The sequence below is a fragment of the Heptranchias perlo genome, chromosome 5 (genome assembly GCF_035084215.1).
Source record: "Heptranchias perlo isolate sHepPer1 chromosome 5, sHepPer1.hap1, whole genome shotgun sequence".
NCBI lineage: Eukaryota > Metazoa > Chordata > Chondrichthyes > Hexanchiformes > Hexanchidae > Heptranchias > Heptranchias perlo.
Window position 1 is genome coordinate 119064766 of NC_090329.1, and position 576716 is coordinate 119641481.

The 576716-nt window shown below is 44.3% G+C and overlaps 3 protein-coding genes and 1 long non-coding RNA gene across 6 annotated transcripts; 3 read left to right on the plus strand and 1 right to left on the minus strand.

The window, feature by feature from the left end:
• Positions 1-124436: 124436 nt before the first annotated feature.
• cyp1b1 (cytochrome P450, family 1, subfamily B, polypeptide 1) lies at positions 124437-136060 on the plus strand. 2 transcript variants are annotated; one of them, XM_067985124.1, is made up of 2 exons: positions 124437-128715; positions 135573-136060. In XM_067985124.1, exon 1 carries the CDS (start codon positions 124851-124853, stop codon positions 126498-126500), a length of 1650 nt encoding a protein of 549 aa, XP_067841225.1. In that variant the 5' UTR covers positions 124437-124850; the 3' UTR covers positions 126501-128715; positions 135573-136060. The 2 variants fall into 2 exon arrangements, with proteins under 2 accessions (XP_067841225.1, XP_067841226.1); XM_067985125.1 differs by having other exon boundaries at positions 135579-136060.
• A 32427-nt stretch (positions 136061-168487) lies between these two features.
• LOC137322065 (regulator of microtubule dynamics protein 2) lies at positions 168488-368338 on the minus strand. The gene is made up of 10 exons (XM_067985127.1): positions 367501-368338; positions 268815-269034; positions 263452-263559; positions 250153-250208; positions 205761-205836; positions 203720-203797; positions 186365-186463; positions 183183-183236; positions 182971-183048; positions 168488-169149 (listed from the first exon to the last, which is right to left on the minus strand). The coding sequence occupies exons 1-10, from the start codon at positions 367977-367979 to the stop codon at positions 169096-169098; spliced, it is 1302 nt and encodes a 433-aa protein (XP_067841228.1). The 5' UTR covers positions 367980-368338; the 3' UTR covers positions 168488-169095.
• On the plus strand, positions 367451-434500 carry LOC137322066 (uncharacterized). 2 transcript variants are annotated; one of them, XR_010962951.1, is made up of 2 exons: positions 367451-368409; positions 433818-434500. It is a non-coding gene; the product is annotated as an uncharacterized lncRNA (long non-coding RNA). The 2 variants fall into 2 exon arrangements; XR_010962952.1 differs by lacking the exon at positions 367451-368409 and adding an exon at positions 414098-414271.
• A 99143-nt stretch (positions 434501-533643) lies between these two features.
• Positions 533644-544270, plus strand: cdc42ep3 (CDC42 effector protein (Rho GTPase binding) 3). The gene is made up of 2 exons (XM_067985128.1): positions 533644-534233; positions 542193-544270. Exon 2 carries the CDS (start codon positions 542534-542536, stop codon positions 543299-543301), a length of 768 nt encoding a protein of 255 aa, XP_067841229.1. The 5' UTR covers positions 533644-534233; positions 542193-542533; the 3' UTR covers positions 543302-544270.
• The last annotated feature ends 32446 nt before the right edge of the window (positions 544271-576716 follow it).

The window sequence follows — 576716 nt, forward strand, 5'->3', positions numbered from 1 at the left end:
GAAAATCGGGGAATCCCGGAGCGGATCGGGAGCCCAGCTCCAACCCGCCCACTTCCGGGTTCCCCACAGACGTGCTGGCGTGCGCGCGTAGCCCCCGCATGTGGGACTCCAGCAGGCAATTAAAGCCGGCGGGGTGCCACTTAACAGTATTTATTGTGGTATTTCAGGTTGTTAACAGACCTGATTAAGGGAATATTTCAGGAGGGGTGGGATTTTACAAGCAACTAGGACTGTTTCCCGTACTGGGGGAAACACTCCCAGTTGAAATGGACGTGTTGCAGCCATCAGCCTGAGGCAGCTGCAAAGGTCCATTTGACAGGTGGAGGGGGGGGAGACCCTCACTCATTGCAGGAGGCCACTCTGTCACTTTGGACAAAGTTTGGCCGCCACCACCCTCCTCCTAACAATAAAACTCACCAACTTGCACACTTACCCCGGGGTCCAGAGACATGTACCGACCTTGCGGACCCCCTCAGATGGACATCTTCCGGATGGGGGCCGCCGTAGCTGCAGTCATGACTTCCTCGGAGGGCGAACAGCATCACCAGCCTCGCCATCCACGCCGTCCACCTCTGACACGTGGAGCTCCACAACACAGTGCTGTGACACATCCACCTGCACAGCAGGAGGGAGGGCAAAGGCAGAGAGAGATGCGTTGCAGAGGGCACTACCCTCGCCACAGGGTCCACAGACCGAGGCTCAGCTTCCTGGACCTCTCTGAGCAGCAGTGCACACGGAGGCTCAGAGTCACTCGACATGTAGTCGTGGACATCTGCAGCCTCCTTCATACCGAGCTGCCCCCGGCTGGCCCGGGCACCATCTTCTTACCTGTCGCTGTCAAAGTCACCACTGCCCTCAACAACATCTCCGCATCCTTCCAGGGTGCCACCGGGAACATCGCCGACGTCTCTCAGTCGTCTGCACAAAACAGCCCTGCAAATACACCTACACCACTCTGCAGTGACACAATGGGTGGCATCAGGTGTGGGTCTTCATTGTGATCCTCAGGAAAGGGCATTATTGCACAAACCCGACAAGATTTGCAAAGACGTGGCAGTAGTGGTGCCAATATAATATGTGATGTGAGTTGATCAGAAATTAAATATAAGTAAAAACCATGACAAACCCTCAAACACCCTTGTGCATCCCCTTCATGCTCACGACACGTTTGCCTTACGCTTCCTACTGCACATATGTGATGCATGCCCTGTGGCTGCAACACAGGTAGTGGCAGGTTGAGTGAGGCTGACTGTGAAAGAGATACATGAGAGGGTGAGTAACTTTTTCCTATTTCTTGCACCATCTGTCAGTGGAGGACTGCCCCTTTAAATAGAGCTCCTCCAGCTGACAGACCTTACTGCACATGCGCAGTCCGCCCGACGCGCAGCTCAGCAGCAAGAGAACCCGGAAGACCAGGTAAGTGGCTCCAATTAGGCTGCGATCGCGCGCGGGGCAGACTGATTTCACTGGGCGCGTTACCCACGCGCCCAATCGCCCCCCCCCCCCCCCCCCCGCCATGAACCCGCAGCCCTGGTAATATCGAGCCCAATACTCCAGTTGTGGCCAAACCAGTGTTTTATAACGGTTCATCATAACCTCCTTGCTTTTGTACTCTATGCCTCGATTAATAAAACCCAGGATCCCATATGGTTTTTTAACCCCTTTCTCAACCTGCCCTGCCACCTTAAACGACCTGTGAACATATAGCCCCAGGTCTCTCTGTTCCTGCACCCCCTTTAGAATTGTACTCTACAGTTTATGTGGCTTCTCCTTGTTCTTCCTACCGAAATGTATCACTTCGCACTTCTCTGCATTGAATTTCATCTGCCATGTGTCTGCTCATTCCACCAGCCTATCTATGTCCTCTTGAAGTCTATCACTATCCTCCTCACTGTTCACTACGTTTCCAAGTTTTGTGTCATCTGCAAATTTTGAAATTGTGCCCTGTACACCCAAGTCCAAGTCATTAATATATATCAAGAAAAGCTGTGGTCCTAGTACCAACCCCTGGGGAACACCACTCTATACCTTCCTCCAGTCCGATAAACACCCGTTCACCACTACTCTCTGATTCCTATCCCTTAGCCAATTTCATATCCATGCTGCCACTGCCTCTTTTATTCCATAGGCTCCAAATTTGCTGACAAGCCTATTATGTGGCACTTTATCAAATGCCTTTTGGAAGTCCACATACACCACATCAACTACATTGCCCTCATCAACCCTCTATGTTACCTCATCAATCAAGTTAGTTGAACACGATTTGCCTTTAGCAAATCCATGCTGGCTTTCCTTAATTAATCCACACTTGTCAAAGGGATATTGTAGTCGTATTACAGATCCATCATATTTGTCCCTTTTAATGTAGTGCAGAATTTAGTTAGACGAGCCTTTTGCCGTTCCAATGTTCCGTGGAGATCTCTGCTTGAATGGTAATTTCAACTGCCATTCGCACTTGGGCCTCCTCCGAGAGACCGATGAGAGGGGAGATACGTCTTCCTGTACCATTAAAACGCACCTCTTACAATGGCTGACTACGGAGCCACATTAATGGTGTTCATGGAGATATTGATTGGTTGAAGTATCCTGCAGTTCCGACCAATGAGAAGGAAAGCAGAAAGCTAGTTCAAGTTGCTTGAGACATTAAAGCAAGATTATTTAATTTATTTTTCAGTTACTAAGCTGTGAAAGAAGAAGGACCTGAGATAAGATGTTACAGCAGATAAAGCATTGGTCTTCATCATGTAACCCAGAGGCCAGCTTTGGCCTACCTTTCCCCTTGCTTGCTTCCTATCTTCCTGCTTATATGTAGCCTATCTTCCTGCATGTTTGAGGCCTACCATCTCCTTCGCCTGAAGCCTACCTCCATTCTTATTTGTAGTCTATCTTTCACCTTGCTTGAGGCCAACCTTCCTGCTTAGTTTTAGTCTACCTTCCTCTTTTGCCTGTGTTGTAGCAGCCCCCTCAATTGTGGCACTCCTGCCTCTCATTCCCAGCAAACCTGCTATTCCATTTGTCTCTGGGCCTCCATCCACATCCGCCAGCTCTGGACTGTTGCTGGAGCCGGGAATATATCAGACTAAGTTACTGAGTGACCCTGAGCTGAAACACTTTGTGCACAGACTGGTTGATGGCACCTATCCGATGCAGGCTGATCCTGACAATCCCTCTCATTCAAAAACTGCTGGCAACAATTGCATAATCCCTTAAAACAGGCTTCACTCAGCTATAAAGAAAGAAAGACTTGCATTTATATAGCATCTTTCACGACCTCAGGACATCCCAAAGTGCTTTACAGTCAATTAAGTACTTTTGAAGTGTAGTCACTGTTGTAATGTAGGAAACACGGCAGCCAATTTGCGCACAGCAAGATCCCACAAACAGCAATATGATAATGACCAGATAATCTGTTTTTTTAGTGATGTTGGTTGAGGTGTAAATATTGGCCAAAACACTGTGGAGAACTCCCCTGGTCTTCTTTGAAATAGTGCCATGAGATCTTTTACATCCACCTGAGAGGCCAGGCAGGGCCTCAGTTTAATGTTTCATCCAAAAGACAGAAACCTCCGACAGCGCAGCACTGGAGCATCAGCCTAGATTGTGTGGTCAAGTCTCTAGAGTGGGACTTAGAACCCGTGTTCTTCTGACTCAGAGGCAAGAGAGCTACCAGCTGAGCCACAACTAACACTAAACAGGATGGTTGGTAGAGACCTGAGGAAGAAATGATTTGGTGCTTTTGGAATTCCCTGTTTTACCGTGCAGACAGTTCCTGACTGAGACTTCCCACAAAGCTCCCTGAGAAGACCACAACAGCCCTTTAATGTCTTAAATTACAATAATGACTGCTGTCTAATTTCTCTGGATGACAAAAAAAAGGGTTGGTAAAATGTGAATGTTTTGATTGTAAGACAGACTTATGCTTTCTTTAAATCACGCAATCTGACGGCATTGTTAAACAAAGAGAGAACAAAATCTCCCTAAAGGCACATAGCATTCATGTTTGCATGCACAGGTTACCAAACTGTGGTGCTGTGCACCGGGTAAATGGAATGGTAATCTTTTAAATTATCGTGACTTAGTGAACCTATGACCCTTATGAGAAAAATCGCTTATGTGCACAGACTGAACTGGGAAGAGTTGGATAAAAATGAAAGAACTTGCATTTATACATTGCCTTTCACGACCTCGGGACGCCCCAAAGTGCTTTACAGCCCATGAAGTACTTTTCAAGTCTGTTGTAACGTAGGAAACGTGGCAGCCAATTTGCAATCAGCAAGGTCCCACAAATAGCAATAAGATAATGAGCATATAATCTGTTTTACTGATGTCGGTTGAGGGATAAATATTGGCCAGGACAACTCGCGATGTATTTTAACTAAGTGGCTCGAGAATGCTGGATAGGCTCCCGCATGGCTCGCAGAGCCTATCCAGTGAGCAACTGAGCCTTGCAGGTAGATCAGGTAGATCCCAGGTTGAATGTCGTCAGATGATAACAGGTATGGCAGTAGGGGTGTGGCGATCAGGTTTGGCACCCCTGGTTCGATAGGGGAAAAGTCAGCCAGGATTCCTGTCCTGATCACAATCCAGTGATCACCCCCCAACCACCCCCTCCACCCCCCCCCCACCGCCCCTCGCCCCCACCCTGCAAGTGCCTGCATGTGGACATCAGGTGATGTCAGGGATGGACTTGGCTGTGATACCCCTGGGATGGAACAGCATGTCAGCACCGAGGCCCTGATTTCTTTTCTTGGCGTGAAGATGACCAAGATCTGGGTGGATAAGAGCTGAATTAGGGGTGGAGCCGGGTCGCCACTCACTAAAGTTTTCTCTAGATTTTGGGGATGTCAATCATCAGCAAAGTGATGGAAGGTGTTGTTGACAGTGCTATCAAGCGGCACTTACTCACCAATAACCTGCTCACCGATGCTCAGTTTGGGTTTGGCCAGGACCACTCGGCTCCAGACCTCATTACAGCCTTGGTCCAATCATGGACAAAAGAGCTGAATTCCAGAGGTGAGGTGAGAGTGACTGCCCTTGACATCAAGGCAGCATTTGACCGAGTGTGGCACCAAGGAGCCCTAGTAAAATTGAAGTCAATGGGAATCAGGGGGAAAACTCTCCAGTGGCTGGAGTCATACCTAGCACAAAGGAAGATGGTAGTTGTTGTTGGAGGTCAATCATCTCAGCCCCAGGGCATTGCTGCAGGAGTTCCTCAGGGCAGTGTCCTAGGCCCAACCATCTTCAGCTGCTTCATCAATGACCTTCCCTCCATCATAAGGTCAGAAATGGGGATGTTTGCTAATGATTGCACAGTGTTCAGTTTCATTTGCAACCCCTCAGATAATGAAGCAGTCCGAGCCCGCATGCAGCAAGACCTGGACAACATCCAGGCTTGGGCTGATAAGTGGCAAGTAACATTCGTGTCAGACAAGTGCCAGGCAATGACCATCTCCAACAAGAGAGAGTCTAACCACCTCCCCTTGACATTCAACGGCATTACCATCGCCGAATCCCCCACCATCAACATCCTGGTGGTCACCATTGACCAGAAACTTAACTGGACCAGCCATATAAATACTGTGGCTACAAGAGAAAGTCAGAGGCTGGGTATTCTGCGGCTAGTGACTCACCTCCTGATTCCCCAAAGCCTTTCTACCATCTACAAAGGGCACAAGTCAGGAGTGTGATGGAATACTCTCCACTTGCCTGGATGAGTGCAGCTCCAACAACACTCAAGAAGCTCGACACCATCCATGACAAAGCAGCCTGCTTGTCACACACCATCCCGACATGGAAATATATCGCCGTTCCTTGTCTACTCTTTCTGTTACTTCTTCAAAGAATTCAGTAAGGTTGGTCAAGCATGACCTTCCCTGTTTAAATCCATGCCGATTATTCTTTATTATATTTTTGGTTCCTAGATGTTTTTCTATTACAGCTTTGAGTAAAGATTCCATTATCTTTCCTACCATTCGTGCGAGATAAGTGCCAGGCAATGACCATCTCCAACAAGAGAGAGTCTAACCACCTCCCCTTGACATTCAACGGCATTACCATTGCCGAACACCCCACCATCAACATCCTAGGGATCACCATTGACCAGAAACTTAACTGGACCAGCCACATAAATACTGTGGCTACAAGAGCAGGTCAGAGGCTGGGTATTCTGTGGCGAGTGACTCACCTCCTGACTCCCCAAAACCTTTCTACCATCTACAAGGCACAAGTCAGGAGTGTAATGGAATACTCTCCACTTGCTTGGATGAGTGCAGCTCCAACAACACTCAAGAAGCTCGACCCCATCCAGGACAAAGCAGCCCGTTTGATTGGCACCCCATTCACCACCCTAAACATTCACTCCCTTCACCACCGGCGCACAGTGGCTACAGTGTGTACCATCCACAGGATGCACTGCAGCAACTCACCAAGGCTTCTTCGACAGCACCTCCCAAACCCACGACCTCGATCACCTAGAAGGACAAGGGCAGCAGGCACATGGGAACAACACCACCTGCACGTTCCCCTTCAAGTCACACACCATCCCGACTTGGAAATATATCGCCGTTCTTTCAACGTCGCTGGGTCAAAATCCTGGAACTCCCTTCCTAACAGCACTGTTGGACAGTCTTCACCAGACGGACTGCAGCAGTTCAAGAAGGCGGCTCACCACCACCTTCTCAAGGCGAATTAGGGATGGGCAATAAATGCTGGCCTCGCCAGCGACGCCCACATCCCATGAACGAATAAAAAAAAGTAAATTTTTCCAGTTAATTTTTCCCTAGTTCCATTCTCATCCCCTGAAAATCAACTTTTTTACAATTTATTACTTAGTCTTACTTATGTCCTTCTCAATCTTTATCTTAAACCTTATTATGTTATGTTCACTATTCTCCTATGTTTACTTCTCTTATCTGTTCTGGTTCATTTCCCATTACTAGAACCAGCAGTGCTTCCTCTCTTGTTGGGGTTTTTACATACTGGGTGAGAAAGGAATCCTGCACACATTGTAAAAACTTTATTCCCTGTACCCGTTTACCTACCTCTTCTTGCCAGTTTATTTGGGGATATTTAAAACCTCCCATGATTATTATTCATTTCACATATTTGCTAACATGTTTCTTCCTTCACCTCCTTTCCACTATTTGATGGTCTACAGTATACCCCTAATAGCGTGATCGATCCCTTATCTTTTATTTCAATCCATATGGATTCTGTTTCTATCTTACTGTTAGTTATGTCCCTTTTTTATACTGTCATTATGTTATCTCTAATTAGTACAGCTACTCCACCCCCCTTCTTTTTTCCCTATTCTTTCTGATTATGATATAACCTACAATATTTAGTTGGCAGTCCTGTTCTTTATGTAGCCATGTTTCAATTATTCCTACTACATCTGGTTCCTCGCTACGGATTATTGCCTCCAGTTCCCCCATTTTATTTTGGGCACTGTTTACATTGCTGTACAGGCAGTTCAATTCATCCTCTTAGTTGTTCCTTTTACTTTATTTTTAACAGTCCTTTTGTACTTCTGTTTTATAACTGTATTTGTTCCTTGACCATTTATGTTATCTTTATTCCTTACCCTGGTCTGACCTTTACACTCATCTCCTGTTTCTTTTATCTTTAAGCTTTTATTATTGCTACCTGATTCCTCCCCCCATTCCACTGGGACTCTGGTCCTATTCTGGTTCAGGTGGAGCCCATCCCAGCGGTACACTGTTAAAGGTTCACTTTCTGTCTTTACCACCTTTTGTGCTCTGTGATGAATCTTAAATCAGCATAAAAGATCGCAGAAACACAAACGTATGTGGTTTTGAGCATAACTCACTTACGTTTAAAATTCCCCGTTCCTTTGCACTGGTTTGGCCAATTTTGCCCAGATTATGCTGATATTACTGGTGTAAACGAACGGAAACTCTACCCCCATATATAGAACACTAGCCTAGTTAACAGTAGTTAGCATGGATTTAGAAGGGGAGGATTCTACCTGACCAAAGTCCTCAACTTCTTTAAGGGAGTGACAACCCAAGTATGCACCTTGACTTCCAAAAGGCTTTTGCCAAAGTTCCACATGAAAGCCTATTAATGAAACTGAAAGCTGTGAAGATTCAGGGTAAACACCAGAAAGGGATAAGAAACTAATTGAAGGGTAGGAAACAAATACTCATTAGAGGAATTATGTCAAAATGGAGGGACGTACTGAATGGGGATGCCTTGGAGCTTAGTGCTGGGAACACTATTGTTTCTAACTTATATAAGTGACCTGGATTCAGAAACTCCATAGAAAGTGGTCAATTTGGAGACGATACCAACCATGAGAGGTGGAGGAATCAGGAGAGGCAGCTGAGAAATTACCGAATGAGTTGGACAAGGTATGTACGTGGGAAGAACAACGGCAAATGGAATTTAATGTGATGTAAAGTGCTAAACATAGGAAGGAAAAATAGATGACAAAATTCAGCATTAATGGTGCTGAAATGCAGAGGTATGAACATACAAAAACATCGGTCAGAAAAAGACCAACTGGCCCATCTAGCTTTTCACATACAGATTTGATGGCTTATGTAACTTTTCAAGAGACACCTTACCACCTAGGTTCCATGTAATCTTGTCAGAGAGGCAAAAAACAGATCAAAAACTCAAGGCCAATTAGGGAAAAAAATCTGGAAAATTCCTCTTTAAGCCCTCTAGGCAATCGGAACTTTTCCAAGAGACCACATTGTCCATGACTTACCTAGGTTAAGGGTATAGTAAAAATTAACTCAGACTATTATTTTAAATTAAACTGTGGGAGTAGAACTAGAGGACAGAAGTTCAAATTAGTAAAAGTTAAATTTAGGAATGATATCAGGAATGTCTCCTTCACACAAAGTGTGATCAACATGGGGAGTAAACTTCCACAAATTAGTGGAGGCAAAAGGCATGGAATCATTAAAGAAACAATTGGATGCTCCAGTAGGGGGACATAAAGATCTCGCTGGATGGATGAATTAAGATGGATCAAATGGTGTTGCTCATCTGTAAATATCTTGCAATCTTGTGCCTTGTTGGCAGTGGCATGGAGAAAGCAGTAGCAGGGCAGGGCAGCACACTGCCCTACCCTGTTCATGTGTGGCATTGAGGAGGGTCACCACCTTCAGGTCACCACTTGAATCAGATAGAAGTGAACCTACAGCTCCCTGTGGGACATACTATAGAGCTGGTGAGGGTGGTCACCTGGGAAATACACTGTGAAGCAAATAATGTCCTGCTTATGGATGCACAGGCTTAATTCGGCGTTGGATTCCAGTGCTTGAAAAGATTTTTTTAGAATCTCAAATGTGTAATTCCATATTTTTGGGCGAGGGGTGGAAGTGGATAGGAATGATTTATAGAACTGTTAGAATGGTACACAGGAGTATTTACCTCTATCAAGAGCTTCTTCTCTTGACTCTCTTTGTGTTATAGTTGCTTGACTATTGCCTTGTAGCGCTAGACTGTGATAAACACACAGGGTAGCTCCTTCCACCCTAACTAATATGTTGCAGTGCTAGACTGTGATGAACATATTGCGTACCTCTATACACACTAACTAATGCATTACAGTGCTAGACTGAGATGAACACATTGGGTACCTCCATATACACTAACTAATGCATTGCAGAGCTAGACTGTGATGAACACACTGGGTTCCTCTATACACTCTAACTAATGCATTGCAGAGCTAGACTGTGATGAACACATTGGGTACTTCCATATACACTAACTAATGCATTGCAGAGCTAGACTGTGATGAACACACTGGGTTCCTCTATACACTCTAACTAATGCATTGCAGAGCTAGACTGTGATGAACACACTGGGTTCCTCTATACACTCTAACTAATGCATTACAGTGCTAGACTGTGATGAACACACTGGGTTCCTCTATACACACTAACTAATGCATTGCAGAGCTCGACTGTGATGAACACATTGGGTACTTCCATATACACTAACTAATGCATTGCAGAGCTAGACTGTGATGAACACACTGGGTTCCTCTATACACTCTAACTAATGCATTGCAGAGCTAGACTGTGATGAACACACTGGGTTCCTCTATACACTCTAACTAATGCATTACAGTGCTAGACTGTGATGAACACACTGGGTTCCTCTATACACACTAACTAATGCATTGCAGAGCTAGACTGTGATGAACACATTGGGTTCCTCTATACACTCTAACTAATGCATTGCAGTGCTAGACTGTGATGAACACATTGGGTTCCTCCATACACTCCAACTAATGCGTTGCAGTGCTAGACTATGATGAACACATTGGGTTCCTCCATACACTCTAACTAATGCCTTGCAGAGCTAGATTGTGATAAACACATTGGGTTCCTCTATACACTCTAACTAATGCCTTGCAGAGCTAGACTGTGATGAACACACTGTGTTCCTCTATACACTCTAACTAATGCGTTACAGTGCTAGACTGTGATAAACACACAGGGTACTTCCATAGATCCTCACACACAGTATAATAAATAGTTGGCAATGAGATACAAATTCAATTAGAGGGCTTAGATGTCAGAAACTTCAAGAATGGGACAAATTTATTATCACAAGCAATTCTTGTTGATAATAAATCTGTTACGTAATCTTAAATTGGCATGTAATTTGGAAATTTCCACAACAGCAGGTGTGCGAGTGAATCATGGAGACATTACTGTCTAATTTCATTGGAAACAGCGTGAAATTAATTATGGTTCCCATAAACCCAGTAATATGAAAACTGAAACAAAAAGTGGACTGATTGTGTTACTTATAGTACTTTTATTATATACCAGTGCATGATCATTAATGTTGTGTAAGGTTATAATTTCATTAACTGCTTATTAAAAAAAATTGCTTATGTTATTGCAGAGCTAGGTTTGGTCATTTAGATCCAGAGAATATTAGACATTTTAAAAAAAATTTCACGATAAAGATGAAACAAACCGTAATATTACACTAATAACATGTTAACTGCTGTATAGTATTATTATATTAACTCTGGACTGCTAATGAAAACATTTCAAACACTTATACAGTTTCAAATAAAACACTTTTAAAAGGTTATGACTGTTCATTTGTCTTGGACATCATTCCGTCCTGACTTTTGCCGTTTAGTTCACAGATGTTTGGTGATAATTACTGAAGTCAGCCGAGAGTCCTGGAACAAGCAACCTGCGCGTGACACTGTTCAAACTTTCAAGTAGACCAATTAAAAATGAATAACACAAACAGCACACAAACTTTCCCTTTGTCAGAAAGCTAGACATTTTGTTTGCACATTCCCTTCTTTCCGATTATAATTCCCAGTGGCAGCGACACGGTAAGATATCTGCAGTCAATAGCAAAATACTGCGGATGCTGGATATCTGAAATAAAAACAGAAAATGCTGGAAATACTCAGCAGGTCAGACAACATCTGTGGAGAGAGAAACAGAGTTAACGTTTCGGGTCAATGACCTGTTCTGACGAAGGGTCATCGACCTGAAATGTTAACTCTGTTTCTTTCTCCACAGATGCTGAGCATTTCCAAGATATCTGCAGTCATAGTTGTTGAATTAATTCTGTACTTTCCTTAATGTGATAGAAGCAGAAGCAGTCAGTCCTAGTGGGCTATGCATTGCACAATATTGAACCATTGTTGCACAGATGCTCTCCACTCAGCCCAACTTTTGTTGCCTCGTCGAGTCAATGCTTGGTGAATGCTATTACTTACCTACTGCATCAGTGTGACATTGGCCCAGAATTTGCTGTGACTGGTCATCGAACGGCACCCGCCATTAGTTAGACTTGGCCTTGCCTGTTTAATCTCCATGATATTTTGCGCTGTAAGTGGGAGATGGAAACAGTGCAGGGCCCTCTACAGGACATCTGGGATCTGAGTGAACAGGGCAAGCAACTGTGTATCTCCTTAACCAATCAGATTGAAGGATTGTGAAATGAACAGCACAGTGACTGAACAAGGAAGTCTTAGAATGGTGAATTCAATGTCACATCAGGTACTGAAAGAGAAATAAAGAGAGGGAAAGAAAGATTGGATTAAAGGAGCAAAAGAAAGATTGGATTAAAGGAGCGAGAAAAAGAGAGAAAAAAAAGTTTTAAAAAATTTTACTTTAAAATTTTTAAAAACAAATCTCCAACAACAGTGAAAACCTGAAGGAATGAGTCTCCACATTTGTATAAGTTAATTTTCAGTGCCATAGGGGCTGTAATTAACACTTATCACACCATTAAAAGGATACTTAGACTGAAATGGCCAAACCCTAACATTCTCTGGTGAGTTTAGTTTGTATTTACCATGCAAGTACAGGAACTTCATGCCATTCAATGCGTTTGAATGGTGAGTCAGACAGCGAGATGCCTTTTTTGCGAAGCTAATGGCGGAGCGGTGCATCTCGGTCAGTAGCTTTCGGATTTTTGCATTTAACTGCACATCTGCCCTCGCCTGAAGTTGCTGTGAGATTTGTGCATAAATTACGGTGAGCGCCGTTAGTCTCACTCTTATTTTAACAGCAAATTCTGGGCCAATGTTTTCATTTCCCACACCAGTCATCCTATAGCCCCTCTGAATGAGATCAGTGACAGTAACGTGCTAGAGATCTATGCTTAGGAACATAAGAAGATAGGAATATAGGAACAGGAGTAGGCCATTCTGCCCCTCGTGCCTGCTCCGCCATTTGATAAGATCGTGGCTGATCTGTGATCTAACTCCATATACCTGCCTTTGGCCCATATCCCTTAATACCTTTGGTTGCCAAAAAGCTATCTATCTCAGATTTAAATTTAGCAATTGAGCTAGCATCAATTGCCGTTTGCGCTTACTAAGAGCTGGGCTGAGACTGCCCAGACTCATTTCACATAGGATTCTTTCAGCTAGCAGACAGACAAGACTTTCATCCCATTGGTCAGGGCTAGATTTAAACCAAGGTCCCAGAGGTGAAAGCATGTGCCTAATTTAATGTGCCTTATGTGTCCATTCTCATTATAAGCCATATAAGCCATCACTACTTATTGTGCATAGCTTAGTGCATGTATATATATATCACCGTTCCTTGATTGTCGCTGGGTCGAAATCCTGGAACTCCTTACCTAACAGCACTGTGGGAGAACCTTCGTCACACGGACTGCAGTGTTTCAAGAAGGTGGCTCACCACCACCTTCTCAAGGGCAACTAGGGACGGACAGTAAATGCTGGCCTTACTAGTGGCGCCCACATCCCAAGAGTTAATTTCTAAAAACTTGCAGTTAATTATCATAGCTCCGCCCCCCAATAAAATCAATGGCGATTGTGAAATTGCTGCATTTATGCTACTGTCAGTTAGACTGGAAGATAATGGTGCTGGAGACCCGACAACAGTGTGATTTATGTACTTTTTCAAGACAGTTGCTTCTGATGCCTCAGTTTCCACAATCGTAAACAATTTTACAACACCAAGTTATAGTCCAGCAATTTTATTTGAAATTCACAAGCTTTCGGAGGCTTCCTCCTTCCTCAGGTGAATGAATTGCTGGACTATAACTTGGTGTTGTAAAATTGTTTACGATTGTCAACCCCAGGCCATCACCGGCATCTCCACATCAGTTTCCACACTTAGCGCAAACAGGATCAATCCGAAGAGAATCCACTGACCGATTCTCATAAATCAACTTCAAAGCACTATGAGGTGTTTCTGAGAGATTCCATGAGGTGTTAAATAAATAAGTCTTTATCTGTACTTATAAATGTTATAATTGACAACCTCACGTAATTAAAATCAATAAGTAATAACGTAGACAAGAGTCAAATTTTACAAGCAGAGAACATGAAGAGAACACACCCTCGGTAAAATAACATATCAGAAGCAATTAGAAACTGTTCACTTTTTGGGTTCGTCCAGTTTGTAATGTTTTTGGCGCTTTGAGAATTGTGATTAAATGTCGGCAGGAAATGGAGAATTGGAAATGAGCTTTTATCACTAGTAGAAATGTCAACAACCACAAGCAACTGGCCACGTTTCACAGAGACTGCTCTCACGTCCATCAGTTGAGCATTTTCTAGTTAAAATTTAAACCTTGTTTAGCATGAGGAGTTTATGGCATCAAACAAAAAGGTACCCATTGGCTATTATCTCAACAATTAAGATAATTTATAACGGGAAAGTACGGTATAGTATAAGGGTACGGTAGCATAGTGGTTATGTTACTGGACTAGTAATCCAGAAGCCTGGACGAATAATCCGGAGTCATGAGTTCAAATCCAGCCACGGCAGCTGGGGAATTAAAATTCAATTAATTAAATAAAATCTAGAATTAAAATACTAGTATCAGTAATGGTGGCCATGAAACTACCAGATTGTTGTAAAAACCCATCTGGTTCACTAATGTCCTTACCTGGTCTAGCCTATACGTGACTCCAGACCCACAGCAATGTGGTTGATTCTTAATTGCCCTCTGAAATGGCCGAGCAAGCCACTCAGTTGTAAAATCTTACTAAAAAATGTCATAATAAGAATAAAACCGGACGGACACTAGGCACCGGATACGACAAATGCAAACCAAGCCCAGTCGACCCTGTAAAGTCCTCCTCAATAACATCTGGGGACTTGTGCCAAAATTGGGAGAGCTGTCCTACAGACTAGTCAAGCAACAGCCTGACATAGCAATACTCACAGAATCATACCTTTCAGCCAATGTCCCAGACTCTTCCATCACCATCCCTGGGTATGTCCTGTCCCACTGGCAGGACAGATCGACCAGAGGTGGCAGTACGGTGATATACAGTCAGGAGGGAGTGGCCCTGGGAGTCCTCAACATTGACTCCAGACCCCATGAAATCTCATGGCATCAGGTCAAACATGGGCAAGGAAACCTCCTGCTGATTACCACCTACCGTCCTCCCTCAGCTGATGAATCAGTCCTCCTCGATGTTGAACACCACTTGGAGGAAGCACTGAGGGTAGCAAGGGCACAGAATGTACTCTGGGTGGGGGACTTCAATGTCCATCACCAAGAGTGGCTCAGTAGCACCACTACTGACCGAGCAGGCCGAGTCCTGAAGGACATAGCTGCCAGACTGGGCCTGCGGCAGGTGGTGAGCGAACCAACACGAGGGAAAAACTTACTTGACCTCATCCTCACCAATCTATCTGTCGCAAATGCATCTGTCCATGACAGTATTGGTAGGAGTGACCACCGCACAGTCCTTGTGGAGACCAAGTCCCATCTTCGCACTGAGGACATCATCCAATGTGTTGTGTGGCACAACCCTGGTTCAATGAGGAGTGTAGAAGAGCGTGCCAGGAGCAGCACCAGGTGTGCTGAAAAATGAGGTGCCAACCTAGTGAAGCTACAACACAGGACTACATGCATGCTGAACAGCAGAAGCAACATGCTATAGACAGAGCTAAGCGATTCCACAACCAACGGATCAGATCAAAGCATTGCAGGCCTGCCACATCCAGTCGTGAATGGTGGTGGACAATTAAACAACTAACGGGAGGAGGAGGCTCTGCAAATATCCCCATCCTCAATGATGGCGGAGTCCAGCACGTGAGTGCAAAAGACAAGGATGAAGCATTTTCAACCATCTTCAGCCAGAAGTGCTATCCCCACCATCACAGAAGCCAGTCTTCAGCCAATTCGATTCACTCCACGTGATATCAAGAAACGGCTGAGTGCACTGGATACAACAAAGGCTATGGGCCCCGACAACATCCCGGCTGTAGTGCTGAAGACTTGTGCTCCAGAACTAGCCATGCCTCTAGCCAAGCTGTTCCAGTACAGCTACAACACTGGCATCTACCCGACAATGTGGAAAATTGCCCAGGTATGTCCTGTCCACAAAAAGCAGGACAAATCCAATCCGGCCAATTACCGCCCCATCAGACTACTGTCAATCATCAGCAAAGTGATGGAAGGTGTCGTCGACAGTGCTTTCAAGCGGCACTTACTCACCAATAACCTGCTCACCGATGCTCAGTTTAGGTTCAGCCAGGACCACTCGGCTCCAGACCTCTTAACAGCCTTGGTCCAAACATGGACAAAAGAGCTGAATTCCAGAGGTGAGGTGAGAGTGACTGCCCTTGACATCAAGGCAGCATTTGACCGAGCGTGGCACCAAGGAGCCCTAGTAAAATTGAAGTCAATGGGAATCAGGGAGAAAACTCTCCAGTGGCTGGAGTCATACCTAGCACAAAGGAAGATGGTAGTGGTTGTTGGAGGCCAATCATCTCAGCCCCAGGGCATTGCTGCAGGAGTTCCTCAGGGCAGTGTCCTAGGCCCAACCAACTTCAGCTGCTTCATCAACGACCTTCCCTCCATCATAAGGTCAGAAATGGGGATGTTCGCTGATGATTGCACAGTGTTCAGTTCCATTCGCAACCCCTCAAATAATGAAGTAGTCCGAGCCCGCATGCAGCAAGACCTGGACAACATCCAGGCTTGGGCTGATAAGTGGCAAGTAACATTCACGCCAGACAAGTGCCAGGCAATGACCATCTCCAACAAGAGAGAGTGTAACCACCTCCCCTTGACATTCAACGGCATTACCATCGCCGAATCCCCCACCATCAACATCCTGGGGGTCACCATTGACCAGAAACTTAACTGGACCAGCCATATAAATACTGTGGCTACAAGAGCAGTTCAGAGGCTGGGTATTCTGCGGCGAATGACTCACCTCCTGACTCCCCAAAGCCTTTCCACCATCTACAAGGCACAAGTCAGGAGTGTGATGGAATACTCTCCACTTGCCTGGATGAGTGCAGCTCCAACAACACTCAAGAAGCTCGACACCATCCAGGACAAAGCAGCCTGCTTGATTGGCACCTCATCCACCATCCTAAACATTTACTCCCTTCACCACCGGCACACTGTGGCTGCAGTGTGTACCATCCACAGGATGCACTGCAGCAACTCGCCAAGGCTTCTTCGACAGCACCTCCCAAACCCGCGACCTCTACCACCTAGAAGGACAAGGGCAGCAGGTACATGGGAACAACACCACCGTATATCGCTGTTGCTTTCTTGTCGCTGGGTCAAAATCCTGGAACTCCCTTCCTAACAGCACTGTGGGAGAACCTTCACCACACGGACTGCAGCGGTTCAAGAAGGCGGCTCACCACCACCTTCTCAAGCGCAATTAGGGATGGGCAATAAATGCCGGCCTCGCCAGCGACGCCCACATCTCATGAACGAATTTTTAAAAAAAGTCCTCTTGGTGCAAGGTTAAACATTTTAGGTGAGAATGAAAGCAATTCCTGCAAATACAACTGTTTCCCTTTAAAAGTAGATAGATTTATTATGCGTGTAGCTGGGGCAAAAGCTTCTGAGATATTCCTGAATGCCAGTTTCCCAGCACAGTCCCCTGCACCTTGGACTTGTATCGGGCATTGGCTGCGCTGCTTCTGACGCGTTGCAATACGAAGTATTCTAATCAGTTCACCAGCAAATTGTAGCATAAATTTGCCACTGGAGGCTGGAGAAGCACAACAACAACAACAACAACTTGCATTTATAGAGCGCCTTTAACCTAGTAAAACGTCCCAAGGTACTTAACGTATGGCATCCATCACCAATATCGACATTACAGCAAATTCTGGGCAATGAATCACAATATTGAGGTTTGACTAAATTCATGCCATCAGATGTCTACTATCCTGCTGCCTCTCTCCTTTATGTTTTAAACTGCGTAGTATTTCAGTATAGATGTCTGCCCTTTTGTGTGATTTCATGTGAGATGATTCTAGTATGTGCAGTTTTTGAATTGCATCCCTAAATATATATTCACAGACAGCAAAGTATCTCACTGGGGCAACTTTACGCATCTCAGTCCGTTCTTTAGTTTTAATTATAACCTATCATTTTACTCCCTTTGGGCCTGCTTCCCTCGTGTAGTCCACTGGTCAACTTGCTTGTACAACATTCCTTTGTACACTATTGTAACATTCACTAATCTGTTTGTTTTAAACAGGTTAATGAGCACATTATCTAGGCTGACATTCCAGTGCAGTACTGAGGGAGTGCTGCACTGTCAGAGGTGCCGTCTTTCGGATGAGACGTTAAACCGAGGCCTCGTCTGCCCTCTTGGGTTGATGTAAAAGTTCCCACTGCACTATTCAAAGAAGAGTAGGGGAGTTCTCCTGGTATCGTGGCCCATATTTATCACTCAACCAACATCACCCAAAACAGATTGGCCCAGAATTTGCTGTAGCCGGTCAATGAGCAGCACCCGTCATTAGTTAGTCTTGCCCTTGCCCATTTAATTTCCATGAGACCATGCACTGGAAGTTGCTGGATCTGCGAGATGGAAATGATGCGACGCCCTCTGCAGGGCATCTGGGATCTGAACGAACAGGACAAGCAACTGTGTATCTCCTTAACCAATCAGATTGAAGGATTGTGAAATGAACAGTGCAGCGTCTGAACCAGGAAGTGTAAGTTAGAATAGTGAATTTAATGTCAAATCAGGTACAGAAAGAGAAATAAAGAGAAGGCAAGAAAGATTGGATTAAGAGAGAGAGAAAAAAAGAGAAAGAAAAAGTTTTTTAAAAATTAAACTTAAATTTAAAACAAATTCCTCCAACAATTAAAACCTGAAGAAATGGGATTCCACACTTGTAATAGTTAATTTTTAGTGCCAGAGAGTTTGTTTGGCAGTAAGTAACACTTATCACGCCATTAAAAAGGGGACTTAGACTGAAATGGACAAGCCCTAACTTTCTGTGGCGAGTTTAGTTCGTATCTACCATCCAAGTTCAGGAACTTCACGCCATCCAATGCATCTGAATGGTGAGTCAGACAGCGAGATGCTGCTTTCGCGAAGCTAATGGCAGAACAGCGCAGTCAGAAAGCAACTTCCAGGTTTTTGCATTTAACTGTGCATCTGCCCTTGCCTGAAGTTGCCGTGCGATTTGTGCATAAATAACGGTGAGTGCTGTTAGCCTCATTTTGATAGCAAATGCTGGGCATTATCTGGTAATTATCTCTTTTCTGGTTGTGGGACCTTGCTGTGCGCAAATTGGCTACCGCGTTTACTACATTACAACCTTGACTACACTTCAAAGGTTGTTCATTGGCTGTGTAGCGCTTTGGGATGTCTTGAGGTTGTGAAAGGCGCTATGTAAATGCAAGTTCTTAATTTATTCTAAACAGGTTAACGACTGCATTAAAATAACATATAAAGGAATTTTACAAAAATGTGTTAACACAATGCACTATCAGTGGAAACAAAATATCCATGTTTGTCATGTAAAATATACTATGTTGGGTTTTATGTGATGCCTATTTAAAGAGACAGCCGGATAGTTCTTTGTCCTGCAACAGTTATTTAATCTAAGATCACATAAAATGCAGGGTGTTTGATGTTCTAAACATTTTATAAATTAGTATTCACTTTAACAATATAAAATAATAGCTGGCCTTCCAACATAATGGTCAGATTCCTGTGCACATGGAATGGTTCAATGAACCTTCAGATGTTGGGGTCATTGTGCCCTCCATGCATTCTGTTTGTTATCCCATTGCTCATTTATAATTGCCTTTTGGGAACAGGCTACTGACACATTTTGATATCTTTGGATCTGACTTTGGGTCACTAATGGGTGATTGATGCTGCAGGAAGAAAGGATGAAAAGCTACAAGGCCTTAGATCACTGGGGCCCATTGCAGCTGAAATAAAGCTGCTTATGGCACTATTCAATGATCAAAAACAGATTATGTGGCCGTTCTTTAAAAATGTTCTTGGGATGTGGGCATTTATTGCCCATCCTTAGTTTCCCTGAGCACCTTAAGAGTCAACCACAAGTCAACTGTAGGCCATTTGCCATTACCACTGAAGTCAATTACAAAGGCGCTGCTTGTAACACATTAAGCCCATCGGCTATTTCGGGCTTCAAGCACCACACTAATATACCCATTTACTGGTGATTGGATTTTGCTGTGCGTAGATTGACCACTGTGTTTGCCTACATAACAGTGACTGCATTTCACAAAAAGTAATTCATTGGTTGTGAAGTGCTTTGGGACATCCAGAAAACATGAAACAGTGCTTTATAAACACAAATTATTTATTTTCTTTTATATGCAAAATAGCTGGCACAAAACATAAATATGATCCTGAGGGATATATGCAGAGATTAAACCTATTCTTATGTGGAACTTGGTTTCTCAGCAACATCCAAAGTACATTGTGTTGTTATGAGGTATGTCGGTGCTTGAGAATGTCAATTTTTCCAACTGCTGCAAGGATTGAAATTTCTGTGTGCTTTACTTTAACCAAGTTGTTAACCTATCTATTTTAAAGCAGTTGACGACTTTGATACAATGATCCACATAGAAATTCACTGCACACACATTTACGCTAAAATTAGAGTGCGCATCAAGCACTCTCAGGTCAGGAATAGCAAGGGTTAGCTGCAGAGTAAAGCTAGAAAGCTAGAAAGAAAGAAACAACATAAAATCATAGAATGATACAGCACAGAAGGAGGCCATTCGGCCCATCGTGCCTGTGCCGGCTCTTTGAAAGAGCTATTCCATTAGACTCACTCCCCTTTCCCCATAGCCCTGCAAATTTTTCCAATTCAGGCATTTATCCAATTCTTTTTTGAAAGTCACAATTGAATCTGCTTCCACCACCCTTTCAGGACTGCATTCCAGATTTTTTTTAATTCATTCTTGGGATGTGGGCATCGCTGGCGAGGCCAGCATTTATTGCCCATCCCTAATTGCCCTTGAGAAGGTGGTGGTGAGCCGCCTTCTTGAACCGCTGCAGTCCATGTGGTGACGGTTCTCCCACAGTGCTGTTAGGAAGGGAGTTCCAGGATTTTGACCCAGCAATGATGAAGGAACGGCGATATACTTCCAAATCGGGATGGTGTGTGACTTGGAGGGGAACGTGCAGGTGGTGTTGTTCCCATGTGCCTCCTGTCCTTGTCCTTCTAGGTGGTAGAGGTTGTGGGTTTGGGAGGTGCTGTCGAAGAAGCCTTGGCAAGTTGCTGCAGTGCATCCTGTGGATGGTACACACTGCAGCCACAGTGAGCCGGTGGTGAACGGAGTGAATGTTTAGGGTGGTGGATGGGGTGCCAATCAAGCGGGCTGCTTTGTCCTGGATGGTGTCGAGCTTCTTGAGTGTTGTTGGAGCTGCACTCATCCAGGCAAGTGGAGAGTATTCCATCACACTCCTGACTTGTGCCTTGTAGATGGTAGAAAGGCTTTGGGGAGTCAGGTGGTGAGTCACTCGCCGCAGAATACCCAGCCTCTGACCTGCTCTTGTAGCCACAATATTTATATGGCTGGTCCAGTTAAGTTTCTGGTCAATGGTGACCCCCCAGGATGTTGATGGTGGGGGATTCTGCAATGGTAATACAGTTGAATGTCAAGGGGAGGTGGTTAGACTCTCTCTTGTTGGAGATGATCATTGCCTGGCACTTGTGTGGCGCGAATGTTACTTGCCACTTATCAGCCCAAGCCTGGATGTTGTCCAGGTCTTGCTGCATGCGGGCACGGACTGCTTCATTATCTGAGGGGTTGCGAATGGAACTGAACACTGTGCAATCTTCAGCGAACATCCCCATTTCTGACCTTATGATGGAGGGAAGGTCATTGATGAAGCAGCTGAAGATGGTTGGGCCTCGGACACTGCCCTGAGGAACTCCTGCAGCAATATTCTGGGGCTGAGATGATTGGCCTCCAACAACCACTACCATCTTCCTTTGTGCTAGGTATGACTCCAGCCACTGGAGAGTTTTCCCCCCAATTCCCATCCACTTCAATTTTAGTAGGGTTCCTTGGTGGCACACTCGGCCAAATGCTGCCTTGATGTCAAGGGCAGTCACTCTCACCTCGCCTCTGGAATTCAGCTCTTTTGTCCATGTTTGGACCAAGGCTGTAATGAGGTCTGGAGCTGAGTGGTCCTGGCAGAATAATAGCAACTCGCTGCGTAAATTTTTTTTTTCCTCATGTCACCTCTGGTTCTTTTGCCAATTACCTTAAATCTGTGTCCTCTGGTTACTGACCCTTCTGCCACCGGAAAGAGTTGCTCCTTATTTACTCTATCAAAACCCTTCATGATTTTGAACACCTCTATCAAATCTCCCCTTAACCTTCTCTGCTCTAAGGACAACAATCCCAACTTCTCTAGTCGCTCCACATAAATGAAGTCCCTCATCTCTGGTACCATTCTAGTAAATCTCCTCTGTACCCACTCTAAGGCCTTGATATCCTTCCTAAAGTGTGGTGTCCAGAATTGGCCACAATACTCCAGCTGGGGCCTAACCAGTGCTTTATAAAGGTTGAGCATAACTTCCTTGCATTTGTACTCTATGTCTCTATTTATAAAGCCGTATGCCTTTTAACAGCCTTCTCAACTTGTCTTGCCACCTTCAAAGACTTGTGCACATATATCCCCAGGTCTTTCCTGCACCCCCTTTAAAATTGTACCATATAGTTTATTCTTCCTACCAAAATCAATCACTTCACATTTCTCTGCATTAAATTTCATCTGCCATGTGTCTGCTCACTTCACCAGTCTGTCTATGTCCTGCTGAAGTCTGTTACTTTCCTCCTCACTGTTTACTACTTTCCGAGTTTCGTGTAATGTATGTAGCATCTTTCACAACCTCAGGATGTCCCAAAGTGCTTAACAGTTGAAGTATTTTGAAGTCATAGAGTCATAGAAGTTTACAACATGGAAACAGGCCCTTCGGCCCAACATGTCCATGTCGCCCAGTTTATACCACTAAGCTAGTCCCAATTGCCTGCACTTGGCCCATATCCCTCTATACCCATCTTACCCATGTATCTGTCCAAATGCTTTTTAAAAGACAAAATTATACCCACCTCTACTACTGCCTCTGGCAGCTCGTTCCAGACACTCACCACCCTTTGAGTGAAAAAATTGCCCCTCTGGACCCTTTTTTCTCTCTCCCCTCTCACCTTAAATCTATGTCCCCTCGTTATAGACTCCCCTACCTTTGGGAAAAGATTTTGACTATCTACCTTTTCTATGCCCCTCATTATTTTATAGGCTTCTATAAGATCACCCCTTAACCTCCTACTCTCCAGGGAAGAAAGTCCCAGTCTATCTAACCTCTCCCTATAAGTCAAACCATCAAGTCCCGGTAGCATCCTAGTAAATCTTTTCTGCACTCTTTCTAGTTTAATAATATCCTTTCTATAATAGGGTGACCAGAACTGTACACAGTACTCCAAGTGTGGCCTCACCAATGCCCTGTACAACTTCAACAAGACACCCCAACTCCTGTATTCAATATTCTGACCAATGAAACTAAGCACGCCGAATGCCTTCTTCACCACCCTATCCACCTGTGACTCCACTTTCAAGGAGCTATGAACCTGTACTCCTAGATCTCTTTGTTCTATAACTCTCCCCAACGCCCTACCATTAACGGAGTAGGTCCTGGTCCGATTCGATCTACCAAAATGCATCACCTCACATTTATCTAAATTAAACTCCATCTGCCATTCATCGGCCCACTGGCCCAATTTATCAAGATCCCGTTGCAATCCTAGATAACCTTCTTCACTGTCCACAATGCCACCAATCTTGGTGTCATCTGCAAACTTACTAACCATGCCTCCAAAATTCTCATCCAAATCATTAATATAAATAACAAATAACAGCGGACCCAGCACCGATCCCTGAGGCACACCGCTGGTCACAGGCCTCCAGTCTGAAAAACAACCCTCTACAAACACCCTCTGTCTTCTGTCGTCAAGCCAATTTTGTATCCAATTGGCTACCTCACCTTGGATCCCATGAGATTTAACCTTATGTAACAACCTACCATGCGGTACCTTGTCAAAGGCTTTGCTGAAGTCCATGTAGACCACGTCTACTGCACAGCCCTCATCTATCTTCTTGGTTACCCCTTCAAAAAACTCAATCAAATTTGTGAGACATGATTTTCCTCTCACAAAACCATGCTGACTGTTCCTAATCAGTCCCTGCCTCTCCAAATGCCTGTAGATCCTGTCTCTCAGAATACCCTCTAACAACTTACCCACTACAGATGTCAGGCTCACCGGTCTGTAGTTCCCAGGCTTTTCCCTGCCGCCCTTCTTAAACAAAGGCACAACATTTGCTACCCTCCAATCTTCAGGCACCTCACCTGTAGCTGTTGATGATTCAAATATCTCTGCTGGGGGACCCGCAATTTCCTCCCTAACCTCCCATAACGTCCTGGGATATATTTCATCAGGTCCTGGAGATTTATCTACCTTGATGCGCGTTAAGACTTCCAGCACCTCCCTCTCTGTAATATGTACACTCCTCAAGACATCACTATTTATTTCCCCAAGTTCCCTAACATCCATGCCTTTCTCAACCGTAAATACCGATATGAAATATTCATTCAGGATCTCACCCATCTCTTGTGGTTCCGCACATAGATGACCTTGTTGATCCTTAAGAGGCCCTACTCTCTTCCCTAGTTACTCTTTTGCCCTTTATGTACTTGTAGAAGCTCTTTGGATTCTCCTTTGCCTTATCGGCCAAAGCAATCTCATGTCCCCTTTTTGCCCTCCTGATTTCTCTCTTAACTCTACTCCGGCAATCTCTATACTCTTCAAGGGATCCACTTGATCCCAGCTGTCTATGCATGTCATATGCCTCCTTCTTCTTTCTGACTAGGGCCTCAATCTCCCGAGTCATCCAAGGTTCCCTACTTCTACCAGCCTTGCCCTTCACTTTATAAGGAATGTGCTTACCCTGAACCCTGGTTGACACACTTTTGAAAGCCTCCCACTTACCAGACGTCCCTTTGCCTGCCAACAGACTCTCCCAATCAACTTCTGAAAGTTCCTGTCTAATACCATCAAAATTGGCCTTGCCCCAATTTAGAATTTTAACTTTTGGGCCAGACCTATCGTTCTCCATAGCTATCTATGAAGTGTTGTCATTGTTGTAATGTAGGAAACATACCTAGAGCAAACTTATTCTTATTTGGAACCTGTTCTCTTCAGTCTTGTTCTTAAACGTAGAAAGGAAGAACTTGCAGTTATATGGAACTTAATCACATCTCTTAGGAACATCCCAAAGTGCCCAACGGTGCAACTATAAACTCTGTGGAGCATCACTATTTCTGTACCACTGTGGCATTTCCATTTCCCACTTTAGGCAACTTCCTAAGTGTGACAGCTGATTTGGTGCCTGTTGACGTAAATTCTATTCAATTTGTACTTACACTCACTTGGAACGGGGTTGCAAATGCCCAGACTTATTTCATTGAGCAGAAAGGAGAGACTTTCTCCCCAACACTCTAAACTGGGTACAGATTAAGGTCCCAAAGATGAAAGGATGGTGTGCTGACCTGTAGAGCTCTGCAAACTGCTTCATGGTTTATTTTAATTAGCTCAAAAGAATATTTTATTGGCAAAATTTGACGCTTACAAGTGAATCATGCACAAAAAAAAATCAAGAGGGTTCAAGAGGGTGAGGGTAACCCTCTTGTGCTCCAGTTTTAGCTCACAGGATTCTAATGTTTCCTTTGTATTCATTTCCCTCATACCCCAATGCTGTAGCGAGTTGAGAATTGTCCTCTTCTCTGTTACTGCTAACACCAGCCATCGTAGCCTGGTTCAGCTTAGCTTGGAGAAAGAGCCAAAGTCTACAAATTGTCAGTAGGTTACTGGGAACTGCAGGAAATCAAGTACAATTCACTTTACAAATTCTTAATGGAAAGGGCATCCATTAGATATGGTTTTAATGAACAATCCATGCCCTTTAAAAATACCAATGGGTTTGGTTTTTTAATCCAGATCTGTGACCTATCAAGTACTACTTTGTCAACAAACCCTTTTGGTTCAGAAAGCTCTTCATTTTTAATCATCTGTTGCAGCCATATTGTAATTGGGAACCAAGCCTTTAAAGAAATCGGAAAACATCTGATTCCATATTTTTGGACAAGTCTGTACCATAAAGGTATCATTGAAGAGCATTTGGAATGCATCACTTTTCAGGCTTTGGTTATTATGTAGTTTGGCACCATCGTGGGGGTACTATCAGCACAAGGACTGCAACGGTTAAAGGCAAAGGCCTATCGCCACTTTCTCATCACAAGTCGATGATAAAATTAGAAGCAATTTTCAGATATTCTTTCACACAATTTGGTGGTTGATAATAAAGTCCCAACATGGTAACAGATCCCAGACAGACCCCATCAGAGCAACAATCACACTTTCCTTTCTATGGCTGTTATTAATGTCAGTAATGGTGGCCTACTGAAGATTGGGATACTGTTGGGGCAAAAGGAAACGGAACGTCTAACTGGTACTCCATCCCTTAGTGCTAGCAGGCCTTACTTTGGTGAGCTGAAATAAAATTAATTCAAACTAAAAAGGAAAAGTGGTCAAAATTTTTCATTGCATGACTGAGGAGAAAACCACAGCCACATAGTGTTCTTGTATTCCAGTAATTATTTTCAACATTCTAAAATTAGATCCTGTCATTCTCTATATGAAGTTATCAACTCAATGGATTGTAGGTTGGTAAAGATGCCAGTGTATAGACATAAAGGTAACATTCATTGTCCACCTTTATCTGCACTGATGAAGTTTTGCAAGGAAATTTGACAGCTGTTAGAATAGTCTTTGAAGGGACATTGTCACTGTTGGAAAGTAATTGGCGTAGCTTTTCAACAGTGTTTATTAACAGATTGACAGACTAATTTGTGTTCAGACAGGTGCAATTTACATCACAACAAAGTAAATCACATCAGAAAATGTCAGTCCAGCATGGAAACATTATTACATTGTTTGCTGGTGACATTAAGTGACAGCTGGCTCTTCTGATCTCTACCCCCTCCTCGAAAGGATGAGGACCCCTCCTTTAAAGAAAACCTTCTTAATCAGAAAAGAAAAAAAAACTGCAAATGTTGGAAATCTGATGTAAAAACCAGAAAACGCTGGAAATACACAGCCAGCACTTGTAAAGGGAATGTTTTGGGTGTGTACCCATTATCAGGACTGAAGACAAGTAATCATCGATGCTAAATCAATTGCAGCATTCAGAAATGTAGTGGATAATTAGTTAAAGAAGAATATGAAAGGGTATGGGGAGAAGCCAAGAAAAAGGGGGCTAAGTTCAGTGCAGGCAGAAAGAGGCCTCCTTGTGAGCTAAAATTCCTAACATGTTCTGTGTAACATAATGGACATTAAAACCTTGGGGCCATTTAAGAGACAGTTTAATAGTATGAACAGGTGACTGAAGGATTTGAGCTAAGACGGGCTGAATGGCTTGTCTCATCCTTATTCACCTCATGACTTTGTGATGCACACACACTAATGATTTTAACATTAACAGAGATTTTAACATATTTATTGTGCTGGCTGGGTCCAATCAATTGGATTTCTATGGAAGAAGCTAGTCACTATCAGGGATGGTCGTTAAATTGAATTTGAAACTTGATTTGGGGTGAAAAACTCAATGTGACCTAATTCAGGCTGCTTCAGATTATTTTCCTGCCTGACTCATAAAAGTATGACACGTCTTTCTGCATGCACAATATCATGTACAGTGTTTTGTCATCATACTAGGATGAGACTGCTGGATCAGATGCACACGCACCATAACACCACTGGAATGCACATTGACCCAGCGTGAGATCAGCAGGAATGACAAATGTATAGTCCCACCTCACCGCAACAAAAGCAAACAAGACCGAGGAAAATCACAAGCACTGTTGATTTGACTTTTACCACAGATATCAGGTAGCAGCCAACACGACGTTGTGCAAGTAGAAAGACCTGTCTATGAGTCGGGCAGGAAAATAATCTGAAACAACCCGAATTAGATCACATTGAGTTTTTCGCCCCGAATCAAGCAGATCCAAAATAGATCACTTTGAGTTTCAAATTCAATTTAATGACCATCCCTAGCTTTTTGATTGGACCCAGCCACATGGTAAAAGTAAAATTAATATATAAGTTAAAATCTCTGTCACTTTATAACAGCTACTGACAACAGAAAGCCACGGAGAGATACAAGGTTGCATAAACCTTTCTTGGCACTTTACTGCACTATTGTACTTTGTAAGTGCAGTGTCATACTTTCTTAAAGGGCCAGGCCTTCCAAAGTGGGCCAATAGGCAGTTTTCCTGAGTTAGATCAAACCAATTTAGAATTCAGCATATTACTTTCAGTATGATTGGTGGGTGGGAACTGGTGTGCAGGAAAAAAGCTTCATGGAAGAACCAGGTGGGCAAAGTGATGTCAACAAATATAGGAAAGGAAAAGACTTGCATTTATGAAGAGCTTTTCATGACCTCAGAATGTCCCAAACCACTTAACAGCCAATGAAATAATTCTTGAAGTGTAGTCACTGTTGTAAATGTAGGAAACAAAATAGTCAATTTGCGCACAGCAAGGACCCACAAACACCAATGTGATAATGACCAGATAATCTGCTGTACCGATGTTGGTTGAGGGATAAATACTGGCCGTGACACCGGAGAGAACTGCCCTGCTCTCTTTCGAATAGTACCATGGGTTCTTTTATATGCACCTGCGAGGACAGACGGGGCCTCGGTTTAATGTCTCATCTGAAAGATGACACCTCTGACAGTGCAGCATTCCCTCAGTACTGCACTGGAGTGTCAGCCTAGATTATGTGCTCATGTCTCTGGAGTGAGAATTCAATCCAAAACCTTCTGACTCAGAGGCGAGAGGACCACCAACTGAGCCACGGCTGACACTTACCCCGCTTATCCTCGGATTCCCAATTGGGGTAAGCAGCCATGGCTGCAGTGGATAGACATGCATCCAGTCTTCCTTGCCCTTCATATAATGGTGGAGCTCTGGATTACCACAAATTAAAGGGACCATGGCAACTGCCAGGGTTAGCAGCATTAATATGAATGACTTAGTTCCTGTGGTCACATGGATGAAGTGGAACCCTTTGCTGTTCATGGAAGAGGTGGCATTGCGGATAGGGCCACATATGGCCACACATGTGCTATTAACAATGTGTTGCTTTCGGGGATTCCAGCCAGATGGGCTCCATCGTATTGCTACATGTTTCTATGGGCAAACTGATGGATTGATAGCCCTGGGAAAATAAGGCGTCTGAGATGAGCATGAAGCAAGTACGCCCCTGTAGGTTGGATGATATCTCCTGCTGTTGCTTGCAATGGCCCCGTTGCATAAAAGTTTAGGGCTGTGGTCAACTTGGCTGTGAGTGACAGAGTTGCCCCTGTTGTTGAAGTGGTCTGCAGGTCAGACCACAGGAGTGTGCAAAGTTCAGTGGTGGCTTCTTTGGAGAAGCGTACACCATCGGGGGGCAATTTTAACCTAACCCGTCTGTGGAGAGACAGATTGGATTGGGTGCAATGGCGGTTTTACACTCCGACTGATTTTACTCTCCATTGAAGTCATAATATTGGGCGGGGTGTAAAACCAGCGTTTCACCTGATCCAGTGCGTTTCCCATGTGGCGTGTTGGGTTAAAATTACCTGTGTCCGCATATAGATTTCATTTGACTTGTCCAGGTACGACTGTCTGGGCCCTTATACACAGCTGGTGATATAGGGACAGTTCTCATCGATCTCCTGAGGTGAAAACACGCCTGTCTGTCATATGTCCAGCAATCTTCTCCTCCAGAACCTATAAATAGAGAGGGATGCCCAAAGAGCTAGCCATAGCTCCTCTCCAAGCAACAGGTGAAGCGAGGAGTGTGATGGGAATACTCGCCACTTGCCTGGATGGGTGCTGCCACTATAAGACTCAAGTAGCTCGACACCATCCAGGATGAAGTAGTTGCCTTCATCGGTGCCTTTGCCACTGGACCCAGTCTCCACCCAGCGCACTGTGGCTAGAGTATGTACAGGATACACCGCAGCAAATCACCAGGCTACTTCGACAGCACCTCCTTCCCCTGTAACTTTTACTGCTGAGAGGGACAAGAGCAGCAATGATGTGGGAACATTATCACCTCCTAGTCACACACCATCTGACTTAGACATATATCGCGATTCCTTTGTTGTTGCTAGGTCAATATTCTGGAATTCCCTACCTAATACCATTGTGGGACCATCATCACCACAAGGACTGCGGCTGTCAATGCAAATAGGGATGGGCAATAAATGCAGCCTTGCCAGGATTGCCTACATCCTAAGAACAAAGTAAAAAAAAACACATACACGATGACTGTTCTCTGGGAAAACAGGCACAGGTAACAGAGACAGTACAGCTTTAAGAAGTCGGCAGTAAGGCTGCAATAAGTTTCACTAACTTCCTTTCTCCCACAACAGCAATGTTGACACAGAAACAATCAATGACGAAGAGCTACGCAGAAACGTGAAAACCAGCAATACTCCTTTAACAGCGAGAAGCCAACTGACGGGCAGTGGTGTTGCATGCGGTGCTCATTTTATATTGGCATTGAATATTTGTTCATTAACATAAAAATCAGGGTCTTAGTAAACATCGCACTGGGTTAGGGAGGGAAAAATTGCCCAGAGCTCCAGCGATTATTTGCTATCCAGTGACCCCTGTTAGAAGTGCATGCATGTGGGCTCTGATCAGGGATCGGCCGCAATGTCTTCTGAGGTCAAACATCTTGCTGACACTCACTGTCAAGATCCATGTATAATAGAGGGCAATGGAGTGCCCACGGAACCAAGCCCTGGTATGGTGTCAGTGTGTTAAGGAGTGATCAGGGAGGAGGCGGGAGGTGGGGGTGGGGGGATGGGAGGGAGATAACTGGTAAAAAGAAAATGATGAGTTAAGCAGCAATAAGGTATATCCAGATATGTGCCAAAATGCACAGAAAATGCTATGGCAATGACTCTACTTACTTGAGTGAGATTGTAGACAAATTCACGCTTGTCTGGGTTTGGGATGCTACAGATGAAAAACATGAGTTTATCGGCCTAATGAACGTTGCAGCATAAAATGTATTCTTTCTGGGCTTTTTTACCTATAAGACAAAAAGTGCACTATTTTTTGGCAATGACTCTAGGCCGGTTTCTTCTTGATGGCAACTCTACTTTTGTTTAAACGTGGATTGAAGCCAAAAGTCTTTAGCTGCTAGCTTAGCATGGCACTTCCCTGGTAACCGTCACAAATGATATCATGGCAAACATTACCTGGATGCATTCCAGCCTTCGCAAACAATGAAATTGCATGGTTGCTGTACCAGGAAACTAAAATGGACATTCTTTCCATAGCGAGAACGTTCTGCTGATGGAATTGACAATGCACCTGACAGTTGCAGTTACAGCCGGTCAAATATGAAATGCAAGGCCGTTGATGTGACATCAAACATGTTTACATAGAATTATATAGTGTAGAGCACAGAAACAGGCCATTCGGCCCAACTGGTCCATGCCAGTCTTTATGCTCCAGATGAGCTTCCTTCCACCCTACTTCACCTAATCCTATCAGCATATCCTTCTATTCCTTGCCCTCTCCTGTGCTTATCTAGCTTCCCCTTAAATGCATCTATGCTATTTGTCTCAACTACTCCTTGTGGTAGTGAGTTCCACATTCTAACCACTCTCTGGGTAAAGAAATTTCTCCTGAATTCCCTATTGGATTTATTAGTGACTATCTTATATTTATGACCCCTAGTTTTGGTCTCCACCACAAGTGGAAACATTTTCTCTACATCTACCCTATCAAACCCTTTCATAATTTTAAAGGCCTTTATCAGGTCACCTCTCAACCCTCTCTTTTCTAGAGAAAAGAGCCCCAGCTTATTCAATCTTTCCTGATAGGTATAACCTCTCCGTTCTGGTATCATGTTCTGTATCAGATCAAAACCGATTGATATTTGAGTGCAGTGAGTTGCCCAGGAGTAAGGCAAACTTCAACAAAGCACGCTGGGGCAAGCCAGTTGGTGGGAAAATGCCTCTCTGCAATTTTACAAAGGTGTCATTCTGTTTAAAAGCAAAAGGGCAGACAAAGTGATTTCTACTAGTTTGCTGCCAAATATCACACAGCATGATTTCAACCCATTCCCCTCAATCAAAGTTGGTCCTGTCAGGAGCTTGCTTTCTCATTGACATGAATACACTGATGAAAAAGGCAATTTGTAATGAGTGCCTTATCTGGGGTCTATGGATTAAACTAATATTTATTGTGATTATGAATTATTAGAAGTCATTTATTTTAATTTATATTTTAAAAGTTAACATTTTCTTTTTAAAAAGGTGAAGAACTAGATGCTGCTAACTGACAATATCGCAGGCATCTTTACTTTGTTGTACCAAGTTCCAAGTTCCAGTATCAATGACGCACCATTATTTTCAGCTCTCTTACAGCAGAATATCCAATCTTTTTATCTTCATGGATCATTCTGTTGATTACCAGGGGCCAATATAACACACCAAGTTCAAAGAACGCACAAAAAAGTACTGAGGGAGTACTGCATTGTCGGAGATGCCGTCCTTTGGATGAGACATTAAACCGAGGCCCCGTCTGCCCGCTCAGGTAGACGTAAAAGATCCCATGGCACTATTTCGAATAAGAGCAGGTGAGTTCTCCCCGGTGTCCTGGCCAATATTTATCCCTCAACCAACATCACTAAAAAAACAGACTAGCTGCTCATTATCACCTTGCTGTTTGTGGGGCCTTGCTGTGTGTCGTGTTTCCTACATTACAGCAGCAGTTGACTGCAGGAGTGTGAGTCATCAGGGCTTCCCAGCCCACTTATCCAGGGTTCTCGGGCACATATTAGAAACATAGAAACATAGAAAATAGGAGCAAGAGTAGGCCATTTGGCCCTTCGGGCCTGCTCCGCCATTCAAAAAGATCATGGCTGATCGTCTAACTCAGTACCCTGTTCCTGCTTTTCCCCATATCCCCATATCCCGTTAGCATTAAGAAATATATCTATCTCCTTCTTGAATACATCTAATGACTTGGCCTCCACTGCCTTCTGTGGTAGAGAATTCCACAGGTTCACCACCCTCTGAGTGAAGAAATTTCTCCTCATCTTGGTTCTAAATGGCATACCCCGTATCCTGAGACTGTGACCCCTGGTTCTGGACTCCCCAGCCATCGGGAACATCCTCCCCGCATCTAGTCTGTCTAGTCCTGTTAGAATTTTATATGTTTTGATGAGATCACCTCTCATTCTTCTAAACTCTAGTGAATATAGGCCTAGTCGAACCAATCCCTCCTCATACATCAGTCCTGCCATCCCAGGAATCAGTCTGGTAAACCTTTGTGCAAGGACATCCTTCCTCAGATAAGGAGACCAAAACTGCACACAATATTCCAGATGTGGTCTCACCAAGGCCCTCTATAACTGCAGTAAGACATCCCTGCTCCTGTACTCAAATCCTCTTGCAATGAAGGCCAACATACCATTTGCCTTCCTAACTGCTTGCTGTACCTGAATGCTCGCTTTCAGCGACTGGTGTACATGGACACCCAGGTCTCGTTGCACCTCCCCTTTTCCCAATCTATCACCATTCAGATAATAATCTGGCTTTCTGTTTTTACAACCAAAATGGATAACCTCACATTTATCCACATTATACTGCATCTGCCATGTTCTTGCCCATTAGGTTGGATTTTGTTGTGAGCAGTGAACGAACAGCGCCAGCCATTCGTTAGACTGGCACTTGCCTGTAGATTTTCCATGGGGTTTTGCGTAGCAAGTTCCTGTAAATTCGAGATCCTTTCAGAGCGGTGCCCTCTACAGGGCATCTGGGACCTGTGTGAACAGGGAAAGCAACTCTGTATCTCCTTAACCAATGAGACTGAAGAATCATTAATGAGCAGAGCAGAATCTGAACCAGGAAGTGTAAGTTAGAATAGTGAATTCAATGTCAAATCAGGTACAGTAAGTGAAATAAAGAGAGGGTAGGAAGGATTGGATTACAAGACAGAGATAAAAGAGACAGAAAGAAAAAGTAAAAAAAAATATTTTTTAATTTAAATTTAAATTTATTTAATTTTTTTAAAATATCCAACAATAAATAAACCTGAAGGAATGAGACTCCACACTTGTAAAAGTTAATTTTCAGTGCCAGAGAGATTGTTTGGCAGTAATTAAGACTTACCACGCCGTAATAGGGTATTTACACTGGGATGGACAAGTCCTAACTTTTTTTGGCGAGTTTAGTCCGTATCTGTGAGGCAAGTACAGGAAGTTCACACTGTTCAATAGATTTGAACGGTGTGTCAGACGGCGAGATGCTGTTCTCATGCAGCTTTTGGAGGAGCATCACATCTCGGACAGCAACTTCCCGATTTCAGCGTTTAACTGCACATGTGCGGTCGCAGGAAGTTGCTGTCCGATTTGTACAGAAATAACGGTGAGCACTGTTAGCCTCACCATTATTTTTACAGCAAAATCCGACCCATTATCTCCGAGCTGCAGTTTGGACACCAAACTTAATGGCCCAAAATTTGCAGTCAAAATAACAGTGAGGCTAATAGCGCCCTCCATTATTTATGTGCAAATGCCACAGCAACTTCAGGTGAGGGCAGATGCACGATTAAACGCGGAAATTGAAAAGTTGCTGTCTGAGATATGCCGCTCCGCCGTTAGCTTCGCGAAAACGGCATCTTGCTGTCTGGCTCCCCATTGAAATGTATTGAACAGTGTGAAGTTCCTGTGCTTGCGAACTAGATATTTGCGAACTAAACTCACCACAGAAAGCTAAGTCAAATCATTTCAAGTTTAAGTATCATTTTAATGATGTAATCCGTGTTAATTACTGCTAATCAACCTCTCTGGCACTGAAAATTAACGATCACAAGTGTGGAGTCTCATTCCTTCAGGTTTTAATTGTTGTTGGAGATCGTTTAAAAAATGTAAATTAAATTATTTTTTTCAACATTTTCTTTCTGTCTCTTTTCTCTCTCTCTCTTAATCTCTCTTAATCCAATCTTTCTTTTCCTCTCTTTATTTCTCTTTTTGTACCTGATTTGACATTGAATTCACACTTCCTTCTTAGTCCTTGTGCTGTTCATTTCACAACCCTTCAATCTAGTTGAATAAGGGGACATACACAGTTCCTTGCTCTGTTCACTCAGATCCCAGATGCCCTGTAGAGGGCGCCGCACCATTTCCCTCTCCCACTTACAGCAACTTGCAGCGCAAAATATCATGGCGATTAAACAGGCAAGGGTAAGTCTAACTAATGGTGGCGTTCGTTGACTGGTTACAGTAAATATTTAAACTATTTCCATAATTTAGTGCAATAATTGGTGGCCACAAACTTGTTCCATATACTTCTAAGCAGAATGAACTGTAAATATACTAGTCTTTATTTCAAGTTGAAGCAAGCTTTCTGAAGCATCTAACACTTAAACCGGCCATTATAAAAATCACATAGCCGAAACAATATGTGTTGTTGGAATATGCTGACGCATCAGATTATTCTCACTTTTAATAAATAGGCTATTAAGGTGTTCTGAGACATTTGCTATGTGAATGTTGGGAACTGTTGAGGGCTGAAATGTGGAGCTGATTACATAGGATCAGCAGTAAGCCATTCAGCCATCTCGGCCTCCTCCCGATATCCCCACCATCACAGAAGCCAGTCTTCAGCCAATTCGATTCACTCCACGTGACATCAAGAAACGGCTGAGTGCACTGGATACAGCAAAGGCTATGGGCCCCGACAACATCCCGGCTGTAGTGCTGAAGACTTGTGCTCCAGAACTAGCTGCGCCTCTAGCCAAGCTGTTCCAGTACAGCTACAACACTGGCATCTATCCGATAATGTGGAAAATTGCCCAGGTATGTCCTGTCCACAAAAAGCAGGACAAATCCAATCCGGCCAATTACCGCCCCATCAGTCTACTCTCAATCATCAGCAAAGTGATGGAAGGTGTCGTCGACAGTGCTATCAAGCGGCACTTACTCACCAATAACCTGTCACCGATGCTCAGTTTGGGTTCCGCCAGGACCACTCAGCTCCAGACCTCATTACAGGCTTGATCCAAACATGGACAAAAGAGCTGAATTCCAGAGGTGAGGTGAGAGTGACTGCCCTTGACATCAAGGTAGCATTTGACCGAGTGTGGCACCAAGGAGCCTGAGTAAAATTGAAGTGAATGGGAATCAGGGAGAAAACTCTCCAGTGGCTGGAGTCATACCTAGCACAAAGGAAGATGGTAGTGGTTGTTGGAGGCCAATCATCTCAGCCCCAGGGCATTGCTGCAGGAGTTCCTCAGGGCAATGTCCAAGGCCCAACCATCTTCAGCTGCTTCATCAATGACCTTCCCTCCATCATAAGGTCAGAAATGGGGATGTTTGCTGATGATTGCCGAGTGTCCAGTTCCATTCGCAACCCCTCAAATAATGAAGTAGTCCGAGCCTGCATGCAGCAAGACCTGGACAACATCCAGGCTTGGGCTGATAAGTGGCAAGTAACATTCACGCCAGACAAGTGCCAGGCAATGACCATCTCCAACAAGAGAGAGTCTAACCACCTCCCCTTGACATTTAACAGCATTACCATTGCCGAATCCCCCACCATCAACATCCTGGGGGTCACCATTGACCAGAAACCTAACTGGACCAGCCATATAAATACTGTGGCTACAAGAGCAGGTCAGAGGCTGTGTATTCTGCGGTGAGTGACTCACCTCCTGACTCCCCAAAGCCTTTCCACCATCTACAAGGCACAAGTCAGGAGTGTGATGGAATACTCTCCACTTGCCTGGATGAGTGCAGCTCCAACAACACTCAAGAAGCTCGACACCATCCAGGACAAAGCAGCCCGCTTGATTGGCACCCCATCCACCACCCTAAACATCCACTCCCTTCACCACCGGCGCACAGTGACTACAGTGTGCACCATCCACAGGATGCACTGCAGAACACGCCAAGGCTTCTTTGACAGCACCTCCCAAACCCGCGACCTCTACCACCTAGAAGGACAAGGGCAGCAGGTAAATGAGAGCAACACCACCTGCACGTTCCCCTCCAAGTCACACACCATCCCGACTTGGAAATATATCGCCGTTCCTTCATCGTCACTGGGTCAAAATCCTGGAACTCCCTTCCTAACAGCACTGTGGGAGAACCTTCACCACAGGGACTGCAGCGGTTCAAGAAGGCGGCTCACCACCACCTTCTCAAGGGCAATTAGGGATGGGCAATAAATGCCGGCCTCGCCAGCGATGCCCACGTCCCATGAACGAATAAAAAATAAGCCCTCTGGCCTATTCCGCCATTCCATTTACCTGACTTTGCTCCATATCTCTTGATACTCTTACCTAATAAAAATGTATCTAACTCATTCTTGAAAGCTTCAATGGACTCAGTATCCACAGCCTTTTGAGAGAGAGAGTTGAGGATTTTCACTATCTTTTGTGTGAAAAAAGTGTTTCCTGATTTCATTCCTGAATGTCCTAGCTCTAATTATCAGATTGTGCCCCCTCATTCTGGGTTCCCCCACCAGAGGAAATAGTTTCTCTGTATCTACCCTATTGAATCCCTTTTATCATTTTAAACACCTCAATTAGATCACACCTGAACCTTCTAAACTCAAAGGAATACAAGCCAAGTGTATGCAATCTGTTCTTATATTTTAACCCTTTAAACCCCAGTATCATTTTGGTGATACTGAGATGTCTTCCCTCCAAGACCAATACAGTCTTCCTGAGGTGCAGCACCCAAAACTGAACATAGTTCTCCAGAAGGGCGAATTAAGGACTATCAGTACAGATTTATAAAAGGCAACTAATGAAATAAGAGTGTATTGTTTGTTGATAAAATTAATACACGTGGTTTTAAAGGGAATGTGGCAACATGGATAGGAGGTTACTTAAAGGAAACAAAACAGAGAGCAGTGGTTAATGGATTTTTTTCAGATTGGAGGGATGGAAACAGTGATGTCCCCTAGGGGTCAGTGTTGGAACCATTGTTCTTCCCAATATATGTTGGTAATCTGGACTTGGGTAAAGGGGGCACAATCCAGAGATTTATTGACTGTGAAAAGCACTGTATTAATATTTCAATGGCATGTTTCAGAAGCCATGGGAGTCAGGTTCAGGAGTAGCTAAAACGGTTTCTGTTGCAGAATCCACAAAAAAGTAAAGTACCTAAAGTGTTTCAACTACCTGAATTGGCCCTTTAAATATAGTCTCACCGGCTTTAAGTGGGGATGGGATTTGCAGGTTTCTGTTGTGTGCATGCATCCAAATGCGCCAGGGTTAAACCCGGAAGTGGCGCTTTGGAGCCGGGATGCAGTAACACTCCAAAAAGCTGGTACTTTAACCTCTCACTCGCTCCCAACCCACCTGTTCTAGGGGGTTAAAATTCCCCCCATTACATCTGGTGTACAGTTATTGACATTTTTTTTTATTCATTCATGGTATGTGGGCATCGCTGGCAAGGCCAGCATTTATTGCCCATCCCTAATTGCCCTTGAGAAGGTGGCGGTGAGCTGCCTTCTTGAACTGCTGCAGTCCGTGTGGTGAAGGTTCTCCCACAGTGCTGTTAGGTAGGGAGTTCAAGGATTTTGACCCAGTGACGACGAAGGAACGGCGATATATTTCCAAGTCGGGATGGTGAGTGACTTGGAGGGGAACGTGCAGGTGGTGTTGTTCCCATGTGCCTGCTACTCTTGTCCTTCTGGTGGTAAAGATCATGGGTTTGGGAGGTGCTGTCGAAGAAGCCTTGGTGAGTTGCTGCAGTGCATCCTGTGGATGGTACACACTGCAGCCACAGTGCGCCGGTGGTGGAGAGAGTGGATGTTTAAGGTGGTGGATGGGGTGCTAATCAAGTGGGCTGTTTTGTCCTGGATGGTGTCGAGCTTTCTCAGTGTTGTTGGAGCTGCACTCATCCAGGCAAGTGGAGAGTATTCCATCACATTCCTGACTTGTGCCTTGTAGATGGTGGAAAGGCTTTGGGGAGTCAGGAGGTGAGTCACTTGCCGCAGAATACCTAGCCTCTGACCTGCTCTTGCAGCCACAGTATTTATGTGGCTGGTCCAGTTAAGTTTCTGGTCAATGGTGACCCCCCCCAGGATGTTGATGGTGGGGGATTTTTGCTGCTTTGCGTTCTGAAATCCTGCCAAAGATTTGACTCATGAAGCAAGATCTTAAGTCTAATCTCCGAGTGAAGTTTTTCATTCAGAAGCATATTACTCAGTGAGGGTATAATAATATTGGTCCTCTGAATGAAAGTCTCCATCACTTCCTATGAGCCACATCCTACAGTGAACAAAAGCGACAAAGGGAGTGTCCATCGAACACCACAGAAACTTATCAGAAATATGAGATTCTTGCTGGACAGGTTATATTTAACAATAGATTTCTGAAATAATTTTTACGTCATGTTCATTCCATTTTTGTTCTACTTCAATAAGAGTCAGCCCATTCCTCCCATACGATGAGTTCTGAAAGGAGAGAGTTGGGAGCTTGCATTGAACATTATTACACTCTCTGTACCTTTCTACTCTCTGTATCTTTCTATCATTTCTATCTTTCTACTCACTGTATCTTTCTACTCACTGTATTTTTCTATCCTCTGTATTTTTCTACTCTCTGTACCTTTCAACCCTCTGTATCTTTCTACTCTCTGTATCTTTCTACTCTCTGTACCTTTCTACCCTCTGTATCTTTCTACCCTCTGTATCTTTCTACCCTCTGTATCTTTCTACCCTCTGTATCTTTCTATCCTCTGTACCTTTTGACCTTCTGTACCTTTCAACCCTCTGTATCTTTCTACTCTCTGTACCTTTTTACACTCTGTACCTTTTTACACTCTGTACCTTTCGACCCTCTGTACCTTTCGACCCTCTGTACCTTTCGACCCTCTGTACCTTTCGACCCTCTGTACCTTTCGACCCTCTGTACCTTTCTATCCTCTGTATCTTTCCACACTCTGTATCTTTCTACCCTCTGCATCTTTCTACCTTCTGTATCTGTCTACAAGCGGGATGGGTCACACCCAAGCAGGACCGGGACCAATGTCCTCACGGGGGTGTTTGCTAGTGCTGTTGTGGAAGGTTTAAACTAGAGTGGCAGGGGGATGGGAACATGAGAGGGGAGTCAGAAGGGAGTAAAGTTGAGAGCAGCAAGAGAGGGGAAGACCCAGGGGAAATTTACAATACAAATAGTACAAACAGTTGTTCAAGGACAAGTGAAAGGGAAAAGCATAGAGCAGCAGAAAGAAAGTGTACTTTAGACACTACAGATGAAGTGAAAACTAGAAGGTGTAAGGCGATTAACCCAGCAACAAAGCTGAAGGTCAGGCTATGGTGTGCGGTCCAACTAAGAGTTCTATATACAAATGCACGGAGTATAAGGAATACATTAAATGAACTACAGGTTCAAATTCAAATTAGAGGGTATGACACGATAGCTATCACTGAGACATGGCTGCAGGATGGTCAGGATTGGGAACTAAATATACCGGGTTATAAGATCGACAGGAGAGACAGGGAAAATGGAAGAGGGGGAGGAGTAGCCTTAACGATTAGAGATGAAATCACTTCAATGATAAAGGAGGATATAAAGAGAGGTAAGCAGCCAACAGAGACCTTATGGGTTGAATTGAGAAATAGGAAAGGATCTAAGACTATAGTGGGAATTGTGTATAGGACCCCTGGCAGCAGCTCTGAAGTGCTAGATTGTATAAATGCAGAGATTAGACAAGTGTGTAAGAAAGACATAGTGGTCTTAATGGGGGACTTTAACCTTCACATAGATTGGGAAAAGCAGACTAGCAACTGTCAGAAAGGTAGTGAATTTCTTGAGTGTGTTCGGGATAGTTTTCTACAGCAGTATGTCCTGGAGGCAACAAGGGGGCAAGCCATACTAGATTTAGTAATGAGTAATGAACCAGATTTAGTTAACGGCTTAACTGTACACGAACATCTATCCAATAGCGATCATAACATGATCGAGTTCAATGTAGTGTTTGAAAGGGAAAAAAGTGAGTCAGCTGCTAAGATTCTAGACTTGGGCAAGGCCGACTTCAATGGGAAGAGACAAAGACTGTCCACAGTAAACTGGACAAATCTGTTAATGGGTAAAACGACTGATGATCAGTGGGAAATGTTTAAAGAAACATTTAACGTGATACAGAATCGGTTTATACCCCTGAGGGGCAAGAACTCTACTTGCCAAAAAAAACAGCCATGGACAACTAAAGAGGTAAGGGACAGTATAAGACATAAGGAAAGGGCATACTAAAAGACAAAAAATGGCACAGATCCTGGCGAATGGGAAAGATACAAAGATCAACAAAGGGTCACAAAACAGATAGTAAGAGCTACAAAAAGAGAGTATGAAAAGAAACTTGCAAGGGATATCAAAACCAATACGAAGAACTTTTATAGTTACATTAGGAAAAAGAGGGTGGTCAGGAGCAGTGTTGGCCCCTTAAAAACTGAAAGTGGGGATATTGTGATTGACAATGGGGAAATGGCGGACATGTTGAACAATTACTTTGCGTCAGTATTTACAGTAGAAAAAGAGGGCAGCATGCCGGAAATCCCAAGAAAACTAATATTGAATCGGGGACAGGGACTCGATAAAATTAATATAAGTAAAGCAACAGTAATGAAGAAAATAATAGCACTAAAGAGTGACAAATCCCCAGGACCAGATGGTTTCCATCCCAGAGTTTTAAAGGAAGTAGGTGAGCACATTGCACATGCCCTAACTATAATCTTTCAAAGTTCTCTAGATTCAGGAACTGTCCCTCTGGATTGGAAAATTGCACATGTCACTCCGCTTTTTAAGAAAGGAGAGAGAGGGAAACCAGGGAATTATAGACCAGTTAGCCTAACATCTGTTGTGGGGAAAATGCTGGAGTCTATAATTAAGGATAGGGTGACTGAACACCTCGAGAATTTTCAGTTAATCAGAGAGAGCCAGCATGGATTTGTGAAAGGTAGGTCGTGCCTGACAAACCTGATTGAATTTTTTGAAGAGATGACTTAAGTAGTGGACAGGGGAATGTCAATGGATGTTATTTATATGGACTTCCAGAAGGCATTTGATAAGGTCCCAAATAAGAGACTGTTGGCTAAGATAGAAGCCCATGGAATCAAGGGAAAACTATGGTCTTGGTTAGGAAGTTGGCTGAGCGAAAGGCAACAGAGAGTAGGGATAATGGGTAGGTACTCACATTGGCAGGATGTGACTAGTGGAGTCCCGCAGGGATCTGTCTTGGGGCCTCAATTATTCACAATATTTATTAACGACTTAGATGAAGGCATAGAAGTTTGCCGATGACACAAAGATTGGTGGCATTGCAAGCAGTGTAGATGAAAACATAAAATTACAAAGCGATATTGATAGATTAGGTGAATGGGCAAAACTGTGGCAAATGGAATTCAATGCAGACAAATGTGAGGTCATCCGCTTTGGATCAAAAAAGGATAGAACAGGGTACTTTCTAAATGGTAAAAAGTTAAAAACAGTGGATGTCCAAAGGGACTTAGGGGTTCAGGTACATAGATCATTGAAGTGTCATGAACAGGTGCAGAAAATAATCAATAAGACTAATGGAATGCTGGCCTTTATATCTAGAGGACGAGAGTACAAGGGGGCAGAAGTTATGCTGCAGCTATACAAAACCCTGGTTAGACCGTACCTGGAGTACTGTGAGCAGTTCTGGGCACCGCACCTTCGGAAGGACATATTGGCCTTAGAGGGAGTGCAGCGTAGGTTTACTAGAATGATACCCGGACTTCAAGGGTTAAGTTACGAGGAGAGATTACACAAATTGGGGTTGTATTCTCTGGAGTTTCGAAGGTTAAGGGGTGATCTGATCGAAGTTTATAAGATATTAAGGGGAACAGATAGGGTGGATAGAGAGAAACTATTTCCGCTGGTTGGGGATTCTAGGAGTGGGGGCACAGTCTAAAAATTAGAGCCAGACCTTTCAGGAGCGAGATTAGAAAACATTTCTACACACAAAGGGTGGTAGAAGTTTGAAACTCTCTTCTGCAAATGGCAATTGATACTAGCTGAATTGCTAAATTTAAATCTGAGATAGATAGCTTTTGGGCAATCAAAGGTATTAAGGGATATGGGCCAAAGGCGGGCATATGGAGTTAGATCACAGATCAGCCATGATCTTATCAAATGGTGGAGCAGGCACGAGGGGCTGAATGGCCTACTCCTGTTCCTATGTTCCTATGTTCCTACCCTCTGTATCTTTCCAACCTCCGTATCTTTCTACCCTCTGTACCTTCCTACTCTCTGTACCTTTCTACTCTCTGTATCTTTCTACTCTCTGTATCTTTCTACTCTCTGTATCTTTCTACTCTCTGTATCTTTCTACCCTCTGTACCTTTCTACTCTCTGTACCTTTCTACTCTCTGTACCTTTCTACTCTCTGTACCTTTGAAATTTTTGATGCAGAAGCATATTACTTAGTGAGGGTGTAATAATAATTGTCCTATGAATGAAAGTCTCCATCACTTCCTATGAGCCACATCCTGCAGTGAACAAAAGCTACAAAGGGAGTGTCCATCGAGCACTACAGAAACTTATCAGACATATGAGATTCTTGCTGGACAGGTTATATATAGCAATAGATTTCTAAAATAATTTTTACGTCATGTTCATTCCATTTTTGTTCTACTTCAATAAGAGTCAGCCCATTCCTCCCACATGGTGAGTTCTGAAAGGAGAGAGTTGGGAGCTTGCATTATTACGCTCTCTGTACCTTTCTACTCTCTGTACCTTTCTACTCTCTGTACCCTCTGAACGTTTCTACCCTCTGAACCTTTCTACTCTCTGACCTTTCTTCTCTCTGACCTTTCTTCTCTCTGACCTTTCTTCTCTCTGAACCTTTCTACTCTCTGACCTTTCTTCTCTCTGACCTTTCTTCTCTCTGTACCTTTCTACTCTCTGTACCTTTCTACTCTCTGTACCTTTCTACTCCCTGTACCTTTCTACCCTCTTTATCTTTCTACTCTCTGTACCTTTCTACTCCCTGTACCTTTCTACTCTCTGTACCTTTCCACTCTCTGTACCTTTCTACTCCCTGTACCTTTCTACCCTCTTTATCTTTCTACTCTCTGTACCTTTCTACTCTCTGTACCTTTCTACTCTCTGTACCTTTCTACTCTCTGATCTTTCTACTCTCTGATCTTTCTACTCTCTGTACCTTTCAACCCTCCAAACTTTCCTACCCTCTGAACCTTTCTACTCTCTGAAACTTCCTACCCTCTGAACCTTTCTACTCTCTGAAACTTCCTACCCTCTGAACGTTTCTACTGTCTGACCTTTCTACCCTGTGACCTTTCTACTCTCTGAACCTTTCTACACTCAGAACCTTTCTACCCTTTGACCTTTCTAGCCTCTGAACCTTTCTACTCTCTGAACCTTTCTACTCTCTCTACCTTTCGAATCTCTTCACCTTTTCACCCTCTGAACCTTTCTTCTCTCTGTAACTTTCTACCCTCTGTAACTTTCTACCCTCTGTAACTTTCTACCCTCTGTAACTTTCTACCCTCTGACCTTTCTACCCTCTGACCTTTCTACCCTCTGAACCTTTCTACTCTCTCTACCTTTCTACTCTCTCTACCTTTCTACTCTCTCTACCTTTCTACTCTCTCTACCTTTCTACTCTCTGAACATTCCTACCCTCTGCACCTTTCTGTTCTCTGAACTTTTCTACCCCCTGAACCTTTCGACCCTCTGAAACTTTCTACCCTCTGAACCTTTCTACCCTCTGAACCTTTCTACCCTCTGCATCCTTCTATCCTCTGTATCTTTCCACCTTCTGTATCATTCTATCCTCTGTATCTTTCTACACTCTGTAACTTTCTTCTCTCTGTACCTTTCTATCCTCTGTATCTTTCTACCTTCTGCATCATTTTATCCTCTGTATCTTTCTACTCTCTGTACCTTTCTACTCTCTGTATCTTTCAACCCTCTGTACCTTTCTACTCTCTGTATCTTTCAACCCTCTGTAACTTTCTACCCTCTGTACCTTTCTACTCTCTGTAACTTTCTACCCTCTGTACCTTTCTACTCTCTGTAACTTTCTACCCTCTGTATCTTTCTACCCTCCGTACCGTTCTACTCTCTGCCTCTTTCTACTCTCTGTACCTTTCTACTCTCTGTAACTTTCTACCCTCTGTATCTTTCTATCCTCTGTATCTTTCTACTCTCTGTACCTTTCTACCCTCTGTAACTTTCTACTCTCTGTATCTTTCTACTCTCTGTACCTTTGAAGTTTTTGATGCAGAAGCATATTACTCAGTGAGGGTATAATAATATTTGTCCTCTGATTGAAAGTCTCCATCACTTCCAATGAGCCACATCCTGTAGTGAACAAAAGCCACAAAGGGAGTGTCCATCGAGCACGACAGAAACCTATCAGAAATGAGATCTTGCTGGACAGGTTATATAGAACAATAGATTTCCAAAATAATTTTTACATCATGTTCATTCCATTTTTGTTCTACTTCAATAAGAGTCAGCCCATTCCTTCCACATGGTGAGTTCTGAAAGGAGAGAGTTGGGAGCTTGCATTGAACATTATTACGCTCACTGTACCTTTCTACTCTCTGCATCTTTCTACTCTCTGCATCTTTCTACTCTCTGCATCTTTCTATCCTCTGTACCTTTCTACTCTCTGTACCTTTCTACGCTCTGTACCTTTCTGCTCTCTGAACTTTTCTACCCTCTGTTCCTTTCTACTGTCTGTACCTCTCTACCCTCTGAACCTTTCTACCCTCTGAACCTTTCTACTCTCTGACCTTTCTTCTCTCTGACCTTTCTTCTCTCTGACCTTTCTTCTCTCTGAACCTTTCTACTCTCTGACTTTTCTTCTCTCTGACCTTTCTTCTCTCTGAACCTTTCTTCTCTCTGACCTTTCTTCTCTCTGACCTTTCTTCTCTCTGAACCTTTCTACTCTCTGACTTTTCTTCTCTCTGACCTTTCTTCTCTCTGACCTTTCTACTCTCTGTACCTTTCAACCCTCCAAACTTTCCTATCCTCTGAACCTTTCTACTTTCTGTAACTTTCAACCCTCTGAAAATTCCTACCCTCTGAACATTTCTACTCTCTGACCTTTCTACCCTGTGACCTTTTCACCCTCTGAACCTTTCTTCTCTCTGTAACTTTCTACCCTCTGACCTTTCTACTCTCTGACCTTTCTAATCTCTGAAACTTTCCACTCTGCGACCTTTATACCCTCTGAACCTTTCTAATCTCTCTACCTTTCGAATCTCTTCACCTTTTCACCCTCTGAAACTTTCTTCTCTCTGTAACTTTCTACCCTCTGTAACTTTCTACCCACTTACCTTTCTACCCTCTGACCTTTCTACCCTCTGAACCTTGCTACTGTCTCTACCTTTCTACTCTCTCTACCTTTCTACTCTCTGAACCTTTCTTCTCTCTGTAACTTTCTACCCTCTGAACCTTTCTATTCTCCATACCTTTCTACTCTCTGTATCTTTGTACTCTCTGTATCCTTCTATCCTCTGTATCTTTCTACCCTCTGTATCTTTCTATCTTCTGTATCTTTCTATTCTCTGTATCTTCCTACCCTCTGTACCTTTCTGCTCTCTGCCTCTTTCTACTCTGTACCTTTCAACCCTCTGTATTTTTCTATTCTCTGTACCTTTCAACCCTCTGTACCTTTCAACCCTCTGTAACTTTCTACCCTCTGTAACTTTCTACCCTCTGTATCTTTCTACTCTCTGTAACTTTCTACTCAATGTACCTTTCTACCCTGTGACCTTTCTACCTTCTGAACCTTTTTACCCTCTGAACCTTTCTACTCTCTGTACCTTTCTACCCCCTGAAACTTCCTACCCTCTGAATGTTTCTACTCTCTGAACATTCCTACCCTCTGAACCTTTCTGTTCTCTGAACTTTTCTACCCCCTGAAACTTTCTACCCTCTGAACCTTTCTACCCTCTGTACCTTTCTACCCTCTGCATCCTTCTATCCTCTGTACCTTTCCACCTTCTGTATCATTCTATCCTCTCTATCTTTCGACTCTCTGTACCGTTCTACTCTCTGCCTCTTTCTACTCTCTGTGCCTTTCTACCCTCTGTACCTTTCTACTCTCTGTACCTTTCTACTCTCTGTACCTTTCTACTCTCTGTACCTTTCTACTCTCTGTATCTTTCTATCCTCTGTATCTTTCTACTCTCTGTACCTTTGAAGTTTTTGATGCAGAAGCATATTACTCAGTGAGGGTATAATAATAATTGTCCTCTGAATGAAAGTCTCCATCACTTCCAATGAGCCACATCCTACAGTGAACAAAAGCCACAAAGGGAGTGTCCATCGAGCACTACAGAAACTTATCAGAAATGAGATTCTTGCTGGACAGGTTATATAGAACAATAGATTTCCAAAATAATTTTTACATCATGTTCATTCCATTTTTGTTCTACTTCAACACGAGTCAGCCCATTCCTCCCACATGGTGAGTTCTGAAAGGAGAGAGTTGGGAGCTTGCATTGAACATTATTACGCTCACTGTACCTTTCTACACTCTGTACCTTTCTACTTTCTGAACTTTTCTACCCTCTGTTCCTTTCTACTGTCTGTACCTCTCTACCCTCTGAACGTTTCTACCCTCTGAACCTTTCTACTCTCTGACCTTTCTACTCTCTGACCTTTCTACTCTCTGACCTTTCTACTCTCTGACCTTTCTTCTCTCTGATCTTTCTACTCTCTGTATCTTTCAACCCTCTGAACGTTTCTACTCTCTGACCTTTCTACCCTCTGTACCTTTCTAGCCTCTGAACCTTTCTACCCTCTGAACTTTATACCCTCTGACCTTTATACCCTCTGACCTTTATACCCTCTGACCTTTCTGCCCTCTGAACCTTGCTACTCTCTCTACCTTTCTACCCTCTGAACCTTTCTATTCTCCGTACCTTTCTACTCTCTGTATCTTTGTACTCTCTGTATCCTTCTATCCTCTGTATCTTTCTATCCTCTGTATCTTTCTATTCTCTGTATCTTTCTACTCTCTGTACCTTTCCTCTCTCTGTACCTTTCTGCTCTCTGCCTCTTTCTACACACTGTATCTTTCTACACACTGTATCTTTCTACACTCTGTATCTTTCTACCTTCTGTACCTTTCCACTCTCTGAAACTTTCTACCCCCTGACCTTTCTACCTTCTGTATCATTCTATCCTCTGTATCTTCTACACTCTGTAACTTTCTTCTCTCTGTACCTTTCTACTCTCTGTACCTTTCTACTCTCTGTATCTTTCAACCCTCTGTAACTTTCTACTCTCTGTACCTTTCTACTCTCTGTATCTTTCAACCCTCTGTAACTTTCTTCTCTCTGTACCTTTCTACTCTCTGTACCTTTCTACTCTCTGTACCTTTCTACTCTCTGTACCTTTCTACTCTCTGTATCTTTCAACCCTCTGTAACTTTCTACACTCTGTATCTTTCTACACTCTGTATCTTTCTACACTCTGTATCTTTCTATCCTTGGTATCTTTATACTCTCTGCCTCTTTCTACTCTCTGTATCTTTCTACTCTTTGTACCTTTCGACGCTCTGCCTCTTTCTACTCTCTGTACCTTTCTACTCTCTGCATCTTTCTATCCTCGGTACCTTTCTACTCTCTGCCTCTTTCTACTCTCTGCCTCTTTCGACTCTCTGCCTCTTTCTACTCTTTGTACCTTTCTACTCTCTGCCTCTTTCTACTCTCTGTACCTTTCTTCTCTCTTAACCTTTCTACTCTCCGAACCTTTCTACTCTCCGAACCTTTCTACTCTCTGTATCTTTCTACTCTCTTTTAGCTTCTACTCTATGTACCTTTCTATCCTCTGTATCTTTCTACTCTCTGTACCTTTCTACCCTCTGTAACTTTTTAGAATCATAGAATCATGGAAGTTTACAACATGGAAACAGGCCCTTCGGCCCAACATGTCCATGTCGCCCAGTTTATACCACTAAGCAAGTCCCAATTGCCTGCACTTGGCCCATATCCCTCTATACCCATCTTACCCATGTAACTGTCCAAATGCTTTTTAAAAGACAAAATTGTACCCGCCTCTACTACTGCCTCTGGCAGCTCGTTCCAGACACTCACCACCCTTTGTGTGAAAAAATTGCCCCTCTGGACCCTTTTGTATCTCTCCCCTCTCACCTTAAATCTGTGCCCCCTCGTTATAGACTCCCCTACCTTTGGGAAAAGATTTTGACGATCGACCTTATCTATGCCCCTCATTATTTTATAGACTTCTATAAGATCACCCCGAAACCTCCTACTCTCCAGGGAAAAAAGTCCCAGTCTATCTAACCTCTCCCTATAAGTCAAACCATCAATTCCCGGTAGCATCTTAGTAAATCTTTTCTGCACTCTTTCTAGTTTAATAATATCCTTTCTATAATAGGGTGACCAGAACTGTACACAGTATTCCAAGTGTGGCCGAACTAATGTCTTGTACAACTTCAACAAGACATCCCAACTCCTGTATTCAATGTTCTGACCAGTGAAACCAAGCATGCTGAATGCCTTCTTCACCACCCTATCCACCTGTGACTCCACTTTCAAGGAGCTATGAACCTGTACTCCTAGATCTCTTTGTTCTATAACTCTCCCCAACGCCCTACCATTAACGGAGTAGGTCCTGGCCCGATTTGATCTACCAAAATGCATCACCTCACATTTATCTAAATTAAACTCCATCTGCCATTCATCGGCCCACTGGCCCAATTTATCAAGATCCCGTTGCAATCCTAGATAACCTTCTTCACTGTCCACAATGCCACCAATCTTGGTGTCATCTGCAAACTTACTAACCATGCCTCCTAAATTCTCATCCAAATCATTAATATAAATAACAAATAACAGCGGACCCAGCACCGATCCCTGAGGCACACCGCTGGTCACAGGCCTCCAGTTTGAAAAACAACCCTCTACAACCACCCTCTGTCTTCTGCCGTCAATCCAATTTTGTATCCAATTGGCTACCTCACCTTGGATCCCGTGAGATCTAACCTTATGTAACAACCTACCATGCGGTACCTTGTCAAAGGCTTTGCTAAAGTCCATGTAGACCACGTCTACTGCACAGCCCTCATCTATCTTCTTGGTTACCCCTTCAAAAAACTCAATCAAATTTGTGAGACATGATTTTCCTCTCACAAAACCATGCTGACTGTTCCTAATCAGTCCCTGCCTCTCCAAATGCCCGTAGATCCTGTCTCTCGGAATACCCTCCAACAACTTACCCACTACAGATGTCAGGCTCACCGGTTTGTAGTTCCCAGACTTTTCCCTGCCGCCCTTCTTAAACAAAGGCACAACATTTGCTACCCTCCAATCTTCAGGCACCTCACCTGTAGCTGTTGATGATTCAAATATCTCTGCTGGGGGACCCGCAATTTCCTCCCTAACCTCCCATAACGTCCTGGGATATATTTCATCAGGTCCCGGAGATTTATCTACCTTGATGCACGTTAAGACTTCCAGCACCTCCCGCTCTGTAATATGTACACTCCTCAAGACATCACTATTTATTTCCCCAAGTTCCCTAACATCCATGCCTTTCTCAACCGTAAATACCGATGCGAAATATTCATTTAGGATCTCACCCATCTCCTGTGGTTCTGCACATAGATGACCTTGTTGATCCTTAAGAGGCCCTACTCTCTCCCTCGTTACTCTTTCGCCCTTTATGTATTTGTAGAAGCTCTTTGGATTCTCCTTTGCCTTATCTGCCAAAGCAATCTCATGTCCCCTTTTTGCCCTCCTGATTTCTCTCTTAACTCTACTCCGGCAATCTCTATACTCTTCAAGGGATCCACTTGATCCCAGCTGCCTATGCATGTCCTATGCCTCCTTCTTCTTTCTGACTAGGGCCTCAATCTCCCGAGTCATCCAAGGTTCCCTACTTCTACCAGCCTTGCCCTTCACTTTATAAGGGATGTGCTTACCCTGAACCCTGGTTAACACACCTTTGAAAGCCTCCCACTTACCAGACGTCCCTTTGCCTGCCAACAGACTCTCCCAATCAACTTCTGAAAGTTCCTGTCTAATACCATCAAAATTGGCCTTTCCCCAATTTAGAATTTTAACTTCTGGCCCAGACCTATCATTCTCCATAGCTATCCTAAAACTAATGGAATTATGATCACTGGTCCCAAAGTGATCCCTCACTAACACTTCTGTCACCTGCCCTTCCTTATTTCCCAAGAGGAGGTCAAGTTTTGCCACCTCTCTAGTCGGGCGATCCACATACTGAATGAGAAATTCCTCCTGAATACACTCAACAAATATCTCTCCATTCAAGCCCCTAATGCTATGGCTGTCCCAGTCAATGTTGGGAAAGTTAAAGTCCCCTACTATTACCACCCTATTTTTCTTGCAGCTGTCTGTAATCTCCTTACATATTTGCTCCTCAATTTCCCGTTGACTATTTGGGGGTCTGTAGTACAATCCTATCAACGTGATCTCTCCCTTCTTATTTTTCAGTTCTACCCATACAGACTCCGTGGGCGAACCCTCGGATATATCCTCTCTCACTACTGCCGTGATGTTCTCCCTAATCAAGAACGCAACTCCCCCTCTTCTCTTACCTCCTGCTCTATCGTTCCTATAGCATCTGTACCCTGGAACATTGAGCTGCCAGTCCTGCCCCTCCCTTAGCCATGCTTCAGTAATAGCTATAACATCCCAGTCCCATGTGCCCATCCATGCCCTGAGTTCATCTGCCTTGCCCATCAGACTTCTTGCATTGAAATAAATGCAGTTTAATCTAGACTTCCCTTGGTCTTTGCCCTGCTTTCTCAGACTATCTGTCCGGTCATGTTTTGTACACTCTCCCTTACTGCCTTTTGTTTCTGTCACCACTTTACTTCCCACTGACTTCCTGCATCGGTTCCCATCCCCCTGCCACATTAGTTTAAACCCTCCCCAACAGCACTAGCAAACACTCCCCCTAGGACATTGGTTCCAGTCCTGCCCAGATGCAGACTGTCCAATTTTTACTGGTCCCACCTCCCCCAGAACTGGTTCCAATGTCCCAGGAATTTGAATCCCTCCCTCTTGCACCATCTCTCAAGCCACGTATTCATCCTAGCTATCCTGTCATTCCTACTCTGACTAGCCCGTGGCACTGGTAGCAATCCTGAGATTACTACCTTTGAGGTCCTACTTTTTAGTTTAACTCCTAACTCCCTAAATTCAGCTTGTAGGACCTCATCCCGTTTTTTACCTATATCGTTGGTACCTATATGCACCACGACAACTGGCTGTTCACCCTCCCCCTCCAGAATATTCTGCAGCCGCTCCGAGACATCCCTGACCCTTGCACCAGGGAGGCAACATACCATCCTGGAGTCTCGGTTGCGTCCGCAGAAACGCCTGTCTATTCCCCTTACAATCGAGTCCCTTATCACTATAGCTCTGCCACTCTTTTTCCTGCCCTCCTGTGCAGCAGAGCCAGCCACGGTGCCATGAACCTGGCCGCTGCCACCTTCTCCTGGTGAGCCATCACCCCCAACAGTATCCAAAACGGTATACCTGTTTGAGAGGGGGATGGCCACAGGGGACCCCTGCACTACCTGCCTGCACCTCTTACTCTGCCTGGTGGTTACCCATTCACTTCCTGCCTGTACTCCCTTTACTTGCGGTGTGACCAACTCACTAAACGTGCTATCCACGAGTTTCTCTGCATCGCGGATGCTCCACAGTGAGTCCACCTGCAGCTCCAGCTCCGAGATACGATCGGTCAGTAGCTGCAGGTGGACACACTTCCTGCACACATGGTCGGCAGGGACACTGGTAGTGTCCATGACTTCCCACATCTTGCAGGAGGGGCATATCACGGGTGCGAGGTCTGCTGCCATGACTTGCCTTAGCTTAGTTACCCCTTTTAAATTACGTTGAAATTAGAAAATGTTAACTATACTAGGGACCTAGGTTCACTAAAAAAAAACACTACCTGCTGTAAAACCTGCAGACCTTCCCTTTCTTATTACTTCACTTACAGTAAAATGGTAGAAATACTCACCTGAACCTACTCACCAATCAGCTGCCTCCCCTGTGCCGCGTCACTTTCTGACTGGTGACGTCACCCCGAACTCTGCCGCTGGTCTCAGAGCAAGCCTCGTGTCGCTGCTCTTTATATTCCCGCTCTCCGGTCTCTCGCCTCTGGTTCCGCCCAGTTCCGCCGCCGCTCAGGTCTCGGGTCGCTGCTCTTTATATCCCCGCTCTCTGCTCTCTCGCCTCTGGTTCCGCCGCCGCTCAGGTCTCGGGCCTCGGATCGCTGCTCCTTATATCCTCGCTCTCCGGTCTCTCGCCTCTGGTTCCGCCCAGGTCCGCCGCCGCTCAGGTCTCGGGCCTCGGGTCGCTGCTCCTTATATCCTCGCTCTCCGTTACTTTCTGTAACTTTCTACTCTCTATATCTTTCTACCCTCTGTACCTTTCTACTCTCTGTACCTTTCTACTCTCTGTACCTTTCTACTCTCTGTATCTTTCTACTCTCTGTATCTTTCTACTCTCTTTTAGTTTCTACTCTCTGTATCTTTCTACTCTCTGTACCTTTCTACTGTCTGTACCTTTGATGTTTTTGATGCAGAAGCATATTACTTAGTGAGGGTGTAATAATATTTGTCCTCTGAATGAAAGTCTCCATCACTTCCTATGAGCCACATCCTACAGTGAACAAAAGCCACAAAGGGAGTGTCCATCGAACACCACAGACACTTGCTTGACAGGTTATACCCTCTGTACCTTTCTACCCTCTGTATCATTCTACTCTCTTTTAGTTTCTACCCTCTGTATCATTCTACTCTCTTTTAGTTTCTACCCTCTGTATCTTTCTACTCTCTGTAACTTTCTACCTTCAGTACCTTTCTGCTCTCTGAATCTTTCTACTCTCTGTACCTTTGAAGTTTTTCATTCAGAAGCATATTACTCAGTGAGGGTATAATAATATTGGTCCTCTGAATGAAAGTCTCCATCACTTCCTATGAGCCACATCCTGCAGTGAACAAAAGCTACAAAGGGAGTGTCCATCGAGCACTACAGAAACTTATCAGACGTATGAGATTCTTGCTGGACAGGTTATATATAGCAATAGATTTCTGAAATAATTTTTACGTCATGTTCATTCCATTTGTGTTCTACTTCAATAAGAGTCAGCCCATTCCTCCCACATGGTGAGTTCTGAAAGGAGAGAGTTGGGAGCTTGCATTATTATGCTCTCTGTACCTTTCTACTCTCTGTATCTTTCTATCATCTCTATCTTTCTACCCTGTTTATCTTTCTATTCTCTGTATTTTTCTACTCTCTGTATCTTTCTACCCTCTGTATCCTTCTATCCTCTGTATCTTTCTACCCTCTGTATCTTTCTATCCCCTGTATCTTGCTACCCTCCATACCTTTCTACCCTCTATATCCTTCTACCTCTGTATCTTTCTACTCTCGGTGTCTTTCTCTTCAATTCTGTTCTTTCTACATCATGAATAGCCAGTCCAAGACTTATAGGATCCTGGTCAAACATTTTGTCTCAAACTTCCAGTGGGGGAACCCTGTGGTGGGGGAAACCTGTGGTGGGTGAACGTTTGGTGAAGGACCAGATTCCTCGAGCTGTGAGAGGCTGGTAGAGTGCAAAAGGCCACGAGAATGTGGAGTTTCCCCTGAGCAGCAGTAATTCAGACATTTATGCTGAGTAGCAAGAGATTAATCTTAAGCTGTGAGAGGCCAATGGAGTGCTGTTTGGTCTGAGCACGAGTTCTGCCTCAGAGGAAGTTCAGTCTTGAGGTGCAGTTGGACAGAAGTTTTTTCTATAATTAGTACGTGCGTGAAATGGGTAAGTGGAGTTTGATTCTTGCGAGAGTTTGGTGCCAGTAGGAACTCAGGATAACACTACTCTTTAAGTTAGACCCTTGGACACCAAGAAAGGCAGAACAGGGAACCCTGGTAATGTATATGGATTGTGATATGTGCACCACAGTGGAACCTCTCCCCATCAAAAGGCTGTGGAAGTTGGGACAATTGGAGCTTTCAAGACTGAGATCCCTAGATTTTTGTGAGGTAAGGGTATTAAGCAAAGGCAAGAAAATGGAGTCGAGGTGCAGTTTAGCCATGATCTAATTGAATGACATAGCAGGCTCGAGGGGCTGAATGGCTTACCCCTGTTCCTAGCACATTTGCACTAAGTGTCACAAAATTTAATCTCTGGAGCACAGGATCTCTGTGTTCAAGGAGCAATTGGCTGCACTTTGCAGCATTAGAGATTTTGAAGGTTTTCTGGATCATTTCTCCAGAAGGTGATCATCCAAGTGACAGTTCAGGACACAGGGATGATGCAGAAAGAGAGAAGCTTCAGCCCTCCAGTTGACTCTCCAGATAGCAAGTAAAACACCTGCAACTCCATCTACACCTTAGGTTGCAGTGCTGCAATATGTGTCAGGGCGTGCATGAACGAGTGAGGAACGAGTCACAGAATGAAAAGCAAAGGATACCGGCCATGAACTGGGAAGAGCCCCTGACCTCATTGCCCCCACTTTTGCTACTGCCTGCACGCCTATACTCTCCATGGCCCCCTCCTCATAAAGAGCCATGGGCACGTCTTTGGTGATCCCTGTCTCATCTGCCCGTGTGACAAAGGAAACTTTGTCTTTGAAAACATGCACTGGTTATCTTGTAATTTGTTCTGAATGGTTGGGATGGTTGAATCTCTTTCATTCACATATAGTAGTGTGTAACTGAGAGAAAATGTGAAGACAAGAACAGCAGAGAAAGGGTTAAGTTAAAGGTGGGAAATCTTGGAAGGACTGTACCATTAGTTAAGTAAGGAGAGCAGCTCTGAATTAAAAAGTCCTGCATTAGACATTGTACATTAGACATTGTACATTAGACATTGTACATTAGCAGGAGCCCTTCAGCCAATAAGTCCTGTTGCAGAAATATTGATGAAGAAGTAAAGGTGCAAGTTAGTTTAATATTTTCTGCAGTTATTGATGTTCAGTATCGAAACTCAGGGGTAGATCTTGACCTTGTGCGATAGCGTTAAACATGCGCTAGCGAATCGGCAGCCCATTTTATATCTCTCCCGAATTTTATTTCCATTGACTTCAACGGATGAATCTGCTTGTTTGATTTTGCAGGTAACACTGAGGTTCCATGGGCAGAGAGAGACCCCGAAAGGCAGAGAGAAATACAACTGGTCATTCTCTCTCTCTGCCTTTCGGGTCTCTCTCTCTCTGTCTTTGTGATCTGACCCCTTGTGTATTCAGTATTCTGGGATGTAATGTTTCCCTGGCTAACCTGTTTGAACACCATCCACTCCTTTGATTGCTGTGATTGTCTCTCTGCCGAGGGGTGATAACGGGCAGTTAGAAAGATTATCTGTAATCACCAGGCGTTGTTCTCTGACTATATATGCGGTGCCTTTATGGAACCCTTCACTCACCTGACGAAGTAGCAAAGCTCCGAAAGTTTGTGATTTCAAATAAAGCTGTTGGACTATAACCTGGTGTTGTGCAACTGAGAAGACATGTCTAAGCTAATACAATTTGAATCAATTCAGGTTATATATTCAGATCTGAGATCCTCACAATCACTATGGTGATCATGAGGTGGAAACCCATCATCATGGTCACTGTAGGATTTCCAAATTATGATGTAAGAGGACACAGGGTGAAACCTTTCTAATGATACAGTGTGGTTATTGCATCATTTTGCTCTAGATTTCTCAGAGTTCATTCCTTCTATTACCACAGCTAATCCTTGACATTATGGGGGTGAAACTGTAGTGTAAATTGGGTGAGAGCAAATTGGCTGCTCGTTTTACACCACGTTTGAAAGCATTGGAAAAGAAAATTGGATGGTGTGTGAAATGGGCTGCCGATCATTATCGCTCATTTTGCACTACAGCCGAACACCAATTTTACCCGCTATGAGTGAACTTTTCTATGTGGCTGCACAGGAAGAGGTGGGATTTTACAATCTGGCAATACTAGACAAAGAGTGTAATGGCAAGTTCCTCTAATGGCTCAGTGTGCTTATCCAGCACTTCACTCAAATGGCCACTGTGTGAGTCCAGAAATATGAACATATGAATTAAGAGCAGGAATAGGCCATTCGGCCCCTCGAGCCTTCTCTGCCATTTGATAAGATCATGGCTGATCTGATTGTGACCTCAACCCTACTTTCCCTGTCTACCTACTATAACCTTTGACTCCCTTGTTAATCAGGAATCTATCTATCATGACCCTGCCTCCACCACTCTTTGGGGAAAGGAGTTCCACAGACTTACGACCCTGTGAGAGAAAAAAATTCTCCTCATCTCCATCTTAAATGGGAGACCCCTTATTTTTAAACTGGGCCCCCAGTTCTAGTCTCTCCCAAAGGGGAAACATCCTCTCAGCATCTACCCCTTCTAGTCCCCTCAGGATCTTATATGTTTTAATAAGATCACCTCTCATTCTTCTAAACTCCAGTGTACACAGGCCTAACTTGTCCAACCTTTCCTCAGAAGATAACCTCCTCATCCCAGGAATCAGTCGAGTGAACCTTCTCTGAACTGCCTCAAAGCAATTATGTCCTTTCTTCAATAAGGAGACCAAAACTGCACACAGTATTCTAAATGTGATCTCACCAATGCCCTGTACAACTGGAGGAAAACATCTCTACTTTTATATTCCATTCCCCTTGCAATAAATGACAACATTCCATTTGCCTTCCTAATCACTTGCTGTACCTGCATACTAACTTTTTGTGATTCATGTACTAGGACACCCAGATCCCTCTGTACCTCAGAGTTTTGCAATCTCTCTCCATTTAAATAATATACTGCTTTTCTATTCCTCCTGCCAAAGTGGACAAGTTCACATTTTCCCACATTATACTCCATCTGCCAAATCTTAGCCCACTCACTTAACCTATCTATATCCCTTTGCAGGCTCCTTATGTCCTCTTCACAACTTACTTTCCTACCTACCTTTGTGTCATCAGCAAATTTAGCAACCATACATTCAGTCCCTTCATCCAAGTTGAGGCCCAAGCACTGATCCCTGTGGCACTCCACTCATTACATCTTGCCAGCCTGAAAGTGACCCATTTATGCCTACTCTCTGTTTCCTGTTAGCTAACCAATCCTTTATCCATGCTAATATGTTACCCCCTGCACCATGAGCTCTTATTTTGTGTAGTAGCCTTTGATGTGGCATCTTGTTAAAAGCTTTCTGGAAATCCAAGTACACCACATCCACAGGATCCCCTTTATCCACATTGCTTGTTATTTCCTCAAAGAACTCTAATAAATTAGTCAAACACGATTTCCCTTTCACAAAGCCGTGTTGACTCTGCCTGATTGCATTGAGATTTTCTAAGTGCCCTGCTATAACCTCCTTAATAATAGATTCTAGCATTTTCCCTAGGGCAGGTGTTAAGCTAACTGGTCTGTAGTTTCCTGCTTGACAGTGAGTGTTAACGGGATACCTGGCCCATGGAGGGGGCACCACAGTCGAAACCAAGCCTGTTCCACATTCAACATCCACTCATATGAACCTGCCAAGTAGGGGTCCCTGGATAGTGATTGGGAGTGGCAACCCTGAACGACAAGTTTCTTTCCTCAATCAGCTTGGGAAGGCAGTGGTTGCAAGGATGGACCTGTCGGTAGACCAATGGTGGGGGCGGGGCAGTGGGACATGGCAGGTCATGTGATGAAACCTCCAGGAATACATCCTGCCAGAGTTGGCAACCCTATTCCTAGGGGCCTAGAACAGATTGCCAACCCATCCTCAGTTCCAGAACGTAGAGTTGTATGGAAGGAAAGAGAGGTATGAAATAGTCTCATTTTAAGGTCAAATGACTCTTTGCTTGTAGATGGTGTTTCCAAGCCAGCTCTTTCCGTTGGTAAGAATTGAAGTAGCGGCTTCAATGTGTGAGTGGGGTACAAGTCATACTCAAAACGACAACACTTGCATTTGTGTAACACCTTTCACATCCCAAAGCACTTGACAGCCAATTAATTACTGTTGAGGTACTGCTGTTTGATAGGCGAATGCAGCAGCCAATTTGCATTCACAGCAAAGTGTCACAACTTAAATTACGTGCTCAAATCTCTGAAGTGGGGGCGTAACAACCATCTAATACAGAGGCAAGAATGCTACTTCCGAGCCAAGGTGGCAATGGAAGGGTTTGATATTAAAATTGCACCAATATATAAAAAAGTATGACAGCAACAGATAAATAGCACGTTAAAAAAATAAAGCACGCTATTACTTAATTGAGATGTGCATTGTTAGTTTGACAGCTCTCATTGAAACACAATTATAATTGCTTTTCTTGGCTGCTCTGGAAATGTGGCCTTTTGTGAATAAAAAGGATTGTAGTCCCTTTACTGATTTATAATATTAACTGTCACAAATTATATTAAATTCTTTCTGTAGGTGGTATTAGTTTAAAGAATAAATGAGGCAACAAATAGCTCCCTTGTGTGCAATAAACAGTGAGGTCACAGTGCTGAGTCACTCATTTAACACGCAAGAGGCTTTCTTTCTGAATACACTGGGTGTCGGGGGAGGGAACTGAAAGTGCATTGATTCTGCTAAATTATCACTGTTTTAAGGATAAAGCCCATGGGATTAAAGGGACAGTGGGAGTGTGGATATTAAATTGGCTAAGGGACAGAAAGCAGAGAGTAATGGTGAATGGTGTTTTTCAGACTGGAGGTAAGTATACAGTGGCGTTCCCCAGGGGTCAGTATTAGGACCACTGCTCTTTTTGATATATATTAATGACCTGGACACGGGTATAGAGGGTATAATTTCAAAGTCTGCAAATGACATGAGACTCAGAAATGTAGCAAACAATGTGGAGGATAGTATCAGACTTCAGGAGGCCATTGACAGACTGGTGAAGTGAGCAGACATTTGGCAGATAAAATTTAACACAGAGAAGAGTGAAGTGATGCATTTTGGCAGGAAGTATGAGGAGAGGATATATAAACTAAATGGTACAATTTTAAAGGGGGTGCAGGAACAGAGAGACCTGGGGGTGCACATACACAAATCTTTGAAGCTGGCAGGGCAAGTTGAGAAGGCTGTTAAAAAAGCATATGAGATCCTGGGCTTTATTAATAGAGGCATAGAGTACAAAAGCAGGGAAGTTATACTAAACCTTTCTAAAACATTGGTTAGGCCTCAGCTGGAGTATTGTGTTCAATTCTGGGCACCACACTTTAGGAAGAATGTCAAGGCCTTAGAGAGGGTGCAGAAGAGATTTACTAGAATGTACCAGGGATGGGGGACTTCAGTTATATGGAGAGACTGGAGAAGCTGGGATTGTTCTTCTTAGAACAGAGAAGATTAAGGGGAGATTTGATCGAGGTGCTCAAAATCATGAACACTTGTGACAGAGTAAATAAGGAGAAACTGTTTCCAGTGGCAATAGGGTCGGTAACCACGGCACACAGATTTAAGGTGATCGGCAAAAGAGCTAGAGGCGACATGAGGAAACATTTTTTTTCACAGCAAGTTGTAATGATCTGGAATGTACTGCCTGAAAGGGTGGTGGAAGCAGATTCAATAGTAACTTTCAAAAGGGAATTGGATAAATGCTTGAAAGGAAAAAAATTACAGGACTATGGGGAATGGGACTAATTAGATAGCTCTTTCAAAGAGCCAGCACAGGCAGGGTGGGCCAAATGGCCTCCTCCTGTGCTGTACCTGCTATGATACTATGATACTATGAATGAGTATTCAAAGCAATTTTTAAGAGAAATAAATACAAAGCTATAATGTTTTATAAGAGGTGTTGCGATTACACTGTTGCTAGATTCTGGAGCACTTGGCAGTTTCCTTTCAACTCCTGAGGGAATCATTGGGATGAAACGACCACTTAGAGACCCAGAGGGCAAAAGAGAGGACAAAATAAATGGGGGTCCAGGTCACCAGGTTACCAGTAAACTAAGAGCAGAACTCTCTTTGTGTTCCTACATATGGAAGTGTATTATTATGTATCTTATGTATCGGCTGTTGTTATTCTATCCATCTGTCATGGAACAGATCTACAGGAAGCAACTAATGCTAATTATCTGCCTTATAATCATGTATAGCATCCTGGCTAATAACACTCGGGATTCATAAACTGATAGGCCTCAAAGAACTTTCCTGGCCATTGTATTCCTATGCTGTTACCTCCCAAACCACCCACTACACTAATAACAGCTAGTCAGATCAACTCACTAATAGGTATCAATTTTGGTTCCAATTATGAACTTTAAAAAATATACTTTTAAAGACTAAAAGCAAAATGTATATAATTAGGATTCATGAAAGGGACAGAACGGCAGAGAAAGCATCAAACACAACATGCTTGACAATTTGAAAGAAATACAAGTGGTTTTATTTTTTAAGAATAACCCAATTACACTGCAGGTTTTATTTTGACGCAACATGGTTTTCACATTGCATCTACGCACAAAGCCTGGAATAACTGTGGTTTAAAGTCTGAGGGAGATTTTAATTTTTTGAGGAAGTAGTCTTCATGCACAGGACATGGGTTTTAGAAGATTCTGCCTGACCAACTTTCCAAGTTTCAAAGATGCTATACATATGTAAATTGTTGCTGTTTGATGTCTGAAATGCAAAACTGTTTCCTTCCTTGACACTAAACTTATCTTGTCCTCATGAGGGCACAATTCACAGAGAGATGCAAACATTATAGGGCTGAACCTTTCACGTTGCTCCAGTATCAGTAGAGATGGTACTCTCATCTCCTGATAGCTGCAGTGCTAGTGAGCCTGCTCTAGACTATGTGAATGGGACACTCTGGTCAGAAGACAGGTTGGTCGGCAATCAGCACAGGGATCCCTGATATTCCTCCTCAAAACTTAGGGGCAATGAGATTGCAACAAATATCAAAACAAAGCTTGAAATTAGTAATTTTCAAAATATCAAAATAATAAATTGTGGATCCTTGTCTCAGAAGTGGAGGGAGTTAGTTGGATAGTATATTTTGTATATTGAGAAACCAAGGCAAAGGGTCAAAGCTCACAGTTCAGGATGCCATCACGGTTGAAAAGAAAGAGGAATGAAAGACTTGCATTTATATAGCGCCTTTCATGATCTCAGGATGTCCCAAAAATGCTTTGCAGCCAGTGAAGTACTTTTGAAGTGTAGCCACCGTTGTAATGTAGGAAAAGTGGCAGCCAATTTGCGCATAGCAAGGTCCCACAAACAGCAATGAGATAATGACCAGATAATCTGTTTTAGTGATGTTGGTTGAGGGTTCAATATTGGCCAGGACACCAGGGGGAATTCTCCTGCTCTTTTTCAAAATAGTGCCATGGGATCTTTATGACCACCTGCGGGGATAGACGGGGGGCCTTGGTTTAACATCTCGCCCGAAAGAACAGAAAGAGCAGAAGATGAAGTGAATAACAAAGTAGTGATTAACTTGTGATTTAAATTTATAAATTGTAGTAGGAGAGAAAGATTGAGCTGGCATCCCTTGTAGTTTTGTATCACAAATTACCAGTGTTGCAAACATTAGGCTACTTACCTGCTCTGTGTTCTGTAGTGAACAGGCAAATTTTCCATTGGCACAGATTCAAAGCTGGCCGAAGGAGTAGAACAAAAACTCTGCTTCTGTATAGTCATGTTATTTGAATACATTAAAATGCAAATAGTTTTTGCTTTGTTGCCCAAATATAGACAGTTTTATGGAGAAGTGGGAGGAGGAGAAATTCGATTCAATCCATTGTCTTTCAACTAGATGTCTGTAGAATTCACGTAAACAATCTTGTGCAAGAGCTGCGTCACGCAAAGCTCCTTGGAAACTGCCTGGTGGTGTTTGGCACGGAGCAGATTTAACTGCTACATTTAGCAAATTGGAAATCCTCGTGATTTTCTCATCAGGAAAAGGAAGGTAGACAAGGAGTGGAGGGAGAAGGGGAAGGTGGAGGGATGGGGGAGGAAAGTACCTGAAGAAGCATGACTGACAGCTGCCCTGGAGCAATTTATAATTAATCTAGAGCAGCCCTGCTGTTGCCATCCAGCAATACAGAAAGCAAAACTGGGCCAGTTCCAAACAGTTGACTGCCAATGAACCTTTAATAAACTTGCTCACTCCTTTACATATTTGGATTTAAAGTAAATCAGCAAAGCTTTCCGAGAACTGGTCTTCATCTGTGAATACAACAGGGAGAGATCCTGCTTCAAATTTGTGAAATTGCTCACGCTGCTCTGTTCTATATCCTAAGAAATATTTATCTGCTCTGAATTCCATTTGTTGATGTTTAACTATTCACCGATGGAATTACTCACGGTAAGTTCAGGGATATGCTAATATGTAGCACCGACAAATTATAAAACAGAGGTACATTCTTTTTTCACTTACTTGCCCATATAACAGTCAATGCATTTCACTGTGTATGAAGTGCTTTTGAGAGGTTTCTAAAGGATGTGATAAACTGCTATATAAATCTTTCTATCCATCTGAACTCAAGCTATGATTCCACTCCCTGCCCCCTATGCTGGTTTTGGTCTTGGTAAAAGACAGCAACTGTAATTCTCATAAATTCTTCCAAGTGGACTGTTTCTTGTCTACTTAGGTGTCAGCCTTGGCTGAGTGGGTAGCACTCTCAGCTCTGAGTCAGAAGGTTGAGGGTTCAAGCCCCACTCCAGGACTGGAGCACAAAATCTAGGCTGACACTCCAGTGCAGTATCGAGGGAATGCTGCACTGTTGGAAGTGCCACCTTTCGGATGAGACGTTAAACAGAGGCCCCGTTTGCGCTTTCAGGTGGATGTAAAAGATTCTGTGGCACTATTTGAAGAAAAGCATGTGAGTTCTCAGCCGGTGTTCTGACCAATATCTATCCCTCAACCAACATCACTCAAACAGGTTATCTGGTCATTATCTCATTGCTGTTTGTGGGACCTTGCTGTGTGCAAATTGGCTGCTGTGTTTCCTACAGTACAATGGTGACTGTACTTCATTGGTTGTAAAGTGCTTTAGGGTGTCCTGAGATAGTGAAAGGTGCTATATAAATGCAAGTCTTTCTTTCTTTCTACTTTCACTTAGCAACTAAGTGATTGCACGGCTCAGGAAGTGCGCTGACTTGTACCAAGCCAGGTTCACCAGATCAAAATCTTCTAAGCCCAACTAGGCCTACTGTGGCTTTCATGTGGGAGGAAGTTCTTTACTGGAATATACGTTGCTGATTTATGTTTGAAATTTTGTGGAAAGCAAAGTGGAATTTCCCTCTCCCAGTATTAAAACTTTAGTGCCCACTGCCCACCATTTGATAGTTATTATTATTATTGATTTTTAAACTTACAACTTTCTTCTTATCGCTAGGCAGATAGCGTGACTCTACATTGCATGTGAAGCATGTTGGAATTTCCCAGCGCTGATATTCCAGTTTTGCTGTTCCTCATGCATTCGTCGGCTGCAATAGTAAGACACGATATCAGTGGCCTCTGTCTTTCATTCTGTGTGGTCTGACACCATGCCAGTAAGATCAGTGATTTATGGATGATAATCAAATGCTTTTGGCAAAAAGAACCCCCTTCCCCTCCCCTCCAGGAACACAGCCTCTCACGTAACCAGAATGAGCCTTTATCAATACGCTCATTCTTAATGCTGTGCTCAGCAGAGACAATGTCGTGGGGAACTTTCGGTCAATGGTATCAGGTCTGCACTGAAGGTAAATTTACATCTTCACCGACTGGGCAGTAAACTGGTGGAGTAGATCGCCCCGCCTTTGTAGAACCCGCCCGATTTCCATTCTATTAAAATCAAAGGAATGAAAGTCGGGCAGGTTCCACCATGGGCGGGCGACGCTCTTCACCAGATTACTGACTGGGCAGTGAAGACGAAAATTTACCCCATGGTCTCCTGCTTTCATTTAGAACCACTAAGCAAAGTATCTAACCCTATACAGGCTGACATATCGAATTCATATATAATTCCGTATTTCCTTGGTCACTCCCTGGTGCTTTTAGGGCAGACATTGCATCATATAGAAGGTAAGTGGATTAACAGTTAACGTACACATGGCCCATGTGATCGCCTCGACTGGTTTTGATCGCCTGAAGGGATCAGAGAGGAATTTTCCAGGGTTTGTTTTATCTTATTGGCCCTGAATTTTTTCTGGTTCATTGCCTCTCCCAGGAGATTACTCTCCCAGAGGATTATACGATTGCAGGGGGATCTAGGAAGTGACTAGTCATAATACTCCAGGCACAATGAGTGTGGGCCAGCCTCGATGGACCAGCTGGTCTTTTCCTGGCCATCGTTCTCGTATGTTCGTAAGGTATCTTATGTACTCCAGCACTAATCCAGAGACACCCACTTGGGAGGGAGTAGTTAGTGAGTCAGAAAGGTTTTCACTGTGCACTAGTGAGCATGAAGACCTGGGGATGAAAGCAAGGAAGACCGTCATTCCTCTTGGGAGGAGGAGAAAATGATCACCCTCAGCTAAGGAGCATAGGGACCCGGGTCTCATGTCCGGTCTTCAAAAAAATAATGATTCTGAAGCATCGATCTTCTGTCCAGGCATTGGAGACCATCTCATCTCACGTGTTGCAGACAGTGGATGAGTTGGAAGAGTCCATGACCTGTGTCCGCAATGCATTGTGATGCAGACAGTGACAGTCCAGTAGGTTTTTATGGCAACAATGTGCTCGGAACAGCTTTTAAGGACTTTCAGAGTGGCAGGTAACACTACTCCAATAGATGCTTTGAGGGTTAACCTAAACACAACACTTACACAGAGCTCCCAAGACCTTACTTGTACTATTAAGTCTGTAATGACACTGACCGGTATCACCTCTGAGCCCATGCTCTGCACTAGTGAGCTGCAAGGAGTGGTAACAGATGCCACTATCTCTCTGGAGAGTGGCAATGAGCTTGCTTCCTTAAGGGCCCCTTCGACGCCTACACAAGGGAGATTGGGACTTGGGCCTGGCTCCTCTTGACAGCGCAAGAGAAAGTCTACCAAAAGCTGGTCCCTCTTGGCCAATTGCTTCACTGAGGATAGAGTTACCTCAGGCCTCTAAGCCTACGGCGTAACCAACCCACATGTGTGCTTGCAATATTTTGGATGGCAGGAGAAATGTAGGGGTAGATTTTGACTATCACCACCGGGCGGAAATGGATTGGCCGCTGTTATATACCCTGCCTCATTTTTCTTTGCATTGAAGTCAATGTTTTTATTTTTTGGCAATGCCATAAGAGGTCAACCTGCAGTAATAATTAATAATCATACTTCCATTTATGTAGGTAACCAGGGTAGTCATCTTGCGCCAGCAATATCTCAAACCTGCCGTGAGACTGGTCAACCTGTTCCGGGGTATGGGATTAAACCAATATATGTGATTTGGTGACTTTAGTGTGCTGCTGAGTTATTTTTTTCATTCGATCATGGGATGTGGGTATCCCTGGCAAGGCCAGCATTTATTGCCCATCCCCAATTGCCTTTGAGAAGGTGGTGGTGAGCCACCCTCTTGAACTGCTGCAGTCCGTGTGGTGAAGGTTCTCCCACAGTGCTGTTAGGAAGGGAGTTCCAGAATTTTAACCCAGCGACGATGAAGGAACGGCGATATATTTCCAAGTCGGGATGGTGTGTGACTTGGAGGGGAACGTGCGGATGGTGTTGTTCCCATGTGCCTGCTGCCCTTGTCCTTCTAGATGGTAGAGGTCGCAGGTTTGGGAGGTGCCATCGAAGAAGCCTTGGCGAGTTGCTGTATTGCATCCTGTAGATGATACACACTGCAGCCATGCTGCGCCAATGGTGAAGGGAGTGAATGTTTATGGTGGTGGATGGGGTACCAATCAAGCAGGCTGATTTGTCCTGGATGGTGTTGAGTTTCTTGAGTGTTGTTGGAGCTGCACTCATCCAGGCAAGTGGAGAGTATTCCATCACACTCCTGACTTGTGCCTTGTAAATGGTGGAAAGGCTTTGGGGAGTCAGGAGGTGAGTCACTCGCCGCAGAATACCCAGCCTCTGACCTGCTCTTGTAGCCACAGTATTTATGTGGCTGGTCCAGTTAAGTTTCTGGTCAATGGTGACCCCCAGGATGTTGATGGTGGGGGATTCGGTGATGGTAATGCCATTGAATATCAAGGGGAGGTGGCTAGACTTTCTCTTGTTGGAGATGGTCATTGCCTGGTACTTGTCTGGCGTGAATGTTACTTGCCACTTGTCAGCCCAAGCCTGGATGTTGTCCAGGTCTTGCTGCATGTGGGCACGGACTGCTTCAGGGTTGTAAATGGAATTGAACACTGTGCAATCATCAGCGAACGTCCCCATTTCTGACCTTATGATGGAGGGAAGGCCATTGATGAAGCAGCTGAAGATGGTTGGGCCTAGGACACTGCCCTGAGGAACTCCTGCAACAATGTCTTGGGGCTGAGATGATTGGACTCCAACAACCACTACCATCTTCCTTTGTGCTAGGTATGACTCCAGCCACTGGAGAGTTTTCCCCCCCGATTCCCATTGACTTCAATTTTGCTAGGGGTCCTTGGTGCCACACTCGGTCAAATGATGCCTTGATGTCAAGGGCAGTCAGTCTCACCTCACCTCTGGAATTCAGCTCTTTTGTCCATGTTTGGACCAAGGCTGTAATGAGGTCTGGAGCTGAGTGGTCCTGGCCAAACCCAAACTGAACATCAGTGGGCAGGTTATTGGTGAGTAAGTGCCGCGTGATAGCGCTGTCGATGACACCTTCCATCACTTTGCTGATGATGGAGTAGGCTTGTTGAAACTTAATATTACTTATTCTATACAATGCATTATTCGTGAGTTAGGTGAATTAGAGAGAGTTAATATGGTCAAGTGTCCCTTTATGCATTTCCACAGACTGACGGGGTACTAATTAGTCGGATTGGATTTGTCCTACCTTTTGTGGACAGGACATACCTGGGCAATTTTCCACATTGTCAGGTAGGTGCCAGTGTTGTAGCTGTACTGGAACAGTTTGGCTAGAGGTGCAGCTAGTTCTGGAGCTTAAATCTTCAGCACTACAGCCGGGATGTTGTCGGGGCCCATAGCCTTTGTTGTATCCAGTGCACTCAGCCGTTTCTTGATATCACATGAAGTGAATCAAATTGGCTGAAGACTGGCTTCTATGATGGTGGGGATATTGGGAGGAAGCCGAGATGGATCATCCACTCGGCCCTTCTGGCTGAAGATGGTTGCAAACGCTTCAGCCTTGTCTTTTGCACTCGTGCTGGACTCTGCCAGCATTGAGGATGGGGATGTTCACAGAGTCTCCTCCTCCCGTTAGTTGTTTAATTGTCCACCACCATTCACGACTGGATGTGGCAGGACTGCAGAGCTTTGATCTGATCCGTTGGTTGTGGAATCACTTAGCTATGTCTATAGCATGTTGTTTCCGCTGTTCAGCATGCATGCAGTCCTGAGTTGTAGCTTCACCAGGTTGGCACCTCATTTTTAAGTACCTCTGGTGCTGCTCCTGGCATGCTCTTCTACATTCCTCATTGAACCAGGGTTGATCCCCTGGCTTGTTGGTAATGGTAGAGTGAGGAATATGCCGGGCCATGAGGTTACAGATTGTGCTGGAATACAATTCTGCTGCTGCTGATGGCCCACAGCACCTCATGGATGCCCAGTTTTGAGCTGCTAGATCTGTTCTGAATCTATCCCATTTAGCACGGTGGTAGTGCCACACAACACGTTGGATGGTGTCCTTACTGTGAAGACAGGACTTCGTCTCCACAAGAACTGTGCGGTTGTCACTCCTACCAATACTGTCATGGACAGATGCATCTGTGACAGGTAGATTGGTGAGGATGAGGTCAAGTAGGTTTCTCCCTCGTGTTGGTTCGCTCACCACCTGCTGCAGGCCCAGTCTGGCAGCTATGTCCTTCAGGAATCAGCCAGCTCGATCAGTGGTGGTGCTACCGAGCCACTCTTGGTGATGGACATTGAAGTCCCCCAACCAGAGTACGTTTTGCGCCCTTGCTACCCTCAGTTCTTCCTCCAAGTGGTGTTCAACATGGTGGAGGACTGATTCATCAGCTGAGGGAGGGCAGTCGGTGGTAATCAGTAGAAGGTTTACTTGCCCATGTTTGACCTGATGCAATGAGATTTCATGGGGTCCAGAGTCAATGTTGAGGACTCCCAGGGCCACTCCCTCCTGACTGTATATCACTGTACCGCCACCTCTGGTGCGTCTGTCCTGCCGGTGGGACAGGACATACCCAGGGATGGTGATGGAAGAGTCTGGGACGTTGGCTGAAAGGGTATGATTCTGTGAGTATGGCTATGTCAGGCTGTTGCTTGACTAGTCTGTGGGACAGCTCTCCCAATTTTGGCACAAGTCCCCAGATGTTAGTGAGGAAGACTTTGCAGGGTCGACTGGGCTTGGTTTGCCTTTGTCGTGTCCGGTGCCTAGTGGTCCAATACCGGATGGTCCTTCTGGTTTTATTCTTATGACTTTCTGTAGCGAGATTGTACAACTGAGTGGCTTGCTCGGCCATTTCAGAGGGCGATTAAGAATCAACCACATTGCTGTGGGTCTGGAGTCATACATAGGCCAGACCGTGTAAGGACGGCAGGTTTCCTTCCCTAAAGGACATTAGTGAACCAGATGGGTTTTTACCAGACGGTTGTTTCATGGCCACCATTGCTGATACTAGTTTTATTTTATTCCAGATTTTATTTAATTGAATTTAAAACTCCGGATTATTAATCCAGGCCTCTGGATAACTAGACCAGTAACATAACCACTATGCTACCGTATCCAGTAAGTGGAGGTGAATGGTTTCCCTTCAGGAAGGTTTAACCAGAGGGTGTGTCAATCTGCACTGCTTTTTTACGCATATTTAAAACTGGTCTATCAATCAGATTGGCAGATGTCTAGATTGGAGATTGATGTTGGGGAAATCTATGGTAGAGAGAAAAATAACTTGTAAAATAAAACCATTTTGGGACCTGATGCCCCATAAAAAATCCTATACCATCTTCCACCGTCTAACCTCCAATGATGTGAACCAATTTGGCAAAAATGGTTGTTGGGATTTTAAGTGAAATGAGTTTGGGCAGACGAGATCAAAACTGCCAATGATTCAGCACTGAACTCTCATAAGAAATAATGGGTGTTCTGAAAGAAAAGATGTTAAATGTACTCTGGTGCAGTATGGGGTGCTCCTCTGTGGTTGAAGTTGAAACATGTTATTGAGGTAGGGTGAAGGGAGCTTGACTCTGCATCTAATGTTTTGCTGCACTAGAACTGGGAGTATATGATGCTGACATAAATGTAGAAAGTTCCATTCCTCAGCACTGTCAACCCTTCACCATCAATTTGCACTAAAATGTCCCCCCCTCCATAACAAAATATGTAAATGTGCATTGTACAAGTGCAAGCTGTACTGACAATTACTAAATGACACTCACTGGTTAAAATTCCCAAAGTTGGAGTACCCTGTAATTCAATGCATTTATTTGCATATCTACACTTGCATTTATTTCTGTTCCTTTGTCAGTCACGCAGAGCATTGCAACATTGCATCCCCTATAGATACCGCTCCCTCTCCTCCCCCCCACCACACCGCTCCCACTGCCCCTACTAAAAGCGAGTTAGACAACAGCGGGGCAGAAGAGGGCTTCAGGTTCCATTTTAAGAGAAATTGTGCATTTTTCACATTAACGCTCTGAGCCAAACATCCAACTTGTTTGATACCCACTGATTAACCCTTCCTCCAGGTAAAAGCCCTCACAGTATACTGTAAATTAATAGTAGTGATCAAGTCAGGCAGGTGCTGATAATGTAAACTGTGGCACAAACCTTTGGGGGAGTTTCAAGCAAAAAACAAATCAACCACAAAATCTACTGATGAGAACAGCATCTGCTCATCCAAAAATAAAAGGCCCACTCCACGGGCCTTCCATCAATAAAGTTATACAAGACCCTTTATGGTCACATAAATGCAATTGTGCTTAGAACTCTGCCCTAGCTTTGTTTGACTTGCTTCTATCAGTCAGCATAGAGTGGTAGCCATAAAGAAAGAGCTTGAATTTATATAGCCTCAGGATGTCCTGAGGATATCCTCAGGACATCCCAAAGTCCTTCACAGCTGGTGAGTTACTTCTGCAGCGTAGTCACTGTCGTTAGGCAACATTGTGCACAACAAAGTGGTATTTTCTATTTTTTTTTTTTTGCAGCAAGGTCTGCCAGAGCCTTTAGCCACATAGACATAATCTCAGGATAAGGAGTCGGCTATTTAGGACTGAGATGAGGAAAAAATTTTTCACTCAGGGAGTTGTGAATCTTTGGAATTCTCTACCCAAGAGCACTGTGGATGCTCAGTCGTTGAGTATGTTCAAGACTGAGATCGATAGATTTTTGGACACTAAGGGAATCAAGGGATATGGGAATCGGGCGGGAAAGTGGAGTTGAGGTCGAAGAACAGCCAGGATCTTATTGAATGGCGGAGCAGGCTCTAGGGGCCATATAAGAACATAAGAACATAAGAAATTGGAGCAGGAGTAGGCCAATCGGCCCCTCGAGCCTGCTCCGCCATTCAATAAGATCATGGCTGATCTGATCCCAACCACAAATCTAAAGAACACAAGAAGTCGGAGCAGGACCCGGCCACACAGCCCCTGGGCCCTCTCCGCCACCCACAGGGCATTGACCGATCCGAACTCAGCTTCATGTCCAATTTCCTGCCCGCTCCCCATAACCCCTAATTCCCTTTACTTCTAGGAAACTGTCTATTTCTGTTTTAAATTTATCTAATGATGTAGCTTCCACAGCTTCCTGGGGCAGCAAATTCCACAGACCTACCACCCTCTGAGTGAAGAAGTTTCTCCTCATCTCAGTTTTGAAAGAGCAGCCCCTTATTCTAAGATTATGCCCCCTAGTTCTAGTTTCACCCATCTTTGGGAACATCCTTACTGCATCCACCCGATCAAGACCCTTCACAATCTTATATGTTTCAATAAGATCGCCTCTCATTCTTCTGAACTCCAATGAGTAGAGTCCCAATCTACTCAACCTCTCCTCATATGTCCGCCCCCTCATCCCCGGGATTAACCGAGTGAACCTTCTTTGTACTGCCTCGAGAGCAAGTATGTCTTTTCTTAAGTATGGAGACCAAAACTGTATGCAGTATTCCAGGTGCGGTCTCACCAATACCTTATATAACTGCAGCAATACCTCCTTGTTTTTATATTCTATCCCCCTAGCAATAAAAGCCAACATTCCGTTGGCTTTCTTGATCACCTGCTGCACCTGCATACCAACTTTTTGATTTTCTTGCACTAGGACCCCCAGATCCCTTTGTACTGCAGTACTTTCCAGTCTCTCGCCATTAAGAAAATAACTTGCTCTCTGATTTTTCCTGCCAAAGTGCATAACCTCACATTTTCCAATATTATATTGCATCTGCCAAATCTCCGCCCACTCACCCAGCCTGTCTATATCCCCTTGCAGGTTTTTTATGTCCTCCTCACTCTCTACTTTCCCTCCCATCTTTGTATCATCTGCAAATTTTGATATGTTGCACTCGGTCCCCTCCTCCAAATCGTTAATATAGATTGTAAAGAGTTGGGGACCCAGCACCGACCCCTGTGGAACACCACTGGTTACTGGTTGCCAGTCCGAAAATGAACCATTTATCCCAACTCTCTGCTTCCTGTTCGATAACCAATCCTCCACCCATGCCAGAATATTACCCCCAATCCCGTGATTTTTTATCTTAAGTAATAATCTTTTATGTGGCACCTTGTCGAATGCCTTCTGGAAGTCTAAATACACTATGTCCACTGGTTCCCCTTTATCCACCCTATACGTTATATCCTCGAAGAACTCAAGCAAATTTGTCAGACATGACTTCCCCTTCATAAAGCCATGCTGACTTTGTCCTATTAAATTATGCTTATCTAAATGTTCCGTTACTGTCTCCTTAATAATAGACTCCAAAATTTTACCCACCACAGATGTTAAGCTAACTGGCCTATAATTTCCAGCCTTCTGCCTACTACCCTTTTTAAATAATGGTGTTACATTAGCAGTTTTCCAATCTGCCGGGACCTCTCCTGAGTCCAGGGAATTTTGGAAAACTATCACCAAAGCATCCACAATCCCTACTGCCACTTCCCTCAAGACCCTAGGATGGAAGCCATCAGGTCCAGGGGATTTATCCGCCTTGAGTCCCATTATTTTACTGAGTACCATCTCCTGAGTGATTTTAATCGTATTTAGCTCCTCCCCCCCGAGAGTCCCCTGTTTGTCCAGTGTTGGGATATTCTTAGTGTCCTCTACTGTAAAGACTGAAACAAAATATTTGTTCAGCATTTTTGCCATCTCCATGTTTCCCACCATTAATTTCCCGGTCTCATCCTCTAAGGGACCTATGTTTGCCTTAGCCACCCTTTTTCTTTTTATATAACTATAGAAACTCTTGCTATCTGTTTTTATATTTTTTGCTAATTTCTTTTCATAATCTAACTTCCCTTTCTTAATCAATCCTTTAGTTACTTTTTGCTGTCTTTTGAAGAATTCCCAATCTTCTATCCTCCCACTAAGTTTGGCTACCTTATATGTCCTTGTTTTTAGTCGGATACTATCCTTGATTTCTTTACTTAGCCACGGATGGCTGTCATTTCTTTTACACCCTTTTTTCCTCAGTGGAATATATTTATTTTGAAAGTTGTAAAATAACTCCCTAAATGAACACCACTGCTCATGTACCGTCTTACCCTTTAATCTATTTTCCCAGTCCACTTTAATCAATTCCGCTCTCATACCATCATAGTCTCCTTTATTCAAGCTCAGTACGCTTGTTTGAGAATCAACCTTCTCACCCTCTAATTGGATATGGAATTCAACCATGTTGTGGTCGCTCGTTCCAAGGGGATCCTTAACTAGGACATTATTAATTAATCCTGACTCATTACACAGGACCAGGTCCAAGGTTGCCTGCCCCCTTGTAGGATCAGTTACATACTGCTCAAGAAATCCATCCCTGATGCACTCAATGAACTCGTCCTCAAGGCTGCTCTGCCCAATTTGATTTGTCCAGTTAATATGATAATTAAAATCCCCCATAATTATGGCTGTTCCCTTATTACATGCCCCGACTATCTCCTGATTAATACTTCTTCCAGCAGAGTTGCAACTATTAGGAGGCCTATATACTACGCCCACTAATGTTTTTTTTCCCTTATTATTCCTTATCTCCACCCAAACTGTTTCATTATCTTGATGCTTTGTCCCAATATCATTTCTCTGTATTACAGTGATTCCTTCCTTTATTAACATAGCCACCCCACCTCCCCTTCCTTCCTGCCTGTCCTTCCTGATTGTTAAATACCCTGGCATATTTAATTCCCAGTCGTTGTCACCCTGCAGCCATGTTTCTGTAATGGCCACAAGATCATACCCATACGTAGTTATTTGTGCCGTTAACTCGTCCATTTTATTACGAATGCTACGTGCATTCAGATAAAGAACTTTCAAATCTGTTTTGTGACGCTTAGTTCCTGCTTTTTCCTTTTTTAACACTTTACCTATTACTCCATACCTTCTGTCCCTTCCTGTTACGCTTTCCTCTCTCTCCCTGCTCAGGTTCCCAACCCCCTGCCACTTTAGTTTAAACCCTCCCCAACAGCACTAGCAAACACTCCTCCTACTCCTGCTCCTATTTCTTATGTTCTTACGTTCTTATATCTTGGGTCAGGAATGAGGCTAAATATACCTAGTGATATAAACAAAAAGTGCTGTGAGTACACCGCAGCATCTGAAGAAAGAAAAGACAGGTTAACTTCTATTAGCAATTCTTAGTACAATTTATACTGGTTTTCATGAAGACCTAGCTCTGGAGTACATTTACACACTGAATGTGTCTTATTCCTTATAACCCACTGAATTGTGCTAATGATGTCTTATTCCAGGAAGGTTACAGTGGTAAGGGCGCGGTACAAGTGTACAGCATTATTAATTGTGCATCATTGCTTTTTTCTGCATCATAGCAAACCAGGTGTGCAGCCTCTCTGACTTTGGTTGTTGCATGTCTGAGAAATTCTTTTATATGTATTGTTAATTTTACAGTTTGGATTCTTCATGTAGATTTAAACACAGATTATGACATTATTTTTATTAAACATCTTTTTTTAGAATTTCAACCCATTCACAGTCAACAAGCAGAAAATCTAGGTGGCAGTTCCATAACATATCAATTCATTTGGCAATTTTACAAAAAAGTGCTATTTCTATGAACTATGAAATGCTCAGCCTATAAATAGCAAAAAAAAGTCTTGGTTGATTATTTCAATTGTTTGAATGTGGTTTACTGTGCCTATTTCCATCAAAAATACAGTATCCCATTAAGTCCAAGAGTGAATTTCAGGGATTGCTTGTGTTGAGGTGATGTACAAGTGAGGCAAGGTACTAGATTCCTTCAAAAATATCCAATACCTTGCAGGCAAAGGAAGGAGAGGAGAGGGAGCAAGACAGACCCTTTCACGACCTCAGGACGTCCCAAATGCTTTACAGCCAATGGAGTACTTTTTGAAGTATAGTCACTGTTGTAATGTAGGGAAACATGGCAGCATTTTGCGCACAACAAGCTCTCTCATACAGCAATGAGATAATGACCAGATAATCTGCTTTTTAGTGATGTTGGTTGAGTGATAAATATTGGCCAGGACAACTCACCTGCTGTTCTTCAAAATAGTGGCATGGGAGCTTTTACGTCCACCTGAGAGGGCAGATGGGGCCTCAGTTTAATGTCTCATCTGAAAGATGGCATCTCCGACAGTGCAGCACTCACTCAATACTGCACTGGAGGGCCAACCCAGATTATGTGCTCAAGTCCCTGGAGTGAGACTTGAACCCACAACCTTCCAACTCAGAGCCAGAGCAAACTTAATAGGCAAACTGAATTAAGTAATTCTTTCGGGTACAGGAAAGGTAGACTTGAAAGTTCAAGAGTATATTATGCTTGTTGCTATAACACAGCCAAGAACATTTTCCTAGTTTGTGCACCAATGATATTAAACTACCTAATAACAGCACAATCTCCTCACGCGGGCTGCACTTACGTTATAGTTTCTGTGTTGTTGCTACTGGTGGGCAAGGCTCCCTACCCTGGTAATGCACATTTAGAAAATTGGCCCTGTGTTATTGAAGAATCAACAACAGCAACAACTTGCATTTATATAGCACCTTTAATGTAGTAAAACGTCCCAAGGCGCTTCACAGGAGCGTTATCAAATAAAATTTGACACCGAGTCACGGAAGGAGATATTAAGACAGGTGACCAAAAGCTTGGTCAAAGAGGTAGGTTTTAAGGAGCGTTTTAAAGGAGGAGAGAGAGGTAGAGAGGCGGAGAGGTTTAGGGAGGGAATTCCAGAGCTTAGGGCCTAGGCAGCTGAAGGCACGGCAGCCAGTGGTGCAGCGATTAAAATCGGGGATGTGCAAGAGGCAATAATTGGAGGAGCGCAGAGATCTCAGAGGATTGTAGGGCTGGAGGAGGTTACAGAGATAGGGAGGTGCGAGGCCATGGAGGGATTTGAAAACAAGGATAAGAGGCGTTCCCGGACCAGGAGCCAATATACGTCAGCGAGCACAGGGGTGATGGGTGAATGGGACTTGGTGCGAGTTAGGATACGGGCAGCAGAGTTTTGGATGAGCTGAAGTTTTTGGGGGGGGTGGGGGGAGGTGGGAGGCCGCCCAGGAGAGCCAACAAAGGCATGGATGAGGGTTTCAGCAGCAGGTGATCTGAGGCAGGGCCGGAGACGCACAATATTAGAGGTGGAAGTAGGCGGTCTTGGTGATGGAGACGATATGTGGTCGGAAGCTCATCTCAGGGTCAAATAGGAAGCCAAGGTTGTGAATGGTCTGATTCAGCCTCAGACAGTGGCCAGGGAGAGGGATGGAGTCGGTGGCTAGGGAACGGAGTTTGCGGCGGAGACCAAAGATGATGTCTTCAGTCTTCCCAATATTTAGTTGGAGGAAATTTTTGCTTATCCAGTACTGGATGTCGGACAAGCAGTGTGATAAGTGGAGGGGTCGAGGGAGGTGGTGGTGAGGTAGAGCTGGGTGTGGTCAGCGTACATGTAGAATCTGACGTCGTGTTTTCGGATGATGTCACCGAGGTGCAGCAGGTAGATGAGAAATAGGAGGGGGCCAAGGATAGATCCTTGGAGGACTCCAGAGGTAACAGTGCGGGAGCGGGAAGAGAAGCCACTGCAGGTGATCAGGGCTTAACAAGTCTCCAGAATGAAATGGAGAGAGAGACTCCTTCCTTGGGAAACTGCTTTGTACAGACCCTGTAGTTGTCGTGTAAAAAGCAGCCGCAATGACTTTCTCTTCTAGCTTTCCCTCAAATTACTCTATTTTATACCTTCAAACTATTTTAAGCTCAGCCATAGGAAATTATTATATATCATCTTGTATATCAAACACCAGGCAGAAGCAGAAAATATTCTCAATAGGATTAGGCAAAGGAAAGTACAAGATAATATCTAGAACACAATGTACAGATCAAACACTAATCTTAAGCTTCATCTTCTACTTCCAACAAATGTAATGTGATTAATTGGTTACATTGGTGAGTAAGTAAATGATTTGAAGGAGGTTTATAACAACAAGTCTGCAATTCTGAACTGAACTGGAGAGGCTATTCCATGATATCATCCTCTACATTTTCATCAAAATCAATTTATAATAGTTTGCAGACCTCCCTTTCTTTCTTCATTGTTATGACAGAGTCTGAATTGCTGGTCTCCTTAATGGTGTCAGTCATTTAAATAGCAGTAGGTGGCCTCATTGATTTAATTAGCAAGACATAAAGAACCAGTTTGCTCAATGGTGAGAGAATAAATATTTGAAGCAGAGGAAGATACAGGACTATGTGGTGAGAGCAGGGAGGTTAGATTAGTTTTGGATTGCTCTAGCAAAGAGCATCTGGTACAAACACGATGGGCTGGATAGCTTCCTCCTGTGCTGCAAACTTCTCTGGTTAAATGGCAGTGATATTGAACTAATTATCTGACAAACCTGTTCAACTTGTGCAGGTAAAGTCTTTCACTAGCCCCATTATAAGTGAACAGAACTGTCTACTGTGTAGATGAGACTTTCCATATCTGTACACTGTCTTCAATTTCACTTCTATATGAAGTTGAATTGGTTTAATTTGTTTGGAGAACAGTCTAAACCAACCTCATAGATTAACAACAACAACTTGCATTTATATAGTGCCTTTAACATAGTAAAACATCCAAAGGCACTTCACAGGAGCGTCATCAAACAAAATTTAACTCGGAGCCACATAAGGAGATATTAGGACAGATGTCCAAAAGTTTGGTCAAAGAGGTAGGTTTTAAGGAGTGTCTTAAAGGAGGAGAGAGAAATCAGTGAGATGGAGAGGTTTAGGGAGGCAGCTGAAGGCACGGCCGCCAAGTAGAGTGATGAAAATCGGGGACGCGCAAGAGGCCACAATTGGAGGAGCGCAGAGATCTCGGAGGGTTGTAGGGCTGGAGGAGGTTACAGAGATAGGGCAGGGTGAGGCCATGAGGGATTTGAAAACAAGGATGAGAATTTTAAATTTGAGGAGTGGCTACACTGGGAGCCAATGTAGGTCAGCGAGCATAGGGTGATGGGTGAACGGGACTTGGTGTGAATTAGGGGTTAACTGGAAAGTTACTAGTGATTGAATCCACAATTCCTGGTAGACCCATTCCGCTGCTGGAAGTGCAGTGGAATGGGACCTCCAGCCTGGCCCGGTATTGATCCCATCCCAAATCACCAGGATGGGTTTATTTACCTAAAGGAGGCAGGCTCACTCGCCACTTATGGCACTCTGCATGTATCGGATCCGGCAGGTTGGGGGGGGGGGTTGGGGTGGGGGGGCGACACCTTGCTGCTTGCTGATCATCCAATTCAAAGCTCATTTTTCCTTTTTTGTCGAGGGGAGAAAAATAATAATATTTAAAAATATTAATAATTGTAGTATATAATGCAACTCATTGCTATTAGAGAGCCAGCATTAGGCCCCCAACTTCCGCATTCATTTATCAAATGTACCTGCAACATTCAGCGTTACTTTCCATTGGCTTTAATACAGGTGGAGCTGGGGGTTTGCTGGGTGATATCATCCTGCCAGTCCTGCCTTCTTCAATGGAAGGATTAGATCCCTCTTAGGATATTGGACTGTGAGTAGAAAGGGTCAGAGACCCAGTAGAACCGGGTCCCCATCCTGCCCCGGTAAATGCACCACTAGCGCCCTCCTAGACCCATGAATTTTGGGGCCAATACTTGCTTTGATGTGGGAAAGGAATTTCCCAGAACTGTTTGATTTGAAATCTAAGCGGTTAAAAGTGGGCCTTGTGTTTTCAATGGTGAGAGTCTGGACAAAGTGTGAATTTCTCTGGAAGTTGAAAAAAGGCTGAATTTGCAGTGCACTAACAAGAACTATGTTCATCAGTTTAAAGGAGAAGCCATTCTTACCAAGGGTAATTAACCCATTACGGACATTCTCTCTATGTTTATATCATTATACTCTTCTTTTAATACATGCCATTTGCTATGCTTCATATGGTTATTTGTTTGTAAATAAAGCTATGATGCACTTTAGTCTGTCAACTTCTGACCTGTAGCAGTATCCACGTCTTGATAGTGTAGTGCAAAGTTACATTAAAAACAGTGAATAGATTACTGCAAGCGGGTTCATTGTTAACTCTCAGAATGCATCTATGCAAGGGGAAAATCTAGAAAAGGATACATCTTCGGGATCATAGGGGACCAAGGTTTGCTAACAGAAATAAATGTTAGAACATGAGTGAAGATATTAGGACCAATTCCCCAACCCGGGGGGAGAAAAACTATTTTTTTCTATACATTCTCAAGAAGTGTGTGTCACGGGCAGGGCTGGCCCATCCCTAGAATTGAGTGGCTTGCTAAGCCATTTCAGAAGGCAGTTGAGTTAACCATGTTGTTGTGGGACTAGATTCACATATAGCTAAAGACGGCAGGTTTCCTTCCCTAAAGGACATTAAGGAACCAGATGGGTTTTCACAATAATTTGACAGCTTCATGGTCACTTGAACTGATTTTTTTTAAGCCAAATTCAAATTCTCAAACTACCCTGGTGGGATTTGAAGTCACATTCTCTGGATTACTAGTTCAGGTCTCTAGATTACTAGTCTAATGACATTTTTTTTATTATTTGTTCATGAGATATGGGCATCGCTAGCAAGACCAGCATTTATTGCCCCTCCCTAATTGCCCTTGAGAAGGTGGTGGTGAGCCGCCTTCTTGAAACGCTGCAGTCCGTGTGGTGAAGGTTCTCCCACAGTGCCTTTAGGAAGGGAGTTCCAGAACATAACCACTGCACTACCCTACCCTGACCCATTGATATTGGCTCAAATTCCAGAACACCTCAGTTGCTTATAATCCTGATCTATTATTCCGTGACGTAATTGTTTATGATATACAGAGGCTCTTAAGTAATTCCTGTGGACATAATAATTCATGAAATATAGGTGATATTGTGCAGTTGCAATTGTGCCTCAGTAACTAGCATATTCAACCCAGGAGGCTCAGTTTAGTAGAGGAAGACAGAGAGTAACTGGAGGTCTTGCCCTATAATTACTGTGGTATAAAACTGGTATTTCCGCATTGACGTGTCTTTGTTTTTAGAGCCCTTCAGTATTGATGACCTGCTGAATTAAATCTGCAATATTCTGATATTTATTAAAATGAACTAACAGTGACAAGGAATAGGTACTACACCAGCATTTTCCTTCTTTTCAATGCTGCTGACATAAACCTAATCAGGTCCCAATTAAGATGAAATTCTTCAACTTTTGGTCTAAAGAACATGAAATGAGCATAAGGGGGCTCCACTGACTGATGTTTTGCTGCCCTCTCATGGTCCTAATATATTCAATGGAACAGTGCTTCTGGATGTGCTATGTTTTATAATATATCAATCTGCATCCATTTTGCTTGACTTTCCTACCACGTAGATTGTTCATGTTAAAAACTTACACATTAAAAGGATTTGATAGGGTAAATGCAGAAGAACTATTTCCTCTGATGGGGGAATCAAGAACAAGGGGACATAATTTTATAATAAGAGCTAGAAATCTGGAACTCTCTCCCCCAAAAGGCTGTGGATGCTGGGACAATTGAAACTTTCAAAACTGAGATTGATTGATTTTTGCTAATGTAACACCGTTATTTAAAAAGGGTAGTCGGCAGAAGGCTGGAAATTATAGACCAGTTAGTCTAACATCTGTGGTGGGTAAAATTTTGGAGTCTATTATTAAGGAGACAGTAGCGGAACATTTGGATAAACATAATTTAATAGGACAAAGTCAGCATGGCTTTACGAAGGGGAAGTCATGTCTGACAAATTTGCTTGAGTTCTTTGAGGATATAACGTACAGGGTGGATAAAGGGGAACCAGTGGACGTAGTGTATTTAGACTTCCAGAAGGCATTCGACAAGGTGCCACATAAAAGATTATTGCTCAAGATAAAGAATCACTGGATTGGGGGTAATATTCTGGCATGGGTGGAGGATTGGTTATCTAACAGGAAGCAGAGAGTTGGGATAAATGGTACATTCTCGGACTGGCAACCAGTAGCCAGTGGTGTTCCGCAGGGGTCGGTGCTGGGTCCCCAACTCTTTACAATCTATATTAACGATTTGGAGGAGGGGACCGATTATAACATATCAAAGTTTGCAGATGATACAAAGATGGGAGGAAAAGTAGAGAGTGAGGAGGACATAAAAAACCTACAAGGGGATATAGACAGGCTGGGTGAGTGGGCGGAGATTTGGCAGATGCAATACAATGTTGGAAAATGTGAGGTTATGCACTTTGGCAGGAAAAATCGGAGAGCAAGTTATTATCTCAATGGCGAGAAACTGGAAAGTACTGCAGTACAAAGGGATCTGGGGGTCCTAGTGCAGCAGGTGATCAAGAAGGCCAACGGAATGTTGGCTTTTATTGCTCGGGGGATAGAATATAAAAACAGGGAGGTATTGCTGCAGTTATATAAGGTATTAGTGAGACCGCACCTGGAATACTGCATACAGTTTTGGTGTTCATACTTAAGAAAAGACATACTTGCTCTCGAGGCATTACAAAGAAGGTTCACTCGGTTAATCCCGGGGATGAGGGGGCGGACATATGAGGAGTGGTTGAGTAGATTGGGACTCTACTCATTGGAGTTCAGAAGAATGAGAGGCGATCTTATTGAAACATATAAGATTGTGAAGGGGCTTGATCGGGTGGATGCGGTAAGGATGTTCCCAAGGATGGGTGAAACTAGAACGAGGGGGCATAATCTTAGAATAAGGGGCTGCTCTTTCAAAACTGAGATGAGGAGAAACTTCTTCACTCAGAGGGTGGTAGGTCTGTGGAATTTGCTGCCCCAGGAAGCTGTGGAAGCTACATCATTAAATAAATTTAAAACAGAAATAGACAGTTTCCTAGAAGTAAAGGGAATTAGGGGTTACGGGGAGCGGGCAGGAAATTGGACATGATTTTAGATTTGAGGTTAGGACCAGATCAGCCATGATCTTATTGAATGGCGGAGCAGGCTCGAGGGGCCGATTGGCCTACTCCTGCTCCTATTTCTTATGTTCTTATGTTCTTATGTAAGGGTATCAAGGGCAGTGAAGTTAAGATGGGTAAATGGGATTGAGGTGCAGATCCACCATGATCTTATTGAATGGCAGAGCAGACCCGGGGGTGCTGAATGACCTTCTCCCATTCCTAACATTCCTCGATGTAGTATTGAATTGTATCCCTCTTACTCTGATTACTCTTACCCTTACTGGATCCCTCTTACACTGTTTCCTGATCCAGTTTGGGCATTGAAGTTAGGGCAAGATTTTCTCCATTTCGTATTTAATGGCAGCACTAAGCTGAAATGGGTCAGGCCAGTATACCTTAAATTTGTAAGAAATTATAATAGAAATTATTAGTGGGAAATCTAATCTATTTTCCCATTGCTCTTACTAAAAAAGGAGATCATGACTTAAATATGAAACATCTATTCCAAATTGGTGCAAGTGTGTCCTTAGATATACACACTTGGCAGGCTGCCCCACGGACTAGAAAATATTTCTTTAATAAAAGAAACCTAATGGATAGAGTCATCTACTGCCAGGCAAGGAATACACTGTGTGATGTGCCCCTTGCCCAGCATTAATCAGAGATGCTATGCTTTTTTTTTTTGAGCGGGGGAAATATTGTTGGAGCTTCTGAACTGTACCAATGATTATTCACTTGGGTTTAAAGGAGAAATTGAATTGGCTGAACCGCCATGTGCTTTGGAACTTCCTGACAGCAAACTGTATGGGAAAGCAAAAACATTCTGAGAAAAGTAATAGGATTTGACATCAACAGTGACTTAACAACTGGGCAGATGGGTTAAAATATTGAGAAATATAAGGTATTAAATAATGTTACTAAAATAACAAAAATGATTAGCAAATAAAGGGTATATATTTAAATAAAGCAAGCTAGGAGAGGTTAAGTCTTAGTATAATAGTCGATAGAAAACAAGGCTACATTTTGTGTGGATTTGCTCCCAGCATGGTGATTGAAATAATCACCAGAAAATTGGGAGCGCCACAAATTCCACAAGAAGGAGGGTAGGGCAGAGATGAAGGTAGAGATTGGAAGAGAAATATCATGATGGATCAAAGCAGAAAGGCAGATTGGTGGGGGAGAGATCATGGCCTGAGCTTGGAGGGAGGTAAGAGAGTGAAAGTGTGATAGGTAAGGGAAAAGGAGAGGGCAAGAATGAGAGTGAGACCAGTAAAGTGAGACTATTATTTCAATAATATATTACACTGCACACAGATGGCAAGTCAGCCATGTCTGGTAGCTTTCGGATGGGGGTGAGGGATGTCATTGTGCATTTAACTGTGGAATTTAACTGAACTGCGCATTTTTTTGGCATGAATAATTTATGCTCCCCAGCAAAAGTAATACCTGTTCAAAAATGAGACACAGCAATAGCCAATCATGCAAAAAAAAACTCCACTTGTTAAATAGCTGGGATCAATTTAAAATTCTGACAGGGTGAGGAGAGGGGTTGGGAGAAATTCCTTTTGGCAGAATTTTGGTAGAGCATGGAATTCTTTGCCACAGAGAGTAGTTGATGCAGACAGCAACGCATTATTTTAAGGAAGATCGGATACATATTTGAAGCAGAGGAAGATACAGGGTTTTGGGGAGAGCGAGGGGCAGTGGGATTAGTTTCGGATTGCTCTAGCCAAGACATGATGGGTGATATAGCCTTTTACTATGTTTCAAACTTCAGTGTCTCTGATCATAATCAGTAGATGAATTATACAGATCAATGAAGAGACAAATAACTATCCAATTCAGTAATGTCATTGTTCCAGACCTAAAACCTTTGCAGTTCCTGACTAGACTGGACTTATTCCTCAAACCACTCAGTAATTGCTTTGCAAACCTAAATATTTCTCCTACCTGTCATTTGCCAATTCTTGCCCCAAGAATAGGAAAATCCTTCAACAAACCATTGCACACCTTGGCAAGAGTTATTTCAGCATCTGTGAGAAAGGTGATATCATTACATCCTGATAATTGTACTTCTCTTTCATCTGGAAATATTTACCACTAAGAAGGAACATGAGCAATCATGAATTATTCACACCTGAATATTGCGCGGTCCAGTTGTGTATACCATAGAGGAATGTAATCCCATGAAGTATTTGTACATTTTACATTTCCCTCCAAAGACACAAGTTAGCTTGTTAATATTTTCTGAAGATGGTATCGCTTGGATAGATAGAATCATAGAACACAGAAGGAGGCCAATCAGCCCATCATGCCTGTGCCGGCTCTTTGAAAGAGCTATCCAATTAGTCCCAATCCCCTGCTCTTTCCCCATAGCCCTGCAATTTTTTCCCCTTCAAGTATTTATCTAATTCCCTTTTGAAAGTTACTATTGAATCTGAGTCCGCCCTCTTTCAGGCATTGCATTCCAGGTCATAACTCGCTGAGTAAAAACATTTCTCCTCATCTCCCCTCTGGATCTTTTGCTAATTACCTTATATCTGTGTCCTCTGGTTACTGATCCTTCTGCCACTGGAAACAGTTTCTCCTTATTTACTGTATCAAAACCCTTCAATATTTTGAACACCTCTATTAACTCTCCCCTTATCCTCCTCTGCTCCAAGGAGAACAACCCCAGGTTCTTCAGTCTCTCCACATAACTGAAGTCTTTTACTTCCACCTGAGAAGGCAGACGGGCCTTCAGTGTAACTTCTTACCCAAAAGACGGTACTTCCGGCAGTGCAGCACTTCCTCAGTACTGCATTGAGGTGTCAGCCTAGATTATGTGCTCAAGTCTCTGGAGTGGGGCTTGAACACATGACCTTCTGACTCAAAGGTGAGAGTGCTACCACTGAGCCACAGCTGACATCCTTTGGAGGTTGATAAGAGACGAGATTAAGAAGCAACATAGATGCGTGTCTTCTTTCTTCTCCCTTTCTTATTGTTGCCATAACAATTTTTTTGTTACCAAACTCATTTTCATGAGGACCATGCCCTTTAAATCCATTCCTTGCACAAGCCACATTCACCCAGCACTGTCACAGACACTCCCCGATTTAGTTAATCCCTTGAAGGACCTGAATAAACACAAGGAAAACTTCCAAGAAGATAAAGTTCTGAAATGTTTCACTGACTCCCAAAGATAATCAAATTAAATTCCAAGATGTCAATCATTACAATCTACATTTTCCAACCTGACCAGTCACATTACGCTGATGACATTTCCATGTCCCCGGCAGCAGAGGAACCAGACTGTATCATAGAGTATTTGATCATCTCTGACTGTGTTTATTTTTATAACCTTCAATCATATTCTTCTCACGCAGTTTTGTTTAAAAAGTATCTTTTTTTTGGTCAACCTGGTGCTTGGCACACACAATACTCATCTTGATTCTTCACAGACTCCAAAGCAAACTACTGAGAAATCGACTCAAGTAGAAAAGGGTTAGAGAGCATATTGGTTAAGGTACTGGACGGGTAACCCAAAGGTCACGAGTTCAAATTCCACTGAGTGGCAAGTTATGAAACCAAATTCAATAAATCTGATCATTTGTGGGCTGGCATCAGAAACAAATGACCACAAAAGCATTAAAAACCAAACTGGTTCACTCATTGCATTCAGGGGAGAGAGCCCACAACCAATACCCTGTCTGGCCAACTTGGTTGACTCTCAATGCCCTAGTTGTAAAATAATTGCTCCAAATTTGGAGGTCAAGTAAAGGTTATTGGACTATTCTTGTTGAAAATGGTCTTTGCCTGGCCCTTATGTGGCACAAATATTACCTGCCACTCACCAGCCCAAGCCTGGATATTATCTAGAGTCCTGCGTAGTCTGATATGGGCTTCTCCATTATCAGAGGAGTTGTGAATGGAGCTCTAGATGCTGTTCTCCAAATGCACAAATTGGAATTGTGTGTGTGTGTGTGAAGAGATTTCAGTTATGTGGAGAGACTGGAGAAGTTGGGTTTGTTCTCCTTAGAGCAGAGAAGGTTAAGAGGAGGTTTGATAGAGGTGTTCAAAATCATGAACGGTTTTGATAGAGTAAATAAGGAGAAATTGTTTCCAGTGGCAGAAGGGTCGGTAACCAGAGGACACAGATTTAAAGTGTTTGTCAAAAGAACCAGAGGCAACATGAAGAAACATTTTTTTACGCAGCGAGTTGTTATGATCTGGAATGCACTGCCTGAAAGGGTGGTGGAAGCAGATTCAATAATAACTTTCAAAAGGGAATTGGATAAACATTTGAAGGGAACAAATTTGCCAGGCTATGGGGAAACAGCAGGGGAATGGGACTAATTGAATAGCTCTACCAAAGAGCCGGCACAGGCATGATGGGCCGAATGTCCTCCTTCTGTGCTGTATCTATGGTACTATGATACACAACTCCACAAGTGTGGGGCTGTACAAAGCATGGGATCAAAATGATTCCATCCTTTCTCATTTGCACAAAATATTCTGGTTGAAAGCTGGCTCTACTTCCTGGTAATGTCTGCGCTCACATCTCCAATAATATTACTACATTGTAGTAATGTTACAGGGCTAGTTGTCACTTTTAGCTCTGTAGCTCATTCAGTACTGCAAGTATTATACAGATATATTTGGCCTTACCAACAAGAGGTATTTCCAGCTTCAGTTCCATACATTAGTAGGCATGCTGTGACATTACTATTTATTTCTTTTCCAAGTTTCAGCTTGGCTCAGTTGGTAGCACTTTCATCTTGGAGTCAGATGGCTATGGGTTGAAGCCCCATTATGGACTTGAGTATAAAGTCAGAGGTGCCATCTTTCAGATAAGACATTAACTGAGATCTTGATTGCCTGCTCGGGTGGTTGACACCACTTGAACAGCAGGAAGTTCTTCCAGTGTCCTGGCCAGCATTCCTCCCTCAACCAATACCAAATACAGATTATCTAGTCATTCCTTTGCTGTTTGTAAATTATGCGTGTAAATTGGCTGTCGTGTTTGTCTACGTAACAATAGCACTTAAACCTGAAAAAAAATAACCACAAGAGCATAAAAACTCAACCGGTTCACTCATTCCTTCAGAGAAGAGAGCCCACAACCAATACCCAATCTGGCCTATTTGGTTGACTCTCAATGCCCCAGTTGTAAAATAATCACTATAAAATTGAAGATCAAGTAGAGGTTATTGGACTATTCTTGTTGACAACGGTCTTTGCAGGGCACTTATGTAGCACGAATATTACCTGCTACTCATCAGCCCAAGCCTGGATGTTTTCAGAGTCCTGCGTAGCCTGGTATGGGCTTCTCCATTATCAGAGGAGTTGTGAATGGAGCTCTTGACTTGGGCTGATGAGTGCCAGGCAAAGACCATTTCACCCAGAATTTCTTGAACAGTAATTAATTGGATTTAACGTTTTGCAGTGACATTGAGGACGTGAAAGCATTGCATAAATGCAAATTCTGTTCTCTCTTCCAGTGAAGTTTTCCTCAGCTGAATGAAAATCCATTGAAATTTTTTTTTTGGTGATTGCACCTGCCCTAATTTTTAAATAAGTCCCAAATCATCGCATCCGAAGATGATGTCCAGGCCCATCAGAGGTGAGTGCTACCTGATATACAGAGTATCCTTGTGTTGTTACAGTGCGGTTCTGAAGCTGGTATCTGCTTTGAGCTGGCCAGTTATAGTGCTAACTTTATAATGCCGTGTGAACTGCACTCTTATTGGATACCAACTTAATGATTGACAGCTGCAGTGTGGCCCACATTCCATATGTAACTGGATATGCTAATTAATTAAAAAGAGAAATTTAAAATAATAACTGAATTTCTCCTGTTGCTTGACATGTCCTCATAGCAGGATTTATGACAAGGCTAAACATTCTCCATTAAATGTAAGCAAGAACTGGACTTTTAATTGGGTTTAAACATTAATCGTGTTGTCTATAAAATCTCATTCAGATGTTTTCAATTGCCATGGAAGTGGACTGCAATCTTTATCATTCTTCACCTGTCCCTGCACCTATTCAGAACAACTGCTGCATCAGTTAAACACAGTTAACAGATATTTCTTTCAGCTAATTTGTGGTTTCTGACTCATTTCAACTATTGTGTAAGATAATGAAAGGGTTTGTTAGGGTAGACGTAGAGAAAATGTTTCCACTTGTGAGGGAGTCCAAAACTAGAGGTCATAAATATAAGGTAGTCACTAATAAATCCAATAGGTAATTCGGGAGAAACTTCTTTGTCCAAAAAGTGGTAAGAATATGGAATGCGCTACCACACGGAGTAGTTGAGGCAAATAGCATAGATGCATTTAAGGGGAAGCTAGATAAACACAACAGAGAAAGGAATAGAAGGATATGCTGATAGGGTTAGATGAAATAGGAAGGGAGGAGGCTCGTGTGGAGTATAAACACCAAAGTAGATCTGTCGGGCCGAACAGCCTGATTCCGTGCTGTAGACTCAATATAACAACTCCAGAAATAAGAAAGAAAATCTGCAGGAACATTGGATTGTTTTTGTTTCTAAATTTCTCCCCTCCCCTGCCCAGCTGACAGTGCTGACTCATGCTGGAGCGTGGCTCTATCGATAAGCGTGAAGAAGGGTTGGGGGTGGGGTGGGGGGCATCAAAGTCAAGCCCCAATCCCGTCCTCACTCACCAGATAGGCTCTTTCCAGCATGGGTAGCAACCAGAAGCATGAGCCTCGACTGCTTTCTACCCCTGTTTTCTTGAGAGCAGTGTGGCCAATCATAGCACCCTCTGTGGTCACATTGGCTGAGATCAACTAATTCAGCACAGATCAAACAGAGGACCTTCCTGATCTGTACGGTTCAAAACCACACTGGGCATTGTATTTACCCAGCGGTCTACTGAGGGCTTTCAAAATGTCGGGGTTGATGTTGATCACGGGGTGGGTGACCCAAAACAGGTGGAGTCGTTCTTGCAGCCCCTTGTAGGACATGCCTGATATTCAGCTCGAATGAAGTCAACAGGACTGAATATTATGCGGGGCGTATACCGCGCGGCCGAGGCCATTCCGTCTGTTTTGCGTCTCTGCCCCATGTCCAATCTCACCCCCGTTATAGAACTGTAGAATCATACAGCACAGAAGGAGGTCATTCAGCCCATCATGCCTGTGCCGGCTCTTTGAAAGAGCTATCCAGTTAGTCCCATTCCCCTGCTCTTTCCACTTAGCTCTTCAAATTTTCCCCCTTCCAGTATTTATCCAATTCCCTTTTGAAAGTTACTATTGAATCTGCTTCCACCACCCTTTCAGGCAGTGCATTCCAGATCATAACAACTCGCTGCGTAAAAAAAATTCTCCTCATCTCCCCTCTGGTTCTTTTGCCAATTGCCTTAAATCTGTGTCCTTTTGATTACTGACCCTCCTGCCAGTGGAAACAGTTTCTCCTTATTTACTCTATCAAAGTCCTTCATAATTTTGAACATCTCTATTAAGTCTCCCCATAACCTTCTCTGCTCTAAGGACAACAACTCCATTGACTTCTGTTTTTTGTGTCCACACTTTTAATTTTGCCCATCTTTTCCCAGAAAGAATATCCAGGCAATTTGCAGATCAGAGTGCACAGGAAAGTACAACACAGCTCAACATTCATATAGACCGTTGTTAAAATTGTTTTGAATGTGTAAGTAGATATTTAGATTCTTCTGAGCCGAGTGTTATGTAATAACCTCTGACAATTAAACAGCTAATAGCAGCAGAGCCGGTGAGATACTGCACAGTGACACCGAGTAACAAGATTAACTTGTCAAAACATGACTTGATCCAGGTCTCCAAGGTAAACGGAGTCTAGTTGGACCTTGGGTTATTTATGTATGACATGATACTTGAGAACACAGATATTTTATCCTCAGGTACTTAACTAAGATTTATATTTTAATCTTGATTTGATTAAATCCATGTTTATCCAGTTGATTCTTTCGTCTCAAGTTCCAAATTTTACACAAATACCGAACCTTAAAAACACACGTCTTGTTATTAAATTCCTGCTCAGCTTTCCACTAAATCAGAATAATGACATTGAGCAATGTCAGTACTGGGGAGTAGAACACTTTGCCATTTTTGTTTCACCCAAGTGTAGCTCTGGGCACTCGCAGCTCAGGTGTAGCTGGGGTTGCAATCGTTCCAGCAGTGAGCCTTAAGCCCAGCACCAGCAATAACTTTCCACATTACCTTTTCTTATGGCCTCTTTGTACGAGATTGCCAATTTGTGCTGACTTATGAACAGCGTCATGCTTTGAACTTGTGCCCACCTGCAGTTGTGTTGAATGTTTCCAAACTCACTTCGCATAGGGTTCTTAGAATCATACCGCACAGAAAGAGGTCATTCAGCCCATCGTGCGTGTGCCAGCTCTTTTGAAAGAGCTATCCAGTTAGTCCCACTCCCCTGATCTTTCCCCGTAACCCTCCAAATGTTTTCTCCTTCAAGTATTTATCCAATTCAATCCTTGAAGTCAACAGAGAAAGATTTGCATCCCATCGATTCTGATTTGAGCCCAGGTCTGAAAGCTGGAAGGGTAATGTTCTAAAAGAAATATAGAGCCTCGTCACTTCAAAATGTGTCAAAGTGTTTCACAACATGTTTTAAAATGCAGTCACCGTTGTTATGTCGGCAAACATGTCAACCATTCTGCATCGGCAACATCCCACAAACAGTAAAGAGATAAGTGACTAGTTAATCTGTTTCTGGTGGTGTTAGGCGAGGAAGGGCTGTTAATCAGGGCATTAAGAGAAGTCCCTTTAAGCATTGCTGTGAGCTCTTTAACGATCACCTAAACAGCATCAGTACTAAACGGTGTCTCAGTACTGCACTGCAGTGTCAGCCTAGGTTACCTCCTGAAACTCACCTATAGTGCTGAACAAGGTTTGCCAACCCTCCTCCAGGAACTGAAGATTACTCTCCAGGACTCTGCTCCGAGCAACTCAGGAGAAAATTCATAGGGACATTAAAAAAATTGTGTGATTTTTTTCATTTTCTTTGAACATTTATTAGTTATAAAGATATTAGAAACTGGATAAAAAGGCTGTTTGACTGACAGTTAAGGATTATTCAGTCAGGTAACTACGCGCCTGTTTGCTTTCCAGTTGGCGCAGGAAGGCGGTGCACTGCGAGGATGGACGTGTCGGACGACCAATGGCGGGAGCGTGGGGGCAGGAGGTTGTGTGATGAAACCTCCAAGGGTACGGCCAATCAGAGATGTCATCCCTAGGCTCAACTCCACAACTTTCTGTCCCAGAGGTACGAGTGCTACCGACTGAGCCAAACTGATACAGATAGTGCTTCAATTGTAGAAGTATTCAGAAAATACTTTTCAGAGGAACAATGCGTTTATTTTTACAGTATTCCGGGTCCCTCAGGTGTACAAAGTAAGCCATGGTTATAGAAACATAGAAAATAGGAGCAGGAGTAGGCCATTCGGCCCTTCGAGCCTGCTCCGCCATTCAATATGATCATGGCTGATCCTCTATCTCAATACCATATTCCCGCTCTCTCCCCATACCCCTTGATGTCTTTTGTGTCTAAAAATTTATCTAGCTCCTTCTTAAATATATTCAGTGACTTGGCCTCCACAGCCTTCTGTGGTAGAGAATTCCAGAGGTTCACCACCCTCTGAGTGAAGAAATTTCTCATCTCAGTCCAAAATGTCCTACTCCGTATCCTGAGACTGTGACCCCTCGTTCTGGACGCCCCAGCCAGGGGTAACATCCTCCCTGCATCCAGTCTGTCTAGCCCTGTCAGAATTTTATATGTTTCAATGAGATCCCCTCTCATTCTTCTAAAGCCGAGTGAATACAGTACGAGTCAACCCAATCTCTCCTCATATGACAGTCCTGCCATCCCATGGATCAGTCTGGTGAACCTTCGCTGCACTCCCTCTATGGCAAGTATATCCTTTCTTAGGTAAGGAGACCAAAACTGCACACAATACTCCAGGGTGTGGTCTCACCAAGGCCCTGTATAACTGCAGTAAGACATCCTTGCTCCTATACTCAAATCCTCTTGCAATGAAGGCCAACATACCATTTGCCTTCCTAACTCCTTGCTGCACCTGCATGTTTGCTTTCAGTGACTGGTGTACAAGGACACCCAGGTCCCTTTGTACATACATTTCCCAATCTATCACCATTTAAGTAATACTTTGCCTTTCTGTTTTTCTTTCCGAAGTGGATAACTTCATATTTATCCACATTATACCGCATCTGCCATGTATTTGCCCACTCACTCAACTTGTCTAAATTGCCTTGAAGCCTCTTTGCATCCTCCTCACAACTCACGATCCCACCTAGTTTTGTGTCATCAGCAAACTTGGAAATATTACTTTTGGTTCCCTCATCCAAATCATTGATATATATTGTGAATAGCTGGGACCCAAGCACTGAGCCCTGCGGTACCCCACTAGTCACTGCCTGCCACCCCGAAAAAGAAACATTTATTCCTACTCTCTGTTTCCTGTCTGTTAACCAATTTTCAATCCATGCCAGTATATTACTACCAATCCCATGTGCTTTAATTTTGCACACTAACCTCTTATGTGGGACTTTATCAAAGGCCTTCTGAAAATCCAAATAAACGACTTCCTCTGGTTCTCCCTTATCTATTCTACCAGATACATCCTCAAAAGACTCCAGTAGGTTTGTAAAACATGATTTCCCTTTCATAAATCCATGTTGACTTTGTCTAATCCCGTTGATATTTTCTAAGTGTCCTGTTATCACATCCTTTATAATAGACTCTAGCATTTTCCCTACTGCTGATGTTAGGCTAACAGGTCTGTAGTTCCCCGATTTCTCTCTCCCTCCTTTTTTAAATAGTGGGGTTACATTTGCCACCCTCCAATCTGCAGGAACTGTTCCATGATCTATAGAATTTTGGAAGATGACAACGATTATATTATATATCCACTATTTCCATGGCTACCTCAGTACTCTGGGATGCAGATTATCAGGTCCTGGGGATTTATCGGCTTTCAGTCCCATTAATTTCTCCAGCACTATTTCTTTACTAATACTAATTTCCTTTAATTCCTCCTTCTCACTGGTCCCTTGGTTCCATAGCATTTCTGGGAAGTTATTTGTGTCCTCTTCCGTGAAGACAGAACCAAAGTATTTGTTTAATTGCTCTGTCATTTCCTTGTTCCCCATTATAAATTCTCCCCTTTCTGACTGTAAGGGACCTACATTTGTCTTCACTAATCTTTTTCTTTTTACATGCTTGTAGAAGCTTTTACAGTCCACTTTTATGTTCCTTGCAAGTTTACTCTCATACTCTATTTTTCCCCTCTTAATCAATCTCTTGGTCCTTTTTTGCTGAATTCTAAACTGCTCCCAATCCTCAGGCTTTTTACTTTTTCTGGCAACTTTATACGACTCCTCTTTGGATCTAATACTATCCTTAATTTCTTTTGTTAGCCATGGTTGGGCCGCATTTCCTTTTGTGTTTTTGCGCCAAAAAGGAAAACCTTCTACAAGATTAACAACCAGAACAAAGCCTACTGAACAGCAAAGAGCGATTGTGTACCCTGTGACTTTTCTCTCTTGAGAAAAGACTAATGGGAGACTTGATACAATTTTTTAAGCTAATGAAGGGATTTTCTACTGTATACACAATTTCAGACCAGCGAAAATAGGTCTAAGATAAGGAACTCTATAGGAAACATCCAATTCACAAAAAAAATCTTTACCAAAAGTGTTTTGGAGCATTAACACTTCGCACATCCCATTGATTTTTTGGCTCGTCCCATTGATTTCTACCAGATCTCAATGATTTTTCTTTTGGGTGAGTCTTATTAATTTGCTGTGGATCACATTACTTTACAGCCGTCCTTAATGAAAATATCTAAAATCTTGGATTTTTGTTATTACTGATTTTTGGAGCATTAACTCATCAGGTCCCACTGGCGTTTCATGGATGCCACAGACTTTTGACAGATCTTGCTGATATGGATGGGTCTCATTTTTCTTTTGCAGTAGCACTCCCATTCTCACAGAAAATGTCCCAAATCTTACTCTAACACTCAGTGTCCCAGAATGAGAGGACGCAGGCTTGGTTCCCCCAAGTCAACTCATTTTCTGATCTGAATTGGGCCTGCATGGGATGGGGATGGATGCTGTAGTATCTCCCGACAAAAGGGGGAGGGACATTAGATGAGGACATCCCTCTTGAAAGGAATTCCATGCCTCCTGGTGACTAGCCAAAGAATGGAGGCCTCCTCACCAGCCCATCCCCCAACAGCAGAGGCAGGAGTCCAGGAAGATTTTAGATTAAAGACGTAGGGATAAACAACATTTAACAAAAAATAAAAGCAGCATGAAACAGAGCAAAGCAAGAAGAAAAGGCTTTGCATTTATATGGCGTCTTTCACCACCTTAGGATGCTTTGCAGCCAATGATTTACTTTTAAGGTGTAGTCACTGTTGTAATGTAGGAAACACAGCAGCCAATTTGCACACACAATCCCAGAAAAACAACATGATCGTGAGCAGATAATTTTGGTGATGTTGGTTGAGGGATAAATATTGGCCAGGACACCGTGCACTTCTTCGAAATAGTGCCATGGGACCTTTTACATCCATCTGAGAGGGCAGACGGTGCCTTGGTTAAACGTCTTATCTGAAAGACGGCACCTCCGACAGCGTAGCACTCCCTCAGTACTGCATTGGAGTGTCAGCCTAGATTATGTGTTTAAGTGTCTGGAGTGGAGACTGAACCCACAACCTTCTGACTCAGAGACAAGAATGCTACCAACTGAGCCAAGGCTTGCACCAGTAAGATATTGAGAAAAAATGGCCAAACGTATGAGTGGGGGTGATGGGGGAAGGAATGAAAAAGACAAGCTAAAACAAAACTCATTGACTTCAACCACCTTCATTGCTTTGTGTGAGGTGTTCGAGGGCATGCTGAACATTTTGGCACAGACATCGTCCCTTCCAATGCAGCAACGAATACGTGGGGGGCCCACATAACTTCAAACGTCCCTATCTGAAGAAGCCATCTCTCAAATTCAAATCACTTGTTGCAACACCCTTTACTGATGAGACACAAAAAAGAAACCCTGCAGACATTATTTTTTTAAAAAGTCTCCACCTGTTAATTTAATTAAAATATCCCATTTTTTTTTGAAGAACGAACCTTTAAAACTGGATCAATTACAGTTGTTGAAGAACGTAAAAAAAAAGATAGCCTCCGGAAATAACTTTTGTCAAATGTATCGCAGCCTGGGCCCCTTTGAAAATGGGAGTGGGGAAAACAAATCTAAACATCTGATCACAACGCACTGAGCTTGAGAAGTGCAGTCGTTGAGGTAGAAACAAAGTGTGTCATGGTGCCGCCAACTGCAAACTGGTGATTGTGCATTTTGCCATGAATTACTTTGAATTCAATAAATCTGGTCATTTGTGGGCGAGCACCAAAAAATAGAAAATGACAACCAAATAGTCACAAAAATTTTAATTTTTTAAAAAATTCATTCATGAAATGTGGGCGTCACTGGTGAGGCCGGCATTTATTGCCCATCCCTAATTGCCCTTGAGAAGGTGGTGGTGAACCGCCTACTTGAATCGCTGCAGTCCGTGTGGTGACAGTTCTCCCACAGTGCTGTTAGGAAGGGAGTTCCAGGATTTTGACCCAGTGATGATGAAGGAACGGCGATATATTTCCAAGTTGGGATGGTGTGTGACTTGGAGGGGAACGTGCAGGTGGTGTTGTTCCCATGTGCCTGCTGCCCTTGTCCTTCTAGGTGGTAGAGGTCACGGGTTTGGGAGGTGCTGTCGAAGAAGCCTTGGCGAGTTGCTGCAGTGCATCTTGTAGATGGTACACACTGCAGCCACGTTACGCCGGTGGTGAAGGGAGTGAATGTTTAGGGTGGTGGATGGGGTGCCAAGCAAGCGGGCTGCTTTGTCCTGGACGGTGTCGAGCTTCTTGAGTGTTGTTGGAGCTGCACTCATCCAGGCAAGTGGAGAGTATTCCATCACACTCCTGACTTGTGCCTTGTAGATGGTAGAAAGGCTTTGGGGAGTCAGGAGGTGAGTCACTCGCCGCAGAATACCCAGCCTCTGACCTGCTCTTGCAGCCACAGTATTTATGTCGCTGGTCCAGTTAAGTTTCTGGTCAATGGTGACCCCCAGGATGTTGATGGCGGGGGATTCTGCGATGGTAATGCCGTTGAATGTCAAGGGGAGGTGGTTAGACTCTCTCTTGTTGGAGATGGTCATTGCCTGGCAATACCAATTGGTTCACTGAGGACCTTCAGGGAAGTCTGGCCTTCAAGTGACTCTAGTGCACTGTAATGCGATTGACTCATAATGCTCCCTGAAGTGGCCTGGCAAGCCTTTTAATTATACAATCAGTTATTGCTCAGAAAGAAGGCCCAACATCCCCTTCTCAAAACAAAAAGGAATGGGCAATAAATCATACAATCAGAGAAAGTTACAGCACAGAAGGAGGCTATTCGGCTCATCGTGCCCATGCCGGCTGAAAAAGAACTATCCAGCTTAATCCCACTTTCCAGCACTTGGTCCGTAGCCCTGTAGGTTACAACACTTCAAGTGCTCATCCAAGTATTTTTTAAATGAGTTGAGGGTTTCTGCCTCTACCACACTTTCAGGCAGTGAGTTCCAGACCCCCATCACCCTCTGGGTGAAAAGAATTCTCCTCTGCTCCCCTCTAATCCTTCTACCAATTACTTTAAATCTATGCCCCCTGGTTACTGACCCCTCTGCTAAGGGAAATAGAATGGATAGGGAGGACCTATCCAGACCCGTCATAATTTTATATACCTCGATTAAATCTCCCCACAGCCTCCATTGTTCCATATGGGATAAATGGGATTGATTCAGAACAGATCTGGCAGCTCAAAACTGGGCATCCATGAGGCGCTGTGGGCCATCAGCAGCAGCAGAATTGTATTCCAGCACAATCTGTAACCTCATGGCCCGGCATATTCCTCACTCTACCATTACCAACAAGACAGGGGATCAACCCTGGTTCAATGAGGAGTGTAGAAGAGCATGCCAGGAGCAGCACCAAGCGTACCTAAAAATGAGGTGCCAGCCTGGTGAAGCTACAACTCAGGACTACATGCATACTAAACAGCAAAAACAACATGCTATAGACAGAGCTAAGCGATCCCACAACCAACGGATCAAATCAAAGCTCTGCAGTCCTGCCACATCCAGTCGTGAATGGTGGTGGACAATTAAACAACTAATGGGAGGAGGAGGCTCTGTGAACATCTCCATCCTCAATGATGGCAGAGTCCAGCACGTGAGTGCAAAAGACAAGGCTGAAGCATTTGCAACCATCTTCAGCCAGAAGTGCCGAGTGGATGATCCATCTCGGCCTCCTCCCAATATCCCCACCGTCACAGAGGCCAGTCTTCAACTGCTTCGATTCTCTCCACGTGATATCAAGAAACGGCTGAGTGCACTGGATACAGGAAAGGCCATGGGCCCCCCAACCTCCCAGCTGTAGTGCTGAAGACTTGTGCTCCAGAACTAGCTATGCCTCTCGCCAAGCTGTTCCAGTACAGCTGCAGCACTGGCTTCCACCCGACAATGTGGAAAATTGCCCAGGTATGTCCTGTCCATAAAAAGCAAGACAAATCCAATCCGGCCAATTACCGCCCCATCAGTCTACTCTCAACCATCAGCAAAGTGATGGAAGGTGTCGTCGACAGTGCTATCAAGCAGCACTTACTCACTGACAACCTGCTCACCGATGCTCAGTTTGGGTTCCGCCAGGACCAGTCGGCTCCAGACCTCATTACAGCCTTGGTCCAAGTATGGACAAAAGAGCTGAATTCCAGAGCTGAGGTGCGAGTGACTGCCCTTGACATCATAGAGTCATAGAGTCATAGAGTTATACAGCACGGATAGAGGCCCTTCGGCCCATCGTGTCCGCGCCGGCCATCAGCCCTGTCTACTCTAATCCCATATTCCAGCATTTGGTCCGTAGCCTTGTATGCTATGGCATTTCAAGTGCTCACCCAAATGCTTCTTGAATGTTGTGAGGGTTCCTGCCTCCACAACCCTTTCAGACAGTGAGTTCCAGACTCCAACCACCCTCTGGGTGAAAAAGTTCTCTCTCAAATCCCCTCTAAACCTCCCGCCTTTTACCTTGAATCTATGTCCCCTTGTTATAGAACCCTCAACGAAGGGAAAAAGCTCCTTAGTATCCATCCTATCTGTGCCGCTCATAATTTTGTACACCTCAATCATGTCCCCCCTCAGCCTCCTCTGCTCCAAGGAAAACAAACCCAATCTTCCCAGTCTCTCTTCATAGCTGAAGCGCTCCAGCCCTGGTAACATCCTGGTGAATCTCCTCTGCACCCTCTCCAAAGCGATCACATCCTTCCTGTAGTGTGGCGACCAGAACTGCACACAGTACTCCAGCTGTGGCCTAACCAGTGTTTTATACAGCTCCATCATAACCTCCTTGCTCTTATATTCTAGGCAGCATTTGACCGAGTGTGGCACCAAGGAGCCCTAGTAAAATTGAAGTCAATGGGAAACAGGGGGAAAACTCTCCAGTGGCTGGAGTCATACCTAGCACAAAGGAAGATGGTAGTGATTGTTGGAGGCCAATCATCTCAGCCCCAGGGCATTGCTGCAGGAGTTCCTCAAGGCAGTGTCCAAGGCCCAACCATCTTCAGCTGCTTCATCAATGACCTTCCCTCCGTCATAAGGTCAGAAATGGGGATGTTTGCTGATGATTGCACAGTGTTCGGTTCCATTTGCAACCCCTCAGATAATGAAGCAGTCTGTGCCCGCATGCAGCAAGACCTGGACAACATCCAGACTTGGGCTGATAAGTGGCAAGTAACATTCGTGCCAGACAAGTGCCAGGCAATGACCACCTCCAACAAGAGAGAGTCTAACCACCTCCCCTTGACATTCAACGGCATTACCATCGCCAAATCCCCCACCAACAACATCCTGGGGGTCACCATTGACCAGAAACTTAACTGGACTAGCCATATAAATACTGTGGCTACAAGATCAGGTCAGAGGCTAGGTATTCTGCGGTGAGTGACTCACCTCCTGACTCCCCAAAGCCTTTCCACCATCTACAAGGCACAAGTCAGGAGTGTGATGGGTTACTCTCCACTTGCCTGGATGAGTACAGCTCCAACAACACTCAAGAAGCTTGACACCATCCAGGACAAAGTAGCCCGCTTGATTGGCACCCCATCCACCACCCTAAACATTCACTCCCTTCACCACCGGCGCACCGTGGCTGCAGTGTGTACCATCCACAGGATGCACTGCAGCAACTCGCCAAGGCTTCTTCGACAGCTCCTCCCAAACCCACGACCTCTACCACCTAGAAGGACAATAGCAGCAGGTACATGGGAACAACACCACCTGCACGTTCCCCTCCAAGTCACACACTATTCCGACTTGGAAATATATCGCCGTTCCTTCATTGTCGCTGGGTCAAAATCCTGGAACTCCCTTCCTAACAGCACTGTGGGAGAACCTTCACCATACGGACTGCAGCGGTTCAAGAAGGCGGCTCACCACCACCTTCTCCAGGGCAATTAAGGATGGGCAATAAATGCTGGCCACGCCTGCGATGCCCACATCCCATGAACGAATAATAAAAAAAGTAAGCAACCCCACCCTATCCAATCTTTTCTCAGCCAAAATTATCCAGCCCTGGCAACATCCTCCTAATTCTCCTCTGTACCCTCTCTAGTGCAATCACATCTTTCCTGTAATGTGGTGACCAGAACTGTATGCCGTACTCAAGCTGTGGCCTAACTAGTGTTTTATACTGTTCGAGCATAACCTCCCTGCTCTTATAGCCTCGCCTATGAAGCGAAAGTATCCCGTATGCCTTTTTAGCCACCTTTTCTACCTGTCCTGCTCCCTTCAGGGATCTGTGGACAAGCACTCCAAGGTCCCTTTATTCCTCTACGCCTCTCAGTATCCTTCCATTTATCGTATACTCCCTTGCCTTGTTTGCCCTCCCCAAATGCATTACCTCACACTTCTCTCGATCATCTGCAAACTTCTTGATCTAGCCCCCCACGTTCAAGTCAAAATCATTAATATATACCACAAAAAGCAAGGGACGTCGTACTGAGCCTTGCAGAACCCCACTGGAAACAGCCTTCCAGTCACAAAAATACCCATCAACCATTACCCTTTGCCTCCTGTCACTGAGCCAATTTTGGATCCAACTAGCCACTCTGCCTTGGATCCCATAGGCTTTTACTTTTTTGACCAGTCTGCCATGTGGGACCTTGTCAAAAGCCTTGCTAAAACTCTTGTACACTACATCAAATGTGTTACCCTCATCGATCATCCTTGCTACCTTCCCAAAAAATTCAATCAAATTAGTCAGACATGACCTTCCCTTAACAAATCCATGCTGATGGTCCTTGATTACTCCATGCCTTTCTAAATGACGATTTATGCTGTCCCTCAGAATCGATTCCAATAATTTGCTCACCACCGAGGTTAGACTGACTGGCCTGTAATTACTCAGTCTATCTCTTTCTCCCTTTTTAAACAATGGAAATCTAGTTTTGCCAGCATCACTCACATAGGAATTGCTAGATGACAAAAGACCAAGGTCCATCTAATTCACCTTCTACTATCCTGGTAGATGCATGATACAACGATAATGGAGTTATTGACAAATCATAGCAATCAATCTCTATCAATTAGTCTCAGGTGGATGTAAGAGATCCCGTGAAACTATTTGAAGAAGAGCAGAGGAGTTCTCACCGGTGTCTTGGCCAATATTTATCCCTCAGCCAACATCACAAACAGATTATCTGGTCATTATCTCATTACTATTTGTGGGACCTGGCTGTGTGCAAAATGACTGTCGTCTTTCCTACATTACAGCAGTGACTACACTTCAAAAAAGTACTTCATTGGCTGAAAGGTGCTTTGGGGCGTCCTGAGGTTGTGAAAGACGCGATATAAATGCAAGTCTTTCTTACGATGTACATAGAACGCCGATGCAATTACGAGGGACGATTGGGCGGAACATGCACCATGCATGCTTCACCCAGTCGTACCAGGTGGTGAAGCAGAAAAGATAAGTACCAAATTATTCTTGTGGGGCCAGAAGGAGCGTGAGTACTTCTCCGGGCTCCGCAAGAAGATTGGGTGCCAGTGCCGCTCGAGGCTCCCCCCACCCTCTCTGCGATTAGATCCCCCCCCCCCCCCCCCAACCGACTTACCTGCTCGGCATCCAGGCCGCCAAATGTTGCACAGACCCGGAAACAGCAGGACAACCAATCAGGGCATGCAGCTCACCGGTAGCATGGCGACGAGGCTCGGCCCATCGAAATGGCACAGGAACAAGCGAACATTCCACCCGCTGCCTACCAGTTCTGTGCCGGGAGTTAAAATCTCTCATATGGAGGCTGCTTCTGCCCATCACACCACACCCCATCATGTGTGGGGACCTTCAGGAATACAGGGCAAAAATATTAGGAAAAGAATTTTTAAAATTCTAATTTACTATAAGTAATATGTTTCATTGAAGAGTATGAATTGCCATTGATTTTGAAGTAGTTCTCCAGAATATAATGTTCATACTGTAGCTCATTATTCACATGGAATCATTGAATTTTACAGCATAGAAGGAGGCCCTTCAGCCCATCGTGTCTGTGACAACTCTATCCACTTAGTCCCATTCCCCTACCTTTTCTCCATGCCCTTTATTTTTTTTTTCAAATATTTATTCACTTCCCTTTTAAAAGCTATTATGGATTCTGCTTCCACCACTGTTTCTGATGGGGCATTCAAGGTCCTAACAACCCTCTCTGTAAAACATTTCTCCTGACCTCTCCCTTTGTTGCTGATCTTAAATTTACACCCCCTAGTTACTGACTCATATATGTAAATGTGGGAGCAGTTTATGCATTGTACGATCACTGACAGTATAAATGATGAACATGTTGAAAGGCTGACTGTCTTTTTGTGTTGTAATATTTTCCACACTAAGCATAGGAAAATGACCATGCAATGCCTGACATCTGCACTAATTCCAACACTTTCTAAGATGCATTTGTGAAGAAACATAAAATACATTAGGATTTGTGGGCTTTGGAGAGAGTAAATGGGTATCTTAATAATCTTAAATTAAAATGGACAGAACTGGTATGGCTGTGAAAAGGGAGGGGTAGGTAGCTGGCATATGTTGCTTTTTTAATACAATGTAAAATAACTTTCAAAAGGATATTGGATAAATGCTTGAAGGGGAAAAATTTACAGGGCGATGGGGAAAGAGCAGGGGAGTGGGCCTAATTGGATAGTTCTTTCAAAAATCCAGCACAGGCACAATGGGCCGAATGGCCAAATTATTCTATGATTCCATGTTAAACATTGAACGAAGGGGTTGACTGACTGGATCTAATAATTAGCATTTGGAGGGGCACGGGAGAACACGAGGGTGAGAGTGATCACAGCACACATACATTTAGTACTCTAGTAATGCTGAGAAATATTTTAAATTACAAAAAGGTAAATTTTATCATGCTACAGGAACAAAGGACGATTCATTGTGAAAACATACTAAATTGGAGAGAATTCCGCAGGAAAAAGTTTTCAAGGGCAAGCTGGAAGCAAAACAAATGAAGTATTGAAGCAGGTGATGGAGTGACAGGTGGTTGCTATTGATTTAGGCCCAAGTGTTGAACAGAGAATTACAGTTAAAGTATAGCCCAGTGACTCTGAGCTAGGTAGATGAAATATCAGCTAGGGTTCCTGCTCCTGAATGTTAGCCTGGGTTTCTTGCTCAAAAGGTATGTGTGTCAGGTAAACATAGGCTTGATTCTGCTGTGATGCCCTCTGTGGTCACATAGCACGCCACAGTCTTTGGCTACATAATGGAAGATTGCCAGACCTGCGTTTTTGGTAATCCTTGTGGGAAATACAAAATGATTAAGGGCATGACTATATATTTTTAAAATTTGTTCTTGGGATGTGGGCGACGCTGGCAAGGCTGCATTTATTGCCTATCCCTAGTTGCCATGAAAAGGTGGTGATGGAGCGTCTCCTTGAACTGCTGCAGTCCTTGTGCTGATAGTGATCCCACCATCATACTCATCCCACTGTTATGTAGGGAATCCCAGGATATTGACCCAGTAATGACGAAGGTAAGGTGATAACTGTGCAAGTCAGGATGGTGTGTGGCTTGGAGGGGAACTTGGAGGTGATGGTGTTCCCACAATACTGCTGTTCTTGTCCTTTTTGGTGTTGGAGATTGTGAGACTTGGAGATGCTGTCAAAGTAAACTTGGTGCATTGCTAGTGAATCCTGTCGATAATACATACTGCAGCTGGTAGTGCACCAATGGTGGAAGAGGTGGATATTGAGCTCACTGTCAGGGCACCAATCAAGCAAACTGCTATGTCCTGAATGGTGTTGAGTTTCTTGAATGTTGTTGGCGCACTTATTCCAGCAAGTGGTGAGCATTCCAAAACACTCCTAACTTGAGCTTTGTCGGTGGTAGAGAGGCTTTGAAGGGTCAAGAGGGGAGCCACCTTGAATTAAAGGGAATTAAGACAAAATGTCTTTCCTGCTTAGAGTTGTAACCTTGATGCCAATAGCTTTGAGCACATAATATGTTGAATAATTCAATAGGGAGTTGGAGTAAAAAGACTTGCATTTATATAGCACCTTTCATGACCGCAGGACGTCCCAAAACGCTTTACAGCCAATGAAGTACTTTTGAAGTGTAATCACTATTGTAATGTAGAAAATGCAGCAGCCAATTTGCACACAGCAAGATCCCACAAACAGCAATGTGATAATGACCAGATGATCTGTTATTGTGATGTTGGTTGAAGGATAAATATTGGCCATTACAGTGGGGAAAACGCCCCAGCTCTTCTTTGAATAGCGCTATGGTATCTTCTACATCCACCTGAGAGAGCAGACAGGGCCTCGGTTTAAAGTCTCATCCAAGGCAGAGTGCAAAGGTTCAAACTTGGATTGGTGATAGAAACTTAGAATCATAGAATGGTTACAGCACAGAAGGAGGCCATTTGGCCCATCGAGCCTGTGCCGGCTCTTTGTAAGAGCAATCCAGTTAGTCCCATTCCCCCGCTTTCTCCCCGTAGCCCTGTTTAAAACAGAAAGTAGGAATACAGATGCATAGTCACAACCAGCAGTAGAGTTCCAGACAGGGTCTTGTGTTGCTTTACTGGCAAAAGAGTTATTATGTCTACTTTACCACGTTACAATCCAAGGTCCAAAGGCGTGGGCGTTAGCTGTTCAAAGTTAGCAGTAGAACTACACCATTAAGATGGGCATGTTTTTCATCCAATAATAAGTACAAATGAGGTGCGTCTTAACTATGCACACCGTTTATGGATGGTTATCTTAACAAATCCCATGAAGTTACTGCACAGTATATAATTTCAGTCACCAGAAGAAATGTGCTAGTGAATAAAACAGATTTGGGTTGAAGGAAGAGAGGGGCAAGAAAATAATACACAAATAAAGGTTACACATATAAGACGAGAAATAAAAACAAAGATAATTTTAACTAGAATCAGTTCAGTTTTGCTAGTCATGCATCAAGCTTTTAGCAAGTCACTCGGTGAAAGGTGGGACTGTGGTGTGAAATAGGCCTTGCATTAGCTCCATGGGAAGCAGCTGACTGATGTTATTTCACCATGTACATTTTTCATGAATCAAATGAAATTGTAGTTAAAAAGCAAACACTTGAAAACCTTGCACTAAAGCAGCCGAGCTTCCTTTCCTCGAGGTAATCCAATGGCCAACACAAGAACTTAGGGTGAATCGTAGGGACCTGAGGTTTCGATATCTGCAGCCTCCGTGTTTGCATTCAGAAACATGGTAAATAGGAGCAGGAGTAGGCCATTCGGCCCTTCAAGCCTGCTCCGCCATTCAATACGATCATGGCTGATCCTCTACCACAATACTATATTCCCGCTATCTCCCCATACCCCTTGATGCCTTTTGTGTCTAGAAATCTATCTAGCTCCTTCTTAAGTATATTCAGTGACTTGGCCTCCACAGCCTTCTGTGGTAGAGATTTCCACAGGTTCACCACCCCCTGAGTGAAGAAATTTTTCCTCATCTCAGTCCTAAATGCATTACCCCTTACGCTGAGACTATGACCCCTCATTCTGGACCCCCCCCCCCCAGCCAGGGGAAACATGCTCCCTGCATCCAGTCTGTCTAGCCCTGTCAGAATTTTGTATGTTTCAATGAGATCCCCTCTCGTTCTTCGAAACTCGAGTGAATACAGGCCGAGTCAATCCAATCTCTCCTCATACGACAGTCCTGCTGTCCCAGGAATCAGTCCGGTGAACCTTCGCTGCACTCCCTCTATGGCAAGTATATCCTTTCTTAGGTAAGGAGACCAGAACTGCACACAATACTCCAGGTGTGGTCTCACCAAGGCCCTGTATAACTGCAGTAAGACATCCTTGAATTCCAGCACAATCTGTAACCTCATGGCCCAGCATATTCCTCACTCTACCACCACCAACAAGCCAGGGGATCAACCCTGGTTCAATGAGGAGTGTAGAAGAGCATTTAAAAAAAATTTTTTTTTATTCGTTCACGGGATGTGGGCGTCGCTGGCAAGGCCGGCATTTATTGCCCATCCCTAATTGCCCTCGAGAAGGTGGTGGTGAGCCGCCTTCTTGAACCGCTGCAGTCTGTGTGGTGACGGTTCTCCCACAGTGCTGTTAGGAAGGGAGTTCCAGGATTTTGACCCAGCAACAATGAAGGAACGGCGATATATTTCCAAGTCGGGATGGTGTGTGACTTGGAGGGGAACGTGCAGGTGGTGTTGTTCCCATGCGCCTGCTGCCCTTGTCCTTCTAGGTGGTAGAGGTCGCGGGTTTGGGAGGTGCTGTCGAAGAAGCCTTGGCGAGTTGCTGCAGTGCATCCTGTGGATGGTGCACACTGCAGCCACAGTGCGCCGGTGGTGAAGGGAGTGAATGTTTAGGGTGGTGGATGGGGTGCCAATCAAGCGGGCTGCTTTATCTTGGATGGTGTCGAGCTTCTTGAGTGTTGTTGGAGCTGTAGTTCCCAGATTTCTCTCTCCCTCCTTTTTAAAAAAAAATAGTGGGATTACATTTGCCACCCTCCAATCTGCAGGAACTGTTCCATAATCTGTAGAAATGTGGAAGATGACAACCAATGCATCCACTATTTCCATGGCTACCTCTTCTAGTACTCTGGGATGCAGATTATCAGTCCCTGGGGATTTATTGGCTTTCAATCCCATTAATTTCTCCAGCACTATTTTTTTTACTAATACTAATTTCCTTTAATTCCTCCTTCTCACTAGTCCCTTGGTTCCCTAGCATTTCTGGGAAGTTATTTGTCTCCTCTTCCATGAAGACAGAACCAAATATTTGTTTAAGTGCTCTGCCATTTCCTTGTTCCCCATTATAAATTCTCCCCTTTCTGACTGTAAGGGACCTACATTTGTCTTCACTAATCTTTTCCTTTTTACATACTTGTAGAAGCTTTTACAGTCCACTTTTATGTTCCTTGCAAGTTTACTCTCATACTCTATATTTCCCCTCTTAATCAATCTCTTGGTCCTTTTTTGGCAATTCTAAACTGCTCCCAATCCTCAGGCTTGCTACTTATTTTTACGTTTTATTTTTATTTGTACATTTGTTTATTCTCTTCAAATCCGAATAAGACTTTTAGGGTGAGTTACGCGGCGAGCTTGGTTTGCACTCCAGCCGTGTGTCACATCTCTGGTTGCAGACGATGTTCACAGTCCCCCGGCATGATGTCATGGGCACTGCCTGGGAACCATGGCACACTCCTCTGGTACAATCCCATGGAAACTGAGCCATGTCTGAGGGAAACTCACATTTATAGAATGCTTTTAATGTAGAAAAAGGTCCCAAGGTGCTTAAACTCATATAACAAGAAAGAGTCTAACCATCTCCCCTTGACATTCAACAGCATTACCATCGCTGAATCCCCCACCATCAACATCCTGGGGTCACCATTGACCAGAAACTTAACTGGACCAGCCACATAAATACTGTGGGTACAAGAGCAGGTCAGAGGCTGGGTATTCTGCCGTGAGTGACTCACCTCCTGACTCCCCAAAGCTTTCCCACCATCTACAAGGCACAAGTCAGGAGTGTGATGGAATACTCTCCACTTGCCTGGATGAGTGCAGCTCCAACAACACTCAAGAAGCTCGACACCATCCAAGACAAAGTAGCCCGCTTGATTGGCACCCCATCCACCACCCTAAACATTCACTCCCTTCACCACCGGCGCACTGTGGCTGCAGTGTGTACCATCCACAGGATGCACTGCAGCAACTGGCCAAGGCTTCTTCGACAGCACCTCCCAAACCCACGACCTCTACCACCTAGATGGTCAAGGGCAGCAGGCACATGGGAACAACACCGCCTGCATGTTCCCCTCCAAGTCACACACCATCCCAACTTAGAAATATATCGCCATTCCTTCATTGTCGCTGAGTCAAAATCCTGGAACTCCTTCCTAACAGCACTGTGGTAGAACCTTCACCACATGGACTGCAGCGGTTCAAGAAGGCGGCTCACCACCACCTTCTCAAGGGCAATTAGGGATGGGTAATAAATGCTGGCCTCGCCAGCGACGCCCACGTCCCATGAATGAACAAAAAAACCTCATTGACTTGATCTGTTCCCCTCGTGCAAATATGTAACTGGTATCTACAAGTAATTTACTTCTGATCAACAGTGCAAAAGTATTGTGTGTATACTTTCCAGTGTAAAATCGAGGATTATGGTGACCTGGCTCTTTTATTTTATCACTCAGATTAATTCTATAATATTGTGTTTTCGCTGCAGGAGGTTTGCTAAGCATTTTATGTTTTGTTCTGCATGTGGATGCGTGTGTGTGTGTGAGTGTGAGAGACACAGTGGTGAGTACGAATGACAGTGTATCACAGTGTGAGAGAGAGTGCGTGTAAGTGACTGTGTGTGTGTGTGTTAATGTTTTACAGCGACTGAGACTGACTGGGCGAAGTGTGCGTTTCACTCAGACCTGCAGCCACCTTGTATTAAATGGGATTTATCTAAAATCACATCGCCCGTGATTTTTTTTTTGGTTATGTTTTGCAAAAGGAACGATACAGAAAATCTCATATCTACTTCCTTGAAGTCTTCCGCTGGGTTTGCTCCGAAGCCAAAATGCAGAGTAATCGCGTGCGAGTGTTGCCCGTGAATCTCAAGCTTTGCATAAACTAAATGTTCAGGTTGGTGAGAAATAACAGGTATATCCGGGTTTCTTCTGCTGTACGAGTTCAAATCCAAGGCGTGCAATTAACAGCTCGCCTGAGAAAACCAGAATTTCTTTCTCTGAATAAAATGCCGACACATCCATGAATTGCAACGTTCCCATGACGCAAGGCTTGGCATTTACACCTTAAGCTCAAAATAAAGTTTATTTTAGGAAAACCCCTTTGGCCAATTGAAATGTCACTCTTCGTGCGAATACTGGGTAACATGACTGGAGATAAGATCGCCAGTGTTTCCGTTGCAATGTGTAGTATTTTCATGACTTCAGTTTATTTTAAAGGTTTTTCTACCACGTCCATACAAGAGGACTCGGTATCTAAAAATCTAACGATTCCCCTCTCCCCAACCAAGCAAACTCGAATAGCTGACGTGCAATAAGTCCCCTGTGAACAGCAACTGGAGTCAAGTTCCAGATCGAAGTAATGACAAATGGTTAAAAGAACTCCATCCAAAATTAGCAGTCATAGTGCTAGAGCAAATAGCCAGGAGATACCGGGAATAAAAACAGGAAATGCTGGAAACTCTCAGGTGGTCAGGCAGCATCCGTGGTAAGAAAAACAGAGTTAACATTTCTAATTTCACCTCTAATTTCCCTGCAAATTTGCTCCTCTATATCCTTCCCACTAGTTGGTGGCCTATAGAATACCCCCAGTAGTGTAATGGCACCTCTATTGTTCCTCAACTCTAACCAAATAGATTCTGTCCTTGACCCCTCCAGAACATTCGCTCTCTTGCACTGTAATATTCTCCTTAATTAATACTGCCCCCTCCCTATCTTTCCTGAACACCTTGTATCTGGGAATATTGGGGACCCAATCCTGCCCTTTCTTGAGCCAGGTCTCGTACAACACCCGTATTCCCACGTGGCTATTTGTGCCTGCAGCTCACCAACTTTATTTACCACACTTCGTGCGTTTACACACATGCACTCTCAACCTATCTTAGACCTTCTTGTATTCTCTCAATCTGATCCCACCTAATATTGTACTATTTCTTACTTTAGAGCTATCTGTCTCTCCCAATCCTTTGTGCACCTTGTTTCTCCTTTCTAATGGCCCATCCTAATGCCCATCCCCCTGCCACATTAGTTTAAACCCTCCCCCACAGCACTAGTGAACCTCCCCGTGAGGACATTGGTCCCAGCTCTGTTGAGGTGCAACCTGTCCGTCTTGAACAGATCCCTCCTGCCCCAGAACTGGTCCCAATGCCCCCAAAAAAACTGAAACCCTCCCTGTCTCTAGTCACACATTAACCTGCCTTATCTTCCTATCTCTGTACTCACTAGCTCATGGCACTGGGAGTAATCCAGAGATTACTACTTTTTTAGATCCTGCTTTTTAACTTCCTCCCCAGCTCCTGAAACTCTGACCGCAGGACCTCATCCCTTTTCTTTCCTATGTCATTGGTACCCACGAGGACCATGACTTCTGGCTGTTTCCCTTCCCCCCGCAGAATGTTCTGCGCCCTTTCTGTGATGTCCTTTACCCTGGCACCAGGGAGGAAACACACCATGCGAGACTCACTTCGGCAGTCACAGAAACGCCTGTCTGTCTCCCTGACTATCAAATCCTCTATGACTACTGCATTTCTACACTTCACTGTGCCCACTTGTGCAGTCCTTTGCCCCATGGTGCCATGCTCAGGACTGCACTCCTTCAAGGTGTCGATACCCTCACTGGTATTCAATACTGAGTACTGGATTGAGAGTGCCACACACCCAGAAGATTCCTGCACTGCCTACCTCTTCCTATTCTTTCAGATGGCCACCCACTTGCTATCCTGAACTCTCTGTGGCTGCAGGGTGACCACCTCCTGGAACATACGATTCCAGCCCATCAAGCTCAAAAACCCTCAGCTTGAATTCGAGCAACTGGAGGCATTTCCTGCACATGTGGCCCTCCAGGACACATGAAGTGTCCTGAAGTTCCCACATAGCACAGGAATTGCAGGCAATGGGTCTCAGCAGCCTGTCCATTATATTTAGAAACTTTTTTTTCTAAACTCCTTTTAGATACTCTATTATTATTATTAATTTACTTACTGTTTACCTACCCTTTTCTTCCAGGTCTCTCAGAGCTCCTTCTCCCTGTAACATCACTGTTGTATTATTGTATTACTCTCTGTTAGTGAATGGAGCTCCTCCCTGGTGCTTAGCACTGCTTCTCTCAACTAAATAATCTATTTATTTATTTATAAATAATTACTTTTTAGTCTGTTTTGGTGTTTTTTTTTTAACCTCCACCTCACTTAATTCCCATTCACAATCCACACTATGCTTTAGCAGATAACCTTCTATTTATACACCGTTTGAGAACACCAGTTACAACTGCTCAATCAGCTTCCTGCTCACAGTAATTGTCCTCTATTCAGGCAATCACTTACAGCTGATATACTGTTGACTGTTAACGGCCACTGACATGCAGGTTCTGTTAACCGTTAACTAACTTGCTGTTTCTTTTAAAGTTCTACTTTTCAATTTCAATTCACCCACTACTTTAACAGAGTCCCACTCTCACCAAATTCTCACGTTCCTACTCAGTTCACAATCCACTCTCTTTGCGATCCGCTCTGTGCTTCAACGCTCAACAGAACTGAAGGAGGATAGCTGGAAATCTTTATGAGGGCCACTTTAGATATCGCCATAGATCGAGACAGTGAGATTACAGTACTTTATTCGCCACCTGAAACCAGAGATTAAACTACGGCAGTGATTTCACAATGGTCAATGTTTTTATGAGGACATCATAAAACATCAAGAACACCCAGCGCACGGACAATCACCACATATTTAACTGACTAAAAACGGCCACACAAAAATCCAACAGTGAACAGATTTTGGATAGAATTCTATCTTAGGTTAACATTAAAAACGTGCAACTCCAACAATGCAACCTCTGAAGTACCAGCCTAGATAATGTGCTGAAGTCCTACAGTGGGACTTGAATCCACAATATTTCACTCAGAGGTAACAAATGAAGCACTAGGAAATGGAGTCAAGACTGGCATCTAATTTCCAACTTTGAATAGACTGCTCAAACATGGGGACTGAGTGATGCAGTGGATTAGCACTCTGCCCTTTCACCCTGTGATCTGGCTGTGTATCCGGTCCAGACTGATGTAATGGAAAGGTTTCTGCTGTAGGCTGAATGAGTCCTACTGTAAATGAACTGGGGAGTGTGTGTGTGTGTGTGAGTGAGAGAGAGTGAGTGAGTGAGATTCTAATTCCTGGACCTACAACACAAAACTGCCCATAAGAATATGCAAATTAGGAACACTGGGTGCTCTTCTGAGGCTGGAAAGGGAACAAAAGATAATTTGCCCCTCAACAACCATCATAGTACATGCAATGAAAATTATCGAGCTTCTGTCTTGCGTTTGTCCCACTATCCTGTGCCCACCAATACAAATCTGAAGTTGTAAAAATAAAAATGCAATACTTGTTTAATTGTTGTCATACATTACAATAGAACGATTTAAAACTTATTAATAGTACGTCCCACAGATTTTTGCAGACTTAAACTACTCCATGTCCAGGCTGTCCTCAGACTGCCTTCTTCCATCAGCTCCTTCACCCCTTCCATTGACCCATCACTGCTGAAACCCACATCCATGCCTTTCATCACCTTGGGTTTGGTTTTCTCAAATGCTCTCCTCAACGGCCCCTTTCCTCCATCCCTCACAAACTTCAACTACTCCAGATCTCTCCTGCGCAAGTTTACTTACATGCCTCACCTCTGACCTTGCCCAGCTCCATTGGGTCCCTGTGACCCAGCAAATCAACTTCAAGATCCAGGTTCTAGTTTTCAATCTCTGCATGGTCTTGCCTCAGTCAGTATGGGAAATCTTCAGCCACACCTCCCAGCCCACATCCTCTGTTTTCTTCAATCTGAATTAGTGATTTTTTCCTAGGCCTCTGCTCCACTACCAGAGGATATTTTAGCCATTACCCAGCTGTTCTCTGGACCTCTGTTCCAAAACCATTTTGCTTTGCTATCTCTCTTTGTTGCCTTTTAACCTTCCAAAAGGGATTAAGGGATTATCTTTGATCTTCCCCCCCTCCAAAATTCTTCCTGCTTGTTTTCACCTCGCACCCTTGTAAATCAGACTTTTTTTTACACCCAGAGTACTCTATGTGTGCATGTTGTTGTTGTGTTGTTGTTGTGTTGCTGCTGTTTATTATTGTAACTAGTTTAGGAGAAGCAGCTAATAACATCAGAAAAACTTAATGTCATAAAGAGCAGATGTTCAGTTCAAGTGAGATAACATGTCTTACAATCTGTGGCACTGAATAATAAAGATGTTTAAATGGCCTCTAAAGTACTGTTGTAGAGACATGTATTCATGTATTTGTCTGCCTGATGTCATCACGCTAGTGATTTTTGACAGTGGAAACTGCGATGCAGCAGACAAGTTACTATGTTGATATGCCATGAATGCATTCATTTTCCTCCAGTTCTCCTCACTGGGTTTCAAAAGGTGTCAGGTTTGAGGTGAGCAACAACTTGTAGTTATTAGTGCCATTAACATAGAAAGCATCCCAAGGTGCTATATGGGGTGGGGGCGTGGGGAGGAGGAATGAACAATTAATAAGACTGGATAAGGGAACAGATGCTGAGCAGTGTGTGGGAAGATTAGAAATGGTGACTGGAAGCTTGGTTGAAAAGTTGGGGTTTGAGGATGTTTTCAAAGGAGAGAAAGGAGAAGAGATGGAGGGGTTTAGAGTGGGAGTTCCAGAGTGTACGGTTGAGTTGCCTGAAGGTTCAGTCACCGAAGGGAGATGGGTATGCACAAAAGGACAGAGTTAGATAAAAGGATGCAGGAGGGGACATAAGTCTGGCGGAGGTTGCAGAGGGAGGGTGTGGCACGGCCATGGAGGAGTTTGAAGACAAACATGAGAATTTTAAATGTGTTGGGGGACCGGAAGCCACTATAGGTCAGCAAGGAGAAGGGTGTTGGGTGATCAGGATTTAGTGTGGGACAGAATACAGGTGGCTGAGTTGGAGTTCACAAAGGGTAGAGGATGGGACATCGGCAAGGAGGACATTGGGCAAATTGAGTCTAGAAATGGCAAAAGCATGGTTAAGGGTTTCAGTGGTGGAGAAACTGAGATAGGAGTGGGGGAGAAACAATGTTGCAGAGATGGAGGTAAGATGGATAGGATGTGGGGTTAGAAGCTCAGCTCAAGGACGAACAAAAGGCCAAGATTTCACACAATCTGGTTCAACCTGAGCGAGTGGCTAGGGTGGGAGATGGAGTGCATGACAAGGGAGCAGACTTTATAGTGGAGACCAAAAACAACAGCTTTAATCTTCTCCATATTCAGTTAGAAGAAACGTTGACTCATCCATGAGTTAATGTCAGATGGCCTGAGGGTAGAGGTGGTCAAGGGGTGGAAGAAAGTGATGAAGAGGTAGAGCTGGATGTTATCTGCATTCTTTTCAGAGTTGATCCCGTGCCTACAGATGAAGTCATTGTGGGTGCAACTTTTATGTACCGCTATAGACATTGGGGTGATATTGGTATTGGGTGGCAGTGCAAAATGGATGATAGCAAATCAGTAGCCTGCTTTATATCCTATTCTATTTTCTTTTGTGTCCATTTCACCCCCATTATCTCTACCCTCCCCCCCCCCAATCCCGAAGCTATGACAGGAGTAAACTATGTGTACCGTATGTGCTTAGTAGGCAACGGTCAGGATTCTACGCTTTGGTGCAGAGTTCCGGCAGGGCAGGACATCTGCCACCCCTCTGAATCTGCCCAACCCCTACCCAGTTTCCTCAGTCAGGGATCATCAGAGATGCATGACAGGCTCCCGACCAGATTCCTGCTGCCAAGAGGAAGCTCACCAGTGCAAGGGTGTATAATCCTGGCAGTGCTGCGTTGGGGGTGCCGCCGCATCACTGGAAGAAGCGGCAGGGGGCCTTAAAGGGGCAGAAGTACCCCAAAGACAGCACCAAGACTCCCGCCGAATGACTCAGCCAAGATTGAGGCCTTCCGCAGGTAAATGCTGGTCCTGAATTAAAAGGAAAGGAGGCTGCTGCAAGGTCCTCTTCTTCCACTGGGGGAATTCGGGGGCCTTTACTGCAGGAAGCAGCAATAACTGGGACAGACAGGAGGGAAATCCTTTGGGGTACCGGGCCCCTTCCCCCCACCATCATAATTTTCATGCAGCATGCCAAGTAGCAACAGCCAGCTAGGTTAGTCCTGCTCGTGGTGGTAAAGTGATGGTAGACCTCACTGGCCACATTTTCCCCACATTCTCCACTATGATCCCACCCAATGTCTGTAGCACACAAGTTATAGAGGTTTATACAGTATTGGTTAAGTGGCTTGTTAACTTCTTGAGAGAACTTCTTTGAAGAAATATAGCAGATGTGTTATGCTTAGTTGATTTTTTTTGATCTTGCTAATGAAATTTCTTTTCGTTCATTCCCATTAATTTTGGTCATATATTGTCAATTTACCCATGTTCAGGGAAAATAGGAATTCTTGGCACTTACTGTAAGAATTCTTTTACACAACTTGTAACTGCATGTAGGTAAGTTACCTATTTCTATACTTGTTACAATGGATATCTTAAATGATTCTGATTGCTATTTAATTCAATCATTTCTGCTCTATTAAAAAGCTTTCATTTCAGTTCAGCTCCAGGAAACAGTCAAGTCTTTAGAATTGAAGTTCTTGTTAAAATTTATGCAGTCAGCCTCAGGTGATACTTAAACTTTTACATATGGGTAGTTCTAGTATTACCAAAGTTTTTCAGTGCAGAAACCTGGGAGTCTAAATCCCAGTATGGTTTAATATTAAGAATGCTGGGGAGGGCAAACAAGACAAGGGAGTACACAATAAATGGGAGGATACTAAGATGTGTAGAGGAACAAAGGGATCTTGGAGTGCATGTCCAGAGATTCCTGAAGGTAGCAGGGCAGGTAGATAAGGTGGTTAATAAAGGCATACGGGATACTTTCCTTTATTAGCTGAGGCATAGAATATAAGAGCAGGGAGATTATGCTAGAACTGTATAAAACATTGGTTAGGCCACAGTTCTGATCACCACATTACAGGAAGGATATGATTGCACTATAGAGGGTACAGAGGAGATTTATGGAGGATGTTGCCAGGACTGGAGAATTTTAGCTACAAGAAAAGATTGGATAGGCTGGGGCTATTTTCTTTGGAACAAAGGAGGCTGCGGGGAGATTTAATTGAGGTATATAAAATTATGATGGGACTAGATAGGTCCTCCCTATCCACTGTATTTCCCTTAGCAGAGGGGTCAGTGACCCGGGGGCATAGATTTGAAGTAATTGGTAGAAGGATTAGAGGGGAGCTGAGGAGAATTTTTTTTCACCCAGAGGGTGGTGGGGGTCTGGAACTCACTGATTGAAAGGGTGGTAGAAGCAGAAACCCTCAACTTATTTAAAAAGTACTTGGATGTGCACTTGAAGTGCCGTAACTTACAGGGCTACGGACCAAGTGCTGGAGAGTGGGATTAAGCTGGATAGCTCTTTTTTGGCTGGCACTGACACGATGGGCCAAATGGCCTCTTTCTGTGCCATAACCTTCTATGATTCTATGCTGCAATTTTAAAATGGGAAATGGCACTATATCATCCTGTTTGCTGAAACTGAGAAAGCTGTGCTTGTTTAGCCACAATAACTAGTCATACTGGAGAGATGCAAGCTTTGAATAACAAATGGAGCCTGTATATGTTATCAGTAGGTTGTATTCTGGAGAACGATTGTTTTTTGCAACTGAACTTGAACTTGTTGTTTCACAGTACATCAATCTTAGTCTGAAACATTGGGTACCAGCAACCCCATGCTATGAACCATGGGAATTAAAACAAAGAGGAATAAATAGCTGGAACGTTAAGAATTGTAACATTTAAAAGGAGAAAGTAACCACTTGCAGTGCAAGTTTTTATGCCCATATGTGTTCCACACTATTAACTTTTTAATAGTCTCTTCTCTTCGTAGAGTAATCCCCAGTTGAATGTGTTCTGCATACAGCCCAGTAGACAGGTTTCATTCAAGCAGAAGTAGAAATATGTTGGTCTCAGGTAGTGTGATCTTCACAGAGTGGTTCTGCAAACCACCATTGATCACCATGCAGCTGATCTACTTACAGTCTAATTGGGCACTGACCAATTCTTTGTGATGCACTCCCTGCATGTTTTTTTGATGGATATGGTAAAAAGATTGCTAACGTATAGCCAGCCGACAGTCCAAAACCATCCTCCTGTTTAATGTCATTAGAATACATTGGTTTCCTTCTGGTCAATTAAAGTACCTGCCTTCAGAACTCCATATCAGACTCCTCCCTGCAAGGGTTACTGTTATAAGGAAAGAGGCCGTGCGAAGCTTTCAGTGCAGAACATGTAAGGAGTGGCCACTTTCCACCAAAAGTACCCACCAAGTTCCCTCAATGCATAAGTGAGTAGCTGAACCATACAAAAGAGGAAGGTCCCACTTCAAATCTCTGGTCTTTGCTGAATTAGCTGATCTCAGCTAAAATAATGGTAGGAATGCTGCAATTGGCCTCAGCACCCATGAGTTAAGGAGGAGAAAAGCAGATGGGGTTTCTGATCACTCTCTGTTGATTCTTAATGTGTGTAGGTAATAGCTGAGGACAAAATCAGGTGTATCTATCAACCCGCCCGCCCAGGTAGATTAACAAACTGTCACTCACTGTTAAGGCTCACATATTAGTAATACTCACCTGGGTGAGATATAAAAGTTTTAACTCCCTCATACTTCAAAAGATCAAAAGGTATTAAAAAAAAGAGAGAAAGGAAGGCAGTCACTTCACTGGTTTCTTCTGACAGGGAGTCGGGAATTTATAAGCACCTTCCAATCTGCAAATTTCACTCAACAACAATTGATTTCTAATTGACTTCAGGATGTCCCTACTTACAACAATGAAACTTTGTGGCCTTAAAAAGGACAGAAACACAAGTGCACCAAGGCAGCGGAATATAGTATTGGTCATAAAGTATGATGCTCCTGTGCTTATAAAGCAGTGCCTCATCCAATTTACCAGGAGCAATAGCAGAGGAGATTCCACTGGCGAGCCATTCTTTAGCTGGAGGGGAATAGACTCTGCCAACTTCATTGTAATTTCACTTGAGGATTAAACCTAGTTAGAAGACACTGGGGCAGAAATTGGTTGCAAAATAACGGTGAGCTCAATAGCACTCACCGTTGTTAGTGGCGAAATGGAGGAGCAAGTTCTGGTGTTCGCACATGTGCAATGAAACACGGAAATCTGGAACCGGCCGGCGACATGACAGCTTCGAATTAAAATATATCACACGCTGCAATCAGGAAAATCATTGAAAAAATACCAACTTGCTTATCTGCCCAGGTGGAAAGTTACTAATTATGCCACAAAACAGGTACACTTAAAAATAACAGGTCTAAACTAAATTTTAACAGCACGGTAAGTCTTAATGACTGCCAAACAACTAAAAATTACCTTTTAAAAATCTGGAGTCTCATTATTCCTTATTTTAATAGCTTTGGTCATTAAAAAAAAATTAAATAATTTGTTTTTTAATGACCAAAACTATTAAAATAAGGACTAATGAGACTCCACATTTCTGTCTCTTAATTCTTACCCTCTCTTTGCCTATAACTGTTTTGACAAAGATTTTAATGTTGTACCTTTCATATCCTGGTTTTAACATTGGAAGGCTGCAGAGTTACGCAGCTTGTCAAAAATGCTGCAATCTGATTTGTCAAGAGGAGAGATCACCCCTCTCGCTTCTCCCATGGGTCCTGGCTTTACCTGAAATGAGGCCGGGGTCTTCTCCGCTTCTTATTCGAGGAAGTGCCCGAAGACGGCGGTAAGTTAGTGGGTTAGTATAAATCTATGGAGCGGTGAGCACTGTTGGTTCACCGCTCCGAGCAATTCCTGCCCTATTCTTTTATATGACTCGCAGCATCCGTCTCAAAGCCATCCTTAAAACAGCTATTGAATTAGTCCCACTACCTCGCTCTTTCCCCATAGCTCTGCAATTTTTTCACTTTTCAAGTATATATCCAACGCCCTTTTGAAAGTTACTATTGAACCGGCTTCTACTACCCTTTTGGGCAGTGAATTTCGGATCATAATATCTGTGTTTAAAAAAAACTCATCCGCCACCCCGCCCGTTCTTGTACCAATTATCTTACATTTGTATCCTCTGGTTATGGCCAGCGAAAGGAGTTTCTCATTATCTACTCTATCAAAACCCTTCATAATTAATCAAGACCCTATTTTGTACAAAAATGTGATTTTTTTTTGTAGCCTTGACCGGGTAAAGGTTGCTTTGGGCGACTACAGAGATGAATGCAAAACGTGCTGGAAACATTCAGCAGGTCAGGCAGCATCTGTGGAGAGAGAGAGAGAGAAACAGAGTTAACGTTTCAGGTCAATTACCGTTCCTCCGATTCTGACTAAGAGCAATGGACCTGAAAAGTTAATGCTGCCTGGCCTGCTGAGCGTTCCCAGCATTTTTCTGTTTTTATTTTAGATTTTCAGCATCCGTAGTATTTTACTGGTGTTTGCAGAATGAATGTGTTGCACGTCATACCCTGGACCCGTAGAATACTCCATCCATCCGCCCCTTTACCTTTTGAAAGCATATTTAACTCGGGAATCCCTCAGTGCATTAAAGGTTAATTTAACACTTGACACAAGGCTTGAACATGGCGGGGGATGTTCTTTAAAACAATATTTCCCGCCTGGTGCAGTGTTTTAAAAAAAAAATATGCTCATTTGTCATCCGACTGTGCAGGTATTTTGAAAATTTGTCCTCAGGGAACACAAACACGAGCACTAATTCTGAACATTATACATCAGCCTTTTAACACACGGATATCCTAAAGCGAGCTTCAGACCAGACTGGACCTGCAGCGCTTACTCACCCTGACTTCCCCAGCACATTCTGCTCCATTCAACAGCTCATCTCGGGGCCGTGCCAAGATAGTTATTACTGCTGAAAAACAAACCTCGCAAGTGCACCTTTCCATTAGTTTTGAGCTAGTAAAATACCTAATCAATACTGGAGAATTTAGATAACCTATAAACCGAATGCTTATTGGTGAACCAGTTAGTTCTTGTTTTCTTATCATTAAGCTGAACACTAGATAAAAGTGGCCTGTAGCATTTATAAAAACGAGTTGCATTTACTTGGCGCCTTTTCGCGTCTCTCAGAAATGTCTCTTGAGGACTTCACAAACTATCAATTACCTCGAAGCGCGGGGAGTATTTTCTAGGCACATTATACCCACTAAAGCGACACATACAATCAGGCGGAATTCTGGACTGATTGAACTGCGCGGAGATTACTGATTATCGATTATTAGTATTACATGTCAAGGTGTCACGGGATGATTGAAAGGCATGAGGAATCCGCAGCCTTGTGCCTTTTCCATCATTGTCCCCTTAGACCTATCGCTATGTGGCGACGGCGATCACCGATCACTGACAAATACATCTGGGTTTATGAAAAACAAAGCACAGCCCAATGAGATAAAATCATACCCCCCACCCCTTCCTATCGTGGTCTGTTTGGCTTCCTCATCATAACTCCAGGATTAGACCAATTAATTGTCTGAAATAATACATCTACAATAAAAGCTTAAAATGTTGAAAATACACAGCAGGTCCACCAGCATCGAGAAGTACTGGCCGAGGGGAATGTTAACTCTTCTCTTCCAATTTCCAGCATTGTCTGATTTTATCTCCGATTTTCTGGGTATTTTTGGACAGACTTTAGAAGTTTCCCAGCCCGGGATAAATCTAAATCCTGGATATATTTGCTGAGATTTTCCCACTGGACGGCCAGTGTTATGACAGCTTTCGCTGTATTATGGCGGTGAGCGGAGGACCAAAATACAGCTCATGCATAAATATTGCGAGAGTAACAGACAAAGCAAAGCCCTAGCGTACTCTTTGCGGAATCTGTTGTTAAAACGGTCCGCGGGGTTTGTAGGTTGTGTGAAGTTTTGCCACAATGCCATTAGAAACATTTTTTTAAAAATCATTTTTAAAGTTATTTTTTAAAACGTGAACTAGATACATTTGAACAGTCGCTGGTTTCACCTGTGCGTCTGTTATTAAAAGCATTCATCAATGTAAACTTCACTCACTGTTATTTTAAAAAATAATCTCTGACACGTTTTCCAAACAACATTACCGGTGATGTCAGTAGCCAACTGTATAAACAGCGGCGCTAATGTCACAACTAACCTTTAGGTGATTAAGCTGTTTTACAACGGATCATCCCTTACTAAGGTTTAAAAAAAACACGAAAAGGAATGCAAATCAATCGTGAGCTCAGTGTTTATTGCACGATGTTATTGCATCAGTTCCACGTTATTTTCTTTTAGATTTTAGATGTGGCACTTCCAGATAGCCTCTATGATGTCTATTAAACGTGTACATGTAATTTGCATATCTTTATATAATATATCTTTATATATACCGATATTATTTATACTATCTATTAAATGTGTATTGTAATTTACCTAGCTATATAGATATACTTATATATCCGTCAATCCATGGTGTTTGTGCTATCAAATGCGTTTATGTAATTTCCTACATATATAACATTTTTGTATTTATATATATGTCCATCTATTTATGATATGCAATAAATGTACATATGATCTTTAATTACTTACATTCAATATATAAAATGCGTATATTTCTATACCCATTAATCACGTATTTATGCTATTAAACATATATATGTACTTTACCTGTCTATATGTATTATATAAAATATTTCTATATCTGCCAACCTATAAATCTGTATATAGATCTCTATCGAAATATTTATCTGCTATTTATCTTTCGTGCATCGTTTTATTATCTGGTCATCTATGAACCTAACACAGCTGTCTATGTATCTATCGATCTATCTATCTATAGATCTATATAATATCTAATTAACTCTTCCTCGATAGTATTTACTTTAACAATTCGATATTATATATCTATTTTCTAACATTCATATCTCTATCTATCGATGGGTCTATCTAAATCCATTAGTGTTTAGCACAAATCCCCATCTTCTAGACTGGATCCTATACAACAATTCCCCTTGAAAATTAGTTGTGGATAATTGAATTACTTTAGGTTTGAATTAACAGTAAATAGTCGAAGTTCTCGCCAATCTAGCAAGACCGCGAAATAGCGGAATTCCATGGATAATAAAATCAGTGGACAAAAATACTGCAACACTCCCGGGAACCGCCGACGCTTAGGAAGATTTCCTTTCATGTTTATGTTTGTTTGGCGTTTTCCTCAATCACTTTTACATTGATTTATGAATATGTTTATTCGGAAGGAATTGGTAACAAGTCTAGGGATTTCTCACTCCGGCCCGGGTTTATTTCCCCTATGAATCTGAGAGTGGTAGTTTCTGCAGCTACCGACTGTAAATGAAAAGCTCCCTTGCTGGGTACCTCACGAGGGATTGTAATGCTTGTAGGGTGAGAAGTGGTGTGTGCGAAATCATGGTTTAAAACCGCGCTTCAAATTTTAATTTAATGGTTTAAAGCAAAGGTGTTGGATTTACATTTGAAAGTGTTTGAGCGGTGGCTAAATTATACAACGGCACTCGAAGGAATCAAGGATTATATTGTAAAGAAAGAACTTGATTTGTATAAGTTATTAAATGAAGTGTTGGAAAGCAAATGAAATAGACTCGATTCTATTAAACGGGAGTTGGCGTATAAAATACTTGCAGGTGCAACATTGTACCGATACATGCCTGATACAGACACTGAGCTTCCCGAGCGCGTTCATTGCAGCATCAGAAAGCGCGGCAGCTTGAAACACTTCTCTCTGGGCTCTGTTCCATCCGCACACACCCCCTGAAGGTGCGATCCCTCTTTAACTGAGGCCGCAGTTTGCGCGAAGGGGAGAAAGAAATGAAATTGGCCTCGCTTAAAATGTCACGTTTGAACAAAATTGTCCTGGTTCTTGCGTACTCGTACAGAATGTATCATGTACATTCACACATGTACATATGCACACACACGTACATGCATACCTACACATACATATACATACAGACACAAACGCACCTATATATACACACGCATACACACATACACAAACACACACATTTTCCATTCAAAAGCATAAACATTATTATTTGACGATTAGTGATATGTTTTAAAATATGTTTTCCTTTAACTAAAACCCAGGCATTTACCTGCGCAAGGTTGCTTCCTACTGTACATCTAGATCCTTTACCGGTTTTAAGAAGCTGTATGTCTACTGCAAACATTTCCCTTAGCCCGCTGCGCCTTGTGTTTGGTGGTGTGGGACGGAGCTGCGAGTGAATTGAACGATATTTACCCCCTGGGGGAGAAGTTGGGAGAGAGGGGGTGGTGGTGGGGGGGGTCGATGGGATGCAGTAGATTCGCACACTCTGGTCGCAGTTCAGATCACAGACCTTCAGCCCACCGATGTGACGACTGAGTAACAAATAGACGAAATGAGCATAGTATTATAGAAAGACACAGCACAGAAGGAAGTTATTTGGCACACCGTGCCTGTAGCGGCATTGAGGGAGGAATAAACTAAAGCTCTTTTTTTTGCAACTGTTAAACATGGAAGATAAGGAAAGAAAGATGGAAGGTAACTATAAATTCACCGCCTTGTGATAACTGAGAGTTACAAAGTGATTAATCGAATGATTGGTATCGTTTGGAGATAATCGGTCACAAATCCACATCATAAACTGACCTCGAGGTGAAAGGAGATGTTCAATTCTCAGTGATTTAAATAAGAGAAAACGGATCACTCGTACGAACAGAGCTGACCGAACTGGATTTAATTCTCTCGAGAGAGTAATAGTGCGAGAATGACTCCAGGCATCGGTAATTTGAGTGGGGAGAAGGCGGGATAGGAACATCAGTTCTCCGTCAGTAACAATCCTTACAGTTTCCACAGATCAACTCTATTCACCGGCATCTCAAAATATTTTATTCCAAAAAAAAAATCAGAAATACGAAAGACAAATACTGAATATATAAAATAACGCAGAAGCTGGAAATGTGAAATAAGAACAGAAAATGCTGTTGTTCTGGCGGTAGGTCGTCGACCTGAAACGTTTCTTTCTCTCCACAGACACTCCCTGACCTGCTGAGTGTTTCCAGCATTTTCTGTTTTTTTTAATTACTGAATCAGAACATTAGCGAAGGGAGAAATAAAACTGCGAAGGTTTAAGACACTGCAATAAAAACATTAAATCCACTTCCTTTTAACCCGCTGATAAACATTGCGGTCAGATCTTTCAGGTACAATAATAATATAAAGACGAAGCCACTGCGATAAGCAAACAGGCGGGGGCAAAGGGAGGGCAGGGAGATTACGGTCGGAAACGGTCTCAGATCTCCCCTCTAGTGTTTGCCTATTAGAAATCCACTGTTGGTGTCAGGTTATTACATTGTTGTAACTGAGATTACATTTAAATAGCCCCCAATCGGCTCACGCATTGCTTTGCTCAGCACGCAACTGGGAGGTGACACCGGGCCAAACTTGGCAACGGGAATTGGTGGAAGTGCTCTGTCTGCACGGACTGATCCTGCAACTTTCCCGGAGAGAAGGATCTTGCCAGCCCCCTTGCGTGTCTCTCACCCTTCTCTCTTATCAGATCACACCCAGCAACGAGATAAGGAGAGTTTTATAAGCGTTAGTTTTGGCGAGCTAAAGGGATAGGGTTGTTTTAAAAAGAAAACGAGGACCAGGTCCTTTTGCCCACCAAGGCGAAATGTGGAGTTGGTCTCACTCGTCGATGACTTAATAAACCCTTAGAAGAGCTTGCCTGCTGACATGTGACGACGGTAGGACAGTCTCTCTCTATATATACGCGTTAAATCTGACAGCAACACGGGAGAACCTCTTGAGAATGCACACTTGGTGAATTGACGCTGATTTTAATGCCGGGATCTACATTATGCTCTCCTCAGTATCAACCAGCTGCACAGATTGGCTTCGTTTAAATATTGCGGTTGTCCCTGTCCTAACTGAACCTTTTCAGGAATATAATGTTAGATATTAAAAAGGCTGCATCATTTGGGGGAAACATTTTTCAACGTGGGAACATCAATATAGAGGACATTCTTGCCGCTACTTCACCAACAAGGACTCTAAAAGAATGATTTCCAATAAAACTTGCACTTTTGGAGGAGTCATTGAGAAGGAGAAGATGATTGAGGGAGAAGTGGCCAAGCCGTCCATGCAGGTAGTGCTGGCGGTCGCTTTCTCTGTCCTGGTCGGGCTGCAAGTCTGGAAGTGGGTGCAGCAGCTGCAACGGGAGCGGGACCGGAGGAGCCCGCCCGGCCCTTTCCCTTGGCCCCTGATCGGCAACGCGGCTCAGATCGGCAGCGTGCCCCACCTCTCCTTCACCAGGATGGCGGAGAAGTACGGCAGCATCTTCCGCATCAAGCTGGGAAGCCGCACCGTGGTGGTGCTGAACGGGGAAGAGACCATCCGCCAGGCGCTGGTCAGGAAAGGGGGTGACTTCTCCGGCAGACCCGACTTCACCTCCTTCGGCGTGGTGTCCGGGGGCCGGAGCTTGGCTTTCAAGAGCCACGGAGACGTGTGGAAGTTCCACCGCAAGATCGCCCACTCCACCGTGCGGGCTTTCTCCACTGGCAACCCGGACACCAAGAGGGTCTTCGAGCAGCATGTGGTGTGCGAGATGCACCAGCTGATCCGCCTCTTCCTGCACAAGAGCCGGGCGGGAGGCTACTTCGACCCGTGGGGCAAGGTGGTGGTGGCCGTGGCCAATGTCATGAGCGCCGTCTGCTTCGGCAAGAGGTACAGCCACGATGACCTGGAGTTCCAGTCCCTGCTCTCCAAGAACGACCGCTTCGGCCAGACGGTGGGAGCCGGCAGCCTGGTGGATGTCATGCCCTGGCTCCAGTACTTCCCCAACCCCATCCGCACCGGCTTCGAGGACTTCAAGCAGCTCAACCGGGACTTCTACAACTTCGTCCAGGACAAGGCGCACCAGCACCGGGAGACCTTCCGGCTGGACCGGGTCAGGGACGTGATGGACGCTTTCATCCGCACCATTGACTACGAGAAGGCGGCCAGCGAGAAGGGGGTGAGCCTCAGCTCCGAGTACGTGGACTCCACGGTCACCGACATCTTCGGGGCCAGCCAGGACACCTTGTCCACCGCCCTGCTCTGGATGACCCTGCACCTGATCTGGAACCCCGAGGTCCAGAGGACGGTCCAGGAGGAGGTGGACAGGGTGGTGGGCCGGGACCGCATCCCCACCATCGAGGACCAGCCCCACATGCCCTACCTCATGGCTTTCATCTACGAGTCCCTGCGCTTCAGCAGCTTCGTGGCGCTCACTATCCCGCACGCCACCACCAGGGACACGCTTCTCAACGGCTACCACATCGACAGGGGCACGGTGGTCTTCGTCAACCAGTGGTCGGTCAACCACGACCCCCAGAAGTGGCTCAAGCCCGAGGTCTTTGACCCTTCCAGGTTTCTCAACGAGGACGGGACCATCAACAAGGACAAGGCCACCAGAGTGATGATCTTCTCGGTGGGGAGGAGAAGGTGCATCGGAGATGAGCTGTCCAAGATGCAGCTCTTCCTCTGCACTTCCCTCCTGATGCACCAGTGCACTTTCACCGCCAACCCCAGAGAGAAGCTCTCCCTGGACTTCACCTATGGTTTAACCTTAAAACCCAAAACTTTCACCATCAACGTGACTCTACGAGATACAATGGAGCATCTCCAGGCGGCTGTCCAAAGAATCCAGCAAGCGGAGGACAAGCAGTAAACGTTGGGACATTTTTTTAAAATGAGACATTTAAGGGTTAACATTTTTTGCTGTTCCAACCGACTGTGGCGCCCTGGTCCTAGCGCCAGTTGTGGCTCCTTGTTGTTGATTTTAACCAACTCGTGTAGTAACGTCTAATGGGTAATGTGCTGTGCAGCCACTGAGGTGCTTATAACAACTGGAGCAAAGGTAACCGGGAGGGTAGAGGTTTGTGTGAATGTTGCAGCCTAGGTGAATGATGAAACGAGTGCTCTTGCACTGGCACAAGTACTTTTTGGGAAGCGTAGTTTCCAGTTGTTTCGTAGACTTGTCCAACCGTTGGCGGAATCGAGGGACGTTCTATCGATCAAGCTGATATAGTCAACACATTCCGGAAATAACCAAGATTTTTAAGGGGGATGTTTTGCACATTACATCACGTGATCCAGAGGTTTTATTTTCGGCAGTCAGGACTTAATGGCATTAAATAGTCCCCTAAAGTTGTATTAGATACGTGGAGGGAGAGGGAAGCATCTGGGGTTTGCCTAGATAAAAATAATTCAACGTGTGAAACGCGTTGAGGTATTTCCAGGCGCTAGATGCACGTATATTTCAAGTTCCACTCCTTTTCTATATAAATATATATCTCCTGATTCTAGGATATTGGCATTTTTAGTTAAATGTCGTTGAAATCAGAACTTCGGAGTAAACAGAAAATCTGATTGTGCTCAGGGTTCGGGTTGTAGAGAAGTGGCGGTGGGCTGGTCCTCGGGTCGGTTAATGTATATATAATAGTCACCATTGCCGTTTGCCGATTTTGATTATTGTGATCATTTGAATCGTGACTCCAAACCGATAATCCTCAACCTTCATTTCTGGTAAGTAATCGACACCGTCCTGTATTGCAACTTTTTCTCCTCAAATCTGACCCCAATACATTACTCCTTGGTGAGGTGCTTTGCTGTGACCTGTAAAGTGGGAAAACAGCCACTGGACCAATCATCGAGACTACATCCAATGGCTGTTTTCTGTTAGAATTGAGTTCGTTCGTGTTCCAGACACGGCCAGGATTTGTTTTTAACAAAGCGATTTCCAGGTTTGGAGATACATTAACCGACCCGAGGACTATCCCGCCGACAATATAATCTACACGCAATGAAATGTTTGCGTTTGGTCATTAATCTGGCTACAAAAAAAATTATGTATTTAACGGGTTGGCTAACTAGGTTCAAATCTGCCTATCATACTTTCTGTAAATGGGCATTTGCTGTGACTTTATAATACAAGTTAAACAATGCCACGCTGTCATTGTTACGAAGCGTTTCTAATAGATAATATTATCCCGATGTTCCTCTACGTAGAACCCATGACTATTGGCGGAGACAGTTTTTAAAACAATTAATCTATAACTTAACATTGCAAACCAAGGCAAGGCATCATATAACAGTCATATAACAGTGATGAAGCCTGAAGATCTGAGTAAAATGATGATCGTGGATCAGATGGCGGCATCAGACACACAGCAATTGGCCATTTAATAGACTGTAAAATTAAGCTGATAATGAAAGTAACATTTCAAGATAAAATAACTTCAGTGAAAACCAATAATAATTGTGCTTTTATGTCTTTAGAAAAAAAGCTACATAAAACTGGTTAAGAGCCTGTCAGAAATCAACGCAACCTTAGGCAGGATTAAGCTCGTAATAGCTACCATAACTGCCACTTGTTACAGTAAGAACAGAAAATGTAGTCGCATTAAAAAGTAATACATTGCTGCTAGCTCAGTTGATTAAGGCACTGCCTGGTATGAAACTGAGCTATTCAGAAGAACGAAGGGCCCAGGTTTGATATCTGGTCTGGTCTCAGCCGGATAATAGAGGCGCTGCCATCGGCCGCCACATGCTTGGGCTAGGGAGAGGGGTGAAAAACCCAGTGAGAGATGACCCACTGCTGATCATTAACTACTGACTCTTGCTGGAAAGTGCATGCGTGTGGATGTTGGCTGATGACAGAATGAGGTTTGTCTATATTCCCCACTATGGTTGAAAAGCCTCAATTGGTTAGGCTCCCACACACAAGAACAGCCACTTGGGTGAAGTACTGTAGGGCAGTTATTTCCTTGTGAACTCATACCCTAGCAATAGTCAACACCTTCAGGGGAGAAAAAAGGAATTGGATCGGTTACTGATGGAGCATGATCCAGAAGTAGGGACGCCCCGCTGGAGAAGGACACTGAGTAAGTGGATTTGAATTTGTCTTAATATGGAAGCACTGGAAGGTCTATGTTCTGCAGAAGGATCGGATAAAAACATACGTAATGCAGATATTACGTAACCTTTTCTCATTCAGTATTTTCATATCTATATTAGGTATAATCCATTCAGTTAAAAAAAAATCCTCGTTTGGGAAACAACAGAGTATTTCCCAGGTGCAGTATTATCTACTGTGTAAATACATTAAATTGACTACTTCCACGCATCTTCTGTGAAAATACAGTATCTTGTTAAATTAATGGGCCATTAATGCACATTGATTTTGCTCTGAGGAAACTGGACCTGGCTACAGAAAATTGGACCTAAATATTAGCTTCAGATGAATCTTTAGATTGTTTATGGTTTTCATCACAGCAGTTTTAATGTGCTTCCCAACCTGTTAATGTTCTAATCCTTCATGTCTAATTGTCTGAGGTAGGACCAATCATCTCTCAAACTGATAAAGTTGCTGAAAAATCAAAGAAATAACTTTTCACAGAAACTCCCTTATTATGAAAGCAAATCTCATCAACGTTTATTTTTTAAGACTTGTGCGCCCTTACCTCTGTCCTGAACAGGGCTGCAGTTCACCACCTTAGTCAGACATAACAAGGTTTACTTGAATAGGAATACTTAAATAAAAAATAAATTCTATCATCAGGCTGGAATAAATCTAAATAAAGGCTTCAAACATAATTGTTGACATCTAAAACAGTGCAACATCTTTGTTGCGGTAGACCAAACAAGCAAAGGTCAACACAAAGGTCAACTGATTATGTTGAGGTAATTTTGCAAAATTATATAAGTTGAAAAAATGTGAAATCTCTGCATTGCTTTAGAAGATTTGAGTTCTTCCAGCAGAAATCACACTGTCATTCACTGAATTTTGAGATCAAATCACTGATATTGGCAAGATCAGTGATTACAAATGTTAATAGTTTGATGCAACCTTTAATGAAAATGTTTTCAGCTGTTATATTCAATAATTTGGGTAACAATGCTGGTGTCTATGAGAATAAACAATCAAAATGATATTGGGACTGAATTAGTAAATACACTTTTAAATTTGATGCATTGCTTTTGAAGTGCTAACAATCAAACAGATTGTCAGGTTGAGAGCCTCAGAACATCCTAAAGTGACAGTCTGCCTTTTCCAATAAATTATCTTGACAAGTTCAGGCTAATTGGGAGTCAAATGGTGATCTCTGCATGTTAAGGCTGTCCTAGAACTGACAGCAGCATTGTCACTTCAGAAGATGTAATCATAACATCTCCAATAAAAATGCTTTCTCCGTGATATTGTGTTTTTATGTCATGTATATTCAATTGTGTCTCCTTGGTTGAAATAATAATGTATCTTTGGCAAACTGGAGGTGACTTTATTGGGTATTTCGTGAAAGTAGAATAGAGGAGGTGCATGTGTTTTTAAAAGCTTTATGCAAGGCATGTGCAAATCTCAGGAACAGGGATACTTTAATTTTTTTTTAAAAATCCTTGCCAAATGACATTTTAAATCCCTTCATCCCACTACTGTACATAGCCATTCCATTCTCCAGTTGCTGACTAATGTGCCCTGAAATTAAATATCGTTCTTCCCCTGAACCTATACAAAAATCTCAGGTGATTGTCATCTTTGTGGAATTCCCAGACTTAGCCTATATCTGTGAACTGCTGTTAGATATTGAAATGTTATTTTTTATATGTATGTTAGATCAAACCAATGTATTATACTTCATTTTTTTCCTTATTCTTTTAAATGTGATTTATCTGTCCTACAAAATAGGAAATGTAGTTTATATTTATACATTTGTATGGTTGCAATAACATGAGGATCATTTGATAAATCTTATTTAAGATTTGTATTGTACTTTTATATTGTCTCATAAGCTTTAACACATTTAGATGGCTGCTATAATTTCTTTTATCTCCTTCAAGTTCATTATTCCAAAATTTAACTTGCACATCTGCATTTTTATGCTTTGATTATTTTATATATATATCAATGAAATGTATAATATATTCATTGTAATCAAAATTAATGGCGGTCAAGAAAGCTATTAAAGATATAGAATTTTATAAAGTGAAACTATTTCCTAACATTTTAACGTTTAACCATTCCATTTCTAACACACACAATAACCCCATAAATTACAATTTTGTATCACTGTTGTGAGTTGTAAATTGAAAAGCAGGAATATAGCACTTTGAACATGTTGTGTATTAACATGGTCAGTGACCCAGTACTTAAATCTATTCTGTGGTTTGTGTTTCCTCACAAAATAATTTTAAAAAAGTGTTCTAATCAAACCGTGGTTTACTGTTCTATGATTAAATAAAATGGATTCATGTTAACTCACTGCTTTCTCATTGGTAAATTACAGTAACATATTCAATCTATCAAACACACTCTAGTATTCATGCCATCAAAATTATTCTCTAAAGAGGACTTGCTGAGTTGCAAAAGTATCTTGTAAGACTGTAACTCTGACAGGCAAATAGGGGATATCGTACATTCTGACAGTCTGCTGAATGGTTTAAAAGATGCAAAGTCGTACCTGCGAATAGATTTTAAAAAGATTACTTTTATGAAAATGATGATGGACTCCATGACAACGGGGGTAAAAAAGAAAACCACAAATACAATGTCAGGGGTAGAGGCAACAGGGCTGGGATGTGCTACTGAAGTAAGCTTGGTGAGTTGCTGCAGTGCATCCTGTAGATAGTATATACTATAGTCTCAGTGTATCAGTGATGGAGGGGATGGATATTGACTCCAGTGACAGGGGTAATACATGTAACCAGAGTTACTGCCTTCTAAGGTATATTTACAAGTCACTAAGTCATATTCATGCTCAGAAGACAGTGGGGTTAGAAAGACAGGATCAACTTCAAATTATTGAAACCAGATCTTACTGATTGAGGAAGAGCTGCTAACTCACGAGTGATGGAGTAATTGTAATAATCCTTTCCAGTCACAGCACATTCAGTAAATATTAGCCTAGAAATTTCTGTTGATGATATTAATGGATGAATAATGATTGATATTGTATGATATTCCTTCATCTGCTGCTTCACAGTAGATGATAACCCATTCATTTTAAATAGGCTAATACCTCTGCTAAAATAGAGGTCAAAGGAATGTTGTACAAACATGTTAAGTATTCATCTGATAATATCACTAAAAGTTCTATTATATAAAGTGTACCAAAAACATCACTTTTGGAACATAAAAATATGGCATGGGAAAAGTTTATTCAACACATCAATCCTCTCCTTCCAAAGGACCACGCACCAGGAGGTGAATTACTAGCCGATAATAAGGCTCTTCTGAAATTTCTCCTTGAATCTTAAATATAAATGCATCAGGGCACCTAACATTGCAATCTACAATACCGAACCATGACCAATTACTGCATTCCACAAATGATACAAAAGTAGGTGGTTGGGAAAACAGCAAAGAGAACTGCAAAAGACTTAATGAGAGATGGACAGGTTAGCAAAAAGGTGGACAGGTGGCAGATGCACTTTAATGTAGAGCATTGTGAGGTAATGTGTTTTTAGAGGAAAAATACAAAATGCAACTCAATGGAAAGACGGTGAAGAGTGTGGATGAATCAAGACCTAGGAGTTCAAAGGCATAATTTCCTAAAAATGCGAGTGCAGGTGTATAAAGCCATAAAAACGACCAATGGCATTTGGGTTTTATGATGTGTATAGAATACAAGAGTAAAGAATGATAAAGTTGTATAAGGCCATTAAGCTAATATCAGGGTATTGTGTGTAGATTTGGGCTCTCCATTACAGAACAGACAGTAAAGCCATAGAGGACATACAGTGTAGATTCACCTTGAAGACACGGACAGGAATTATAGTTATGAGGAGAGACTTAAGACATTGTGACTGTTTCCACTGGAATCGAAAAGGCTAACAAGAGATTTAATAGAGGTTAGGAGGAATTTCTTCACATATTTGATTGTTGAAGCATGGAATGCTTTGCCACAGTGATTGAGATAGCATTGCACCTTTCAAGGGAAAAGTGGATAAAACATCGAGGCAGAGGAAGATATAGAACTATGGGGAGACAGCAGGGCCGTAGGATTAGATTTGGATTGCTCGAGCAAAGAGCCAGCACAGACATGATGGACCAAATAGTCTCCTTCTGCACTGTTCTGCAACTTCTATCGTTCTATGCTCCAACAGCATAGGAACCATAGTATTCCAGAGAGTATTTGATTATTTCTGTCTATATTTTTACATTCTTCAATCCCTTTCTTTGAGATATTGATGTAGCTCATTTTTAAAAGAGTTATGAAGTAGCATTAACCACTTTTGATGGGAATCTGTTTCATGTAGATACTGCTTTGAGGGTAGGTAAAATTTTTTTGGGGTTATATTTGATTAGACCAGAAACTGGACGCGGGTATCGCGATTTGCGACTAACCTGCGTCCGGTGCTTCCGGTGCAGGCAGGACGAGACATTCGTCCGGCCTGAACACTTACCTGACAGTGGCGTTAAAAACCAGGCCTGAAACTAGGATTCAAGGACATGTGCACTTTCCACCAGCAGGGGGAGCCTGAATCTCTTAATGGTAGGATGTCTCTTAAAATCTCTTAAAGGTAGCTGGTACCTGTTATTTGCTAGAATAACAGTCTGCTGTCTGCATGGAGTCTGAATAGAGATCAGACATCGCACATGTACAGCACAGATGCAGGTTTTGTCCCTATGTTTACAAACTGTTGAGTTATGTTAAAATATTGAATAAAGGTTGTGCACTACTAAATCTCACATCCTCCAATCTGCACGCCAGACCTCACCAATCTGTCGATCTGAGTTGGTACCAGGCCTGCGAGGTTGTGTACACCAAGGTTCTCTGCTGATGCACTAGAGGCCTTGGTGCAGGAGGTGGACAGAAGGAGGGACATTCTATATCCACGGGAGAGGGGGGGTGGGGCTAGAGGCAGCGGGGAATGAAGTCAATACCAGGCACATAGCACCATGAACAGGGATGCAGTGCAGGAAGAAGTTCAATGCTTTGATATGAGTGCTCAAGATGAGTGAGGTTAATTGTCAAGCAGCATCTCCTACCAACTACACCACTAGTCGCATCCACTGCTCCACACACTACACCCCCCATCACCCACATACCAACAAACTCTTTCCATCAGTACTCAACTCTGCCAATCAGATGCTTCCTCTCACCTTTACACATTACCACTGTTGCAAGTCGCCCATCCACAACTCACAGGCCACATACATGGCAGCTATTCAACCATGACAGGCACATCACCCAGACACATGTCCCGCTTTCTTGCAGGAGAAGGTGGCGTAAAACACGAGGTTGCAAGTGGTAGTGGCAATTAGCTCCTCGAGCCTGTTTCACCATTCAATGAGATCATGGTTGACCTATGACCTAAGTCCATAGACCGGCCTTAGCCCCACATCCCTTGATACCCTTGTTTCACAGAAATCTATCAATTTCAGATTTAGAATTCACAATTGAGCGAGCATCAACTGCCGTTTGCAGAAGAGCATTCCAAACTTCTCCCACCCTTTGTGTGTAGAAGTGTTTCCTAACTTCACTCCTGCACGTCCTGGCTCTAAATGTTAGGTTATGTCCCCTCGTCCTAGTATTCAAGTATAGGAGACCTCCAAAAACAGTTACAAATGCATCAGCAGCCAGAAGCAATAATCCAGCAACTAACATGTAAATCCTGCATGGTCCCTTTAAATAGCGCTGGTGGGGGGGGGGGGGCGTCCTCCAGGCACTCTAAGACACATTCAGATGGTTGTGGTTAAGACTGTGCGTTGAGTGGAGTATTAAGTCCCAAAATGGTGTCAAACCCTTATATCAGCGTTGCACACTGATTGTATGCATTTTCTCCTTACTTTACATGCTGCCAGCATTTGTTATTTGCGCATGTGCTACTACCTTTACCAAGATGGCATCTGGTGCACGTCATGCTAGAAAAGTGCGTGTGCAGCCAAGACACCATCTTGGCACTAGACAGCCCAATTTCTGGCCCTTTGTGTGATGTGGTGCGTTTTGGAAGGAAAAATGAGGAGGCAGTATAAACTAATTGGTAAAATGTTAAATGGGGTGCAGGAAAAGAGAGACTTGAGAGTTCACATACACAAATCTTTGACGGTAGCAGGACAAGTTGATAAGATTGTTAAAAAGCCTACAGGATCCTTGGCTTTGTAAATAGAGGTATAGAGTATAAAAGCAAGGAAGTTGTGCTAAACCTTTATAATCACTGGTTAGACCTCAGCTAGGGTATTGCGTCCAATTCTGGGCACCACACTTTAGAAAGGATGTCAAGGTCTTTGAGAGGGTGCAGAGCAGATTTACCAGAATGGTACCAGAGTTGAGAGAATTCAGTTATGTGGAGAGACTGGAGAAGCTGGTATCATTCTCCTTCAACCAAAGAAGATTAATGGGAGATTTGAAAGAGGTGTTCAAAATTCTGAGGGGTTTTGATAGAGTGGATAGGGATAAATTGTTTCCACTGGAAACCGCAGGAGGGTCGGTAACCAGAAGAAACAGGTTTAAGATAATTGGCAAAAAAGCCAGGGGGGGAGATGAGGAGAAATTTTTTACTCAGCGAGTTGTTATGATCTAGAATGCACTGCCTGAAAGGGTGGTGGAAGCAGATTCAATAGTAACTTTTAAAAGGGTGTAAGAATATTGAAAATGGGAAAAAATTGATATCTTTTTCTTAAAGGTACTACATCATGCTCTGCAGGCTGTGCTGTGTATTTTGTTGCGTGTGTGGCTATTTTGCTGAATTGTAATCTGTTAACCTTTGACTAGTAATTGACCTTTCTCACCCTCCTTGCTAGACACAGCAGCTATGTGATAAAGAGGAATGATGACCCAAAAAGCGGAACAACAATCCAAAGATCGCAACAAGACAAGGCTACCTCGAAAAGAGTCTTGTGGTTAAATGAGTAATGTTAAAACAAACGGACCATCTTGAATTCTGAAAAACAACTTTGTTAATCTATAAGGGTCTTATAAGGGTTCCATATATGGTGTGAGTTTCCTGCCATAAAAACCCAATGTCTTTTGAGCTCAGGGCAGAGGAAACAGCGAAGACCACCAGCTGTCGAAAGAACACTTAGCTGTCTGAAGACGACACCGCAGTCAGAAGAACACCCGACTATCAGAGGGCTACCTCACTGAGGGAAAACTTGAAACGACTATGTTGCTAACTTAATTACGACCTCTGCCCAGAGATCAAACGGGGTAATATTGTTTTGATCGTTGTTGTCTAAATATTTGATACCTCTACATGTTTGATTTGACTATTAATAAATGAGACATTGATTACCAATTGGTGTCACCTCCGAATCTATTACAAGGGAATTAGATTTCTACTTAAAAAGGAAAAATTTGCAGGGCTATGGGGAAAGAGCAGGAGAATAGGACTAATTGATAGCTTTTTCAGAGTGCTGGCACAGGCATGATGGGCCGAATGGCCTTCTTCTGTGCTGTATGATTCTATGATTGCTTTGAATTTCTATCTTGGTTGAAGTTTGCTAATTATGAATCTACGTTTTCCAGTTCTATAAACACAGTGTAAGTTAAATAATCTACCTACATCTATATGAGGCATGTATTTCATCAATGTAAAAACCTGTAGAATACACAATCCCACATAGAATCATAGAATGGTTACAGCACAGAAGGAGGCCATTTGGCCCATCGAGCCTGCAAGAGCAATCCAGCTAGTCCCACTCCCTTGCTCTTTCCCCGGATCCCTGCAAATTTTTCTCCTTCAGGTACCTATCTAATTCCATTTTGAAAGCCACAATTGACCACCCTTTCAGGCAGTGCACTCCAGATTCTAACCACTCGCTGCGTAAAAAAGTTTTTCCACATCTTCTGTCCTCTGATGAAATCAAGTTCAGTTCTCTGAGTTTCCCATTGTAACCTAGTTTTAGATTTGCTCTTTTTACTCTGGATACCCTCTCAATGCATCACAATGCCTTTACAAAATAAGCTGACCCTCTGAATGCATCAATGCCCTTGTAAAATAAGTTGTCCAAAATTGGAAATAATATTTTAAATGTCAGCTCACTAACGCGTTGTATAGAGTTATAATCAAATGGTTTTGAGATACATCCCAGAACTCGATAGCATTCTTCACAACAAACTCACAATGAGTAGATGTTTTCAGTGTACAATTATAATGAGAGTTTGTGATCCTATGCCAGAATTTCTGCTTAGTGGTGGGGAGGAGAAGGCTTGTTGTCCTATCCTGGAATTTCTGCTATGTTTTTATGGTCCTATGCTGTGGGGATGCATTTGGGCTTATGCTCATTTTTTGGGGGTTGTTCTCGGATTTATACTCATTGGCTTGGTTCCTAATTTTTCCTCGGTGGGTGGGGTTTGATGTTATTTTTTGCTCAGTTGAGTGGGGTACACGTTTATTATTCTACTGGGGGATGTAGAAACTGATGCAATGGTGGTGCTGCAGGGGAGAGATTTCTTTTCATTGGTTGCAGTTTTTGCTAGTTGATCGCTCAAGGCATTGCACGTGGGGAGTCAAAACCAATGAAACCTTTCACGTCAAACAAGGGAGATAATCGAACCAAGACAGGGAGAGGAGGGGTGAGAGAAAGGGATAGGGTCAGAACTGTGAGGCCAGACTGAGTAAGGAGGAGAGGAAAGGTAGGGAGGAAAGAGGCAGGGAGGGCGGATAAAGGGTGAGGACAGGGGAGGAAGAGATGAGGGGAGAGGAGCATAGTGAGGGGTTGAGAGAGAGAAAATGAAAGCCGAGGGGAGGAGTCGAGAGGGAGCAGCAGGAGAGGAAAGAGAGAGAAGAGGGTGAGGTGGAGGAGGAGAGAAGCAGGTGAGGGGGGGAGAGGGATGAGTGGGGGAAGGGCAATGAGGCAGGAGCTTGAGATTTCTGGATGGAGTGTCTTGGTGCTTCTGAAGAACTCAGCAACAAGTCCGATTAATAGCTTCCCCGGCAAGTTGAAAGTTTGCCGAGCTATTTGCAGGACACATAAACCCACCACCAGCTGCAAGCGTAATTCAAGTAGATTTGTTAACAAACTTTTTCAATCATTTTTGGTTGGCTTTCCATGGACGTTTACTCTTTGCAGGTTACACACCTTGCTGTATTTTTAAGGTACTCGACACTTCCTTATGTTTACAAACAACTTTAGGTTTTTTATTACTGACCGTATATTGGTGGGGAGAAGCCAGCAGACAACATACCCCAATATTAAACAAGGAAAGAGCTGCAGCCAATCTACTGAAGTTGAGCAGGGAGTCAATGGGAGCCACCAGCATCTCGCACCCACTACAGTACGTGCCGGTCTGCATTGAGGCTAAGGGGAGGAGGGCATGAAGAGCTTGCTCCAGATTCAGGCCAGGAATAAGGAACAGATGCCAGGATGAGCAGGGGAGAAGCAATTTGATGATCAGTACAATATAAGAAACATTCATATTTTGAACTTCCTAACAGTACTAGCACTAGCATAAGCATTAAAAGATGAAAAGCACAACGGATGTCCCTGGCAGTTATTTTCTGCTATATATGGGAAATGTGGTGGATTCAATCAAAGGGCTGAGGGAAGACTCAGCTGAGGAAAAAGAACTCTGGTATGGAAAGTAGATTTATTAGGGCAGATATGACAGAAGGAGAAAATTAGATAAAGGGATGAAGTATTCACTGGAATTGGGTGGGAATAAACACAATCCAAATAGTTGTGGGAGTCCACGCTTGTAATAAACATCTATGGAAAGCCTATTGCCAAAGATGGAGAGAGAGAGAGAAAGCCAGAAAAAGGGAAGAGATGCACGACACAAAGGTAAAGAATGGACAAGAATTGGAAACATATTTGGAGTGCTATAATTTATATTAGCAAAAGAGCCAAGTTCTTATAAAATTTTATGATTCTTGCAAGTAGCTTGACTGCAGAATATTCCAATATTTCAGATTTTGTCATCATTCTTAAAAATATAAGCCTGTGTACAGACTCAAGATTGATTCAAGATGTTAACAATTGATTATTTTTTGAATATTTAATTTACCTGACTGATGGCTGGAAGAGTGAAAAGAGACCCAACTCAATGAACTCTCAGCCAAACGTTTGCCTGGGAGAACTGAGAGACCAGCTGCAATCCCTTTGCTTTTATTGAGATGTGTCAATCACAGGTTTAAAGGGCCAAATCGACTCCGTTTCAATGGCAAGATTCAGAAGCCACGGGAAACCCATGCAGGTGAATTAAAATTCGTTTCTTCTTCAGAATCAACAAAAAATTATCTACCTCAAGTAGAACCATAGAAACATACAAAAGATACAGCACAGAAGGGGGCCATTCGGCCCATCATGTCCGCGCCGGCTCGAAGAACAACCAGGTGCCCATTCTAATCCCACCTTCTCACACCCGGTCCGTAGCCCTGCAGCTTACAGCACTTTAGGTGCAGGACCAGGTATTTTTTAAAAGAGTTGAAGGTCCCTGCCTCTACCACCAATTCGGGAGCGAATTCCATACACCCACCACCCTCTGGGTAAAAAAGATTTTCCTCATGTCCCCTCTAATCCTTCCACCAATCAGCTTAAATCTATGTCCTCTAATTCTTGAACTCTCCGCTAGGGGAAACAGGTACTTCCTGTCTACTCTATCTAGGCACCTCATAATTTTGTACACCTCAATCAAGTCTCCCCTCAGCCTCCTCTGCTCCAAGGAAAACAACCCCAGCCTATCCAATCTCTCCTCGTAGCTGCAATTTTCAAGCCCTGGCAACATTCTTGTAAATCTTTACTGCACTCTCTCCAGAGCAATTGCGTCCTTCCTGTATTGTGGTGACCAGAACTGCACACAATACTCCAGCTGTGGCCTTACCAGCGTTTTATACAGTTCCATCATTACATCCCTGCTTTTATTTTCTGTACCTCAACTAATAACGGAGAGCATTCCTTCATCACAATCTTATCTACCTGTACTGCCACCTTCAGGGACCTGTGCACATGCACTCCAAGGTCTCTCACTTCCTCTACCCCTCTCAATATATTCCCGTTTACTGCGTATTCCCTTTTACTGTTTGCCCTCCCTAAGTGTATTACCTCATACTTCTCCGGGCTGAACTCCATTTGCCACTTTTCTGCCCACTCCACCACCCCATTGATATCTTCTTGGAGTCTACAGCTATCCTCTTCACTATCAACTACACGGCCAATTTTAGTGTCATCTGCAAATTTGCCAATCATGCCCCCTACATTCAAGTCCAAATCATTAATATACACCACAAACAGTAAGGGACCCAACACTGAGCCCTGTGGCACACCACTGGAAACGGATTTCCATTCACAAAGACATCCATTGACTTTCACCCTTTGTTTCCTGATGCTGAGCTAAGTTTGGATCCAATTCGCCACATTTCCCTGTATCCCATGGGCTTTTACCTTTCTGACCATTCTGCCATGTGGGACCTTGTCAAATGCCTTACTAAAATCCATGTAGACAACATCCATTGCACTACCCTCATCAATCCTTCTTGTCACTTCCTCAAAGAATTTAATCAGATTTGTAAGGCATGACCTTCCCTGAACAAATCCATGCTGACTATCCCTGATTAAATCATGCCTTTCCAAGTGACAGTTTATCCTATCTCTCAGTATTGATTCTAATAGTTTGCTCACCACCGAGGTAAGACTGACTGGCCTATAATTGTTCGGCCTTTCCCTCGTACCCTTTTTAAACAATGGTACTACGTTTGCAGTCTTCCAGTCCTCCGGTATCTCCCCTGTATCTAGTGAGGATTGGAAAATGATCCTCAGAGCATCCGCTATTTCCTCCCTGGCTTCCTTCAATAGCCTAGGAAACAATCCATCCGGCCCTGGTGACTTATCAACTTTCAAGGATTCCAGTCCCTCTAGTACTTCCTCTCTCGTTATGTTTACCTTATCCAATATTTCACACCTCTCCTCTTTAACTACTACGTCCGGATCATCTCTTTCCTTTGTGAATACGGAGACAAAATATTCATTTAAAACCCTACCCACATCCTCTGCTTCTACACACAAGTTACCCTTATCATCCGTGATAGGTCCCACCTTTTCCTGAGCTATCCTCTTGTTCTTAATGTACTGATAAAACATCTTTGGGTTTTCTTTAATTTTACTAGCTAATATTTTTTCATGCCCTCTCTTTGCTTTCCTTATTTCCTTTTTTTCATCATACCTGTACTTTCTATACTCCTCTAGGCTCTCTGCAGTATTTAGTTTTCTGTGACAGTCATAAGCTTTCTTTTTCTGCTTTATCTTGCCCCATATACTTCGAGACAACCAGGGGGCTTTAGATTTGGCAGTGCCACCCTTTTTCTCTGAGGGGACGTGTCTGCATTGTACCCGTAGAATTTCACTTTTTAGTGCCTCCCACTGGCTTGCCACTGATTTCTCCTCAAGTTGTTGTGTCCAGTCCACTTCTGCCAAATCACCTCTTAGTTCTATAAAATTTGCCTTTCCCCAACTTAAAAGGTTTACTGCTGATTTAACTCTGTCCTTTTCCATAATATTGCTAAAACATAGAAACATAGAAAATAGGAGCAAGAGTAGGCCATTCAGCCCGTCGGGCCTGCTCCACCATTCAAAATGATCATGGCTGAGTGTCTAACTCAGTACCCTGTTCCCGCTTTTTCCCCATATCCCTTTAGCATTAAGAAATATATCTATCTCCTTCTTGAATACATCTAATGACTTGGCCTCCACTGCCTTCTGTGGTAGAGAATTCCGCAGGTTCACCACCCTCTGAGTGAATAAATTTCTCCTCATCTTGGTTCTAAATGGCATACCCTGTATCCTGAGACTGTGACCCCTGGTTCTGGTCTCCCCAGCCATTGGGAACATTCTCTCTGCATCTAGTCTGTCTAGTCCTGTTAGAATTTTATATGTTTCGATGAGATCACCTCCCATTCTTCTAAACTCTAGTGAATATAGGCCTAGTCGACCCAATCTCTCCTCAGTCTTGCCATCCCAGGAATCAGTCTGGTAAACCTTTGTTGCACTCCCTCCATGGCAAGGACATCCTTCCTCAGATAAGGAGACCAAAACTGCACACAATGCTCCAGATCTGGTCTCACCAAGGCCCTGTACAACTGCAGTAAGACATCCCTGTTCCTGTAGTCAAATCCTCTTGCAATGAACGCCAACATACCATTCGCCTTCCTAACTGCTTGCTGCACCTGAATGCTCGCTTTCAGTGACTGGTGTACAAGGACACCCAGGTCTCGTTGCACCTCCCCTTTTCCCAATCTATCACCATTCAGATAATAATCTGTCTTTCTGTTTTTACAACCAAAGTGGATAACCTCACATTTATCCACGTTATACTGCATCTGCCATGTTCTTGCCCACTCACCCAACTTGTCTAAACTAACTGAATTGTGGTCACTATCCCCAGTATGGTCACCCACTGTCACTTCACTCACTTGCCCATCTTTATTTCCCAGGACTAAATCTAGAATTGCATCCCCTCTTGTTGGGCTTGTCACGTATTGGCTAAAAATTTCTCCTGGACACCGATCAAGAATTTTGCGCCCTCTGTGCCCCTCACACTGTTTGAATCCCAGTTGATGTTAGGGTAGTTGAAGTCCCCTACTATTATTGCCCTCTTATTTTTGCACTCAGAAGTTTGCCTACATATTTGTTCTTCTATCTCCCTTTCACTATTCAAGGGTCTATAGTACACTCCTAGTAGTGTGACTGCCCCTTTTTTATTTCTTAGCTCAACCCATATGGCCTCGATTGATGATCCATTTTGCATATCATCCCTTCTCACAACTGTAATTGATTATTTACCAATAATGCTACACCTCCTCCTTTTTTAGCACCCACTCTATCCTGCCTAAAAACTCTATATCCAGGGATATTGAGCTGCCAATTATCCCCCTCTTTAAGCCAGGTTTCGGTTATAGCAATGATATCATGCTGCCATATGTCTGTCTGTGCCCTTAGCTCATTTGCTTTGTTTGTAATACTCCTTGCATTGAAGTATATACCCTTTAACCCCGTCATATTCCTGTGCTGAACACTATTTAACCTTTGCTTCTTTTGCCTTTCTGAGTTGCTAACTACGTAACTATTCTATTTTTCTATTTCCCGTTTCCTGGTCTGAATTTGTCCTATCTGTACCTACCCTTTGGTTCCCATCCCCCTGCTATAGTAGTTTAAACCCTCCCCAACAGAACTAGCAAATGCCCCCGTGAGGATATTGGTCCCGGTTCTGCTTGGGTGCAACCCGTCCAGCTTGTACAGGTCCCGCCTCTCCCAGTATTCCAAGTAGGCAAGTTGCCCCGTTAATGATCCGCCCACCGGCATTAATTGGGAATGTGATATTCGGGTTTCGGCTGCGTGTGTGCATCCAAATGCGCCCATATTAAACCTGGAAGCCGGGTTGTGGTCACGCTTGAAAAACGCTGTTATATTAACCTCCCACCCACCCCCATCCATCTGTTCTTTGGGGTAAAAATTACCCCTCATCAATCTCTTCTACAGTAATCACATGGCTACTTAGCTTGGCGTCATCAGCAAATCTTATAATACTATATACTAGCAATACTTTCCTCCTTGCCATTTATAAACAAAATTAACACTAGGGTTGCAGAAAAGATCCCTATAGGACTCCATTGTTTGCTCTCTCCCTTCAGACAGAGCAATTTCCATTTATCAAAATCTTACGCTTTCAATGAATCGTTAATCCAGCTAACCAACTTGGCAGTAGTTCCATACAACTTTAATCTCCTTGATTCCTTCTGGTGTGGAAGTTTATCAAATTCCTGCTGAAAATCCAATTAGAGCCCTTGTCCATCAGTTTATTTATCTCCCAAGGAATTCGGTACATTCATGAGAGATGACATATTTTTCTACAACCATAGTGACCATCTCATATATTCTTTCATAATCATTGATAGCATTGTAGAATATATCTCCACAATCACTTAAACAAACTGGTCTATAATTCTTTGCTTCATATCTCACTCATTTTCTCAATATCAGCATTATATTAGATGTCATTCACGCCTCAGGTGTAACCCCACAATTCATGGAGTTGTAAAAATATACAAACCATAGGCTCATTTATTACCTCACTCCTTTTGCTGAGGAGACTAAAGTTTCTGCTTACATCAAAAAACCAAGATGAAAGGCCAAAGCCTATGGTTCAGGACACCACAAACACTGTGTAAGAGTAAAAAGATGAGGTAAATCTGAGATCCTGCGATTCCAAATAGTTTTGTGGAAATCCACAGTTTTGAGGTGCCAAGAAAAGATGAGTAGGAGACTGTGCGATAGGTTTTGATTTTGATCATATTGCTGATATAGAAAGGAGGAAGAGCAGCTTATTTGAAGCCGAGAAGAAAAAGAGAGCAGCACCGGCTATAATAGTATTGATAAAATGGTGGGAAATAAGGAAGATTGCTAAAAAGAGACAGAGAGGTTGAGGGCTGGAGTTGAGAGCATTGCTCATGAAACAGTAATGTTAAAGAGCCCCGCCTACCCTTTATGATTGGGGAGGGGTGGCAGCACCCACAGCCATTAGATGCAGGTAAAGTATTCTACAGACACATAAATAACAAAAGAAAAATCAGAATAGAGATAGGGTCACTAAGGGATACACAAGATAAACTCACAGGTAATGACAGTGAAATGGCAGAAATATTGAATAGTTACTTTGCTTCCGTATTTACCAGGGAGACTAACAAGGTGGGCAGGACATTAGAAGAAGAGATCGAAAAAGATATTAAAACATTTAAGATAGAAAGGGAGGGGGGGATAATTGATAAATTAAGCAAGCTTAGGGGGGGCCAAGACCCCTGGTCTGGATGGATTGCATCTGTGAATATTAAAAGAAGTTAGGGAGGAGATAGCAGAGGCACTATTACATGCATATAAAAATTCTTAGAAAAGGGAATTGTGCCAGAGGACTGGCAGACAACTAATATACTTATATTTAAAAAGGGAGATAGAACAAGTCCAGGGGACTATAGACCAGTTAGCTTAATGTTGATGGTAGGAAAGATAATGGAATCTTTACTCAAAGGTGTGATAGAAAGACATCCAGAGAATGAAAATATAATAAAGTATAGTCAGCACAGATTTCAGGAGGGAAAGTCATGATTGACCAACCTTATTGAATTCTTTGAAGAAGTAATGGAAAGAGTAGGCAAGGGTAATGTAGTAGATGTAACATATTTGGATTTTCAAAAGGCCTTCGATAAGAAAGCGCATTGTAGACTCATGACTAAGATCTGAGCATGTGGAGTCAGGGAACAGTTAGCAGAATGGGTAGTAAGTTGGCTGCAAAACAGAAAACAGAGAGTTAAGGGTAGCTACACAGACAGGCAAAAAGTATTGTTGTTAATCTGTTTGATCAAATGATGATTTGGCATGGGAATAAAGTCAAGGATTCCAGAGTTGGTAATTCACTTAACCCAGGGCTAATCAGCCAATCAGATACACTTATTGATGTCAGGTGTCCTATTGTTGTAATGACATGCATTGAACCCAGTGATGCAACAATGGGAATGTATAATAGAATGTTACTGGAGCGCAGATAGTTCCAAACTCACCTCTGTTCAACAGCGCTGAAAATTAAAAGCCTATTACTTTACCAAAGGAGCTCACTGACAGCTTGCGTGAACACCTTCAAGCTGGGAGGACCATAAAACTCTCTAATAAGGTGTTATTGTTGTATCTGATATCTTTAAACCTCAGACTGAAAGCTGGGAGATTTAGTGTGGTGGTGGGAAGAACAATAATTGAACCTGCACAGTTTTAAAAATATATATTTCTGCATTTACAGGTCATTTTTGAAAACCCCAGTACGGAGCTATTTAATGAATTGGTCCTTGTGGTACTTGGTAACTAAAATAATGTGTACATAGAATGAAATAGATATGTGGCATGTGACTAAAGTGAGTTAATATCTTGAATTCTACACCACTGTGTAGGGCAGCTGTCAGTTTATCGCAGTTACGATATTCTATGTCACCCTGCTCTCAATATAGATATGGATTTGGAAGTTTCAATTTAGCATTCTTTGTAATGCACAAAATGTGTAATTAGTTTTAAAATAGCTAATTTGTTTCATTAATTAAAAAAGAACCATACACCTTTGTCGTAAACCCAAAAGGCAGTGGGAGGTAGCGGGGGACGAAGTCAATGCCAGGTGTACAGCACCACGAACATGGATGCAGTGCAGGAAGAAGTTCAATGCTTTGACATGAGTGGTCAAGGTGAGTGAGGTCAACTGTCAAGTGGCGTCTCCTACCAACTGCACCACTAGCCGCATCCACTGCTCCCCACACTACACCCCCCATCACCCACATACCAACAAACTCTTTCCATCAGTACTCAACTCTTCCAATCAGATGCTTCCTCTCACCCTTACACATTACCACTGTTGCAAGCCGCCCACCCACAACTCACAAGTCACACACACTGGCAGCTATTCAACCACGACAGGCACATCACCCAGACACACGTCCCGCTTTCTCGCAGGAGAAGGTGGCGCATATCAGGAGGCAGCAAGTGGCAGTGGCATTTAGCCGCTCGAGCCTGTTCCTCTAGTCAACGAGATCATGGTGGACCTGTGACCTAATTCCATATGCCCGCCTTAGCCCCATAACCCTTAATACCCTGGTTCACAGAAATTTATCAATCTCAGATTTAGAATTCACAATTGAGCTAGCATCAACTGCCATTTGCAGAAGAGCGTTCCAAACTTCTCCCACCCTTTGCGTGTAGAAGCATTTCCTTACTTCACTTCTGCACATCCTGGCTCTAAATGTTAGGCTATGTCCCCTAGTCCTGGTATTCAACTTTAGGACACCTCCAAAAACAGCTACAAATGTCTCGGCAGCCAGAAGCAATAATCCAGCCACTAACCTGTAAATCCTGCATGATCCCTTTAAATAGCGCTGGTGGGGTGTCCTCCAGGCCCTCTAAGACACGTTCAGATGGTTAGGGTTTAGACTGTGCGTTGAGTTGAGCGTTAAGTCCCAAAATGGTATCTATCACTTTAAATCAGCATTGCACACTTATTGTATGCATTTTCTCCTTGCTTTATATGAGTCCAACGTTCGTTATCTGCGCCTGGGCTAACTCCTATACCAAGATGGCGTCTGGCGCACATCACGCTCGAAACAACGGGCGCTACATGGCTCAATTTAGCACCTGTAGTCTCTGCCCTGCTCTTGTAGCCGCTGTGCTGATATGGCTGTCCGATTCAACTTCTGATTGCCAAGATGGTGATAGTGGGGAAGATAGTGGTGCCTTGAAGGAAGTGAGAGAGCTGATTGGACTTTTTTGTTTTGGAGATGGTCAAAGCCTAGCAATTATGTGTTGCAAATGTCACCTGCCACTTGTCAGACCAAGCCTGGATTTTATCCAGATCATGCTGTAGGCTGGTACAGGCTGCTTCATTATTGGAGGAGTTGTGAATGGAGCTGAACCCTGTGAAATTATTAGCGAATAGCTCCACTCCTGGCTTTTAAACACATATCGGCAGAACAATATTTGGATTAATCTCAGTCCACACACACACACACACACACACACACACAGAACTTCTGGTAAAACTGGACAAGCCTGGACCTGATGGCCTACATCCTAGGGTTCTAAAAGAGGCTGCAGAGATAGTAGATGCATTGGTTATGATCTTCCAAAATTCCCTAGATTCTAGAACAGTCCCAGCGGATTGGAAGGTAGCAAATGTAACCCCGCTATTCAAGAAAGAAGATAGAGAGAAAACAGAGAACTACAGGCCAGTTAGCCTGACATCAGTCGTCAGGAAAATGCTTGAATCCATTATTAAGGAATTGGTAACAGGGCACTTAGAAAATCATAATATGATTAGGCAGAGTCAACATGATTTTATGGAAGGGAAACTGCGTTTGACAAATTTATTAGAGGTTTTTGAGGATGTAACTAGCAGGGTAGATCAAGGGGATGTCGTATATTTGGATTTTCAAAAGGCATTCGATAAGCTGCCACCTAAAAGGTTGTGACACAAAATAAGGGCTCATGGGGTTGGAGGTAATCTATTAGCATGGATAGAAAACAAAGAGTAGGGATAAACAGGTCATTTTCAGCTGGCAGGCTGTAACTAGTGGGGTGCTGCAAGGATCAGTGCTTGGGCCTCAGCTATTATCAATCTATATTAATGAATTAGATGAAGGGACTGAGTGTAATGTATCCAAATTTGCTGACGATACAAAGCTAGGTGGGAAAGTAAGCTGTGAGGAGGACACAAAGAATCTGCAAAGGGATATGGACAAGTTAAGTGATTGGGCAACATTGTGGCAGATGGAGTATAATGTGGGGAAATGTGAGGTTTTTCACTTTGGTAGGAAGAATAGAAAAACAGAATATTTTTTAAATGGTGAGAAACTGTTAAATGTTGGCGTACAGAGAGATTTGGGTGTCCTCGTACAAGAAACACAACAAATTAGCATGCAGGTACAGCAAGCAATTAGGAAGGCAAATGGTATGTTGGCCTTTATTGCAAGGGGGTTGGAGTACAAAAGTAAGGAAGTCTTGATGCAATTGTACAGGGCTTTGGTGAAACCTCACCTGGAGTACTGCAAACAGTTTTGGTTTCCTTATCTAAGGAAGGACATACTTGCCTTAGAAGTGGTGCAACAAAGGTTCACTAGATTGATTTCTGGGATGAGAGGGTTGTCCTATGAGGAGAGATTGAGTAGAGTGGGCCTATACTGTTTGGAGTTTAGAAGAATGAGAGGTGATTTCATTGAAACATACAAAATTCTGAGGGGGCTTGACAGGGTAGATGCTGAGAGGTTGTTTCCTCTGGCTGGAGAGTCTAGAACTAGGGGGCATAGTCTCAGGATAATGAGGTGGCCATTTAAGACTGAGGTGAGGAGGAATTTCTTCACTCAGAGGGTTGTGAATCTTTGGAATTCTCTAAACCAGAGGGCTGTGGATGCTCAGTCGTTGAGTATATTCAAGGCTTAGATAGATCGATTTTTAGACTCTAGGGGAATCAAGGAATATGGGGATCAGGTGGGAAAGTGGAGCTGAGGTCGAAGATCATCCATGATCTGATTGAATGGTGCAGCAGGCTCGAGGGTCTGGATGGCCCACTCCTACTCCTATTTCTTATGTTCTTACATGAGCAGTTTCCATTTTAAATGTGGAACATGGGAATTTATAATGAGAAAAATTGACAGGGCATGCAAGTGGTTGTAAGATTTTTAAAATATATTATAGCAAATAGACAGATTGTTGATAAAGGGAATGTCTTGTTGATTGCTTCATCTTCTGTGCATTGCTTCATTTATTGCAAATACAATTTGGTTGGAAAAGGAAAGACAAACATTAGCAACTGTACATTTACTATCACCGAACATTTGACCGTGTACCAGATTCAGTGTTACAAGGTCTGTGACCTTGGATCAGTGTTCATTGTGAACGGTGCCAGGGAAATAATTGAGATCACAGCACCCTGAAGTACAGATTCTGTAAGGTTGGAACACAAATGCCCAATGGTGTATTCTACTGAAGTAGCTGTGGTCCATAGCTTTTCATTTTTGTGACCGAACCTTTGCTGTTCTTTAACCCGTCCCTTTTGAACTGAGAGACGGATTTTCATGGGAGCTAGCTCCAGTGCTGCAATGAATGTGTAATGTAGACAAAGTCAGCTTATTGAACTGACAAGGTTCCAGGGCACCACCTGGGTGCTGGCACTTGCACGTCCTGTCCTTCATGTTACATGTAATCACTCCTTATCGATTATTATATAAATAATAACCCCTTTAGGTTTGCAGTGAACAGCAAATATCTTGCAGATTTTTGGGGGGCATAGTAAGGCACCACCTGATGTATCCAAACTCCTCCAGCTATGTTTCAACATTTGAAATATGCCCTCTGCAACTGATGGGGGGCATGTGGTTTTACAGGTTGATTATAATGCTGCTCAGCCTGTGTACAGGCTTTGAGTTGGTGTCGTTAGCTGTAGTTTTAGTAAATGTATTTAATCCACAGGAGCCATCCAGTCAAATAGTTGTCCTCCTTGAACATAGCTAGCACTCAAAGATTTTGCAGGATGAATTAATTGTGCAAAGTAGCAGTAACATTATAATGTTCTGTATGTACATAAGAACATAAGAAATAGGCGTAGGAGTAGGCCACATGCCCCCTCGAGCCTGGTCCGCCATTCAATCAGATCATGGCTGATCTTCAACCTCAACTCCACGATTTGTGTGTTCATGAAGTGGAGTAGAGTGGTGCCCATAAAAAAAAACTTGCATTTATATAACATCTTTCACGAGCTCAGGACGCCCCAAAGTGCTTTACAGCTAATTAAGTACTTTTTAAGTCACTGTTGTAATGTAGGAAACACGGCAGCCAATTTTCACACAGCAAGGTCCCACAAACAGCAATGAGATAATGTTTCAGTGATGTTGGTTGAGGGATAAATATTGGCCAGGACATCAGGGATAACTCCCCTGCTCTTCTTTGAAATAGTACCAAACTGAGGGCAGATGTGGCCTCAGTTTAACATCTCATCCGAAAGACAGCACCTCCAACAGTGCAGCATTCCCTCAATACTACACTGAAGTATCAGCTTGGGTTTTGTATTCTGAAGTGGGGCTTGAACCCACAACCTTCTGATTTAGAGGCGAAAGTGCTACCCACTGAGCCACGGCTGATACATAATAGCTGAATATATGTGCTGTCATGGATTCCCTGCACTCGAAGGAATCCTGCAAGTGCATACAAGTTTTGCTGCGTTACTACCTGTCAATCATCATTCTTTGAGAAGTGAACAAAGCCTGAAGAATGCACCATTAGAGCTTCAATCACCTCCTGCATAAACCACAACATCGAGCTTTTTGTAACTCCAGTATGATCTTCTCTAGTAACTTGGTTGGACCTGTGATAAAGAAACTGAGTGACAGCTGCAACCTTAACTGGCACAAGTAGACCTGTGAGGTGGACAGAAATAATGATAAGATCTGTAGAGCTCTGTGATGGCCACCCCCTCCTCCTTGAGTATAGCAACCTACTCTTTGGAGAGACCAAAATGGTTCATTGCTAGCCTATATATCCTTTCACCTGAAATGTTTCTTCTTGCTACCTATATGCACCAATGGATTGCAAGGCTCCTCCTCAGCAAGAACAATCCCAGCAGCAATCCCAGGTTGATAGCATCTTCCTAATGGCAAGAATGAGGGCGGAGATTTGACTGTGTGGTTTTTTTTTAATGTGGGAACGATCAAGTCAGTCTGGATCATCAGCTTGGATCCACCCCTTAATAATTGGCTTAATTGGCAGATTTTATAACTATATTAACATATTTCTGCCTGGTTTAACATAGGGTGGACAATATGGACTGGAAATGTAACCAAAATCTAAATTTCTTCACAAAACTTGCTTTGCCCCATGTTAGGTGCGTGTGTCACTGACAGATGGCTGATTCCCCCATATGTGCCTTAGGTCGGTGAGGATCTGAAATGGGTTAAAATATTGGTGTCACAGGGAGGGCACCAATTATAAGACTTGGTCTGTGCAGCAAGTTCAACAGCTGTTGACACGAGGCCTTTGTGTAAGTACTTTTACTGTCTATTCCATTGCAGGCTTTTTAAATAGTTTTATGGCCAAACAAATATATATTGTGCATGTTTAGCATTTAAGAAAAGCGCGCAGGTGGGTGTTGCAATGGTAGGCTCATGTTGGTACCTGTTTTCCATATAACCATGCTTGTAACACATGCGTTGCTTTATTTACCCTACAGCAAGTGTGCCCAGCAGGGGCATAATTTAGATAGGGTTTCCAAATGGCACAGGAACAAAAAGGAAATGTTTGAGATAACCTCCCTTGTATAATATATTATCTTTTCTGTTCAGTACATCCTGTACATTATCAACACGGAGCTCTAAGCCAACCATCAGACTCCAATTGCGTGACAGAATGCAATAAAAGCAAATGCTGATAAGCTTTAAAAAAAACTTTCCCAACTGTTGGTTTGGAATAGCCATTGTGAACAGTATTGAGGGCAATATAAGTTTTCACAGACTTGAAGGCCTGCAAATACAAACATTATAGAAAAGGGTGTTTGCAACGCAGTCAATAAGTCGCTAAACATTTATTAAAGATCTAGACCTTTTAGTAATATGACTGCTTGAGGTACCCGTAGAACATGTCAACTCTCGAGGCATTAGAAAATATTTAGCATATCGTATAGTTGCAGTAGGAGCAAAGTAATGTGAACTTTGTACTAATAGTGAGCTGGCTTGCTTTCAAGATTAAAGGAACAGAATTTTGCAAGCTTGCAATACAACAAAATATGTGACTATACTCTACAAATTGTTCCGGAAATATCTTTGTAGCTTTTAACTTTTCATAAAGGATTGTAGAATACTAGATTTAATTGCATTTTAAAAGCATGCCTTGTAAAATTTAAGGGTGGAGGAGAAATCAATGTACAAATTTGCAGAGACAGGGTGCTTAAGGATAAGAAGCTTTGGTGATTACTCAAAACCGTGTTCGAGATTAGATAAGGAGAGAGAGAGAGACATAAATAGACTGGCAGACAATATTTCCCCCATTAATTCTGAAAATATTGACTCTTCCTTGAGGTATACTTCCATAGGCCATCCTCATCCAAGTGGTTATTACTCAGAGTTTTGACTGGTTATTTGACTACATGAAGCATCACAACAAAGTCCAAACATGTCTTCATCTGACCTCCAGCAGGCGAGTTGTGGTTAATGATTGGCAGTGAGAACCCTGACTGATTTTTCCCACGCTAACTCAGAGATACTGAGGCCAACTATAGTTCCAACTACTGCTACCTGAACTAAGATCAACTAACAGACTGGAAATTGTACCAGTCGTCAAAATATTGCTCCCTTGCACGGAGAAGGCGGTTTTAGCAGAGAGGGATGCTATTTGGCATCGCCACAGCTGAAAGAGTACTTGCAATGTAACTAAGTCCTATAGTTATCTAATTTGTCCATTCATTCTGACAATGTTAGTGGCAGATTGCCTTGAGGCTATTTCAGTTTTACATCAAAACTTTATTGTCACCTAACAGTTCTATGCGTTGAGTTAAGTGTGTGTAGTTAACATTGCCTCCCCAATGGTCTACTCTTGGGGAGGAGGTTGCACCATCTAAACGGATGGGGTGAGCATTGATGGTCTTTTCTGGCCGTTCTTTTCACAGGTTCATATGTACAGAGCTCCTTCAGTACCTCCTTCACTCAAGTAAACATCAGAAAATACAGAAATAGAAAAGGCTCTGCAGTCCATCTGGCTGGTCCCAGAAACTGGTAACAATCTCTGGGAATAGTCTTTCTTCACTAATCAGAGTATTTCATCAGTTAGCACCCCTAATCCTCTTGAATCTTGACTTAACATCAAGGTTATAGGTATGTCTTTTACCACTCCTACTTTCAGGCCTTTCATCAGCTTTTGTGATGGCTTCTCTATTTAGGGACAATATTGAATATTGCATTCTTTCATGGTTATTCAGCTGGCTTTATCCAAGTTTCACAATTGTGCGGCTGAAATAGCCACCCTGATAACTGCTGGCTATCCTGCTTTGGTTTCAACTATTGCTTCTCCTTTCCTGCCCAACAGATCTGATATAAATAGTAGTTAGTTAACTCACTTTATCTTAGTCAAAAGTTTCAAAGGAGGATATTGTCCTTATCAGCCCATTAGGAAAGACTCTACAAAAAGATCCTTCAACAGCATATTGAAGGACTTCTCAAGTGGGATAGTTAATCTACGCAGATCTTGGCTTGGATATTACTTATTCAGCAATGAATTTCCAGACTAGTGGGTCCTCTAATCTCCAGACATCCAACATTAATTCTTAATGCTACAAACCAACATTATTCTTCATTGTGGTGAAAAGGCATTTTGAATTTTCAAATGATATTATACCTGCATCTTAATTCATAGAGTCATAGAGTTATACAGCACGGATAGAGGCCCTTCGGCCCATCGTGTCCGCGCCGGCCATCAGCCCTGTCTACTCTAATCCCATATTCCAGCATTTGGTCCGTAGCCTTGTATGCTATGGCATTTCAAGTGCTCATCCAAATGCTTCTTGAATGTTGTGAGGGTTCCTGCCTCCACAACCCTTTCAGACAGTGAGTTCCAGACTCCAACCACCCTCTGGGTGAAAAAGTTCTTTCTCAAATCCCCTCTAAACCTCCTGCCTTTTACCTTGAATCTATGTCCCCTTGTTATAGAACCCTCAACGAAGGGAAAAAGCTCCTTAGTATCCATCCTATCTGTGCCGCTCATAATTTTGTACACCTCAATCATGTCCCCCCTCAGCCTCCTCTGCTCCAAGGAAAACAAACCCAATCTTCCCAGTCTCTCTTCATAGCTGAAGCGCTCCAGTCCTGGTAACATCCTGGTGAATCTCCTCTGCACCCTCTCCAAAGCGATCACATCCTTCCTGTAGTGTGGCGACCAGAACTGCACACAGTACTCCAGCTGTGGCCTAACCAGTGTTTTATACAGCTCCATCATAACCTCCTTGCTCTTATATTCTATGCCTCGGCTAATAAAGGCAAGTATCCCATATGCCTTCTTTATCTGAAAGGAAGGGGTTGGCTAAGTTAGTGGAGTGCTGGACAAACCATAAATCGAAAAAAAGTGAAGCAAATTGGCTTCTGGACAGACAGAATTTTACAAGGAATCAAAAATAAGGCATATTGCACCTTTGTGAGACTATGAATACAGAATTAGCAATAAACTCAATAATTTTAAAATAATTAAGAATTTTACACTGGATTATATATTGGTGCAGTTATCATGTGTTTAACTTGTGTGACATTTGTAAGAGCATGAATTAACATAGTCAGCATAGTTGGTTAAATATACCAGTATTATACAAGAGTTACATGCACATTAGAGTGTTTTGTTGTCGTTGAGAGATAATGAGACTTGGCTCAAGTAAGTATGTCACTGAAAATTTGTTTGGCTTAGGATTTGGTTAATGTGACCCTACTATGCAAAACTCAGATCATTACCTGTTTATGATTTATGACAGCAATTTACAAAAAAAACTTGTTGGACCTGCTGCTAATGTGACTGGCTCATTATACTAAGATCTCACTTCCCGCCACTGCATTGGATCCTTCATTTACTGCAATAAGGTTAGCTTTGCACTCTTAATTCAAGATGTTTGTAGGAGTCATATATTACAGAAAGAGTGGGTATGGTAGTGATTATGGTACTGAACCAGTGACTGAGAGTTCGTGAGTGAAAATCCCACCATGGCAAGCTGTGAAACTGAATGACATGAACATTGCCAAACTGTCTGGATCACTAATGTTCTTTAGGGAAGGGAACCTGTCACTCCCATCCAGTTTGGCCTACACTTGATTCCAGTCCCACACAGTTGATTCCTAAAGCCCTCTGAAGTGGCCTATCAACCCACTCAGTTGTAAAAGAAATCCCATAAAAATTCCATCTATCAGACCTTTATCAGTCTGAAGTATTCTAAGCCAATGTTATGTCTGCTTGTAATTTCTGTAGATCCACTATGAATCACTAAACACAGCTTTATTGAGAAGAAGTAGCAAATGTTATCATCCTAACCTTAAAGTGCAATGGAGATGGAATACTGCTGCCATGTGCAATACTTGGGGCAAGTTTTCTCCACACTGACACAAAACTTGTAAATCTGGAGTCAAGGCTCAACCTGACTTCAGAGTTAAGCGGACTTAAGGCTACCTCCTCAGATCAGATCCGGTCTCTGGACTTACACTATGGGGTAAATTTGGACGGTCCCGTGTTGCTGATGAGACCTTGCAGTATTTACCGTAATAAATGTAGCATTGGTACAAAGTGAAATCCTAGTTTATAATTTTGGAAAATGTTCAGAATTTATTTCAAAAAGACATTAACAGTATGCAACAGTGAACACTATTATATGAGTTAATTTATATACAAATATCACCCACTCAGTAACCAGGTAAATTAAAAGAATGTTAAGGAGAGCAGACATTATTTTCTCGTAACTTATTTTCTTTTCTTTTGAGGCCTGGCCCGCTCAATGCAATTCCTTTTATCCCCTTTCTTTCCTTTCGCTCTCCACTTCTTCTGAAAGTGCTAACTCAGGTAGAGGTATGATTCCACAGAGGTCAGGGGTCCTCCAATACCTTGCCCAAGTGGCTATTCTTCATGTGTGAGAGTAGACAGTAAATGCTGGCAGTCTTTTTAACTGGAAGGGAAGTATTACAGCTCAAGTGAGCCACACACCTGCACTTTCCAGCAGGTGTCACTGAACAGTGATCGGGGCGGGAACCCTGTCTGAATTCTCCCCTCCTTAACCCACAGGCACAACAGCAGACAATAGGCCAGGAATTAATCTAGGTCATTGATAGCTTGTCTGTCTCACTACCACAACATGAAGCATGTTTACATTCTGAGCAATCGCAGGAGCTTTATGATTGTATCGCTGCTTTATACAATACACGGACCATAAGGCCATAATACACCACGATAGCTGGTTTGAGGGACAACATTTTATGTAAATATCTCAACTTACATTACTTCCAGCAATAGCATAAAGTCAATATAACACATTAAGACTGAACAGTACCGTTCAATTCACAATGAAAAAGAACACTTTTGCTTGAAGACATAAACATTTTGAAGATATGCATTACTTGAAGGGGAAAAATTTGCAGGCTATGGGGAAAGGGCAAAGGAATGGGACTAATTGGTTAGCTCTTTCAAAGAGCCGCACGGGCACGATGGGCCTTCTGTGCTGTATCATTCTGTGATTCTATGATAACAGACCAGCCCAACATACCTGAGTATCGTCTCTCTATTTCACAACCACATTTGTCCAGCAATTCCAGCACCTGGGAACAACACTCCAGTTATTCCTGCTGCTTCTGAATTATTTTCCCAGATGCAAACAGCGTTCCTGTAGCCAATTACTGGCTTCCAAATTTAGAAACATCAGGCCCTAAGGTAACATTTCTGACAGAAACTTTAGGTGCAAAGGTCGTATCAATTTGAAATTTATTTTCATCCCTATCTGTTGCTTTTCCCTCCTCTTTTGATTCTATCTCAGTTGAGCCCTCCTTCTTGCCCATAAATGTACACCCATTTAATGAACAGCACTTGAAATCTGCCTTTCTAGTTCACTCTTATTTATTTCTTCCATTCCACAACACAAAGATGATGGTCACTGACTATCAATGCTTCTAATAAAAGAGCAGATAACATGGTATGGAAGGTAGAGGAAATGATTAACATAATAAAAAAAATAGTACATAGGAAACCCACAGAAGCGTAGAAATTGGAGCACAGAAGAAGGCTGTTTGTCCAATTGTGCCTGTGCTAGCTCTTCAACTGCAGCTGTGTATTCTAATCCCATTTCCTTACTCATTTCCCATACCCTTTCATTTCATCCTTTTCAGATACTTCAAAATTTGTAGATGACACAAAACTTGGAAGTGTAGTAAACAGTGAGGAGGATAGTGATAGGCTTCAAGAGGACATAAACAGGCTGGTGGAATGGGCGGACACATAGCAGATGAAATTTAATGCAGAGAAGTGCAAAGTGATACATTTTAGCAGGGAGAATGAGGTGAGGCAATATAAACTAAATGGTACAATTCTAAAGGGCGTGCAGGAACAGAGAGACCTGGGGGTATATGTGCACAAATCTTTGAAGGTGACAGGACAGGTTGAGAAAGCGGTTAAAAAAGCATTTGGGTTCCTGGGCTTTATAAATAGAGGCATAGAGTACAAAAGCAAAGCAGTTATGTTGAACCTTTATAAAACACTGGTTTGGCCACAACTGGAGTATTGTGTCCAATTCTGGGCACCGCACTTTAGGAAGGATATGAAGGCTTTAGAGAGGGTGCAGAAGAGATTTACTAGAATGGTTCCAGGGATGAGAGACTTCAATTACATGGATAGACTGGAGAAGCTGGGGTTGTTCTCCTTAGACCAGAGAAGGTTGAGAGAAGATTTGATAGAAGTGTTCAAAATCATGAAGGGTTTAGATAAAGTAAATAAAGAGAAACTGTTCCCATTGGTGGAAGGGTCGAGAACCAGAGGACACAAATTTAAGGTGATTGGCAAAAGAACCAAAGGCGACATGAGGAAAAACTTTTTTACGCAGCGAGTAATTATGATCTGGAATGCACTGCCAGAAAGGGCGGTGAAAGCAAATTCAACTGTGGCTTTCAAAAAAGAATTGGATAAATACTTGAAGGGAAAAAATTTGCAGGGCTACGGGGAAAGAGCGGAAGAATGGGACTAACTGGATAGTTCGTACAAAGAGCTGGCACAGGCACGATGGGCCGAATGGCCTCCTCCTGTGCTGTACCTACTATGATACTTATTCAATTCCTTTTAAATTATGTTATAGTTTATGCCTTAATAGCCACTCGTGGGAAAACACTGCGTGTCCTAATAATGTTCTGAATACATAAATGGGAATACCATTTGAAATCTGCATCTAATGTCACCAGAACCATTCTGGTATAAAAAGAGAGATAAATTCAAACTGTAATGACACTGCACTATGTGATTCATCCTATGGTTCTATTGTTTTATTTTACTATACAGGATAATAATACACCTTGTATATATTATGACAGTAACTCCACTGAAGCTTGGCAGGAGTAGCAGATGACCAGCAAATACCAAAGATAAAAATGGTCTATGATAAAAAGATGGTTGGATTAGCTGTCCCTGAACTGCTTGGTTGGGTTATTGTTGTGTAATTTACTTAGATGTACACCATAACGAGGTGCTAACTACTTACTGAACATCTGTTTCTGCTCAAAATAGCCGGCGCGGTTAATGCTGTAAGCAGTGACTTAATTGACAATAATGGTAATGGAAATTGGTTAGCGCTATTTGCCAAATTTAAATGATTGCCCGATTTAAACGTAAGCGGTTTAAATGATGGGGATTGTACTAAGATACTCAAGTGACATAGTTCAAGGTATATAACAGAAACCACCAAATTGTCTTGGGAGCAAAATATGACACAATCATAATTTAATACTTCAAAACAACTAAAGTTGTCAGTTTTTATTCTTTAGGAAATTTGCAATACTAGACAATAATGCTTGCTCCAGGTTATTAGCAATATTTTATTCCCACTATTGTTTACACTGTTAGAAAGGGAACATGAGATAATACACTTTCATTAGTTTACTTTTTTAAGATTCTAAAACAATGGCAGGAGAATATGATCCAGGGCTCTCTTGTTACCAAGATCAAACCATGTTTGAGCACAATGCGCTTTAGCAATGACAATTAATGTAATCGTTTGACACACGTACAGGTCCGAAAAACAAAGCAATGCTTTAGCAAAGGTTTCTCAGTTATTACCTTGCAAATTGTTTGACATTTTTGTATCTAAACATTAAAAATTCTATTTTTTAAAAATAATTTTTATTTTACTATACAGTTTATTTTTACTTTCCAATTTTTTTTCTTCTGAATATGCACCTATTGAAAAGATGTAAAGTAATACTACCAGGAGACATATGGAGAATTTCACTTGTGATCACAAATTTAGGATTAGTAGTAGAAGTAAGTCACTCAGTTGTACAATCTCGCTATAAAAAGTCATAATAAGAATAAAATCGGACGGACCAGCAGGCATCGGACTGCTAGGCAACGGACACGACAAAGGCAAACCAAGCCCAGTCGACCCTGCAAAGTCCTCCTCACCAACATCTGGGGACTTGTGCCAAAATTGGGAGAGCTGTCCCACAGACTAGTCAAGCAACAGACTGACATAGCCATACTCTCAGAATCATACCTTTCAGCCAACATCCCAGACTCTTTCATCACCATCCCTGGGTATGTGCTATCCCACCGGCAGGACAGACCCACCAGAGGTGGCGGTACAGTGATATACAGTGAGGAGGGAGTGGCCCTGGGAGTCCTCAACATTGATTCTGGACCCCATGAAATCTCATGGCATCAGGTCAAACATGGGCAAGGAAACCTCCTGCTGATTACCACCTACCGTCCTCCCTCAGCTGATGAATCAGTCCTCCTCCATGTTGAGCACCACTTGGAGGAAGCACTGAGGGTATCAAGGGCACAGAATGTACTCTGGGTGGTGGACTTCAATGTCCATCACCAAGAGTGGCTCGGTAGCATTACTACTGACCGAGCTGATTGAGTCCTGATGGACATAGCTGCCAAACTGGGCCTGCGGCAGGTGGTGAGCGAAACAACACGAAGGAAAAACTTACTTGACCTCGTCCTCACCAATCTACCTATCGCAGATGCATCTGACCATGACAGTATTGGTAGGAGTGACCACCACACAGTCCTTGTGGAGATGAAATCTGGTCTTCACACTGAAGACACCATCCAACGTGTTATGTGGCACAACCACCGTGCTAAATGGGATAGATTCAGAACAGATCTAGCAGCTCAAAACTGGGTATCCATGAGGCGCTGTGGGCCATCAGCAGCAGCAGAATTGTATTCCAGCACAATCTGTAACCTCATGGCCTGGCATATTCCTCACTCTACCATTACCAACAAGCCAGGGGATCAACCCTGGTTCAATGAGGAGTGCAGAAGAGCATGCCAAGAGCAGCACCAGACATACCTAAAAATGAGGCGCCAACCTGGTGAAGCTACAACTCAGGACTACATGCATGCTAAACAGCGGAAGCAACATGCTATAGACAGAGTTAAGCTATTCCACAACCAATGGATCAGATCAAAGCTCTGCAGTCCTGCCACATCCAGTCGTGAATGGTGGTGGACAATTAAACAACTAACGGGAGGAGGAGGCTCTGTAAACATCCCCAACCTCAATGATGGCAGAGTCCAGCACGTGAGTGCAAAAGACAAGGCTGAAGCTTTTGCAACCATCTTCAGCCAGAAGTGCAGAGTGGATGATCCATCACGGCCTACTCCCAATATCCCCACCGTCACAGAAGCCAGTCTTCAGCCAATTTGATTCACTCCACATGATGTCAAGAAACGGCTGAGTGCACTGGATACAACAAAGGCTATGGGCCACGACAACATCCCGGCTGTAGTGCTGAAGACTTGTGCTCTAGAACTAGCTGTGCCACTAGTCAGAAAAAGCAGGACAAATCCAATCCGGCCAATTACCGCCCCATCAGTCTACTCTCCATCATCAGCAAAGTGATGGAAGGTGTCGCCGACAGTGCTATCAAGCAGCAGTTAGTCACCAATAACCTGCTGACCGATTCTCAGTTTGGGTTCCGTCAGGACCACTCGGCTCCAGACCTCCAAACATGGACAAAAGAGCTGAATTCCAGAGGTGAGGTGAGAGTGACTGCCCTTGACATCGAGGCAGCATTTGACCGAGTGTGGTACCAAGGAGCCCTAGTAAAATTGAAGGCAATGGGAATCAGGGGGAAAACTCTCCAGTGGCTGGAGTCATACCTAGCACAAAGGAAGATGGTAGTGGTTGTTGGCGACTAATCATCTCAGCCCCAGGACATTGCTGCAGGAGTTCCTCAGGGCAGTGTCCCAACCATCTTCAGCTGCTTCATCAATGACCTTCCTTCCATCATAAGGTCAGAAATGGGGATGTTCGCTGATGATTGCAGTGTTCAGTTCCATTCGCAACCCCTCAGATAATGAAGCAGTCCGTGCCCGCATGCAGCAAGACCTGGACAACATCCAGGCTTGGGTTGATAGGTGGCAAGTAACATTCACGCCAGACAAGTGCCAGGCAATGTCCACCTCCAACAAGAGAGCGTCTAACCACCTCCCCTTGACATTCAACGGCATTACCATTGCCGAATCCCCCATCATCAACATCCTGGGGGTCACCATTGACCAGAAACTTAACTGGACCAGGCACATAAATACTGCGACTACAAGAGCAGGTCAGAGGCTGGGTATTCTGCGGCGAGTAACTCACCTCCTGACTCCCCAAAGCCTTTCCACCATCTACAAGGCACAAGTCAGGAGTGTGATGGAATACTCTCCACTTGCCTGGATGAGTGCAGCTCCAACAACACTCAAGAAGCTCGACACCATCTAGGACAAAGCAGCCCGCTTGATTGGCACCCCATCCACCACCCTAAGCATTCACTCCCTTCACCACTGGTGCACCGTGGCTCTGATGCACTGCAGCAACTCACCAAGGCTTCTTAGACAGCACCTCCCAAACTCGCAACCTCTACCACCTAGAAGGACAAGGGCAGCAGGCACATGGGAACAACACCACCTGCATATTCCCCTCCAAGTGAAACACCATTCCGACTTGGAAATATATCGTCGTTCCTTCATCGTCACTGGTTCAAAATCCTGGAACTCCCTACCTAATGGCACTGTGTGAGAACCTTCACCACACGGACTGCAGCGGTTCAAGAAGGCGGCTCACCACCACCTCAAGGGCAATTAGGGATGGGCAATAAATGCTGGCCTTGCCAGCGATGCCCACATCCCACGAATGAATAAAAAAAAATTGGGGGATAAAATTTTTTTTTCATGCAAATGGTTATTAGAATATGGAATGCATTACTAAACGTGATTATCAAAGCCAAGTCGATCACAACATTTAAGAGGATATTGACTCCAAAAATTGCTCGGATCACTCCATAGATTTAACCCACTAACTTTACTGGATGCACTTCCACTAATAGGAAGTGGGGAAGAGCCCATCGTTAGCTCCAGTGAAGCTGGGACCCATGGGAGAAGCGAGAGGATAACTCTCTCCCCTTGACCAATCAGATTGCAGCATTTTTGACACTCTGCGAAGAATTTGTGCAAGTATGGAACGCAAAATCCAGGAAGTGATTTGTAAAAACAGTTATAGACACGAAAAGAAACAGGGTAAGAAATAATCAAATTAAATAAATGAGACAGAAGGGAAAAGTAAAGATGTTTTTTTAATTTTAAAATAAAAAAAATTTTTTTTTAATGACCAGAAACTATTAAAATAAGGCCAAATGAGACTCCACGTTTTTAAAAGTTAATTTTTAGTTGTTTGGCAGTAATTGACTTACCATGTTATTAAAACTTAGTTTCGACCTGTTTTTTTTAAGTGTACCTGTTTTGTTGTGATATTAGTTATTTTCCATTTGGGCAGATGAGTAATTTGGCGCTGGTCCCTTGGTTCCACTAATTCCAGCCGGCAATATCCCTTTAATTCGAAGCTGTCATATCGCCGGTGAACCAGAAGGAGTTACTTCTGGATTGCTGCGCTTGTGTGAATGCTGGAACTTGCACCACGATTTTGCCGCTAGTAACAGTGAGCTTTGTTGAGCTCACCATTCTTTTCTAAGCAATTTCTGGGCCAATTTATATTCTTCAAACACTCAAAGAAAATTATTGCAGCATACTTAATTTTAATAATAGCAGAATGCAACTGGGATACTCAGAGTGTAAAAGGCTTAGAGGGTACAAAATTCTTAACGTGCATCCAGGAGAGCTTTTTGAGCCAGCATGTAGAAAGTCCTACAAGAGAGGGGGCGGTACTGGACCTAATTCTAGGGAATGTGGCCGGCCAAGTGGAAGAAGTGCTAGTAGGTGAGCACTTTGGTGAGAGTGACCATAATTCGGTGAGATTTAAGGTGGTCATGGAAAAGGACAGGGAGGGGCCGGAAATAAAGGTTCTAAATTGGGGGAAGGCCGATTTTAATAGGATAAGGCAGGATCTGGCCAAAATGGACTGGGATCAGCTGCTTGTAGGAAAATCCGCATCGGAGCAATGGGAGTCTTTCAGAAGGGAGATTGAGACCATACAATGGCAACATGTTCCCGTAAAGGTCAAGGGTGGTTCCAAGAACTCCAGGGAACCTTGGATGTCAGGGGATATACGAGAATGGATTAGGAAAAAAAGGAGGGCTTTTGGCAGATACAAAAGGCTAAAGACGGAGGAAGCCCTAGAGGAGTACAAAAAGTGCAGGGGGATACTTAAAAAAGAAATTAGGAGATCAAGGAGGGGCCATGAAATAACACTGGCGAGCAAAATAAAGGAAAATCCTAAGATGTTTTATAAGTATATTAAGGGTAAGAGGATGACTAGGGAAAAAATAGGGCCCATTAGGGACAAAAATGGCAATCTGTGTGTGGAGCCGGCAGATGTAGGAGGGGTTCTAAATGAATTTTTTGCATCTGTTTTCACTATGGAGAAGGACGATGTAGACATAGAAATACGGCAGGGGGACTGTGATATACTCGAACATATTAACATCGAGCGGGAGGAGGTATTGGCGGTTTTAGCAGGCCTAAAAATGGATAAATCCCCAGGCCCGGACGAAATGTATCCCAGGCTACTGTGTGAGGCAAAGGAGGAGATTGCGGGGGCTCTGACACATATATTCAGAACCTCTCTGGCCACAGAGGATGTGCCAGAGGACTGGAGAACCGCTAATGTAATACCATTATTCAAGAAGGGGAGTAGGGAAAAACCGGGGAACTACAGGCCAGTGAGCCTAACATCAGTGGCAGGAAAATTATTGGAAAAAATTCTGAAGGACAAAATTAGTCTCCACTTGGAGAAGCAAGGATTAATCAGGGATAGTCAACATGGCTTTGTCAAGGGAAGATCATGTCTGACTAATTTGATTGAATTTTTTGAGGGGGTGACTAGGCGTGTGGATGAGGGTAACGCAGTGGATGTGGTATACATGGATTTCAGTAAGGCCTTCGATAAAGTCCCGCACAGGAGACTGGTCAAGAAGGTACGAGCCCATGGAATCCAGGGTGCCTTGGCACTTTGGATACAAAACTGGCTTAGTGGCAGAAGGTAGAGGGTGATGGTCGAAGGTTGTTTTTGTGACTGGAAGCCTGTGGCCAGTGGGGTACCACAGGGATCGGTGCTGGGTCCCTTGCTGTTTGTGGTCTACATTAATGACTTGGATATGAATGTAAAAGGTATGATCAGTAAGTTCGCTGATGATACAAAAATTGGTAGGGTGGTAAATAGCGAGGAGGATAGCCTCAGTCTGCAGGACGATATAGATGGGTTGGTCAGATGGGCGGAACAGTGGCAAATGGAATTTAACCCGGAAAAGTGCGAGGTGATGCACTTTGGAGGGACTAACAAGGCAAGGGAATACACAATGAATGGGAGGACCCTAGGCAGACAGAGGGTCAGAGGGATCTTGGTGTGCAAGTTCACAGATCCCTGAAGGCGGCGGAACAGGTAGATAAGGTGGTAAAGAAGGCATATGGGATACTTGCCTTTATTAGCCGAGGCATAGAATATAAGAGCAAGGAGGTTATGATGGAGCTGTATAAAACACTGGTTAGGCCACAGCTGGAGTACTGTGTGCAGTTCTGGTCGCCACACTACAGGAAGGATGTGATCGCTTTGGAGAGGGTGCAGAGGAGATTCACCAGGATGTTACCAGGGCTGGAGCGCTTCAGCTATGAAGAGAGACTGGGAAGATTGGGTTTGTTTTCCTTGGAGCAGAGGAGGCTGAGGGGGGACATGATTGAGGTGTACAAAATTATGAGGGGCACAGATAGGATGGATACTAAGGAGCTTTTTCCCTTCGTTGAGGGTTCTATAACAAGGGGACATAGATTCAAGGTAAAAGGCGGGAGGTTTAGAGGGGATTTGAGAAAGAACTTTTTCACCCAGAGGGTGGTTGGAGTCTGGAACTCACTGCCTGAAAGGGTTGTGGAGGCAGGAACCCTCACAACATTCAAGAAGCATTTGGATGAGCACTTGAAATGCCATAGCATACAAGGCTACGGACCAAATGCTGGAATATGGGATTAGAGTAGACAGGGCTGATGGCCGGCGTGGACACGATGGGCCGAAGGGCCTCTATCCGTGCTGTATAACTCTATGACTCTATGACTCTTTGCTAGTAATACCGTATAACTGGAGTTTAGAAAGGCAGTAAACGTGTACTATTTTTCGGTGATTTTCCTCCTCGTTATGTGCTGTGTTGGGATCTGCAGGTGCACAGAGGTACGCAACAAGGACCTGGAGAACAGCAGAGAGGGGATCAACAGAGGGGCTGACGTCGCAGGAGGCACTACCCACGTGAGAGGGTATACAGGCAGAGGCTGAGCTTCTTGGGCCACTTTGAGGAGCAGTGCCTATGCAGGCTTAGGTGAGTCAGCTGGTAGTCACAGACATCTGCAGCATCTTTCAGGAACAGCTGCTCTCTGCTGGACCCGGTGGCCACGCATTGCCCGTCGCAGTCAAAGTAACCACTGCCCTCAATTTCTTCGCCTCTGGGACCTTCCAGGGTGCCCCTGGTGACATCTGCAGTGTGTCTTAATCATCTGCACATAAGTGTATAAGGCAGGTGGCAGATTGGTTGTAGGCTAGGGCGTCCAATTAAGTTAACTTCCCCCACGACGACATCAGCCAGAATGAGCGGGCAGTGGGTTTCGCCTCTCTGGCTGGCATCCCATGGCTGCAGGGCCCCATTGATTGCACATAGGTGGCAATCCGAGGACCACCACATAGAATGATACAGCAAAGAAGGAAACCATTTGGCCCATCATGTCTTTGCCGGCACTTTGAAATAGCTATCCAATTCGGTATAAGAAGAACGGACACCGAGCTGGAAGGGAGAGATTCAGAGGGATGACTAAAACTCAGTTAAAGAGAAAGGTTTTATACAGGTTTTTTAAAAGTGGAGAGAGAATTGGAGAAATTGGGAAGGGAATTCCAAACAATAGGAACAAACAGCTGAACGCTCTGCCAATGGTGAGATGAAGAGGGGGGGGGGGAGGGAGAACAAAAGACTGGAGTTAAATGAACAGAGTGTTTAGGAGGGGTTATAGGTTGGAGGAGATTGCAGAGATAGGATAGGGAAACGCCATGGGACGATTAATATATGTGAAAAAGGATTTTAAATGTGATGCGTTTGGGGTCCGGAAGCTTCGATAGGTCAGTGAGACAAGGGTGATGGGTGAAGTGGACTTACTGAAGGAAAGCATATATGCAGCAGTTTTAGACAAATTCGAATTTAGAGAGCGGATGGGGGGGCAAGCCAGGAGTATTCATTAACTGAAACGACTACCACTCCATCAATATGCAACTGGTGTGCGACCACAGCAAGAGATTTCTGCAGGTGTGCGCCAGATTCCCTGGCAGCTGTGATGATGCCTTTATTTTGTGCCAGTCATTCTAGACCTCTTCCAGACATGAGACAGACTTAAGGGCTGGCTCCTTGGATACAAGGGATACACTCTGCAAATGTGGCTCATGGCAGCTGTGAGGAACCCCACCAATGAGGTACAAGAACGATACAACCAGAGCCACATGACCACCAGGTGTGTCATTCAAAATATCTAATGAAATGCCTGATGAATGCTGAGAAAAGTTCTATTTTTTTTAGTTGTATCCATTGGTACCATAATTAACTTTTTTGTTTAAATTCCAATTTACTGATTATAAATAAAAGGTAAATTCAATGATAAAGTTAATGAGATTTGCAAGGAAGCAATTGTTCAACCACGACTGGAAAATACTAAGGGACATTCCGTGGCGGGGTGGCTGGGGACAGACCCCATTCCACTGCTCGGGAGCAGGTATGGTCACTTGGGCATGCCTCCAATGTAGCCCAGTGTCAAACCACTGTAGCTGTGTGTGGTGGATAAGATATGGAGAAAAACTAGTGAATCTGCTTGTGCTGATGTTGAGAACAAGGCATTGCCTTAGCAACCAGTACAAATCTTGATATGTGCCCAGAGACTTCACAGCTAAGGATATGGATTCAAAGTCATCCTTTAAGTAGGTTCAGAAGAGAAAAGTTTTGTTTAACGAATTCGCACTGCGTTTCCAATCATGTGTTGACAGTATAATTTACTAAGGTACTGCTGATCCTTATCTTGGGAGTCCTGTACGAAGGTTATTTCAGGAGCACGGCCAATTAGAATTGCAATCTTGATCTGCTGCTGACTGCATTGGAGCAGCTCAATGGTTGCGTGCAAGTGACTATTTTCATCGGGTAAAGACTTTGGTGCTTTGGCCACTTTCTACAATAAAGGTCTATTGGAGCCACGAGGCTGAACAGATGTGCGGTTGCAGCTGTACGAGGTCATCGGAAGTCAGGGAAATTCTGACTTCTCTCCAAAAGGTTGGAGACAATGTGGGCACTATGGATGCTACCTTTTTGAAAAAGTCCTCACCTGCACTGGGCTTGACAGGGTAAATGGTAAATGCTGAGAGGATGTTTTCCCTCACAGGGGAATCTAGAACTAGGGGGCATAGTCTCAGAATAAGGGGTCGCCCATTTAAGATGGAGATGAGGAGAAATTTCTTCTCTCAGAGGGTTGTGAACCTTTGGAATTCTTTGCTGAGTGGAGGCTGAGTCATTGAATATATTCAAGGCTGAGTTAGACAAATTTTTGATCAGCAAGGGAGTCAAGGGATATGGGGAACAGGCGGGAAAGTGGAGTTCAGGCCAGAATCAGAATAGCCATGATCTCATTGAATGCGGAGCAGGTTCGAAGGGCCAAATGGCCTAATCCTGCTCCCGTCTCTTATGTTCTGATTCAATTTTTGACCTCCACATCGTGGAGCTATAAACGAAAACTCAAAAATTTTTTTCCATATTGTTAGATTCCATCTCATAGATTGCCTTCCCACATACGATATAAATTTCCTCATTTTCTCATCCCACATCATCATTTTTTTTGAGTAGCAGAGGGAAAAATGAAACATGATTACTAATATGTACAATAAAGAACTCTTCTAATTTATGACAAATTTGTAATTTATCTTCTCTGGTACAGAAATGGCCATATTTAATTTTTTTGTAACCCAGAAAACAGAAACTCCTCACTCGGTATACTTTCTAATTATTTTTTTATTAATCTTTGGAAAAACTGATCAAACATTTATATTTTTAATACAGCATGCTTGTAACTAAATATAATTTTTTTGATAATCCATGATACATGTTGATATTTATGCCTTTGTTTCCATCAAACATAAAAAAACAAAAGAATGTCAGCTGTTTCGAGTCACTTTACTGCCTTTGGAGCTTTCATAATATTTTTGGTAAAAGACTTAAGTAGTGGTTTCCGTAGATTACTAAGAATAGCCATTTCTTGGATATAGATATTACAGAGATCATAAATCTACTTAAAAAACTATATTTGCAGACATAGCCCATCATCATTTTTTAAATGATACATTTTGGTATCATGGATATTTTGAGTGTTAAGAATCTTAACCAGATTAACTTCAGAATCTGTGAGCTCAACATGATTCAATAAATAAATCTACTGAAGCAAAATTTCAGCTAATACCAGAGGAAATGGTCTTTAGTGCTTGTTCTCAATGCAATCCATTTGTCGTGTTCCTTTTCTCAAGGAAATATTACAGTGCAGTTATGTCATTTGTTACATTCAAATGTTTAAATCATTTTCATAATTAGAAGTAAATAAATTACATTTATTGCTTGAGGAGAGAGCGCAGGTTTTCTAATTCTTCCTGAGTTTCTTGTTCCTGTAGAGGGAAGGAAAATCATAGAATCATCGAAAGTTATGGCACAGAAGGAGGCCGTTCGGCCCGTCATGTCCATGCCGACTGAAAAAGAGCAATCCAGCTTAATCCTACTTTCCAGCACTTGATCTGTAGCCCTGTAGGTTATGGCACTTCAAGTGCATATCCAAGTACTTTTTAAATGAGTTGAGGGTTTCTGCCTCTACCACTCTTTCAGGCAGTGAGTCCAGACCCCCACCACCCTTTGGGTGAAAAAGTTTCTCCACAGCTCCCCTCTAATCCTTTTACCAAATATTTTAAATCTGTGCCCCCTGGTCATTGACCCCTCTGCTAAGGGAAATAGATCCTCCCTATCCACTCTATCTAGGCCTCTCATAATTTTATACACCTCAATTAAATCTCCCCTTAGCCTCCATTGTTCCAAAGAAAACAACTCCAGCCTATCCAATGTTTTGTTTATAATATTTTAAAAATACTCCTCTTTAAACTGGCACCTTCTATATACCAATAATTATTTTTGTCATGCTTCTCATGTACAGAAGGATGTCTCAAAGTGCTTAATATTGATAAAAACAGTGGACATTTGCAGGTTGGAATAAAGGAAAATAGAGTATAGGTTATGGGTGGGCAATGGAACAACCAAAGTTATTATGCAGTGTCTTTGAAAGCAGCGAGAGAGGAAGCATGCAAAGGGATCTAGTGAAAGAGTATCAGAGAATAGGAACATTGTGGCTGAAATAGCTATTAATGGTGGAGCAGAGGGAGTAACCCAGAGTCAGAGGAGCTGAGGGTGTGCATGGGCAAGCAAGCCTGGAGGACATTACTGAGGCAGGATAGGACAAGACCAAGATAATGGGGTCAATTTTAGGATGGCCAAGTGGGTGCGTTCATGGCGGGGGGGGTTCTAAAATTGGGGAATCCCGGAGCGGATCCAAAGCCTGGCTCCAAGCCGCCCACTTCCGGGTTCCCCAATGATGCGAATCGGTGCGCGCGCAGCCCCCGAATGTGGGACTCCCACCGGCAATTAAAGCCGGCGGGATGACAGTTTAGATAGTTAGGGAGGTACTTGATGTTGTTGACAGACCTCATTGGGAAGAGATTTTAGCAGGGATGTGATTTTGGACTCTCCTCAGCGTGTTCCCCATGCTGTGGGAAAGACTCCCTGTTGTTGCAGACATGTTACAGTCAGCAGCCATGAGAGATGCAGAGGATTCCTTGACAGTTGGGAGGGACTACCTCATTCATTGCGGCAGGGCACTCTGTCACCTCAGACAAAGTTTTATCTGCCACACCGTTGTCTCCACACTCAAAATTATTACATCATACCTAAACTCTGCTGTCCAAACACATTTACCTACTTTGCGGACCCCCTCACACTCACACCATCAGGATGGGGAGGGGGTTCCATAGCTGCATTCATCACTCCATTGGAGGACGAGCAACATCACCAGCCTCGCCAGGCACGCCGTCCACCTCCGCCACGTGGAGCTACACAACACAGTGCTGCGCAACAGGCACCTGCACAAAGTAGTGCAACTACACATACACCCACTGTAGGGTGACCCAATGGGTGGCATCAAGGGTGTTCATGGAGAACCTCATGAAAGGGCCTTATTGCACAAGCCAGTCAAGAATGGCCAAGACGTGGCAGTAGGGGTGACAATATAATATGTAATGTGAGTTGATCAGAAATCAAATATAAGTAAGAACCATGACAAACCCTCAAACACCCTTGTGCATCTCCTTCATGCTCAAGACATGTTTGCCTTACGCTTCCTTCTATACATACGTGATGCATGTCCTGTGGCTGCAGCACAGGTAGTGGCAGGTGGGGTGAGGCTGACCGTGAAAGAGATGCATGAGAGGGTGAGTATGAGACAGAGCCATGAGAATGTATGAGGATTGGGTTGAGTGGTAGTGGCGGGATGAGTACTGGGCAGGTAAGATGAGGATGAGGGTTCAGTGGGTGTGAGGAGTGATGTGATAGAGTAGCATTGGCAGTGCAGAAGGAGATGTGGGGTGGGGGCGGTGATGTGGCAGACGGAGTGTAGGGGAATGAGTGAGAGTACTCACTTCGGCTGACCTGGTTAGGTCATTGAAGCGCCTCCTGCACTGTATGCAGGTGCGTGATATGTTGGTGGTGCTGGTGACCTCCTCTACCACCTCGAGCCAGGCCTTCGTGGTGGCAGAGGCAGGCCACTTCCTCCTGTCCGCCGGGTGGAAGATTTCCCTCCTCCTCCTCACCCCATCCAGTCATACCTGGAGTGAGGCATCATTAAACCTGGGAGCAGCCTTCCCCCTGGGCTGCTCCATGCTGTAATTTTGCCTATTTTCTGCAGCATCAGTCAATGGAGGACTGCCCCTTTAAATAGGGCTCCTCCAGCTGACAGCCTATGATGCGGGTGCGCAGTCCGCCCGCTGCACAGCTTCCCAGCGCGCAACCCAGAAGCCAAGGTAAGTGGCTTCAATTTACTTACGATCGCCTGCCAAACCCACCGATTTCACTGGGCGCGTTACCCACGTGCCCAGTCGATCCCCTGCTGCCAACCCGCCTCCCTGATAATATCGGCCCAATAAGTCAATTTTCTTGAACTATTCACATGAAAAATTCAAAAGTCTCAAATTTATGCAACACTGAATGATACACTGGAAGGAAAAGTGAAAAGGGATCTGGCAGATAGATTCAGCACCACATGAAATCTGTGGAGCAAAAATAAACAACATGAACAGAATGGTTAATTATATTTCTAGGTTGGTTGAGAATCAATCAGAAGATGTCAAGTTAAAACTGTACGCTGCTTAGGTGAGACTGCATCTTGAGTGCTGTGTTCAGTTTTGGTCACCAAGACAGGGAAATATTAAAGCAATGAACTCAATACAGAAATTAGCCATGAGGTAGATCCCTAGTATCAATGATTGAGTTACGAGGAAATACTGAAAAAATTGAGGTTCTTTAGCCTTGAAAGGAGGCAACTGAGAGGGCACCTTACAGAAGTATACAAGATATTAAATAGCATAGATATGGTTAATCATGAGTACTACTTCCAGGTGTGCCAAGATACAAGAATAAAGGGAACATCAATTAAAACTAGTGAAAGGGAAATTTAGGAAATATGTCAGGAAGAACTTCATGCAAAGACTAATTAACACTTGACCTTTTGGAAGTGAAAACCACAGACCCATTCCATGTGAAGGGAGCAAAGGAAGTTCCTTTTTTTGTTCTGGATGGATGAGTTAAGATTGACCGAATAGCCTCCCTCATGAATATTGTGTAAAAAATCTACACTATAAATTGTGCTAATACCCATTTTACAAATGCTGTTCCCCATTGTGGACACAATACCAAATCTATTCCCATCAGTGGATTTTTATATATACACAGAGATAAATGTACTTCAATCATTCATCCTTCATTTTATACGCAGCGTTTTAGATTTGTAGCAAATTACAGTATTTGTATTTGTATTTTCAATGTCATTAAAAAATGGGTGAGTCAGCTCTTTCAATGTATTTTTAAAAAGGTCAATTATTCACTTAAGAGCAAAAGAATCCCCATTCAACAAATCAATGTCACCTCTATGTAACATGGGTTAATCCCTAAAATCAATACTCCAAATTGAAGAAATTATACACAGACTTCTTCAAATTTTGTACCAAAATATCCCTAGGCTATTGCAATATTTCACGTAATTTCCTCATGCACTTCAAAATCACCTTTCTCACTGCCACACCCACACAGAGTCCTATTTCAGTCAGATGTGAACATTTGATATCACTGGTGCTGGTGATGAACCTCCACCACCAACAGCCACTTGGTGAAAACACGTGATGCTGAGAACAAGCCAAATGTAAGCACACTGTGCACTGGTCCTTGTTCTCAGTCACAGAGAAATAGATACAAATAGTGGATTAAAAGGTGCTCATTTCCATATTACAGATAATAAGCACTTTTTAAGTCAACTGCTCACAGCCACTCCCCTGATGACAGGGATATAAATCATTGTGAAAGTTTCCTTCAGTATAGTGCACAGGCACAACATATTGCTACTGTTCAGCACTTTCTAAGAGCTGACAAAATAGTAAAGCCTAACATGGTTACGGTACACTATATGGCACGTTAATCTGAATGCTTTCATGTTAGAAATTAGTTGTATGAATCCCATTTCTCTCTGTTGTGGTCATCAGCATATTCCTGGAAAATGCATAATCCTACTTATTCAGGCATGCCTATTTTCCCCTCTGATTTTCTTCCTCCTTCTCTCCTGAAGTTGTTGACTCGCTACGTTATGCTTTCTGCATTTCAGTCCAAAGTGGCCATTTTGCACAGTGAACCAAATGTTGGTCGGGTATTCAACTGTGGGAAGCATCATAGGCAAGTCCAATTATGTCCTTAAAGTGCACATTTTCCAGCAAAAGTCACTGGCCAGCGATTAGAAGCGGGTAACCTGACTTATTTTCCCCTTCCTAACCCAGAGGCAATGAGATTTTTTGTGGTGTCCCACTGCCAACTGGCTGAGGTTAGCTAACTCAATACAGAGCAGAAATCAAGCTGGGACATTCTAGTCTATATAAGGTCTTTCTCTCCTCTGCCAAGACTGCTCACTACTCCAGGATCATCCTGGAATGCAATGATAACCGCTAGTCTCTTTTCTACAGTAAGAACCGTCTCCTTAAACTCCTCTGACCTGCCCACTCCACCCTCTCCTGCAACAACGTGCGAGGAGCTCATGGACTTCTTTTTCACCAAGATTGAGACCATCTGCTCAGCTGCCTCTGCCACATCCCTCCCTTCCCCTAGCCCACCAAGACAAATTTCCCACAAGGTTCCCTCTTGCCCTAGCCCTGAACTCGCTTCTTTTTCTAGTTTTTCTCCTATTTCTCTACACGCCCTCTCCGAGCTCACCTTGTCTGAAACCCACCTCCTGTTCTCTCGACCCTATTCCCATTAAGCTGCTGACCACCCAACTTCCCTTCCTGGCTCCTATGTTAGCTGATATTGTAAACGGCTCCCTCTCCTCTGGTACTGTCCTGCTCCCTTTCAAATGCACCACCATCATCCCTTTACTCAAAAAAAAATGAACCCTTGAATCCTCTATCCTTGAAAACTACCAATCCATCTTCAACCTCCCCTTCCTCTACAAAGTCCTTGAACGTGTTGTCGCCTCCCAATTCCATGCACGTCTTGGCTAGGGGCGCAGCTAGTTTTTTTTTATTCGTTCATGGGATGTGGGCATCGCTGGCAAGGCCAGCATTTATTGCCCAACCCTAATTGCCCTTGAGAAGGTGGTGGTGAGCCGTCTTCTCGAACTGCTGCAGTCCGTGTGGTGAAGGTTCTCCCACAGTGCTGTGAGGGAGGGAGTTCCAGGATTTTGACCCAGTGACGATGAAGGAACGGCGATATATTTCCAAGTCAGGATGGTGTGACTTGGAGAGGAACATGCAGGTGGTGTTGTTACCATGTGCCTGCTGCCCTTGTCCTTCTAGCTGGTAGAGGTCGTGGGTTTGGGAGGTGCTGTCGAAGAAGCCTTGGCGAGTTGCTGCAGTGCATCCTGTGGATGGTACACACTGCAGCCACGGTGCGCCGGTGGTGGAGGGAGTGAATGTTTAGGGTGGTGGATGGGGTGCCAATCAAGTGGGCTGCTTTGTCCTGGATGGTGTCGAGCTTCTTGAGTGTTGTTGGAGCGGCACTCATCCAGGCAAGTGGAGAGTATTCCATCACACTCCTGACTTGTGCCTTGTAGATGGTGGAAAGGCTTTGGGGAGTCAGGAGGTGAGTCACTCGCCGCAGAATACCCAGCCTCTGACTGCTTTTGTAGCCACAGTATTTATGTGGCTGGTCCAGTTAAGTTTCTGGTCAATGGTGACCCCCAGCATTTGATGGTGGGGGATTCGGCAATGGAAATGCCGTTGAATGTCAAGGGGAGGTGGTTACACTCTCTCTTGTTGGAGATGGTCATTGCCTGGCACTTGTCTGGCGCAAATGTGACTTGCCACTTATCAGCCCAAGCCTGGATGTTGTCCAGGTCTTGCTGCATGAGGGCATGGACTGCTTCATTATCTGAGGGGTTGCGAATGGAACTGAACACTGTGCAATCATCAGCGAACATCCCCATTTCTGACTTTATGATGGAGGGAAGGTCATTGATGAAGCAGCTGAAGATGGTTGGTCCTAGGACACTGCCCTGAGGAACTCCTGCAGCAATGTCCTGGGCTGAGATGATTGGCCTCCAACACCACTACCATCTTCCTTTGTGCTAGGTATGACTCCAGCCACTGGAGAGTTTTCCTCCTGATTCCCATTGACTTCAATTTTACAAGGGCTCCTTGGTGCCACACTCGGTCAAATGCTGCCTTGATGTCAAGGGAAGTTACTCTCACCTCACCTCTGGAATTCAGCTCTTTTGTCCATGTTTGGACCAAGGCTGTAATGAGGTCTGGAGCCGAGTGGTCCTGGCGGAACCCAAACTGAGCATCGGTCAGCAGGTTATTGGTGACTAAGTGCTGCTTGATAGCACTGTCGACGACACCTTCCATCACTTTGCTAATGATTGAGAGTAGACTGATGGGGCGGTAATTGGCTGGATTGGATTTGTCCTGCTTTTTGTGGACAGGACATCCCTGGGCAATTTTCCACATTGTCGGGTAGATGCCAGTGTTGTAGATGTACTGGAATAGTTTGGCTAGAGGCGCGGCCTCTTCTGGAGCACAAGTCTTCAGCATTACAGCTGGGATGTTGTTGGGGCCCAAAGCCTTTGTTGTATCCAGTGCACTCAGCTGTTTCTTGATATCATGTGGAGTGAATCGAATTGGCTGAAGACTGGCTTCTGTGATGGTGGGGATATCGGGAGGTGGCCGAGATGGACCATCTACTCTGCACTTCTGGCTGAAGATGGTTGCAAACACTTCAGCCTTGTCTTTTGCACTCACGTGTTGGACTCTGCCATCATTGAGGATGGGGATGTTTACAGAGCCTCCTCCCGTTAAACAACTAACGGTCCACGAACATTCACGACTGGATGTGGCAGGACTGCAGAGCTTTGATCTGATCCATTGGTTGTGGAATTGCTTAGCTCTGTCTATAGCATGTTGCTTCTGCTGTTTAGCCTGCATGTAGTCCTGTGTTGTAGCTTCACCAGGTTGGCACCCCATTTTTAGATACGCCTGGTGCTGCTCCTGGCATGCTCGTCTACACTCCTCATTAAACCAGGGTTGATCCCCTGGTTTGTTGGTAATGGTAGAGTGAGGAATATGCCAGGCTATGAGGTTACAGATTGTGCTCGAATACAACTCTGCTGATGCTGATGGCCCACAGGATGCCCAGTTTTGAGCTGCTAGATCTGTTCTGAATCTATCCCATTTAGCATGGTGGTAAGTGCCACATAACATGTTGGTTGGTGTCCTCAGTGCGAAGATGGGACTTCGTCTCCATGAGGACTGTGCGGTGGTCACTCCTACCAATACTGTCATGGACAGATGCATCTGCGACAGGTAGATTGGTGAGGACGAGGTCAAGTAGGTTTTTCCCTCGTGTTGGTTCGCTTACCACCTCGCGCAGGCCCAGTCTGGCAGCTATGTCCTTCAGGACTCGGCTAGCTCAGTCACTAGTGGTGCTACCGAGCCACTCTTGGTGATGGACATTGAAGTCCCCCACCCAGTGTACATTCTGTGCCCTTGCTACCCTCAGTTCTTCCTCCAAGTGGTGCTCAACATGGAGGAGGACTGATTCATCAGCTGAGGGAGGGCAGTAGGTGGTAATCAGCAGGAGGTTTTCTTGCCCATGTTTGACCTGATGCCATGAGATTTCATGGGGTCCGGAGTCAATGTTGAGGACTCCCAGGGCCACTCCCTCCTGACTGTACGGGCTCGATTTTCGGACCTCCGAGCCGGCGGGTTCGTGGCGGGGGGGCTCCGAAAATCGGGGATTCCTGGGGCGGGTCCGGAGCCCGTCTCCAACCCGCCCACTTCCGGGTTCCCCAGTGACGCGCTTAGATGCGCGCGCAGCCCCTGCATGCGGGACTCCGATGCCACTTAAACTAATTAAGTAGATACTTCCAGTCGTTAGCAGACCTGATTGACATGATATTTTAGGAGGGGTGGGATTTTCAACTCAACTGAGACTGTTTCCCATACTGGGGGAAACACTCCCAGTTGAAATGGACGTGTTGCAGCCATCAGCCTGTGGCAGCTGCAAAAGTCCAATTGACAGATGGGGTGGGGGGGGGGGGGGGGGGAGACTCTCACTCATTGCAGGAGGCCACTCTGTCACTTTGGACAAAATTTGGCCTCCACCACCCCCCTCCTAACAATAAAATTCACAACCTTGCAACCTCAACCCCGGTGTGCAGACACATGTACCTACCTTGTGGGCCCCCTCAAATGTACATCTTGCGGATGGGGGCCGCCATAGCTGCAGTCATGACCTCCTCGGAGGACGAACAGCATCACCAGCCTCGCCGGCCATGCCGTCCACCTCTGACACGTGGAGCTCCACAACAGTGCTGTGACACATACACCTGCACAGCAGGAGGGAGGGCAACCGCAGAGAGAGATGCGCCGCAGAATGCACTACCCTCGCCACAGGGTCTACAGACCGAGGCTCAGCTTCCTGGACCACTCTGAGCAGCAGTGCACACGGAGGCTCAGAGTCACTCGACATGTAGTCGTAGACATCTGCAGCCTCCTTGATGCCGAGCTGCTCCCGGCTGGCCCGAGCACCATCATCTTACCTGTCGTGTCAAAGTCACCACTGCCCTCAACAACTTCTCCTCCACATCCTTTCAGTGTGCCACTGGGGACATGGCCGGCGTCTCTCAGTCGTCTGCACAAAAGAGCCCTGCAAATACACCTACACCCACTCTGCGGTGACACAATGGGTGGCATCAGGTGTGGGTCTTCATGGTGATCCTCAGGAAAGGGCATTATTGCGCAAACCAGACAAGATTTTCAAAGACGTGGCAGTCGTGGTAATAACAATTTTTATGAATTTTTGCAAAACAAATGAAAATAAATGAAAAACATAACATTTTGATTTTCAACCCTGTGCATCCTTTGCCTTTCATTTACGGGAACCCCTACGTGGTGCTACCCCTGTGGCTTCAGCAGAGGTAGTGGCAGGTTGCTCTTATCCATGCGCTGACCGATGAGATGCTTTGCACAGACACCCTCTGGGTTTTAGTGCCCGTAAGGGCCCCTCCAAAGACTGCTCCACCTGCACCTGTGCAGGTGGAGCAGTCTTTGGAGCACTTTGAGTGGCGTCCCCACTTCCATGTCCCCTTTCACCATCATCCCTCTCCTGGCCCAGGCACACAAGACTCCTTCCACCTTGCTGGATGACAGTTTGGAGGACTTGTGTGAAGCCTTGGCAGGCCAGTTGGAAGGTATCTGTCAGCCTGTTTAAGGTGGCAGAATGTTGCTCACCCTGAATTCGAACGGCCATTGTCAGGGCCTGAATGGACTCATTGTTGAGCCGTGCTTGATGCTCGATGGAGGCTAGTTTTTCCTCCCACAACACTATCTCAGAGATGCCTTCACGTCCCTGTGACAGTATTCCACGCGTGCAGGAGTTGGACTCCTCCATCCTCTGCGCGATTGTGGAGAGTGCGTGTGGTGAGTGCATGTGGCAACTGTTCCAGTACCTCGGCAATGTGCTGCTGCCCCTCGATGACTCTCCTTTTCATGGCTGGCCCCCAGGGTTCAGCATCTGGGTCCAGCTGAGCAGAGCCTGGAGAAGAGTGCTCCCACCGACGCGGACTCTCCACGGCTGCCCCTGCCACCTGGGTCTGCTCATGCTCACATGTGTGTGGTGACTCACCATGTGCAAGCCCAACTAAGTGAGGACGGGGACCGACCGAGGTGTGTGTATCTGTGCTGGTGGATGGATGGCTCAGATGTGACGATGGACCCTCAGAGGACCTCTGCGGAATCGCCCTCCACAGTCACAGCGGTCGCAGATGGGCCAGAAAGAGAACAGAAAGCAATATTAAGAATATGGACAGATGTTGAGCTGCTGCAGATGCCAGGTGATGCTAAGATCATTCACTATCATGAATGCTGAGTGCTAGCTTTCTGTCACCAGCCACTTGTGCAATCCCAGTCTCGGCATCCACCACGGACAGGCACTCCAGCGTGCAGCTTATCTTGAGTGCCTGTTGCTCCGCATCTGTTAATGCCACCTGGTGTGGCGGGCCCCCTCTGGTCCTTGCCCTCTCCTGGGCATTCTGGCATCTCTTCTCCTATCAAGGCAAAACACAGAGGCGTGATTGAGTGATGGTTGCATGGTGACCCGCTGCATGCATTGGTGTGGGTGGGGTTGAGCGTGAGGGAGATGCATGGGAGGGTGCGTGTGAGACACAGCCATGAGACTGTATGAGGATTGGGTTGCGAGGTAGTGTTCGAATGGGAACTGGGGCGGTGAGTACGTGCAGGCAAGTTGAGGATGATAGTTGAGTGGATGTGAGGAGTGATGCGAGAGCGTTATGGTGGCAGTGCAGAAGGGGTTGTGTGGTGGTGGAGGTGATGTGGAAGACGGAGTGTGAGAGAATGCGTAAGTATACTCACTTTGGCTGACCTGGTTAGGTAATTAAATCTCTTCCTGCACTGCACCCAGGTTCTGGACACATTGCCAATGCTGGTGACCTCCTCGGCCACCTTCAGCCAGGCCTTCTTGGTGGTGGAGGGAGGGCACTTCCTCCCATCCGATGGGAAAAACATTTCCCTCCTGCTCCTCACCCCATCGAGCAGCACCTGGAGAGAGGAGTCTGAAAACCTTGCAGCAGCCTTGCCTCTGACCTGCTCCATGCTCCTAAATTAGTTGTTTGCTGCAGGAGGAGCATTGGAGGACTGCCCCTTTAAATAGGGCTCCTCCTGCTGACTGCCTGTGATGCGGGTGCGCAGTGCACCCGCTGCGCAGGTTACCCACGCGCCCAGTCGACCCCCCGCTGCCAACCCGCCTCCCTCCTAATATCGGTCCCTACATCACTGTACCGCCACCTCTGATAGGTCTATCCTGCCGGTGGGACGGGACATACCCAGGGATGGTAATGAAAGAGTCTCGGACGTTGGCTGAAAGGTATGATTCTGTGAGTATGGCTATGTCAGGCTGTTGCTTGACTAGTCTGTGGGGCAGCTCTCCCAATTTTGGCACAAGTCCCCAGATGTTAGTGAGGAGGACTTTGCGGGGTGGACTGGGCTTGGTTTGCCTTTGTTGTGTCCTGTCACTAGTGGTCCGATGCCGGGTGGTCCATCCGGTTTTATTCTTATTATGATTATTCTTATTATTCTGGAGCACAGGTTTTCAACACTACTCCAGGGATGTTGTCGGGGGTCCGTAGACTTTGGTGGGTCCAGTGCACTCAGCTATTTCTTGATATCACGTGGGATGTATCGAATTGGCTGAAGACTGGCATATGTGATGGTGAGGGCCTCAGGATGAGGCCGAGGAGGATCATGCAGTCAGCGCTTCTGGCTGAAGGTGGTTGGAAACGCTTCAGTCTTGTCTTTTGTTGAGCTCCACCATCGTTTAGGATGGGGATGTTCAATGGAGCCTCCTTCTCCCAATAGTTACTTAATTGTCCACCACCATTCACGACTAGATGTGACAGAGCTGCAGAACATTGACTTCATCTGTTGGTTGTATGATCGCTTAGCTGTCTGTAGCATGCTACTTTCCCTGTTTAGTATGCATGTAGCACCACTTTGGTGTTCATTCTCAGCTGTGCCTGATATTGCTCCCAGCACGCTCTTCTACACCCCCTCATCATCTGGCTTGATGGTGATGGAGCGGTGAGGGATATGTCGGGCCATGAGGTTACACATTGTAGTGATATATCTGTTGGCCTAACATCTGTTGTGGGGAAAATGCTGGAGTCTATAATTAAGGATCGGGTGACTGAACACCTCGAGAATTTTCAGTTAATCAGAGAGAGCCAGCATGGGTTTGTGAAAGGTAGGTCGTGCCTGACAAACCTGATTGAATTTTCTGAAAAGGTGACTAAAGTAGTGGACAGGGGAATGTCAATGGATGTTATTTATATGGACTTCCAGAAGGCATTTGATAAAGTCCCACATAAGAGACTGTTAGCTAAGATAGAAGCCCATGGAATCGAGGGAAAAGTACAGACTTGGTTAGGACGTTGGCTGAGCGAAAGGCGACAGAGAGTAGGGATAATGGGAAGGTACTCACATTGGCAGGATGGGACTAGTGGAGTCCCGCAGGGATCTGTCTTGGGGCCTCAATTATTCACAATATTTATTAACGACTTAGATGAAGGCATAGAAAGTCTCATATCTAAGTTTGCCGATGACACAAAGATTGGTGGCATTGTAAGCAGTGTAGATGAAAACATAAAATTACAAAGCGATATTGATAGATTAGGTGAAAGGGGAAAACTGTGGCAAATGGAATTCAATGTAGACAAATGTGAGGTCATCCACTTTGGATCAAAAAAGGATAGAACAGGGTACTTTCTAAATGGTAAAAAGTTAAAAACAGTGGATGTCCAAAGGGACTTAGGGGTTCAGGTACATAGATCATTGAAGTGTCATGAACAGGTGCAGAAAATAATCAAGAAGGCAAATGGAATGCTGGCCTTTATATCTAGAGGACTAGAGTACAAGGGGGCAGAAGTTATACTGCAGCTATACAAAACCCTGGTTAGACTGCACCTGGAGTACTGTGAGCAGTTCTGGGCACCGCACCTTCGGAGGGCATATTGGCCTTGGAGGGAGTGCAGCGTAGGTTTACTAGAATGATACCCGGACTTCAAGGGTTAAGTTACGAGGTGAGATTACACAAATTAGGGTTGTATTCTCTAGAGTTTTGAAGGTTAAGGGGTGATCTGATCGAAGTTTATACGATATTAAGGGGAACAGATAGGGTGGATAGAAAGAAACTATTTCCGCTGGTTGGGGATTTTAGGAGTAGGGGGCACAGTCTAAAAATTAGAGCCAGACCTTTCAGGAGCGAGATTATAAAACATTTCTACACACAAAGGGTTGTAGAAGTTTGGAACTCTCTTTCGCAAACGGCAATTGATACCAGCTCAATTGCTAAATTTAAATCTGAGATAGATAGCTTTTTGGCAACCAAAGGTATTAAGGGATATGGGCCAAAGGCAGGTATATGGAGCTAGATCACAGATCAGCCATGATCTTATCAAATGGCGGAGCAGGCACGAGGGGCTGAATGGCCTACTCCTGTTCCTATATAATTCTGCTGCTGCTGATGGCCCACAGTGCCTCATGGATGCCCAGTTTTGAGCTGCTAGCTATGTTCTTCATCCATCCCACTTAGCACAGTGGTACTGCCACATGACACAATGGAAAGTATCTTCAGTGTGAAGATGGGACTTGGTCTCCACAAGGACTGTGCGGTGGTCACTCCAACCAATGATGTCGTGGACAGACACATCTGTGACCGGTAGACTGATTAGGACAAAGTCAAGTAGGTTATTCCCTCGTGTTGGTTCTCTCACAACCTGCCGCATGCCCAGTCTGGCAGCTATGTCCTTCAGGACTCGGGCAGCTCGGTCAGTGGCGGTAACGCAAGGGTACTGAAGCCAATTTTAATACCCCAAATGCCACCTCGTCTCAGCCCAGATTGGGGTCAGACTCAGGTATTCACAGGAGAAAATCACTGAATCACTGACGAAGGGCTTCATAACCAATGTTAACCACAGATTAAATTCTACCTGCAAAATAGTCATGTGAACAGATGGGCAGTTCACGTGTTCTCCATAATGTTTCATATATATAAAAACACAAATTGGTGGTCTGATAATACTTTAATTCTGATCTGCATGAATTCCAAAGGTGTCAGTTAAGTACCTCTACAGTGTCAGGAAAGGACGCCGCCATGTCACACCACATTTGTGCATTGGTCATCTGTCCAAGTTCTCTGTAACACTAAAGGTAAAACAAAGGAATTTACAGAAATGGAGCTTAAACAGCTTTGAACATATAACCCAGAAATTGTGTTGAGCTTTAAAAACAGAGCTGTTTATGATATTTCTAAGGGACAATGAAAACATGGTACCTACCTTTGTTAGATATACACTATTGGCTTTGGAATACCTTGGGTGTATTTCCTCCACCTGAAAAACAGGAGACAAATGCAAATTTACATGCCAGTTAGACTCAAGAATTACAGTGACTGCATTCAGAATTCAAACCCAGAATGCCGCAGCTAATTTACAAGCTAGACCTCTGCTAGATAGGTAGATAAATAGACTGATTAGCAAATCACCCATGGTGCCACTCATGGTGAGTCAGAGGATGTTTTGTTTTATAACGATAGTGTTGGTCAGTCATGTAATATGCAATGTTTTATCAGGGCTGCTGATTTCCAGTGATAGTAATACAAACAGAATTTGACCTAGTGTTATTGGATTGCGACCAGCTTTTGAGCATTGAATTCCATGATAATGTTCATTTTCCATGAAAACTGTTATTGAATGGCCTTGAATATGCTTCTTTATCCATGTACCTTGATTATTATTGTTCCTTTGCTTATTTATCTCCCCTTCCTACGCTTCAAACTCATCCCTTCCAGAAGACTCACTTACATACTCCCTGATCTCTTCCCCATTCAACTAATCCACCTGACCCCCATTGCTTGGCAATATTATAAATGCCTCCCATTGTTTAGGCACGGTACCTCTTCCTCTTTAATATGATGGTATTCACTCAATCCATCTATACTCCCCAGTTACTGCCCCATCACTAATCTCTAACATCTTTCCTTTCCAAGATCCTTAAATGTGTCATTACTTCCCAACTCCAGCCCAGCTCTCTCAATAATCCCTGTTCAAACCTCTAGTACAGCTGCCACCCTGCTCACAGCACTGAGACTGTCCTGTCCAAAGTTACAAATGATGAACACAGTGACTGTGGCCACTGTACGTTATCTCTTGTTGTCCTACTTGATCTCTCTGCGATGTTTGATATGGCCAGCCGTATTATCTCCTTTATAGCCTTTTCCTGTTGTCCAACTTAGTGGGATTTTCCTTGCATGATTCCACTCCTAACTGTCCCAACACATTGTCAGCAATGGCTTCTCTTTCTGTGTCATCTTCACAGTCCCACCCTAAGGATCTATCCTTAGCCCTCTCCATTTCATCATCTAGATATTGCCTCTCGATGACATCATCCAGAGGCACAAAACAACAATAACACACTTCAAAAGTAGTTAATTGGCTGTGAAGCGCTTTAGAATGTTCTGAGGTGCGAAAGTAGTTACATAAATACAAGTTCTTTCTTTCTCAATCTGCTGTTTAATTTTTGCTCTGCTTCTCAAGTTACTTCAGAATAAACCTGATCCGTAGCTTATAGTGTGATATATGACCTATCAGAGTGCTGGTTGTCTGTCAGTCAGTGGGATCAGGAGTGTATAGTGGTAACTCATATCATTTCCAGCATGTTGCTCATGGTAAAAAGGTTCACTGTTCACCCTGGGCCTGCAATCCCAGGGTAGTTTGTGAATAAGGTCATGGTTTGATTCATGGAGAGCATGTGCTTGCTTGTGGAAGGGAACCTTTGCACTCGGCACAAGGAAAAGGATCTGAAGTGCGGCTGCGTCGCAATATAGAATATTAAATTGTTTGGGGTAAACCCAAAATATTGTTTCAAAGTGAGGGAAGCTAGTTAAGACCAGAAAACACAAGTTTAAAGTAAATTTAACGGTTAATATTGTAAGACTACAAATATGCAAAATACTGTAAAAACACTGTAAAACTGCAATACATGAAACAGACTGCGAGATATGAAACAGTTAACCCCAGGTGCCAGTCAAAGAGACTTCAGCCCACGATCAGTTTCGGAGACTCATTTACATCAAACAACGATCCCCTGGCGAAGACAATGTATAATCAAATTGAGCCTGTCTCGGACAAGAACGGAAGGCCTTTCACACCTAAACAATGCTGTGAGCCAAGGGCCCATCACAGTGAGGAATACCGCATTGTCCTGGTGCTGTGCAGGTAGCGGGGAGGAGATAAGGAGTTGTTTCTCGACCTAACAGCTCTGCACAACTAAGGAGTTTTGAATCACCGAGATGCCCAGATGAAGAGGTGTGAATGTCAAGCAATCCAACAGATTGATAGCTGAAACCATTGATGAGGCCCAGGTGAGGGTTGCATGACTGGAACACTTTAAGAAGGTACAACAGCAGCACGTGGAGGCTGCAGTCAGGTGAAGATGGACGGAGACCAGTCACCTCCAGATCCAGGCCTACAATCAACATCGGTAACGACCAGCCACGTGAGTGATTGTAAGTTCCAGGCAAACCACTGAGGGGTTTGCACTGCGGAGGCTGCAGTCAAGGAAAGAAGGACGGAAACCAGTCATTTCCAGGTCCAGGCCTACCATCAGCATCGATAACGACTAGCTGCATGGGTGATTATAAGTTTCAGTCAAATCATAGAAGGGTTTGTACTGGGGTTTTGTTAGTCTAATAAACGAACAAGTTTGGGTTGAGCCAAAGCCTGTTTGTCGCGTGGAATTTAGTTCTTGTAATTCCGAGGTCCAAGAACTGGCGGAAGGTGGAAGGAAATGGAACACCTTACAATATGAAGAATTTCTTTTCATTAATGCCTGGAATAATCAGCCAGGCAGAATGATAGAGATGAAACATTATGGGTTGGTCAAAATGCAGTTGAATGCTAAGCTAGGTGAGTTAGTCGACTAGAGGAACAAGCTTAGATGGCCTTTTCTTGTCCTAGGATTTTTTATGTTCTTACAAATAAAAAATTAAGACAGCCAAGGTTTCTGTTTTTGATTGTTATTCAGTAGCCCTTGCCAGAACCTGCATTTTGGGACTTTGGGTAAGGACATCTGAGATGCCTCATAGCTGAAAATGCCGACACTTACAGTTTAAGTTGACACTCTAACTTGGAAGGCTGACAACACCCATTGAACTGTATTCCAGAATATATCACCGCCTCCAGCAAAGGAAAATTGAGAACCATGGAAAAGGTTAAATATTAAAAGCTGCATCAAAGAACAGTACAAGCATTTCATCCTAACCTTGCTGACTTTATCAATCGATCCCTATCTCTATACCTGCATAATACAAGTGATACATGACAATGAGGGATAAAAATAGTATTCAAATGGCTTAGGTTCTCTGACTTACTCCCAAATTTTTTAAAATCAAAACCTTCATTTGATTCAGCAACTAGACAGCTAGCAGGATGCTTATAACAAAATAATTGGCAAATATTACCTTGAGGAAACATTGCAAAGCATCCTGTATGGTTGAATTTGGTGGCTCTTCAAACAATGTTGCAGCGACCTTTCTTTCAATCCATGACAACTGAGAACTCTGCAAACCAAGCAATTCAAACCTTATTAGCAAGTACGATGCTGAGACCAAATATAGATTCACACTTCACAATGAATTTTAAACTTTTACAATGCACAGAATCTTCATCCTAAATTTTGTTTGCTGATGACACAAAACTAGGTGGGATCGTGAGTTTTGAGGAGGATGCAAAGAGGCTTCAAGGCGATTTAGACAAGTTGAATGAGTGGGCAAATACATGGCAGATGCAGTATAATGTGGATAAATGTGAAGTTATCCACTTCGGAAGGAAAAACAGAAAGGCAGAGTGTTATTTAAATGGTGATAGATTGGGGAATGTTGATGTACAAGTAGACCTGGGTGTCCTTGTACACCAGTCACTGAAAGCAAACATGCAAGAGGATTTGAGCATAGGAGCAAGGATGTCTTACTGCAGTTGTACAAGGCCTTGGTGAGACCACATCTGGAGTATTGTGTGCAGTTTTGGTCTCCTTACCTAAGAAAGGATATACTTGCCATAGAGGGAGTGCAGCGAAGGTTCACCAGACTGATCCCTAGGATGGCAGGACTGTTGTATGAGGAGAGATTGGGTCGACTCGGCCTGTATTCACTCGAGTTTAGAAGAATGAGAGGGGATCTCATTGAAACATATAAAATTCTGACAGGGCTAGACAGACTGGATGCAGGGAGGATGTTTCCCCTGGCTGGGGGGTCCAGAACGAGAGGTCACAGCCTCAGGATACAGGGTAGGACATTTAGGACTGAGATGAAGAGAAATTTCTTCACTCAGTGGGTGGTGAACCTGTGAAATTCTCTACCACAGAAGGCTGTGGAGGCTAAGTCACTGAATATATTTAAGAAGGAGCTAGCTAGATTTCTAGAGACAAAAGGCATCAAGGGGTATGGGGAGAGCGCGGGAATATGGCATTGAGATAAAGGATCAGCCATGAATATATTGAATGGCGGAGCAGGCTCAAAGGGCGGAATGGCCTACTCCTGCTCCTATTTTCTATGTTTCTATGTTTAAATATGGGGGTAATTTTAATTTTAAAATAATTAACTAAGAGCCAATCTCAAATATGCTGCTACTTGTGTGAACTTCATTCTGGTTTAAATATATTTTAAAGGATTTGAAAATATCTTGACTTACATTTGTTTATGTGAAATCATTGCTTATTTTATATAATTTAAAGGAACACAGCAATTAACATGGAAACAAAACACTTGCATACATTAACCAGCTGCTAATACTTTAAAACATTATTGAAGGGTTTCAGTGAAGGGAGGGGCAAGGTGTACAAAAAGTGGTAGCTATCTTATGCACATATCTAACTTCAGTGCTGTTGTTCAACTCATTTTGAAATCAGTAATATTGTGGTAGAGGGCTTGTAGCAAAGCAATGAAATGTTTATTTCCCCAAGACGGTCAGTCATGTGTTTGTTTCTGGGTGAGTTATTAGTTCTTGGCTGGGCTACTAGGTGGAGTGTTGCGTAGAAGTGAGGCATTCCTTTTTTGGGGGAAGGTGGGGCAGATAACAAAGGGAGTGAGGAGAGGCAGTCTAGTTACTTTAATTGCATGTTTTTCTGCTTGGCTAGCCAAACAGCAACACTGATGGTAGCTGTCAGAAATAGGAAATTACACCACCAAATGAAGGATGCACAGTGAGCAAGAATTCTGCAAACATTAATAGAGAAAAAAAACCTCAAAGCCAAAACAGTTCTATCATTAAGGCTCATCATGACACATTCTTAAAACATGAATTGTTGTTGCTTTAGTTTTTGTAACTTATTATCTTATTGTGTGGTAAGAACAAAGAGAAGGCAGAATACCATACGTGTGTATCAGGTTATTGCATCTAAGTACTTTGATGAAGTCACATTTCTGGTACATAAGAGTTGAAAAATGTTCTCCTCTAATATAAATTAATATTCCTTGTACTGACTCAGAATTAGGCATCTCTAGTACTGAAACTTCTCTCTCTCATGCCTATAGTGAGATTACAATAAATACTTCATGGGTGTTTAATAGCATGAATAATTCACAAGTGGGTTGCTCTGATAACTCATTGGTGCAGGAGTTAACTTGGCAGAGGTATCTGGAATTCATAAAGAATGTGAAGAGGGAGGAAAAACTTTGGCACTATACCATAATATGTATCTTTTAAAAAAATTCCAAAGCAAAAGATAAAGAACTGAAAATGTTAGAATCATAGAATCTTACAGCATAGAAGGAAGCCATTCAGCCAATCATACCTGTGCCGACTCTTTGAAAGAACTATCCAATATGTGCCACTCCCCTGCTCTTTCCCCAAAGCCCTGCAATTTTTTGCAGCCAGGAAAGTTCCAAAAGTTCTGAACAGTGATTGTTCCAGTATTCTTATATGAAGAAACCCATTCCTTAGCACATGTGGTGGAGCCCTAGTTGCGCAATAGCTTCTGGCAATCGTAGTCTTTTTGGGAGATGCATATCACAGCACATAGGGGGTTGGATCTGGGAGTTGGGAGACAGGAGGGTTCCAGGTGTGAGAAGTCAGTTGCATGGGTAGGAATCACAAAATTATTGAGCAGAGGGAAAAGAGGACGACACAATGCACTTTGATTATCAGAGGTCCAGTGGTATGCAGTATGCTGTTTGTGGAATGGGAGTATTTAATGGAGGTGGGTGAGGAACTGTGATGGCAGTTGTAAGATTTTTTTGTGATTGTGTGTTTTGTGATTGGAAAGAAAATTAAATTTGGTGCGAAAGTTTCTGCTTCCTTTGTGATTATTGAAAACAAAAGAAGAAATAACCAATTAGAAAAGGGAAAAACAGATTTAAACACAATGAAGAAAAAGAAAACAAATCTATAGCTTAATAGTTAGAACATAGATGACAGACAAGAAATTGTATTATAAAGGCTGGGTAGCTTTGTAGATATTTTGTAGAAATTAATGTAGAAATACAAAAGGAACGCTCGCACAGTTTACACATCACGCCAATGTGATTGTAACAATTCGTGAGACTTCTGTATTTTGTTATATGACTATATATAATGGATAATTTTTTAGAAATAACTAGAGTTAAGACTGTGCTCTTTTCTTAGTAAAATTTGAAATGTAGACTGAAGTCCAGCTATTCACAAGACATAGGCAGGTTCCTTGATCTGTAGATTAGACAGTATACAGAAGCTTGGTTCTAGGCACTAATCAAATTATTGGTCCTCTGAATGGCTTAAATTGGACTCTACAAATAACATGTCCACTGACCTTCAGATAAGTGTTAAAGTATGTAAGCTTACAAACAAATGCATTATAACCTAAATGGCCACCAAGGCAGCTTTGTTCTAAGAGAAGTTCAAAATGTACATTATTTAAAACATTAACAGCCCTAGGTAATTAGCTGGTGTGTGAACACTAGTTCTGTTTGCATCGACTGCAAACATATCCTATCACTGTGTCTTTGAAATTGATTGACAGCTTTTTTATTTGGAGATAAATAAATCTTTTGGTCTAGAACATATATATTATAGACATTGCTTAATATCTTTACTTCAGTTCAGTTTCTAGTCCAGTTTGACAATGTGGACTCTGTAAGGCCAACACAGGAAGTGCATCACTCATGTATTGTACTGCACTAAGGTTTGTGAAAGACTTTTAGACAAAAGTTTTATCATTTAACCGACTGTATAAGAAATACATTCTAGAAAAGGATACTGTAGCCCTTCTTCTCTAAGTATTTATATGATCATTATTTGGTTGTGGTTCACTGCTTTTGTGTAATTAACTTATCTGTAAATAATTTTGATTTAGCCTTATGCATTGGCCTGATGTTGCATTTACCACCTTTGGGGTAGACAGGAGAATGTGGTACCATGCCATGTGGTTTCTGGTGTAACATACCATAGATAAGGGGTAATTGTTAGTTTTGTGGCATGCCATCCTATTCCTAATGCTCTTACAGTCACAGATTTTGGTTCATAGGAGTTTGAAATTGTAGGAGAAATGCCCTAAGTATTGCCTTAAATGTGTCTTCAAAATGGAGTCAGTTGTCAGACTGTATGCTGGGAAAGGAGAGGGCTAATGCTAATTAAAGCAATGAGGCTTATACAAACAAACATTCCATACCAATAATAGAATACAAGCCATCAAGACTACAGGCCAGGAGACAGCTCATTAAGGGGGTCATAAAGATGTCCTGACTAATCTGGATTTGAGTGTGACCCTTTTGTTAGCAAAGTCTTGAGAACATAGGCAGTAAACAAGCAACCTGACATGTCTAAGTGCTGGTGCTTCATTGATTTGGAAGTCATCAAGGTTACCAACAGGGTTGTGTGTGATGGTTGACACCAAAAGGGCTGAACTCTTCTAACATATGTGTCACTCAGATTGGTCAATAGAATTGTGGGAATTTCTTTGGAAATTAAGGATATATAAGATAGTGTTTTTCTCACTAAAGTTCAATCTTCGGGCTTTTGTTTTTAGTTTAGATCTAGTTCTTTTAGTAGTTCCTGTAATAGTCTTTGTATTAGAAGGTGTAGGGGTTTTAATCTATTTTATATAGAAGGATGTTTCTGTCAAATCGGAAAGTGTATCTCCGACAATGTAAGAGAAAGGTTACAGAAGTTAAGATTTTATGTCTATACCAGCCAGATACAGGCAGATGTAAGTGTGTCACACAGAAGTACAAGTTTCCCTGAGATCAAGAGGTAAGATTTAAGCCAGCTAGTCCAGAAACAGCTACCAGTGCAAAAGGTTAATAAACTATGATTCAAAGGTTAATAAACAATTGTTAGTTCATGACTTTGTTGTCTGACTTCTTCAATGATAATTAGCAAGGATGGTTAATTAATTCACTCAGTAGCTTGTGCGGCTCCTGATAAGAGGTTGGTAGCGTAAATGCTAATATAATTCAAACTGGTTGATGTAAAACAGTTCAGCAAGCCAAATTTAGGCATTATTAATTCTTAGGCATAAACTGAGTGGTAAACCCCAGACAGTTGTTTGACAAGGAGTTAAGATAAAGGGGTTAAGGATTCGTCCAGTGCCCGTAATGAATATTCATGTCAATATTCTTGCAGGCTGCTTATGGAACCTAGCTTTCCACTAAAAGTGTTGGGAGACAGCATCATTGTAACAGCAATGTGAAGAGGAACTACAGTAGTTGGTATTGCTAATCCACTCAAAATTTCAGGTCAACTATCTCCTGGTGCCTCATTAAAGAACGATTAAACTCAATCAGTTCTGTAACTACAGCATACATGGATCCTGCCCACATACTCCAAATTGAACTACAAAAGCAAAGAATAAGTGGGATAACTGCGATACATATTATTTTTCTTAAACATTTCACTGAAATGCAATAATTCTGACAGATTTTTTAAAAAAAGACTCTACACAGATATCTTTACTTACATCTTATACAGGGAATATGATGTTGTGGCGATAACGGAGACTTGGCTCAAAAAAGGGCAGGATTGGATACTAAATATTCCTGGATACAAGGGGCACTATTTTAAAAGGGCGGTGGGATGACAGCGGGGGGTTGAATGGACGCGGGGGTAACCCGGATACTAAGACGTTACCGTTCCCCACGAGATCGCGACTTCATAGAATCATAGAAAGATTACATCACGGAAGGAGGCCATTCGGCCCATCGAGTCCGTGCCGGCTCTATGCAAGAGCAATCCAGCTAGTCTCACTCCCCTGCTCTATCCCCGTAACCCTGCAAATTGTTTCCTTTCAAGTACTTATCCAGTTCCCTTTTGAAGGCCATGATTGAATCTGCCTCCATCACCCCCTCGGGCAGTGCATTCCAGAACCTAACCACTCGATGTGTAAAAAATGTTTTTCCTCATGACTTAATTGGTGGCCATTAACCTTGTTTTCAGGTTTGCTGTCCGAAAGCTGCGCAGCGGGCGGACTGCGCACCTGCATGACCTGCTGTCAGCTGGAGCATCTGGATTTAAAAGGCCATTGCTCCAAAGGCTTTTGCTGAAGCAAGGAGCAAGGGGGTGGGGGGGGAAAGAGATGGTACTGGCATTGCTCTTTCCAGGTGGTGTGAGGAATGGACTTTTCTCACTTTGTGATCTCCCTATGAGAAGCGTTCAAATATTAGTGACTCCCTCGCCTCATGAGCAGCCACCTGAGCCGCTGCTCTGCCAATGGGTTCCTCCTCCTCCTCAATGTTCATGGCAAATGTGGATACTGGATGAGGGCATGGGGCCTCACGGGCTCCTCTTCAGCAGTCCTATCGCATGTTCAATTACAGACCTGGTGGCAATATGGCTGTCGTTGTGTCACCGCTGTTCCTCACTGATGGGGTTCCACATGAGCCAAGTGTGCAGGGGGTATCCCTTGTCCCCAAGCAGTCACCCCTTAAGGCTGTTTGATGCGTGGAAGAGAGCTGGGATGTTGGATTCCCTCAGAATGAATCATGGCAGCTGCCAGGGAATCTCGCAAACACGTGAAGAAATCTTTTGCGGTGGTCACAAATGAGCTGCACGTTGATGGTGTGATATCCCTTTCTGTTGATGAACAGTCCTGGCTCATGTGGACGTGCTCTGATTGCTATATGCGTGCAATCGATTGCACCCTGTGCCGTGGGAAACCAGCCACAGAGTGGAAACCCACTGCCCTCTCCGTCTGGCTGAGGTCATCCATGGGGAAGTTGACGCATTGCGACGCCCTGCGCCCTGTGGTGACCTGTCTTATGAACTTGTGGGCAGATGACTGAGACCCCGGTGGTGTCACTGGTGGCATCCTGGAATGATCCAGAGGCAAAGAAATTGAGGGCAGTGGTCACTTTAACTGCGGCGAGCAATGAGATGCTGCCAGGCCCAGCCGGGAGCAGATCGGCATGAAGGAGGATGCAGATGTCTGCGACCACCTGGCGACTCGCTCTCAGCCTCCGTAGGCACTGCTCCTCAGAGAGGTCCAGGAAGCTCAGCCTTGGTCTGTAGACCCTCTCATAAGGGTAGTGCCTCCAGCGACATTGGTCCCTCTGTTGCTCCCCTCTCTGCTCTTGTGCAGGTGCCTGTGGTGCACCACTATGTTGTGGAGCTGCATGTGGCAGAAGTGCACGCCATGCCTGGTGAGGGTGGTGATGTTCCACCTCCTCGGATGTACTCGTGAATGCAGCCACTGCGCCCCCATCCTGATGGTGTCAGTTTGAGGGGTAAACAGAACAATTCTGAGTGTGAACCAAGAATTTTCAGTCGAAACACAAAGATCTCCCAGCCAAAAGTTTGTCTGTGAGAACTGAATGCCCTGCTGCAATGATTCACCTTTTAAATGTCCAGATGGCTGCTGGCTGAAACCTGACTCCTTTCCCATGGCGTGCTTCACATAGCTCGGGAAACACGCTGAGGCAGAGTTGAAATCGCTTGCCATCATTCTTAATTGCATTTATGCACATTTCAAGTACTTCAAGTACTTGAATTGCTGCCTTAAATATCGTCCCGCTGTCTTTAATTGCCAGCGGGAATTCTGAGTTCGGGAACGGCGTGTATACCCAGATGACTCTCAGTCGTGTGCACTTTCGGTGGGTTGGAGCCGGGATTCCTTCCCGCTCCAGAAAATCCCACTCTCAACGCACTTTCACTTTAAAATCATGCCCAAGGTGTTCAGGAAAGATAGGAAAGGAAAGAAGGGAGCGGGGTTGGCAGTATTGATTAAGGAGAATAGTGCAGTGCTGGAGAGAGAGAGGAGGTCCTGGACGGGTCAAGGACAGAATTTATTTGGTTAGAGTTAAGAAACAATAGAGGCGCCATTACACTACTGTGGGTATTCTATGGACCACCAACTAGTGGGAAGGATGATGGCGGAGTCCAGCACGTGAGTGCAAAAGACAAGGCTGAAGCGTTTGCAACCATCTTCAGCCAGAAGTGCCGAGTAGATGATCCATCTCGGCCTCCTCCCGATATCCCCACCATCACAGAAGCCAGTCTTCGGCCAATTCGATTCACTCCACGTGATATCAAGAAACGGCTGAGTGCACTGGATACAGCAAAGGCTATGGGGCCCGACAACATCCCAGCTGTAGTGCTGAAGACTTGTGCTCCAGAACTAGCTGCGCCTCTAGCCAAGCTGTTCCAGTACAGCTACAACACTGGCATCTACCCGACAACGTGGAAAATTGCCCAGGTATGCCCTGTCCACAAAAAGCAGGACAAATCCAATCCGGCCAATTACCGCCCCATCAGTCTACTCTCAATCATCAGCAAAGTGATGGAAGGTGTCGTCGACAGTGCTATCAAGCGGCACTTACTCACCAATAACCTGCTCACCGATGCTCAGTTTGGGTTCCACCAGGACCACTCGGCTCCAGACCTCATTACAGCGTTGGTCCAAACATGGACAAAAGAGCTGAATTCCAGAGGTGAGGTGAGAGTGACTGCCCTTGACATCAAGGCAGCATTTGACCGAGTGTGGCACCAAGGAGCCCTAGTAAAATTGAAGTCAATGGGAATCAGGGGGAAAACTCTCCAGTGGCTGGAGTCATACCTAGCACAAAGGAAGATGGTAGTGGTTGTTGGAGGCCAATCGTCTCAGCCCCAGGGCATTGCTGCAGGAGTTCCTCAGGGTAGTGTCCTAGGCCCAACCATCTTCAGCTGCTTCATCAATGACCTTCCCTCCATCATAAGGTCAGAAATGGGGATGTTCGCTGATGACTGCACAGTGTTCAGTTCCATTCGCAACCCCTCAAATAATGAAGCAGTCCGAGCCCGCATGCAGCAAGACCTGGACAACATCCAGGCTTGGGCTCATAAGTGGCAAGTAACATTCGCGCCAGACAAGTGCCAGGCAATGACCATCTCCAACAAGAGACAGTCTAACCACCTCCCCCTGACATTCAACGGCATTACCATCACTGAATCCCCCACCATCAACATCCTGGGGGTCACCATTGACCAGAAACTTAACTGGACCAGCCATATAAATACTGTGGCTACGAGAGCAGGTCAGAGGCTGGGTATTCTGCGGCGAGTGACTCACCTCCTGACTCCCCAAAGCCTTTCCACCATCTACAAGGCACAAGTCAGGAGTGTGATGGAATACTCTCCACTTGCTTGGATGAGTGTAGCTCCAACAACACTCAAGAAGCTCGACACCATCCAAGATAAAGCAGCCCGCTTGATTGGCACCCCATCCACCACACTAAACATTTACTCCCTTCACCACCGGCGCACTGTGGCTGCAGTGTGTACCATCCACAGGATGCACTGCAGCAACTCGCCAAGGCTTCTTCGACAGCACCTCCCAAACCCGCGACCTCTACCACCTAGAAGGACAAGAGCAGCAGGCACATGGGAACAACACCACCTGCACGTTCCCCTCCAAGTCACACACCATCCCGACTTGGAAATATATTGCCGTTCCTTCATTGTCGCTGGGTCAAAATCCTGGAACTCCCTTCCTAACAGCACTGTGGGAGAACCGTCACCACACGGACTGCAGCGGTTCAAGAAGGCGGCTCACCACCACCTTCTCGAGGGCAATTAGGGATGGGCAATAAATGCTGGCCTCGCCAGCGACGCCCACATCCCGTGAACGAATTAAAAAAAAATATAGAGGAGCAAATTTGAAGGGAAATTACAAAGATGTGCAAAAGCCATAGAGTAGTGAGAATGGGGGACTTCAACTATCCTAATATAGACTGGGATAGTAATAGTGTAAAGGGCAAAGAGGGGAGGAATTTTTGAAGTGCGTTCAGGAGAACTTCCTTGACCAGTACGTTTCTGGCCCAATGAGGAAGGAGGCATTGCTGGATCTAGTTCTGGGGAAGGTGGTGGGCCAAGTGGACCAAATGTCAGTGGGGGAACATTTAGGGAACAGTGATCATAGTATCATAAGGTTTAGATTAGCTATGGAAAAGGACAAGGACTACTTTAAAGTAAAAATACTCAATTGGAGGACGGCCAATTTCATTGGGATGAGAACGGATCTGGCTCGGATAAATTGGAATCAAAGATTGGCAGGCAAAACTGTAATTGAGGAGATGGTTTGGGTACAGTCTAGGTACGTTCCCACGAGGGAGAAAGATAGGGCAACTAAAGCCAGAGCTCCCTGGATGACGAAAGAGATAGAGAGTAAGATGAAGCAGAAAAAAGGGGCGTATGACAGATGTGAGGATGATAAATACAAGTGAGAATCAGGTTGAATATAGAAAGTTCAGAGGAGAATAAAAAAGGAAATAAGAGGGACAAAGACAGGGTATGAGAATAGACTGGTGGCTAACATAAAAGGGAATCCAAAAGTCTTCTATAGGCATGTAAACAGTAAACGGATAGTAAGAGGAGGGGTGTGACCAATTAGGGACCAAAAGATCTACACTTGGAGGCTGAGGTACTAAATGAGTACTTTGCATCTGTCTTTACCAATGAAGAAGATGCTGCCAAAGTCACAGTAGAAGAGGAGATAGTTGAGATACTGGATGGGCTAAAAATTGATAAAGAGGAGGTACTAGAAAGGCTAGCTATATTAAAGTAGACAAGCCACCCGGTCCAGATGGGATGCATCCCTAGGTTGCTGAGGGAAGTAAGGGTACTGGCCATAATCTTCCAATCATCCTTACATATGGGAGTGGTGCCAGAGGACTGGAGAATTACAAATGTTATACCCTGGTTCAAAAAAGGGTGTAAGGATGAACCCAGTAACTTCATGCCAGTCAATTTAACATCGGTAGTGGGGAAACTTTTAGAAAGGATAATCCGGGACAAAATTAACAGTCACTTGAACAAGTGTGGATTAATTAAGGAAAGCCAGCACGGATTTGTTAAAGGCAAATCGTGTTTAACTAACTTGATTGAGTTTTTTGATGTGATAACAGGTTGTGTCGATTAGGGCAATGCGGTTGATGTGGTTTATATGGACATCTAAAAGGCATATGATAAAGTGCCGCATAATAGGCTTGTCATCAAAGTTGAAGCCCATGGAATAAAAGGGGCAGTGGAGGCATAGATACGAAATTAGCTAAATGACAGGAAAGATTGTTTTTTCGGACTGGAAGGAGGTATATAGTGGTGTTCCCCAGGGGTCGGTACTCGGACCACTGCTTTTCTTGATATATATTAATGACTTGGACTTGGGTGTACACGGCACAATTTCAAAATGTGCAGATGACACGAAACTTGGAAGGGTAGTGAATAGTGAGGAGGATAGTGATAGACTCCAAGAGGACATAGGCAGGCTGGTGGAATGGGTGGACACATGGCAGATGAAATTTAACACAGAGAAATGCGAAGTGGTACATTTTGGTAGGAAGGACGAAGAGAGGCAATATAAACTAAAGGGTACAATTCTAAAAGGGGTGCAGGAACAGAGAGATCTGAGGGTATATGTGCACAAATCATTGAACACAGCAGGGCAGGTTGAGAAAGCGGTTAAGAAAGCATGCGGGATCCTGGGCTTTACAAATAGAGGCATAGAGTATAAAAGCAAGGAGGTTATGACGAACCTTTATAAAACACTGGTTCGGCCACCATTGGAGTATTGTGTCCAGTTCTGGGCACCACACTTGAGGAAGGATGTGAAGGCTTTAGAGAGAGTGCAGAAGAGATTTACTAGAATGATTCCAGGGATGAGGGAGTTCAGTTACATGGATAGACTGGAGAAGCTGGGGTTGTTCTCCTTAGAGCAGAGACGGTTGAGAGGAGATTTGATAAAGGCATTCAAAATCATTAAGGGTCTAGACAGAGTAGATAGAGAGAAACAGTTCCCATTGGCAGAAGGGTCAAGAACCAGAGGACATAGATTTAAGGTAATTGGCAAAAGAACCAAAGGCAACATGAGGAAAAACTTTTTTACACAGCAAGTGGTTATGATCTGGAATGCACTGCCTGAGGGAGTGGTGGAGGCAGATTTAATCGTAGCTTTCAAAAGGGAATTGGATAAATACTTGTAGGAGAAGAATTTGCAGTGCTATGGGGATAGGGCGGGGGAGTGGGACTAGCTGAATTGCTCTTGCAGAGAGCCGGCATGGACTCGATGGGCCAAATTGCCTCCTTCCGTGCTGTTATGATTCTATGAAAGAAGTCAAGAAAACAATTAAAAAGCCAAAGGGAAAGTACAAAATTAAATTATCATGGAATATAAAAAGGAATAATAAATATTCTACAGACACAAAAATTACAAAAGAAAAATCAGGATAGGGTAGGGCCACTAAGGGATACACACGTTACACTCACAGGTAATGATAGCGAAATGGCAGAAATATTGAATAATTACTTTGCCTCAGTATTTACCAGGGAGACTAACATGGTGGGCAGGACATTAGAAGAAGAAATCAATAAAGATATAAAGGCATTTAAGATCGAAAGGTGGGGGGAGATAATTGATAAACTAATCAAATTTAGAGAGGATAAAACCCCTGGTCCAGATGGATTGCATCTGCGAATATTAAAAGAAAGTAGGGAAGAGATAGCAGAGGCACTACTACACATATATAAAAATTCATTAGAAAAAGGAATAGTGCCAGAGGACTGGCAGACAGCTAATGTGATTCCTATATTTAAAAAGGGAGATAGAACAAGTCCAGGGAACTATAGACCAATTAGCTTAACATCAGTGCTAGGAAAGATAATGGAATCTTTACTCAAAACTGTAACAGAAAAATATCTAGAAATCAAAAATATAATAATGAATAATCAGCATGCATTTCAAAAGGGAAGGTCATGGTTGACCAACCTTATTGAATTCTTTGAAGAAGTAATGGAAAGGGTAGACAAGGGTAATGCAGTAGATGTAATATATCTGGATTTTCAAAAGGCCTTCGATAATGTGCCGCATTGTAGACTCATGACTGAAGTCAGAGCATGTGGAGTCAGGGGATAAGTAACAGAATGGACAGCAAGCTGACCACAAAACAGAAAACAGAGAGTAGGGGTTAAAGGTAGTTACTCAGACTAGCAATAGGTGGGAAGTGGCGTTCCACAAGCGGTGCTGGGACCACTGCTGTTCACCATTTACATAAACGATTTGGACTTGGGAATCGAAAATACAATTTCAAAATTTGCAGATGACACCAAATTTGGGGTACAGTTAATACTGAGGAGGACTGCGACAAAATATAGGAAGACATTAATAAACTTCCAGAATGGGCATGTAATTGGCAAATTATTTTCAATATAGAGAAGTGTATATTTTGGTAGGAAGAATGAGGAGGCCACATACTCCTTGGAAAATAAGAGTCCAAATGGGATAGAGGAGCAGAGGGTTCTGGGGGTGCAGATACATAAATCACGAAAAGTAGCAACGCAGATTAATAAGGCCAAAAAAAAAGCATACCAAGCACTAGGGTTAATTTCCAGAGGGATAGAATTGAAAAGCAGAGAAGTTATGTTAAACTTGCATAGAACCTTGCTTAGACCACACTTGGGAGTACCGTGAACAGTTCTGGTCTCCATATTTATAAAAACAGTATAGAGGCACTGGAGAAGGTGGAAAAAAGATTTACTAGGATGATACCAGAACTGAGAGGTCATACCTATCAGGAAAGATTAAACAGACTGGGGCTCTTTTCTCTAGAAAAGAAAAGACTGAGAGTAACCTGATAGAGGTCTTTAAGATTATGAAAGGATTTGATAGGGTAGTCGTAGAGAACATGTTTCCACTTTCGGGAGAGACCAGAATCAGGGGCCATAAATATAAGATAGTCACTAATAAATCCAATAGGGAATTCAGGAGACATTTCTTTACCCAGAGAGTGGTTAGAATGCGGAACTTGCAACTACAAGGAGTAGTTGTGGCGACTATCATAGATACATTTAAGGGGAAGCTAGATAACCACATGAGGAAGAAAGGAATTGAAGGATGTGCTGATAGGGTTAGATGAAGTAGGGAGGGAGGAGCCTCGTGTGGAACATAAACACCAGCATGGACCTATTGGGCTGAATGGCCTGTTTCTGTGTTGTACATTCCATGTAATTCTATGTTACAGACAGCGCAAGTAGAAATGGTCAAGTTGCTTGATGTGACGGCAGTAGCAGATCCGTGACTCTAATCAATATAGCAGGGTGGTGAGAAGAACAGCTTGGTAAAGAGCAACTACTGTTGGCAGACTAACCCCTCGTTTTTGCCAGAGTCTTTGCTTGAGTTTGGCAAAGGCGGTGCTAGCGCTGCCAATCTGATGAGTAACATCATCGTCAATTGTGGAGTTCTGCAAGAGAACGCTACCGAGGTAGCAGAATTTGCCCATCATCTTAAGTGGTACTTTACTTATCATAACAACAGGGAGTGTGACTGGGTGTCTAGGTACGGGCAGTACAGGGTGGGAATGGCCAGTTCCAGCAGTATTTAAAGGGGCACTCACCTGCTATAATTTAAATTGCTGTAAACGCTTGGCAGACATCTTGTTTGTATTTCTCAGTCATTTTTATAGAATCATAGAATCATAGAAGTTACAACATGGAAACAGGCCCTTCGGCCCAACATGTCCATGTCGCCCAGTTTATACCACTAAGCTAGTCCCAATTGCCTGCACTTGGCCCATATCCCTCCATACCCATCTTACCCATGTAACTGTCCAAATGCTTTTTAAAAGACAAAATTGTACCCGCCTCTACTACTGCGTCTGGCAGCTCGTTCCAGACACTCACCACCCTTTGAGTGAAAAAATTGCCCCTCTGGATCCTTTTGTATCTCTCCCCTCTCACCTTAAATCTATGCCCCCTCGTTATAGACTCCCCTACCTTTGGGAAAAGATTTTGACTATCGACCTTATCTATGCCCCTCATTATTTTATAGACTTCAATAAGATCACCCCTTAACCTCCTGCTCTCCAGGGAAAAAAGTGCCAGTCTGTCTAACCTCTCCCTGTAAGTCAAACCATCAAGTCCCGGTAGCATCCTAGTAAATCTTTTCTGCACTCTTTCTAGTTTAATAATATCCTTTCTATAATAGGGTGACCAGAACTGTACACAGTACTCCAAGTGTGGCCTCACCAATGCCCTGTACAACTTCAACAAGACATCCCAACTCCTGCATTCATTGTTTTTACGTTCATGGTGGCTGGACAACCTTCAGGGCAATTAAGGGGGTACTGGACACTCTGAAAATGTGAATCTTTTTGGCCATTCAATTCTTGCTAGAGGAAGAGGAGCAGGAGCAATAGGTGGAAGGACCATATGCTGCTGCAGCTGCAGGGAGACCATTGAGGATGAGGACAGCTCGCAGATATCTTTACCCTCCCAACAGCGTGTATAGGCCCAGGGTTACATACTTGCATTTCTCAAAGGAACAATGCATAGGAGGCTGCCCTTCTCTAAGACAACATGTGTTGCATCCTGACGTTGCTGTTATCCTCTGATGCAGCCTGGATGGAGCCAGAGGCAAAAAAGTTGAGGGTGTAGCAACCTTGCCTGTTGCAGTCAAAGATTTTACGTCCTCAACCTCTTTGCCTCTGGCTCCTCTAGGCTGCAACAGAGGATAACAGCAACATCAGTCAGTCTGCAGTTTATGTTTGAATGAAGTAGGTGACTGAATGCTATGTTTGCTACAGCAAATGATTTAATCACTTACCGATGGATTAGTGGAAAGAGCAGGATAGGGCTCTGGGGTCCGTGCCGATTTAAAACTTCCACCAAGTCCAGAGTTTCATTGACTGGATACAGATGAGCTCTCCTGCAAATGAGCCCACTGCCTTCATGAATCGCAAGGGCTTCCATTCCATTAATATATAACTGGTGTATGAGCAGTGCAACATTCAGCTCTGTGCCTGTTTTCCTAGCAGCTGCCCAGACACTTTTATCTTGTGCCAATTCTCCATACCCCCCCAACCCCCCACTCTTTGTCCCTGGACTGTAAGTGAGAGGATGGCAGCTTAGGGACAAAGGGTATCCCTTGCACACTTGATTCATGACTCCTGTCAGAAACTCATGCTTGCCGGCCGAACTGCACTACAACCTAGAGCCTCAATAAGCAGATCATTGGAGTGTTAAAGCGACGCTTCCGCTGTCTGGACAGATTAGTGGCTTTCTCCAATAGAGCTCAGAGAGTGTGTCTATTCATAATATTTGCTGCACACTGCTGTGCAATGCAGAACAACATATGGAGTCACCATTGGATGAGAATCTTCAACCAGATAACGAAGATGACAACGAGGATGGCGACGAAGAGGACGGCATCAATACCAGCCTGCAACCAGAATTCTTCGGCAGCAGCCCACTGAACACAGCTTCAGTTGAACAATCCTTTTCCTGCCCACTCCCTAACAATTATGTCCAATATCTGCCCTAGTCCATCCACCCTCCAATAACCTATTTCTGCCCAAAGACCACTATTAATGTATCCATCACCTGATATTGCAAGGTCACCGGTTACTACATGAACACTCTGCACACAAAAGATTTCAAAACAGTTTATAATTTTACTGGCTTACACAAATGCTATGAAACAAATTATCACCCAGGTGTGAACCCATAGTGCCTTTCTTAAGTGATCACTTACCTACTCTTCTTTAGCATGGGAGGTGGAAGGCTGCTGTCGCTTAGATAAGGGTTTGAGATACTCATGGTTGATGACCTCTATCTTGAGTATCAGATTGCCTGGCTGCAATCTGCAGCATCGGTGGCTACCACGGCAGTTTGGCCCAGCTGACTTTCTGGCATCAAGTAGGGTATTGGTTGAAGGGGTGGAAAGGATGCGGACGTGCTGTCATCCTGAGAGAGGGCAACATGTTACAGAAGGCATTGCACGTCTGCCACTGATATGGGGTTACAGCTCAGCATTCCCACTGATCAACAGGAGAGCAGACTGCGGGATATGTGTGATGCGACTGAAGCCCCTATTCATTCCTTCTCCCAGCCTGTCCATGGCTGAGGAGATGGTGTCGTCCGAAGTTTAAATCCATGTTTCTATTAACTTGCATATATCTCAGATTGTTGCTATTAATAGATCTCGGTGTTCTGATTTAGGATTTATCCACCAATGGTGCAACAGGATTAAAAACAATCCTTTCCAATTCTCCAGGCCCACAAAATTTAAACAGAACAAACCAGCAAATAAGAAACTTAAGCGGAAGTATTATTCATATTCATGATGGAGAGGAAACGGGATCAGAAACTCAGCTCAGGGTCAAATAGGATGCTGAGGTTGTGAACAGTCACTGTTCTCACTCTGAAATTTCTTGTGTATGTTCCTGGAAGACACAATCTGTCCCATAATTGAGAAGCCATGGTTAGGGAGATGCAGTAATCTTGAAAAGTATCAAGATAGGTTGGAGGGAAAGCATCATTTCACCCCCTTCCCAAGCCCAGCTAAATAGTGTCCGCCCAAAGATATTTTACAAAATTTACCAACTTACTGCATAGCACCACCTTCCTAGTAGATAGTACAATTTGGGATCTTGTGGCTTCAGCTCAATTGCTTTGTCTATATGGTCCTATATAAAAAAAAATGAAAGGGTAATTGCAGCAACTAGTTAGTACACAATATCATCATGTGCAAATATTGCCTTAAATCTAAAAAAAAATTGCACCATTTCAGAAATTGTGCACAATTATTCTTTTCAAAATCCTTCGTTTAAAAATTCTTCCATGTCCTTGCCCCACACTCTCGGCTCTTCTGTGTCTCCCCTCCCCTTCTCCACCATCGGTGGCATAGTCTTCAGTCATCACACGCAGCACTCTGGAATTTCCTTCCTAAATCCCCTATTTAAAAACATTTCTTCAAAATATACTTCTTAAAATGTGCCTTCAATCACCTCGTTCTTCAGAGGAACAGGAGTAGGCCACTCAGCCCCTTGAACCTGTTCTGCCATTCATTTACATCACGGCTGATCTGTATCTTAACTCCATTTGCCCGCCTTGGTTCCATATTCCTCAATACCCTTACCTAACAAGAATCTCTCATACTCACAAACCAATTAAACATACCTTTGGAAAAACTCACTCATAACTAGGGAGTGACTTTGAAAATGTGCCTGTTTTATACAGGCTATCAGCGATGACATATTTTTGTGCCAAACCACCCAAAATGATGGGTGAAGTCGTCCTACCCTTATCAACATAATTTTTGAATTCATGAGCAAATACTAGAAATTGTCTTTTTTAACAAACTTTTTCAACCTTTCACCCTGGCAACATCCAGTAATTACATAGAATTACACAGAATGTACAGCACAGAAACAGGCCACTCAGCCCAACAGGTCCATGCCGGTGTTTATGTTCCACACGAGCCTCCTCCCTCCCTACTTCATCTAACCCTATCTGCATGTCCTTCTATTCCTTTCTCCTTCATGTGGTTATCTAGCTTCCCCTTAAATGCATCTATGCTAGTTGCCTCAACTATTCCTTGGAGTAGCAAGTTCTACATCTAACCACTCTCTGGGTAAAGAAGTTTCTCCTGAATTCCCTATTGGATTTATTAGTGACTATCTCATATTTATGGCCCCTAGTTCTGGTTTCCCCTGCAAGTGGAATAATCTTCTCTACGTCTGCCCTATCAAACCCTTTCATAAACTTAAAGATCTCTATTAGGTCACCCCTCAGTCTTCTCTTTTCGAGAAAGAATATTAAGAAGCAAAATGAACAGAAACAAGATGAAGGAAAATAGCAGATTTGGTCAACAAAGCTCTGGCATGTAGTAATAGCACTTTCAGTTTGGACCAGAGAACTGGTGAACTGGCAAAACCATATCATGATTACATCCAATTTCAAGCAGCTTCTGGCTACAGAACTGTCAATCAATAAACTCCAAAAGCCACCAAGGTTGCCCTTGGAAATTGGACTCAAGCCATTCACCAACCTTCAGGACAAAGCAGAGCTACAAGGCTGCTAAACAGGACCTACCGTGAAGTCGGCATCACAGTTAGTGGTCCTTCAAAGGCCTGGTATAATAGCAAATGAAACACATTAATTAAAGGAAGTTACAGCCCGATGACGAATATTAAGTATTTCTACCACTTGGGTAAGCTGTGTGTTTTTTCTCACTATTTAAATAATGTGAGAACTTCCATTCCACATTGTTGATCCCAGTCTTAAATATTTCCTCAAAGGTAATAAAAGCATCCCAAAGTCACAGTATTTAAATGGCTATGAACCAATGACACCTGGGGGATAATTTTTACATAGTGTAAAACGGATTGTCGATTCGCTATCACCTGTTTTACACTATTGCACAAAGACAAAATGATCCCCCTGGAGTCTTGTTCCAGATTACACGTGTATTCCATCTAGATAGGCTGCTGCCCGCCATACAATACTCAGTTTTAACCACAATACAGGCAGCGCGATAAGCTACACCTCCCCGCAAAGTTTTTTTGTGCTACTAAATGGGATAGCTCTCTGATCTCTGACACAAGAATATTGTAAAATATAGCCAATTAACACTACTGCATAACTTACCTTGAACAGACAGCCATTCTTGATTTTGGTCTGTACACTTCCATACTCCGAAAGATAGCCACAAATAATAGAAAGCCTGCAAATAATAGAAAACAAAATAATTCTATTGAAAAGCACATCCATATAAATATATCGGTAGTCTGATAGAGATAACAATGAACTGGAAAGAGGAAACTGTAACCATAAGCACACAAATTAATGCAAACACCTGACTACATTTTTTCCATGGATTGCCTGGAGGCATTACATTAATAAAACTTGGAATTCACAAATAAATTAAAATTGCCTTTTTTGAACAAACAATATCTCACTATTTTCTTTAAATATCCAAATTATATCAGCTTCCAAGAATGCAATGCTAGTTAAATATTACCAGAGGTGCTGACTTAGGGGTAGCTGTTCTCTGATGACAACCTTGAGGGTACAATTCCCCAATTTACTACTTATGCAGTCCCGAACAATGCAAAATAACGAGTGCCTATCTGGCAGACTCTTCCTGCCCGATCAACCACCTGCTACCAGGAACCAACTACAAGTGCCTCATCCAATCAAGTAAGTCATCACGCAGGAAACTCCACTGACAAACGAAAGCCAGCTAGTGGCCACCTCCCACATAATCTCACTCCCACCTTTCCTGGCACAAACCCAAATCCAGTCCACCAAGGAAAGAGAAAGCCACCTGCAACACTCCTTTGTTCAATGCAGAAGTGCCAGAATTCTGCTCCCCCAATGTTGCATGCAAGTCAACATCTATGAGTACTAAGGGTCAATATGCTGTATTAAAGGGAAATTGTATTTGCTTGAATGACTAAATAATCCTAAATTTCATAACAGGAGATAGCTGTGCATTTTCTGGAGGCCCGCAAGTCTCACTAGTTCCTCTGCCTCATTCTTAAACTACTAATTGAATGCAGTTGCCACCAACATATGTTTGTACAGCACACCTCCTGAAATCGGGATGTTCGCTGATGATTGCACAGTGTTCAGTTCCATTCGCAACCCCTTAGATAATGAAGCAGTCCGTGCCCGCATGCAGCAAGATCTGGACAACATCCAGGCTTGGGCTCATAAGTGGCAAGTAACATTCATGCCAGAAAAGTGCCAGGCAATGACCATCTCCAACAAGGGAGAGTCTAACCACTCCCCTTGACATTCAACGGCTGAATCCCCCACCATCAACATCCTGGGGGTCACCAATGACCAGAAACTTAACTGGACCAGCCACATAAATACTGTGGCTACAAGAGCAGGTCAGAGGCTGGGTATTCTATGGCGAGTAACTAACCTCCTGACTACCCAAAGCCTTTCCAACATCTACGAGGCACAGGTCAGGAGTGTGATGGAATACTCTCCACTTGCCTGGATGAGTGCAGCTCCAACAACACTCAAGAAGTTCGACACCATCCAGGACAAAGCAGCCTGCTTGATTGGCACCCCATCCACCACCCTAAACATTCACTCCCTCCACCACCGGCACACCGTGGCTGCAGTATGTACCATCCACAGGATGCACTGCAGCAACTTGCCAAGGCTTCTTCGACACCATCTCCCAAACCCATGACCTCTACCACCTGGAAGGACAAGGGCATCAGGCACATGGGAACAGCACCACTTGCATGTTTCCCTCCTAGTCACACACCATCCCGACTTAGAAATATATCACCGTTCCTTCGTCGCTGGGTCAAAATCCTGGAACTCCCTACCTAACAGCACTGTGGGAGAACCTTCACCACACGGACTGCAGCGGTTCAAGAAGGCGGCTCACTACCAAGTTCTCAAGGGCAATTAGGGATGGGCAATAAATGCTGGCCTTGCCAGTGACACCCACATCCCATGAACAAATTTTTTAAAAAGCACCTTATAATTGGATGCAAGGCAGGACGCACAGGAATTTGGGGAGGGGGTAGAGGGAGAAAATCCTAAGGTTCAGTCAAAGAGAGAGATTTTTCATGGGGTTTTTGAAGATAGGGATGACAAAATGGTTTTGAATGAGTGTTCCGGGGCGGGGATGAAACGGCATCCAGCGCTGCCTCGCAAGGGCTTCGGCGACAAGTCCTGTGAGGAGTCAGAGAATTTGGGCTGGGGGATTAGCCAAACAGGGTGTGTACAAGACAGTGAAAGGATTTGTTAAAAAGGACAGGGATCTTGAGGTAGAACCTTAAAGCCAGGTGAGGACAGGACTGATGGATGTACAGGAGAGAATTTGGGTCAGAGTTCTGGATTTCTTACGTTTGTGGAGATGGAGGTGGGAAGGCTGGGGGAGGAGAGCATTAAAGAAATTGATCCTCGAGGTGAATATGACATAAATGAGCGTTTTGGCTAAACAGAGGGCACGAGACAATCAAAGCAATTTTGGTAACAGATCAGATGTGGGGTAGAAAGCTCCGTTCAGAGCTCAACAGAACTCAGCGGCTATACTTTTGTTGATTTTTCTTTGAAGCTTTGTCCCTAGAACCCAGTTTAGAGTGAGCATTTTGTTCTATACTTTACCTAGGTGACATTTTTTATTGCCTTATTAGTCTTGGGCAAGCTAAAAGTTTGATTTATTTCAAATTAATTGCCAATGGTAGAACCCCAAATAAATATATCATTAATTTATTTACTTAAAATGCCTGCATTTGTGGCATATTGGGAAACAAGAATAAAAAATAGAAGGAAACCATAGGTATTCACAGAACAGCTGACTTCACAAGACGAGAACCTTGAAGTAGAAACTAATTTCCAATAGCAGGGCTATCAGTGAAGAACATTTGCATTAGTATAAAGCAATAGAAGTAATGTGCTGGTACACTGAAAAATACAGAAACCTGAAGAACCTCAGGACCCGCTTGTAGATCCCCTATGGTCCTAGGGCTCAGTTTGATCACCTATAAAAAAATATAAGGGGTAATTTTGAGAATTTGCGCTCCCAGTGCAAAGCTTCGTTCACGAGGAATACTAATTTATAAAATCACCCATAAAGCCCTGGAATATGAACTCTCAACAGCACAATTAATACTTGTGAATCTTTTGCATTTCCCATTCATACTCAAGATTTTAGATTCAAAGGTTTCATATACATATCCTTTCAATGTGAAAGTGGAATAAAGCTTATTCAGTAAAGACAAGAAAATAATGAACTTTCAAGCTTTAACAAACTACAATTTATTCCAGCAGCTTCCATTACCTTACCTGATTTTGACAAAATGGAACTATGCAGCTATCCAGTGGTGCGGTCTGTTGGCAGTGTAAGGAGCATAGATCTTCTGACTGGGTGTGTCAGTATCACAGGATCTGTGATTGGGCAAGTGGGATTACACAGAATCAGGTGAGTAGGCCTGATTTGTACTGCGTGCAATTTCCTAACGGATTAAGGGTGCTCTTTCACAAATCACGCAAGAGCCAGATTAAAGCCCTGAAATCCATGTAAATTGTTGACAGCTGCAATTTCCTGTACCTTTCGTCAGGAATGCACTGACAGCTTGGCTCACCCATATAAAATGGATGCTGAAGCAAAGTCACGCTCTGGCCCTTAAGAGTTGGATTCTTAAATGTGTGTTGCTGCGCTTCCTGTTGGGATTGCAGTTTATAGTGTGTTTTGGATGCTTTTTTAAGCTGTATTTTCATTGTTACATCACTTGCAATCTTTCTTTATAGACTTTTTTTTAAATAAAACTTTTTCTGAAACCACAGAACAGCTGCCACCTGCAAATTCAGTTGCAGCAACCGAATATCGGAGGATGGGCTTTCCCTTTATACTCGGAGATTTGGAGAGCAAAGAGGAGTTTCTATTTAACATAGGAACTGGAGTAGGCCATTCAACCCCTCGGGCCTGCTTTGCCATTCAGTTAGATCATGGCAGATCTGTGCCTCAACTACATTTTCCCGCCTTTGCTCCATAGCCCTTGAAACCCTTACATAACTAAAATCTGTCACTTTCAGTCTTGAAAGCTCCAATTGACCCAGAAATCATAGCCTTTGATGGAGAAAGTTCCAAATTTCTACTACCTTTTGTGTGAAAAAGTGCTTCCTGATTTTGCTCTTGAATGGCCTAACTCTATTTTAAAATTATGTCTCCTTGTTCTTGATTCGCCCACCAGAGGAAATAGTTTTCCGTATCTACCCCATCAAATTCTTTTAACATTTTAATCACCTCGATCAAATCACCACTCAACCTCTTAGAGTCAAGGGAATACAAGCCAAGTTTATGCAACCTGTCCTCATAATTTAACCCTCTAAACCCCGGTATCATTCTGGTGAATCTGTGCTGCACCCCTCCAAGGCCACTATATTTTCAGGAAAACCTCTGAGCTCTCCATTCCCCATTTCATCAATGGTCTCCAGCCCCATGATTTAGAGGCCAAGCTCTTTGAACAAAGTCAAAGGAGGCCCTCTATGATAGGCTTTTGCTGCTTGTTGAGCAACTTTTAAGGGTAAGCAGATACATAATTTAAAGATGCTGAAATTTGTAAAAGTAGAGACAATGGCTCAGAAATTCAATTGTGCGTGAAAATGCGCGCAAGGGGGTGGGGCAGTGAGCGGACTACCCGAGCCAGTTGGGACTCAAAATGGCAGCACTTACTACTATCTGTGCTGCCTGCTTATTGTAATTACTTGTGCGTGCAGCCAGCACTATCCACATTATTAATTGGCAGCATGCTTCTCAGAGGGGCCTGATATCAGGAGGATATTAGAGACAGCCAGCACCCCTTAAAGGGGAGGCGTATTATAGCAGCAGACATGTTCTGCAAGTACTTGTTAAGGAAATGGCTGAAGGAGGGAGAGAGTTGCATCAAGATTTTCTGATGCTGCACTGGACGCCTTATTGCAGGCAGTGGACAGGGGGCAGGAAGCCTTCCAGGCATCTGATGAGGAAGCAGTGGGAAGAGATTGCTCACAACGTCAATGCCAGGAGCATTGTTCCAAGAACATGGATGCAATGCAGGAAAAAGCACAATGATTTGACTAGAGTTATCAAGAACACTGTTGAAATATTTTCTCATCACAGCTGTGAGAATCCCTACGTGGTCAGTTTTCAGTAAAATATTAAAATGTCTACGTGGCAAAGAAGCAGAATGCAAAATGGTTAGAAAGGGTTAATTAGTTAGTAACTGAGATTGGTACAGGTGGCCTGGCCTCCTGCTGGGCCATATGTTTGCGTAGTCAGCAGGTTTGCATGGTCTTAGCAATGTAGAGTCTTTGATGTGATTCAAGGACTGGTCTGAATGTCTCCATGTTTATGGCAGATCAATATAGGTAACGAACTTAGCCAAAGTTGAAAGACATTCCAGGTTGGGAGATAAGGAACAGGGAAGAACATTCCAGGTTGGAAGGTGAGGAAGTATCCCCTTTGATGTCTAACAGCAACATGGTCAGCACATGATTATCTATGATTGGCCGGCAATAATGTAACCTCGCATGGCAACCTGTGCCCGGCTTATGATTGGTGTTGACCCTCGTTAAGTATGTTCCAACCCTATTGATTTGTATAAAAATGTGTGGATTACTGTATGTTTTTGTTCTTGCTCTGCCAGCATAGAGGGACTCTATCAGGAGTCCAAATCAATGCTGCAGACTAAGAACCCTGCTATTAAAGTTGTGTTGAACTTTAAAATGTATTCGACTTCAGTTTTTACTGAACCAGACTGAGGGGAAAGAATCCGGATCGTCAGCTGCACCACTCACAGACTCATTAATTCCAACACTCACTGCAACCCTCCTGCACCACCTTGCACTGTGCTGCAATCAGTGTACCACAATTCACTAAACATTCTTCTCATCCTCATACTCAGTACTATTACAAACTTCACTTATCCACAACTCACACACACACTCTCAGCTATTCCACCATGACAGCCACATTCCCCCAACATCACTCACAAGACTCTCAATAACACACTTCCCTCTTTCTTGCAGGAGCAGGTGGCACACAACATCAAGCAACAGGCTGCCGCCAAAGAGCGTCCTAGCAATAATGGGAAGGGGCATAGCAGAGGCTGAGGCCACTGGCGACGCTGGAGCAGATGCCAAGCAGGGTTTCTTTGTACCTAATGCTCATTATCTTTTCTGACTTCTTCCTTACCCACATACTCTGCATGACAGAGAAAGAAGTGGGTGTTGAAAGCATCTGCAGCTGGTCATGCAGAGAATATAAGACCTTAAGAAATAGGAGCAGGAGTAGGCCATATGGCCCCTTGAACCTGCTCCGCCATTCAATAAGATCATGGCAGATCTTTGACCTCAATTCCACTTTTCCGTCCGATCCCCATAATCCCTTGATTCCCTTTGAGTTCAAGGGCCCGATTTTACCAGGGGTGCGGGTTCCCGGCGGATGGGCAAGCGCGCCCTGTGAAATTAGTGGGTTTCCCGCGCGATCGTAGCAGGCAACCCACTAATTGGATTCACTTACCTGCTCCTCCGGGTTCCCCGCTGCTGATCTGCGCGTCGGGCGGGCTGCGCATGCGCAGTAAGATCTGTCAGCTGGAGGCGCTCTATTTAAAGGGGCAGTCCTCCACTGACAGATGCTGCAACCAATAGCAAAGATGACTGCATGGAGCAGCCCAGGGGGAAGGCTGCTCCCAGTTTAATGATGCCTCACCCCAGGTATCAATACATGGGGTGAGGAGGAGGGGGAGGACAGAGATCTTCCACCCGGCGGGCGGGAGGAAGCGGCCCGCCTCCGCCACCAGGAAGGCCTGGCTCGAGGTGGCAGAGGGGGTCACCTGCGCCACCAACATATCGCCCACCTGCACACAGTGCAGGAGGCGGCCCAATGTCCTCAGTAGGTCAGCCACAGTGAGTACACGTAGTCTTTCCCCTACACTCCGTCTGCCACATCACTGCCCCCACCCCACATCTCCTTCGGCACTGCCAACACTACTCTGTCACATCACCCCTCATACCCACTCAAACCCCATCCTCATCTTACCTGCACCCACTCACCTCGCCAGTACTCACCCCGCCACTACCACGCAACCCAATCCTCATACAATCTCATGGCTCTATCCCATACTCACCCTCTCGTGCATCTCTCTCACGGCCAGCCTCACTCAACCTGCCACCACCTGTGCTGCAGCCACAGGGCATGCATCACATATGTGCAGTAGGCAGCGTAAGGCAAACGTGTCGTGAGCATGAAGGGGATGCACAAGGGTGTTTGAGGGTTTGTCATGGTTGTTACTTATATTGAATTTCAGAACAACTCACATCACACATTATATTGGCACCACTACTGCCATGTCTTCGCCAATCCTGTCCGGTTTGTGCAATAATGCCCGCTCCTGGGTATCACTATGAGGACCCACCACTGATGCCACCCATTGTGTCACTGCAGAGTGGGTGTAGGTGTATTTGCAGGGCTCTTCTGCGTAGACGACTGAGAGACATCGGCGATGTCCCAGGTTGCACCCTGGAAGGCTGTGGAGGAGAAGTTCGGGAGGGCAGTGGTGACTTTGACAGCGACAGGTAGGAAGATGGTGCACGGGCCAGCCAGGAGCAGTTCGGCATGAAAGAGGCTGCAGATGTCCACGGCTACATGTCGAGTGACTCTGACCCTACGTGTGCACTGCTGTTCAGAGAGGTCCAGGAGGCTGAGCCTCAGTCTGTGGACCCTGTGGCGAGGGTAGTGCCCTCTGCGACGCACCTCTCTCTGCGGTAGCCCTCCCTCCTGCTGTACAGGTGGATGTGTCACAGCACTGTGTTGTGGAGCTCCACGTGTCAGAGGTGGACGGCGTGGATGGCGAGGCTGGTGATGCTGTTCGCCCTCCGAGGAGGTCATGACTGCAGCTATGGCGGCCCCCATCCGCAAGATGTACATCTGAGGGGGTCCGCAAGGTAGGTACATGTCTCCGGACCCCGGGGTAAGTGTGCAGGTTGGTGACTTTGACTGTCAGGAGGAGGGTGGTGGAGGCCAAACTTTGTCCCAAGTGACAGAGTGGCCTCCTGCAATGGGTGAGGGTCTCCCCCCCCCCCCACCTGTCAAATGGACCTCTGCAGCTGCCACAGGCTGACAGCTGCAACACGTCCATTCGATCTGGGAGTGTTTCCCCCAGTGTGGGAAACAGTCCCATGTTGATCCAAAATCACACACACAGTCCCTTAATCAGGTCAGTCAATGACCTGAAATAGCTAAATAAATACTCTCAACTGGCATCCCGCTGGCTTTAATTACCTGCGGGATTCCCATCAGCGGGGGCTGCGCGCATACGCCGGCGCGTCAGCGGGGAACCCGGAAGTGGGCGGGATCGAGGCGGGATCCGTTCGGGATCCTGGATTTTCCGATTTTCGAGGCCCCCCCGCCGAGAATGCACCCAATAGCGGGTGCTAAAATCGGGCCCCAAAAATCTATTGAATATACTCAGCGACTGAGCATCCACAGCCCTCTGGGGTAGAGAATTCCAAAGATTCACAACCCGCTGAATGAAGAAATTTCTCCTCATCTCAGTTCTATATGGTCCACCCCTTATCCTGAGACTATGCCCCCTACTTCAAGACTCCCCAGCCAGGGGAAACAGTCTCTTAGCATCTACCCTGTCAAGTCTTCTCAGAATCTTACATGTTTCAATGAGATCACCTCTCATTCTTCTAAACTCCAGACAGAATAGGCCCATTCTACTCAACTTCTCCTCATAGGACGACCCTCTCGTCCCAGGAATCAATCCATCGACCCTTCGTTGCACTGCCTCTAAGGCAAGTATATCCTTCCTTAGGTAAGGAGACCAAAGCTGTACACAGTACTCCAGGTAAGGTCTCATAAAAGCTGTGTACAATTGCAGTAAGATTTCCTTACTCTTGTACTCCAACCCCCTTGCAATAAAGGCCAACATTCCATTTGCCTTCCTAATTGCCTGCTGTACCTGCATGTTAACTTTCTGGGTTTTGTGTGGAGGACACCCAAATCCCTCTGAACACCAACATTTAATAGTTTCTCACCATTTAAAAAATAATCTGTTTTTCTATTCTTCCTATCAAAGTGAATAACCTCACATTTCCCCACATTATACTCCATCTGCCACCTTCTTGCCCACTCACTGTACCTGTCTATATTCCTTTGCAGACTCTGTGCTCTTCTCACAGCTTACTTTCCCACCTAGCTTTGTATCATCAGCAAACTTGGATACATTTTACTTGGTCCCTTCATCTAAAGCATTAATGTAGATTGTAAATAGCTGAGGTCCAAGCGCCGATCCTTGTGGCACCTCACTAGTTAGAGCCTGCAACCTGAAAATGATCTGTTTATTCGAGGCAAGTCAGCAGCAAAAGGCTCGAGAGAGCGGGAGGATAAAAGGTGCGGTCACGCAGCCCGAGAGAGTGGGAGGATGAAAGGCGTGGTTGGAGGCGAGTCAGCAGCACACAGCCCGAGAGAGCGGGAGGATAAAAGGCACGGTCATGCGGCCCAAGAGAGCGGGAGGATAAAAAGCGCGGTGGGAGGCGAGTCAGCAGCACACGGCGAGTCAATTCATCACAGGCAGAAATTGAAAAAGTGATGCCACACGTCAGCTGGTTAGTGAGTATCACTTATTTTTCTCTCCAGCTTAGGGCAGGGGTTTAACTAAGAGCTTAAAACAATAATTAAGTAAGAGCTTAAAACAATAATTTAAACTAGATAAATTAATTAGTCAATAAAACTAAGAATAGTGACTGATTTAAAAACTCAAATAAAGTAAATACATAAATTCTTGATAGAGAAGCAATGGCAGGGCAGGTGGTGTGTCCTAACTGCAGCATGTGGGAGTTAGTGGAGACCAGCACGATCCCCGGCAACCACATCTGCAGTAAGTGTCTGCAGTTCGAGGAACTTCAGCTCAGAGTTGTTGAGCTGGAGTCCGAGCTGCAGACATTGCGATGTATTCAGGAGGAGGACAGTTGCCTGGACACTTTGATCCAGGAGGCAGTCACACCCCTTACATTAGGTAGTAGTTTAGATTCGTTCAGTAGTCAGGGACAGGCGGGTTTTGAGTGCAAGTCAGGCAGGTATGGGGACCCAGGATGTAGTGATGGAGGAGCCTTGGCCCTTGACCTAGTCCAACAGGTACGAGGTACCTGCTACCTGCATAATGAGAGCAAGGACTGCAGGGAGGATGGGCAAACTGACCATGGTACTATGGTACAGGAGGCCATTCAACTGGGGGGAGTGAAAAGGAATGTGGTAGTGTAGGAGACAGTATAGTCAGGGGGATAGATACTGCTCACTGCTGCTGTGACCGAGAGTCCCAAAGGCTGTGTTGCCTGTCCGGTACCAGGGTTAAGGACATCTCCTCGCAGCTAGAAAAGAACTTGGAGCATGAGGGGGAGGATCCAGTTGTTGTGGTCCACATAGGTACCAACGACATAGGTAGAACTAGGAATGAGGTTCTGCTAAGACAGTTTGAGGAGCTAGGGTCTAAATTAATAAGCAAAACCTCAAAGGTAATAATCTCTGGTTTACTACGGAGAGTAGGGATAAACGGGTCACTCTCAGGTTGGCAGGCTGTAACTAGTGGGGTGCCGCAAGGATCGGTGCTTGGGCCTCAGCTATTTACAATATATATTAATGACTTAGATGAAGGGACCAAGTGTAATGTATCCAAGTTTGCTGACGACACAAAGCTAGGTGGGAAAGTAAACTGTGGGGAAAACACGAAGAGTCTGCAAAGGGATGTAGACAGATTAAGTGATTGGGCAATAAGGTGGCAGATGGAGTATAATGTGGGGAAATGTGAGGTTATTCACTTTGGTAGGAAGAATAGAAAAAACAAAATATTTTTTAAATGGTGAGAAACTAGTAAATGTTGGTGTTCAGAGAGACTTGGGTGTCCTTGTACAAGAAACACAAAAAGTTAGTATGCAGATACAGCAGGCAATTAGGAAAGCAAATGGCATGTTGGCCTTTATTGCAAGGGGGTTGGAGTACAAGAGTAAGGAAGTCTTACTACAGTTGTACAGGGCTTTAGTGGGACCTCACCTGGAGTACTGCGTACAGTTTTGGACTCCTTGTCTAGGGAAGGATATATTTGCCTTGGAGGCGGTACAACGAAGGTTCACTAGATTAATTCCTGGGATAAGAATTCCTATGAGGAGAGGTTGAGTAGAATGAGCCTTGGAGTTTAAAAGAATGAGAGGTGATCTCATTGAAACATATAAGATTATTAGGGGGCTTGACAGGGTAGATGCTGAGAAATTATTTCCCCTGGCTAGAGAGTCTAGAACTAGGGGGCATAGTCGCAGGATAAGGGGTCAGCCATTTCAAAGCTGAGATGAGGAGGAATTTCTTCACGCATAGGGTTGTGAATCTTTGGAATTCTCCACCCTAGAGGGCTGTGGATGCTGAGTCATTGAATATATTCAAGGCTGAGATGGTTAGATTTTTGGACTCTAGGGGAATCAAGGGATATTGAGATCGGGCGGGAAAGTGGAGTTGAGGTCAAAGATCAGCCATGATCTGATTGAATGGCGGAGCAGACTGGAGGGGCCGTATGGCCTACTCGTGCTCCTATTTCTTTTCTTATGCTCTTACTCTGTTTTCTGTCCGTTAACCAATCCTCTATCCATGCTAATGTATTACCCCCAACCCCATGAGCCCTTATCTTGAGTAACAACCTTTTGTGTGGCATCTTATCGAACACCTTTTAAAAATTCAAATATACTACATCCCACTGGTCCCCCTTCATCTACCCTGCTAGTTACATCCTCAAAAAACTCTAGTTTGTCATTCACGATTTCCCTTTCATAAAACCATGTTGACTCTGCCTAATCATAGTATGATTTTCTAAGTGCCCTGTTACCACGTCTTTAATAATGGATTCCAGCATTTTCCCGACAACTGATGTCAGGCGAACTGGCCTGTTGTTCCCTGTTTTCTCTCTCCCTCCTTTCCTGAATAGAGGGGTTACATTTGCTACCATCCAATCCACTGGGACCGTTCTAGAATCTAGGGAATTTTGGAAGATCACAACCAGTGCACCCACTGCAGCCACCTCTTTTAGAAGCCTAGGATTTAGGCCATCGGGTCCAGGAGATTTGTCGGTTTTTCGTCCAATTAATCTCTCCAGTTCTTTTTCTTTACTAATATTAATTACTTTTAAGTTCCTCACTCTCATTAGGCCCTTGGTTCCCCCCTATTTCTGGTGTGTTTTTTGTGCCTTCTACTGTGAAGACAGATGCAAAATATCTGTTCAACGTCTCAGCCATTTCCTTATTCCCCATTATAATTTCTCCTGTCTCAGCCTCTAAGGAACACACGTTTACTTTCGCTACTCTCTTCCTTTTTACATACTTGTAGAAGCTCTTACAAACTGTTTTTATATTTCTTGCTAGTTTACTCTCATATTCTATTTTCTCCCTCTATATTAATTTTTGGCCATCCTTTGCTGGTTTCTAAAACTCTCCCAATCCTCAGGCTTACTACTCTTCTTGGCAACATTATAAGCCTTTTTTTAAAAACCTAATACTATCCTTAACTTCTTTAGTTAGTCACAGATGGATCACTTTTCCCGTGGAGATTTTATTTCTGAATGGAATGTATATTCATTGAGAATATTGAAATATTTCTTTAAATGTTTGCTATTGCTTATCTACAATCATATCGTTTAATCTAATTTCCCAATCAACCTGAGCCAACTTGACTCTCATACCTATGTAATTGGCTTTGTTTAAGTTTAAGACTCTAATTTTGGGCTTAAGTACATCACTCTCAAACTCAACGTGAAATTCTATCACATTATGATCACTCTTCCCCAGAGGATCCCTCACAGTGATTACCCTGTTGCATTACAGAAGATAAGATCTAAAATAGCCTGTTCCCTGGTTGATTCCATACGAACACACGAATTAAGAGTAGGAGTAGGCCATTCGGCCCCTCGAGCCTGCTCTGCCATTTGATAAGATCATGGCTGATCTGATTGTGACCTCAACCCTTCTTTCCCATCTATCCACTATAACCTTTGACTCCCTTGTTAATCAGGAAACTATCTAACGCAGCCTTAAAAATATTTAATGACCCTGCCTCCACCGCTCTCTGGGAGAGTTCCACAGACTCACGACCCACTGAGAATTTTTTTTTCGTCATCTCCATCTTAAATGGGAGACCCCTTATTTTTAAACTGTGGCCCCTAGTTCTATCTCCCCTACAAGGGGAAACATCCCCTCAGCATCTACCGCTTCTAGTCCCCTCAGGATCTTATATGTTTCGATAAGATCACCTCTCATTCTTCTAAACTTCAGTGCATACAGGCCCAACTTGTCCAACCTTTCCTCATAAGATAACCCCCTCATCCCAGGAATCAGTCCAGTGAACCTTCTCTGAACTGCCTCCAAAGCAATTATGCCCTTTCTTAAATAAGGAGACCAAAGCTGTACACAGTATTCCAGATGTGGTCTCACCAATGCCCTGTACAACTATAGCAAAACATCTCTACTTTTATATTCCATTCCCCTTGCGAAAAATGACAACATTCCATTTGCCTTCCTAATCACTTGCTGTACCTGCATACTAACTTTTTGTGATCCTTCTGTACCTCAGAGTTCTGCAATCTCTCTCCATTTATACTGCTTTTCTATTCCTCCTGCCAAAGTGGACAAGTTCACATTTTCCCACATTATACTCCATCTGCCAAATTTTTGCCCACTCACTTAACCTATATATATCCCTTTGCAGACTCCTTATATCCTCTTCACAACTTACTTTCCTACCTACCTTTGTGTCATCAGCAAATTTAGCAACCATACATTTGGTCCCTTCATCCAAGTCATTGGTATAGATTGTAAATTGTTGAGGCCCAAGCACTCATCCCTGTGGCACTCCATTGGTTACACCTTGCCAACCTGAAAATGACCCATTTATGCCTACTCTCTGTTTCCTGTTAGCTAACCAATCCTTTATCCATGCTAATATGTTACCCCCTACACCATGAGCTCTTATTCTGTGTAGTAGCCTTTGATGTGGCACCTTGTCAAAAGCCTTCTTGAAATCCAAGTATACCACATCCACAGGATCCCCTTTATCCACGTTGCTTGTTACTTCCTCAAAGAACTCTATTAAATTAGTCAAACACGATTTCCCTTTCACAAAGCCGTGTTGACTCTGCCTGATTGCACCGAGATTTTCTAAGTGCCCTGCTATAACCTCCTTAATAATAGATTCTAGCATTTTCCCTATGACCGATGTTAAACTAAGTGGCCTATAGTTTCCTGCTTTCTGTCTCCCTCCTTTCTTGAATAGAGGAGTTACATTCCATAACGTATTGTTCGAGGAAACTGTCTTGAATGCATTCCATGAACTCGTACTCCAAAACTATTTTTGCTACTTTGATTTGCCCAGTCTACATAAAAGATTAAAGTCCCCCACGATTACTGCATTACTTTTGTTACAAGCAACTTATATTTCTAGATTAATACTCTGTCCACCAGTATAGCTACGGTTAGGGGGCCTTTAAACTATTCCCACAGTGTTTTCTGCCTCTTGTTATTTCTTAACTCCACCCAGAACAGTCCAGGCAGTGGAAGCGTAGCTTGAATACACTGATTGTACGCTTGATAATGTTCCTTGTGGCAGCATAGTTCTCATTGTAGGCGTGCTCTGCAGCTGTAACTGGAATTGTGAACCACACATGGATAACCCTTGTTGTCCAATAGCCAGCCTGGTTGAAATAAAGGCAGGACAGAGGACTGGTGCAGAATGCAAGAGTCGTGACTGCTGCCGGGATAGCAGGCAGACCTGCATGATGCACTGCCTGTGGTCACAAACCAATTGTACACTGAGGGAGTGGAATCCCCTTGGATTGATAAATATTACAGGCTGGTAATAATAACATTTTGCGTGCAGTCAGTGGCAACTTGCATCATGGGAAAGCCCGCTATACGGATAAAGCCACATGCTCTCTCGTCCTGCTCCGCTGTGTCAATAGAGAAGGAGATGTAAGTTTTTCTCCTGGTGTAGAGAGTCTTGATGGCCTCCCTGATATACCGGTGCACTGCAAACTGTGCAACATTGCTGATGTCACCTGTTGCAACCTGAAAGCAGCCCATGGCATAAAAGTTGAGGACAATGGTAACCTTGACGGCCACAGGCAGTGCTGTCCATAACCAGATTTGAGTCTAGAGCAGGGGACATAGTTCTGTAACAGCACCCTTGGTAAAGCAAAGGTGTCTCATACATTGCTCCTCAGTCAAGTTGAGGTAGGATAAGTGTTCCCTGAAGACCCTCTGTGGATATGGCCTCCTCGTCCTCCCTCTTCTGGCAGCTTCTCCTTCTCTGCAGTACCTTCCTTGCTGCTCCCAATCGTCGTCTAATCACAAAGACAGCCCTACTGACCACCCATGTTTGGAGACAGACAATTTGTGAGGCGAAGAGCAACAAAAGTACAAAAGCAATAAAACCTCTCTCTGTGCAGACAAAATGAACTTTCAAGAATGCTAGAACTCATCAAAAAAACCTCCTATAAGTCAAATAGTAGCCAGAAATAGTAAACCGACATCTAACGTTTAAGTATGCATGATACCTTAAAGTAGCGCTGCTGAGGGGGCCTTCATGCCGGTTAGCATCACGTTGTGCTGAGCGAGATCAGTACGTGGCGGGTGAAGCGCTAGGGTAGTCCAAAATGGAAAATGGGTCCTGCACGAAGCAGTAACAGTTTTTCCACATCCACCCTATTGAAGCTCTTCAAAATTTTTAAGATTTCTATCAGGTCTCCTCTTACTCTTTTCTTTTCCAGAGAAAAGAGCCCAAGCCTTCTCAATCTTTCCTGATAGTTACATACCTGAATATCTACATTGCGGATCCATGTTCACAATTCCGCATGTATGGATGTTTCTTACCTAAGCTGGGGTCCTTGGAGAGGAGTCATGCATGGAAAGTGCTCCTTCACAAGGAAATGAAGTACAAAAGGGCAAGTTAGCCCAGAACTTTCTTGCATATCTAGTAATGGGTCACAGTGACTTTGGTAGGGTACACCTATCTACCTCCTTTGACTGGGCAGCAATCTAAACAGAGCCTTTTATTAGTTAAGTGGCATAACATTAAGTTGCACATACAACATAATTAAATATTAAATAGATATATTGAAGACAGGAGAAAATAGTTCCATTATAGCATTTATTCCCTTCTCTAAAAATGCTGGTCAATTTGGCTTCCTGCCTCTTACATTTACTTTTGTTAATTCTGACAGGATAGTTTGTCTTTTCCTGGTTCCAACATGGCAACAAACCATTATATGTAAAATTAAACAATGTAATCTGCCAGCTCAATGTTAGTACACATTAAAACTAATCAACATTAATTCTGTTGTTTTTACAAGCTTTGATCTGCAGTTGAAAATGGCAAACTCAATACCTTTTTCAAAATATATTTTGGCACTCAGGAAATGCATCGCTATGTAAAATATATAAAGTAAACACAGTAGTTTGGTTTGCGTGAGCCTGAGATAGTTTGTTAAACAATGTCAAGCAAGATGCATGATCTGATCAAAGTAGTGAAAAGAATCTAGCTAATCCTGCTGGTACTCTTGTCAACTGCAGCAGCAGGGCACAAGTACCGCTTATGTAAGGGTTTGAGTTCAGAAGGTCATTTGGATGGGGTGGGGGGGGGGGGGGTGAGGGGGGAAGGGGAGAAGGTAAATCCAATTTGGCAGACATAGTCCAGAGTAGCAAAATCTATTATATTTTAAATTTACTCAGTAATTTACTTTTTGCTTCTACCAGATTTCAAGCAATTTGAAAACAAAAAAAATATATACACGCAAAAACTTTGAAAGCTACACAGGCCAAAAATGTACATTGTGCAATGTCTGCCACAGCACAGATAAGTGCTCTGGATATAGTAGGAACAACAGCTATTTCTTAACTCTAAAGAATAGAGTGCTACGATGAAAGCCAGCTCCATTTACATTAGAGTCACAGCAGGGCAGGTCTCCTCAACGATAACTATGCATGAGCACAGAAGCAATCATAATTAAAACGCAGCATAGTAATCATGAAGAATACTAGTGCTGGTTAGATGGCATCATGCAATGCCCTACTGGTTTAGTTAGCACATCAGATTCTTTACTTCCACAGCTGGGTATGGGATAACGATATTAGTTTCACATCATTTGTCTGCTTATATTTCCGTATTTGTAATACAATTTCTGTGACACATTTACACATGTATTAGCATACCTGCAGTGCTAAAATTATAGTACATAGCTGTTGAATCCTAAATTACTATACTTGCATTTCTTCCACAAAGACTTGAACCAAAGAGATGGCATGACACTGGAGAAATGTGTTGGTTCTAGTGTAGTTGGTGAAGCCAATACAAAATTCTAGAATCGAAGGGATTATGACCAGCAGCATTGGAGACAGCTACATGAGACCCAGGGCCCAGAAGGAGAGTATTGTCCTGGCTTCAGATGATTGGGAGATTTTACACCAGAGTGCATTTCATTGTGCTTTCATATCAGTATAAAACTGTTAGTGCAGTATAAACTGTGCTGGTGGGTAATCACACAAATTTTACATGCTGTGGCTAAGGGGACTCCTGCCTGGAAACCTAACAATGAAAAATAAACTAGTTCCCCTAGTCTCTGATAATACATGCATGAAAAAATTCTGAGTTGAACTGTCAATTGTAAAGCTAGACTGCTTCTCTGCTATGTACAGTATGTGCAAAATTCACATCATGCATTCACCGATAAATCTTACACGTGCATAATTTCAACTTTTTAGAACTACTGCTACATGCCTGATTTTAAACATTGCCAGGGATAAATCTGTACAAAACATTGGTTAGGCCACAATTAGAGTTCCATGTGCAATTTTAAGAGCCCCATTTCAGAAAGGGCATTAAAGATATGGAGAGTGCAGTAGATTCATCAGGATGATGCCAGAGATGGAAAACTAGTTATAAGTAGTCTTGAGAAACTGGGACTATTTTCACTGGAGCAGAGAAGGCAATGAGGGGATTTAATAGAGGATTTTAAAATTAAAAATGGTTTTGATAGTTGGAGAGTCGGTGATGAAACTGTTACTAAGAGAGTGAAAAGAGGGGTTAGGTGAAATTTCTTTATGCAGAGGGTTGTTGGAACATGGAATGCTTTGCCACAGGGAATGATTGAGGCAGAGAAAATTGCACTTGTTAAGAAAAAGATGATAAATATTTGAAGCAGAGTATGATAACAGGGCTATGGGGAAAACGCAGGGCAGTGGGATTAGTTTTGGATTGTTTTAGCAAAGAGCTGGCACAAGATGGGCTGAATGGTCTCCGACTGTGCTGTCAACTTCTATGGTTCTGGGGATGGGCAATAAACGCCAGCCTTACTAGCGACACCCATATCCCGAGAATTAATTTTAAAAAGGGATCAGAGTGAGCACAGTTGCACTTCTGTCCCTTTATGTTTATATGTTTCTCTATTAAATTTTTATTACTTTTAAATTAATATTGGAAATTAATTTCTGCCCACATGCCAGGTATTTGCCAGATCTATCTCCTGTTCACTTTTCTTTGCTGGAATTTCAAGTTATTTTTGCTTGTTTCCACGTTGTTTCATGATCAATTTTGCTGCTCTTGAATATTTTTTCTGTTGGTCTTAGTGAATCTTTTTACTAACCCCTTGGGCTCAATTTTGAAACGGAGGCGGGATGGCAGTGGGGGGATGAAGGTGCGTGTGGCAAACCCGAATAAAAAGAAGCACACCTTTTCTGACGCGATGGCGATGTCATTGATGGTGATTAAAGTTGTTTCCAGGTTTTGTGCCCGACAGCCAGCCTGATTGACAGGCTGGCTGCCGACAGGAGCTGCAATGCCGGGCGGGGGGGGGGGGGGGAAGAGAAAGAGAGAGAGACGTTATCCGGCGTTGGAACAGAGAGTGGAGGGCTCTGAAGATCGGGGGGGGGGGGGAAGGGTGAGATCGGGGGGGGGGGAGGGAAGAGGGGGAGATCGGGGGGGGGGGGGGAAGGGAATAGGGGGAGATCGGGGGGGAAGAGAGGGGAGGATCAGGGGGAAAGGAGGAAATCGGGGGGGAGCGAGGGGGAAATCGAGTTGGAGGGGGAAATTGGAGAGGAAGAATCAAGGGCTGAGAGGGACATCGGAGAGGGAGATATTGGGGGCTGAGAGGGCTATCAGAGAGGGAGACATCGGGGGGAGAGGGGGACATCAGAGAGGAGGACATCGGAGCAACGGGGTGCAGGTGACATCAATGGAAAGGTAGGTTTATTTTGTTTTTTAAACTTTGTCCAATGGTTTTTTTAATTTCATTTATTTACTTAATTTTTGCCTGATCCGGCCCTTCACGCTTGGTTTCACCAGGTGTGAATCAGAAGCCGTGGGAAAGCCGCCCAGGTAAGTTTAAAATCAGATTAACTATCTACTATGTCAGTAATAAAGTACCTTAAGTACCTCAATGAAGTACATTTGATTCTTTAACTATCATTCGGGAAGCACGCGCGCACACAGACGCGTCTGGGAAACCCAGAAGTCGGTGGGTTGGGACCAGCTTCCTCACCCCTCAGGATTTTCCCGGTTTTCGCAGCCCCCCCACCCCAATGCACCAGCAATTTCATTTGAAAATCGGGGCCCTTGTGTTTGTACAGCAAGTCCTCTGAGCTACTGAACCAGGCTTCTTTGTACCCTATACAGTTCTGCTGTACATGGATGCTTCTAACACCCAGGAACCTCCATTTTTATAGGCATAGATGTCTTAGTATTTTTATATTTTCAAAGTTGGCATCTCTGCATTTAACTAATGAAGTACAATATGTGCTTGAGTTCCACTATTTTCAGGTTCTGAAACTCATGTTACTGTGGCACACATCTGTAGCAAATTGAACACTAACAGGACCAACCAGGTAAAATTAATGTGCAAGCTGCAAATTCCACAACTTAAGCTGGGGTTGGGGGGGGGGGTGGCGCGGAGGGGGAGTTCAACATTATTTTTTTCTCCTTTGTGGGCTGGGTAGAATTTTGGCTCTCCTCCACTCACTATGGAGGAGAGAAAATGTATTCTAGTTCTCTACCTGGCAACCAGAACTGGTGAGTCCTATATAAAATGTTCAACCTTAAACTTAATAGGTAATGTTAATATTCCTGGCAGCTCCCACACATTTTATGTCCACTTTGTTGCAACAAAAAATGGTCACTCACACACAGATCTGGTCCTCTATAAATGCTATCAAATCTGCCCCTCCAGAATGATGAATGAAGTACCAACACATTGCATTTACTGTTCACATCTTTGATTGCAGGGAAATTATTGAAAGGTACAGCCATTCTTCTGCAATTTTGATTGGGAAATGTGTATACGACGCAGGATGAAAGAAAAAATAATTAAACTTGTATTTGTACAGCATTTTCACATCTTTAGGACGTCCCAAACCATTTTACAAGAAATGGATTACCTTTTTGAAGTTATGTAGGCAAATACTGCAGCCAAAATTTGCACACAGCAAAATTTGCACACTGCTTCATCAATGACCTTCCCTCCATCATAAGGTCAGAAATGGGGATGTTCGCTGATGACTGCACAGTGTTCAGTTCCATTCGCAACCCCTCAGATAATGAAGCAGTCCGAGCCTGCATGCAGCAAGACCTGGACAACATCCAGGCTTGGGCTCATAAGTGGCAAGTAACATTCGCGCCAGATAAGTGCCAGGCAATGACCATCTCCAACAAGAGAGAGTCTAACCACCTCCCCTTGACATTCAACGGCATTACTATCGCCGAATCCCCCACCATCAACATCCTGGGGGTCACCATTGACCAGAAACTTAACTGGACCAGCCATATAAATACTGTGGCTACGAGAGCAGGTCAGAGGCTGGGTATTCTGCGGCGAGTGACTCACCTCCTGACTCCCCAAAGCCTTTCCACCATCTACAAGGCACAAGTCAGGAGTGTGATGGAATACTCTCCACTTGCCTGGATGAGTGCAGCTCCAACAACACTCAAGAAGCTCGACACCATCCAAGATAAAGCAGCCCGCTTGATTGGCACCCCATCCACTACTCTAAACATTCACTCCCTTCACCACCGGCGCACTGTGGCTGCAGTGTGCACCATCCACAGGATGCACTGCAGCAACTCGCCAAGGCTTCTTCGACAGCACCTCCCAAACCCGCGACCTCTACCACCTCGAAGGACAAGGGCAGCAGGCGCATGGGAACAACACCACCTGCACGTTCCCCTCCAAGTCACACACCATCCCGACTTGGAAATATATCGCCGTTCCTTCATTGTCGCTGGGTCAAAATCCTGGAACTTCCTTCCTAACAGCACTGTGGGAGAACCGTCACCACACGGACTGCAGCGGTTCAAGAAGGCGGCTCACCACCACCTTCTCGAGGGCAATTAGGGATGGGCAATAAATGCCGGCCTTGCCAGCGACGCCCACATCCCGTGAACGAATAAAAAAAAAAAAAAATGAATGACCAGCTATTCTATTTTTTGTAGTGTAGGTTGAAGGATAAATGTTGGCCAGGAACACATGGGAGATTCCCTGCTCTTCTTCAGTTTCAGTTTCATATCTCATCTGGAGGGCAGCACTCGCAACAATGCAGCCTCCCTCAGTACTGCACTGAAGCGTCAGTCTAGATTATGTGCTCAAATCTCTAGTGGGGCTTGAACTCTCAATCTTCTGACAAAAAAATACTGCAATGTGAACCAAGCTATTACTAATATTGTAAAATACCATTTTTTTTAAAGTGGGAAAGAGGAAGCTTTTCCCAATCCATTAATTTGTTTTAAGAAGGCCATCATTGACAGATTTGTGTTATGCCATCACTCTATTTTGAGTAGAGAGAATTACTTGATTACACGATATCCATTTCAAATTTATTTGCTCCTGTATTACTTTTTCAGTGATGTATATTATTTGTTTTACAGTGCAAAGATATAGTTTTAGGAGAAATTGCCTGTTACGATATGGATAACTTCAGGCAGTACTTTTCCATTCCTCAGTTACTCTTGCAGTAGCATTCTGGCTTAAATGTCTCATCTATACCAGTAGAGGGCGAGTTTTACCAATCTCACTTGAATTATTAGGGCAGAACTTATTCAGCTCGCGCGCCGTTCCTCAATGGCGTCCTGTCCGACCGCCGTCAAATCCATTGGAGCAAGTTCACGAATCCGCACATGTGCATTAAAACCCCAAAAGCGCGAACTTGCTCCAATTGGTTCACCGGCGTTTTGACAGTTACGTATTAAAGGGCCACCTACGCTACAATCAATGCTATCAGCAAACATCCGTAAACTTCCCTATCTGCCCAGCTGGAATGAAGATACTTACACCACGAGAAGGTACGCTTGAAAATACCAGCTCTATGCTACTTTTTAAAAGCGCGGTGACTTATAATGACAGCAAATCAACAAAAAATTAAATTTTAAAAATATGGAATGTCAAATTACTGTTATTTTAATATTTTTTGATCATTAAAAAAATGTAAAAATAAAAATGTTATTTTTTTTCAACTTTTAATTTCTGAATGTTTCAATACATTACCTTGCCCTTTTATAATAAGATATGTTATTACGTTAAATTTTTATTTGGACTAACATAGGGAATATCACTTTAAATGAATTAGTATTACTTGCTTGTTTGTGGGCAGGGCTTCATTCCCACAGTCTTTGCATGCGCACATGGCCTGCGCTGATCTTGGAGTGCACCACTGGAGAAGATTTCAAAATTCAGCAAATGGACATCGTGGCCTATGCAGTGAGTACATTCGTACTTTTTATCCGCAAGATGTGTGGAGAGCCTTGCCACACCGATCGGAGCAAGTTCCGGCCCATTAGAAGATGGAGACAGACTAACTTGTGTATTTGGTTTTTTTGGGGAAGGGGAGATATGGATTCAAACCACCAAAATAGTATCCACAAAAGTATCAGGCATGCTTTGGTCAGCATGTGAGGCTATCGCACCACCAGACGAGGGATTCAGATCCTGACTTTATTTTTACTTCCATTTACACGTTTGGTGCCCAGTGCTGAGCTCACAAGAAACCAAGAAGCAGCGGGTCCGGAAGAGGGTCGGCAAGGTACAACTTTACAATTTTTTTTAAAGGTTTCCTTGTGGGCCAGGAGGAGCAGGAATAGGCCATTTAGCCCCTCAAGTTTATTCCGCCATTTAATGCGATCATGGCTGATCTGTGACCTAACTCCATGGGCTCGATTTTAGGAGGGAGGTGTGTTGGCAGCAGGGGGTCGACTGGGCGCTTGGGTAACGCGCCCAGTGAATTCGGGGTGCTCCGCACGCGATCACAGCCTAATTGAAGGCACTTATCTTGGCTTCCGGGTTTCATGCTGGAAAGCTGCGCAGCGGGCGGACTGCGCAGCCGCATCATAGGCTGTCAGCTGGAGGAGCCCTATTTAAAGGGGTAGTCCTCCATTGACTGATGCTGCAGAAAGGAGCCAAAATTACAGCATGGAGCAGCCAAGGGGGAAGGCTGCTCCCAAGTTTAATGATGCCTCACTCCAGGTCCTACTGGATGGGGTGAGGAGGAGGACAGAGATCTTCTCCCTGGCGGACAGGAGGAAGCAGCCTGCCTCTGCCACCACGAAGGTCTGGCTCGAGGTGGTAGAGGAGGTCACCAGCACTACCAACATATCACGCACCTGCATACAATGCAGGAGGCGTTTCCATGACCTAAGTAGGTCAGCCGAGGTGAGTACACTTACTCATTCCCCTACAATTCGTCTGCCACATCACTGCCCCCACCCCACATCTCCTTCTGCAGTGCCAACACTACTCTATCACATCACTCCTCACACCCACTCAAATCTCATCCTCTTCCAACTGCACTTACTCACCTTGCCAGTACTCATCCCACCACTACCACTCAAACCAATCCTCATACAATCTCATGGCTCTGTCTCATACTCACCCTCTCATGCATCTCTTTCACGGTCAGCCTCACCCAACCTGCCACTACCTGTGCTGCAGCCACAGGGCATGCATCACATATGTGTAGTAGGAAGCGTAAGGCAAATGTGTCGTGAGCATGAAGAGGATGCACAAGGGTGTTTGAGGGTTTGTCATGGTTTTTACTTATATTTGATTTCTGACCAACTCACATAACAAATTATATTGTCACCACTACTGCCACGTCTTTGCAAATCTTGTCTGGTTTGTGCAATAATGCCCTTTCCTGAGGATCACCATGAAGACCCACACCTGATGCCGCTCATTGTGTCACTGCAGTGGGTGTAGGTGTATTTGCAGGGCTCTTTTGTGCAGACGACTGAGAGATGTCGGCGATGTCCCCGGTGGCACCCTGAAAGGATGCTGAGAAGTTGTTGAGGGCAGTGGTGACTTTGACAGCGACAGGTAAGAAGATGGTGCTCGGGCCAGCCGGGAGCAGCTCGGCATGAAAGAGGCTTTAGATGTCCATGACTACATGTCAAGTGACTCTGAGCCTCCGTGTGCACTGCTGCTCAGAGAGGTCCAGGAAGCTGAGCCTCGGTCTGTGGACCCTGTGGCGAGGGTAGTGCCCTCTGCGGCGCATCTCTCTCTGCGGTTGCCCTCCCTCCTGCTGTGCAGTTGGATGTGTCACAGCACTGTGTTGTGGAGCTCCACGTGTCAGAGGTGGACGTCGTGGCCGGCGAGGCTGGTGATGTTGTTCGTCCTCTGAGGAGGTCATGACTGCAGCTACGGCGGCCCCCATCCGGAAGATGTAAGTTTGAGGGGTTCCGCAAGGTAGGTAAATGTGTCTACACACTGGGGTTGAGGTTGCAAGTTTGTGAATTTTATTGTTAGGAGGAGGGTGGTGGAGGCCAAACTTTGTCCAAAGTGACAGAGTGGCCTCCTGCAATGAGTGAGGGTCTCCCCCCACCCCACCTGTCAAATGGACCTTTGCAGCTGCCATAGGCTGGTGACTGCAACACGTCCATTTCAACTGGGAGTGTTTCCCCCAGTACGGGAAACACACTCAGTTGAGTTGAAAATCCCACCCCTCCTAAAATATCCTACAAATCAGGTCTGCAAATGACCTGAACTATCTAATTAATTGGTTTAAGTGGGATCCCGCCGGCTTTAATTGCTGGCGGAGTCCCGCATGCGGGGGTTGCGTGCGCATCTAAGTGCGTCACTGTGGAACCCGGAAGTGGGCAGACTGGAGCTGCATCGGGAATCCCCGATTTTCGGAGCCCCCCGCCACGAACCCGCCGTCTCGGACGTCCAAAAATCGAGCCCCATATACTCGTCTTAGCTCCATATCCCTTAATGCCTTTGGTTAACAAAAATCTATCAATCTCAGATTTAAAATTAACAATTGAGCTAGCATCAACTGCTGTTTGCGGAAGAGAGTTCCAAACTTCTACCATCCTTTGCATGTAGAAGTGTTTCTTAACTTCACTCCTGAAAGCCCTGGCTCTAATTTTTAGACTATATCCCCTAGTCCTAGACTCCCCAACCAGCGGAAATATTTTCTCTCTATCTACCCTGTCAGTTCCCCTTAATATCTTGAAAACTTCAATCAAATCACCCCTTGATCTTCTAAATTCCAGGGAATACAACCCTAGTTTGTGTAATCTCTCCTCGTAATTGAACCCTTGGGAGTCCAGGTATCATTCTAGTAAATCTACACTGCACTCCCTCTAATATATCCTTCCTAAGGTACAGTGTCCAGATCTGAACACAGTACCTCCAGATGTGGTCTAACCAGGGTTTTGTATAGCTGTGGCATAACTTCTACCCCACAAGGATACCTTGGGCTTCCCCTGCCCCGACACACCCAGGAAGGAAACAGGGTCCTTCTTTAAATATGCACATATGTCATTGAGACCAAATCTGCAGTTTTAATTGGAGGCCTCAGCAATCGAAAAATTACATTTTAGGTTTCCTTGCGGGCCAGGAGGAGCAAGATTGCTCCTCCGGGCCTCACAAGGAAGCGTTGGGCCTCCATTGCCCCGCCTGCCCCGCTCCCCCCGCCCCCCAATCATGGCTAGAAAACTTCCTGATCACAGCTTGAACCCACCACCCCCCACCTCCTGCCCCTAGAGCCTCCCCCCTCTAGATCGCTTCCAGAGCTTCTCCCCTCCAGATCGTCTCTATAGCCCACCCCCCCATCCTCCCAAATGATTGCTGGGGATTGTACCCACTGGTCCCCGGGTTTGGCTTCCTGCCGCCAAACTACCACTTCCGCCCACTAGCCAGGTAGTGGATCTGGCCAGATTCAGACAGGATGCCGGGAAAATTTATCCAAATGAGCCCCTGATTCCCTGGGTTTGCCGTCCGCTTCAGTGATCCCATGCTCCATTCCCGACCCCGCTTTCAAATTGGGGCCTGTATGTCTGGTCAACAGTGATAAACTAGTAAGTTAAAGTAATTGGTTAAATTCACAATTATTCTACATCATTTAGTGGACCACTTTGAAGAGATCAGAATGACTAAAATTTACTTTCCTTCCCCTTCTTGCGATCGCCTCATCCCCCCCTTCCTTTAGCCTGCCAGGGACCGTTTCCTTGGGTCTCTGATGGCGGTCTCCTGATGTGTTCACCAGACTCCTGCCTGCTAGCCTCACGTCATTCCCGCTGGGTTTGGGCGGGAGTCGGGCCTGGTTTATGATAATGAGGCCTGGGAGTTAAAATGGCCCAGGACTCCCGCAGGCGAGTCGAAAGCCTGCCGCTTGGCCCGCCGGCCCCATGCTGGCCTCTCACTCCAGGTTAAAATCGGGGCTTGTATAGTTTCTGCTAGGACCACAGAAAAGTGTTGTAACAAGAATTTTCTAATGAAGTTTAATTACAATTTTGAAACATTGAAAGTCAATCAATATTACTGGCTCCTTATGAAATTACAGAACCTTTTACAATATAAAACATGAAATTAAATTTGCTATTGGTGTTACATGTTGCTTAGTAATTACTTAAGGATTACAAAATAATTCTTCATGGTCTGCATTATAAAAGTGTGTTTCTACAGAAATAACGCTCTGAAGACCAAATAACTGCTGTAAAACAAACTTCCTACGTTCTTGTTCTACAAAGAGTTGTGTTATGGCATGAGTTTTGGCTGAAAAAATTGACAAATTGCAAACGTTAGACGGATGTTAAACATCTATGAATGATTATGCTGACATCATCTTGTTTGAGTGATAAATGTTTCTCTCTTATAAGACTGAAAAAAATTGCACCAGTACAAACAAGTATTAGGGTTTCACAATCTTATTAAACATAGTAACAAAAAAAAGCGCAGTATACTAAATTTTTAGCAGAAAACCAGAAAACAATTGTACATTGTTAAAATATTATACTAGTCAGTTAAGAATGGCTGCTAATTGCACAAACGAAAGTTTCACTATCTTCTTTTTGCAGGTGCTGATGAACCTGCGGCAATTTTTATTTTTAGTTAAAAGTTTCAACAGTCTTTTTCAAACACTTCAACAATGCCATTATCTGACATCCAACCTAGTCAGAGGTTTTCTACACAGGTTACCGCAGAATACATTTTTCCAACACAGTAAAAGAGAAGCCAAAAAACCTCAGTGTAAAAATACTGCATTTTAGCAAGATAAGCCTGAGAAATAAATGTGTAATTATGCAACAAAAATCCCGCTCACAAGCAAGTTCCCAAATAAATAAATTTGTAACAAATGTAATTTTATAGCACTGAATGTTATTAATCATGTTTCATCTTTTCTGGAAGTTACTTGTCACAGCAGCAGACTTCTAACATATTGATACGTGTATGAACAAGACAAGGCCAGATAGGCACAAACTTCTAGCCAACAAGAAAAAGCTGACAGAACAGCTTAGCAGAATTGACGTTATGTTGTACACTATTTGTTATTCATGGTCAATCAGGATTTGTGTGCAAATTAAAATGTTTGGATTAAGGAAATCTGCAGTGTACCAATGTATAGTAAAACAAAAATATTAATGCTTATTCCAATTCAAAACTGATCAGTTCAGGAAACATTCCTTGGGGTAATTTTAACTTTCGGCGATAGTGTCAAACGGGCAATATCAGATTGGCCGCCGATTATACACCCCACTTGATTTTCCTTTTTATTGAAGTTAGTGGAAAGTAAAATCGGGCGAGTTGTATAACAGCTGGCCGGTTCGATATTGCCTATTTAACACTATTGTCAAAAGTTAAAATGACCGCCTTTGATTTTTCTGCATTGTCTACAGACACTAAAATTGCTGTCCATTATAAACCAATTTAAATTTTCAATTAAACACATTATATGTAATAAAGACATAATACTGAGCAAGATAAAATTCAAAACTCAATTGGAAAAGTGCTATATGCTAATCAAGCATCCCAAATGCATAGAAGAAATTAGATATTAACAGATTAGTAAAGTTAGAATTCACATGCAGCAAAATTCATATATTTTGGCATTTCTAGCTGCTAAGTCAGTGTTCATTTGTAAGGTTAAGTTTTATTGAATATTCATCTTGCACTCAACACTGTAGGTTTCAAAACTTGCAGTCTGCATGGGTACATAATTGCATAATATTGGGAGGTGTGTACAGATTCTAATTAAAATGAACTTATTCCCATAACCTGTAAGTACGGGAACGTGGAACGTTGATTTCCTACCTTTGCTGGTCATCTGTGAATGAAGTTCAACCTCTACAAATGAGTAGGCCATCATCTAAAACAGGCAAAACCACTGGGATGCTATCTCTTTAAAATTCTGATACCACATAGCAGCCATGCAAGTACAACTTATTCCCCAAAACCTCATTCTGATATTTCACCTCTTCTGAAGGGAGGAAGCTGTGCAAGTCCATGCAACAAGGGAAGAATCGCACACAAGAAAAAAAGTCGCAAATAGTCCAGATCAGAGGAAGAATCAACGGTTGTCATGAAAGGAGCTTTCTACGTGAAGCCTTAATTACATTCAAGAACAAGCAAGACTATGCATAGCTTAAATAAAATTAATATTCTTCTTCACTCATTCTATTTCCACATACAAATGAATAATGCCAAAGTAGGCAGATAGAGTTGAAAAGCTATTACTGATTCCGTGCTCCAGGCTAACTACAGAATTAAGACAATTAAGCTTCATGAAAGCCTACAAATTGTCTGTAAAACAGATGCATATATTAAGAGTGAAGAAAAACCTTTTACATGTTGCCACAACACGAGAAGGAGGATTCTTAACTTTTCCTGGTGGATTGCAACCAACTGAAGAATAGCAATGCATGATACATTCCGCTACTTGGTGTTGCTTACTGATAGGAACAAAACAATGGACAAAATCAAATGAAGCAAACGTTTAGATTGGCAGATGTCTTTAGTTCTCCATGTACAGGACCACAAGGACTTAAAAAACACCATGAACCCGCAGATGAGTGATTATCTCAGTGTTTGGGATCTTGCCCTGCCATTTTAGGTTCATGAATGTACAATAGGCGCTGTAGATAGAAATTATTCCATTGGATACTCCTTACTAGATTGGGCATTGCTTATTTCTCCAGACTTAATAGGAGCGATTTTCAACTGCCTTTCTCACTTGAAGAATGGTGGTCAGCAATTGAAAATCGGGAGGGTGAGTGGGCATCGTGGCTGCCCCATTGAAGCCCAAGGCCTGCCTGATGCAATTTTCATATGGGCCTGTAAATGGGCGAGCAGGTGGTAGGCTGCTTAAATATAAAAATCGGTTGTAGGACTCCAAATGCAATTTTCAGTTACAAATGGGTGGAGTGTGTTCTGCCTATTTGTACCAGGCATTAAGCAGCCTAACCAGCAGTCCTTAAAGGGAACGCTGGAGGTCGCTCATAAAACGACCCAGGAAACTTTTAATTTTTTTTTGGTGGATCCTGGAGGAGGCCCCCACTTCCAGACTTGACCTGCCAGCTGGCTCAGCGCGGGAGCCAGCCGAATTCCCGCTGTAACTCAATCGGTGAGCCCCCGATAAGTATGGACAGTAATCAGGTTTATTCAACCTATATTTCTGACCTCTGGTTCAGAGTTTTGTTCTATTGCTTCACTTGAATTACCCGCAAATTATTTTAGTTTGGCATACTATTCAAATTGTTCTAACTTATTTTTTGAAACTTACAAATCAAAGGATAAAAAGGTAGAATGAATAAACTGTTTCCATGAACCACAATTGCCAATAATTCACTTACCATGTTCCGAAAGGATGAGTGCACAAGACAAAATACATGAGTTGCATCAATCAAATGAATAATAGAAAGTGCTGACTTACAAACACCAAATGTGATATTGGCAATGCAACTCACTTGCAACTGTGGAACTTGTTAAATATGTGGCATAACAACTCAGCGGCACACATAGGAGCACCTATCAATATCATGTATGCTCCATCCAATGAGTGAGATAATAGTTTAAAACATACATGAATTAAAATAAACAGAAACACACAAACTCCATTCATGGTGCTGAATTAGCGGAGGATGAAGCTGAAAGAAAGCTAGGAGTGTTTGTAGACTTAACATACCCAATGCAGCAATCAACAAAGCCAACAGAATGCTGAAATACAGAGCAAAACAATCAGATAGATAAGTCAGCAGTAGTGCCCAAACGTACAGTGCAGTAGTCGGACCACATTTCGAGTACTGCATCTAATTCTGGTCATTGAGACGGATGGGATGCACTGGACGCAGAGAAGAGCCACAAGGCTGATCCCTAGCATTAAAGGGCTGAGTTATTAGGAAAGACTGGAGAAACTTGGTTTGTTCAGCTTGGAAAGGAGGCGTCAGAGAAGCCTTAAAAAGATATACAAGATAATTTAAAGGAATGGAAAAAGGTGAATCAAGAATATTACTTTAGAATAAATCGTGAGAGTAGGAAAAGGTTCAAATTAGTAAAGAGCGAATTTAGGATTGATAACAAGGAATTCTTCTTCACACAGTGATTAATGTATGGAATAGACTTCCGGATAGGGTTGCGGAGGCAAAAACCCTGGAATCAATTAAGGAGCAAATGGATGTTGACATAGAATCATTGAAAGGTTACAGCGCGGAAGGAGGCCATTCGGCCCATCGAGTCCGCGCTGGCTCTATGCAAGAGCAATCCAGTTAGTCCCGCTCCCACCGCCCTATCCCCGTAGTCCTGCAATTTTTTTCTTTCAAGTACTTATCCAGTTCCCTTTTGATAGGACCTGGTGGGACTTTAGGATCTTTCCGGATAGATGAGTTATGATGGATTGAATCCAGAATTGTTTCATGATCTTGTGATACGCCAATACTTTCATGCACAAGTTCGAGCAGGACTTCTTCACTGCACAGGACCTCCAACCAACACTATACACCAGATACATCGACGACATTTTCTTTCTATGGACCCACGGTGAGGAATCACTAAAGAGACTACACGATAACATCAACAAGTTCCATCCCACCATCAAGCTCACCATGGACTACTCCTCAGAATCAGTTTCTTTCTTGGACACACGAATCTCCATCAAAGACGGGCACCTCAGCACCTCACTCAACCGCAAGCCCACGGACAACCTCACGATGCTCCACTTTTCCAGCTTCCACCCTAACCACGTCAAAGAGGCCATCCCCTATGGACAGGCCCTGCGAATACACAGGGTCTGCTCAGACGAGGAGGAACGCGATGGACATCTACAGGCGATGAAAGACGCCCTAGTAAGAACGGGATTTGATGCTCGACTCATCGATCGACAGTTCCGACGGGCCACAGCGAAAAATCGCGTAGACCTCCTCAGAAGACTAACACGGGACGCAACCAACAGAGTACCCTTCGTCGTCCAGTACTTCCCCGGAGCGGAGAAACTACGCCATGTTCTCCGCAGCCTTCAACATGTCATCAATGATGACGAACACCTCGCTATGGCCATCCCCACACCTCCACTACTCGCCTTTAAACAGCCACCCAACCTCAAACAAACCATCGTTCGCAGCAAATTACCCAGCTTTCAGGAGAACAGCGTCCACGACACCACACAACCCTGCCACGGTAACCTCTGCAAGACATGCCAGATCATCGACACAGATACCACCATCACATGAGAGGACACCACCCACCAGGTGCACGGTTCATACTCCTGTGTCTCGGCCAACTTTGTCTACCTCATACGTTGCAGGAAAGGATGCCCCAGAGCATGGTACATTGGCGAGACCATGCAGACGCTGCGACAACGGATGAACGGACACCGTGCAACAATCGCCAAACAGGAGGGTTCTCTCCCTGTCGGGGAACACTTCAGCAGTCATGGACATTCAGCCACCGACGTTCGGGTAAGCATACTCCAAGGCGGCCTTCGAGACACACGCCAACGCAAAATCGTCGAGCAGAAATTGATAGCCAAGTTCCGCGCCCATGAGGACGGCCTCAACCGGGATCTTGGGTTCATGTCACACTACACGTAACCCCGCCAGCGAACAAATGTTATCTGTTTTTAATATAACGGGTCATTGACTATCTTCCTTCTCTCTTTTTTTGGGGGGGTTTGTATATTCGGTGGCCTTTTAGGTGACACCTTTCTGTCTGCTCACTGTGATTGCCTTGGCAACGGGCAGTAATCACCAGGCATTGTTCTGTGATTTTCAAATGCGAAGGATTCAAAAATTTCATTTCCACACCGTTCACCTGAGGAAGGAGGAAGCCTCCGAAAGCTTGTGGAATTTAAAATAAATTTGTTGGACTATAACTTGGTGTTGTAAAATTGTTTAGAATTATAAAAGCATATGGAAGACAGTATAACTTTTAACACATAATATTTCCATTTAAATTTAATTTTGTAACTTAAACTCAATTCTCATTTACAATTTTGCAGGATACATCAACCAGGACCTGCACTGATCATGAAGCTTATATAGAGTTACTTAAATATTCTGAATTGAACAAGTGTTATGAATTATTTGGCTGAGCAACTGGACAAAATCATGTTTGATCTAGTCACAGATAATTGATGTTCCCTTCTTACTGCCAGCCAATGTCAGTTAATAAATGTTACATTTTTGGCTTAGTACTCTCGATGTTTTTCTCAGGTTTAACAACTTCTGTAGGCGAGCTAAAGTATACCTTTACCTGTCCAACATCTAGGTAATTTCTAGTGAGGATTAAATAGAAAATGTTTGTAGCCTTATTTTGGCTAGATTATCAAGTGACCCTATGTGATCTCCCTCAACTTCGAAAGGCAGCTGAAATCATCCAGCTGTGTGGTGCAGAAGTTCTGAGGAGAACCATAGAAAAGATACAGCACAGAAGGGGGCCATTCGGCCCATCGTGTCCGCGCCGGCTTGAAGAACAACCCGGTGCCCATTCTAATCCCACCTTCCAGCACTGGTCCGTAGCCCTGCAGCTTACAGCACTTTAGGTGCAGGTCCAGGTACTTTTTAAAAGAGTTGAGGGTCCCTGCCTCTACCATCAATTCGGGCAGTGAATTCCATACACCCACCACCCTCTGGGTAAAAAAGTTTTCCCTCATGTCCCCTCTAATCCTTCCGCCAATCAGCTTAAATCTATGTTCTCTAGTTCTTGAACTCTCAGCTAGGGGAAACAGGTACTTCCTGTCTACTCTATGTGGGCCCCTCATAATTTTGTACACCTCAATCAAGTCTGCCCTCAGCCTCCTCTGCTCTAAGGCAAATAACCCGAGCCTATCCAATCTCTCCTCGTAGTTCCATTTTTCAAGCCCTGGCAACATTCTTGTAATTCTTCTCTGCACTCTCTCCAGAGCAATTACGTCCTTCCTGTAATGTGGTGACCAGAATTGCGCACAATATTCCAGCTGTGGCCTTACCAGTGTTTTATACAGTTCCATCATTACATCCCTGCTTTTGGAAGTGAGCTATTTACCGTGCAGTATCCAGCCTCTGGGCTGCTCTTGTAGCCAGTGTTGATATGATTGGTACAGTTATGGTTCTGGTTAATGGTGACTGCCAAGATAAGAACATAAGAAATAGGAGCAGGAGTAGGCCATATGGCCCTTGAGCCTGCTCTGCCATTCAATAAGATCATTTGATAAGGTCCCACATAAGAGACTGTTAGCTAAGTTAGAAGCCCATGGAATCGAGGGAAAAGTACGGACTTGGTTAGGAAATTGGCTGAGCGAAAGGCGACAGAGAGTAGGGATAATGGGTAAGTATTCACATTGGCAGGATGTGACTAGTGGAGTCCCGCAGGGATCTGTCTTGGGGCCTCAATTATTCACAATATTTATTAACGACTTAGATGAAGGCATAGAAAGTCTCATATCTAAGTTTACCGATGACACAAAGATTGGTGGCATTGTAAGCAGTGTAGATGAAAACATAAAATTACAAAGGGATATTGTTAGATTAGGTGAATGGGCAAAACTGTGGCAGATGGAATTCAATATAGACAAACGTGAGGTCATCCACTTTGGATCAAAAAAGGACAGAACAGGGTACGTTCTAAATGGTAAAAAGTTAAAAAAAAGTGGATGTCCAAAGGGACTTAGGGGTTCAGGTACATATGAGAATCCCTACGTGGTCAGTTTTCGGTAAAATATTAAAATGTCTATGTGGCAAAGAAGCAGAATGCAAAATGGTTAGAAAGGGTTAATTAGTTAGTAACTGAGATTGATACAAGTGGCCTGGCCCTCCTGCTGGGCCATATGTTTGCTTAGTCAGCAGGCCTGCATTGTCTTATCAATGATAGGTCTTTGATGTGAGTCAAGGACTGGTCTGAATGTCTCCATGTTTATGGCAGATCAATATAGGGAACGAGCTTAGCCAAAGTTGAAAGACATTCCAGGTTGGGAGATAAGGAACAGAAGGAACAGGGAAGAACATTCTAAGTTGGAAAGTGAGGAAGTTATCCCCTTTGATGTCTAACAGCAGCATGATCAGCACATGGACGATTTATGATTGGTCGGAAATAATGTAACCTCGCATGGCAACCTATGCCCGGCTTATGATTGGTGTTGACCCTCGTTAAGTATGTTCCAACCCTATTCATCTGTATAAAAACGTGTGGATTTCTGTATGTTTTTGTTCTTGCTCTGCCAGCATAGAGGGACTCTATCAGGAGTCCAAATCAATGCTGCAGACTAAGAACCCTGCTATTAAAGATGTGTTGAACTTTAAAATGTATTCGACTTCAGTTATTACTGAACCAGACTGAGGGGAAAGAATCCGGATCATCACATAGATCATTGAAGTGTCATGAACAGGTGCAGAAAATAATCAAGAAGGCGAATGGAATGCTGGCCTTTATATCTAGAGGACTGGAGTACAAGGGGGCAGAAGTTATGCTGCAGCTATACAAAACCCTGGTTAGACTGCACCTGGAGTACTGTGAGCAGTTCTGGGCACCGCACCTTCGGAAGGACATATTGGCCTTGGAGGGAGTGCAGCGTAGGTTTACTAGAATGATACCTGGACTTCAAGGCTTAAGTTACGAGGAGAGATTACACAAATTGGGGTTGTATTCTCAGGAGTTTCGAAGGTTAAGGGGTGATCTGATCAAAGTTTATAAGATATTAAGGGGAACGGATAGGGTGAACATAAGAACATAAGAAATAGGAGCAGGAGTAGGCCAATCGGCCCCTCGAGCCTGCTCCGCCATTCAATAAGATCATGGCTGATCTGATCCTAACCACAAATCTAAAGAACACAAGAAGTAGGAGCAGGACCCGGCCACTCAGCCCCTGGGCCCTCTCCGCCACCCACAGGGCATTGACCGATCCGAACTCAGCTTCATGTCCAATTTCCTGCCCGCGCCCCATAACCCCTAATTCCCTTTACTTCTAGAAAACGGTCTATCTCTGTTTTAAATTTATTTAATGATGTAGCTTCCACAGCTTCCTGGAGCAGCAAATTCCACAGACCTATCACCCTCTGAGTGAAGAAGTTTCTCCTCATCTCAGTTTTGAAAGAGCAGCCCCTTATTCTAAGATTATGCCCCCTAGTTCTAGTTTCACCCATCCTTAGGAACATCCTTACCGCATCCACCCGATCAAGCCCCTTCACAATCTTATATGTTTCAATAAGATCGCCTCTACTCATTGGAGTTCAGAAGAATGAGAGTCCCAATCTACTCAACCTCTCCTCATATGTCCACCCCCTCATCCCCAGGATTAACCGAGTGAACCTTCTTTGTACTGCCTCGAGAGCAAGTATGTCTTTTCTTAAGTGTGGACACCAAAACTGTATGCAGTATTCCAGGTGCGGTCTCACCAATACCTTATATAACTGCAGCAATACCTCCCTGTTTTTATATTCTATCCCCCGAGCAATAAAAGCCAACATTCCGTTGGCTTTCTTGATCACCTGCTGCACCTGCATACTAACTTTTTGATTTTCTTGCACTAGGACCCCCAGATCCCTTTGTACTGCAGTACTTTCCAGTCTCTCGCCATTAAGAAAATAACTTGCTCTCTGATTTTTCCTGCCAAAGTGCATAACCTCACATTTTCCAATATTATATTGCATCTGCCAAATCTCCGCCCACTCACCCAGCCTGTCTATATCCCCTTGCAGGTTTTTTATGTCCTCCTCACTCTCTACTTTCCCTCCCATCTTTGTATCATCTGCAAATTTTGATATGTTGCACTCGGTCCCCTTCTCCAAATCGTTAATATAGATTGTAAAGAGTTGGGGACCCAGCACCGACCCCTGTGGAACACCACTGGTTACTGGTTGCCAGTCCGAGAATGAACCATTTATCCCAACTCTCTGCCTCCTGTTCGATAACCAATCCTCCACCCATGCCAGAATATTACCCCCAATCCCGTGATTTCTTATCTTAAGTAATAATCTTTTACGTGGTACCTTGTCGAATGCCTTCTGGAAGTCTAAATACACTACGTCCACTGGTTCCCCTTTATCCACCCTGTACGTTATTTCCTCAAAGAACTCAAGCAAATTTGTCAGACATGACTTCCCCTTCATAAAGCCATGCTGACTTTGTCCTATTAAATTATGCTTATCTAAATGTTCCGTTACTGTCTCCTTAATAATGAGACTCCAAAATTTTAATTTCTTTTCATAATCTAACTTCCCTTTCTTAATCAATCCTTTAGTTACTTTTTGCTGTCTTTTGAAGACTTCCCAATCTTCTATCCTCCCACTAAGTTTGGCTACCTTATATGTCCTTGTTTTTAGTCGGATACTATCCTTGATTTCTTTACTTAGCCACGGGTGGCTGTCATTTCTTTTACACCCTTTTTTCCTCAGTGGAATATATTTATTTTGAAAGTTGTAAAATAACTCCCTAAATGAACACCACTGCTCATGTACCGTCTTACCCTTTAATCTATTTTCCCAGTCCACTTTAATCAATTCCGCTCATACCATCATTGTCTCCTTTATTCAAGCTCAGTACGCTTGTTTGAGAATTAACCTTCTCACCCTCTAATTGGATATGGAATTCAACTATGTTGTGGTCGCTCGTTCCAAGGGGATCCTTAACTAGGACATTATTAATTAATCCTGACTCATTACACAGGACCAGGTCCAAGGTTGCCTGCCCCCTTGTAGGATCAGTTACATACTGCTCAAGAAATCCATCCCTGATGCACTCAATGAACTCTTCCTCAAGGCTGCTCTGCCCAATTTGATTTGTCCAGTTAATATGGATAGAGAGAAACTATTTCCACTGGTTGGGGATTCTAGGAGTAGGGGGCACAGTCTAAAAATTAGAGCCGGACCTTTCAGGAATGAGATTAGAAAACATTGCTACACACAAAGGGTGGTAGAAGTTTGGAACTCTCTTCCGCAAACGGCAATTGATACTAGTTCAATTGCTAAATTTAAATGTGAGATAGATAGCTTTTTGGCAACCAAAGGTATTAAGGGATATGGGCCAAAGGCAGGTATATGGAGCAAGATCACAGATCAGCCATGATCTTATCAAATTGCAGAGCAGGCAAGAGGGGCTGAATGGCCTACTCCTGTTCCTATGTTCCTATGGCTGATCTTCGACTTCAACTCCACCTTCCCGCCCGATCCCCATATCCCTTGATTCCCTTGGAGTCCAAAAATCTATTGAACTCAATCTTGAATATATTCAATGACTGGGCATCCACAGCCCTCTGTGGTAGAGAATTCCAAAGATTCACAACCCTGAGTGAAGAAATTTCTCCTCGTCTCATATTGATGTTGATGATGGGGGACTCTGTGATGGTGGTGTCATTAAATTTTATAGGGAAGTGGCTGTGGTTTTCCTTGTTGGGGATGATAATTACCTGGCACTTATATGCACTGTGTAAATGTTACCGACCATTTGTCAGTCCAAGCCTGGATTTTAAAGAAATGTAATTATCTGACATGGCACTCAACAGCATGTTCTAATTTATTCTGTGGAAAAAGTATTTAAATTGTAATGTATTTTAAACCTTAGTCTCAAAGATTTAGAATTAATAAACAAGTCATCTCTCATTAATGGGCCTTACTGGTTACAATCCAAATTATGTTAATTTTGGTTATGTTCAAGTAGGCCATGATTCTAACATAGCGGCGGGAACTCAATGGGTGGGTAAATAGTCGTGTGGGAAACCCGGAAATAATTTGAGCATGTCAGATTGAGCGATCACAACTCAATTGAAGGCACTTAATTTAACTTCCGGGTTTTGCATCTCCAAGCTGCGCAGCGGGCATACTGTGCACCCGCATGACGTGATGTGAATGCCACTATTTAAAGGGCCAATGCAAAAATGGATTTTGAAGGAGAAAGGAAGTAGCATTGAGATGGAAGGGCACAGGGCAAAGGCAGCACCTAGGTTCACCCGACGAATCCCTTGAGGTTCTTCTGGCTGGTGTGCGAAGTAGGAGGGAGGTGCTGTAACCAGTTGATAGGAGGAAGAAATCTGCTTCTGCCACCAAGAAGGCGTAGCTGGAGGTGATGCTCTTCCCTCGCAGCTCTGCTCATCTGGACACAGATGCTGAACCCCAGGGGCCATCGTTGAGAATGAGAATATAGACATACAACTGTACCCATGCAAGAAACTGGAAAGCATGCCATGTACACTCTCCACAACAGCGGAGAGAATGGGGGAATCCAATGCCATCGCAAGTGGATTGTTGGCGCAGGTAAGTGCGAGAATGTCTGCGATGGAGAGAGTGGCAGCCTCCACTAAGCATGAAGCACAGATCTCAAATGAGTCCATGCAGGCCATGGCAACAGCCGTGCAGATTCTGCTGCCTTTAAAGAGGCGGACAGATACATTAACCATGGCCTTACAATGCAGCACATCTGCTCACCAACCTGCTGTTCAGCAGAGTGGTGGGAGTGATGTTGCCTGGCCCGGGAGAGGGATGATAGTGAAAGGGGACATGGAATTGGGAACTCCACTCAAAGCGCTCCCATGCCTCACCTGTTGCCCCTTCTCCCACTCCCCAACCAGTACCTGCAATGCTGCCTCCTCTACTGATGGCCAAGTCTGCGCCGAGTTGGAGCAGTTTTTGGCAGGGCCCTCATGGGCTCTAAAACTCAGCTTGTAGGTTAAAAGTATCTCAGCAGTCAGGGCAGGGATCTGAGCAACCTGCCACTACCTCTGCTGAAGACACAGGGGATGCACCACATAGAAGCGCTAGAAAGAGAAAGGCTAAGCAATTGTAATTCACCAAGGGTATGCACAAGGGTGTATGATGAGATGTCATGTTGTTCATTTATATATCTTGTTTGTTATGACACATTAAATTTAATCATCATCACCACTGCCATATCTTGGCCATTACTGCGTCCCGTTTGTGAATTCGCCCTTTAATTTGCTTCATAATTGCCAAGGTATGCATACCTGCTCAATGAGTGTTGGCAATGGTTGTATTTGTGGTTGAAGGACTGTTTTGTGCAAATGGAGGGTGGGGGGGGGGGGTGGCTGGTGGTGGTGGTGGTTGTTCCAGGTGGCCTGAGTAGCTCAAAGTCTTCAATTTGCACATCTCATTATGAGAACCTGTTAGAGAGGAGGGAATCCCTGCCATCACGGGCAGCAATGTGCGCCGGTGCTCCGGTGATGGGTTCTCCGTCTTCATTCTCCCCCTCCTCTTCTTCAATGTTACTGCCAGATGAGGATGCTTGATGAGCGCATTCGACCTCCTCCACCTGTAACCCTCTTTGCTACGCTATGTTGTGCAGGACGCAACATACACGATTATTTATTCTGCACACCCTCACTGACGAATACTGAAGGGCTCTCCCAGATCTATCCAGGCACCTGAACCGCATCTTCAACATTCCTATGGCTTGCTCAATGACAGACCTGATGGTCATGTGACTCTGGTTGTACCGCTGCTATGCCTCATGGGGGGAGTTTCTCACAGGTATCATGAGCCACGTCTGCAGGTGATATCCCTTGTCTAAGGAGCCAGCCCATAAGTCTGACTTTTGTATGGATGTTGATCTCGCCCAAAATGAATGAATCATGACAGCTGCCAAGGAATCTGGCGCACACCTGTGGAAATCTCTTTCCGTGGTCGCACATCAGCTGTGTATTAATGGAGTGATATCCCTTTCGGTTTAAGAACAGTCCTGGGTAATGTGGAGGTCCTTGGATTGCTACGTGTACAATCGATGGCATCCTGCACCCGTGGGAAGCCAGCCAGAGAGTCAAAATCCAGTGCCCGCTCCTTCTGGCTATTGTCATCGCGAAAAAAGTTCATGTAATTGGACGTCTTGGCAAACAACCCACCCGTCACTTGCTTTATACACTTACGTGTACAAGAGCAGGTCAGAGGCTGGGTATTCCAACGCAAGTGACTCACCACCTTATTCCCCAAAGCCTTTCCACCATCTACAAGGCACAAGTCAGGAGTGTGATAGAATACTCTCCACTTGCCTGGATGACTGCAGCTCCAACAACACTCAAGAAACTCAACATCATCCAGGACAAAGTAGCCCGCTTGATTGGCACCCCATCCACCACCTTAAACATTAAGTCCCTCCACCACCAGCGCACCGTGGCTGCAATGTGTACCATCTACAAGATGCACTGCAGCAACTCGCCTAGGCTTCTTCGAAAGCACCTTTCAAACCCGCGACCTCTACCACCTGGAAGGACAAGGGCAGCAGGCGCATAGGAACAACACCACCTGCACATTCCCCTCCAAGTCACACACCATCTTGACTTGGAAACATATCGTCGTTCCTTCATTGTCGCTGGGTCAAAATTCTGGAACTCCCTACCCAACAGCAGATGTCTGTGACCACCTGGCGACTCAATCTCAGCCTGTGTAGGCACTGCTCCTCAGAGAAGCTCAGCCTCTGCCTGCAGACAATTGACATGCTCTAGAGATATCACCAGTGGCGTCCTGGAAGGATCTGGAGGCAAAGAAATTGAGGGCAGTGGTGACTACAACTGCCATGGGCAATGCGTGGCCACCAGGTCTGGCCGGGAAGGGCTCTTCCTGAAGGAGGCTGCAGATGTCTGTGACCACCTGGCGACTCAATCTCAGCCTGTGTAGGCACTGCTCCTCAGAGAAGCTCAGCCTCTGCCTGTAGACCCTCGCACGTGGGTAGTGCCTTCTACGACGTCGGACCCTTTGTCGGTCCCCTCTCTGCTCTTCTCTAGGTTCTCGTTGCATACCTCTGCCTTGTGCAACTGCAGATCTCAGAACAGCACGACATGCTTGCCGCGGATGGTGATGTTCCTCCTCCTCAGATGTACTGTGGAATACAACCATTGCGCTCCCTGTCCTGATCTTGTCAGTTTGAAAGGCTCCAAAATGTTAGTAAATTTGTCTGAACACAAGAATTCTCAGACTCAACAAAGAACTCTCAGTCTAAACACAAAGAACTCCCAGTTTGCCTGGGAGAACGGAGTGCCCAGTGCAATACCTTACTTTTTATTTAGATGTGTCAATCACCAGTTTAAAGGGCTAAATGAGCTTCGGCTGCAGCTCGCCTCCGTTACAATGGCATGTTTCAGAAGTCATTGGAGACAGGTTCAGGAGAAGTTAAATTCATTTCTGTTTCAGAATACAGAAAAAGTTAAGTACATCAAGTGTTTAAAGTACCTAAATGGCCATTTAACTATCGGACCGCTGGCTTTAAGTAGGGACGGGACTTCCGGGTTCCTGTTGCGCACGCGCATCCAAACATGCCTGGGCTAAACCCGGAAGTGGGCGCGTTGGAGCCAGATGCGGTCTCGCTCCAAAAAGCAGCTATTTTTACTGTCCACCTGCCCCTGGTGGTTAAAATTATCCCCTTGCACTCAGTTTGACAAATTCAGCTGAAAAGCTCTTGAACTTGCCTAGTAAAGTAAAACCTATACATTTTTTATTCATTCATGGGATATGGGCGTTGCTGGCAAGGCCAGCATTTATTGCCCATTCCTTATTGCCCTTGAGAAGGTGGTGCTGAGCCACCTTCTTGAACCGCTGCAGTCCGTGCGGTGAAGGTACTCTCACAGTGCTGTTGGGTAGGGAGTTCCAGAATTTTGACCCAGCGACAATGAAGGAACGACGATATGTTTCCAAGTCAAGATGGTGTGTGACTTGGAGGGGAATGTGCAGGTGGTGTTGTTCCTATGCGCCTGCTGCCCTTGTCCTTCCAGGTGGTAGAGGTCGCGGGTTTGAAAGGTGCTTTCGAAGAAGCCTAGGCGAGTTGCTGCAGTGCATCTTGTAGATGGTACACATTGCAGCCACGGTGCGCTGGTGGTGGAGGGACTTAATGTTTAAGGTGGTGGATGGGGTGCCAATCAAGCGGGCTACTTTGTCCTGGATGATGTTGAGTTTCTTGAGTGTTGTTGGAGCTGCAGTCATCCAGGCAAGTGGAGAGTATTCTATCACACTCCTGACTTGTGCCTTGTAGATGGTGGAAAGGCTTTGGGGAATAAGGTGGTGAGCCACTTGCGTTGGAATACCCAGCCTCTGACCTGCTCTTGTAGCCACAGTATTTATGTGGCTGGTCCAGTTAAGTTTCTGGTCAATGGTGGCCCCCTGGATGTTGATGGTGGGGGATTCGGCAATGATAATGCCATTGAATGTCAAGGGGAGGCGATTAGACTCTCTCTTATTGGATGTTGTCCAGGCTTTGCTGCATGCGGGCACAGACTGCTTCATTATCTGAGGGGTTCCAAATGGAGTTGAACACTGTGCAATCATCAGCAAACATCCGCACTTCTGACCTTATGATGGGGGGAAGATCAATAATGGAACAGATGAAGATGGTTGGGCCTAGGACACTGCCCTGAGGAACTCCTGCAGCGATGTTCTAGCATGTGACATAGCACAACAAAGTATGTATGCAGATTAACAATTGGGTGAGAATGATTTCAGAGTGTGCAGTCCCAAGTTGCTCTGGAATCAGTGTATATGCATGGCAGTAGCACTCTTGGACAAACTATAAACAGGCATATTGAATTCATTCCTACAGTCCATCATTTTACATTCAATATGCAAATTCCTTTCTCTTTTCCTCAACCCACATTGCTTCCATTCATGAAAAATTGCTGTCATGTTGACTGCAAAAGTTGAAGAGTTGGCACATTATAAATAGTAATCACGTGATACAAGGGTAGTACAATGAACATTTTGGAAACAGTGTTAACACAACCTATCTGATTAGAACATTTATGAGTCACTGAAAATTCAATTTCTGACACAGATTTTATTGAATTTACTGTAGCTTAATGGGGAAACACGTAGCTCCTTTTGCGGATCAATTTGTCAAAATACAGAAAAGAACTTTACATTATATTTTCAACATAACTGTAATGATCCAGCTTTAACGTAACATTTTCCAAGTAGCTTTCATATCTAGAATGCACTCAGTAGGACAAAGCACCAACCAGGTACACGTGGTTACTGTTTTTGTAGTCACATCAAGTTATAACAGTCAAGCATAGCTGATGTATGATGTTTGACTAAAGAGCAAGGGAGAAGAAATGTTGGAGATGCAAGCGACTGGTAAGTGTTAAACAAGGAAGCACTATGTGTAAATGGTATTTAATTGTGTGATCACAAGGTTAAAAATTACTCTTTCTGTCCCAAGTTTGTAATATTGAGGTTTCACTGTAATGAGAAGCTGGGAGAACATGAAACTGCAATATGTGTACATAAGGTAGTTGAGAACATTTAGGTCAGAACAACTCTGTAAATCTGGCTTCTTTTAATAAAAATAAGTTGCAGACTATAAATGTACATCCACGAGGCAGGATGTTTTTTAGCATTAGAAAATTATGCTTTTGAGAATTCCTCGTCCAAGTTGCAGACCCACAAATCAAATTTCTCCAAGTACCAGATACGTGGCAGTAAGCCAATCGTATATATTGCTGTTCAACACGCTTTCAGGGAAATGGTGTGCACTACAGTGCAGCTATATTTCTCCACACCAGCTTATTTCCAAAACAGTTTTGTACAAGTTGTTACTGACAGAATCACCAAGTGATACTCCCAAAAATAACTTGATCTTGGCTAGGATGGTGCCGTCAAATTCTAGGTTTGAGGTATAGTAACAGTGAAAATTTGACAAAGCAAGGTTCCTTACAACATAACATGGCCTCAAATGGATAGATACACAAAAATGGTTTGGAGTTTTAGAATTTTATAGTAATTAATGGTATAACAGACATTCTCTACTGTACATTCAATGTTTGCAGTGGGGTTATTCAGACTTACCACATGTGGCTATCAGCACTCAGGGGATTCAGATTAACTGCATCCATAGCTATCTCCTTACCTGGAAAGGATATTGTGAACACTTTAATTTCATCACGCTGTGCTTACAATTCATCCAAAATTTATTAATATAAGTGAAAATAGACCAAGTCAAATTGTAGATGTGTTTTCAGTTATTTAAGGCAACAGTTCTCAAACTGTGAAGCATGAGGCCTGTCCAGGTGAGGCACATTTATGGTGCTTTGCTCCAGCCTCCATAATTTACAAATAATGAACCAAAAATAGTTAGCAATTTGGTGACAAGAAAGCTTCTTGAGAATATTGAGCATACTAGAATAGAAATCACCATCAACCACAAGGGAGAGAAAGGAAAATCACAAACCAAGATTTTGGACTTAAACAAGACTAACTGTGAAAGGATGAGGAAGGAATTGACTGCAATAAGTTAGTTGGAAAACCTGCAGACCAACAGTACAATCCATTCAAGTAGGTAATTGGTGGATTATAAACCCCTGAAAGGTAAACGGTTACAAGAGTGATTAGGATCAATATTAAACAAAAGAAGGCAGCTTATGTAAGGGCAAAATATAATAGCAAGAATGATAAATGGCAGGATTATAGAAGGCAACAAAAGAACACCAAAATAATAATGAGGGCATAGAGAGAGGAAAAAAGAAAATGGTGTATATGAGATTTTACCATACCAATAAAATTGGAGTTGTGCTGGACTGTGACGCAGGTGTACCTATGCTTTACAGGGAATGCTGGCCTCATCTAATTCTGCGAGGCAAGCCCTACTCTTTCATTAGGAAACGTTCCCTGCACACTGAAATCATGGGTAGGAAGTCAGGCTCGGATCATTATTGGTTGCCAGTCGCAATATCAGTTCCGAAAGAGCTACCATTGGTCCTTAAAGGGGAAATAATTTTTGGGTCTGTAAACCAACCTTGGTATCTTATTGGGTCTGCCTTCAGATGCAATTTGATGCAGGGGCACATTCACTACATCCTTTGAGTGCACCTCAGTGCTGTATCAGCATATGGCTGTAAGGTGAAAGGTGAACGAAAGTGCACCATTCAACGACCACACCTTGCACATTCTGCCACAGGAAATTCAGCAAAGGAGGGTTGGTCGGTCTTCTTGGGCAGAAGGCTACGTGGAAGGAAGTGATAGAAAAAGTGAACGCATTCTCCAATGCTTGGGAGAAAATGTGGACAAAGTTTCAGAAATTTCTGGAGAAGTGCTAAGGTAATTGTGTCCCCCTTTGTATACATGCTTTCTCTTCCTCTATGGCCCCAAAGGAAATATTTCTCTCCTGCACCCTCAGGGAGGAAGCATACAGAGAACATGTTGCCTTTTCTCGGGACATGGGTGGCATTGGCAAACCTGCTTTTATTAATGATCCTTAGTTTCCCAGAGAAGGTGGTGGTGGGTCTTCTTATACCGCTGCAGTCCTTGTGGTGATGGTGCTCCCACAATGGTGTTAGGTCTGGAATTCCAAGATATTGACCCAGCAACAATGAAGGAACGGTGATATATGTTCAAGTCAAGATGGTGTGTGGCTTGGAAGGAAACTTGGACATGATAGTGTTCCCACAACATTGTTGCTTTTATCCTTCTCAGTGGTAGAGGTTACAGGGGAGGTAGCTGCTGTTGAAATAACTTTGGTGGGTTGCTGCAGTGCATCTTGTATATCATACATACTGAAGCCACAGTACGCTGGTGTTGATAGAGTCGATATTAATTCTGATGACGGGGATGTTAGTCTTGCATACGACTGAAGGCAGAGGGCACACTGCAGTATTAATAGTAACATGTTGCACATAGCAGCTTAAATTGTGCTTGTATGAACTATTACCAGCAGAAACAACATGCAAGCTCATTTGCAATATATGACGCTGCATTCCGAGGTTCAAGGCCACAACCAATCCCAAGAGGGCTGCAGCACGACCCAGCATCCTGGCACCATAGTTACTCTTCCTATTGAGATACAGCCTTAGGCTAACAAGTAAGACAAGCATATCATTAAAGGGAAGCATGGGTGCAGGGCGTAGAGCATGGAATACTTATAAATAGCAACAAATAAATATTAAGTGTTTTTAATTGAACTTCATATGGACAGTGTTTCTTGGGTATGACCATGGAAAAGTGATAAGCACTGGGCGGGGTGAAAAGATGGCAGTTCAGTTTCAATAGGGGCAAAATTCTTGCAGGGCACAATGCAGAGAAATCATAACAAGAACTAAATTGACAGGACGTGCCTATTACTAGAAGTAGTTCTCATGGTTCTGCACCAATTTCCCAGCCTGCCAGGCATATCATCCATCTCATCTTCTTTCTCTTCCTGCGGGCCTGCAACCGAGTGCACCTTCTCCTCACCCTTCTGCATGGTCATGCCTCATATAGCAATACTGTAAGGTATGCAGTAGACAATGACGATTTTGAAGACTTTGGCCACTATTATACCGGGTACGGTAGCATAGTGGTTATGTTACTGGGCTAGTAATCCAGAGGCCTGGACTAAAATCCAGAGTCATGAGTTCAAATCCTGCCACGGCAGCTGGTGAATTTAAATTCAATTAATTAATTTTAAAAAAAATTTCAATTAATTAAATAAAAATCTGGAATTAAAATACTAGTATCAGTAATGATGGCCATGAAACTACCGGATTGTCGTAAAAACCCATCTGGTTCACTAATGTCCTTTAGGGAAGGAAACTTGCCATCCTTACCCGGTCTGGCCTATATGTGACACCAGACCCACAGCAATGTGGTTGATTCTTAATTGCCCTCTGAAATGGCCTAGCAAGCCACTCAGTTGTAAAATCTCGCTACGAAAAGTCATAATAAGAATAAAACCGGACGGACCACCCGGCATCGGACCACTAGGCACCGGACACGACAACGGCAAAACACCAAGCCCAGTCGACCCTGCAAGGTCCTCCTTACTAACATCTGGGGACTTGTGCCAAAATTGGGAGAGCTGTCCCACAGACTAGTCAAGCAACAGCCTGACACAGCCATACTCACAGAATCATATCTTTCAGCCAACGTCCCAGACTCTTCCATCACCATCCCTGGGTATGTCCTGTCCCACCGGCAGGACAGACCCACCAGAGGTGGCGGTACAGTGATATACAGTCAGGAGGGAGTGGCCCTGGGAGTCCTCAACATTGACTCTGGACCCCATGAAATCTCATGGCATCAGGTCAAACATGGGCAAGGAAACCTCCTGCTGATTACCACCTACCGTCCTCCCTCAGCTGATGAATCAGTCCTCCTCCAGGTTGAACACCACTTGGAGGAAGCACTGAGGGTAGCAAGGGCACAAAATGTACTCTGGGTGGGGGACTTCAATGTCCATCACCAAGAGTGGCTCGGTAGCACCACTACTGACCGAGCTGGCCGAGTCCTGAAGGACATAGCTGCTAGACTGGGCCTGCGGCAGGTGGTGAGCGAACCAACACGAGGGAAAATCTTACTTGACCTCATCCTCACCAATCTACCTGTCGCAAATGCATCTGTCCATGACAGTATTGGTAGGAGTGACCACCGCACAGTCCTCGTGGAGACCAAGTCCTGTCTTCACAGTAAGGACACCATCCAACGTGTTGTGTGGCACTACCACCGTGCTAAATGGGATAGATTCAGAACAGATCTAGCAGCTCAAAACTGGGCATCCATGAGGTGCTGTGGGCCATCAGCAGCAGCAGAATTGTATTCCAGCACAATCTGTAACCTCATGGCCTGGCATATTCCTCACTCTACCATTACCAACAAGCCAGGGGATCAACCCTGGTTCAATGAGGAGTGTAGAAGAGCATGCCAGGATTAGCACCAGGCATACCTAAAAATGAGGTGCCAACCTGGTGAAGCTACAACTCAGGACTGCATGCATGCTAAACAGCGGAAGCATCATGCTATAAACAGAGCTAAGCGATTCCACAACCAACGGATCAGATCAAAGCTCTGCAGTCCTGCCACATCCAGTCGGGAATGGTGGTGGACAATTAAACAACTAACGGGAGGAGGAGGCTCTGCAAACATCCCCATTCTCAATGATGGCGGAGTCCAGCACGTGAGTGCAAAAGACAAGGCTGAAGCGTTTACAACCATCTTCAGCCAGAAGTGCTGAGTGGATAATCCATCTCAGCCTCCTCCCGATATCCCCACCATCACGGAAGCCAGTCTTCGGCCAATTCGATTCACTCCACGTGATATCAAGAAACGGCTGAGTGCACTGGATACAGCAAAGGCTATGGGCCCCGACAACATCCCAGCTGTAGTGCTGAAGACTTGTGCTCCAGAACTAGCTGCGCCTCTAGCCAAGCTGTTCCAGTACAGCTACAACACTGGCATCCACCCGACAATGTGGAAAATTGCCCAGGTATGTCCTGTCCACAAAAAGCAGGACAAATCCAATCCGGCCAATTACCGCCCCATCAGTCTACTCTCAATCATCATCAAAGTGATGGAAGGTGCCGTCGACAGTGCTATCAAGCGGCACTTACTCACCAATAACCTGCTCACCGATGCTCAGTTTGGGTTCCGCCAGGACCACTCGGCTCCAGACCTCATTACAGCCTTGGTCCAAACATGGACAAAAGAGCTGAATTCCAGAGGTGAGGTGAGAGTGACTGCCCTTGACATCAAGGCAGCATTTGACCGAGTGTGGCACCAAGGAGCCCTAGTAAAATTGAAGTCAATGGGAATCAGGGGGAAAACTCTCCAGTGGCTGGAGTCATACCTAGTACAAAGGAAGATGGTAGTGGTTGTTGGAGGCCAAGCATCTCAGCCCCAGGGCATTGCTGCAGGAGTTCATCAGGGCAGTGTCCTAGGCCCAACCATCTTCAGCTGCTTCATCAATGACCTTCCCTCCATCATAAGGTCAGAAATGGGGATGTTCGCTGATGACTGCACAGTGTTCAGTTCCATTCGCAACCCCTCAGATAATGAAGCAGTCCGAGCCCGCATGCAGCAAGACCTGGACAACATCCAGGCTTGGGCTGATAAGTGGCAAGTAACATTCACGCCAGATAAGTGCCAGGCAATGACCATCTCCAACAAGAGAGAGTCCCCTTGACATTCAACGGCATTACCATCGCCGAATCCCCCACCATCAACATCCTGGGGGTCACCATTGACCAGAAACTTAACTGGACCAGCCATATAAATACTGTGGCTACGAGAGCAGGTCAGAGGCTGGGTATTCTGCGGCGAGTGACTCACCTCCTGACTCCCCAAAGCCTTTCCACCATCTACAAGGCACAAGTCAGGAGTGTGATGGAATACTCTCCACTTGCCTGGATGAGTGCAGCTCCAACAACACTCAAGAAGCTCGACACCATCCAAGATAAAGCAGCCCGCTTGATTGGCACCCCATCCACCACCCTAAACATTCACTCCCTTCACCACCGGCGCACTGTGGCTGCAGTGTGTACCATCCACAGGATGCATTGCAGCAACTCGCCAAGGCTTCTTCGACAGCACCTCCCAAACCCGCGACCTCTACCACCTAGAAGGACAAGGGCAGCAGGCACATGGGAACAACACCACCTGCATGTTCCCCTCCAAGTCACACACCATCCCGACTTGGAAATATATCGCCGTTCCTTCATTGTCGCTGGGTCAAAATCCTGGAACTCCCTTCCTAACAGCACTGTGGGAGAACCGTCACCACACGGACTGCAGCGGTTCAAGAAGGCGGCTCACCACCACCTTCTCAAGGGCAATTAGGGATGGGCAATAAATGCTGGCCTTGCCAGCGACGCCCACATCCCGTGAACGAATAAAAAAAAAGACTGTAGAGATGCACCCTACCTAAGTGGTCCAAACAGAAGAATCGTTGCTTGAGTATCCCAATGGGGTGTTAGACAAGGAATATATTTTTGAGTTGTTGCTGTGCAGGGGTTTCTAGCTGGCTCTGGTCTCCCAAAAGCCGTCTGTTCATTCTGTCTGCATCTTCAAATGATACAGGCACCATAGATAGCTGCATAATAAAATGTCATGGGTGCTGCCTGAATAATAGGATTAATTTGAACCTTTCCTTTTCATATATGTATTTGGGTTGCCCTGAGTAGGTGGTAGTAGACTTTCTCCTTGGATTACTGCAGTCCTTGTGCTGATGGTGCTCTCACAATGTTGCTAGGTATATAACTCAGCAATGATGGAAGAAACGATTACCTATGTCCAAGTCAGGATGGTGTGTGATTTGAAGGGGAATTTGGAGACGATGGAGCTCCCATGATTTTGCTGCTCTAGTCCTTCTTGGTGGATATAGTTCCAGGGCTGGAAATTGTTGTCAAAATAAGGTGTGTGAGTTGCTGAGTTATTGTAAATAGCATATACTGCAATCACAGTGCACCAGTGCTTATTTAGTCCTTAGGCATCTGCAGGACAGCACTTCCTTCCAGCTTGATGCACGTGGCTATCAGTCAGAATGATTAACATGGAGCAGGAACTGGACTGCCTGGTTTCTTGCTACTCTCTTTGTTTATGTCAGGATCTACTACAAAGAGACTAGCTGTATGCGAACAATGCCCAACACTGATACAAACCTATTTAAGCCTATATCACTACACAGCAACAATAACTTCCAGCTGCAGCCAGATTATCAAAGCAATTGAGTTTTTGTATATAAAACTTGAAAAAAAAGACTCTTCGATATACTCATGGATCTCTTGTAGGATTGTTTGCAATTTGAGGAGAGCACTCAGGCTACTTGTACCACTGTGTGAAATGGGCCTGTGTTTGAGAAAGCAGACTGAAGTTCGTTTTCTTTCTTCTACAAATCAAAGAAAAAGTTAAGTCCAGGAGGAAAGCTAAGCATTTATGAGTGAGGGGCATAGAATCTGAGGCTGGTAGAGGCTCAATTATTTCTACATCAACGGGTGTAAATGGAGTCAGTTATTTTATTTCTAGGAACGTTTGATAATCCATTAATCTTGGAATACACTGCATTAAAAGCATCACTGCATTGAAAGTTTACCCCCCAGTCTGACCCTGGGGGAATGGAGGAAGTCACCTGGCTGCAGTACCTCAGAGGAAATTTTGTTATTATTGCAATACAATTGGGGAGATTTTATTTTTGGTGTGATACGTTTGCACGGGGTGTGGGGGGGGGAATAAAATAAAAGATTCTATTTGCATAATATGGTTGGTGAATAACAAAAGTAGAAAATAACCAATTAGAAAGGAGAAAAATAGAGACTTAACCAATACCCAAGTTTAAAATTGACACAAGCATTGGTTACAACATAAAGAGACGCAAGAAATGTTATTGTAAGGATATACACATAGTATGGTACAGCTCAGTAGGAGGCCATTCGACCCATCGTGCCTGTGCCAGCTCTTTGAAAGAGCAATCCAATTAGTCCTAGTCACCTGCTCTTTCCCCATAGCCCTGCGATTTTTTTCCCCCTTCAAGTATATAGGCTAAGATAAGGCAAAAAAGGGAAGCTTATGTCAGACACCAAGAGCTCAGTACTGCAGAAAGCCTAGAGGAGTATAGAAAGTGCAGGGGTGAAATTAAAAAGGAAATTCGGAAAGCAAAGAGTGGGCATGAAAAAATACTGATAAGTAAAATTAAGGAAAACCCCAAAATGTTTAATAAAAACATAAAGAGGAAAAGGATAACTAAGGACAGAGTATGGACTATTAAAAAACAAAAAGATAACCTATGTATGGAGACGGAAGATGTGGGTATGGTTCTTAATCAATACCTTGCGTCTGTCTTCATAAAAGAGAGGGACGATTCAGACATTGTAGTTCAGGAAGAGGAGTGTGAAATATTGGATGGGATAAACAAAGTGAGAGAGGAATAAATTAAGGGGTTTAGCATCTTTGAAAGTAGATAAATCGCCAGGCCCAGACGAAATATATCCCAGGCTGTTAAGAGAAGCAAGGGAAGAAATAGCGGAGGCTCTGACCATCATTTTCCGATCCTGCCCGGCTACAGGTGTGGAGCCGGAAGATTGGAGGACTGCTAACATTGTACCGTTATTTAAAAGGGAGAAAAGGATAGACCAAGTAATTACAGGCCAGTCAGTCTAACCTCAGTGGTGGGCAAATTATTGGAATCAATTCTGAGAGAGAGTATAAACCATCATTTAAAAAGGCATGGATTAATCAAGGACAGTCAACATGGACTTGTTAAGGGAAGGTCGTGCCTGACTAACTTGATTGAATTTTTTGAGGAGGTAACAAGGAGGGTCGATGAGGGTTATGCATGTACATGGATTTTAGCAAGGCTTTTGACAAGGTCCCACATGGCAGATTGGTCAAAAAAGTAAAAGCCCATGGGATTCAAGGGTAAGTGGCTAGTTGGATCCAAAATTGGCTCAGTGGCAGGAAGCAAAGGGTAATAGTTGATGGGTGTTTTTGCGAATGGAAGGCTGTTTCAAGTGAGGTTCCGCAGTGCTCAGTACTAGGTCCTTGCTTTTTGTGGTATATATTAATAATTTGGACTTAAATGTGGGGGGGGCTTGATCAAGAAGTTTGCAGATGATAGAAAATTTGGCCGTGTGCTTGATAGTGAGGAGGAAAGCTGTAGACTGCAGGAAGATATCAATGGACTGGTCAGGTGGGCAGAAAAGTGGCAAATAGAATTCAATCCAGAGAAGTGTGAGGTAATGCATTTGGGGAGGGCAAACAAGGCAAGGGAGTACACAATAAATGGGAGAATACTGGGAGGTGTAGAGGAACAAAGGGACCTTGGAGTGCATGTCTTCATAAAAGAGAGGGACGATTCAGACATTGTAGTTAAGGAAGAGGAGTGTGAAATATTGGATGGGATAAACAGTGTGCAGATCCCTGAAGGTAGCAGGACAGGTGGTTAAAAAGGCATACGGGATACTTTCCTTTATTAGCCAAGGCATAGAATATAAGAGCAGGGAGGTTATGCTAGAACTGTATAAAACATTGGATAGCTTGAGTTCTGGTCACCACATTACAGGAAAGATGTGATTGCACTAGATAAGGTACAGAGGAGATTTACAAGGATGTTGCCAGGGCTGGAGAACTTTAGTTATGAGAAAAGATTGGATAGGCTGGGGTTATTTTTTTTGGAACAAAGGAGGCTGAGGAGAGATTTAATTGAGGTGTATAATATTAAGATGGGACTAGATAGAGTGGATAGGGATGACCTATTTCCCTTAGCAGAGGGGTCAGTGACCAGGGGGCACAGATTCAAAGTATTTGGTAGAAGGATTAGAGGGGAGCTGAGGAGAATTTTTTTTACCCAGACGGTGGTGGGGGTCTGGAACTCACTAACTGAAAGGGTGGTAGAAGCAGAAACCCTCATCTCATTTAAAAAGTACTTGGATGTGCACTTGAAGTGCCATATCCTACAGGCTTACCAATTTTTGATTCCAATCCACCTGGGCAAGGTCCCTTTTTAACTCATTGAAGTTAGCCCTCCTCCAGTTAAGTAGTTTTACACTTGATTGTTCCTTGCCCTTTTCCATAATTATTTTAAACCTGATGATACCACTGTTCCTCAAATGCTCCCCCACTGAAACATGCTCCACTTACCCCACTTCATTCCCCAAATCTAAATCCAGCATTGTTTCCTTCCTCATTGGGCTTGAAACACACTGATCAAGAAAATTCTCTTGTACATATTTCAGGAATTTCTCCCCCTCTTTGTCGTTTACACAGTTACTATCCCATTCTATATTGGGATAATTGAAGTCCCCCATTATCACTACTCTATAATTCTTGCATCTTTCTGTAATTTGCCTGCAAATTTGCTCATCTATCTCCTTCCCACTATTTGGTGGCCTATAGCATACACCCAGTAGCGTAATAACTCCTCTATTGTTCCTTAATTCTAATCAAATAGATTCTGACTTTGACCCTCTCAACGGCATCATCCCTTTCCAGTGCTATAATAGTTTCTTTGATCAGTACTGCCACCCACCTCCTTTCTTTCCTTCCCTATCTTGCCTGAATATATTTTAGCCAGGAATATTAAGTACCCAATACTCCCCTTCTTTGAGTCAGGTCTCTGTTATTGCCACTATATCATTGTCCCACGTGGCGACTTGTGCCTGCAGATTACCAACCTTATTTACCATGCTTCATGCATTTACGCACACGCACTCCAAACTCATCTTAGATTGCCTCGCACTTGCCCCCTGTCTGATCCTTCCTATCTCTGAACTATACTTAACTCTTGTGCTATTTGTCTCCCCCAGTCCTCTGTGCACTTTGTTTCTCCCCTCTAATAAGAACATAAGAAATAGGAGCAGGAGTAGCTGAAAGCAAACATGCAGGTGCAGCAAGCAGTTAGGAAGGCAAATGATATGTTGGCCTTCATTGCAAGAGGATTTGAGTACAGGAGCAAGGATGTCTTACTGCAGTTATACAGAGCCTTGGTGAGACCACACCTGGAGTATTGAGTGCAGTTTTGGTCTCCTTACCTAAGAAAGGATTTACTTGCCATAGAGGGAGTGCAGCGAAGGTTCACCAGACCGATTCTTGGGATGGCAGGACTGTCGTATGAGGAGAGATTGGGTCGACTCGGCCTGTATTCACTCGAGTTTAGAAGAATGAGAGGGGATCTCATTGAAACATATAAAATTCTGACAGGACTAGACAGGCAGGATGCAGGGAAGATGTTTCCCCTGGCTGGGAGGTCTAGAACGAGGGGTCGCAGTCTCAGGATACGGGGTAGGACATTTCGGACTGAGATGAGGAGAAATTTCTTCATCAGAGGGTGGTGAACCTATGAAATTCTCTACCACAGAAGGCTGTGGAGGCCAAATCACTGAATATATTTAAGAAGGAGCTAGATAGATTTCTAGACACAAAAGGCATCAAGGGGTATGGGGAGAGAGCGGGAATATGGTATTGAGATAGAGGATCAGCCATGATCATATTGAATGCGGAGCAGGCTCAAAGGGCTGAATGGCCTACTCCTGCTCCTATTTTCTATGTTTCTATGTAGGCCATATGACTCCTCGAGCCTGCTCTGGCACTCAATAAGATCATGGCTGATTTTCGACCTCAACTTCACTTTCCCGCCCGATCCCCATATCCCTTGATTCCCTTAGAGTCCAAAAACCTATTGGTCTCAGTCTTGAATATACTCAACGACAAAGCATCCGCAGTCCTCTGGGGTAGAGAATTCCAAATAATCATGACCCTCTGAGTGAAGAAATTCCTCTTCATCTCAGTCCTAAATGTCCGACCCCTTGTCCTGAGACTATGTCCCCTAGTTCTAGACTCTCCAGCCTGAGGAAACATCCTCTCAGCATCTACCCTGTCAAGCCCTCTTAGAATCTTATATGTTTCAATGAGATCACCTCTCATTTTTCTAAACTTCAGAGAGTATAGACCCAATCTACTCTATCTTTCCTCATAGGACAATGGTCTCATCCCAGGAATCAATCTAATTTCCTCCTGGTGCCAATCCTCCTGCCAAATTAGTTTAAACCCTCCACCACAGCACTAGTTAACCTTCCCGCGAGGACACTGATGAGGTGCAGTCTGTCCATCTTGAACAGATCCCTCCTGCCCCAGAACTGGTCCCAATGTCCCAGGAATCTGAAATCCTCCCTCCTGCACCATTTCTCCAGCCACGCATTAACCTGTTTTATCCTACTATTGCTATATTCACTAGCACGTGACATTGGGAGTAATCCAGAGATTACTAACTTTGAGGTCCTGCTTTTTAACATCAACATATTTAATTTATTCTCTTAAATATTGTGTCAGTTTGGCTTAGTTGATTATGTTCGCACCTCTGGGTCAGAAAGTTGTATATTCTGGTCCCTAATTGGGACAAACTCATAATCAAGACTGACTCCAGTGCAGTATTGAATGAGTGCTGCAATCAAAGGTGATGCTCTTTGAATGAGACGTTAAACCATCTAAACCATAAGACAGAGGGTGAGCTTCCACATATATGCAATAACGCCCAGCTCTGCCTTTTCCCATACTCTCCCTTGCATCTGCATTGTCTGGGAACCTACTGGGAAGGCCGAGGCCATCACCTTTGGTGCCTCCACAAACTCTACTTTTGCCTCTGACTCCATCCGCCTCCCAGCCTGTCTAATGCTGAACCAGACTGTCTGCTTAACCCTGCAGTTGACCTTTGAACCACATATCCTCTCCATCACTGCTTACTTCCATTTCTGTAATACCACTTCCCTTCGCCCCTACCTCAGCCGATCTGCCATTGAAACCTTCATACATTGTCATCCAGACTTGATTATTCCAATGCTGTCCTGCCTCTGCCATCCTTTACCCTCCAGGAACTTCAACTCAATGTATGCGTGTGTGTACAAGTCAGAGAAGAAGTGTGACACAGAGAGGAGAGAAAGAGAGAGAGAAAGAGATAGTGAGGAAAAATGCAAAAAAGAAAAAAAAATACATTTTTTAGTCACCAGGATGAGGAATGTCAGTGGTTCTAGGAAGGCAGGAGGAGAGAAGGCATGAACATATAATTTAATTTCAGTTTTGTGCCTAGGGTCTACATATGGCCCATCGTGCCTGTGCCAGCTCCTTGAAAGAGCTATCCAAATAGTCCCACTTTCCTTCTCTTTCCCCATAGTACTGCATTTTTTTGCCCTTCAAGTATTTATCCAATTCCATTTTTGAAAGTTGCAATAGAATCTGCTTTCATCACCCTTTCAGGCAGTGCATTCCAGATCATAACAACTTGCTTTGTAAAAAAAATTTCATCACCCCTCTGCATTTTTTGCCAATTACCTTAAAAACATCGGAGTTCATAGTTATAGTATGGGGTAGTCAGGGTTGCCCCACTCTTCAACTCTGCTTCAACAGGGTCCTTTAAACTCAGCTTTGGAATAGCACCTCTGCCACATCACTCTGACTTTTCTGATCCAAAGTGGCATCTTTACAGCCTCATATGAATGTGATTGTCCATTTAGTATCAAATTATTAGCAGTTTTATGCTGTACACTCATGATTACTAGAAACTGGGTTGGGAACACTGCATCTCATTTCATGTAGAACCCTTACAGCAATCAGAAGTAAAGATGACTTTCCTGCTTTGATCTGTACCTGATAGGGTTAGATGAAGACGGGTGGGAGGAAGCTCATGTGGAGCATAGACCAGTTGGGCCAAATGACCTGTTTCTGTGCCGTAGACTATATAAACCAAGTTTCAAAAGATGAGAGGACATTGTTCAGGCTCAATAGTCCACCATGTCATTTGTTTGGAACTTTTGAAAAACAATTACCTAGCTGACAAATCAACTGCTTTTGAATTACCAGGCTGCACTTTATTTCTTAAAATAAAAAAGCATGCAGAAACTAATTTTATAATCACACCTTACCAATTATAGCATAGTTTTTCTTGTCTTCTTTATCCAATGTAATGTCATGCATATCACCATATGCACGTGCCAATCGCCACAGAAATTCCACCTGATCCCAATACTTGAAAAACAAACAGTATTCATTAAGTATTTGTCACGTCCCTTAAATTTTTTCATTAAATAGTACATGCAGTAATCCTTCTAAACAACTGCAATATTAGGAATGAAAAGGGATATGGACTAACAAACCAAGTCAATCCAAATATGGTTGGCATGATCAATTTCATCCCAAAATAGTATACATTTATTAATAACTGCACTGTTTAAACTGTCAAATTCTAATTTCTGGGGAAGGGATCAGAAGAAAAAAAGAGCAGTTTTAAAACTACTTAAACCACACAAGGTTCGGGTTCAGCTGTAATGTTCCTGTTGATGCAGGTACTATACCATAGAGGTTGTGTTACTGGACGAATAATTCATTGAATGTGAATTCAGCTTTAAAAAAAGAAAAATAATCTGGAAATAAAAAGCTGGTATTAGAAAAAGTGACCAGTAAAAATCCAACTGGTTCACTAATGTCCTTTAGATAAAGAATCCTATTGTCTTTATCCAGTCTGGCCTATACCTGACTCCAGTCCCACACCAATGTGGTTGACTCTTAACTGCCTTCTGAAGTGGCCTAAGAAGCCACTCAGTTGTGTCAAACTGCTATTTGGGCAGCTAGGAATGGGCAATTACCAGCGGCGTCCACAGCACGAGAATGAATTTAAAAAATGCTTGTAAAAAGGCTAGTTGCTTGAGAAAAATTCCATGGAGAAGGAGGATAGATCCAGTAGCCCAAATTTTTTTTAAAGAATGGTGCTCTGTTCATTATCCTGGACATATATCAAAATGTAATTAGATATCAAGATCAGTGAAGATACTCTCAAGGCCACAAGGAACTAAGAATCGCCTATGGGAGTAATCCGAAATACTGAAGCTGAAGCACGAGGGCAGAAAAGACATTGCATAAAATAGGCTAGTTGAGTGGACCAGAGAGATACCTGCTCCAAAGGATGAGCCAGCCATTAGAAGGAGATGGCAGAAATGGAGAAAGAGTATTATTAAGTTTAACTTTGCATTTGGAACTAGCATTATGGCTTAGTTGGCCAACTAGAAAGATAATGGGTTCGAATCCCCATCAGCCTTGCGTATTATTGGCTTGTGTTCAGTCTGGGAGGGGTGGCTTGTTGTTCCATTACTGCTACATTTACAAATTTTGTATTGACTTTTGGTTAGTTCAATCAGTAGAGCACGAGATGCTTAGTTTCAAGGTCCTGGGTTCAAGCCCCACTTTGGCCAATCATTTTGTCTGCCTAATTCCAGACTAACAACCTTTCTTCTAAAAAGAACTGTTTCTTATGTAGTAGAAAAGACTGCAATGGTGTTGATAAGCCTTAATAAAAGGGTTTTATTGAAGCCTGTGCAACTGTATATGCAAACTATATTTTCATAGAATGATTGAATGGTTACAGCACAGAAGGCGGCCATTCGGCCCATCGAGTGTGTGCCGGCTCTCTGCGAGAGCAATCCAGCTAGTCCCACTCCCCCGCCCTTTCCCCTTAGCCCTGCAAATATTTTTCCTTCAAGTACTCATCCAATTCCCTTTTGAAAGCCACGATAGAATCTGTCTCCACCACCCCTTCAGGCAGTGCATTCCAGATCATAACTACTTGCTGTGTAAAAAAGTTTTTCCTCATATCATCTTTGGTTCTTTTGCCAATCACCTTAAATCTATGTCCTTTGGTTCTTGACCCTTCTGCCAATGGGAACAGGTAACGGCACTGTGGGAGAACCTTCACCACATGGACTGCAGCGGTTCAAGGCGGCGGCTCACCACCACCTTCTCAAGGGCAATTAGGGATGGGCAATAAATGCTAGTCTTGCCAGCGATGCCCACATCCCATGAACGAATAAATAAAAAAGTTTCTTTCTATCTACTCTGTCTAGACCCTTCATGATTTTGAATACCTCTATCAAATCTCCTCTCAACCTTCTCTGATCCAAGGAGAACAACTCCAGCTTCTCCTGTCCATCCACATAACTAAAGTCCCTCATCCCTGGAATCATTCTAGTAAATCTCTTCTGCACCCTCTCTAAGGCCTTCACATCCTTCCTAAAGTGCGGTGCCCAGAACTGGACATAATATTCCAGTTGTGGCCGAACCAGTGTTTTATAAATGTTCACCATGACTTCCTTACTTTTGTACTCCATGCCTCTATTTATATAGCCCAGGATCCCGTATGCTTTTTTAACCACTTTCTCAACCTGCCCTGCCACTTTCAATGATTTGTGTACATATACCCCAAGATCTCTCTGTTCTTGCACCCTTTTTGGAATTGTGCCCTCTAATTTATATTGCCTCTCCTCATTCTTCCTACCGAAATGTATCACCTCGCATTTTTCTGCGTTAAATTTCATCTGCCATGTGTCCGCCCATGCCACTAGCCTGTCTATGTCCTCTTGAAGTCTATCACTAGTCTCCTCACTGTTTACTACACTTCCAAGTTTTGTGTCATTTGCAAATTTGGAAATTGTGCCCTGTACACCCAAGTCCAAGTCATTAATATATATCAAGAAAAGCAGTGGTCCTAGTACTGACCCCTGGGGAACACCACTGTACACCTCCCTCCAGTCCGAATAACAACCGTTCACCACTACTCTCTGTTTCCTGTTACTTAGCCAATTCTGTATCCATGCTGCTACTGTCTCTTTTACTCCATGGGCTTCAACCTTGATGACAAGCCTATTATGCGGCATTTTATCAAATGCCTTTTGAAAGTCCATGCATTGCCCTCATCTACCCTCTCTGTTACCTCATCAGAAAGTTAATTGAGCACGATTTGCCTTTAGCAAATCCATGTTGGCTTTCCTTAATTAATCGACACTTGTCCAAGCAACTGTTAATTTTGGCCCGGATTATCGTCTCTAAAAGTTTCCCCACCACTGAGGTTAAACTGACTGGCCTGTAGTTGCTGGGAACTACACTCCTTACACTCTTTTTTGGAACAAGGGTGTAACATTTGCAATGCTCCAGTCCTCTGGCACCACCCCCGTATCTAAGGATGATCGGAAGATTATGGCCAGTACCTCCGTAATTTCCACCCGTACCTCCCTCAGCAACAAAGGATGCATCCCATCCGGACCGGGTGACTTATCTACTTTAAGTACAGCTAATCTTTCTAGTACCTCCTTTTTATCAATTTTCAGCCCATCCAATATCTCAACTACCTCTGCTTTTACTGTGACTTTCGCAGCATCTTCTTCCTTAGTAAATACAGATACAAAGTACTAATTTAGTACCTCAGCCATGCCCTCTGCCTCCATGAGTAGATCTCCTTTTTGGTCCTTAATTGATCCCACCTCTCCTGTTACTACCTGTTTTCTGTGCCTATAGAAGACTTTTGGATTCCCTTTTATGTTAGCCATCAGCCTATTCTCATACTTTCTCTTTGCCCCTCTTATTTCCTTTCACACTTCCCCTCTGAACTTTCTATATTCAGCCTGGCTCTCACTTATATTATCAACCTGACATCTATCATACGCCCCCTTTTTCTGCTTCATCTTACTCTCCATCTCTTTCGTCATCCAGGGAGCTGTGGCTTTGGTTGCCCTACCTTTCCCCCTGATGGGAATGTTCCTAGACTGTACCCGAACCATCTCCTCTTTGAAGGCCACACATTGTTCAATTACAGTTTTGCCTGCCAATCTTTGATTCCAATTTACCCGGGCCAGATCTGTTCTCATCCCGCTGAAATTCGCCCTCCTCCAATTCAGTAGAGCACTCCTCATCCTTTTCCGTAGCTAATCTAAATCGTATGATACTACGATCACTGTTCCCTAAATATTCCCCCACTGACACTTGCTTCATTTGGCCCACCTCATTCCCCAGAACCAGACCCAGATTTTAATATGAGGCCTATCCAGTGCGTAATTTTAAAAAACATTCAACTAACCGGGAATTTAAAACGAAGTATGTTCTCCCTTCCTCTCCTTTCCTAAAGGCACTGGCCATTGTGGGGTACTGTTCAATGGGTGCTGGGTGCACTCTGGTACCTTGCCCACGTTGCCGTTCTTGATGTGAGTCTGGACAATTAGTGTGGGCAGTTTATTCAACCATGGAGGACATTACAGCCAAACATAGGAACAGCAGCAGGCCATTCAGCCCCTTGAGTCCGTTCCGCTATTTAATTAGATTATGGCTTATATGTACCTCAACTCCATTTACCCGCCTTTGCTCCATATCCCTTGATACCCTTACCTAACAAAAATCTATCGTTCTCAGTCTTGAAAATTAAAATTGAACCAGAATCCACAGCCTTGTGAGAGAGAGAGATCCAGATTGCCACTACCCTTTTTGTGAAAAAGTGCTTCCTGATTTCACTCTGAAATGGCCCCTATTCCCCCACCAGAGACAACAGTTTAGCTGTATATACCCTATCAAATCCCTTTATCATTTTAAAGAGCTCGATTAGGTCACCCCTCAGCCTTCTAAACTCACAGGAATACAAGCCAAGTTTATGCAACCGATCCTCATAATTTAACCCTTTAAGCCCTGGTCTGAATCTGCGCTGTACCCTGCTCCAAGCCAAATATATCTTTCCTGAGGTTTGGTGCCCAAAACTGAACACAGTACTCCAGACGGGAGTAATAATTTAAGGCCAATAATTTATCCGAATAAAAGCCTCCCAGAGACCAGCAGAAAGATCACCATTCCTCTTTCCCCATTATTTCAATCATTGTTACCCGTGTCTTTAGAAAGTATGTCAATTGCCATATTTTATAACCAAGAACATCTACTGTCTTGCATCATTACACCACAGCTTTTAGTGAAATTCAAAAACACTCAGTTTGCACCATAGCCTAAGAGGAGGAAGTCAGAAAGATCACTTGCAATATGCCTATATAAAAACACACATAGATGCAGAATTCTATAGTTCATGCTCATCTGTGTTTACCTTGAAAGAAGGGAGTTTATCGACTCCCCTGTAATATTTGCATTTATATAATACCTTACCACATCAAAACGTTTGACATGCTTCACATGAAATTAGTTCGCATTTTGTAATTGTTATGTATGCAAACCAAACATTCTGAGCCAAAGATTAAAATAGTTCCTGCTTCCAGTATACAATTTAACTGCAATGACTATTTTAAAGCACAATTTTTGCTTTAAGGGTACGGCTGTTTTCCATTTCATAATTTTATGTTTTGGAACATGTCACGCTACACACTTAGTTCACCACAAAGTGTGCATCTCCCGAGAACTAGATCATGATAAAGATTCACTATATTCACAGAAAACTTAATTGAAGATAGGCAGTAGTTTGTAGCTACCTGATCTTTTTTTTCAAGCAATAACCGAAATCCTTCTTTCCGATCCAATTCTAGACTTCCATGTAGATTATCTGCTTTCTGCATTAGGGCATCAAATTCACTGATCTGATTGTCCTCATGTACATCTTTCACTGAGGATCCAAACGCAGTGTTTACTGTAGAATGTATCACCTTTTCCTCTTCAGATTCTTCTTCTGTATCTGTATGTGCTGTGATATAGCTGCAAATTAAAAGATTTGCAGATTTATTACAGTGTAACTATAATCTTTCAAAGTTCTCTAGATTCAGGAACTGTCCCTCTCGATTGGAAAATTGCACATGTCACTCCGCTTATTAAGAAAGGAGAGGGAAACCGGGGAATTATAGACCAGTTAGCCTAACATATTGCTGCAGTTATATAAGGTATTGGTGAGACCGCACCTGGAATACTGCATACAGTTTTGGTCTCCATACTTAAGAAAAGACATACTTGCTCTCGAGGCAGTACAAAGAAGGTTCACTCGGTTAATCCCAGGGATGAGGGGGCGGACATATGAGGAGAGGTTGAGTAGATTGGGACTCTACTCATTGGAGTTCAGAAGAATGAGAGGCGATCTTATTGAAACATATAAGATTGTGAAGGGGCTTGATCGGGTGGATGTGGTGAGGATGTTCCCAAGGATGGGTGAAACTAGAACTAGGGGGCATAATCTTAGAATAAGGGGCTGCTCCTTCAAAATTGAGATGAGGGGAAACTTCTTCACTCAGAGGGTAGTAGGTCTGTGGAATTTGCTGCCTCAGGAAGCTGTGGAAGCTACATCATTGAATAAATTCAAAGCAGAAATAGACAGTTTCCGAGAAGTAAAGGGAATTAGGGGTTACGGGGAGCGGGCAGGAAATTGGACATGAATTTAGATTTGAGGTTAGGATCAGATCAACCATGATCTTATTAAATGGCGGAGCAGGCTCGAAGGGCCGATTGGCCTACTCCTGCTCCTATTTCTTATGTTCTTATCTGTTGTGGGGAAAATGCTGGAGTCTATAATTAAGGATAGAGTGACTGAACACCTCGAGAATTTTCAGTTAATCAGAGAGAGCCAGCATGGATTTGTGAAAGGTAGGTCGTGCCTGACAAACCTGATTGAATTTTTTGAAGAGGTGACTAAAATAGTGGACAGGAGAATGTCAATGGATGTTATTTATATGGACTTCCAGAAGGCATTTGATAAAGTCCCACATAAGAGACTGTTAGCTAAGATAGAAGCCCATGGAATCGAGGGAAAAGTACGGACTTGGTTAGGAAGTTGGCTGAGCGAAAGGCGACAGAGAGTAGGGATAATGGGTAGGTACTCACATTGGCAGGATGTGACTAGTGGAGTCCTGCAGGGATCTGTCTTGGGGCCTCAATTATTCACAATATTTATTAACGACTTAGATGAAGGCATATCTAAGTCTCATATCTAAGTTTGCCGATGACACAAAGATTGGTGGCATTGTAAGCAGTGTAGATGAAAACATAAAATTACAAAGCGATATTGATAGATTAGGTGAAAGGGGAAAACTGTGGCAAATGGAATTCAATGTAGACAAATGTGAGGTCATCCACTTTGGATCAAAAAAGGATAGAATAGGATACTTTCTAAATGGTAAAAAGTTAAAAACTGTGGATGTTCAAAGGGACTTAAGGGTTCAGGTACATAGATCATTGAAGTGTCATGAACAGGTGCAGAAAATAATCAAGAAGGCAAATGGAATGCTGGCCTTTATATCTAGAGGACTGGAGTACAAGGGGGCAGAAGTTATGCTGCAGCTATACAAAACCCTGGTTAGATCGCACCTGGAGTACTGTGAGCAGTTCTGGGCACAGCACCTTCGGAAGGATATATTGGCCTTGGAGGGAGTGCAGCGTAGGTTTACTAGAATGATACCCGGACTTCAAGGGTTAAGTTATGAGGAGAGATTACACAAATTGGGGTTGTATTCTCTAGAGTTTCGAAGGTTAAGGGGTGATCTGATCGAAGTTTATAAGATATTAAGGGGAACAGATAGGGTGGATAGAGAGAAACTATTTCCGCTGGTTGGGGATTTTAGGAGTAGGGGGCACAGTCTAAAAATTAGAGCCAGACCTTTCAGGAGCGAGATTAGAAAACATTTCTACACACAAAGGGTGGTAGAAGTTTGGAACTCTCTTCCGCAAACGGCAATTGATACTAGCTCAATTGCTAAATTTAAATGTGAGATAGATAGCTTTTTGGCAACCAAAGGTATTAAGGGATATGGGCCAAAGGCAGGTATGTGGAGTTAGATCACAGATCAGCCATGATCTTATCAAATGGCAGAGCAGGCATGAGGGGCTGAATGGCCTACTCCTGTTCCTATGTTCCTAATGTGTATGTTATAGAGTCTAATCACTGTACATTCACTGCTTTACATGGCAATTTACACTGAAATGTCACTGTAAAAATGTAGAGGCCCTGATATTAGCAGGGAGGCGGGTTGGCAGCGTGGGGGTGATTGGGTGTGTGGGAAACCCGCATGAACCAAATTTGCCGTTTCCGACACGTTCGCACGTTGCTTGGTAGTGGTTAACGTCCTCTCTGGGTTTCGCGCCTGGCAGTTAGCCTGATTGACAGGCTGGCTGACATCAGGAGCTGCAACGCGAGGGGGAGGTGGGAATGAGAGAGAGCGAGACGTCATCTGTCACTGGACTGGAAGACCCGGGGGGCGGGAAGAAAGAGGAAGACCGGGGTGGGAGGGGGGAGGAGAGGGGAAGATTTGCGGGGGAGGAGAAGATCAGGGGGGAGGGGAGGGGAATATCGGGGGGGGGGTGGGGGAGAGGGGAAAATTGGGAGGGTGAGATCGAGGGGACATCGGGAGGGTGAAGAGGGAAACATCGGAGCTGGGGACATCGGAGCAGGAGACATCGGACATCGGAGCAGGTTTCAAAGGTAGGTGCATTTAGTGTTTTCACTTCATTGCATGTTTTTTAATTTAATTTATTTAGTTTCTTTTTCCCTGATCCGCCCCTTCACGTCTGGTTTCACCAGGCGTGAATCAAAAGCGGTGGGCAAGCCGCCCAGGTAAGTTAAAAATCTTTCTAATCACTTCATCTGGTAAAGTGCCTTAAGTACCTCAATGAGGTACATTTGGCTCATTAACTGGCATCCCGCCGGCTTTAATTGCCGGCGGGACTTCCGGTTTCGGGTCGCCCGTGCGCACACAGGTGGGTCCTTGGGAAACTCGGAAGGCAGCGAGTTGGAGCCGGCTTCCAAACACGAATGGGATTCGCACGATTTTCAGAACCCCCCCGCCCCCAACGCACTTGCATTTGCCTCCTAAAATCATCCCCGAGTGTCAGAATTAATAAAGTGAGAACACTGCAAGAACAAAGTCTTTAAATGGTTGTTATGCTGTATCAGCATGTACACTTTCACTACAAAGTCCTTTATAAACTTTTTCTAAGGCAGCAACCAGCAAGTGTGTTTTTTAAAACTTAAAAAAAACTAAATTATATTACACAACAATAAGAATAGCTGGGATTGTGTTAACAACAGACAACTTCAAAATTCAAAAGACATTTTAAGACTTAATTCAAGCTTCACCCTTGTGAGTTAGGATCTTATTGGTCAGTTTGGCTCAATTGGTCGTATGTTCGCCTCAGTCAGAAAGTTGTGGATGTATGCCCCAATATAGAACGTGAGCAGATAATCCAGGTTGACACTCCAATGAAGTATTGAGGGAGTGTTACATCTTTAGGGTGCCATCTTTCAGATAAGATATTAAGCAGAGGTCCAGTATGCCCAGCCAGGTGTACATTAAAAATCCAATGGCACTTTTTGAAGAGCTGTGAGTTCTCCTGGTGTTCTAGCAAATATTTCACCCTTAGGATGAAATGATCGTTCATCTCATTGCTATTTCTGGGATCTTGCTGTGTGCAAAGTGGCTGCTGCATTTATCTACCATAGTCGTGGCACTTCAAAGTGATTAATTTCATATGAAGTGCTTTGAGTGTTTTTGTGATGTGATAAGATGCTAGATAAATGCAATTCATTCTTTTATTGAGTACTTTATCACAATGTACTAATCATTCTGTACTTCTTCCATTGTACTAGTCAGAGATCGATAAATCTGAAATTATTTACTTTTACATTTTCCATTCACCGATCTCACAAAGCTAATCAAGGTTGGGAGATTCAAGTCTTTGAATCTAGTTTTTCATGTACATCAGTGGCTGTGTTCCTTTGCTTGTTTTTAAAATCAAAACTGAATTAAAAGAATGGAAATTCCTGGACTACACACTCAATAAAAAATATAAAGTACTGTCAGGAAAGAAGAGATAAAGGGGGAAAAATTGGATAGGGGCCGTTTTTGGGCTTAGGTAGCGTGATGCGCTATTATCCCGCGCCCAATGGCCCCTGCGCAGGCAGGATGCAAGTTTCGGCCCACCTGAGACTCACTTGCAATCAGCATTCCAATCTAGGCCTTGCACGTGGAATCGATGCAATTCGCATTTTCCACCACCAGGGGGTGCTCAATCTCTTAAAGGGAGGATGTTACTTAGAAATCTCTTAAAGTTAGTTGATACCTGTTATTTGCTGAAAATAGCAGTCTACTGTCTGCACGGAGTCTCAGACATCGCATGTGTAAAACACAGATACAGACCCTTCGCTATGTTTACACACTGATGAGTTATGTTAAAACACTGAATAAAGGTTGCACACTACTAAATCTAACATTCTCCAATCTGCACGCCAGACCTCACCAATCTGTCGATCTGAGTTGATACCAGGCCTGCGAGAGTGTGTGCACCAAGGTTCTCTGCTGATGCATTAGAGTCCTTGGTGCAAGAGGTGGACTGGAGGAGGGACATCCTATATCCGAGGGAGTGGGGTGGCAAGAGGCCCGCCAAACATATATCCAAAAAGCAGTGAGGGACAGCAGGGGACAAAATCAATGCCAGGCGCACAGCATCATGAACATGGATGCAGTGCAAGAAAAAGTTCAATGCTTTGACATGAGTGGTCAAGGTGAGTGAAGTCAACTGTCAAGTGATGTCTCATATCAAATGCACCCGCACTATGCCCCTCCATCACCCAAATATCAACAAACTCTTTCCGTCAGTACTCAACTTTTCCAACCAAATGCTTCCTCTCACCCTTACACATTACCACTGTTGCAAGCCACCCACCCACAACTCACAGGCCACACATGCTGGCAGCTATTCAACCATGACAGGCACATCACCCAGACACACGTCCCGCTTTCTTGCAGGAGAAGGTAGCGCATATCAGGAGGCAGCAGACCAAAATGTGTAAAACCATAATTCAAAATAAAATAAGTGAGCATTTAGAAATAATTGATTTAATCAAGGACCGCCAGCACAGATTTGTTAAAGGCAAATCTTGTTTCACAAACTTAATGTAGATTTTTGAAGAAGTGACGGATTTGACAGATAAAAGTAACGCAATAGATACAGTGTATATGGATTTTCGAAAGGCATTCAATAAGGTGTATGGCAAGTGGCTTGTTAGAAAAATTTAGATGTGTGGTTTAAGAGGAAATTTAGCAGCATGGATAGATGGTGTTGTTCAGCCTGAAGAAGGGTTGGAAGTGACGTTTCCCATGGGTCAGTGCTGGGTTCACTGTTGTTCTCGGTATATGTAGATGATTTGGACTTGAGTATAGGGAACACAATCTCAAAATTGCTGACAACAAAAAAAATGAGGTTTAGCAGACAGCAAGGAGGACTGCAAAAGACTTTAGGAAGACAGGCAAGTTAATAAAATGGGTAGACTGATGGAATATGCAAGTTAATGTAGGTAAAGTGTGATATAATACATTTTGAGATAAAACACAATCAATGGGAGTATACTCAATGGAAAGACATTGAAGGGTACGTAAGAACAGCGAGACCTTCATAATTCCCTGCAAGCGGGGTTTTATAAATAGGAGCGTAGAATACAAGAGTAAAGAAGTTATGATGAAATTATCCAAGACAGCATTTAGATCACAGTTAGATTTCTGGGTGCATTTTTCGCCACCCCATTATACAAAGGATATTTAAGGCATAAAAAGCATACATGCGTAGATTCACCAGGATGATGCCAGGAATGGGAAGCTATAGTTATAAGGAGAAACTTGAGACAGTTCCTGATGGAATAGAGAAGGCTAAGAGGAGATTTAATGGAAGCTTTTAACATTATGAAGAGTTTTGATAAAAGGATTGTCAAAGACTGGAATTGGTAGAGATGCCACTTGATAGTTGACCTCACTCACCTTGGCCATTTGTGTCAAAGCATTGAACTTCTTCCTGCACTGCATCCATGTCCGTGGTGCTATGCGCCTGGCATTGACTTTGTCCCCTACTGACTCTTGAGCATATGGCTGGTGGGCCACTTGCCTCGCTGCGGATACAGAATGCCCCTTCTTCTGTCCACCTCTTGCACCAAGGTCTCCAGTGCATCAGCACAGAATCTTGGTGCATGCTCTCTTGCATGCCTGATATAAACTCAGATTGGCTGATTGGTGAGATCTAGAATGCAGATTGGAGGATGTGGGATTTAGTAGTGCGCAACCTTTATTCAATGTTTTAACATAACGACGGGACCTGCATCTGTGTTTTACATGTGCGATGTCTGATCTCCATTCAGACTCTGTGCAGACCCGTATCTTATATTTGAACTTTATATATATGGTGTAGGCTTCCTTTAAGAGGTGTGAGCAACTCACGCAAAATTTGGGCCCCCATACTGGTGAGAAGTGCCGAAGCTGAAGAGGACATCGCAGCTAGGCCTCGATGCTGTGATGCTATCAGATAAACGAGGAGGCAACACGAATGTAATGTGCTGCCTGCGTCGGAATCATCACTTGCGGGCTAATCGCGCACCGCGATGCCTGCACCCGGTATCGGGCCTTATCCAATTTAACCCCACTGATCTCTCTCAGTGCTGTAGCCTTCTATGGTTTTAACAAATTTCTGATCAGATTAGAGTGTTCCTCTCTGGCCTCTTATAACAGAATTATACATTTTTTATTTTCCTTCTTGCTGCACTATTTTTTTTAAAGTAAGTCATTCCAGCTATGTTTGTATAGTTCCCTAGCATCAGGAGATGTTGATGAGGGCAATGCAGTTGATGTTGTGTACATGGACTTTCAAAAGGTGTTTGATAAAGTGCCACATAATAGGCTTGTCAGCAAAACTGAAGCCCATGGAATAAAAGGGGCAGTGGCAGCATGGATACAAAATTGGCTGAATGACAGGAAACAGAGAGTAGTGGTGAACGGTTGTTTTTCGGACTGGAGGAAGGTGTACAGTGGTATTCCCAGGGCTTGTATTCTCTAGAGTTTCTCTAGGACCACTGCTTTTTTTGATTATATATTAATGACTTGGACTTGGGTGTACAGGGCACAATTTCAAAATCTGCATGTGGCACAAAGCTTGGAACATAGGAACAGGAGTAGGCCATTCAGCTCCTCGTGCCTGCTCCGCCATTTGATAATCTGTGATCTAGCTCCATATCCCTGCCTTTGGCCCATATCCCTTAATACCTTTGGTTGCCAAAAAGCTATCTATCTCACATTTAAATTTAGCAATTGAGCTAGTATCAATTGCCGTTTGCGGAAGAGAGTTCCAAACTTCTACCACCCTTTGAGTGTAGAAATGTTTTCTAATCTCACTCCTGAAAGGTCTGGCTCTAATTTTCAGACTGTGCCCCCTACTCCTAGAATCCCCAACCAGCGGAAATAGTTTCTCTCTATCCACCCTATCTGTTCCCCTTGATATCTTATAAACTTCGATCAGATCACCCCTTAACCTTCAAAACTCTAGAGAATACAATCCCAATTTGTGTAATCTCTCCTCGTAACTTAATCCTGGAAGTCCGGGTATCATTCTAGTAAACCTACGCTGCACTCCCTCCAAGGCCAATATGTCCTTCCGAAGGTGCGGTGCCCAGAACTGCTCACAGTACTCCAGGTGCGGTCTAACCAGGAAGTGTAGTAAACAGTGAGGAGGATAGTAATAGACTTCAAGAGGACATAGGCTGGTGGAATGGGCGGACACATGGCTAATGAAATTTAACGCAGAGAAGTGTGAAGTTTTGGCAGGAAGAATGAGGAGAGGCAATATAAACGAAATGGTACAATTCTAAAGGGAGTATAGGAACAGAGAGACCTGGGGGTATATGTGAACAAATTTTTGAAGGTGGGAGGACAGGTTGAGAAGGCGGTTAAAAAAGCATACGGGATGCTGGGCTTTATAAATAGAGACATACAATAAAAAAGCAAGGAAGTTATGTTTAACCTTTATAAAACACTGGTTCGGCCACAGCTGGAGCACTGTGTCCAATTCTGGGCACCGCACATTAGGAAGGATGTGAAGGCCTTAGAAAGGGTGCAGAAAAGATTTACTGGAATGGTTCCAGGGGTGAGGGATTTCAGTTACATGGATGGACTGGAGAAGCTGAGGTTGCTCTTCTTAGAGCAGAGAAGGTTAAGAGGAGATTTGATAGAAGTGCTCAAAATCATGAAGGGTTTAGATAAAGTAAATAAAGAGAAACTGTGCCCTTTGGCAGAAGGGTCGAGAACCAGGGACACAGATGTAAGGTGATTGGCAAAAGGATCAAAGACGACATGAGGAAAAACTTTTTTACCCAGCGAGTAGTTATGATCTGGAATGCGCTGCCAGTGTACCACCAATGTGGTGGTGCAAGCAGATGCAATCGTGACTCTCAAAAAGGAACTGATAAATACTTGAATGGAAAAAATTTGCAGGGCTACGGTGAAAGAGCGGGGGAATGGGACTAACTGGATTGCTCTTACAAAGTGCCGGCATGGGCACAATGGGCCGAATGGCCTCTTTCTGTGCTGTAACCATTCTATGATTCTATGTGTTCCAGTGGTATGGAAATAAGAGATGTCATAAGACAAGAATGTCCAACCTGGGGATCTGGCCCTCGAAACGCAGGTAGCTCAGTCTTATTACAGCTCACTCTTTTTGTGCTTACATTTTTTATTTGCTGATTTGTCCTGTTTGAAGCTATTTTTTTTAAATAGCTGTTTTTATTGTTGTCCCATGGTGGTGAAATCCCAAATCAGAATGCCAAGATGTGCTCCTATCAGTAGCCTGAGATAAATACATTAATGACATAAACGTAATCTTTAAATGTGTCTCCCAAAATTCAATAGTACATACATATACAGTAAGAGGTCGTGGTCCATATCAGTACCAAAGACATAGGTAGAAAGAGGGATGAGGTCCCCTGCAGGCAGAGTTTAAGGAGTTAGGAAAGAGATTAACAAGCAGGACCTCAAGGGTAGTAATCTCTGGATTACTCCCAGTGCCATGCACTAGTGAGTATAGAAATAGGAAGATAGAGCAGATGAATGTGTGGCTGGAGAGATGCTGCAGGAGGGAGGGCTTTAGATTCCTGGGGCATTGGGACCGGTTCTAGGGGAGGTAGGACTTGTACAAGCCGGATGGGTTGCACCTCAACATGGCCGGGACCCATATCCTTGCAGGGTGGTTTGCTAGTGCTGTTGGGGAGGGTTTAAACTAACTTGGCAGGGGGATGGGAACCTGAGAGGAGATTCAGAAGGGAGAGTAACAAAGCTGGAAGTGGAAGGCAAAAAAGTAACAACTGAAATTGGAAAGCAGCGGAAACAAAGACCGGCAGCAAATAAGGTCAAAATAGGAAAATATGTTAATAAGACAAAATTAAAGGCACTTTATCTGAATGCACGCAGCATTCCCAACAAGATAGATGAATTGATGGCACAAATAGAAGTAAATGGGTATGATCTAATTGCCATTACAGAGACGTGGCTGCAGGGTGACCAAGGCTGGGAACTGAATATGCAAGGTTTTCGACATTTCGGAAGGACAGAGAAAAAGGAAAAGGAGGTGGAGTAGCGCTGTTAATAAAGGATGAGATCAGTACAATAGTGAGAAAGGATCTTGGCTCAGAAGGTCAAGATGTAGAATCAGTTTAGGTGGAGCTAAGAAACAGCAAGGGGCAGAAAACATTGGTGGGAGTTGTTTATAGGCCACCGAACAGTAGTGGTAATGTAGGGCACAGTATACAGCAGGAAATTAGAAGTGTATGTAACAAGGGTAATACAGTAATCATGGGGGGCTTTAATCTAAAAACAGATTGGGCAAACCAAATTAGCACTAAGACTGCAGAAGACGAATTCCTGGAATGTATACGAGATGGTTTTTCTAGATCAGTATGTTGAGGAACCAACTAGGGAACAGGCTATTTTAGATCTAGTATCGTGCAATGAGAAAGGGTTAATTAATAATCTTGTTATAAAAGCGCTCTTAGGGAACAGTGACCATATATGATAGAATTCTTCATTAAGTTTGAAAGTGATGTATGCAATCCGAAACTAGGGTCTTAAATCTAAACAAAGGAAATTACGAAGGTATGAGGCACAAGTTGGCTACGGTTGATTGGGGAACTACATTAAAAGGTATGACGGTAGACAGGCAATAGCTAGCATTTAAAGAATTAATACATAATTTGCAACAAATATATATTCCTTTAAGGCACAAAAATCCAACAGGAAAAGTGGTCCAACTGTGGCTAACAAGAGAAATTAAAGATAGTATTCAATCAAAGGAATAGGCACATAAAGTTGCCAGGAGAAACAGTAAGCCTGAGGATTGGGAGCATTTTAGAATTCAGCAAAGGAGGACCAAGAAATTGATAAAGAAAGGGAAAATAGAATATGAAAGTAAACTCGTGAGAACCATAAAAACGGACTGTAAAAGCTTCTAATGGTATGTAAAAAGGAAAAGATTGGTGAAGGCAAACGTGGGTCCCTTACAGACAGAGACTAGAGAATTTATAATGGGGAATAAGGAAATGGCAGAGAAATTAAACAAATACTTTGGGAGTGATTTTAAACCCAAAGAACGGGTGGTTTGGGGGCAAGTGGGAGTTGAAAATAGTTGTTTTTTTGGGTCACGACCGCAAAATTTTCGGACTTTGCATTCCCAGTAGGAAGCGCCGACGTTAAATCCGGAAATAAAGCTAGGTTGTGGTCGCGACCCAAAAAACAACTATTTTCAACTCCCATCTGCCCCCCAACCCACCCGTTCTTGGGGTTTAAAATCACCCCCTTTGTGTCTGTCTTCACGGAAGAAGACACAAAAAAACCTCCCAGAAATATTAGAGAACCAAAGGTCTGGCGAGAATGAGGAACTGAAGGAAATTAGTATTAGTAAAAAAAATAGTACTGGAGAAATTAATGGGACTGAAAGTCGATAAATCCCAAGGACCTGATGAACCACATCCCAGGGTTTTGAAAGAGGTGGCTATAGAGATTATGGATGCATTGGTTGTCATCTTCCAAAATTCTACAGATTCTGGAACGGTTCCTGCAGATTGGAGGGTAGCAAATGTAACCCTACTATTTAAGGAAGGAGGGAGAGAGAAAACAGAGAACTACAGACCTGTTAGCCTGACATCAGCAGTAGGAAAAATGCTAGAATCTATTATAAAGGATGTGAAAACAGGACACTTAGAAAATAATAATAGGATTTGGCAGAGTCAACATGGATTTATGAAAGGGAAATCATGCTTGACAAACCTATTGCAGTTCTTTGAGGATGTGACTAGTAGAATAGATAAGGGGGAACCAGTGGATGTGGTTTATTTGGATTTTCAGAAGGCTTTCGATAACGTCCCAATCAGGAGGTTGGTGAACAAAGTTAGAGCACATGGAATTGGGGGTAATATACTGAAATGGATTGAGAATTGGTTAACAGACAGAAAACAGAGAGTAGGAATAAATGGGTCTTTTTCAGGTTGGCAGACTGTGACTAGTGGGGTACTGCAGGGATCAGTGCTTGGGCCACAGCTATTCACAATCTATATCAATGGTTTGGATGAGGGGACCAAATGTAATATTTCCAAGTTTGCTGATGACACAAAACTAGGTGGGAATGTGAGTTGTGAGGAGGATGCAAAGAGGCTTCAAAGGGATATAGACAGGCTAAGTGAGTGGGCAAGAACATGGCAGATGGAATATAATGTGGAAAAGTATGAAGTTATCTACTTTGGTAGCAAAAACAGAAATGCAGAGTATTTTTTAAATGGTAAGAGATTGGGAAATGTTGATATTCAAAGGGACCTGGGTGTCCTTGTACACGAGTCACTGAAACCTAACATGCAGGTGCAACAAGCAATTAGGAAGGCAAATGGTACGTTGGCCTTTATTACAAGAGGATTTGAGTACAGGAGTAAAGATATCTTACTGCAATTATATAGGGCCTTGGTGAAACCACACCTGGAGTATTGTGTACAATTTTGGTCTCCTTACCTAAGAAAGGATATACTTGCCATAGAGGGCATGCATGATCTTGTTGAATGGCGTAGCAGGCTCGAGGGGCCGGATGGCCGACTCCTGCTCCTATTTCTTATGTTCGTATGTTCTAAGAGACTTTAATCCCTAATTAAATTTAAGCCACTTACATATGTATCGTTAAAATGACAGTAGGGTATTTTTCCAATGAGCATGCTGATTTTCATGTACTGGAACTGAGTCAGGATTCAGTAAATTATCTTGAAAATAGATATAGAAAAATACAGTACGGTAGAATAGCATGGAGATGATTTTCATACTGCAGAATAGATTTCAGATCAAACTTCAGCAAGTTGAAATTAAAAGTTAAAAGTGATACCTAGGGGTTTTGCTTTTCTGGCAATAGGAGTATGAGGTGGAGATAAATGGTGGCAGCAAGGGTTTTTTTATCCATTAGACCCAAAACGGACTTCCATCCAGTTACATAACTTAGGAGGGTACTTTTAATTATGCTCATTTAATAAAATTATGCTAATTTACTCTAAAAATACTTTAAAAACCTGTATATCTATTCTAATTTGATACTATAAGTTTTCACATCTTCAAATAAAAATATAATAGAGCTGTTTTAGTATCAGCACAAAATAGAGTGGCAAATTTACTGAGATGTTAAACCGAGGCCCCATCTGCCCTTTCAGGTGGATGTAAAAGATCCCATGGCACTATTTCGAAGAAGAGCAGGGGAGTTCTCCCCGGTGTCCTGGCCAATATTTATCCCTCAAACAACATAATTAAAACAGATTATCTGGTCATTATCAAATTGGTGTTTGTGGGACCTTGCTATTTGCAAATTGGCTGCTGTGTTTCCTACATTACAACAGTGATTAGACTTCAAAAAGTACTTCACTGGATTGTAAAGTGCTTTGGGACGCCCTGAGGTCGTGAAAGGTGCTAAGTGAATGCAAGTCTTTCTTTTTCTTTCTTTCATGGATTAAAACACTGTTTTAGCTGAAATGTCAAACTTTGCATAAGTGAAGTATGACAGTTTAGACAATTTTTTAGATAAAATGTAATTATGAATCCTACAGCTCCACCTCAAACAGCTGTTCTTTTGTTGTATATCTTGATAGCGACAAGGATATCCAAGAAGATCGCGCATTTAGACACAGACATCAAGTTTTTACAGAGCTGCAAGAAAGCAGACAAGATCCCGAAAGGACGACAGATCACAAACCCACTCAAGTCCACATACAACTCGGATTATGCTGAGAGACTCTGCCGCCGTACCTCTCGCACACTCCGCAACCATCTCATACACCAACTCTACAGCAGACGCCACAACCTCGAAACTAAGATAGAGTCCATACTCTCAACCTGTACTCAGGACACAGCAGACCAGCTACGATATACCACCAAACAGACGAGGCAACGGAACTACGCTGCCTACATGAAAACCAAGAGCAGGAAGCTTGAGAAACTCGGCATCACCACCAGCATCGACCAAGCTTCCCCTGGTACCACGGTTGCAACCACAGGGAAGTCTATCGTCAATTTGTCCGACCACACCCTTCAACCAGACGAAATCGAAGTTCTCAGCCGAGGGCTCAATTTCTGCCCCACTACCAAAATGGACCCCACTAGTCTCGCGGCAGACACAGAGGAATTCATCAGGAGAATGAGGCTCCGGGAATTCTACCACAAACCACAAAATTTCAGCAGCGAACCCAATGAGACAATCAGCGATCCGGAACAGCAGACAGAGGGATCCGCGATACAGCAACCGAAGAGGAAAGAGTCTCACTGGACTCCTCCAGAGGGTCGCTGCCCTCAGCTTGACATGTATGCTCAAGCTGTCAGGAAATGCGTCTATGCCAGATTCATCAGCCGCACTCGGAAGACAGTCCAGAATGTCACCCGAGCACAACGCAACGCCATCAAAGCTCTCAAGACCAACCGCAACATCGTCATCAAACCAGCGGACAAAGGAGGAGCCATCGTCATACAGAACAGAACGGACTATTGCAAAGAAGCATGCCGACAACTGGACAACCAGGAACACGACAGACGGTTACCCGCAGACCCGACCAAAGAACACACCCATCAGCTCAACAAACCGATCAAGACCTTCGATCCAGACCTTCAAAACATCCTACGCACTCTCATCCCACGTACTCCCCGCGTGGGAGACTTCTACTGCCTCCCAAAGATACACAAAGCCAACACACCCGGACGTCCTATCGTATCAGGCAATGGAACCCTGTGTGAGAACCTCTCTGGATACATCGAGGGCATCCTGAAACCCATCATGCAGGGAACCCCCAGCTTCTGTCGCGACACTACAGACTTTCTACAAAAACTCAGTACCCACGGACCTGTTGAACCAGGAACACTTCTCACCACGATGGACGTCTCGGCACTCTACACCAGTATCCCCCACGATGACGGCATCGCTGCGACAGCATCAATACTCAACACCAACAACAGCCAATCTCCAGACGCCATCCTACAACTCATCCGCTTCATCCTGGATCACAATGTCTTCACCTTCAATAACCAGTTCTTTACCCAAACACACGGAACAGCCATGGGGACCAAATTCGCACCCCAATACGCCAACATTTTCATGCACAAGTTCGAGCAGGACTTCTTCACTGCACAGGACCTCCAACCAACACTATACACCAGATACATCGACGACATTTTCTTTCTATGGACCCACGGTGAGGAATCACTAAAGAGACTACACGATAACATCAACAAGTTCCATCCCACCATCAAGCTCACCATGGACTACTCCTCAGAATCAGTTTCTTTCTTGGACACACGAATCTCCATCAAAGACGGGCACCTCAGCACCTCACTCTACCGCAAGCCCACGGACAATCTCACAATGCTCCACTTTTCCAGCTTCCACCCTAACCACGTCAAAGAGGCCATCCCCTATGGACAGGCCCTGCGAATACACAGGGTCTGCTCAGACGAGGAGGAACGCGATGGACACCTACAGACGCTGAAAGACGCCCTAGTAAGAACGGGATATGATGCTCGACTCATCGATCGACAGTTCCGACGGGCCACAGCGAAAAATCGCGTAGACCTCCTCAGAAGACTAACACGGGACGCAACCAACAGAGTACCCTTCGTCGTCCAGTACTTCCCCGGAGCGGAGAAACTACGCCATGTTCTCCGCAGCCTTCAACATGTCATCAATGATGACGAACACCTCGCTATGGTCATCCCCACACCTCCACTACTCGCCTTTAAACAGCCACCCAACCTCAAACAAACCATCGTTCGCAGCAAATTACCCAGCCTTCAGGAGAACAGCGTCCACGACACCACACAACCCTGCCACGGTAACCTCTGCAAGACATGCCAGATCATCGACACAAATACCACCATCACACGAGAGGACACCACCCACCAGGTGCACGGTTCATACTCCTGTGACTCGGCCAACGTTGTCTACCTCATACGTTGCAGGAAAGGATGCCCCAGAGCATGGTACATTGGCGAGACCATGCAGACGCTGCGACAACGGATGAACGGACACCGCGCAACAATCGCCAAACAGGAGGGTTCTCTCCCTGTCGGGGAACACTTCAGCAGTCATGGACATTCAGCCACCGACCTTCGGGTAAGCATACTCCAAGGCGGCCTTCGAGACACACGACAACGTAAAATCGTCGAGCAGAAATTGATAGCCAAGTTCCGCACCCATGAGGACGGCCTCAACCGGGATCTTTGGTTCATGTCACGCTACACGTAACCCCACCAGCGAACAAATGTTATCTGTTTTTAATATAACGGGTCATTGACTGTCTTCCTTATCTCTCTCTCTCTCTTTTTTTTGGGGGTTTGTATATTCGGTGGCCTTTTTAGGTGACACCTTTCTGTCTGCTCACTGTGATTGCCTTGGCAACGGGCAGTAATCACCAGGCATTGTTCTGTGATCTTAAAATGCGAAGGATTCGAAAATGTCATTTCCACACCGCCTGAGGAAGGGGGAAGCCCCCGAAAGCTTGTGGGATTAAAAATAAAATTGTTGGACTATAACTTGGTGTTGTAAAATTGTTTACAATTATTTTAAGCTCTTTAATGTGTAGGTTCGTACCTCTTTTCCTATGATATAAACTTTTTCAGCATGTTAGACTTGTTTTAAATTTTGATATTACTTTGTCAAGCAGGAACTGACTGCGGAATAATTTACCAGTGAAATTGAAAGATAAATGGATGTGTACCACTGGATAATTTAAGGCCTGATTTTAACTTCCCGCGTCCAACGAGAATGGGGCATGCAGGGGGTCAAAATCGTGGTAGCATGCAACTCACCAGGTCCGCACCAAACTCGCACCACATGCCATTTTAGCAGGCGCGTTTTGGTGAGCCACCGAGGCTATTGCCCCAGGCAGATGATTGTCTCATTGAGATTCAAAAGTCGAGGTCTAATGACGTTAATCAAAACCCCGATGCTCTTTTAACTTTGTGTTTGAGCTCAGTGCCTGATGCTGGACTCACCAGGGAAACCTGGTGCCAAGCAGTATCAAACCCAGAAGATGGCCAAGAAAGTAAGTCTATATATATATATATATATATAAAAATATAAATAACTTTTAAACTTGGCTTCCCTGTGGGCCAGGAAGAGCACCGGATATTCCCTGGGCCCCAACAAGGAAACATAGATCCCCTGCCTCAGGCTTCCCTCCCCTACTCCCCGCCCCCCCCCCCCCCTTCACCACCTCCCACCCCGATCGCCTCCAGAACCCCCGCTCTTTAACTTCGCTTGGGACAGTTCCCGCATGCCCCCAGCTGTGGCCCCCTGTCACGCAGGCCCTCTTCCCCACTCCCCACACTGGTGCCACATCAATGACGCTGGTTTCGGATGGGAGTTGGACCTAACATATTTAAACGAGGCCCAGAGTTAAAATAGCCTGGGCCTCACGTCGGCGACACTGATGTTTGTCCTGCCGGCTCCATTTTCACCCTCACCCCGAGTTAAAATCAGGGCTTTGATTTCCAGTTTTATGGTGAGCCTGCTAGAACTTTAAACTCTTGACTATGAAATGCAAATTCAAATCCCAGTCTACTTAGACCATTTGAGGTCTTTTAAACTGCAGCAACTCGCCAAGGCTTCTTCAACAGCACCTCCCAAACCCACAACCTCTACCACCTAGAAGGACAAGGGCACATGGGAACAACACCACCTGCACGTTCCCCTCCAAGATGGGCAATAAATGCTGGCCTTGCCAGCGACGCCCACATCCCATAAATGAATAACAAAAAAAAATAACTGAATATCTGGGATGTTTGTGGCTTCTTTACAAGATGTGGTTGATGGTAGCCATTTAACCCTCTCAGCTCACCTATCCAGAAGGAGCCTACAGTCTTCTCACCGCACCATCCAAATGTGTGCCTTCAATGGGATTAACATTTTCAAAATAGCAACACTGCTGTTAACCAAAAGAATTCTGACTTTCTAGTGCATGTATGTTATTTTAAAAAGTGAGTTTTGTAATACTGTTGCCTACAGAATTTTGGTTCATGTCCATCATTAGCATTTGTGGAAACTTTTATTCCCTACTGGACCACACCTGTTGCAAAAATTGCAAACTTAGGGAACATGCCACTTTTGATGGGTTATTTCTATAATCGCATAAACAGTCAAGCACCTTTTCACAGGACAAATTGATTTTAGGAAGAAATACAATTAAAAATGTGTAATAGTTTACAAGAAAAATTGTGGAGTTGAAGTAATTTGGAAGTTTGGATAAAAGTAACAAAGTTTTTATCTTCCATTGCCACAAGTCACCATTTAAGGTAATATACACATACACAGATAATTTCCAACTCACTCAACATCAAAAAGGACGAAGTGCCTGAGGAAAGAGAGAAAGCATGTCATTTGAAGTTATTGAGATGAGAAGCCAGTATTCAAGTACAGAATATTTACAGACAAGGCCCAACTCACTGACAGTTCGTAGCATGTCCATTTTTAAAAAGAACCTAGAAGACGATGAGAAAATCACTTGACAAATTTGGTGAAAATCTAAAAGCGAGTTATTAAGGTGGTGTATTTCTTCTCATTGCATAAAAAAGCCTAAATTTGTTGAGAGTACTCAAGTTTTGCTAAAATTTGCTAAACCATTTAAATTACTGTGGTGACTACTGAAAAATCATAGATAGCTGGTTGGATTGCACAATTACACTATATCCACTTACTAGCACAGTGGTTAGCAATCAAAAAAAGTCTTCTGAGTAGTATAAGAAATATAGTTCCGGATGACAAATTGCACTCTTTAAAAATTGCACTGAATACAATACAGCAAGAGTGAAAAACATATCTTCACAAAACTTTAAGGGAAATAAGAGTTGAAGACCTTTTACCTTGCACAAATGCCTCTATTTTTCAAATCTATTTACAAAAGGCACTAAAGAAACTCAAGTTGTTGCCATTGTTGACAGCAAGTATAATGTTATTCAATATAAAATCTTTGTAAGCCTCAGTGATTGTTTTTAATATTTCTTGTCCTACAGAGATTACTGCATTATTGGATTTGATTCCTGTAGGTACAGTAGACAAGCATCAACATAGTGCTGGAACAGAGAAAGGAAAACTCTTAAGCTGTGCCGGAAGCATTTTTAAAAACATATTAAATTACAGCAATTCTGCATTTGGGATTATACATCACAATATGCTCATCAGAAATACTACATCTCGGTACAAACCAGTTGACAATGAAGTGTCACAGTGGTCTTTTCCCACAAAAGCACATATCTTGCTTCTATGTTCAAATTTTCAGCTTTTAAGCTATTCTTACATTTCAAAAATTGGAGACCACCAATTGGAAACAATTCAGTATTATTGATAGAAAAAATAATGGGTGGCACGATTTTAAAAGCGGTATAGGTACAGCACCATAATACTGTATTTTCGTAAGTGTTATCCATGAATGATCACTCAAGTAATAACTACTATATCTAGTCACAGAAATGTAACCAATAACATTATTTCAATTGTTAATAGGTCACAACCTACTATGGGGTGATTAAAGCTCGGACAACTGATTGGGTGGAGGGGAGGAGAGAGAATTTGCCTTGAGTACAAAGTAACCACTAGTAAATTTATATCCAGAAGTATTTATTTTACAAAAGAAAATTGTTTATCAGCACTGCTTATGAGATTCAGTCAAAGAGAATCACAGAAGAAAAACTTTTAAGTGTTCAGGATAAGATTCTTTCAGTTCCTACATGTTGAAGGCAAGCTTTTCCAAAGACAGCAAATACCTCCCGACTCACTCAAATCATGTTGAAATCTGATAACACGGGTGGAAATAGATTTTATCAATGCACTTATTAGAATTAGGAACATATTACATGGATGCCAAATAGCATATTTCATTTTCCTTTATCTTTTGATGTACAGCTGGGCGACAATGGAGGCAGAGAAAATTCTGCACGTACTAAACAAACGATTTGCATGCAACCACTTTTTCTGCAAGGTGGTTGATTTGTGGGGAGGGGAGAAGAGAATAAGGGAAGAAAAAAATATTGAAAGCTCCTGCCACTAAAAGCATTTCTCAGGATGATATTTACAGCAGTAGTGCAGTAAATTATGGAAGAAACCAAATCACCTTCCTGGCTGTTAAAAAAATTGATACTGAGCCTTGCAGACCACATCCAGTTCAATCTCCAGTCTATGTTGAATCAACTGGTCTCAGCCAGTGGATACTACAATTGGCTCCAACATCTGTGGACTAAGGAAAAGTTAAGAACAAAATAGGAGCAGGAGTAGGCATACGGCCCCTCAAGCCTGCTCCACCATTCAATAAGATCATGGCTGACTGTCTACCTCAACTCCACTAAAATAAAGCAACATTTGCATTCAACATTAATATCCACTGGCCCCTGCTGAAAAGTGCACATTAACCTCAGGTGAGAACAGTATTGTGCTCCCACCATAGACAAATAGTCTGGTGACACTCAAGACTGATTGTAAAATTCTTTGTTTGCATTTTTAAATAACTAAAAATACTTGTTAAAAAATTCTGCAGATAAAAAAAATGCTCCCAAGCATATTGCAACATTTACATGTAAGAAATCTGAATCAAGATCTATTCTAAAACTCACATGAGCTATACCTACTTGTCTCAGAGATTAAGTCAAGTGTTTTGGCACAGTTGTTAGAATCATCATCAACAACTTGCATTTATAATCAGGTTTCCACCCCTGTCACATCACTGAAATGGTTTTAATCAGTCACAAATTACATCCTCTGTGACAATGACTATGATGCACTATTCCTCCTCATTCTTCTTGACCTCTCTGCAGTCTTGACCACAATATCCTCCTCCAAAGCCTCTCGTCCGTTGTTCAGCTGTGGGACTGCCACTCTTACCTATCATGGAGGATGGAAAATTGCCCAGGAGATTATTGGAATAGTTGAGACTAGAGGTAACAAAAGCAGCAGATGGGCTATGGCAGGGGTGGAGACAATCAATGTTATGGAGATGGAAAAAGGCAGTCTTTGTGATGGAGAGGATATGAGGTTGGAAGCTCAGCCTGGGGTCAAATAGGACGCTGTGGTGGTGAACAATCTGGTTCAACCTAAGACAGTGGCTGGGGAGGAGGTTGGCATCAGTAGAAAGGGTTTATGGCGAGGGCCAAAAACCATGGCTTCACTTTTCCTGATGTTTAACTGGAGGAAATTGAGGGTCATCCAGGCTGGATGTCGGACATACAGTCTAACAATGCAGAGGCAGTGGAGGCATTGGGAGAGGTGGTGGAGAACTACAGCTGGGTGACTTCAGCATAAATATGGAACGTTACTTAAATGTCAAATTAAGAATCACTTTCTCTTCACACAAACACACACTCCCTTTTCTCCATTATGCCTGCATAGGTAGTACCACTAATTTTGGTCCAACATTATTCATTTTTAAAAATCAAACCTTGGGAAAATGTTTACCGTTCCATTTCTAACAATATGTGCAATTACATAAGAACATAAGTAGGAGGAGCAGGAGTAGGCGATTCAGCCCCTCCAGCCTGCTCCGCCATTCAATAAGATCATGGCTGACCTATCTCAACTCCACTTTCTCACCCTATCCCCATATCCCTTGAATCCCTTAGTGTCCAAAAATCTATCGATCTCAGTCTTGAATATACTCAATGACTGAGCATCCATAGTCCTCTGGGATAGAGAATTCCAAAGATTCACAAGCATTTGAGTAAATAAATTTTTCCTCACCTTGGTCCTAAATGGCTGCCCCTTTATCTTGAGACTATGACCCCTAGTTCTAGGCTCTTCAGCCAGGGGAAACAGCCTTTCAGCATCTAACCTTTTCTGCAGAGCGGCGGTGGACCTGAGCAGCAGAAGACTGAGAGTGGGGATAAAAGCAGTAGCATACCTGTAACAAGAGAAAACTACTGTGCGACGTCACAAGTGAGGCAGGAGAGTCCGAGAGGTGAGCACAGTATAAAAGGAGAGACCGAGAGCGGGAGGAGAGTCTGAGAGTGAACGCAGTGTAAATCTAAGGCAAGTCATGGCAGCACAGCTCACACCCGTGATATGCTCCTTCTGTACTATGTGGGAAGTCATGGACACTACCAGTGTCCCTGGCGACCATGTGTGCAGGAAGTGTGTCCAGCTGCTGGCTAACCGCATCACGGAGCTGGAGCTGTGGGTGGATTCACTGTGGAGCATCCGTGATGCTGGGACTATCGTGGATAGCACGTTCAGTGAGGTGGTCACACTGCAGGTAAAGATTACGCAGGCAGAAAGGAAATGGGTGACCGCCAGGCAGAGTAAAAGGACTAGGCAGGTAGAGCAGGAATCCCCTGGGGCCATCTCCCTTTCAAACAGATATACTGCTTTGGATACTGTTGGGGGAGATGGCTTATCAGGGGAAAGCAGCAAGAGCCAAGTTCGTGGCACCACGGGTGGCTCTGCTGCACGGAGAGGAGGAAGAAGAGTGGCAGGGCTATAGTGATAGGGGATTCAATTGTAAGGGGAACAGATAGGCGTTTCTGTGGCCGCAAACTTGACTCCAGGATGGTATGTTGCCTCCCTGGTGCTAAGGTCAAGGATGTCACGGAGCGGGTGAACAGCCAGTAGTCATGGTCCATATCGGTACCAACGACATAGGTGAAAAAAGGGATGAGGTCCTGCATTTAAGGAGTTAGGAGATAAATTAAAAAGCAGGACCTCAAAGGTAGTGATCTCAGGATTACTACCAGTGTCACGTGCTAGTGAGTATAGGAACAGGAGAACAGACCGGATGAATGCGTGGCTGCAGGGATGGTGTAGGAGGGAGGGATTTAGATTCCTGGGACATTGGGACTGTTCTGGGGAAGGTGGGACCCGTACAAGCGGGACGGGTTACACCCAAGCAGGATCGGGACCAATGACCTCGCGGGGGTGTTTGCTAGTGCCGTTGGGGAAGGTTTAAACTAGAGTGGCGGGGGATGGGAACCTGAGCGGGGAATCAGAAGGGAGTAAAGTTGAGAGCAGCAAGAGAGGGGAAGACCCAGGGGAAATTTACAATACAAATAGTACAAACAGTTGTTCAAGAACAAGTGAAAGGGAAAAGCGTAGAGCAGCAGAAAGAAAAATAAATCTCTCTGACTACCAACTTTTCTTAGTCTCTCACCTTTTAAAAAATATTCCGCTTTTCTATTCTTCCTTCACATTTCCCAACATTAGACTCCATCTGCCGCCTTCTTGCCCAATTACTTAACCTGTCTATAGCCCTTTGCAGTCCTCCTCACAAGCTTACTTTCCCACCTAGCTTTGTATCATCAGCAAACTTGACTACATTACACTCGGTCCCCTCGTCTAAGTCATTGATATATATTGTAAACAGCTGAGGCACAAGCACTGATCTTTGCAGCACCCCACTAGTTACAACCTGCGAACCCGAAAATGAACCGTTTATTCCTACTCTCTGTTTTCTGTCCGTTAACCAAACTCAATCCATGCTAATACATTACCCCTAATCCCATGAACCCTAATCTTGTGTAACAACCTCTTGTGTGGCACCTTATCAAATGGCTTTTGAAAATCCAAATATACTACATCCACTGGCTCCTCCTTATCCCTCATGTATAAGTACAGCATAACAGTACTGTAGATTAATAATAAGATTACAATTAGTATACTCACAGGTAACAATGGCCCACAATTTCCTTGAACTGCACAATCTGCGACTTACGCTATAAATTACATCATTTCACACCCAATCTTCCTGTTGCAAACTTACTCCAAAATTTCCTTGGAAAAGTCATTTGAATATACCGCAGCAAACATAATGGTGAATCAAGGACCACAGAAGGGGCACAGCCAATGGTTTACCCCTGTGGTAAATAACTAAAAGTCAACCACATTGGTGTGGGACTGGAGTCACATATTGGCCAGACCGGGTATGGACGGCAGCTTTCCTTCCATAAAGGGCATTAGTGAATCAGTTGGGCTTTTAAGACAATCCGACAGCTTCGTAATTACTTTTTGCTGATACCAGCTTTTTATTACCACATTTAATTTTAAACTGAATTTTAAAAAAAACTCAAATTGCCATGGTGGATTTGGAACTCACATTCTCCAGTCTCTTATTGGTCGAGGCCTCTGGATTACGATTACAAATGACATCCTATGTGACTGTGACGATGGTAATATATCCCTCCTCATCCTTCTTGACCTATCTGCAGCCTTTGACACAGTTGATTACACCATCCTCCGCCAATGCCACTCCTCCGTCGTCCAGCTGGGTGGGACTGCACTTGTCTGGTTCCATTCTTATCTATCTAGTCATAGCCAGAGAATCACCTGCAACGGGTTCTCTTCCTGCCCAGGCACCGTTACCTCTGGAGTCCTCCAAGGATCTATCTTTGGCCCCCTCCTATTTCTCATCTACCTGCTGCCCCTTGGTGACATCATCCAAAAACATGTCAGATTCCACACGTACGCCGACGACACACAGCACAACCTCACAACCACCTCCCTCGACCCCTCCATTGTCTCTCATTTGTCACACACTGGATGAGCAAAAATTTCTTCCAACTAAATATTGGAAAGACCGAAGCTATTGTCTTTGGTCCCCGCCGCAAACTCCGTTCCCTAGCCACCGACTCCATCTCTTTCCCTGGCCACTGTCTGAGGCTGAATCAGACCATTCACAACCTTGGCGTTCTGTTTGACCCTGACTTGAGCTTCCGACCACATATCCACTCCAAGACTGCCTACGTCCTCCTCTGTAACATCGCCCGTCTCCGCCCCTGCCTCAGCTCATCTGCTGCTGAAACACTCATCCATGCCTTTGTTACCTCAGAACTGGACTATTCCAATGATCCCCTGGCTGGCCTCCCATCTTCCACCCTCCATAAACTTCAGCTCATCCAAAACTCTGCTGTCTGTATCCTAACTCGCACCAAGTCCCGTTCTCCCATCACCCCTGTGCTCGTTGACCTACATTGGTTCCCAGTCAAGGAGAGCCTTGATTTTAAAATTCTCATCCTTGTTCTCAAATCCTTCCATGGCCTCGCCCCTCCCTATCTCTGTAACCTCCTCTAGCCCTATAACCCTCTGAGATCTCTGCGCTCTTCCAATTATTGCCTCTTGCACATCCCCGATTTTAATCGCTCCACCACTGGTGGCCGTGCCTTCAGCTGCCTAGGCCCTAAGCTCTGGAATTCCCTCCCTAAAGCTCTCCACCTCTCTAACTCTCTCTCCTCCTTTAAGACACTCCTTAAAAGCTACCTCTTTGACCAAGCTTTTGGTCACCTGACCTAATACCTCCTTATGTGACTCAGTGTCAAATTTTGTTTGATAATCGCTCCGATGAAGCGCCTTGGGATGTTTTACTACGTTAAAGGCACTATATAAATGCAAGTTGTTATTGCTCTTGTAGTAACATAGCTATTACACTTGAATTTTACTAAATAAAAATTTAATGCTCAAATAAAGATTCCCAGGTCAGTTGGTTTGTTCTTTTGCACTAAACGTTCCACTGCTTAATGACTCACAATGACCAGCTGGTCCCAGGCCTGTGCTGAGTAAGCAGATCTGTCAGCCTAGCCTCAGGGTGCTGCAATTGACTAATGCTCCTTGATTGGAGAGCAGAAATGTCAGCCAGGGTTGCTGCTCCTAATAGTTATCCAGTGACCCCTGCTGATGTAGACTAGGCTGGGCTATGATGCCCTCCATATTACAATAACCTATATTAGCTAGTATCAGTAAAAATCTCCATCACAGAAGCCAGTGTTCAGCCAATTCGATTCACTCCATGTGATATCAAGAAATGGCTGAGTGCACTGGAGACAGCAATGGCCATCGGCCCCGACAATATCCCAGTTGTAATACTGAAGATTTGTGCTCCAGAACTAACAGTGCCTCTAGCCAAGCTGTTCAAGTAAACTACAACACTTGCATCTACCCGACAAAGTGGAAAATTGCCCAGGTATGTCCTGTCCACAAAAAGCAGGACAAATCCAATCCGGCCAATTACCGCCCATCAGTCTACTCTCAATCATCAGCAAAGTGATGGAAGATGTCGTCGACAGTGCTATCAAGTGGCACTTACTCACCAATAATCTGCTCACCGATGCTCAGTTTGGGTTCCGCCAGGACCAATCAGCTCCAGACCTCATTACAGCCTTCCAAACATGGACAAAAGAGCTGAATTCCAGAGGTGAGGTGAGAGTGACTGCCCTTGACATCAAGGCGGCATTTGACCGAGTGTGGCATCAAGGAGCCCTAGTAAAATTGAAGTCAATGGGAATCAGGGGGAAAACTCTGCAGTGGCTGGAATCATACCCAGCACAAAGGAAGATGGTAGTGATTGTTGGAGGCAAATCATCTCAGCCCCAGGATATTGCTGCAGGAGTTCTTCAGGGCAGTATTCTACACCCAACCATCTTCAGTTGCTTCATCAATGACTTCCCCCCCATCATAACATCAGAAGTGGGGACGTTTGCTGATGATTGGACAGTGTTCAGTTCCATTCGCAACCCCTCAGATAATGAAGCAGTTCCTGCCTGCATGCAGCAAGACCTGGACAACATCCAGGCTTGGGCTGATAAGTGGCAAGTAACACTCACGCCACACAAGTGCCAGGCAACGGCCATCTCCAACAAGAGAGTATATAACCATCTGCCCTTGACATTCAATGGCATTATCATTGCTGAATCCCCCACCATCAACATCGTGAGGGGTCACCATTGACCAGAAACTTAACTGGACCAGCCACATAAATACTGTGGCTACAAGAGCAGGTCAGAGGCTGGGTATTCTGCGGCGAGTGACTCACCTCCTGACTCCGCAAAGCCTTCCAACCAACTACAAGGCACAAGTCAGGAGTGTGATGGAATACTCTCCACTTGCCTGGATGAGTGCAGCTCCAACAACACTCAAGAAGCTTGACACCATCCAGGACAAAGCAGTCCGCTTGATTGGCACCCCATCCACCACCTTAAACATTCACTTCCTCCACCACTGGCACACTGTGGCTGCAGTGTGTACCATCTACAAGATGCACTGCAGCAACTCGCCAAGGCTTCCTTCCCAAACCCATGATCTCTATCACCTAGAAGGCAAGGGCAGCAGGCTCATGGAAATACCATCACCTGCACGTTCCCCTCCAAGTCACACACCATCCTGACCTGGAAATGTATCGCAGTATCTTCATCGTCGCTGGGTCAAAATCCTGGAACTCCCTACCTAACAGCACTATGGGAGTACCTTCCCCACACGGACTGCAGAGGTTCAAGAAGGCTGCTCACCACCATCTTCTCAAGGGCAATTGGGGATGGGCAATAAATGCTGGCCTTGCCAGCGATACCCTCAGCCCATGAATGAATTTAAAAAAAGTAAAAGTGACCATGAAGCTGTCATATTGTCGTAAAAACTCAACTGGTTCACTAATGTCCTTTAGGGAAGGAAACCTGCTATCCTTACCCAAACTGGGCCTATATGTGACTCTGAGTCCCACACCAATATGGTTGACTCTTAATTGCCCTTTGAAGTGGCTCAAACTGCTACACACAGCACACCACCACCTTCTCAGGGCAAATAGGGATGGGCAATAAATGCTGGCCTTGCCAGTGACACCCACATCCTGAAAATGAATAAGAAAATAAATTAGCAGCTTTATTATGGTATAGCAGGATGCAGGGTTGAACTACTGATCCTGTCAGGCGGTAATGCGCAGAGGTGAGGGTTTTGCCAAAGGGAGGGAAGGTAAGTACTTGAAATGGAAAAAATTGCAGGGGCAAGAGCAGGGGAGTGGGACTAACTGGATAGCTCTTTCAAAGAGCTCTGGCACGAGAGCCTCCTCGTGTGCTGCACCATTCGATGAAAAGTCATTCTGATGAAATATCAAATTAAACTGCCGCAACCTGAAGAAACCAAATACACATACGATTAAATAGGATTATTAATCATGCTACAAGTTCTTACACGCAGAGAAGCATGATGCTTGATTGGCTATAGTCAATACGGTAACTATTTCATAAGAGGCTTCCATTTTATTTTGTGATGCTATTCTGCCCTTTCTCATACTTTTTTGACAGCTAGGATACACAATGACATGTTTTCTTTATACTCATACATCTGAAGTAGCTGCCTAGTGAACAATATTCAAGTTGATTCATAGTACAGTTCCACAATTAATTATCTACAAGTCAGGTTCAAGTACAGAGGCACAACTGCTATTTGACAGGAACATAATCTCAATACTACAATTTTAAAAAAAACACCTCGTTAATATATGCAGAGCGCACAGAAACACTCCAATTATAAGGCAGTAAAACAAAGGGAACCCTGGTCATCATTAATAGGCTGGATGCCACCAGTTTTTAAAAAATCCGTTCATGGGATGCGGGCGTCGCTGGCAAGGCCAGCATTTATTGCCCATCTCTAATTGCCCTTGAGAAGGTGGTGGTGAGCCGCCTTCTTGAACTGCTGCAGGCCATGTGGTGAAGATTCTCCCACAGTAGGCTGTTAGGTAGGGAGTTCCAGGCTTTTGACCCAGCGACGATGAAGGAACGGTGATATATTTCCAAGTCAGGATGGGGTGTGACTTGGAGGGGAACGTGCAGGTGGTGTTATTGCCATGTGCCTGCTGCCCTTGTTCTTCCGGGTGTAGAGGTCGCGGGTTTGGGAGGTGCTGTCGAAGAAGCCTTGGCGAGTTGCTGCAGTTCATCTTGTAGATGGTACATAGTGCAGCCACGGTGTGCCAGGTGGTGTAGGGAGTGAATGTTTAGGTTGGTGGATGGGGGACCAATCAAGCGGGCTGCTTTGTCCTGGATGGTGTCGAGTTTCTTGAGTGTTGTTGGAGCTGCACTCATCCAGGCAAGTGGAGAGTATTCCATCACACTCCTGACTTGTGCCTTGTAGATGGTGGAAAGGCTTTGGGGAGTCAGGAGGTGAGTCACTTGCTGCAGAATACCCATTGACTTCAATTTTACTAGGCCTCCTTGGTGCCACACTCGGTCAAATGCTGCCTTGATGTCAAGGGCAGTCACTCTCACCTCAACTCACCTCTGGAATTCAGCTCTTTTGTCCATGTTTGGACCAAGGCCATAATGAGGTCTGGAGCCGTGTGGTCCTGGCAGAACCCAAACTGAGCATCAGTGAGCAGCTTATTGGTGAGTAAATGCTGCTTGATAGCACTGTCGATGACACCTTCCATCACTTTGCTGATGATTGAGAGTAGTCTGATGGGGCAGCAATTGGCCGGATTGGAAATGTCCTGCTTTTTGTGGATAGGACATAGCTGGGCAATTTTTCACATTGATGGGTAGATGCCAGTGTTATAGCTTTACTGGAACAGTTTGGCTAGAGGCGTGGCTAATTCTAGAGCACAAGTTTTCAGCACTACAGCCGTGATGTGGTAGGGGCCCATAGCCTTTGTTATATCCAGTGCACTCAGCCGTTTCTTGATATCACATGGAGTGAATCCAATTGGCTGAAGACTGGCTTCTGTGAAGGTGGGGATATCGGGAGGAGGCCGAGATGGATCATCCACTCGGCACTTCTGGCTGAAGATGGTTGCAAACGCTTCAGCCTTGTCTTTTGCACTCACATTCTGGACTCTGCCATCATTCAGGATGGGGATGTTCACAGAGCCTCCTCCTCCCGTTAGTTGTTTAATTGTCCATCACCATTCAACGACTGGATGTGGCAGGACTGTAGAGCTTTGATCTGATCTGTTGGTTGTGGAATCGCTTAGCTCTGTCTATAGCATGTTGCTTCTGCTGTTTAGCATGCATGTAGTCCTGAGTTGTAGCTTCATCAGGTTGGCACCTCATTTTTAGGTATGCCTGGTGCTGCTCCTGGCATGCTTTTCTACTCTCCTCTTTGAACCAAGGTTGATCCCATGGCTTATTGATAATGGTAGAGTGAGAAATATGCTGGGCCATGAGGTAACAGATTGCGCTCGAATACAATTCTGCTGCTGCTGATGGCCCACAGGGCCTCATGGATGCCCACTTTTGAGCTGCTAGATCTGTTCTGAATCTATCCCATTTAGCATGGTGGTAGTGCCATTCAACACATTGGACGGTGACCTCAGTGTGAAGACGGGACTTCGACTCCACAAGGACTGTGCGGTGGTCACTCCTACCAATAGGAGGCTGATCCAATGCCAATAATGTCAGGATGCATCAGAGATTAGACCTGTGAATGCAAAAAATATGCACATACACCAAAACCAAATATAGAAAAAGCAATTTCGTAGACACTGGTTTAAATACTGGCTGAATCTGGTCCAATGGAAAGTAAATCTCAGAAAAATGCAACTTTTTGAGGGATTAGGCAACACTTTTTTCAGCTTTAAAACCAGGGTTTCAAACCACCTGAACACCACCAGTAAGCCTAAATTACCTTGCCTACTGCCACCTGCATGTATCAGGAGAATATATCCATCATTTTCCAATGCATACTGGTGGCAGGCAAGGTACCTCAATGCAGCGCAGACTGTGAAAATCTACCCCATAAAATTTCAGTTTACTTTTGTTGTCTGTAAGAGCTTTAACCAAAACAAAAAAGTTTGATCAATCTCAAACTAGGTCACAAAGAAAAGTATAGATTTAGCCTATATAGTTTATCCTTCCATAGAAACCTAGTTTCCTCAACACGGCATTCAAATTGCCAGTTGAACAATTCCAGAGCTTTTTTTCTTCTATTTAACCGAAGACCATTCTAGGTATGAACCACCCTGTGTGAAGAAGTACTTCTTGACTTCAGTCCTGATCTTGCCTTTTACTAGTCAGTACCTCTGTATCTTTGTTTTCGTGTTGTGATTTAACTGGAAATAGTGTTCAGGATTAATCAGTTCTATTCCACTTAGAGTCTTATATGTATGCCTAAAGTTATCTTTCCACCTAAGCAATATACAACTTCAGCATGATGCCCTTCAACCTCGGCCATTTTTATACTGGAACTTGTTTAAATTGGATTACAGGGGACCTTAAGCAAGCTCCTTGAGTTTATACAACTGATGCTGGCTCCCTTATCAGAGACAGAATTGGTCTTTCATGGGTCTACAATTCTGCTGCCAGGATGTGAGCCAGATGTAGTAGTATTAGTGGGATCTAGTAACACAAAGTTGAGATGTCAGTGTCCTTGAATCAAAACTAAAACAGGACCAGTATAAAACTGCTTTATAGTCTATAGATTTGACAACTTGGTGTAAGAACACTGGGATTGATACCCTGACAAGAATATTCCTTAAGGGCACCAGACGAATCCTTAACCCCTTCACCGTAACTCCTCATCAAGGAACTGCCTGTCATTTACAACCCAGTCTGTGCCTAGGAGTTAGTGAAGAATTAAAGGAGCTAATGATGCCTAAATGTGGCTCGCCAGTCTTACATCAACCAGTTCAAATTATATTAGCATTTACACTACAAATCTTCCATCAGGATCCGTACATGCTACTGAGTGAATAAAATAACCCTTTCTTGCCAAGAAGTCAAGACAACAAAGTCATGAACTAACAATTGGTTATTAACCTTGGAAGAATTGTTAGCAGAACTTAAAATTAAATATTGAGTACACAAATAATTAGTAGATAAGGTTAATTGACAAAGTAACTAAGAAGTTACAATGAGAGTTCAGTTATGTCACAGTAATTTAGCATTGCTGATTATAAACTTATGAGCTGGTATGGATGATTGGTTGCCTCACCTTCTGAGATGTGAGAGTGGTGAAGCTCCATCTGTAGAGGTTCTATCCATTCCTCTTGGATCCTCTACTCCTGGGTAATCCACACTGGTAGCTACATCTAGACTAGCTGACTTAAATCACACCTCTCTTGATTTCCGGGAAACCTATACACCCACGTAACACGCTTAGATATCTGGCTGGTATAGCCATAGCATCTTAACTTCTGTAATCTTTCTCTTTCACTCTGTTGAAGATGCACTTTCTGATTTTACATCCTTCTCCATATACTAGACATGAAACAGCTACGCCTTCTACTATAAAAACTACAACCAAAAGAACAAGAACTAGACTAAGAACCAAGGACTGAAGATTGAAAGAAAGATGAAAGAAAGAACTTGCATTTATACAGCATCTTTCACAGCCTCAGGTTGTTCCAAAGCATTTCACAGCTGATGACGTACTTTTGAAGTGTAGTTACTGTTGTAATGTAAGGAAACAAAGCAGCTAATCTGCACACGGCAACGAAGGATTATACAAACAAAATATTCCTTACCAATGAAAGTAAACAAGCCATCAAGACCAGAGGCAGGGAGTTGGCGCGTTAAGGGGGACATAAGATGTTCTGACTTATTTGGACCTATGTGAGGCTCTTTCAAGCAAAGACCAGAGAACCTAGGGAGTAAACAAGCGACCTAGCATGTCTAGGTGCAGGTGTGTTATTGATTAGGAGATCATCAAGGATATCAACATGACTGTGTGAGGTGATTGACATCAAAAGGGCTGAACACTAACAAGCATCATTCAGATTGGTCAATAGAATGGAGGATGTTTCCAGAAAGAAATATTTTGCTTGTATAATCCTTCATTGTTTAATTAGCATTAGCCCTTTCCCAGCATTCAGCCTGACTACTGAACGTACTTTGAGGACACATTTAAGCAATTCTTAGGCCATTTCTCCTACAATAGCTGAGCATTCTAGCTCAGAACTTCCTGAAATGGCATAATCAGCAAGTTATGCCGAAATTTATACTGATCTTCCTATCAGCGAATTATGCCAAAATTTCCTAAGAATCTCATTAACATACGCGGAAACAAAGAAACTGATGTACAGCAAGTGGAAATTAGTGTAAACAATCATGACCTGGGGAAAGAGTGGGATGGAGAATTAAAGTGGCAAGCTGAACATCTCCGATCAGTCTGCAAGCTTGACCGAACTTCCGGTCGCTCGTCACTTTAATTCTCCATGTCACTCCCACTCTGACTTTTCTGTCCTTGGCCTCCTACATTGTTCCAATGAAGCTCAACGCAAGCTTGAAGAACAGTACCTCATCTTTCTACTCGGCCCTTTACAGCCTTCTGGCCTTAACAACTTTGGATCTTAATCACCGCTCCCATTTTCTCTTGGATAGTTTGTAACCTCTGTTTCCATGTTTGTCCCATCGTCCCTTTCATCATTTAATCACACCTGCCTTCCACCCTAAAAGGGAAAGAACAGATCTTTCCCTTTTGTTCTTTCCCTGGCTCTGTATTTGCTTAAAAGCTGATCACCAGCATCCTCCAGTTCTGATGAAAGGTCATCGACCTGAAACGTTAATTATGCTTCTCTCTCCACAGATGTTGCCTGACCTGCGGAGTGCTTCCAGTGTTTTGCGTTTTTATTTCAGATTTCCAGCATCCGCAGTATTTTGCTTTTGTTTTAGTGTTCCTTCTTTAAGTCCCTCTTCACACGTGAAAATTAAAGTTTGAAGCCATCAAACCAACATTTATGTACATTAGGCACAGCATGTTTAAGAAAATGCAATCGTGAAAGTTGTTCAATTTTTAATGCATATGATTCTGATATCATAAAGATGCAAAGATACCGAAAATACACGTAGGTCTCAGTGAGAAGAAATAAAAATAAATCGCCAAAAAACACCAGAAATATGACTTTGGGTCCTGTTGCACCAAAATTTTTGGTGTAAATTTACAGCCCATTCAGAACTTAAGTAAATTCAGGAAATTCGCATGACCTACACTCTTGCATGGAGGCGGGGCTATGTTAACGAGCAGTAGAGGTTTCGGCGGAGGTTCTGTGGAATTGGTGTAAAAGATTGAGGAAATTCAGCTGTAGCTTAAAAATGGTGTAAGTCACACCGGATTTCCTTGATCTTTCCTGGCAGAAATTGCCATTACATCCTACTTACAACATTGTTTTGGACCAAGTTTTCAGGAAATTCCAGGCCTCTGTTGGCAATATTGCTCAGCATTCAGTTTGCTTTGTTGATTGCTGCTTTGCATTGGCTGGATAAAGTCTTTTATCATTCCCACAACTCTTTTCATAGATCACAGTGGGTACAGAACAGGAGGCCATTCAGCCATCATGCCTGTGCCAGCTCTTTGAAAGAGCTATCCAATTAATCCCATTCCCCTGCTGTTTCCCCATAGCCCTGTAAATGTTTTCCCTTCAAGTATTTATCCAATTCCCTTTTGAAAGTTACTACTGAATCTGCTTCCACCACCCTTTCAGGCAGTGCGTTCCAGTTCGAAACAACTCGCTGCGTAAAAAAAATGTTTCCTCATATCGCCGCTGGCTCTTTTGTCGATCACCTTAAATCTGTGTTCCCTGGTTACCGACGCTTTTTTAAAAATTCGTTCATGGGATGTGGGCGTCGCTGGCAAGGCCAGCATTTATTGCCCATCCCTAATTGCCCTCAAGAAGGTGTTGGTGAGCCGCCTTCTTGAACTGCTGCAGTCCATGTGGTGAAGGTTGTCCCACAGCGCTGTTAGGTAGGGAGTTCCAGGATTTTGACACAGCAACGATGAAGGAACGGCGATATATTTCCAAGTCGGGATGGTGTGTGACATGGAGGGGAACGTGCAGGTGGTGTTGTTCCCATGTGCCTACTGCCCTTGTCCTTCTAGGTGGCTTCTGCCACTGGAAACAATTTTTCCTTATTTACTCTATCAAAGCCATTCATGATTTTGAACACCTCCATCAAATCTCCCCTTAACCTTCTCTGTTCTAAGGAGAACAACCCCAGCTTCTCCAATTTCTCCACATAACTGAAGTGCCTCATCCCTGGTACCATTCAAGTAAATCTCTTCTGCACCCTCTTTAAGGCCTTGACATCCTTCCTAAAGTGTAGTGCCCAGAATTGAACACAATACTCCAGCTGAGGCCTAACCAGTATTTTATAAGGGTTTAGCATAACTTCCTTGCCTATATATTCTATGCTTCTATTTATAAAGCCAAGGACCCCATATGCTTTTTTAACAGCCTTCCCAACTGCCACCTTCAAAGATTTGTGCATATGCACCCCCAGGTCTCTCTGTTCCTGCACCCCCTTTAAAATTGTACCATTTAGTTTATATTGCCTCTCCTCATTCTTCCTACCACACTTCTCTGCATTAAATTTCATCTGCCATTTTTGCCCATTTCACCAATCTGTCGACATCCTCCTGAAGTCTGTTACTATCCTCCACATTGTTTACTACATTTCTGAGTTTTGTGTCATCTGTAAACTTTGAAATTATACCATGTATACCCAGGTCCAGGTCATTAATATATACCAAAAAGAGCAGTGGTCCTAATGCCGACTCCTGGTGGACACGAATGTATACTTCCCTCCAGTCTGAAAAACAACCGTTCACCACTATTCTCTGCTTTCTGTCCCTTAGCCAATTTTGTATCCACACTGCCACTGTCCCTTTAATCCCATGGGCTTTAATTTTGATAACAAGTCTATTGTGTGGTTCTTTATCAAATGCCTTTTGAAAGTTCAAATACACATCAACTGCACTACCCTCATCAACCATCTCCGTTACTTCATCAAAGAACTTTTGGCCTGACCCCTAGTTAGCTTGATGCTATTGGGTATATGCATGTGCATATATGCATGTTTTTCATCCATTGTTCAACACCTTGCCCTATCTATATTGAATTCAACTTACCATAGTTCTGCCCAGTTGCAAATTTTGTCCAGGTTTTTCTGAAGTTCCCTGTAGAGGGGTGAACAAATAAAGTTTCCTCCTTTGGTACACAAATATTGTACAGTCCATCAAGTTTTGATCCCACTGGGCTACATGTATTAAGTTGCTCTTGTGGTTGCGCACATATGGAGAGAGAAACTTGAAGCCAGAAATAGTGTTAAACTGATATGGATTTGGTGGACCTAAGGAGTTTGTCTCAACAACCTAATTCACAGGAAATAGAGTGCCCAAACGAAATGCAATGCTCGAAAAATATAAAAGGAAGGCCCACAACACCAGTGTACTATACTGCAGTGCAGGAACTTGTTGCACGTATCCTCCCGCTCTTTACTATTTGGCATCTGATCTATATGCTAAAGAGAAATGGAAAAAAAATCTCTACAAATTCTTGATTAAATCTTCCTTCTTCAGCAAAACTAAATCAGCCACCCAATTCGATGTTTGAATTTGCCACTTAGATATTACTGAAGAACTTGAACAACAACATGCATTTAGATAACAACTTTAACATAGAAAAACATCCCAAGGTGCTTCACAGAGGTATAATCAGACAAAAAATGAACACCGAGCCAAAGGAGATATTAAGATGGGTGATCAAAAGCTTGTCCAAAAAGGTGGGTTTTAATGAGGATCTTAAAGGAAGAGAGGGGGGAGAAGAGCCAGGGAGATTTAGGAAGGGTGTTCCAGAAAGTAAGGCCCAGATGACTTGCACATCTGCCAATGTTGCAGCAAAAGGGGTGTGGAAGAGGGGGGTGCATGGGGCCAAAGTTGGAGGAATGCAGAATTTTGAGGAGATTATAGGGCTGGAGAAGGTTAAGGAGAATCAAACAAATGAAGGGATTTAAAGAGAAGAATGAGAATTTTAAATTGGAGGCGTTGGAGAACTTGAAGTTTCCCATTGAGTAGATTCTACTTGGTGCCAAATCCCGCATCGGTGGGAGCACTCCTCTCCAGGCTCCACCCAGCTGGATGCAGATGCTGAACCCCGGGGGCCATCCTTTAAAAGAATGATCAAGGGACAGCAGCACATTTGCGAGGTACTGGAAATGGTGCCACGTGCACTCTTCACAAGAGTGAAGAGGATGGAGGAATCTAACTCCTGCATGAGGCACAGGTACGGGAGGGAATCTCAGATAGTGTCGCAGGGACATGAGCAACTGTCTGAGATAATGTCACAAGTAACTGCTGAAATGTCTGAGATAGTGTCGCAGGTAAGTGCAGGAATGTCTGCAATGGACAGAAGACTAGCCTTTGTTGAGCTTCAAGCACGGCTCACAAATTAGTCTATTCAGGCCCTAACAACAGTCATTCGGACTCAGGATGAACAACATTCTGCCGCCTTAAACAGGCTGACAGATATTTTCGAAGTGGCCTTCCAACGCATCACACAGGTCCACCACACTGTTGTCCAGCAGGGTGGTAGGAGTGATGTGGGCCTGGCCCAGGGGAGGGATGGGGACATGGAAGTGGGGACGCCACTCCAAGTGCTCCCACGTCTCACTCGTTGCTCCCCTTTCAACCCGCAAAGCTGCCTCCTCTCCAGGTGGCCAAGTCTGCCCCTGCACAGGTGCAGGTGGAGCAGTCTTTGGAGGGGCCTTCACGGGCTCCAAAACCCGGAGTGCATAGGCCCAAAGCATCAAAGCAGTCAGGGAATGAACATGAGCAACCTGCCACTACCTCTGCTGCAGCCACAGGGGATGTACCACGTAGAAGTAGTAGGAAGAGAAAGGTTAAGGTTTTGTGATCACGAAGGGTATGCACAAGGGTTTTTGACATACGGTCAATGTTTTTCATTTATATTTGTTTTTTTGTTAAAGTCACATTAAATGTTATGATTCTCACCTGCCGCATTTTGCCCATTCTTGACTGGCTTTTGTGGTAGAGCCCTTTCATGAGGTTTACCATGAACGGCGACACTTGATGCCACCCATTGGGTCACTTTTCAGTGGGTGTATGTGTAGTTGCAGGACTGTTTTGTGCAGGGAGGGGTAGCAAAGCTGGTGATTTTGCTCGTCCTCAGATGTAGTGGTGAATGCAGCCATGGCCCCCCCCCACCCCATCCTGATGGTGTCAGTTTGAGTCGGTCTGAAAAGTTGGTAAATATGTGTGAACAGAAGAATTAGGAGTGGAAAGTAAGAATTTTCAGTGAGAACACAAAGATCTCCCAGCCAAAAGTTTGTCTGAAAGAACGGAGTGCCCTGTTGCAATAACTCACCTTTTATTCCCATCTGTCAAACAAGCATTTGAATGTCCAACTGGCTGCTGGCTGAAACACGTCTGGTAGAACATGGAGTGTTTCCCACAGCACGGGAAACACGCTGAGGATGCTTGAAAATCGAATTCCTGCCTCAATGTGCACAAAATTAAGTACTTCAACTATTAAACAACTCTCTTAACTGTCATCCCGCTGGCTTTAATTGCCGGTGGGGCTTCCGCATTCGTGAGGTGCGTGCGCACCCAGACGCGTCAGTGGGGAACCCGGAAGTCTGGGGGTTGGAGCCAGGTTCTGAACCCGCTCAGGATTTCCCCGATTTTCGGAGCCTCCCCCGCACCCAACGCATCTGCACTTGGATTCTAAAATTGAGCCTATTGAGTCCACAGCACAAAGACAGGCTATTCGGCCCAACTGGTCTTTGCCAGTGTTTATGCTCCACACAAGCCTCCTCCCTCCATACTCCATCTAACCCTATCAGCATACCCTTCTATTCTTTTCTCCTTTGTGTGCTTATCTAGTTTCACCTTAAAAGCATCTATGCTATTTGCCACAACTACTCCTTGTGGTAGCGTCTTCCATATTCTTATCACTCTTTGGGTAAAGAAGTTTCGCCTGAATTCCCTATTGGATTTATTAGTGACCTCTAGTTTTGGACTCCCCCACAAGTGAAAACATTTTTTCTATGTCTACCCTATCAAACCCTTTCATTATCTTAAAGACCTCTATCAGGTCACCTGTGTATCTGTACCCCGAGATCCCTTTCATCCTCTACCCTATTTAGACTATTATGTGGCCGCCTTATTCTTCCTACCAAAATGCGCCACCTCACACTTATTTATATTGAAATTCATTTGCCAATTACACGCCCATTCTGCAAGTTTATTAATGACTTCTTGCATTTTAACGCTTTCTTCCTTTGTGTTAACTACACCCCCCAATTTGGTGTCGTCCGCAAATTTTGAAATTGTACTTCCGATTCCCAAGTCCAAATCGTTGATGTAAATTGTGAACAACAGTGGTTCCAGCATCGATCCCTGTGGAACACCACTTCCCATCTTTTGCCAGTCTGAGTAGCTACCCTTAACCCCTACTTTCTGTTTTCTGTTTTGTAGCCAGCTTACTATCCATTCTGTTACCTGTCCCCTGGATTGCACCTGCTCTGACCTTAGTCATGAGGCTACAATATGGTACCTTATCAAAGGCCTTTTGAAAATCCAAATATATTACATCTACTGCATTATCCTGGTCTACTCTTTCTGTTACTTCTTCAAAGAATTCAATAAGATTGGTCAAGCATTGTTTTCCCTTCTGAAATCCATGCTGACTATTCTTTTTTATATTTTCGTTTTCTGGACGTTATATTACATCGTTGAGTAAAGATTCCATTATCTTTCCTATCTCCGAAATTAAGCTAACTTGTCTATAGTTCCCAGGACTTGCTCTAGCTCCCTTTTTAAATATAGGAATAATATTATCTGTCCGCCAGTCCTCTGGGACTATTCTCTTCCCTTCACTTCCTCTGAAGTCACAAACATGACTTTACACCAACTGCATGTGAAATTGTAAAAATGACTTTCCAGTCTGACCGAGAAACTCTTTTACAGGCCAGCATTGACAAAAACATGTTGCTGACCTGTACAGGCAGGTTGAAATGTCAGCTCACCTGTGGCACTGAATCTTGCATCAATGTCAGAGGTTGTAGGGACTGAAGGCCTTTGTCAGGAGAGAACTCTGATGGCCAGGATAAGAGAAAATTCCTCAAGAATTGGGCCTATCAATAGGTCCTTAGAGAGCATTTGCAAGAAGATGATCAATATTGAAGCTCCCCTGTGAGCATCAGCATCTGTAGAGATTAGGGCAATACTCTCAATCATTCTCAATGTGGAAGCAGTCTGCCCAAAGCCATTTGCACTTAACTACAACTGGAATTCTTTACACCACTGCTTTCTGGCCTCAGTTTACTGTTTTTAGAATCATTTGCCTCTCCCTTCCCAGTCTCTATCTAAGAGCCTCCCTCCCCCACCTACTTCTCTATCATGCTTATTTAACCAATGTCCTCTCAGTCCACTCACATGCATATCCTGGCGGCCGCTCTGGACCCAAGCCCACTTATCTTTTCACCTGCTTCGGTCCTTTCATTCTCCTCCTCCTTCTCTCACCCAACAATGCCTCTTTTCACTGCCTGCCTGATCACTCACCCTACCTCTCAGATACATGTGTTATCTACCATTAATCTAGCACTTTACAAAATGTGAATAAAATACACTTTCCTGCCCAAAACTTTTTATTCTTACTATTTACAATTCACCATTTTTTACTCCATCCTCCACAGTGGATTTGCTTAAGATCTCTGCGCTCCTCCAATTCTGGCCTCTTGCGCATCCCCGATTTTAATCGCTCTGCCATTGGCTGATGTGCCTTCAGTTGCCTAGGTCCTAAGCTCTGGAATTCCCTTCCTAAACCTCTCCACCTCTCTCTCCTCCTGTAAAACGCTCCTTAAAACCTACCGCTTTGGCCAAGCTTTTGGTTACCTGTCCTAATATCTCCTGATGTGGCTTGGTGTCAAATTTTGTTTGATAGCACTCCTGTGAAGCGCCTTGGTTTTACTACGTTAAAGGCTCTATATAAATGCAAGTTGTTGTAATCACTCTTAAATTGTTTTATTTTCCACTACAAACCATATTTTTCACTTATTTACATGTTAGTAAAAGATTTCCCCCTTAATTCTCAGGGGGCTTTTTCCCCACTGTCATGTCTCCATTGACTTACACCTTGCCGTGCTCTGAGGTTGGCTGACTGGCTCTGGCCACAATACCCAAGAGCATCAAACAGCTTTATAAACATTCCCTTCATGCTACACAAACATCAGTTTCCTCCTCAGTGACACACAAAAAAATTATCCGAAAAAAAAACTTTAATTCAGAATTTTTATTTACTGGCTTAAACTGTATAAAAACACTGAGAAAAAATTATATTTCTTTTCGATTCCATGGAATGTGTCCACATGAGACAGAAATCCCCAGAATCCAAGGTCCAAATTAAATTTCCAACTCTGGGACTGAAGCCAGAATTCAAGCCCAAAGCCCCACAGAAATGTCCAGGTCTCTGGAAAGGGCATCAGAAATTTCAATTACTGGGTGGGGGAAGAATTGGCAAATGAAAGGATTTGTAATTTTTTTAATGTTTTGATTAGTTCACTTGGTTAACTTTCTGCTCTTCCAACAAATTAATATACAGGTGAATTTCCATTACTAAATATGCACATTATGCAAATCAGGTGAAGGAAATTTACTTGAGGCAAAATTTATATATCAATTGCAAGATGTGTGCAGCACAAATTTATATATTTGAATAAATTGACTATGATTAAATATTACACAGGAAGAGTGCAGAGCACACTATATGTAATATTTTTCATATATGGCAGATCTCCTGTTGCGTTGTTCCCAGTAAGTTGGAAGATATGATGTTTCATGCCATGTAATGGACAATATATTATCAGGGACACTGATTTGTGGTGATTCAGCAAATTAAATTGCATTTTTATTACAAGGTATTATAAAAGAGTATTACCAGTATTTTCACATTCAAATTATATGATTATGTCCATGTTTTTGTGGAAACTGTAATGCAATAAATTTTATCTGTTCCCTTTTTTAACAAGTCCAGGATACAGAAGATTGGGATTGGGAGTATCTGGGTGAGGGACTATTAGAAAGGGGAGAGGGGCATGCTGATGTCAGGGATCACTAGTTGGGAGAAGAGATGTGGGAGTGCGGAGATAGTCACAGGTTGAGTGAATACTGGCAAAGGGGATGCGAGGGTCTGAGAGGATTGGGGAGTGAAGTCCCATGGTCCAGGAGCATTGAGGACTGGTATACTCTGGGTACTATTGGTGGATATGAGATGGGATAGTGTTAGGGGCAGGGGACAGTATTTTCTTGACAGGAAGAACGGCAAAGGAGAATGAAGGCTATCAGCCATCACCAATTCCTCCCAGAAGTATCCTGGCAGTGAGCTGCATACCATCTGTGGCTTAAAAGCACTTATTGTGTAATTATTGACTGTATGTTGGCAATTACCGTAGATGTGCATTATGCGCTTTAAATAACTAAGCTTGGCTCTAGGCTTAGTGCTGGGAAAGCAGTCCATAACACTCACCCCTCTTCTCCTGCTCCCAGAAAGGAGCGATGGCCACATTTCTGAAATTAGAGTTAAGTTCCTAAAACCATAGTAAACACTTTGTAAAACTTAAATCCGGTTCCTTAAAGCCAGGTATACAGAAATATGGGGGGTAAAGTTAACTTTGCCACCAGGGTGGTAACCTGGCTGAACCGATTGCCTGCAAATTGTAGAACCCGCCTCATTTTCATTCCACTGAAATCAATGAAACAGTAATCCGGCAGGTTCTATAAAAGGCAGGCAATCCACTCCACCAGGTTACCACGCAGATAGCATGGTTGAAAATTACCCCCATGGTACTTCTAGGCGTGGGGCATGTCAGTGACATGGAGCAGGTAAAGGCACCAGTACATAGCATTGTCGTAGTGGGAAGGTGGGGAAAGGCACCAATGCTCAGGGCATTGGAGTGAGACAGGAGTACAGAGAGGAAGCAGTCAGCGGGGTAGGAAAGACCACTGTCACTCAAGGCAGGGAAAAGTAGCCATAGTTTCTGTCGGGCGCAAGGTCCAATTTTCACAGACCCTAGACCAACGTTGCTGTGGAGAACAGCGTTACCCAGCTCAGTGACACAAATGGGAGGCTGGAAAGACCCAGAGCTTGAATCAGACATATGGGAAGAATGAGCCAATCAGAGGTAAGTATAACAAATTGGCTTAGAGTCATTTATTTTAAGTGCAACAGTCAGGTGTTCCAGAAAGTGCTGCACTTACAGGAAGTATACACTACATACAAGATTTTTGATATATTAAAAAACAAGTTTTGCACTTCTCATTAATAAAGTTTATTGACAAAGTAGAAATAGTTTAAATTCACTGCATTTACCACGGGCATAAGTTCTCTGGAACGGTTCCACGAGATCAATGTTATTCTGTCCTGTTCCCATCTGGCTGCAATTCAAACACCTGAACAGTGTGGTATGTTTGTGAGAAACAGAACTTTGCAAGTAATGACAAAAATCATTGCTTAATATTTCATTTATAGTCAAATCTGGAAGTTTCAATGTAACAGGAAAATGCTACGTCCGGTCTCTATGTATCTATTCATTATTCCAGCGATTCTACACACATTCTACTGCATCTGGAGAGGTACTGGAACACTGATACTTAAAATGAATCCTTCCATTCAGCTGAACTGTTGATTTATAAAATTGCTGTGCCTTTCCCAAATGTTTTATGTGTGGAAGAAAAAGCACTCATAAGAAACAGATATACACATAATTCACATTAAGGGTAAGAGGTTGTAGGTCTGGAGAGGTTGTTGAGAATTTGTTATGTACAACAATGCTCTGACGACTTTCAAAACTAACTGATTCCTATTACAAATAGATTAGTTATGATTGCAAGTGCAAACTGAGATGGCATCAGTTAATTTTAATAGATGACTTCCATTTATTCAGAGTCCAGCAGTGAGTGTGTGAATCTATGGCTCCTGTGATTAATGTAAGGAGTCTTACAACACCAGGTTATAGTCAAACAGCTTTATTTAAAATCACAAGCTTTCGGAGGCTTTCTCCTTCGTCAGGTGAGTGTGGGATTCCATGAAAGGTACCACATATATAGTCAGAGAACAATGCCTGGTGATTACATATAATCTTTCCAACTGCCCGTTATCAAGGCAATCAAAGGAGTTGAATAGTGTTCAGACAGAGAGACATTACATACAAGACTACTGAATACACAAACAGTTAGAACCGAAAGAGAGTGAGAGAGAGAGAAAGAGAGAGAGAGAGAGAGAGACCCGTTGTGCTAAAAACAGATAACTTTTTTTCGCTGGTGGGGTTACGTGTAGCGTGACATGAACCCAAGATCCCGGTTGAGGCCGTCCTCATGGGTGCGGAACTTGGCTATCAATTTCTGCTCGACGATTTTGCATTGTCGTGTGTCTCGAAGGCCGCCTTGGAGAACGCTTACCCGAAGATCGGTGGCTGAATGTCCTTGACTGCTGAAGTGTTCCCCGACTGGGAGGGAACCCTTCTGTCTGGCGATTGTTGCGTGGTGTCCGTTCATCTGTTGTCACAGTGTCTGCATGGTCTCGCCAATGTACCATGCTCCGGGGCATCCTTTCCTGCAACGTATGAGGTAGGCAACGTTGGCCGAGTCGCAGGAGTATGAACCATGTACCTGGTGGGTGGTGTCCTCTCGTGTGATGGTGGTATCTGTGTCGATGATCTGGCATGTCTTGCAGAGGTTGCCGTGGCAGGGTTGTGTGGTGTCGTGGACGCTGTTCTCCTGAAAGCTGGGTAATTTGCTGCGAACGATGGGCTGTTTGAGGTTAAGTGGCTGTTTGAAGGCGAGTAGTGGAGGCGTGGGGATGGCCTTAGCGAGGTGTTCGTCGTCATCGATGACATGTTGAAGGCTGCGAAGAACATGGCGTAGTTTCTCCGCTCCGGGGAAGTACTGGACGACGAAGGGTACTCTGTTGGTTGTGTCCCGGCAAATACGTTGCAGGAAAGGATGCCCCGGAGCATGGTACATCAGCGAGACCATGCAGACACTGAGACAACGGATGAACAGACACCGTGCAACAATCGCCAGACAGAAGGGTTCCCTCCCAGTCGGGGAACACTTCAGCAGTCAAGGACATTCAGCCACCGATCTTCGGGTAAGCGTTCTCCAAGGCAGCCTTCGAGACACACAACGCAAAATCGAGCAAAAATTGATAGCCAAGTTCCGCACCCATGAGGACGGCCTCAACCGGGATCTTGGGTTCATGTCACGCTACACGTAACCCCACCAGCAAAAAAAAGTTATCTGTTTTTAATACAACTGGTCATTCTCTCTCTCTCTCTCTCTCTGTCTTTGGGTTCTGACCGTTTGTATATTCAGTAGTCTTGTATGTAATGTCTCTCTGTCTGAACACTATTCAACTCCTTTGATTGCCTTGATAACGGACAGTTGAAAAGATTATCTGTAATCACCAGGCATTGTACTCTGATTATATATGCGGTACCTTTCATGGAATCCCACACTCACCAGACGAAGGAGAAAGCCTCCGAAAGCTTGTGATTTTAAATAAAGCTGTTGGACTATAACCTGGTGTTGTAAGACTCCTTACATTTGTCCACCCCAGTCCATCACCGGCATCTCCACATCCTGTGATTAAATTCAGGGATATGGTTAAAAACCAAAATCAAATTCTAAGTGTTCATGATACTAGAGAAATTAAAGTTACCAGAACTATACTAATCTTGTGTAAGAAATGGCAAACAAATGTGAAAAATAAAATGAGAAGGAGATCAATTAGAAGCATGCGACATTTATCAGAATAATGAAGTACAAATGACGTGATGATTTGCTGGCACATCCTACATCATTGAATAACTGAATTTCAGTTCACAGGAATGCAATAAATTCAAATGGGGAGGGCGGGTGGACACCAATTTTGAAGCATTTAAATTTAAACAACAATTGGAAGATAAAACAAGACTGGACTGAAACCTTTCTTGAAATGTCGAGATACAAAATGATAGCAACTGAGTCATTCTTGGCTAATATAGTAAAGATTTCCACAGCTACTGTATGTGTCCTGGCAGAACTAGCTTTCAATCCTAAATCGAATAACAGATGGAGATATTCTAGAACTGAGATCTCTTAAAGTAAATGATCTAGAAGCCTGAAACTATCCCTAATGGAAAAACAGGACATGCCAGTTTTTCCATAACCCACTAACAAAATTATGGGAAAGCAGAGCTTTGAAATGTGTAGTTTCTGAGAACATAAGTTCATTAGTAATCATCAATTAGAGAAAGAGGATTTCTCCTGTTTCTTGTGATTGACAAAGGAATGTCATCCCCAATCTGCACACTGGATGACAAGTTCATTCCAATTACTAAAGTTTAATTCAAGTCAGACCATCAAAGATTCATGATTGGCTGGCAGCCCCACCTGACCCACACATAAATGACTTGTGCCTTCTAATTCAACTTAGGTAATAAAGAACCCAATGTGGATAGGTGAGGAGGAAAGACTTTTTTCTTCCCCCAAGCCCAAGCAAGCACAGGCCTTTCATTCAGCAGAAATCTCAGAATCCTCCCATCAAGAACCTCTGCCACTAGCCCCATCAGAGAATGCAGGTTGGGGAAATTCCCCTTATGATCAGAAAGCTTGCAGGCACCATGCCACTAGGGGTACACCTTGACTGCCCCCCATTGCAGATTGAGGGAGAGGGTGCAGGAGAAGCAAGCTGAGACCAGCAGGCAGCCCCATCCCCAGGATCTTTTCAGCCCCCTTGTAAAGCAAGACAATTTTTATATACTGGCAGCTTGACTATTCAGGGGTTTAGGCAAATACCCAAGCCTGAATCCCCAGGTTCACTTCCTCTCGCCCGCGATCCCATGCTGGGGACAAGGAAACTCCTGGTCAAGAATTCCCCTTCCTTGGCCACGCCTGCCCCCGTCTGTTGCAGGTGAACTTGTTTAGGGTGGGCAGAGTTTCCATTCTAAACAAGACCCCACGGATACTGACAGCACAGGGTGGGTCCCAATTGTGATTAGGTTCCGGCCTAATTTGTGGTCCTTCCACCATACTCCCACTCAACTTAGTGGGAGTGCACCAGAAGGGCAGCAAAAATTTGGGACTCCCTTCTGTGTTGAATGTGGCAACTGTCAGGGATACGATTGTTCTAGCCGCTGCAGCCTGTCAGAACCTCATCCTTCATGTTTAAGCTCTTCATGCGTGAGCACACTGTTCAACTACGTAGGCAACCCCAGCAGAATCAGAACCTGCGCTCATCAAATGTTCACACATACAAGCTGCTTTTATGTTGCAAAAATGCCATGCCAGTGCCATCAGCTTCCAATGTATGAATCTCATGCAGCTAGCAGTAACCCTAAAGTAAACTTGATTTATTTGCTTAAAAAATGGCAGATAGGAAGAAGTGGTTAAAAAAAGCCTAACCAAATCTGTTAAGTATACTTTGGGATTCTCGGCAGCTATATGGGAGCAGCAGCCAGTGGCACTAAATTTAACATAAAAGCAGTTGTACACATTCCAGCAAAATTCAGGAGTGAATACTATTGCTGATCTTATTCTCACTCCTAGTTTATGGGCAAAGTGCTAAATTTTGCATCACTGCCTCCAATAGTGAGATCAGGGGTTGAACCCAAGATCCTTCTGACTTGAATTACACCACAATGAGTACCCATTTATCAGTTATATGGAAATGGTGGCTAAAAAAGATGCCTTCTTTTCTTCACAAGCCTAAACCAATAAAGGAGCATAACAACAGATGCATGGGTCAGATATACAATCAATTTACTTTGAGTCAGTTATCAAAATTAGAGAGGTAAATTGCTGATTTGTATCACCAACAGGGGCTCAGGTATAGGAAAAGTTACATAAGTTAATGAGAGCTCCTGATTAATCAGTTCTGATAGAAGAGGCTCCATTAAACCAGCAAGAGAAGGAGGTTAACTCTCTTTACTTTCTGTCGTCTCCAAAATTGCCTTTCCATAGTTGCATTCTATATATGGCTACTGCACTTGCACATCCTTTTGCTATTAAGCTGACTGACTCATTCGAGCTTCCTCCCAAGTATCTGAGGCCCATAATTCAGCAGGTACTTTGTTAGCATCTTGGGTTCCTTGTGAACACTGGAGAAATAATAGCTGGAACTGGTGCAACACCTACAGGTGGTCACTTTCAGATACCTCTTCCAACAAATGCATGTTTTCCTCATGCTTCAGAGCAAAGTGTTTTTGGAGGACAAATAATTGCAGCAGACTACTACTTTTACAAAAGGTTAACATTTCAGATATTGATCTATCTTTTCAGATGCCGGTTGACTGCTACTTATTTCCAGCAGTTTCTGTTTTTGTTGCGGATTTCCACCACAGCTCTTTTTTTGTCACTGGTAGAAAGTACTGTCTAACAAAGGCAAGAACTGGCAAAAGTTGGTGATAGCTGAATAAGAACATCAGTTTGAGGCTAGGATTCATATCCAGATCCCCAACACTGCACCCTAAATTTTAAGATTTATTGAATTTACTTTTAATCAATATCAGCCAATTGCTCACCTTAATTTACTGTGCCTGCACCACTGTTATTTGTTGATTGTGAGAAGAATGTGTGGCCAATTGTTTACATATTCATTAATCCATGCCCTTCCCCTCCCACCACCTATATTTCCAATATTGCTATTTTACTACTAGCTCCATTATGGCATAACACATTTAGGCTTGTATTGCATTCACAGCTCTCCTCAATCTTTTACAGCAAAGAAAATGTAATCTACAAACTGCATAATACCAAGAAGCACATGTGTTTTCAGCCCTAAATCATCAAAGTATTGGTCTGTTTTGTTAACGTTCTGAGGGAGTTGCTGGTATGTTGCCGCAAGGGATCTCAATCTAACTTGGCCAGAAATGGCAACAGTTTGCTTTGATAAGTTTTATTACAGTCAGGCAATTTTCCAAACCATCACGTCAAACAGAAAAAAAGCAATCAGTGGTCTCTTCAAAATATTTGAAACGATCCACTATGTACAAAACAGGAGGAGGATGTGAACAAGCTTGCATGATGTTAATTACAGGGTACGAGCGTAAATCCATTTATCCCTTTGTGGTTTTCTATTTTAATCCCAATAGTATCACAATTGATTTGTGATTAACTCAGAACACTTACCATTTCACATATTGTCAAGTTTACCATAGAGGTAAGGGGAACAATTTTTCCTAGTACAATCTTCACAATGTTATCTGCAGTAATATGTAAGTTGTACCTATGTGGTTTTATCCTTTCACAAGTGCTAACCTACATCTAGCTTTAAGCAAAATTTCTTCTCGACAGCATTAATCTACATGTTCCATTTACACGGCCAAGTAACTTTCACAGCTACCTCACATTTTGTGATTTAACTACACATGAAACAAATGCAATATAATAGATCAATTTCATCTTTATTATGGGAGCTCCCCCGATGGCCCAGTGGGCAAAGTTATCACCCAGTGTACTACCAAACCATATTGGTCAGGAAGTGCCAGGTTCAATCTCCAGTTTGTGCCGAGTTAACTTATCTCAGCTTGGGCATCAGTTGAAGCACAACAGCTGGCCTCAAGATTACTGAGCTACAAAGGAGGGAAAAAAAAGTCAAAGTTCCTATTCCTATCCAGAATTATGGACATTGAGTGAGAACAGAATCGGGCTCACCTGTGATACTTTCCATGGTCAAACAGCCTACTGACATTTATTGACTACTGATATCAAGAATAACATGGCTAAGAAAACAAAGGACCTGTGCCCATGGGAGTGCCATTAAGGAACAAGCATGAATTTGGGAAAACTAAATGTGGAAAAATTGATTTTTTTTTTGGACAAAGTTTAACAGTAGGCAGATACTGCTTTGCTGTAGTTGAAAGTACAGCATTTAAACCATTGAAAAAAGATTTACTAAAGCATAAATATGCAGAATGTTCTATTGATCTTACTCACTGCCATACAAAACAATCTTTCCAGTAACAAACATTTGTTACTGTTTTAAAAAAAATCTACACTAGTTCCTTTTAAAAAATGTTTTAGGACAATAAACAGGATTCACCTTGAACATTTCATGGAGAACTCAATACATCAAGATTAACACAAATTTAGTTATTTCTGAAAGTCAACATTAGAATAATTCACACGACTGTCTTCAATATTCAAATGGATCTATTTTCTACATCCACAGGGAGAAGTCACAGAGAGGAAGGTAGGGTTAACATTTCATGTCTTATGACCTGAAACATTAACCTTACCTTCCTCTCTGCACAGATGCTGCTGACCTAGGGTTGCCAACCCTCCTGCTTTGCTCAGGAGTCTCCCGGGCGCTGCTGCTGGTGGCGCAGGAGAAATGGTCCTTGTATGCGCGATTCACGCATATGCAGTACCCTGGCTGTCATGGCTTGCAACGAATCTGCATTGACTGGCCATTGCTGGTCACCTCGGTGCCTGAAAGGCAGTTCGTCGTACTTCCAATGAAGTTACGTTGGTGGTGGAGGGAGCCGCTGCGGAGTGCAGGGTGTGCAAGGGACAAGTTACGGTGGTGTAGGTTAGATCTATACATTAATTTAATGTGTAAAACTTCAATGTAAATTATATGAATTGAGTATTGCACAAAGACAAAACAGGAAAATTACCCTTATTAACAGACAGAATAAAAATGAACTTGAGAAATTCAGCGAAAAAATAAACTTCCTGGAGAAATTTAATTTTGTTTGTGATTTGAGGAAAGTGTGAGTTTGCATTTTTGTAACTTGCTGTGTATTGTAAAAAGTCATAAAATTGTCCGAAAACTTTAATTAAAAGTTACTTATGTTGATGATGCTTTTGTTGAATTAGTGGATTTTACTTCGTGTTTCTCATTGTGGTCGATACTGTAGAAACATCACGGAAGTAGTTTTTATTTAAACATTACTTATCCTTAAATCTTTCTACTCTTTTATGTTCTTTCTTTCATTTATAAATTATGTTGTAATTCATCTCACTACAAAACAAAAAGTCAAACATTTAATTCGGGACTTGGTGATAATGATACACTCAACTAAGGTAAATACAATAACTTTTGCAAACAGTGGGCAAATGTCACGTATCAACCATGTAATTAAGCAGCATGAGTGATGTCACATGATCAAATGCCATTAAGATCAAATATCACATGATCAAATCTCCAGGAATATGTCAAACCAGAGTTGGCAACCCTAGCCTGTCCTGCTGAGTGTTTCCAGCATTTTCTATTTTTATTCATGATTTCAAGCATCTGCAGGATTTTATTTTATTCTTTAATTCACTGCCACTTCTCTTCCAGGAATGCCCACCTTGAAGACGTTTGTCTCTTCTCTTCGACGTGATTTTCATTTGTCTTTTTTACCCTGTTCATCTTATCATAGTAGGTACAGCATAGAACGAGACCATATGGCCCATCGTGCCTGTGCTGGCTCTTTGAAAGAACTATCCAATTAGACCCATTCCCCTTGCTCTTTCCCCAAAGCCCTGCAAATTTTTCCTTTTCAAGTATTTATCCAATTCCCCATTTGAAAGTTACTATTGAATCTGCTTCCACCGCCCTTTGAGGCAGTGCGGTCCAGATCGTAACAACTCGCTGCGTAATAAACCCCTCACTTCTGCAGCATTAAAGAGGCTAAGGCACAAAATTATATAGAATTTACAGCACAGAAACAGGCAATTCGGCACGACTGGTCCATTCCTGGTGTTTATGCTCCACACGAGCCTCCTCTCATCCCACTTCATCTCACCCTATCACCATATCCTTCTATTCCTTTCTCCCTCATGTGTTTCTCTAGCTTCCCCTTAAATGCATCTATGCTATTCGCCTCAACTACTTCACTGTTATCTATCTGTTACGGTTCTGGTAAAGAGTCATAAAACCTGAAATGTTAACCCTACCTTTCTTGTGTCAGCTGTGGCTCAGTTGGTAGCACTCTTATTGCTGAGTCAGAAGGTTGTGGGTTCCAAGTCCAACTCCAGATACTCAAGCACATAATCCAGGCTGATACTCTAGTGCAGAGTGAGTGTCAGAGGTACTGTCTTTAGGATGAGATAGTAAATCGAGGCCCCCACCAGCTCTCTCAGGTGGACATAAAAGATCCCGTGGCACTATGCGATGAGCGGGAGAGTTCTCCCTGGTGTCCTGGCCAAAATTGAACCCTCAACCAACATCACTAAAACAGATTATCTGGTCATTTTCACATTGCTGTTTGTGGGACCTTGCTGTTTGCAAATTGGCTGCGGAGTTTCCTACATTACAACAGTGACTACATTTCAAAAGTACTTCAATGGTTATAAAGCGCTTTGGGATGTCCTGAGGTCGTGAAAGGCTCTATATTAATACAAGTCTTCCTTTTTTCCTCTCTCCACAGATACTGCCTGACCTGCTGAATGTTTCGAGCATTTTCAGATTTTATTTTAGTAATTAAAACTGTTGCCTTTTGCTTAATACATTAGTTTTGAGACATTGGAAAGCCATTGAACGCATCCTGGATTTTCATTCAACATCAGAAGCAAGGGGGAGTGTTGCTCAGCTAAACAATGTAGTTGCCATGAACTCGCATGTCAAGTGGGAGAGGGTCCTCATTCAAGGTAGGCTATTAGAATTGGTAGTTCGGCAAGCCAATCCTCGACATTCATATCTGAGGGGGATTGGAGCCTTTCTCTCTATCTCTAACTGGAGAAGTCAGCTGATTACCACCTACCACCCTCCCTCAGCTGATGAATCAGTCCTCCTCCATGTTGAACATGACTTGGAGGAATCACTAAGGGTAGCAAGGGCACAGAATGTACTCTGGGCGGGGGACTTCAATGTCCATCACAAAGAGTGACTCGGTAGCACCACTACTGACCGAGCTGGCCGAGTCCTGAAGGACATAGCTGCTAGACTGGGCCTGCGGCAGGTGGTGAGCGAAACAACACGAGGGAAAAACTTACTTGACCTCGTCCTCATCAATCTACCTGTCGCAGATGCATCTGTCGATGACAGTATTGGTAAGAGTGACCACCGCATAGTCCTCGCACTGAGGATACCATCCAATGTGTTGTGTGGCGCCACCACCGTGCTAAATGCGATAGATTCAGAACATATCTAGCAGCTCAAAACTGGGCATCAATGAGGTGCTGTGGGCGATCAGCAGCAGCAGAAATGTATTCCAGCACAATCTGTAACCTCATGGCCTGGCATATTCCTCACTCTACCATTACCAACAAGCCAGAGGATCAACCCTGGTTCAATGAGAAGTGTAGAAGAGCATGCCAGGAGCAGCATCAGGCGTACCTAAAAATGAGATGCCAACCTGGTGAAGCTACAACTCAGGACTACATGCATGCTAAACAGCGGAAGCAACATGCTATAGACAGAGCTAAGCGATTCCACAACCAACGGATCAGATCAAAGCTCTGCAGTCCTGCCACATCCAGTCATGAATGGTGGTGGACAATTAAACAACTAACGGGAGGAGGCGGCTCTGTAAACATCCCCATCCTCAATGATGGCGGAGTCCAGCATGTGAGTGCAAAAGACAAGGCTGAAGCGTTTGCAACCATCTTCAGCCAGAAGTGCTGAGTGGATGATCCATCTCGGCCTCCTCCCGATATCCCCACCATCACAGAAGCCAGTCTTCAGCCAATTTGATTAACTCCACGTGATATCCAGGAAACGGCTGAGTGCACTGGATACAGCAAAGGCTATGGGCCCCGACAACATCCCGGCTGTAGTACTGAAGACTTGTGCTCCAGAACTAGCCGCGCCTCTAGCCAAGCTGTTCCAGTACAACGACAACACTGGCATCTACCCGACAATGTGGAAAATTGCCCAGGTATGTCCTGTCCACAAAAAGCAGGACAAATCCAATCCGGCCAATTCCCGCCCCATCAGTCTACTCTCAATCATCAGCAAAGTGATGGAAGGTGTTGTCGACAGAGCTATCCAGCAACATTTACTCACCAATAACCTGCTCACCGATGCTCAGTTTGGGTTCTGCCGGGACCACTCAGCTCCAGAACTCATTTACAGCCTTGGTCTAAACATGGACAAAAGAGCTGAATTCCAGAGGTGAGGTGAGAGTGACTGCCCTTGTCATCAAGGCAGCACTTGTCCGAGTGTGGCACCAAGGAGCCCTAGAAAAATTGAAGTCAATGGGAATTAGGGGGAAAACTCTCCAGTGGCTGGAGTCATACCTAGCACAAAGGAAGATGGTAGTGGTTGTTGGAAGCCAATCATCACAGCCCCAGGACACTGCTGCAGGAGTTCCTCAGGGCAGTGTCCTAGGCCCAACCATCTTTAGCTGCTTCATCAATGACCTTCCCTCTATCATAAGGTCAGAAATGGGGATGTGAGGACAACACAGTGTGCTGAGAGTTCGGTAAGTGTGGGAGTTTGGTGAAGTGGGGGAAGGAGGTGCTGCTTTGCCTTGCTTTTCCTGCAGAGCGGTAGTGGACCTGAGAGTAGAAGACTGAGATTGTGGAATAAAAGCAGCAGCAGACCTGCACCAAGAGACCACTACTGTGCAACATCACAGGGACTCAACTCCTGGACCTAAGATAAATAAGAAGCAAAAAGTAATCCAAGTGGGACGTCACCAAGGAAGAGGTAAGTGATTGGCTGGTGAGTATTTTCCTGCTGAATTTGTCTAAGGTTAGAGTTTGTGGATTCTCTGGTCTCTGTTGTGTAGTGGGGGACTGCTGTTCAGCAAGGGCCCTTGAGTATACCTTTTTAATTGAAGTGAAATTGGTGGGATTCATTTAATTTGAGGGAGCGTCCGATAAAAGGCGGGATTTCAGAGCGCTGAGAACAGCTGAGAGGAGCCGAGCGGAGCTGTGACCGAGTTCGAAGTGACGTCAGGAATCAGATCGGGACGCGACACAGGGGAGGCACCTGATTGGTGAGTAGGTTCAGGTGAGTATTTCTACTTATCGACAGTAACTGAAGTAAAAGGAAAGGGAAGGTCTGCTGGTCTTATAGGAAGTAGCGTTTATTTTTTAGTGAATCAAGGTCCCTAGTGTAGTTAACATTCTCTAAATTGAGAACAATTTAAAGGAGTAAACTCCTTAAAGGGAGTGGTAAGTAGTTTTTCTTTCCTTTTTTTTCTCTTGACATTGCAGTTGTTGTTAAGCTAACTTAAGGGTTAAGTCATGGCAGGAGATCCCAGAGCCGTGTCATGTTCCTCTTGTGAGATGTGGGAATTCAGGGCTCCTTCCTGTATCCCTGATTCCTTCACCTGCGGGAAGTGTGTCCAGCTGCAGCTATTGTTTGACCGCTTGACGGCTCTGGAGCTGCGGATGGACTCACTTTGGAGCATCCGCGATGCTGAGAAAGTCGTGGATAGCACGTTCAGTGAGTTGGTCACACCGCAGATAAAAATTACTGAGGGAGATAGTGAATGGGTGACCAACAGACAGAGGAAGAGTAGGAAGGCAGTGCAGGGGTCCCCTGCGGTCATCTCCCTCCAAAACAGGTATACCGTTTTGGATACTGTTGGGGGAGATGGCTCACCAGGGGAAGGTGGCAGTGGCCAGGTTCATGGCACCGTGGCTGGCTCTGCTGCACAGGAGGGCAGGAAAAAGAGTGGCAGAGCTATAGTGATAGGGGACTCGATTGTAAGGGGAATAGACAGGCGTTTCTGCGGACGCAACCGAGACTCCAGGATGGTATGTTGCCTCCCTGGTGCAAGGGTCAAGGATGTCTCGGAGCGGCTGCAGGACATTCTGGAGGGGGAGGGTGAACAGCCAGTTGTCGTGGTGCATATAGGCACCAACGATATAGGTAAAAAACAGGATGAGGTCCTACAAGCTGAATTTAAGGAGTTAGGAGTTAAACTAAAGAGTAGGACCTCAAAGGTAGTAATCTCAGGATTGCTACCAGTGCCACGGGCAAGTCAGAGTAGGAATGACAGGATAGCTAAGATGAATACGTGGCTTGAGAGATGGTGCAAGAGGGAGGGATTCAAATTCCTGGGCCATTGGAACCGGTTCTGGGGGAGGTGGGACCAGTACAAATTGGACGGTCTGCATCTGGGCAGGACTGGAACCAATGTCCTAGGGGGAGTGTTTGCCAGTGCTGTTGGGGAGGGTTTAAACTAATGTGGCAGGGGGATGGGAACCGATGCAGGAAGTCAGTGGGAAATAAAATGGTGACAGAAACAAAAGGCAGTAAGGGAGAGTGTACAGAACATGACCGGACAGATGGTCTGAGAAAGCAGGGCAAAGACCAAGGGAAGTCTAGATTAAACTGCATTTATTTCAATGCAAGAAGTCTGATGGGCAAGGCAGATGAACTCAGGGCATGGATGGGTACATGGGACTGGGATGTTATAGCTATTACTGAAACATGGATAAGGGAGGGGCAGGACTGGCAGCTCAATGTTCCAGGGTACAGATGCTATAGGAAAGATAGAGCAGGAGGTAAGAGAGGAGGGGGAGTTGCGTTCTTGATTAGGGAGAACATCACGGCAGTAGTGAGAGGGGATATATCCGAGGGTTCGCCCACTGAGTCTATATGGGTAGAACTGAAAAATAAGAAGGGAGAGATCACTTTGATAGGATTGTACGACAGACCCCCAAATAGTCAACGGGAAATTGAGGAGCAAATATGTAAGGAGATTACAGACAGCTGCAAGAAAAATAGGGTGGTAATAGTAGGGGACTTTAACTTTCCCAACATTGACTGGGACAGCCATAGCATTAGGGGCTTGGATGGAGAGAAATTTGTTGAGTGTATTCAGGAGGAATTTCTCATTCAGTATGTGGATGGTCCGACTAGAGAGGGGGCAAAACTTGACCTCCTCTTGGGAAATAAGGAAGGGCAGGTGACAGAAGTGTTGGTGAGGGATCACTTTGGGACAAGTGATCATAATTCCATTAGTTTTAAGATAGCTATGGAGAAGGATAGGTCTGGCCCAAAAGTTAAAATTCTAAATTGGGGAAAGGCCAATTTTGATGGTATTAGACAGGAACTTTCAGAAGTTGATTGGGAGAGTCTGTTGGCAGGCAAAGGGACGTCTGGTAAGTGGGAGGCTTTCAAAAGTGTGTTAACCAGGGTTCAGGGTAAGCACATTCCTTATAAAGTGAAGGGCAAGGCTGGTAGAAGTAGGGAACCTTGGATGACTCGGGAGATTGAGGCACTAGTCAAAAAGAAGAAGGAGGCATATGACATGCATAGGCAGCTGGGATCAAGTGGATCCCTTGAAGAGTATAGAGATTGCCGGAGTAGAGTTAAGAGAGAAATCAGGAGGGCAAAAAGGGGATATGAGATTGCTTTGGCAGATCAGGCAAAGGTGAATCCAAAGAGCTTCTACAAATACATAAAGGGCAAAAGGGTAACTAGGGAGAGAGTAGGGCCTCTTAAGGATCAACAAGGTCATCTATGTGCGGAACCACAAGAAATGGGTGAGATCCTGAATGAATATTTCACATCGGTATTTACGGTTGAGAAAGGCATGGATGTTAGGGAACTTGGGGAAATAAATAGTGATGTCTTGAGGAGTGTACATATTACAGAGAGGGAGGTGCTGGAAGTCTTAACGCGCATCAAGGTAGATAAATCTCCAGGACCTGATGAAATATATCCCAGGACGTTATGGGAGGTTAGGGAGGAAATTGCGGGTCCCCCAGCAGAGATATTTGAATCATCCACCGCTACAGGTGAGGTGCCTGAAGATTGGAGGGTAGCAAATGTTGTGCCTTTGTTTAAGAAGGGCGGCAGGGAAAAGCCTGGGAACTATAGACCAGTGAGCCTGACATCTGTAGTGGGTAAGTTGTTAGAGGGTATTCTGAGGGACAGGATCTACAGGCATTTGGAGAGGCAGGGACTAATTAGGAACAGTCAGCATGGTTTTGTGAGAGGAAAATCATGTCTCACGAATTTGATTGAGTTTTTTGAAGGGGTAACCAAGAAGATAGATGAGGGCTGTGCAGTAGACGTGGTCTACATGGACTTCAGCAAAGCCTTTGACAAGGTACCGCATGGTAGGTTGTTACATAAGGTTAAATCTCATGGGATCCAAGGTGAGGTAGCCAATTGGATACAAAATTGGCTTGACGACAGAAGACAGAGGGTGGTTGTAGAGGGTTGTTTTTCAAACTGGATGCCTGTGTCCAGCGGTGTGCCTCAGGGATCGGTGCTGGGTCCGCTGTTATTTGTTATTTATATTAATGATTTGGATGAGAATTTAGGAGGCATGGTTAGTAAGTTTGCAGATGACACCAAGATTGGTGGCATTGTGGACAGTGAAGAAGGTTATCTGGGATTGCAACGGGATCTTGATCAATTGGGCCAGTGGGCCGATGAATGGCAGATGGAGTTTAATTTAGATAAATGTGAGGTGATGCATTTTGGTTGATCGAATCGGGCCAGGACCTACTCCGTTAATGGTAGGGCGTTGGGGAGAGTTATAGAACAAAGAGATCTCGGAGTACAGATTCATAGCTCCTTGAAAGTGGAGTCACAGGTGGATAGGGTGGTGAAGAAGGCATTCGGCATGCTTGGTTTCATTGGTCAGAACATTGAATGCAGGAGTTGGGATGTCTTGTTGAAGTTTTACAGGGCATTGGTGAGGCCACACTTGAAGTACTGTGTACAGTTCTGGTCACCCTATTATAGAAAGGATATTATTAAACTAGAAAGAGTGCAGAAAAGATTTACTAGGATGCTACCGGGACTTGATGGTTTGACTTACAGGGAGAGGTTAGACAGACTGGGACTTTTTTCCCTGGAGAGTAGGAGGTTAAGGGGTGATCTTATAGAAGTCTATAAAATAATGAGGGGCATAGATAAGGTCGATAGTCAAAATCTTTTCCCAAAGGTAGGGGAGTCTATAACGAGGGGGCATAGATTTAAGGTGAGAGGGGAGAGATACAAAAGGGTCCAGAGGGGCAATTTTTTCACTCAAAGGGTGGTGAGTGTCTGGAACGAGCTGCCAGAGGCAGTAGTAGAGGCGGGTACAATTTTGTCTTTTAAAAAGCATTTGGACAGTTACATGGGTAAGATGGGTATAGAGGGATATGGGCCAAGTGCAGGCAATTGGGACTAGCTTAGTGGTATAAACTGGGCGACATGGACATGTTGGGCCGAAGGGCCTGTTTCCATGTTGTAACTTCTATGATCTATGATTCTATGTTCGCTGATGATTGCACAGTGTTCAGTTCCATTCGCAACCCCTCAAATAATGAAGCAGTCCGAGCCCACATGCAGCAAGACCTGGACAACATCCAGGCTTGGGCTGATAAGTGGCAAGTAACATTCGCGCCAGACAAGTGCCAGGCAATGACCATCTCCAACAAGAGAGTGTCTAACCATCTCCCCTTGACGTTCAACGGCATTACCATCGCCAAAGCCCCCACCATCAACATCCTGGGGGTCACCATTGACCAGAAACTTAACTGGACCAGCCATATAAATACTGTGGCTACAAGAGCAGGTCAGAGGCTGGATATTCTGTGATGGAATAATCTCCACTTGCCTGGATGAGTGCAGCTCCAACAACACTCAAGAAGCTTGACACCATCCAGGACAAAGCAGCCCGCTTGATTGGCACCCCATCCACCACCCTAAACATTTACTCCCTTCACCACCGGCGCACAGTGGCTGCAGTGTGCATCATCCACAGGATGCATTGCAGCAACTCGCCAAGGCTTCTTCGACAGCACCTCCCAAACCCGCGACCTCTACCACCTAGAAGGACAAAAGCAGCAGGTACATGGGAATAACTCCACCTGCACGTTCCCCTCCAATTCACACACCATCCCAACTTGGAAATATATCGCCGTTCCTTCATCGCCGCTGGGTCAAAATCCTGGAACTCCCTACCTAACGGCACTGTGGGAGAACCTTCACCACATGGACTGCAGTGATTCAAGAAGGCGGCTCATCACCACCTTCTCAAGGGCAATTAGGGATGGGCAATAAATGTGGCCTTGCCAGCGACACCCGCATCCCATGAACGAATAAAAGAGTCAGTCTAGGGTAATCTGAATCTGGAACAGTGAAAGACAGGGATAATGTTTTTACTTTCTAGTCAGCCAAAGGGAGGCTGAGGAGCTCCAAGCTGAGACAAGACCACATATGGCCTGTAAGAGAAAAGGTTGGAGCCAGTTAGGTCAGGGTCCGCTAACTCGTGAGTGAGTTTAGCCCATAACAGGGACAGGGTCGCATATTTTTAATATAAGAGGAGCAATAGGAAATAGATGAATCTTGCTGTGAAAACTCTTTTCTGCTTATTCATCTAAAATGAACCATTTTTTGGGTACTCAAATCAGTTTAATTTCACTAGAGTGAGAATTAGTCTGCCTTCCAAAAAGGTAGAACGCAAGTGATGGTGTGTGCGAGATTACAAAATCCAGTGGACAGAACAATAGTACATTTTCACTCGCAAAGCAAGACTGACTGCCAAGATGACAATATGATGACTGCACTCTGGGATGCTTCGACACTGAATTACAATTTCCTCTCTTAACACTTTGCTACTGTTGTGACTAGAATATTAACTAGAAAAGTTGAAAAATCCTTTTCACACTGAATTTATTGCTATGCAACTCCCTAACTGCAAGGATTGTACTGGATTTGTACAGAATGGGGGGAAAAGTAGCAGTAGCTGGTATTCAGGCTTGTCTACCAGACACGGGTAAATTTTAACTTTTTTGTGACCAACCAGTAGAGTGCGCCAGCAACCAGCCCATTCTGGCAGCCAAGAGGCCAGAGCCACCGGGCCCTATTTAAGAACCACCGGTAAACTACGGGCATCAAACGGGCCAGTGCAATATCAGGTGGCCGGCAGCAAGGCAAACATTCCTGTTCCTCTTAGCCCCACAAAAACAATTTATAACTTACCCTTTTGGAACCTCTTTAGCTGTACTACAAGTAAAACTGGTCGGAGAGTGTGCGCACTCCTATCAGTTCTGTCCTAAAATGGCAATCGAGGTCCTACGTACATCATATGGCCCCTATTTGCATATCAAAAGGGGCTTACTGCCTGAAACAGGTGGACACTTCAGTTACCTCGTGGTAGACCCCTGTAAAAATGGAGGTGGTTGGAGCATTGTCATTAATGGGGCAGTAAGTCTACTGACCCCATTTTGAGGCCATTACCACCAATTTTGGTGAGTTAAAGTTGGTCCCTGTGTGTGTCTACATCACAGTTTAGTCATTTCTCAACCAGGTTCCCATATTGTTGTCCTAGCTCCTCCTCTTTTCATCCATCTCCCAAGGTGACGGGCAAACGCTATTACTTCACCTTTGATAAATGCAGTCCTCGAAAGCTAACTATAGAGCATTTGACCATAATGAAAGTTGCAATACATTTTTGATTTTATTCCAAGAATATTATAAACAAAAATGTCTGCTTATGAACATTTCTTTAATTATCATATTCAATATTATCAGTTCACACTTTTGTAGAGGTCATACAGCATGAATCATATGGCTCTGGAAAACTTAATATAAAGAAAGAAATGTACTCATTCTGTCAGATGCAACTTTACAATTAACAAGCTCTTTCATTTGATATGGCTGACCTGAGAATCCTCCATTTGCAAACAGCTCCACTATACTTGGGAAAGAAGAAAGTGAAACTAACACTATAAAACTGAGCGAAAAAACTCCAAAAATGTCTATAATTTTATTCCCAAAAAACATTCCTCCCTCAAAATTTCATTTTTTTTATACAAAAATCTTCTGCCACCTGTAACTAATAAGATTAATGTGTTATACATTTTCTGGTACAATGATAAGCATGCACTGATCCTCAATAGGATCATGTATTCTATGAACTGCACCTGCAAATGAAAGCTGTACTATGTAAGCAACCTTTTAATGGCTACAGTGCAATTTCCAGCAATTTGTAATCTAAGCTCGTGAACCTAGAGTTAATGAAGAGAGTCTGTCCCAGAATCCAGTATGGAGTTTACTAGAGACGATTGGTAAGCAGTAGTCAAATACTCACTATCTGTAGCTAGACATGGAACTATACTATCTACAGTAACTAGAGTTCACTTCCAGGTGGTACAGTCTACATTCAAAATAATTTTCTATACTAAAAAATGAATTATCCAATAATCTGAATTAAGCAATATAAATAACACTGCCAAATGGGAATTTAGGAAAGAATGATGAAAGATGCAATTTAATGTGAATAATTGTGAGGTGATGCATTTTGGGAGAAAGAATAAGCAATTTGGGTATACACTTAATGGAAGACGCCAAAGGGGTGAGGACAAAGAGAAACCTAAAGGTTTTTTTAAATTCGTTCATGGGATGTGGGCGTCGCTGGCAAGGCCAGCATTTATTGCCCATTCCTAATTGCCCTTGAGAAGGTGGTGGTGAGCCGCCTTCTTGAAACGCTGCAGTCCGTGTGGTGAAGGTTCTCCCACAGTACTGTTTGTAGGGAGTTCCAGGATTTTGACCCAGCGACGATGAAGGAACGGCGATATATTTCTAAGTCGGGATGGTGAGTGACTTGGAGGGGAATGTGCAGGTGGTGTTGTTCCCATGTGCCTGCTGCTCTTGTCCTTCTAGGTGGTAGAGGTCATGGGTTTGGGAGGTGCTGTCAAAGAAGCCTTGGCAAGTTGCTGCAGTGCATCCTGTGGATGGTACACACTGCAGCCCTGTGCGCCGGTGGTGGAGGGAGTGAATGTTTAGGGTGGTGGATGGGGTGCCAATCAAGCAGGCTGCTTTGTCATGGATGGTGTCAAGCTTCTTGAGTGTTGTTGGAGCTGCACTCATCCAGGCAAGTGGAGAGTATTCCATCACACTCCTGACTTGTGCCTTGTAGATGGTGGAAAGGCTTTGGGGAGTCAGGAGGTGAGTCACTTGCCGCAGAATACCCAGCCTCTGACCTGTTCAAATACATAATTTGCTAAAAGTGCAACTGCAGGTAGATAAAGCCATAAAGTAGGCCAATAGTATTTTGAATTTTATAAACAAGAGCGTGGGGTACAATAGTAAAGAAGTAATGCTAAATATGTACAAAATATTGGTTAGGCCACAATTAGAGTGCTGTATATAGTTTTGGGTGTTAGAGAAAGGACATTAAAGCTATGGAAAGCATATAATGTAGAATCACCTGGATGATGTCAGAGATGGAAAGTAAAGGACTATGGGGGGAAAGTGAGGCCATGAATTAGTTTTGGACAACTATCAATTAGTTGGCACAGACACAATGGACCAAATGGCTTCCTTCGGTGTTGTTAATTCACACTTGTTTTGAACAATGAGGTTATCAGATAATTTGAATTAAGCAACTCAGGAAAACATCAGAGCATGAGGAGGAAACATATCCAGAACTTGGAGAAAGGAGAATAAATATGGTAGCTAGGATGGAACTGAAGTTAAGTTGAAGAGGAGGGCTACGAGAAAGTTTCTGAAAGCTGGAGAGAGGTACGAAGGTAATGGATACTGGACAGAGAGTTCCAGGGAGCAAGATTGTTGTAGCTAAACAAGCATTCACAAATAGTGGAGCAGAGGGGGCAAGGGGTAAGATGTTTGGTATTAGGAGGAGCAGAGTGAATGCTTGGGAACGTACAAACACCAGAACATAGGAACAGGAATAGGCTATTCAGCCCTCAAGCCTGTACCGCCCATTCAATCAGATCATGACTGATCTATGGTAGTCATGATGTGGAGATGCCGGTGATGGACTGGGGTTGACAATTGTAAACAATTTTACAACACCAAGTTATAGTCCAGCAATTTTTAAAAATTGTTGGACTATAACTTGGTGTTGTAAAATTGTTTACAAATGACTGATCTAAGTTGAGTATCTCAACTCCATTTACCTGCCTTTGTTCCATATCCCTTCATACCCTCATCTAACAATAATCTATCGATCTCAGTCTTGAAAATTTCAATTGATCCAACATCCACAGCCTTTTGAGGGAGCGAATTCCAAATTTTCACTACATTTTGTGTGAAAAAGTGCTTCTTGATCTCACTTCTAAATGGTTAGCTCTAATTTTAAGATTATGCCCCCTTATTCTGCATTGCCCCACCAGAGGAAATAGTTTCTCTGTATCTACCCTATCGAATCCCTTAATTAGTTTAAATAACTCAATTAGATCACGTTTCAGCTTTCTAAACTTAAGGGAATACAAACTACGTTTATGCAACCTGTCTTCATAATTTCACCCTGACATTATTCTGGTGAATCTGCATTGTACCCGTTCCAGGCCAATATATCTTTCCTGAGGTTTGATGCCCAAAATTAAATGCTGTGCTTCAGATGGGGCCAAACCAAGAGTCTGTTCAACGGAAGCATCACTTCCTCGCTTTTGTATTCTAACCCCAGAGATAAAGGCCAACATTTCATTAGTCCTTTTGATTGCTTTTTGTACCTGTACACTAGCTTTTAGTGATTTGGGGACATGGCACTTAAATCGCTTTGATCTTCCACAGCTGCTAGTCTCTCAGCATTAAGAAAATATTCTGATTTGTCTTTCTGAGATCCAAAGCTGATGACCATACGCTTCCCCACATTGAACTCCATCTACCACAGTTTTACCCACTCACTTAATTTGTCTATGTCCCTTTGTATCTTCCTGCTTCCAACTGGTGGAATGGACGGACATGTGGCAGATGAAATTTAACGCAGAAAAGTATGAAGTGATGTATTTTGGTAGGAAGAATGAGGAGATATAAATTAAAGGATACAATTCTAAAATGGGTGCAGGAAGAGAGAGATCAGGGCGTATATGTGCACAAATTGTTGAAAGTGGCAAAGCAGGTTGAGAAAGCAGTTAAGAAAGCATGCGGGATCCTGGGCTTTATAAACAGAGGCATGGGCCCCGATATTAGCGGGGAGGTGGGATGGCAGCCGGTGGGGGGGGAGGGGGGGGGGCGATTGGGCACATGGCAAACCCACATGAACCAAACTTACCATTTCTGACACGATCGCACGTTGCTTGATAGTGGTTAACATCTTCTTTAAGTTTCGCGCCTGGCAGCTAGCCTGATTGACAGGCTGGCTGCCATCAGGAGCTGCTATGTGAAGGGGGTAGGAAGAAAGAGAGCAAGCCAGACGTAATCCGGCATGGAGCGGAAGACCTGGGGCGGGGGGGGGGGGGGGGGGGCGGTGGGTAGAGAATGGAAGATCCGGCACAGGACTGGAAGATTTGTGGGGCGGGGGGAGGGGAATCATAGAATCATAGACGTTTACAACATGGAAACAGGCCCTTCGGCCCAACATGTCCATGTCGCCCAGTTTATACCACTAAGCTAGTCCCAATTGCCTGCACTTGGCCCATATCCCTCTATACCCATCTTACCCATGTAACTGTCCAAATGCTTTTTAAAAGACAAAATTTTACCCGCCTCTGGCAGCTCGTTCCAGACACTCACCACCCTTTGAGTGAAAAAATTGCCCCTCTGGACCCTTTTGTATCTCTCCCCTCTCACCTTAAATCTATGCCCCCTCGTTATAGACTCCCCTACCTTTGGGAAAAGATTTTGACTATCTACCTTATCTATGCCCCTCATTATTTTATAGACTTCTATAAGATCACCCCTTAACCTCCTACTCTCCAGGGAAAAAAGTCTCAGTCTATCCAACCTCTCCCTATAAGTCAAACCATCAAGTCCCGGCAGCATCTTAGTAAATCTTTTCTGCACTCTTTCTAGTTTAATAATATCCTTTCTATAATAGGGTGACCAGAACTGTACACAGTATTCCAAGTGTGGCCTAACTAATGTCTTGTACAACTTCAACAAGACATCCCAACTCCTGTATTCAATGTTCTGACCAATGAAACCAAGCATGCTGAATGCCTTCTTCACCACCCTATCCACCTGTGACTCCACTTTCAAGGAGCTATGAACCTGTACTCCTAGATCTCTTTGTTCTATAACTCTCCCCAACGCCCTACCATTAACGGAGTAGGTCCTGGCCCGATTCGATCTAACAAAATGCATCACCTCACATTTATCTAAATTAAACTCCATCTGCCATTCATCGGCCCACTGGCCCAATTTATCAAGATCCCGTTGCAATCCTAGATAACCTTCTTCACTGTCCACAATGCCACCAATCTTGGTGTCATCTGCAAACTTACTAACCATGCCTCCTAAATTCTCATCCAAATCATTAATATAAATAACAAATAACAGCGGACCCAGCACCGATCCCTGAGGCACACCGCTGGACACAGGCTTCCAGTTTGAAAAACAACCCTCTACAACCACCCTCTGTCTTCTGCCGTCAATCCAATTTTGTATCCAATTGGCTACCTCACCTTGGATCCCGTGAGATTTAACCTTATGTAACAACCTACCATGCGGTACCTTGTCAAAGGCTTTGCTAAAGTCCATGTAGACCACGTCTACTGCACAGCCCTCATCTATCTTCTTGGTTACCCCTTCAAAAAACTCAAATCAAATTTGTGAGATATGATTTTCCTCTCACAAAACCATGCTGACTGTTCCTAATCAGTCCCTGCCTCTCCAAATGCCGGTAGATCCTGTCTCTCAGAATACCCTCTAACAACTTACCCACTACAGATGTCAGGCTCACCGGTCTGTAGTTCCCAAGCTTTTCCCTGCCGCCCTTCTTAAACAAAGGCACAACATTTGCTACCCTCCAATCTTCAGGCACCTCACCTGTAGCTGTCGATGATTGAAATATCTCTGCTAGGGGACCCGCAATTTCCTCCCTAACCTCCCATAACGTCCTGGGAAGATTGAGGGGGGACATCAGGGGGACATCGGAGTGGGAGACATCGGAGCAGGTTTCAAAGGTAGGTGCATTTAGTGTTTTCACGTCCTTGCAAGGTTTTTCATTTAATTTATTTAGTTTCTTTTTCCTTGATCCAGCCCTTCACGCCTGGTTTCACCAAGCATGAATCAGAAGTGGTGGGCAAGCCGCTCAGTTAAGTTAAAAATCTTTCTAATCCCTTCATCTGTCACAGGTAAAGTGCCTTGAGTACCTCAGTGAGGTACACTTGGCTCTTTAACTGTCATCCCGCCGGCTTTAATTGCCAGTGGGACTTTCATTTTCGGGTCACCCGCGCACACACAGGTGGGTCCCTGGGAAACTCGGAAATCGGTGGGTTGTAGCCTGCTTCCGAACACGAACAGGATTTGCGCGATTTTCGGAGCCCCCCGCCCCCACATTTGCCTCCTAAAATTACCCCCATAGAGTACAATAGCAAGGAGGTTATGATGAACCTTTATAAAACGCTGATTCAGCCACAACTGGAGTATTGTGTCTAGTTCCGGGCACAGCACATGAGGAAGGATGTGAAGTCCGAGAAAAGATTTGCTAGAATGGTTCCAGGGATGAAGGACTTCAGTTACGTGGATAGACTGGAGAAGCTGGGGTTGTTCCCCTGAGAGCAGAGAAGGTTGAGAGGAGATTTGATAGAGGTATTCAAAATCATGAAGGGTCTAGACAGAGTAGATAGAGAGAAACTGTTCCCATTGGTGGAAGGGTCAAGAACCAGAGAACATAGATTTAAGGTGATTGGCAAAAGAACCAAAAGGCGACATGAGGAAAAACTTTTTTTTAAACACAGCAAGTGGTTGTGATCTGGAATACACTACTTGAGGGGGTGGTGGAGGCAGATTCAATTGTGGCTTTCAAAAGGGAACTGGATAAGTGCTTGAAGGGAAAACATTCGCAGGGCTACGGGGATAGAGTGGGGCTTGCTGGATTGCTCTTGCAGAGAGCCGGCACGGACTCGATGGGCCGAATGGCCATCCTCCGTGCTGTAACCATTCTATGATCTACAATACTTACTGTCCTCTTAGCAGAGTGTCATCTGCAAACTTGAATATACAACTCGACTCCTTCATCCAAGTCATTAATATGCATGGTGAAAAGCTGAGGCCCCAGTACAGATCGCTAAGCAACATCACTTGTTACACCCCGCCAATCAGAGAACGAACCCTTTATCCTTACTCTCTGTCACCTATCTCCCGACCAATTACCGACCCATGTCACATGGTTACCTCTAATTCCATGAGCTCTCATTGTTGCCAATAATCTCTTGTGCGGAACCTTATCAAAGGCCTTCTAAAAGTCCATATAAACAACATCCATAGACACTCCCCATTCATCATGCCAGGAACATAGGAACATAGGACAGGAGTAGGCCATTCAGCCCCTCGTGCCTGCTCCGCCATTTGATAAGATCATAGCTGATCTGTGATCTAACTCCATATACCTGCCTTTGGCCCATATCCCTTAATACCTTTGGTTGCCAAAAAGCTATCTATCTCACATTTAAATTTAGCAATTGAGCTAGTATCAATTGCCGTTTGCGGAAGAGAGTTCCAAACTTCTACAACCCTTTGTCCGTAGAAATGTTTTCTAATCTCGCTCCTGAAAGGTCTGGCTCTAATTTTTAGACTGTGCCCCCTACTCCTAAAATCCCCAACCAGCGGAAATAGTTTCTCTCTATCCACCTTATCTGTTCCCCTTAATATCTTATAAACTTCAATCAGATCACCCCTTAACCTTCGAAACTCTAGAGAATACAACCCCAATTTGTGTAATCTCTCTTCGTAACTTAACCCTTGAAGTCTGGGTATCATTCCAGTAAACCTACGCTGCACTCCCTCCAAGGCCAATATATCCTTCCGAAGGTGTGGTGCCCAGAACTGCTCACAGTACTCCAGGTGCGGTCTAACCAGGGTTTTGTATAGCTGCAGCATAACCTCTGCCCCCTTGTACTCTAGTCCTCTAGATATAAAGGCCAGCATTCCATTAGCCTTCTTGATTATTTTCTGCACCTGTTCATGACACTTCAATGATCTATGTACCTGAACCCCTAAGTCCCTTTGGACATCCACTGTTTTTAACTTTTTACCATTTAGAAAGTACCCTGTTCTATCCTTTTTTGATCCAAAGTGGATGACCTCACATTTGTCCACAATGAATTCCATCTGCCACAGTTTTCCCCTTTCACCTAATCTATCAATATCGCTTTGTAATTTTATGTTTTCATCTACACTGCTTACAATGCCACCAATCTTTGTGTCATCGGCAAACTTAGATATGAGACTTTCTATGCCTTCATCTAAGTCGTTAATAAATATTGTGAACAATTGAGGCTCCAAGACAGATCCCTGCGGGACTCCACTAGTCACATCCTGCCAATGTGAGTACCTACCCATTATCCCTACTCTCTGTCGCCTTTCGCTCAGCCAACTTCCTAACCAAGTCTGTACTTTTCCCTCAATTCCATGGGCTTCTATCTTAGCTAACAGTCTCTTATGTGGGACCTTATCAAATGTCTTCTGGAAGTCCATATAAATAACATCCATTGACATTCCCCTGTCCACTATTTTAGTCACCTCTTCAAAAAATTCAATCAGGTTTGTCAGGCACGACCTACCTTTCACAAATCCATGCTGGCTCTCTCTGATTAACTGAAAATTCTCGAGGTGTTCAGTCACCCTATCCTTAATTATAGACTCCAGCATTTTCCCCACAACAGATGTTAGGCTAACTGGTCTATAATTCCCCGGTTTCCCTCTCCTTTCTTAAAAAGCAGAGTGACATGTGCAATTTTCCAATCCAGAGGGACAGTTCCTGAATCTAGAGAACTTTGAAAGATTATAGTTAGGGCATCTGCAATGTGCTCACCTCCTTCCTTTAAAACCCTGGGATGGAAACCATCTGGTCCTGGGGATTTGTCACTCTTTAGTGCTATTATTTTCTTCATTACTGTTGCTTTACTTATGTTAATTTTATCGAGTCCCTGTACCTGATTCAATATTAGTTTTCTTGGGATTTCCGGCATGCTATCCTCTTTTTCTACTGTAAATACTGACGCAAAGTAATTGTTCAACATGTCCGCCATTTCCCCATTGTCAATGACAATATCCCCACTTTCAGTTTTTAAGGGGCCAACACTGCTCCTGTCCACCCTCTTTTTCCTAATGTAACTATAAAAGTTCTTCGTATTGGTTTTGATATCCTTTGCGAGTTTCTTTCCATACTCTCTTTTTGTAGCTCTTACTATCTGTTTTGTCACCCTTTGTTGATCTTTGTATCTTTCGCATTCGCCAGGATCTGTGCCCTTTTTTGCCTTTGTGTATGCCCTTTCCTTATGTCTTATACTGTCCCTTACCTCTTTAGTTGTCCATGGCTTTTTTTTTGGCAAGTAGAGTTCTTGCCCCTCAGGGGTATAAACCGATTCTGTATCACGTTAAATGTTTCTTTAAACATTTCCCACTGATCATCAGTCGTTTTACCCATTAACAGATTTGCCCAGTTTACTGTGGACAGTCTCTGTCTCATCCCATTGAAGTCGGCCTTGCCCAAGTCTAGAATCTTAGCAGCTGATTCACTTTTTTCCCTTTCAAACACTACAATGAACTCGATCATGTTATGATCACTATTGGTTCATTACTCATTTCTAAATCTAGCATGGCTTGCCCCCTTATTGCCTCTAGGGCATACTGCTGTAGAAAACCATCCCGGACACGCTCAAGAAATTCGCTACCTTTCTGACAGTTGCTAGTCTGCTTTTCCCAATCTATGTGAAGGTTAAAGTCCCCCATTAAGACCACTATGCCTTTCTTACACACTTGTCTATCCTCTGTATTTACACAATCTAGCACTGCAGAGCTGCTGCCAGGGCTCCAATATACAACTCCCACTATAGTCTTAGATCCTTTCCTATTTCTCAATTCAACCCATAAGGTTGCTGTTGGCTGCTTACCCCTCGTTATATCCCCCTTTATCATTGAAGTGATTTCATCTCTAATCATTAAGGCTGCTCCTCCCCCTCTTCCATTTTCCCTATCTCTCCTGTAGACCTTATAACCTGGTATATTTAGTTCCCAATCCTGACCATCCTGCAGCCATGTCTCCGTAATAGATAAAAGTCATACCCTCCAATTTGAATTTGAACCTGTGGTTCATTTAATTTATTCCTTATACTCCGTGCATTTGTATATAGAACTCTTAGTTGGGCCACACACCCTAGCCTGACCTTCAGCTTTGATGCTGGGTTAATTGCCTTACGCCTTCTAGTTTTTACTTTATCTGTAGTGCCTAAAGTACACTTTCTTTCCGCTACTCTACGCTTTTCCCTTTCACTTGTTCTTGAACAACTGTTTGTACTATTTGTATTGTAAATTTCCCCTGGGTCTTCCCCTCTCTTGCTGCTCTCAACTTTACTCCCTTCTGACTCCCTGCTCAGTTTCCCATCCCTCTGCCACTCTAGTTTAAACCTTCCCCAACGGCACTAGCAAACACCCCCGCAAGGACATTGGTCCCAGTCCTGCTCGGGTGTAACCCGTCCCGCTTGTACAGGTCCCACCTTCCCCAGAACAGTCCCAATGTCCCAGGAATCTAAATCCCTCCCTCCTACACCATCCCTGCAGCCACGCATTCATCCGGTCTATTCTCCTGTTCCTATACTCACTAGCACGTGGCACCGGTAGTAATCCTGAGATCACTACCTTTGAAGTCCTGCTTTTTAATTTATCTCCTAACTCCTTAAATTCACCTTGCAGGACCTCATCGCTTTTTTTAACCTATGTCGTTGGTACCAATATGGACCACGACTACTGGCTGTTCACCCTCCCCCTCCAGAATGTCCTGCAGCCGCTCGTGACGAACTGCTAGTGACGAACTCAAAAAATTCAACTAGATTAGTAAAACATAATCTACCCTTCACAATCTATGCTGACGCTCTTCGATCAACTGATACTTGTCCATGTGTTCAGTCACTGTGTCTCTCATGATAGATTCCAGTAGCAGCCCCGCAACTGATATTAAACTGACAAGTCTGTCGTTACCTGTTTTCTCTCTCCCCTTCTTAAATAATGGAGTGACATTTAAAATTTTCCAATTCTTAATTTTCCAAAGTTCACTTGATTTATGACTAATGCGTCTGCAATTTCCTCACCTATTTCTTTTAATACCCTGGGGTGGAAACCATCAGGTCCTGGAGATTTGTCTATCTTATGTCCCATTATTTACTCCATCACCATATTAAATCCACTAAGTTTCTCCCCTTGACTTATTTTTAGGTCCCTTGTACATCTGGTATTTTGTCCTCTTCCTCAACTGTGAAAATGGATACAAAGTACTCCTTTAACAAGCCTGCCATTTTCTTATTATCCATTATAGTCTCGCCTGCATCAGTCTTTAATGGGCCCACATTCCCTTTAACCACTCTCTTTCTCAATGTATTTATAAAATCTTTTGCTGTTAGCTTTGATATCCCTTGCAATTTTTTTTCATATTCCCTTTTTGCATCTATTATTACTTCCTTTGTATCCCTTTGTTGTTCTCTTTGGCTCTCTCAACCTGCTGGATTTCCACTTTTCCTTGCATTTGTGTAAGCCTTTTCTTTTAGCTTGTCTCTTACCTCACTTGTTGACCTTGGTTGCTTAACAACACATGAGGTAGGAGGAGATCACTAAGGTAGATGGGGCAAATCATGGAGTGAATACTGAAATTGACAAACTGAGGCATGGGAGCAAATGAAGCTTAGAGAGGACAGTGAGTGTGCAACTGGATGAGGAAGTAGGCTACAGAGTTCTGGATGAGTTGTAGCTTGTGGACAGTTGAGGGAAGATGGCCAGCTAGGAGAAGCTAAGCCTTGAAGTTGGGAAAGCATAGACTAGGGTTTCATCAGTGGAAGGGGAGAGATAGTAGCAGAAGCAAACAATGTTGTAAAGATGGAAGAAAGTGATTTTGGTAACGTAGTGAATATGGGAGAGGAAATGGAGGCCAGGATTGAGTAGAACATGATTTCATGCCTCCTGGTTCAGTTTGAGATGACACCCAGGGAAGTTAATGGAACTTAGGTCAGGATTCAAACAGGAAGGTCTCAGTTTTGCTGACATTCAGCTGCAGAACATTTTAGCGCATACAGACTATTTGAGAGTACCAACAAACTTTGGAGAGGCTGCAAGGTAGATGTAAGGCTGAATCTCATAGGTATCTTTGTGGAATTTGAGTCCATGCTTTCAAATAATCTTAGGGTAGCCAAGCTACAGCTAAAAGGTGGGTAGGCAGGCCACCTGAATATCAAGTATGTTCAAGCTTATAAGCTGCTGATTTGAGGCTGCTGAGGTGGCTGTTATACCGAGAGTGGGAACCCATACAGGATCTGAAGGGCGAAGCTGAGAGAATTATGGAAAAAATTGGAGGGGGGGGGGGGGGGGGGAGAAAAGAGGGGGATGCAATGGTTGCAGGCGGTAGTCCAAGACAAGGAAGGCCAGAGTTAGATCGAGCTAGAGAGTTTGGGGGTAGTTTTTTTTCCAGGGAAAGAAAGTAGTAGGGGGCCTGGGCCAGGCACAGCGTTCCATTGGCAATTAGGAAGTGGTCGGAGAGAGCCTGGTCAATGATAGAGATCATAGGAGTCTCCAGGCCACCTGTACTGACACGATAAAAGGGTGGCCAGGAGAGGGGTGGGAAAGTTAATGTGGAGGTTGAAGTTGAGAGGTGAGCAGGGCAAGGAGCTCGGTGGACGTGAGAGAGGGCGCATTTGAGTGAATATTGAAACTACTGAGGATGAGTAGTCACATGGTGCAAAGACAAAACTGAAAAGAAGCCAGCTCACTGTTGCTTATCTATCATAATCAAACCATGAAAATAAAAGTCCACATAGACTTTTATTGACTACACTTTGCAATGAATGACTTTCACAAATCACCTAAATAGAAACCTTCCTGTAGAAGAACATATCAGAGCACTTTCCAATGGGGAGCAGGATTTGAAAAAGATTGAATGGGGGAGGGGAACCTTCAAAGAAACAGATTTTGAAGAGGTTTTTGAAGGAAAGTAGAGGTAGCAAGGTGAAGTGGTTCTGAGACGAGAGTCCCAGCTAGCAGAATGTAGTGGTTTCCAGTGGTGCAATAAAAGGAGAGGAATTTGAACAGTGATCCAGAGTCAAGGATGCCGAGGTTGTGGACATATGGCTGGAGAAGATTGTTCAATGGGAGGGATTAGGTAGAGAAGCAGAAACAAAGCTAACAGAATCTTTTCTAATTCCATAGACATGCACTTCCTGTTAACTTATTGGAGGATTGGCTTTTACAGCCAATGCTAAGAAACCCACAGCTCAAACTCTCCTGTTACTCTGACTGGTGTCCCTAGTAGGCAAAAATTACGTATTCAAATAAAAAACATTACTTTTTCACAACACGCATTGGTTTTATTATAAATTTCTGCTTAGACAAAAAATTTTAGATTACTGACATAATCTAAAAAAAAACAAAAAACTGAACTGAATATTTATGCGAGAGCAGCCAGTTACACAAAACTTTGTTCCCCAGACAAGAAATTAGCTTCTCAGACAGGATGTGATAACAGGACACTTAGAAAATATCAACGGGATTAGACAAAGTCAACATGGATTTATGTAAGGGAAATCATGTTTGACAAACCTACTGGAGTTTTTTTGAGGATGTAACTGGTAGAATAAATAAGGGAGAACCAGTGGATGTGGTTTATTTGGATTTTCAGAAGGCCTTTGATAAAGTCCCGCATAGTATGCAAAATTAAAGCACATGGGATTGGTGGTAATATACTGGCATGGATTGAAAATTGGTCAACAGACAGGAAACAGAGAGTAGGAATAAATGGGTCTTTTTCAGGGTGACAGGCAGTGACTAGTGGGGTACTGCAGGGTTCAGTGCTAGGGCCCCAGCTATTCTCTATATATATCAATGATTTGGATGAGGGAACCAAATGTAATATTTCCAAGTTTGCTGACCACACAAAACTAGGTGGAATCGTGAGTTGTGAGGAGGATGCAAAAAGGCTTCAAGGCGATTTAGACAAGTTGAGTGAGTGGGCAAATACATGGCAGATGCGGTATAATGTGGATAAATGTGAAGTTTCCACTTCAGAAGGAAAAACAGAAAGGCAAAGTATTATTTAAATGGTGATAGATTGGGGAATGTTGATGTACAAAAGGGACCTGGGTGTCCTTGTACACCAGTCACTGAAAGCAAACATGCAGGTGCAGCAAGCAGTTTGGAAGGCAAATGGTATGTTGGCCTTCATTGCAAGAGGCTTTGAGTATAGGAGCAAGGATGTCTTACAGCAGTTATACAGGGCCTTGGTGAGACCACACCTGGAGTATTGTGTGCAGTTTTGGTCTCCTTACCCAAGAAAGGATATGCTTGCCATAGAGGGAGAGCAGCGAAGGTGCACCAGACTGATTCCTGGGATGGCAGGACTGTCGTATGAGGAAAGATTGGGTTGACTCGGCCTGTATTCACTTGAGTTTAGAAAAATGAGAGGGGATCTCATTGAAACATATAAAATTCTGACAGGGCTAAACAGATTGGATGCAAGGAGGGCGTTTCCCCTTGCTGGGGTTCCGGAACGAGGGGTCACAGTCTCAGGATATGGGGTAGGACATTTAGGACTGAGATGAGGAGAAATTTCTTCACTCAGAGGGTGGTGAACCTGTGGAATTCTCCACCACAGAAGGCTGTGGAGGCCAAGTCACTGAATATATTTAAGAAGGAGCTAGATAGATTTCTAGACACAAAAGGCATCAAGGGGTATGGGGAGAGAGCGGTGATTGGTTGGTGAGTATTACTGTTTTATTCTCTCTAAGTTAGAGCAGGGGTTTAACTAAGAGCTTAAATCAATAACTTAAAACTAGATAAATTAATTAGTTAATAAAACTGAGAATAGCGAGAGATCAAAAACTCAAAGTAAATAAATGAATTCTGGTTCGACAAGCGATGGCAGGCCAGGTGGTGTTCCGTAACTGTTGGTGGAGTTAGAGTTGGAAGTTGGTGGAGACCAGCACGATCCCCGGCAACCACATCCGCAGTAAGTGCCTACAGCTCAAGGAACTTCAGTTCAGAGTTGTTGAGCTGGAGTCCGAGCTGCAGACATTGCGATGTATCCGGGAAGGGGAGAGATATTCAGACATCTTTGGTCCAGGAGGCAGTCACACTCCTTAGATTAGGTTGTAATTTAGATTCATTAAGTGGTCAGGGATAGAAGGGTGTGACTGCAAGTCAGGCAGGTATGGGGACCCAGAATCTAGTGAAGGAGAAGCCTCAGCCTTTGACCTTGTCCATCAGGTGTTAAATACTTGCTACCTGTATGGATGAGAGCAAAGATTGCATGGAGGATGGGCAAACTGACCACAGCAGTGTGGTACAGGGGGCCATTCAAGTGGGGGGAGTAAAAAGGAGTGTGGTAGTGGTAGGGGATAGTATAATCAGGAGGATAGACTCTCTTCTCTGCAGCCACGACCAAGAGTCCTGAAGGCTGTGTTGCCTGCCCGGTGCCAGGGTTAAGGGCATCTCCTCGTGGCTGGACAAGAACTTGGAGCATGAGGGGGAGGATCCAGTTGTTGTGGTCCATGTAGGAACCAACGACATAGGTAGAACTAAGAATGGGGTTCTGCTGAGACAGTTTGAGGAGCTAGTGTCTAAATTAATAAGCAGAACCTCAAAGGTAATAATCTCTAGATTATTACCTTTTTGTGGAGTGGGAGACAGGGGTTTTGATTCATGGGGTACTGGCACTAGTACTGGGGAACGAAGGAACTGTTCCATTGGGATGGGCTCCACTTAAACCAGGCTGGGACCAGCGTCCTGGCAGGGCAGGGAGGGGAGTGTTCAGTTGAGGGGAAATTTAGAAATCTAATGAGAAAAGTCAAGGCAACAGAGCAGTGTAGTCATTTGGGTAAAGATAAGCTGAGTGTGGCAGGAAGGGACAGAGAGTTTACTAATAATAACAGCATCAACAAGTAAGGTCAAAGCAGGAAAAAAAATGGTAAAAAGTCAAAATTAAAGGCTCTTTATCTGAATGCACAGAGCATTCGTAACAAGATAGATGAATTAGTTGCACAAATAGAGATAAATGGGTTTGATCGAATAGCCATTACAGGGGCATGGTTGCAAAGTAACCAAGATTGGGAACTAAATATCCCAAGGTACATGTCGTTTAGAAAAGACAGGCAAAATGGAAAAGGAGGGGGTGTAGTCCTAATAAAAAAGGGTGACATAAGAACAGTGGTGAGAAAGGAAGATCAGGAAGTAGAATCAGTTTGGGTGGAAATAAGAAATAAGGGTCAGAAAACACTGATGGGAGTAGTTTATAGGCCCCCTAATAGTAGCTATACCATTGGACATGGTATTAATCATGAAATAATGGGAGCTTGTAACAAAGGTAATGCAGTGATCATGGGGGACTTTAATCTTCATACAGACTGGGCAAATCAAATTGGCAAAGGTAGTTTGGAGGACGAGTTCATGAAATGCATTCGAGACAGTTTCCTAGGGCAATACTTCATGGCACCAACCAGGGAACAGGCTATTTTAGATCTCATATGGTATAATGAAACAGGGTTAATTAGTAATCTCACAGTAAAGGATCCTCTGCGGAAGAGTGATCATAATATGATAGAATTTCACATTAAGTTCGAGAGTGACGTACTTAAGTCAGAAACTAGTCTTAAACTGAAATAAATTCAATTACATACTTATGAGGGGCGAGTTGGCTACGGTTGATTGGGAAATTAAATTAATGGGTATGATGGTTGAAAAGCAATGGCAAACATTTAAAGAAATATTTCAATATTCTCAACAAATATACATTCCATTAAGAAATAAAAATTCCACGGGAAAAGTGATCCACCCATGGCTAACTCAAGAAGTTAAGTAGAGTATGAGATTAAAAGAAGAGGCCTATAATGTTGCGAAGAGCAGTAAGCCTGAGGATTGGGAGTTTTAGAAACCAGCAAAGGACAACCAAAAAATTGATAAAAAGGGAGAAAATAGAATATGAAAGTAAACTAGCAAGAAGTATAAAAACGGATTGTAAGAGCTTCTACAAGTATGTAAACGTTGGTAGCCTAGAGGCTGAGACAGAAGAAATTATAATGGGGAAATCAGGAAATGGCAGATGCTTTAAACAAATATTTTGTATCTGTCTTCACAGTAGAAGACACAAAAAGCATACCCCAGAAATAGTGGGGAACCAAGTGGTTAATGAGAGTGAGGAACGTAAAGTAATTAATATCTGTACAGAAAAACTACTGGAGAAACTAATGGGACTAAAAGCCGATAAATCCCATGGACCTGATGGCCTGCATCCTAGGGTTCTAAGAGGTGGCTGCAGAGATAGTGGATGCATTGGTTACGATCTTCCAAAATTCCCTAGATTCTAGAACAGTCCCAGTGGATTGGAAGGTAGAAAATGTGACCCCTCTATTCAAGAAGGTAGAGAGAAAACAGGGAACTACAGGCCAGTTAGCCTGACATTAGTCGTCGGGAAATGCTGGAATCCATTATTAAGGAAGTGGTAACAGGGCACTTACAACATCATAATATGATTAGGCAGAGTCAACATGGTTTTATGAAAGGAAAATAGTGTTTTGACAAACCTATTAGAGTTTTTTTGAGGATGTTACAAGCAGGGTAGATAAAGGAGAACCAGTGGATGTCGTATATTTGGATACAAAGCTAGGTGGATAAGATGCCACATAAAAGGTTGTTACACAAGGTAAGGGCTCATGGGGTTGCGGGTAACATATAAGCATGGAGAGAGGATTGGTTAAGGAAAAGAAAACAGATTAGGAATAAACAAGTCATTTTCAGGTTGGCTGGCTGTAACTAGTGGGGTACCGCAAGGATCGGTGCTGGGACCTCAGCTATTTACAATCCATATTAATGACTTAGATGAAGAGACCGAGTGTAGTGTATCTAGGTTTGCTGACGATACAAAGCTAGGTGGGAAAGTAAGCTGTGAGGAGGACACAAAGAGTCTGCAAAGGGATATAGACAGGTTAAGTGAGTGAGCAAGAAGGTGGCAGATGCAGTATAATGTGGGGAAATATGAGGTTATTCACTTCGGTAGGAAAAATAGAAAAAAACCAATACTTTTTATATGGAGAGAAACTATTAAATGTTGGTGTCTTGGTACAAGAAGCACAAAAGGTTAGCAAGCAAGTACAGCAGGCAATTAGGAAAGCAAGTGCCATGTTGGCCTTTATTGCAAGTGGGTTAGAGTACAAGAGTAAGGAAGTCTTACTTCAATTGTACAAGGCTTTGGTGAGACCTCATCTGGAGTACTGCCTGCAGTTTTGGTCTCCTTACCTAAGGAAGGATATACTTGCCTTGGAGGCCGGTGCAACAAAGGTTCACTAGATTAATTCCTGGAATGAGAGGGTTATCTTATGAGGAGAGGTTGAGAGGAATGGGCTTATACTCTCCAGAGTTTAGAAGAATGAAAGGTGATCTCATTGAAACATGTAAGATTCTGAGGGGGCTTGACAGGGTAGATGCTGAAAGGATTTTTCCCCTGGCTGGAGAGCCTAGAACTAGAGGGAATAGTCGGAGGATAATGGGTCAGCCATTTCAGACTGAGATAAGGAGCAATGTCTTCACTCAGATGGTTGTGAATCTTTGGAATTCTCTACCCCAGGGGGCTGTGGATGCTCAGTCATTGAAGTTTTTTTATCATTCGTTCATGGGATGTGGGCGTCGCTGGCGAGGCCAGCATTTATTGCCCATCCCTAATTGCCCTTGAGAAGGTGGTGGTGAGCCGCATTCTTGAACCGCTGCAGTCCATGTGGTGAAGGTTCTCCCACAGTGCTGTTAGGAAGGGAGTGCCAGGATTTTGACCCACCGACGATGAAGGAACGGCAATATATTTCCAAGTTGGGATGGTGTGTGACTTGGAGGGGAACGTGCAGGTGGTGTTGTTCCCATGTGTCTGCTAGTCTTGTCCTTCTAGGTGGTAGAAGTCGGAGGTTTGGGAGGTGCTGTCGAAGAAGCCTTGGCGAGTTGCTGCAGTGCATCCTGTGGATAGTACACACTACAGCTATGGTACACTGGTGGTGAAGGGAGTGAATATTTAGGGTGCCAATCAAGCGGGCTGCTTTGTCCTGGGTGGTGTTGAGCTTCTTGAGTGTTGTTGTAGCTGCACTCATCCAGGCAAGTGGAGAGTATTTCATCACACTCCTGACTTGTGCCTTGTAGATGGTGGAAAGGCTTTGGGGAGTCAGGAGGTGAGTCACTCGCCGCAGAATACCCAGCCTCTGACCTGCTCTTGTAGCCACAGTATTTATATGACTGGTCCAGGTAAGTTTCTGGTCAATGGTGACCCCCAGGATGTTGATGGTGAGGGATTCGGCAATGGTAATGCTGTTGAATGTCAAGAGGACGTGGTTAGACTCTCTTTTGTTGGAGATGGTCATTGCCTGGCACTTGTCCAGCACGAATGTTACATGCCACTTGTCAGCCCAAGCCTGGATGTTGTCCAGGTCTTGATGCATGCGGGCACGGGCTGCTTCATTATCAGAGGGGTTGCAAATGGAACTGAACACTGTGCAATCATCAGCAAACATCCCCATTTCTGACCTGATGATGGAGGGAAGGTCATTGATGAAGCAGCTGAAGATGGTTGGGCTGAGGAGACTGCCCTGAGGAACTCCTGCAGCAATGTTCTGGGGCTGAGATGATTGGCCTCCAACAATCACTACCATCTTCCTTTGTGCTAAGTATGACTCCAGCCACTGCAGTGTTTTCCCCCTGATTCCCATTGACTTCAATTTTACTAGGGCTCCTTGGTGCCACACTCGGTCAAATGCTGCCTTGATGGCAAGGGCAGTCACTCTCACCTCACCTCTGGAATTCAGCTCTTCTGTCCATGTTTGGACCAAGGATGTAATGAGGTCTGGAGCTGAGTGGTCCTGGCAGAACCCAAACTGAGCATCGGTGAGCAGGTTATTGGTGAGTAAGTGCCACTTGATAGCACTGTCGATAACACCTTCCGTCACTGTGCTGATGATTGTTGTAGATTGATGGGGCGGTAATTGGCCGGATTGGATTTGTCCTGCTTTTTGTGGACAGGACATACCTGGGCAATTTTCCACATTGTCGGGTAGATGCCAGTGTTGTAGCTGTACTGGAACAGTTTGGCTAGAGGTGTGGCTAGTTCTGGAGCACAAGTCTTCAGCACTACCGCTGGGATGTTGTCGGGGCCCATAGACTTTGTTGTATCCAGTGCACTCAGCCGTTTCTTGATATCACGTGGAGTGAATCGAATTGGCTGAAGACTGGATGGTGGGGATATCAGGAGGAGGCCGTGATGGATCATCTACTCGGCACTTCTGGCTGAAGATGGCTGCGAACGCTTCAGCCTTGCCTTTCGCACTCATGTGCTGGACTCCGCCATCATTGAGGATGGGGATGTTTACAGAGCCTCCTCCTCCCGTTAGTTTAATTGTCCATCACCATTCACGACTAGATGTGGCAGGACTTCAGAGCTTTGATCTAATCCGTTGGTTGTGGAATCGCTTAGCTGTGTCTATAGCATGTTGCTTCCGCTGTTTAGCGTGCATTCGCCAGGTTGGCACCTTATTTTTAGGTACGCCTGGTTCTGCTCCTGGCATGCTCTTCTACACTCCTCATTGAACCAGGGTTGATCTCCTGGCTTGTTGGTCATGGTAGAGTGAGGAATATGCTGGGCCACGAGGTCACAGATTGTGCTCAAATACAATTCTTCTGCTACTGATGGCCCACACCACCTCATGGATTTCCAGTTTTGAGCTGCTAGATCTGTTCTGAATCTATCCCATTTAACACGTTGTATGGTGTCCTCAGTATGAAGACGGGACTTCGTCTTCACAAGGACTGTGCGGTGGTCACTCCTACCAATACTGTCATGGACAGATGCATCTGTGACAGGTAGATTGGTGAGGACGAGGTCAAGTAGGTTTTTCCCCTCGTGTTGATTCGCTCACCTCCTGCCGCAGGCCCAGTCTGGCAGCTATGTCCTTCAGGAATCGGCCAGCTCAGTCAGTACTGGTGCTACTGAGTCACTCTTGGTGATGGACATTTAAGCCCCCCACCCAGAGTACATTCTGTGCCCTTGCTACCCTCAGTGCTTCCTCCCAGTGGTGCTCAACATGGAGGAGGGCTGATTCATCAGCTGAGGGAGGATGGTAGGTGGCAATCAGCAGGAAGTTTCCTTGCCCATGTTATTAGATATATTGAATATATTCAAGGCAGAGATAGATAGATTTTTGGACTCTAGGGGAATCAAGGGATATGGGAATTGGGCAGGAAAGTGCAGTTGGGGTTGAAGATCAGCCATGATCTGACTGAATGGCGGGGCAGGCTTGAGGGGCCGTACAGCCTACTGCTGCTCCTATTTCTTATGTTCTTCTTTTGCCTACTACTGATGTCTGGCTAACTGGCCTATAGTTCCCTGTTTTCTCTCTCCCTCCTTTCTTGAATGGCGGGGTCACATTTGCTACCTTCTAATCCACGGGGACTGTTCTCGAATCTCAGGAATTCTGGAAGACCAATGCATCCACTACTTTTAAAACTCTAGGATGTAGGCCATCAGGTACAGGGAATTTGTCGGTTTTTAGTCCCATTAATTTCCCCAGTACTTTTTCTTTATTAATCTTAATTACTTTAAGTTCCTCACTATCATTAGACCCTTCGTTCTTCACTATTTCCACAATGCTTTTTGTGTCTTCTACTGTGAAGACAGATACAAAATATTTGTTTAATGTTTCTGCCATTTCCTGATTTCCCCGTTATAATTTCTCCTGCTTCTGCCTCTAAGGGACCCACATTTACTTTCATTATTCTGTTCCTTTTTACATACTTGTAGAAGCTCTTACAGTCTGTTTTTGTACTTCTTGCTAGTTTACTCTATCATTCAATTTTCTCCCTTTATCAATTTTTTGGTCATCCTTTGATTTCTAAAACCCTCCCAATCCTCAGGTTTACTACTCTTTTTGGCAACAGTGTAAGCCTCTTTTCATCTAATACTATCCTTAACTTCTCTAGTTAGCCATGGTTGGATCACTTTTCCCGTGGAGTTTTTATTCAAGGGAATGTACATTCATTGAGAATTATGAATTAACAAGTAGGGGCTGTGGGACCTCTACTGCCATCTACTGATGATTACAGATAATTGACAGCACTGCTTGATAGTTTTCCCCAGATGAAGATATGTTGTGCTCCTTAAAATAGAGTATCCCGTGGTAGAACAAGCATACAGGACTCTGGATAGAGTAGGTCTTTAAGAACTGCCAAGTTCAGTACTGAGCTGAGAAAATAACTGTTTAGACAATTTGCACTATCAATACATAGCAAAGTATTGCATCTAGTGTACTTCAGTCACACCTCAGAGCCCCACACCTACACTTGGGGAATGATTTTCACTTGGAGCTGGGAACTTATCAGGTGGGTGGATTTGCGGGTGGGGAACCCGTAAGTCAAGTGTGTGCGTTTAAATCTGTAATCGCAACTTGATTGCAATTTCCTTTGCTTTTGGGTTTCGCATCTCCAAACTGTGCAGCAGGCCTACTGCGCACCTGCATGACGCAATTTAAAGCCCACTATTTAAAGGGCCAGTCCAAGAATGGATTTTGAAGGAGAAATGGAGTCCGGGAAAGCAAAGGCTGCACCCAGGTTTACTGATGCTTCACTGGAAGTACTGCTGGGTGCAGTGAGAAGTAGGAGGAGGTGTAATTCACCCAAGTGATGGGAGGCAGAAACCTGGTTCTGCCACCAAAAAGGCGTGGTTGGTGATGGCAAGAGAGGTGAGCAGCAGGAGTATGGTGCCCAAGTCTTAGCTGCATTGCAGAAAGCTGTTTAATGACCTAACCAGGTCAGGAAAAGTGAGTACATTTGCTGACTCACTCACCCATGTGAAATGCAACACCTCTCCCCTCTCACTGTGTTGGCACGCCTACTTTTATCATATCACTCCTCATATCTACTTAAATTTCAGTGTCAACTATCCTTCACTTTCCATGCACTTCCTCAGCTCCCCAATTATGCACCCACCACTGCCACTCACCCCAATCTTGATGCAATACGATGCACCTGTCTGATTGTCACCCTCTGATGCATCTGTTTCATTGTCAGCCTCAGCCAAAGCAATGCATCCATCGGGTGAACGTCACAGTCAGTCACTCACAGGTCTGTTCTTTCTCCATTTGTAGAAGAGAGCACAAAATTCTGACAGATGCAGAGGAGGCGGCCATGGAGATAAGTCGCACCGTTGCATGCCTATCTGTTGAAGATGGAGAGACTGGAAACCAACAGATGGCTGGTGACAGAACTTTAACATCTTTCACACACATCATGAATTGATTTTATCAATGATTGAACCGTTAGATTGTCAATTTTCCGATGAATAATTAATATCGGCTTCTATTGTCTTCCAGGGCCTTCATGACTTCGAGAGGAATGACCAGAGATGGAAAGAGGTTCCTCAAAAGATCTCATTCCTTCTGACGGTCCACCGTCACATGACCTACAGTCACGCACCAGCGCACGAGCAGACACTGGTGGCAGCGGCAGTAGTGGAGAGTCCACGTCGTGGGGCGGGGCGCATTCCCCTCCAAGCTCTGCTCAGCTGGACACAGATGCTGAAGCCCGGGGGGTCCATCGTTGAGAATGACAGAGGTACAGCTGCACCTTTGCGAGGTACTGAAAAACAGGCCATGCACACTCTCAATAGCGAAGATGGAGGAGCCTAACTCCATCGCCAGTGGATTGGTGGCACAGGCAAGTGTGGAAATGTCTGCGATGGAGAGAATGGTAGCCACCATTGAGCTTCAAGCTTGGCTCTCAAATGAGTCCATTCAGGCCAAAACAATGGCCTTGCGGACTCTGGATGCCAATATGTCTGCCACCTTAAACAGGCAGACAGATACTTTAGCCGTGGCCTTAGAACACAGCACATCTGCTCATCAGCATGCTGGCTAGCAGAGTGGTGGGAGTAATTTTGCACTGGCCCGGGAGAGGGATGATGGCGAATGGTGACACGGAAGTGGGGACTTCACTCAAAGCGGCCCCACGTCTCACCCGTTAACTACCACCCCCCCCACCAACAGTATCTGCAATGCTATCTCCTTTCCCGATGGCGGAAAATGCCCAGGTGGAGCAGTCTTTGGCGGAGCCCACAAGGGCTCCAAAACCCAGAGGTTGTAGGCCGAGAGCATCTCAGCAGTCAGGGCAGGAATCTGAGCAACCTGCCACTACCTCTGCTGAAGCCACAAGGGATGCATCACATAGAAGCGACAGAAAAAGGCTAAGCAATTGTAATTCACCAAGGGTATGCACAAGGGTGTTTGACGAGCTGTCATGTTAATTTTTATTTTTTTTGATATTTAATAATTCTCACCACCGCTACCACGTCTTGGCCATTATTGAGTCTCTTTTGTGAATTCGCCCTTTAATGTGCTTCAACATGAATGCCAGGATATTATGCAATCCATTGGATGTGTGTGCAATGGGGGTACGCGTGGCTGAAGGACTGTTTTGTACAAACAGGGGGGGGGTTGGTGGTCCTGGTTGTTCCAGGCCGCCTAAGTATTTCAAACTTTTAATTTGCACATCTCATTATGTGAACCTGTTAGAGATGAGGGAATCCCTGGCATCACAGGCAGCAATGTGCACCGCTGCAGTGGTGATGGGCTCCCCGTCTTCATTTTCTTCCTCTTCCTTCGATTCTTCTTCAATGTTGCCACCAGATGAGGATGCTTCATAAGTGCATTCGACCTCCTCCACCTGTAACCCCCTCTGCTACGATATGTTGTGCAGGATGCAGCACATGATGATTATTCTGCACACCTTTGTTGGCGAGTACTGAAAGGCTGCCCCAGATTTATCCAGTTACCTGAAGCGCATCCTTTAGTTGGGGAGTCAGTGCTGAGGGGCCATCAATTTAAAACTAAGAGAGTGAGGAAAGGGATTAGGAAAAAAATATTTTCAGAACAAGCATGGAATAGTTGTGTCAGAGATTAACAAGGGAAAATTGGAAAATTTGAAGCAGAGGTAAATTCAGGGCTACTGGGAGAGAGCAGGGCAGTCGGATTAATTTTGGAATATTCCAGTAAAGAGCCAGCAGACTCTTTACTGGAATATTCCAGTAAAGTGGAAAGGTCTCCTTCTGTGCTGTAAATTTCTATGATTCTACGTATACAGGTTCTAATCCCCTACTGGCAAATTATGCATCTGAGTAATACTGCAACAGGAGATGCCAAGCTCCCTCCTAAAAAGAAAAAAAAATAAGGAAACTTCCCTGCCACTCTCATGCATCTTCCAGCAATGAATAACATTAGCAAAGTCTGGGACCATGTTGTTCACCTGCTTAGGCACAGGAACTGTATGGCCAAGGAACTGGGAGGAAAATTTAGATTGCAACTGAGAAACAGTTCCACTCCATAGTCCATGTGTGTAATATCGTTTTCTCATGGTAATTGTATCTAATCTTAACCATACCTGTTCCACATAGCCACATCATCTGCAATCTCCTCCTGTGTCCATATGGTAACTTCCAGCATCCCTCAAGGTTGCATCTTTCACTCCCTTCTATTCCTCATGTTCTCCTCAGAAATATTATCCAGAAGCATGGGTACTGTTTTCATATGAATGGAGATGATACCCAACTTTACCTTCCCACCACCATCCTTGACTCCACGACTTCTGTTTGGCATCAAGCCATGATGACCAGCTTAATGACAACAAGACTGAAGCCAGTCTTGATCTCAGACTGCTTCCCTCCTTTGGCTGCTAGCTCAGGCTGAACTAGATGGTATGCAATCTCACTGCATTTCTGAGCCTGTTCATCACTAAGACGGTCTAATTCCGTCTCTGTAACACCTGCCTCCATCACCTTCATGTCTTGGTCATTTCCAGGCTTGATTTCTACATTGCATTCTTTGCAGGCTCTAGCGTTCCACTCAACATAAATTCCAATTTATCCAAAACTCCACCAACAACATATCCTCTAAAATTGGAAATGTCCTATTTACTCAGGAACCTGTGAAGTTCCCTTTTAAAAATCTGTAGCGAATCTATATCTGCCAGTGGGCGATGATTCCAGAAAAAGAAAAAGATCCAGTCTTTGTCCATTTACTTTCTATGCATACTCTTGAATCTTACCACCACTATTCATCTCAAAATAACTTATTCAATCTGACTCGAGTCCAATACCTTCATTACTTTAAATACCTGAATCATGTCCAATTATAAGTCTGTATTTCTCTAAAGTAAATAGCCCTAACTCTTGGAGCTTAAAACAGCCCTTGGACTAGGTATCATACTGTTTGGTTCTCTCTTCATTTTTGCTTCTTCTGTAATGAGATATGGGGTTATTAAACATGGAGTTAATAACTTTCATGGTTCAGAAATCTACTGGCATGTTCTACTGCTATTTTTCTAGACACATAGAATAGGACGATGGTCCATCAAATTAGATAATATAATTAGGTATAAATCAACTTAAATACTTAACATCTGGCTTTGTAGAATTCTGCTGTCTGCCAAATTATATCATGGGCAAAAACTACAAGCAGGTATTATTCTTAATCTCAGTTTTTAAAATCTAACAAATGAACTTACATTTGACCTCTAGATCAATGATTTTTGATATATATTAATGACCTGGACTCGGGTATAGAAGGCATAACTTCAAAATTTGCAGATGACACGAAACTCGGAAATGTAGTAAACAACGTGGAGGATAGTAACAGACTTCAGGAGGACATAGACAGATTGGTGAAATGGGCAGACACATGGCAGATGAAATTTAACAAAGTGTGAAGTGATGCATTTTGGTAGGAAGAATGAGGAGAGGCAATATAAACGCCATGATACAATTTTAAACGGGGTGCAGGAACAGAGAAACCTGGGTGTGCACATACACAAATCTTTGAAGGTGACAGGGCAAGTTGAGACGGCTGTTAAAAAAGATTTGGGATCTTGGGCTTTATTAATAGACATGATGTGGAGATGCCGGTGATGGACTGGGGTGTACAAATGTAAGGAATCTTACAACACCAGGTTATAGTCCAACAGTTTTATTTGAAAATCACAAGCTTTCGGAGGCTTTCTCCTTCGTCAGGTGAGTGTGGTGACTTTGAGAGTGTTGTGATTTTCAAATAAAACTGTTGGACTATAACCTGGTGTTGTAAGATTCCTTACATTTATTAATAGAGGCATAGAGCACAAAAGCAAGGAAGTTATGCTAAATCTTTATAAAACACTGGTTAGGCCTCAGCTGGAGTATTGTGTTCAATTCTGGGCACCACACTTCAGGAAGGATGTCAAGGCTTCAGAGAGGGTGCAGAAGAGATTTATTAGAATGGTAGCAGGGATGAGGGATTTCAATTATGTGGAGAGACTGGAGAAGCTGGGGTTGTTCTCCTTAGAACAGAGAAGTTTAAGGGGAGATTTGATCGAGGTGCTCAAAATCATGAACGGTTTTGACAGAGTAAATAAGGAGAAACTGTTTCCAGTGGCAGAAGGGTCAGTAATCACAGGACACCGATTTAGGGTGATCGGTAAAAGAGCCAGGGGCGACATGAGGAAACATGTTTTTTTTTTTACGAGCGAGTTGCAACGATCTGGAATGCACTGCCTGAAAGGATGCTGGAAGGAAATTCAACACTAACTTTCAAAAGGGAATTGGATAAATATTTGAAGGGAAAAAATTTACAGGGCTATGGGGAAAGAACAGGGGAATGGGACTAATTGGATAGCTCTTTCAAAGAGTTGGCACAGACAGGATGGGCTGAATGACCTCCTCCTGTGCTGTACCTACAATGATGCTTCTTTTTTTATTCGTTCATGGGATGTGGGCATTGCTGGCGAGGCCGGCATTTATTGCCCATCCCCAATTGCCCATGAGAAGGTAGTGGTGAGCCGCCTTCTTGAACCGCTGCGGTCTGTGTGGTGAAGGTTCTCCCACAGTGCTGTTAGGAAGGGAGTTCCAGGATTTTGACCCAGAGACGATGAAGGAACGGCGATATATTTCCAAGTTGGGATGTTGTGTGACTTGGAGGGGAACGTGCAGGTGGTGTGTTTCCCACGTGCCTGCTGCTCTTGTCCTTTTAGGAGGTAGAGGTCGTGGGTTTGGGAGATGCTGTCGAAGAAGCCTCGGCAAGTTGCTGCAGTGCATCCTGTGGATGGTACACATTGCAGCCACTGTGCGCCGGAGGTGAAGGGAGTGAATATTTAGGGTGGTGGATGGGGTGTCAATCAAGCGGGCTGCTTTGTCCTGGACGGTGTCGAGCTTCTTGAATGTTGTTGGAGCTGCACTCATCCAGGCAAGTGGAGAGTATTCCATCACACTCCTGACTTGTGCCTTGTGGATGGTGGAAAGGCTTTGGGGAATCAGGAGGTGAGTCACTCGCTGCAGAATACTCAGCCTCTGACCTGCTCTTGTAGCCACAGTATTTATGTGGCTGGTCCAGTTAAGTTTCTGGTCAATGGTGACCCCCAGGATGTTGATGGTGGGGGATTCGGCAATGGTAATGCCTTTGAATGTCAAGGGGAGGTGGTTAGACTCTCTTGTTGGAGATGGTCATTGCCTGGCACTTATCTGGCGCGAATGTTACTTGCCACTTATCAGCCCAAGCCTGGATGTTGTCCAGGTCTTGCTGGATGTGGGCTCGGACTGCTTCATTATTTGAGGGGTTGCGAATGGAACTGAACACTGTGCAGTCATCAGCGAACATTCGCATCTCTGACCTTATGATGGAGGGAAGGTCATTGATGAAGCAGCCTGAAGATGGTTGGGCCGAGGACACTGCCCTGAGGAACTCCTGCAGCAATGTCCTGGGGCTGAGATGATTGGCATCCAACAACCACTACCATCTTCCTTTGTGCTAGGTACGACTCCAGCCACTGGAGAGTTTTCCCCCTGATTCCCATTGACTTCAATTTTACTAGGGCTCCTTGGTGCCACACTCAGTCAAATGCTGCCTTGATGTCAAGGGCAGTCACTCTCACCTCACCTCTGGAATTCAGCTCTTTTGTCCATGTTTGGACCAAGGCTGTAATGAGGTCTGGAACCCAAACTGAGCATCGGTGAGCAGGTTATTGGTGAGTAAGTGCCGCTTGGTAGCACTGTCGACGACACTTTCTAACACTTTGCTGATGATTGAGCGTAGACTGATGGGGCTGTAATTGGCCGGTTTGGATTTGTCCTGCTTTTTGTGGACAGGACATACCTGGGCAATTTTCCACATTGTCAGGTAGATGCCAGTGTTGTAGCTGTACTGGAACAGCTTGGCTAGAGGCGCAGCTAGTTCTGCAGCACAAGTCTTCAGCACTACAGCCGGGATGTTGTCAGGGCCCATAACCTTTGTTGTATCCAGTGCACTCAGCCGTTTCTTGATATCACGTGGAGTGAATCGAATTGGCTGAAGACTGGTTTCTGTGATGGTGGGGATATCGGGAGGAGGCCGAGATGGATCATCCACTTGGCACTTCTGGCTGAAGATGGTTGCAAACGCTTCAGCCTTGTCTTTTGCACACACGTGCTGGACTCCGCCATCATTGAGGATGGGGATGTTTACAAAGCATCCTCCTCCCGTTAGTTGTTTAATTGTCCACCACCATTCACGACTGGATGTGGCAGGACTGCAGAGCTTTGATCTGATCCGTTGGTTGTGGAATCGCTTAGCTCTGTCCATAGCATGTTGCTTCCGCTGTTTAGCATGCATGTAGTCCTGAGTTGTAGCTTCACCAGGTTGGCACCTCATTTTTAGGTATGCCTGGTGCTGCTCCTACACTCCTCATTGAACCAGGGTTGATCCCCTGGCTTGTTGGTAATGGTAGAGTGAGGAATATGCCGGGCCATGAGGTTGCAGATTGTGCTGGAATACAATTCTTCTGCTGCTGATGGCCCACAGCGCCTCAAGGATGCCCAGTTTTGAGCTGCTAGATCTGTTCTGAATCTATCCCATTTGGCACAGTGGTAGTGCCACACAACACGTTGGATGGTGTCTTCAGTGCAAAGACGGGACTTCATCTCCACGAGGACTGTGCGGTGGTCACTCCTACCAACATTGTCATGGACAGATGCATTTGAGACAGGTCGATTGGTGAGGACGAGGTCAAATAAGTTTTTCCCTCGTGTTGGTTCGCTCATCACCTGCCGCAGGCCCAGTCTGGCAGCTATGTCCTTCAGGACTCGGCCAGCTCGGTCAGCAGTGGTGCCACCAAGCCACTCTTGGTGATGGACATTGAAGTCCACCACCCAGAGTACATTCTGTGCCCTTGCCACCCTCAGTGCTTCCTCCACGTGGTGTTCAACATGGAAGAGGACTGATTCATCAGCTGAGGGAGGACGGTAGGTGGTAGTCAGCAGGAGGTTTCCTTGCCCATGTTTGACCTGATGCCATGAGATTTCATGGGGTCCAGAGTCAACGTTGAGGACTCCCAGGGCCACTCCCTCCTGACTGTATATCACCGTACCGCCACCTCTGGTCGGTCTGTCCTGCCGGTGGGACAGGACATACCCAGGGATGGTGATGGAAGAGTCTGGGACATTGGCTGAAAGGTATGATTCTGTGAGTATGGCTATGTCAGGCTGTTGCTTGACTAGTCTGTGGGACAGCTCTCCCAATTTTGGCACAAGTCCCCAGATGTTAGTGAGGAGGACTTTGCAGGGTCTACTGGGCTTGGATTGCCTTTGTCATGTCCGGTGCCTAGTGGTCCGTCTGGTTTTATTCTCATTATGACTTTTTTTAGTGAGATTTTACAACTGAGTTGCTTGCTAGGCCATTTCAGAGGGCAATTAAGAATCAACCACATTGCTGTGGGTCTGGAGTCACATCTAGGTCAGACCGGGTAAGGACGGCAAGTTTCCTTCCCTAAAGGACATTAGTGAACCAGATGATTCAACCTTCCCACAAGATGACAGCTGGAACTTTTTTGCATCACATTAACCTCATGCAAAGTGAGGCATGAACATGCCAGAAATAACACAAATCGCAAACATATTATATACATGATGCAGCGACTGCAACGGCAATACACACACAAACCCCACATCCAATCAAATCAGGATTTTTCTTTGAGTTCTGCTTTGTCAGTAACAGCTCGCTTCAAATGGAACAAAATGTCCAGGACTGTATTAACTGCCCTCAATAATATCACTCCATCTTCAGAATAGTTAAGACTACCTCAAAAAAAATCAATTTAAACTACTTTAAAGATTTTTTTGAAGTTAGGCCCTAATGGTAAACTTGAATATAACCTTGGTTAGACCACACAGAGGACTGTGAACAGTTCTGGTCTTCGTATTATAAAAGGATATGGAGGCACAGGAGTAAGTGCAAAAAACATTTACTCGGATGATACCAAAACTGAGTCGTTATACCAATTAGGAAAGATCGAACAGACTGGGGCTCTTTTCTCTAGAAAAGGGAAGACTGAGGGATGACCTGATCGAGGTCTTTAAGATTATGAAAGGGTTTGATAGGGTAGATGTAGAGAAGATGTTTCCACTTGCAGGGGAGACCAGAACTAGGGCCATAAATATAAGATAGTCACTAATAGGGAATTCAGGAGAAACTTCTTTACCCTGAGAGTGGTTAGAATGTGGAACTCGCTACCACAAGTAGTTGAGGCGAAAGGAATAGAAAAATATGTTGATGGGGTTAGATGAAGAAGGATGGGAGAAGGCTTATGTGGACCATAAACACTGGTATGGACCTGTTGGGCCAAATGGTCTGTTTCTGTGCTGTACATTCAATGTAATTCTATGTAAATGATTTATGGAAAATAAATGACTTGTGTTGCCACTTACATAACTTCCTCTTACCTGTAGCACTCAAACTCTGTTTCTGGAGCTACATCCTTGTGTGCCCTGTACTTTTAAAAGAAGTACAACTAAATATTAATTACATATTTGACAGTTAAGTTTTAATTCACAAATAATATGGGTGCATGTGAATTATGTTTCCCTTTCACAATAGTTAATTACGTAATTCTGCAAGTAATTCCAAGAGATCATATACTGACTTCTCAAAGAAGCTCAAGTCTCCTCAGTATATACATTGTCTTCAACCACTAACCTGTACCTTTAATTCTTGATTGGTAACTTCATCAAGCAACTTCAAATTTATGAGGGCAGTCATTGTTTGAAATAATACTTTGAATGTTCTACTAAATGGCTGATTCAGCTTAGAAATCTTTCAGATTCCCACTGAAATTAATGACTATTAATCTTCCTTGCCATATTTCAATAAATGACAAGTGGTTTTCATTGGCAAGATTCAAGTCAATGGCGAATCTGGATTAGTTTATAAGTTTACTCAAACTAGATAAATTCTTGCACATAATCAAACTACTTCAAGTTAATACAATACATAATAGGAATTGTGGGATAATCAGTTTATTCTATTGATGAGTAAAGCTTTCATAACGTTACTTATGAGGTCATCCTCACTTGTAGCCCCTGCTCACCCAATTAGGTACCTTTCAACAACAACAACTTGCATCTATATAGCACCTTTAATGTAGAAAAATGTCCCACGGTGCTTCACAGAGGTATAATCAGGAACCAAAAGGAGGAGATATTGGGAGTTTGATCAAAGAGGCTTGTTTTAAGGAGGAGAAGAAGGTGTGGAGGCTTAGGCAGGGAATTCCAGATCATGGGGCCTAGACAGCTGAAGGCACGGCTGCCAATAGTTGGGTTAAGGGAGGAGGGATGCACAATATAAAGAGTTACATTGTTCAGTCCATCAGATCTATTAACCATCATGAATAATTTTTAACAAAACTATTTCTGTTACTTACACAGGCACTTAAACCCCAACAACTACAGATCATATGCTATAGATTACAGGCTAAACAGCTAACATCTTTATGATATCACTGTGGCATATTATTTTAAACTAGTAAAAAGTCTGCCTAAGTTTTATTCCTATTTTCTAAATTGTAAAATATATTTGTATCTTACACCCTTGTTATAAATAGCAAATGCATTAAAGATTTGTCAAATTCAATAATTATCTAGTGGCAGACCAACAACATAAATGCATCTGCCACTTTGGTGCCTGTATTGTTCAGTCAATTCTGGCCAATGGATAGATAGCTAATCTATCAGGCTTTCAAAAAGTCTTCTATCAACACTTTCTGCAGTGACAACAGAATGTAGTGGAACAGTTTGCGATGCTGATGCAACAGAACTGCAGGAATCATGCAGTTCTGGTCACCGTGCACAGTTCTGGTCTCCATATTACAAAAAGAGTAAAGAAGCACTGGAGAAAGTACAAAAAAGATGTACAAGGATGATACTAGAACTAAGAGGATACAACTATCAGGAAAGATTGTACAGGTTGGGGCTCTTTTCTCTAGAAAAAAGACGGAGAGGTGACCCAATAGAAGTCTTTAAAATGATGATGGGGTTCAACTGGGTAGACGTAGGGAGGATGTTTCCACTTGTGGGGAAGTCCAAAACTAGGGGCCATAAATACAAGATAGTCACTAATAAATCTAATAAGGAATTCAGGAGAAACTTCTTTATTCAGGGAGTGGGGAGAATGTGGAACTACGTGGAGTGGTTAAGGCAAATAGCATAGATGCATGTAAGGGGAAACTAGATAAATATATGAGGGAGAAAGGAATAGAAGGATATGGCGATAGGGTGAGAGGAAGTAAGGTGGAAGAAGGCTCGTGTGGAGCATAAACACCTGCATAGACCTGCTGGGCTGAATGGCCCATTTCTGTGTTGTAAATTCAATGTTCCAGAATATGCTGCATTTGTATGATTTACAGAATTATAGAAGGTTGAGATGAAAGAATAGATTTTCGTTTAAAACAAGGATTTCACATAACAAAAAAGACCAGAAAAACCCAGATGGGTTTGTGGAAGTCTAAACTCCAAGATTAAATTATGCACATTTATACACACATCTATAAATCAACATAATATATAAATTTCTTTTTATTGAAACACCATTAATTAGTGATTGAAAGTCTACAAGAAGCTATTAGATTATTGATGCAAAATCATCCAGTAATTTAGTTTATAACAGTGATTTGGGAAGCAACTTAATTGAGACTATAATAATGCATACTATTTGTTTTAAATGTAGCCACTGCAGAATGAGAAATGTAGACATTATGTGTTCTGCTTTATGTAGCATTTTTTACTCCCCCACAAAAATCAAATAAAAACATCCTACTCTGTAGGATCATTATTCTTCTGAGCATCTTCCACACATTGCTGGAGTGCTGACGTGTTCACATTCTCTACGGGAAAAAAAATCACTAGAGAGCAACTTCTATTTAAGACATATCTGGTTAAATGGTGCCAAGGTGAGTAATTCCACTTATACACACCAAGGCATGTATGAAAAGATATCAGCACTCCATACAAGGCCTGAAGAGATGGCCAGATAGACGCACAGAAAGTAGAAGATTCTTAGAGGAATGAAAATGATCCTGCAAGGTCGTTTTTTTCCCCACATATCATATCCTCCAAACATCACGAGAGACTGACTAACTAGGATAAAGAGAAGGGAAGTCTTTGTGGGAAACAAGACAATAGCAAACATTTATTCTTGAAAATACTATTCTTTACTAGATGCAAACAACATGAGAGCATTAGTGCTCCTAGAGAATCACGTTTGTACGTTTCTTTAAATTTTAGGTTACAATCCCGATTGGTTGATGACTTCTAGGATGTCAGTAGTGTGTCTATATCAAATGATGATCCACTGCAGATGGTTGATATAATCAGCTGATGCAGGGTCAGTCTCCTTAGCAGTTACTTTGCCATATTGAAATGCCAATTGTTAAATCAGCAGCAGTTCTGACGCAAGGCAGAGAAATTGTGGTATGGTGCAACTGATAGATCTTATTTGTCTCTCCCTTAAGCACAACTACTTACGTATCTTACCTTCGTGGCCCAGAGAGGGAAAAACAGGTTAAATCACTCAAAGATCAAAGCTTGATACCTCCGAGACTATCAGAGCATACACGTTGAGCCTCTGGGCCCAACTGATATTGAACACATCAAACAATCTTACTGACTGATTGTGAACCTAGTCAGCGAAAGCTAGTGTTCATTGTCGTTGTCATAATCATCATCTTCCTCGCCCTTCTGCTTAGTATCTTACTCCCAATTACACCCTGGAGTTCAGGAATCTGCAAGGGCTGTTTCCTTAGGCGACACCTACAGGGAAAACTCAGCAAGAGCAGGACGAAGGTAGCTATGTTAGCTACAATTTGCTGAATCAAGAAAGTGAAGTGTCAGTCATCTGAGATAAGCTCTTAGAGGAAGGGACAGTTATGGTGCTCAGTCCTTGCCTGGAGGTTGATGTTCTCCAGGTGTTAAGAGGAGTGTAACTAGGACACATTGGAAGGCAAAAGAACTTGTAACAAATGAGTACAGATTTATCTGCCAACCAGTTGCAGAGCTTATCATCACAAAAGGTGAAACCCAAATAAGGACCCAAAACCTCAAGGGTTAATTCATCTAAACATTTAAGACCGATTATAAGCATCTATCCAAGATGAAATAGGGAAACACATTCATATTTGAATTTGGGAATTCATCCTCTTTGATACTAACCCCTCGTGTGAGCCAGCACCAAAGGAGGATTTTTTTCTCCCTCTTTTTGGTCAATGTTTTAACATTAGGTGATATTGAGGTATCCTCCAATATTGTAGGTCAAAAACAGAAAAACAAGTAATGGGTCTTAATCCACACCCATCGGAGCCACAAATGGTCCTCAAGTCCTACTGCCAGCTCATTCAGGTCAGAGAAGATTGTGTGACTGAGTCCTGAGCAGAACTTGAGTTACTCCAGGCTGAGTCTGAGGAGAGAGGTTGGAGGAGAGATCTGGTCCGTGTCAAGTTTTGACAGCAACCTTCCTTAGCTGGCACTGTGTCACTTACATGAAGATGAGTCATGGCGCTGGAACACCTTCAGAGCGATGATGGTCAATCTTCTTCTCATGGGTTTGACAATCAGGTAATCAATGGCAGGTCAGCACATGATTAGAAGTCAAAGTATCTTTGAATTGATGCCATGGATCCTGTGGGCATAGATGGGTCAAGCACTGCTGATGGTCTTAGTAGGCTGGGTAGGACAGCTAAGTGCAGACAAGACCACTTATCAGTTTCCTTTTGGGTGATGTCTTGAGTCTACTGAGTTGTGTTACAGATGGAGGCTAAAAAAAATCCAGGCAAATGTTGCAGACACCAGTCATGACTGTCTAGGGTAAAGAGCCACAACCACTTCACAAGTGTTTAAATCTAATATGAAAATTTGACAAGAATAATTTGTGAAGAAATTCAATAAAATATGCCAGAGAACTTGACAAATATGGAGAAAACTCTAGAAAAGCATTTAATCCAAAACATCATTACTACAATAAATGTTAAAATAGTACACGTACACAAGCAAACATTCTCTCACTACTGGAAAAAACTAATTGACGCTCTAGGTTAGGACAGCCCTGGAGTGGAGATAATCAGAGGGGAACTCCTCCAACGTTATGATAAGACATCATAATGACAGCCCCATTTTACGATGTTATGTGCTATCTCTTGCTGTTTTTACTTGGCAGAATGCGATTCCCTAATGCCAGATCAACTTTAGTGATACGTGAAGCATATGTAATGCAGAAGAATATGTGTACTGTAAAATAGTTTTATCTCAAGGTGTTTTTAAGGTGCATAGGAGCGCTCCCAGTCTTCCATGGTGCACCATGTCATCAACACAAGATACATGTGGCTTCATCCAGTGCTGTCCCTAGAATTTGACAAAAACATAATGGTGGGTGGGAAATGTTCATGCTATGTCCTTAGAGCAGCGAAGGTTATGGGGAGATTTAATAGGTGTTCAAAATCATGAAGGGTTTTGATAGAGTGAACAGGGAGAAACTATTTCCAGTGGCAGAAGGGTCAGTAACCAGAGGACACAGATTTAAGGTAATTGGCAAAAGAACCAGAGGCAACATGAGGAAAAAAAATTACGCAGTGAGTTGTGGTGATCTGGAATGCACTGCCTGAAAGGGTGGTGGAAGCAGATCTAAAAACAACTTTCAAAAGGGAATTGGATAAATACTTGAAGGGGAAAAAATGCAGCGCTATGGGGAAAGGGCAGGGGAGTGGGACTAATTGGATAGCTCTTTCAAAGAGCCAGCACCATCACAAGGACTGGATAGCCTCCTTCTGCACTATATCATTCTATGATTCTATGTCCAATTGAATGGTGAAAAAACATCCAAGAGTATCCCTTTAAACTTGGGTAGTATCTGGAGCGAACACACTGAGTAGGTTAACACTTAAGGTGTTATAGATTGATCACTGATGCTGGTAGTGATTGGAACAGTTTGAGGTGGCACAACATTAAAGCATATTGGGTTTAATTGAGGTGAGAGGAGACTGCCCTTGACATCAAGGCAGCTTTTGCCCCAGTGTGGCACCAAGGAGCATTGGTAAAATTGAAGTCAATGTGAATCAGGGGAAAAACTCTCCAGTGGCTGGAGTCATACCTAGTACAAAGGAAGGTGGTAGTGGTTGTTGGAGGCCAATCATCTCAGCCCCAGGACATTGCTGCAGGAGATCCTCAGAACAGTGTCCTAGGCTCAACCCATCTTCAGCTGCTTCATCAATGGCCTTCCCTCCATCATAAGGTCAGAAATGGGGATGTTCGCTGATGATTGCACAATGTTCAGCTCCATTCGCAACCCCTCAAATAATGAAGCAGTCCGAGCCCGCATGCAGCAAGACCTGGACAACATCCAGTTTTGGGCTGATATGTAGCAAGTAACATTAGCGAAAGACAATGACCATCTCCAACAAGAGAGTGTCTAATCACCTCCCCTAGACATTCAATGGCATCACCATCGCCGAATCCCCCACCATCAATATCATTGAGGTCATCATTGACCAGAAACTTAACTGGACCAGCCACATAAATACTGTGGCTACAAGAGCAGTCAGAGGCTGGGTATTCTGCGGCGAGTGACTCACCTCCTGACTCCCCAAAGCCTTTCCACCATCTATAAGGCATAAGTCAGGAGTGTGATGGAATACTCTCCACTTGCCTGGATGAGTGCAGCTCCAACAACACTCAAGAAGCTCGACACTATCCAGGACAAAGCAGCCCGCTTGATTGGCACCCCATCCACCACCCTAAACATTCACTCTCTTCACCACGGCTGCAGTGTGTACCATCTACAAGATGCACTGCAGCAACGCGCCAAGGCTTTTTCGACAGCACCTCCACCACCTAGGACAAGAGCAGCAGGCACATGGGAACACCACCACCTGCACGTTCCCCTCCAAATCACACACCATCCCGACTTAGAAATATATCACCGTTTCTTCATCGTCGCTGGGTCAAAATCCTGGAACTCCCTTCCTAACAGCACCACATGGACTGCAGCGGTTCAAGAAGGCGGCTCACCACCACCTTCTCAAGGGCAATTGGGGATGAGCAATAAATGCTGGCCTTGCCAGGGACACCCACATCCCATGAACGAATAAAAAAAAATGCAATTTTTCTGAAGAGCATTGATATCAATGTGCCAAATAAGCCCTCTGACGATACTGTAGTCACTGGAAATTTACCAAACCAATAAAGTTGCAGGTCACTTATACCTAATAATTTTTTTTAAAAAGCAAACATCTTTGCTCTAATACGTGTAGAAAACATAAACGAGTAAGTGCCTCACCCTCCTTCACTCTCCACCTCCTCGGAGCTCAGAGAACCATATCCACCACCTGCTGCATCTCCATCTCCATCCTCCGGGCCCGGCTCGCTCCTCTTCCTCTTCCTGGGCGCTAAGGGGCTGGTTCTCCTTCTCGGACTTCGATCCGGGGCAACCTGATTGAGTTCTTTTCTCACCCGCTCCTCCAAGCGAGGCACGGTGTCTTTCAGGGTCTTCACCTCGCTCTTCACTTCTTCCACAATGCGGATCAGCCCATTGAGTTTCTCCAATATGTCGGTCTGCCGTCGTAAGAGCTGCCCCTCTGCCCCGGAGCCCGACGCTTTTAAATCGTTGTGAAACGCCGTCAAAGTCCTCATCCCCGAGATGCTGCCATTGCTCTTCTTGGTTCTTTGGTACCACGCAATCGCTAATGTGAGGCCGGCCGCCCCGATCCCGGCTAACAAGCCCAGTGCCAGGGCCCTGCCCTCAGCTGACTGCGCCATGTCCTCGAGCGCACAGCGCGAGGGGAAGAGCGGAAGAGCGCGAGCGCCGGGCTCCAACTGAACTGAACTGAGCGCGAGCGCCGGGCTCCAACTGAACTGAGCTGAGCGCGAGCGCCGGGCTCCAACTGAACTGAACTGAGCGCGAGCGCCGGGCTCCAACTGAACTGAACTGAGCGCGAGCGCCGGGCTCCAACTGAACTGAGCTGAGCTCCAGCAGCGTCTCGAACCTAGTGCCCAACCGAGAGCTGTTGGGCCTCTCTGTGCGTATGCCTTCTCCTCTTTTCCTACTACAGCTCGGTTTATTTTCTTACAACGAAGTAATTTTTTTTCTGCAATCAGGCGGTGTTCATAACCGCCCACTAAAGTTTGTGTTCTGCTGGGTCCAAAAGTCTATTTGAATGATGATCAGGAGTGGAAAGCCCAATGAGCAGTGAGTGATCTTTGATTTTTATTTGACCAGACATTGACAATCTCAGAATTGTTGGTCTACACAGCAAATACATCTGAAAAATATTTTGTTTGTGACATGTTTCACAATAATATCCATTCTTAAGGTGATTTTATACCTAATTGGTGTTTTTGCTCTATGTACCACTCTGCCCTGGGGACTCAATATTTAGGCATGCTGAGTTCAGCTGTAATAGAAGACCCAGCTACATTTCCATTTTCACTCAACAGCAACAACTTGCATTAATATAGCGCCTCTAACATAGTAAAATGTCCCAAGGTGCTTCACAGGAGCGTTATCAAACAAAATTTGACACCGAGCCACATCAAGAGATATTAGGGCAGATGACCAAAAGCTTGGTCAAAGAGGTAGTTTTAAGGAGCGTCTTATAGGAGGTCCTACTGCAATGGCAACATTATAAACCCACAGTGTTGTGGGGCTGTGATGCTGTCAGTTCTTGTATGGGAGGCAATACCCTTTTTTGTGTAAAAGTGTCTTTAAAAAGAGATTGTGGCCCAAATTTTACATTGCAATTATTTTAACATGGGCAATCGATAACCCATTTTTGGGTTATCAAAAGAAAAACAGAATCTGGGCTCCTAGATTTTAATCTCTCTATTGGTTTTCTTTTGTTTCAAGAAAACATAGGTGCAGAAAAAAATTGTGAGGAACTTTAACACTTTTTGACTCCAGTCTTTTGTTTAAATATTGACACCTGATGCTATTGGGGAAGTAATATTGGAGGAGTTACTGAACCTGAATGGACATCAGCAGAGGTAGTTTGTATTCCAGAGGAGCTTCAATAACTCGGTTAATTCCAGTTCCTTACAATGTTAGGGTCAGATGCTCCTCCAGTCCAGTTCCTTACTGATGTTTTCTGCTTCCTGTATTTAAAACGGTTAATTCTACTTTGCACTGCTTATGAACAAAGAGGAGAAAAGAAGGAAAGTAGCATCTATGGCATTGTCATGTCACAGAATTGTCTCAAAGTGCCTCACATATAAGGAATTCCTCTGAAGTTCAATAACAAGGGTTATGTAGGCAAAATGAGCAGCAATTTTGCACACAACCTAATTTTTTAATTTCAAAATATACTTTATTTCATAGAATTTAAGGATGCACATAGTTCAAAGTAAATATCACAATTCAAAACCAGTACAATTCAAACCAAAACACTACAGATTGCATACAAAACGTTCTCATTATTACAATTCAAACACAGTATTTCTTATGACTCGTGGTGTCCAATACAAGATGGGGTGGCCTTACACAGTGGCCTTTCCCCATAGAGCCTTTGCATAGGTCGCACCTTGTCTCTGCATCCTGCAGCACATACTCCTGCACCTTGGAGCGTGCCAGTACACTCGGTGGTGGACAGCTCCTTCAGCTGGAAGACCAGCATGTTTCAGGCAGAGCAAAGGACCTCCTTCACTGAGTTGATCGTCTTCCAGCCACAGGTGATTTCTGTCTCGGTGTGCGTCCCGGGGAACAGCCCGTAGAGCACAGCGTCCTGTGTTACCGAACTGTTTGGGATGAACCGGGACAGATACCAACGCATCCGAAGACTAAAGTTATTAAAATAAGTATTAAGGTAAAGGGCTGTTATTCCTCAAGCTTGTATTGAGCTTCATTGGAACAGTGTAGAACTTCAAAGACAAAGAACTGAGAGTGGGATGAGGCAAGTGACAGAGAACACAGGGTCGCAATTGCAGACAGAACAAAGTGATCACCTAACCTGCATTTGGTCTCACCGATGTAGAGACAATCACACTGTGAGCACCAATACAGTTACACTTGGACTGGAGGAAGTACACATAAATTTCAACCAGAAAGATTGTTTGGAATCCTGGATAGATGTGAGAGGAGGTGAATGGGCAGATATCGCATGATCTTGTGTGGGAAGGTGGCAAAAGGATAGCAGGTGGTGAAAGAGTGGATCAGGGTGTCATGGAGATAACAGCCCCTCTCGAAAGCAGAGAGGAGAGGGGAGAGTAAGATGTGTTTGGTGGTGGGATCATGTTGGAAGTGGCTGAAATGGTGGAAGATGGTTTGTTAAATGCAGAGACTGGTGGGGTGGAAGATGAGGACAAGGGGGACCCTATGACAGTTCTGAGGTAGGAGAAGGATTGCAAGCAGAAGTATGGGAATTGGGATGGACCCAGTTGAGGGTACTGCCTACAACGGTGGAAGAGAATCCTCAAATGAGGAAAAGGAGGCCTCTTTGGAAGCTCTGGTGTGAAAAGGGGCATCATCAGAGCATATATGATGGAGATGGAGAAACTCTTACAGGAAGCAGAGTGGGAAGAAGTATAATCCAGAAAGTTATGGGAGTCAGTCGGCTTATAATAGATGCCAATAGAAAGCACGTCCCCAGAGATAGAGCTAGAAATCCAGGGAAGAGAAGAGATGGACCATGTGAAGGTAAGTGAAGGATGAAAATATGAAGCAAAATTAATAAAATTCTGTAGGTTAGGTCAAGAACAGGAAGCAGCACCAACACTGTCATCAATGTAACGTAAGAAAAGGTTATGGAGGGGACCGGATTGGAACAAAGAATATTCAACATATCTTACAAAAAGACAGGTATAGATAAGACCCATCTGGCTTCCCATAGACTCATGTTTTATTTGGATGAAGTGAGTGGACTTGAAGGAAAAGTTGCTCAATGTGAGAGCAATTTCAGCCAGGTGGTGGTTGCGATTGGTTGACCTGCTGTTCAAGGAAGAAGCTGTGGGCCTACAGGCCATCCTAGTGAGGGATGGAGGTGCAGAGGGATTATGTCCATAAAAGAAGGTGGTAGAGCCAGAAAACCAGAATTTATTAGAGGAGCAGAAGGCGTCAGAAGAATCATAGGTGTACATGGGTAGGGACTGGACAAGGGGGGACAAGATAGGATGAAATATGTTTGGGGGGATTGGAGCAGGCTGAAATGATGGGGGCAGTTTTATCTTGGAGTGGGATTTTTACGTGCAAGAGTCAGGGTGAGTGATAAGCTCGCATGCTGAGGCCCAGAGGGATTTTAGGTCCCAAGCCTCATTTCCATATGAAAGATCAGACCTCCCACCTGAACCCAGCAAGAATCACTGCCTGGCCAGCGGGCAAGAATTCAGGTGGCAGGAGCCACTGGGGACCTGCTGGAACGGCCCTCGGCATAAGGTAAGTCTATTGGAGGTCGGGGCAACCAGGAGTAGGCCAATCGGCCCCTTGAGCCTGCTCTGCCATTTAATAAGATCATGGCTGATCTGATCCTAACCTCAAATCTAAATTCATGTCCAATTTCCTGCCTGATCCCCGTAACCCCTAATTCCCTTTACTTCTCGGAAACTGTCTATTTCTGTTTTAAATTTATTTAATGATGTAGCTTCCACAGCTTCCTGGGGCAGCAAATTCCACAGACCTACTACCCTCTGAGTGAAGAAGTTTCTCCTCATCTCAGTTTTGAAAAAGCAGCCCCTTATTCTAAGATTATGCCCCCTAGTTCTAGTTTCACCCATCCTTGGGAACATCCTTACCGCATCCACCCGATCAAGCCCCTTCACAATCTTATATGTTTCAATAAGATCGCCTCTCATTCTTCTCAACTCCAATGAGTAGAGTCCCAATCTACTCAACCTCTCCTCATATGTCTGCCCCCTCATCCCCGGGATTAACCGAGTGAACCTTCTTTGTACTGCCTCGAGAGCAAGTATGTCTTTTCTTAAGTATGGACACCAAAACTGTATGCAGTATTCCAGGTGCGGTCTCACCAATACCTTATATAACTGCAGCAATACCTCCCTGTTTTTATATTCTATCCCCCGAGCAATAAAAGCCAACATTCCGTTGGCCTTCTTGATCACCTGCTGCACCTGCATACTAACTTTTTGATTTTCTTGCACTAGGACCCCCAGATCCCTTTGTACTGCAGTACTTTCCAGTTTCTTGCCATTAAGATAATAACTTGCTCTCTGATTTTTCCTGCCAAAGTGCATAACCTCACATTTTCCAATATTGTATTGCATCTGCCAAATCTCTGCCCACTCACCCAGCCTGTCTATATCCCCTTGTAGGGTTTTTATGTCCTCCTCACTCTCTACTTTCCCTCCCATTTTTGTATCATCTGCAAACTTTGGTATGTTACACTCGGTCCCCTCCTCCAAATCGTTAATATAGATTGTAAAGAGTTGGGGACCCAGCACCGACCCCTGCGGAACACCACTGGCTACTGGTTGCCAGTCCGAGAATGTACCATTTATCCCAACTCTCTGCTTCCTGTTAGATAACCAATCCTCCACCCATGCCAGAATATTACCCCCAATCCAGTGATTCTTTATCTTGAGCAATAATCTTTTATGTGGCACCTTGTCGAATGCCTTCTGGAAGTCTAAATACACTACGTCCACTGGTTCCCCTTTATCCACCCTGTACGTTATGTCCTCAAAGAACTCAAGCAAATTTGTCGGACATGACTTCCCCTTCGTAAAGCCATGCTGACTTTGTCCTATTAAATTATGTTTATCCAAATGTTCCGCTACTGTCTCCTTAATAATAGACTCCAAAATTTTACCCACCACAGATGTTAGGCTAACTGGTCTATAATTTCCAGCCTTCTGCCTACTACCCTTTTTAAATAAGACCTCGATGTCATTACTGGAGCCGATCTGCATATTTAAGGAGGACCCCACCGGCTTATGTGGGTGTCCTTGCCGCCTGCCATTTAAAATTGCAGTTGGCCAGATCGGGGCAGGAAAGGAGTGGCTAAGTCCGCTAATCCATTTTAACTCGGTTTCCTCCGGGCGGTGAGGATTAAAATGCCCCCTGATAGTTCTACCAGGACGGTACCATTTGTGTATCTTGGGAAAGAGGCAGAAGCAGCTGTGTGAGGTCAGGAACTTTGAAGTGGGGACAAGATCTCCAGAGGAGATGAAGTCAAAATATGTGGGTAGCTCTGTAGTTGTAGCAATGGAGTAACATATTCCTATGCTAAAATCCAGATTCAAGTTCTATCCTCACCTTATTCAGGTTCAGCTACTCTCACTGTCTTTTTTAGTCAAGTTAGTTGGATCATCTTGTAGTAGTCCAGACTATAACACTGGGGAAGAGGGGAGAAAGAAATCAGTAGAAGACTTACTCCATCTCACATAGCGTGCCTCTTGTCAGCTGTCATAGAAAAGAATGACAGTGGACACAAAGACATCAAACCCCCCAGACTGGCCTGGCCTCCTGGATAAATCAGAATAACACGACGGTGAAACACTACAGAGACTGCACTATAAAATCATAAACCATTACTATTGTTGTTTTTAATGCAGATAAAGGATTTGGCCTTAAGGCAGACTTCTGAAAAAAAAGAAACCTTGAATTCCAACCAAAGCATTTGTTATAGTGGCAGATGTCCAGATTGCATGACTACTTCTTTTGATAAAAACCACAGCCTTGAATTTTGCTCCATATTAACATGCACAGATCAATGGCTTTGAATTTCAACACGATTGTTACCTATTTCGGAAGGTGAAAGATATTAAGTAGATAATAACCAAGATTATAACACATGTCATAAGATCAGATGACATTAGAAACTAAGAACAATACGTTACATGATGTGGCACTGAGCCATACACGGTAAGACGGTCTCAGTTTGATCTGTGAACTGTTTGAATTATGGATGGCAGTGGGGCTGCAATAGTTGTTCTTAGACTGAGGATAGATGGAAAAAATCAGCAAAGGTTGCTGCTCCTGTTATCTATGTAGAGACCTAAAAATCAACCAGAGGCTCTGCTCCTATCCAAATATTTCTGCTGGAATTACATGTGTGTGGACACACAGACATGATTGGCCGAATGGCATCCTTCTGTGGACAACAGGTGAGATCAGGCTTGGCTATAATGGTTGCCTCACAATATTTCTCTCACACACAGCCATTCTTTAAAAAAATACTCACAATGAATTTAAACCCCAGTAAAGCTTTGGAAATTTGTCCTCTAGCTTTTCGTCAAATAATTTAGAAAAAATATTGAGCAGAATATTCTAGAAGCTAAAGATAAATATTTTACCTCTATATAGCTATGGAAATGTGTCTTGTTTTTCAAAATTATTTGAAGAAAAGTTACTGGGCAGAAAGTACTTGGAGTTAAAGAAAAATATTTTATCAGTACAGCTGACTGAACGATACTGCTACATCGTGGGAAATTGGGTACACTGCACATGCTCAGGCTGCACAATCCAAATTGACAGTATCAAAGCTCAGGGCAAAAATATCAACTCCAAGCCTAGGCATTTGAAAGAGGCTGAGGAATTTATTTTAATGAAGGCACATATTTTATCATGTAATTGTGAAATATGTATTTTTTTTAAATTTTGTTTAAACCTTTATTATCCAGGACATTAGAAATTTCAGATGTTGAGGGGAAAAATGGCTGCTGGAGATTTTCAGACAATATTTTGGGAGAATTGTGGGAACCCAGTGGTCAGGTTGAGTGTTCAGAATGATGCATTTACATAGGCAATTTTCATCATGAAGTCAGACATAATGGAAAAAGTTGAAAAGAAAATGTGTGGCAAAATCATGACAATAGGAAGTCAAGTAGCACAGACAGGAACTGCACCCAGATATAAGATTTTTAAAATAATATAGATATTTTGCATTGGAGAAACTGAATTTTTGACATGGATTCCACGCAAAAAAGAAATAGCTTTTAAAGTCTGAATTCTGTGTAAGTCTTTACTCCACTCTTCAGGAAAGTAATTGATTAGGCAATGTACAAAATGGCTATTTCTCTAAATATCAGAATGATTTTCCAATGATTATCGTTGTTAATTTACAGATGTAGCATTAGATTTGACAGGTCTGACACCCATTAGGGGGAATTTTAACCTCCCAGGACAGTCAGGAGGGGGAGTCAAATTCTTAAAAATATGAAACCCGACCCCCAACCTGCCATGAACGCACCTACTTCCGGTTTAACCTGGGCGGGTTGGGGGGTGGGGGGCGCGGGTGTGTAACCAGCGCTTGAGAGGTGGGTCAGTAATTTAAATATGTTAATGAAGCTGCGTGCCTCAGCTTTTAACAGCCATTTAGATTTAACGGCTGTGGGCCAGGTTTCCCAAGGCTCAGGAAGCCCGGCAGCTGAAGGGAGGTGAGAACTGCCGGATTCAGCAGATAAGTGCTTTTCCAGCACTGCTTGTGGTTCAGGAGGAGCAGGAGCGCTTCCCTCCATCCCCCCCAAGCAAATCTGCCTTGATCGGTCTCCCTCCCTGCGATCTTCAGACTGACCGCACCCCGCGATCACCTGGCTGACCCCGGATCTCCAGGCCAACATCTGATCTCCAATCCGACGTGCCATCTCCCCCTGCCACCCCCCCACGATCTCTTCCACCCCCCCCCCCCCACCCATAATCTCTACACTCCCCCTTCCGCAATCTCTTCCTCCCTCCTCTCCGGCCTCCGGCTGCGGCCTTCTAGGGCAGGCCTCCCGCCTGACAGCCAGCTGGCCTCTCAATCTGGTTGGCTGCCGGCCGAGAAACGGAGAAAAAAATTCAAGTGAGGTCCTGCCATTAAATTCGGCAGGACCTCCGCATTCTCCGTATTTCCGGGTTTTCCAACCACTACAAATTGTCCCCACCTCCCCATAAATATCGGGGCGATTGCTTCTGGAGATTTAGATTCAGCCAGCAAATGCTGCATGATCATTGATGGCTTTGAAGAGAATTTGAAGTATCTGATTCACACCTACTGCCTGACTGCTATCAGGAAAGATTATTGCTAAGTTCACCTCTGCTACAGGCGTCTTTCTGATCTTCACCACAGCAATCATGGGCATCAGTTGGTCAGCAATTTGTATATGACTTTGTATGTACTATTCTGACACAACGTCAGATTCCACATGTACACTGACCACACTCTGGTCTACCTCACCACCACCTCTCGACCCCTTCACTGTATCTCATTTGTCACATTGCTTCTCCAACACCCAGTGCTGGATGAGCAAAAATTTCCTCCAACTAAATATTGGGAAGACCGAAGCCATTGTCTTTGGTCCCCGTCGCAAACTCAGTTCCCTAGCCACCCACTCTATCCCTCTTCCTGGCCGCTGTCTGAGGCTGAACTCGACCGTTCGCAACCTTGGGATCCTATTTGACCCTGAGATGAGCTTCTGACCACATATCCACTCCATCACCAAGACCGCCTATTTCCACCTCCACAACATTGCCAGCCTCCTCCCCTGCCTCAGCTCATCTGCTGCTGAAACCTCCATCCATGCCTTTGTTACGTCTAGACTTGTCTGTTCCAATGCTCTTCTGGCTGGCCTCCCATCTTCCCCCTCCATAAACTTGAGCTCATCCAAATCTCTGCTGCCCGCTTCCTAACTCGCACCAAGTCTCATTCACCCATCACCCCTCTGCTCTCTTACCTACATTGGCTCCCGATCCGGTAACGCCTCGATTTTAAAATTCTCATCCTTGTTTTCAAATCCTTCTATGGCCTCACCCCTCCCTATCTCTGTACCCTCCTCCAGACCTACAATGCTCCGAGATCTCTGCCCTCAAATTCTTGTCTCTTGAGCATCCCTGATTTTAATCGCTCCACCATTGGTGGCCGTGCCTTCAGCTGCCTAGGCCCAAAGCTCTGGAATTCCCCCCCCTAAACCTCTCTGCCTCTCTGCCTCATGTTCCTTAAAACCAAGCTTTGACCAAGTTTTTGGTCACTTGTCCTAATATCTCTTTATGTGGCTCGATGTCAAATTTTGTTTGATAACACTCCTGTGAAGCGCCTTGGGATGTTTTGTTACGTTAAAGGTGCTATATAAATGCGAGTTGTTGTTGTTGTAAAAATCTTACCCCTCCATCTACTTTCTGTCTGTAAAACCTTCTTATTGTCACTCGTTTCATCAGAATGTTGTGTCAACTTTTTTCGATTATAAATTCTTATGTCCACATTTATAATAGAAATCACCTGTGTAAACTCATCACCTTATAATTGCTTAATCTGATCCACCAGTGGTGCTGTATTATATTTCTGCGCACAAATTACTCTAAATGGTTTTTGAAAACTTTTTATCTCAAATTTCTTTCATCCAACATTCTTTCTCAGTAACCTACACTTTTAATATCCAAAATACGAAAGAGTTTAAACAAAATCCACAGAAACGACATTGAGCAGATAGTTGGTGTGCTCAAGCAATGCTTCCGCTACCTGGTTCTTTCGAGATGAGCTTTGCTGTACAGCCCTGAATGGGTATCCATTTTTTGTGGTCGTCTGCTGCATGCCACACCATTTTGCCACCACGAGGGACCAGCCCTTATCACCACTTGTGCAGCAAGAAGTGCAGTACAAGGAGGAGGAAGAGCGTGAAGAGGAGGAAGAGCAGGAGTGGCATTGACCACCAATACCTCTAGCTGCCTGAGCTCTCAGAGAGCAGCTCATCCAAGAGTGCTTCACATGAACCATCCCTCCCTTCCTCAATACAGTCCCACAATCCTTATCACCGCCGTCCTTACTACCACAATCCGATTGACTTACTTCGGTCCAGCCTTATGGGTCTTGTCCTCACTTCACTAGAAATATAAACACCAACACCAAATCCAGCAAAAAAAACAAATTTATCTAACAACTCAATTCCATTTGTAGCTAATAGTTAAGAGAAATAATTAAGAATCACCCTTGTGCAAGCCCTTAATGCCTATCTTCTGTGCTCGTTGACTTATCCTAGTGCTCCTACGAAGTGTTTCCCCAGTGGCTACAGTTGCCCAGCTGCTGAGCTTCCATCGAGGATACTTCAGATGGCTGTGGTGGATGACATTGAGCTACTCTGAGCCTGAGGGCCCAGCTGCAGATGGCAATATTGGCGTGGGTCGGGGAAGTCTGGACCAGCTGGCTGCGTGGCACTGACAAGCACAGGTGGGATGGGTGGCCGTCTGAGCTTCCATTGCAGCAGTGTTAGTGACTGCCATGGAAGCTGTTAGTAGAGGCTCCATCATGGTGGATACCACTTCCGTGCTTATGTTGGTCAGAATGGTCTCCATGCTCTGTGCGAAGTGTTAACACAAGTTGGAGTGAACTGCTCCATGCTTTGAGCCATTGTGCATAAGTTCGCTGGCAGACTGTTCAGTGCACCAAACATTTCCTGAAGGTGTTTGCCTATCAGCCTTCTTCGCTAGCCTGGGCCCTTTAAGTCAGCATCTGAATCCCCTGCAGCAGAGCTAGTATGTGATCGTGCCCTCTGGCAAGCCGGCACCTGTGGTATTTTTCCCCCTACCCTAGCTTTTCAACACTTGTGGCCAGTGATTCACCACAAGAAGACTCCTCCTCTAGCCTAGCCTCTAAAGTACACGTGGTGCCAGTCTCTGTGTTGGTGCTTGCTGGGGTCGGAGTGATTAACAATGCATCTTCAGGAAGGCTGGCCTCCTCTTCCTGAAGTGGCAGAGGTATCTTCACATTTTCAGCACCTGAAATGAAAGGGAGGGATAAGGGTTAGCATTTAATGTAAAGGTAGAGCAGACAAAGAAGTGGCTGGTGAAAGCAGCTGCAACTTGTCATGCAGAATATGTAGGGAGAGATAGAAGTAATAAGGGAAAAAGAGGATACGGCGTGAAGAAACCCTACAAAACATCTTCACTAGCATTACCACTTACCCCAGCTCATTACTCCCACTTGACATGAATTTGATGCCAATGATTGCTTCAGTGGATCTGAAAATGAGATCACCCACAAAATTCTGGTGCAAACAGCTCTCCAGGCCATCTGCAGGCATAGTTCAATTCCCATTGGTCCAAAAACTGACGCAATTCACCACATGGAATTCCAGGGCCCATTTCTTCCAGTTGGGGAGTCAGTGATGAGGGATCAGTTATTTAAAATTGTCACTAAGAGATTAGGTTAGGAGAAATCTCATTATACAGTGAGTTACTACAGAATGAAAGGCTTTGCCACAAGGTATAGTTATGTCAGAGACTACTGCATCTGTTAAGAGCAAAATGGATACATTTTTGAAGGAGATGAAGATAGATACAAGGCCACAGGGAGAGAGGAAAACAGAGATGTTAGTTTCGGCTTGCACCAGCAAAGAGCTGCATAGACAGAATTGGGCAAATGACCCTCTCTTGTGCCGTAATCTTCTGTGGTTCTGTGTTGTAAACCTCCATTGTTCTAAGGGGTTGAATGAATCTCATGCAGACTGCCTGTTCCATCTGGTGCTATATTACAAGCCTAACACCTATTGTACTCTTCTGTTATGTTATCCCATCAATTAAAAGTAGTCTCGGGATGGTCCACAGTAGCAGATGAGTAAGACTACGTCAGATATAAGGCATATGATCACCTTTTAGTGTGTTAGTGCATACCTTTGTTCATAAACATGCAATTATCTTGGAAATACTGCTGTCGGCTAAGGTATTAATCTCAATGTCTCTGTTCTCTGTCTGTTTACCTCTTATGTAATGTCACTGTCTCATTGAAATCTAAGAAGTTATTATCTGAACCTATTAAGCTTCCAGTGCAAAATTCCCCAAATCATGCACAAGGGAGGTATCATGGATCTTATATTACCACAAGCTAATACTAAAGTGAGTTGGAAATGAGAGTATAAATACATAACTGCTCAACCACAATATAGCCAACAGAAGAGCTGCAAATATTCTGTTGCCTGTTGCATCCTGCACAGCATGGCAACATTCTGTAGTGCCACTGTTGAGCTGTAAAAACACAACAGCAAGTGACAGATGGTAGAGCTGGTGACAGCAGGGTACACAACAATAACAACAACAACTTGCATCTATATAGCGCTTTTAATGTAGTAAAACATCCCAAGGCGCTTCACAGGAGCATTATCAAACAAAATTTGACAACAGTAACATTATTTAATTCCCATCACCAATAATCATTTTTCCTAAGATACAATTTCACAACAAATACTCACATGTTGTGTATTTCAACGAGCATCAATGATATGTAATATGATGTACAGTGTCAAATTTTGCTGTACTTTCTGACGGGCCAAATACCAGGCAATGACATGCATTTCCATGTAAACTTATGATTTGCCACGTAAATTTGATCTCAAAATGGAAGGCATTTGATTAGCCAAAAGCCAAATCTACATTGATCATATTTTTTATCTGATTTATATGCACATTTTTGCTTTATATTGCAAAATGTAACAAAATGCCAATATGCAATTGCACCAGCATTGGTGCTAGTGACACAATAATAGAGTTCATATTCTGCCAACTATGTACTTACTGTAGTGTTGTATAAATATGTTACATTTACACTGGCATTTAGTTTCAGTCAGATATCTTTTTCTATTATCATACTAACAAGATCACATATAGGGTATGGCATCCACCAAATTCTAACATTAAATGACCCACTGACAGGTAAGGACAAAATTAAAGTTTTGCTGCTGATTACTTGATTAAGCAACTGTTTTACTTTCACATGCTCTACATATTTGAGTGCTGAAACATCACAAAACATGAATTGTTTACCTGTCAGTTAATGTACTTACACTATACTTTGAATGTTTTTGCAGAGTGAATTAACTATTTTACGTGGTAGTAGCAGATGAGTAAGACTACGACAGATACAAGGCACATGATCATCTTTTAATGTGTTAGTGCATACCTTTGATCATAAACATGCAATTATCTTGGAAATACTGCTGTCGGCTAAGGTATTAATCTCAACGTCTGTGTTCTCTGTCTGTTTACCTCTTATGTAATGCCACTGTCTAATTGAAATCTAAGAAGTTATTATCTGAAGCTATTATGCTTCCAGTGCAAAATTCCCCAAATCATGCACAAGGGAGGTATCATGGATCTTATATTACCACAAGCTAATCCTAAAGGGAATTGGAAATGAGAGTAAAGCTAATACATAAATTCTCAACCACAATATAGCCAACAGAAGAGCTGCAAATATTCTGTTGCCTGTTGCATCCTGCACAGCATGGCAACATTCTGTAGTGCCACTGTTGAGCTGTAAAAACACAACAGCAAGTGACAGATGGTAGAGCTGGTGACAGCAGGGTACACAACAATAACAACAACAACTTGCATCTATATAGCGCTTTTAATGTAGTAAAACATCCCAAAGGCGCTTCATAGGAACATTATCAAACAAAATTTGACAACAATAACATTATTTAATTCCCATCACCAATAATCATTTTTCCTAAGATACAATTTCACAACAAATACTCACATGTGTATTTCAGCAAGTATCAATGATATGTAATATGATGTACAGTGTCAAATTTTGCTGTACTTTCTGACGGGCCAAATACCAGGCAATGACATGCATTTCAGTGTAAACTTATGATTTGCCATGTAAATTTCATCTCAAAATGGAAGGCACTTGATTAGCCAAAAGCCACATCTGCATTGATCATATTTTTATCTGATTTATATGCACATTTTTGCTTTATATTGCAAAATGTAACAAAATGCCAATATGTAATTGGTGCTAGTGACACAATAATAGAGTTCATATTCTGCCAACTATGTACTTACTGTAGTGTTGTATAAATATGTTACATTTACACTGGCATTTAGTTTCAGTCAGATATCTTTTTCTATTATCATACTAACAAGATCACATATAGGGTATGGCATCCACCAAATTCTAACATTAAATGACCCACTGACAGGTAAGGACAAAATTAAAGTTTTGCTGCTGATTACTTGATTAAGCAACTGTTTTACTTTCACATGCTCTACATATTTGAGTGCTGAAACATCACAAAACATGAATTGTTTACCTGTCAGTTAATGCACTTACACTATACTTTGAATGTTCTTACAGAGTGAGTTAACTATTTTATATGGCCTTGCTTTTCTCAAATGCTGTTTACCTTTATCCATCTGCCTTCAGGCAAGAATGTCAGAAAACTTGTGCCGACTCTCGTACAACTACCAACTAGGTGAATTGGACCATGCCGTAAAACTGTGACATACTTACTGGGGATGGTGTAACATGAGATTAAATCTGCCCCAGATTGCTGAATGAAAGTTTCCTCTTTCTGTTGCCTGAAAAGGTTTATGGGAAATGAGTTTGGGTCGTTTACAATATAGATTGTTTTTTAAATATTATGTCAGAAGTTCTTTGTGTTCTCTGGTTTAAGAGGTTTGTCCTATCTTTTCCTTGTCCTGTTCCCATTTTCTTCACTAAGATTATATGGGGGTTAAATTCGATAACCCCCAAATCCAGGTGCGGAGGTCGCAGTGCATGATTAACCCGGGCCCAGTCGTTATGATGTAGGCAGCACGTAACATTCGCACTGCCTGGTTATTTACCTGATTCCTGCGATTAGCCAGGCCCATGTTGAGTGGCTGCTCACCAGCAGGGGGGCCCCAATATCACGCGAGTGGCTATCAATGTGATCATGGTTGATCTGTGACCTAATATACCTGCCGTTGCCCCATATTCCTTAATACCATTGGTTAACAAAAATCTATCAATCTCAGATTTAAAATTAACAATTGAGCTGCGGAAGAGCGTTCCAAACTTCTACCACCCTTTGCGTGTAGAAGCATTTCCTAACTTCACTCCTGCAAGTCCTGGCTCTAATTTTTAGACTATGTCCCCTAGTCCCAGTATTCAAGTATAGGAGACCTCAAAAAAAGGTACAAATGCATCAGCAGCCAGAAGCAATAATCCAGCAACTAACCTGTAAATCCTGCATGATCCCTTTAAATAGCGCTGGTAGGGGGGTCCTCCATGCTGTTTACAACCTGTTCAGCTGTGCGAGGTTCAGCTGTGCGTTGGCTGGAGTGCTGAGTTCTAAAATCATATCTGTCCCTTTAAATCAGTGTTGTACACTGATTCAACGCATATTCTCCCTACTTTACATGTTGCCAGCGTTCATTCTCCGTGCATGCGCAAACACCTTTACCAAGGTGGCGTCCAGCGCACGTCGCACAAGAAGCATGCGTGCCTATTGTGAATGTCGTTTTGGGTCCTTAGGAGGCCACGTAGCGCCCACAAAATGGACAGTACGTGGCCCAATTTATAGTCAGTCAGCTTTTACATTTTATACCCTTCATCCTCACTGTGTTGAACACACCATTGTCTACTCCAAGTCTTTATTTTCCAGCACCTTAAATCTGTGTAACTTCTTACTTCTTTTGAGTTTCTTCTTTTTCCTACAATCTATAGGCCTTTAACACTTAAAATAACAGTAGCCACTAAATCTTGATTTATCTTGTCTTCCCTCTTACTCTTTTCAACTTTGGTGGTGCCCTGCACAATAGGCAAGGTCCCTTCATTTTGGTTTCTCCAAAAAAAATAACAGGTCAATGCCAGCTTGCTGTTCAACCTGATATGTACAAGGTGAAAAATTACGATCAGCAATGTTACTGTACAAGTGAATAATATACTTGTATCAAATTCCTTTCACTGCGAGTTTAATGAAACTTGCTTTTCTTAAATTTTATTTTAAATGAGTTAATCCATCAGAGGAATTTGATGCAAGTGTTTGTGGAACCAAGGGTTTGAAAAGAGGTGGCTGCAGAGTTAGTGGATGCATTGGTTATGATCTTCCAAAATTCTCTAGATTCTAGAACGGTCTGGAAGGTAGCAAATGTGACCCCATGAAAGGAGGGAGAGAGAAAACGGGGAACTACAGGCCAGTTAGCCTAACATCAGTCGTCAGGAAAATGGTGGAATCCATTATTAAGGAAATGGTAACAGGGCACTTAGAAAATCATAATATGATTAGGCAGAGTCAACATGGTTTTATGAAAGGGAAATTGTGTTTGACAAACCTATTGGAGCTTTTTTGAGGATGTAACTAGCAGACTAGATAAAGGGGAACCAGTGGATGTCGTATATTTGGATTTTCAAAAGGCCGTTCGATAAGGTGCCACAAAAAAGGTTGTTACGCAAGATAAGGGCTCATGGGGTTGCGGGTAACATATTAGCATGGATAGAGGATTGGTTAATGGACAGAAAACAGAGAGTAGGGATAAACGGGTCATTTTCAGGCAGGCAGGCTGTATGTAACTAGTGGGGTGCCACAAGGATCAATGCTTGGGCCTCAGCTATTTACAATCTACGTTAATGACTTAGATGGAGGGACCAAGTGTAATGTATCTAAGTTTGCTAATGATACAAAGCTAGGTGGGAAAGTTTGCTATGAGGGGGACACAAAGAGTCTGCAAAGAGATATAGACAGGTTAAGTGAGTGGCAAGAAGGTGGCAGATGCAGTATAATGTGGGGAAATGTGAGGTTATTCACTTTGGTAGGAAGAATAGAAAAACAGAATATTTTTTAAATGGTGAGAAACTATTAAACGTTGATGTTCAGAGAGACTTGGGTGTCCTCGTACAAAAAAACGCAAAAAATTAGCATGCAAGTACAGCAAGCAATTTGGAAAGCAAATGGAATGTTGGCCTTTATTGCAAGGGGGTTGGAGTACAAAAGTAAGGAAGTCTTACTACAATTGTACAGGGCTTTGGTGAGACCTCACCTGGAGTACTTTGTACAGTTTTAGTCTCCTTATCTAAGGAAGGATATACTTGCCTTAGAGGCGGTGCAGTGAAGGTTCACTAGATTAATTCCTGGGATGAGAGGGTTGTCCTATGAAGCGAGGTTGAATGGGCCTATACTGTCTGGAGTTTAGAAGAATGAGAGGTGATCTAATTGAAACATATAAGATTATGAGGGAGCGTGACAGGGCAGATGCTGAGAGGTTGTTTCCCATGGCTGGAGAGTCTAGAACTAGGGGGCATAGTCGCAGGATAAGGGGTGGGCCATTTAAGACTGAGATGAGGAGGAATTTCTTTACTCAGAGGGTTGTGAATCTTTGGAATTCTCTACCCCAGAGGGTCATGGGTGTGAGTCGTTGAATATATTCAAGGCTGAGATAGATAGGTTTCTAGACTGTAGGGGAATCAAGGGTTGGGATCAGGCAGGAAAGTGGAGTTGAGGTCAAAGATCAGCGATGATTTGATTGAATGGCAGAGCAGGCTCGAGGGGCCATGTGGCCTACTCCTGCTCCTATTTCATATATTCTTAAGTTCGATAAAATTGGCAATGTAAATTCTACCCTATAGTTCCTCGATTCATCTGTTCAATGTGGCTATGTTTTAAACTATGGGTTCTCTTGTAATTAACAGAATATAAACAAGGTGGTTGAGATTGCACCATCTCACTAACAAATAATAATTTTTGGATTTATACAATGCCTTATCATGTTGAAAGATGTTAAAGCAACTCACACAAGGCATACGGGATACTTTCCTTTATTATCCGAGGCATAGAATATAAGAGCAGGGAGGTTATGCTAGTACTGTATAAAACATTAGTTAGGCCACAGCTAGAGTACTGCTTACAGTTCTGAACACCACATTACAGGAAAGGTGTGATTGCACTAGAGAGGGTGCAGAGGAGATTTACGAGGATGTTGCCAGGACTGGAGAATTTTAGCAATGAGGAAAGATTGGATGGCTGGGGTTGTTTTCTTTGGAACAGAGGAGGCTGAGGGGAGATTTAATTGAGGTGGTTAAAATTATGTAGGGCCGAGATAGAGTGGATAGGAAGGACCTATTTCTCTTAGCAGAGAGGTCAATAACCAGGGGGCATAGATTTAAAGTAATTGGTAGAAGGATTAGAGGGGAGTTGAGAAAAGTGATCTGGAACTCACTGCCTGAAAGGGTGGTAGAGGCAGAAACCCTCAACTCATTTAAAAAGTACTTAGATATGCACTTGAAGTGCCGTAACCTATAAGGCTACGGACCAAGTGCTGGAAAGTGGGATTAGGCTGGATAGATGTTTTTCAGCCGGCATGGACACGATGGGCCGAATGGCCTCCTTCTGTGCCGTAAATTTCTATGATTCTATGAACACATTGGGCCCGATTTTTAGCACCTGCTACCGAGTGCGTTCTCGGCGGGGGGGCCCCGAAAATCCCGAAATCCAGGTGCGGGACAGGATTGCGCCTCGATCCCGCCCACTTCCGGGTTCCCCGATGACGCGCCGGCGTGCGCGCGCAGCCCCCGCTGGTGGGAATCCCGCAGGCAATTAAAGCCAGCGGGATGCCACTTGAGAGTATTTACTTTGCTTGTTCAGGTCATTAAGTGACCTGATTAAGGGACTGTGTGTGATTTTAGATAAACATGGAACTGTTTCACACACTGGGGGAAACACTCCCAGCTCGAATGGACGTGTTGCAGCTGTCAGCCTGTGGCAGCTGCAAAGGTCCATTTGACAGGTCGGTGGGGGGAGACCCTCAGCCATTGCAGGAGGCCGCTCTGTCACTTGGGACAAAGTTTGGCCTCCACCACCCTCCTCCTGACGGTCAAAGTCACCAACCTGCACACTTACCCCGGGGTCCGAAGGCATGTACCTACCTTGCGCACCCCCTCAGATGTACATCTTGCGGATGGGGGCCGCCGTAGCTGCAGTCATGACCTCCTCGGAGGGCGAACAGCCTCACCAGCCTCGCCATCCACGCCGTCCACCTCTGACACGTGGAGCTCCACAACAGAGTGCTGTGACACATCCACCTGTACAGCAGGAGGGAGGGCTACCGCAGAGAGAGATGCGTCGCAGAGGGCACTACCCTCGCCACACGTTCCACAGACCGAGGCTCAGCCTCCTGGACCTCTCTGAGCAGCAGTGCACACGGAAGCTCAGAGTCAGTTGACATGTCGCCGTGGACATCTGCAGCCTCTTTCATGCCGAGCTGCTCCTGGCTGGCCCGTGCACCACGTTCCTACCTGTAGCTGTCAAAATCACCACTGCCCTCCCGAACTTCTGCTCCACAGCCTTCCAGGCTGCAACCGGGGACATACCCGATGTCTCTCAGTCGTCTGCGCAGAAGAGCCCTGCAAATACACCTACACCCACTCTGCAGTGACACACTGGGTGGCATCAGTGGTGGGTCCTCATAGGGATACCCAGGAGTGGGCATTATTGCACAAACCGGACAGGATTGGCGAAGACATGGCAGTAGTGGTGCCAATATAATGTGTGATGTGAGTTGTTCTGAAATTCAATATAAGTAACAACCATGACAAACCCTCAAACACCCTTGTGCATCCCCTTCATGCTCACGACACGTTTGCCTTATGCTGCCTACTGCACATATGTGATGCATGCCCTGTGGCTGCAGCACAGGTGGTGGCAGGTTGAGTGAGGCTGGCCGTGAGAGAGATGCACGAGAGGGTGAGTATGGGATAGAGCCATGACATTGTATGAGGATTGGGTTGCGTGGTAGTGGCGGGGTGAGTACTGGCGAGGTGAGTGGGTGCAGGTAAGATGAGGATGGCGTTTGAGTGGGTATGAGGGGTGATGTGACAGAGTAGTGTTGGCAGTGCCGAAGGAGATGTGGGGTGGGGGCAGTGATGTGGCAGACGGAGTGTAGGGGAAAGACTACGTGTACTCACTGTGGCTGACCTACTGAGGTCATTGGACCGCCTCCTGCACTGTGTGCAGGTGGGCGATATGTTGGTGGCGCGGGTGACCCCCTCTGCCACCTCGAGCCAGGCCTTCCTGGTGGCAGAGGCGGGCCGCTTCCTCCTGCCCGCCGGGTGGAAGATCTCTGTCCTCCCCCTCCTCCTCACCCCATGTATTGATACCTGGGGTGAGGGACCATTAAACTGGGAGCAGCCGTCCCCCTGGGCTGCTCCACGCAGTCATTTTTGCTATTTCTTGCAGCATCTGTCAGTGGAGGACTGCCCCTTTAAATAGAGCGCCTCCAGCTGACAGATCTTACTGCGCATGCGCAGCCCGCCCGACGCGCAGATCAGCAGCGGAGAACCCGGAGGAGCAGGTAAGTGGATCCAATTAGTGGGTTGCCTGCTGCGATCGCGCAGGAAACCCACTAATTCCACGCCCGCTTGCCCATCCGCCGGGAACCCGCACCCCTGGTAAAATCGGGCCCATTATTTTTGAAGTATAATAGCTGTTATTATGTAGGAGAATATGGTAGCTGATTCTGCATTAGTAACATTCCACAAACAGTTTCGATGAATAATTAGTTAGTCTATTTTTAGATGTTAAAAGTTAGAGAGAGAATTGTTAACAAGGACACTAGGAGAACTCCCTGCTCTTCTTTGAATGTTGACAAGGATCTTTAAAATTCACATTAATGACTGGACAAGGCAGATGGGACTCAGTGTATTGTTTCTGTTACGATTCAGTCCTTATCCGGATATTTTTCACTTGTACCTCATGCAATAGTGAGCATGCATTTCTGATGAACTGAAACCTGACCTTGTTCACAAATTATCTGGGATAACAGGTTCCAAGTGAACAATGAACCTGTTTACCATTTAGGAATGCATTGGAAATAGTACATGGTACCACAATGCACTCGTGATCTCTGTGTCAATTCTGGAAAGTAACACACTGACAGCCATAACAATTCAGGATAAAGACGACAAATTTGTTTTTAGGTAGACAACAACAACTTGCATTTATATAGTGCCTTTAGCATAGTAAAACGTCCCAAGGCGCTTCACAGGAGCATTAGCAAACAAAATTTGACACCGAACCACATGAGATATTATGACTGGTGGGTCAAAGAGGTAGATTTTAAGGAGTGTCTTAAAGGAGGAGTGATAGAGAGGCGGAAGAGTTTAGAGAGAGAATTCCAGAACTTAGGGCCTAGGCAGCTGAAGGCACGGCCGTCAGTGGTTTTTGTTTATTCGTTCATGGGATGTGGGCGTCGCTGGCAAGGCCGGCATTTATTGCCCATCCCTAATTGCCCTTGAGAAGGTGGTGGTGAGCCGCCTTCTTGAGCCACTGCAGTCCGTGTGGTGAAGGTTCTCCCACAGTGCTGTTAGGAAGGGAGTTCCAGGATTTTGACCCAGCGACGATGAAGGAACGGCGATATATTTCCAAGTCGGGATGGTGTGTGACTTGGAGGGGAATGTGCAGGTGGTGTTGTTCCCATGTGCCTGCTGCTCTTGTTCTTCTACGTGGTAGAGGTCGCGGGTTTGGGAGGTGCTGTTGAAGAAGCCTTGGCGAGTTGCTGCAGTGCATCCTGTGGATGGTACACACTGCAGCCACAGTGCGCCGGTGGTGAAGGGAGTGAATGTTTCGGGTGGTGGATGGGGTGCCAATCAAGCGGGCTGCTTTGTCCTGGATGGTGTTGAGCTTCTTGAGTGTTGTTGGAGCTGCACTCATCCAGGCAAGTGGAGAGTATTCCATCACACTCCTGACTTGTGCCTTGTAGATGGTGGAATGGCTTTGGGGAGTCAGGAGGTGAGTCACTCGCCACAGAATACCCAGCCTCTGACCTGCTCTTCTAGCCACAGTATTTATGTGGCTGGTCCAGTTAAGTTTCTGGTCAATGGTGACCCCCAGGATGTTGATGGTGGGGGATTCTGCGATGGTAATGCCGTTGAATGTCAAGGGGAGGTGGTTAGACTCTCTCTTGTTGGAGATGGTCATTGCCTGGCACTTGTCTGGCGTGAATGTTACTTGCCACTTATGAGCCCAAGCCTGGATGTTGTCCAGGTCTTGCTGCATGCGGGCTCGGACTGCTTCATTATTTGAGGGGTTGTGAATGGAACTGAACACTGTGCAATCATCAGCGAACATCCCAATTTCTGACCTGATGATGGAGGGAAGGTCATTGATGAAGCAGCTGAAGATGGTTGGGCCTAGGACACTGCCCTGAGGAACTCCTGCAGCAATGTCCTGGGGCTGAGATGATTGCCCTTCAACAACCACTACCATCTTCCTTTGTGCTAGGTATGACTCCAACCACTGGAGAGTTATCCCCCTGATTCCCATTGACTTCAATTTTACTAGGGCTCCTTGGTGCCACACTCGGGCAAATGCTGCCTTGATGACAAGGGCTGTCACTCTCACCTCACCTCTGGAATTCAGCTCTTTTGTCCATGTTTGGACCAAGGCTGTAATGAGGTCTGGCGCCGAGTGGTCCTGGCAGAACCCAAACTGAGCATCGGTGAGCAGGTTATTGGTGAGTAAGTGCCGCTTGTTAGCACTGTCGCGACACCTTCCATCACTTTGCTGATGGGGCGGTAATTGGCCGGATTGGATTTGTCCTGCTTTTTGTGGACAGGACATATCTGGGCAATTTTCCACATTGTCGGGTAGATGCCAGTGTTGTAGCTGTACTGGAACAGCTTGGCTAGAGGCGCAGCTAGTTCTGGAGCACTGCAGCCGGGATGTTGTCGGGGCCCATAGCCTTTGCCCCTATCCAGTGCACTCAGCCATTTCTTAATATCAAGTGGAGTGAATCGAATTGGCTGAAGACTGGCTTCTGTGATGGTGGGGATATCGGGAGGAGGCCGAGATGGATCATCCACTCGGCACTTCTGGCTGAAGAAGGTTGCAAACGCGTCAGCCTTGTCTTTTGCACTCACGTGCTGGACTCCGCCATCATTGAGGATGGTGATGTTTACAGAGCCTCCTCCTCCCGTTAGTTGTTTAATTGTCCACCACCATTCACAACTGGATGTGGCAGGACTGCAGAGCTTTGATCTGATCCGTTGGTTGTGGAATCGCTTAGCTCTGTCGACAGCATGTTGCTTCCGCTGTTTAGCATGCATGTAGTCCTGAGTTGTAGCTTCACCAGGGAGGCCTGGTGCTGCTCCTGGCATGCTCTTCTACACTCCTCATTGAGCCAGGGTTGATCCCCTGGCTAGTTGGTAATGGTAGAGTGAGGAATATGCTGGGCCATGAGGTTACAGATTGTGCTGGAATACATTTGTGCTGTTGCTGATGGCCCACAGCGCCTCAAGGATGCCAGTTTTGAGCTGCTAGATCTGTTCTGAATCAATCCCATTTAGCATGGTGGTAGTGCCACACAACACGTTGGATGGTGTCCTCAGTGCGAAGACGGGACTTCGTCTCCATGAGGACTGTGCGGTGGTCACTCCTACCAATAATGTCATAGACAGATGCATTTGCGACAGGTAGATTGGTGAGGACGAGGTCAAGTAAGATTTTCCCTCGTGTTGGTTTGCTCACCACCTGCCGCAGGCCCAGTCTGGCAGCTATGTCCTTCAGGACTTGGCCAGCTGTGGTGCTACCGAGCCACTCTTGGTGATGGACATTGAAGTCCACCACCCCAGAGTACATTCTGTGCCCTTGCTACCCTCAGTGCTTCCTCCAAGTGGTGTTTAACATGGAGGAAGACTGATTCATCAGCTGAGGGAGGGCGATAGGTGGTAATCAGCAGGAGGTTTCCTTGCCCATGTTTCACCTGATGCCATGAGATTTCTTGGGTTTCAGAGTCAATGTTGAGGACTCCCAGGGCCACTTCCTCCTGACTGTATTCCCCTGTACCGCCACTTCTGGTGGGTCTGTCCTGCCGATGGGACAGGACATACCCAGGGATGGTGATGGAAGAGTCTGGGATGTTGGCTGAAAGGTATGATTCTGTGAGTATGGCTATGTCAGGCTGTTGCTTGACTAGTCTGTGGGACAGCTCTCTCAATTTTGGCACAAGTGCCCAGATGTTAGTGAGGAGAACTTTGCAGGGTCGACTGGGCTTGGTTTGCCTTCGGTCCATCCGGTTTTATTCTTATTGTGACTTTTTTTAGTGAGATTTTACAACTGAGTGGCTTGCTAGGCCATTTCAGAGGGCAATTAAGAGTCAACCACATTGCTGTGGGCCTGGAGTCACATATAGGCCAGACCGGGTAAGGACGGCAGGGTTTCCTTCCCTAAAGGACATTAGAGAACCAGGTGGGTTTTTACGACAGTCTGGTAATTTCATGGCCACGATTACTGATACTAGTATTTTAATTCCAGATTTTATTTAATTAATTGAATTTAAATTCCCCAGCTGCCGTGGCAGGATTTGAACTCATGACTCCGGATTATTAGTCCCGGCCTCTGGATTACTTATCTAGTAACATAACCACTATGCTACCGTACCCGTTCATGGAGCTATTAAAATCGGGGATGTGCAAAGGGCAAGAATTGGAGTAGCACAGAGATCTCAGAGGGTTGTGGGGCTGGAAGAGGTTACAGAGATAGGATGGGGCAAGGCCATGGAGGAATTTGAATACGAAGATGAGAATTTTAAAATTGAGGCATTCCCAGACCAGAAGCCAACGTAGATGAGCAAGCACAGAGGTGATGGGTGAACAGGACTTGGTGCGAGTTAGGATACAGGTAGCAGAGTTTTGGATGAGCTCAAGTTTATGGAGGGTGGAAGATGGGAGGCTGGCCAGGAGAGCATTGGAATAGTCAAGTCTAGAGGTAACAAAGGCATGGATGAGGGGTTCAGCAGCAGATAAGTTGAGGCAGCGGTGGAGATGGGCGATGTTGCAGAGGTGGAAGTAGGTGGTCTTGGTGATGGAGCGGATATGGTTCGGAAGCTCATCTTAGGGTCAAATAGGATACCAAGGTTGCAAACAGTCTGCGTCAGCCTCAGATGGTGGCCAGGGAGAGGGTTGGAGTTGGTGGCTAGGGAACAGAGTTATAGGAGCAAAATGGATATCAGCAGAATGAGTACAGTAATAGAATACTTGATTTCTCAAAGGTACTTCAAAACCTTTACAAAACAATAAAAGTCCCAAAGTTGCAGTAATTCTCATTTTCTTGAATACAAATCTGTGAAGAAAAGATTTTACCTGAGAAACACAACCCACAAAGTCCTCTGCTTGCCTCTAGCCCATAAAGTAGTACGGTGAGAAGGAAACTAAAGATCATAGAGCCCATAGCTAGTAATGAACCTCACTACTGTTTTGATGGCCTGCCAATTTAAAAGGAAAATAAAGACGTACCTTCGAGATTAATCAAAACTGTCGATAAAGAAATTTTTTTTTAAAACGTCAGGGTGGCCTCTCAGAACCCTTGACAAGCAATTTACACAGCTTAAGGACAAAGTAAAACTGCAAGAGTCTTGTTTGCAGGTCTCTCAATGGGACAATTCCAAAGGCCATAATCTGCAAAAATAGGCAGTTGACAGTCTGGTGATTGATGTTACTTATTTCTATCACTAGGACGGACTTAGCAACTTCTTCGCTTTGTTAAGCAATATGACAAGCTCCATCCTAAACAACATTTGGATCTGCCAAAACAGTCAAACTCTTGTTTTGACAAAGACTGCTTACAGGCAATCAACACAAACATGGATGAAACATTTCACCTTGGGAGCTGCAGACCACTTTGTGTAATTTACAACCCGCCCCCCCCATAATTGGGAAACAGATCCAGCCCTTCCACTAACAAGATCCAGCAATCCATCTTAAAATTGTCACATTATTCGCAAGCAAGAAATAAAAGATATATATTCAAACAAGACATATTGGTTCATCATAGAAATAGGGTTAGATTTTTCTCTGAATTACCGCACATTTTGGGGCGGTACAATAAGACAGCGTGCAGGTCAAATTAGATAACCTCCAAAAACGGGCGTGGGAATCGCGGTACACTATTAACCCACGTTCATTGCGCTGTAGGCAGTACGTTAAATTGGTGCTGCCTGCTGTTTTACATGATTGCTGCATGCAGCCAGCGCGTCCTGCACTGTTCATTGGCTGCGTGCATCAGCATGGGGCCCGATATTACGAGTGGCTGGCACTTCTCAATTGGCAGCTTGCACCTCTTAAAGGGGAGGTGCATTGTGGCTGCAAGAAGTGGTGAGAGTCCTTGGTGAACTGAATCTGTGCTGTAATATATTGAAGAACAGCTGAACGTGCGAGAGAGCATACACCATGTTTTTAGGATAATGCACTGGAGGCCTTGGTGCAATAGGTGGAGAGAAGGAGGGACATCCTGTATCCTTGGGGGGGCAGGAGGCCCTCCGGACATATGCTCAGGAGGCAGTGGGAGGAAGTAGCGGCGGAGGTCAATGCCAGGAGTGTAGCTCCAAGAACATGGATGCAGTGCGGGAAGTTCAGTGATCTGACACGAGTTGTCAAGGTGAGTGAGTTCAATCTTTAAATGGCATATCCTACCAACTGCACCACTAGCCTCATCCACTGCTCAATTCACTACACCTCCATCACCCACCTACCGACAATGTCAATCAGTACTCAACACTTCAATTCATATGGTTTACCTCACCCTCACACATTTCGCACTGTTGAAAGCCTCACACACACAGGCAGCTATTCAACCATTACAGCCACATCACCCAAACATCTTGCAGGTCAGTGCAGGCCATCATGGGAAGGGGCATTGCTGAGGCTGTGGCCACTGGCGGCACTGGAGTGATCGATGATGAGCGTCTTTACATACCTAATCCTCCTTCTCTCTTCCCACTTCACCCTCATCCCACAATCTTTTCTGACTCACAAGTTGTAGATGATGTAAGCACACACTTCTTACTTTCTCCCCTCCCCTCACCACAACCCAACACTTGTCCCTTTTTCATTTCAGGTACCCAAGAACTGGAATCTTCCCAGTCAGAGGAGGAAGAGGACAAAGACAGTGATGATGAAGAGGCACCGTCACTTGATCTTACATTCGCAGCAACCAGCTCAGAAATTGACACTGTGCATACTTTAGAGGCTAGGATAGAGGAGAGATCTGCACATGGAGAGATACCGGGCACAATTGCGCAAGAGCCAAGGTTGGGGGAAGGATACCACAGGTGCCAGCTCGCTGGAGGGCGAGGTCGCTCACTAGTTCTGCTGCAGAGGAGTCAGATGAGACTTCGATGGCCCAGGAAGAAGGCTGATGGGCGTACACCACCAAATGCTTGATGCACTGGAAAACCTGTCAGAAAGCCTGCGCACAATGTCGAGGTGCATGGAGGAGTCATGGCACACAGCTTTGCGCAGAGCTTGGAGCCCATCCTTTCCACCATGGAACAGGTGGTCACCTCTTTCAGCACATCTGTGGAACTCTTCATGATGCAGCCTCTGATGACTGATGTCACAGCTTCCATCGCAGCACAAATGGCTTCCATCCAAGGTCTGACTGCTGCATTGGAATCTTAGACTGCTGCCTTGTATGCTCAGACTGCAGCAGCCCAGGCTGAGATGGTGCAGTCTGAAACTGGGCCCTCAAGGCCCAGAGCTGCTCGAGAATATCCTCCAAGACATAGAAACATAGAAAATAGGAGCAGGAGTAGGCCATTCAGCCCTTCGAGCCTGCTCCACCATTCAGTATGATCAAGGGTGATCCTCTATCTCAATACCATATTCCCGCTCTCTCCCCATACGCCTTGATGCCTTTTGTGTCTAGAAATCTATCGATCTCCTTCTTAAATATATTCAGTGACTTGGCCTCCACAGCCTTCTGTGATAGAGAATTCCATGGGTTCACCATCCTCTGAGTGAAGAAATTTCTCCTCAGCTCAGTCCTAAATGTCCTACCCTGTATCCTGAGACTGTGACCCCTCGTTCTGGACCCCCCAGCCAGGGAAAACATCCTCCCTGCATCCAGTCTGTCTAGCCCTGTCAGAATTTTATATGTTTCAATGAAATCTCCTCTCATTCTTCGAAACTCGAGTGAATACAGGCCAATCTCTCCTCATATGACAGTCCTACCATCCCAGGAATCGGTCTGGTGAACCTTCGCTGCACTCCCTCTATGACAAGTATATCCTTTCTTAGGTAAGGAGACCAAAACTACACACAATACTCCAGGTGTGGTCTCACCAAGGCCCTGTATAACTGCAGTAAGACATCCTTGCTCCTGTACTCAAATCCTCTTGCAATGAAGGCCAACATACCATTTGCCTTCCGAATGCTTGCTGCACCTGCATGTTTGCTTTCAGTGACTGGTGTAAGAGGACACCCAGGTTCCTTTGTACATTAACATTTCCCAATCTATCACCATTTAAATAATACTCTGCCTTTCTGTTTTTCCTTCCGAAGTGGATAACTTCACATTTATCCACATTATACTGCATCTGCCATGTATTTGTCCACTCACTCAACTTGTCTAAATCGCCACCCCGAGAAAGACCCATTTATTCCTACTCTCTGTTTCCTGTCTGTTAACCAATTTTCAATCCGTGCCAGTATATTACCACCATCTGCAGTCTCCTCAATTGAAGGTCAGCAGCCTTCCACCACCCCTGCTTCAGCCACTGGGGAAGCACCTCATAGGAGCACTAAGAAAGTGCGGCACTAAGGGAATGTACAAGGGTGAATATTTCCATTTTGTATGCATTATTTAATGATTGAATTGACAAATTTGGATTTGAATTTGCATTTGGTTTTGCTGGTGGGTTTTTTTTATCTGCGTTGAGCTGAGGGAGGAACCAATATGTGATGTCAAAAAGAGAAGGATGTAATGGTCAGTGAAAGAAGAAAGGTGTGGGACTAATGGTCAATGGGGAGGTGTAGTTGAAGTTATTGGTATCGCTCATGAATGATCCGAACACATGAAGCCCTGGCAGAAAGGGCATGTCTACGTTGTAACCTCCATTCCTCTTCCTCCCCTTCCTCTTGTACTTCCTCCTCCTAATCCCCTCTCTTCTAGCATCTTGTTTTGCTCTGTGTGGCCTCTCTTCATTTTCCCAGGAATGTTCAATTCCCAGAGGAAGTCCTATCAGACCACCCATGTCTGGAAGCAACTTTCTTCAGCACAATATTTTGAATGACTGCAAGACCAGCCAGACCAGTCCCTGTAGAGTACTCACGTAAACTTTAGCCAAGAATAGGAAACCTCCAAAAAGGCGTACAATTGCACCAGCAGCCAGAAGAAATAATCCAGAAACTAACTTTTAAGTACTTCATGATCCCTTTAAATAGCACTGGTGATGGTGGGGGGGTCCTTCAAGCCGTTTAATGTAATGTTCAGCTGTGCGCGGCTAAGACAGGTCATTGGCTGGAGTGTGGAGTTCCAAAATGGCAGCATTGGCTTCAAATCAGCCTTGCACACTAATTCGCGTCATAATCTCCCAACTCTGCAAGCTGCTGGCGGGTGTTAGGCATGCGCGCGTAAACCCCTTTACCAGGATGGCATTCTGCTCACTTCCCATTGGAAATGTGCGCGTGCATCTCGGACCTCATTTTCGAGTTGGCTGCTTAGCGCCTAAAAAACAGGAGCTACATGGCCCAATTTAACCCCTATAGAGTCTGACATTAATAGGGTTAAGTAGTTTTTGGTTCATAGCATTTTCAACAACAATTTTCTTAATATAGCCCCTTTAACATTGTAAAACATCCCAAGGCGCTTCACAGGAGCGATTTTCAAACAAAATTTGACACCAAGCCACACAAGGAGACATTAGGGCAGGTGACCAAGCTTGGTCAAAGAGGTAAGTTTTAAGGAGTGTCTTAAGGGAGGAGAGAGAGGTAGAGAGATGGAGAGGTTTAGGGAGGGAATTCCAGAGCTTAGGGCCAAGGCAGCTGAAGGCACAGCTGCCAATGGTGGAGCGATAAAAATCGGGGATGCACAAGAGGCAAGAATTGGAGGAGTGCAGAGATCTCGGAGGGTTGTAGCGCTGGAGGAGGTTACAGAAATAGGGAGGGGTGAAGCCATGGAGGAATTTGAAAACAATGATGAGAATTTTAAAATCAAGGTTTTCCCGGACCAGGAGCCAATGTAGGTCAGTGAGCACGTGGGTGACGGGTGAACGGGACTTGGTGTGAGTTAGGACACAGACAGCAGAGTTTTGGATGAGCTCAAGTTTATGGAGAGTGGAAGATGGGAGGCTGGCCAGGAGAGCATTGGAATAGTCAAGTCTAGAGGTAACAAAGATATGAATGAGGGTTTCAGCAGCAGATGAGCTGAGGCAGGGGTGGAGACGGGCGATGTTACGGAGGTGGAAATAGGCGGTCTTGGTGATGGAGCAGGTTTGTGGTCAGAAGCTCTACTCAGGGTCAAATAGGACCAAACTGAACCCAAGCCAACCAGCATGAGGCTAGTTATTTTTGAGAATATAGGAATGCTAAACATACAGATTTGATAACATGAACTATATGCTACTGTGTGCTGCAAGCGCAGGATATAGGAATGTCATGCAGAGTGCACATGTTGTTAATAAAGAAAGTAATTGCAGCACAGCAATAAGTGTGTAGCAGCGCTGACTGAAGTACATGGTTCACTGCAACAGAATGTTTTGCAACAGTAATGTAGTTGCATGTTTATTAATAAAGGGCTCAACTGTGGATCTTCCACTTCCACTATTCAATTATCCATTCACTCCTGTGGCTCTAGTCCATAAACTTAATTCTTTGAATGCTCAACAAGAAGTACTGCACAGCTTTATTTAAAAGTCACAATGTCCAAATGTGTCACTTTTGCATCAGTTTCACAACTGCAATGTTTTTGATTTTTTTTTTAAACGAAGTGATGGCATTAATTATTTTATAGACATGTGAATTAGACAAATGAAAGGACCAGAGAAGCTGCAATTTGAGCAACAAGACTAACTGTGAAAGATAATAAAGCATCAAATCTGTGTCTGCAATACATAGAGGTAGATGGACAACTGAATCAGAAGCACGTTCTCAGCAGCCCTCTCAGGAAACATCCATATATTTCCTTCCAGTAGTACATCACTTACGTGGAGTACAGTGGAAAGACCATGGTGCACTAGTACATACATTTGAAGCAGTTTCATCATGCCAAATATCCGCTCAATGTGATACCTACTTGTTCATGAGAGCTATAGGGATTGTATAACATTGTCATGCTCCATTAATGCTTACCCATGGATTATTACACAGTAAATCATACGTAGCAGGTGAGTTACTTCTAACATGCATGGCGAGGGAAAAAAAGAAGCAGACTAAAGGTATGTGCATACTGTTCTGCCTTCCCTAACCTCCAGTTCTGGTATGGTTGATCTGCACTCTCCTCACTGGTTTAGAAGATTGTGCATTCAAGCCCCATTCCAGGATTTCAGCAAATAACCTAAGCTGGTATTTCAGTGCAGTACCAAGGTGCATTGTCAGAGGTCTCCAGATGAGATGCTAAATCAATGTCCTGTCTACCTGATAGTTAACAATCCCGTGGCACTATTTTGAAAAGGATCAGAGAATTCTCCTGGCGATCTGGCCGAAATCCATCAATCAACACCATCAGAAACAGATTAACTGATCATTCGTTGCTGCTTGTGGGACCTTTGCCGATGTAACAATAATTACAACATTTCAAAAAGTAATTCACTGAATGTGGAGCATTCTGGGAAGGTTCTGAGAAATGTGATAAGGTGCTATATAAATACAGGGGTGGTTAAATTGGTTAACCCCTGAAAACGGACATTGGGATCGCGGTGCGTGATTAATCCGACCCCGTTGGTTGCGATGCAGGCAGCACGCAATATTTGTGCTGCCTGATCGTTTAAATGATTGCTGCGTGCAGCCAGCGCTACCTACATTGTTGATTGACTGCACGCACCAGCAGGTGGCCCCGATATTGGGAGGGGCTAGCACTACTTAAAGGCAGCCTGCACCGCTTAAAGGGGAGGTGCACTGTGACTGCGGGAAGAGCTGGAATTCATTTGGCAACTAACTCTGCTGCAGGATAGTGATGAATGGCTGTGCCTGCGAGAGAGGACGGTGCACTAGAGGCCTTGGAGGATGAGGTGGAGGCCCGGATGTGCGTACTTTATCCGCAGGGGGGCAGGGGATCCTCCAGAAAAATGCTGAAGAGGCAGTGGGAGGAAGCCGCGCACGAGGTCAATGCTAGGAGCATCACACCACACACGTAATCAGTGCAGGAAGAAGTTCAAAGATTTGGCACGAGTGGTCAAGGTGAGTGTGTTCAACTGTCAAGTGGCATCTCCTACCAACTGCACCACTAGCCTCTACACCCACTACACCCCCTCCGTCACCCACCTACCAACAAATTAGTACACAACTCTTCAAATCAGATGCTTCATCTCACCCTCACACATTACCTGTGGCTTTTACAAGCCGCACACCCACAACTCACAAGGCACACGCATTGGCAGCTATTCAGCCATGACAGCCACATCACCCAAACATCTTGCAGGACAATTAATGACACACTTCCCTCTTTCTTGCAGAAGAAGGTGGCGCACGACAGTAGGCAGCAGGAAAGAACTAGGGGAGGACAGACATGCCTAAACGTCCTCACCCCATGGTGGAGACAGTGCTGTCTATCATTGGGCCGCCACTGTGGCCGTGGTCACTGGCGGTGCTGAAGGTGTCGATGATGAGGGTCTTTCCATACCTAATCCTCCTTCTTGCTTCCCACTTGTCTCATCCCACAATCTTTTATAACTCACATGCTGCAGATGGTATGAGCACGCACGTTTTAAGTTCTCCTCTCACCGCACCACAACTCAACCTGTCTCCCTTTGTCATTTTAGATACCCAAGAACTGGAACCAGCACAGTCAGAGGAGGCAAAGGAAGATGACAGTGATGATGCAGACACACCGTCACTCGATCTCACACTTGCAGTCACCAGCTCAGAGACTAACATAGTTTGTGCATAGTTTAGAGACTAGGATAGAGGAGGGATCTGCACGTGGTGAGACACCGGGCACAAGTGTGCAGGAGCCGGGGCGGGGGGAATGGATACCACATGGATACTGCAGCTTGTCAGAGGGTGAGGTTGCTCACTAGTTCTGCTGCGGAGGAGTCAGATGATGACTTCGATAGGCCAGGCTGCAGAAGAAGGCTGATGGGCGTACACAACTTGGTGCACTGGAAAGCCTGCCAGAAAGCTTGCACACAATGTCAAGGTGCATGGAGGAGTCCAGCTTCAACTTGGCACAGGGCTTTGCACAGAGCTTGGAGCCCATCCTTTCCCACATGGAATGGGTGGTCACCTCCATCAGCACACCTGTGGAATCCACCATGAGGCAGTGCCTGATGACCGATGTCACAGCTTCCATTGCAGCACAAACATCTGCCATCCAAGGTCTGACTGCTGCTTTGGGAGCTCGGACTGCTGCTATCGTGGCTGTGAGTCTCACTGTGGAAAGGGGCTTCCAGGGCGTCACAGCAATCTGTTCTCCAGTAGATCATCAGGATTGCTGAGGCACCGCCCTGGGAGAGTGGCTCTAGCGCCATGGAAGACGAACCTGCTGTCCTCTCCCAGGATGACCGCATTCCTGTTCCCACCTCTTTCACTCCACCAGCGCCCTTGCTGTTGCGTGTCAGCCAGCCAGCCCAGGCCGAGATGGTGCAATCTGAAGCCGGACCCTCCCGGCCCAGAGTTGCTCGAGGTCATCCTCCAAGGCCATCTGCACGCTCTGTAATTGAAGGTCAGCAGCCTTCCACCACCTATGCTCCAACCACTGGGGATGCACCTCATATGGGCACTAGGAAAGGTATAGGCACAAGAATGACAGGCACTAAGGGAATGCACAAGGGTGTATAGTTTCAGTTTGTTGAATCATTTGATGTGTAAATCTATAAACGTGGTTATGAATTTGTATTTGATATTGGTTTTCATTTCTGCGATGAGTTGACGAGGGAAGCAATGTGTCATCATGAGGACAATTTGATGGTCATGTGGGAGAGAAATGGTAAGGAGTGTGGGACTGTTGGTGAATGGGGAGGTGTTGAGGTTAAAGGAGGAATTAAAGGAAATTAGTATTAGTAAAAAAAATAGTGCTGGAGAAATTAAAGGGACTGAAAGCCGATAAATCCCCAAGGCCTGATAATCTGCATCCCAGAGTACTAAAAGAGGTAGACATGGAAACAGTGGATGCATTGGTTGTCATCTTCCAAAATTCTATAGATTATGGAACAGTTCCTGCAGATTGGAGGGGAGCAAATGTAACCCCACTATTTAAAAAAGGATGGAGAGAGAAAACAGGGAATTACAGACCAGTTAGCCTAACATTAGTAGTAGGGAAAATGCTAGAGTCTATTATAAAGGATGTAATAACAGGACATTTAGAAAATATCAACGGGATTAGACAAAGTCAACATGGATTTATGAAAGGGAAATCGTGTTTGACAAACCTACTGGAGCTTTTTGAGGATGTAACTGGTAGAATAGATAAGGGAGAACCAGTGGATGTGGTTTATTTGGATTTTCAGAAGGCCTTTGATAAAGTCCCACATGAGAGGTTAGTGTGTAAAATTAAAGCACATGGAATTGGCGGTAATATACTGGTATGGATTGAAAATTGGTTGACAGACAGGAAACAGAGAGTAGGAATAAATGGGTCTTTTTTGGGGTGGCAGGCAGTGACTATTGGGGTACCACAGGGATCAGTGCTTGGGCCCCAGCTATTCACAATATATATCAATGATTTGGATGAGGGAACCAAATGTAATATTTCCAAGTTTGCTGACGACACAAAACTAGGTGGGATCGTGAGTTGTGAGGAGGATGCAAAGAGGCTTCATGGCAATTTGGACAAGTTGATTGAGTGGGCAAATACATGGCAGATGCCGTATAACGTGGAAAGAGAAGGAAAAACAGAAAGGCAGAGTATTATTCAAATGGTGATAGATTGGGAAATCTTGATGTACAAAGGGATCTGGGTGTCCTCGTACACCAGTCACTGAAAGCAAACATGTAGGTGCAGCCAGCAGTTAGGAAGGCAAATGGTATGTTGGCCTTCTTTGTAAGAGGAGTTGAGAGAGCAAGGATGTCTTACTGCAGTTATACAAGGCCTTGGTGAGACCACACCTGGAGTATTGTGTGCAGTTTTGGTCTCCTTACCTAAAAAAGGATATACTTGCCATAGAGGGAGTGCAACGAAGGTTCACCAGACTGGTTCCTGGGATGGCAGGACTGTTGTATGAGGAGAGATTTGGTCGACTAGGCCTGTATTCACTAGAGTTTAGAAGAATGAGAGGGCATCTCATTGAAACATATAAAATTCTGACAGGGCTAGACAGATTGGATGCAGGGAGGATGTTTCCCCTGGCTGGGGGTCCAGAACAAGGGGTCACAGTCTCAGGATATGGGGTAGAACATTTAGGACTGAGATGAGGAGAAATGTCTTCATTCAGAGGGTGGTGAACCTGTGGAATTCTCTACCACAGAAGGCTGTGGAGGCCAAGTCACTGAATATATTTAAGAAGGAGCTACGTAGATTTCTAGATACAAAAAGCATCAAGGGGAATGGGGAGAGAGCGGGAATATAGTATTGAGATAGAGGATCAGCGATCATCATATTGAATGACAGAACAGGCTCGAAGGGCTGAATGGCCTACTCCTGCTCCTATTTTCTATGTTTCTATGTTTCCTCTTCCTCCTCCTCTGCCTCCTCCTCTGCCTCTTGCTCAGGTTCACGCTGGAATAGCGGTAGCAATGGCTGTCCCCTCATAATGATGAGGTTGTGCAGCATGCAGCATACAACGACAAATCTTGATACCCGCTCAGCTGATTACTGCAGGGCTCCTCCAGAGCAGTCCAGGCAGCAGAAGCCTTGTTTGAGGATGCCTATGGTGTGCTCGATGGTGTTCTGTGTGGCAGCATGGCTCTCGTCGTACACCTGCTGTGTTCGTATGCGTGTGTTCTGGACTGGAGTCATGAGCCACTTCATGAGGGGATAACCCTTGTCACCCAGTAGCCAGCCTTTGACTTGCCATGCTGGTTGAAATATAGGTGGCATGTTGGACTGCCGCACAATGAAGGAATCATGACTGCTGCCAGGATAGCAGGCCACACCAGCTGAACATTGAGGGAGTGGAATCCCCTTCTGTTCATGAATATGGCCGAGTTCAGATATGGAGCACGCATGGCAATGTGCGTGCAGTCAATGGCACCCTGCACAATAGGGAAGCCTACAATGCGAGCAAACCCTTGTGCTCGCTCATGCTGCTTGTCTCTGACAAGAGGGAACATGACGAATCTGTTTCTGAGTGCATACTGAGCCTCCGTGACCTCCCTTATACAGTTGTGCGCTGCAAACTGCAAGATGTTGCTTATATTTCCAGCAGCAGCCTGAAAGGAGCCAGAGCCATAAAAATTAAAAGCCACTGTTACCTTGACAGTCACAGGCAATGCTGTCCTTGCCCTGCTTTGATGCTGCAGCTGTGGCTGCAGCAGTTGACAAATCTCAGTCACGATCTCTTTAGTGAACCGCAGCCGTCGGATGCATCGGTCGTCACTGATGTTGAGGAAAGAGAATTGGTCCCTGAAGGCCCTCATTGGATATGGCCTCCTGCTGAATGCGCTGCACCTCCCCCTCCTCCTCCCTCTTCTAGCAGCCTATCCTGCTCTGTGTGGCCTTTCTGCATGCTCTCAGTCATGTTCAGTTCCCAGAGGAAGCTCTAGCAGGCCACCCATGTCTGGAAGCAACCTTGTTCAGCACACTATTTGAGATGCCATTAACAGCACTGCGAGACCACCCAGACCACTCTCTATATAATATTGCAACTTTCTCCAAGTATAGGAAATTTCCATAAACACACACAATTATACCAGCAGCCAGAATAACTAATCCAGCAACTAACCTGTAACTCCTGCATGCTCCCTTTAAATAGCGCTGGTGGGGGGTTCCTTCATGCCCTTTAACTCCTGTTCAGCTATGAGCAGTTAGGACAGTGCGTTGGCTGGAGTGGGGAGTTTGGAAATGCCGCAGGCTGCTTCAAATCAGCGTTGCACACTGATTTATGTGATAATCACCCAACTCTACATGCTTCCAGCATTCGTTACGTGCGTGTGCACAACCACCTTTACCAATGTGGCGTTCTGCGCACATCACACCAGAAGTGTGTGCGCGCGCATCTCAGCCGCCATTTTCAGGGCTTAGCTGTCCACATAGCGCCCACAAAATGGGTGCTAAGCGGCCCAATTTAGCCCTCAAGATCTTTTTCTTTCCCATTCACTCCCACCCATGACTGTCTGTTCAATATCCAGTCCTCATGCTGCCCTAGCCCAAGGACTAGATAGCTGTCTGCAACCTTTCAATCTGATGTGGAGATGCCAGTGATGGACTCGGGTGGACAAATGTAAGGACTTGCACAACACCAGGTTATAGTCCAACAGTTTTATTTTAAATCACAAGCTTTCGGAGCTTACCTCCTTCGTCATGCGCTGCTGGTCTCCACAGTGCTACAGAGCATTGATAAATGATGCAGTGACTCTTGGAAGATCGAAGTTAAATGTTGGTCCAATTTTCATTAACTGTAAAATCTACCATTGAAACAAATGTCATGAAGGCTGTATGATTAGCTTAACATAATAACCTTCAATATTAGTCATGTATATGGCCGACAAAAAAAGATACTATAAGCTTAAAAGGGCCAATTTTATGAATATGTGCGACTGGCAGCCAGCTGCGCATTCTTAAGATCATCCCAAATTTGTGACACATTTATTCAAAAATGGAGGTAATAATAACTTGAAAAATTCCAACCCACACATCAGCATTCTGAAATAGCAAAAATACAGCCTAAAAATGTGCAACGCAAATCTGTACACATGATTCTTAAATTATCCAGAAGAGTAAAAATATTATAAACAATTAGTAAAAGTATGTTACATTGAGGCTACAGCACAGAAACAAGCCATTCGGCCCAACTGGTCTATGCCAACGTTTATGCTCCACATGAGCCTCGTCCCTCCCTATTTCATCTAACCATATCAGCATATCCTTCTATTCTGTTCTCCTTCGTGTGCTTATCTAGCTTCCCCTTAAAAGCATCTACGCTATTTGCCTCAACTACTCCTTGTGGTAGTGTGTTCCACATTCTTACCATTCTTTGGGTAGAGAAGTTTCTCCTGAATTCCCTATTGGATTTATCAGTGACTTTCTTATATTGATGACCTCTAGTTTTGGACTCCCACACAAGCGGAAACATTTTCTCTACATCTACCCTATCAAACCCTTTCATTTTCTTAAAGACCTCAATCAGGTCACCCCTCTGCCTTTTTTCTAGGGAAAGGAGCCCCAGCCTGTTTAGTCTTTCCTGATAAGTATATCCTCTCAGTTCTGGTACCATCCTTGTGAATCTTTTTTGCACCTTCTCCAATGCCTCTATATCCCTTTTATAATATGGAGACCAGAACTGTGCACAATACTCCATGTGTGGTCTAACCAAGGTTCTATACAAGTTTAACATAACTTCTCTACTTTTCAATTCTATCCCTCTAGAAATGAACCCTAATGCTTGGTTTGCCTTTTTATATTCTTATTAACCTGCATTGCTACTTTTAGTGATTTGTGTATCTGTACCCCTAGATCCCTTTGCTCCTCTACCCCATTTAGACTCTTATTTTCCAAGCAATATGTGGTCTCTTATTCTTCCTACCAAAATGCACCACCTCACACTTATCTATATTGAAATTTATTTGCCAATTACTTACCCATTCTGCAAGTTTATTAATGTCTTCTTGCATTTTAATGCATTCTTCCTTTGTGTTAACTACACCCCCCAATTTCGTGTCGTCTGCAAATTTTGAAATTGTACTTCCGATTCCCAAGTCTAAATCGTTGATGTAAATTGTGAACAACAGAGGTCCCAGCATCGATCCTTGTGGAACACCACTTCCCACCTTTTGCCAGTCTGAGTAGCTACCCTTAACCCCTACTTTCTGTTTTGTAGCCAGCTTGCTATCCATTCTGCTACCTGTCCCCTGACTCCACATGATCTGACCTTAGTCATGAGTCTACAATGCGGTACCTTATCAAAGGCCTTTTGAAAATCCAAATATATTACATCTACTGCATTACTCTTGTCTATTCTTTCTGTTGCTTAATGTGTGAAGCAAACAGAGAGTGGAATACAAACAGAAGGATGGAGAAAAGGAAATATAAAGAAACAGAGAGTGATAAATAAACAGTTACAGTTGTCCACGAGCAATGCTACATGAGATCAATTCATTATATAGTAAAATATATAAATGGGTATGTGACATCAGAGAGGCAACACCACAAAGGACAAATGAACAATAAAAACACAAATGCTGGAAACGCACAGCAGTCAATCAGCAGCTAAAATAGAAAGAGAGATAGGTTAGTATTTCAGCTGTGACTCTTTACCAGTTCACCAGAGGGGATATGCCCTAAACGTTAACCTTATTAACCTATCTTTCTCTTTCAGATGCTGATCAATTTTTTGTGCAATTTCTGCACCTTCTGTTTTTTCACAAAAGGATCTCTAATGCTGAAGGTAGAAAATTACAGGAACATAAAACATAAACTTGGACATAGAACATGCAGAGTACAGGGATATAATTTTCAGATAATAAAGCTTGCTAAAGGAGTTTGTACATATTCAAATATTTTACCATATTACTCAGAGGTAACCTTTTTGCAGAAATGTGCAACTCTTTCATAATAATGCATTGAGATTATTATAGCTTTAAGATCTTTTCCCTCTTAACAGCAACATTTTCTTTGGCAAAGCGTAGTTAATGTTATCAAGACAAGTGACTGCATTTTGCCCTTAAGAACAAAATTAGTCACTGCACAAACTAACGGAAACAAAAAATTGTGAAGGGAGATATTCTATGAATGAAGTGATACATAACTTATGTACGTGCAGTTTCGCATATCAACAATATTTTCACACTTAGTTTTCAGAGCGTGTATATAATAAGGGTTATTGTTTCAGCCCCCATCCACCATTCATCGAATTTAAATGGGACATGTATTTCTAAATAATCACTTCACTTAATCCTCAGCAGCCTTGAGGTTGTTTGGGATTAGATACCAGGTGATAAAAGAACTGCATCCATCCATGAACAACCATGTAGTAGGTCAATGCCAATGCCTTATGACGCTCTGTGCAAACTTTGTTTCACACAACAGCTGGCTGAACCTTCTTGAGATACTCCCCTCCTAGGAACATAATAGCTCTACGGATGAATTCTTTGAAAGATAAGGTCCAATAATAAGTTCTGACTTGTTTAATTCACTCTGAGCAGGTGAAGGATGGTGGTCCAATATGTTTGTCAGTTATTACGGAAATCCAAGTGTTTGTGGTTCATGGCCCCAGAAGTTTGACATTAGCCTTAGATCATTAGGATGGATGTGATATAAGTGCTATTTGATCTTCCCCAGTATTTATGTGGTACTTCCCAAATGGTGCGTAGGATTCATATTACAAGCAGAGTGAAAGCTAAGAGGGTAGAGTGCAGGATTTGCTTAGTTGGATAGGGGATTTTCACTCAGCGTTCTCAAATAATTAAACAGGAACCCTAGGTCACTCTTTAATCAGTAAGTAGACTATGAGCCCAAAATACTTCCTCCCTATGCCAAAAAATGTTCTCCTGAAGGTGCTCCGTTCATTCACCAAAGTAAATTTCAGCTGATTGACAGTAGGAAATATTAAAAGCCTTTTTTATCCCTTTGATATCTGGATTAAAAATCTTTTGTACGTTCACATTTCCTATCCAATTCCGACTACTATTTGCTGTTACGATTTTTTTCTTACGCTTTTATGTCAACATTTAACATGTAAACTGCTTACATAATCATTTACCATTGAAATCCTGACTGTAAACAGTTGCTGTAATGCTGCATAGTTGCCAATTCTACCAGTTAGCTCTTTGGAGTAATTTCCAATCTTATTCTTTTTCCCAACTCTGTCACCATCTAAACAAAAAGCAAAAAAAAAAATCTGCAGCTGCTGGATATCTGAAACAAAAACAATATGTGACGCTAATCACACTGGGACAGCAATCATTGCATTTAACTGAGGGGATGGCAGAAAACCCAGAGAATTTTCCTCTCTGAATTGCCGGCGTAAAATGTGCTGGGCAAAATGCAACTTGCACCACCTACGCGCCCGAGTGGAATTCCAAATCGTTAATGTCAGTATTCAATAATATGTTAGAGCTGACTGCATTAAAAATGATCATAGTTCTTGGAAACTCTGCACCTGCTGCAAAATGCCAGTTGAAAACCATCCCTGAGATACATAGCTGCAAAATCTTAATTAAGAGATTAAAGCCACAATCATCAGTATTCACATACATTTTATGGATTTAAAGCTACCTGCAATTTTTTTTTACAAACATTCTGAAAAATTACCATTAAAGGATCTGATAGGGTAGATAAAGAGAAACTATTTCCTCTGGTGTGATAGTCCAAAACAAGAGTACATAACAAAATTAGAGCTAGGCTGTTCAGGGGTGCTGTCAGGAAGCATTTCTTCACTCAAAGGGTAGTGGAAATCTGGAACTTTCTCCCCCAAACAGCTGTTGAGGCCGGTCGATTGAAAACTTCAAAACTGAGACTGATAGATTTTTTATTAGGTAAGGGTATTAGGGGATATGGAACCAAGGTGGGTAAATGGAATTAAGATACAGATCACCCATGATCTAATTGAATGGTGGAACTGGCTTGAGAGTCTGAGTGGCCTACATCTGTTCCTATATTGTGGAAAAACTGCAGAAAATTATATTTTACCTTTGGTGTCCCTTGAAGGTTAAGGGAAAAAAATATATACTTTGATTGGAGGAACAACAATACCAAAAACTTTGCATTTGCAACAAGTGCACCTAGTTACCTTTCAAATATTAGAGATATTTTATAAGTTACCTCTGATATTTGTATGACAGATAATTTCAAATCGAAGAAAGAACAGTGCAATATTTCTGAATGGCTTTTTAAGGTACTGTAGGGCCTTCAGCAATTGTGCTAGTTTAACCGTGTGGGTTAAATCAACTAACTCAGATCCAGCTCAGCAACCTTTCTGAACTTGTGCCCTGTATCATGTCATCAGCACTCACTGTTTTAATGGCTGATTGTAGAATATTGTCGACAGAGTCAAGGGAGCAAGTTACCTGAATTAGTGATTGGTCAATCAAGTGTGTGGTGCAGGGGAATCTAAAAGGGTGGAAACAAATAACAAAAAAGAAATCAAAATATTTTTTGAAAATCTTGAACATACACAGACTAATGATCAACAAAGACAAAGTACAGAGAGCCATTATCTACTTACAACAACAAACTCAAGGGCACGCTGTTATCTGAGTTCCAACATGCTAGGGTCTCTGTGAGCACTTAGATTCCCCTCAAGCCAAACAATCCTTGACATGGGAAAGGCTGGCCAAACAGCTAGGTTAATCATTGCCTAAATCACAACCATAGCAAAAGATAGTTTCATGGCTTAGAGGATAGAATTACATAGAATTTACAAAGCAGAAACAGCCCATTTAGCCCAACTGGTCTATGCCGGTGTTTATGCTCTACACGAGACTCCTCCCATCCTACTTCATCTCGCCCTATCAGCATAACTTTCTGTTCCTTTCTCCCTCATGTACTTATCTAACTTCCCCTTAAATAGCAACTATGCTATTCGCCTCAGCTACTCCATGTGGTAGAAAGTTCCACATTCTAACCACTCTCTGGATAAAGAAGTTTCTCATGAATTCCTTATTGGACTTATTAGTGACTATCTTTTACTTATGGCCCCTAATTTTGGACTCCCCCACAAGTGGAAATATCCTCTCCATATCTACCCTATCAAACCCCTTCATAATTTTAAAGATGTTGATTAGTTCACCCTTCAGCCTTCTCTTTTCCAGAAAAAAGAGCTCCAGCCTGTTCAATCTTTCCAGATAGTTAACCTCTCAGTTCTCGTACCATCCTTGTAAATATTTTTTGCACCTTCTTCAGTGCCTTATCTGCTATCAAAAAGATTTTTTCTGAGAGTACTGATAAATCTAAAGGTTCTGCCAATAGAAGAGGCTGTCCCAATAGGGAACAAGCCTATGTTCTGACCTTCAACGGCACCAACATTGCTAGGTACTCCATCATGAATATCCTAGGGGTCACCACTGACCAGAAACTTAACTGGGCCAACCATATTAACACTGGCTACAAGAGCCACAGCAACACTCAAGAACTCAACACCGTCCAGGAAAACGCAGTCCGCTTGATCTGAACACAGAAAGATTGTTAGTTTTAAGCATCTTAAATGTATACAGTGAAACCTGTACAAAGGGACGCCTCCAAAAAAGGAACACTCATTGACAGTCCCAAATAATTTACCATACATACGATGACCATTTTGAAAATAGGGACACCTGCAAATAAAGGACACCTGATGCAAGTCCCTTAGGTGTCCCTAATGTACAGGTCTCACTATACTTTATATATCTTTAAAAAAAACAAATCAATCCCCCATAACACTTTATGTTTGTGTAACTTTATCTGGCATTGACCCAACCTTTGAACCAATGTACAATAATTTCCCCAGTATTATAAAGTTCAGCATTAGCAATAATGTTTCCTTAATTCCTTAAGAACACTCTTGGATGATTTTAAAATCCTATGTATTTTGGTGAGATCATAAATTTTGCTAACACTGCCTTCTATCAGCTTGGCTCAATTGGTAGCACTCTTATTTTTCAAGACAGAGGTCATGGATTCAGGCCTTACCATGGTTATGAGTACGTAACCTTGGCTGATATTTTAGTGCAGTACTGAAGGAGTGCTGCATTGTTGGAGGTGTGATATTTCTGATGAGATATTAAAAGCAAAGCCTCTCTGCCTACTCTGGCGAGCGGAAAAGATCTCATAGGACTATTTGAAACAGAGCAGGGAGTTCTCCTGGTGTCATAGCCAACCTTCCTCCCTCAACCAACATCACCATAACAAAAAACAGATTATCTGATTATTCATGCTGTTTGTGGGACCTTGCTGTGTGTAGATTGGCTGCTGCATTTACCTACATAACAGCAATGATTTACTCTAAAAGTAATCCATTGATAAAATGTTACATAAATGCAAGTTACCTTTCTATTGTGTAGTGGAACATGAATCACTGTATAGAAATGATTATTGTGCTCGCCAAAGCACAGATTATACCTAGCAGTTTACATTTGTCCTGGGAGAGAAGAAATTGCTGGATGTTGACTTAAAAAGGTGCAATGAAAGCAGTTACACAATAAAAATTAAGTCAGTATAATATAGACCTTGTTGTAATGCTGCATTATGATGCCAACAATATGTTACAAAGCAGACACCTTATTAATAGGATGCATTTCTGTGGATTATCTGTTTGCGAGGAGAGTTTAAAAATGTTGTACGAGAGGTATGTGATGTATCAAAGGATATTATAAAACGGTGTTTGATAGTAATTCTCAGGGAGCCTTAAACAATGTGTGTTATACATACAAATAGAATCATCAACAACAAGAGCTTGCAGTTATATAGTGTCTTTAATGTAGAAGAGTGTCCTAGGGCGCTTCACAGAGATGTAATCAAAAAAGTGGACACCAAACCAAAAAAGGAGATATTAGGTGGGCTTAGGGTTCCCAACTTTCCCAGAATGACCGGGAGTTTGCCGGAATCGGGGGTTCCTGTCCCGAGCACTGGGAAATGAGCGATTTAAATTTCCCACGGCAGTACACCCATATGTTTCCTCTCCCCGAGTCTCCATTCCCCAGTCTCTCATTCCCCTAATTCCCATTCCCCAGTCTCCCTTCCCCTAGCCCCCATTCCCCAGTCTCTCTCTCCCCTCTCCCCGATTCCCCAGTCTCTCTCCACCCAGCCCCATGTGAGGTATTGTAAATAATAACTAACTATTAGCCTGGCATCAGGAGTCAAAATGAGGTTAAACCGCATTAATTTTAAACAGAATCATTTTCCACCTTTTCCACAGAGTTCGTCACCAGCTACTGCTCAGAGCCATCACCAGAAAGCCGCAAGCAGCCGAGGGGGAGTCAGGAATCGGGGACCCTAAAATCACAGCGGTGGGGGGGGGGGGGGGGGAGGTCCTGAAATCACAGGTGGAGGGGGTGCCTGAAATTGCAGGGAGGGGAATGCCTTGAAATCACAGGGGAGGCCATGAAATCGCAGGGGCCGTGAGCCTAAATTCGAAGGGAGCTTGAGTTGGGGGGAGGGTGAGATGAGGAATGGGGGCTAGGGGGGAGAGGGACTGGGGAATGGGGGTTAGGGGGAGAGGGACTGGGGAATGGGGGCTGGGGGGAGAGAGACTGGGGAATCGGGGCTCGGGGAGAGGGAGACTGGGGAATGGGGGTTAGGGGGGAGGGAGACTGGGGAATGGGGATTAGGGGAGAGAGAGACTGGGGAATGGAGGCTCGGGGAGAGGAAACATAGACAATAGGAGCAGGAGAAGGCCATTTGGCCCTTTGAGCCTTCTCCACATTCAATATGATCATGGCTGATCCTCTATCTCAATACCATATTCCCGCTCTCTCCCCAAACCTCTTGATGCCTTTTGTGTCTAGAAATCTATCTAGCTCCTTCTTAAATATATTCAGTGACTTGGCCTCCACAGCCTTCTGTGGTAGAGAATTCCACAGGTTCACCACCCCCTGAGTGAAGAAATTTCTTCTCATCTCAGTCCTAAATGTCCTACCCCGTATCCTGAGACTGTGACCCCTTGTTCTGGACCTGCCAGCCAGGGGAAACATCCTCCCTGCATCCAGTCTGTCTAGCCCTGTCAGAATTTTATATGTTTCAATCAGATGCCCTCTCATTCTTCTAAATTCTAGTGAATACAGGCCTAGTTGACCCAATCTCTCTTCATACAACAGTCCTGCCATCCCAGGAATCAGTCTGGTGAACCTTCGCTGCACTCCCTCTATGGGAAGTATATCCTTTCTTAGGCAAGAAGACCAAAACTACACACAATACCCCAGTGGTCTCACCAAGTCCCTGTATAACTGAGTAAGACATCCTTGCTCCTGTACTCAAATGCTCTTGCAATGAAGGCCATTTGCCTTCCTAACTGCTTGCTGCACCTGCATGTTTGCTTTCAGTGACTGGTGTACCAAGGACACTCAGCTCCCTTTGTACATCAACAATTCCCAATCTATCACCATTTTAATAATACTCTGCCTTTCTGTTTTTCCTTCCGAAGTGGACAACTGGGGAATGGGGGGCTTGGGAATGGAAGAATGGGGAATAGGAACTCGGGAGAGGGAGACTTGGGAATGGGGGTTTGGGGGAGAGGGAGACTGGGGAATAGAGGCTCGGGGGAGAGATGGAGTCTGGGGCTCAGGGGGAGAGATGGAGAGAATGGTTTCCCCTTTTCCTTGCCCTCGGTTTCCTCTCTTCACCTGCTCACGGGTGGCCTCCTGGTTCTTGGAACTTCTCACCCAACAACTGCTGGCACGAAACCACAAATAAAGATTCTCAATTACAGAGGACCCAACCTTTATAAGGTAAATTCAATAAGATTTGTAGAAGTCATGATCAGATGTCATGTGATACAATGTCTTGTGAGCTGACATCACATTATCCAACATCACATGGTCAGAACATCATGTGATCAATCCTCCAGGAATGCCTCCAACAAAAATTGGCAACCCTAGAGTGGGTGACCAAAAGCTTGGTCAAAGAAGTGGGTTTTAAAAAGGGGCTTAAAGGACGAGAAGGTGGTGGAGAGGCGGAAGGAATTGCAGACATGGGGTCTAGGTGGCTGATGGCACGGCTGCCAATGGTGGGGTGAAGGGAAGAGGGGATGCATAAATATAGTACTCTTCGCTTTATACTCACTGGTCCTAGCAATGCAATGCAACCTAAAACCCTATTTGAAAGGAAAGGACTTGCATTTATATTTATATTTATTTGATGCCCTTTAGCTATCTGACACTTGTTCACCTTAACTGTTACCCCCCAGTCTCTTTTTTGATCTGTTCCCTTTAACTTTAACTTTATTTTAATTCATTCTTGGGATATGGGAGTCATTAGCAAGGCCAGCATTTATTGTCCATCCGTAGTTTCTCTAGTGAAGGTGGTGGTGAGCCTTCTTCTTGAACTGCTGCAGTCCATCTGGTGAAGATGTACCCACAATGCTGTTAAGTAGGGAGTTCTAAGATTTTGACCCAGCGATGATGAAGGAACGGCGATATATATTCAAGTCAGGATGGTGTGTGATTTTGAGGGGAACATACAGGTAGTGGTCATCCCAAGCACCTGCTGCCCTTGTCCTTCTAGGTGGTGAAGGTCGTGGGTTTGAAAGTTGAAGTCGAAGAAGCTTTGGCGAGTTGCTGCAGTAAATACTCCGGATGGTAGACACTACAGCCAAGATGCGCCAGTGGTGGAGGGAATGGGTGTTTAAAGTGGTAGATGGGCTGCTGATCAAGGGGACTGCTTTGTCCTGGATGTTGTGGAGCTTCTCGAGTGTTGTCGCAGCTGCACCCATCGAGGCTAGCAGAGAATATTCCATTATCCTGCAGCGAGTGACTCACCTCCTGACTCCCCAAAGCCTTTCCACCATCTATCTATAGATAGTACTGTTGACAACTCCTTCCATCACTTTGCTAATGATTAAGAGTAGGCTAATAGGATGGTAATTGGCCATTGCATTGTATTAACATGTCTGGAGTGCCCTAACCACAGGTATTTAACACCGCACTTGTCTGCATTAAATGGCATCTGCCACATATGGGCCCATTCAGCTAACTTATCTAAATCAGCCTTCAACTTACGAATTTCATCTGAATTACTAACCTCAGACACATTTTTGTGTCATCAGGGAAATTAAGAATGGTTCTATTAATGCCCTAATCCAAATTATTAATGAAAATGTTGAACTGCATTGTTCCAATATGAAGCCTTCTGGAGCTCTACTCATTACTAGACCCCATTCAGATCCACTCCAATTAGTAACAGCCCTCAGCATGTGAGATTTCACCCAGAAATGTATCTAACATACGATCTGTTATGTAATCCAATATGGTCTAATTTTTTAGATTAAAAAATTTGGTCTACCAGGGGGCCGTACAAATAATCTGTAGCATTATCGTTTAGCTTTTTATTAGTTCTCAAACCATAGGAGTGATATTAAAAAAAAGCAACCTTTTGTCCAGGACTCCTATGGGTCTGACCTAGTGATAATCAGAATCATCTGTTTTCTTAATGGAAAACACAATGAAGAAATACTTTTGTGAAGCCTGCATCCTAAAGGGATTACAAACTACCTCCCTGTGAAGTCACCAGCAGTGATAGGCAAACCCTCATCTAAAGCTGCATTTATGATTAATGCAAGGTCAGGAAGCAGATCTGCAGGCACTATATGAAAGGTTGTGAAAAATAGAGCAGGATTTCTGGTCTGCATAGCCAACCCACAGTCAGGAGGCAGACACACAAGCAGTGGAGCTTGCTATGATCAATGATGCAGATTGAGTGTTGGTAGTCTGTAAATCATTGATTGAATCCCTTACAGCAAAGGGATTTAGGTGTTCATGTACACAAATCACTAAAAGAGTGCACAGGCACAAATAATAAATCAAAAAGGCTAATAGAATGTTGGCCTTTATCTCAAGATTGGAATTCAAAATTGAGGAAGTGATGCTTCAGTTATACAGGGCCTTGGTTAGACCCCATCTGGAGGACTGCGTTCAGTTTTTGGCATCGAACCTCAGGAAAGATATATTGGTCTAGTAAGGGATTCAACACAGATTCACCAGAATGATATCAGGGCTTAAAGGGTTAAATTACGAGGACATGTTGCATGAACTTAGCTTCTATTCCCTTGAGTTTAGAAGGTTGAAGGATAATCTAATCGAGGTATTTAAAATGATGAAGGGTAGATACAGAGAAATTATTTCTTCTGGTGGGGGAATCCAGAACAAGGGGGGAAAATCTTAAAATTAAGGCTAGGGCATTCAGGAATAAAATTAGGAAGCACCTTTTCACACGAAAGGTAGTGGAAATCTGGAACTCACTCCAGTCAGTGCAGTCTGATTCAGCCTGAAGCAGTGGTTGGGGAGGGGGATGGAATCAATGGTGGGGGCTGATGGCTTCCGTCTTCTCAATGTTTAACTGGAAGAAATTGTGGCTCATCCAATACTGGATATTGGACAAGCGCGCTGACAACATAGAAGCAGCGGAGGAATCAAGAAAAGTGATGGAGACGTAGACCTGGGTATCATCAGCGTACATAAGGGAGCTGATAATGTTGCCAAAGGGGCAGCATGTAGATAATAAATTAGAGTGTCAAGGTCAGAACCTTGGGGGTCTCCAGTGGAGACATGAAGAGAAGCCATTGCTAAAGACTCTCTGGCTATGATTGGATAGGTAAGAGTGGAACCAAGCAAGGGCAAACCCATTGAGGTGGAAATGGAGGAAAGGCATTAGAGGGGGATGGTGTAGCCTACCATGTCAAAAGCTGCAGAGAAGTCAAGGAGAGATAATACACTATGGTCACAGTCACAGAGGATGCCATTTGTGACTTTGTTTAGGACTGTTTCAGCGCTGTGGTAGGGACAGAAACCTGATTGGAGAGATTCAAATATGGAGTTGCAGGAAGAAGTTAAATATGAAGATGAGAATTTTAAATTGAGGCATTGGAGATGGGGAGTTCATATAGGTGAGTGACGACTTGGGTGTTGGTGAGCGGGACCTAATGAGGGACAGGATACATGCAGCAGAGTTTTGGACAAGTCAGAATTTATAATGGGTGGAAGATGGGAGATAAGCAAAGAGCGTGTTGGAGTAGCTGAATCTGCAGGTATCATAGTAGGTACAGCACAGGAAGAGGCTATTTGTCCCATTGTACCTGTGCCGGCTCTTTGAAAGAGCTATCCAATTAGTCCCACTCCCCTGCTCTTTTCCCATAGCCCTGTAACTGTTTTCCCTTCAAGTATTTATCCAATTCCCTTTTGAAAGTTACTATTGAATTTCCTTCCACCACTCTTTCAGGCAGTGCATTCCAGATCATTACAACTCGCTGCGTAAAAAAATGTTTCCTCATGTCGCCTCTGGCTCTTTCGCCGATCACCTTAAATCTGTGTCCTCTGGTTACCAACCTTTCTCCTTGTTTACTCTGTCAAAATCATTCATGAATTTGAACACCTCTATCAAATCTCCCCTTAAACCTCTCTGTTCTAAGGAGAACAACCCCAGCTTCTCCAATCTCTACACATAACTGAAGTCCCTCATCCCTGGTACCATTCTAATAAACCTCTTCTGCACCCTCTCTAAGGCCTTAACACCCTTCCTAAAGTGTGGTGCCCAGAATTGAACACAATACTCCAGCTGAGGCCTAACTAGTGTTTTATAAAGATTTAGCATAACTTCCTTGCTTTTGTACTCTACGCCTCTATTAATAAAGCCCAGGATCCCAAATCTTTTTTAACAGCCTTCTCAACTTGCCCTGTCACCTTCAAAGATTTGTGTATGTGCACCCCCAAGTCTCTCTGATCCTGCACCCCCTTTAAAATTGTACCATTTAGTTTATATTGCCTCTCCTCATTCTTCCTACCAAATGCATTATTTCACACTTCTCTGCATTAAATTTCTTTTGCCATGTGTCTGCCCATTTCACCAGTCTGTCTATGTCTTCATGAAGTCTGTTATTATCCTCCACATTGTTTACTACATTTCTGAGTTTTGTGACATCTGCAAAATTTGAAATTATACCCAAGTCCAGGCCATTAATATATATCAAAAAGAGCAGTGGTCCTAATACTGACCCCTGGGGAACACCACTGTATACTTCCCTCCGGTCTGAAAAACAACCATTCACCACTACTCTATGCTTTCTGTCCCCTAGCCAATTTTGTATCCACACTCCCACTGTCCCTTTAATCCCATGGGCTTTAATTTTGCTGACAAGTCTATTATGTGGTACTTTATCAAATGCATTTTGAAAGTCCATATAGACAACATCTACCATACTACCCTCAACAACCCTCACCGTTGCTTCATCAAAGAACTCAATCAAGTTAGTCAAACACGATTTTCCTTTCACAAATCCGTGCTGACTTTCATTTATTAGCCCATACTTTTCCCAAGTGCCAATTTATTTTGTCCCAGATTATTGTCTCTAAAACTTTCCCCACCACTAATGTTAGGCTGACTGGCCTGTAATTGCGGGTTTATCCTTCTTCCCTTTTTTTAACAGGAGTGTAGCATGTGCAATCCTCCAGTCCTCCGGCACTATCCCCATATCTAAGGAGAATTGGAAGATTGTGGCCAGAGTCTCCGCAATTTCCACCCTTACTACCCTCAGTAACCTAGGATGCATCCCATCATGACCAGGTGAATTTTCTACTTTGAGTACTGCCAATCTTTTAAGTACCTCCTCTTTATCTATTTCTACCCTATCCAATATCATTACTACCTCCTTCTTCACTGCTACAATGGCAGCATCCTCTTCTCTCGTGAAGACGATGCAAAGTATTCACTTAGTGCTTCAGCCATGCCCTCTTCCTTTTTTGTCCCTAATCGGTCCCACGCTTCCTTTGACTACCCTTTTACTATTTATTTGCTTTTAAAAGACTTTTGGGTTCACTTTTATGTTAGTCGCTAATCCAGTCTCATACTCTCTTTTTGCCCCTCTTGTTCCCTTTTTTTGGATCACCTCTGTACTTTCTGTATTCAACCTGGTTCTCTACTGGTGCCCATCCCCTTGCCAAATTAGTTTAAACCCTCCCCCACAACACTAGTTAACTTCCCCGCAAGGACATTGATCCCAGCTCTGTTGCGGTGCAACCTGTCCATCTTGAACAGATCTCTCCTGCCCCAGAACTGATCGTAATTCCCCAGGAATCTGAAGCCCTCCCTCCTGCACCATTGCTCCAGCCACGCACTAACCTGTCTTATCCTACTATTCCTATACTCACTAGTGCGTGGCACTGGGAGTAATTCAGAGACTAAAAAAAGGATATAAGGATAAACCCAGCAACTATAGGCCAGTCAGTTTAACCTCTGTGGTGGGGAAACTTTTAGAAACGATAATCCAGGACAGAGTTAACAGTCACTTGGACAAGTGTGGATTGATTAGGGAAAGCCAGCACGGATTTGTTAAAGGCAAATCGTGTTTAACTAACCCGTTAGAGTTTTTTGATGAGGTAACAGAGAGCGTAGATGTGGGCAATACAGTTGATGTGGTATATATAGACTTTCAAAAGGCATTTGATAAAATGCCGCATGGTAGGCTTATCAACAAGATTGCGGCCCATGGAATAAAGGGGGCAGTAGCAACCTGGATACTGAATTGGCTTAGTGACAGAAAACAAGAGTAGTGGTAAATGGTTGTTTTTCGGACTGGAGGGAGGTGTACAGCGGTGTTCCCCAGGGGTCAGTGCTGGGACCACTGCCTTTCTTGATATATATTAATGACTTGGACTTGGGTGTACAGGGCACAATTTCAAAATTTGCAGATGAAATAAAACTTGGAAGGGTAGTAAACAGTGAGTCGGATAGTGATAGACTTCAAGAGGATATAGACATGCTGGTGGCATGGGTGGACACATGGCAGATGAAATTTAATGCAGAAAAATGCGAAGTGATACATTTCAGTAGGAAGAACAAGGAGAGGCAATATAAACTAGAGGGCACAACTCTAAAAGGGGTACAGGAACAGAGATCTGGGGGTTTATGTGCACAAATCGTTGAAGATGGCAGGGCAGGTTGAGAAAGCGGTTAAAAAAGCATACGGGATCCTGGGCTTTATAAATAGAGGCATAGAGTACAAAAGTATGGAAGTCATGATGAACCTTTATAAAACACTGGTTCGGCCACAACTGGAGTATTGTGTCCAGTTCTGGGCACCGGACTTTTGGAAAGATGTGAAGGCCTTAGAAACGGTGCAGAAGAGATTTACTAGAATGATTCCAAGGATGAGGGACTTTAGTTACGTGGATAGACTGGAGAAGCTGGGGTTGTTCCCCTTGGAACTGAGATGGTTACGAGGAGATTTGATAGAGGTATTCAAAATCATGAAGGGTCTAGACAGAGTAGATAGAGAGAAACTGTTCCCATTGGTGGAAGGGTCAAGAAACAGAGGTCATAGATTTAAGATGATTGGCAAAAGAACCAAAGGTGACATGAGGAAAAACTTTTTTAGGATCTGGTTAGGATCTGGAATGCACTGCCTGAGAGGGTGGTGGAGGCAGATTCAATCATGGCCTTCAAAAGGGAACTGCATAAGTACTTGAAAGGAAAACATTTTCAGGGCTACGAGGATAGGGTGGGGGAGTGGGACTAGCTGGATTGCTCTTGCATAGAGCCAGTGCGATGGGCCGAATGGCCTCCTTCCATGCTGTAACATTCTATGATTCTATGATTCTACTACCTTTGAGGTCCTTCCTTTTAACTTCCTCCCTAGCTCCTTAAACTCTGACTGCAGGACCTCAACCCTCTTCCTTCCTATGTCATTGGTTCCCACATGGAGCATGACTTCTGGCTGTTCCCCTTCCCCCCTCAAAATGTCAGGCAGCGAGGTGGCTGAAGTTTCAATCCACCTCGCTGCCTAACTCATCTCCATAAAGTTAGTTCAGATGTGAGTTTTGACATCTTTAATCTGTGAGGATCCCTCAGTTACTTTTGCTGTCCATATGTGTAATTAGTCAGTGATTTAGTCATGTAGATATTAAGTAATGGCTAAGTAGGAATTAATTAATAGATTGTTATACAATCAAAGGGACTCAAATTACACCATAATCTGTAGGAGCATAGCCCAGACAGTTTAGAAATATCATCTGAATGTGTAAGTGTCTTGGAACTCAGACCTGCATGTCTAATTGTATGTACCTTTTATTTAATTTTATGACTAAAACATTTAAATACCTACTAACTGACTTGCACAAATATGTTCTTGCTGGCCAGAATGTCAGACAGGTAAGATGAGTCTCTCCCTTAGCCCCTGTGAGAAAATAAGTTGCCTCTCCTCTATGCCTCCCCATAATGGCACAGTACGAATCAGGAGCCCATCAAAAGGAGAACCTTAGGTATGAACACATATCCTCTCATTCCATAGAACAACATGTTGGCAACTAATAGGCTGACCAAAACAACTAAGTCAGTAGTAACCAAGTTGTGGCCTGGGGGAAAACATTGTTCTTAGCCCATTGAGAGTACATTAAATCAGAGTATATTATTTCCTCCCATATGTTTTAAGACGCTACCAGTAAATCACATTATTGCTCCATCCACCTTTTCTGATTTCATATAGAATCATACAGCACAGAAGGAGGCCATTCAGCCCATTGTGCCTGTGCTGGCTCTCTAAAAGAGCTACCAATTAATCGCAGTCCCCTACCCTTTCCCCATAGCCCTGCAAATTTTTCTTTTTTATGTGTTAGAAATAATGCAAAAGTAAACAAGTATTCAGAAGCGACTTCCAATAAGTGACTAAATAGGCAATTAATCACCGTAAATATCGCAGAGTGCCAATCCAGCAATGCATATTTGCCTGAAAAGCTAGAGTCACTGATGAGAGTCTGGACATTACTGTAAAGGATATGAAGGGTAAAGAAATGCCCTTTATGTCACAGAAGGCCAACTGCCAAATAGAAACTGAAAAAAGGCAGCTTGGGAGCGGGGTTGGGGGGGAAGGAAAGGTCAATCCCCATGACCCAGTGCCCTAGGACAAGATAGTGCCTTGTTCTGGGGCACTGGACTATGGTATTGACCTTTCCCTCCCCCCCACCCCGCTCCCAAGCTGCCGTTATTCAGTTTCTATTTAGTAGTTGGCCTTCTGTGACATAAAGGGCATTTCCCTACCCCTTCATACCCTATACAGTAATGTCCAGAGACATGAGAACCCTGCATATCCCAGAGGATGCAGAATGTGAACTTTAGGGGGTAGTACCAAATGAGGAAGATCAAATAGTGGTGCCAGAGAAGGAACCTACTGCCTGGATGACCAAATGGCTGTCATCAATGACCCCTATACTTTTTGTAATGCAACAGTGGGATGCCACTGGCAGCCTTGCCCTACTGCTGTACAGTGGGAAAGGAGATGAAAATGCTGACCAATCCATCAGCTATTTGACGAATGTGTGGGCAGCACATTGGTGATACCTTCATTGCAGTCTAGAAGAAGATGGAGGCAAAAAGATTGAGCGCAGTGGTGACCTTGACTGCCTTTGGCTGCCCTGTCCCAATGCTGCACGTTGGCTGCATAAAGTCCAGAAAACTGACAGAAAACTGGCCACAGCCATTGCCAAGTAGTTGTGCCAAGGCCTGCAGAATAGGTTGGTGGCATAATGGTGGATGAAGGCACTCTGTCCTTGATGCCTTCTTTCACCTTTCACCATCTAATACTGTGGTTGGGGCACTCTTAAAAACAACCCCATTTTAGATTGATTTGCCAACTGGTACAAGATTTTGTAGCTTGAAGTTAGATGTCGTCACTCCATAAGCTGTAGTGAAACAGCTATTCATATCCCCTCTTTTTTTACGCTATTTCTGTTCTGCCGAACTCTTGAAAGTGCTTCAATTTCAGTGTTTCAGCTTAAACATTGCCTATGTGTTGATGTCAAAAATAAATCTGAGAATTTTTTTTTTAAATTCAGCCAAAAGCCTCCGCCTCTTTAAGCTTTATCCACGCATTAGGGACCAATGATATCAATCTCAGATTGCATCAAACTGGAAATACAAAACTCCAGTCACTGATGCTTTGACGTTCGAACTGCAGATTGCAATATAAATGTGGTATTCTGCAGTTCAGGCAAGAGAAGGCGAGCAAGCAAACAACAGCTTATAATACTGGCCATAACATTGTACACTGTGATGGTTGGACGGGGATCCAGTGGAAGGTGGCCCAAACAATTTCCTGGCCCTCCCAGCCTGCAAGCTGCAAAATCCGCTGTTGGAGCCAACATTATTCACTCGAAGCATTGTGAAGATGAATTTACATAGTAAGATCTTACAATGAATTTTGTTCAAACTGTACAGTACAGTGAAACCTGTAAATTATGGACACCTAAGCGACTAGCATCAGCTTTCCTTTTTTGGCAGTGTCCTTATTTTCAAAATGGTCACTGTATGCACTGTAAAAAATTTCCCAACAATATTGAAGAATCAGCACCTAATCAGCTGCAACAATGCTAAGAACTTATATTTAGAAGCAGATATAACAACAAAACTGATGTTGCAAGTACAGTAACTGTACAGTGGAATCTGTTCCTAACGACATTTGTTAATAATAAAAAATGAATAAATTGTTAATGAAATTGTGAGTGTTGGCAACACTGCCTTTATCTGGCATGTACAAAAACTGAGATATTTCATACAATAAGAAAAATCTTCTTTCTCCCCTCACACCCATTTTAATGGGTTTTTTTTCTCCGCGGTTCTTTACCACTCCCTAACAAAAAGGGTGGTGCTTGTGGCCTGATTATGCTTTTGCCAATTTTCCTTTTGATCCAGTCTTAGGAATTGAGTGAATACAGCCTGGGGTGACTTACTGTCATTGCCTTTCTCCCTACATCCCTCCTTTCCTTCAGGGCAACATCTGGGGTCCACTTGACACATTTCCAACTGCACGACTGAGATCAAAAAGCTTGCCAAGTAGAATATTGCGGACATAAACACATCCCCCATCACTTGGTAGAGGAGCATGGTGCTAAAACTATTGTGCTGCATCACCGTGCTGAGATAAATTGCAAAGAGTGTGATCTAATCGTAGGAACAAATAATAAGTCTTTGCTTTTTAACTTGGTTTCTAATATATTTTGTTCCATTGAAATGAAAGCACAATTGTGTAGAATGTCTTGTGGGGATGATGAACACAAGGTAGTGCATTTTTTTAATGTCTGTCAGCATTAATAAAAAATAATGGTAAAATTTGTTCAGCTACTCCTGATCCAAAATTTCTTACCTGAATAATAATGTGGTCTTGTTTAGTTCAGTTCTTGCTCATTTATTTGCATTTCTTTATTATACTGTATCACACTTTATCAGCAAATATGATGTATCCCAGCAAACCTACTCATAGTTTGAAAAAAAAAACTAGTATCAGTAATGGTGGCCGTAAAAACTACCGGATTGTCGTAAAAACCCATCTGGTTCACTAATGTCCTTTAGGGAAGGAAACCTGCTGTCCTTACCAGGTCTGGCCTATATGTGATTCCAGATCCACAGCAATGTGGTTAATTCTTAATTGCCCTCTGAAATGGCCTAGCAAGCCACTCAGTTGTACAATCTCACTACGAAAAGTCATAATAAGAATAAAACCGGACGGACCACCTGGAATCAGACCACTAGGTGTCGTCGACAGTGCTATCAAGCGGCATTTACTCACCAATGCTCAGTTTGGGTTCTGCCAGGACCACTCGGTTCCAGACCTCATCACAGCCTTGGTCCAAACATGGACAAAAGAGCTGAATTCAAGAGGTGAGATGAGAGTGACTGCCCTTGACATCAAGGCAGCATTTGACCGAGTGTGGCATGAAGTAGCCCTAGTAGAAATTGAAGTCACTGGGAATCAGGGGGAAAACTCTCCAGTGGCTGGAGTCATACCTAGCACAAAGGAAGATGGTAGTGGTTGTTGGAGGCCAATCATCTCAGCCCCAGGACATTGCTGCAGGAGTTCCTCAAGGCAGTGTCCTAGGCCCAACCATCTTAAGCTGCTTCATCAATGACCTTCCCTCCATCATAAGGTCAGAAATGGGGATGTTCGCTGATGATTGGAACTGAACACTGTGCATTCACAACCCCTCAGATAATGAAGCAGTCCGAGCCCGCATTCAGCAAGACCTGGACAACATCCAAGCTTGGGCTCATAAGTGGCAAGTAACATTTGCGCCAGACAAGTGCCAGGCAATGACCATCTCCAACAAGAGAGAGTCTAACCACCTTCCCTTGATATTCAATGGCTTTACCATCGGCGAATCCCCCAACATCAACATCCTGGCGGTCACCATTGACCTGAAACTTGACTGGACCAACCACATAAATACTGTGGCTACAACAGCAGGTCAGAGGTTGGGTATTCTGTGGTGAATGACTCACCTCCTGACTCCCCAAAGCCTTTCCACCATCTACAAGGCACAAGTCAGGAGTTGATGGAATACTCTCCCCTTGCCTGGATGAATGCAGCTCCAACAACACTCAAGAAGCTCGACACCATCCAGGACAAAGCAGCCCACTTGATTGGCACCCCATCCACCTCCAACTCACCAAGGCTTCTTTGACAGCACCTCCCAAACCCGCGACCTCTACCACCTAGAAGGACAAGGGCAGCAGGCACATGGGAACAACACCACCTGCATGTTCCCTTCCAAGTCGCACACCATCCCGACTTGGAAATATATCACCGTTCCTTCATCCTCGTTGGGTCAAAATCCTGGAACTCCCTACCTAACAGCACTGTGGGAGAACCTTCACCATATGGACTGCAGCGGTTCACCACCACCTTCTCAAGGGCAATTAGGGATGGGCAATAAATGCTGGCCTCGCCAGCGACGCCCACATCCCATGAACGGATAATTTAAAAAACCCTTTTGTTTGGTCCTGTACAATTCTATCATTGGTCTTTGACCACACTTGGAGTACTGTGCGTAGTTCTGGTCTCTATTATAAAAAGATTAAGGAGGCAATGGAGAAGGTGCAGAAAAGATTCACAAGGATGATACTAGAACTGAGAGGAAAGGCTAAACAGGCTGGGGCTCTTTTCTCTCAAAAAGAGAAGGCTGAGGGGTGACCTGATAGAGGTCTTTAAGATAATGAAAGGATTTGATAGGGTAGACGTAGAGAAAATGTTTCCACTTGTGGGGGAGTCCAAAACACAGCTGGGCCCGGGACGAAGAGGTCCTCCCGATCTTAACAGCAGGACCTCATTAACATTTTGTAGGTCTATCTCCTGCCTGACAGCCGACTAAATGGAAAGTCTGGCCGGCGTACGGGAGCAGCATCAGGAGATCGCAGCCGGGGACCCCTGGGGACGGTCCCTGGCAATCTGGAGGGGGAAGAGGCCCGCAATCGGGTCTCGGGGGAGATTGGTATTTGGGGGCTGGGGGAGGTCGGCAATTTGGGGCTGGAGGGAGGACGGCAATTCGAGGTTGGGGGAGGTCGGCAATTTGGAGCTGGTGGAAGCCAAAGGCTCCCTTGAAGGGCCCGGGGGGAACATTCCTGCTCCTGGCCCACAAGGAGTGCTGCAAGAGGAACTTATCCTGGGAGCCGGCAGCTCCTGCTTCCCTTTCACTGCCGGGTTTCCCGAGCCCTGGGAAAGTCAAACGGCAGCAGCAGTAAATTTCAAATTGGGCTCCCAATTGCACTGTGGGACCCAATTTAAAGATGTTAATTAAGCGCCCCGCCTTTCCACGGCAGGACACTTGGACGCCACGATATTTGCCGTCGTAAAAAAGGTTTCAGGCACATGAGCAGTGAGTTGGGGCCGCGTTCTGCTTATTTCACTTTTTAAATGACCCCCACCCTGTCCCAACCCCCTCCTGCCTGTCGTGTGGGGGGTTAATATTGAGGCCATGATCTAGACTTGAATGCAATACTGAGGAAGTGCTACATTGTCAGAACCTGTCTGCCTGCTGAGATGCATGTAAAAGATCGAATGCCACTATTTGAAGACAGGCAGCAAGTTATCCTGTTTCCTGTTTGAGGGAGGAATGTTAACCAAGATACAGATTATCTGATCACTCATTCACTTAATGTTTGTGCTCAAATTGGCTGCTGCGTTAAATCAACATAACAACAGTGCCTACACTTCAGAATCCTATTGGTTGAAAACTGGTTTGGGATATCCTGAAAACATGATTTGGTGCCACATAAATGCAAATTTGGGGATGAATTTGCTTGTCACGCTCTGCTGTTTGGCGGAAAACCCCGTTTACACATCTAAATGGGGCTTCAGTTACAGCAGTGGAGTGGGAGAAGGCCCAAGGAAATTCATCCCTTTGTACATTCTTGCTTTCTGGAAAAATGAAGTAAGAGATTGTTATTTGAAGTTATCCCAGCTTCCACGAAGAAAGGGCATATGAAAATGAAGCTCTTCAAAAGAGGTATTGGTCCAAAAATTTGTTTCTTTCCAGAGACGCGCCTAGCCTGATTGATAAAGTATGAGGATTTATAGATCTTTCCATTCCTACCTGCCCTAATATTTCAGCACATCTCTTGCAATGGCTTCTTCTCCTGTGTCCTCAGTGACCTCTGACATGCCACATAGTCCCATCCTTGGCCCTTCCTATTACTCATATATGCTGCTCCATAATGAGATTACCCATAAGTATGGAGTCATCTTCCATACGTGTGTCGGTAACATCCAGTTTTACCTCACCACTGGCACTCCATGATTGTTGCTGTACTCTTAGGTTACCTATCTGACATGAAGTCGTGGATGAGTTAGAACTTCCTTCGGCTAAACATAGCCACCACTAAACCCATCGTGTTAAGATTCTGGTTCAGAAATTGTGGGGCCGATTTTTGGATGGCCAAGCGGGTGCGTAGGGGGTGGCTCCTATAATGGCGGAATCCCGGGTTCCCCAGTGATGCGCTCGGTGCACGCGCAGCTCCCGAATATGGGACTCCCACTGGCAATTAAAGCCGGTGGGATGCTGCTTTAGTTAGTTAAGTAGATAGTTGAGACCTCATTGAGTGGAGATTTTGGCAGGGGTGCAATTTTGAAGGATCCTCAGCACGTTTCCCGTGCTATGGGAAACGTTCTCTGTTGGAGCAGAAGTGTTTTAGCCAGCAGCCAGTGGGAGATGCAAAGGATTATTTGACAGGTTGGGAGAAAACCTCATTCATTGCAACAGGGCACTCTGACACTTCAGACAAAGTTTTGGCTGCAACACCTTTGTCTTTCCATTCAAAATTCTTAATTTATACCCTAAACTCTGCTGTGCAAACACATTTACCTACTTTGCAGACCCCCTCAAACTCACACTGTCAGGATGGGGGGTGCCACAACTGCATTCATCACTTCATCTGAGGACGAGCAACATCACCAGCCTCGCCAGGCACGCCGTCCACCTCCGTCACGTGGAGCTCCAAGACACAGTGCTGCACCAAAGACACCTGCACAACTGCACGGAGGGCAATAACAGAGAGAGCGACATCGCAGGAGGCACTACCTTCGCTACACGGTCTACAGACCGAGGCTCAGCTTCCTGGACCTCTCTGAGGAGCAGTGCATCCGGAGGCTCAGAGTCGGTAGTCACGGACATCTGCAGCCTCCTTCATGCCGAGCTGCCCCCGGCTGGCCAGAGCATCGTCTTCTTACCTGTCACTGTCAAAGTCACCACTGCCCTCAACTTCTTTGCTTCTGGATTGTTCCAGGGTGCCACCGGGGATATCGCCGGGGTCTCTCAGTCATCTGCGCACAAGTGCATAAGGCAGGTCACCGACGGCTTGTTTCGCAGGGCTTCGCACTATATCAACTTCCCCATGGATGACCTCAGCCAGACGGAGAGGGCATTGGGATTCCATGCTGTGGCTAGCTTCCCACGGGTGCAGGGTGTAATCGATTGCACCCATATTGCAATACGAGCACCTCCACACGAGCCAGGGCTGTTCATCAACAGGAAGGGCTATCACTCCATCAACACTCAGCTCATCTGTGACCACTGCAAGAGATTCCTTCACGTGTGCGCCAGATACCCTGGCAGCTGCCATGATTCATCCTCCGGGAGTCCAACATCCCCCACCCCTCTTCCACGCACCAAACACCCATAAGGGCTGGCTCCTTAGGGACAAGGGATACCCCCTGCACATGTAGCTCATGAGGATCCCCACCACCGAGCAACAGTATCGATTTAACGACAACCACATCGCTACCAGGTCTACAATTGAGCATGCTTTAGGGCTGCTCAAGATGCGCTTCAGGTGCCTTGATTGTTCTGGGGGAGTGCTTCAATACGCATCAGACAGAGTGGGACGCATTATAGTTGTCTGTTGTGCCCTGCACAACACAGAACAACAGAGAGGGGTGCCGCTGGAGGAGGCCCCATCCACATCTGCCATTCATATTGAGGAGGAGGAGGAGGAGGCAGAGGAGTAGAAGGACGAGGAGGAGGAGGTAGAGGAGGAGGAGCAACCCACGGGCAGAACAGCGGATCCCTGGCTGATATGTGAACGGTTCTCCTAACATCAGACAGTGTGAAGAGTCCAGTCCTCACCACCTGGACAGAGCAACGGCCACACCAGAGCCCCGCCCCGCTCCCTGCACAAAACAGTTGTGCAACTACACATACACCCACTGTAGAGTGACCCAATGGGTGGCATCAAGCATGGGTGTTCATGGTGAATCTCAAGAAAAGGCCTTATTACACAAACCAGTCAAGAATGGCCAAGACATGGCAGTAGTGGTGGCAATAATAATATTTAATGCGCCATTAACAAAAATCAAATATAAAAAAAAGACAAACCGTCAAACACCCTTGTGCATCCCCTTTGTGCTCACAAAACCTTCACCTTACGCTTGTGAGTACTCCTACGTTGTGCCTCCCCTATGGCTGCAGCAGTGGTAGTGGCAGGTTGCTCTTGTTCCTGCTCTGACCGATTAGATGCTTTGGGCATACGCCCTCTGGGTTTCGGTGCAGGGGCAGACTCAGCCACCTGGAGAGGAGGCAGCATTGTGGGCACTGGTTGAGAGGGGGGCAACGGGTGAGACATGGGGGCACTTTGAGTGACGTCCCCACTTCCATGCCCCCTTTCGTCATCTTCCCTCCCCTGGGCCAGGCCTACACCACTCCTCCCACTCTGCTAGACGACAGTTTGGAGGACATGTGTGAAACGTTGTAAGGCCAGTGCCAGAGTATCTTCCTGCCCTTTGGCAGGAAAAATCAGAGAGCAAGTTATTATCTTAATGGCGAGAAACTGGAAAGTACTGCAGTACAAAGGGATCTGGGGGTCCTAGTGCAAGAAAATCAAAAAGTTAGTATGCAGGTGCAGCAGGTGATCAAGAAGGCCAACTGAATGTTGGCTTTTATTGCTAGGGGGATAGAATATAAAAACAGGGAGGTATTGCTGCAGTTATATAAGGTATTGGTGAGACCGCACCTGGAATACTGCACATAGTTTTAGTCTCCATTCTTAAGAAAAGACTTGCTCTCGAGGCAGTACAAAGCAGGTTCACTCGGTTAATCCCGAGGATGAGGGGGCGGACATATGAGGAGAGATTGAGTAGATTGGGACTCTACTCATTGGAGTTCAGAAGAATGAGAGGCGATCTTATTGAAACATATAAGATTGTGAAGGGGCTTGATCGGGTGGATGCGGTAAGGATGTTCCCAAGGATGGGTGAAACTAGAACTAGGGGCATAATCTTAGAATAAGGGGCTGCTCTTTCAAAACTGAGATGAGGAGAAACTTCTTCACTCAGAGGGTGGTAGGTCTGTGGAATTTGCTGCCCCAGGAAGCTGTGGAAGCTACATCATTAAATAAATTTAAAACAGAAATAGACAGTTTCCGAGAAGTAAAGGGAATTAGGGGTTACGGGGAGCGGGCAGGAAATTGGACATGAATTTAGATTTGAGGTTAGGATCAGATCAGCCATGATCTTATTGAATGGCGGAGCAAGCTCGAGGGGCCGATTGGCCTACTCCTGCCCTTATTTCTTATGTTCTTATGTTCTGCCTGTTTAAGGCAGCAGAATGTTGCTCACCCTGAGTCTGAAGGGCTGTTGTCGGGGATCAATGGACTCATTGGTGAGCCATGCTTGAAGCTCCATGGAGGCTAGCCTTCCCTCCATCGCAAACATTCCCGCACTTACCCGTGACACTATCTCAGAGATGCCCTCACGTCCCTGTGACAGTATCTCAGAGATTCCCTCCTGTACCTGTGCCACGATTCCACTCATGCAGGAGTTGGACTCCCCCGTCCTCTGCACGATCGTGGAGAGTGTGCGTGGCACCTCGCACCTCGCAAATATGCTGCTGCCCCTCGATCATTCTCCTTTTCATGGATGGCCCCCAGGGTTCGGTATCTGTGTCCAGCTAAGCAGAGCCTGGAGAAGAGTGCTCCCACCGATGCGGATTCTCCACAGCTGCCCCTGCCACTGGTGTCTGCTCGTGCTCACATGTGTGTGGTGAGTCACCATGTGCGACCCCAACTAAGTGAGGACGGGGACCCACCGAGGTGTGTGTATCTACGCTGGTGGATGGCTCGTTCAGATGTGATGGTGCCCCCTCAGAGGCCGGCAGGACCTCTGAGGAATCGCCCTCCACCGTCACGGCGGTCGCTGAAGGCCCTGTAAGAGAACAGAAGGCAATATTAAGCATGATGACAGATGTTGAGGTGCTGAAGATGGCAAGGCATGTTAACATCAATTGCTATTGTGAGTGCTGAATGTTAAAATTCTGTCACCAGCCTTTTGTCGGGTGGCAGTTTTGGCGTCCCCGACGGACAGGCACTCGAGGGTGCGGCTCAGTTCTAGAGCCTCCTGCTCCACGTCTGTGAGGACGACCAGATGTTGCAGCCCCCCTCTGGCCCTCGGCCTCTCCTGTGCATTCTGGGCTCTCTTCTCCTATAAGGGGAGAACGTAGAGAGGCGTGAGTGAGGGATGGTGATGTGGCCAACCACTGAATACATTGGTTTGGGTGAGGCTGACCGTGAAAGGGATGCATCAGAGGGTGAGTATGAGACAGAGCCATGACATTGTATGAGGATTGGGTTGAGTGGTAGTGGTGGGATGAGTACTGGGGAGGTGAGTAAGTGCAGGTAAATTGAGAATGAAGTTTGAGTGGGTGTGAGGAGTGATGTGATAGAGTGGTGTTGGCAGTGCAGAAGGAGTTGTGGGGTGGGGGCAATGATGTGAAAGATGGAATGCAGGAGAATGAGTAAGTGTACTCACTTTGGCTGACAGTTAGGTCATTGAAGCGCTTCCTGCACTGGATCCAGGTGTGGGAGACATTGCTGCTGCTGGTGACCTCCTCTGCCACCTCAAGCCAGGCCTTCTTGGTTGCAGAGGCAGGCCACTTCCTCCCATCCGCCGGGTAGAAAATATCCCTCCTCCTCCTCACCCCATCCAGTAGGACCTGGAGTGAGGCATCACTGAATCTGGAAGCAACCTTTCCCCTGGGTTGCTCCATTCTATAATTTTGGTTCTTTGCTCCAGGAGCAGCATTGGGGGACTGCCCCTTTAAATAGAGCTCCTCCAGCTGACAGCCTGTGATGCGGGTGCGCAATCCGCCCACTGCGCAGATTGATGATGGGAAACCCGGAAGCCATGGTAAGTGGCTTCAATTTGCCCACGATCGCGTGGAGAACGGACGTATTTTACTGGCCAGGTTACCCCCACTGCCATCCCGCCTCCCTGGTAATATCGGGACCTGTGTATCTGCGCCCCAGTTCCATCTCTTCCTCTAGCCACTCACTTAGGCTGAACCTGAGTGCAACCTCGGTGTTCTGCTTAACTGCAAGCTGAGCTTCAAACTCCACATCCAATTTATTACCAACATCATCTATTCCCACCTCCAGAACATTGCCTGCCTCAGTCTTACCTTAACCCTGCTGTCACTGAAACCACATTCACTTTTCCAGCCCCCTCCCAGTTAACCTTTTGAACACTACCTTACACAAACTCCTTCTCACCCAGAATTCCGCCTCTTGTGTCCTATCCCACACCAAATCCCACTCACCCACCAACTGTGTCCTCACCAACCTCCAATGGCTCCCAATCCTACGGCACATTGATTTCAAAATTCTCATCCTTATTTATAAATTTCTCCATGGCTTTTCCCTACCCTACCTCTGCAACCTCCACCAACCCTATGTCCCAGCTCACACCCTTTACTTTTCTTTAAACTACCATGCACCTCCCATTTCTTCAGCTCCACCGTTGACAATAGAGCCTTCAGGCATCATAGCCCTACACTCCAGCATTCTCTTCCTAAATCCCTCCACCTCCCTACATCTCTTACACTTTCAAAAGCTTCCTGACGACCTACCTGTTCCCTTTCTCTTCTCCCACTTCCTGCTCGGTGTCTGATCAGCCCTCCCACTCCTGTGAAACAAACTAGGACATTTTGCCATGTTGAATGTGTTATGCAAGTATAACTATTTGTTGTTTTGTTCCAGGCTGGGTGAAGCCCAATGACACCAGGACAACTATAAGCAACTCCCGGTAGGAAAGTGCCACTAATAAAAACTAGACAGCATGTTCAAATTGAAAATGTGTACCAGCGAATTTAAATAACAATTTGCTAATTGCGGTTAATGAAACAGTCAATGTACTGTGGTGCCAACCAGTCACAGAAAGCTTCAAGTTCGCCAATGGACACCATGCAGTCATACTCCATGGTTACCTAGGTGTGTATCAGAGATCAAAACATGGGCAACAGTTGAACTAGTGACCTTACACATCCTGGACCTGGGTATGACGAATTTCGCTGAATCCATGGTTCGACCACCAGGAGGTCCTACGAATTGATAGCTCTGTGCATCGTGTGACCAAAGATGGACAATGTGAAGGAGAATTGCAAGCAGAAATTGAGAAGCAGTCCCTTCAGATGAGCTGTAAACTCTTCTGGCTCTGCAAATATATATGTGAATTGTGGGTTCGTCCTGGCTACAAGATGGCCAAGGTTGTTAATGTTTTGAATTGGCTTAAGTATGTAGCTTAGAGATGTGCCCTTAAAGATCACTATGTGACAATTAGGGAACTGCACAAGGCAGAATGCTGCAAGATGGAAGCTATAAGCAAAGGCTGAGATGCTGGTTATAGAGTTACTTTAAATCTTAATAAAGTGATTCACTTTTCATTCATTCATTCATGATTACAGCAAACCTTAAACAAGGTTCAAAATCAGAACATTACAGCCTCAACCTATAGACACAGAGTAGTTTACAGTGCAGAAGCAGACCATTTGGCCTGTCATGTTTGTGTCAGGTCTTTGCTAGAGCAATCACACTGTCCCACTCTTCCAATACCCTGTATCCTCCTCTGCTTCAAATAGTTATCCAATTTTCCCTTAAAAGTTGTAACTGGTCTCTGCCTCAACTACTCCCTGCTCCAGGATGTGGAGATGCCGGTGATGGACTGGGGTTGACAATTGTAAACAATTTTACAACACCAAGTTATAGTCCAACTATTTTATTTGAAAATCACAAGCTTTCGGAGGCTTCCTCCTTCCTCAGGTGAATGTGGAAATGAAATCCTCGAACCTATCGCATTTATAAATCACAGAACAATACCTGGTGATTACAGATAGTCTTTCCAACTGCCCGTTGCCAAGGCAATCAGAGTGTTCAGACAGGGCCACCGAATATACAAACACCAAAAAAAAAACAGAGAGAGAGGCAGAAACATAGAAACATCCAGAAGGAAGAGAAAGACAGCAAATGACCCGTTATATTAAAAACAGATAAGTTTTGTTCGCTGGTGGGGTTATGTGTAGCGTGACATGAACCCAAGATCCCGGTTGAGGCCGTCCTCATGGGTGCGGAACTTGGCTATCAATTTCTGCTCGACGATTTTGCGTTGTCGTGTGTCTCGAAGGCCGCCTTGGAGAAGGCTTACCCGAAGGTCGGTGGCTGAATGTCCTTGACTGCTGAAGTTTTCCCCGACTGGGAGGGAACCCTCCTGTCTGGCGATTGTTGCGCGGTGTCCGTTCATCCGTTGTCGCAGCGTTTGCATGGTCTCGCCAATGTACCATGCTCTGGGGCATCCTTTCCTGCAATGTATGAGGTAGACCACGTTGGCCGAGTCACAGGAGTATGGACCATGCACCTGGTGGGTGGTGTCCTCTCGTGTGATGGTGGTATCTGTGTCAATGATCTGGCATGTCTTGCAGAGGTTACCGTGGCAGGGTTGTGTGGTGTCGTGGACGCTGTTCTCCTGAAAGCTGGGTAATTTGCTGCGAACGATGGTCTGTTTGAGGTTGGGTGGCTGTTTAAAGGCGAGTAGTGGAGGTGTGGGGATGGCCATAGCGAGGTGTTCGTCGTCATTCATGACATGTTGAAGGCTGCGGAGAACATGGCGTAGTTTCTCCGCTCCGGGGAAGTACTGGACGACGAAGGGTACTCTGTTGGTTGCGTCCCGTGTTAGTCTTCTGAGGAGGTCTATGCGATTTTTCGCTGTGGCCCGTCGGAACTGTCGATCGATGAGTCGAGCGTCATATCCTGTTCTTTCTAGGGCGTCTTTCAGCGTCTGTAGGTGTCCATCGCATTCCTCCTCGTCTGAGCAGACCCTGTGTATTCGCAGGGCCTGTCCATAGGGGATGGCCTCTTTGACGTGGTTAGGGTGGAAGCTGGAAAAGTGGAGCATCGTGAGGTTGTCTGTGGGCTTGCAGTAGAGTGAGGTGCTGAGGTGCCCATCTTTGATGGAGATTCATGTGTCCAAGAAAGAAACTGATTCTGAGGAGTAGTCCATGGTGAGCTTGATGGTGGGATGGAACGTGTTGATGTTATCGTATAGTCTCTTTAGTGATTCTTCGCCGTGGGTCCATAGAAAGAAAATGTCGTCGATGTGTCTGGTGTATAGTGTTGGTTGGAGATCCTGTGCAGTGAAGAAGTCCTGCTCGAACTTGTGCATGAAAATGTTGGCGTATTGGGGTGCGAATTTGGTCCCCATGGCTGTTCCGTGTGTTTGGGTAAAGAACTGGTTATTGAAGGTGAAGACATTGTGATCCAGGATGAAGCGGATGAGTTGTAGGATGGCGTCTGGAGATTGGCTGTTGTTGGTGTTGAGTATTGATGCTGTCGCAGCGATGCCGTCATCGTGGGGGATACTGGTGTAGAGTGCCGAGACGTCCATCGTGGTGAGAAGTGTTCCTGGTTCATCTAGTCCGTGGGTACTGAGTTTTTGTAGGAAGTCTGTAGTGTCGCGACAGAAGCTGGGGGTTCCCTGTACGATGGGTTTCAGGATGCCCTTGATGTATCCAGAGAGGTTCTCACACAGGGTTCCGTTGCCTGATACGATAGGACGTCTGGGTGTGTTGGCTTTGTGTATCTTTGAGAGGCATTAGAAGTCTCCCATGCGGGGAGTACGTGGGATGAGAGCGCGTAGGATGCTTTGAAGGTCTGGATCGAAGGTCTTGATCGGTTTGTTGAGCTGATGGGTGTGTTCTTTGGTCGGGTCTGCGGGTAACCGTCTGTAGTGTTCCTGGTTGTCCAGTTGTCGGTATGCTTCTTTGCAATAGTCCGTTCTGTTCTGTATGACGATGGCTCCTCCTTTGTCCGCTGGTTTGATGACGATGTTGCGGTTGGTCTTGAGAGCGTTGATGGCGTTGCGTTGTGCTCGGGTGACATTCTGGACTGTCTTCTGAGTGCGGCTGATGAATCTGGCATTGACGCATTTCCTGACAGCTTGAGCAGACGCCGCGAGACTAATGGGGTCCATTTTGGTAGTGGGGCAGAAATTGAGCCCTCGGCTGAAAACTTCGATTTCGTCTGGTTGAAGGGTGTGGTCGGACAAATTGACGATAGACTTCCCTGTGGTTGCAACCGTGGTACCAGGGGAATCTTGGTCGATGCTGGTGGTGATGCCGAGTTTCTCAAGCTTCCTGCTCTTGGTTTTCATGTAGGCAGCATAGTTCCGTTGCCTCGTCTGTTTGGCGGTGTCTCATAGCTGGTCTGCTGTATCCTAAGTACAGGTTGAGAGTATGGACTCTATCTTAGTTTCGAGGTTGCGGCGTCTGCTGTAGAGTTGGTGTACGAGATGGTTGCGGAGTGTGCGAGAGGTACGACGGCAGAGTCTCTCAGCGTAATCCGAGTTGTATGTGGACTTGAGTGGGTTTGTGATCTGTCGTCCTTTCGGGATCTTGTCTGCTTTCTTGCAGCTCTGTAAAAACTTGATGTCTGTGTCTATATGCGCGATCTTCTTGGATATCCTTTCCACTGTGAGCCGGCAGTTTGTGGTGTCGATGGTAGCCATGATGTGGAGATGCCAGTGATGGACTGGGGTTGACAATTGTAAACAATTTTACAACACCAAGTTATAGTCCAACTATTTTATTTGAAAATCACAAGCTTTCGGAGGCTTCCTTCTTCCTCAGGTGAATGTGGAAATGAAATCCTCGAACCTATCGCATTTATAAATCACAGAACAATACCTGGTGATTACAGATAGTCTTTCCAACTGCCCGTTGCCAAGGCAATCAGAGTGCTCCAGTAACCCTCTGCATTAAGAAATTTCTCCAAAACTCTATCCTCAGTCTCTTAGTGACATTTTTAAATTGATGAATCCTCATTGCTGAGGAAATATTAATTCTAGCAAATCCTGGTAACTTCTTACAGTGGCATAACTAAAATCAGAAGCTCCTTATATGGGGGAGCTGCAGGTGTTGACCCAAGTCCCAAGGCATTTGACAAGGTCCCACATGGCAGACTGGTCAGAAAGGTAAAAGCCCATGTGATACAGGGAAATGTGGCGAATTGGATCCAAAATTGGCTCAGTAACAGGAAACAAAGAATAAAAGTTGATGGATGTCTTTGCAAATGGAAATCCATTTCCAGTGGTGTGCCACAGGGCTCAGTGTTGGATCCCTTGCTGTTTGTGGTATATATTAATGATTTGGACTTGAATGTAGGGGGCATGATTAGCAAATTTGCAGACCACACAAAAATTGGCCGTGTAGTTGATAGTGAAGAGGATAGCTGTAGACTCCAAGAAGATATCAATGGGTTGGTGGAGTGGGCGGAAAAGTGGCAAATGGAGTTCAACCCGGAGAAGTGTGAGGTAATGTACTTAGGGAGGGCAAACAATAAAAGGGAAGACGCAGTAAACAGGAATATATTGAGAGGGGTAGAGGAAGTGAGAGACCTTGGAGTGCATGTGCACAGGTCCCTGAAGGTGGCAGTACAGGTAGATAAGGTTGTGAAGAAGGCATACGGAATGCTCTCCATTATTAGCCGAGGTATAGAATACAAAAGCAGGGATGTAATGATGGAACTGTATAAAACGCTGGTAAGACCACAGCTGGAGTATTGTGCGCAGTTCTGGTCACCACATTACAGGAAGGATGTAATTGCTCTGGAGAGACTGCAGAGAAGATTTACAAGAATGTTGCCAGGGCTTGAAAATTGTAGCTACAAGGAGAGATTGGATAGGCTGGGGTTGTTTTCCTTGGAGCAGAGGAGGCTGAGGGGAGACTTGATTGAGGTGTACAAAATTATGAGGGGCCTAGATAGATTAGACAGGAAGTACCTGTTTCCCCTAGCGGAGAGTTCAAGAACTAGAGGACATAGATTTAAGCTGATTGGCGGAAGGATTAGAGGGGACATGAGGAAAAACTTTTTTACCCAGAGGGTAGAAGGTGTATGGAATTCGCTCCCGAATTGATGGTAGAGGCAGGGACCCTCAACTCTTCTAAAAAGTACCTGGACCTGTACCCAAAATGCTGTAAGCTGCAGGGCTCCGGGCCGGGTGCTGGGAGGTAGTATTAGAATGGGCACCTGGTTGTTCTTTGAGCCGGCGCGGACACGATGTGCCGAATGGCCCCCTTCTGTGCTGTATCTTTTCTATGGTTCTATGGTTCTAAGCTCCATCTCTCTGTGGTACCACAGGTTGTGGTGTTCCTGAGTGGCTTGGTGAGTGGACATTCTTCAATACCATTAGTTATATTTCTAGTCAGCATGAATCAACCTTGGTGGTCTCTGGATACTGAAAAAATCATTTGATACCATGGAGTGAAATATTGGAAGTTTTTAAAGGCTCTTAATTTTATTAATTGGGTAAAGACCCTTCATAATTCCCAAGTGGCAGCTATATGTAAGAATGACGTGTCCTTGTCAAACTTTAACCTTCACAGGAGAATGACAATGAGAATCTTTCCCTTGATTATTTGTTATGTTTTGGACACACTTGTTAGAGACCAACAACTAACTTTACTTGCAGCAGAACTACTCTTTAAGGGGTCTAAGTCTTGCCATGTAGGGTCTCAGAAGCTGCATGGTTCTGAGTCACAGAGACCCTCAAGACAGTCGCTATGTATCTGATTGTCATTGCAGAACAAGTTCCCTGACTGTCTACTGCTCCTTATGGGTGATTGGAACTAAATAGGCCTGCAGCTTCAATAGCAATACAAATCCCTTAGGCAATGGTTTTCTCTGCTGCCTTTCCAACACTCACCAATTAAATGGCATTGGCATGGGGGTCAGAGTGGTAAAGCAGTCATGTGATTGTGAATAACTTGGCAATTTCATTGTTGAACATTGCTGGGAAATTTTGGACCACTGACCATTTCATCAAGAAGGCAGATCTTAGCCATGTTGAGCAAGATGCTAGACTTGTGACAAAGGATGACTGCAAGTTGGAGCGATTGTACTACAAGTGATCAGGCTACAGTACTCAGCCACACAAAGAATATTACCAACTACGAAATCTGGGTCTATGTGACGGCAGATGATGTGGCCAATGATTTCCTTGCACCTGAAGCTAAAGTTATATACAAATTGAAGTCAGTCAGTAGCATCCCATTAAGGCAACTGCAAAGGGAACATGAACTGTTAGATGAAAGAAGTGAGCATTTAAATCGGTGCTTGAAACATCCTTAGAGTTGCTGCCAAGGAAGGTTATGATGCAGTGCATTGTGAGGCCAGGAGGGCCATCGCAGAGATGCAGCAGGGTCAATGAATCGTGTTCATCTGCAATTACACAAAAATGACAGGTGAGTCCCCACCAGCTTCTGCCAGCATTACATGTAGTTAAGTGTCAGAAACTGTGCAGGAATGACCAAAGAGGTCTTATCAGCCAGGTTTCTCTTTCTCCACTCTGTTGAACTGATTCCCTGACCAGGCGCTCCCAGTGAGAAGATTGCAGTTTGGGAAATTGTAGGGGCACGGCCTTAGAGTCTGCTTAATAATCAGTAAAGTGGATTATACAAAAAGATTTTAAAATTCCACCTTAGAATTACGGGATCCGGGATCCTGGGCTTTATAAAGAGAGGCATAGAGTACAAAAGCATGGAAGTTATGCTAAACCTTTATAAGTCACAGGTTAGGCCTCAACTGGAATATTGTGTCCAATTCTGGGCACCGCACTTTAGGAAGGATGTCAAGGCCACGGAAAGGGTGCAGAGGAGATTTCCCAGAATGGTACTAGGGATGAATGACTTCAGTTATCTGGAGAGACTAGAGAAACTGGGAATTGTTCCCCTTAAAGCAGAGAAGGTTAATGGGAAATTTAATAGTGTTCAAAATTAGGTTCAAAAGGGTTTTCATAGAATAAGTAAGGAGAAACTGTTTTCACTGGCAGGAGGGTCAGTAACCAGAGGACACAGATTTAAGATAGTTGGCAAAAGAACCAGGGAGGTGATGAGGCAAATTTTTTTTACCCAGCGAATTATGATGATCTGGAATGCACTGCCTGAAAAGGTGATGGAAGCAAATTCAATAATATCTTTTAAAAGGGAATTGGATATATACTGGAAAAGGAAAAAAATTGCAGGGCTATGGGGAAGGAGCAGGGGAGTGGGACTAATTGGATAGGTCTTTTAAAGAGCCAGTACAGGCACGATGGGTCAAATGGCCTTCTTCTGTACATTATGATTCTATGAATACTAGAGCTCAATTTCTTTTGAAAAAATGGCCTGGACTGCAGAGGGTTAAAATCTTTATTGTTTTGTTTTTGTGTGCTATCTTTTCTGAGATCTCACTTACTTTTTTCCTCCAGTTTTTCAAGAACAAATAAAGTATTTTATTAAAAAAAAGGTCTTTGCCAGGACAAGAATCGCCAGGGGCAATGGCAGTTCTTAGAAGTTCAAGTGCAGTGTTAGAATATACTTTGAGCTCTGTAATGTGGGAACAAGCTTATATTCATTGTGAGATTATATAATCCTTTTATCTGTTTATATATGAATCAACAATAGTGCCAGGAAAAATCTAGTGTGGTAAACTTGCCTCAAGCTACTAGAAAGGAGATTAATTGCAAAGCTCAACAGAGGGTCAATTTAATTCAACCCACACCTCAGTAAGTCTGCATGAGTGGCACAGCACGTTTGTTTGTAGCACCGTATTATTCTTCTCTTTGTACTCACTTTGTCTTGTTTTTGAAATGATTTTTGTCCCCTTCCGTTTGCAGTCTCTCTACACCACGTGCCATTTCCTGTACCAGTTCACAGGGCAGCCATGAGACCTCTCCTGGTCTCAGGCCTTCTCCAATGCTTTTCTGCATACAGACACTAGGAGGTGCGTGAGAGCAGTCTGGATTAGCTCGCACTCCAGTATTGCTTGCCTTCTTCTGGAAACGTAAGTCACCTCCCCTCAGCAACTCTTCCAATGGCCTGACTGTCATCAAGAACTGACTTTGCGGGGAACTGGAGATGTAAACCTCCCCGCCACCCGTCCTCCCCCATGTCCTATTAACCGAGAAACCGAGGTGAAGCACTGAGGCTCAAAGTGCAGGACACTAGCAAGATTGAAGACAGTGAAAATGGTAAAAGAGAATACATTAAATAGGAAGTAAGGATTAGGTGAAGCCAAGCTTAGGTTTTAAAAGGCTGAAAATTATAGGAGGAATGAAAAAAAGACTAGGGGAGGGAAGAAATTCTAGTTTTGAGGTTCTAGGAAAGAATGAGTTCGAGCAAGATCCTGTGGGTGCAAGACACTGCCTATACTTATGCATTTTTCTGTGTAGCATAATGTGTTAAAAGACACTAACATTTAGTTTGATAGGAGGTGGTTTCAAACAAGCCATAGGAATTTTGAGTGAACTCTAATGAATTTGAAGGGGTTTTCTGTCCAATCTCACTTCTATGTTAAGGGAGAAAGCAACTTCACAAGAACTACTAGAATGGAACTGAAAAATGCAGTGTCGATGGAAACAATACCAACTTTCCCCAATACATGTTTGTCACTGTACCTGCAGTATCTCAGAGTTACCACTGGGTGTCAAAAGATGTTTTATTTTAGACTTAGTTCTGCTATCAATTACACAGAGGAGGATGCTGCTTGGTATATAGATATATTAAGATCAGTTACAAAGTAAATTGTACCACCATGATGGTCTCTTTAAATTTGATTGTGCTTTTAAAATTGTAAATCCAACTGACATATTTTTGGTCAAATGAAATAACAACAACTTGCATTTATATAGCACCTTTAATGTAGTGAAACATCCCAAGGTGTTTCACAGGAGTGTTACCAAACAAAATACGATGAAGGAGACTGCTGGCTATTCTGGAAAACACCACATCCATCTTCAGAATACAAAGCAGTGACAGGTGTCTGACAACAACTATTAACTGGAGTTAACAGATCTGCCATGATTTAATTGAATGGCGGAACAGGCTCGAGGGGCTGAATGACCTACTCCTGTTTCTATGTTCTATTCACTTCTGCAAATTATTTCTTTAACAGTGCTCCAATCAAAGCAACATAAGCTTTACTTAGTTAATCTCAGACACTTTCCATAATTATCTAATAAAAAAACAGTAACGGTGCCATACCCTTGTTCTTTAATCTTTAGACAATTCGCAGTGAGGGACAGAATAAATCTGAAAAAAGCAACAAAAAAAATGGGATTGTTTCTGTACTGCTTAGAAATAGATTTTTAAAGAACTGCTAGTCAGCAAGCTGAGGCCTGGATTGTGAAATGCAATTTGACTTTAATATTTGCATTATAAACCTGATATATAATGTGCCAGGAGGGATGAATGTAATGTTTGCAACTGAATCTTCATGCAGCAGGGTTGACTGTACCAATTGGGTCTAGCAATGCAACAATGTGGAGTGGTTTTGATATGTATAGAACTCAGGAGTTAGGAGGTGGACTGATTCCTGAGCACAACAGAGTCAGGAGTTCTGAGGTCACCTCCAATATTTAGTCTCACATTGCTTGCCTTCATCTGCCTAAGCTCTAAGCTCTGGAATTCCCTCCCTAAACCTCTTTGCCTCTCTACCTCTTCTCCTTTAAGATGCTCCTTAAAAGCTTTTGGTCACCTGCCCTAATATCTCCTTATGTGGCTTGGTGTCAAATTTTGTTTGATAACGCTGCTGTGAAGCACCTTGGGATGTTTTACTAAATTCAAGGCGCTATATAAATGTGAGTAGTAGTAGTAGTAGTAGTTGTTGTTGTTGTTGGTTGTCACTGACTGCCGAATAACTCCAGTGGGGTGCAAAGCTTAAAACTACCCAGACAGTCCAATGGACTCCTTGAGAGCTTTATAAATTTAATATAGTACCATCCTGGCCCACTCTCTTACAGTGATGTTGAAAACCAGCTGCCTGGGAGCAAAGGTCCACTTACGCATAAAAGGACGCAGAATACAGTGATCTCAATGCAAGGTGCAGCCAGCAGTCTAACTTGGGTCTGCTGGCTGTGCATCAAACTATACAGAGTCAGGAATCTGCTGTACAGTGACCCTTAGTAATAGTTTGCTTATAGCGGATTAGTATATACTTGGATTTAACTGCAGATGCATATTAGTTATGCTCTCCTCACATCATTTGTACTCACGCATTGTTTGAAGGAATTATAAGGTGAATATGTGAACTGCCTCCTACTGAAGGAGGTTGTGTAATGAAAGGAAAGCACTTAATGAAACTCTTCTCATTTAATCCCATTGCATGGCAACTTAATAAGGAACTCAAATGTCAATACTTTGCTAATCTTTGCCAACCTGGCTACACCCAGAACATTTTGTTTTATGCAACTTTCTCTAGTTTCTCTCCTATCTCACCTCATGCCCTCCTTGAGCTCATATTGTTCATGAGACCCACCTCCTGTTCTCTCGACCCTATTCCCACCAAACTGCCGACCACCCAACTTCCCTTCCTGCCCCCCATGTTAGCTGATATTGTTAATGGTTCCCTCTCCTCTGGTGTTGTCCCTCTCCCTTTCAAACCTGCTGTCTTTACCCCCCTCATAAAACCCACCCTTCACCCCTTGCAATCGACCGCCCCATCTCCAACTTCCCTTTTCTCTCCAAAGTCCTTGAACATGTTGTTGCCTCCCAATTCCGTGCCCATCTTTCTTGCAACTCCCTGTTTGAATCCCTCCAATTAGGTTTCTGCTCCTGCCACAGCACTGAAACGGCTCTTATCAAAGTCACAAATAACATCCTACATAATTGTGACCATGGTAAACTATCCCTCCTCATCCTTCTTGACCTCGGTTCTAAATGGCATACCCCGTATCCTGTGACTGTGACCCCTGGTTCTGGACTCCCCAGCCATCGGGAACATCCTCCCTGTATCTAGTCTGTCTAGTCCTGTTAGAATTTTGTGTGTTTCGATGAGATCACCTCTCATTCTTCTAAACTCTAGTGAATGTAGGCCTAGTCGACCCAATCTCTCCTCATACGTCAGTCCGGCCATCCCTGGAATCAGTCTGGTGAACTGTCGTTGTACTCCCTCCATGGCAAAGACGTCCTTCCTCAGATAAGGAGGCCAAATGCACACAATATTCCAGATGTGGTCTTACCTAGGCCCTGAATAAGTGCAGTAAGACATCCCTGCTCCTGTACTCAAATCCTCTTGCAATGAAGGCCAACATACCATTCGCCTTCCTAACTGCTTGCTGCACCTGAATGCTCGCTTTCAGCGACTGGTGTACAAGGACACCCAGGTCTCGTTGCACTTCCCCTTTTCCCAATCTATCACCATTCAGATAATAATCTGCCTTTCTGTTTTTACAACCAAAGTGGATAACCTTACATTTATCCATGTTATACTGCATCTGCCATGTTCTTGCCTACTCACCCAACCTGTCTAAATCACATTGGAGCCTCTTTGCATCCTCCTCACAGCTCACATTCCACCCCAGCTTTGTGTCGTCTGCAAACTTGGAAATGTTACATTTGGTTCCCTCATTCAAATCATTGATGTATATTGTGAATAGCTGGGGCCCAAGCACTGATCCATGCGGTACCCCACTAGTCACTGCCTGCCACCCAGAAAAAGACCTGTTTATTCCTACTCTCTGTTTCCTGTCTGTCAACCAATTCTCAATCCATGCCAGTATATTCCCCCCCAATCCCATGTACTTTAATTTTGCACACTAACCTCTTGTGTGGGACCTTATCAAAAGCCTTCTGAAAATTCAAGTACACCACTTCCACTGATTCTCCCCTATCTATTCTACTAGTTACATCCTCAAAAAACTCCAATAGATTTGTTAAGCATGATTTCCCTTTCATAAACCCATGCTGACTTTGTCCAATCCCGTTAATGCCTTTCAAGTGTTCTGTTATCACATCTTTTATAATAGACTCCAGCATTTTCCCCACTACTGATGTTAGTCTAACTGGTCTGTAATTCCCTGTTTTTTCTCTCTCCTTTTTTAAATAGTGGGGTTACATTTGCCACCCTCCAATCTGTTCCAGAGTCTATAGAATTTTGGAAGATGATCACCAATGCATTCACTATTTCCAGGGCCACTTCCTTTAGTACTCTGAATGATGTAGTCTACATGGATTTTAGCAAGGCTTTTGACAAGGTCCCACATGGCAGATTGGTCAAAAAAGTAAAGGCCCATGGGATCCTAGGGAATGTGGCAAATTGGATCCAAAATTGGCTCAGTGGCGGGGAGCATAGAGTAATGGTTGACAGTGTTTTTGTGACTGGAAGGCTGTTTCCAGTGGGGTGCCGCAGGGCTCGGTGCTGGGTCCTTTGCTTTTTGTGGTATACATTAATGATTTGGACTTAAATGTAGAGGGCATGATTAAGAAATTTGCGGATGCGCAAAGATAGGCCGTGTGGTTGATAGTGAGGAGGAAAGCTGTAGACTGCAGGAAGATATCAATGGACTGGTCAGATGGGCAGAAAAGTGGCAAATGGAGTTCAATCCGGAGAAGTGTGAGGTAATGCATTTGGGGAGAGCAAACAAGGCGAGGGAACACACAATAAATGGGAGGATACTAAGAGGAATAGAGTAAGTGAGAGACCTTAGAGTGCATGTCCACAGATCCCTGAAGGTAGCAGGACAGGTAAATAAGATGAAGAAGGCATATGGAATGCTTTCCTTTATTAGCCGAGGCATAGAATATAAAAGTAGGGATGTTATGCTGGAACTGTATAAAACACTAGTTAGGCCACAGCTTGAGTACTGCGTACGGTTCTGGTCGCCACATTACAGGAAGGATGTAATAGTACTAGAGAGGGTGCACAGGAGATTTCCGAGGATGTTGCCAGGACGTAAGAATTTTAGCTATGATGACAGATTGGATGGGCTAGGGTTGATTTCCTTGGAACAGAGGAGGCTGAGACGTGATTTGATTGAGGTGTACAAAATTATGAGGGGCCTAGATAGAGTGGATAGGAAGGATCTATTTCTCTTAGTGGAGGGGTCAGTGATCGGGGGCATAGATTTAAATTGATTGGTAGAAGGATTAGAACAGAAATGAAGAAAAATGTTTTGACCCAGAGGGTGGTGGGGGTCTGGAACTCACTGCCTGAGAGGGTGGTAGAGGCAGAAACCCTCAACTCATTTCAGAAATACCCGGATGTGCACCTGATGAGCCGTGACTTGCAGGGCTATGGACCAAATGCAGAAAAGTGGGATTAGGCAGGATGGCTCATTTCTCAGCCGGCACGGACACGATGGGCCGAATGGCCTCCTTCTGTGCTGTAAATTTTCTATGATTCCATGATTCTATGTTTACCTGTTGACACGGTTGACCACACCATCCTCCTCCAATGCCCCATGGTGACATCATCTGAAAACACAACGTCAGATTCTACATGTACGCTGACGACACCCAGCTCTACCTCACCATCACTTCCCTTGACCCCTCAATTGCATCTCATTTCTGATGTTGCTTCCTCCAATAATTATCTTTGGTCCCCACCACAAACTCCATTCCTCCCCCCTCCATGGCCACTGTCTGAGGCTGAACCAGACCCTTCGCAAATTTGGCGTCCTACTTGACCATGAGCTGAACTTCCGACCCCACATCCTCTCCATCATCAAGACCGCCTACTTCCACTGGCGTACTATTGCCGGTCTCCGCCCCTGCCTCAACTCATCTGCTGCTAAAATCATCATCCATGCTTTTATTACCTTCAGACTTGACGATTCCAATGCTCTCCTGGCCGACCTCCCATCTTCCACTCTCTGTAAACATGAGCTCATCCAAAATTCTGCTGCCCATATCCTAATTCCCACCGAGTCCCGCTCGCCCATCATACCTGTGCTCGTTGACCCACATTGGCTCCCAGTCCAGCAACGCCTCGATTTTAAAATTCTCATCCTTGTGTTCACATCCTTTATGGCCTCGCCCCTCCCTATCTCTGTAACCTCCTCCAGCCCTACAACCCTCTGAGATCCCTGCGCTCCTTCAGTTCTGGCCTCTTGCGAATCCCTGATTTGCTTCATCATTGGCGGCCGTGCCTTCAGCTGTTTAGGCCCTAAGCTCTGGAATTTCCTCCCTAAACCACTCCGCCTCTGTACCACACTCTCCTTTAAGACGCTCCTTAAAACTTACCTCTTTGATCAAGCTTTTTGGTCACCTCTCCTAATATCTCCTTATACGGCTCGGTGTCCAATTTTACTGATAATGCTTCTGTGAAGCACCTTGGGACGTTTTGCTATGTTAAGGGCGCTATATAAATGCAAATTGTTACGCTGCAGAAATATAACTTGCACTATCACAGCTCATCACTATAACACCTACATCTCATTCCGCACGAACAGAGCGAAGCTGCCTTCAAATCAGTTTAACTGTCGTCATTGGTGGTCTGGTAGGGCTGCCTTTGGGACTGGAGGAGGAGGGGGAGCAGCATGGGAGACAGCAGACAGCAAGAGCAGGTGCGACAAGAGGGAGGAGGAGAAGGGCACTGGGCAGGAGGCCAAACTGACAGGGGCTATTCAGGGAGCACTTCTCCTACATGAACTTTTTGGAGGAGCAATACATGTGGTGCCTTCGCTTCACAAAGGAGACTGTCACCGAGCTATGAGACCTGCTGCAGCCATAACTCATGCCTCGCAGCAGGGCATGGACACCACTGCCTGTGGCTGTCGAGGTCACATTGGCCCTCAAGGTTTATGCCATGGGCTGCAGTAGACATCAGCCACATAGCACAGTTTGCAGGGAGATCACTGAGGCTCTCGACACCAGGACGAACACCTACATCTCGTTCCGCATGGACAGGGCGAAACAGGATGAGAGAGCACTCGGCTTCTCCCATGGCAGGCTTCCCCAGGATGCAAGGTGGCATAGCCTGCACTCACATTGCCTACATGCTTCCCATAACCAGCCTGGCATCTTTATCAATCTAAAGGGATTCCACTCATAGGAACATAGAAACAGGAGTAGGCCATTCAGCCCCTCGTGCCTGCTCCGCCATTTGATAAGATCATGGCTGATCTGTGATCTAACTCCATATACCCGCCTTTGGCCCATATCCCTTAATACCTTTGATTACCAAAAATCTATCTATCTCACATTTAAATTTAGCAATTGAGCTAGTATCAATTGCCATTTGCAGAAGAGAGTTCCAAACTTCTACCATCCTTTGTGTGTAGAAATGTTTTCTAGTCTCGCTCCTGAAAGGTCTGGCTCTAATTTTTAGACTGTGCCCCCTACTCCTAGAATCACCAACCAGCGGAAATAGTTTCTCTCCATCCACCCTATCCGTTCCCATTAATATCTTATAAACTTCGATCAGATCACCCCTTAACCTTCGAAACTCCAGAGAATACAACCCCTCAACATACAGCCGTTTTCTGACCACAGGCAGCTCATCGTGCAAGTCTGTGCCCGCTATCCTGGCAGCAGTCATGACTCATTTGTCCTGCATCAGTCCTCTGTGCCGCCTTTATTACAACCAGGCCACATAGTTACAGGCTGGGTACTGGGGAACAAGGGCTATCCCCTCCAGACATGGCTCATGACTCCTGCCAGGAACCTGGGCAGAGCTGACCTACAACGAGAGCCGTGCCGCCACCGGAAATGTCATCCAACAAACAACTGGCGTGCTCAAGCAACGCTTTCGCTTTCTGCACTGATCTGGAGGAGCTTTGCATTACACCCCTGAGCGGGTATCCAGATTTGTGGTCATCTGCTGCATGCTCCATGCCTTTGCCCTCATGAGGAACCAATCCTTACCACCACCTGGGCAGCAACAAGAAGTGCAGCAGCAGGAGGAGGAGTGGCATCAACCACCAGTACCTCGAGCTCTCAGAAGCAGCTCATCGAAGAGCACTTCACCTAAACCATCCCTCCCATCCCCAATACACCAACAGTCCCACAATCAGGTGGGACAGGGATAGACAGACTGGATGCAGGGAGGATGTTTCCCCTGGCTGGGGGGTCCAGAACAGGGGGTCACAGTCTCAGGATACAGGGTAGGCCATTTAGGACTGAGATGAGGAGAAATTTCTTCACTCAGAGAGTGGTGAACCTGTGCAATTCTCTACCACAGAAGGCTGTGGAGGCCAAATCACTGAATATATTTAAGAAGGAGCTAGATAGATTTCTAAACACAAAAGGCATCAAGGGGTACGGGGAGAGTGCAGGAATATGGTATTGAGATAGAGGATCAGCCGTGATCATATTGAATGGCGGAGCAGGCTCGAAGGGCCGAATGGCCTACTCCTGCTCCTATTTTCTATGTTTCTATGTTTCTAATTCTTATCTACACCGTCCTTACAACTACCATCCTCTTCCTTCAGAACAGCCTTATGGATCTTGCCCTCACTTTGAGAATCCCCACGTGGTCAATTTTCAGTAAAATATTAAAATGCCTACGTGGCAAAGAAGCAGAATGCAAAATGGTTAGAAAGGGTTAATTAGTTAGTAACTGAGATTGGTACAGGTGGCCTGGCCCTCCTGCTGGGCCATATGTTTGCGTAGTCAGCAGGTTTGCATGGTCTTAGCAATGTAGAGTCTTTGATGTGATTCAAGGACTGGTCTGAATGTCTCCATGTTTATGACAGATCAATATAGGTAACGAGCTTAGCCAAAGTTGAAAGACATTCCAGGTTGGGAGATAAGGAACAGAAGGGACAGGGAAGAACATTCCAAGTTGGAAGGTGAGGAAGTATCCCCTTTGATGTCTAACAGCAGCATGATCAGCACATGGACGATTTATGATTGGCCGGAAATAATGTAACCTCGCATGGCAACCTATGCCCGGCTTATGATTGGTGTTGACCCTCGTTAAGTATGTTCCAACCCCTATTGATTGTATAAAAACGTGTGGATTTCTGTATGTTTTTGTTCTTGCTCTGCCAGCATAGAGGGACTCTATCAGGAGTCCAAATCCATGCTGCAGACTAAGAACCCTGCTATTAAAGTTGTGCTGAACTTTAAAATGTATTCGACTTCAGTTTTTACTGAACCAGACTGAGGGGAAAGAATCCGGATCGTCAACTTTACTACAAATATAAATACCAACACCAAATCCTGAACAAAAAACAAATTTATCCAGTAACTCAATTCCATCTGTATCTAACAGTTAACAGAAATAATTATGTATCACTCTTGTGCAAGCCCTTAGAGCCGGTCATGTGAGTTCATTTCCCTATCCAAGTGCTCCTACAATTTGTTTCCCCAATGGCTACAGCATGGGAGATGGAAGGCTGCTGAGCTTCCATTGAGGACACTTCAGATGGCCGTGGTGGACGACCTCAAGCTACTCTGGTAGTGTGGCACTAACAAGGGCACTGGCGGAGAGGGTGCTGGGGAAGCAGGTGTGCTGTCAACCTGATAGAGGACAGCAGGTGCCTCTCCCATGGAACCATGGCCATTCTCCTTGGACTACGCCTCAGCACTCCTGCGGCTCTGCACGAGAACAAAGTGCAGGAGTGACGTGACATGACGTGACTGACAACAGTAGCCCACAAAGCCAAGATGGCAGCTGTCCAAGCTTCCATAGCAGCTGTGAGACCTGTGGGAGTGGGGAATAAATGGACTAAAAAGTGACAGATGGAATTCAATGTCAGTGATTATGAGGTGATGCATTTTGGTAAAAATAAACAGCAGTAATTATACTCTGAAGAGATGTAGAATATAAAAGCCAGAAGTAATGATGAGTTTAAATAAAACCTCAAGAGTACAGTGTGCAGAATTGAGCTCCACACTATACGGAGGTTACTGAGATTTTAGAGAGGAATTCTAGGTTTTATCACCAAGTATAGAATATAAAAGCCAAGAGATAATGATGAGCCCATATAAAACCTTAAAAACACTTCTGTTTTAGTGACTTAGGTTGAGAGATAAATATTGTCCAGGACACAAAATTGTTACAAGTCACACAAACTGTCTGAGCACCGCCCTCTCTGCCAATGCCCTTGTTAGTCCCACACTGCCAGAGTAGTTTGAGGTCGCCCACCACGGCCATCTGAAGTGTCCTCAATGGAAGCTACCTGTACTTGCTTTCCATACTCAACAGAACATTTTAAACTGTTCTATTCTTTAAACCAAACGTTATTCAGTCAATAGGATGCAAAAGGTTTTCCAGAGAGACTCGGAAAAACGCTGAAGGGGAACGGCAGCTTGTTTCTAAATTTGGGTTTGGGCCTATCACTTCATCAATTTTTAACTGCTGTCAATTAATGGAAGATATTACGTGACATGAGACACAGCTCATACATTTCTTTTAATGAGATAAGATTAACTAGATAACAGCCAGTATGTTTGTCGTAATTTTCTCCAGAATCCAAAGCAAGTATCAGACCGTTTCACAAGCAAACAGCCACCTTTAATGTTAATATCATATCTTCCATTATCTGTCTGTATATAGAGAGATAGGTGGATAGAGTGACTGCCCTTGACATCAAGGCAGCATTTGACCGAGTGTGGCACCAAGGAGCCCTAGTAAAATTGAAGTCAATGGGAATCAGGGGGAAAACTCTCCAGTGGCTGGAGTCATACCTAGCACAAAGGAAGATGGTAGTGGTTGTTGGAGGCCAAGCATCTCAGCCCCAGGGCATTGCTGCAGGAGTTCCTCAGGGCAGTGTCCTAGGCCCAACCATCTTCAGCTGCTTCATCAATGACCTTCCCTCCATCATAAGGTCAGAAATGGGGATGTTCGCTGATGACTGCACAGTGTTCAGTTCCATTCGCAACCCCTCAGATAATGAAGCAGTCCGAGCCCGCATGCAGCAAGACCTGGACAACATCCAGGCTTGGGCTGATAAGTGGCAAGTAACATTCGCGCCAGATAAGTGCCAGGCAATGACCATCTCCAACAAGAGAGAGTCTCACCACCTCCCCTTGACATTCAACGGCATTACCATCGCCGAATCCCCCACCATCAACATCCTGGGGGTCACCATTGACCAGAAACTTAACTGGACCAGCCATATAAATACTGTGGCTACGAGAGCAGGTCAGAGGCTGGGTATTCTGCGGCGAGTGACTCACCTCCTGACTCCCCAAAGCCTTTCCACCATCTACAAGGCACAAGTCAGGAGTGTGATGGAATACTCTCCACTTGCCTGGATGAGTGCAGCTCCAACAACACTCAAGAAGCTCGACACCATCCAAGATAAAGCAGCCCGCTTGATTGGCACCCCATCCACCACCCTAAACATTCACTCCCTTCACCACCGGCGCACTGTGGCTGCAGTGTGCACCATCCACAGGATGCACTGCAGCAACTCGCCAAGGCTTCTTCGACAGCATCTCCCAAACCCGCGACCTCTACCACCTAGAAGGACAAGGGCAGCAGGCGCATGGGAACAACACCACCTGCACGTTCCCCTCCAAGTCACACACCATCCCAACTTGGAAATATATCGCCGTTCCTTCATTGTCGCTGGGTCAAAATCCTGGAACTCCCTTCCTAACAGCACTGTGGGAGAACCGTCACCACACGGACTGCAGCGGTTCAAGAAGGCGGCTCACCACCACCTTCTCAAGGGCAATTAGGGATGGGCAATAAATGCCGGCCTTGCCAGCGATGCCCACATCCCGTGAACGAATAAAAAAAAAATATATATATTTTACAATTAGCGCAGAACAGACTATTACTTGACCTTGATTTGCCAAAACAGTAAAGAATAGCATTAATTATGTAAGAGTGAATAATAAACTTAGTGTTATGTTAGATGCCTTCTGGCACATTTTGCCTACATCCTTGATTATTCTACATTGCTGTCAGTTTCAAGGTTTATGAAATGAAATTAAAGCATCTACATCAGTGAAAGCAATGCTGTATCCAAATGCTGTGTCCAAACATGTTTACTTTACGTCGGGTCTGGTAGCCTAGAAGTCATGAGTTCAAATCCCACAATGGCAAGTTGTGAAAATAAATCTGGTAATTTGTGGGTTAGCAGCAGAATAATGACTATGAAAATTACTGGATTGTTGTAAAAACCCGACTGGTTCATTAATGTTCCCTCAGGGAAGGGATTCTGCTACCCCTACCTGGTCTGGCCTAAACATGACTCCAGTCCCAGGCGACGTGACTGATTCTTAATGCTCTCAGGACAACTAAGGATGGGTATTGAATACTCCCTTGTCAAAAGCAAATACAAGAAACTCTCCATGCAAATTAAGCAAGTACTAAAAGCAATTAAAAAACAGCATCCATTTTAATTTAGTAATCTGGCGTGAGTGGCATGGGCACTGGGACCCAAGCATGTTATGCAATAGAGCTTTGGAACTCAGGTGAAAGCGCTCAAATTCCACCCCCCCCCCCCATTTCCCCCACCCCACATGCTGAATTCCCAATCACATGTGAGAGGAGGCCAGTTGCTTCCTCGCAGGAGAGGGAGGCAGAAATTTGAGTAACCCCAAGCTGCCATCTTGCCTTGCGAAGTGGCACTGAGTGGGTGTAAGCTGATTGCTGCCCTCTCAGCCAAGGATTGTGTGTGACCTAGGGAAACTGAAAGAAAAGGAGAAAATTGCACTGTCAGAGGAAGCCACTCCTCCAGAAAACAAATACATTACAGTAACTTGATGGTCAAAATCTAAAAGAAAAGAAAAAGAAAGTCTTGCATTTGTGTAATGCCTTTTACGACCTCAGGTTGTCCCAAAGCGCTTTACAGCCAATGAAGTACTTTTTAAATGTAGTCACGATTGTAAAGTAGGAAACGAGTTTATTCAAGGCTGAGAGGGATAGATTTTTGGATTCTAGGGGATTCAAGGGATATGGGGATCGAGCAGGAAAGTGGAGTTGAGGTTGAAGATCAGCCATCATCTGATTGAATGGCGGAGCAGGCTCGAGGGTCCGTATGGCCTACTCCTGCTCCTATTTCTTATGTTCTTATGCAGAAGAATTATTTTTTTGTTCGTTCATGGGATGTGGGCATCGCTGGCGAGGCCGGCATTTATTGCCCATCCCTAATTGCCCTTGAGAAGGTGGCGTGTGGTGACGGTTCTCCCACAGCACTGTTAGGAAGGGAGTTCCAGGATTTTGACGCAGCGACGATGAAGGAACGGCGATATATTTCCAAGTCGGGATGGTGTGTGACTTGGAGGGGAACGTGCAGGTGGTGGTGTTCCCATGTGCCTGCTGCTCTTGTCCTTCCAGGTGGTAGAGGTCGCGGGTTTGGGAGGTGCTGTCGAAGAAGCCTTGGCGAGTTGCTGCAATGCATCCTGTGGATGGTACACACTGCAGCCACTGTGCGCTAGTGGTGAAGGGAGTGAATGTTTAGGGTGGTGGATGGGGTGCCAATCAAGCGGGCTTCTTTGTCCTGGATGGTGTCGAGCTTCTTGAATGTTGTTGGAGCTGCACTCATCCAAGCAAGTGGAGAGTATTCCATCACATTCCTGACTTGTGCCTTGTAGATGGTGGAAAGGCTTTGGGGAGTCAGGAGGTGAGTCACTTGCCACAGAATACCCAGCCTCTGACCTGCTCTTGAAGCCACAGTATTTATGTGGCTGGTCCAGTTAAGTTTCTGGCCAATGGTGACCCCCAGGATGTTGATGGTGAGGGATTTGGTGATGATAATGCCGTTGAATGTCAAGGGGAGGTGATTAGACTCTCTCTTGTTGGAGATGGTCATTGCCTGGCACTTGTCTGGCGCGAATGTTACTTGCCACTTATGAGCCCAAGCCTGGATGTTGTCCAGGTCTTGCTGCATGCAGGCTCGGATTGCTTCATTATTTGAGGTGTTGCGAATGGAACTGAACACTGTGCAATCATCAGCGAACATCCCCATTTCTGACCTTATGATGGAAGGAAGGTCATTGATGAAGCAGCTGAAGATGGTTGGGCCTGGGACACTGCCCTGAGGAACTCCTGCAGCAATGCCCTGGGGCTGAGATGCTTGGCCTCCAACAACCACTACCATCTTCCTTTGTGCTAGGTATGACTCCAGCCACTGGAGAGTTTTCCCCCTGATTCCCATTGACTTCAGTTTTACTAGGGCTCCTTGGTGCCACACTCGGTCAAATGCTGCCTTGATGTCAAGGGCAGTCACTCTCACCTCACCTCTGGAATTCAGCTCTTTTGTCCATGTTTGGACCAAGGCTGTAATGAGGGCTGGAACCGAGTGGTCCTGGCGGAACCCAAACTGAGCATCGGTGAGCAGGTGAATGCTTCCCTCACAAATGGCATGGCAAGTACTTGATGAGCACTGCAACCTCAAGAAAAAGAAAGGCAGCTGAGGGCTACAAACCTTATCTGCAATCACATTCTGGGAATGCTACTGGAGAGGTATGTTGCTGAACTGATAAAGTTAGCAGCTACCTGCCATTCTGGGGAGTCTCCGGCTTTTCCTCCTTGATGGCATAAAGTTGCAGCGAGGTAAATATCTGGTGTGGGAAGTATCCTTCACTGGACCAACACAGATAAAAGAGACGCATCAACCAGAGCTCACAGCTGCTGTCGGTTCATTTCCCCAACCACATTGCCGAAGCTTGCAGGAGGGAAAATTTAGCCCCATATGTCAGAGGGTAGAGAGACATGTGGAGGCTGTACAACTTGGGTTCAACCAATGACGTTGTAGCTGAGTGCATTGAAAAATCTTTCCAAAATCCGTGGGCAAAGCATTTCCAGCAGGTCATCAATCTAGTTAATGTGTGCAAACTGTTCCTCCACAACCACACCAGGATATCGCCATTCATATCTTCATAAACTCAGATGAAGGCCACTTTGAAGGGAACATCAGATCATAAGAACATAGGAAATAGGAGCAGGAGTAGGTCACACGGCCCGTCGAGCCTGCTCCGCCAATCAATAACATCGTGGTCGATCTTTGACCTCAACTTTACTTTCCCACCCGATCCCCACATCCCATGATTCCCTTAGAGTCCAAAAATCTATCGATCTCAGCCTTGAATATACTCAACCACTGAGCATCCACAGCCCTCTGGGGTAGAGAATTCCAAAAATTCACAACCCTCTGAGTGAAGAAATTTCTCCTCATCTCAATCCTAAATGGCTGACCCCTTATCCTGAGACTATGCCCCCTAGTTCTAGACTCTCCAGCCAGGGGACACAGCCTCTCAGGAATATCAGTGCATCATTGTGGGACCTTGCCGAGCGCAAATTGGCTGCCGCATTTTCTACATTACAACAGTGACTACACTTCAAAAGTACTTCATTGGCTTTAGAGTGCTTTTGGATGTCCTGAGATCGTGAAAGGCATTATATAAATACAAGTGCTGTGCCTAACATGTCACACTGTCATTAGTGAGGTTTCCTCCATAGCCTGTAAATAAAAAGCTATATAAATAATGTTGTTGATTCCCACCCCTGCCCCACCTGTCCCTCTTCGTTATCAGTCATCCTCCTAAAAAATTCCACCCCAAATTTCCCTGGGGGTTCTGCCAGACTCCCACCATAACGGGTTCCCATCCTTTCCAAGCTTTTCCAGTTGTCCTTGTAAGGAGAGGAACCTTTGCCTCTTCCTTACAAGGTCACTACTTCAGGGGCAGCCCCAGGGAAAACCTATTTTTTTGGTTTGTGAGACAATGACAAGGAGTCATCATTTTAAAATGAACACTAAGAGTGAGGAGACAGGTTAGGAGAAGAGACTTCGCATAGAGTTGTTGGAGCATGGAATGCTTTGCTACTGATGGTAGTTGAGGTAGAGACCATTGCATTTTTTAAGGGACTAGTAGATTAATATTTGAAGCAGAGGAAGATACAGGGCTATGTAAACTGTGTGGGACAGTGGGATTAGTTTTCGATTGCACTAGCAAAGAGCCGACGCAGACACGGTGGACTGAATGGCCGCTTTCTGTGCTGGAAGTTTCGATAGCTCTAGGTAGGGAACAGTGAGTGTGGCTGTGGCTGGTATCTGAGCCCCCATTAAAAGAGTCTGAGTGGAGGTGAGAAGCTGTCTGAGGGGAAAAGAAGTGAGGAAAATCAAGAAAATGGTTTGAATAAAATCAAACTAGATTGGTGACAATTTTTATTCAGCTCAGGAAATTTTGATATGGAGTCATCACACCAAACAGTTCGATCTTGTAATGCTTACATGTGAAAAGGCCCTCAAGATAAGAGTTGCTTACTTTACTGAAAAAACATTGTTTAATATATCAAAGACTGGCATGGCTACAGTATAGTCTAACTGTAAAAGTCAAATCAAAGTCAATGGATCCAAAAAAGTGGTGGGCTCCAAATGGGACCTGCAATACTCAGTCTCCTCTATAATGGTTTATATTTGTTTATTAATGACATCTATTTATACAGGATAGTCTAGTTAATCTTGAAAGCTTGTTTAGACTGGATTCCTGCCCAAGGGCAGCCAAAAGGACACAGCACGGTACAGGAGACAAAATAGATATAACACACAAATCAACTGAATTCTTTAACATACCCCATTTGCTCGATCAGTGGTGCTGTCATTTTGTAATAATATGTCTAATCTTTTGTTTAAACATCACAAAACTGCACTTTGATGGAGCCGATTTATAACCCTGTCGCCATGAACATGACAAGAGTTTTGGTATCGTTTATTTTTAATTCAGTTGTTACATCGGGCCTGATTCAGCCTGAAATGACTTATATTCTAGCTATACTGTATTCTAGCTTGCGGCATCTGGTGGGAAAAACTTTGGTGTGATTGAGCAGGGTTTTATCATAGATTTCTTAGACGGAAAGTGGCATCTGGTGAAGAGATTGAAGATCAGTTTAATGGTGCCTTGCCATATGAGCCATTCAGAGTGTTTTTTTAATGGATCTTGCTACGAGCATAACATTAATATTCAGAAAGAGCATCCACCTTGTTATCACAGAGGAAAGAGATTGTAACCTGTCTATAGATGAGGAGAAAGTCCACCAGCCTCTTCCATAATTGCCCTAGCACTGGCAAGAAAGATTTGAGACATTCGATTTCCCCTCAAATTGGCAATAGCCTCAATTTACCATATTTTCTGATTAATTCTATTTTGATAATTTAACATTACAATCAGCAATAGAGAAGAAAAAGAGGAACTTAGAAGTGCACCCTAACACTTTCATACAGCTGTATCATACAAATGTAAGTTTTCTGACAGGAAGTTCTTGTACCAAATGATAAATTACATACACATTCTGTGCTAATGTTACAGGTTTACAGCAGTCACATTGTGATATGCTCTGCAACTGCAGACGCACAAGGATGGGAGTCTCACCAGTAGAGGGCCAGAAACGCCAGGGAAGCAAGAAAATCCGGTAAGGAGGCAGAGCAAGGGCATGACTTCCCCAATTAAAGGGCTCCATGCAGTTAAAGGACTCCACAGGCTCTTGGAAGAGCGACTTAACTAGCTGGAGTCAAAGAAGGAAAAATACACCAGTCTCAATTGTGGAGGCTGCCACCTTATTTTTCTAACTTGCTCCAAGCTTTCAAAGCCGAATACCAGGGCTTTGCCACTCTGGTTTCAGCTTCTGGCATCTCTTTTAGTTTCTAGGATCATCCTGTGGTTGCACCCCCTAATGGCAGTTGAATGCATTTCTTTTTAGCATCCTTAAAAGCTTCTCCATATGTTGTACCTGCTCCTTTTGTTTCTAGACCTTGCATGTAACCACCTAGCAACCTCCTCGCCACTTGTACAAGGACTTGATGAATTACACGCCTTCATGGATATTGTCTTTTTCACCATAAGGTCCATCTTTCAGATGAAATATTAAACAAAGGCCCTGTCTGCCTATTCAGGTGGATGTTAAAATTCCCATAGCACTATTTGAGGAGGAGCAGATACCTCTTTAAACAGATTATCTGGTCATTATCATATTGCTGTTTGTGGCACCTTGCTGTGCGCAAATTGGCTGCCGCGTTTCCTACATTACAACAGTGACTACACTTCAAAAGTACTTTTTTGGCTGTAAAGCCCTTTGGGACATTCTGAGGATCGTGAAAGGTGATATATGCATGTCTTTCTTTTTTTCTTTGTTCCGGTGTCCTCACTCATTCCTCCCTCAACCAACACCACCAGAAACAAATTAACTGATCGTATCTCATGACTGTTTGTAGGACTTCACTGTGCACCAAATAGAATCATAGAATCATAGAAGTTTACAACATGGAAACAGGCCCTTCGGCCCAACATGTCCATGTCGCCCAGTTTATACCACTAAGCTAGTTCCAATTGCCTGCACTTGGCCCATATCCCTCTATACCCATCTTACCCATGATGTGGAGATGCCGGTGATGGACTGGGGTTGACAATTGTAAACAATTTTACAACACCAAGTTATAGTCCAACAATTTTTATTTGAAATCTACAAGCTTTCGGAGGCTTCCTCCTTCCTCAGGTAAATGTATCTGAGGAAGGAGGAAGCCTCCGAAAGCTTGTAGATTTCAAATAAAAATTGTTGGACTATAACTTGGTGTTGTAAAATTGTTTACAATCATCTTACCCATGTAACTGTCCAAATGCTTTTTAAAAGACAAAATTGTACCCGCCTCTATTACTGCCTCTGGCAGTTCGTTCCAGACACTCATCACCCTTTGAGTGAAAAAATTGCCCCTCTGGACCCTTTTGTATCTCTCCCCTCTCACCTTAAATCTATGCCCCCTCGTTATAGACTCCCCTACCTTTGGGAAAAGATTTTGACTATCTACCTTTTCTATGCCCCTCATTATTTTATAGACTTCTATAAGATCATCCCTAAACCTCCTACTCTCCAGGGAAAAAAGTCTCAGTCTATCCAACCTCTCCCTATAAGTCAAACCATCAAGTCCCGGCAGCATCCTAGTAAATCTTTTCTGCACTCTTTCCAGTTTAATAATATCCTTTCTATAATAGGGTGACCAGAACTGTACACAGTACTCCAAGTGTGGCCTTACTAATGTCTTATACAACTTCAATAAGACATCCCAACTCCTGTATTCAATGTTCTGACCAATGAAACCAAGCATGCTGAATGCCTTCTTCACCACCCTATCCACCTGTGACTCCACTTTCAAGGAGCTATGAACCTGTACTCCTAGATCTCTTTGTTCTATAACTCTCCCCAACGCCCTACCATTAACGGAGTAGGTCCTGGCCCGATTCGATCTACCAAAATGCATCACCTCACATTTATCTAAATTAAACTCCATCTGCCATTCATCGGCCCACTGACCCAATTTATCAAGATCCTGTTGCAATCCTAGATAACCTTCTTCACTGTCCACAATGCCACCAATCTTGGTGTCATCTGCAAACTTACTAACCATGCCTCCTAAATTCTCATCCAAATCATTAATATAAATAACAAATAACAGCGGACCCAGCACCGATCCCTGAGGCACACCAATGGTCACAGGCCTCCAGTTTGAAAAACAACCCTCTACAACCACCCTCTGTCTTCTGTCGTCAATCCAATTTTGTATCCAATTGGCTACCTCACCTTGGATCCCGTGAGATTTAACCTTATGTAACAACCTACAAATAGCTGCTATATTTGCCCACATAACAGCAATGAGCGCACTTCAAAGTAAATAATTATATGTGAAGTGCTATGGGATGTCCTGAGAAACACAAAAGGTGCAATGTAAATCTAAGTTCTTCTTTTGGTTTCTTACTGGAGCATGGCAGTGATCTGATAGAATGTATTGAATGCATCAAAGTCTAATTCTGTCTCACTTTAGTGCACAGGCAAAAATAATCTGATTGCTTCAACCACATATAAAACCCAGTAGAAATTTACACAGTGTAGGTGTGACCATGAGGACACAGCAAGCCCTTGTTCTAGCTGTGGTGTAGGCCCATGAAAAGTATGAAACACTCTTCCTGAACAGGGAGTTCATTTCTTGTGTATCGCTGTAACCATGGAGTATGGTATTTGTTTATTAAACTGGTGGGCTGAGTTCGGGGTTAAGAATTTTTGTTTCCAGTCCCACCTGAAATGTTAACCGATTTTGTTTTTCTCTTTCAAATGCTATCTGACCTGCCGTATATTTATTTCCAGCATTTTCTGTTTTATTTAGGGATTTTTTTATATACCTGCCTGTTAAACTGGTGAGCCAAGTTCTTAACTAAAGAATTTTTAAACAATTTTATCATCGAGGCATTTTTTATGTAACAGCAGTTGAAATCCCATTGGTTCTTTTGTTGGTAACCTCTGCTAGCTGTCATAAGCATCTCTTCATTACACCATGTCAATGTACTTTGTTCCACAATCCCATGCAAAGCAGCAATGGTTTACAAAAGTTTATTAATATCCTATATAAAGCTAAGTGTAATTTTCTTCAGTGAGGAGTTTAACTAGTGCCTTCAATATTATTTTATTTATTCTCAGGATGGGGGCAACACTTGAAGGTGAAGGTGGTGGTGAGCCTTCTTCTTCAAACTGCTGCTGCAGTAGCGATTGTGCGTACGACTGAGTGGCAAGTAGGGATGACAGGTTGTCTTTCCCAAAGGGCAAGTTTGCATAATCATTTTATCAATAGCCCATTTTAAATTTAATGTCACAACTTATTATAATTGAATTTGAACTCATAAACTGTGAGCTGTTAGCCCAGCACCATAAGTGCTACACCACCATACCCTGTTATTATTAAGAATAACAAGAAAAGAGGTTTGTTTCGCAACTCTATTCAGACACACTGGGGGTAATTTTGACTTTAGGCGATAGTGTAAAAACCCCCAAATCGGCTCTGCCACATGTTAAACAGCTCTCCTGATTTTTGTTTCCACTAACTTCAGAAAATCGGGAGAGGTGTTTAACGGATGATGGAGCCGATATTGGCGTTTTACACTATCATCCAAAGTCACAATTACCCTCATGCGATCATCTTCCAGCATTAGATAGAGCAATGATTAAACACAACCAAAGGGAACTCTCCACACGAGAATATGCTTGGCACACCTTTTTGTATTTAGACAGAGAAGTGTGGCATTTTCATCACAGTGATATCAGACACATTATCAGGTTTTAGCACAATTCACAGTAACAAAACTTAATTTGTTTCTCACTGGTTGTCTGGACAGTTCTACTTGCACCTTCTCACTACACTCATTGGCTGTTCTCTCTCCACTTTGTCTATTAGAATGGAGCTCCAAATGCAGCAAGCATGGGTTGAAAAAGGGTTAACTTTCTGAGTACATGTTGGTTGGAGGGAACCTCACCTCTGCTGCCAATGCGCATCAGAAAACCATGGGCTGAAGGCCAAACGATTCTCCGTCCATTGATTTCAATTCAGGCAGTGCACACAGGATTTTCCAAGATTCCCCACCATCAGTGCGTACTCAGAAATGTAATATCCCCTCTCCCCTCAGTGTCTAATCCACTGCACCACCCAGAACCCAACATTTTGATGAAGCTTTCATTTATAACCCAATTCTGTGCACTGCATGCAAGCTTTATTTCGGTGAGTCTCCAAGCTATAAAAGTTGTTACTCTTATGTAAGCTATGTTGACTAAAAACCCTTCACAGAAAATAAATTAGATTGTCCCCATCCTTCCCTCTCCCCACCCAATATTTTTTTAAAAATCACAAGTCATCTGGTCAGTAGTCCATATGCATTAAAAGGGACTTCACTTTTGAGGTCTTGATAGGACCTTTGATAAATTGCTATAGGACAATTGGAGATTTTTGTTAGGTAAAGATATCATGGGCTATGGGGCAAAGGCAGGAAAATGGAGTTGAGATACAGATCAGCCATGAATGGCAACTAGCTAATTGAATGGCTCAAGGGGCTGAATGGCCTACTCCTGTTCCTATGTTCCTATGTTTAAGAGCAGTATTCCAACCACTTTAGTATCCATAACAGGCATGAGGTTACACTACAGGATACATTTTCTGACTTCACATTGCCGGTGAGGACCCTTTTCCAACAACAGTGCATATCTGATAGTCGGGCACACAATTTCCAACTGTTAATTTTAATGGTCGAAAATCACACGCAGCACGTGCCCGGATTTCAGCCACATGCTGCATGCAGGTGGACCAGCCCACCGGCAGTCGGAGAATTGGTTGCCACTGTAGGCAGACTCTGTGAGGGCAGAACCGGGTATAATACTCACTTCAGACATCCGAACTGTTTCATTGCTCCCTGTTAGGAAGAAAGTGAACTCTGCTTTTACAATAATGTTACTTTAAACTCTGCCGGTGATATAAACAAAGAAAGAACTTGCTTTTGTATGATTGATTTTATAGTGACTTATGGCTCAGAGTTGAAGGGCTAGGGAGGCAGTGTTGATGTGCATAGACTCTACTAGACAACAGCTTGCATGCCTCAAGGTTGATTAGAATGCCATAAATGATTTAGAAAGGGGATAATTAAAGTTGGGTGGGAAGCATCAGATTCCAATTCTGAAAAGAGCGCTCCCGGGACAGAGGGGAGCGCTCCCGGGACAGAGGGGAGCGCTCCCGGGACAGAGGGGAGCGCTCCCGGGACAGAGGGGAGCGCTCCCGGGACAGAGGGGAGCGCTCGATGGACAGAGGGGAGCGCTCCACGGACAGAGGGGAGCGCTCCACGGACAGAGGGGAGCGTTCGACGGACAGAGGGGAGCGCTCCACGGACAGAGGGGAGGGTTTGACGGACAGAGGGGAGGGTTTGACGGACAGAGGGGAGCGCTCCACGGACAGAGGGGAGGGTTCGATGGACAGAGGGGAGGGTTCGACGGACAGAGGGGAGGGTTCGACGGACAGAGGGGAGGGTTCGACGAACAGAGAGAAGCGTTGTATGGAATGCAAAATGTTGCAGCCACACTACAATTTTTAAATCTCTCTTTGCCTCCGTCTTTTTTGAGGGGGTTGACTCCTTTCTGGTATGCAGTTCCACGCACACTGATTTCACTCGGCTCCCTTGTTCAAATTGCAATCTTCTTGTGTGAACCTACACAATGAGTGACAACAAGCTGTTCCACCATGGGGACATCAGATCGGAACCTGATCCTGTCCTCATTTGTTGGCCACCACTGGTCACTTTCAGATCAGTGGCATTGAAGCCATTTGTAGCACCCCTATTGCCATCCTGGCAGAGATCTGCTAATTCCACACAGACGGATGGTGTTACAATTCAGGCTTCTTCAGATACTTTTATTAATGCCCAACACAAAAGTTAGCTTTGGCAAGCCCATGCCTCATTAACTGATATCTGTGATAGCATGCCCAGGACAAACAATAGACCATTTATTGTCTCTAGAATCACACATAGGAATTCTATCCATGTCACTTCAGTGGTTGATTAATATTAGTCACACCGGAAAAGTTCATTGTAAACAGATCTTTCATAGATACATAGTGTCCGAAAATCCTTGGGCCACAATCCCAGCAGTTATGCCAGAATTGTGCCCACCAGCACTAACCCCACTGGGGTATGCGGCGTCAGTGACAAGGCATTTCATTGACATCGAGCTGGTGGGTGCCCAGACCAGAATGGGACATCTCGGGTGCCTGCCAGCACCAAGCTGCCAGAAACTCTGCTGCCATCTGAGGCATTGCATCCTCTTCAGCCCATTTCTAAAAGAGCCTGATACTAAAAATTGAAAAGAAAATATACCTCTTCTCCTGGGATCCAGGCCATTTCCCTGGGCTTGAACCCTCACACTCCCTGCCCTCCGGTTTGGCCTCCAATCTAACACCGAGATCTGGGATGTGGGGTCTCCCAACGAAGGTAGTTCGCAGCTCAGGCTCTGCCGTGGCTCCGCCCCCTTTGTGTCATTGGTCTCGTGAGAAGTGGACCAAGGTTTCACCCCTTACAAGACCTTATAGGAGCTTCCAGTGTAGGCTGGAACCCAGCAGATCCGAGTCATTCTGTTGGACTCCTGATTTGGGGGCATTTTTGCTCTGTTTATATTACAAGGCAGATTCAGAAACAAGAGAATCACTTGTACCCGTGCAGTTACTCCGAAGTTAAAAGTACATTTCTGGCCAGTGTGGGTGGGCTAATGCCTCAACTCATCGACTGTCAGAATTAAAATGGCCGACTTAGGCAAGTGATGCCAGTGTTACCTGTTTACCTTTGCCCACCTGTGGCACTTTGCCTCTGCAGGCACGGAGTGGAACTACCTCCTGAGGAGTGATTCAGTGTGCTTGACAGTGCTCCCTCCAGGCTATAAAGTTGCCTCTCATGGTGTACTTGTCAGAGGCAACATCATTGTGTGAAATGTGGCTGAGTTTACTATTATTTTTATCCTGGTGGGAGGTGGCAATGATTTCAGATTGAATAACATGACAAGTCATGTAAATGGGGATGATCACAGAATTACATAGATTGTTATCTTAGATACCTCCAATTTAAAATTCTCTTCCTCATGTCTAAATCCCTTCATGGCCTCGCCTATCTCTGTAACCTCCTTCAGCCCTACAACCCCCGCCCCACTCCACCCCCAAAATTTTCCATTCCTCTGACTCTGGCTTCTAATGCATTCCTTTGCCTCACCACTGACAGCCGTGCCTTCAGCCACCCCACGCTGATGATGAATTTAGTGCCAAATTTCACCAAGTAAATAGCAATAGTCATTATTTGATGTTGATATTATTTATTAACTTTTAGTTAGTCATTGACCTAGAAACTCCTCAGAGCTGGTCCCAGTCTGTTGCATTAACTTTGCCGGAGGTATGGTAGAAACCTCATTCTACGCACGTAGTCAGGGTTTACGCCGCACTTCCAGCGAAGTTACGGCAGTGGAACAGGACCAGCTCTGAGGAATTTCCCAGCCAATTGTGTCAACTCATTCTCTTATTTCAACAATTAGCAAATAAACCACCCTGTGCTATGAGATCATTTAAAAAATTTTATTCATGGGATATGAGCGTCGCTGGCAAGTCTAGCATTTATTGTCCATCCCTAATTGCCCTTGAGAAGGTGGCGGTGAGCTGCCTTCTTGAACCGCCGCAGTCCGTGTGGTGAAGGTTCTCCCACAGTGCTGTTAGGTAGGGAATTCCAGGATTTTGACCCAGCGACAATGAAGGAACGGTAATATATTTCCAAGTCAGGATGGTGTGTGACTTGGAGGGTAACGTGCAGGTGGTGGTGTTCCCATGTGCCTGCTGCCCTTGTCCTTCTAGGTGGTAGAGGTCGCGGGTTTCAGAGGTGCTGTCGAATTATGTTCACAGAAACAATCAGAAAACATAAGAATATGGGAAAGTATGAAATGGGAAAAGGATATTTGGCCAATCAAGCCTTCTCCTTACACAGATCATGTTCAGTTTGCCCTTTTATGAATTCCATCCAAATTATTAAATCTCCTGAGGAGGAAAATCTTCAACTTACTCCGTGATCCCCAAAGCTAGTCAAACAAAACTCCACAACCTCTGTCTTCACTTGCACTCCATTATTCAAGGCCAGCCTGTCTCATTCCACAGGAAGCATAGCATTCATGGAGTATTTGATCATCTCTATTTATACTTATTCCTAAAACCTTCAATCTAATCCAAAACCAGATGTTTATCCAATCTTTTTATGAAGCAATGAATCAACACACCTTTAGCTGCCGTTGCTGGGACTTTTTTCCCCATATTCTGTGAGGGGGGAAATTTCTTCTAATTTATTGTTTTGATTGAAGCTTTATTTCTGCACTCAAACTTCAATTTTACATCCATATTATCCATCATTTCAGCCTTTTAAAGACCCGGATCACAGCCCTTCTCAATTGTCTTTTCTCCAATATCAACCTCAGTATAGTGAGTCTGTCTTCATAACTCTGAGCCTGAAGTTGTACATATCACTCATCTCTGAACCTTCGCCATACAACAGGGTCCTTGTTGAAGGTAGGTTAGTAAATATTATTCCAGATGTGGGCTCATCAATGGTCCATACAAAGTCAGGGGAGCCTGTTTCAACCAGAGATGCATTATAAGAAAATTGACCTTATCTAAAGGCAAGTCAAGGAAATAAAGGCCTAGAAGTTACTGGAGTGGGGCATCTGGTGGCGTGTGCCATGAATTCGATTTTTTTCCTCACCCTTCATTTTGTATTATTCTTGCAACGCAAATTACTGGAAATGCGAATTGATAACAGCGCAGCGAGGGCAACGGGCCATCTGTGACCTTGGTGAACATACATACGAACATACATACATACGAACATATGAATTAAGAGCAGGAGTAGGCCATTCGGCCCCTTGAACCTGCTCTGCCATTTGATAAGATCAGGGCTGATCTGATTGTGACCTCAACCCTACTTTCCCATCTACCTACTATAACCTTTGACTCCCTTGTTAATTAGGACTCTATCTAACTCAGCCTTAAAAATATTCAATGGCCCTGCCTCCACCGCTCTCTGGGGAAGGGAGTTCCACAGACTCACAACCCTCTGAGATAAAAAATTTCTCCTCATCTCTGCCTAGATGGGAGACCCCTTATTTTTAAACTGTGGCCCCTAGTTCTAGTCTCTCCCACAAGGAGAAACATCCTCTCAGCATCTACCCCTTCAAGTCCCCTCAGGATCTTATATGTTTCAATAAGATCACCTCTCATTCTTCTAAACTCTAGTGTATATAGGCCCAACTTGTCCAACCTTTCCTCATAAGATAACCTCCTCATCCCAGGAATCAGTCGAGTGAACCTTCTCTGAACTGCCTCCGAAGCAATTATGTCCTTTCTTAAATAAGGAGACCAAAACTGCACACAGTATTCTAGATGTGGTCTCACCAATGCCCTGTATAACTGTAGCAAAACATCTCTACTTTTATATTCCATTCCCCTTGCAATAAATGACGACATTCCATTTGCCTTCCTAACCACTTGCTGTACCTGCATACTAATATTTTGTGATTCATGTACAAGGACGCTCAGATCCCTCTGTACCTCAGAGTTCTGCAATCTCTCTCCATTTAAATAATATCCTGCTTTTCTATTCCTCCTGCCAAAGTGGACAAGTTCACATTTTCCCACATCATAGGAACATAGGAACAGGAGTTGGCCATTCAGCCCCTTGTGCCTGCTCCACCATTTGATAAGATCATGGCTGATCTGTGATCTAGCTCCATATACCTGCCTTTGGCCCATATCCCTTAATACCTTTGGTTGCCAAAAAGCTATCTATCTCAGATTTAAATTTAGCAATTGAGCTAGTATCAATTGCCGTTTGCAGAAGAGAGTTCCAAACTTCTACCACCCTTTGTGTGTAGAAATGTTTTCTAATCTCGCTCCTGAAAGGTCTGGCTCTAATTTTTAGACTGTGACCCCTACTCCTAAAATCCCCAACCAGCGGAAATAGTTTCTCTCTATCCACCCTATCTGTTCCCCTTAAATCTTATAAACCTCGATCAGATCACCCCTTAACCTTCGAAACTCCTGAGAATACAACCCCAATTTGTGTAATCTCTCCTCGTAACTTAACCCTTGAAGTCCGGGTATCATTCTAGTAAACCTACGCTGCACTCCCTCCAAGGCCAATAAGTCCTTCCGAAGGTGCGGTGCCCAGAACTGCTCACAGTACTCCAGGTGCGGTCTAACCAGGGTTTTGTATAGCTGCAGCATAACTTCTGCCCCCTTGTACTCTCGTCCTCTAGATATAAAGGCCAGCATTCCATTAGCCTTCTTGATTATTTTCTGCACCTGTTCATGACACTTCAATGATCTATGTACCTGAACCCCTAAGTCCCTTTGGACATCCACTGTTTTTAACTTTTTACCATTTAGAAAGTACCCTGTTCTATCCCTTTTTGATCCAAAGTGGATGACCTCACATTTGTCTACATTGAATTCCATTTGCCACAGTTTTGCCCATTCACCTAATCTATCAATATCACTTTGTAATTTTATGTTTTTATCTACACTGCTTACAATGCCACCAATGTTTGTGTCATCGGCAAACTTAGATATGAGACTTTCTAAGCCTTCATCTAAGTCGTTAATAAATATTGTGAATAATTGAGGCCCCAAGACAGATCCCTGTGGGACTCCACTAGTCACATCCTGCCAATGTGAGTACCTTCCCATTATCCCTACTCTCTGTCGCCTTTCGCTCAGCCAACTTCCTAACCAAGTCCGTACTTTTCCCTCGATTCCATGGGCTTCTATCTTAGCTAACAGTCTCTGATGTGGGACCTTATCAAATGCCTTCTGGAAGTCCATATAAATAACGTCCATTGACATTCCCCTGACCACTACTTTAGTCACCTCTTCAAAAAATTCAATCAGGTTTGTCAGGCACGACCTACCTTTCACAAATCCATGCTGGCTCTCTCTGATTAACTGAAAATTCTCGAGGTGTTCAGTCACTCTATCCTTAATTATAGACTCCAGCATTTTCCCCACGACAGATGCTAGGCTAACTGGTCTATAATTCCCCGGTTTCCCTCTCTTTCCTTTCTTAAAAAGCAGAGTGACATGTGCAATTTTCCAATCTAGAGGGACAGTTCCTGAATCTAGAGAACTTTGAAAGATATATACTCCATCTGCCAAATTTTTGCCCACTCACTTAACCTATCTATGTCCCTTTGCAGACTCCTTATGTCCTCTTCACAACTTACTTTCCTACCTACCTTTGTGTCAACAGCAAATTTAGCAACCATACATTCGGTCCCTTCATCGAAGTCATTGATATAGATTATAAATAGTTGAGGCCCAAGCACTGATCCCTGTGGCACTCCACTCATTACATCTTGCAACCTGAAAATGACCCATTTATGCCTACTCTCTGTTTCCTGTTAGCTAACCAATCCTTTATCCATGCTAATGTGTTAGCTCCTACACCATGAGCACTTATTTTGTGTAGTAGCCTTTGATGTGGCATAAACGATGCGACCAACAGACTATCTCCTTAGCCAATGAGATTTAAGGATAGAAAAAGAAACAGAGGGAATGCCAGAGAAGGAAATAGGGTGAATTAAAATCAAATTATGTAGAGGAAGAGAAATAGAGGGAGGGAAAGAAAGGTAGGATTAGCGAGAGAAAAAAGAGACAGAAAGGAAAAGTAAGAAAAAAAATGAAAAAATGTAAAATTTAATATTATAAAACCTCTTGGAACAATTTACTAGCTGCTGGAGTGAGGCTGCACAGCTTCAATTGTTCCCTTTCTGATCCTCCAAGGTTGAGTTTCATGTCAGGACCACAAATCACATCATTAACAGAGACCTTACGACATGAAATGCCAGCCCTAAATGTCAGTGGCAAGACTTATTCGCATTTACAGCACAAATCCAGCAATTTCTTGACACCCATGGGGAGATTGACGGTGAGCTCCCATTTTCACGAGACTAATGACAAATTGTCCAGCGATTTGTGGCGATTCGCAACTCAATTGCTGGGTTTCTTATTCACTAACAATGGCGTGCGTTGCAAACTCACCGGTATTTTTCCAGCAATATCTGGGCCAATGCTGAGAAAGTCGTGGATAGCACGTTCAGTGAGTTGGTCACACCACAGATAAAAATTACTGAGGGAGATAGTGAATGGATGACCAACAGACAGAGGAAGAGTAGGAAGGCAGTGCAGGGGTCCCCTGCGGTCATCTCCCTCCAAAACAGGATACTGTTGGGGGAGATGGCTCACCAGGGGAAGGTGGCAGCGGCCAGGTTCATGGCACCGTGGCTGGCTCTGCTGCACAGGAGGGCAGGAAAAAGAGTGGCAGAGCTATAGTGATAGGGGACTCGATTGTAAGGGGAATAGACAGGCGTTTCTGCGGACGCAACCGAGACTCCAGGATGGTATGTTGCCTCCCTGGTGCAAGGGTCAAGGATGTCTCGGAGCGGCTGCAGGACATTCTGGAGGGGGAGGGTGAACAGCCAGTTGTCGTGGTGCATATAGGCACCAACGATATAGGTAAAAAACAGGATGAGGTCCTACAAGCTGAATTTAGGGAGTTAGGAGTTAAACTAAAGAGTAGGACTTCAAAGGTAGTAATCTCAGGATTGCTACCAGTGCCACGGGCTAGTCAGAGTAGGAATGACAGGATAGCTAAGATGAATACGTGGCTTGAGAGATGGTGCAAGAGGGAGGGATTCAAATTCCTGGGACATTGGAACCGGTTCTGGGGGAGGTGGGACCAGTACAAATTGGACAGTCTGCATCTGGGCAGGACTGGAACCAATGTCCTAGGGGGAGTGTTTGCCAGTGCTGTTGGGGAGGGTTTAAACTAATGTGGCAGGGGGATGGGAACCGATGCAGGAAGTCAGTGGGAAATAAAGTGGTGACAGAAACAAAAGGCAGTAAGGGAGAGTGTACAGAACATGACCGGACAGATGGTCTGAGAAAGCAGGGCAAAGACCAAGGGAAGTCTAGATTAAACTGCATTTATTTCAATGCAAGAAGTCTGATGGGCAAGGCAGATGAACTCAGGGCATGGATGGGTACATGGGACTGGGATGTTATAGCTATTACTGAAACATGGATAAGGGAGGGGCAGGACTGGCAGCTCAATGTTCCAGGGTACAGATGCTATAGGAAAGATAGAGCAGGAGGTAAGAGAGGAGGGGGAGTTGCGTTCTTGATTAGGGAGAACATCACGGCAGTAGTGAGAGGGGATATATCCGAGGGTTCGCCCACTGAGTCTATATGGGTAGAACTGAAAAATAAGAAGGGAGAGATCACTTTGATAGGATTGTACTACAGACCCCCAAATAGTCAACGGGAAATTGAGGAGCAAATATGTAAGGAGATTACAGACAGCTGCAAGAAAAATAGGGTGGTAATAGTAGGGGACTTTAACTTTCCCAACATTGACTGGGACAGCCATAGCATTAGGGGCTTGGATGGAGAGAAATTTGTTGAGTGTATTCAGGAGGAATTTCTCATTCAGTATGTGGATGGCCCGACTAGAGAGGGGGCAAAACTTGACCTCCTCTTGGGAAATAAGGAAGGGCAGGTGACAGAAGTGTTAGTGAGGGATCACTTTGGGACCAGTGATCATAATTCCATTAGTTTTAAGATAGCTATGGAGAAGGATAGGTCTGGCTCAAAAGTTAAAATTCTAAATTGGGGAAAGGCCAATTTTGATGGTATTAGACAGGAACTTTCAGAAGTTGATTGGGAGAGTCTGTTGGCAGGCAAAGGGACGTCTGGTAAGTGGGAGGCTTTCAAAAGTGTGTTAACCAGGGTTCAGGGTAAGCACATTCCTTATAAAGTGAAGGGCAAGGCTGGTAGAAGTAGGGAACCTTGGATGACTCGGGAGATTGAGGCACTAGTCAAAAATAAGAAGGAGGCATATGACATGCATAGGCAGCTGGGATCAAGTGGATCCCTTAAAGAGTATAGAGATTGCCGGAGTAGAGTTAAGAGAGAAATCAGGAGGGCAAAAAGGGGATATGAGATTGCTTTGGCAGATCAGGCAAAGGTGAATCCAAAGAGCTTCTACAAATACATAAAGGGCAAAAGGGTAACTAGGGAGAGAGTAGGGCCTCTTAAGGATCAACAAGGTCATCTATGTGCGGAACCACAAGAAATGGGTGAGATCCTGAATGAATATTTCACATCGGTATTTACGGTTGAGAAAGGCATGGATGTTAGGGAACTTGGGGAAATAAATAGTGATGTCTTGAGGAGTGTACATATTACAGAGAGGGAGGTGCTGGAAGTCTTAACGCGCATCAAGGTAGATAAATCTCCGGGACCTGATGAAATGTATCCCAGGACGTTATGGGAGGTTAGGGAGGAAATTGCGGGTCCCTTAGCAGAGATATTTGAATCATCCACCGCTACAGGTGAGGTGCCTGAAGATTGGAGGGTAGCAAATGTTGTGCCTTTGTTTAAGAAGGACGGCAGGGAAAAGCCTGGGAACTACAGACCAGTGAGCCTGACATCTGTAGTGGGTAAGTTGTTAGAGGGTATTCTGAGGGACAGGATCTACAGGCATTTGGAGAGGCAGGGACTAATTAGGAACAGTCAGCATGGTTTTGTGAGAGGAAAATCATGTCTCACGAATTTGATTGAGTTTTTTGAAGGGGTAACCAAGAAGATAGATGAGGGCTGTGCAGTAGACGTGGTCTACATGGACTTCAGCAAAGCATTTGACAAGGTACCGCATGGTAGGTTGTTACATAAGGTTAAATCTCATGGGATCCAAGGTGAGGTAGCCAATTGGATACAAAATTGGCTTGACGACAGAAGACAGAGGGTGGTTGTAGAGGGTTGTTTTTCAAACTGGATGCCTGTGTCCAGCGGTGTGCCTCAGGGATCGGTGCTGGGTCCGCTGTTATTTGTTATTTATATTAGTGATTTGGATGAGAATTTAGGAGGCATGGTTAGTAAGTTTGCAGATGACACCAAGATTGGTGGCATTGTGGACAGTGAAGAAGGTTATCTAGGATTGCAACGGGATCTTGATCAATTGGGCCAGTGGGCCGATGAATGGCAGATGGAGTTTAATTTAGATAAATGTGAGGTGATGCATTTTGGTAGATCGAATCGGGCCAGGACCTACTCCGTTAATGGTAGGGCGTTGGGGAGAGTTATAGAACAAAGAGATCTAGGAGTGCAGATTCATAGCTCCTTGAAAGTGGAGTCACAGGTGGATAGGGTGGTGAAGAAGGCATTCGGCATGCTTGGTTTCATTGGTCAGAACATTGAATGCAGGAGTTGGGATGTCTTGTTGAAGTTGTGCAGGGCATTGGTGAGGCCACACTTGGAGTACTGTGTACAGTTCTAGTCACTCTATTATAGAAAGGATATTATTAAACTAGAAAGAGTGCAGAAAAGATTTACTAGGATGCTGCCGGGACTTGATGGTTTGACTTACAGGGAGAGGTTAGACAGACTGGGACTTTTTTCCCTGGAGAGTAGGAGGTTTAGGGGTGATCTTATAGAAGTCTATAAAATAATGAGGGGCATAGATAAGGTCGATAGTCAAAATCTTTTCCCAAAGGTAGGGGAGTCTATAACGAGGGGGCATAGATTTAAGGTGAGAGGGGAGAGATACAAAAGGGTCCAGAGGGGCAATTTTTTCACTCAAAGAGTGGTGAGTGTCTGGAACGAGCTGCCAGAGGCAGTAGTAGAGGCGGGTACAATTTTGTCTTTTAAAAAGCATTTGGACAGTTACATGGGTAAGATGGGTATAGAGGGATATGGGCCAAGTGCAGGCAATTGGGACTAGCTTAGTGGTATAAACTGGGCGACATGGACATGTTGGGCCGAAGGGCCTGTTTCCATGTTGTAACTTCTATGATTCTATGATTCTATGAATATCTCTAAGTCTCACAAATCACCCATTAACGGGTCTGAGTGATTCAACACTGGAACAGAATCAGGTCAGATTTTCCAGGCGTTGATGCGGCCTAGCTAGCTTCCATCACTATTTCTAGCTAGCATTTCTATCTAACATTTCTAGCTAACATTTCTAGTGGAGAAATCTATTTTGAGGCGGTTATCGCCCCTTTAACGCCAGGCGAAGGGAATGAAAATCGATCCCACTTTGTTTTACAACAAAACATTTAAACATAACTCAATCACAAAATTCTTTCTTTGAAGGAAAAGAATGATCAAAAGTCCCAAAATGTGACAATGGCCATTACAATTTTGTCAGTGGAAAGTATCACCACCATTAGACCACTTTGTACAGGGCAAAATACTGTTCAGATTTATTTGTAAATAGAACCAATAACATATGTAAGATGCTATTCAGCACAATCAACAATTTACACTGCATATAAAATGTGTTGACTGTTTAAAAGAGTCCACAGTCCTTTCACCTTTCTCAGCAAAGTCTTTGGAAAAGGCACCATTTCTGGTATGTAGGTATTGAGTACAGTGCTCGAACCACCTGTCCAATAATGGTATGATGGATAGAAACTGGAGAATGTCAGAAGGTTCCTTAATTATAGAGATGTTTTTCTTTTGAAGTTCAAGTATTTTTTTTTGCAGCAGGCAAGCAAGTAAACGGTTTGTGCTTACCGGCTTCCCTGTCATAGTAGCCTACGTCTTTTAACACCTGACAATAATTGAACATTACATTGTCATTGACACTATCACACCATGAGTAATGCAAATAATAGACCCCATCAGATCAAGAGAGTTCTTTAGCTGTGAATCAGACAAATGTCTCTGAGCAGCCATTTCAGGTTTTCAATAAAGTCCAACTTACAGTATCACAACTTTGAAATGATATGTATACAAGATCTAGACGTCTCACAGGATACAAATTCCATTTTTGTCACACCAGCATTGCCAACTTGCTATTCTCAAAAGGATTTACTTCAGAGCATCCAAATGGAAAGCTCAAGGCAGTGCTGAGGAGAGTCTGAAGGAGTCATCCTTTTGGTGCTATGTTGAAACTTCCACTTGGATATTGCGTCGGGATTCCCTTTGAGAATCACAAATGTTGGCAGTGCAGCAGAACTCATGGGAATATACCCAGACATCGTCCAACAAGGAATTTCCAAAAAATTGCCCAAACGTGAAAATGATATTTAGAGATTAATAATGTACACCAAGTTAAATCAGGGCAACTGTTATATCTCTGTATCGCTGTGAAATCTTTTTTTTTGTTTTCATACTTTTTGGGTGCATTTTCACCTTGTGGGTATAGAGGATAAGATCCAGGAAAAGCACCCATAAAGAACATTGACAAATGACACAGTCAGCAGTACAATTTGTACCATTTGACAGAATCATTCTCACAGCATTTTAATGTATTTTATGCATTAGGGAGAAATTGGCCCCGGTTCCTCTTCTTGATCGCTACACTGACATCAGCTGGAGACAGGATCAGGATCAGCTATGTTGCCATGTTGCCCTCCATCGTAAAATAGTCTGCTGTCACTCACTGTCCAGGGTTGTACATGAATAATGTGTACTCTCTTGGCAATGTACCTGAAGGGTGCCCTGTGCCCCAGCAAGCAGTCAATGCCTTCAAGAGAGGAGGAAAGGAGAGCTAAGTTAACAGAAAAAACATACAAAATAATTATAGATGAATTAGGTAAATCAGTAAAATGTACGAGGTACATCTGTGTTTAGTGCCTCATGCACACATTAAAAGAGTTGGTGAGATCAATGATAAAAACAATTATACCAGATTTTGCAACCACATCTCAGGAAATTGGAATAATCATAAGAGACTAATGTATTTTATCATCCATTGGAAACACGATAGAAATATCAAAGTGAATTCATAAGTATTCAACATTTGATCTAAGTTTTGGACTTGTTCTAATGGAATATTACAATAGCATCTATTCTACTTGCACTGATAGATGAAATGTGTACTCATCTAATTAACTGCATCGGTTAACATGTCTCACACGTGAGCTACAGTGTGTGTAATGAACTTCTTATTCATTCACTTTGATATTTCTATCATGTTTCTCAATGTTAATAAAACACATCAGTCTCTTTTGAAGAACCAGTCATGCCATGTGCAGTAAATTTACATGATAACAGTTTTCAGGTGTACATCCTCAGTCTATCCAGCCTACACTTCATATCCCACAAGATTTACCTAGGTCCAATTCTAAATTTAATGAAACCCAAACCCTATTTGCTGGCAAGGACTGCCCTTTTCAACCCCATCATAGTTTCTTGTTCCACCACCCTTGCTGGCATGTTTATTACCCTTTCACTGGAAGTAAAATTGCCTGAATTTCCCATTTCCTTTTATTATCCTTAATTTGAAACTGTTTCACATATTATATATGAAAATTTCTAAGCACCTCTCCACTCATGTAGAACTCTGCACTTATGTTACCTTGTATTTGGTAACCACTCAATATTCTGCCGAAATAGCAATTAGTGTTTCAGTCATTGCTCCCTGGAATATAGACTGTGGTGCCTTTTTGAAGGAGTCTCCCACCAACACCTCTTTTAGAAATTAGTGAATCCCTTTGTTTTGTCTACCGACAACTGGACAACCAGGAACACTACAGACGGTTACCCGCAGATCCGACCAAAGAACACACCCACCAGCTCAACAAACTGATCAAGACCTTCGATCCAGACCTTCAAAGCATCCTACGCACTCTCATCCCACGTACTCCCCGCGTGGGAGACTTCTACTGCCTCCCAAAGATACACAAAGCCAACACACCCGGACGTCCTATCGTATCAGGCAACGGAACCCTGTATGATAACCTCTCTGGATACGTCGAGGGCATCCTGAAACCCATCGTACAGGGAACCCCCAGCTTCTGTCGCGACACTACAGACTTCCTACAAAAACTCAGCACCCACGGACCAGTTGAACCAGGAACACTTCTCACCACGATGGACGTCTCGGCACTATACACCAGTATCCCCCACGATGACGGCATCGCTGCAACAGCCTCAGTACTCAACACCAACAACAGCCAATCTCCAGACGCCATCCTACAACTCATCCGCTTCATCCTGGATCACAATGTCTTCACCTTCAATAACCAGTTCTTTACCCAAACACACGGAACAGCCATGGGGACCAAATTCGCACCCCAATACGCCAACATTTTCATGCACAAGTTCGAGCACGACTTCTTCACTGCACAGGACCTCCAACCAACGCTATACACCAGATACATCGACGACATTTTCTTCCTATGGACCCACGGCGAAGAATCACTGAAGAGACTACACGATAACATCAACAAGTTCCATCCCACCATCAAGCTCACCATGGACTACTCCTCAGAATCGGTTTCTTTCTTGGACACACAAATCTCCATCAAAGACGGGCACCTCAGCACCTCACTCTACCGCAAGCCCACGGACAACCTCACGATGCTCCACTTTTCCAGCTTCCACCCCAACCACGTCAAAGAGGCCATCCCCTATGGACAGGCCCTACGAATACACAGGATCTGCTCAGACGAGGAGGAACGCGATGGACACCTACAGACGCTGAAAGACGCCCTCGTAAGAACGGGATATGACGCTCGACTTGTCGATCGACAGTTCCGACGGGCCACAGCGAAGAATCGCATAGACCTCCTCAGAAGACAAACACGGGACGCAACCAACAGGGTACCCTTCGTCGTCCAGTACTTCCCTGGAGCGGAGAAACTACACCATGTTCTCCGCAGCCTTCAACATGTCATCGATGACGACGAACACCTCGCTAAGGCCATCCCCACGCCTCCACTGCTCGCCTTTAAACAGCCACCCAACCTCAAACAGACCATCGTTCGCAGCAAGTTACCCAGTTTTCAGGAGAACAGCGTCCACGACACCACACAACCCTGCCACGGCAACCTCTGCAAGACTTGCCAGATCATCGACACGGATACCACCATCACACGAGAGGACACCACCCACCAGGTACATGGTTCATACTCCTGTGACTCGGCCAACGTTGTTTACCTCATACGTTGCAGGAAAGGATGCCCCAGATCATGGTAGATTGGCGAGACCACGCAGACGCTGCGACAACGGATGAACGGACACCGCGCAACAATCGCCAAACAGGAGGGTTCCCTCCCAGTCGGGGAACACTTTAGCAGTCAAGGACATTCAGCCACCGATCTTCGGGTAAGCGTTCTCCAAGGCGGCCTTCGAGACACACGACAACGCAAAATCGTCGAGCAGAAGTTGATAGCCAAGTTCCGCACCCATGAGGACGGCCTCAACCGGGATCTTGGGTTCATGTCACGCTACACGTAACCCCACCAGCAAAAAGGGGGAAAAAATTTATATGTTTTTTAAAATTCTCTCTCTCTCTCTCTCTCTCTCTGCCATTTTGAGTTTCTTTCTGCCTGCCTGTGTAAAAGACACAATGTATATCGAGTGTACTGGGACGTGCTGTTCTCCGTGACTGGCCTGTTTGAATAACAACGACACCTTTTGATTGGTGTGATGCTGTCCCAACATCGTATAAGATATGCGATTTGAGAACCTTTTCATTCATTCATCTGACGAAGGAGATAATCTCCGAAAGCTTGTGATTTTAAAATAAATTTGTTGGACTATAACCTGGTGTTGTAAGATTCCTTACATTTGTCTATTTTAGTTAATTTTTGAAGTGTTCAATTAGTGAGTGCTTCTTTACTTAATTGTGACAAAATTTAAACTCACATTTGTGACTTTGCTACAAATTGCACACAGATTGGTGAAGATACACTTATCAATCTCGGGATGACTGAACATCAATTATCTGTATTAATTTAACTCCTTCATAGCATCAGGCTCAGTAATCCTTCCAAAATAGTACACCCAAGAATGCCACTGGCACTTAGTGTTTCTAACAAAACTGTAGACTAAAGTTGATGCAATGAAACTAAAGGATGTTAATAGTGTTTTCCTACTGTTCAATTTTACAAGAAATACTAATGGTGAGACTCCCTCCTTAAAAAGAAATTCAAATACATAGGTCTTGTATTGGATGAGTCGTAACATCGGGAACACTGAAGACATTGTCTTTAGCATCTGCCACAAATACCACTCCCTTGCCACCAATTCTGCCCCCATCAAAGCCACTGCCTTTATTTCATTTCATTCTCGGAATATGGGCGTCACTAGGAAAGCCGGCATTTATTGCCCATCCCTAGTTGCCCTTGAGAAGGTGGCGGTAGGCCTTCTTCTTGAAACACTGCCAGTCCTTGTGGTGAAGGTGCTCCAACAATGCTGTTAGGTAGGGAGTTCCAGGATTTTGACTCAGCGACGATGAAGGAACAGCGGTATATTTCCAAGTTGGGATGTTCCCATGTACCTGCTGCCCGTGTCCTTCTAGGTGGTGGAGGTCACAGGTATGGGAGGTGCTGCTGAAGAAACCTTGGCGGGTATCTGCAGTCCATCCTGTAGATGGTACACTGTGCAGCCACGGTGTGCCGGTGGTGGAGGGAGTGTATGTTTAAGCCAATTTATGGGATGCCGATCTAGCAGACTGCTGTTTCAGGTTCAATCAGACCATTCACAACCTTGACGTCTTGCTTGATCCCAACGTTAGTTTCAGTCCCCATATCCAAGACTCCTAAATTCCACCTCTGCAACATTGCCCTCCTCCATCCCTATCTCTACCCCTTCACTGCTGAAACTCTCAAACATGCCATCATTGAGTCCCGACTTGACTTCTCCAATGATCTCCATACTGTCTTCCCATCTTCCAACCTCCATAAACTCCATGTTGTGCAGAACGCTGCTGCCACGCATCCTGTCATACACTAAGTCCCACTTACTCATCGCCCTCATGCTCACTCATCTATGTTGGCTCCCTGTCCCCAATGCATTAAATTTAAAATCCTCACCATCGTCTTTAAATCCTTCCATGGATTTTTCTGCAATTTCCCCAGTCTTATGTCACCACTCCTGAATATTCCAATCCTCTGAGTCTGGCTATATATGAATCTTCCTCCCTTAGCTTCACCATTGGTGAAAGAGCTTTCAAATGCCTGGATTCCTGCCAAAACCTCTCTACCTCAAAGCCAATCTTTTTGACCAAGCTTTTGGTCACCCCTCCTAATCTCTCCCTTCCAGGTATGTTTACGTTGCGCTTACCCGTGAAGTGCTCGCGGATGTTCTTTGTATTAAAGGCCCTACATAAAAGCAAATAGTTGTTATATATTACATATTATGTGAGATCTGAATTGTACCGAGAACCAAAAGTAGTGTGAATGAAGCAGCTTCAGGTTTGCTGTGCCACATTCGGACTATTTTAGCTGGGCAGCCCCTATAAAAGGTGGCAGTTGTGGACACAGAGGCAAAACATGGCCTTTGCCGTTGATTTCCTTATTTCATTTTCATCTCCCATATCATGATGATGCAAATGTATTTCAACACACATTTTGCAATCGCTAATATTGTTTTGTGCAGTTCTTTGCACTCGAATACTTACAAAGACATTAAGCGCATCTCTATTTGCACTAAATGAATGCAATCATTAGGCCAAGCCACATCCACTTTGCTGTCGTTTGTCTGAGGAAAAGCCTATGTACAAATGTAATAATGTCTGGATCAGGTTGAAGTGCATACTGCAGTGTTTTATTTCTTTGATAAGGTGCAGAGTCAAGACAGGTGAAAGAAGGCAAGGGAGGAGGGTGCAACATAATTCAAATCACGTTTGAAGTATACCTTCACTTTGGTAAATGCCTTGATTATATTTATGTGTTTGGCTATATGTCTGCTGAAAGCCCATTACAGAAGTATTTCAAAATTGGCTGTTTATTCCCAGGTATGCTTTCTGTTCTTTATCTTTTTTAAGAGTATATTTCTTCTGTTTTGTGCTCCGCCTGTCTCAGGGCTGAACCTTTTGTACCTTTCCTTCATTAAGAAGGCATCGTTGGATGATGGCCATTGTTGTTGGAGGTCTAGCCCGATCTAGTGAGGAATCCATTTTAGGAGCACAGTGGGATGTCATACTTCAATCAAGAAATATGAAATTCTGCGAAAGCCATCCACCTGGCTGCATACTGACTCAATTATTAAAATTGACATGGGTGGCTCCTCTGATTGAGTGTAACTTGTGGAGGTCATAGGTTCGATTCCCAGTTTGTGCTGAATTAGCTGATCTCAGCTGGGGCGGGGATAGATACATCGACATTCCTGTATCTAGGGAGGAGGAAAATCAGCCAGTGTTCCTGCTCCTGATTGTTATTCAATGACCGTTACTGGAATTGTGTATGTATGGACATTGGGTGAAGGTTCAACTCAGGCTCAACTGTAATGTCCTTCGTTATCAAATAGCCTGCTGATACTCACTGTCTAGAGCCACTCATGAATAATGGCCATTTGAGTGAGGTACTGAATGCTAGCCAGCTGGTGTCTGTACCAAAGCAAGGAGTCAATGCTTCAACATAACAAGAAGAAAGAAAGAACTTGCATTTATACAGCATCTTTCATGACCTCAGGTTGTCCCAAAGTGCTTTACAGCCAATGAAGTACTATTGAAGTGTAATCACTGCAGCTAATTTGCACACAGCAAGGTACCACAAACAGCAATGATATAATGTGAGAATAACCAGCTAATCTGTTTTAGTGATGTTGGTTAAGGGATTAATATTGGCCAGGAGACCAGGGAGAAGTCTCCTGCTCTTCTTCCAATAGTGCTATGAAATCTTTTAAGTCCACCTGAGAGGGCAGAAGGGGCCTCGGTTTAACATCTCACCCGAAAGACTGCACCTCCGATTTTGCAGCCCTCCCTCAGTACTGCGCTGGAGTGTCAGCCTAGAATTTTGTGCTCAAATCTCTGGAGTGGGACTTGAGCCCACAAACTTCTGACTCAGAGGAGAGAGTGCCACCAACTGAGCCACGATTGACACAATGGGAGGATAAATTACACCATACTCATTCAGCAGTGGCTCGATCAGTTGGAGGTGTGGAGCTGAAGCAGCAGCTGTTTGCTCCTCTGCAACCCAGTTATAGTTGGACCACTGGGTGTAAAGGAACAATAGAAAAACAGGTTTATAGGGGCCAATGGCTTGTTGTTATGAGAAATTCAGTACCACAGAAATGAATGGGAAGAAATTCATGTAGGATTTAAACCTTGCTGTTCTAAGACTTGGCGGAATGGTGGAGTTACCTGCTGTACTCTCACACACTGATCTGATTAGTTCCATTTGATTTGTATTCATGGTGACATTTCTTGCCTTCTCTGCTGGTTTATATTAAATCTTACACACTGTGAAACTCAACATGAAAGTACAAGGATTACGAGTCGCAGTTGTACATTTTTTGCACCATTACTGCCAAACATCAAAGTTCCAACGCCTGGCTTCATAAATAAATTCGTGCTCCATAAATAAAAACTCAACACGTACTGTTTTCATTTAACACTCGGAGACAATGTGCCAGGGTTACGATCCTGACTGAAACCCATGGGCTGTACGGCGACTAGCATCCAATGCACGTACCTGGCACCAACACAATGAGGGAGGTGAGAGTTTCGATGCTGTTTCAAGATGAATGTTTCAATAATTGCCCTGTATATTTTTTTTAAAAGGACTTGTTGACTAAACATGGTGAGCTAAATGTCTTTGCTTAAAGAGAGAATTCTAAGGATGGTAGAAGTCAGCGGTGAGCACGTGCCACTCTTTGGAATTTTTGAGTAGGTTTAGCTCAGAACTGATTCAGTGCAGTTTATCTCTGTGTTTTCAGGCTAAATGTTTTGTATTCTTGCTCAAAGTGCAGCTCAGGCATGCACAGGTATTCATATTCCCAGCAGCTTCCTTCTATCAAAGGACTTTTTAATATTTTTCTGTTTCAAAATTGGCTTAAATACAGTGCTGGATTATTGCCGCGATCTCTGCAACTTCATAATTCAGCACAATTTTACATTTCGCAACAACCCTTCTGCATACTTGCCCTTTCACCTGCCACCACTGCACAAATGCTGCAACATAGTGGTCATGCTTTTGAGGCAAAACGCATCAGCTTCATAGAACATTCTGGTGCATGAATAACTCCTTTGTGGTTTGCTCTCACTGTCAACACCAGAAAGGAGAAGCCGTTGCTGATTTCTCTGTAGCACAATATCTTAAACCCGGAATGTGTTCCCATTAGATCGTCTTGATTTTTCTTTCGGTTGACAAATTGGCTTCTTTGCATGAATATTTTAAAACTATAGGTAATGGTAGGGTCATGTCTACATTAGTGTGTAACACTTATAGGGTCAAGGGTGATCCTGACTGTACAATGTAGCGGTTCACTGGCCCATGCAGTGGTAAGGCACAGACCCATTCCTGTAATTCTCCACACAGTAAGTTCCAGGTCTCAGCAGGACAGACTGGGAAGATGCTGAGTATGGATGAGGATGTTTGCCTTGAGCAACGCGCACCACACTTACGGTGCCTCCTAATGGTTAGTTCGAGAGCGGGTAAGGCATTGAGCAACTGAGCCATTTAGACAACAACAACAACAACAACAACAACAACTCGCATTTATATACCGCCTTTAACATAGTAAAACGTCCCAAGGCGCTTCGCAGGAGTGTAAATCAGACATAAATTGACACCGAGCCAAAGAATGAGGCATTAGGACAAGTGACCAAGAGCCTGGTCAAATAGGGAGGTTTTAAGAAGGGTCTTAGTAGGAAGGTCCCATATTCAATCTTTGGTTTGTGCTCCATTACCCCTGCTGGAAGTGATGGGTGCATGTCTATTGGGTGAGGACAGGATTGAGTTTGGCTCCTGGTCAAATAACCCACTAACACTCAGGCTTAGAATTTCCTCAGCTGTTCTGGCATAAAAGTGCTGTAATCCAGGTTTGTGGAGGTAGAAATTTGGGCAGGAGCCAGTTATCCGAAATCCCAGCTGTTATTTCTGTCTGTCAGAATTTCTGGCCAACGGCTGAGGCAAGCTCGTAATATATCCAAAACATTAACCTGTCTTTTCTCTTCACAGATGCTTACTGACCTGCTGTGCATTTCCTTGACCTGGAGTTTCTGCATGATTTCCGCCTACATATCAGCATAATCTGGGCAGAATCAAATGAAACAGTGCTAAAGATCGCGGACTTTTAAGCGCAAGTAAATTGCGCCCATAACCATGTCATGTTGAAGTATCCGCGATGTTTTATGCAGGAACAAAAGACCATTCACCCAAAGCTGTCCCCGGCCACAAAACTGGCCACGCCCCCAAGTCAGAATGGTGAGCTTTCGCCGATTGTGCCCGTTCGGGGGGTGTTCATCACATTGTGCTCATCACATTGTGCTCAGAAACTCGGGCGTGCAGGCACCCGTGGTCACATGAATCCAGTGTTAATCACCTGTACCAGCAGCAACCAGCAGTCAATTGAAGCCTGACCCAGGTCTGTTTCACCTGCTGCTGCCGCAATTACTTTAAATTCTGTTGAAATTAGTTTCAATTCAGTCAGTTGATTTGCCCATGGTACATCAAAGACCTATGAGCAGCAGGCCATTGAAGTCACACAGGTGTGTCCTGCTCGGCTGCAGTAATTGGTTAATTGAAGACACAGTGACCAGCAGTCTGTTGTAAGTGTCTTACCTTGAGATCTTCAGCCTCACTCTGAAGGAAAAAAAAATTGCTTGCTTTTTCTATGACCCCACACAGCACTTGGAGGTCCCATTGGCCCTGTTCCTGTCAAGAATCGATCACGTTCGATTACGCAGCTTGATTGCGCTGATTCGTGGGAGATTCTATGTTTGGGCTTTAGCTCATGCATTTGCACGGAAACTTCATCATAACTTTACCTCGGAAAAACTGGCATAGTCTAAGCGCATTTTGCCGATTGCGCACCTAATGGAAACTCCACGTCTTCATTGTAAAGTAAACATTGGTCCCTTAGAGGATGAGACTGGGGAAATAATAATGGAAAACAAAGAAATGGCAGAGGAATTGAACAGATATTTTGTATCTGTCTTCACAGTAGAAAACACTAATAACATACCAACAATAGTAGAAAATCAAGGGGCAAAGGGGAGGGAGGAACTAAAAACAATCACTATCACTAGAGAAAAAGTACTAATGGGTCTAAAGGCTGACAAGTCCCCTGGACCTGATTGCTTGCATCCGAGGGTCTTAAAGGAAGTGGCTACAGAGATAGTGGATGCATTGGTTGTAATCTTCCAGAATTCACTAGATTCTGGAAAGGTCCCAGCGGATTGGAAAACCGCAAACATAACACCCCTATTCAAGAAGGGAGTGAGACAGAAAGCAGGTAACTATAAACCAGTTAGCCTAACATCTGTCATTGGGAAAATGCTAGAATCCATTATTAAGGAAGTAGTAGCAGGACAGTTGGAGACTCATAATACAATCAAAGAGAGTCAACATGGTTTTATGAAGGGGAAATCATATCTGACAAATTTATTAGAGTTCTTTGAGGAAGTAATGGGCAGGGTGGATAAAGGGGAACCAATGGATGCAGTATATTTGGATTTCTAAAAGGCATTCGATAAGGTGCCACATAAAAGATTACTGCACAAGATAAGAGCTCATGGTGTTGGGGGTAATATACTGGCATGGATAGAGGATTGGCTAACTAACAGAAAACAAAGAGTCGGGATAAAAGGGTCATTTTCAAAATGGCAATCTGTAACTAGTGGGATGCCGCAGGGATCAGTGCTGGGGCCTCAACTACTTACAATATATGTCAATGACTTGGATGAAGGAACAGATTGTCTTGTGGCCAAATTTGCTGATGATACAAAGGTAGGTGGAAAAGCAAGTTGCGATGAGAACACAAAGTGTCTGCAAAGGGATATTGACAGGTTAAGCGAATGGGCAAAAATTTGGCAGATGGAATATAATGTGGGAAAATGTGAAGTCATCCACTTTGGGAGGAAAAATAAAAAAGCAAAATATTATTTGAATGGAGAAATACTATGAAATGCTGCAGTACAGAGGGATCTGGGTGTCCTTGTACATGAAACAGAAAAAGTCAACATACAGGTGCAGCAGGTAATCCGGAAGGCAAACTGAATATTGGCCTTTATTTCTAGGGGGATGGAGTATATAAGCAGGGAAGTCATGCTACAGCTGTACAGAGTGCTGGTGAGACCACACCTGGAGTACTGCGTAGAGTTCTGGTGCCCTTATTTAAGGAAGGACATATTTGCATTGGAGGCAGTTCAGAGAAGGTTCACTAGGTTGATTCCAGGCATGGAAGGGTTGTCTTATGAGGAAAGATTGAACAGATTAAGTCTATACTCATTGGAGTTTAGAAGAATGAGAGATCTTATTGAAACATACAAGATTCTGAGGGGACTCGATAGGGTAGATGCTGAGAGGATGTTACCCCTCGTGGGGGAATCTAAAACTCGGGGGCATAGTCTCAGAATACGGGGTCGCCCATTTAAGACGGAAATGAGGAGGAATTTCTTCTCCCAGAGGGTCATAAATCTTTGGAATTCTTTACCCCAAAAAGCTGTGGAAGCTGAGTCATTGAATACATTCAAGGCTGAGTTAGACAAATGTTTGATCAGCAAGGGAGTCAAAGGATATGGGGAAAGGGCAGGAAATTGGAGTTGAGGTAAAAATCAGATCAGCCATGATCTCATTAAATGGCAGAGCAGGCTCGAGGGGCCGAATGGCCTACTCCTGCTCTTAACTTTTATGGTGTTATGGTTCATCTCCTGAAGAATGATCACCTGCGTGATGTATTGGGAGGGTCCTCAGCACCCAGGGAAATCAACAAAAGGTGGATGGGAAGAGAGAAAACTGACAGAAAGGTTTGGAAAAAAAGAGTGCCATGAATGGTGAAGCAGTGTTGTGCATTTCAGGGTAATAAATAGTTATGGCCCCTTTCTCGGGGGCATAACTGATGGTGCACACTGAGGGAGGCCTGAGGCTCACCCAAAATTGGTCCCCGGGCCTCATGTCAATAATTTGGCTAATTGCCAGCGATCCAATTTTGGTCCAACCGCCTCACCGGCAGCGGTCCTCACGTAAATCCCAGGAGGAGGATGGAGGACTACGGGAGGGTGGCCAGCAGCAATCCTCACGTAAGTCCCAGGAGGAGGATGGAGGACAACGGGAGGGGGGCTGGCAGCGACCCTCAAGAATGCTCCTCCTGGCTCCACAGGAATATTCTTTTTTAAAAACGTATTATTTTGTGGCGATCAATACTTAGGCTGCAGTGACTGCTAAAGAATCCTGAACTGAGCAGACCTGGAGCAAGCTCCGCTCGTCACTCACCAATTTAGTGCCAAGGTCCTGATTCAGGTGTTAGGGCCATCATTTACGTATGTAAAACGGGCACAAGAAGATCCAATTTCTACCCCTTTGTTGGAAAATGGTAAGTATTGCAGGAGGACACAAGGAGATGGAAGGAAACTTGTCCATGGGTTTTGTTGCCTTTTGGTTTTGTTCTTCTTAACCTAATTACTTTGGTTTCTGTATTTTCGGTTGCTCTTATGGGTGAGCTTTTAGTTCTTCATGGCTTCAATTGTGCATTCACTGGCCCTGATGTCTAGGTAAGCTTCAATAACAAGCTCAGGATAATGAACAGAAAACTCTTCTTTAAAATTTCCTTTGTGCCTCCAAAGAACCTTTCACATGTCTTTGAAAAGTGAAGAGCATCACAACATCAGACTTCATTTCAGCCTTTAATTATGAAGTGAATTTATTCAACAACAAAACAGCACATGTATAATTATAGTAATTATATCAAACTAGCTCCTGAAAAGTAAATTAATAAATGTTTTCATTTTCTACGATAAACTATTATTTTATAGTTAACCTTTAGGTATGCAGTGATCCTTTTCGCTTGTAGCCTTATCCATTGTGGGAGCTAAATGGCCCATTGAAAGTTACAAATGGACTCAACATTTGAACAGTCCAGGCTCAATAACTACTGCCCAAGCGGTAGTGGATATGAGTAATTGTTAGTTCAATTCAAAAGGAGTCTCCAATCATATACATAATTGAAGCAATCACACAACATTGTTTATACTTTACTTATGTGGCTTGGTTCCTTCTTTAAGCCTGTTGCCTTGGAGAGAATCTTTGCAACACCTGTATCAAGTTAGGTTGGGGGACATGATTTTAACACAGCTGGTTTGTAAGCTCCTTTTGTATTGTGACTGAATTGAAGGGACCTCCATTTTTTTAGGTTTTGCGATTTCAACGTCTGGGGGCCGAGATTCCGGGGCCTTCTCCTTCACGATGCTTGAGAGGAGACGAGAAGGCCTGAAACTGCAGGTAAGTGCCTTTCTTGCACAGCTTGTGGGCCCGGAGGAGCAGGAGTGCTTCCCCCAGGCCCAAAAAACCTACCTGGAGTAACCCCCCACAACGATCGTGATCCCCCTTCACGATCGCGACCCCCCCCAACGATCGCGACCCCCCCAACGATCGCGACTCCCCCAACAATCGTGGATCCCTGCGATGACTCCTGAAACCGACTGACCCCCTGGTGACTGATACCCAATCAACCCCCCACCCCCCAATGACTGCGCCCCCCCCATGACCCCTGACCCCCCCCCCCCCCCAGTGACCGATCTCTGGTGGCTGACACTCGATTGCCCTCCCCGATGACTGCGCCCCCCCAATGACCCCCGACACCCCCCTCGGTGACTGATCTCTGGTGACTGACCCCTCCCCATGACTGACTCTTCCCGGTGACCCCCATGGCCTCAATGCCCCTGTGCCTATTCATGCCCCCCATGCTGACCTCTGCCCCCCCCCCCATCCATACAATCTAAGACATACCTGAACAATTACCTTTTCATGTCCTCTTCCTTGCTCTGCTCCCGTCCGACTGAGAACAGCCTGTCAAACAGGCCAGCCTGTCGGACTGGAAACCGACAAAAAAAAGACATCCTTACGTCAAAATCATAAGGACGTCCGGGAAATCCGTACATCCGGCTTTCCCATCCGCAATTCAACACCCCCCCCTCACTGTTCCCTCTAAGCTGCATGCGTGCATGGCTGCGCAGCTGTCTGTTGTGGGCCGCGTTCTTAAACATTCCATCCATGCACCAGACCAGTGCCCAGGCCCCCTCTCCCACACTGACCAGTGCTCTCGGCCCCCTCTCCCACACTGACCAGTGCTCTCGGCCCCCTCTCCCACACTGACCAGTGCTCTCGGCCCCCTCTCCCACACTGACCAGTGCTCTCGGCCCCCTCTCCCACACTGACCAGTGCTCTCGGCCCCCTCTCCCACACTGACCAGTGCTCTCGGCCCCCTCTCTCACACTGACCAGTGCCCAGGCCCCTCTCTCGCACTGACCAGTGCCCAAGCCCCTCTCTCGCACTGACCAGTGCTCTCGGCCCCCTCTCCCGCACTGACCAGTGCTCTCTGCCCCCTCTCCCGCACTGACCAGTGCTCTCGGCCCCCTCTCCCGCACTGACCAGTGCTCTCGGCCCCCAGGCCCTTCTCCAGCTCTGCCTCCCCTGTCCCCAGTGGTCCAGCCCCAGGCGGGCTGCTCTGCCTCTGGTGCTGGGGAGTGTCCTGAGGTCCAAGTGTACAATCCCGCGGCTCCGGTCCCGGGAGGCGGCAGATTCAAGGTCTCAATTTTTTTCTTCCTGAGCCCCTCAACTTCATCCGGCAGCGTAATGTTGGCGACTGGTGATTGATTTCCCCGGGAACCAACAGGAAGAGAGGTCAGGCCGGAGGGCCAATGCAGCAGCGTGTTCTGCACCAATCACGGTGTTTGAGGGGTAGATCCTGAGTCAGCGAGTCAGGTTATTTCGTGTGAACCCCTGTTAAACAATTTAAGAAAACAGTTTAACATTTCTCAGTGTTTTGTTTTCCTGGAGTTTCTATTGTGAGTTTCAGACACTTTAGTGCCAAGTGGACCAGGTGTTTAAAGGTTGTTCATTTCCCTCTTTCCATGTGCTGTTACTTAAAGGTTCAGAGATTGATTTCCCCCTCATTATGCATCGATTTGTGATATTTAGAGGGACAATGCCTCACCTTTTCTGCGCCTTTAGTAGTTAAAGTAACATTCTTCCTGTTAGTCTTGAGTCACATTCTGGACTGAGGGAAACGGCTGTCTATTTTGGTGGCTTCTGCCTTTAAAATTCTCATCCTGTCGTCAAATCCCTCCAAACCCTGTCTATGGCTGTAACCTCCTCCAGCCCTTCAACCTTCTTTTTATAAGGAGAAACTGTTTCCAGTGACAGAAGGGTCGGTAACCAAAGGACACAGAATTAAGGTGATTGGCAAAAGATACAGAGGCGGCATGAGGAAAAAACACTTTATGCAGCGAATTGTCATGATCTGGAATGCACTGCCTGAAAGGGTGGTGGAAGCAGATTCAATAATAGCTTTCAAAAGGGAATTGGATAAATACTTGAAGTGGAAAAAAATTGCAGGGCTATGGGGAAAAAGCAGGAGATTGGGACTAATCGGATAGCTCATTCAAAGACCCGGCACAGGCACGATGGGCCGAATGGCCTCCTGTGTTGTAAGATTCGATGACTATCCTGCGACTCTGACCCCAGATGCTGCATTATTTACCGTGTTGGTAGGAAATGCAGTCAGCGAGCAGCTGATTGGCTGCGTGGAAACCAGACCAGGAAGTAAAATCGAAACCGATGTGTTTGTCAGTGGCCAATCACAGACCGGACCTATCCACCCACTGAGAGACCAGGCATCTCTGCCCAATGAGAGACCAGGCATCTCCGCCCAATCAGAGACCAGGCAACTCCGCCCAATCAGGAATGAGGGGCCCATACATAGAGGCAGCATAAACTAATGAGACCTAAAGATGTACAATTGGAATGCAATAATTTGTTAAACCCGGCTGAGGATTCAATGAAGGGAGGGAAGTGGGAGGAGGGGGGAGGGGAGCTTTAATTAAATTGTTCCCTATCCCCAAATTCGTACTGACTTGACAGCTGTTTTGTATTTCTGACTCAATTTAAATATTCTGATTGCACACAATTTATTTCTGTCTGAATCAGTCATTAAGCTGATTCAACAAAAAGCTGATTGGAATCGTTCCCATCAGATAATTTTTAATAAAAAATAACATGACTGGTCTGCTCAATCCTAGTGCAATTTAAGAAACCCAGTTCATAAATTATATAAATTTATCAGCCAATATAACATTAAATTGTTACAATTATCCATTATTTTATACATTTGTTCTATTTGTTATTTTCTAAATAATGTTTTCTAAAAAGATGTTCTATTTAAAGTTGTGATTTTTTTTTACAGTAGTGCACACAGCCTTTATATCAGTGCACAAACCCAAATTCATTCCGCACATGGCTGAAAAAAATTAGAGGGAGCCTTGCCCCCCACCCCCTTCCTGACTGTGGGTTAAAATCCTGGCCTTTATCAATACTATTGTTGACCTTCAATATAAATGATCAACACTAAATATACAAACTTAAAATATATATGTAATTTTTTAAAATGTTTCCTTAATGTTTTTTCTATCCATACATCTGTTAAATTCTCAAGATAAGTGATGTAACACAGGAACCAGAAAAATGCACAAATGATACAGCTTCTGGTTATTCTATTTTCTCACCAATTCCAATATAAAGGTTCTGTAGATTGCAATAACCTTGAATTTCTGTATTCAATACAATCTTATGTTTTTACACTTAAAACTAAAATTGTGGTACTTTTGATTTTTTTGTAATTATCAACCTGTTATTTTTTGAAAAATAAGTTAAAACATAATTAGGTTAAAAAGAAATCCTGCCTTTGGACAACAACAACAATTTGCATTTATATAGCGCCTTTAACATAGTAAAATGTCCCAAGGGGCCTCACCGGAGCAGTTATCAAACAAAATTCAATACCGAGCCACATAAGGAGATAGTAGGACAGGTGATAAAAAGCTTGGTCAAAGAGGTAGATTTTAAGGAGTGTCTTAAAGGAGGAGAGGGAGATAGAGAGGCGGAGAGTTGAGGGAGAGAATTCCAGAGTTTAGGGCCTAGGCAGCTGAAGGCACGGCAGCCAATGGTGGAGCGATTAAAATCGGGGATGTGCAAAAGGCAAGAATTGGAGGATAGCAGAGATCTCGGAGGGTTGTAGGACTGGAGGAGGTTACAGAGAAAGGGAGGGGCGAGGCCAAGGAGGGATTTAAAAACAAGGATGAGAATTTTAAAATCGAGGCGTTCCCAGACCAGGGGCCAATGTACGTCAGTGAGCACAGGGGTGATGGGTGAACAGGACTTGGTGCGAGTTAAAATACAGGCGGTGGAGTTTTGGATGAGCTTTGGACAAATTTCTATCTAATTGAAGGACAACCAGAATCTGCATGTAGAAAAGAAAGACTTGCATTTCTAAAGCGCCTTTCATGACCTCAAGACATCCTAAAGCGCTTTACAGCCAATGAAATACTTTTGATGTGTAGTCATTGTTGTAATGTAGAAACGCTGCAGCCAATTTGCGCACAGCAAGGTCCCACAAACAACAATGTGATAATGACCAGATAATCTGTTTTAGTGATGTTGGTTGAGGGATAAATATGTACAGTACAGGCGCTGTAAAGTTGCTTTTTTTTTAAAAGAGAGAAAAAAAATCAGTAGTCCATAATTCCTGTCTGAAAGTCCACAGATGTACAGTCTCAAATAAGATAACGGTTTCATTCTGTTCATGGGTATAGGACCTGAGGATTGAAATTTGCTTTTTTTTCCCTATTCTTTTATTTTTTTCCCTCTCTTGAGGACACTAACCATCGCTCGATGTGGTTCTATGGGTGCAAAGGCACACGATTACAGAGGACCCAACTTTTATTAGGTAAATGCAATAAAATTTGCAAACTGTGGGCAATCATCACATGATCGAATGTCACGTGATCAATTATCCCGTGATCAAACATCCAGGAACATGTCCAACCACAGTTGGCAGCTCTAGCCTGAACAGACAGACGAGTCCTTGGTTTTTAATGTCTCAGTGCAAGGACGAAATGTTCTAGTCTGCATTTGCCTTGAATGTGAATTTCCACATTCCATTATTGGATAAGCAATAGCCAAGTACCTGAAGGAGAAGCTTATTTGAATAGGGATCAAGACAGGTCAAGCATAACCTGCAAAACAATATAATTTTGTTGAAGATTATTTCCTGGGTGTTTCTACTGAAGGATAAATTTGATTTGTAAAGAGCAGAAGTTTGTTTTTTGTGAGCTCTGTTCACAGATCATTTCATTTTGAAAGGTACTTTAACAATCACTCTGTTATTTTGATTTCTTTCTATAAACCATGATAGGGGGTCAACACAAAGAATTATTAATACTTTATAATCCCTTTTCAGTAATGATTCTTTTTAAAAACATAGTTAAGATGCTTTTGCCATTGTAAATATTTTTTGGTATCACTGATTGTTTTCCTATGCGGGGGTGGGGGGAGGGAGGAGGGGGGAGAAGAGGGTTAGGGAAATGTCTTAGTAATGGAAAGCTATGCTATTTCTCCACAGTCAATTCAGTCCATGGTAGTTTCTGTGAACAGCTCTGACAGACCACAGCTCAGCTCGTAACTTGCAGCCACCAGACAACCATTCTTTCCACACAAATAGTCACATAGCAGCAGAAACAAAAATGGAGCTTCTCTTCTGCACCCTGTCTGTTACTTTGCTACATACCACATCCTCCAATCTTCCCCCTTGCTTCAGACATCTGTACTCAGCAAAAATGTGACTTAAATCCAACAAACTTAATGGTGTTTCTTGTGAAGCATTTGTAATTTGGGAACGCCTGTCTGGAATAATGCACAGGAGTTTAGTAAAGAAGTTCAAATCATTTCTGAAATCAGGACAGAGTATAGCTGAGAGGTAAAATATAACGATTGACAATTATAAGATGACATCCTTGTATAAACAAAGAGATAATAGCTCCTCTCCACCTCCCCACCTCTCTTTCCTCCGTCAAGACACTTCTTAAAACCTACTTCTTTGACCAAGCTTTTGGTCACTTGTCTTAACATCTCCTTTGGCTAGGTGTCAATTTTTTTGTCTGACTATGTTCCTGTGAAGCATGTTGGAACATTTTATTTTGTTAAAGGCGATATATAAATGCAAGTTGTTGTAGTTGATTTTGGTGTCCATTATGGCCAAATTCTGGCACAGGCAAGATGCATCAGACCAGGAAATAAAATGGAAATCAGTTCTGCCTGACCTCTGTCCAGTTTGTAACCATCTGACTTACTGACGGACGTTGGAGTGGGTGACGGAGGCCCCTGTCCAAAACAGGCGGAAGCTTCATTAACTTATTCAAAAGGCGGTTGGATGGTTCCTGTATGGCTGCATTATGTGGCTGGTGGGCATGCTGGATGCCAATTCCACAACACACCCAGAAAACCTGGCTTCCAGGATTGCTGGGGTTGGACCTCTCAGGCAATAAGACATTTGAAAAGCAAGATTTTGAAGGCAAATGTTTCTTAGCCATTTATAGGCCCGTTTTGGAAAGTTTTCTTTGTTTCTTTTCCTGCTGGCACTCAAGCTTGAATGAACCTTTGTGCCAATTGTCACTAATGTTTGCCCCCAGCTCCCTTGGCTGGCACCACTGGGTTTGCCAGTGGGAATCCTCTGAGATAATGGGCTCGATTTTACCACCCGCTATCGGGTGCGTTCTCGGCAGGGGGGCCCCGAAAATCGGGATATCCAGGAGCGGGACCGGATCCCGCCTCGATCCTGCCCACTTCCGGGTTCCCCGCTGATGCGCCGGCGTGCGCGCACAGCCCCCGCTGGTGGGAATCCCGCAGGCAATTAAAGCCAGCGGGATGCCACTTGACAATATTTAGTTTGGTATTTCAGGTAATTAACTGACCTGATTAAGGGACTGTGTGGAATTTTGGAACAACATGGGACTGTTTCCCACACTGGGGGAAACACTCCCAGCTCGAATGGACGTGTTGCAGCTGTCAGCCTGTGGCAGCTGCAAAGGTCCATTTGACAGGTGGGGGGGGGGAGACCCTCACCCATTGCAGGAGGCCACTCTGTCACTTGGGACAAAGTTTGGCCTCCACCACCCTCCTCCTGACGGTCAAAGTCACCAACCTGCACACTTACCCCGGGTTCCGGAGACATGTACCTACCTTGCGGACCCCCTCAGATGTACATCTTGCGGATGGGGGCCGCCGTAGCTGCAGTCATGACCTCCTCAGAGGGCGAACAGCATCACCAGCCTCACCAGCCACGCCATCCACGCCGTCCACCTCTGACACGTGGAGCTCCACAACAGAGTGCTGTGACACATCCACCTGTACAGCAGGAGGGAGGGCTACCGCAGAGAGAGATGCGTCGCAGAGGGCACTACCCTCGCCACCGGTTCCACAGACCGAGGCTCAGCCTCCTGGACCTCTCTGAGCAGCAGTGCACACAGAGGCTCAGAGTCACTCGACATGTCGCCGTGGACATCTGCAGCCTCTTTCATGCCGAGCTGCTCCTGGCTGGCCCGTGCACCACGTTCCTACCTGTCGTTGTCAAAGTCACCACTGCCCTCCCGAACCTCTCCTCCGCAGCCTTCCAGGGTGCAACCGGGGACATCGCCGATGTCTCTCAGTCGTCTGCGCAGAAGAGCCCTGCAAATACACCTACACCCACTCTGCAGTGACACAATGGGTGGCATCAGTGGTGGGTCCTCAGTGATACCCAGGAGCGGGCATTATTGCACAAACCGGACAGGATTCGCAAAGACATGGCAGTAGTGGTGCCAATATAATGTGTGATGTGAGTTGTTCTGGAATTCAATATAGGTAACAACCATGACAAACCCTCAAACACCCTTGTGCATCCCCTTCATGCTCACGACACGTTTGCCTTACGCTGCCTACTGCACATATGTGATGCATGCCCTGTGGCTGCAGCACAGGTGGTGGCAGGTTGAGTGAGGCGGGCCGTGAGAGAGATGCACGAAAGGGTGAGTATGGGATAGAGCCAGGAGATTGTATGAGGATTGGGTTGCGTGGTAGTGGCGGGGTGAGTACTGGCGAGGTGAGTAGGTGCAGGTAAGATGAGGATGGGGTTTGAGTGGGTATGAGGGGTGATGTGACAGAGTAGTGTTGGCAGTGCCGAAGGAGATGTGGGGTGGGGGCAGTGATGTGGCAGACAGAGTGTAGGGGAAAGACTACGTGTACTCACTGTGGCTGACCTACTGAGGTCATTGGATCGCCTCCTGCACTGTGTGCAGGTGGGCAATATGTTGGTGGCGCAGGTGACCCCCTCTGCCACCTCGAGCCAGGCCTTCCTGGTGGCGGAGGCGGGCCGCTTCCTCCCGCCCACCGGGTGGAAGATCTCTGTCCTCGCCCTCCTCCTCACCCCATGTATTGATACCTGGGGTGAGGCATCATTAAACTGGGAGCAGCCTTCCCCCTGGGCTGCTCCATGCAGTCATCTTTGCTATTGGTTGCAGCATCTGTCAGTGGAGGACTTTTTTTTTTATTCGTTCACGGGATGTGGGCGTCGCTGGCAAGGCCGGCATTTATTGCCCATCCCTAATTGCCCTTGAGAAGGTGGTGGTGAGCCGCCTTCTTGAACCGCTGCAGTCCGTGTGGTGACGGTTCTCCCACAGTGCTGTTAGGAAGGGAGTTCCAGGATTTTGACCCAGCGACAATGAAGGAACGGCGATATATTTCCAAGTCGGGATGGTGTGTGACTTGGAGGGGAACGTGCAGGTGGTGTTGTTCCCATGCGCCTGCTGCCCTTGTCCTTCTAGGTGGTAGAGGTCGCGGGTTTGGGAGGTGCTGTCGAAGAAGCCTTGGCGAGTTGCTGCAGTGCATCCTGTGGATGGTGCACACTGCAGCCACAGTGCGCCGGTGGTGAAGGGAGTGAATGTTTAGGGTGGTGGATGGGGTGCCAATCAAGCGGGCTGCTTTATCTTGGATGGTGTCGAGCTTCTTGAGTGTTGTTGGAGCTGCACTCATCCAGGCAAGTGGAGAGTATTCCATCACACTCCTGACTTGTGCCTTGTAGATGGTGGAAAGGCTTTGGGGAGTCAGGAGGTGAGTCACTCGCCGCAGAATACCCAGCCTCTGACCTGCTCTCATAGCCACAGTATTTATATGGCTGGTCCAGTTAAGTTTCTGGTCAATGGTGACCTCCAGGATGTTGATGGTGGGGGATTCGGCGATGGTAGTGCCGTTGATTGTCAAGGGGAGGTGGTTAGACTCTCTCTTGTTGGAGATGGTCATTGCCTGGCACTTATCTAGCGCGAATGTTACTTGCCACTTATCAGCCCAAGCCTGGATGTTGTCCAGGTCTTGCTGCATGCGGGCTCGGACTGCTTCATTATCTGAGGGGTTGCGAATGGAACTGAACACTGTGCAGTCATCAGCGAACATCCCCATTTCTGACCTTATGATGGAGGGAAGGTCATTGATGAAGCAGCTGAAGATGGTTGGGCCTAGGACACTGCCCTGAGGAACTCCTGCAGCAATGCCCTGGGGCTGAGATGCTTGGCCTCCAACAACCACTACCATCTTCCTTTGTGCTAGGTATGACTCCAGCCACTGGAGAGTTTTCCCCCTGATTCCCATTGACTTCAATTTTACTAGGGCTCCTTGGTGCCACACTCGGTCAAATGCTGCCTTGATGTCAAGGGCAGTCACTCTCACCTCACCTCTGGAATTCAGCTCTTTTGTCCATGTTTGGACCAAGGCTGTAATGAGGTCTGGAGCCGAGTGGTCCTGGCGGAACCCAAACTGAGCATCGGTGAGCAGGTTATTGGTGAGTAAGTGCCGCTTGATAGCACTGTCGACGACACCTTCCATCACTTTAAAGGGACTGCCCCTTTAAATAGAGCGCCTCCAGCTGACAGATCTTACTGCGCATGTGCTGCCCGCCCGACGCGCAGATCAGCAGCGGGGAACCCGGAGGAGCAGGTAAGTGAATCCAATTAGTGGTTTGCCTGCTACAATCGCGCGGGAAACCCACTAATTTCACCGGGCGCGTTACCCACGCGCCCGCTAGCCCATCCGCCGAGAACCCACAGGCCTGCTAAAATCGGGCCCAATGTGTTCAGAGGAAGAGGGGACATAAATAGGACAGACTGCAGAAGGGGCAGCCCCTGCTCTCCTGTCAGCTCCCGAACACCCACATCTGCAGAAAGAGGTGAAATTATCTCACTTTGGCAGACATAGTTAAGGTGAAGATTCTGCTTTCCATCGGAGGCTGTACCAACAGACATCACTATGTTATTTTAATGCCCGATTAACCATTATGCTGGATGGTTCTTTAGAAGGATGCCAATCATAATTGTTATGCTTTTCATGGTATTGTATGAATAAATAAATGCCGAGATGATCACGCCAGTGCTGCTCAATTGACCGCATTTGCCAAGATGCCACCAACCATTTCTGCACACCCTGGCAGCCTACCTGCCAACGACTATGGGGGCCTATTTTCTATGCTGTGCTATGCCAAGCTGTGCCACCTGCTGTAAGAATATCTGTGGCTACCATGTGCGTGCAAGGACAGTAATAGTCAGCTGTGGCCTGAAACTTGGTTGCACCTCCTTGCAGACATGCTGCAATGCTGACCGTTGGTGATGGTACCGTACAGTGGCACAGAAGGCAATCATCCTTACAACCACCTCACACTGCACCACTTATAATTCAGTAGCCATCAGACTGGGGATCGAGAGCTGGTTTGTTTCATCACTTGTCTGCAGACTTATATTTGCACCTAGAGATCCCTTTCCCTTCAATTTTGGCTGCTACCTTTTAATCTCTTGGCCTTCCAGGTACAGCAAAGGCTTCTGATGGGTTGAAGTGCCTTTAAAGGCTCTCCAAAAGCTTTCTGAATATTTGTCCCTCATTTGTCCCCCTTTATTATTTCTCATCCCTTTAAATTACATGCACTTTTTCTCTCCCACCGCTTATATATTCCTTACAACACCAACTTGCATTTATATAGCACCTTTAATGTAGAAAAACACCTAATGCGCTTCACAGAAATGTAATCAAACAAAAAGTGAGGCCAAGCCAATATTAGGAGGAATCAAAAGCTTGGTCAAAGAGATGGGTTTTAAAGAGCGTCTGAAAGGAGGAGAGAGAGGTGGAGAGGCAAAGAGGTTTAAGGAAGGGAATTGCAGAGCTTAGGGCCCAAACGGCTGCCAATGGTAAGGCAAAGGGAATGAGGGATGCACAAGAGGTCAGAGTAGGAAGAATGCAGAATTCTTGGAGGGTTGTAAGTCTGGAGGAGGTTACAGAGTTAGGGATTTAAACACAAGGATGAGGATTTTAAATTAGAAGAGTTGCCGGACTGGGAGCCAACGTAGGCCAGTGAATCCAGGGGTGATGGGTGAATGGGACTTGGTGTGGGATAAGGTAAAGGCAGCAGAGTGTATGGAGGGTGGATGATGGGAGGTCGGTCGGGAGAGCATTGGAATAGTCAAGTCTGGAGGTAACAAAGGCATGGACAATGCTGACGAGAAGGGTGGGGGAAGTGGGTACAACTATACCGAAGCCCAAGCTCGGGGACGGGACCCAAATTTATCAATGAAACTAGTCAGTGATAATAAAACATGCAGTACCAAAAATAGAAGCACTTAAGGCCAAAGCAGCTGAAGGCACGGCCGCCAATGGTGGAGCGATGAAAATTGGGGATGGGCAAGAGGCCAGAATTGGAGGAGCGCAGAGATCTCGGAGGGTTGTAGGGCTGAAGAAGGTTACGGAGATAGAGATAGGCGAGGCCATGGAGGGAATTGAAAACATGGATGAGAAACATAGAAACATAGAAAATAGGAGCAAGAGTAGGCCATTCGGCCCTTTGGGCCTGCTCCGCCATTCAAAATGATCATGGCTGATCGTCTAACTCAGTACCCTGTTCCCGCTTTTTCCCCATATCCCTTGATCCTTTTAGCATTAAGAAATATATCTATCTCCTTCTTGAATACATCTAATGACTTGGCCTCCACTGCCTTCTGTGATAGAGAATTCCACAGGTTCACCACCTTCTGAGTGAAGAAATTTCTCCTCATCTCAGTTCTAAGGCATTACCCCTTATCCTGAGACCATGACCCTGGTTCTGGTCTCCCCAGCCATCGGGAACATCCTCCCTGCATCTAGTCTGTCTAGTCCTGTTAGAATTTTATATGTTTCGATTAGTTCACCTCTCATTCTTCTAAACTCTAGTGAATATAGGCCTAGTCGACCCATTCTCTCCTCATACGTCAGTCCTGCCATCCCAGGAATCAGTCTGGTAAACCTTCGTTGCACTCCCTCCGTGGCAAGGACATCCTTCCTCAGATAAGGAGAACAAAACTGCACACAATACTCCAGATGTGGTCTCACCAAGGCCCAGTATAACTGCAGTAAGACATCCCTGCTCCTGTACTCAAATCCTCTTGCAATGAAGGCCAACATACCATTCGCCTTCCTGACTGCTTGCTGCACCTGAATGCTCGCTTTCAGCGACTGGTGTACAAGGACACCCAGGTCTCGTTGCACCTCCCCTTTTCCCAATCTATCACCTTTTGGATAATAATTTGCCTTTCTGTTTTTACAACCAAAGTGGATAACCTCACATTTATCCACGTTATACTGCATCTGCCATGTTCTTGCCCACTCACCCAACTTGTCTAAATCACATTGGAGCCTCTTTGCATCCTCCTCACAGCTCACATTCCACCCCAGCTTTGTGTCGTCTGCAAACTTGGAAATGTTACATTTAGTTCCCTCATCCAAATCATTGATATATATTGTGAATAGTTAGGGCCCAAGCACTGATCCCTGCGGTACCTCACTAGTCACTGCCTGCCACCCGGAAAAAGACCTGTTTATTCCTACCCTCTGTTTCCTGTCTGTCAACCAATTCTCAATCCATGCCAGTATATTCCCCCCAATCCCATGTGCTTTAATTTTGCACACTAACCTCTTGTGTGGGACCATATCAAAAGCCTTCTGAAAATCCAAATGCACCACATCCACTGGTTCTCCCCTATCTATTCTACTAGTTACATCCTCAAAAAACTCCAGTAGATTTGTTAAGCATGATTTCCCTTTCATAAACCCATGCTGACTTTGTCCAATCCTGTTAATGCCTTCCAAGAGTTCTGTTATCACATCTTTTATATTAGAAACATAGAAACATAGAAAACTGGAGCAAGAGTAGGCCATTCAGCCCTTCGGGCCTGCTCCGCCATTCAAAATGATTATGGCTGATCGTCTAACTCAGTACCCTGTTCCCGCTTTTTCCCCATATCCCTTGACCTCTAGCCTCTCGACTCTAGCATTTTCCCCACTACTGATGTTAGGCTAACTGGTCTGTAATTCCCTGTTTTTTCTCTCCCTCCTTTTTTAAATAGTGGGGTTACATTTGCCACCCTCCAATCTGTGGGAACTGTTCCAGAGTCTATAGAATTTTGGAAGATGACCACCAATGCATCCACTATTTCCAGGGCCACTTCCTTTAGTACTGAAGGATAATTTCTGGCCCTGGGGATTTGTCAGCCTTTAGCCCCATTAATTTCCCTAGCACTATTTTTTTACTAATACTGGTTTCCTTCAGTTCCTCCCTCTCACTAGACCCTTGGTTCCCTAACATTTCTGGCAGGTTATTTGTGTCTTCCTTTGTGAAGACAGAACCAAAGTATGTGTTTAATTGTTCTGCCATTTCTTTGTTCCCCATTATAATTTCCCCCATTTCCGACTGTAAGGGACATACATTTGTCTTCACCAATCTTTTTCTCTTGACATATTTATAGAAGCTTTTACAGTCAGTTTTTATGTTCCCTGCTAGTTTACTCTCATACTCTATTTTTCCCCTCTTAATCAATCTCTTTGTCCTCCTTTGCTGAATTCTTAACTGCTCCCAATCCTCAGGCTTGCCGCTTTTTCTGACATTTTAAAATCAAGGTCTTGCTGGACCGGGAGCCAATGTAGGTCAGCGAGCACAGGAGTGATGGGTGAACAGGACTTGGTGCGATATAGGATACGAGTTTTGGACAAGCTCAAATTTATGAAGGGTGGAAGATGGGAGGTTGCCAGGAGAACTTTGGAATAGTCAAGTGCACAGGTAACAAAGGCATGGATGAGGGCTTCGGCAGCAGGGCGGAGATGGGCGATGTTACGGAAGTAGGTGGTCTTGGTGATGGAGAGGATATGGAGTCGGAAGCTCATATCATGACCAAATAGGATGCCAAGGTCGCGAACAATCTGGTTCAGTCTCAGGCAGTGGCCAGGGAGAAAGATGGAGTCAGTGGCTCGGGAACAGAGTTTGTGATGGGGATCAGAGATAATGGCTTCGGTGTTCCCAATATTTAATAAAAAGAAGTTTCCAAATTTCTGTAAACTTTATTTTAAGTCTTTCAATTTACAATGTTGCTTTTCTTGCCTTTTTCTCAGCAAATAAATCAGTAATGTTCTTGAAATCTACAGATCTTGTTAGATCACTTTCAACGGCAAGAATTTCTGAGCCATTAAGTTTTGGCTGACCCATTGTTGTGCAATGGTAGTTTGAACACATTAAATGATCTTTCTACGTTGACCACAGAGGCTGGTATGCAGCAAAATATGCCAAGTGCAACAATCAGGTTGGGAAAGAGGTTCCAAATAGAGACTTCATGCAATCTATTTAATAAATGAAGCAGCGATAGTATTGTTTTGGTCAATATTTTGTTTGTAAATGCGTTTGAAGAACTCTAATTTATATATTATCTCGCTAAAGATATCAGCGGAATAAAAATTGAGAAAATCATTGAGAACAACTTTTTTGTTTTCAAGAACGATCCATTGGAATTAAAATCTTTTGCAGATATGTGAGTGCATCAAAGCATTTTTTGAGAAAGGCTTATAACAGAGTTATAATGGGAAAGACAATATTGTCCCGAAGTTGGACCTTCACAGGTTTATTTTGATCCCATGCCTTTGCATCATCACCGACTTCTCTGTATCTAGATGGTGGGTGTGAACGGTGTGATGTCACTGATACCTCTGGAGGATGGATGCCAAGGTTGGCTGCAACAAGTTCACATTCATTAATAATTCTGTTCCATTTTTCTCTCAACTGTGCCAGTTCAGTGATAAGGTTGTAAATGTTGTCTCTTTCGACATCAAGTGTAGCATCTGAGTACTGAAGGACTAGATTCCGTTCACTGCCGGGGATTAGAAATTTTAACCAAATTGATGCGAGTGAACACACATTGGCTTTGATTTTAACACCACTCCCCCCAATGAGCGGACGAGGGTCGGGGGTGGGGGGGGGTGGGGCGGCGTTAAAATATCGGGATCGAGCAACCCGACCGCTGTAATATTTATGCCAGTGATTCAGGCCCTTGGACGAGGTTCCTGCTAAAAGCGGGTGAGGGCCTATTTAACAAGCAAAAGTCACGGCCTGATGACGTCATCGGTGCCACAACTTATGTTTAACATCACCACAGGGGGAGACCCACACTGTCTGTTCCCTGGCAGCAGCAATGCGGCTGGAAGAGCTGACTGGCCAAAATTGGCCCATGTATGTTTTACAACTTTGCTTGTTTTTATGTTCCTTGTGGGCCAAGAGGAGCAGTAGTGCTTTCCCCCAGGCCTCACAAGGAAGTCTTCAACCTCCCCAGCCCCGAACGCACCCTCAATCTTTTAGGCTCCCCCCCTCCACCCAGCCCCAATCACGGGCCCGATCTTTCAGGGTCCCTGCCCCCCTTCCAATAGCAGCCCGGTGTCACCCCCCACTCCCCCACTGACTGCCGGGGTCCATTCCCACGGGTCCCAGTCTGCGGCTTCCTGCCACCAACCTCTGCTCCCGCCCACCAGCCAAGCCGTCAATCTGACCGGCTGTTGGGTGGGAGACTGCAGTGATTTATTTAAATGAGGCCCCACCATTAAGATCGGCAGGACCTCAACGTTCCCGCCCTTGCCGGGTTCTTCGCCCACTACCATGATCCCCCACACCTGTCCCGCCTCCCTGTTAATATCGGGGCCATTATATCTAGTTAAAGGCCCAAGTGTCCAATACAAATATTCATCAAGGTGTCCAAATGTTCGCAGGTTTTCCTCATAACTGAATCCTGTGATGCTAGGAAATAATCACATAGTTTATCTCAGCATTGCTTCTAGGGCTTGAAGGGGTCATTTTTCAATGGACGATCTTTTGTGGAAACATTTAATGCATTTGTACCAAACTTCTGCCTGTGTTATGTTTAACCTATTTAAAATAAAAGATCGCCCGTCAGAAAATTAATAACTCCTTTATGTCTTGATGAGTTCAATAGTCAAGATGTAGTCTGACCAGAACATTGCACAGTCTGCCTCCTACCTACACACTACTTACTTGGTATATAGTTCAGCATTCTATTTGCTTTAGTGATTACTGCTCTGCAATGATTAGACATGTTAAGCACCAAGTTTACTAAAACCATTAGGTCTCTTTCAACTTCATTTGTGGCTATTCCGACACCATTCTTGGAATACTTCTGCCACCCATGTTTTCTCATGTGCTGCACTTTACATTGCTGTTAAGTATTAAATTTCATCTGTCTCTGTTCTTCCATTCTACAGTCCTTCCTAGTTTGGAATCATCTGCGAACTTGGCCATTGAGCTTCTGAATCCAACTTGATAATGTAAATTAGGAAGAACAGGGGTTCATAGCTGTTCCCTGCGCCACTCCACTCAGACTTGCCCCCTCACCCTGACATTACTCTGCTATCTGCTGCTTCTTACTCTTCAGACAATTTCTTACCCATTCCCAGGTTTTACTTTGAATCTCCAGTACTGTAAGAGGCAGTCTTTCATGTGGAACTTTATTAAAGATGTTTTGGGAGTCTGAATACGCCACCACATCATAGGTCTCTTCACTTCTTCAAGAAGGTTTGATCAATCAGGGTCTTCCCTTTCGAAATCCTTTCACACTGGCACTAGTTTAAGCCAGATCCTGGGAGACTGGTGTCCATGGGCATTTACACTACTAAACCTGGTTCGATTATTCCAGCGGCAGATTACAGACCCACAAAATACTAGGTTGTGGGAGCCAGATTTAATTGCGTAAACACCGGGAGCCTGCTCATGATCACTACTCTTTCTGAATCCGACTGAAACAAGTCATTATAAAGAATGACTTGCATTTATCTAGAACCTTTCATGGCCTCAGGATGTCCCAAAGTGATTTACAGACAATGAAGTCCTTTTTGAAGTGTAGTCACTGTCATAATGTAGGAAATGTGGCAGCTAATTTGCTCACAGCAAGGTCCCACAAACAGCATTGTGATAATGACCAAATTATCTGTTTTTAGTGATGTTGGTTGAGGGATAAATATTGGCCAATTCACCGGAGAGAACTCCCCTGCTCTTCTTCAAAATAGTGCCATGGGATCTTTTATGTCCATCTGAGAGGGCAGACGAGGCCTCGGTTCAACATCTCATCCGAAAGACGGCACCTCTGACAGTGCAGCAATCCAGTATACTATAGTATAGTTGCTGTATAGTTCCTAAAGTGGAAAAGTTGATGACGAATATTTCACTATGATACAAGTTTGTGAACCACATTGGCTGATAATGCAGACAGCCTGTGTGCTAACCTGGAAGGAGGTGCAGACAGAAAGCACCGGTGCTGCTGACTGCCATTGGTAGTGCGGTCCATATGGTATACTCTTCTGTAGGTGTCATAGGAATAGGAGTAGGCCATTCAGTTCCCCGAACCTGTTCCGCCATTCAATTAGATCATGGCTGATCTGTACCTCAACTCTATTTATCCACCTTGGTTCCGTAACCCACTGGTAGTGCCGTCCATATGGTATATTCTTCTACAGGTGTCCTTGCAGAAAATGACCCAGCTCTGCTACTAGTTCTTTGCCGACTTCGAGTGCGCGAAGCCAGTTCCCCTCGGTCATTGCCAGGTAGGACTCAGCGCCATAATGTTGGGTCTAGGAAATCTGAGATGTTCGGCCTTTACTAAAAAGAACAGTATCAGAGAGGAGGTGAATCCTGAAGGGGTTGCGGGCAAGATGAGCGATTTTATGATGAATAAAAAGAATGTTTTAGGTCCTCCTCTATGTTGAGCACCACTTGGAGGAAGCACTGAAGGTAGCAAGGGCATAGAATGTACTCTGGGTGGGGGACTTCAATGTCCATCATCAAGAGTCGCTCAGTAACAGCACTACTGACCGAGCTGGCCAAGTCCTGAAGAACATAGGTGCCAGACTGGGCCTGCGGCAGGTGGTGAGCGAAACAACATGAGGGAAAAACTAGGGAAAAACCTACCTGACCTCATCCTCACCAATCTACCTGTCGCAGATGCATCTGTCCATAACAGTATTGATAGAAGTGACCACCGCACAGTCCTCATGGAGACGAAATCCCGTCTTCACACTAAGGATACCATCCAACGTGTTGTGTGGGACTACCACTGTGCTAAATGGGATAGATTCAGAACAGATCGAGCAACTCAAAACAAGACATCCATGAGGTGCTGTGGGCCATCAGCAGCAGCAGAATTGTATTCCAGCACAATCTGTAACCTCATGGCCCGGTATATTCCTCACTCTACCATTACCAACAAGCCAGGGGATCAACCCTGGTTCAATGAGGAGTGTAGAAGAGCATGCCAGGAGCAGCACCAGGTGTACCTAAAAATGAGGTGCCAATCTGGTGAAGCTACAACTCAGGACTACATGCATGCTAAACAGCGGAAGCAACATGCTATAGACAGAGCTAAGCGATTCCACAACCAACGGATCAGATCAAAGCTCTGCAGTCCTGCCACATCCAGTCGTGAATGGTGACGGACAGTTAAACAACTAACAGGAGGAGGAGGCTTTGCAAACATCCCCATCCTCAATGATGGCGAAGTCCAGCATATGAGTACAAAAGACAAGGCTGAAGCGTTTGCAACCATCTTCAGCCGGAAGTGTCAAGTAGATGATCCATCTCGGCCTCCTCCCGATATCCCCACCATCACAGAAGCCAGTCTTCAGCCAATTCGATTCACTCCACATGATATCAAGAAATGGCTGAGTGCACTGGATACAGCAAAGGCTATGGGCCCTGACAACATCCCAGCTGTAGTGCTGAAGTCTTGTGCTCCAGAACTAGCCGCGCCTCTGGCCAAGCTGTTGCAGTGCAGCGACAACACTGGCATCCACCCGTCAATGTGGAAAATTGCTCAAGTATGTCCTGTCCACAAAAAGCAGGACAAATCCAATCTGGCCAATTACCGCCCCATCAGTCTACTCTCAATCATCAGCAAAGTGATGGAAGGTATCGTCGACAGTGCTAAAAAGTGGCACTTACTCACCAATAACCTGCTCACCGATGCTCAGTTTGGGTTCCGCCAGGACCACTCTGCTCCAGACCTCATTACAGCCTTGGTCCAAACATGGACAAAAGAGCTGAATTCCAGAGGTGAGGTGAGAGCGACTGCCCTTGACATCAGGGCAGCATTTGACTGAGTGTGGCACCAAGGAGCCCTAGTAAAATTGAAGTCAATGGGAACCAGGAGGAAAACTCTCCTGTGGCTGGAGTCATGCCTAGCACAAAGGAAGATGGTAGTGGTTGTTGGAGGCCAGTCATCTCAGCCCCAGGGCACTGCTGCACGAGTTCCTCAGTGCAGTGTCCTAGGCTCAACCATCTACAGCTGCTTCATCAATGATCTTTCCTCCATCATAAGCTCAGAAATGGGGATGTTTTCTGGTGATTGCACAGTGTTCAGTTCCATTCGCAACCCCTCAGATAATGAAGCAGTCCGTGCCCGCATGCAGCAAGACCTGGACAATATCCAGGCTTGGGCTGATAAGTGGCAAGTAACAATCGCGCCAGACAAGTGCCAGGCAATGACCATCTCCAACAAGAGAGAGTCTAACCACCTCCCCTTGACATTCAAAGGCATTACCATTGCCGAATCCCCCACCATCAACATTCTGGGGGTCACCATTGACCAGAAACTTAACTGGACCAGCCACATAAATACTGTGGCTACAAGAGCAGGTCAGAGGCTGAGTATTCTGTGGCGAGTGACTCACCTCCTGACTCCCCAAAGCCTTTCCACCATCTACAAGGCACAAGTCAGGAGTGTGATGGATGAGTGCAGCTCCAACAACACTCAAGAAGCTCGACACCATCCAAGACAAAGCAGCCCGCTTGATTGGCACCCCATCCACCACCCTAAACATTCACTCCCTCCATTACCGGCGCACCATGGCTGCAGTGTGTACCATCTCCAAGAAGCACTGCAGCAACTCGCCATGGCTTTTTCGACAGCACCTCCCAAACCCGCGACCTCTACCACCTAGAAGGACAAGGGCAGCAGGCACATGGGAACACCACCTGCACATTACACTCCAAGTCACACACCATCCCGACTTCGAAATATATCGCCGTTCCTTCATCGTCGCTGGGTCAAAATCCTTGAACTCCCTACCTAATAGCACTGTGGGAGAACCTTCACCACACGGACTTCAGCGGTTCACGAAGGTGGCTCACCACCATCTTCTGAAGGACAATTAGGGATGAGCAATAAATGCCAGCCTTGCCAGCGACACCCACATCGCATGAACGAATAAAAACAAAAATTTAATTTGGCTAGTGTCAAGGCCTGAGGGGACGTATCCCACAATCCTGATGGAGGTGAGCAAGGAATTTTCCTAAAAATTATATTTCAGGGCTCTATTGAGTGTGGCTATGTGCCGGAGGACTGGAAAATGACCAACGTAGTGCCCATTTAAAAAAAAAATCGAGACAGAATTGATCCAGCTAATTACAAGGCAGGTCGCTTAACATCTGGTAGGGAAAATTTTAGAGTCTCTAATTAAGGATGAAATTACCATGTGCATGACATTAACCCCGAAAAATGGGAGGGTTGAGGGCGGGGCAGCATTAAAAATTGCAACAATTTCAAACCCATCCCCAACCCACCTCCAAGCTGCCATTTCCGGTTTTCACGGGGGCAGGACGAGGGGTGGGCAAGCAACCCGCTCTCAAGAGGTGGGTTGGACACCAAAACCTTTCAAGGAGCCTGTGGGCGTTCATTTTTTCAGGTTTTGTGATAGAAAAAGAGAAAATAGTTTGATGCATCCAGCACAGATTTCAAAAAGGACAATCGCACTTGACAAACCTCATCGAATTCTTTAATGAGATAATATGCATGGTCGATGGGGGAAAATACAGTTCATATAGTGAATATGGACTGTCGGAATGCCTCTACCAAGGAGAGATTACTAGAGAAGATTAATGAGTAGAGAATTAGGGGGAGGATAGCAAACTGGATTAAAAATTGGATAAAAAGGGTGAAAACAGTTAAGGTTCGTTTTTCTGGGTGATTGGAAGCAGATTGTAGTATCCCATATGGTTCAGGTTTGAGGTCAGTGCTGTATTAAGACGCTCTTTAAAACCCACCTTTTTAATCAAGCTTTTGGTCACCTGGTCTAATATCTCCTTATGTGGCTCGGTGTCAAATTTTATTTGATAATCGCTCCTGTGAAGCGCCTTGGGATGTTTTACTATGTTAAAGGCGCTATATAAATGCAAGTTGTTGTTGTTGATTATATCAATGATTTGGATTTTGGCCTAGAGGGCTGGTGTCGAAATTTTCAGGTCCCAAAACAGGAGGTATCGTTAACTCTTTAGAATATCAAAGGAAGCTGCAAAGGGATATTGATAAAATGGAGAAATGGGCTAAAAGGTGGTAGATGGACATTGGCCCTTTAACAATCACTGACTGCATAAAATGTGAAAAGGTTAAATCTGCTCAGCTCATGCTGCCAGCAGGGAGCCTTTCTTGAAGGAAGTCAGAATTGGAGAATCGTGCTACAGGTTTGTCAAGCGCGATCGTCCTTTTTGAAATCCGTTCTGGATACTTCGAACTATTTTCTCTTTATTTATATACTTGGGGCATAATTTTAACCTGGATTTTGATGTAAAGATATCTTTTTTTTTGTAAACAATTTTACAACACCAAGTTATAGTCCAGCAATTTTATTTTAAATTCACAAGCTTTCGGAGGCTTCCCCCTTCGTCAGGTGAACGATGTGAAAGGGGGAAGCCTCCGAAAGCTTGTGAATTTAAAATAAAATTGCTGGACTATAACTTGGTGTTATAAAATTGTTTACAATTGTCAACCCCAGTCCATCACCGGCATCTCCACATCTTTTTTTTTGGACAGTTTCCTGCCTGACAGGCCAGCCTGATTGACAGGCTGGTCTCAGTCGGATGGGGGAAGAGCAACAGAACGAAGCTTTTGTTTCCTCTTCAAGGTGTCTTACGCACCATACTCAGGCTGAGACGATGGGCCTGCAACTAGCTGCTGAGTCTCTGATAACGCCACTGTACCAAAAGCTGCCAGGGGGTGACAAGAAAGGCCTGGCCTTTTAGGAACATTAGGAACAGCAGTAGGCCATTCAGCCCCTCGAGCCTGCGCCGCCATTCAATCAGATCATGGTTGATCTGAACCTCAGTTCCATTTACTTGCCTTTGCTCCATATCCCTTGACACCCTTATCTAACAAAAATCTATCGATCTCAGTATTGAACACTCCAATTGACCCAGCATCCACAACCCTTTGGGGGAGAGAGTTGCAGATTTCTACGATCGTGTGTGTGAAAGAATGCTTCCTGATTTTATGTCTGGGTGGCCTAGCCCTAATTTTAAGATTATGTCCCCTTGTTCTTGATTCCCCCACCAGAGCAAATAGTTCCTCCGCATTTACCCTATCGAAATTACCTCGACCAGATCACCCCTCAATCTCCTATATTCAAGGGAATACAAGCCACGTTTATGCAACCTGTGCTCATACTTAAACCCCCTAAGCCCCGCTATCATTCTGGTTAATCTGCACTGCACCCCATTTTAAGAAAATTATTTCCTTATGATTTTTGTTCCCTTTCCCTCGGGAGAAATCTGAGGTTTCCATTTACTGCCTCCTCTTGAAGGCACTGCTGAGTTGGGAAAGAAAGAAAGAAAGATTTGCATATATATGGCACCTCAGTTTACCGTCTCATCCAAAAAAACTGCACCTTCAGCACTGCAGCGCTCCCTCAGTACTCCACTAGAGCGTCAGGCTAGGTTTTGCGCTCAAGTCCCTGGATGGGAACTTGAACCCTCTGCCTTCCCACCCAGAGCCGAGAGTGCAGCCAACTGAGCCACAGCTGACACTTTATCATTCTGGGCGACCGTGTGCTGAAACTCCAATCTGTTCTGCTGCACCTTTCAAAAGCCTGAAAGATTTTTCCGTTGATTACATTTTGTCAGTTATTAAATTCCACACAAATAGTGAGCCTCCAGGTTTTCAGCACTAAGAGTATAGCCAGCTCAGCCGATTCCTGTCTCTGTTTGGCTGTGGACTGGGAAGGACCTTTTTTATCAAAGAAACAAAGCACTATTTTGCTCATTGCAAGTGGAATCCCTCCAGTCGTCTGTGGGCTTATTATAAAGCAGCCATTCTTGAATGTTGCTTGCTCAGGCATTCTGCCCATCCGCACCGGTAAAAGGCTAGCTTCTCCTTTAAAAGCACTGCTTTTTTTTCCCCTTAAAAGAATCGCAACTCACCCAAGGGTCTGATCAAAAAAAACAATCACTTTCTTTTCTCTTCAGTCATTACTTGCGATCGAAGCTGCCGTTGATCAAAAATATGGGTTATTATTAGGGTCGCCAACACTGGTTGGACGTATTCCTGGAGGTTTCATCACATGACCTCATGCCTCCAATCGCCCCGCCCAGTCGAACAGCCTTTCTTTTTCCATCTCCAATGTTTTTATAACTAATAAACGGAAGCGTTCAAAGAAAATGAAAACAAAACACACAATTTAATTTAACACACCTATGATCTTTTTCTCCCGGGTTGCTCGCAGCAGTGTCCAGGAGATTAATCTTTAATTCCTGGAGACTCTAGGACAATCCTGGAGGGTTGGCAACTCTGGTTATTATTGGGGAATTTCTGTTGCATCTTAGGTTTGATTTTACAGATAGTTGAATGCAAACAATGGCACGTTTGACTCTTTGATTTATATCGAATTGGAAAAATAGCTTCCTAGCAATAAAAATAAAGAAAATGGTTACAAACAAATTATTCAACAAAGCACATCATGTGGGAGCAAAACTCCATCAGAGAACAAAGACCAGCCAAACTACCAATAGCCTGACACCAATAGCCTGATACCACTTAGGTGTCATCCTTGGCTCAGTTGGTAGCTCTCTCCAGAGACTTGAGCACATAACCCAGGCTGACACTTCAGTACAGTACCGAGGGAATGCTGCACTGTCGGAGGTGCCGTCTTTCAGATGAGATGTTAAACCGAGGCCCCGCCTGCCCTCTCAGATTGACATAAAAGATCCCATGGCACTATTTGAAGAAGAGCAGGGGAGTTCTCTCCGGTGTCCTGGCCAATAATTATCACTCAAGCAAAGTCACTAAAACAATTCTCTGGTCATTTATCACATTGCTGTTTGTGGGACCTTGCAGTGCACAAAATTGGCTGTCACGTTTCCCTACATTACAACAGTGACTACATTTTAAAAGTACTTCATTGGCTGTAAAGCGCTTTGGGATGTCTTGAGGTCATGAAAGGCACTATATAAATGCAAATCAAAAGCGGTGGAAGAAAGATAAAGGGACATTTTTTGTCTTCCTACTGCCCCGAGTTCAGTGTAAATGGACCCATGCTTGCCCTCCGCCTGCTGGGCTCTCCTTTCCATTCGCACCTATTCCTGCTCATCTGCTCTATGAAGCATCCTGTGCAGACCTTTCTAATTCACTATTGTGATTCCAACCATGGATACCAGCTAATTGCTCGTTGTTTGGCAGGAATATAATGGTTCAGTGGTAATAAAAGAAAACAAGAAAGACTTGCATTTACATAGCGCCTTTAACGACCTCAGGACATTGCAAAGCATTTTACAGCCAATGAAGTACTTTTGAACAGTAGTCACTGTTGTAATGTAGGAATGTACTGCACTAAACGAAAGGACATTGTGCGCCTTTGTGCGAGCAAGTTACTATTCTTTCTTTAAAGTAGCAAGCTAATTCAACCCAAAACTGTCCAAACAGAGTGAAACTCAAGTATTTACAAAATACATTTACAATTTGAGTCACTTGCGAGACAAGAATTCAACTAGGCTCTCAATGTCTGGCCCTCAGACAGAATAATCATCCTTAAAACATTTGCCCTCCAAGATGCAGCCAATTGAAGATTAGACCAATGAGTCATGGCCTCGTGAAAATGCCTGAGAAGCTTACTTTGGAAAGGTAGCAGGAGGTAATCACGTGCTTCTCTTTTTTTTATCATTGTTACAAAATCTGAACTGTGTGATGAATCCCGGCCAATTAGGAGTTTCCAGAGGGAATCCTGCCAAAGGATATTAGGCAATTGACAATGACTACTCCCCAATTACTCCTTCAAGTGTTTACTCACTTGACTGGTCCATAAATAAGTCAGGCAAGTTTAATTACCAACAAAAATGCAACTATCTTCCCTTTGATCAACACAAAAATGCAGGAGTGCAGAGATATTTTTAAAAATGTGATCAATGCAGAGGTTTCTAAACAACACTTAACATGTGAGTGTGGGTGAGTGTGAGCTGCCCTTTCTACTCGCTCCAGTGAAAAGGACCACTTGTTCTGCCTGTACTAGTGGGGCCGGTACTTGAAATAAAACATCTGTCATGAAATCCTATGTGAGCTTATTATATAAAGCACACAGGCAGTGAAGGGACATATGAATACAAGGCATAGATGCTTCAACCAATAAGGCCAGTAGGTGTTTACTTAATCTAAGGTGTCACCTTGTAGTATGGTGGCATTTCTTGGTACAATTCATTTATTTAACGCATTACTGTAGCAGTTGTCCGGTAGTTGTTAATGTTCCGTCAATTGACCTCTTCAAAACAAGAACCGGATAAATATGTACTTAGGAGTGAGATTTCCTCCAGTTAAACTTTGGAAAGGCTAAAGCTATCGTCTTTGGCCCCAGCCATAAACTCCGCACCCTTTATGCCGATTACCTCCTCCTTCCCGGCCACTGTCTTGGGTTGAACCAGACTGTTTGCAACCTCGATGTCCCATTCGGTACTAAATTGAGCGTCTGGCCCCATAAACTCTCCATCATGAAGATCACCTATTTCTACCTCTGTAACATCACTTGCTTCCATCCCTGCTTCAGTCCATCTACTGCTGAAACCCTCATGCTTGCCTGTTACCTCTAGACTCGACTACTCCAATGCGCTTTTGGATAGCTTCCCATCTCCCACCCTCCATAACTGTCAGCTCATCCAAACCTATTATACTATTCTGCATGAAATCCCACCCCATAGCCCCATCCTTGCTGGGCTACATTAGCGCCTGGCTCCCAACGCCTCCAATTTATAATTCTCATCCGCGTGTTTAAATCCCTTCATGGCCTTGCCCCTCTGTAGCATCCTCCAGCCCTGCAACACCCCCGCCCCCCAGAACTCTTTGTCCTGCCAAACTCTGGCATCTCTTGCATCCTCCCTCCCTTTGCCCCACCAATGGTAGCCATGCCTTCAGCTGCCTATGCCTAACATTCTGGAATTCCCACCCTAAACCTCTCCAGCTCCCCCTCCTCTTTAAAATTCAATTCTTTGACCAAGCTTTTGGTCACCCCGCCTAATATCTCAAAAATGGGCGCAGAGCCAAAGGAGGGTTTCAGCTGCTACCCGTTAAACACCTCTCCCAATTTTCATTTTCATTGACTACAAGATTAAATGTAAGAGATTTAGACCAGTGGGCAGAGAAATGCCTTTACACAGAGAATTGTGAGGCTGTGAAATTCACTCCCAGGATTAGTTGTTGAGGCAGAAACATGCCAATATTCAAGATTAGATTGGACAGGTGGATGGAGGAAAAGGGGATAAAGGAATATGGGACCAAGGCGAGTAAATGTAATTAGAACAATCTCCTCACATGGAGAGTAAACAGCACGGACTGGTTGTCCTGAATGGCCGGTTTGCGTGTTGACACCTCTATGTAACTCCAATTTATTGAGAACAGTCAAAGCTCTTGTCTATTTTAGATTTTCTGCTCCACTTTTCTAGTTTTCGCACCCTTGATAGACTTTTTCTTAATAAGTTCATGGGGGTAACTTTCACTTTCACTGCTTGGGCAGCAAACTGGTCCACTGAATCACCTGTCCATTATAGAACTTGCTAATGGAAATGAAAATCAGGCAGGTTTTTATAATGGGCTCGCCAGATTACTGCCCAAAGCGATAAAGGTGAAAATTACTCACTCGACGTCCCCATGTACCCTAAATTCAAAAACTGCTCATCCTTTGAAAGTGTCCTTTCTAAAAAGAAATCCATACCCTGTTCTATGAAAGCCAAACTAAGGAGGAAAATCATATAATAACTGTTCTAGACACTTTCCTTGACCTCTTCTGTGTAGGGATAGACTGGAATGTCAAGCATTTCTCATGACATTTTACATTAGTGTGATGGACGTGCATTCATTCATGGATTTCCTCCCGTCCTCCACTAGGTTTAGTGCATCTGCTTCACATTTTAACTTTGTTTTCTCAGTAACGGAGAGAGTGAGTAGACCCACATTGTGTGCAATTCTTCATAGTTTAACTTGACCACAAATACCTCTGGAATCAGAATCCACCACCATAAATTGTTAAGCTTAATGACAGCCATATGTTATAGTTCTGTGAGACAGACCTCATCTACACCCAGATAAACATTTGAAGGAATGGGCTGCTCAGAAGGAGGGAACCGCCTGCTTACTTTTGCAATTTGCGTCGCCTGTTTATTATTCTTGTGTTGAAATGTTCCTGGGCTTTGGGTAAACTTGCATTAAAATCTACTTTTCCCAGTTTTGATTCCTGCAACAGTTGTTTAATCTTGAACTTTGTTTTTTAAACCCCCCTCCCTATCCCGTTACATTGTTTTATTAATCTCTCGTGTTCCTAAGCCAGTCCAAGCACACAACAATTTCAAAATTAGTACTTGCATTTAAATAGCATCTCACCATACCATGGAGATATCTCAAAGTGCTTCACACAATTAATTACCTTTGAAGTGCAGTGACTGTTGTTATGTGGGCAAATGTGACAGCCATTCTGTTCCAGCAACCTGCCACACATGGCGATGAGGTAGATGACCAGCCCATCTGTTTTTGGTGAAGTTGGTTGAGGGAGGAGTGCTAGCCAGGATGCTGGGAGAACTACCTGCTCTCCTTCAAATAGTTCCATGGGGATTTTTAACATCCACCTCAAAAGGCAGAACCAAACCCGTGACCTCCGCTACCTAGAAGGACAAGGGCAGCAGGTGCATGGGAACACTATCACCTCCACATTCCTCTCCAAGTCACACACCATTCAGAACTAGAGATACATCGCCGTTACTTCATCGTCGCTGGTTCAAAATCCTGGAACTCCCTACCCAACAGCATTGTGGGAGCACCTTCACCACATGGACTACAGCGGTTCAAGAAGAAGGCTCACCACCACCTTCTCAAGGGCAACTAATGGGCAATAAATGCCGGCCTTGCCAGCGATGCTCACATCCCGAGAATGAATATATATATATTTTAAAAATCCACTTCAACAGGCAGGTGGGAACTCAGTTTATCATGTTATCTGAAGCACGGTTACTCTGACAATGCAGAACTCCCTCCGTACGGCACTGAATTGTCAGCCTCCATTTTACATTCTAGTCTCAGCCAAACTGACACAGTCAGCTGATTAGGACTTTATGAAATTTGACCCAATATTGTGACTTTTATGATCATAATTGGGATAATGCAGGCTTGCAATTCCATTTTAATGTCAATGTGTATATAACTGTTATATTCTGTAAGCTACGCAGCCTAGTCCCTGATCCCATCCTCCTCCCTGGCTATTTGTTCATGCCAAACTCTATAATGGGCAAGCTCGGCAGCCTGTTCAACCCTGAGCTAAGCTTCAAGCCCCATATTCTATACATCACCAAGATTGTTTACTTTTACCTCCATAACATCACCTACCTCGACTGCTAGCTCACCTCCACGGTCGATGACACCCTTAGCCATGTTTTACCTCAAGACTTGACTTTTCCAGTTATGAATATTTCCTAAAATTTTAGTGAAGAGTTAGTAGAAGTAGACCATAAGTGACCATAAGACCATAAGAGATAGGAGCAGGAGTAGGCCGTTCGGCCCCTCGAGCCTGCTCCGCCATTCAATGAGATCATGGCTGATCTGATGTTTACCTCAACTCCACTTTCCTGCCTGTTTCCCATATCCTTTGACTCCCTTGCTGATCAAAAATTTGTCTAACTCAGCCTTGAATATATTCAATGACTCAGCCTCCACCGCTCTTTGGGGTAAAGAATTCCAAAGATTCACGACCCTCTGGGAGAAGAAATTCCTCATCAGTAGAATATTATTAAGACAAGAAAATTCTTACTTCAGGCCTTTACCTTTTTAAACATATGTATTTATTATGGACCCAAATATTCTCAGTAGCAAAGAATTTTGTTTGAGAAAACGAGTGGGATATATTTCTAATACTGAGGGTGCAACTAGGTTTCTAAATTTTATTCTACCGACATCATTCTCATTTTGATTGATATTCAAGGCCCCTTTCCGAATTCGACATTTCTGTCACACCACCAATTATATTCCTTTTAAATTGACAGCCTTGCGATTTGAGGTCATTCATGTTTTGATTCTGTCATAAAAATGCATTTGCTCCTGAGATCCTTACTATATAACACAACTTTTTCACAATCTCTATAGAGAAGCTAATTTTTTTAATTTCCATTTTTTTAATGTGGAGAGCAGAAGCTAATAATAAATAGCCCAGTGATTTATTTTTGCAGGCGTGGAGCCTAGATAAGAATAACTGATCAGAGAAGGAGTAAAAGTTAATTTGCTCTATGCTATTCACTTCTGACACTGCTGTGACGATACCTCGAAATTTTTCTTTTTGTTAACAAATGCCAGGCCTAAAGCAAAGTGTTCACTTTTCCATTTGACTGTGCACCATTTTTAGAGGGGTTGTCCTCCTCAGACTGGTGCTAAACATGAGTGAATAGTCTATTCTTCTATTGATATTGCATTTATATAGTGCATTTAACGGAGGAAAACGTTCCAAGGCGCTTCACAGGAGCGTAACAAGATAAAAATTGACAGAGCCAAAGAAGGAAATATTAGGAGAGGCAGCCTAAAGTTTTAAGGAGGGTCTCAAAGGAGAAGAGAGCAGTGGAGAGGCGGAGAGACTTAGGGAGGGAATTAGAGAGCTTAGAGCCTGGACAGCTGAAGGCACGGCCACCAATGGTGGGACGAGGAGAGTGGGGGATGCACAAGAGGTCAGAATTGGAGGAACGCAGAGTTCTTCGAAGGTTGTAGGGCTGGAGGAGGTTACAGAGATGGGGAGGGGTGAGGCCATGGAGGGATTTGAACATAAGGATGAAAATTTTAAAATCGAGGTGTGCCGGACCGGGAGCCAATGTAGATCAGAGAACACAGGGGTGATGGGTGTAAGAGTCATGGTGCGAGTCAGGATACGGGCAGCAGAGTTTTGAATGAGCTGAAGTTTACGAAGGATGGAAGATAGGAGACCAGCCAGGAGAGCATTGGAATAGTCCTGTCTGGCGGTAACAAAAGCATGAATGAAGATTTCAGCAACAGATAAGCTGAGGCAGGGGCAGAGATAGGTTATGGTACAGAGGTGAAAGTAATCGTTCTTTGTGATACACCCCTTTTACTCACATTTTCTGGTCTCTTGCACAGCCCCGATTTTCATTGCTCCGCCATTGGTGGCCGTGCCTTCAGCTGTCTAGGCCCTAAACTCTGGAATTCCGTCTCTAAACCTCTCTGCCTCCATACCTCTCCTTCCTCCTTTAAAACGCTCCTTAAAACGGACCTCTTTGACCAAGCTTTTGGTTACCTGTCCTAATATCTCTTTATGTGGCTCAGTGTCAAATGTTCAGTGTCAAAATTTGTTTGGTAATGCTCCTGTGAAGTGCCTTTACTATATTAAAGGCGCTATATAAATGCAAGTTGTTGTTATTGTAGTCTATGTCAACTCTCACACATGAATAGTGAGTAGCTTGGGTGAGGTACTGGACGGTGACCAGTGGCTGTAAATCCGTACCCCACCAAATAATTAATGCCTTCAGGAGAAAAGGAGAGGGGAGCAAAAGGGCGGTAAGAAGAAAAAAGAGAGTAAAGATATCATAGCTTCACTTTTAAATATAATCATATCATAAGTACACAAATAAATCTATCTCATTTACAGCTAGGGTTGCCAACTTTGGTTGGATGTATTCTTGGAGGTTTCATTACAGGCGCCCTGCCTCCCCCTGTCCCGCCCCCTCGCTCCCGCCATTGGTCGCACAACACATTCATCCTCATGGCGCACCGCCTTCCCATGGAAGGTGAACAGACTCTTCATTACTCAATTGGATGATTCGTGATTGTCAAACAGCCTTTTTTCCCAACCCCAATATTTTTATACCTAATAAACCAAAGTGCTCAAAGAAAATGAAAAAAAGAGCGCACAATTTTTTTAAATGCCCCTATGATTTTTCTCCTGGGTTGCTAGCAGCAGTGTCTTTAATTCCTGTAGACGCCAGGTCAATACTGGACGGATAGCAACCCTATTTACAGCTTAGAATAGACTCATAGAATCATAGAAGTTTACAACATGGAAACAGGCCCTTCGGCCCAACATGTCCATGTCGCCCAGTTTATACCACTAAGCTAGTCCCAATTGCCTGCACTTGGCCCATATCCCTCTATACCCATCTTACTCATGTAACTGTCCAAATGCTTTTTAAAAGACAAAATTATACCCGCCTCTACTACTGCCTCTGGCAGCTCGTTCCAGACACTCACCACACTTTGAGTGAAAAAATTGCCCCTCTGGACCCTTTTGTATCTCTCCCCTCTCACCTTAAATCTATGCCCCCTCGTTATAGACTCCCCTACCTTTGGGAAAAGATTTTGACTATCTACCTTATCTATGCCCCTCATTATTTTATAGACTTCTATAAGATCACCCCGAAACCTCCTACTCTCCAGGGAAAAAAGTCTCAGCCTATCCAACCTCTCCCTATAAGTCAAACCATCAAGTCCCGGTAGCATCCTAGTAAATCTTTTCTGCACTCTTTCTAGTTTAATAATATCCTTTCTATAATAGGGTGACCAGAACTGTACACAGTATTCCAAGTGTGGCCTTACTAATGTCTTGTACAACTTCAACAAGACATCCCAACTCCTGTATTCAATGTTCTGACCAATGAAACCAAGCATGCTGAATGCCTTCTTCACCACCCTATCCACCTGTGACTCCACTTTCAAGGAGCTATGAACCTGTACTCCTAGATCTCTTTGTTCTATAACTCTCCCCAACGCCCTACCATTAACGGAGTAGGTCCTGGCCCGATTCGATCTACCAAAATGCATCACCTCACATTTATCTAAATTAAACTCCATCTGCCATTCATCGGCCCAGTGGCCCAATTTATCAAGATCCCGTTGCAATCCTAGATAACCTTCTTCACTGTCCACAATGCCACCAATCTTGGTGTCATCTGCAAACTTACTAACCATGCCTCCTAAATTCTCATCCAAATCATTAATATAAATAACAAATAACAGCGGACCCAGCTTAATACAACAATTGGCGTTCCTTGAGATTTCTTCCTTCAGAGTCATGACACATCACACTGCATCTAGACTAGCTGACGTCAGATCATTCTAGAATGATCTAATTCGAGAATGTGTTCAGATCCCCTTACCTATACTGTAATGGGCTCACTTCCTTTCACAGGTGTGTGTGTGTGAAAGTTATGCTCTTTTTGGTCTTTTTCTCGACATAAAAAAATGTTTCCTTTTTGATCTGTATGGTACAACTAATCACTGGATAAATTCACTGAGCCTTCGGATGAGCTCCATAAAACCGTGATTACAAAGGTAATGGTAACACTGGCCCTTCAGATAGTGATGTAAATATATGTACATAAACAGCATACAGTACTCAGGGTGAGGTTTTCAAGAGTCAGCAGTATCTGGGCGGTGGGGGGGGGGGGGTCCACAATAATACAAATGATTTCCATGTAGGTGAGATAATCATTGAAGATCACAACAACAACAATTTGCATTTATATAGCACCTTTAACCTCCCAAAGCACTTCACAGGAGTGTTATCAAACAAAATTTGACACCAAGCCACATAAGGAGATATTAGGGCAGGTGACCAAAAGCTTGGTCAGAGAGGGAGATTTTAAGGAGCGTTTTAAAGGAGGAGAGAGAGGTAGAGAGGCGGAGAGGTTTAGGGAGGGAATTCCAGAGCTTAGGGCCTAGGCAGCTGAAGGCACAGCCGCCAATGGTGGAGCAATTAAAATCAGGGATGTGTAAGAGGCCAGAAATGGAGGAACGCAGAGATCTCGAAGGGTTGTAGGGCTGAAGGAGGTTACAGAGATAGGGAGGGGCGATGCCATGGAGGGATTTGAAAGCAAGGATGAGAATTTTATAATCGAGGCATTGTCGGACTGGGACCAAGTAACACATTTGTGGAGGAGACTGCTTTATCTGGTGGTATTGTCAAAGTCATATTCGTTACCAACTGGGCAGAGCTGTCTGAATGTTTATTTAAATCCCAATTGCAATGAAAGGCCTGCACAGTCCAAGCTAATTAATATCTTTTACCTGAATTTCCAACCACATATCCGCTCCATCATCAAGACCGCCTACTTCCACCTCCATATCATCACCCGTCTCCGGCCCGTCTCAGCTCATTTGCTGCTGAAGCCATCCTCCATGTATTTGTTACATTTAGACTTGACTATTCCAATGCTCTCCTTGCTGGCCTTACATCTTCCACCCTCCATAAACTTGAGCTCATCCAAAACTCTGCTGCCCGTATCCTAACTCGCACCAAGTCCCGTTCACCCATCACCCCTGTGCTCGTTGACCTACATTGGCTCCCGGTCCGGGAACGCCTCAATTTTAAAATCCTCATCCTTGTTTTCAAATCCCTCCAGGGTCTCGCCCCTCTCTATCTCTGTGACCTCCTTTAGCCCTACAACCCTCCGAGATCTCTGCGCTCCTCCAATTCTGGCCTCTTGCGCATCCCCGATTTTAATCACTCCACCATTGATGGTCGTGTCTTCAGCTACCTAGGCCCCAAGCTCTGGAATTCCCTCCCTAAACCTCTCTGCCTCTCTCTCCTCCTTTAAGACGCTCCCTAAAACCTACCTCTTTGACCAAGCTTTTGGTCACCTGTCCTATTATCTCCTTATGTGGCTCGGTATCAAATTTTGTTTGAAAATTGCTCCTGTGATGCGCCTTGGGACGTTTTACTGCATTAAAGGCAGTATATAAATGTGAGTTGTTGTTGTTGTTGTTGTTGTCGTCGTCGTCGTCGTCGTCGTCGTCGTCGTCGAGCTTATAGTTGAGCCCATTGGCCAATTAATGGCCTGTCAGTTAGTACAGCCACATTGAGCCCCAATAATTTGAGCTGCAAAGAACAAACAAAAATGTCGTATTGAAAACTGAAAATGTTGGAAATGCACATCACGGCCAGTCAGTTTCCGAAAGAGAAAATAGAAAGTTAACATTTCTGGTGGGACCCATCATCACAACTGCCAATGGTCAGGCTAGAATAAAAGTGCTAAAAGAAGGGTGCGCTGCTCAGGCACAGGACTTACACTGTGTCACACGAAGGACCCGTGCTGGTGAACAGTGTGAAAATCACATCGCCGGCCTGTACAGACAAGCTGAGAGCTCAGCACAGAATAAAATGATGCTCTCACCCATCTGGGGCCTTTTACAGTTGCCATCAGAGTTGCTTTGCCTCCAGAAACATGGGACAGAACCAGCTAGCAAATGTGCCAGGAGGCTACTCGGGCACAAGGGGCTGTGCCGCAGCAGGTGTCAGTAATTTAAGGAGGGAAGTGGACTGTAACCAAACTGCTGAAGTTTTTCATCACATTGTTGACTCCAAGGTCAGGGCTGCCTCCCGAGACTGCCTGTGCTTTAAATGGGGTACCAGTGCAACATAAAAGCAACCAAGTTAAGCCCCAAAGAGCTTCCTTTCCAGAAACAGAAAACTCAGTGAGGTTTAGGGCACTAAGCTCATCATCCGCAAGCCCTGCAGACATATGCACAGCATATAAGCATTAACTTCTCAATTAGTGTCAGTAACTCCTATGGGGTGAAATGGTAAAAACCCAATTAGTTCACTAATGTTCACTTCACATGACTCCAGTCCCACACTCTGAGGTTTACTCTTAAAGCCCTATGAAGTGTGGCCTAGTAAGACACTCAGTTGCACAAACAACTGCTCTTCGAGGAGAAGGCTCACCACCACCTTCACAGAGCAACTAGAGATGGGCACTAAATGCTGGCCTTGCAAGGGACACCCACATCCTGAGAACAAATAAAAATAGAAAACGCCCTGGGCTATATTAATGAACATTCTTAAGAAATTCCTTTGTCTGTTATCTTAACAAAGACATTAAGCTGCCACGGATATCACACATCATGATTACACCCCGTTGCTGTTGTGATGCTTGCCACATCTATGAATGCCAGTTGACCAGTGAATCCCAGTGCTTATTGAGTTTGATGAATCTATTCATATTTGGCTGTGTTCACTGCACCAGGTGGCCTGTAGCTGAGTACAGCAATAAAAGAGTCATATAAATGTTACTGCATGTGTTTAATCCCACTAGCTCCCCAGCACTACCTTCAGCCCTCCGCAGTGGACAGGCTGGAATGTTAAACATTCCGCGTGTGGCACTTTGTGTTAGTGTGATAGACGAGCATTCATTCTTTTATCTCTTCCCTTTCAATGCAGCAGTACAGAGAGCAGATCCCAATCATCTTTAATTGATCTTAGTTTTGTTGAAACAAACATGTGTCAGGCCAGTGAAACATTAACTATTCTCAGACTGGAGCCTCTCTGGCACGTGCAACATTCCCCTGAAAAACAATGTTCAGCAAGTTTGTTCTTTGCCCCCACCCCAATTGTCTTCCCTCCTCTCCTTGTTGCACTGATGCTTGCTGGGGTACAGTTCCCTTTGTTGCTGGCAGCTCACTGATACCTCATCAACGTGACTGTTATTTATGTACGAGCTTAGACAGGGAATGTTGGCAAGGCTATCTGACCATATCTTGTCATTGTGTGGGGTTGTGGGGGGGGGGGCGCAGGGATTGGGGAAGGACATGACAGCTGAGACTAATCCAGTCCTCATCCAATGCCCCACATACATTCCATCACAGTCACTGGACAGTGTAGGAACCTTGTCTGACTTTTCTTGCTGTATCCCAGAGACACTGAGGGCAGCTGTAGCATCCCCACCACTATCTGGTTAAGCTCAGCACAGGCTAGGGCTTGAATGTGGATTTTTTTTTTTTATTCGTTCATGGGATGCGGGCGGCGCTGGTGAGGCTGGCATCTTCTGGGATCTTCTGGTCAATACTCCTCAGTATCACACAAGCCTTCAGGTAGGATGCCTTTAGCAAAATAAGCATCCTAACACACTTCATAATAGAGGTAGAGAGGTGAACAGATGCTGAACCGTGGAGGGAGAGATTAGCTTGAGCAACAAAATGGGTTTTGAGTAACTTTGTCAAGGTGGAGAGAGAAGTGGAGAGGCAGAGAAATTTGGGGAGGGAATCCAGAGATTCGGGCTAAAGCAGCTGAAAAGCTCTGCCACTAATGATAGGACAAAGGGAGGGGGAAAGGGTGCACTAAAGATCAGTCAAATGATTATATTTATTAGATTACTCAAACTTTTCAATGGGTAATCAGGTAAACCCAGGTGGGCACAGTATTTCATTTGATCTCATTTTCACAGCACTGATAACTGATGAATCCATCAGGTAATGCTGATTAAATCAGTTAATCTACAGGGGGTACATTGTTATTAAAACAAGACCTTAAACATTGTAATTGTTCTGAAGTATGTAGGGATGCTGAGCACTGTGCATTGATGCTCCTAATATAAAATTGCAGTTATAGTCATTTGTTGAAGTTATGAGAGAAGCTGTTCTATTGCCATTGGCGACTGCTGCAACTGACAGTTTCACCACTCACAGGAGGCTATAAATGTCATTGTATCAGAGTAATGGATCTGTGAAATAAAGTTTGCTGCTGATCAATTCCAGCTATAGTAGATCATTCTTGATGGATCAGACAGAAGGCCAGTTACTGTGCATTGACTTATGAACTCTGCCAGATACTGAGCTGAGGTACCATGGGACAAGTTAGAGGTCTGATTGTCCGAAACATTCAGGTTCAAATCAGGTTGGTTCTGGTGGTTCAGGTGGACTATTGACACTATTCGTAGAAGAGCAGGGAGTTCTCCTGGTGTCCTGGCCAACATTCCTTCCTCAACCAATGCCACCTAAAAACAGATTAACCAGTCGTTCATCTCAATGCTGTTTGTGGGAATGTACCTGGCACAGAATGGCAGCTGTGTTTGCCCACATAAAAACAGTCAGTGCACTGCAGAAAGTTGTTGTTGTATGTGAAGTGCTTTGAAACTTATTGACATGAAATGCAAGTCCTGATTATGTTGTGCTTGGCTGCGACACAGCAAAGTGTCAAGTCAAACCTGCCTCTGGCTAGAGTTATATCCCACTGTCACATTTCAGAATTTTTTGGGGGGCCATTTCTTCCCAGAAAGGATTTTTGGAAAAAGAGTTACTTTTAATGTTGTCGTTTAAAAGTATATTGTATTAGCTGCAAATAAAAAATAAAAGGGTCTTAATCACCTGGAACTAGCTCTAGAAATTTGTCCCTTAACATAAAATGGCAAAGACCTTCATCGCCTGTGATTCCTTCACTTTCCAGCCACATCTATCATGTGCCTTTGAACGGGATAAAACCATTACTCTATAAGTGCTGCCAGGATTTTTTTCTTGGTCTTTAAAGGTCCATATATTTTGGAAACTACGCCATATAGATTCTATAGTTTTAAGTTTTAAAAAGCCCGAGGTAGCTCTTTTCTATTTACCATCGTTGCCAGGTGCCAGGGGATAAATTCAGTGCTCCCACACTCACTCCCATAAGATGTTAAGTGTATCCATGTGATTTATATCAATTAGTGTTAATTATATTCAAGTGGTGCATATCAATTGGGGACTCTCTTGTATCCATTTATAAGAGGGCTGATCTAGGGTGTGGTGTGGGTGTAATGTGGAGCTCTGTGAATAAAGGCTTGGAAACAACTGAAGACTAAGCTCTAGTATTCTATTCTTCACCACCTGGCTATCCAGTTTATAACATCAGGGAGCCGCACTCAAACGGAGCGCAAGTCGGAAAATCAGGACTATATTCTGGAACACCTATCCCTGACCTGTGTTCCCTTTGAACGTGGCTCCCCTCTGGGAGCACAGGATTGCTGAAAATCACTTCATACCACGCATACGTATCATAGCCCAGCCAACAACATGGACAGGCTCTCATAATGTTGCTTTATAGCCTGTTGCCAGAGGGTATTTGAGTGTGGCCCAGGCTTTGCACTGTAATAGTAAAATACCAAAGACTGTGGGTGGCCATGATTGCTTCAGTAAAGAATTGACCATGGCTATGGTCCTGATCAGAAGTAAAGCTTTGCCACGTCTTTCTGCAGTATGTTTGATGTTGAACCATCCTGCACCGCTTTGTTACGACGGCATTAATTTTCATTATCTTCTCATACTCATGCATGATTGTAACACATGCGCAAATGACAGGATCAAAGTCTAGAGGGAAGGGAACTGAAATGCATTGATACATTGACAGGTTTATAATAGAAGCAAGCAATTTTATGTGTTTACTTTCAAGATAATTTTTTGGCATATTTAATTTGGGATATCCACACTATGGCCCGTGGACCAAACACAGCTGGCAGTAATAATTTGGCTCACAAAGCCCAGGGAACTCAATTCTATTTGCACTTGTTCACTGCTTTGCTCTGTTTCAATCTGGTGGGCCAGGAGTTTTGCCAAAGGGGGTTCTTAACATAGTTGCCTCATTGGTGGTAAAGTCCGAAATCAGAACACCAAGATCTGTTGGTATCTACAGCGTCAGATAAATGCAAATTTAAATTTTGCACTTGGCCCACAGGGATTCACGCTTTGCATCGACTTAGCCCGCAAAGACAAAAAGTTTGGACAGTCTTGTCTTTTTAAGAGAAAAGTTCAAGCCTTAGACGACCTACAGAGAAGAAAAACAAGACTGATTCGTGGTGTCAGAAAACAGGTAGAAGAGAGAATGGAGAAATCACCTTGAAAGGACGTGACTGACAGGGTACTTTATAGAGGTATGTATACGCTATTAATTGGTATAGAAAAGATAATCCGAAGCACTACTTCAAGGTTCGCTAAGAAAGTAAGACAGTTCAGGCTGACACTTCAGTGGAGTACTGAGAAGGTACTGTCTATCAGATGAGACATTAAACCAAAGCCCCATCTGCCCTCTCAGGTGGACGTAAACGATCCCGTGGCACTATCTGAAGAAGAGCAGGGGAGTTCTCCTGGTGTCCTGGCCAATATTTATCCCTCACCCAACATCACTAAAAAAGATTATCTGGTTATTTGTCGCATTGCTGTTCGTGGGACTTTACTACTTGCAATTTGGCTGCCACATTTTCCTACATTACAACAGTGTCCACACTTCAAAAGTAGTTCATTGGCTGCGAAGCGCTTTGGAACTCCTCGAGTCATGAATGACACGATATAAATGCAAGTTCTTTCTTTCTTCGATTTTTGTTTGGTAAGGGTATCGAGGGATATAGATCAAAGGCGGGTAATTGGAGTTGAGGTATCAGCCATGATCTGATTGAACAATGGAACAGCCTTGAAGGGCTGAATGGCCTACTTCTGTACTTATGTCCAAAGTGGTTAAAGGCCAACTTCGGACTGATGTTAGGACGTTCTACGGTAGCATAGTGGTTATGTTACTGGACTGGAAATCCAGAGGCCTGGACTAATAATCCATGAGAGTCATGAGTTCAAATTTCGTCACGGCAGCTGGGGAATTTAAATTCAATTAATGAAATAAAATCAGGAATAAAAAAAAATAGTATCAGTAATGGTAGCCATGAAACTACCGGATTGTCCTAAAAACCCATCTGGTTTACTAATGTCCTTTAGGGAAGGAAACTTGCCGTCCTTATCTGGTCTGGCCTATACGTGACTCCAGACCCACAGCAATGTGGTCGATTCTTAATTGCCCTCTGAAATGGCCTAGCAAGCCACTCAGTTGTACAAACTCACTAAAATATAATAAGAATGAAACCGGACGGACCACTAGGCACTGGACAAGGCAAACCAAGCCCAGTCGACCCTGCAAAAACCTCCTCACTAGACATCTGGAGACTTGTGCCAAAATTGGGAGAGCTGTCCCACAGACTAGTCAAGCAACAGCCTGACATAGCCATACTCACAGAATCATACCTTTCAGCCAATGTCCCAGACTCTTCCATCACCATCCTTGGGTATGTCCTGTCCCACCAGAGGTGGCGGTACAGTGATATACAGTCAGGAGGGAGTGGCCCTGGGAGTCCTCAACATTGACTCTGGACCCCATGAAATCTCATGGCATCAGGTCAAACATGGGCAAGGAAACCTCCTGCTGATTACCACTTACCGCCCTCCCTCAGCTGGTGAATCAGTCCTCCTCCATGTTGAGCACCACTTGGAGGAAGCACTGAGGGTAGCAAGGGCACAGAATGTACTCTGGGTGGGGGATTTCAATGTCCATCATCAAGAGTGGCTCAGTAGCACCACTGCTGACCGAGCTGGCCGAGTCCTGAAGGACATAGCTGCCAGACTGGGCCTGCAGCAGGTGGTGAGTGAACCAAGACGAGGGAAAAATCTACTTGACCTCGTCCTCACCAATCTGTCGCAGATGCATCTGTCCATGATAGTATTGGTAGGAGTGACCACTGCACATTCCTTGTGGAGTCAAAGTGCCGTCTTCAAACTGAGGACACCATCCAACGTGTTGTGTGGCACTACCACCGTGCTAAATGAGATAGATTCAGAACAGATATAGCAGCTCAAAACTGGACATCCATGAGGTGCTGTGGGCCATCAGCAGCAGCAGAATTGTATTCCAGCACAATCTGTAACCTAATGGCCCAGCATATTCCTCACTCTACCATTACCAACAAGCCAGGGGATTAACCCTGGTTCAATGTGGAGTGTAGAAGAGCATGCCAGGAGCAGCACCAGGCATACCTAAAAATGAGGTGCCAACCTGGTGAAGCTACAACACAGGACTACACGCATGCTAAACAGTGGAAGCAACATGCTATAGACAGAGCTAAGCAATTCCACAACCAACAGATCAAAGATCTGCAGTCCTGCCACATCCAGTCGTGAATGGTGGTGGACAATTAAACAACTAACAGGAGGAGGAGGCTCTGTGAACATCCCCATCCTCAATGATGGCAGAGTCCAGCACATGAGTGCAAAAGACAAGGCTGAAGCATTTGCAACCATCTTCAGCCAGTAGGCCCGAGTGGATGATCCATCTCGGCCACCTCCCGATATCCCCACCATCACAGAAGCCAATCTTCAGCCAATTCGATTCACTCCACTTGATATTAAGAAACAGCTGAGTGCACTGGATACAACAAAGTCTATGGGCCCAAACAACATCCCGGCTGTAGTGCTGAAGTCTTGTGCTCCTGAACTAGATGCACTTCTAGCCAAACTGTTCCAGTACAGCTACAACGCTGGCATCTACCCGACAATGTGGAAAATTGCCCAGGTATGTCCTGTTCACAAAAAGCAGGACAAATCCAATCCGGCCAATTACCGCCCCATCAGTCTACTCTCCATCATCAGTCTACTCTCAATCATCAGCAAAGTGATGGAAGGTGTCGACAGTGCTATCAAGTGGCACTTACTCACCAATAACCTGCTCACCGATGCTCAGTTTGGGTTCCGCCAGGACCACTCGGCTCCAGACCTCATTACAGCCCTGGTCCAAACATTGACAAAAGAACTGAAATCCAGAGGTGAGGTGAGAGTGACTGCCCTTGACATCAAGGCAGCATTTGACCGAATGTGGCACCAAGGAGCCCAAGTAAAATTGATGTCAATGGGAATCAGGGGGAAAACTCTCCAGTGGCGGGAGTCATACCTAGCACAAAGGAAGATGATTGTGGTTGTTGGAGGCTAATCATCTCAGCCCCAGGACATTGCTGCAGGAGTTCCTCAGGGCAATGTCCTAGGCCCGACCATCTTCAGCTGCTTCATCAACGACCTTCCCTCCATCATAAGGTCAGAAATGGGGATGTTCGCTGATGATTGCACAGTGTTCAGTTCCATTCACAACCCCTCAGATAATGAAGCAGTCCGTGCCCACATGCAGCAAGTCCTGGGCAACATCCAGGCTTGGGCTGATAAGCGGCAAGTAACATTCGTGCCAGACAAGTGCCAGGCAATGACCATCTCCAACAAGAGAAAATCTATCCGCCTCCCCTTGACATTCAACGGCATTACCATCGCCGAATCCCCCACCATCAACATCCTGGGGGTCACTATTGACCAGAAACTTAACTGGACCAGCCACATAAATACTGTGGCTACAAGAGCAGGTCAGAAGCTGGGTATTCTGTGGCGAGTGACTCACCTCCTGACTCCCCAAAGCTTTTCCACCATCTATAGGGCACAAGTCAGGAGTGTGATGGAATACTCTCCACTTGCCTGGATGAGTGCAGCTCCAACAACACTCATGAAACTCGACATCATCCAGGACAAAGTAGCCCGCTTGATTGGTAGCCCATCCACCATCCTAAACATTCACTCCCTTCACCACCGGCGCACCGTAGCTGCAGTGTGTACCATCTACAGGATGCACTGCAGCAACCCATCAAGACTTCTTCGACAGCACCTCCCTAATCCACGACCTCCAGCACCTAGAAGGACAAGGGCAGCAGGCACATGGGAACAACACCACCTGCACGTTCCCCTCCAAGTCACACACCATCCTGACTTGGAAATATATTGCCGTTACTTTATCGTCGCTGGGTCAAAATCCTGGAATTCCCTACCTGATAGTACTATGGGAGAACCTTTACCACACGGACTGCAGCAGTTCAAGAAGGTGGCTCACCACCTTCTCAAGGGCAATTAGGGATGGGCAATAAATGCTGGCCTTGCCAGCAACGCCCACATCTCATGAATGAATTTTTTAAAAATGTTAAAAAAGTGATCAACACTTGGAATGAACTTCTAAAAACCTTGGAATCATTAAGGGCACAACTGAATGGTGCATGGGGGAACTGTGGGTTTTCTGGATGGATGAGCTCAGATGGATCGAATAGCTTTTCTCATCTCTATTGATCTCGAGATATTTGGGGTATAGCAAAGAACAGATGAGGTTGTCAGTGACGACCCAGAGGAGCAGATGGGACGTGGGCTGTTGGAGGGGGGCAATGGCAAGGTTAAGCCATTCGGTCAGGGGTAGAATGCAAGGATGCAGAGAAAAATACTGTCATCAAGTCTAACTAGGATCTGCTGTTCTTTTATAGTTTAGCACGGTCCAGTTACAACCAGATATTTTATAAGTCTACAAACTGTTATGCATATATCTAAAACTCCCAGTATGTATAAGTAATAAAAATTCTTCGTGAACTTTAGGTAGTATTATAAGACTAAAATAATAAAGGGATGAGAAAAGGCCATTCGGCCCACCAAAACTCATCTCTCAAGTACACTAATTCGCCCCACCCAGCATCCAATTGCATTCTGAATGGCACATAAAGCCTGCATCGCCACTACCCTGCCTGGCAGATTATCCCAGGCATTTATTACCCTCTGTGGGAAGAAGTCCCTTCAGATCATTCTGATTTAAACTTACTTTTCATTCGAATATACCGATGGCCACTGGCCCTGCTAGCCTGTCTCGTTTTGAAGTACTATTCCAGATTTATCTTTTGTAATAATTTATGTGCACTCACTTCTAAACATTTTTCATAAATGACACGTGAAAACTGGTCCTGCAATAGTGCCGTATATCCCTAAAAATCTATAACCATCACTAACTCAATTGAAGTTGGGCTTCTCACTGTGAAGCACCTTGGGACTTTTTTTTAACAAAGAAAAAAAGAAAGAACTTATTTATAAAGTGCGTTTCACGACCTCAGGACGTCCCAAAGCGTTTTAAGATGCTATATAAATGCAAGATGTTGTCAGATACAATATATAAAAATGTATTTAAAAGTATCTTGCAGGCTTTATAGAACCCTTCCATTCCACCTCACCCCACCCTTTTTTCTGGGAGCAGATAGCTGGCATTTGTCAGGGTGAGTTAGATCTAATTATATTCAACTACATTCCTTTGGTCATTGTGAACTTTTTAAGGTTTTCTGGAGACTTTGTGGTATTCCAGTCCCGTTAATGTGAATTTATCTGTCTGTATTTCTAAAGTGCAGTTACTCCTCTATTAGCCCCGTACATTAACACAGTACAAATATATTCTTGGCTATGTAAACACTGGAGAGGAGTTGGAATCTCAAGTCGTTTCGAAAACTCGGACTGGATCGTGAACCGGACATTTGCTTTCAGCTGACTTGATTAGATAATGTAGTCACCCTGAGTTTATTCTGATTACACGCTGGTTTTAGTTTCAAAAACTTTTTAAAGCTGATTCCGGTTACATTCTGAGTTCGGTTTTTGAGTTGTTTAAACTGTTAATTGTTAACTTCTCCAGCTATGCGATCCAGATCTCCAGGATTTCAGTGCCGCCCCCAGCTAATACTCCCATCCCACTGTACAGCAGAGCCTGTGATGTGTCTTGTTTTATGCCCAGGGGCAGGACTGCTCATTGCACCAGCTTCTCTTTTATTTTTTTATATATCGTTTAACGGTCTTCCTTCAAGCTGCAGAAGTTGAGGCGAAAAGGTACACGTTGCTCTCCCCAAAATCTGTCTCCTTTGGATAGACACTTGCAGGCTTATGAGCCCAGAAGGACTGTTTCCAAACCCACCACCTCCTCCTCTCCCCTCCCCAGCTGGTCCGTACGAGTGAAGATCGCACAGCAATAGGGAAGCCTCTTCCCAACTGATGTGGATGTGACAGACAGGCACAGGTGGACAGTGTGTGCCGGTCAGGAGTCAAACGTGGCCACAACATCTGGCCAGCTGCCACTGAAGTTGCCTCTTCAGCTCTACTCACACATCCTGAGCACACAGCTAACTTCAGGAGACACACGCTGCAACAAGTTGCTCCGGCGAGTTTTATTTTCGAATACTTGCAAACTCAGCAAAGGGGGAAACCAGAAGCCTCTCTCACCCATGGACGGTACGGCAAGATAAAGGCAGAGATTTAGCATCATTTCGCCAAAGCTCTGGGGAAACCTGTAAGTCTTTTTCTTTCTCCCTCCTCCCTCTTGAATAGGATGTGCAACTCGTTCCTTTCTAGTTAGCGAGAGATCTGTGTGAGATATAGCAGGATATAAACCAGGCTCCTACCTTTCGCTGCCCCAAAAACCATATCACTAACCCTTTCTCTCGACTAATATTTATGGCAGTTCTAAAGTGTCAGTAACCAAATCTATGCGGTGCCTTTTGCCTTCAGACAGAGTTTGTCTGGATTAAATAGATGGCAATAATACTGCAAAAGACAAAAAAAAACTTCTATCTGTTTCAAGCATATGCAAAAAAAAGGTCTTGTTTTTAACGTTTCAAATATGTTTTAGCTACTGCGCAGGAACCGATGAGAAGAAATGACTCAATTAGATTAACCTTTTAAACACACTGTTACAGAACGGGCTGGGCAATGCCTGTGAAAGGAAGGATTGAAAGAAAACAATATTTCTGTGAAGACAGTTTCTTTGCATAACGTTGAAACATAGAATATAGAGGCTGAAATTCAGCTGCTGTTATAACCATGGTAACGTAATAATGTAACCTTTGATGTGAAGCTGGTTTTTATCTTTTAATTTTGCATTGGAGACGGGGCTTCTGCTAATGTCATCTAAGTACCTGCCCCATTCTGAGGACAATTAGTCCTAACCAGATTTGAATAACTGGAGGTCTGTAGTGATACAGTTGAACTGATCAGGAATAATGAATTACTGGAGGTTGGACAATCAAAAGGGAGCCATGATCAGCCATGGAACAGGCTCGAGGGGCCGAATGGCCTACTCCTGTTCCTATGTGCCTTGTTTAAATTTGGTCTCATTTGTTTATGTAGTAAATGTAAAGTACCTATCAGAAGGGACTTCTTTACACAAAGAGGGATACATGTCTCACAGGTGCAGTAGCAGAGATGTAGATTTAGGGAGAGTTAACATACAGTTGGGTTACCAACGGGACAAGCTTTGATGGGTTGAATAGCTGTTTCTTGTCTGTGTCTTTTAATCTTACAGTGAACTTTCACATGATTATTAAGTTCTGTGGTTGTACATTCAGTAGAAAGAGAAAAGGAAAACAGAACTGTGAACAAGAGATTGAAATGGTTGTGAACCTTCTTGTGTATCATTTTATTATCACTCATCAGTTGTAGTTGACTAATGCCCTCTTCTCACCCCTGAGCTTGTTCATTACGACCATCTATTCATACACTGCAATACTGTAACACCACCTTTCTCTCCCTCTCTTCAAGCACTATTATATTCAGAACTTGCTGTTGCTGGTGGGATAGTCTGCACCTCAGACTTCACCCGGGACCCAACTTTTCGTGGGGCCTGATAGTGGAGGTTGGAAGTTCAGATAGAAGAGCCTCTTTCAATTGGCCCTTCAGTGGGGACCTGGTGGTGCACAGAGACAGTTATAAAGGGGAGTGTGGCACTCAGAGGTCATGGGTTTCTGCTTGAGCACCACCATCAAGGAGCAGAAATATACAAGTGCTTACTGACTCTTCCTTCCTCTTTCTCTTCCGTGCCAAGCAGCTCGGGAGGCAACCCATTTCCTCCACTGCATTTACATCCAGCAAGTCGTGCTGTGGGTTGTTTCCGTAACAAAGGCCCTTTTTAGGTGGCCAGGTCATTAGCCTGACTCACAACCCCCTACCAGGAGAACCAGCTAGATGCAATAGGGGGTTTGTCACTGTACTCCCATCAGACACGAGCACACTGCTGAATGTCAACCCAGTATTCAGAGACCAGAACTCTGCTCACCGGGGTACTGACTCTCTGAGATGGTCCAAAATCTGAACTATCAAGGTCTGTGAGTTGGGATAACCTCAAGTATACCTCTAGGGAATCAGACACATGCACATAATACAAAACAAGAAGGCGTTGCACACCTATTTGAAGCAAAAGGTTCAAGGCTATAGGGAGAAAGCAGGGCCGTGGAATTAGACTGCTCTTGCAAAGAACCCACAATGGACCAAATGGCCTTCTTCTGTACTGTAAGCTTCCATGGTTCTATGATTGCCAGGGATTAGGCACTTAACACACCACAAGAATGCCAGATGCACACATACCCACTGCAAAACTGCCAAGGAGCAAAACACTTATCTACCGCAAGACTGCCAGGGAGCCAGACACATAACCATGACAAGACCACCAGGAATTAGACACATACTCCAAACTAGTCTGCCAAGGATTACATACAAACTCACCATTAGACTGCCAGTGAATTAGACACCCAGAGAATTAGACACACATAGCCATCGTCAGGTGGTCAAACACATAATTAACATAAGACTGCCAGGGATAAGGTACATACTTGGGTTGCAGGATGAGCGGATAAATGGCAAATGAAAATGAATGTAGTGAAGTGGGCGGTGGTTCATTTTGGTAGGAGGAATAAGGAAGCCACTTATTCCTTGGAAGCTAAGAAACTAAATGGGGTAGAGGAGAAACAAGATCTGGGAATATGATACATAGATCACTAAAATTAGCAACACAAGTTGATAAGTTCATACAGAGTGTAAACAAAGTATTGGGTTCATTACGAGAGGATAAAAATACAAAAGCAGAAAGGTAATGATGAATTTGTATTGAATCTTGATTAGCCTACACGTGGAGTACTGTGTGCATTTCTGGTCTCCATATGACAAAAAGGATATTGAAGCACTGGAGAAAAAACTTACAAGGATGTCACCAGATTTGAGAGGATGCAATTATCAGGAAAGATTGAGCAAGCTATGGCTCTTTCTTCTGGAAAAGAGAAGACTAAGAGGAGACCAGATAGAGGTCTTTAAAATTATGAAGGGGTTTGATAGGGTGGATGTGCAGAAACTGTTTCCACTTGTGGATGAGTCCAGAAAAAGAGGCCATGATTATAACTGATCAAATAAATAGTTTAGGAGGCATTTCTTTACATAAGGACATAAGAACATAAGAAATGGGAGCAGGAGGAGGCCAATCGGCCTCTCGAGCCTGCTCCGCCATTCAATAAGATCATGGCTGATCTGATCCTAACCTCAAATCTAAATTCATGTCTAATTTCCTGCCCGCTCCCTGTAACCCCTAATTCCCTTTACTTCTAGGAAACTGTCTATTTCTGTTTTAAATTTATTTAATGATGTAGCTTCCACAGCTTCCTGGGGCAGCAAATTCCACAGACCTACCACCCTCTGAGTGAAGAAGTTTCTCCTCATCTCAGTTTTGAAGGAGCAGCCCCTTATTCAAAGATTATGCCCCTAGTTCTAGTTTCACCCATCCTTGGGAACATCCTTACCGCATCCACCCGATCAAGCTCCTTCACAATCTTATATGTTTCAATAAGATCGCCTCTCATTCTTCTGAACTCCAATGAGTAGAGTCCCAATCTACTCAACCTCTCCTCATATGTCCGCCCCCTCATCCCCAGGATTAACCGAGTGAACCTTCTTTGTACTGCCTCGAGAGCAAGTATGTCTTTTCTTAAGTATGGACACCAAAACTGTATGCAGTATTCCAGGTGCGGTCTCACCAATACCTTATATAACTGCAGCAATACCTCCCTGTTTTTATATTCTATCCCCCTAGCAATAAAAGCCAACATTCCATTGGCCTTCTTGATCACCTGCTGCACCTGCATACTAACTTTTTGATTTTCTTGCACTAGGACCCCCAGATCCCTTTGTACTGCAGTACTTTCCAGTTTCTCGCCATTAAGATAATAACTTGCTCTCTGATTTTTCCTGCCAAAGTGCATAACCTCACATTTTCCAATTTGGATTGCATCTGCCAAATCTCTGCCCACTCACCCAGCCTGTCTATATCCCCTTGTAGGTTTTTTATGTCCTCCTCACTCTCTACTTTCCCTCCCATCTTTGTATCATCTGCAAACTTTGATATGTTACACTCGGTCCCCTCCTCCAAATCGTTAATATAGATTGTAAAGAGTTGGGGACCCAGCACTGACCCCTGCGGAACACCACTTGCTACTGGTTGCCAGTCCGAGAATGAACCATTTATCCCAACTCTCTGCTTCCTGTTAGATAACCAATCCTCCACCCATGCCAGAATATTACCCCCAATCCAGTGATTCTTTATCTTGAGCAATAATCTTTTATGTGGCACCTTGTTGAATGCCTTCTGGAAGTCTAAATACACTACGTCCACTGGTTCCCCTTTATCCACCCTGTACGTTATGTCCTCAAAGAACTCAAGCAAATTTGTCAGACATGACTTCCCCTTCGTAAAGCCATGCTGACTTTGTCCTATTAAATTATGTTTATCCAAATGTTCCGCTACTGTCTCCTTAATAATAGACTCCAAAATTTTACCCACCACAGATGTTAAGCTAACTGGTCTATAATTTCCAGCCTTCTGCCTACGACCCTTTTTAAATAAGGGTGTTACATTAGCAGTTTTCCAATCTGCCGGGACCTTTGCCGAGTCCAGAGAATTTTGGAAAATTATTACCAAAGCATCCACAATCCCTACTGCCACTTCACTCAAGACCCTAGGATGTAAGCCATCAGGTCCAGGGGATTTATCCGCCTGGAGTCCCATTAATTTACTGAGTACCAATTCCTTAATGATTTTAATTGTATTTAGCTCCTCCCCCCCTAGAGCCCCCTGTTTGTCCAGTGTTGGGATATTCTTAGTGTCCTCTACCGTAAAGACTGAAACAAAATATTTGTTCAGCATTTTTGCCATCTCCATGTTTCCCACCATTAATATCCCGGTCTCATCCTCTAAGGGACCTATGTTTGTCTTAGCCACCCTTTTTCTTTTTATATAACTGTAGAAACTCTTGCTATCTGTTTTTATATTTTTTGCTAATTTATTTTCATAATCTATCTTCCCTTTCTTAATCAATCCTTTAGTTACTTTTTGCTGTCTTTTGAAGAATTCCCAATCTTCTATCCTCCCACTAAGTTTGGCTACCTTATATGTCCTTGTTTTTAGTCGGATACTATCCTTAATTTCTTTACTGAGCCACGGATGGCTGTCATTTCTTTTACACCCTTTTTTCCTCAGTGGAATATATATTTTTTGAAAGTTGTAAAATAACTCCTTAAATGAACACCACTGCTCATGTACAGTCTTACCCTTTAATCTATTTTCCCATTCCACTTTAATCAATTCCGCTCTCATACCATCATAGTCTCCTTTATTCAAGCTCAGTACGCTTGTTTGAGAACCAACCTTCTCACCCTCTAATTGGATATGGAATGTAACCATGTTATGGTCACTCATTCCAAGGAGATCCTTAACTAGGACATTATTAATTAATCCTGGCTCATTACACAGGACCAGGTCCAAGGTTGCCTGCCCCCTTGTAGGATCAATTACATACTGCTCAATAAATCCATCCCTAATACACTCAATAAACTCTTCCTCAAGGCTGCCCTGCCCAATTTGATTTGTCCAGTTAATATGATAGTTAAAATCCCCCATAATTATAGCTGTTCCCTTATTACATGCCCCGACTATTTGCTGATTAATACTTCTTCCAGCAGAGTTGCAACTATTAGGAGGCCTATATACTACGCCCACTAGTGTTTCTTCCCCTTATTATTCCTTATCTCTACCCAAACTGTTTCATTATCCTGATCCTTTGTCCCAATATCATTTCTCTGTATTACAGTGATTCCTTCCTTTATTAACATAGCCACCCCACCTCCCCTTCCTTCCTGCCTGTCCTTCCTGATTGTTAAATACCCTGGCATATTTAATTCCCAGGGATTTACTCAGGGAGTGGTGAGAATGTGGAACTTGCTGCCACGTGGAATGATTGAAACAAATGGCATAGGTACATTTACGGGGAGGCTTGATACCTCCATGAGAAAGAAGGGAATAGAGGGATATGAGGGCAGGGTGGGTGGAATCATAGAATCATAGAAGTTTACAACATGGAAACAGGCCCTTCGGCCCAACATGTCCATGTCGCCCAATTAATACCACTAAGCTAGTCCCAATTGCCTGCACTTGGCCCATATCCCTCTGTACCCATCTTACCCATGTAACTGTCCAAATGCTTTTTAAAAGACAAAATTGTACCCGCCTCTACTACTGCCACTGGCAGCTCGTTCCAGACACTCACCACTCAGGATGGAAGGGGAGGTGGGTAGAGGTAATTAGAGTGGGAGGAGGCTCATATGAAGTATAAAGACTGCCATGGATCATCTGGGCCAAATGGCCTGATTGTGCTATCGATTCTATGAATGAGATGAATGACCAGTTGATCTGTTTTTGATGATTTTGGATGAGGGAGGATTGTTGGCCGGGAATAGTGCCATTAGGATCTTTAACGTCCAGTTTAACCACTGGAACAACCAAACAGGGCCTCAGTTTAACGGCTCATCCAATGAGCAGCATCTCTGATAATGCAGCATCTCCTCAGTACCGCCCATGATTTCCCAAGATGCTGTCGTGGCCAGTGCCACTCCCCACTGGGAGCACCAGAACTCAGAATCGTTGAGTACAGCTTGAGCCCTCACCTCTGAGAGTACTACCAGCTGAGACAAGGTGACACCTGGTTAATACAGGGAGCTTTGCTATAGGCCATGCTGTGACTGTATTGGGTGTGGTTGATGCTGACACCAGGTTTCAAAAGTAGAAACAGAAATGAGTTCAAAACATCAACTGGTCATTTATCTCATTGATGTTTGTGGGACTTTGCCGTGCGTGAATTGGCTGTCACGTTTGCCTATAAACCAACAATGCCTACACTTCAAATGTAATTCACTGGGTGTAAAGCACTTTGGGACACCCTGAGGATGTGAATAATAATAGAAAATAGCATTAACTCATTTTAATTTTCTCATATTGCTTGCTCCGTGTCACTGATTCTCCCTTCCTTACATTTCTGCCTTCGACCTCTCTTTCTCCTCTTGCTTCTGCTCCTCCTAACTTTGAGCCTCTATTGCTTCTCATGCAACTTCTCAGGATACTGATGCCCTTGCACTTCCCTTTGTGCTTCTGATGGACCTCGCCCACCCCTTCATGTTTCTTATGCTACTTCCTGCTCTGCATCCAAGACCATCTCTTACAACCCTGATCTATCTCCGATTCAGTATTCTTCCATCCCAATAGACATCCAAGTCTCCATTCTAGCATTTTGTGCCTCATGTTAAATATTGTTGCCTTGCAGTGAGAATGTGAGAGATATTATTGCAAGGGAACATTATCCCAGACTCCCTTGCCATTGAAACTAATATTGCAATAATGAATGTCAGTTTGACAGCCAGAAGAGGGACTGGGTTAGCAGCAAATTATCATTCTCACTTTCACTATTTCTCTCTCACACACACACTACAGTATTAATCACTGGGTAACAAATAGGAACAGGATCTGTGTCTGATTGATTTTTTTAAGCCACTCCAAAGCCTGGGCTTACCGAGGGCAATTGTAGTGCCACTATCACTGCCGTTACTGAGATCAGCTAACAGCCCAGACCAGGGATGAACCCTGAGATATCCCTGGTCTGGTTTACTGCTCAGCTATCATGGCAGGCAACTCCGTGGCTGTTTGTGATGATGTTATGGACCCCCGGCTCCCTTTCAAACGGCATGGAAAGGTTGCAGCTGTGCTAACAGCTCCAACAATCTTGTGCGGAGAGAGGTGAATTGTGCCATAAGTCATCACTCACTACCTGCTGCTGTGGTGAGTCATTCAGGCGTATTGTCCCCCTTCGCATTACAGCTGTCCAGCAGCACACAGCTTAACAGGAAACGAGTTTTTAAAAACTGAGTGCAGACAATAAACTGGGCGAGTGAGCAGGTCTCAGCAAACCTTAGTGAGTGAATAACTCTCAACCGCCATAGCCAATGCACTCGTGGGAATGGTGAATGGAGAAGGGAAGGGTTGGCTATCTCTTATTAGGGAAGATTGCTCCACCTGCCTGAGATTGATCCATATAGCTGCATCGCAGGTTGTTAGGTAAAACCCAAGATTCAGATGCTGATAACCTGGTCTCGTTTCCTTACACAGATCACCTCGTGTTTCTCGAGTGGTACCGACCCAGGTTTTGAGTCACTTCCCCGATAAGGACGGGCTCGGATGCACATCACTCTCTGTAGGGCTGCCTACCCTCCGGGTTGTCTCCTTTACCTGTCGCTGTACAACAAAAAGATTCTTGTTAAAAGCTGCAAAGGGTTTCGGGAGTCGACGATGTGATTTGATTTTTTTTTTCAAAACCAAAAAAAAATAATAATTTGGGGAGGGGGAAAAAAAGAGACGGAACTTGAAGCCTTTTCACTTGAAAGGTTTGTCATTTGTCCTCGCTGCGAGAATTGAATGGTTTTGGACATTTTGCTGAGACTGCCTGAGGGATGCCGGCCAAGACACCGATTTACCTGAAAACAACAAGCAGCAAGAAAGGCAAGAAGTTTAAGCTGAGGGACATTCTGTCCCCTGATATGATCAGCCCTCCTCTTGGAGACTTCCGACACACCATTCACATTGGCAAAGGAGGCGAACACGACGTGTTTGGAGACATTTCGTTCCTTCAAGGGAAGTACGACCTCTTGCCTGGGAATCAGGGCAAGGCAAAGTTTGGCCAGTATGGAGGGCACAGTGAGTTTCTACGGGCGAACAGCACCCCAAACCCTACTTTCTCCGAGACCCCCTCGCCGGTGCTGAAAAATGCCATCTCGCTTCCCAGCATCGGCGGCTCTCAAGCCCTCAACCTGCCTCGACTGACCGCCGTAACCTTCGTCTCAAAGCGGGATTTCTCGGCCCCTCCCAAACCCCCTCGGCTCCACCCAGCCGCTGAACACCACTTTCCAAACAAAGGTGAGCAAAGGGAGAGCGGGAAGATCAGTGCAGAAGGGAGAGGGGTGAAAAAGTTTCCAACGATATTACAAAACGGCGAACACAGCCTCAATCACTCACATAACTTTGTTGGCTGTAAAAACGTGGAAGATGATTCCACTCTCTGTCCTGCACAATATGGAGTGACAAGAACAACCAATACATCAGAGGATTCCCTCCTCAACCTCACTGGCTCTCTCCTATCCCTTCAACTGGATCTGGGACCTTCTATTTTGGATGATGTCCTCAACGTTATGGACAGAAAGCATCAGCTGGAGGTCAAATAACCCGCACATTCTCACCAAAGACCACAATGGAGAGGTTCGACCTCTTTCACAGTATGCTTGAACCTGTATGCCTGCGCGTTGAGCTTGAAGAAGACAGCGTTGTCACCTGTTCCTTGGAAATGTTGGAAAAGCAGCAACGTCTGGAATTCTCTTTTGACGGTGTTGGTGTTTGATGCTCTTGTGTTTCCAACTCTAGCTCCGAGGAACATGTCCCACTGCCGCGTCTATGGCAACGGACATGTAGCATTGTTTGCCCAGTTGTTCAACAGAGGAGCCTTCAGTCCATGTCTGTGCGGTGTAGCTGGGCCCAACTGAACATTATAGAATCATAGAAGTTTACAACACGGAAACAGGCCCTTCGGCCCAACATGTCCATGTCGCCCAGTTTATACCACTAAGCTAGTCCCAATTGCCTGCACTTGGCCCATATCCCTCTATACCCATCTTACCCATGTAACTGTCCAAATGCTTTTTAAAAGATAAAATTGTACCCGCCTCTACTACTGCCTCTGGCAGCTCGTTCCAGACACTCACCACCCTTTGAGTGAAAAAATTGCCCCTCTGGACCCTTTTGTATCTCTCCCCTCTCACCTTAAATCTATGCCCCCTTGTTATAGACGCCCCTACCTTTGGGAAAAGATTTTGACTATCTACCTTATCTAAGGTAGATAGTCAAAGGCCGGGTCACAATTCTGGTACTAGAGCAATGCACTCTTGTGCAATTGAACAAGCTTGGTGGTTCAATGATATCCTTCCCTTATTCAGGCAATTATATTAAATGCTTAATTTCTTCATAATTGTAGTGGTAGTTTGCAAGAATCTCTTTGTTTTTGGCTAACTATCGCTTAAGTACTTTTCAAAGCAAATCTTGTTTTTGCAAAACATACCGCTTAAATGTACATGTGTTGCTTGAAATGAGTGCAGCATCTGACACAGAATAAAGAGATAAGTATGGGATATTGTGCAGTGTTGGTGTGTCAAAGGAGTTATTATTTTTTAATAGCCCCATGACGATGGTGTCCCCTACAGCCAGCAGTGAATGTGTCCTTCTACTGCACAAAGTATTATCAGTAAGCCCCAGATCAAAATGTGCAAAAGTCCTCCTAGCAGTGTGGCTGTCATCTTTTTTTGGTGTCAACGCCATGGTAAGGTACATAGTTGCCATTCAGCCCTTCGAGCCTGTTCCGCCATTCAATTAGATCATGTTTGATCTGTACCTCATCTCCATTTACCTGCCTTGGTTCCATATTCCCTGATACCCTTACCTCACAAAAATCTATCGAACTCAGTTTTGAAAATTTCAATTGACCCAGAATCCACAGACTTTTTGAGGAGAGAATTCCACATTCCCACTACTCTTTGTGTGAAAAGGAACTTCTTGATTTCACTCCTAAATGACCAAGCTCTAATTTTAAGATTGTGGTCCCTTGTTCTGGATTTCCCCACCAGAGGAAATAGTTTCTCTGTATCGACCCTATTGAATCTTTTTACTAGCAGGAATCTTCTCCACATGGGACAAGGTTTCAGCCATCTGTTCAAATGGCATTCGGGGTGGGGAGGGTGGCGGGGAGACAGAAGACCCCACCTGGGTCAATAATGGGGGACAGGGTTCAAGGAGTGGAATCTCTTGTATGCTGCTTCTCCATCCCTCCCCACCTTATAGAACTTTACAGCAGAGAAGGAGGCCATTTGGCCCGTCGTTCCTGTGCCAGCTCTCTGAAAGAGTTCCTCTGCTTCTCTTAAATTTAATTTGAACAGATGGCTGGAGCCTTGTCCTCTGGGGGAAGACTCCTGCTATATTCTGAAGACCTTTTAAAATCACCACCTCATCATCAGTGTATGGAGTGGGCTGTGTAGCCTTTTCTTATTCTGTACTTTCTTGCTCAATTCTAGTAGCTTTTAGCAGTAGGTTTCCAATTAATCCAAAATGAGGTGGTGATTGTTCCATCAATGAAAACATTTAACTTTGGTCACAAGTGTCTGAAGCATTCGTAATATACAATCATAGAATCATATAATGAAACAGCACAGAAGGAGGCTATTTGGCCTATCGTGCCTGTGTCAGCTCTTTGGATGAGCTATCCAATTAGTCCCACACCCCTGCTCTTTCCTCATAGCCCTGCAAATGTTTCCCCTTCAAGTATTTATCTAATTCCTTTTTGAAAGTTGCTATTGAATCTGCTTCCACCACCCTTTCAGGCAGTACATTCCAGATCATAACAACTTGTGGCATAAAATGTTATTACTCATGTTGCCTCTGTTCTGTTGCCTATTAGCTTAAATCTGTGTCCTCTGGTTACTGACACTTCTCCACTGGAAATAGTTTCTCCTTATTTACTCTATCAAAACCCTTCATGATTTTAAACACCTCTATCAAATCTCCCCTTAACCATCTCTGTTCTAAGGAGAACAACCCCAGCTTCTCCAGTCTCTTCATGTAATGAGGTCCGTCATCCCTGGCACTATTCTAGTAAATCTCTTCTGCACCCTCTCTAAGGCCTTGACGTCCTTCCTAAAGTGTGGTGCCCAGAATTGAACACAATACTCCAGCTGAGGCCTAACCAATGTTTTATAAACATTTAGCATAACTTTCTTGCTTTTGCACTCTATGCCTCTATCAATAAAGCCCAGGATCCCATTTACATTTTTAACAACCTTCTCAACTTGTCCTGCCACCTTCAAAGATTTGTGTACGTACACCACCAGGTCGTTCTGTTCATGAACCCCCTTTAAAATTGTACCATTTAATTTATATTGCCTCTCCTCATTCTTCCTACCAAAATATATCACTTCACACTTCTCTACGTTAAATTTTATCTGCCATGTGTCTGCTCATTTCACCAATCTGTCTATGTCCTCCTGAAGTCTGTTACTATTCTCCACATTGTTTACTACATTTCCAAGTTATGTGTCATCTGTAAACTTTGAAATTATACCCAAGTCCAGGTCATTAATATACATCAAAAAGAGCAGTGGTCCTAATACTGACCCCATTGTACACTCCCTCAAGTCTGAAAAACAACCATTCACTACTACTGTCTGCTTTCTGTCCCTTAGCCAAATTTTGTATCCACGCTCCCACTGTCCCTTTAATACCATTGGCTTCAATTTTGCTAACAAGTCTATTAGTTATCAAATGCCTTTTGAAAGTCCATATACATATCAACCATACTACCGTCATTTACCCTCTCCATTACTTCAATGTTTTATAATGAGTATAAGAATATAAGAAATAGGAGCAGGAGTGGGCCATATGGCCCCTCAAGCCTGCTCCGCCATTCATTAAGATGATGGCTGATCTTCGACCTCAACTCCACTTTCCCGCCTGATCCCCATATCCCTTGATTCCCTTAGAATCCAAAAATCTATTGATCTCAGTCTTGAATATAATCAACGACCGAGCATCCGCAGACCTCTGGGGTAGAGAAACAGAAACCGGTCTGATGTTTTACTTGTTGTCATTCTAAAGGTGCAGTGGATACTTTGCATGAGTTAGAACATCAGCTGACACAGGTAGGTTACACTTTAACTGAAGTTCTTGCCAATATCATTAACACCCAGATGTATTTACATATACAGTGTGTAATAGGAAAATGCCAATGATGATATAAAATTCAGAAGAAATTGCAAAGAAACTATATGTTAACAACTAAGCTACTTTGCCTTTGATATTAAAGATGTGCAGGAAATGAAGTAAGAGTTTAGCCTGTTAACACCGACATATGAAGGTTCTAGAAGCAATTATTGCCGCTGAGCAAATCTGACCAAGATGTAAATGTTACCTGAGCATAAAATTCCAAATCACCTCTAATAATGGGTTGATTTCTTTTTTCCTTAATTTTTTTCTTCACCAATTTTCTTCCCTTGCCTCCTGAATGCTTTGAGTGCTTGTTGGGGTATAGCTCCACATGTTGGGTTATTGCTCCTCATGTGTTGGGTTATTGCTCCTCACGTGTTGGGGTATGGCTCCACATGTGTTGGGGTATGGCTCCACGTGTTGGGTTATTGCTCCTCACATGTTGGGGTATGGCTCCACATGCGTTGGGGTATTGCTCCACATGTGTTGGGTTATTGCTCCTCACATGTTGGGGTATGGCTCCACATGCGTTAGGGTATTGCTCCACACGTGTTGGGGTATGGCTCCACACATATCGGGGCTTACACATATCAGGGTATGGCTCCACACATATCAGGGTATGGCTCCACACGTATCAGGGTATGGCTCCACATGTTTTGGGGTATGGCTCCACATGTTTTGGGGTACGGCTCCACGACTGTTGGGGTATGTCTCCATACATGTTGAGGTACAGCTCCATACATGTTAGGCTACGGGTCCAAACGTGTTGGGGTATGACTCCATACATGCTGGTTGCCCTTGAGTGTCTCACCTAATTGGCCATTATGCATTATAGCAAGTGGGAGTATTCTGTCCAAGACCGACCCTGTATTCACCCAACATCCAACATTTCCATCAGGCGTCTCAAATTAACAGCTAGGACCTCAAGCCGTGGCCAAATTTCCCCTCCTTAACCCCGGGGCGTCGAGGTCACTGAGGCTGGGGTGTTCAGATTCAGCATTGACCTGCGGTTTGAACCTGCGACCTTCCTTGTACAGCTCGGGCACTCTCTGGAGATGAGCGTTTGATCAGCAATTGATTATTTGGAGATGGGGAAGAGCTAGACATGCTCTCAGGACAATGTCAAGCCTCGAGGAGCTCCTGAACATTTACCTGAGGAAGGAGGAAGCCTCCGAAAGCTTGTGAATTTAAAATAAAATTGCTGGACTATAACTTGGTGTTGTAAAATTGATATCATTAAGATCACAGGGGGAGGGGTGAAACTGATCAATGCCGATAGAGCAGATCGGACTGATAGCAAATCGGCAGCCTGTTTCACACCGTGCCCGATTTGGAGAAGGAAAATAGGCGCGGTGTAAAACGGGGCTGCCGATTTGCTATCTGCCCATTTTGCGCTACTGCAGTCGAACGATTTCACCCCCATTATGTCAAGTTTGCCAGACATTTTTTGCATAATTTCTGCATAATAACAGAAAGGGGAAGGCAATTCAGAGGAAGGGGTCTGGAAAGAGATAAAATTCAGTCTGATAGGGGTCATCGATTAGCGTTCTGTCCCAGATGGCACTGGTAATCATCCCTTTAACATTCCTAACATTCTTGTCAGTAGTTTTAAGAATTTTTTTTTGCCCAGGCCACGCAAAGGTCATTCATATGCAAAAATTTTCTGGAAATATCGAACGTCTTTTAATAAGTCATAAAACCAGTTCCTCTTTCGGAGCCTAAACCTCCGTAATGGGCCATTTGATTTCACTGATGACAGTGCAGCCAGCCAGTACTGGCAAACCCCTTCTTTAAATAAACTTTCATCCAAAGCCATATGAGTAATGAAGTTAGATGTGATTAGTTCCTCTGGAACACGCGTTTTGAGAAACAAATTCCTATTAGGCTGCATCACACTCAGAATGCAGCGACTCAGAAGCTGAATTCCCCGCTCGATCCTCTCCGCCTGTTTGTAATCGTGATCAATGGCTGCGTTCTCGGGAAGCAAACTATCTGCAAACACCTCGATTAACTATATTCTGCGCCAACTACACTCTCTGGAACTCCCTCCCCCGTACCTATCCGCCTTTCTATCTCTCTCTCCTCCTTTAAGATGCTCCTTAAGTACCAACCTCTTTGACCAAGCTTTTGGTCACCTGTCCTAATATCTCTTTATGTGGCTTGGTCAAATTTTGTTTGATAATGCTTCCTGTGAAGCACCTCGAGACCTTTTACCACATTAAAGGCGCTCTATAGTTGCAAGTTGTTGTTGTTGCATCAACTACATTCTGCAGGCCTCTACCAGACTCAGTAAACCATTGGCGCCCCACAACTCAAGCTGCCAATTTCAACTCAGCTTTTTTGTTAGGACAGCGGAGATTATGTGGTGATTTGGTGAGGTGTTTAAAGGGATGATGAGTTGGGGACAGAGTGGATGGAAATGGACGGTTTCCAAGAATCGAGGGTTCGAGAAAGAAGGGCCATGGATAGAAGATTAGGTGTAAATCACTTAGGACAGAGAGGAAGAGACACTTTTTTTTTGGTGAGGCTGTGGAATGTACTACCAGAGTTAGTGATTGAAGGAAAGACCATGTCGGCATTTAAGAATAGGTTAGATAGATGGTTGAAGGAAAAGGGAATAAAGGGACATGGGCGCAGTGTGGGAATCAGGGATTAGGATTCCCGCTCTTGTGGAGGCTACACACCAACATGGACTGGTTGGGCCGAGCGGCCTGTTTCTGAAGTTGTAATTCCTGTGTAATTCTACGATGGCTGTTGCTGGAGGCAGAATGTAATCTCCACTGTTGGGGTAGATCATGAGTTTGTGCGATAGTGTAAAATGGGCGATAGAGAGCTGGCAGCCCGTTTTACATCTCCCGATTTTTAATTCCATTGAAGTTGATGGAAAGGAAAACCGGGAGAGATGTAACAGCGAATGTTTGCACCAAGGCACACAATATTATTTTGTGTGCCGTCGCTCTGCATCAAGCTTGTGCTGCTGTTACAGAATGCACATTTGCAGATAAGTGACTGTTCTTGCAGGCTCTGAGTACCAGGGAAGGAATGGCATTCCACAACTCTAGGGCCACAGCTATTTCCCCTCAGCAGTAAACATATTTTTTTGAAAACCACAAACCACAATGGAAAAGGCCGTTAAGAACAGTCCCATTAGAGACAGCTGGGAGGAGGGGGAAGAGCGAGAGATCCTATTTTAATGAACAACCAGAGAGTTTGTTACTTTCTGCGATTGAGGAGGAGCGGACAGAATCGGGAGTTCAACAGCGGTTATTAATTACAGACCGAAGCAAACACTCTCCTCCCCGTTTTATAGTTAAAGGAAGGTCAGCCCCAGGATCCCTTCCATAATGTTTGGATTGAAATCATACTATATGAGATTAGTACCAAACTGGTTAATGCCGTCATTAAACTAACAGGCAGTGAGATTTAGTGTGAATCAAATTAATGTGTTTGGTGACGGTATCACACCACACACAGTTATACATGTCTTAAATGGTAAGAAAAATCAGGCGGGTCTTTCAATGGGTGGCTCATGCGATATCACCAAAAGTTAAAATGACCCCCATTTCAGGCTACACCACAACACTTTCTTCTCGTCCTACAAACTGTGGCACAAGGAATGTTTCCTCTCATCAGAAAGAAAAGAAACCCTATTTTGCCCCTTGAAGCCCATCTATGCAGCAGACTGCCTCCAACAGAACTGTTGAAATCCTTGAAACTCATTCTCATAAACAGTAACCTTGCAGGTGAAGACAGTCTCAGCTGTGATGCTCTCCACGACCAGCTAGCCAGCTGACACTCGCAGTCGAGTCTCTCAACTGGAAAATGGCCACTCGTACGAGGTAGTGGAGGGCAAATGGCACATTTGGAATCGTACCCCAGCAAGACGTCAAACCCTTCAGGAGAAGAGCACAGCAAATTTTCTCTAGAAAAGAGAAGACTGAGATGTGTCCTGATAGAGGTCTTTAAAATTATGAATGGGTTTGATAGGGTAGATGCAGAGACAGTGTTTCCACTTGTGGGGGAGCCCAAAACTATGGGCCATAAATATAAGAGTCACAAATAAATCCAATAAGGAATTCAGGAGAAACTTTACTCAGAGAGTACTGATGTATGATCTATGTCATTATGTATCAATACTGCATTCTATGTAGACCAGATCTAATATGTATTCAATACTGCATTCTATTATTAAGTCCTAGTTTAAAAAAAAAGGATTACACAGTTATTAGTGTTGATAATCATACAAATTGAGCATAACATGTTGAAGTACAACAACAACAACAACAACAACAACAACAACAACAACCTGCATCTATGTAGCGCCTTTAATGGAGTAAAAGGTCCCAGGAGCAATTATCGAACACAATTTGACACTGGGCCACGTAAGGAGATATTAGGACAGGTGACCAAAAACTTGGTCAAAGAGGTAGGTTTTAAGCAGCGTCTTAAAGGAGGAGAGAGAGGTAGAGAGGTAGAGAGGCTGAGAGGTTTAGGGAGGGAATTCCAGAGCTTAAGATCTAGGCAGCTGAAGGCGCAGTGGCCAATGGTGGAGCGATTAAAATCGGGGATGCGCAATTGGATGAGCGCAGAGATCTCGGAGGGTTGTAGTGTTAGAGTAGGTTACCGAGATAGGGAGGGGCGAGGCCATGGAGGGATTTGAAAATAAGGATGAGAATTTTAAAACCGAGGCGTTGCTGGACCGGGAGCCAATGTAGGTCAGCGAGGACAGGGGTGATGGGTGAACGGGACTTGGTGCGAGTCAGGATACGGGCAGCAGAGTTTTGGATGAGCTCAAATTTATGGAGGGTGGAAGATGGGAGAATTACTGAGAACAATTTAAAATATTCTTTTCAATTACCCGTTACCCGCTTGTAATTCTACCGTTCGGCTCCTCTCGGCAGCGGAGTGCGAGAGTGCAGGTCCCAGTGTAACACCAGTTTAGTGAGGCTCTAAGGGAGCTCGTTGGATGGGAGCAGGAATCACAGAGCCAGGTGCCCACCTGATTCACTGCTCTGAATTTTAACAACAGTCTGCGAGGCCGAGCTGCCGCCCAATGAGATCCTCACCACCTGCTCAAGTATCATGGAAAGGAACTGTAAAGGCCCCGTGCCAACTCTTGCCATTTGTGTGAGATGTTGGTGTGGCTATTTGTGTGTGGAGTGAGTGAGAAAGAGGATAAGGCATAAAAGCTGAATGATACAAAGGAAGAAAGACCTGCATTTATATAGCACCTTTAATAACCTCAGGACATCCCAAAGCTCTTTACAACCAATGAAGTATAGTTGCTGTTGTAATGTAGGAAACGCAGCAGCCAATTTGTGCACAGCAAGCTCACACAAACAGCAATAAGATAATGACCAGATCACCTGGTTTAGTGATGTTGGTTGAGGGATAAAATTGGCCAGGATATCAGGGTGAACTCCTATACTTTTCTTTGAAATAGTGCCATGGGATGTTTTACATCCACCTGAGAGGGCAGACAGGCCTTGGTTTAACGTCTCATGTGAAAGAACAGCACCTCCGAAAGTGCAGCACTCGTTCAATACTGCACTGGGTGTGTCAGCTTGGATTATGTGCTCAAGGTCTCTGGAGTGAGACTTGAACCTACTGATCTTCTGACTCAGAGGTGACAGTGTTACCAACTGAGCCATAGCTGACAACCCATACCACTCCATTAATATGACATCACTCCACCAATATTGCTTAATTAAAATGCTTCCCACCCATATTTGAACAAGCACTTCTGGCGTCCAGTGGAAGGGATTCTGGAAGATCGTTACAGAGGTACAATCGGGCGCAGAGCCAGCAGAACAGGGACCCGCCCAATTCACCACCTACATCTGAGTTATGCAGCACAAGGGAAACTAATCATGTTCAATGAGTCAAATTTCATTCTTCTACATTGCTGGTGTTTTGGAGACTACATTCTCTGATGCTGTCTGATCTTCTTAGCTGTAATACACAAAGGACTGCTACTCCCTACAAACAGGGCTGCTGATTTATGGTGACTCACTCAGTCGAATTGCATTTTTATTACCCGAAAAAGGTGGAAACACTCAATGGGTCAGACAGCATCTGGGGAGAGAGAGAAACAGAGTTAATGTTTCTGGTCGATGACCTTTCAGCAGAACTCAGTTTTTTTTGGATTCAGATTTCTAGCATCTGCAGTATTTTGCTCTTGCACTTTTATTACATTGGATTCTGGGATTGCTTTGGGCAATACATTATGTGAATCCGTCCATTTTTCCATGAAAACAGGAAAATCAGCGGCCTTACTGATCATGGGCAACATTTTGCAGAAAACAGAAGCTCGAGGAACAGTACCTCATCTTTTGATTAGGCATTTTGCGGCTTTCCAGTCTCAATATTGATTTCAACAACTTTAGATCATAACCACTGCTCCATTTTCTCGGGTAATAGTTCTGCTGTAACCATTTACAACTCCACTGGACCCATCTTTTGTTTCTTCATTGTCCTATTACCACCCCCTTTTGCCTTGCACCATTATCCCTTTTGTCATTTAATCGCTCCTGCTGTCCACATTTTCACACCCTTTGTATATCCCCCCCCCCCCCCACACACCTTTTCCTGGCTCTATACTTGATTGGAATCATAGAATCATAAAAATAGGAGCAAGAGTAGGCCATTCAGCCCTTCGGGCCTGCTCCGCCATTCAAAATAATCATGGCTGATCGTCTAACTCAGTACCCTGTTCCCGCTTTCCCCCATATCCCTTGATCCCTTTAGCATTAAGAAATATATCTCTAACCTTTTCCAGATCTGATGAAAGGTCATCAACATACAACATTAACTTTATTTCTCTCTCCACAGATGCTGCCTGACCTGCTGAGTGTTTTCCAGCATTTTCTGTTTTTATTTGCTCATACGGCATTTCATATGATCAGAGGGTGACGTCCAGAGAATTGTCACACACAAAAACAAACACACTGTGATGCCACAGTAACGTAATAAACAGGGAGACGTTAGCAGCACTACCCAGCGTTCAACAGTATGATTGTGATGTAGGTATGACGCCTGATTGTGATTTCCTGGCTCTTCCAGCCTTCTTTTAATCACACATTAATTACAATAATTTGCCATCTCACCGTGCAGACGCTGTGCAAATGTTTAGTCTGCCTGCTTTCCGCAGAAGTACATTCTCACCGACACAGAGTGCTTCCAGACCCTTACCTAAGATCCCTTCATGGTCCTTGAACACTTGTACTTTTATGGATTTGCAAACGCTGCACTGAATTTTTCCAGACATCTGGAATAAGAACGGGCCCTGTCCACGCAGAGTTTCTGCAGGGAGCTTTGCCTGTAGGATTTGAAAGCTGTACAGTTCCATGAACTTATCATAGAATCATAGAATCACAGAAAGGTTTCAGCACGGAAGGAGGCCATGCGGCCCATCGAGTCCACTCCGGCTCAATGCAAGAGCAATCCAGCTAGTCCCACCCCCCCGTCCTATCCCCGTAACCCTATAATTTTTTTTCCTTTCAAGTACTTATCCAATTCCCTTTTGAAAGCCATGATTGAATCTGCCTCCACCACCCCCTCAGGCAGTGAATTCCAGATTCTAACCACTCGCTGTGTAAAAAAGTTTTTCCTCATGTCACCTTTGGTTCTTTTGCCAATCACCTTAAATCTATGTCCACTGGTTCTTGACCCTTCTGCCAATGGGAACAGTTTCTCTCTATCTACTCTGCCTAGACCGTTCATGACTTTGAATACCTCCATCAAATCTCCTCGAAACCTTCTCTATTCCAAGGAGAACAACTTCTCCAGTCTATCCACGTAACTAAAGTCCCTCATCCCTGGAATCATTCTAATAAATCTCTTCTGTACCCTCTCTAAGGCCTTCACATCTTTCCTAAAATGTGGTGCCCAGAACTGGACACAATACTCCAGTTGTGGCCGAACCAGTGATTTATAAAGGTTCATCATGACTTCCATACTTTTGTACTCTATGCCTCAATTTATAAAGCCCAGGATCCCAAATGCTTTTTTAACCACTTTCTCAACCTGCCCTGCCACCTTCAACGATTTGTGTACATATACCGCAAGATCTCTCTGTTCCTTTAACCCTTTTAGAATTTTGCCCTTTAATTTATATTGCCTCTCCTCAAACTTCCTACCAAAGTGCATAACCTCGTATTTTTCTGCCACGTGTCCACCCATGCCACCAGCATGTCTATATCCTCTTGACGTCTATCACTATCCTCCTCACTGTTTACTACCCTTCCAAGTTTTGTGTCATCTGCAAATTTTGAAATTGTGCCCTGTACACCCAAGTTCAAGTCATTAATATATATCAAGAAAAGCAGTGGTCCCAGCACCGAACCCTGGGGAACACCACTGTACACCTCCCTCCAGTCCGAAAAACAACCGTTCACCACTACTCCCTGTTTCCTATCACTTAGCCAATTCTGTATCCATATTGCTACTGCCCCCTTTATTCCATGGGCCCCAAACTTGATGTCAAGCCTACCATATGGCACTTTATCAAATGCCTTTTGAAAGTCCATATGCACCACATCAACTGCATTGCCCTCATCTACCCTCTCTGTCATCAAAAACATCTATCAAGTTAGTTAAACACGATTTGTCTTAAACAAACCCATGCTGGCTTTCCCTAATCAATCCACACTTGTCCGAGTGACTGCTAATTCTGTCCTGGATTATCATTTCTGAAAGTTTCCCCACCACTGAGGTTAAACTGACTGGCCTATACTTGCTGGGTTTATCCTTACATCCTTTTTGAACAAGGGTGTAAGATTTGCAATTCTCTAGTCCTCTGGCACCACCCCCATAACTAAGGATGTTTGGAAGATTATGGCCAGTACCTCCGCAATTTCCACCTTTACTTCCCTCAGCAACCTAGGATGCATCCCAACCGGACCGTGTGACTTATCTATTTTAAGTACAGCTGGTCTTTCTAGTATCTCTTCTTTATCAATTTTTAGCCCATCCAGTATCTCAACTACCTCTTCCTTTACTGAGACTCTGGCAGCATCTTCTTCCTTGGTAAAGACAGATGCAAGATACTCATTTAGTACCTCAGCCATGCCCTCTGCCTCCATGAGTAGACCTCCGTTTTGGTCCCTAATCGGCTCCATCCCTCCCCTAACTACGTGTTTACTGTTTACATTTTTAAAATTCATTCATGGGATGTGGGCGTCGCTGGCGAGGCCAGCATTTATTGCCCATCCCTAATTGCCCTTGAGAAGGTGGTGGTGAGCCGTCTTCTTGAACTGCTGCAGTCTGTCTGGTGAAGGTTTTCCCACAATGTTGTTAGGTAGGGAGTTCCAGGATTTTGACCCAGCGACGATGAAGGAACTGCAATATATTTCCAAGCCAGGAGGGTGTGTGACTTGTAGGGGAACATGCAGGTGGTGTTGTGCCCATGCGCCTGCTGCTCTTGTCCTTCTAGTTGGTAAAGGTCACAGATTTGGGAGGTGCTGTTGAAGAAGCCTTGGCGAGTTGCTGCAGTGTATCTTGTAGATGGTACACACTGCAGCCGCAGTGCACCGGTGGTGAAGGGAGTGAATGTTTAAGGTGGTGGATGGGGTTCCAATCAAGCAGGCTGCATTGTCCTGGATGGTGTCGAGCTTGTAGGAGCTGCACTCATCCAGGCAAGAGGAGAGTCTTCCATCACACTCCTGACTTGTGCCTTGTAGATGGTGGAAAGTCTTTGGGAAGTCAGGAGGTGAGTCACTTGCCGCAGAATACCCAGCTTCTGACCCACTCTTGTAGCCACAGTATTTATGTGGCTGGTCCAGTTTAGTTTCTGGTCAATGGTGACCCCCAGGATGTTGATGGTGGGGGATTCGGCGATGGTAATGCCGTTGAATGTCAAGGGTAGGTGGTTAGAATCTCTCTTGTTGGAGATGGTCATTGCCTGGCACTTGTCTGGCACGAATGTTACTTGCCACTTATCAGCCCAAGCCTGGATGTTGTCCAGGTCTTGCTGTATGCGGGCTCAGACTGCTTCATTATCTGAGAGGTTGCGAATGGAACTGAATACTGTGCAATCATCAGCGAACATTCCCATTTCTGACCTTATGATGGAGGTAAGGTCATTGATGAAGCAGCTGAAGATGGTTGGGCCCAGGACACTGCCCTGAGGAACTCCTGCAGCAATGTCCTGGGGCTGAGATGATTGGCCTCCAACAACCACTACCATCTTCCTTTGTCCTAGGTACGACACCAGCCACTGGAGAGTTTTCCCCCTGATTCCCATTGACTTCAATTTTACTAGGGCTCCTTGGTGCCACACTCGGTCAAACATTGCCTTGATGTCGAGGGCAGTCACTCTCATCTCACCTCTGGAATTCAGCTCTTTTGTTCATGTTTGGACCAAGGATGTAATGAGGTCTGGAGCCGAGTGGTCCTGGCGGAACCCAAACTGAGCATCAGTGAGCAGGTTATTGGTGAGTAAGTGCCGCTTGATAGCACTGTCGACGACACCTTCCATCACTTTGCTGATGATTGAGAGTAGACTGATGGGGCGGTAATTGGCTGGATTGTATTTGTCCTGCTTTTTGTGAACATGCCTGTAGAAGACTTTTCGATTCCCTTTTATGTTGGCCGCCAGTCTATTCTCATACTCTCACTTTGCCCCTCTTATTTCCTTTTTCACTTCCCCTCTGAACTTTCTATATTCAGCCTGGTTCTCACCTGTGTTATCAACCTGAAATCTGTCATACGCACTTTTTTCCCATTTCATCTTACTCTCTATCTCTTTTTCATCCAGGGAGCTCTGGCTTTAATTACCCTACCTTTCTCCCTTGTGGGGATGTACTTAAACTGTACCCGAACCATCTCCTCTTTAAAGGCCACCCACTGTTCAATTACTGTTTTGTCTGCCAATCTTTGATTCCAATTTACCCGGGCCAGATCTGTTCTCATCCCATTGAAATTGGTCCTCCTCCGATTGAGTATTTTTACTTTAGAGTGATCCATGTCCTTTTCCATAGCTATTCTAAACCTATGGTCGCTGTTCTCTAAACGCTCCCCCACTGACACTTGCTCCACTTGGCCCACCTCATTCCCTAGAACCAAGTCCAGCAATGCCTCCTTCCTCATGGGCTGGAAACGTAATGGTCAAGAAAGTTTTCCTGAACACATTTCAAAAATTCCTACCCGTCTTTGCCCTTTATATTATTATTCAAGTCTTTATTAGGATAGTTGAAGTCCCCCATTATCACTACTCTATGGCTTTTGCACCTCTCTATAATTTCCCTGCAAATTTGCTGCTCTATATCTTTCCCACAAGTTACACCCGGTAGTGGAATGGCGCCTCTATTGTTTCTTAACTCTAACCAAATAGATTTTGTCCTTGACCCTCCAGGACATCCTCTCTCTCCAGCAATGCAATATTCTCCTTAATCAATACTGCCCGCCTCCTTTCTTTCCTTCCCTATCTTTCCTGAACACTTTGTATCCAGTAATATTTAGTACCCAATCCTACCCTTTCTTGAACCAAGTCTCCATTATCGCCATGACATCATATTCCCATGTGGTTATTTGCGCCTGCAGCTCACCGACCATGTTTACCATGCTTCGCGCGTTTATCCACATGCACTGCAAACCAGTATTAGACTTTCTTGTACTCTCTGTCTGATCCCACCTAATACCGTTCTATTTCTTATTCTAATGCTATCTTTCTCTCCCAATCCTTTGTGCGCCTTGTTTCTCCTTTCCAATGCTACACCCTGTTGCCCATCCCCCTGCCAAATTAGTTTAACCTCCCGCCACAGCTCAAGAGAACCTCCCCGCGACGACATTGGTCCCAGCTCCGTTGAGGTGCAACCTGTCCAGTCTTTACAGGTCCCACTTCCCTCAGAACCGGTCCCAATGCCCCAGGAATCTAAAGCCCTCCCTCCTGCACCATCTCTCCAGCCACGCATTCATCTGCTCCATCCTCCTATTTCTATTCTCACTAGCGCGTGACACCGGGAGTAATCAGCAGATTACTACCTTTGAGGTCCTGCTTGTTAATCTCTTTCCTAACTCCTTAAAATCTGCCTGCAGGACCTCATCCCTCTTTCTATCTATGTCATTGGTACCGATATGGGCCACGACCTCTGGCTGTTCACCCTCCCCCTCCAGAATGTTCTGCATCCGATCAGAGACATCTTTGACCCTGGCACCAGGGAGGCAACATACCATCCTGGAATCACATCTGCGGCCACAGAAACGCCTGTCTGTTGCCCTATCTATAGATTCCCCTGTCTCTATTGCTCTCCTGCTGTGCTTATCGGTGTGCTTCGAACTTGCATTACGAATGTTGCCCAAAATATCCCCAAAAAATGGTAACTCATTTGCTTTCCAAAGTACAACATTTTTTTTGGCACAAGGTCTGCCAATTTACAATGATTGTTTATTAATAATTACAATTATTATTAATAATTATTGGTAATTAATACTTATTAATAATAATTAATAATGACAAAGTCCTGATACTGCAGCCCTGGGACTTTTTGCGACCTGCCTTCCCTTCTTCACCCATGGCCCTCAGCAGACCTTTTGCTCCTGGGGCCCCTCTATTCGCAGCCACCCCCCCAGCTGTGAGATGTTGACAAGCCGAGCATGACGCTCGTCCTTCTCCTTTTTATTGCTCTCTAACGAAAGCGTTCGTAGGGCAATTACTGCCTCAACATAGAGTTATTTAATAGAAGTAATGGTCCGGTCAAGTTTCCTTTCCTCTGTGCAGGTTTTCCACTTGGCAACTGCGATTGGGGCATAGCTGGAATCAGAGCCTCACTGTGCAGGGAATCCCATCATACTGTGCTGCGGCATTCCTGAAAGCAGCCCTCGAGCAAGACATTGGTTGGGATTGTAGCCATTGTCGAATTGTTAGTGAGTAATGTATCTGCGGCATGTTAATAAACAAACAGCACACAGGCTTCCAGGGTGGAGGTTTTATAGTTTACTTTCTGCATTCACTGAGCAACTGGTTCGAACTTATTCTCTTTGGTTGTGTATTTAAGTGAAAACATGTAGGTTACCTACGTGGCAACTAGACAGGACGTAACGATTCGCAGTATATTCTGAAAGCAGCTGTAATAAAAGAGTGGATGTTGCTCACAACACTGGTTTGTGGTCTAGATATCAGTGTGGGAGGGTATTCATGCTTCTATTTCCATAAATACCACCAGCGCTGCATATTTTCACCGCTGGCAGTCAAGTCCATTACTTTAATAATAATATTTGGGTTTTTTCACTGCTGCTGGTTTTCAACTGTATTAACACCTGATCTAATGAAAGTTTCCAGCTTCAAAGGGGGAGAAGGTATAACCAGCTCAGCAGTAAAATGTGAGCCAGATGTAAAAACGTCAAATATTGTTTTAAACTCCTCTCCCCCCTCCCCTCTACAAACAGCGTTGTAAAAACACACAGCTGGAGTCTCAGCCTGCTGAGAAAACACGTCCCTGAAGAGGAAATATATATATTTTTTAAAAATCATTAAGTTCTTTTCTTTTTTTTAACAACTGTTTAATCTTTAAGTTTCATTCTGCAATTTGCTGTGTGCAAATTGGCTACCGCGTTTCCTATGTTACAACAGTGACTACACTTCAACAAGTACTTCACTGGCTGTAAAACACTTTGGGACGTCCTGAGGTCATGAAAGGCGCCATATAAATGTAAGTCTTTCTTTCATTCTTCTTTCTAATGTAACCCAACGGAATGACGCACACACATAGCATACAACGTATGCCTTCAGCACCTACACCGAGATAGAAAACACATGGGGCAACACAGTTTCATCATCGACGACCCCATCGGGACTTATTTCCTCCTCAGACGAGATTTACAACAGACGCAGTCAGCGACCGGTGGCACATTCCGCTGGCCCATTCTGAGGGAACGGATTCCACCCACAATGCACTGCTTCTCTCAGTTGGGTACCAATATTGCCAGCTGCCTAGGCCCTAAGCTCTGGAATTCCCTCCCTAAACCTCTCCGCCTCTCTACCTCTCTCTCTTCCTTTAAGACGCTCCTTGAAACCCACCTCTGTGACCAAGTCCCACCATCTCCTTCTTTGGCTCAATGTCAACTTTTCATTACCCAACCGGATAAATCTTGACTTTCAGTCAAACAGCCTTTTTTCCCCATCTCCAATATTGCTTATCAATAATAAACCAATGTATTCAAGAAAAAATGGGGAGAAAAACACAATTTATTTTAATGCCCCTATAATTTTTCTCCTGAGTTGCTGGCAGCAGTGTCCTGGAGATTGACCTTTGATTCCTGGAGGCTGCAGGACAAACCTGGAGGGTTGGCGACTCTACGGGGCAAGCAGTCCTAAATTGTTTGAACCCGTCCGGCGAGCTGGCAGTGGAGGTGCGACCAGGACTGCCCCGAGTATGTGGATCAGACTCGAGAAACGATTTCTGTCCATCCTCGAGCCTCTCGGTTCAGGCACGGGCTGCTCATTTAGCGTTGAGTTTGGGCCCGAAAATGAAACCCAGACTAATTTCTATGCAAATCAGTCCAACTTTCAGAAGACTGAGGAAGCGCTCGTGAACATCTCGAGTGGATATAGCAATGGGGGAGCGGGGTTTCGTCATTACAATATCCGGGTCACATTATTGTACATGCTGATAATGGGTAGTGGGAGGAACTGCCTGATCATGAGGGATGCAGGCTTGCTTACAGAAGAGGCCAGTAACGTGAAAATAACTAAGGTCGGGCCAATATTCGTAAGGCAGAGCAACTGTACAAAAAGGGCAAGAGTACTGCGTACCATAAACTCCAGGCACAGATCTCAAGCACAGCTGTCTGCAAATTAAAGACACCTGAAATGTATACATTTTTTAGAGGGCTTGACTGGGTAGATGCTGAGGGGATGTTTCCCCTGACTGGAGAGTGTAGAACTAGGGGTCATAGTCTCAGGATAAGGGGTCGGCCATTTAACACTGAGATGAAGAGGAATTTCTTCATTCAGAGGGTGGTGAATCTTTGGAATTCTCTACCCCAGAGGGCTGTGGATGCTGAGTCATTGAATATATTCAAGGCTGAGATCGATAGATTTTTGGAAACTAAGAGAATCAAGGGCTATCGGATTGGGCAGGAAAGTGGAGTTGAGGTTGAAGATCAACCATGATCTGATTGAATGGCGGAGCTGAATGGCTCGAGGGGCTGAATGGCCTACTCCTGCTCCCATTTCTTATGTTCTTATGTTCTTTACATTTAGGCACTGTGTTAACACTATCAGTCACATACTGCCGTGGTTGTTGCCAGTACTGGGGGACAGCACAGCACCTCAGAAATACATTTTAAGTTTCAGGTTTCCCTTCAAGTCTTTGGATAAAGCATTCAACCCCTCTGTGACATTAGAAAAAGGGCCAAAATACATGATTTAGTGGCAGTTTTAGCAGAGCCCTGGTTGAAATGACTCAGGTTTTTAAAAACCTGAAACCCTCATCAGCTTCCTGAACCTCCGCAGACAGAAAACTGGATCAAACAGATCTCAGGCAAAAGCCTGCAGCAGGATGTTGAATATAGGCAAGGGAAAAAAATCAGATGGGGAAGGTTTCTTCTGCACAAGGGGTGTAACAGCATCAAAGGCTCTTTATAAATAGGCCTACGACATATAATGTACAGAGGAAATCACTCCCCTGATATCAGTTTTCTATCTTCACAAAATCAGACTTTGCCTCCTCGTGAAAATCTCTAATGGTTTGTCTCTAACTCCCCCTCCTCCTCGTGTAAATCTCTAATGGTTTGTCTCTAACTCCCCCTCCTCCTCGTGTAAATCTCTAATGGTTTGTCTCTAATTCCCCCTCCTCCTCGTGTAAATCTCTAATGGTTTGTCTCTAACTCCCCCTCCTCCTCGTGTAAATCTCTAATGGTTTGTCTCTAACTCCCCCTCCTCCTCGTGTAAATCTCTAATGGTTTGTCTCTAATTCCCCCTCCTCCTCGTGTAAATCTCTAATGGTTTGTCTCTAATTCCCCCTCCTCCTCGTGTAAATCTCTAATGGTTTGTCTCTAACTCCCCCTCCTCCTTGTGATTATCTTTAATGGTTTGTCTCTACATCCCCAACCACCCCCCGCCAACCCCCCACCTCCTCATGAAAATCTTTAATGGTTTATCTCTACATCCCCACCCTCCCGCCTTCTTGTGAAAATCTCTAATGGTTTGTCTCCACACCCCCACCACCCCCCAACACCATCGCACCTCCCCCCCCACCTCCTCGTGTAAATCTCTAATGGTTTGTCTCTACTCCAAACATGTACCATTTCCCAGTTCATGCTACTGGTGGTGAGACTCGTCCTCGGGCCATCTGTATTTGGAAATCACAAACATGTTGCCCGCGACTCTACATCCGTTAAGAATAGCGGGCAGTGCATCCTTGGGTTTTCATCAATGACCTTCCCCCCATCATAAGGTCAGAGATGGGGATGTTTGCTGATGATTGCACAGTGTTCAGTTCCATTCGCAACCCTTCAGATAATGAAGCAGTCCGTGCCCACATGCAGCAAGACCTGGACAACATCCAGGCTTGGGCTGATAAGTGGCAAGTAACATTCGCGCCAGACAAGTGCCAGGCAATGACCATCTCCAACAAGAGAGAGTCTAACCACCTCCCCTTGACATTCAACGGCATTACTGTTGATGAATCCCCCACTATCAACATCCTGGGGGGTCACGATTGACCAGAAACTTAACTGGACCAGCCACATAAATACTGTGGCTACAAGAGCAGGTCAGAGGCTGGGTATTCTGCGGCGAGTGACTCACCTCCTGACTCCCCAAAGCCTTTTCACCATCTAAAAGGCATAAGTCTGGAGTGTGATGGAATACTGTCCATTTGCCTGGATGAGTGCAGCTCCAACAACACTCAAGAAGCTCGACACCATCCAAGATAAAGCAGCCCGCTTGATTGGCACCCCATCCACCACCCTAAACATTCACTCCCTTCACCACCGGCGCACTGTGGCTGCAGTGTGTACCATCCACAGGATGCACTGCAGCAACTCGCCAAGGCTTCTTCGACAGCACCTCCCAAACCCGCGACCTCTACCACCTAGAAGGACAAGGGCAGAAGGCACATGGGAACAACACCACCTGCACGTTCCCCTCCAAGTCACACACCATCCCGACTTGGAAATATATCGCCGTTCCTTCATCGTCGCTGGGTCAAAATCCTGGAACTCCCTTCCTAACAGCACTGTGGGAGAACCTTCACCACACGGACTACAGCGGTTCAAGAAGGCGGCTCACCACCACCTTCTCAAGGGCAATTAGGGATGGGCAATAAATGCCGGCCTCGCCAGCGATGCCCACATCCCATGAATGAATAAAAAAGAAGAAACGGAGTCATAGGAGGATGGTTGCCAGCACTTGAAGTTTCCATGTTTTAATGCCCATCTTCAAGATTAAATGTTTGCAGGGAAAATCATGTAGGGAGCGGTTATGTTTTAAATTTACACTAAAGTCTGAAAATGGATTAGTCCCCATCAATGTCACTGCCAAAACTGGTGAAAGTATTTTCCCCTCTCACCTTCTACTTTAATACCTTAGACAACATGGCATAGAGAAAGCCCTGTACATGTACAGCATGGCATAGAGAAAGCCTTGTACACGTACAGCATGGCACAGAGAAAGACCTGTACACGTACAGCATGGCACAGAGAAAGACCTGTACATGTACAACATGGCACAGAGAAAGCCCTGTACACGTACAGCATGGCACAGAGAAAGCCCTCTACATGTACAACATGGCATAGAGAAAGCCTTGTACATGTACAACATGGCACAGAGAAAGCCCTGTACACGTATAACATGGCATAGAGAAAGCCCTGTACACATACAGCATGGCACAGAGAAAGCCCTGTACACGTACAACATGGCACAGAGAAAGCCCTGTACACGTACAACATGGCATAGAGAAAGCCCTGTACACGTACAACATGGCACAGAGAAAGCCCTGTGCACGTACAGCATAGCACAGAGAAAGCCCTGTACACGTACAACATGGCACAGAGAAAGCCCTGTACACGTACAACATGGCATAGAGAAAGCCCTGTACACATACAGCATGGCACAGAGAAAGCCCTGTACACTTACAACATGGCACAGAGAAAGCCCTGTACACGTACAACATGGCATAGAGAAAGCCCTGTACACGTACAACATGGCACAGAGAAAGCCCTGTACACGTACAACATGGCATAGAGAAAGCACTGTACACGTACAGCATGGCACAGAGAAAGCCCTCTACATGTACAGCATGAATTTATGGGGGTTGGAGAATGAAACTTTTCTAAGTTTGGTGCATCTTACCTCTGCCAGTTTTAAGGTGTCGGCCTTGCCTCACTGATAGCACACTTGCCTTTGAGTCAGAAGGTCATGAGTTCAAGCATCACTCCAGAGACTTGAGCATGTCATCGAGGCTGACACCTCAGTGCAGTACTGAGGGAGTGCTGTCCTGTCAGAGGTGTCGTCTTTTGGATGAGATGTTAAACTGAAGCCCGATTTGCCAGCTCAAAGATCCCATTTGAAGAAAAACAGGAGAGTTCTCCCCGGTGTCCTGGCCAATATTTATTGCTCAATCAACATCATTAAAAAAACATATTATCTGGTCATTATCCCATTGCTGTTTGTGAGACCTTGCTGTGCACAAATTGGCTGCCGTGTTCCCCGACATTACAATAGTGACCATACTTCAAAAGTACTTCATTGGTCATGAGGTTTTAAAAGACACTACACAAATGCAAATTTTAAAAATCGGGAGAGATGTAAAACGGGCTGCCAACTCGCTATCACTTGTTTTGAACTATCGCACAAGTTCAGGATTTACCCCACTGTGTTACCTTCTGATGGTACAAAAATCAAGAGTCAATTATGACTTTCAATGACTACTTTACTTTAATATTTATAAATATCTGTTACCCTCCCAAAATAGATGACTTTCGGCTTCAAAGACTGAATCCCAATGTTCGCCAAAATACTGGAAAGTACACCCAAAAAAAAGTGCAGAGAATCAAAGTTTCCAGGGGGACATGATCCCAGCCGTGCCCCGAAGATATAAGCATTGCGTCTTGTGTGTTCATATTCTCACATTCCCCTCTCTGTGTTCATATTCTCACATTCCCCCCGTCTGTGTTCATATTCTCACATTCCCCCCTCTGTGTTCAAATTCTCACATTCCCCCCTCTGTGTTCAAATTCTCACATTCCCCCCTCTGTGTTCATATTCTCACATTCCCCCCTCTGTGTTCATATTCTCACATTCCCCCCTCTGTGTTCAAATTCTCACATTCCCCCCTCTGTGTTCATATTCTCACATTCCCCCCCTCTGTGTTCATATTCTCACATTCCCCCCTCTGTGTTCATATTCTCACATTCCCCCCCTCTGTGTTCATATTCTCACATTCCCCCCTCTCTGTTCATAATCTCACATTCCCCCCTCTCTGTTCATAATCTCACATTCCCCCCTCTCTGTTCATATTCACACATTCCCCCCTCTGTGATCATATTCTCACATTCCCCTCTCTGTGTTCATATTCTCACATTCCCCCCTCTCTGTTCATAATCTCACATTCCCCCCTCTGTGTTCATATTCTCACATTCCCCCCCCTCGGTGTTCATATTCTCACATTCCCCCCTCTGTGTTCATATTCTCACATTCCCCCCTCTCTGTTCATAATCTCACATTCCCCCCTCTCTGTTCATAATCTCACATTCCCCCCTCTCTGTTCATATTCACACATTCCCCCCTCTGTGATCATATTCTCACATTCCCCTCTCTGTGTTCATATTCTCACATTCCCCTCTCTGTGTTCATATTCTCACATTCCCCCCCACTGTGTTCATATTCTCACATTCCCCCCTCTGTGTTCATATTCTCACATTCCCCCCTCTGTGTTCATATTCTCACATTCCCCCCCCTCGGTGTTCATATTCTCACATTCCCCCCTCTGTGTTCATATTCTCACATTCCCCCCCTCTGTTCATATTCTCACATTCCCCCTCTCTGTTCATATACTCACATTCCCCCCTCTGTGTTCATATTCTCACATTCCCCCACTCTGTGTTCATATTCTCACATTCCCCCCTCTGTGTTCATATTCTCACATTCCCCCCTCTGTGTTCATATTCTCACATTCCCCCCTCTGTGTTCAAATTCTCACATTCCCCCCTCTGTGTTCAAATTCTCACATTCCCCCCTCTGTGTTCATATTCTCACATTCCCCCCTCTGTGTTCATATTCTCACATTCCCCCACTCTGTGTTCATATTCTCACATTCCCCCCCTCTCTGTTCATATTCTCACATTCCCCCCTCTGTGTTCATATTCTCACATTCCCCCCTCTGTATTCATATTCTCACATTCCCCCCCCTCTGTGTTCATATTCTCACATTCCCCCCCTCTGTGTTCATATTCTCACATTCCCCCCCTCTGTGTTCATATTCTCACATTCCCCCCTCTGTGTTCATATTCTCACATTCCCCCCTCTGTGTTCATATTCTCACATTCCCCCCTCTCTCTGTTCATATTCTCACATTCCCCCCCCTCTGTGTTCATATTCTCACATTCCCCCCTCTGTGTTCATATTCTCACATTCCCCCCCCTCCGTGTTCATATTCTCACATTCCCCCCCCCTCTGTGTTTATATTCTCACATTCACCCCTCTCTGTGTTCATATTCTCACATTCCCCCCTCTCTGTGTTCATATTCTCACATTCCCCCCTCTGTGTTCATATTCTCACATTCCCCCCTCTGTGTTCATATTCTCACATTCCCCCCTCTGTGTTCATATTCTCACATTCCCCCCTCTGTGTTCATATTCTCACATTCCCCCCTCTGTGTTCATATTCTCACATTCCCCCCTCTGTGTTCATATTCTCACATTCCCCCCTCTGTGTTCATATTCTCACATTCCCCTCTCTGTTCATATTCTCACATTCCCCCCTCTGTGTTCATATTCTCACATTCCCCCCCCTCAGTGTTCATATTCTCACATTCCCCCCTCTCTGTTCATATTCTCACATTCCCCCCTCTCTGTTCATATTCTCACATTCCCCCCTCTCTGTTCATATTCTCACATTCCCCCCCTCTGTGTTCATATTCTCACATTCCCCCCTCTCTGTGTTCATATTCTCACATTCCCCCCTCTCTGTTCATATTCTCACATTCCCCCCTCTCTGTTCATATTCTCACATTCCCCCCCCTCTGTGTTCATATTCTCACATTCCCCCCCCTCAGTGTTCATATTCTCACATTCCCCCCTCTCTGTTCATATTCTCACATTCCCCCCTCTCTGTTCATATTCTCACATTCCCCCCTCTCTGTTCATATTCTCACATTCCCCCCCTCTGTGTTCATATTCTCACATTCCCCCCTCTCTGTTCATATTCTCACATTCCCCCCTCTCTGTTCATATTCTCACATTCCCCCCTCTCTGTTCATATTCTCACATTCCCCCCCCTCTGTGTTCATATTCTCACATTCCCCCCCTCTCTGTTCATATTCTCACATCCCCCCCTCTCTGTGTTCATATTCTCACATTCCCCCCCTCTCTGTTCATATTCTCACATTCCCCCCTCTCTGTGTTCATATTCTCACATTCCCCCCTCTGTGTTCATATTCTCACATTCCCCCCTCTCTGTTCATATTCTCACATTCCCCCCTCTCTGTGTTCATATTCTCACATTCCCCCCTCTGTGTTCATATTCTCACATTACCCCCTCTGTGTTCATATTCTCACATTCCCCCCTCTCTGTGTTCATATTCTCACATTCCCCCCTCTGTGTTCATATTCTCACATTCCCCCACTCTGTGTTCATATTCTCACATTCCCCCCCTCTGTGTTCATATTCTCACATTCCCCCCTCTGTGTTCATATTCTCACATTCCCCCCTCTCTGTTCATATTCTCACATTCCCCCCCTCTGTGTTCATATTCTCACATTCCCCCCTCTGTGTTCATATTCTCACATTCCCCCCTCTCTGTTCATATTCTCACATTCCCCCCCTCTGTGTTCATATTCTCACATTCCACCCTCTGTGTTCATATTCTCACATTCCCCCCTCTGTGTTCATATTCTCACATTCCCCCCTCTGTGTTCATATTCTCACATTCCCCCCTCTCTGTTCATATTCTGACATTCCCCCCTCTGTGTTCATATTCTCACATTCCCCCCTCTGTGTTCATATTCTCACATTCCCCCCTCTCTGTGTTCATATTCTCACATTCCCCCACTCTGTGTTCATATTCTCACATTCCCCCCCTCTGTGTTCATATTCTCACATTCCCCCCTCTGTGTTCATATTCTCACATTCCCCCCTCTCTGTTCATATTCTCACATTCCCCCCCTCTGTGTTCATATTCTCACATTCCCCCCCTCTGTGTTCATATTCTCACATTCCCCCCCCCTCTCTGTTCATATTCTCACATTCCCCCCTCTGTGTTCATATTCTCACATTCCCCCCTCTGTGTTCATATTCTCACATTCCCCCCTCTGTGTTCATATTCTCACATTCCCCCCTCTGTGTTCATATTCTCACATTCCCCCCCTCTGTGTTCATATTCTCACATTCCCCCCTCTCTGTGTTCATATTCTCACATTCCCCCCCTCTCTGTTCATATTCTCACATTCCCCCTCTCTGTTCATATTCTCACATTCCCCCCCTCTGTGTTCATATTCTCACATTCCCCCCCCTCCGTGTTCATATTCTCACATTCCCCCCCCCTCTGTGTTTATATTCTCACATTCACCCCTCTCTGTGTTCATATTCTCACATTCCCCCCTCTGTGTTCATATTCTCACATTCCCCCCTCTGTGTTCATATTCTCACATTCCCCCCTCTCTGTGTTCATATTCTCACATTCCCCCCTCTGTGTTCATATTCTCACATTCCCCCCTCTGTGTTCATATTCTCACATTCCCCCCTCTGTGTTCATATTCTCACATTCCCCCCCTCTGTGTTCATATTCTCACATTCCCCCCCCACTCTGTGTTCATATTCTCACATTCCCCCCTCTGTGTTCATATTCTCACATTCCCCCCTCTGTGTTCATATTCTCACATTCCCCCTCTCTGTGTTCATATTCTCACATTCCCCCCCTCTCTGTTCATATTCTCACATTCCCCCCTCTCTGTTCATATTCTCACATTCCCCCCTCTCTGTTCATATTCTCACATTCCCCCCCCTCTCTGTTCATATTCTCACATTCCCCCCTCTGTGTTCATATTCTCACATTCCCCCTCTCTGTGTTCATATTCTCACATTCCCCCCCTCTCTGTTCATATTCTCACATTCCCCCCTCTCTGTTCATATTCTCACATTCCCCCCCCTCAGTGTTCATATTCTCACATTCCCCCCTCTCTGTTCATATTCTCACATTCCCCCCTCTCTGTTCATATTCTCACATTCCCCCCTCTCTGTTCATATTCTCACATTCCCCCCCTCTGTGTTCATATTCTCACATTCTCCCCTCTCTGTGTTCATATTCTCACATTCCCCCCTCTCTGTTCATATTCTCACATTCCCCCCTCTCTGTTCATATTCTCACATTCCCCCCCTCTGTGTTCATATTCTCACATTCCCCCCTCTCTGTTCATATTCTCACATTCCCCCCTCTCTGTTCATATTCTCACATTCCCCCCTCTCTGTTCATATTCTCACATTCCCCCCCCTCTGTGTTCATATTCTCACATTCCCCCCCTCTCTGTTCATATTCTCACATTCCCCCCTCTCTGTGTTCATATTCTCACATTCCCCCCCTCTCTGTTCATATTCTCACATTCCCCCCTCTCTGTTCATATTCTCACATTCCCCCCCCTCTGTGTTCATATTCTCACATTCCCCCCTCTGTGTTCATATTCTCACATTCCCCCCTCTGTGTTCATATTCTCACATTCCCCCCTCTCTGTGTTCATATTCTCACATTCCCCCCTCTGTGTTCATATTCTCACATTCCCCCCTCTCTGTTCATATTCTGACATTCCCCCCTCTGTGTTCATATTCTCACATTCCCCCCCTCTGTGTTCATATTCTCACATTCCCCCCTCTCTGTGTTCATATTCTCACATTCCCCCCTCTGTGTTCATATTCTCACATTCCCCCACTCTGTGTTCATATTCTCACATTCCCCCCCTCTGTGTTCATATTCTCACATTCCCCCCTCTGTGTTCATATTCTCACATTCCCCCCTCTCTGTTCATATTCTGACATTCCCCCCTCTGTGTTCATATTCTCACATTCCCCCCCTCTGTGTTCATATTCTCACATTCCCCCCTCTCTGTGTTCATATTCTCACATTCCCCCCTCTGTGTTCATATTCTCACATTCCCCCCACTCTGTGTTCATATTCTCACATTCCCCCCCCTCTGTGTTCATATTCTCACATTCCCCCCTCTGTGTTCATATTCTCACATTCCCCCCTCTCTGTTCATATTCTCACATTCCCCCCCCCTCTGTGTTCATATTCTCACATTCCCCCCCTCTGTGTTCATATTCTCACATTCCCCCCCCCTCTGTGTTCATATTCTCACATTCCCCCCCTCTGTATTCATATTCTCACATTCCCCCCTCTCTGTTCATATTCTCACATTCCCCCCTCTGTGTTCATATTCTCACATTCCCCCCTCTGTGTTCATATTCTCACATTCCCCCCTCTGTGTTCATATTCTCACATTCCCCCCTCTCTGTTCATATTCTCACATTCCCCCCTCAGTGTTCATATTCTCACATTCCCCCCTCTGTGTTCATATTCTCACATTCCCCCCTCTGTGTTCATATTCTCACATTCCCCCCTCTGTGTTCATATTCTCACATTCCCCCCCTCTGTGTTCATATTCTCACATTCCCCCCTCTCTGTGTTCATATTCTCACATTCCCCCCTCTCTGTTCATATTCTCACATTCCCCCCTCTCTGTGTTCATATTCTCACATTCCCCCCTCTCTGTGTTCATATTCTCACATTCCCCCCCCCTCTGTGTTCATATTCTCACATTCCCCCCCTCTGTGTTCATATTCTCACATTCCCCCCTCTCTGTTCATATTCTCACATTCCCCCCCCTCTGTTTTCATATTCTCACATTCCCCCCTCTGTGTTCATATTCTCACATTCCCCCCCTCTCTGTTCATATTCTCACATTCCCCCACTCTGTGTTCATATTCTCACATTCCCCCCTCTGTGTTCATATTCCTCACATTCCCCCCCTCTCTGTGTTCATATTCTCACATTCCCCCCTCTCTGTGTTCATATTCTCACATTCCCCCCTCTCTGTGTTCATATTCTCACATTCCCCCCCTCTGTGTTCATATTCTCACATTCCCCCCCCTCTGTGTTCATATTCTCACATTCCCCCCTCTCTGTGTTCATATTCTCACATTCCCCCCTCTCTGTTCATATTCTCACATTCCCCCCCTCTGTGTTCATATTCTCACATTCCCCCTCTCTGTGTTCATATTCTCACATTCCCCCCTCTGTGTTCATATTCTCACATTCCCCCCTCTGTGTTCATATTCTCGACATTCCCCCCTCTGTGTTCATATTCTCACATTCCCCCCCTCTGTGTTCATATTCTCACATTCCCCCCTCTGTGTTCATATTCTCACATTCCCCCCTCTGTGTTCATATTCTCACATTCCCCCCTCTCTGTTCATATTCTCACATTCCCCCCTCTGTGTTCATATTCTCACATTCCCCCCCTCTCTGTTCATATTCTCACATTCCCCCCCTCTGTGTTCATATTCTCACATTCCCCCCTCTGTGTTCATATTCTCACATTCCCCCCCTCTGTGTTCATATTCTCACATTCCCCCCTCTCTGTTCATATTCTCACATTCCCCCCCTCTGGTTCATATTCTCACATTCCCCCCCTCTGTGTTCATATTCTCACATTCCCCCCCCTCTGTGTTCATATTCTCCACATTCCCCCCCTCTGTGTTCATATTCTCACATTCCCCCCTCTCTGTGTTCATATTCTCACATTCCCCCCCTCTCTGTGTTCATATTCTCACATTCCCCCCCCCTCTCTGTGTTCATATTCTCACATTCCCCCCCCTCTGTGTTCATATTCTCACATTCCCCCCCTCTGTTTCATATTCTCACATTCCCCCCTCTCTGTGTTCATATTCTCACATTCCCCCCCTTCCTCCCCCCTCTTGTTCATATCTCACATTCCCCCCCTCTGTGTTCATATTCTCACATATCTCCCCCCCCTCTGTTTTCATATTCTCACATTCCCCCCTCTCTGTGTTCATATTCTCACATTCCCCCCCTCTCTGTGTTCATATTCTCACATTCCCCCCCCTCTGTGTTCATATTCTCACATTCCCCCCTCTGTGTCATATCTCACATTCCCCCCCTCTGTGTTCATATTCTCACATTCCCCCCTCTCTGTGTTCATATTCTCACATTCCCCCCCCTCTGTTTTCATATTCTCACATTCCCCCCCTCTGTGTTCATATTCTCACATTCCCCCCTCTGTGTTCATATTCTCACATTCCCCCGCTCTGTGTTCATATTCTCACATTCCCCCCCTCCCTCTGTGTTCATATTCTCACATTCCCCCCCTCTGTGTTCATATTCTCACATTCCCCCCCTCTGTGTTCATATTCTCACATTCCCCCCCTCTGTGTTCATATTCTCACATTCCCCCCCCTCTGTGTTCATATTCTCACATTCCCCCCCTCTGTGTTCATATTCTCACATTCCCCCCCACTCTGTTTTCATATTCTCACATTCCCCCCCTCTGTGTTCATATTCTCACATTCCCCCCTCTCTGTGTTCATATTCTCACATTCCCCCCTCTCTGTGTTCATATTCTCACATTCCCCCCCCCTCTGTGTTCATATTCTCACATTCCCCCCCCTCTGTGTTCATATTCTCACATTCCCCCCCCTCTGTGTTCATATTCTCACATTCCCCCCTCTGTGTTCATATTCTCACATTCCCCCCCTCTGTGTTCATATTCTCACATTCCCCCCCCTCTGTGTTCATATTCTCACATTCCCCCCCTCTGTTCATATTCTCCACATTCCCCCCTCTGTGTTCATATTCTCACATTCCCCCCCCTCTCGTGTTCATATTCTCACATTCCCCCCCTCTGTGTTCATATTCTCACATTCCCCCCCTCTGTGTTCATATTCTCACATTCCCCCCCTCTGTGTTCATATTCTCACATTCCCCCCTCTGTGTTCATATTCTCACATTCCCCCCCTCTGTGTTCATATTCTCACATTCCCCCCCTCTGTGTTCATATTCTCACATTCCCCCGCTCTGTGTTCATATTCTCACATTCCCCCCCTCTGTGTTCATATTCTCACATTCCCCCCCTCTGTGTTCATATTCTCACATTCCCCCCTCTGTGTTCATATTCTCACATTCCCCCCCTCTGTGTTCATATTCTCACATTCCCCCCTCTGCTGTTCATATTCTCACATCCCCCCCCTCTGTGTTCATATTCTCACATTCCCCCCTCTGTGTTCATATTCTCACATTCCCCCCCCCTCTGTGTTCATATTCTCACATTCCCCCCCCTCTGTGTTCATATTCTCACATTCCCCCCCTCTGTGTTCATATTCTCACATTCCCCCCTCTGGTGTTCATATTCTCACATTCCCCCCCCTCTGTGTTCATATTCTCACATTCCCCCCCCCTCTGTGTTCATATTCTCACATTCCCCCCCTCTGTGTTCATATTCTCACATTCCCCCCTCTGTGTTCATATTCTCACATTCCCCCCCTCTGTGTTCATATTCTCACATTCCCCCTCCCCTTTGTGTTCATATTCTCACATTCCCCCCTCTGTGTTCATATTCTCACATTCCCCCCTCTGTGTTCATATTCTCACATTCCCCCCTCTGTGTTCATATTCTCACATTCCCCCCTCTGTGTTCATATTCTCACATTCCCCCCTCTGTGTTCATATTCTCACATTCCCCCCCTCTGTGTTCATATTCTCACATTCCCCCCTCTGTGTTCATATTCTCACATTCCCCCCTCTGTGTTCATATTCTCACATTCCCCCCTCTCTGTGTTCATATTCTCACATTCCCCTCCTCTGTGTTCATATTCTCACATTCCCCCCTCTGTGTTCATATTCTCACATTCCCCCCTCTGTGTTCATATTCTCACATTCCCCCCCTCTGTGTTCATATTCTCACATCCCCCCCCTCTGTGTTCATATTCTCACATTCCCCCCCTCTGTGTTCATATTCTCACATCCCCCCCCCCTCTGTGTTCATATTCTCACATCCCCCCCCCTCTGTGTTCATATTCTCACATTCCCCCCTCTGTGTTCATATTCTCACATTCCCCCCCTCTGTGTTCATATTCTCACATTCCCCCCCCCTCTGTGTTCATATTCTCACATTCCCCCCTCTCGTGTTCATATTCTCACATTCCCCCCTCTCTGTGTTCATATTCTCACATTCCCCCCCTCTGTGTTCATATTCTCACATTCCCCCCTCTGTGTTCATATTCTCACATTCCCCCTCTGTGTTCATATTCTCACATTCCCCCCTCTGTGTTCATATTCTCACATTCCCTCCCCCTCTGTGTTCATATTCTCACATTCCCCCCTCTGTTTTCATATTCTCACATTCCCCCCTCTGTGTTCATATTCTCACATTCCCCCCCTCTGTGTTCATATTCTCACATTCCCCCCTCTGTGTTCATATTCTCACATTCCCCCCTCTGTGTTCTCATATTCTCACATTCCCCCCCTCTGTGTTCATATTCTCACATTCCCCCCTCTGTGTTCATATTCTCACATTCCCCCCTCTGTGTTCATATTCTCACATTCCCCCTCTGTGTTCATATTCTCACATTCCCCCCCTCTGTGTTCATATTCTCACATTCCCCCCTCTGTGTTCATATTCTCACATTCCCCCCCTCTGTGTTCATATTCTCACATTCCCCCCCCCTCTGTGTTCATATTCTCACATTCCCCCCCCTCTGTGTTCATATTCTCACATTCCCCCCCTCTGTGTTCATATTCTCAACCTCTGTGTTCATATTCTCACATCCCCCCCCTCTGTGTTCATATTCTCACATTCCCCCCCCTCTGTGTTCATATACTCACATTCCCCCCTCTCTATTCATATTCTCGACATTCCCCCCCTCTGTGTTCATATTCTCACATTCCCCCCTCTGTGTTCATATTCTCACATTCCCCTCTCTGTGTTCATATTCTCACATTCCCCCCTCTGTGTTCATATTCTCACATTCCCCCTCTCTGTGTTCATATTCTCACATTCCCCCCTCTGTGTTCATATTCTCACATTCCCCCCTCTGTGTTCATATTCTCACATTCCCCCCCTCTGTGTTCATATTCTCACATTCCCCCCCTCTGTGTTCATATTCTCACATTCCCCCCCTCTGTGTTCATATTCTCACATTCCCCCCTCTGTGTTCATATTCTCACATTCCCCCCCTCTGTGTTCATATTCTCACATTCCCCCCCTCTGTGTTCATATTCTCACATTCCCCCCTCTGTGTTCATATTCTCACATCCCCCCCCCTCTGTGTTCATATTCTCACATTCCCCCCCTCTGTGTTCATATTCTCACATTCCCCCCCTCTGTGTTCATATTCTCACATTCCCCCCCTCTGTGTTCATATTCTCACATTCCCCCCCTCTGTGTTCATATTCTCACATTCCCCCCCTCTGTGTTCATATTCTCACATTCCCCCCCCTCTGTGTTCATATTCTCACATTCCCCCCTCTCTGTTCATATTCTCACATTCCCCCCTCTCTGTGTTCATATTCTCACATCCCCCCCCTCTGTGTTCATATTCTCACATTCCCCCCCCTCTGTGTTCATATTCTCACATTCCCCCCCTCTGTGTTCATTTTCTCACATTCCCC

Coding starts and splice junctions, on each gene's coding strand:
- cyp1b1 (XM_067985124.1), top strand. CDS start 124,851: ATGATTTCCAATAAAACTTGCACTTTTGGAGGAGTCATTGAGAAGGAG.
- LOC137322065 (XM_067985127.1), bottom strand. CDS start 367,979: ATGGCGCAGTCAGCTGAGGGCAGGGCCCTGGCACTGGGCTTGTTAGCC. Junction 205,837..250,152: donor AGTGCTGATAGCCACATGTG/GTAAGTCTGAAT, acceptor TATTATTTGCAG/GCTTTCTATTATTTGTGGCT. Junction 183,237..186,364: donor CTTTGCAATGTTTCCTCAAG/GTAATATTTGCC, acceptor CCTGTTTTTCAG/GTGGAGGAAATACACCCAAG.
- cdc42ep3 (XM_067985128.1), top strand. CDS start 542,534: ATGCCGGCCAAGACACCGATTTACCTGAAAACAACAAGCAGCAAGAAA.